The sequence below is a fragment of the Dendrobates tinctorius genome, unplaced genomic scaffold (assembly GCF_039654945.1).
Source record: "Dendrobates tinctorius isolate UK_male_01 unplaced genomic scaffold, ASM3965494v1 ptg000115l, whole genome shotgun sequence".
Taxonomy (NCBI): domain Eukaryota; kingdom Metazoa; phylum Chordata; class Amphibia; order Anura; family Dendrobatidae; genus Dendrobates; species Dendrobates tinctorius.
In genome coordinates, this window is record NW_027361783.1 from 18,277,574 (window position 1) to 18,854,289 (window position 576,716).

Here is a 576,716-nt window from a genome sequence, read left to right on the forward strand (position 1 = left end):
AGAAATCGCTGGTCAAATTTTAACCCTTATAACTTCCTAACAAAAAAAATGTTGGTTCCAAAATTGTGCTGATGTAAAGTAAACATGTGGGAAATGTTAGTTATCAAGTTTTTTGTGTGCTGTATCTCTGTGATTTAAGGGCATAAAAATTCAAAGTTGGAAAATTGCGAAATTTTCAAAATTTTCGCCAAATTTCCATTTTTCTCACAAATAAACGCAAGTTATTTGAATGAAATTTTACCACTAACATGAAGTACAATATATCACGAGAAAACAATGTCAGAATCACCGGAATCCATGGAAGCGTTCCAGAGTTATGACCTCATAAAGGTACAGTGGTCAGAATTGTAAAAATTGGACCGGTCATGAACGTGCAAACCACCCTTGGGGGTGAAGGGGTTAAAATATTCTGTGGGGTAGTGTTCACCACCATGATCTGAGGCTGAAATGTGCCAAAATCTGCTGTGTGAGTATTGTACCCCATTCTCTGAGGCTGAAATTTTAAAAATCTTATGGATTAGTGTTTCAAGTGAAGTACTACAAGTCTCTGTCCTGGCACTTGTTTTGTTCAACAATTTTATAAATGATTTTGATAATGAAACTGAAGGTAAACTAATCAAATTTGCAGACAATGCATAGCTTTGAGGAATTGCTAAGAGAAGAGAGAGAAAGGATTCAGAAGGATCTAGATAAGTTTGAACAATGAACTGCAACTAACAGAATGGTATTTATCAGGGAGAAATGCAATATTCTACATCTGCTCAAGAAAAATGAAAATTACACCTACAGATTGAGAGGAATAGAACTAAGCAGCAGCATGTGTGAAAAAGACTTATACTTTAGGGTGTACTAATAGATCACAGACTGCATATAAGTCAATAGTGTAATGCAGCAGCAAAAATGGCAAACAGTTCAAGTATGTATTAAGAAAAGCAAAGAGTCTAGATCATGTGAAGTAATTATCCCCCTCTACTTCTCCTTGGTCAGACCAAATCTGGAATACTGTGTCCAGCTCTGGGCACCACATTTTAAAAAAGGCAAAAAAATGCTTTAATAAGTTCACAGAAGAGCTACCTGGATATTGAACAGACTGCAAAATATGTCCTGCGAGGAACGGTTAAAGGATCTGGGAATGTTCAGCTTGCAAAAAAGAAGGCTATCAGGAGACAACTATCTGTAGGGATGTCACAGCATAGAGGTATCCTCCTTATTCTCATTTGCACATGAAAAAACAAGAAGTAATGGAATGAAAGTGAAAGGGAGAAGATACAGGTTAGATATTAGAAAAACTTTTTGACAGTGAGGGTGATTAATGAGTGGAACAGGCTGCCAAGAGAGGTTGGAGTTCTCCTTCAAATGAAGTCTTCAAACAGAGGCTGGACAGACATCAGTCTATGATGGTGTAGTGAACCCTGCATTGAGCAGGGATTTGGACATGATGACCCTGGAGGTCCCTTCAAACTCTAACATTCTATGAAAAGAGTTGCATAATTGTATTATCAAGACAGGTGATTTTGCTGCACATTTGCTGGAATTTAAATTTTTAAAACAGTGGGGGTATCATGCCACAAATTGTCATGCTGAAATTTATTAAAATCTTCTGTGGCAGTAGTGTTCAGCATGTTCTGAGGCTGAAATTTATTGTAATCTTCTGTGTGTGTATTGTTCCCCATGCTCTGAGGCTGAAATATATTAAAATATTATGTGAGCGCATTGTTCTCCATGCTCTGTGGCTGAAATTTGTAATAATCATAAGTGAGGGCTTTGTTCACCATACTCTGTAGGTGAAATTAAAATTTCTTTTTTGTGGGGATATTGTGCCAGATTTTGTGTGGGTGAAATTTTTAACTGGACTGGCAGTAGCTAACCTCAGTCTTTGTGGGGGCACTGGTAAAATATGTATGTTTTTAATTTACTTCCGATTTTACCATGATTGCGACGATGAAAGATTCCTTGTAAGCAATTTTCCTATCCACATTTGTTTGCAAGGCAATTGTACTTTCCTTACCCACATTTTGTTCCTTCTGAAGCCCCCTAGCCCTTACAACAACCATATTACAGCACATAAGTTTGGGTCCCCATTGACTTATACTGAGTTTGCGGTCTGGGGTCAAGATATTATTACCTACAGGTTCTTCTCACAAAAAGAGTCAATACAAACAGAGTGATCTCAATCTAATATATGAGTTTCACTTTTTGTAATGAAGAACTGAAATAATTTACTTTTTGATGATAATCTAATTCTGTGAGAAGCACCAGTATCTTTTTCCATCTGGAGGTAAAATGGTGATTTTAGTGGTGGTGGATAGGTTCATTAAAATGGCATTTTGTTAATTTGATAGCTCTGCTGACTGCTAAAACATTTGCTCAGGGGGTTCATCATTGAGAATGCCAAACTTCACGGGGTTCCTTCCGATGTGGTCTCAAATCGTAGACTCAGTTTGTGTATAAATTTTAGAGAACTTTTTGTTCATGTTTGGGAATGCATTTATAATTTTCCCCAGCATCTCATCCTCCATTGAAGTCAGACCAAATATATAAACCTGTTAGGCGTCAGATTCCTGCAGCTGCACAGTGGGAATCCAGAGCCATACATCCAGCAGTCTCCCATTCCTTTCCAACCGCTCAGGGACCTGCACAGCAATCTTAGCAATCCAGGCGCCCTGCTCAGACCAGCTCTCTGGGTCTGAAAGTTGCTGCCACCTCTGGACCAGCAATGGTAGCGCAACCTGCTTTGCAGGAAACCACTCCAGAGGCTAAGTCCTCTTGCCACGGTACTGGGCATGCCCATGAGACGATCTCCCAGTGGAGATCGGGGGTCACAAGATCAGGTCCTTGTCCTGATCTGATTGGCCCATCTCAGAGGTCTGGAAGGTCCCGGAAGCGCATGGCTATAAAAGGCCCGAATGGCCGCTCGACCATGCGCTAACGGCTAACAAACGGCTCAGCGCTTGAACTCTCGTCAAGCTATGTGGTCGCTTTTCTTCTCCCGCTTCCGCTTCACCTTGCACTATCTCTCTGGAGAGAAGAACGTCCGTGTGGATGGTCTCTCGTGCTTGGTGGGCTCAGCGGAGGAAGGGGAGACTGAGCCACGGCTAATTCTCCCTTCGGAGAGCTTTACGACCATGGCTCCAGTTGCTCTCGAGTCAGTGCCACCGGGCAAGACCTTTGTGCCTCCTCAGCTATGGCCGGAGGTTCTCGCTTGGGCACACGCGTCCAGGGTGGGTGGTCACTTTGGCAATGAGCGGACCACAGAACTCCTGGCTAGGTCGTATTGGTGGCCGCACATGGCTTGAGACACTAAGGAATACATACATGCATGTGTCTCGTGTGCACGGAACAGGTCCTCTAGACAGAGGCTGGCTGGGTTATTGTACCCTCTGCCGGTGGCGGATAGACCTTGGGAAATGATTGGCATGGATTTTGTGATTGGCCTGCCCAAGTCTGGTGGCAGTACGGTCATCTGGGTGGTCACCAACCATTTTTCTAAAATGGTGCATCTGGTGCCACTCGCACGGTTGCCTTCTGCTCGTGGTCTTGCCACACTGTTCATAAAACATGTATTCTGTCTGCATGGCATGCCGGACAAAATTGTTAGTGATCGAGGTCCCCAGTTCACGTCTTGGTTTTGGAGGGAGCTCTGCAGCCTACTCAGCATTGAGCTAAACCTGTCCTCCACTTATCATCCCAAGATGAACGGCTTGGTTGAGAGAGCCAACCAAACCTTGGTCACGTACCTGCGGCATTTCATCTCTGCCAGGCATTATGACTGGGCATCCTTGCTACCATGGGCTGAATTTGCCCTAAATAATGCAGTGGCTGATTCCACTGGTCAGACGCCGTTCCTTCTAAATTACGGCCAACATCCGAGCATCCCTGTCCCGATGCCAGTGTCCTCCGCTGACTCCAGGGTGGCAGACTGGGCAGTGGAGGCTCATGACGTTTGGGATCGCACTCAGGATGCTATTCATGCCTCTAAAGAAAGAATGAGGGCATCCGCTGACACACATCGGCGACCCGCTTCAACCTTTTCCCCCCGCCGAATTGGTGTGGCTCTCTGCTCGAAACATCAAGCTGCAGGCTGAGTCCACCAAGTTAGCGCTGCGATACATCGGACCTTTTAAGGTTCTCGAGCGAATCAGCTCAGTGGTCTACCGCCTGGCTCTTCCTCCACATTTAGCCATTTCTGACGTTTTCCAAGTGTCCATTCTCAAACCTGTTCACATGGCCCGGTTCTCTGAGTCATCTGCCGGGTCATCAGACTTGTCTTCGGACGAGTTTGAGGTTAACGCCATTGTGGGATGCAGGATTGTGCATGGCAAAAAGTTTTATTTGGTGGACTGGAAGGGTCATGGTCCAGAGGCCCAGACCTGGGAGCCAGTGGAGAATATCCATGCTCCGCTCCTGATCGCAGCGAGGCTCAGAGGGGGGCCCTAGGAGGGGGGGTAATGTTAGGCGCCGGATTCCTGCAGCTGCACAGCGGGAACCCAGAGCCATACATCCAGCGGTCTCCCATTCCTTTCCGCCCGCTCAGGGACCTGCACAGCAATCTCGGCGATCCAGGCGCCCTGCTCAGACCAGCTCTCTGGGTCTTGATGTTGCTGCCACCTCTAGACCAGCAATGGTAGTGCAACCTGCTTTGCAGGAAACCACTCTAGAGGCTAAGTCCTCTTGCCACGCTACTGGGCATGCCCACGAGACGATCTCCCAGTGGGGATCAGGGGTCTCGTGCTCAGGTCCTTGTCCTGATCTGATTGGCCCATCTCAGAGGTCTGGAAGGTCCCAGAAGCGCATGGCTATAAAAGGCCCGAATGGCCGCTCGACCATGCGCTAGTATAGACTATACTTGCTATGTGTGAATGGTGATGGATGTATGATTCTGGTGACTGACTCATTATGAAACCCCTTCCCTCTGATATTACGCATGTGGATAGGGAATTAGAGTTATAGTCAGCTCCAGTCAGTGGCAAGCCATACGCCACAGTGCATACCGCACCGCTACACTAGCGTCCGATAGTGTGATGCCTCACGGTACTGTCGTAAAGCATCAGTAGTTACCGCCGCGCTGCAGTTAGCAGCACTTACTGGCGTCCGCGGTAGCGACGCCGCACGCACGGTAGGTCAAGACTAGTGTTGAGCATTCCGATACCGCAAGTATCGGGTATCGGCCGATACTTGCTGTATCGGAATTCCGATACCGACTTCCGATATTTTTTCAATATCGGAAGTCGGCATCGGAATCGGAAGTTCAAAGTTGATTGACAGCCTGACGTCATCATGATGCGCGGTGTGTGCGCATCGTGATGCGCCGTCATTTCGGACCTTCCGGGGGTCTCTGCCGGCCTGCCGGGGGGCTGTGCCGGCCTGCCGGGGGGCTGTGTGGACTGCCCGGGGTCTGTACCGGCCTGCCGGGGGGCTGTGCCGGCCTGCCGGTGGTCTGTGCACCCTGTGGGGGTCTGTACCGGCCTGCCGGGGGGCTGTGCCGGCCTGTCGGTGGTCTGTGCACCCTGTGGGGGTCTGTACCGGCCTGCCGGGGGGCTGTGCTGGCCTGCCGGGGGGCTGTGCTGATGTCCGGGGGTCTGTGCAAGCATCGTCTGATGGGACTACAAGTCCCATCTGGCGATGCCTGCTACCATGACAGTGATTGACACATTAGCCAATGATGGGACAGTAGTAGTCCCATCATCCGGCTAATGTGTTAAATGTTAAAAAAAAAAAATAAAAAAAAAATACTACATACATACTACATGCATGCTACATACATACTACATGCTACATACATACTACATACATACTACATACATACTACATACATACCACATATATACTACATACATACTACATACATAACACATATATACTACATATATACTACATACATACTACATACATACTACATACATACTACATATATACTACATGCATGCTACATACATACTACATGCTACATACATACTACATACATACTACATGCATGCTACATACATACTACATGCTACATACATACTACATATATACTACTTGCATGCTACATACATACTACATGCTACATACATACTACATATATACTACATACATACTACATACATACTACATGCATGCTACATACATACTACATGCTACATACATACTACATATATACTACATGCATGCTACATACATACTACATGCTACATACATACTACATATATACTACATACATACTACATACATACTACATGCATGCTACATACATACTACATGCTACATACATACTACATATATACTACATGCATGCTACATACATACTACATGCTACATACATACTACATATATACTACATGCATGCTACATACATACTACATATATACTACATGCTACATACATACCACATACATACTACATATATACTACATGCATGCTACATACATACTGCATGCTACATGCATGCTACATACATACTACATACATACTACATGCTACATACATACCACATATATACTACATACATACTACATACAATACATTCATACAATACATACATAGACATACAGTACATATAACATAGAGTAACATACTTACCAATACTTGTCACATTGTTCCCCGAAGCCATTGTCTTTTACGTGGGAATTTCCCACACAGCAATGGCATAAAGTGAGACTAGGGACTTTTTTTTTTTTTAAGTGGCGGAGGAATACAGTGCGGAAGGATACCTACCTTCCGTCATTGGATTCCTGCAGCCCGTAGAGAACGGCAGCAACAGCTGATGCTGCAGTTCTCTACCCAAGATCGTCGTGGGACACACTCGTGGACTGCTTCGGATCGTGGGTGAGTATTTTTGTGGTTTGTTATGTTAATATTTATTCCGTAAAAGACAATGGCTTCGGGGAACAATGTGACAAGTATTGGTAAGTATGTTACTCTATGTTATATGTACTGTATGTCTATGTATGTATTGTATGAATGTATTGTATGTAGTATGTATGTAGTATATATGTGGTATGTATGTAGCATGTAGTATGTATGTAGCATGCATGTAGCATGCAGTATGTATGTAGCATGCATGTAGTATATATGTAGTATGTATGTAGCATGTAGTATGTATGTAGCATGCATGTAGTATATATGTAGTATGTATGTAGCATGTAGTATGTATGTAGCATGCATGTAGTATGTATGTAGTATATATGTAGTATGTATGTAGCATGTAGTATGTATGTAGCATGCATGTAGTATATATGTAGTATGTATGTAGCATGTAGTATGTATGTAGTATGTATGTAGTATGTATGTGGTATGTATGTAGTATATATGTAGTATGTATGTAGCATGTAGTATGTATGTAGCATGCATGTAGTATATATGTAGTATGTATGTAGCATGTAGTATGTATGTAGCATATATGTAGTATGTATGTATGTAGCATGCATGTAGTATATATGTAGTATGTATGTAGCATATATTTAGTATGTATGTAGCATGTAGCATATATGTAGTATGCATGTTGCATGCATGTAGTATATATGTAGTATGTATGTTGCATGTAGTATGTATGTAGTATGTATGTTGCATGTAGTATATATGTAGTATGAATGTAGCATGTATGTAGTATGTAGTATGAATGTAGCATGTATGTAGTATGCATGTTATATGTATGTAGCATGTAATTTTTTTTTTTTTTTTTACATTCAACACATTAGCCGGATGATGGGACTACTACTGTCCCATCATTGGCTAATGTGTCAATCACTGTCATGGTAGCAGGCATCGCCCTATGGGACTTGTAGTCCCATCGGACGATGCCTGCACAGACCCCCGAAGCCTGCACAGCCCCCCGGCAGGCCGGCACAGCCCCCCGGAGCCTGCACAGCCCCCCGGCAGGCCGGCACAGCCCCCCGGCAGGCCGGCACAGCCCACCGGAGCCTGCACAGCCCCCCTGGCAGGCCGGCACAGCCCCCCGGCAGGCCGGCACAGCCCCCCGAAAGGCCCGTACAGACCCCAGAGAGGCTGTACAAGGGAAAAACAGGATTTTTCTTATTCCGATACCGGAAGTCCCATAAACTTGAATGGGACTTCCGGTATCGGAATCGGCGATACCGATACTTTTTTTTAAGATCGGCCGATCCATTCCGATCCGATACTTTGAAGTATCGGACGTATCGCTCAACTCTAGTCAAGACGGACACCGACCTCTGCCTTGGGCCGTGTCCTGTGACCATATACCGTGTGTGCATGCCAGCTGAGACCTGTGAAGCTAACAGGCTCAGCGTTTATGCTTTATTTGTACTAAAGCGCCTCTGTGAGTTTAACAGAGTCCGCTCTGCGCACCTCGGGTGACGTTTAACCCGAGCGCAGTATACCGCCATATAGCGAGTCTGCCATTACTCAGCAGCAGTTGTTACACCTACTGCACGGTGGACCCCGGGCGGCGAACGGACTTCCTATTATTTATATTTAGTGCGTTCCGCCATCCCTAACAAAACCAAAGCCTAGAGACATACCTTAGGTGTTTTCTATCTGAGAATCAGGAGGATTGGTCTTCATTCATAGTAACATAGTAACATAGTCACATTCCTACTAGTGATGAGTGAGTATACTCGTTGCTCAGGTTTTCCCGAGCATGTTCAGGTGTCTCCCGAGTATTTGGATGTGCTTGGAGATTTAGTTTGTGTCGACGCAGCTGCATGATTTGTGGCTGCTGGACAGGCTGAATACATATGCGGAATGCCTGTTTGTTAGGGAATCCCCACATATATTCAGGCTGTCTAGCAGCCACAAATCATGCAGCTGCTTTTACACACAAACTAAATCTCCGAACACACAAAAATACTCCGACACCCGAGCAATGAGTATACTCGCTCATCACTAATTCCTACCCTTGATTGAGTTTGCACTTAATAATCGCCAGCATGAATCCACTGGCAAGTCATCATTCCTTGGTGAAAACCTGTTTCACCGGCAGTTCTGTACATTCAGTAGGAAAAAGGTTTCAGGGATTCCTCAGGAGGAACATTTCTCTTTGTTGCTCTCTTCCTTGTGCAAGGTCTACAGCACAACTTGAAGGTGATGGGTGATAGATACTAATACATGGCTGATTAACAATGCATATTAGGTCCAGACCTTTGTGTAAATGACTATGTGTGGTTGATCACCAGCAATATTAAGTTGAAGCTTCCTGAAAACTTGGTCCCAGGTTCATTGGTTTATATAAGATTACTGCCGTCATCAATCTGGTGGTTTCTTGTCTTGAGTTACCAATAGCGCTTAAAATACACAATGCTTTCCATAGGTCTTTGCTCACAAAAAATATGGTGTCTTTTGAACCATTACAATTAACTCCACCTCATGGTAAATGGCTATTTAGAATTTCAGGTTGTCAACTCTCATCTTGTCCATCGCTCTCTCCAGTAGTTGGTGCACTGGAAAGGTTATGTTCTGAAGGAGAGTACATGGGTACCTGCATCCATAGTTATTACTGATAGATAATTTGGTCTTTCCTATATTTCACATCCTGATAAACCTGGTCCTGAGGGTCCTGAGACCCCTTGTAGAAGTGGGGGTATTGGCATGAATGTGCCACATTCTGCTGGGACGTGTGGTACATCTGAGATTAAACGATTGCTGCAATTAGCTGAACACAGGTCTTCTTCAAATGCTCATGTTCATTCATGAGTTAGCAGGTTTCTTGTAGCAGGGAAAAGGTTTTGAGTTAATCGTTATCTATTGGCTGTTCTGCTTATTGGAACCACACCCTTCCATTATTATTATTATTATTATTATTATTATTATTATTATTTATTGTTATAGCGCCATTTATTCCATGGCGCTTTACATGTGAGGAGGGGTATACATAAAAACAAGTACAATAATCTTAAACAATACAAGTCATAACTGGTACAGGAGGAGAGAGGACCCTGCCCGCGAGGGCTCACAATCTTCAAGGGATGGGTGGTAATACAGTAGGCGAGGGTAGAATATAAATGTGTGTCTGTCTTCCATCAATGTGAGCAATAGATTCTTCATTCTGTTCTTGCCTTTATTGGAAAAGGTGTTTCTGGAAAGTCACTGTTGTCGTCTTGAGATTATTGCTTGTGGTTTGTTGCGAATACCTCTTCCTTCCCCTTGTTGGCATTCCTCTGTGTTTCTTTTCTGCTCCATTATGGTACACCCATTTTCCCTTTGCATTTTATCCTGTGTGCCTGTCGTTCGATCATTCCTTTATTTGCCCCTGTCTGTCCAGTCAACGTTACCCTTTATACTCTTGCTCCTTCCTTTCCTGAGGCAGAGGCAGAATTTTGTAGCCAAACAGAGAGGTATGAGAACTGGGAATCCCCACCTTCAGGAGTTGCCACAGGGTTAGATATAGTCTAAGGCTTTCCTAAATTGGGGGATAGAATACAGTCACTCTTCCCTGGCTTCTCTATGGTCACAGAGAGACACCGAGTCATTTCTTACCTTGAAGGGGTTGTCCGGGCTTTTCACATAATCTCAGTACATATCTGGGCTGCAGAATGGTGACAATAAGTAATTTACCTTCTGTCACCAGTTTGCAGGGTTTTCTAGATATCACTCTCTTGCTTCTGATCAAAACGTCGAAGGGGAGTGTGTTCTGGCATTGAAATCAGAACTGGTCGTTTCCTCCTATGCTACTAAAAACCTGCCCTCTATAGCAACAACCCCACCCTCCATAGCAACAGGCCCTCCCCATCCACATGAACAAGCCCTCTTCACACAGTAACAAATCCTCCCCTTCTAGCAGCCTCAGTGCAGAGAGCAGAACCACCCAGCTGCTCCTCTCCCAGACACACACTGAACAGTGATCTATGGAAAGTGAAACTCTAGTGAGGAGGAGGGAAAATCATCCTGTATTCTGGGCCACTCCATGATTACAATACATAACTCAGTCATTATCAGTGATTCCTTCCCACACTGTCCCAGGCTGCTGGCAGTGATGGGGCTCGGACTGGCAGTGATGGGGCTCGGCTGCTGACAGCAGTGAGAACAGACTGTGTGATGGCCAGTGATGGGGGTCTGCAGCTTCTAATCTGCACAGGGGATGGCAGTCACTGATGTAATCTGTTCTGAGACAAAGCCTCTGCTGTGTGAATGAGACAGCTCTGTGTCACTGATGTCTTCACACAGCAGCAGTAAAGACAGTAAAATTCTGAAACGGACTCGGAAGATCTGTTTTTTTCCTAAGATTTTGCAAGAAGGCTTCCTTAGTATTAAAGAAGTATAAGAGGGCCAGAATGTCTCAAACGTTTAAAGGGTTAATATTTTGGGGTTTAGGGTTTGATTCAATCGACCATCACATCATGTAAGTCTTGGTCTGGAAGAATCAACTGCAGTAAATTATGGAAAAACTTCAGTAAGTCTGCAGCTGTGATGGATTTCAGTACGTCCCTCACTTGCGCATTGTTGCACCGAGATTTGTCCTCAGGATCATATATTTTGTTTTTAAGAAGAGCGACTTCTTCTATGGCAGCATTTGCGTCAATCAAATCATTGTGCAAATAAGCACATTCTGTCATTTTAAATTCAATATGTACTGTGCGTTTCCAAAAAGAGTTAATGCCCATTCTTAATTTTGCAAGCATAATTTGCTTGCTGAGCAGGATGTCAGAGCTGTCAGTTGGGTCCAACAGCGCCACAGGGCCTCAGAGAGAAGAGTGCGAAGCAGCTGTTGCGGATGACAGCGTAATTTTGCCTAATGCTGCCTGAACTTTTTCCTGAGTGAAGAAGTCCATAAGTTTAGTTGGGGAATTTCTTTTACGGCATCTACCTCTGGGTGTTGTGGTCACTGGGTGTTTGTGAGAAGGAGTCCAAATTGAAACATGTAGGACCAGTTTGAGCCACTTAGGAGTCTTCTGTTTGCAGGATCTCAGGTCTCAAACAGCCGGCGCCATCAATCTACAGGCCACACTCCAAGCATATTAATTTGTAAATATAATTGTGTTTTTTCTATAACTACATAATGTTATTTTTTTCAGCATTTATTGTGATATGGATATGCTGTATTGCTCATATACCAAAAAGGCCAATAGTTCATGTACCACATCAATATAACTAAGCAGTAACATCACTAAATAATGTACCAAGAAAATTCAAATAATATGAAAGAAAAATACATTTAATCCATCATATAGAATGAAAACACTTGAATGCGTAAATATCTAAGTCTTGCAAAAGTTACTGAATTAAAAAAAAGCATTTTAGAAGTTGAAAGTAATTTTACTATTTGTCGAGTATTAACCAGTATACAAAGTATGTCTTCCAAAAATCAATATGAGAAGGTGCAAAAACAAGGTCAACTCAATAGCAAAACAACAGATAAGATTTGAATGCGAAACAGCCTTATCACTGTATATCATTAACAACACAAAAAGTTTATTTTAAGTGATCGTAAATTAGTAAAGGATCTAACAGGTATATCTCAAAATCATAGATCAATTCATAGTCATCGTCTTTAGTTTCCTCTTTTCCAAGGGAAAATAGCGTACAATTATTTGATTTGAATGTCTTATAAATATTAATGGCTCAAAATCAAACGTCCTTGTAAGCAATTTCTTTCTATATCAATGCCGTTCGATTGCTTTAGAGTTCTTTCTCATTTTCCATGCTTCATTTCTTTCACATAGGAGTCTAGAGGAAAATCAGCACGTTCTGTTGAGACATATACTGCAAGGCAGCAAAATGGACCTGAATTTTATGTAGATCAGTGCTCCAGAATGTAATGCGACACTACACATCAAGTAAAAAAGGTAAATGTCCTTTACAAATTAGAGGATAAAAGAAAACAAAAAAATGCATCTATTAAAGTTACCGCCTGAGGAACCAGCACTCGAAGTGTATCGTTGTAACATAACTCAGGTATTATCATCTCTGATTCTGTAAATAAGGCAATCACAAAATATATACTGCAAAGAGCTTCTTTTTCAAGCCTAATGTAGGCAACTATAGTACACAAGCTTGTAGAAATATCTATGCAATTATCCAATAGATGCACCTAATGTCAATGTTCATCTTTATATATACAGTCAATATACAATATTCAGAAACGGTATTGAACAAAATTCATATAATTATCCTAATAATATTCTATTGTCTGCTAATACAAGTGGTTGATCCACACAGCATGGAATGGAAATAAAACTTGTCCAAATGAAATCTTACCAAAATGTGATGACATCCGTACAATCACAAATTGAGTTATCAGAGGATACCTTTACAAAGCAGGCAATTTAACATTTGGAAAATGTTTCAGATGTTGTGTATGGCCATTTAAAAACCTACATGGATGTACAGAACCACTAACTATGATAAACCTACATAGATGTACAGAACCACTAACTATGATATCTACAGGGTTGTCTGGTGTTGAAAGACCATTTTGAAATATGCTATTAGGGAATTCATAGTTAAAATAGGGGTGTAACTCAATTAGGATTTTGATGTTTTCTTCACAGTGGAGAGATCCTACAACCAAGGATTCAGTTGGACCCAACAATTCCACAAATTATAAATATTGCAATGTTTACGAAAAAATAAGTGCATATGGCTGGAAACACCCCAAAAATGTAACACCATAAAAGGAAGTAAAGTAGTCAAAATAAATCACATCTGAGGATGGGGCTTACCAAATTTAGGGGGAGGGACCCTGGGCCAGGTGGTGAAGCCCAGATGCGCATTTCACGTGTATAATACAGCACTTTCTCAAGGGTTCCTCTTGAGAAGGTGGTGCATTATACACACAAAACGCATGTCGTGGCTTCCCCACCTGGCCCAGTGTCACGAGGAAGTAAAGTAGTCACAATAAATCACATCTGAGGATGAGGCTTACCAAAAGTTTGGGGAGGGACCCTGGGCCAGGTGGTGAAGCCCAGATGCATGTTTTGCATGTATAATACACCACTTTCTCAAGGGTTCCCCTTGAGAAGGTGGTGCATTACACACAAAAAGCACACGTCGGGGCTTCACCACCTGGCTCAGGGTCCCTCCCCCTACATTTGGTAAGCACCATCCTCAGATATGATTTATTTTGACTACTTTGCTTCCTTTTATGGTGTTACATTTTTGGGGTGTTTCCAGCCATATGTCCATCTATTATCTCACTGGCACTTTATATACTAATGGGATATGTGCAATGCGTTTGTTGTAGGGAGTGGTGATCCTGTTTTCTGTTGTTTCCTGGATAGCGTCATATCACATTATAATTGTTTCTATGTCTATTTATATACATATATTTTCTAATAAAAATCTTGGCTTTTATTATATCCACCTGAGTACTCCTCATTCTCTTAAAATGTACATGATGTAACTTGTATGATACATTAAACAATAAGTTTCTTCTGAGTGAATTTTTCTTATGATTTTAGGATGAAAATAAGTGTTACTTATAGTCTTAATATAGGTCTAATTTCTGACCTCTATTTTTTAGAGATGCATAGCAGCAGAAATTATTGCTGTCCTGGCACAAGTGAATATTGCTGTGGCTCTGTAATTTTATCTGTGTGATAGAGCTGACATAGCTTAAACTATAGTGCTCTGATTTTGGCTCCATGTAGTGTGATCTTCTTTACAATGAACACTATGAAAATGAGAACGATTTTTAACAGGTAGGAGCGCAGTTTTTTTAGGTATGCATTTAGAAACTTGACTTCAAGTATCTGTTAATTAAATGGCATTTGTCAATAGGATCAGCCCTCATTAGTTGCCTATATGAGCATGCAGGTCAAAGAAAGCTGAAAAAAATGATACCTTCATATTTGTGATCCAATATCTTATTCCAGAGAAATCCATGTTTTTCTTAATATACTGTATAAATGAGACATGTACCATAAGTCAGCAGAGCAGAATGTGACTCATTATATATCTCACAAAGATCACACAACCTTTCATTTAAAATTAACTTTGAAGATAGCTTCTTAGGGAGGTCTTTGGCCTATAGATCTTAACTAGAGATGGCAGACCCATGGATGGTCTTGGTTCAGCCAAATTTGATAAAAAGAACCCAACTGGAATTCAAACCTGGACGCCATTCAAGTAAATGAAAGGACCAAACATCTGGATTTTACCATGCTGTAATTTGTGTGACAATGCCAAAACACTGGCGCTAACCTTACCTGTTACCGTCGGTCACAGCACCACAGTTCCCATGAAATCACACAGATTATGGCATGTGAGCCAGCATCTGTGAACAGCAGTGAAAAGGTTACCCCCAGTCAGGCAGCAGATGATATCTACTAATCTCTTCAACATAAACCTGGTCTCGCTGATTGCAGCGAGAGCAGGCAACGCTGATGACTGTATACACTAGCTGATGCCTGTGCATAGTATTTTAGATGTCAATTTGATATATAATTCTTTCAGTGCATGTATAGCTTTCTGTACTTGTATTTCTTCAATAAATAGATAATTTATAAAAATCGTGGGGTTCTTCTTATTTTTACTATCAGACAGCTGGGGGTTGATGTTGTTATTCTGAGAAGGGGCCAATATCCATTAAGCTTCCCAGGTTATTAATATCAGTTAACAGCTGCTTGCGTAGTCTTTACTGGTTATTAAAATGAGGGACCCCCCAAAAAAATTACATGGGTGCGACCCTGTATTTAATAAACAGCAAAGGCTAAACAGACAGCTGTGGGCTGCTCTTAAAAGCCTGGAAAGGGGCAATGGATAATGGCCCCCTGCCAGACTAATAATATCAACCCTCAGCTACCCCAGAAATGGCGCATCCATTAGATGCACCAATTTTGGCGCCTAGACTCAGCTCTACCCACTTTCCCTGATGCGATGTCAAGTGGGGTAAAGGTTTTGGTATTGATGTCAGCTTTTTTATGTCCTCTAACATCAGGTCCAGGGGTAAGCAATGGAAAAGCGTTTATCAGATACACAAATTACTAACCCGGTGAGTAAAAAGTAATAAAGATCTACACAGAGCAAAGCTATATTTGAACAAAACACTCCCTGACCTTCTTTTACCCATTTATTAGTGCAAAAATAAAAAAAATCAAAGTTATACTCACCTGTCCACCGAAAATCCATAATGCTGGTGTCCCATGATGATCCCCAACTTTGCTACATCTGATTGTATTGCTTAATGATGACATCAGTAATGTTAATGCTTAGCAAGACAGCCAGATCACACTGAGGTTAGCATGAGAAAGTGGCTGCATGTGACTGACGGTAATCTTAATGACATCACCATCGGTCACACGCAGGCGCGTTCTCACAGTCAGTGTGAGCTGGTTTCCGGACAGAGCAGCAACATTTGTCACCATTTAGCAACCATATGGAGAGTTGGGGATCAGCATGGGATGTCAGTATTATGGATTATCATTGGACAGGTGAGTATAAATTAGATTTTTTTATTTTTACGTTAATAAATGGGTAAGAAGAGTGGATTTGTCAAGAAGTGTTTTGTTCAATTAAATGACTTTTTAATGTGTCTTTATTAATTTTCACTATGGGGCTATTAATGGGGGTGTCTGAAAGAAGCCTCTCCATTACAAACCTCTGGGCTTGATGCCAGCTGACATCAAATCTAAAACTAATACCACCCTTGCCAATGCACCAGAGCAAGTGAGAAGAGTCAGGCAAAGTGCCAGAATTGGCACATCTAATAGATGTGCTCTCTCTGGGGCAGTTGCAGGATGCTATTTTTAGGCTGGAGAGGGCTAATATACATGGCCTCTTACTAGTCTGGGAAAACCTGCTCACAGCTATCTGCTTCAGCTTGCCTAGTTATCAAAAATAAGGAGGACCTCATGCCATTTTAAATTAATTATTCAAATAAATTGGAAAAAAAAATGGCATGGAGACCCCTCTATTTTCGATAACTAGCCAAGATAAATCTGACAACTGAGGGCTGCAGCCCTCAGCCTGTCAGTTTTACTCGAGCTGGTTATCAAAATTTTTGGTTTGCAGCCGGCCAATCACAGCCATGGCAATACTTGACATGGCTATGATGGGGCCAAAAGTGGCCACACAGGAATTGCTTGTTGCTTGGCTGCAGCCTTTCAACAAGCTTTGCTGGGTAGCTGCTGACCTGAGCACTAAGACAGACTCCCGAGAGAAGTCCATGTTTGGGGTCAATGCACGGATACTAGGTGTAAGGTACGGACCCCAAACTTTACTGTTCAGGTTTTCCTATCTCTAATCTTAACAGCTCATTTACATATTATGAAAAACTTTGATGTCTCTGGAATGAGACATTGGATCACAGATATCAAGGAATCATTTTATTCAATTTCCTATGAACTGCATACCCATATTGACTGCTTAGAAGGGTTGACCCTACTGACAGACAGATTCCCTTTAATTTATGCTAGGAATCCTATTGATAAGGAAAGCAATTTTAAAAATTTAATTTATTTTGTTGCACTTTTTTGTACTTGACCCTACTACGACCTTCCATAAATTACTGTTTATAGTTTTGCATAACAAAACAGTTATATTGTCTTTAAATATGCCTTTTTCAATGGGGGCTGTATTCCAGGAATCATCGTCATAGTTGTCTTAGAAATCTAAAAAAAGAGTTTGCAATATCTATTAAAATAACTATTATCCATTAAATTCTTGTTGCTCCAGTGTTTTACTACAGGTCCCAGCCAGTTCTGCAGACATGACATGATGGTTGAATGAATGACACATGACTGCTAAGGATAGTGACTGACTGCAGCAATCATGTATATGATGTACAGTATGTGAAGCTGTTACTGGAGACCACCAGAGCAGTAGTGCTAAAGTGGCAATGAAAATAATAGGTGAGTAAAAGGTATTTTCTGTTTTTAGCCAGTATCTTCAAAATCCTGAATGACACCTTAAACAAAACAAAATATTAAGATCATATTTTTGACTATATCCATGTAATTTGTACATAAATGCAGACATGTTTTACTAATACAATTGGTTGAGTCTATGTTTTGAAAGATTCAAAACACTGTATAACTAAAGAAAACACTTTGCAACATGCTTCACTTTCTATAGCTAGTTCACTTTGTACAAAAATTGTACTGGGTCAACAAAGATTAAAAGGTATAGAAGTGCAGCCATCACATTGACAGGTGTTGCACTTCTTTAATAGCATAGCATACAATTTGCAAGAGCGTCCAGTCCTTTTTGTATGCTACACAATCGCCCAACAATACTGTCAAGTGGATGGCTGCGCTATCTGTATGTAAACTTTTGCATCCATTTTTTAATATTGTTCAAATGCAACATAAGTACAAATGGCATAAAATTTCAATATGGATTAAAACATGTCACTATTCTGGGTATAGAGCTGCTATGCAAACCTCAATGTTTACATCATACAGAATACAGGCATGTCCTTTATAGTCAGATAAGGCAGTTATACCATTTTCCTTTCTCTATTTTTTTCTTAGGTACTAAATGTACATTAACAAGAAGCAGGAGGCAGGAATATAACTGGAGGATCATAAAATACAGTCACTGTAGTTTGTTGCTGCACAGATTCATCGATTTGAATAGGAGTGGACCATAAAATGGAGGAATTTCCAAAGTTGCTTACAAAGAATCTGTCACGTGATTCCTGCCACTCAAGACATGTGAAGCATGAATCAGAGTCTGACTACATGATTGCAGTCAGGGATATTCGTCTTTGAATTTCTCCAGAATTTCTGAGAAAATATAGTTAGAATTCCTGGCAAGGGATCATGGCCAAAGACTAGTGGACACTAGTCTGTCACCACATCCAGCAGCTTTTCCCACCACCACTACGTGTCACTGACAGGACTTTATGGAAAACCAGCCAGAAGCAGTGTTGAAGTAGTCTCGTCTCTGGCTATGGTCTTTGGCCAGATATTCTAAAGCTCTGTCGTTTACTTGAAGTATATACTTGATGATTCATGTTGTCCGTAGTTTGGGCAGCATTAATCACATGACAGACTCCCTCTGATTTAATATTTTACATACATGTGAACACCTGAAATGACTATGAAAATGGATGTACCCTTTTAAACCTGATATTTCTTGCACTAATTTATCACCATGTTTTTCATTGATGGCTTCTGCTCATTAGTTCAGAATCATATTAACACATGAAAATAATGATTTTAGAACTACTGGTAGATTTTATGTTACACAAAAACAAAACTTATTCAGTTTTAGGACAGTGCAGTACCTCAGGCAGGAGGAAAGAAACACACAAAATTAGGAATCTCTGATACCGTGAGCACAAATGTACATTTTAGCAGTCAATACTGAGTTTGTTTAGTGCCTTAGATGTATGTATTCCAGTGCTAAGAGTACAAGTTATCTTCAACCGTGCCGTACATGTCAGCAAGTCTTTTAAAGCGTGGACCCCAGTCACTAAGGTAGTCATAATTATGTTCAGAGTTTGAGCTGACTGACTCTAAAGAACTGAGTGACTCCGCAACAGAGCCATTTCCTTCAAATGCATATGTCTGTAAGGAGTCATAAGGTGGAGCACCAGGATCCACATCAGCTTCTTTTAGTCTTTCCCAAATAAATTCTCTAAAGATTAAGTTGTCTGGAGCACATCGGAGAGACGGTCTGCTCAAGAATTGGATTTCTGGCGTTACATCCCTCCTGCTTTTGCTGTCTCGGATTATATTAAGGTTCCTCAGTGTTGTCATGTCAAAGGCTTCGGTGTCTTCTTCACCTCCTCCTTCATCATCATATCTTACAATGTTCTCTCTAACATCTCTCTCTTCATCAAAAATTAAAGGCTCCTTTTTTCTTCTTCTCATAGTGACAATAAGAAGGACAAGCACTAGAAAAAGAAGAACGTGAGTTAGCTTCAAGTACACGTCTTAAAAAAAATACATACATTGAGTTTTTAAATAGATTTCTAAGCTTTGATGTTGTCTACTCCTTATCTGTCTCACAGGATTACGCTGAAAGCTTTTAGGATGATGTTGCTGTGTATGAACTAAATTGCCGATGGTTGCTCCATCAAGTAGCAAAACTATGTGAGCCCAATGTGACATTGAAGCTGTATGGAGAGCCCCTAGCAGAAAGGTAGGATCCATTTGCCCAATTCATAGTGCAGAAGGCAAGAAGTCAATTATGCTAGTATATCAGGATAAGTAAATGGTGGGCCAAAATAGCAACAACAACCATGCAAAAATAATTGGATTTGTTTACTGCACTTACATATTTAACAGGACACAAACTGCTTAAAATATAAGAAAATGGCATTTCATTTAAAATGTAATTGCATGCTCGGATAGCTATCGTTTCTAGGTGAAATCTTCCATACTGAGTTATTGCTAAGGTTAATATGTGTTTTCACATTTATTTTATACTTTGAAAGATAAATGATCCTAATTTACAATACTTATCTTCTGTATCCTCCTTTGAAAGATTTTCCTTTCTATGTTTAAGCCTATGGGGAAAACATTTAAAAGTCGGTCTCTGTCTTCATAACGGGGCGAAGCACATTTTTTCCTGGAGCCTCCCTTGACACATATAACAAGCAATAAATTACTTGTCATGTAGTAGCTACTAGGCTTTCCTCTAATGATCCATATATTAGTAGATGTCTCGCAAACGTAAAATATTGCTGGATCAGCCCTAATATTTGCTTGAGAAATAATGTAAACACTGCTTCTCTTCTAAATGAAATTGAGGAGACAGTGGTTTCGGGCGTATTAGCAAAAGTTTTCGACACATGCTGTAAAGAAATTTCTTTGACCTTTCAAAATGGCATTTAACTGGTTTTATATTGTCTAAATAGGCTGAGGCAGTATCATTCATAATTACAGAATAAGGGATTTTTCTCCATGAATATCTTGCAATTACAGCAAAAGAGCTGGAATCCTAACTACTCCTTGGTATGAAGTCATTTTCTTGTCTCTAAACGTTTCATGCAATTTGGTGTCGTAATGGCAGGAATATATGTCACGCCACTGACATTTGACATCTTGAAGGTAAAATGCGTTATCCTGTATACATGATAGAATATTAGATTTATTAAGTCAAAATGTTAATGTGAATCTGCAAATATTTCACAAAACATATGCATTTATTCCTAAATCTGATGGCGTTTCACAAAACTGCATTAAAGCTGATCACCTCTGTATCACGGAGATAACCTAAGTAATCCTCTTACTAAAATGCAACGTCCACAAAATCAGCATTGACAGTAATGGATTAAATCTGCAATGTTCCAAGAAGAAAATCTAGGCATGGGTTTCATGCTTTTCTGCCAACAATCTTCCCTTAAGATCATACTACAGGAATGAAGTCATCTTATCATTTCATAGTTATTATTATTATACAAGCGCCACATTAATAAATCATAATTAGAACCTTTACATAAACATACTGATAGCATAATCACTATGACCTTGGCTCTAGTACCCAGTATGTGCATGAAACAGGGAATTAGATATTAAAGAGACAGGTTCTGATTAAGTGACAATACACGTTGTGTACGGCACTGTGGAACATAGTGATACTATACAACCTTCTGTTAGTCATTAAATAACTGTATTAATACAAGAAAAGTCGAGTGGTGGATGGATTCTGTGTATCATAAGTATTAAAGGGGTTACCACCCCTTTGCAATTACTCTTTATGTCATGTAAAATAATAACAGGTATACTCCAATGCAGGTGGCGCTCCAGCAATGTCGATGCTTGATCTCTAGGAGCTCGATTGACATTATTATGTCACGTGAGCCCTGCAGCAAGTCAGCCACTCTCGTTTCCTTTGGACAAAACCGGCATCTAGAGAAAGTCAGAGATCATCAGTCACTCTCACTTCTTCCAGGTGTCAGATAAAAGGTAGTGAAAGTGAAGCAGCAAATTATTAAGAAAGGAAGGTCTGAATAGTAGACAGTCCCTTTAGAAAGCTGATCTGTCATTTCAAACTAAATATATTATTAAATAGATATCTTAGAGCTGTTGAGGATCGTATAGTTATTTAGAATATCAATGTTCGAATTGTTGTATAATCCTGATATTAAAATCACCACTTTATAAATCTTGGCATTAAGTGAATGCTCATGAGTGTAATTCGGCCTCCACATTCACATCCTTATTGTCAGCAGCTTATGCTATTGTTGTACAGTAAAGGGTGTTTTACTGGATGGAAGATATGTTTCTCCCAGCAGATTAATGTTTGGCTGGGTTTTTCCCTAAAGACAGGACCTGCGATGATGTCAGGGTCACGTGATCAGCCCATGTGATGTCTACCTCACTGGTGGGAGGGGTTAGGCCCTATGTAATGGAGGTTGGTAATTGCCACAGTGTGAGTGTGTTTCTGGAAGCTACAGGAACTTGTGTGGACTCAGCCTAAGACTTGTATACAGGATTCCCGTGCTGCAGGACTATAGCAGCAAGACTCGGAAGAACCCTGGGAATGGCACCTGGCGGATGCCGCAGGACCTGGCAGCCGCTTAGTTACGCCCGTCCCGTGCAAGGGGTGAGTCTGGGACCTGTGGTTCTCCAAGCTGGAGTATGTGTTTGGTGTTCCTTATGTTCTGTTCAGCTGCTGGTTACTGAGTGACATTAAAACCACTGGAATTGGACTTTATGCCTGTGTGTTGCCTCGTTACTGCTGCCCAGCTATTGCCTACCAGAGCGAATCCCTACATTGAACAGTGTGAGATCGCAGCAGGAATGATGAAAACTGCTAAGTAGCTGTCAATCAGGCTAGGTGGGCAAAGATTTTTTAAAAAGGATTGTAATGTGGAATTTAGAAATGTTTCATCACATTCAACTATTTAATAATGCACTCAGCTTACTTTTGTGAAAACCACGGTAGATGACTGTTTGGAAGAAAACAGTGAAAATAACTCTTTAATGAGGTCTACAAGCCCAATACCAACAAATCTTGTCTTTGAGGAGTGGTAAACTGTAGAATAATCATTTCCAAAGTGCACAGCTTAGAGGGAACAGTGCTTATGATAAACCATCAATATGTGATTGGGGAGCCAAACTTTATGGATCTGTGTTGATAAGTTCAAATAATTTGACAACAGCATTACATGAAATGTCACTGCCAATCTGCCAATTCTTAACAATAACCAATCAGCAATGACCATACTGTATACATGTGGTGGTGTCACAGTTCTCTGTTCACTTGTTCACTTCAGAGGGCTGAGATGAAGTACAAGACACAGCCATAAGAATTTGAACTCTGTTTTGTGAGTGAAAACATAGAAGATGTTGCAGAAATTTCCTTCAAAGGGGTTGTCCAGTCTTACAATGTAAGTCTACAGACATGGGTATTGTCACAGCGCATACACTGCGCACTGTGAGGATTCTCTGGCACCAGGAGCAGTCTATTATATGACCGCAAGTATGCGATTTGCATACTTCCACCCAAATTCCGACAAGATGTGTCTTGTCTCGCTCAATGTACTTGCATTGAGCGAGGCTGCGCACGTCTAGTTGGCATGTGACCGCATGTATGCAAATCATATACTTACGGGAATGCACCTGATGCCGGTACTGGAAAACTCTCACGGTTCACAGTGTGCGTGCTGTGAGGTTTCACAAGTCTGTAGTCACATTAAAGTGATTGCAAACTTGTACCCTAAGACCAAACAACCCCTTTTAGCACAAACAATAAAACTATAAAGATAAACTCATGTGATACAATTGTGGTTATAGTGAAAAAATGACAATATATCATTAATTCCATTATTTAGTAATATGGTAATGGAGATGAATTATAGTTATAATTCACTTCCCTAAATAAATGCCTTAATAGAGGTTTATGTAATTAAATTCCATATGTAAAAAATGTTATAAAAAAGGACATCTTTATATATTTTTCTATGTTCTGCATACTATATCAAAAAAGGAATATTTAAAAATACTAAAAATCCCTGCACTCAAACTAGAGATTTTGTCATTTGTCTTTTTGTGGTAGCTTCCCATAGCTATACGATACTGTCATTGCCGATGACAGCATAAGTGAATCATCACTCTGGCTACACTGCCTATAGCCTTGGATAAAAGCTAAAATAGTGATGTTATTGAACACTGGTGTAAAGAGACATGGCAGGCCGTGGGTGAGGTAGCTGACATGCTGACAGGAGACTTTCTAACCAAAGACAAAGATTGTAACACAGGATCAGTAGTACTGAACATAAACACATAGCTCTCCTAAAAGCAAGCTCAATAGCTACAATATGTGTTTATATGGCACTCTGACTTAAGCCCCAAATCACTGTCCCATGCTATCTGGAGCTGATGTTTGGCTGTCTAATGGAAGTTGATTGATGGCTGTGATTTGGAATGTTTTACTTCTTAGATGCTGTGGTCAATTGTAACAGCAGCACCTAAGTGAATAATAAAAAGTTAGAATCTGTGAGAGGCAAAAAGCAAAAAAATAAAATACATGTCTGTAAATAGATTTTCTGGTTTGGCTTCTTGTATAGATAAAACTGGAATTACAATAAGCGCAATAGGATCTTATTCGGATTACAATGAAAAAGAGTAAAGCATGATTTGCTCACCTGAAGGGACAGTCACAACCCCTTTGTAAACTTGTATGAAAAATGGCTGCTGTACATCCACCAAAAAGATAGGGTACAAACTTGGAGATAAGAGTGGATGTAAACCCACATTGCCGACAATTCAATATACAATAAAAGACCAGATATAGTATGGATGTTTTTTATTTGTCGACATGTTTCAAGGTAACTGTTTGCCTTGGCAGCTGCTGACTGGCACTGGGTGCTCCAGGTAAGTTTATTATTAACTAGGATCCCCAAGTCCTTCTCCTTGACAGATTTACCCAGTGGTTTCCCGTTCAGTGTGTAATAGTGATAATGATTCCTTTTTCCCTTGTGTATAACCTTACATTTCTCATTGTTAAACTGCATCTGCCACCTTTCCACCCAAGTTTCCAACTTATCCAGATCCACCTGTATCGTGAGTGAATGGAGAGCAGTTTGTCGAGCGAGCGTTCATGTCTCTGGTTGGAGGTGTTCAGGCTTGAGATTTTTTGCATTTTTCTGCTACTCTGGTCATCCCAGGTGGGATTTGGGGGGGTTGAGTTTCGGGCGCTTTTGGTTCAGGAGAGGGGTGAGGACATTCGTGGCACTGTCAGGCCCAGTGGTGGGGATCGCCGTGTCGAGCGAGCACTCATGTCTCTGGTTGGAGGTGTTCAAGCTTGAGAGTTTTTTGCATTTTTCTGCTCCTCTGGTCATCCCGGGCAGGATTTGAGAAGGTTGAGTTTCAGGTGCTTTTGGTTCAGGAGAGGGGGGGCATTCGTGGCATGGTCGGGCCTGGTGACAGGGAACACCATGTCGGGCGAGCACTCATGTCTCTGGTTGGAGGAGTTCGGACTTGAAATTTTTTGTGTTTTTCTGCTCTTCTGGTCATCCCAGGCTGGATTTTGGGGGGTTGAGTTTCGAACGCTTTTGGTTCCGGAGAGGGGTGGGGGCATTTGTGGTACAGTCAAGCGCGGTGGTGGGGGTTCAAAAGAGGCCTGGATGTCTTCCTGAAGTGTAACAATATTGTATCTTACAGTTATTAGGTTCTTTAGAAGGACGTAGATCTGGGGATTTATTCTGACGGAATATAGGCTGAACTGGATGGAGAAAAGTCTTTTTTTGGCCTTGCTAACTATGTTATCATGCTAAGAGTTTATTATACAGCAAGTGCTTTAATTAAATATTATTTGTTTGAGTGACATTAATTCCAAAGTTCAATGGATTAAATTATTTTAATTTTTCTATTTTTTTGTACCTGTGTTTTCTTGTTCCCAAAAGCTCAAAAAAACAGATCATCTTCTACTATTTGTGAAAAGCATCATGTCATGCTGTAACATTCTTAGATATTGATAGGACTTAAAAGGGAATGCTGCAGAAACTTAAACGAGACCCATGCCTACCATCCACACAGTACTGGAAACTAAAATAAACAGGTGTCCGCCAGGTTATTTTTTTTTGGTCTCAGAAACTGCTTTCCTGAGTTTTTCAAACAAGGCTCTTTCTAAAAAAGAATATTGGATAACACTAAAACATTAAAATATTGGATAACATCAACTGATCTTCACTGTCCTAATAAAGGAATAGAAGAATCCAGGCTATCTATAAACCGAAAGATGGAGAGGGAATACTTAGCTAACATAAATGAATTCAAGTCTCCAGGTCCAAATGAATTACACTCCAGAGTGCTGAAGGAGATAGCGGAAAAATTCTCATGGTGATCTGCTGTGAAGATACTGAGCTTAAACTGTGGTGACCTCATCACTGACTTTTTCCCATGTCCTGAGACCACCAGAATTCAGGCTGACTGGGAACGCAGCCTCAGTGACATCACTGAGACTGCACTCACAGCATCTCATTCCCCAGTGGTTTTTAGCTGGGATGGTCGCATCTTGGCACCATCTAGGTTGAAAGCTAATTATCCCTCAGACATGGATTACGGAGTGGGACAGAATGACAGACAGATAACATATATTTTTTTATTTTAGTTTTATTACAGGAGATCGAGGGCTTTGCTGGAATTAGGTGTTGTAGTAAGTATGGTTTCATTGAGAATATTAAAGGTGTCTGTGTCTTTTTTTCAATAAAAGGATTTTATTCTGGCTTTGTCTTTACTTAACATATAACTATAGGATTAGTAATGGAGAGGTGTCTTATAGACACCTCTCCATTACTAAACTGCGGGCTTGATGTCACTGTGGCGCCCCTTAGGGTTCAGTCGCCATAGAGGTACTGCACCTCCTCCTGAGGTGTGGTGCCCCACCATTTAGGTAAGGTGGAGACACCTGACCACACTCCAACACCTGCATCCCACACGACATAGTAGTGTAGCAAAGCACCTTTGGTGGCTCCCTGCTTGGAACATGAAGAGTGCTGGGAGGTGGGTGGAGCTTAGTCTGCACAAGAGAGCGGGAGTTCTTCAGGACTAGGTCAGTCTGACTAGGTCAGTCTGTGAGAGAAGATCCCCTAAGTGGGATGGATGAAGGAAGTGCTGCAGCAGGCTTCAGTGACCTGAGTCTGCTGGCACAGGAAAGAGATATTCAGAAAGCCTAATTCTCCATAAGAAAGATTGATTTGTATGGAACGTAAGGAGAAGACGAGAACTAAGGATTAGGGTTAGAGCAGAGCCCTTCCCCAAGTTCTAAGCGCAAGGCCGGGGTCCAGTCCCCGAGGTTGTATGGATACTAATGGTCCTGCGACAGACACCGGAGGAATAGAAGTTGTCACTACTTTATTCCCATACAAGACTTGGGGGCACAACAGCAATGAGAGTGAGCAGGGACTTAGTAGCAAGGAGTCCCCGAAGCAGGCTACAGCTGTCTGCCGTACAAGTAGAGTTCTAAGAACATCTGAAAGGAGGAACTCCAGTGTAACTCAGTACTGTGAGTACTTCACTACGAGTGCTAAGGAGGGAGATGTTCAGAAAAGGCACATATGTTGGCTGAGTGTTGGAAAGGAGTGCTTCATCTTGCCTGGAGGTTGGCTGAGCCCCTGACCTGGAGGACACGGCACCGAGGCGGGCACCTGTATGCACAACAGACTGTGAGTAAAGCTTTGGAACTACATGCCCTGGTGTCCTCCGCTTATTCCTGCGCCAACACACTCAGCACTGCTACATTGCTGTGTCTGACACTGCACCATCTGCGTCTCCTCACTATCTCTTCACCTACACTGCCCTGGGACTACTGCCCTACCTGTGGAGGGCCACAACATCATTGCTGCACCACACCATCTGTCTCAGAGGATCTGTCTGCAGCCTCGGCTTAACATCTTCATTGCCGAACACCACAGGTGGCGTCACGAATCATTCACTAACAAACTTTAATCATCGTCATCCACACGCTCAACATTCCCCTTTTATAATGGACGCCCAGGGACACGGACCGGGTCACAGCTACCGTGACATCTCCCATCGAACTCCACCAGCCCGGTACCGAGTACCCCACCAACCTGGGTGCAAGGGCGATCCATCACCTGACAATGCAAAGGTGACATCAACCCTACAAATATTAACCCCACTTGCCACTGCTACAGGGCAAATGAGAAGAGCTGCACAAAGCACCAGAATTGGTGCATCTAATAGATGCCCCTTTTCTGGGCAGCTGCGGGCTTCTGTTTTTAGACTGGGGGAGCCTTTATCAATGGACCCTTACCAGCCTGAGAACACCAGCCCCCAGCTGTGAGCTTTAGCAAGGCTGGCTGTCAAAAATGGGGGAACCCACGCCGCTTTTTTAAATGATTTATTTAAATAATTTAAAAAACAGCATGAGGACCCCTCTATTCTTGATAACCAACCTTGCTGAAGCTGACATTTGAGGGTTGTAGCCCCCAGCTGTGAGTTTTGCCTGGTTATTTCAAGAAAATAGGAGGGAACCCATGCTGGGATTTTCATTCATTCATTTCGTTAAATCACAGGCGGTAGAGGAATACCCCGATCATCCGTTCCCACTGTCACGCTTATTAGAGGCAGCAAGTGTCAGCTGATAGGAGCTGTAGTCCCGTCAGCTGACACCAGTGACTGAAGGTAAACTTTTTACATCTGATGACAGCTGCTGGCTCACACTGTCTTCTGACAGTGTGGGAACCGCGGCTCTCTGACCGGCGTGGAAGATTTCACCGCTGATCAGAAGTGCTATGTGGGTGATTCCCACTCTGTCTCACAGCATGGGAAACACTGGCTTTTGTACTCTATATGTTCAGCTATATTCGGTGATTTATTTGATGATTATATCAGCAAATATTGCAAATTCAGCGATCGTGAGCCGAAACGAACATTGAAATATTCGCTAATCTCTAAAGAAGTGCAAATGTTGTTCCTATCTTCAAAAAGGGGAAGAAGGTGAATCCAGGGAACTATAGGCTGGTGAGTCTGACTTCTATACCAGGAAAGATCTTTGAACAAATTATTAAGCAACATGTATGTAAGTACCTGGATAATAATTAAGTGCTTAAACAGAGTCAGCATGGTTTGTATCTAATAAGTCATTTCAGACTAACTTAATTTCCTTCTATGACAAAATCACTAATTGGGTGGATCAGGGAAATGCTGCAGATATAGTATATCTTGACTTCAGCAAAGCATTTGACAAAGTATTTCTCATCATCTTTATTGAAAAAATGACTAAATATGGAATAGATAGGGCAGCTGTTAGGTGGATTCATAACTGGCTTATTGATCGGAACTAAAGAGTGGTCGTAATTGGCTGCACATCCAGTTTGAAGAATGTCTCAAGTTGGGTACCACAGAGCTATGTCCTGGGCTCTGTATTGTTCAACATCTTTATCAATGATTTAGATGAAGGAATTGAGGGTAAATTGATTAAATTTGCTGATGACACAGAGCTAGGAGGGATAGCTAATACTAGAGAAGAGAAAGAGGATTCAAAAAGATGTAAATAAACTGGAGCAGTGCACAGCAACTAACAGAATGGTTTTTAACAGGGAAAAATGCAAAGTACTACATCTAGGCAATAAAAATGAAAAAAGCATATACAGAATGGGAGGAATAGGGCTAATCAACAGCACATGTCAAAAAGACTTGGGTATACTAATAGATCACAGACTGAACATGAGTCAACAGTGTGATGCAGCAGCAAAAAAGGCAAATGCAATTCTGCATACAGTCTAGATCATGTGAAGTCATTATTGCCCTATACTGCTCTTTGGTCATACCTCATCTGGAATACTGTGTCCAGTTTTGGGCACCACAATTTATAACAGACATCAACAAACCGGAGCAAGTTCAGAAAAGAGTGACCAGAATGGTAAATGGTCTAAAAACCATGCCCTATGAGGAACGGTTACAGTATTTGGGAATGTTTAGCTTGCAAAAAAAGAAGACTGAGAGGAAACTTATTAGCTGTCTACAAATATCTCAAGGGCTGTCACACTGTAGAAGGATCATCTTTATTCTCATTTGCACAAGGAAAGACTAGATGCAATGGGATGAAACTGAATGGAAGGAGACACAGATTAGATGTTAGAAAAAACTTTTGACAGTTAGGGTGATCAATGAGTGGAACAGGCTGCCACGAGAGGTGATGAGTTCTCCTTCAATTGAAGTCTTCAAGCAGAGGCTGGACAGACATCTGTCTGAAATGATTTAGTGAATCCTGCTTTAAGCAGGGTGTTGGACCAGATGACCCAAGAGGTCCTTCCAACGCTACCATTCTATGATTCTATGATTCTATGAAAACCCACAACAATGAGTGAGATGAGAGAATAATGGCCAGGCTGGTTCAAGGGTTGAAGTTCAGGAATGTCGACTATAACTTGGATAAAAAGGCTTACAACAGAGATAATTATGACAGTAATTCTTAAGACACATTTGACCTTATTTTGGGTGGGCTGATACAACAGATATGCAACAGGTATAAAGTCTATTTCTAAATGAACACTAAAAGGGAATCTCTCACCAGGTTTTTCTATACAATTTGACAGAAGCATGATTTAGGGACAGAGACCCAAATTCCAGCAACGTATTGGTTTACTGGGTACAGCAGTTATGACAGAATCATATTTTTCTCTGCTGCAGATCTGGCAGAGCTCAGAATGCCGAGCTCTGTATAACCCTATACAGATCGGACGCAATGTCGCGTTTTGAAAGCCCCTGATGTGCCAAAACAGTGAAAACCCCCCATTTCTAACTCCAACCCTAACCCGAACACACCCCTAACCCTAATCCTATCCCTTACCCTAGCCCTAACCCTAACCCTAGCCCTAATGGGAAAATGGAAATAAATACATTTTTTTTATTTTATTATTTTTCGCAAACTAAGGGGGTGATAATGGGGGGGTTGATTTACTATTTATGGTGGGTTTTTATTTTTGGCAGCTGTCGCACGCTAAAAGACACTTTTTATTGTAAAAATAGTCTTTGCATCACCACATTTTGAGAGCTATAATTTTTCCATATTTTGACCCACCGAGTCATGTGAGGTCTTATTTTTTGCGGGACGAGTTGACGTTTTTATTGGTACCATTTTTGGGCATGTGACATTTTTTGAGTGCTTTTTATTCCGATTTTTGGGATGCAGAATGAACAAAACCAGCGTTTCATGAATTTCTTTTGGGGGTGCGTTTCCACCGTTCCGCATGCGGTAAAATTGATAAAGCGATTTTATTCTTCGGGTCAGTATGATTACAGCCATACCTCAACTACTTTTTTATTATGTTTTGGCGCTTTTATGCAATGAAAACAATTTTATATAAAAAATAATTATTTTTGCATCGCTTTATTCTGCGAGCTATAACTTTTATTTTTTCACTGATGATGCTGTGTTGCAGCTCATTTTTTGCGGGACAAGATGATGTTTTCAGCGGTACCATGGTTATTTATATCCATCTTTTTGATCGCACGTTATTGCACTTTTTGTTCAGCGGTATGATAAAGCTTTACTTTTTGCTTTGTTTTTAATTTTTATTTTTTAAGGGGTTCAATAAAGAGGTTAACTAGTGGGACAGTTTTATAGGGCGGGTCAATATGGACAAGGCGATACCAAATATGTGTACTTTAATTGTTTCTTTTATCTTCAAAAAATGAATTTATTAGGGAATATTTTTTTAAAAAATTTATTTAGCGATTTTTTATGAATTATATTTACACTTTTTTTAACTTTATTACATTCTCTCAGGGGGGACATCACTGTCATGTGACAGATTGCTGTGACAGATCAGCGATCTGTCATAGGCAGTGCTGGAGGCTTCCTCATGCCGGCGCTTTGCAGGCATGAGGAAGCCGGCTCCCTGCAGGCCCCCGAAGGTCCCCGCTGCCATATTGGATCCAGGGACCTGCAGGGAAGTAGGCCCCCCGCAGCAGCGCTGCACACTGCGCTGCTGTAGGGGTCTCAGGGAAGCACGGAGGGAGCCCCCTCCCTGCCGATGCTTCCCTAAACCCCCAGTACACTGTGATCGTGTTTGATCGCAGTGTGCCAGGGGTTAACATGTCAGGGGCGGTCCGTGACCGCCCCTGACACATAGTGCCGGGTGTCAGCTGTGATAATCAACTGACACCCAGCCGCGATCAGCTGCGCTCCCCCCGTGAGCACAGCTGATCGCGCTAGACGTACTATTCCGTCCTTGGGACTTAGGTCCCAGGTCACATGGACGGAATAGTATGTCTAATGTAGGAAAGGGGTTAATTTAGGAATTATCGCTTAAGGCCCTTTCACACTGAGTTCTTTGCCACATTCAGTGGTCCTATCTGGGTGATATCCAAACATCTCCATCGGGGCTTACACCCAAATACCATGCAAAATAGGATTCGGGTGTATGTGCCGATGGGGCCATTAACTGTAATGGTGCCAATAGAGTCACAATGTGCTTTGTTGGGCATCATTCTTGGGCATATAAGCCTATTGGAGGTGTCTGAGAGTCAACCTTTAGTAGGTGCATATGTTCAAAACTGATGCACGACAGAGCACATTGTGACTCTGACCATTACAGTCGATAGCCTGAATCCAATTTTGTATGGTACTTTGGTAAAAGCCCCGACAGGACCAACAAATGTAGGACCCAGCAAAATATGAAAGTACCCTTAGATTTAGTTTTCCTATAATGTGTTAGCAGTAGAGATGATAAAACCTTTAGCATTTAAAATTTGCCAGGTTTAGCAAATATTTGCCAAAAATTTTATTTAATTCTAATTTCAGTGCTAATTTAGGTATGGTGGAGGAGGAGGAGAATGAGGAACAGAGAGAGATGAGAGAGAGAGATACATCCTTTGTACCAGACGGGTGAGAACTGTGTGTTATTTGAGTATGTTAATCAAGTAGACTGGCAGTAATACAGCTGCCACCTGTCAGTGTAACTGCCTGTCTCTCAATGCAGTTAAATTTTCATCAAAACTTGTGCCTTTTTCTATCTCTATGTTGAATGAGCTGTGTGCTCTGACCTCTATCACTATCCTGTAAAAGCATAAAATGGAGCTCCTTGTCGGACCCCCATATTTTATACTCGCTGTAAAAGTCCTCCAAGATTGGCTATGCTATACCATGTGATGTAATAGCTGCATGGCATTATGGGAAAGCCAACTTGGCCCCTCCTTTCACCATTAGCCTGCTCTTCATCAATGTGTGAAATGGCACGGGGCATTTTTTCATTTGGCCAATCGAATAGCAAAGTATTTGAATTCATGGTGATATATGAATTTCAGGAATTCAATTTGTTGTGGATTGAACAGATCATGTTAACAGTAATAATCAGTATCGGGAATTTCATGCCATAACATGCAACAACATATTATATTTTGATGATGATATTCACATACAGTACAAAACTTACCCAACAGTGTGAGAACACAGGCCAATATTGCGATCAGCGCTCCAGTACTTAGTCCTGCAGGTAACGTGTAGGCTTCAGCATTGCACGTCTGAGCAATTCCATCCACATCACAATCACAAACCCTGATAGTAAGGGTGTTGGTGCTACTAAGCGATGGAGTGCCACTGTCCACAATAACAATTGGTAAATAAAAGACAGGCTGTTCTTGCCTTCTAAATCCATTCCTCTTTGTAAGGATTGAAGCTGTGTTATCTATAGTAAGAAATAAATTGTTAGTGTACGTAGGTGGTAAAATATTTATGAAATCCTCAATAGTGCAGGAGATAAATTGTTTAAAATCTTTAAAAAATATAGTTGCATTTAGTCACGAAACCGGCGGATAGTAATTCTGTTTTGAGTTGATGAATGTCACCAAACTTTATGTAGGAATTGGCTAAGGGAACAATAAAAGCACAATAGGGTGTTATCCAAATTACAGCGTTTAGGTAAAAGGCAGTACCACTCACCTGATGCAGCTGTGTGAAACTCAGCACTGTAAAAAGTATCAAATAAGGATTCCAGCTGCTGCATGGCCACAAGCTGGCAAACTAACGTAGATTTAGAGTAGTCATAAATTGTGGGTTATCTGCGCTGCTTGTGTTATATCCAGCTAAGGAGTCCAAACGAGAGAAGGTGACTCTTCTAAGTGTTTTGAAGTATCCTTACTTCTTCAGGGGACCCTAAAATCATTGTGGTTCTCCTGAAGAAGTAAGGATACTTTGAAACGTGTACAAAATAAACTGTAGTATTACTCTCTTGATTGGACTCCTTTGTTGGCTATAACAACAGCAGCGCAGATTACCCACAACTTCAGAATACCGGGCTTAATATGTATCTGCTCCTATTGCTGGCACTATTCTCTTTGAAAATGTCTTACCCATGTTATTCTGGCTGTGCCAACCCACTAGTTACAAAATATAGTCATGTGACCAAAATATTTTTCATCTATGCCTAATAGTTCAGAATGCAGTTACTTGAAATCCAGTAATACTAAAAATAATAATAATTAGAAGTAGTTGTAGTAATAGACTAATAAATAATAGAGTAATTATAATATTCTAGATATCACAAATTACATTTGCTTGTATATAACTAACAGCAATAATACTTCAGCTATTATCACTATCTGGCTTAGTGTTTGAGGAACAGGATCTGAGCTAGATAGCAAGATAGCATGAAATATTGGGCACTCTACCTTATTTGTCAAGAGTCATTGGATAAAAACATGTTCTGCACAATTATGGGCGAGTTTACCATAAGCATTAGCCTAAATTATCATCTAAGCATTGTTTATAAACATGATATATAGATTTCATTTGGAGGCATTAGACTCCCTGTCAGAATCTAGACATGATACAAAGTCAAGCAAATGTCACATTGCAGATCTTCAATCAACAGAGCGCGTGAAGAGGGACAGGCAATTTAGCATTAGTTTTGATTTCGCACTTTTTGTCAGCGATGTATTACCCTTTGGCAATCCCAGAATTAATCAAACGGTCCACAGTACAAGAAAAAGAAATATGCACTCATGTCTTATACAAGCAAGTCCAATCTGGATACCTAGGGAAATTTTATACAAAAAAAACTAATGATATAGACTCTTCCGGTGGTTAAACAACTTCAGATGTTACTTATGTATATGCACAGTAAAAAGAAGAAAGCACAATAGCACTTTGAAAAAGGCCTCCACGAAAAAAATATTCATGTGTCTTTCATAATAAAGAGAACCTCGAGCACAAATATTATCTTGAGCTGGAGAAAAGAAAAAAATAAATTGTACTGACAAGAAGGAAAGAGTGATGACTTTTTTCAAAATGATGTCCTTGAAGATGTTATATACTACAGTTGATCTGTGGTTGCACAGAAAACAGTTACCATGACATTTCTTTATTATATGGCCGAGCGGACCGCTGTTTGTACCAAAGGAAAAAAATAAAAAAAAATAAAAAGACTGTGTTGGAAAGACTAGAAAAGCAGCAGAACACTAACAGAGAAAAGATTGTAGTTTTTGATTAAATAATTTTAGGCTGTCATAGTTATTTTCTGTCTGGAAGGGACGTCCATAGAAATGCACTTAAAACTTGTCCTTGGATGTCATTTAAATGGACGTTCCTCATTGTCAATACAAGACAGCAAAATAGATAATTACATTGGTCACTAATTAATGCTTAACGCTAAAATATACACCTCAAATATTTTTATTTAAGTTGCTATTATTTGCATTAATCAATGGATCATGCCAATAACCTTCAGTGTAGCTAATATAAATTCAGAGGTGATGATTTTACCTGTATCCTAATTATAGGATAGATAATGTGGTACAGTGTAATAGAAATAGGAAAATTTATTATTCCTTTCTTCTTTCCAAAAATGAGATCACATGAAGTTTCTAGCTGCCCTAAAAAAGTATATTTTTTTTGCTGCACTTCTGCTCATCCACCAACTTTGTGTGACACCAATGCGTAAAGGACACAGATATCAACAATCATGTGGATAGAAAATATAGGCCTACATATCTATCAATGACATTAAATGTCATGGAAGTAATAAACTATAGTATTTTTTACAATTTAAAAATGTGTTGTACTTCAGGAAAATGCCAATTATTTATAGTTACATCCTTATGTGAACCTGCTTCAGTGACATCTGCCTCAGTCGCCTGACACCATCACATTTACTCTGCAAATAGCGCTGGTGTAGAAGGAGCTAGCATTGCTGGCAAGTGTCGTCCAACTAAGAAAACTGGAATGTCTGTAACTATTTGTGCTAGTGTGTGTGGGTAGTTGTAATCAGCTCCCAGCTATGGTCTATGTAATAGGATCATACCCTATTAGGAGTTGCTTGGACTGTGGTTGGTGTTGTTGTTTGCATTTCCTTACACATCTCTGGTTCTATATGTGCTGATATGTTCCTGAATTGGCCTGATCCAAACTTCATCAGGCCCCTAATACCGCCTGACTTTGACCCCAACCTGTCTGACCTTCATTTTGATGGACTTCCTGGTTTCTGACATTGGCTATTCCTCAAAATACAATTTGGTTTCCTGACTGTGTCTGGTTCTGTCCCTCCAGTTACTGATCTGTTTTGTTTTACTGCAGTTGCCTCATGTTTGTCCCTCCAGCAACCACGTACTGGGTGCATCTGACGTTGCCCTCTGGTAAGTTCAGATCCCTGTAAAGGTTAAAGAGTTAAGGTGAGGTTTGCTCTGAGACCTGATATACAGAATGACTAGTGATATGTTTGTCTATGTTTGCATTTCTACCTTTTTTTAAAGCCTCATATTGACTTTATAATAGTACTAGCTGAAGAGCCCGGCGTTGCCTGGGCATAGTAACCAACTGTGGTTAGTTATAACAAATTATAATGATTATATTGCACATAAAAACATTTCACATCATATATTCAATACTACAGATTTGCAACACAAATTATCTAAACATTTACCAACGTATTGATAATATTTTATTTTCAACTCATTCAAGAGCCTTTTGATAAACAACATTTTTGGTTTTTCCTTTCGGTGCAAAGATGAACAGATTTTTGGCATTTCCAACTCTTGAACAGATCACATAAAGTTGACCTTGAGAAAAGCATGGAGATTTCAAATCGATCCCTACTACTTAAATCGATCCCTACTACTTTCAAGGACTGTCCCTGAGCATTGTTAATGGACATTGCAAATAGCAGTTGAACTGGAAACTGGAGGCGTTTCTATGGATAACACCATAGAAATGATAATAATAATAAGCCTCAGTTACCACAACTGTCTACAAAGAAAACTGTTGCTGATAGCAACCAATCACAGCTCATTTTTCATCTTTTAAACAGCTCTGGGACAGCGTGGCGAGTTTTGAGTGGCAACTTTTGTGTTTCGATTTTTATGTGGCAAGGTTGGTGTATGTGTGGTGAAATGTGTGCTGAGGGTGGTATATGTGTTGAAGCACGTGGTAGTGTGTGGCACATTTTGTGTGTATTCATATCCCCGTGTGTGGTGAGTATCCCATGTCAGGGCCCCACCTTAGCAACTGTACGGTATATACTCTTTGGCACCATCACTCTCATTCTTTAAATAAGAAAAAATGCCATCTTACCCGGTTAGTTCAAAAGATAAGCTGCTATACTGTATAGGCTCTCAGCAACGGATAAATGACAGGAGCTCTCGCCAACAAATAATTGCGAAAAGGAGATAAATTCTTTAAGTTCCCCATGTTCACATCTGTCAGTTGTCAATTTGCCTCCAATACTTTTCCTTTCACTTTTTCCCCATTATGTAGATAGGGGCAAAATTGTTTGGTGAATTGGAACGCACGGGGTTATTATTTCGCCTCACAACATAACCTATGACGCTCTCGGGGCCAGATGTGTGACTGTGCAAAATTTTGTGGCTTTAGCTACGACGGTGCAGATGCCAATCCCGGACATACACACATACAGTACATACATACACTTTTTCCCCACTATGTACCTAGGGGCAAAATTGTTTGGTGAATTAGAACGAGCAGAGTTAACATTTTGCCTCACAACATAGCCTATGACGCTCTCAGTGTCCAGACGTGTGACTGTGCAAAATTTTGTGGCTGTAGCTGCGACGGTGCAGATGCCAATCCCGGACATACATACATACATACAAACATACACACACATTGAGCTTTATATATTAGGTAATTAACTTTCAAACTTTCTTTTTGCATTAATGCCTCATTTCTCAAGATCCCAGCTAATAGTATATGGGATCCATGATTGTTTACTGGCAGAGGCTAAGGGTTATGATTTATTGCAAAACACAGCATTGATAACTCCACCATAATGTGTGGTCATCACATAACCAAGGCAGATTTTAAGCTCTTGAATATGTATGGTGGACAAGATTTATTTTGGTAAGTTTTGCACTTTTTTGTGAAAAATTCTTCATCTAGTTGAAGACCTATTTATTGTGTGGTTAAATCACTTTGTGCTTCACTTAAAAAAGAACCATGTCTTACTTGGGGAGGACGTGTTTTAGTAATAAAGACGTTGTGTCTTAAAATTTGTCATTGTGCTAAATTGTGCTAGAGATATCCCAAATTTATCAGTCTTTACCTGCCTTGATAAATTAGGTGAATTTTAAGTTACCTAATGGACTAAAACTATTAAGGCCTCTCACATTTCATTAGCTGCAAAAACCTATAAACACATACTTATAAGAGTATGAGCCATACATAAAAGACAAATCTTTATCGAACACTTTCAAAACCTGAAATAAACATTTTAAAGGAGAATATCAAACATAGGTGAAGCCACACACAAAGCCTCAAAGAACAGCTAACAGTAGTATATGCTGTAAAGTCCCCAAAAATAAGACTATTTTAAAAAACGCATCCCTCAACATATTCAATACTGGTATCAGGAAGTTTATTAACCCTTGCGGTGCTTTTCGAGAGCTATTACAGAGTGGCATGACAGAAAGGAAAAATTTCATTTTTACAACCTACATGTTGCTAACTTCTGGGCAGGCCACTATAGCCAGTAGACTCTAAGGCCATTTTTGTTTCCTCTAGTTGCCATGGCAAACATCAGGACCACACAATCATGATCTCAGGGTGCCAATGGGGATAAAGAGCTAGCCCCCACATTCTGTTAACCATGTAGATGTCATAGTCACTATCATCAATGACAGCATCTAAGGGAATAAAAAGCCATGATTGGTGCAAACACCATTCGAGGCTAATGCAGCACGGTGTCAGCTATAGTGTACAGCCGACAGCTGCTGCATTTTCGCCCGTCGGGTGATGCTATTGTCTAACATGTGAGGTCAGTAAAGAAATGTAGTGGTGGTCAGTGTTCAATAAACATTTGTCTTTTATGCATGGCTCATACTCCCATGTGTTTATACAGTTGTGGCCAAAAGTATTGACACCCCTGCAATTCTGTCAGATAATAATCAGTTTCTTCCTGAAAATGATTGCAAACACAAATTCTTTGGTATTATTATCTTCATTTAATTTGTCTTAAATGAAAAAAACACAAAAAAGAATGAAGCAAAAAGCAAAACATTGATCATTTCACACAAATCTCCAAAAATGGGCCAGACAAAAGTATTGGCACCCTCAGCCTAAAACTTGGTTGCACAACCTTTAGCCAAAATAACTGCGACCAACTGCTTCCGGTAACCATCAATGAGTTTCTTACAATGCTCTGCTGGAATTTTAGACCATTCTTCTTTGGCAAACTGCTCCAGGTCCCTGATATTTGAAGGGTGCCTTCTTCAAACTGCCATTTGTAGATCTCTCCCCAGGTGTTCTATGGGATTCAGGTCTGGACTCATTGCTGGCCACCATAGAAGTCTCCAGTGCTTTTTCTCAAACCATTTTCTAGTGCTTTTTGAAGTGTGTTTTGGGTCATTGTCCTGCTGGAAGACTCATGACCTCTGAGGGAGACCCAGCTATCTCACACTGGGCCCTACATTATGCTGCAAAATTTGTTGGTAGTCTTCAGACTTCATAATACCATGCACACGGTCAAGCAGTCCAGTGCCAGAGGCAGCTAAGCAACCCCAAAACATCAGGGAACCTCCACCATGTTTGACAGTAGGGACCGTGTTCTTTTCTTTGAATGCCTCTTTTTTTCTCCTGTAAACTCTATGTTGATGCCTTTGCCCAAAAAGCTCTACTTTTGTCTTATCTGACCAGAGAACATTCTTCCAAAACGTTTTAGGCTTTTTCAGGTAAGTTTTGGCAAACTCCAGCCTGGCTTTTTTATGTCTCGGGGTAAGAAGTGGGGTCTTCCTGGGTCTCCTACCATACAGTCCCTTTTCAATCAGACGCCAACGGATAGTACGGGTTGACACTTTTGTACCCTCGGACTGCAGGGCAGCTTGAACTTGTTTGGATGTTAGTCGAGGTTCTTTATCCAACATCCACACAATCTTGGGTTGAAAACTCTTGTCAATTTTTCTTTTCCGTCCACATCTAGGGAGGTTAGCCACAGTGCCATGGGCTTTAAACTTCTTGATGACACTGCGCACGGTAGACACAGGAACATTCAGGTCTTTGGAGATGGACTTGTAGCCTTGAGATTGCTCATGCTTCCTCACAATTTGGTTTCTCAAGTCCTCAGACAGTTCTTTGGTCTTCTTTCTTTTCTCCATGCTCAATGTGGTACACACAAGGACACAGGACAGAGGTTGAGTCAACTTTAATCCATGTCAACTGGCTGCAAGTGTGATTTAGTTATTGCCAACACCTGTTAGGTGCCACAGGTAAGTTACAGGTGCTGTTAATTACACAAATTAAAGAAGCATCACATGATTTTTCGAACAGTGCCAATACTTTTGTCCACCCTCTTTTTTATATTTGGTGTGGAATTATATCCAATTTGGCTTTAGGACAATTCTTTTTGCGTTTTTTCATTTAAGACAAATTAAATGAAGATAATAATACCAAAGAATTTGTGTTTGCAATCATTTTCAGGAAGAAACTGAGTATTATCTGACAGAATTGCAGGGGTGTCAATACTTTTGTCCACAACTGTAGGTTTTGTTTTTCTTTAGGTGAATTTTAAAACTATCTAGCCTTCATCTACACTGTCTAATTATAGAGCAGAATTATTTACTCTATCACAATGAATCTATCCCAATGGAAGACATAAATGGAAATTCCCACTACTGAAATCAGAAATATCCATAAATTCTTTTATAAGTGGTTAAACTCTAAATGGGTATTCCCAGCTTAGCAAGTTATCACTTATACACTGGATTGGTAATAACATGTCATTTGCTGGGGATTACATTCACTGTCTTTAGGACAGCATTGCTCTGGCAACTCCATAAACAGCAAATTCGGATGGTGACACCATTAGTTTATTCAAAAGAGCTACTTCAAAGCCCTATTTTTAGAACTTTTAGGGGTCTCAGAAATAGGATACTCCAGCGATTAATGAGTTATTAGTACTGACGAGTGAGAATACTTGTTGCTCGAGATTTCCTGAGCATGCTCTGGTGATCTCCGAGTATTTGGATGTGCTCGGAGATTTAGTTTCTGTCACCATAGCTGCATGATTTGTGGCTGCTAGACAGCCTCAATTCATGTAGGGATTGCCTGTTTGTTAGGAAATCCCCACATGTATTCAGGCTGGCTAGCAGCCGCAATCATGCAGCTGCGGTGACAGAAACTAAATCTCAGATCAAATCCAAATACTCGATCACCCGAGCATGCTCAGGAAATCTCGAGTAACGAGTATACTCGCTCGTCACTAGTTATCACCAATCCCTTTGGATAGGTAATAACTTTGTAGGATTATAAGCATCTGGAGAGGCATTGTGTTTTTAAAATGAGATAAATGGAGTAATGAAATGGTGTCCTCTGACTGTTTCTGTTTAAATTGATATTATAAAGGAATGCATTAATGTTACATTAAATGAGAATGGCTACACATGCAACTGTAAGGACATATGGCTTGCACATTCATGTAATAAAAGCTGAAAACCTCTTGAAAATTATTTATAAATATCTTGTTATTGCAAGTATTATTCATTTCATACAGAAATGCATTGCTACATTAGCTTTTAATACATACGGTGCTGTATTGAGAATTTATTCAAAGAAATCACAAAGCAAATCATGAGAGAATTATTTAAAAGTTGCCATCACGTATGAATTACTTCAGTTCATAGTGATTACACTGAAATTGTTTAAAGATCATTTGCCTACTGGCTGCTTCAGAAGATTCATATTTCATCAACAGATGAAGGGTCGGAGTTTGCTGATGTCTATCTTAAAGATAAATTGATACACTGCATGGTTGATTGTACTACCCTAAGGACTCGTTTCAGAACTGATTGTACAAAATATTCCATGTATAAATATATATACACACTATATTATTTGTATTACTAAAATTTAAGGTTATTTGTAACATGTGACATAAGTCATCTGTACCACACACAATACTAATAAACTAGACAAAATCTAATGTGGTGTCACAAATGCCACAAGTGACTATCAGAATATAAGTGCTGTATTTCTATGCAAGAATTAAAGAGGTTATTTTTGACTTATTATTTTTGTGTATGGGACTAAGAACTACCATCCTGTTCTACACGGGGATGAGCTATGCCTTCTCAGTTGGCAATTCCCCAGCGTCATTTTACCTCTGGTTAACAAAGCAGCTCTTCCTTTTCTGCTCTGCTCTGTTGACGGGGCTTCACTGCAGATGTCATACTGGATTTCTGCAGTTAAGCAATGAGTAGCCAGCTGTGAATCAGCATGACATTGGCGTGGTGCGGATGTCTGATTGTTCCCCAATAAAATTGATCCTTTTTTTTTAAGCTTTGATATGCCAGTTATAAAAAATGTATTCTCACTTAGAAGACATATGCAAATCAGGCTCAAAGTGCAAGGGGAGCGTGTCAATGCACTTTGAATGACTAGTCTGAATATATTGACATGCCCCTAGTGCACTTTCAGTCTTGTTTGCATATGTTTCTTATGTCAAGTTGAGTGTCTTTCTTCATTAGAAGTAGAGATGGGCAACATTATTTAAGTGCAATTCAAGTCTTCTTGAATTTTACAAAAATCTGCATTTTAAAGAATACAGATTTTTGGAAATTTGCTATGCTGTGACCACCACCTTGCTGAATGGTAGAAGGGTGACAAAATGTTAAAAAGGTTAAAAAGAAAAATACTCACCTCTCTGGCTTTCCTGCTGCTCCCTGACCATCGCGTCACATCTCGGGCCTGCTGTTAACACTAGTCAGGGCATGCAGAACCAAGTAGGCCCTGGAGTTCACTGCTCGTGCACCCAGCCTACTTGGGGCTGGAAGCCCTGGCCTAGAATGAATAATGAGCCAGAGAGCAGTGGGAGAGTTGAGCGTTATGGTGAGAATAAATATAAATATTTTTTTCTTACCATATTTTTCGGACTATAAGATGCACTTTTTTCATGCAAAATGTGGCGGATAATAGGGGATACATCTTATAGTCCTGATGTACCTGCTCTGGCAGTCGTTGTGGAAGTAGGGGAGCGGCAGTGGTGGAGCGGCAGTGGTGGAGCAGCAGGTCACAGAAGGCAGGAGCTGACAGCTGTGGCTAACATCTGTGCACGCTGCTAAAGAGAAGACGCTGTTAGCCTCAGCAGCCAGCTTTCTGCAGCTGCCGGGCATTCGTGTGTGCCCGCTTCTTAAGGGAATGAATATTCACTACTCTCTACTCCCATAGGCATGAAATGCAGTGAATATTCACTCCCTTTAGTAGCAGGCACATGTGAATGCCCAGCAGCTGCAGGAATCCGGTGGTTGCAGCTAACACTGTGTCCGCTATTAAAAAGTAATGAATATTCATTGCTCTCCATGCACATTGTCCCAGCATGTGGAGCAGTGAGTATTTTGGCACCTGTCCTCAGCTTGTAAACACCGCATGACATCACTGCCATGTGCTGCTTACAACATAAATTAGCTACTGGCATCAGAACAGGAAGCTGCGAGGGTGAAAAAGGTGTTGTGAATTCACTTTCTGGCCTGCCTCTGGTTGCTAGTGAAGGTAGTGGAGCTGGTTGTATTGACAGAGGAGTCGCAAGTTCTCTTTCCGGGCTCCCTCTGGTGGTTACAGGAGGTAATGGAGCTGATCTAATTGACAGAGGCCTGCTACCTGATAATGAGGACGACGATTGGACATCTGGAGTCTCTGACTGGATTTAAGACAGCCGACTCCCTCTATCCGTGCTGGTGATTTTTCCTGCCTCCTGAGTTCTTAGTTTTCAGTTTAGTCCCTGCATGCTCAAGCTAAGTGTTCTTTGCTATTGTTCACATTTGATTTGGTTTTGTCTATTCAGTTTTGTGTGATCAGCCAGCCCCAGCTGGGGCTGTGCTGAATTTCCATCCTTATGTTACTGTTTGTGTCAGTTTGTTTTTGTCCCTTATTGGATTGGCCTCTTTTTGCTCTGCTTTCAGAATATGCCAGAGTGCTGATATAGTGGGAGAAGTCTAGTGACTTCAGAGTTTTTGCTATCAGAAGTGTTGGACATTTTTGCAGGGTTTTTTGCGTGATTGCAAACATTGTCTTTCCTCTCCTGTCCTTTCTAGTTAGTGTGGGCCCCATCACTTGCTCAGCCTATTTTCCTATCTGTGTTTGTGTTTTCATCTTGTCTCACCAACAATATATGTTTTGGGTCTGTCTATTCCTTTGGGGTCTGCTCTGGGGCAGTTTAGATTTCCCCTTTTCTTGCTTTAGGCTTATTTAGTTCTCCGGCTGTGTCGAGGCATCTAGAATCATCGTAGGCATGCTCCATGGCTACTGCTAGTTGTGTGGATAGGATCAGGGGTCTGTAATCTGCTTAGTTACCAACCTCTCTGGTTTTCTGTAGCTTAGCTTGGTCTTGTTTTCCTCCTCGGTGACCCAATCATAACAGAAGGTAAGTATAATGGTTTATGGTTTTTTCAATATTTTTCTGATGGTGCCATACATATCTGGATGGGGATGGGTGCCAATCATACCAGGATAAGGATGGACCATGCATACCAGGTTGTAGATGGGGGCCCTGCATATCAGAATAAGGATGAGGGGGCCATGCATACCAAGAAAGGGATAATGAGGACATGCCAACCAGGCTAGGGATAAGGGGTACATGCCTATCTGGCTAGGGATCATGAGGTCATGCATACCAGGGTAGGGATGAGGAAGCCATGCATATCAGGATAGGGTTGAGCAGGCCATGTATACCAGAATAGGGATGAGTAAGCCATGCATACCAGGATAGAGATGAGGCAGAATGCATACCAGAATGGGGATGGGGGACATGCATACCAGGATAGGGATGAGGACACTATGCGGCCATGCACACCAGGTTAATGATGTGGGGGGCCATGGCCCTTGGAAGAAATAAATCATGTGCCAGTCCTTTGTACTGACCACACATATCTAACATGTCTCTTAATCTATTTCTTAGCTATAACTATGTCTATTAGGCTATTTCAAGAGTTATTTCCACACCATCAGACTCTTCCATCCCATCTCCCTCAGAGTAACGGTCATATACCAGCCCCCAGGCTCACCCACTTCCTTGACCATTTCTGTGCCTGACTGCGGCACTTCATGTCCTCAGAACTCTCAACCCTTATCCTGGGAGACTTCAACATCCCCATTAACAACTCCACTTCCACATATGCATCCCAGCTTCTATCACTAACCACTTCTCTCGGCCTCTCACAGCTCTCAACCTCTCAAACACAGAAAGACAGTAATACCCTTCACCTGATCTTTGTCTGGCTCTGTTCAATCTCCTACCTTGATAACTTACTGCTTCCCCTCTCTGACCACAACATTCTCTCCTTCACGCTCACAAATTCTCGCCCACCCCAGCACATTCCTACCTACCACACATTCAAAAATCTACAAACCATTAACTCTCATACACTTTCAGACTCCAGACACTTATCACTGTCCCCAATCTCCTTTTTTTCTGTCTGTACACCACTACAATGACACTCTCAGAAGCACCCTTGATCAAGTAGCTCCCCTCACCCTCAGAACCTCCAATCACAGAGTAAAACAGCACTGGCTCACATCGCAAACTCGATTTCTCCAGTGATACTCTAGGTGTGCTGAATGCTTATGGAGGAAAACTCACACACCAGAAGACTTCATCCACTTCAAAGTTATGTTAAGAACCTACAACTCTGCCCTTCACCTTGCCAAACAGACCTACTTCATCACCCTGATCTCCTCACTTTCCAACAACCCCAAGAAACTTTTTGACACCTTTCACTACCTTTTCAGGTCGAAAGCATAGACATTGGTGGAACTGGCCTCCCACTTCATAGAGAAAATAGATAATATCCATCAGGAAATCCGTTCCCAGCCACCAGGTGCTATGACTCCCATCCATTCCTTGCATTTCTCCTGGCTCACTCTCCACATTTGATCCCATCACAGAAGAAGAAGTCTCCAGGCTCCTCTCTTTTTCTCGTCCGACTACATGCAGTACTGACCCCATTCCCTCACATCTCCTCCAGTCTCTCTCTCTAGTTGTCACAACTCACCTAACTATAATCTTTAATCTCTCCCTCTCCTCGGGCATTTTCCCCTCCTCCTTCAAACACTCCATCATTACTCCATTATAAAAGATACCTGCTCTCGACCCATCCTGCACAAACAACTACAGACCAGTCTCCAATCTCCCCTTCATCTTTAAACTCTTGGAGGGCCTGGTCTATCCCCGCCTTACCCGTTACCTCTCCACTCACTCCCTCCTAGACCCTTCACAGTCTGGCTTCTGCCCCCTACATTTGACAGAAACTGCACTCATCAAAGTGACCAATGACCTTCTGGCAGCAAAATGTAAGGGTGACCACTCTCTGCTCATTCTTTTCAACCATTCTGCAGCTTTTGACACCATCTCCTACTCTCTAGGCTACAGTCACTAGGCATTAAGGACACTGCTCTCTCCTGGTTCTCTTCCTATCTTTCTAACTCCTCCTTCAGTGCTTTGGTCACTGGCTCCACTTTATCTCATCTTACTCTCACTGTTGGGGTACCTCAGGGCTCAGTCCTTGGCCCCCTTCTTTTCTATCTCTACACCACCCCAATTGGACAGATGATCAGCAGATTTGGGTTTCAGTACCATCTTTCTGCTGATGACACAAAACTATACATGTCATCCGCTGACCTTACCCCCACTGTACTTCATAACGCTAGTGACTGTTCGCAGTCTTCAACATCATGTCTGCTCTCTATCTGAAAATCAACCTTTCTAAAACTGAACTTCTTTTGCTCCTGCCATCTACTAACGTCCCTAAATCTGACATTTCCCTCTCCGTGGGTGGCACCATAATTACACCCCGGCAGCAGGTGGGCTGTCTGGGTGTTATGTTTGACACCAATCTCTCCTTCACCTCCCATATACAATCTCTTGCCTGCTCTTGCCACTATCACCTAAAGAACATCTCTGGAATCCACCCTTTGTCTCCCATGTAGACAAAAAAAAACCCTGACAGTCGCCCTTATTCCCTCCTGCCTGGACTACTGTAACGCTCTATTAATTGGCATCCCCCTCACTCTACTTTCCCCTCTCCAGTCCTTCCTTAATGCAGCAGCCAGAGTTGTCCTTCTTGAAAATCAGTAATCGGACGTGTCCGCTCTTTGCCAGTCATTACACTGGCTGCATGTTCAGTAAAGGATCCAATTCAAAGTACTTGTTCTCACCCACAAAGCTCTCCACACCCCTTAAATCTCCTCAGTCATTTCTGTATATCGGCCTAGCTGATTGCTGCACTCTGCAAATGACTTTCGACTAACCTCTGCACTAATCCATACCTCTCACTCCTGACTCCAAGACTTCTCCCGCATTGTACCAATCCTCTGGAATGCTCTACTCCAAGAAATTAGGACCAGCCACAACTTGCACAATTTTAGGTGCTCCCTCAAAACACAATGGTTCAGATCAGCCTATCACATTCTCTAATCAAAGTCATTTAATGTATAAGTGTGTGTGTTTGTGTGTGTGTGTAGCCCATTCACTATCTCTATCAATCCCACACTCCCTCAAGATGACTGGACCATCATTGTAAATACACACCTGTACTTTCTATCTCCCCCACCTCATTGTAGATTGTAAGCTCTCATGAGCAGGGTCGTTTAATTTTGCTTTAATTACTGTATTATAAACGTTGTTACTTACGACTGTTGTGTTTGAAACTGTTAAAATGTAAAGCGCTGTGGAATATGTTAGCGCTATATAAATAAAGATTATTATTATTATTAGTTATTTTGTACACTTGCAATGGTCCCAAATTTCCTATGAAATCCTGTGATCTTAATCACAAAATAGATGGATCTTTTGCGAACCTTACTTAGATATGGGAGGATTAAATGTCCCAACTTTGGACATGAAATTGTTGTTAAATAAGTGGTTAAGCACCTACCAGAAAATGATAGCATAACCGATTTTCCCTTTTCAGAACAGAATGATATGTACTGTCTGTGAGAGTTAGGAACATTATTATACAATGGCAATCATGAAACACCTTTCAAAAGCTAAATTTTCAAACATATATGAAACTTGTGCCTGTGAAAGACAGATTAAGTGCTTTATATTCCATAAGTTATTTAGAATAATATTTTGCTCCCTTATTAATATATATATACTAGGGTGATACACTTCACAGAATGCTATAGGAATACTGCTGCTTCAGATTTAACATAATTAATAGCAGTAAAAAGTAGTATAAAGGCAGGGTCAGGTAACTGCTCATTTGTGGTGTGCCAAGAAATAAAATATTGGTTCCTTACTTTGTAAATATAAGGTACTGTGCTTGCATCAAACTGAAAAGGACACAAGGGAGGAGCCTTGTGGGGACAGCTCTGACAGATGTGCTAAAACTATTCATCAATATTGAATCCAAATTATGATAATTTTCTGAGAGCTGCTGTTTGGAAGTTTTCTCCTTGCCCTTTTCTCAAGTCCTTTCCAGTTGAATCTAGAAAAAGCTTACAGCCTCTTATCACAGTGGTGTACAAAACTGCTTTCTCAAGAGATTTTTTTCTTTCACTGAGATTTGAATTTTCCTTCTTATGTACATCACAAATAAGAAATTATACTACATTTAAAGCAACATTTTAATGAATTGGTTTAGTACAACAAGATTTCTAATATTATTTCAGTAATATGGTTACCTTTATTGTCTTGTAATGTGAAATTAATGCTACTTGCATCAGGTGGCAAACTGAAATAAAACCAATGGCCGTTCGATGGCTCATCTTTATCTATTGCACTTATCTCTTGAATAACCTATTAAAAAAAGCATCAAAAGTTAAATTTTAGCTTTTCTCTTTGTTTATCTAATCATTGAATAAATAATACATTATGGATGAAATATGACAAAATCAAGATTGGATTTAGGAAAGTTTACTTTAAAAACAGTAAATGGCCTAATGTGTAAAAATTGGCTGTGGTTGTAGCTTTGAGTAGAGTTAAGATTATAACAGTCTTTTCCATTTTGGAACATTAAGTTAACTGTCCTGGTCTTATTCCTATCTCGGACGGTTAAGAGAAGAAACATTGCTATTTTTGTTAATATATTTTACAATTTTAGACTGTGTGCCCACGATGCGATTTTTAAGCATTTTTGCCATGATTTTCGGCGCGAAAACATTTAAAAAACTCGTACAGAACGCACCCCATGCATTCCTATAGCATTCCGCACATGCTGTGCTAATGCTGCGTTTTTTTCTGCGGCGGAATCGCATTGCAGAAAAAAACGCAGCATGCTCATTCTTTTTGCGGAATCGCAAAGAATTGCCATGATTCTGCACCCATAGGAATGCATGAGAACCGTTTACTTCCCGCATGTGGCTATGCCCACCATGCACAAAGTTAAGCGTCTCATGTGCAGATGGTACCCACGGTGTGGAGGAGAGGAGACTGTCCTCCAGGCCCTGGGTACCATACCCCTGTAAAAAAAAGAATAAAAAATAAAAAATCGGGGTATACTTACCTTCCGGCGTCACGCGCAGCCTTCCCGGGCCTCCCGGTTCCCAGTAATGCCTTGCGGCAAGGACCTGTGATGACGTAGTCTCGCATTACTCTAGCATTCTCGTGAGATCGCTATAGCGATGCGAGACCAACGTCATCACAGGTCTCGCAAGGCATCGCTGGGAAGGGAGCATCGCTGAGGCTGCGCGGGACGTCGGAAGGTAAATATACCCCGATTTTTTATTTTTTTATCATTTTTAACATTCTATCTTTTACTATTGATGCCGCATAGGCAGCCTCAATAGTAAAAAGCTGGTCACACTTGTCAAACACTATGTTTGATGAGTGTGACCAACCTTTCAATCACTTTCCAAGCGATGCTTTAAATCACTTGGAAAGTGCTTGAATTCCGCATGCGAAAATCGCGGCAAAAAGGGGAACATAATCGCGGTAAAATCACACGGAAAAAAACGCACATTTTCTGGGAAGGAGTCCGGTTTTGAGTTTCCGGTTTAAAATGCTACGTGGGCACATAGCCTTAGGCTGATATATGAAGAGCATAAGTGAAATGGAACATTTCTGTATTACATTTGATGAGGCAAGTGTGCAAAATTTTGTAGTATGGAAGAAATTCCCTGAGAACAGCTATGTAGCCCCTATCCATTTTGTGATTTAGCCATACTCCATTTTTGCATAGCCATATTAGAATCACATTATCCTACTGACATCTCAGTGCCTTCCAAAGAGGGCCGTGCTACCTCTTGAAATAAATTTAATTGAACTTGTGTAACATTCATCAGTGTTGCATGTGCTTGGTGGATTCACTGTGCCATGGGGCCAGGCTTACTTAGGAGTGGCGTAACTAAGGGATACCTGGCTTTCACTGGAGCTCCTGATGGTGGAATCAAGCTTATGCTGCTGGTAGAAGCCAGGTACCACTCATAGGCAATCCCCAGTACTGCAGATGTTGACCACCAGGGGTTAGATATGCAGGCACAAACTGGACTCAAAGTCACAGACAAGGCTAGATTTGGAACAATTTCAGACAACTGTAGCTTCAGGGTTCAGATACCATCAGAACATCTTCAGGCTCAGATACCTCCGAAATGACTTCAGGGTAACATACACAGTACTTTGGAATGCTAGAACAGAATTAGGATAACAAACTAACTTCAAATAATTAGGACTGGGGACTTGGCGACATACAGTTGCACACACAAGAGTTGTAGGGAAACTACAGGGGTCACTCAGGCACCTCCCAAATGGGAAGGGTGCATTTTATACTAGATGCCTCCCAGCTATTTGCTGGGGGCATTTTCAAGGTGCACGTGCTGCCCATTTAAGAACAGCAAAGCTAACGCACGCGCACTAAGTGAGCCGCTGGAAATCCTCTGCAGTATACAAAGAAGGCAATAAACATGAAGCTCATCATGCAGTCGAGTCAGTGAGTATATCAGCGTTCCTGCATGGAGGGGGAAGAAGGACCATGCATGGGCACTGGCATAATTGTTTCAATTTACTGTACAAATGATGTGCTTTTAATATATATCTCTACTGGTGACAATAGACAAACAATATTAAAATGCCTCTACCAACTCTAAAGGTATCCTGTTCCTTTATCGAGATGCACTTTGTAATGTAATTATAAGCAAGAATGAACAAATAAATGCAAACACTAGCTAAAACCATAGCAAGCAATGCCGACAAACCAAACTTTTCCATTCTTTATATTTACGTTAGTCTAATGAAAATTGACACACAATTTAAGTATGTATTACATGGATATGTACGCTGTTAAAAAATGTGAAAGACAAACATCAATGTTTTGCACAATAAAAATAAAGCCCCATGCATCATGGAAAAATGCTACAATTAAAAATAACTAATGGCAAAATATTACGGGAAAAATATATTGATTGTGACGTGGTTAAGACATTGGACTTATTGCTTATTCAAGGAGTTATATCCAGGTATATCATGATCATGTCACGTGTAGACTGGGCAGTAGTAAAGGCACTTGACTAAGAGGATAGTCCTTGCCTAATTGTAAAAAATATAGAACACAAGAACAAAACCTTACTTTTCTGCATAGCATTATTCCAATGTGCGCTGTAGTGTTACGTGCCCACCTGATGCAAAATACAATGTTGATTATTTAGATCAGGCAAACATCAAATTTGTCTGTTTGTCTGGTCTTTCCTTGGATATTTGATTTACAAAATAAGTTATTATCCTCAAATTTTACATCTCAAATAACCTGGGGTCTTCCCAGATTCTAGAGAATAACAAGTAAGATCTGAAAAATACCAACATCCAGCTCTGATGAAGCCCTAGATAGTACTGCACAATTATGCAAAATGTTACAACATCTAGATGTTATTACATGCACCATGATATTGCACACCCATGTGCAGAACAGTCTCATGGGATTCAGCATTGCGATGGCAATTAAAATATGCAAGAAATACTCATTTGGTGATAGTGAGGATAGGAAGGGTTGTAGAGGTGAAAATTAGTATTTATTTTTACACCTTAGTCTTTTGGTGGCCTTTTACGATTCAGAAAATTGGCGGAAGCAACCACCATTCTACTGAATCCAATTAAAAGCGAATTACAAATAATTTGCATTTTTGCAAGTGAAGATGTATGTAAAATTTGAGTAGAATTCAATTCCACTTGGAAATATTCGCTCATCTCGAATATTCTGTATTATATATGTTGATGCTACTATAAAGAAGCAATTATATTTTATGTAACCTAAATTAATAGTTAAATGCATTATGATGTTAATGGCAATATTGATTAGCAGAAAGATGCCCAGACTACAGAGCTCAGAATAGCACCTAAATGTTTGCCTCCCTCAGAGCTTAAGATTTCTCTAAGATGTCATATTTGATGTTAATCCTATGTGTAATCTAGCAAACAGCAATTGTGAAAACTTATTGACCTCCTGCCTACTCACAAGTAGACTGTAACTACTATAAAATATTTCATGAGTTTTAAAATATGAGCGTTTATGCCATAAAGTATATCACCTATTCTTTTTTCATATATTAATTATTAAAAAATCAAACACACAAGAGCTGCATCATTTTGCCCTGATCAATTATTGAATTTGTGCCGTGAAGCATTATGGCACCAAAACTGTCTGAATGAAAGAAGTAGACATCATATTAAATAGGTATGACAGGATATTCTTATACTTTACCACAATCATATTACATAGTGTTTTTATAAAATACAATTGCGTCAGAAAGGTAGTGGCTCACAACTGCTGCAAATGGCACAACATTTTTGCACAACACATACAGTAGTTGCGCAAAACTTTTTAGTTACTTTTGATACTTTTACCGCAGTTCTGCCAATTTATTGGAAAGTGAGAAGAGCTTATAGTAGAGATGAGCAGAGCTTTTGTTATTTGACTTTGCCAACTTGGACAAATTTTCCTAAAAAATTTGATTTGCGGTGAAAAAATGTTCCCGAATTTCAATTTTTGGAATCTTGCAATTGTTTGAAAAATACACATGGAGGAGAGAGAAAAAGAACCCAGCTGACCATAAGACTATAGACTTTAGAGATGAGATTGAAAGAAGACCCTACTCACCATAAGTGCTTACACTTTTCAGGATAGATAGATAGATAGATAGATAGATAGATAGATAGATAGATAGATAGATAGATAGATATGGGATAGATAGATAATTAAAGAAAATTTGGAGGCACTACCAAAAGAAGATGGGTGCAATAAAACCTGTTAAGGTGATGTCCAAACCTCCAAAATAATGTCCAAACCTCCCAAAAAGAAAATCACAAAAAAACTGGCAACACTCCAAAAATAAAAGTGAAAACTGTGGCTTTACTTATGCATTAGCAGCACAACACAACTCTGCTATATAAGCTATAATCCACTGGGAAGTCCTGATCTGTGATTGTTCAGGTACTGACCAGCATTGTGCAAGGTATGATAATATATATGATGTTATGGCTGCAGGGCATTTTGAAGAGAAATTACATTTGTCCACTCTATGATGGTTTTAACGAACTGCGAATTGAATCTCAAAATGTTTGAATTTGCATGAAATCGTGAACTTCGTGGAACTCTATTGAACTCAATCCTCCTTGGACCAATCCACTCATCTCTCCTTATTAGAAGGTGGCATCATCTAGTAATTTATTTCTCAAAAGTGCCATGAATTGTTGCAGAAGTGTACCTCTGCCCAAGACTGGAGTACAATTCTTACTCTGATTCATTCCAACTGAAACGTGCCAAATTCATTAAGAGGATCACATCTCTTATTGAATAGATCTTACTCCAGCCGACTCTCCAACCACAATATGAAATGCCAGTATAGAATAATTAGGCCATTATATCATTATCACAAAATAAAAGTAAAAAGAGTACAGGAAGAAGGATACACACATTTCCATCTTCCAGCAGATATAAGATACTGTATATACTCGTGTATACGCCAAGTTTTTCAGCACATTTTTTTGTGCTGAAAATGCCCCCCCTTGGCTTATACACGAGTCAATTGTCCCAGAAAGACAATGGGGGAGTGGGAGCGGTGGAGAAGCGGGTAACAGAGGCAGGAGCCGGCAGCTGTGGTTAAAGCCTGTGCCGCTGCTAAAGAGAAAAGAATATTAATTTCTCTGTAATAGCGCACAGTGACAGCCACAGGCTTCTAGCACACATCCTACTTACCTACCCTACGCGCCCTCGCTGCATCTCCTTCGTTCTGGCACCAGCAGCTCTTCTAGCCAAGCGATCATGTAGCCCCGCTCATTAAGGTAATGAATATGCATGCCTCTCCACTCCCATTGGTGTGGAGTGAATATTCATTACCTTAATGAGCGGGGCCATGTGATCACTAGGCCTGAAGAGCTGATGGCACCGGAACGAGATGCAGAGACTGTGCGCAGGCAAAGTAAGTAGGATGTTTTACTTTTTTTATAGAAGCCAAGCATACAAGGACGGGATGGGGGAGCTATGCATACAAGGACATCGATGGGGCAGACATGCATACAAGGACAGCTACAGGGGAGACATGCATACAAGGACAGTGATGGGGGAGCCATGCATGCAAAGACATGGACCGGGGAGCCATGCATACAAGAACAGGATTGGGGGAACCATGCATACCAGGATGAGGATTAGGGGACAATGCATAGCTAGCTTATACTCGAGTAAATAAGTTTACCCTGTTTTTCGTGGAGAAATTAGGTGCCTCGGCTTATACTCGGGTCGACTTATACTTGAGTATATACAGTATGTGCATGTGTCTATGTCAGCGTTTGTGTCATTAGACTTACCTGTCCTGGATGTGCATTCTCACAAACACTGGTCTCATATTCCAAAGCAAATTCAGGTGCATTATCATTAATATCTAGAATGCTAATAGCAACATAGCCTTTCCCGATTTGCGCAGGATTTTCTGTGTAAAATTAGAAACAATTTATTACAACATAATTTATATAACATCAAATAGTTTACTGTATAATTCTGCACAACAATTTTCTTACATTTATTTTTTGTGAAGAAACTTTATTTAAAAATATTATAAAATATCTAGTATTTATTGAGAAATAAAAAGAATCTTGTTGTGGGAACATTACAATTTATTATACAAATTACAGTTAACGGCTTTCTTATTTCCCAGCTTGGTCTGGACAATGAGCCAGCACTGGAATAACACAAGTTTTCTGAGATGATTATTTAAAGGACAGACCATAGAAAAGTCACAAAAAATAAAAACAATTATTTTTTATGATTTTTCAATAATCTGTCCTTTAAATAATCAGCCCAGTAAACTTGTATTATTCCATTGCTGGCTCATTGACCAGACCAAGCTGGGAAATAAGAAAGCCGTTAACAGTAATTTGCATTAACAATGTGATCTGTCCTACCATGTGCACCCATTTCTATATTTCTGGTATAGGCATCCTAAATACTCTTGTGACCAAAATCTCTGAAAGCTTTTAAACAATATCTACCAGGAATCTGTATATTAGAGAAAAAAATCATCCTATACCAATCAGTCATAACATTAAACTTGCCTAATATTGTGTTAATCTCCTCTAAAAATGCAAATAACATTTGAGATGTGGGAAACAAGATTTCTGAAGGTATTCTGTGATGTCTAGCACTCAAGCCCATTATCTTCAGTATTTAGCTTTGCATACCAGATTTTGGATAAAAGTATTGGGTCACAACTAGTGATGAGCGAGTATACTTGTTGCTCGGGTGTTCTCCGAGTATTTTGACGTGCTTGGAGATTTAGTTTGTGTCGACGTAGCTGCATGATTTGCGGCTGCTAGACAGCCCGAATACATGTGGGGGTTGCCTGTTTGTTAGGGAATTCCCATATGTATTCAGGCTGTCTAGCGGGGCAAATCATGCAGCTGCGTTGACAAAATCTAAATCTCCGAGCACGCTCAAATACTCGGAGGACACCCGAACATGCTCGGGAAAACCCGAGCAACGAGTATTCGCGCTCATCACTAATCACAACTACTAATCATTGAATTAAGGGTTTTAATTAATTTACATTAGCACAGTTGAAAGACATCCAGCCCCTGTGCATTCATTCTGTTTTTACTAACATCTACAAAGGAATGGGTCATCTTAATAAGCTTTCTAAAATTGGTTACGGCGCAAAAACAGTGTGATACTTTTACAACAAGTCAATTCATGAAATTTCTTGCCTCCTAAATATTTCACAATCAAGTGGGAGTAATATTAATAATATTATTGAGAAGTGGAAGCAATTAGAAACTACATCAACTTAAGTGCAAAGAGATGGAAAGCTAATACAATTACAATGCCAGATTGCTGAGATCTGTCACACAAAGTGCCTAAAAATTACCAATACTGTGCTGACTCCATGACTACAGAGCTACAAACCTCTTTTTGAATAGATATCACCACTAAAATTGTGTGCCAAGTGGCTTCAATGAATGGATATCAATGGCTGAGCAGCTACACGCAACCTTTGCCTCTCCAAGCATTATTAGAAGAATAGAAGAGGGTAAAGTACACCATCACTGGACTCTGAATAGGTGTAAATGTATTTTATGAAGTGACAAATCATGTTTGCCTATCTGGCAGTCTGATGGACAAATGTGAGTTTGGCAAATGCAAGGAAAACATTATGTGCCTGACTGCATTGTGCTAACTGTAAGGTTTAGTTGGAGAGGGTTAATGTTATAGAATTGTGTTTTAGGCATCGTTTGCCTTTGCCCCATAATCTGAATAAAAGGAAATTTTACTACTTCAGTATTCCAATAATTTTTTGACAATTTTATGGCTCCCAAATTTGTAAGAACACTTTGGTTAAGGCACTTTTCTGTGTTCCCGTGCAGAAAGCATGTTGGTGTGCAAAAACTTAAATAACCCTCAAAGAGCCCTGACTTTCAGAACGTTAAGCACCCTGGGGATGAACTAGAAATTAAAATGCAAGACAGCCCCTCTCATTCAACACCAGCATTCAACAAGGGCTCTCCAATACAAAATTGTGCCCCAATAGTTGTCCATATAGTTTATATAGCTTTGTCAAGTAGCAGAATTATTATTATATTGCTTGACGCCTTTGATTGAAAGGGTTGATCATGACTAAGATATTAATGACTCATTCTATGGAACAGGACTAAGATATTGATGACCTCTAGATATTGATGACCGGCAATTAATATCATACTGGTGGGTCTATTAAACCTGACTCTTCCTCTTACAAACTAATACCAGGTTCTGCAAATGCCCAAAGTTCACAGTATATGGAGCTGGAAAACCACAGCTTTAGGCTGGTTTCACACTTGCATTTTTTGCGCTGTATTTTAGCGCTAAAAAACGCATGCGCTTTTTTCCTATATTTTGCATGGGATGCGCTAATGTGCGCATACACATGCGTTTGTATCCGTTTTTACGCGCATGCGTTTTTTTGTGGTGTGCGCTCGGGCACACAAAATGCATCCTGTTGCATTTTTTGGGCGTCCGACTTGCCTCAAAAAAACGCATGTGCGCAATGCGTTTTTTTACAGCAAGACACCCATTGTAAGTCTATGGGTGTGCATACGTGCGCATTGGCATGCTCATGTATGCGTTTTTTTGCGCATGCGTTTTTTTGTTGACCATTGGTTAGACAATGGAAATTAGGGGTTTGGGTTAGAATTAGGGTTAGTTAAGGGGTTTAGGGTTAGGGTTAGGGTTTGGGTTAGGGTTAGTATGGTTTGGTTAAGGGTTAGGGTTTAGGGTTAGTTAGGGTTTAGGGTTAGGGTTAGGGTTAGTAGGGTTTGGTTAAGGGTTAGGGATAGGGTTAGTATGGTTTGGTTAAGGGTTAGGGAAAGGATTAGGGTTAGTATAGTTTGGTTAAGGGTTAGGGTTAGGGTTAGTATGGTTTGGTTAAGGGTTAGGGTTAGGGTTAGTAAAGTCATGGTTTGGGTTAGTGTTAATCCTAACCCTATCTTGATTTTTTTGGTGAAGCCAACTAATGCTGGAAAAAACCGCAAATGCGGTAAAAACGCACTAAAAACGCATACAAACGCATAAAAACGATGCGTTTTTTCATGCATGTGCATAAAAATGCTTGAAAAAAATGCAGCATTTGTATGCGTTTGTATGCGCTTTTTCCATGCTTTTTTTGCGGGAAAAACGCGCTGCAAAAAAAAAGCAAGTGTGAAAGTAGCCTTATTTACAGCCCTGTGTAGTGCACATTCTTAAGGACTGTAGCTCAGCCCCCATTGATGTGAATTAGTTAGATGCTACACTGCTAATTGTAGAATTTATCTTGGCCTAGACTCCTACCAATCAGCTATAAACTTTGAGGAAATAAAGTATTACATAGTGTTCATTGAAGTGAAAGAGTGTTTCTGAGACTTATGAAAAATGGCCAAGAATATGGAGTAAAATAATGGAGAAACCCTTCACCCTCTTGTATCTTCGCTCCTGTGGTTGGTCCCTGACAAGTTTCTTACTTTCTTGCAGTGATTATGTGCAATACACCATTCCTGTGAACAATGCAGACAATCACTAGCCTTAACAGGGATGCCAGCAACTACAGAACATTTATGCTGAAGTCAGTGATTGGCGGCAGTGGTTATATGATGTACAATTTTGCTGCGAGAAGTAAGCAGAGACTGACAGGAGTTGAAGAGGTGAGCATTGGGATATTTGTAGCCCATTTCCTCAAAACGTTTTCCTAAAATTCTGAAATAATTCTTTAATGGCTGTCCTTGTATAGTACATGGAAAAGCTGAGCCTCACCATGGACTGGTTTTTAGCTAAAATATCAAAATACCAAATAAGAAATGCCAAAAATCCCAGGCACAATGTTTGAAATGTATTTTCTAAACTAGGCAATTCCTTTATGAATGTTTAAAGGAGTGAAAAGTAAAATCAAATTTTGGAACCTGTAGAAACAATTTATGATTAAAAAAATTGGTTAGTTTAATTAAATAAGGGGTCAACATTGGTGAGGCATTATAATAAGAAAATCAACACTTTTCTTTTGAAGCCTTTGTTGCCTCAGTACCGCTCTGCTCTACCTCCCAATAGTTTTGTTTCCACTGGTGATTTCACGTCTATAACATTGGACAGCCATATACTGTGCTTAGCACCGATGCAGACTCCATTCACATGTTTCCAGTAATTGTGGCATAGTTTTGCTAAATACTCAGAGACATGTCTATTTTTTGGGGGCATCAATAGTGACACTAGTCTCTGAGTCAGTGAAAAACATGTACAGCACACAGATGGCATCCATGTACAGTCCATGTGCTGTACGCTTTTGACATTGCAAAGTATTGGAGAAGCTTTCTTTCTTTATCTATAGTGGAAAACTACTGACGACACACTGATGGTTAAAATGGATACATAGATAAATAGAATGAAAGCTATAGGATAGATAGATAGATAGAGTTGTCCTCAAAAGTTTACATACCCCGGCAGAATTTTTGCTTTCTTGGACTTTTTTCAGAGAATTTGAATGATAACACCAAAACTTTTTCTTCACTCATGGTTTGTGGGTGGGTGAAGCAATTTATTGTCTAACTACTCTTTTTAAATCATAATGACAACTAATAATCTTAATCTTTACATAGCGCTAACATATTCCGCAGCACTTTACAGTTTTGCACACATTATCATCGCTGTCCCCAATGGGGCTCACAATCTAAATTCCCTATCAGTATGTCTTTGGAATGTGGGAGGAAACCAGAGTACCCGGAGGAAACCCACACAAACACGGGGAGAACATACAAACTCCTTGCAGATGTTGTCCTTGGTGGGATTCAAACCCAGCGCTGCAAAGCCGCAGTGCTATCAACTGAGCCACCATGCTGCCTGTGCTGCCCACCTCAAAACATCTAAATGACATTGATCAAAAGTTCATATACCCTGGTGATTTTGGCCTGATAACATGCACAGAAATTGACTCAAATGGGTTTGAATGGCTACTAAAGGTAACATCTTCACCTGTGACCTGTTTGCTTGTAATCAGTGTGTGTACATAAAAGCTGAGTGAGTTTCTAAGAATCAAAGTTGGTCAAAGTTGAAGGAAAGATGAATGCAGCACATTATCATCAAATACTGGAGGCATATTTGCAATCATCAGCCCAGATGCTGCACTTGGGACACACTTGCATTTTCCAACATGACAACGATCCAAAACACAAGGCCAAGTCGACCTGTCATTGGCTACAGCAGATCAAAGTGATGGTTCTGGAGTAGCCATTACAGTCTCCTGACCTCAATATCATTGAGCCACTCTGGGGAGATCTCAAGCGCACAGTTCATGCTAGACAGGCCAGGAATTTACAGGAACTGGAGGCTTTTTGCCAAGAAGAATGGACAGCTTTACCATCTGAGAAAATAAAGAACCTCATCCACAACTACCACAAAAGACTTCAAGCTGTCATTGATGTTAGAGGGGGCAATATACTGTATTAAGAAATGGGGTATGTGAACTTTTGATCAGGGTCATTTGGATGTTTTGAGTTGTCGTTATAAATAAAAAAGAGAAGACACAGTAGTTTGACAATAAATGGCTTTACCCAGGCTTTACCCAACCACTAGATTGATAGATATGGAAAAAATAGATAGATAGATAAATATAGATAAATATGGTAAAGGTAAACAGATAAATATTGTAAAGGTAGATAGATAGATAGATACAGTTGTGGCCAAAAGTATTGACACCCCTGCAATTTTGTCAGATAATACTCAGTTTCTTCCTGAAAATGAATGCAAACACAAATTCTTTGGAATTATTATCTTCATTTAATTTGCCTTAAATGAAAAAACACAAAAGAGAATGAAACAAAAAGCAAAACATTGATCATTTCACACAAAACTCCAAAAATGGGCCAGACAAAAGTATTGGCACCCTCAGCCTAATACTTGGTTGCACAACCTTTAGCCAAAATAACTGCGACCAACCGCTTCCGGTAACCATCAATGAGTTTCTTACAATGCTCTGCTGGAATTTTAGACCATTCTTCTTTGGCAAACTGCTCCAGATCCCTGATATTAGAAGGGTGCCTTCTCCAAACTGCCATTTTTAGATCTCTCCATAGGTGTTCTATGGGATTCAGGTCTGGACTCATTGTTGGCCACTTTAGAAGTCTCCAGTGCTTTCTCTCAAACCATTTTCTAGTGCTTTTTGAAGTGTGTTTTGGGTCATTGTCCTGCTGGAAGACCCATGACCTCTGAGGGAGACCCAGCTTTCTCACACTGGGCCCTACATTATGCTGCAATATTTGTTGGTAGCCTTCAGACTTCATAATGCCATGCACACGGTCAAGCAGTCCAGTGCCAGAGGCAGCAAAGCAACCCCAAAAACATCAGGGAACCTCCGCCATGTTTGACTGTAGGGATCGTGTTTTTTTCTTTGAATGCCTCTTTTTTTCTCCTGTAAACTCTATGTTGATGCCTTTGCCCAAAAAGCTCTACTTTTGTCTCATCTGACCAGAGAACATTCTTCCAAAACGTTTTAGGCTTTTTCAGGTAAGTTTGGGCAAACTCCAGCCTGACTTTTTTGTCTCAGGGTAAGAAGTGGGGTCTTCCTGGGTCTCCTACCATACAGTTCCTTTTCATTCAGACACCGATGGATAGTACAGGTTGACACTGTTGTACCCTCTGACTGCAGGGCAGCTTGAACTTGTTTGGACGTTAGTCGAGGTTCTTTTTCCGACATCTGCACAATCTTGCGTTGAAACCTCTTGTCAATTTTTCTTTTCCGTCCACATCTAGGGAGGTTAGCCACAGTGTCATGGGCTTTAAACTTCTTGATGACACTGCGCACGGTAGACACAGGAACATTCAGATCTTTGGAGATGGACTTGTAGCCTTGAGATTGCGCATGCTTCCTCACAATTTGGTTTCTCAAGTCCTCAGACAGTTCTTTGGTCTTCTTTCTTTTCTCCATGCTCAGTGTGGTACACACAAGGACACAGGACAGAGGTTGAGTCAACTTTAATCCATGTCAACTAGCTGCAAGTGTGATCTAGTTATTGCCAACACCTGTTAGGTGCCACAGGTAAGTTACAGGTGCTGTTAATTACACAAGTTAGAGAAGCATCACATGATTTTTCGAACAGTGCCAATACTTTTGTCCACCCTCTTTTTTATGTTTGGTGTGGAATTATATCCAATTTGCCTTTAGGACAATTCTTTTTGTGTTTTTTCATTTAAGACAAATTAAATGAAGATAATAATACCAAAGAATTTGTGCTTGCAATCATTTTCAGGAAAAAACTGAGCATTATCTGACAAAATTGCGGGGGTGTCAATACTTTTGGCCACAACTGTAGATAGAACTCCATTTTGATCTAAAGGAAGAGAAAAAAAAGCTAAATTATTCCTTTGGAAGCAATATTCCCTGTAGGTGGACTAATTCTTTCCTGACCTTCTAAATTAAATGGCAATTGGTTAAATCTGTGGATCGATACTATAAATGGTTAAAATCGGGAATCTGATATATTCTGCTTCTGAAGAGAAATGTCCAATCCTTTCTAAATTGTTTTGATACGTTCTATCTTTACCATTTCATGTGGGAACATACTTCATTTTTTAGCTCTAGCAGTATTATAACGCCTTCACATTTTTCAGCTTCTCAAGATTTCAGAAGCTTTTTTCTCTGATGCACGGAGCTATGAAGGCAATCATTTATTGTTGATTCAGTGTATATTTCTTATCATGTTACGTATGGGGAAAATATAAAAAGAGATTAACAGATCTTTGAGGCAGTGAAAAAGCAATACACGCTTTTAATAACGCTTTTAAAATAAACAGTATGTTAGTTAGGGTGAGCTATTTGTTTTCAGATTATTTTATACTACTTGAAGGTATCAGTAAAGAAATAAACCAGTGAAAATTCACTTCAGTAATAGTATTCCACTCATATGTAAAATCAATGGCAGGGGGCTTTATATTCTTTCTATAAGAGGTCATCAGACACCTTAAGTCGAGGCAGAGCACATGCAAAAAATTCTCTCAGTTCGTTTTAACAACTTGGCTCCAACCTGTAATAAGGAAAATAGGATTTACACATCTTATTCCTTGAACTCGGACCACAGAAACTGAAATGAAGCAGGTTGAACAGAAGCTTTGCAAAAGAAATTATCTGCACTAGTTGTTACTTTCTATTACTGTGCAAAGTATAATTTGAGCCAGCTAATACCCTTGTACCACGGGGGCAGCTAGCATGTTGTGCTACATGGGCTCTCTTCTTTTCATCTTTTAATGCATGTGAGCTACAGTCATAAGCCAGTAATAAACCTTTACAGAAAATGTTCAGCCTTTCTGAATTAATCAATAAATAGCACATGTACTCACGGCTCTCGATCGCCAAAACTGTTATGTTGTGGACAGCATTGGTCTCTCTGTCCAAAGGTTTAGCTATGGTAATGAGTCCGCTGTTGGCATCAATGTTAAAATATCTCTCCAGGTCTGTATTACGATCAATTGAATATCTATTTTGAGGCAAAACAACAAAATGTAAAATATTCCATAATAAAAGTTATCTATTTAATTGTTATTTTGTTATGCAATTCATATAATTTAAAGAGAAAATATTGTTTTAGTGACTGTAGAGAATTTAGTACAAAAAAAGCATACTTAAAGGGAACCTGTAAGGTGAAAAAATGCCATTATCTGCAGATATGGGGTTATTCTGCAGGTTTGTACCTGTTCGACACTTGCACTTAAGAGACCCTCTTCCAGGAAGAAAATAATTGTATTCCTCCCAGCAGCATTCGGCGTTTAGTCATAAGGGTGGCATCGGCACAGTTTCAATCACTGCCCCCCCAGCACTGATTTACAGCTGGCCCAAATACTGAGCCTGATGTCAGTCAAAGTGGGGGGGTTACAGCCGTTGCTCTCTAGACACACAGCAGTGACTGAATCCACACCGGTGCCGCCACTGTGACTGAACAGCAAGGAATAAAGTTAATTTCCTACCGGCAGTGGGGGTCTAGGTTCGGGCACCAAGTAGTTTCAGAACACTGTTAACTTGCAGAGTTAGTAGCATTTTTTTCATTTGACAGGTTCCCTTTAACAATTTCCTGATGTTCAATAAAAAAATATTACATTGTGTTACCGTGTAAGCCAGAAAAATCTATAAAAATACTTTTAATGTCTCCCAAAAAACAAAAGTATTCTAAGAGTGAGTGCTCTAGAAGCTTTCAAATATACATTTTTCTGATTAGCCAATAAAGTTATCACTTTTAGAAGATTTTTGTCTTTTGGGGCATAAGAGTATCTACATTAACAATTTCATGAAATAACCGTATAAATTAAATTGACTCTGTAATCTGTAGAAGAAATTTAGGTATACTGCAAGCATAATGGCAGTAGAATTTCAGCTTGCTATAATGACCTTGCATTTCCATCATTGGTATGCCAGTCTGTAGTCTACAAATAAAATCCAGAGAACAGACTGCTGTAATATACTCTACATTTTACAGGCAGAAAGCTTGCAGGGAAGTTACAAAGTCACTGGCTTACTGGATATTGTATAGATTACTAAAGGAGACTGGACATCTTGTGTTGCAATATTGCAAAATAAAAGTTAGAATTGCTTTGCTCAAGAAACATACAGTATGGAAGAATTTGAACACTTGTCCTTCCATTCCATTTGTAGTGGGTCACAATATGCACAGATGTGAGGTGGGAGATTTTGACAATTTATAAACTTTTAAAAGCAACATCATTTTGTGATATGCTGCAGGGCCGCCATCAGAGCATTAATAACCTGACTGACTTATGGGGCCGGTGATCAGAGGGGGCCCGCATCGGGCCATGTCTCTTCTGGCCACCGGGTCTCAGTGGCAGGATTCTGCCAGTGAAGAAACTGAACCTGCATCTGAAACACAGATTCAGTTAAACTCTATTGCCATGCGGGTCTGCACGGCAATAGTTGAAAGCCACCAGCCAATCGAAGGCTGTAGTTAATTTGAGTGCACACGTCGCTGGCGAGTCCGCGCTGAAATGCCTGGGGTGGACGTTGGCCAGGTAAGGAGAAAGTGTTCTTTTATTTTTTTTTTTCATTTTTATTGAAAATAGAAAGCCTGGGGCAGGATGGGAGACACAGGGGGCTGGATGTAAACACATGGGGTTGAATAGAGACATAGGGAAGAATAGAGATTTGGGGCAGAATGGAGACATGGAAAGAATACAGACACGAGGCAGGATAGGAAATGCGGGGGTAGGATGTAAACACATAGGGCAGAATGAAGACATGAGGCAGAATGGAGACAAGGGGCAGAATGGAGACAAGGGGCAGGACGGGAGACACGGGCAGGGTGGGAGACATGGGGGTAGGATGTAAACACATGGGGCAGGATGTAAACACATGGGGTAGAATGGAGACACTGGGCAGAATGGAGAAAAGGGGCAGAATGAAGACAAGGGGCAGAATGGGAGACACGGGAGAAGGATGGGAAACATGGGGGCAGGATGGAGACATAGGTGCAGGAAGGAGACAAATGGGGCAGGAATATGGTGTAGAATGTAGACAGATGGGGCAGGATCATGTGACAGATGGGTCAGAATCATGAGACAGATGGGGCAGGACCATGGGACTTATGGGGCAGGAGGGGAGATCATATGGGGCAGAATGGATACTCATGAGGGCAGACTGGGAGCACATATGGCTGGAGCCAGGAATGAAATACACGGGGCCAGGATGGGGGATTTTATTACCATAGGGGCTAAACAAGGGATACTATTACTGCAGTGATGTATTTATTTTCTTTTCTTTAAGGATACTGTATCAAAAGAGGGGCAGGATGGAGACATGGGGCAGGATGGAGACATGGGGGCAGGATGGAGACAAATGCGTCAGGAATATGGAGCAGGATGGAGACAGATGGGGCAGGAATATGGGACAGGATGGAGACAGATGGGGCAGGATTATGGAGCGGGATGGAAACACGTGGTGCAGTATCATGAGGCAGGATGGATACAATGGAGACAGATGGGGCAGTATCTTGGGACAGATGGGTCAGGATCATGGGACAGATGGGTCAGGATCATGTGACAGATGGGGCAAGATTGGGAGATCATATGGGGCAGAATGGATACTCATGAGGGCAGGATGGGAGAACATATGGCTGGAGCCAGGAATGAGATACATGGGCCAGGATGGGGGATATTATTACCAGAGGGGCTAATAAAGGGATATTGAGCGCTGCACCGGTCATCTCCCGGCTGCGTCGCCACTGACCTCCGTGCAGCAGGAGATGACCCGCGGCAACCGTCAAGAGATCAGCGGCTAGCGCCGCAGATCTCCCGACGGTAGCAGTGGCATGCGTTGTTCGAATGCCGCGCCAATTCGCGGCCAGACTGTGCCCGTCTTTGATTGGTCGCGGCCGGCCAGGCGCGACCAATCAGCGACATGGGATTTCCGTTACAGACAGACAGAATTAGACGATTATATAATAGATTCTGGGATAGATGTAACATTTTGATCACTTATTATTATTTTTGTTGTATCGCAGTGAACCAAAAAACTCAACATTTTGCCATTATGATTTTTTCCTGTTTATCATGTTTACCAATTGGGTTCATTTTTATATTTTAAAAAATCTGACTTTTATGTATGTGGCAATGTCACATGTGTAATTTTTATTTGTCATTATCTTTATTTTTAATGGGGGAAAAGCTGTGTGATTTGAGCTCATTATTTCTATTTTTTTTCAGATTTTTTTAAACTTTTATTATTTTTTATTAGTCCTTTGAGGGGACTTGAATGATCCCTAAAAGGACCGGAGCCATTACCTGAGGACCGGAGCTGCGGCTGCATAGAAATACATGCAGCCGCAGCTCCGGTCCTCAGTTCCAGCGGCAGTGCCGGATGTTGATGCTAGAGACTCGTGCGAGTTTCTCGCATCACACACGGTAGTGTGATCCCGGCCTTAAGGCCCCGTCACACATAGCGACTCACCAGCAATCCCGACAACAATATCAACGTGTCAGGATCACTGGTGAGTTGCTACATGATCGGTGGTGAGCTGTCAAGCAAACAGCTTCACCAGCGATCAGCACCAGCGATGCCGAGCGTGCGGCGTTGCTGTGTACCTTAGTTATAAGTGCACTGATGCAGGGAGCTGGTAACTAAGGTACACATCGGGTATCTAAGGGACGTGCATCACTTAGAAACCCCATGTGTACCTTAGTTACCAGCTCCCTGCATCAGCGCGCTGGTAACTAAGGTACACATCGGGTATCTAAGGGACGCACGTCCCTTAGATACTTGATGTGTACGTTAGTTACCAGCTGATTGCTGGTCTCCTGCCTGTCACACGCAGTGATGAGTGATGGCCAGCGGGAGACCAGCCATCAAAGAAGTGTCCAGGGCTTTCCAAGAGCAATCAGAAATACCGGCAGGGGGGCGGTCGCTGATCGCTGTCACACACAGAGATGTCGCTGGTGAGATCGCTGTTGTGTCACAAAACTTGTGACTCATCAGCGATCTCGCTAGCGAGATTGCTATGTGTGATGGGGCCCTTAGAGTTTGACAGTGGAATTTAATAGGTTACCAGTTGCAGGCTGAGCTCCACTTCGCCCATGGTTGTTAGAAGCAGGCCCCATGTTGTGTGTCATAGCCATTACCTGCCGGGTATGAGATGGGCTCACCTTGTGAGCCAGCTCCATATACTAGCTACAGACTTGCGCATGTATATTGGATTAAAGGATAATAGATTAAGGGGTTAAAGAAGAATTCATAAAAGCTAGACTTTGTCTCTTTCTCTCTGACATATTTTAATGTGCACCGTCACTGTTCTGAGAGCAAAAGGGTGAAGACCGCTTGGAAGCCATCATGTTGTGTCATTCTCTCTAAGCCACAGTTTTAATCAGATTTATTTTCATATACATTTAGATTGAGAACATCTTTAAAAAGAAAATGTGTAGAAGTAAGCTGTACAATTTCGCTTTGAAAATCATCCCAATCTACTTCAGCTCCACACTTGTCAATTTCAGTTTGTGAAAGGAGTTCATTTTTATAAAGGTCTAATAAAATGGACACTCATTAGTTTTACATGGAACATGTCATTCTGCTCTTGTTCATTGTTTAAAATCTATAGGTAAGTAAAGTAAACAGCTTAAATCTTTTAATTAGTACATTCTTATTATCAGATTTACTTTATGTAACCGTGTAAAGAACGTTCGGTGCACTATTATCATTTTGTTCTAAGAGCAGCTTTTGATTTAAGGTTCTCCGCTCTTGTAGCAAATATATTGTGGATACATTGGCCTTTAGAAAATAATGTAGGATACCATAGATAGCATACACTGTTCATGGAAAAGCAAACAGAATGTACAATTATCATTAAAGGCAGTAAATTATGGATATCTTTGATTTGAATTTTTTGCCTGTGTGGATTGGATGGATTGAAATCAATCTGTCCAGTTACAAAGCAATAAATTAATAATAATAATAATTTTAGTCTATAGCGCCTATGTATTCCACAGCACTTTACATTATAGACGGCACTTGTACAGACAATAGACATTACAGCATAAGAATAAACACATAGATCAAAACAGATACCAAGAGGAATGAGAGCCCTGCTCGCAAGCTTACAATCTATTGTGAATCAATTTCTCCTGCTGTTAATCATAGAATCGTAGAATCATAGAATCGTAGAGTTGGAAGGGACCTCCTGGGCCATCTGGTCCAACCCCCTGCTCAAAGCAGGATTCGCTAAATCATCATGTTGTGCAAACGGAACATACAACAGGTAGAAGTGATGGGCAATTAGCAAGACAACCCCTATAAAGGAGTTTTTCAGCAGGGGGTGACCACAGACCATATTCTGTTCTTATCTTTTTTGGCTGTTGTTTTGGTTACTTTTGCAGTCTGTCATTGCTTTCACCCCTAGAGGTACTGTACAGTAGCATTAGGTGGTGTCTACAACCCACAGAAGTTGCTTAGGTAGTGAAGCTCATCCAAGATGACACATCAATGGGAGCTGTGGCAAAAAGGGTAGCTGTGTTTGTCAGCACAGTGTCCAAAGCATGGAACAGATACCAGGAGACAGGCTAGTACACCAGGAGACATGGAGGGGGAAGGAGGATCAGTGCCAGAGTCTTGCAAAATCACCTTCAGCAGGCCACTAACATCTATATGTCTGCTCAAATTATAAGAAACAGACTCCATGAGGGAGGTATGAGGCCCAGACGTTCACAAGCGGGTGTTGTGCTTACAGGCCAACACTGTGCAGGGCGATTGTCATTTGACAGAGAACACCAAGATTATCAGATTCGATATTGGCACCCTGTGCTCTTCACGGATGAGAGCAGGTTCACACTGAGCACATGTGACAGACGTGACAGAGTCTGGAGATGCTGTGGAGAGCATTCTGCTGCCTACATCATCCTCCAACATGACCGTTTTGGAGGGTCACACAGCCCTCCATGTACTAGACAGAGGTACTCTGCCTGCCATAAGGTACTGGGATGAGATCCTCAAACGTACTATGAGACCATATGCAGGTTCTGTGGGCCCTGGGTTCTTTCTAATGCAAGATAATGCTAGGACTCATGTCACTAAAGACATTAATGCTATGGAAAGGCCTGCCTATTCCCCAGACCTGAATACAATCGAGCACATCTGGGGCATCATGTCTCATTCCATCCAACAGCGCCACATTGCACCACAGACTGTTCAGGAGTTGACTGATGCTTTCATTGAGGTCAAGGAGGAGATCTCTCAGGAGAACATCTGCCTCCTCATCAGGAGCATGCCCAGGCATTGTAGGGAGGTCATACAGGCAACGTAGAGACTAGACACATTTCTGAGCTTCATTTCCTTGTCTTGAGGCATTTCCACTGAAGTTGGATCATCCAGTAATTTGATTTTCCACTTTGATTTTGAGTATCATTTCAAATTCAGACCTCCATGGGATATTAATTTTGATTTACATTGATCATTTTTGTTTTATGGTTTACAACGCATTCCACTATGCAATAAATAAAGATTTGCAACTTAAATATTTCATTCAATGATATCTATAGTAGAATGTGTTTTTTTTAGTGTTCCCATGCAACCTTTTTTTTTTGAGCAGTATATATAGAGATAGTTAAAAGATGGAGGTAGCACACCGATTACAATTACAGCAAAAATTGGTGATTTAATAGACTATAGTGGTGGCGACTAGAGTTGAGCGAAACGGGTCGAAAAATTTCAAAAGTCGCCGACTTTTGGCAAAGTCGGGTTACATGAAACGAAACCCGACCCTAGGATGAGGTCGGCCACGAGGTCGGCGACTTACGCGCCAAAGTCGCGTTTCAAAAGTTTGTTTTGCGCTCTTTTTCAGCCAATCAGGATCCACGGAAACTGTGGGCAATGTGATGACATAGGCAGGGGTCACCACCATCTTTCAGAAGGGCATGCAAGTGATTGGCTTGCTTTGGTGGGCGTCACAGGGGGTATAAAAGGGCGTGCACGCCGACCGCCATCTTACTTCTGCCGATCTCAGTATAGGGAGAGGTTGCTGCTGATTCTGTAGGGAGAGCGTTAGGCAGGGAAGAAGACAAAAAAACTGCTTCTGCTGCTAGCGATTTGGCCTGCACAACACACCAGTCACTGTGTGTGCAGTGCAAGGGGAGGCTATATAGTGGTGTATCAGTGGTGTTGGTTGTTGGGCTGCCTTCTAAGGCTTCCTGACATTCCTGCATTGCTGTTTACCCACTGCTCCGCAAACTGCTTTTTTAAAAGCAATCCCAATTTTTTTTTTTTGTCCTGCTGAGAAGAAAATAAAAAACTGCTTCTGCTGCTAGCAATTTGGCCTGCACAACACACCAGTCACTGTGTGTGCAGTGCAAGGGGAGGCTATATTGTGGTGTATCAGTGGTGTTGGTTGTTGGGCTGCCTTTTAAGGCTTCCGGACAGGCTGGCATTGCTGTTTACCCACTGCACTGCAAACTGCTTTTTTAAAAGCAATCCAATCTCCCTTATCCTCTAGTCACTTTTGTCACAGCTGTGCCATCGAGCCTGTCACATAGCGCTCAGATATTCATTGGGCCTCACACATTCCAAAAGTGTCCAGTGTCCAAAAGTGTGTGCAGAGATTCAAAATCTCCCTTATCCTCTAGTCACTTTGGTCACAGCTGTGCCATCGAGCCTGTCACATAGCGCTCAGATATTCATTGGGCCTCACACAATCCAAAAGTGTCCAGTGTCCAAAAGTGTGTGCAGAGATTCAAAATCTCCCTTATCCTCTAGTCACTTTTGTCACAGCTGTGCCATCGAGCCTGTCACATAGCGCTCAGATATTCATTGGGCCTCACACAATCCAAAAGTGTCCAGTGTCCAAAAGTGTGTGCAGAGATTCAAAATCTCCCTTATCCTCTAGTCACTTTTGTCACAGCTGTGCCATCGAGCCTGTCACATAGCGCTCAGATATTCATTGGGCCTCACACAATCCAAAAATGTCCAGTGTCCAAAAGTGTGTGCAGAGATTCAAAATCTCCCTTATCCTCTAGTCACTTTTGTCACAGCTGTGCCATCGAGCCTGTCACATAGCGCTCAGATATTCATTGGGCCTCACACAATCCAAAAGTGTCCAGTGTCCAAAAGTGTGTGCAGAGATTCAAAATCTCCCTTATCCTCTAGTCACTTTGGTCACAGCTGTGCCATCGAGCCTGTCACATAGCGCTCAGATATTCATTGGGCCTCACACAATCCAAAAGTGTCCAGTGTCCAAAAGTGTGTGCAGAGATTCAAAATCTCCCTTATCCTCTAGTCACTTTTGTCACAGCTGTGCCATCGAGCCTGTCACATAGCGCTCAGATATTCATTGGGCCTCACACAATCCAAAAGTGTCCAAAAGTGTGTGCAGAGATTCAAAATCTCCCTTATCCTCTAGTCACTTTTGTCACAGCTGTGCCATCGAGCCTGTCACATAGCGCTCAGATATTCATTGGGCCTCACACAATCCAAAAGTGTCCAGTGTCCAAAAGTGTGTGCAGAGATTCAAAATCTCCCTTATCCTCTAGTCACTTTTGTCACAGCTCTGCCATCGAGCCTGTCACATAGCGCTCAGATATTCATTGGGCCTCACACAATCCAAAAGTGTCCAGTGTCCAAAAGTGTGTGCAGAGATTCAAAATCTCCCTTATCCTCTAGTCACTTTGGTCACAGCTGTGCCATCGAGCCTGCCACATAGCGCTCAGATATTCATTGGGCCTCACACAATCCAAAAGTGTCCAGTGTCCAAAAGTGTGTGCAAAGATTCAAAATCTCCCTTATCCTCTAGTCACTTTGGTCACAGCTGTGCCATCGAGCCTGTCACATAGCGCTCAGATATTCATTGGGCCTCACACAATCCAAAAGTGTCCAGTGTCCAAAAGTGTGTGCAGAGATTCAAAATCTCCCTTATCCTCTAGTCACTTTGGTCACAGCTGTGCCATCGAGCCTGTCACATAGCGCTCAGATATTCATTGGGCCTCACACAATCCAAAAGTGTCCAGTGTCCAAAAGTGTGTGCAGAGATTCAAAATCTCCCTTATCCTCTAGTCACTTTTGTCACAGCTGTGCCATCGAGCCTGTCACATAGCGCTCAGATATTCATTGGGCCTCACACAATCCAAAAGTGTCCAGTGTCCAAAAGTGTGTGCAGAGATTCAAAATCTCCCTTATCCTCTAGTCACTTTTGTCACAGCTGTGCCATCGAGCCTGTCACATAGCGCTCAGATATTCATTGGGCCTCACACAATCCAAAAATGTCCAGTGTCCAAAAGTGTGTGCAGAGATTCAAAATCTCCCTTATCCTCTAGTCACTTTTGTCACAGCTGTGCCATCGAGCCTGTCACATAGCGCTCAGATATTCATTGGGCCTCACACAATCCAAAAGTGTCCAGTGTCCAAAAGTGTGTGCAGAGATTCAAAATCTCCCTTATCCTCTAGTCACTTTTGTCACAGCTCTGCCATCGAGCCTGTCACATAGCGCTCAGATATTCATTGGGCCTCACACAATCCAAAAGTGTCCAGTGTCCAAAAGTGTGTGCAGAGATTCAAAATCTCCCTTATCCTCTAGTCACTTTGGTCACAGCTGTGCCATCGAGCCTGCCACATAGCGCTCAGATATTCATTGGGCCTCACACAATCCAAAAGTGTCCAGTGTCCAAAAGTGTGTGCAAAGATTCAAAATCTCCCTTATCCTCTAGTCACTTTGGTCACAGCTGTGCCATCGAGCCTGTCACATAGTGCTCAGATATCAGTGGGCCTCACACAATCCAAAAGTGTCCAGTGTCCACAAGTGTGTGCAGAAATTCAAAATCTCCCCTGTCCTATAGACACCTTGTACCTTGTTTTACATTACTATATAGTTTGTTGGATTTTGTCTACATTTCTACCAAAAATGAGGAAGGCTGGTGGAAGAGGCCGTGGAATTGGGCGGGGGTTGGCAGCTGGTAATGATGGTGTTGGTGGTGGATCTGATGGTAGTGGCAAGAGCAAAATAGGACCGAATGCAGGAGGTGTTGAGCCTGCGTCATTGTCTGGATACATAAGGCCTCGAACGCTTAGTTTTCTAGGAGTTGGCAAACCGCTTTTAAAGCCAGAGCATCAGGAAAAAGTTTTGTCTTACATTGCTGACTCAGCCTCCAGCTCTATCACCTCCTCTTCTTCAGTTGTAAAAAGTAAAAGCACTGAGTCATCATTGGAGGCTCATGTTCATGAACCACACCTTTCCTTGTGTCCTTCACCCCAACCAAGATTGAAGGATGACGCAGGCCATACTACTGATTACTCCATGGAGCTGTTTTCACATACCATGCCTGGATTATCAAGTCAAATGGTGAATTACCCAGGCCAAGATGAATCTGACATGGAGTGCACTGATGCACAGCCGCTGATGGATGATTCTGCTGGTACATTCACTCAGAGCACTACATTGTCCTCGCAGTGTACAGAGCCAGATTCTGACCCTGATGAGACTCAGGTGCCCCTTCCCGCACACTATACCACCATACACGGTGACACAGAGGAAGGTGCACATGACATAGAAGAGGAGGTGATGGATGACCCAGTTGTTGACCCAGATTGGCATCCATTGGGGGAAGAGGGTGCTGCTTCCAATAGCTCAGATGAGGAGCATCCACAGCAGACATCGACATCGCAACAGCTGTTATCTGGCAGGCCCGGAGCACTCCAAAGACAGGTTCCAAACATCAAAAGAGTTGCTGGACAGCTTGTCCAGAGGGTCAAAAGATCACAGCGTGCTAGGCCGCAAAATGTCTGCCAAAGTAGGAAGAGTGCAGTGTGGCACTTTTTTGAACAAAATCCTCATGATCAGGCCAAGGTTATCTGTAAGAAGTGCGCAAAGACCTTTAGCCGAGGGAAAAATCTGAAAAATTTGAATACCAGTTGCATGCTTAGACATTTAACCAGCATGCACTTGCAAGCGTGGACACAGCACCAAACCTCAAGTGCCACATGTGCAACTGATCACAACGAAGGTAGTCAGCATCGCTACATTGTTTCCCCCACTGTAAGCCCACCGGTTAGCACAGCAGCAAATGTTGAGGTGTCGTTGCAAGGCCACAGCAGTCAGGGAATCTCACTGTTATATCAATGAAAGACTGATTCTAGGCCATCAGAAAGAACACCAACTCCATCACCATTATCAACCCTCTCTCAGTCCGCCCTGTCCACCGCTACTTCCACCATATGCAGCTCTCAAGTCCAGCTCACCCTCCCAGACACTATGAGTAGGTCAAGAAAGTACTCAGTCTCTCATCCGCGTACACTGGGTTTGAACGCCCACATTGCCAAACTAATCTCGTTTGAGATGATGCCCTTTCGGTTGGTGGAAAGCACAGCTTTCCGCGAACTCATGGCCTATGCAGTACCACGCTATGACCTACCCAGTCGCCACTTCTTCTCTCGCAAAGCCATCCCAGCCCTCCACCATCATGTGAAAGACCGCATTGTCCATGCACTCAAGCAGTCAGTGAGCGGAAAGGTGCACCTCACAACTGATGCATGGTCCAGTCGGCATGGCCAGGGCCGTTACGTGTCCATCACTGCGCACTGGGTTAATGTGGTGGATGCAGGGTCCACAGGGGACAGCGGTGGTGGGACAGTGCTGCCTAGCCCACGGTATAGGAAACAGTTGGCTGTAGACGTTCGACCCTCCTCCTCCTCCTCCTCCAGAAGCGAAAGCTCGTCCACAGAGCGCAATCGTACGAGCACTCCATCTGCAGCTGCCACTGTTGCACACGATGTGTCCCCCTATCGAGCAGCTAGTGGAAAGCGTCAGCAGGCTGTGTTGCAGATGATGTGTTTGGGCAACAGACACAACGCCGAGGTGCTGGCCGAGTACTTGAAGCGACAAACTGAGTCATGGCTGGGCAGTGTACATCTTGAGGCAGGCAAGGTAGTTAGTGATAACGGCCGTAATTTTGTGGCAGCCATAGCCCTTTCAAAACTCAGCCATATACCTTGCTTGGCTCACACCTTGAACCTGGTGGTGCAGTGCTTCCTCAAAAATTATCCGGAGTTAACAGCCCTGCTCCAGAAGGTGCGAAGACTGTGCGTGCACATCCGCCGGTCGCCTGTACACTCCGTTCGTATGCAGAAGCTGCAGCGATTGCTCCACCTTCCCAACTACCGCCTCATTATCGACATTGCAACAAGGTGGAACTCCACCCTGCACATGGTGGAGCGGCTGTGCGAGCAGAGGCAGGCCATAATGCATTTGTGGGAGGATACACGGCCAGGCACTTTGAGAGCAGACATGGAGTTGACAGGTGTGCAGTGGTCGAAGCTGAAAGACGTCTGTAAAGTCCTTCAGTGTTTTGAGGAATGCACACGGCTGGTAAGCGCAGACGACGCCATCCTAAGCATGAGCATCCCACTTATGCGTTTGCTCATGCAAACTTTGACGCACCTTAAGGAGCAGGCGTCTGCAGCCAATGTTGATGAGGAGGAAGAGGAGGAGGGAATCCTTGATGACATTCAGCAATTGTCTGCTCAGGGACCTTTCCTGGACGAGGTGGAGGAAGAAGAGGAGGAGGAGGAGGATGATAGGGATGATTACTTAGGGGAGGAGGATGCATCTCGTGGGGCAAGTGAAAATGTTGGTGTGGCAAGGTCTGGTACAGGGTTTGTGCGTGACTGGAGGGATGTGGATTTGCCAGAAAGTGCTCCTCCAACCAGCAATCGCAGTGCATCATTGACACCGGGAACATTGGCCCACATGTCAGATTATGCCTTGCAGATCCTAAAAAGGGACCCACGCATTGCCAAAATGATGAACGATGACGACTACTGGTTGGCCAGCATCCTGGATCCACGCTATAAAGGCAAATTACAAAACATCATGCCACAGGAGAACCTTGACCTAATATTGGCTAATAAACAAGCAACTCTGGTAAATCGGTTGCTTGAGGCATTCCCAGCACACAGCAGCGGTGATGGTTCTCACACGAGCCGTACGGGCCGGGGGCAGCATGGCAGAGGTGTTCGTGGTGCACACAGCAGAAGTGGCGTTGGAGACAGGGGTTTCATGACAATGTTGTGGACTGATTTTTCAAGTACCGCTCACACAACTGGTAATACTGCATCGATGGAAAGTGACAGGAGACAGCAGTTGTCAACTATGGTTACAAACTACTTTTCCTCCCATATCGATGTTCTCCCACACAGGTCATTCCCCTTTGACTATTGGGCCGCTAAACTGGACACCTGGCCTGAATTGGCACAATATGCCTTACAGGAGCTCGCTTGCCCAGCTGCAAGTGTGCTAGCGGAAAGAGTCTTCAGTGCAGCTGGATCAATCCTGACAGAAAAAAGGACCCGTCTGTCAACCCAAAATGTGGATGATCTAACCTTCATTAAAATGAACCATGCATGGGTTTCCAAGGATTTTGTCCCACCTTCCTCTGATAACACATAGGGTGACAGAAAAATGGCTTGCTTTGGTCCACCTCTTCCTGGGACTTGACCTATTTCACCTTTTGCATCAGCTGAATGTCCAACATCAACATATGCCACTTTCTAAAACTCCCTAACTGTGCTGCCTCCCCCCCCATGGCCGGGGTCACCACCTAGCGCACGACACCGTGCGAGTGCCGTTGCCCTGGACAGGTGGGTAGGCCGACTCTTGGGCGCGGGCACTGGTACAGGGTCCTTCATAGTGCAATCAAGTGTCTCTGACGGTGGTGGTGCACACCCGCCGTCAGACACACCGCCGTACTATGAGGGGCCAAGTGCCAGTACCGACGCCCACGAGTGGGCCCCCCTTGCTTGGGCAGGGCCCCAGCATTTGCAATCTTTACCTCTCCCTGCTCCTCCGCTGTGTAGTCTGGGCCATCAAATCCATACTGTGCCTGACACGGTCTGAGCCTGCCTCCTGAGACATATATTTTGAATGTGTACGCTATCCATACATGTTATCCGGGGAAACGGTACCCTTTCTAACCTTTGTGCAATCACGTGCAATCCATACTGGGCCTAACACCGTCTGAGCCTGCCTCCTGAGACATATATTTTGAATGTATACGCTATCCATACATGTTATCCGGGGATACGGTACCCTTTCTAACCTTTGTGCAATCACGTGCAATCCATACTGGGCCTAACACCGTCTGAGCCTGCCTCCTGAGACATATATTTTGAATGTGTACGCTATCCATACATGTTATCCGGGGATACGGTACCCTTTCTAACCTTTGTGCAATCACGTGCAATCCATACTGGGCCTAACACCGTCTGAGCCTGCCTCCTGAGACATATATTTTGAATGTGTACGCTATCCATACATGTTATCCGGGGAAACGGTACCCTTTCTAACCTTTGTGCAATCACGTGCAATCCATACTGGGCCTAACACCGTCTGAGCCTGCCTCCTGAGACATATATTTTGAATGTGTACGCTATCCATACATGTTATCCGGGGATACGGTACCCTTTCTAACCTTTGTGCAATCACGTGCAATCCATACTGGGCCTAACACCGTCTGAGCCTGCCTCCTGAGACATATATTTTGAATGTGTACGCTATCCATACATGTTATCCGGGGATACGGTACCCTTTCTAACCTTTGTGCAATCACGTGCAATCCATACTGGGCCTAACACCGTCTGAGCCTGCCTCCTGAGACATATATTTTGAATGTGTACGCTATCCATACATGTTATCCGGGGAAACGGTACCCTTTCTAACCTTTGTGCAATCACGTGCAATCCATACTGGGCCTAACACCGTCTGAGCCTGCCTCCTGAGACATATATTTTGAATGTGTACGCTATCCATACATGTTATCCGGGGATACGGTACCCTTTCTAACCTTTGTGCAATCACGTGCAATCCATACTGGGCCTAACACCGTCTGAGCCTGCCTCCTGAGACATATATTTTGAATGTGTACACTATCCATACATGTTATCCGGGGATACGGTACCCTTTCTAACCTTTGTGCAATCACGTGCAATCCATACTGGGCCTAACACCGTCTGAGCCTGCCTCCTGAGACATATATTTTGAATGTGTACGCTATCCATACATGTTATCCAGGGATACGGTACCCTTTCTAACCTTTGTGCAATCACGTGCAATCCATACTGGGCCTAACACCGTCTGAGCCTGCCTCCTGAGACATATATTTTGAATGTGTACGCTATCCATACATGTTATCTGGGGATACTGTACCCTTTCTAACCTTTGTGCAATCACGTGCAATCCATACTGGGCCTAACACCGTCTGAGCCTGCCTCCTGAGACATATATTTTGAATGTGTACGCTATCCATACATGTTATCCGGGGATACGGTACCCTTTCTAACCTTTGTGCAATCACGTGTAATCCATACTGGGCGTGAGAACGGCTGGCGAGCTGTTAAGCAAGCTACAGCACCTGTGGTTTGCACACGTAAGTTTTTCATTTTTTCAGGAATGACGGTTAGGCCTAATTCCGGAACTGCGGTTGACCTGCACTTACTGGGAAATCATTGTTCGCGGGTAATAATTGTAATCAGTGATCCCCATCACTAACGTTGTTCAGCGGGTTATCTGCACCTGTAAGCGACAAACGCTGGCCTTTTCAGTGTAGCGCACATGCAGCCACGGACATGTAAGGGCATGACACACCAGTTATTGGCCAATCTCATGTGCCAGAGCCTCACGTGTCCCTCTAGTAAGCCGGACTCGGACCGCGGGGCATGACGGAGTCTCGTTCGTTAACGGAATTAAGCTTGCAATGTGTGCATCTGTTCTGTAGCTGGCATGGTTGAGGTTTCCCAGGTGGAGTCGAATTTAACCGTAGGCTCCTTTCCTGGTGGTGCCCTTCTGGACATTCCTTTAAGGTTCAGCTTTGCAATCATACTGCCCACGTAAAACAAACACTTTGCCTTCATGAACGTTGTTTGGAGGGTCATGACTCGTGGGAATAACGCCGCCCAATCAGTTAACCTGCTAGAGAGATCCTTCATTGCTCCCAAGCATGACATCACAATCCCTAGGAAGAAGGTAATGCCACTGTGGCGACCGTACTCCTGGGGGCGACACAAGTGCACTGATGCCCAGCCACTGCTCGATGAATCTGCTGGTACATTGACCCAGACCACTACATTCCCCTCGCACGCTACACGACCTGAATCTGACCCTGATGAAACTCAGGTTACCCTTCCCATATACAGTTCCATCTTACACGGTGACAAAGAGGAAGCTGCAGATGAAAGTGCAGGTTCGGCCCACCCGCCATCAGACACACCACCGTACTATCAGGGGCCCTGTGCCAGTGCCGTCGCCAACGAGTGGGCCCCCCCCATGCTTGCTCAGGATCACAGCACTTGCAAAGTTGAAATACTGTGCAGTGAGATGGAAGATGGGGACGACGAGGAATCCAGACAAGTACAGGGATTCCCTAGCGAGGAGACTTATTTGATTGTTTTCAATGTTGGGACAGCAATTTTTGGGGAGCACTATACTCTGGAGAATGATAGATGGGGCCCACCATACACTGGAACATTCCAAAGGTGGACATCAGACACTGGAGCAGCATTTACAGGGCCCATTATACACTAGAGCATTAGAAATGGGGCCCATTATGTTTGGAGCATTATTTGGGCCCATAAGACAGTGGAGCTTCATCCATGGGGACCAACATATACTGTAGCATTATGTGGAGCTCATCATATACTGTTTCAAACATTATATGGGACCAATGATTCTGTATGGAGAAATAGATGGGCCTCGTCATGAGATGTAAAAAGTGAGGTATTTTTCATTGTACTATACCACTATTTCTCTGCCGTATCGGAGCATGATGAGTTGTGGTATGTGTTAAAGGGGCGCTCTTTCGCCCAGGGCACATGAAAACCTGCAGCCAGCCCTCCCCCCCACAACGTTAGCCAAATAACCCCCATTTTTCAGTGCGTAACTTGTATTATGAAGTTAATTAAGGTTGACAAGCTTAAGTAAGAAGAATTGATGCTTTTGGCATTCAAATGGGCACTGTAGGTGTGTTTCCTGTCCTCCTCTCACTGCCGACTTTTATTCCCCATTGACTTACATCGGGTTTCGTGTTTCGGGACGACCCCGACTTTTCCCTATAATCGGACGATCTTGCTCGACCCGACTTTTGGAAAAGTCGGGTTTCACGAATCGAAACGCGACCCTAAAAAACCAAAAGTCGCTCAACTCTAGTGGCGACCGTTAATAGCGTGAGAACCCTTTTCAAGCTCGATAAAGGTTTTTACTTTGTGAACCAAAACATTGCTGCCACTATGGGATACTTAATCACCAATTTTTCTGTTTCTAATCTCTGTGCTGCCTCCATTTTTAACTGTATTGGTGAAACCTTGGGAACATAATAAATGTTTTAAAATGGCAAATTTGACTTGTTTCAAATTATTTTGTTGTCAATAAAATTTAGAGCATTTTAGTGGATTTACTTATTTGTCATGCGATCCCTACTAATCCAGAGATTGAAAAAACCATAGCACTAGTTTAAGGGACCCGTCACACATAGCGAGATCGCTAGCGTGATTGCTGATTTTGTGATGCATCAGTGATCTTGCTAGCAATCTCGCTGTGTGCGGCACGCATCAGCGACTGGTCCCCCTGCCGGCTATCGCTGATTGTTCAGGAATGTGCTGGGCCATTTTTTGATCGTTGGTCTCCTGCTGGCAAGCACACATCACTGCATGTGGCAGTGGGAGACCAACGATCAGCGAGCTCCCAGCGCTGTGAGCAGACGCTGGGAGCTGGTATCCAAGGTAAATATCGGGTAACTAGGTACGCGCGGCGCTTAGTTACCCTCTGTGTACCTTGGATACCAGCATGCTCGCGCTGGCAGCTGGTATCCAAAGTACACAGCGGGTAACTAAGTGCCGCGTGCGCTTAGTTACCCGATAATTACCTTGAATACCAGTTCTCAGTGCGAGCACGCTGGTATCCAAGGTACACAGCGGGTAACTAAGCGACGCACGCACTTAGTTACCTGATATTTACCTTGGATTCCAGCGTCCTCACTGGTCCTGATCGCTGGTGTGTCTGCCTGTTTGGCAGCTCACCAGCGATCATGTAGCAATGCACCAGCGATCCTGATCAGGTTGTATCGTTGTCGGGATCGCTGGTGCATCATTTAGTGTGACGGCACCCTAACACTGGGTGCTACACTTTCAAAGGTGCTCTGTTGCATGAATAGTGTTTGGACCTTCACAGATTAAAAAGAAATGGCATATTTGTGGTTACTATATAAATGAGTAAAACAAACTAAAATAATAACTTCCTTGCTTAAAAAAAAATAACAAATCTTTCTTCATCCACTTTCCAAAACTAGGGCAATAACCCATGTGGGAAGGAAATTATGGCTACACCTATATATTTTATCTGATGGACAATGCTGAATTTCACAGTTTTTGATAAAAAAAAAATATTTTTTTTTTTCGCTACATTATAATTTTTTCATTATCCAGTGTGATGCTCTCAGTGAAATTTAACAAGCTAATAAGCTAATATTCAGACTCACTGCATTACATTTAGTAAGTGTTTTAAAAACTTTTTTTCATCATGCTCAAAAATGGGAATGGCTTGCTGTAAAAGTGGAATGTGAGCCAACATATTCATTATTATTAGTATTTTATTTCCTTTTTTCATGTGCCTGAGATAAATAACTTAATATGGTATTTGGGGACATAGCCTTTGGTAATTGGATTTAATACCTTCTACTTTGTAGCAATAGGTGTATGCACAGTAACACAATAAGCGCTAATGCGTGTTTAGACTCAGTGCAATCAATTTCCTCTGCTAATTCTTTTGTTCATTATGCTGTCACTTCTTGTGCTATGTCAAATGGTAAAAGTAAAAGATAATATATGGTGATTTCACACTATGTAGAACGCTTGCACAGCTGATGCTTTTCTCAATTTCACATGTCAATGTGTCTACCATTTTGTGGGCTGGAGGAAACCTTTTACAGTGAGAAATAATTTAATTTTCCCCATGAGCACATGATCAATGAGGCAAAAATTAAAATTCTGAGCCTGAAACATAGATTGTGACCTAAATGTTAAAGAATAAGCAACATCTACAATGCCATTAACTGCCTGTTGATCAGGTTACATTTTTGCATTGGTGGCTTATTTTTAGATGTGCTGAGATAAAATAGTACTACTTTTATTGTCTAATGGGAAAATTAAAATTGACAATGATATGTAGCCATCAAAATGGAAATATAAGGTGGTCCAACTATATAAAACAGCAGTTGAATATCTTAAAGAAGACTTGGGTTGAGATTCCACTTGTTCAGGCAGTCAAAAATCCCAATTTATACATACAGACATTCTGCTGAACGGATATTACTATATTCTCTACTTTCTTATTATTAAGGCTAGTTTCACACTAGCTTATTTTCCACGCAGCGCTCGGCGCCGCTAAGCCCTGCCCCCTGCCGGCTCCCTGCCCTCCCCATCCGGTCATCGCCGCCTACTATCGCACACGGCCGCATGCGATCTGCGCACCCTATCTTTAGCATAGGGTGCGCAGACCGTGCACTGGCTGTGCGGCAGTAGGATTTTAGCATGCGCTACGCACTTTTGAAGGTGCATCGAGCGCGCCAAAATGCAACATGGTGCGTTTGGCGCACACCGGCACACATTCAAAAAAAGTGCGCAGCGCACGCTAAAATCCTACTAGTGCACGGTCTGCGCACCCTATGCTAAAGATAGGGTGCGCAGATCACATGCAGCCGTGTGCGATAGTAGGCGGCCATGACCGGATGGGGCGGGCAGGGAGCCGGCAGGGGGCGGGGCTTAGCGGCGCCGAGCGCTGCGTGGAAAATAAGCTAGTGTGAAACCAGCCTAAGACAAGGCTGCTTATGATTTAAAATATTAATAAAAAAAAAGACTGGGCCTTACTTATTATTGACAGGACTGTATTGATTATGACAAGTCAACAACATTTAACCCCTGCAGACACTCTGAGGATTCAGTGGTCATGTTGAGGTAGATGGCACAAAAAGGTTTCTTTGGATAAATAATATTCTTTCTAAAGGGAATATTTCACCAGGGTATTTCTACTTCCTCAGAGAGCAGCATAATATAGGAAAAGATACCCTGAATACAATGATGTATCACTTAGTTTAGTGGGTGCAGTAGTTGTGACACAAAGTTCTTAGATGAAGCAAGAAGCAGAACTGAGAAAGCTAACACCACCCACACCACAGCTTTCTATGTACAATGTATATTGACAGCGATTGAGAAGTGACAATGCATTGTGTGTCAGTGGGGTCATTGCGACGTCTTCTGACATGCGGCGCCATGTTGGCTGCCAGAAGCAATGCAACTTCCGGGACATAGGACTGGACACATGCACCATAAGCATGAGCACCTGTGAAACAAGGTATTTAAACCTGACCCTGACCCATACAGCACACCACCGCACCTTGAGAAAGAGGTGAAACGTGCGTCGGTGACAGCGCTGCACATGTCCTGACCTTATTTATTATGGGTAAGCACTATTGCGTTGGGTGATGGAGTCCATTCTTAGGATGCACACCTGTCTGTGATCCCCATTAATTACTGAATCCCAATTATTTTGCCCACAAAGCACTTAGCACTTTTTATGTATTGGTTCTATCAGGACATTGGCAGTATAAATTACCTGATCTTCATTGTATCTTTATGCTGTGTTCGTACTCTTTTGCATTTACTACATGGCTAAAGCATTTGTACCTTTTATGATAATACTAATATTTAGTATATTGACAGTGAGCTGCTTATCAGAGGAGGGGGCATATCAGTCTAGCTGTTGCATGAAACCTAGTCTGGACAGTGATAATATCATGGTGATAAACCTTCACTATAAGTAAACAGCAACAAAGCCTGATAAGTGACACATACCTGAATTTAGTGTTTTGACCCCTGCATCAACCTGTCCTTGTATTAAATAGCAAAAACCTGCATATAAATTCCCTTTAATATTAAACTATAATTTGCCTACTCTCAACGCACAACTTTTGCCACCTAGTCTACAACTGTCCATCAGACAGATTGAAAAAAACGATTAAAAATTCCTCCCATGGGCCCTGACTTTCTCGAGGCAAAGCAAGATCAAAAAAGAAGAATTCTAGTATGTAGATTAGCTCATTATTGGAAACCCTGATGCTTTTACTTAATTCATAAATAATTTTGCATGTTAATTTCCTATGAGAACGGATGTATCCTAATCATACACTCCCTTTGGACTATTACTATATCTCGGCAGAATGTGTCAGTTACTTCTGCTCTTGGTCCAGATCTGTATTAAGCAGTGGGGCTTTCGTTCCAAGGGTTGTAGAGGTAGCAATTGCTCTTTTGTGCTGTGAGAACACACGTACCTCTCTGCCAATAGAGAAGACATATGTAATGGCAGATGGTTGGGGTTATAGATTTTGTTTTAGGCGCAGAAGCTTTGCCAAGCAGAACCTATTAGCTAATGAAAGTATATTTGGGAAATGTTTATAATTCACATCTCAAATATTTTACCCTGTGAACATACCTATGATTTTAATATTCTAAGAAGTAAATGTATGCATTTCATGAATGAATGAGTAAGCTAAGAAATATTACTATTAATATGATTCTATGTATGTAGTCTGTCATCTCATTAGGTCATGTTACCCTCATATTCGGTTAGATTCTCATTTCATTTTCTAGTTTTGCTGACAGAAAGATTGATGAGTTAACTCTGTTACTAGTTTAATGCATGTACACATGACGAATGACCGTCACAACGAGAACATTCACGAAGCAGGAACATTTACAAAACATTTATGGAAGCCGAGACTTAATTAACATTTTTGAATGCCGAATGTGGTCTGTTTCAGATAAATCCGGCTGCTCTCGTGTTGTTGATTAGAAATTAGGGTCAGAGCCTGCATTATTGTCATTCGCAGCAAGGGATAGGCTTTTTTTGGCATGAAAATAATGAAAAATAGTTGAAGACAATCATACCTCACAGGGCTGTGTGACGAATCTGGGTCGTGCGCGGTTACTGTTCCTATACTGCTGCCTATTTTTGCTGCTTCAGACTCCACCATTGTATATAACAGTTGAGAAAATACTGGAGGTTCATCCACATCTTCCACAGTAATTTTCACTGTTGTTGTATCCATAAATGGACCAACGCTGAGAAATCGATTGTCCATGTGCTTATTTGAGGCTTCTATTCTCAGTGAATAGCCGGATTTTGCTTCATAGTCCAGCTCCTGTAAAAAGAGCAAAAAAAAGGGTATAAGGAAAATACTGGAGAAAAAATGAACTTTCTAAAAAATATTTAATTTTTATGAAATAACATAATTTACTCAATAACACAAAGAATTTACTGATGTGTTTCTATTGTAACATGAAAAATTGCTTTGTTCACATCTTATTTTTACTACATGTCAGTCATGTTGGGCAATCTACTAGGACACGTGCTGAATCAGTCCATGGGCCTCCATATTAAATGCATATTCTGGATGAAAGTTCTTGTGGGATATAATTGTGAAATTCTTTATATTTTTTTGTACGTTTATTGCAGAGAAAAGTGTAAGCTACAAGTAAATTTGCTACTATATATTTTTACGATGGGAGTAGAGATGAGTGAATATCACGAAATTCATTGGGGGCAGATTCGCTTCAATCAGCTAGCAGAATCATATCTGCCCAAAACAACATTTACTATGCACATATGTCTGCAAACCGTTAATCAACATAAATCGTGGATCAGGAAAGGGTTAAATAAGCATACCAGATTGTACTCCACTGTCCTAGACTTACGACAGCCTCACACCCAGCCCTCTACTTGCTTTGGATTGATCGTTGGATCAGTATTCACTCTTTGGTCTTTAGTCCTGATTGCCCAGCCTGGACTTAGCCTCACATGGGGCCACTAATATGTTGGATTCATGCAAGTCAAACATTCAAAAAATTAAAATTCTTTATAAGCAAAATTTTTTAAAGAAATTTGTAACAAATTTGATCAAAGTCAGTGGCTAAACTATGCCACGCTATGTCTATAAAGTACCTTACATCAGAAGCTTCTGTTGTAGGTCTAATGTAGGGAATGTTACCAGAATACTGAAGTACCAATTGCCAAAACAGGCGCTGGCTCTTTATTCAATTAGCTCAGTGCACTGCACTGTACTAAACTCTTAGTGAGGTGCACCATATTAATGCCTGCACTATGCAAATAGCATTAAAGATGGGTCTTTGCAGAGCCCTATGCTTGGGATCATCGAGGGTCCAACTGTCGATAGAGGACAACTTGTGATTTTGGGAAAAAAAAAATGTAGCGTGCCATATTATTTTTTTCTGGAATATTGTATATACTATTGTGACAGGGTCAATGGTGCCATATGTGAGGGTAGGTATGTTTCACAAAAGTTGTTATCTTGTGTGATGTGAAAGTCATAAGTTTTCCTCCAGCATGATATGTGCTGAGAGTAAATCAGTTATTTCAAGAGACTGGCTTTCATGGTGAGTACATCAGAGATAGATGGGACACCTACTCACCATATCTCCACCTCGAGGGTGTGGTTGGAGGGATTTCCATGTCAAGCTAGTGTTTTCTTTCTGTCTGTGCTGTCTTGGAGGTAGGAAGCCTCCAAACTGAAGCTCGAGTAGGAGCTGCATTGTGTGTTTTTCCCAGAAGGAGTGTGCCATACTGGGAAGGACTTAGTATGGACTTTTTAGTTTCATTTGTGCCAGAAAGACTGTTTTTGTTATGATTTTGGGCTTTATGGTTTATGAAACAATAAACCACCCAGAGACTCTAACCTAAAAGTGTTCCTGTGTCTACCTCGGGGAGCAGCTGAGTGAACCGTCATGCCACACTATAAATAAAAAAATTATCTGACTAAGTGTCATCCTGTTACAGAAGATTTATCTACCAAATTAATTTGTTAACATATATAGTGTGCCTACAGTATTGCAGTCATGGATGACAACCATCCAGAAATTCCAGGACCGTTCAAAATTTTTTTTCACATTTTGTCCTAATCATAAGAAAAAAATTGTATGTATTTTTTCTAAGAAGCAACTAATACAGATTATTATGACTGTAATTATAATCATTTTACAGTTCACAGTGAATGCAGCTGATGTAGACATGGATCACTTATAATGATTTATTATGGTTTTCCAATGTGTCCATAAAAAATATAGTTTGATTTTTCAAGTTATTTTGATAACCTGTCCAAAAAAAAAGTCAAGTAGGCAAACCTGATTGCAGTGGTACTAATAACATAGCAGGGTACATAGCTTTTTCAAGCCTTAGATTATAAAATGGCACCATAAAGCTATTGGATAGGTCGTAGTATCGGTTTGGATCACTTTTATCTATAGTCTGCAAATGACCAACAGTTTCATAAAAACTGCTTGAAAGTAAAACTCTTTGCTGTCATAGCAATCAATCAATGTTGTTTTTTTTTTAAAAAACTATTTGACATTTATATTCTTGCATTTTGAGGATCCACAGAGAGAACTGAAATGGACCAAATTGAAGGGAAGGATAAGATTTGCCATTTTGCAACAACAGATGTCATGTTTTGGATTTTATTATTATTTTTATTTTTATGAAATGATCATCAAAGAAGAGTCAGCATTTCTCCAATGAGAAAACTTTCTATTACACGGAATATTTTGAGCACACATGAGAATGAAAGCTGAAATATTTTAACATAAATCTTCACTTTACATGATATTATCGTAAATAAGAGAGATATAGTATTCCTTTACAATAGGAAATGCAACTACAGCCGAAGCAGCAGGGTGGCTCCGTGGCTACCACTGTTTCTTTGCAGCACTTGGGTCCAAGGTTTAAGGTACTGTCACACTAAGCGATATCGCTAGCAATATCGCTATAACTAGTGACGTTATAGCGATATTGCTAGTGATATCGCTGTGTCTGATACTTACCTACGACCCGCTCCCCCGCTGGTTATCGCTGATCGCGCAAGAACGTCTTGGAACGTATCTTGTCGTCAGCTTCCTGCGGCGCTTCCTGCTGTGACGACGAGCGTGGAGCTGGGCGGGAGGATGCAGGATCGCTTGGTGTGACAGGTAAATAGCGACCCCCGTCCCCTGCGATGTCGCTGGTGAGATCTGCCTGTGTGGCAGCTCACTAGCGACCACTTAGCGATGTACCAGCGATCCTGACCGCGTCATATCGCTGGTCGGGATCGCTGGTACATCGCTAAGTGTTACAGTACCTTTAAATCCCAGCAAGGACAACATTTCCAAGGATTGTGTATGTTCTCTCCATGTTTGTGTGGGTTTCCTCCCACACTTCAAAGACATACTTCAGTAGCATGCCAAAAATGTATTGTATCAAGGGAGGAAAGACCTAATCACTTACTCATGGACATAATATACATTTTGAACAAGAGGCTAAAATATACAGCTTCAAAAAGTATAATACGTTATATGAAATATTAATATATTCTGAAATTACATTACATTATCATATATATGAAGTATGAAATATTAAAACACCTTTATACCATGTCATGGTATGTAAAACACACACATATACATATAATGAATGGGCTAAAATCTTGTGGGACTTCAAGATCCAGCTGGATAAGCAGGTGTTATCTAACCAACCAGACATTGTCATAGTAGGCAAGGATCAGAAGACAACAATGATAATAGATGTGGCAGTGCCAAGTGACAGTAATATCAGAAAGAAGGAATATGAGAAGCTGGAGAAATACCAGGGCCTCAAATGAGAACTGGAGAAGATGTGGAAGGTGAAGGCAACAGTGATTCCAGTGGTGATAGGAGCACTTGGAGCAGTGACCCCTAAGTTGGGAAAATGGCTACAATAGATCCCAGGAGCAACATCTGAACTCTTTGTCCAGCAAAGTGCAATGCTGGGACAAACTAAGATCTTGCGCAGAACCCTCAAACTTGCAGGCCTCAGGTAGATGACCCGAGAATGGGAAAGGAGAAAAAAATAACACCCCCATCGGGGGTGAGAAGGAAGTTTTTTGTTTCATTCCACAACACTAAAGTAGGATTGCTAGGAAGGAAAAATCATGGAATTATGTAAATTATAGAAAAATTGATTGGCATGTTAATGAAATGCATGTTATGAAAAATGGAGATTTTTTTAAAAACATCTTTATTTATTCAGTATTGAGTATGCGAGCACCATTTACAGACCTGCACTTATACGCACTGGCATGCTATTGCTCAGGTCATTAATGGTTGTCTGAGGAAACTTCTGCCATGTTGAATTCACTTGGGCATGCAAATAATCAAAATCCAAAAATTGTCTCTTCTGACTCTTCATAAAATTGGCCGTAACACTGCTTCCACTACCAAATCAATGAAACAACTGTTAGAGGAGCTGTTAGTGTTCCTGGAATGAAGAGTAGAGGGGTTTTGCTACCATAAATTATGCTACACCATAATCCCAAGTGTAGGACTGGGGTAACAATCCCTCATAAAGACCTCTTCATGGTGTTGCCCATGTGGTCTGCAGACCAATATCTGGCTATCTTTTCTTCTAAGACAGAAAGTTTTCTCAGCACTGAGCAGGATAGATTTCGGTCATATAATTCTTGGCCAGTTAATCTGTCAGAGCTGGGGGTATGCACAATGGTGGGGAGGATTCTTTGGATATTTAGTTGAGTGGCCACTGGGTATTATATGCAATGTGTGAACAAGAAAAAGAGACATACTATACATCAGGGATCACAAAAATGTACAAATAGTATCAAAAGAGTCTTTATTCAGATTGTCATAGAAAAAAACCACACCCCTGCCCCTGACGAAGCCACTGAGGTGGTGACACGCGTTGGGCTCATGCCTCCTGACCCTCCGGTTTGGTAACATTCTGGTCATGCTCAATCCATTATGCTTGGTCTTTGAAATGTCCATTTTACCTGCATAGGTGTTAATTGTTGTAACTATCTCCATGCTGTATGCATGGAACTTCAACTTCTATATAAAGACATTCTAGGTACAGACTTTCACATAGGTTTCACAGTAGCCTCTTAGTGGCCATTCATTATATCATCGTGTCTTAAATTGGAATTCTCACTTTGCTTCCTTTTTTTATTTTTATGCAATGTGGATCATTGGAGGCACACCTCCCTGCTAGTTTTCTGGGGGGATCCTATCATTTACTGCAATACTGTTGCTATTACCAATAGAGTTGAGCGATACCGTCCGATACTTCAAAGTATCGGATCGGAATGGATCGGCCGATCTTTAAAAAAAGTATCTGTATCGCCGATTCCGATACCGGAAGTCCCATTCAAGTCTATGGGACTTCCGGTATCGGAATAAGAAAAACCCTGTTTTTGCCTTGTACAGCCTCTCTGGGGTCTGTACGGGCCTTTCGGGGGGCTGTGCCGGCCTGCCAGGGGGTCTGTGCAGGCTCCGGTGGTCTGTGCCGGCCTGCCGGGGGGCTGTGCCGGCCTGCCGGTGGTCTGTGCAGGCTCCGGGGGCTGTGCCGGCCTGCCGGGGGGCTGTGCCGGCCTGCCGGGGGGCTGTGCAGGCTCCGGGGGGCTGTGCCGGCCTGCCGGGGGGCTGTGCCGGCCTGCCGGTGGTCTGTGCAGGCTCCGGGGGGCTGTGCCGGCCTGCCGGGGGGCTGTGCCGGCCTGCCGGTGGTCTGTGCAGGCTTCGGGGGTCTGTGCAGGCATCGTCCGATGGGACTACAAGTCCCATCGGGCGATGCCTGCTACCATGACAGTGATTGACACATTAGCCAATGATGGGACAGTAGTAGTCCCATCATCCGGCTAATGTGTTGAATGTAAAAAAAAAAAAAAAAAATTACATGCTACATACATGCTACATACATACAACATGCATACTACATACATGCTACATTCATACTACATACTACATACATGCTACATTCATACTACATAAATACTACATGCAACATACATACTACATATATACTACATGCATGCTACATACATACTGCATGCTACATACATACTACATGCTACATACATACCACATATATACTACATACATACTACATGCATGCTACATACATACCACGTACATACTAAATACATACTACATACATACTACATGCATGCTACATGCTACATACATAACACATATATACTACATGCATGCTACATACATACTACATGCTACATACATACCACATACATACTACATGCATGCTGCATACATACTACATGCATGCTACATACATACTACATGCTACATACTACATATATACTACATGCATGCTACATACATACTACATGCTACATACATACTACATATATACTACATGCATGCTACATACATACTACATGCTACATACATACTACATTTATACTACATGCATGCTACATACATACTACATGCTACATACATACTACATGTATACTACATGCATGCTACATACATACTACATGCTACATACATACTACATATATACTACATGCATGCTACATACATACTACATGCTACATACATACTACATATATACTACATGCATGCTACATACATACTACATGCTACATACATACTACATATATACTACATGCATGGTACATACATACTACATGCTACATACATACTACATATATACTACATGCATGCTACATACTACATGCTACATACATATTACATATATACTACATGCATGCTACATACTACATGCTACATACATACTACATATATACTACATGCATGCTACATACATACTACATACATACTACATACATGCTACATACATACTACATGCTACATACATACCACATACATACTACATATATACTACATGCATGCTACATACATACTGCATGCTACATGCATGCTACATACATACTACATACATACTACATGCTACATACATACCACATATATACTACATACATACAATACATTCATACAATACATACATAGACATACAGTACATATAACATAGAGTAACATACTTACCAATACTTGTCACATTGTTCCCCGAAGCCATTGTCTTTTCCGGAATAAATATTAACATAACAAACCACAAAAATACTCACCCACGATCCGAAGCAGTCCACGAGTGTGTCCCACGACGATCTTGGGTAGAGAACTGCAGCATCAGCTGATGCTGCCGTTCTCTACGGGCTGCAGGAATCCAATGACAGAAGGTAGGTATCCTTCCGCACTGTATTCCTCCGCCACTTAAAAAAAAAAAAAGTCCCTAGTCTCACTTTATGCCATTGCTGTGTGGGAATTTCCCACACAGCTTTTACCATAAAGTGAGACTAGGGACTTTTTTTTTTTTAAGTGGCGGAGGAATACAGTGCGGAAGGATACCTACCTTCCGTCATTGGATTCCTGCAGCCCGTAGAGAACGGCAGCATCAGCTGATGCTGCAGTTCTCTACCCAAGATCGTCGTGGGACACACTCGTGGACTGCTTCGGATCGTGGGTGAGTATTTTTGTGGTTTGTTATGTTAATATTTATTCCGGAAAAGACAATGGCTTCGGGGAACAATGTGACAAGTATTGGTAAGTATGTTACTCTATGTTATATGTACTGTATGTCTATGTATGTATTGTATGAATGTATTGTATGTATGTAGTATATATGTGGTATGTATGTAGCATGTAGTATGTATGTAGTATGTATGTAGCATGCATGTAGCATGCAGTATGTATGTAGCATGCATGTAGTATATATGTAGTATGTATGTAGCATGCATGTAGTATATATGTAGTATGTATGTAGCATGTAGCATGTATGTAGTATGTATGTGGTATGTATGTAGCATGTAGTATGTATGTAGCATGCATGTAGTATATATGTAGTATGTATGTAGCATGTAGTATGTATGTAGTATGTATGTAGTATGTATGTGGTATGTATGTAGCATGTAGTATGTATGTAGCATGCATGTAGCATGCATGTAGCATGTATGTAGCATGCATGTAGTATGTATGTAGCATGCATGTAGTATGTATGTAGTATGTATGTAGTATGTATGTAGCATGCATGTAGTATGTATGTAGTATGTATGTAGTATGTATGTAGCATGCAGTATGTATGTAGCATGTATGTAGCATGTATGTAGTATGTATGTAGTATATATGTAGTATGTATGTAGCATGTAGTATGTATGTAGCATGCATGTAGTATGTATGTAGTATTTTTTTTTTTTTTTTTTTAACATTTAACACATTAGCCGGATGATAGGACTACTACTGTCCCATCATTGGCTAATGTGTCAATCACTGTCATGGTAGCAGGCATCGCCAGATGGGACTTGTAGTCCCATCGGACGATGCTTGCACAGACCCCCGGACATCAGCACAGCCCCCCGGCAGGCCGGCACAGCCCCCCGGCAGGCCGGTACAGACCCCCACAGGGTGCACAGACCACCGGCAGGCCGGCACAGCCCCCCGGCAGGCCGGTACAGACCCCCACAGGGTGCACAGACCACCGGCAGGCCGGCACAGCCCCCCGGCAGGCCGGTACAGACCCCCACAGGGTGCACAGACCACCGGCAGGCCGGCACAGCCCCCCGGCAGGCCGGTACAGACCCCGGGCAGTCCACACAGCCCCCCGGCAGGCCGGCAGAGACCCCCGGAAGGCCCGAAATGACGGCGCATCATGATGCGCACACACCGCGCATCATGATGACGTCAGGCTGTCAATCAACTTTGAACTTCCGATTCCGATGCCGAATTCCGATATTGAAAAAATATCGGAAGTCGGTATCGGAATACCGATACAGCAAGTATCGGCCGATACCCGATACTTGCGGTATCGGAATGCTCAACACTAATTACCACTACTCTTTCAGCATTTATCTGTTTATCCACAATCATCCTGTTTATGTATCATGTCAGCATATATGGAGTTTTAATTTATCATGTCTACATGAGGCACTCCAGACACAACTGTTCATGTAGTATCTATAGCAGCCACTTAGTGGCCGGCTGCCTATTAGGGTGTCAGAATTAACTTCTATATAAAAGCATGCTAGGTATAGACTTTCATATAGCATTTATACTAGCCACCTAGTGGCCATTCATTATATCAACGTGTCTTAAATTGGAATTCTCACTTTGCTTGCCTTTTTTTTTATTTTTATGCAATGCGGATCATTGGAGGCACACCTCCCTGCTAGTTCTCTGGGGGATCCTCTCATTTACTGCATTACTGTTGCTATTACCATTACTCTTGCAGTATTTATCTGTTTATCCACAATCATCCTGTTTATGTCTACATAAGGCACTCCAGGCGTAGCGTTTCATGCAGGATCTACGGTAGTCACTTAGTGGCTGATTGCCATATTAGGGTGTCAGAATTGGTACTTTGTCTTGTTAGGTATTTGTTAATTTCCTGTGTAAAGTCTATTTTTGGAGGTTTCCTCCTTCCTAGGCCTTTGGGGGACCATCGTAAGACTGGAATACTGTTGTCATTATTTTTCAGTATTTATCTGTTTATTCATAAGTGCTCTCTCCATTGTGTTCCTTTACCATGCCAATACATGTGGGGTTTCCATTTACTCTGTATAGGATCTATATGTGATTGACCGGTTTGGGTTCAGGGGGACTATAACATCTTGGTGCTTTTTGTCCTGCTTTTAATTGTTTTTAACTACTTGTTGGTGTGTTTTTTTTCTATGAGAATCTGAATAAAGAATCTTTTGATAATATTTGTACATTTTTGTGATGCCTGGTGTATAGTATGTCTCTTTTTCTTGTTCATACCATAACTCTTTTTTGACATACTCCAGGTTGGTACCACATAGTTCATTGATATGTGATGGTGCCCTCCATCCCCCTTTTCTCTGGGTATTATATGCAGCCGCACGAAAGCTAATAAGACTAGAATCTGTTAGGTTCTAAGCAGCTTATACCTAATACAGAAACTAGAAACATGTTGTTCACTCAACTAGCTGACGAGAGTAAGAAAATAACGTTTAATACTAGTAGAGAGTAAAAGTGTCTGCATAAAATGTAATTGTGTGTGCCAACATTGATCAATAAAACCTTTCCTGATATCTGCTTGTTGCTTTTTGTTCTGCCAGTTATACAATACTTCAACAATATGAAATCAATTTCAGCTATACCTGGCACACATACAAAGAGCAAATAGCACCTTTTTTCCTTTTTTTAAATACTGCATCATTATTGAAAGAGTGGCATATTCACTGATCTTCATCCATTAACCTTTAGTTCACTCTTTTATCTGTCACCAGAACTTTAAAACTGACAATGTTTCGCATTATGAGCTGTAAAATGCATATAAATCAATGTGGCCTTATCAGTGGATAATAATTTGCCATTAGCCAGTCTTCCATAGACTTAAACTCTATTTTCTAAAGTGTTGGGCATTAGTTGCAGAATTCTGCTGTAGTTCTTACACTAGAGGAGAATGTTTTTTTTTTTCTTTTATTCTTTCCCTACCATTCTTTTTAATCATTTTTCATTGTCAACTTCACCCAAATAGTAATCACTTAGTCCTAAGTCCAAGTGCTCTGTTCACATGTCTGTCTATCCTTTCTGTTTCTGTTTGTCAGGTCTGATTAGAACAGAGAAGATAAATCGAATTAGCATCCTGCATATTCCTGTTTCAATCAGAAGCAGAAGAACCCTATTGATTTATATGGAGCCTTTCTGATTTCTGCTTTGTTTTAGAATGGAAGAAAAAGTTTGGCAGAGTGAACTTTCTCCTTTTCGTTTGTCTATTCCATTCAGAAGAAAAACAGATATCTAAGCAAAGCTGAAGAGCCTTCACTCAGTTACCTTTGTGCTTTTTAGCTTCTAAATTTCCATAAATTTAATTCAACAATGACTTGGGCTTTATTCTGTATACGCATGCATTTATCTGTACAATTTTCATACGATGTATCATGAATTGTCTATCTAGGGTCACTTGTGAGAATTGTTGATGACTAGAGATGAATAAATTTTTTACCTGACTTACTCTTTCATTGATATTTTAAAATAATAAAATGTCTCTTTCATTCAGAAACATTGGATAGATAACTTTTCATAAGTTAATATGAGCTAAAAGACAAGAAAAGGTAAAGCAAAACGCGAATGCCATCATTTACTCTTTTGATAGTCCTCCAATGATCTTTTTTTGCATACGTTTCGAACAAATTTATTACACCAAATTTTTTTTTGCAATTTTTTTAATTATTTTTATTATTTTTTTAATGATTCTTGTTAATTTCTTTATATACAATATTTTTCAAAAGTTATAGGCCGGTGTGGAAAAATGCTGCAAAGTAAGAACAGCTTTAAAAATAGAATTTTCAATTCATTTTTATCAATTAACAAAATGCAAAGTCAATGAACAAAAGAGAAATCTAAAATAAACCTTTGTCTTTAAAACAGCATCAATTCTTCTAGTACACTTGCACACAGCTTTTGAAGGAAAAAGAGAAGTTGTTCCAAACATTTTGGAGAGCCAACCACAGATCTTCTGTGGATATAGGCTTGTGCAAATTGTTGTGTGCCTTCACATAATCCCAGAGAGACTCAATAATGCTGACATGAGGGCTCCTTAGGGGCCATAGCATGATTTACAGGACTCCTTGAAAACAAAGCCAAGCGACTCAATTATGCATGAAAACATAGGCGTTTGGGTGCAGAACAATGGCAGCAGGTGCTCTGGACTGATGATTCAAACTCTCAAATACTTTACTGCAAATAAATGGCAGTTTGTTTGCTAAAGGACTGGAGAGTGGTACAGTAATGTATGTCTGCGGTTAACGGTGAAGTATGTTGCATGTTTTAGTCTGCATTTCAGTAAGCAAAGTTTGGGATTTGGTCAGGATTAATGGTGTCCTCAAAGCTGAGAAATATAGGCAGATACTTATCCATCATGCAATACCATCGGGGAGAAATACAACTGGATCCACATTTATTCTGCGGCAGGAAAATGACCCCAAACATACAGCCAATGTGAATATCTTCAATTTAAATGATAAATTAGTAATTTCAGTGATATGGCTTCCGTAGAGCTCTGATCTCAACATCATTGAGTTATTCTGTGATTATATGAAGAGACAGAAGAACTTGCACAAGGTTACATAGAAGATCTTGCTCTCCAAGATGCTTGGCAACCATATTTATTCTTAAGGCTTTTTTATTTTGCAGCATTTTTTTTGCACTTGTCTAACACTTTTGCACATTGCCTTTTCTACCTTTTCTATAGCAACATGAAAGTGAATATTTATGAGTTAAAATTGGAAGAAAATTTTTGATGCTTGGCTAAGATGAAAATTAAGTTGTGTTTTTTATCACTCAAAGACAAGCAATGAATAAAATAAAGTCACTAAAGACAGGGCAAGACATACTATATGCCAAAAGTATGTGGATATCCTTCCTAAATAATGAGTTAATGCTTTTTAACCACACCTGCTGCAAAAGAGATCCATGAAATTAAAGAGGTTGTCCTCTACTTTAACATTTGTGACCTATCCTGTATAGGTCACCAATGTCTGATTTGTAAAGGTGCAACACCCGGCACCCCCCACTGATAATGCCATATCCTTTAAGTTAAAGTTGCCAGCCTCCCTACAAATACTCAATTCCTTCTATTTGTCCCTCCTGAAGCCAGTCATCTTGAGTCCCTTCTTTGAGGATCCTGATGTCACACCTGTTCCCACCAGCTCCGAGTATGTCTTTGAGTTGAATAATATCCTAGCCTTGAAGCGGGTGAGAGGGAAGACATCTTTCTTAGTTGATTGGAGGGGATTTCGACCTGAAGAAAGATTTTCGGAGCCCAAAGAAAATATTCATGCTCCATTTCTTATTCAGAAATTTCTTGGAGGCCTGAAGAAGAGTGGGTGTAAGGGGGTACTGTTAGCACAGCGCCAGCGCCCCTGCACATGTCCCCTTCCTTTCCCCTTCAGGGACAGTGGCATGTTCACTTAGCGGTCCATGTTTCTTCGGCATCTGCTTGCTCCCAAAACATGTGCATAGCACATTGGTCTCCTGGGAGTGTGGTTAGGGCACGTGCGCTCCAGGCCTCTTCAAGGGCCAGCATGCACTGTTTAAAATGTGCCCTGTCAATAGATTGCCAAAATCTGATACTTAAGGCACCCTTCCCTTATTGGGAGGTGCCTTAGAAATTTCACTAGTCAGCTTAAATCCTACTACCTAGTTGTAAGGTGTAAGTTTGTAGTTGTAACTGTACTACTCATATCTGACCCTATTCGTCCCAATCACCTGATCCTGTCTACCCTCTCTTTACCTGATACTGCCTGTCCTGCTGTATCTATACCCAAAACCATCCTGCTTGTGCCTAATCCTGTTACTGATCCTTTTGAATCAGCTCCTGCATGCCTGCACATGTGATCCCGCACCTGTATCCATCCCATGTTCCTGTACCAGTCCTGCCTGTGCCTGACTCCACATCTGTCAATTTGCTATATTCCTCCTTCTAAACCAATTCCTGGTCAGTCCTGCCTCCATGCCATTTGCGGGTCAGCTGCTGTGGTTCTGGAGTTCATCCTGAAATAGCATCTGGTATCCAGCCGGGTTCAAGTCTAACCACACCATCAGGGGCTCTAATGAAGAAACAGATGGTTCCACAACCACCTGCGTAACAGATTGCAATGAAAGGTGACATCCCTATACACAGTGGATAACACACCATCCACGATTTATAATAGGTGATGAAAGCAATTCTCTTGACTTCACAATTACCTGCACCCTAATGAAAGCATGCTCATTACATACATTAACACAATTAAGTAGAATACGAGTGACTGCTGCTTTTATTCTAGGATTTTTTAATACATTAGAACAATGTCTAAATTCATAGCTTGAATCTAAGTATTCAGAAAACTTGCAACACCTTGCTCTATATTAATTGTGTGAATTATGCATAAACACATAGCTTACTACCGGCATAACACAACTGGTGTCAACATGCAGTAGAGGTCATCATTTTCAATTATATTCTAACCATTTTGCCACTCAAGTCGAGAATGACAATCAAATTTAGGAAACAATCTGGCCTTGAATGGTTTATGAGCTGCAAAATTTGCTTGGCTGCAATAATAACTTTTCTAGTCAGTGGCGCTTGTTTTGTAAATAAAGTTTAATGAAACTGCACATTTTTATTATCGTTAATACAATAAAGCCATAAAAGTAAATTGATATGGTAGCTTACACAGCAATTTTCTCCCAGGTTGTCAATTAAATAGGAGATACACTTTAAATGGAGTTTCTAATAATATCTGTTAGATCTGATCAGCCTACCAATACTAAAATTATTTCCATAGCTGGGAGTAAATTAAAGCTTCAAAGTAAAGATCCTTTTTGTTAAAAAAGCCAAAGTATAATTTATAAACTACATTTGCGATAATAATTAATTAGATTGTAAAAACTAATTACAGGTGATATCTGGAAGCGAAAAAAAAATAAAGATCTCCGTATCTTTCAATCGACTGTGAAAAATGTATTTAATTTCAAATTCTAAATTGAAAATGATCTTTCAAAAATAAATATTATTCCAAATGAAGTTGAACTGTATAATTGATACATATAGAGACTGGGTACAGATGGTATTATTATTGTAAAAAGTGGAAAAAAAAACAGCACCAAACTGTTGACTGCAGTCTGAGTTAGTCCTTAATATGAAGCATTCCACATAATGATGAGTTGCGTGGTGCATGAAAATGTGTTGAAGACCAAGTGTGTTCAATATTGAAAAAAAAGAAACAGCACTGAGCATTTCTTCTTAAAAATGGCTAAAGGACAATCCTTTATCATGCAGGAAGAGCAAGGAAGTGAAGGAGAACAACAGCTGTTTCGCACCAATCCCAATGCTTCTGCAAGTCCAAACCATTTGCATGTTAAAGGATTGTCCTGCCACATGGAATAAAGGACATTAACCTTTTTTAAGTAGCAATGGTGAGTGATGTTTCTTTTTTCAATATTGAACACATTTGGTATTATTATTGTATAAGCATTTGAAATGGGGACATTTATTGAAGTGGAATTGAATTCTCTTTGAATTTCACAAAAATATGAATTTTGTAGACATTCGCTCTTCGAGAACTCTAAAATAAACAAGGTGACTATCATTTTGATGAACCATAGATGGCCAGGAAAAATAGAAAGCATTATAAAGTAACACCTGAACACTCATCTGCTCTGCCATCTGATCGCCCCCCCTCCACCGCCTCCACGTTTCTTCTTTTCAAGTTTCTCTCTATCATGCTTATCTTCAGCATGCTTCATTCTGGATCATGGCTTCCGGCGCAATAAGGCCTGTGATGTTCCTGCATATCATGACATTGCAGCATGCCAGACATGCTTCCCACTGGGAGCTTGTTAGGCCTTGGGAGATACAGCATAATGTTTTGACATCATAATGTGCACAGCTACGTCACAATTCACAGGGGTGTCAGAGACTTAGTTACAGCGGCAGCTGTGGCAAAGCGTGAAGCAGGCCAAAGAAGATGCATGTGATGGGGAAGGAAAAAAGATGTGCAGAGAGGGCCTGCTTCAGATTTTCATGGGTCCTGGGCAGAAGAGTCTCAGTGGGCCACTTTATCACATACCATGATTCATGATGCACAGACAAGAAATATAGGTTTAGTATAATGACAAAGATTTCAGTTACATCTTACGTCTCATGAGTGATGTCTATTGTAAATTCTACAATAGCTCAGAAATCAGTGAATCCTTGCCGTGCATAGTCCATGCGCTGTGTGGATTCAAAAGCCTGCAGTCACCCAGAGTTACTGAAAAATTTTCATTTTAATGTGGACAGTATAGTTCTTCATACATTATTATGTACACCATATAGTCTTCCATCCAGGATAATGAGCACCACATAGTCCTCCACAGTATTATGAACACCACATAGTCCTCCATACAGGGTTATGGGCCCCATATATATCTATATACACTATTATAGGCCCCATATATTGTTCTATACACTATAATCGACCACATACAATGTTACGTACAGTATATTGTTCTATACACTATAATGGAACACATACAATGCTCCGTACAGTATATTGGCCACATATAATGCTCCATACAGTATATTGTCCGCATATAATGCTCCATACAGATTAATTGGCCCCATATATTTCTCCATACAGTGTAATGGGTCCCATATATTGCTCCATACAGTATAATGGGCCATATATAATGCTCCATGCAGTATAATGGGTCCCATATAATGCACCATTCAGTATACAGGGCCCCATATATTGTTCCATATAGCATATAATGGCCCCATATAGTGCTCCATACAGTATAATGGGCCCTCTATAGTGTTCCATACAGTATAATGAGCCCCACATAATGCTGCATACAGCATAATATTCCCCAGATAAAACTCCATATAGTATATAATGGCCCCATATATTGCTCCATACAGTAAAATGGTCCAATATATTGCTCCATTCAGAATAATTTTGTCATATAGTGCTCTATACAGTATAATGGGCCCCATATAGTGCTCCTTGTCATGATCCAGGTTGGATATGACAGGTTTTGAATAAGTAACCTTTTTTTTCCTTTGAGCTGGTTGCTTGGAGTTGGTTTTGCCCCCGGTGGCCATTGGGGTTATTGCACGGTGGTTTCTCTTGTTCTAGTTTGCCCCCAGTGGTGGTTAGTGTTATTGCACATGATAATGAAGCAGGTGTGATTCCTTGGGTCCTGCCTATAAAGCTGTAGCAGGTGATTTCACTCACGGTTGGTGATATTGGTCTTTTCCAATCATCCTTGGTGAAGGAAGGAACTTGAGAAGAGTCCCGAGCAGCTCAGTCAGAATCCTGGAGTGGCAGCTATGGTGTCAGCGAGGAGTTCCTGCAAAGCTTGGAGGAGTGACAGCTATGGTGTCAGTGTGGAGATCTTGCAAAGCTTGGTGGAGTGGGAGCTATGGTGAAAGCTGCACTCAGATGCTGGACTCTTGCTGGAAGAGAGCTGCACTCAGATGCTGGATTCTGTTGCTGGAAAGCTGCACTCGGATGCTGAACTCTGTTGCTGTAAAGCTGCACTCACATGCGGGACTCTGGTGCTGGAAAGCTGCACTCAAGTGTTGGATCTGGTTGGCGGAAAAGATGCACTCAGGTGTCGGACTCTGTTGCTGGGAGCATTAGCAGCAGAGCAAAGCTAAGTGTTGTTTCCCTGTTTGTCACTTTCCTCAATGTGTGTTTTAGTGCAGTGGTGGGATTAGTTTCTGCACCGTCCACTTCACTAGTAAGGGATTGGTTCAGGGCGAGCTAGGGATTTCAGGTATCCTGATTGGTGCCCGGTGCGGAACCGGCCTAGGGATCGTTAGAAGTGTAGAGACACTGACTCAGGGGAGTGCAGGAGGTCTCCATGTCCCCGTTCCCTATCGCAGGGCCATCATTGAAATTGTTTTCCTGGTGTTCCCCTTTATTCTGAAATTAGCCCTGCTGGAGGTGGTGTATCCAGACATACGTGTACTACAGATATTCGCCAGCTGGAGGCGGTGTATCCGGCTGCACATTCTACTATTTAAATTTGCCCTGCTGGAGGCGATGTATCCAGGGTAACGCGTGTCATATAAATTCGCCCTGCTGGAGGCAGTGTGTCCAGGCACACGTGACCATGACATTATCACCAACCTTACATTTTTTTTTTCTGGTAGGCCTTTGGCCAGGTTCAGGCCGGTGAGTAATTGTTGCTGGGCCTCACTGAGGTGAGTGAGGAGCTGCATGGTGTGTTGAAGCAGTTCCAGCGGCAGTTATCAAGGTCTGGGGCCTTCCCTCTGGCTCAACCAGAAAATCGAATTGCGGCTCTGGCAAAGAAGCCCCCAGAGTCCCTGCTGGTGAGCATGACTTGCTCATGCACGCGGACGCACCCAGGCATGTGGGAGGAGTGGGTGTCCCCATGGTGCTGCCTGGTATTCCCCGAGGTAAAGGGGTACTACCCTGTGGTGGGTGGATTTGTGTTATAGTCCGCGGGGCTCACGTCAAACCTTCCACACCACTGAAGAAGCCGCCCCCTCCTGGTCATGTGGAGGAAGGCGACCAGGGTGTGCATATTTCCTCCATACCACCGTCCCCTTCTCCTCCAGTTGTGGTTGCAGGGGTGCTGCCAGGGAGTAGGGGCAAGTCTCAACCCTCACCATTAGCCAACCCAGAGAGGTGCAGGCTTCGTAGTAGGAGGGGTTGGAGGGTGGTGTTTCCCTTGGTGAATAGCGGGGGTGTGAGTGTGGTGACACAGGGGGACGCCTCTGTTGTCTGTTCCAGTAAAAGTTCACAGTATTTGACAAAGTAATGAGTGGCAATAAACGTTCTGGTCCGGACCAGTGTGTGAACGAGCGTGTATGGGTGTCCACCAAATAACATCCAGTGGAAGTGGGTGCGGAGTCTTGTCAGCTTGTTTTACCTTCAAACATGCGCATACACAACTCGCTCCCTAGGACAGTGCTCTGGGGATGTGCAACGCCACCAGAGCATACTGTTAGGTGTCGGGTTCCTGCCACTGCACAGCAGGAATCCAGAGCCTTGCACCCAGTGGTCTCCCATTCTTCTTCGGCCGCAGTGGAGCCTGCTCAGCAGATTCGTTGGTCCCGGCGCTCTGCCCAGGCCAACTCCGTGGGTTTGCTTGCTGTTGCCACCTCTGACACAGCTATGACAATGCATGCTGCTCAGCAGCGAGATTCTCCAGGGACTAAGTCCTCATGTCGGGCCACTGAGCATGCCCATGGAGTGATCTCCCATTGGAGATCGAGGGTCACGTGCTCAGGTCCTGCTTGTGTTCAGATTGGCCCATCCGAGAAGCCAGGAAGGTCCCGGACACCCGTGGCTATAAAAGGTTCGCATTGCCACTCGCCCATGCGCTAGTATAGACTGTATTTACAGACTATGTGGAGTGAGTGATGTATGCACGTATGAATGTCTCTGGTGAGTGACTCATTAAGAAACCCCTACCCTTGGTACGCATGTGTTGTGCAGCCTAGGCTGCTAGCGCCCAGGCTTAGGCGTAGGTAGGTCTGAGGTTGAGTCAGACATCTGGCCTCACTAGGGACTCTGCACGCCTCAGTGCACATGCTCCATAGAAAGCGTCTATAGCGGCGCTCGTGGCAATGACGCTGCGCGTTCAGTGGGCCTAGAAGGACTCTAACCCCGTGTCCTTGGGGTAGAGTTCTGTGGCCATACACTGTGCATTCTTTTGCCCGAGCTCTGTGAGTTAACATGCTCCGGCATCTACTTTACCACCTCTGCACGGTGGACCCCGGGCTGCGAACGCACCTACTATTATTTTGTAATTTGGTGCGTTCCGCCAGCCCTAACACATACATTGCCCATACCAGCGGTACCCATTTGTCATTAACCTGAGGTACAGGTAGTTGCAGAGGTGAACTCTGGATCTGGCCGTCCCCTCTGTAGGTGGTTCACTGATGAGGAGTGATCTTGAGGGTCCAGAGGCCCCTCATTGAGGGAGAGTACTGTCATGATCCAGGTTGGATATGATAGGTTTTGAATAAGTAAACATATTTTTCCTTTGAGCTGGTTGCTTGGAGTTGGTTTTGCCCCCGGTGGCCATTGGGGTTATTGCACAGTGGTGTCTTTTGTTCTAGTTTGCCCTCGGTGGTGGCTAGTGTTATTGCACATGATAATGAAGCAGGTGTGATTCCTTGGGTCCTGCCTATAAAGGTGTAGCAGGTGATTTCACTCACTGTTGGTGATATTGGTCTTTTCCAACCATCCTTGGTGAAGGAAGGAACTTGAGAAGAGTCCCGGGTAGCTCAGTCAGAATCCTGGAGTGGCAGCTATGGTGTCAGCGAGGAGTTCTTGCAAAGCTTGGAGGAGTGGCAGCTATGGTGTCAGTGTGGAGTTCTTGCAAAGCTTGGTGGAGTACAGCTATGGTGTCAGCGAGGAGTTCTTGCAAAGCTTGGTGGAGTGGCAGCTATGGTGAAAGCTGCACTCAGATGCTGGACTCTGTTACTGGAAGAGCGCTGCACTCAGATGCCTGACTCTGTTGCTGTAAAGCTGCAATCAGATGCTGAACTCTGTTGCTGTAAAGCTGCACTCACATGCGGGACTCTGTTGCTGGAAAGCTGCACTCAGGTGTTGGATCCGGTTGGCGGAAAAGATGCATTCAGGTGTCGGACTCTGTTGCTGGGAGCATTAGCAACAGAGCAAAGCTAAGTGGTGTTTCTCTGTTTGTCACTTTCCTCAATGTGTGTTTTAGTGCAGTGGTGGGATTAGTTTCTGCACCGTCCACTTCACTAGTAAGGGATTGGTTCAGGGCGAGCTAGGGATTTCAGGTATCCTGATCGGTGCCCGGTGCGGAACCGGCCTAGGGATCGTTAGAAGTGTAGAGACACTGACTCAGGGGAGTGCAGGAGGTCTCCATGTCCCCATTCCCTATCGCAGGGCCACCATTGTAATTGTTTTCCTGGTTTTCCCCTTTATTTTGAAATTCGCCGGCTGGAGGCAGTGTATCCGGCTGCACGTTCTATTATTTAAATTCGCCCTGCTGGAGGCGGTGTATCCAGGGTCACGTGTGTCATATAAATTCGCCCTGTTTGAGGTGGTGTCATTCGTGACCATGACACACCATACATAAAAAATAAATAATCAAATACTCACCTCTCCTCATTCCCCACAGTGATGTCAACTCAGTGTCTTCTGGTACTCTGCACAGCTGGGCAGAGGGTGCATTGTACTGATGTTATTGTGCCCCCTGGCCTGAGACATCACAGAAAGCCAGAAGATGCTAAAGATACCGGAGCTGCGGGAATTGGCAAGAGGTGAGTATTTAAGGAGGGCTGGTGCTAGCACTGACACTGGGCTCCCCCGACTCATGGGCCCCATAGAGTGTCATGTCCCAGACAGCGAATAGGTCCCCATGTTTGTCCAGGACCCAGGCACTTGCCCAGGTGTGCCAGGTGATGACGCCAGCTGTGGGCGCAGAGGACTGTTGGGGTGGCAGGACATATAATTGTTGAAGTGACTAATAATTTTCTTTTTTTACATCCTATATTTATCATGCTCTGAAGTCTACAGTGATCTACAGCATAATTAGGAACATTATTAAGGCATTGAATAACCTTGATGGAAATGGAATTTACCTGGTAAATTTGAGAGATATGCCAAATTACATAGTTACATATTTATACAGGTTGAGAAAAGACTTAGGTCCATCAAGTTCAACCTTTACCTACCAATTATAAATTCTTTGTCACTAAATTATGTAAATTATCTATATGCCATTAGTTCCGAGGAAATCATAAAGCCTTTTTTAAAATCTATTATAATGTCTGTCATTACTACCTTTTGTGGTAGGGCTTTCCACAGTCTGACTGCTCTAACAAAAAAGAACCCTTTCCTATTTAGATATATCAAAATCGCCTTTCTTCCTCTTGCATTGAGTTTTCCATGGTCCTTACTATGGATTTTGGAAGGAAAAAGTCATGTGCCAATCCTTTGCATTGACCACACATGTTAATACATATAAATGAGATCTCCTCTGAGACATCTTTCTTCTTAGCTAGACAAGCCTAATATTTCCAACCTCTCCTCATATGAGAGGCCTTACAGTACATCCCCCGTAATAATAGAGTTGCCCGCCTTTAAACTGACTCTAACTTCTGAAAATCATTTTTAAAATGTGAACCTCAAAACTGGATCCTGTATTCTAGATGTGGCCTCACAAGTGATTTATTTAGAGGTAACAATACATTGGGATCACAGGATTTTATCTTTTTATACACCCTAAAATCGTGTTTGCTTTTGCAGATGCTGCTTGACACTGAGTAGTGCTGCTCCTCTTACTTGTAACAAGAATATCCAATTCTTTCTGTTCTATAGTCCTGAGTAAATTTCCATTTAATGTACATGCAGCAATGCGATTACTTTGTCCTAGGAGCATTACTCTACATTGATCAACATTCAAAATAAGTTTCCAAGTGTTTGTCAATGCAAACATCTTATCCAGATCATTTTGTAACATTGTGTTATCAAGGTCAGTTTTTAATATCCTACTTTTTGTAGTTTGGTGTCATCAACAAAGACTGACACTTTACTCTCTACTAAAATCTCTGCGGATTTGATCATCTATAGAAGTAGAGATGGGTGAACCTGAACAATAAAGTTTGGGGTCTGTACCAAACACTTACTGTTCGGGCACAGACCCCGAACACGGACTTTTCCAGGAGGTACTTGTTACTGTTTGGGTTCAGCATCCTGAACATCATGTGTTTACCATGCCATCATCTGCATGACAGCGTGAGGAATACTGGCGGCTTTGATTGGCGGTCAGATTATTACCACTGGTCAAAAAACTGCAGCTCCCACACTGTCAGATGGGACATCTTGGCACCATCCAGGCTGAAAACCGCTTATCGCAGATATGGATTACCTGTGGGACAGTATGCTGGACAAGTGGGGGACATGGTTGTTTTTCTATTTTTATTTTTCTACAGGAGACTTGGACTTCAATGGAATGGGAATTAGGTGAGTATAACTATTTTTTATTTTTAAATAGAAAAGTAAAGCAGCCTGTATTTTTATTTAAAAGAAAGGACTTTATAAGACACAGCAAAAATAGACACCTCTACATTACTAACTTGTGGTCTTGATGTCAGCGGCCATAAAACAGCTGATATTAACCCCAGAAATGTTAACTTTAACCCCAGAAATGTTAACCTCACTTGCCACCACCATTGGGAAAGTGGGAAGTACCAGCATAGTGCAAGAACTGGTGCATCTAATAGATGCGACTTCTCTGGGGAGGCTGTGGGCTGATATTTTTAGGCTCGGGTTTGAAATATCCGTGGCTCCTTACCAGCTTGAGAATACCAGCCCCAAACTGTATGCTTTAGCCTGGCTGGTTGTCAAAAATGGGGGACAGATCTTTTTTGTAATTATTTTATTTACATAATTGATAAAACACTGACAGCGAAGTGTTGCAGGCCACAGATGTCAGTTTTGGTCATGCTGGTTATCAAAACTAGAGGGGAACCCACGCTTGTTTCATTAAATTTATTTATAGCGCATTCGGCGTCTGATGAATACTCCCATCAGCCACTGCCTGCTCTTGCTGTTATTAGTGGCAGCAGGTGTAGGTTGATGGGAGTATTACTCTCTCACCAGCCGATGCCTCTGTGACCAGAAATAAACTTTTTAAATCTGGTCACAGCTGTGGGCTCATGCTGTCATCTGACAGTGTGAGAACTGCAGCTCTCTGACAGGTGGTAATGACCTTAACACCAATCAGATGCAGTGTTTGCCGTGCTGTCATGCAGATGACAACGTGGCAAACAATGGATGTTAAAGCCCCCCATTGATGTGAATGGGGTCCGGGATCAGGTTCTGGCACTGTTCTGGTACCCGAAGTGAACTTTATTTAACTGTTTGGCCAAAACCCACTGGAATCAAACATCCAGCGGTTCGCCCATCATTGAAAGGAAGCATCAATGATGAAATAATAAAGCTTCAATTGATAACATGACAATTTGCCTATGAAATCACAATATAACTTCTCTTACTTTTCATAATTTCATCAAAACAAGAAATACACATATAAGAAAAAAAGAAATAATATTTCTTAAATTCTGTACTTGAATAACATTGATTTGAGAATGGATATGTGTGTGTCATCACTCTTCATAATAGTAAATAGCAGTTATAGAAAATGCCTGATGCAGTGTACTTGCATGAACATTCATTGTGGCATTAAATGATGACCACTTCTTCCTTTTAGATGCAATGTGAAGAGTTGCATATTAACTAGAATGTGGATTTTTTTTACCTTGCTCTGCACATAGAGTGGAAAAATGTAAAAAAAGAAAGAAAACTAATACCCATCTACTTATTTCTCCACCCACCTCCACTGCTCACACTCCTTTTTACGGGATGAGCAGACCTGTGGAAGTTCAGGTTCTTGTACAGGTTCTTGTTTAGTCCAAAGTTTGGTTCAATTGCAAGAACTGCGCCTGAACTTTTCCCACAACCCTAAACCCATTGAAAACAATGGAGACCTGAACTTTTACAACAGGAGAAGGGAGAAGTTTGGTAAAAACCCTGAACTTTTAAGTTCAGGTCCGCTCATCTCTAGCCTTTATGCACCTCCATACTGCCACATTCTAAAAACATTGGCATCTTAACACTATTCCACTTTGACATCCCTATTCGCATCCGGAAGTCCCTGTCTAGAGTGCAAGTTATAAAGATGACTTTAAGCCAGGAATGAGACATCTCTGCACATGTGCATTGCAAGGTTACCGTGACATTATGATATCACAACGTGCACAGAGAACTTGCAATTCACACTAGGCTAGGACGTACAGCTGTGAGGACACTTGGGCATATCCCTGGACTAGTTGCAGCAAGAACTCTGGCTTAGTATGAAAATACTCAATGTTTAAGCATGCGGCATTGGTCAGATGAGCAGCTGAGGACTGTACAGGGAACAGTTAGCAGCAGAGGTTAGCATTGAAGTCTTTAGTTCTTTAGGTCTTCTTTTTTTCTTTCTACATCTTACATATATTATGCCTTAAGATCTCTTCAAATGGCAAAGCATAACAAGGGAAATTATATTCTTGGGAAATCAAATTTGATGGTAAAACCCACATTATTTGGAGAATAAGGTACTTGTCAGATCCTTTTCATCTCTACTTATTTATATATTAAACCACTAGGACTTAGAAAGAAAAGCATAATTCTATGAAAGCTGCTCAGAACAAAGAAAAAAATGAAATGGGTTATTGGAGAGTTCAAGAAATTAAACTAGCTGTAAAAAAAAATAAAGAAAAAAACAAACATAACTCACCTAATAAAGCATCTACTGCTCCAGTATTTATGCTTTTGTAGCTTTTGGTATTCGTTATTTAGTTTCTTGTAGCAATTAAATAGTGTGGCAGTACATGACCACTGCAGCCAATCACAAAACACAGCAATGATGTTCACATGTATTGAAAGTCATGTCTAAGGCCAGTGCTAAAATGGCATGTCATCGATGCATAAAAAAAGAAAAGACCAAGGACAAGGACACATAACAGCATTGGTGCTAAAGCAGTGGGGGTATTTACCATATTTAGACATCTGCTCCTGATGGCTTGTTTTTCTAAACCAATAAGTGACTACTTTGAGTTATAATTTATCTTACCAAAGCCTGGAGTGAGGTAATAAAAATGCTCCACATTATAAACTTCTAGGAGTGAGGCATACCTTCATTAAAGCAGAAAAATCAAAACAAAAATTAAAAGAAACACAGCTTTACCTTCTGAACTGCAACAATTCCTTCTTGCGTATCTTTGTCTACGGAGATTTTAAACACTCCGTCCACATCATCATCGACAATCTTATATTCCATCTCTGCATTTTCTCCAATATCAGCATCTGCTGCTTTAATCCTTGCCACTGTTGAGCCAACAGGCAAGGATTCAGGCACATAATACTGTTCAGACTCTGGAGAAAGAAAGGTAAATCATGAGTAAACATTTATCCACAGGTTAATGCCGCATGACATGTATAATCAAGATTTTGGAGATATGGGAATACTCCTCAGGTTGATGGAAGATTTCCCATTTCCAAAAACTAAGTACTATGTTTGACCTTGCTACACTAGTTTAGAGATACAGTATCCTTAAATATTAAAACTTCTTTTTACATGAAAAGCTCATAATTGTTTTTAGTTTTCTTTTTTTCTGACACATTTCAGGTATTAAGATTTAAAATTTACACAGAAATCTGAAAATATTTCAAGTCATCTTATTATGACTTGGGTGGGGCTTTTGGTAAAATTTAAAAAACCAGGCTCTTTTGAGGTAAAATGTAAAATAAAACTTGCCTAATGATACTTTCCTATTCCCATGATGCTCGGATGTTCCTTTACATATCCTTCCTAGTTTGGGCAAGTGCAGATGGCTGGAGATTCTCTGATCCAAGAGAATCATGGCGATTATGCAAATAACATTCTGATCAGATTGATCTGAGTATCAGCATAGAGTTATCCGATTCTCTAGAATGAAGCACACTTTGAGGAGAAGGTGGAAAACAACATTTCTCTAACGTCTCCATTCTGTCAGTTCATAGAAATCAGCCTGCACTTACATATAATCTGATGATTTTAGCCCACTCATTTTATTGCATGGCTGAGTGTGATCCAAATAACGGATCCATTTCAGACAAGTAGTGAAAAAATCGTATATGTGAATGACCATAAAGACTTACATTGGTCCAGGTGCGATCTGATTTTATGTTGGATCGCAATTGGACTGATAATATGGTCTTCTGCATGAGTCCTTTAAAGCAATGCATGATATTTTGGCCACAGCATATTTACTACTGCAATCATTGCATCCTCCATGACATATCATGCACAGCGTGATCCTGGTGGCAGACTGTGATTGTCCATCACAGTCACTCACTGTGTACCATATTGCATTGCCATAAATAAGTAATGGTGGGAACCAGAGGACAATGGCAAAAGACTTAAAAGGGTATCAGTTTTGGCAATTTATTTTTATTTCTATCAATGCTTAAGCTTTTCAATACAATTTCCAATATTTTTTTGGTCTCAAGACCTCCTTTTGCTCTCCTGTAAAGGCTATTCTTTGATAATGAAGGGGAATTACTTGCCGACATGTGAGGTAAATACAGGTGCACAACTGTTCTCACAAGCAGTACAGTTATCAGAGCTGCGTGCCTGTGTTATATAATATCCTTGTCTTAAAGGGACTCTGTCAGCACAGAAGGACTATTCAAACAGGAGCTAAGAGTGTCACGGCAGTGTCAATCTTTGATACACCTTACCACCTGCTTGTTTTCCATCTGTCTTCCTTCTTTCTTGGCTCCATGAAGCCAGAGCTGTCAATGAAAGAAAATAGGGAAGGTGGGGGGTGGAAACTGAGAAAAAACTAGCAGGTGGGAAAATGTATATAAATGTCTGGCAGCCACCATTAGGACCGAGCACCTGTACTTGGTTTGAACAGTCATTCTATGCTGAAAGAGACCCCTTAAACAATTTAAAGTTCCTTTTAAATGACAGTAAACCGAGGATGTGATATTACACAGGAAATGGGAATTATTTATTACTATTCACAGACAATATAATTTTTACTCCTTTTTACTAAATAACATATTACTATGTCATGTAGTGGGTATAGGTGCAGCAGGCTCAGGAGCTAAGCCCGCTTCATACTCTGCTGGTTCCATCACCTGCCTCAAACAGCTAAGGCTGGTTTCACATTAGGGTTTTTTAGCTCAGCGCAATGTGCGCGTCCATGCGAATGCGCCATGTGCCCATATGTTTAACAAGGCGGGCGCATGGTCTAGCGTTTGCACGCGTTCACATGTGTTTTTTTGTAGTGTGCGCCTAGGCGCGCCCGACGCAACCTGTTGCATTTCTGGGTCCGTCCAACGGCGAAAAAACGCATGCACATGCTTGCGCAAGGAATGCAACAAAATAATGCATTACAGTATATGGGAATGCAGGCGCGCGCATGGAAATGAGCACGGCTGCATTTAAAATCGAATGCGTTTTAAGAGTTAACATGGCTAGAAACTGGTTAAAACGCATGCGTCTAAAAAACGCAAACGCATGCAAAGCGCATGATGTGTTTTTGGCATGCGTTTCTATTGCGCATGAAACGCAGCGCTAAAAAACGCTAATGTGCAAGTAGCCTAAGTTGTGCAATCCTGTTCCAGCATATTTTGGGTGTTTATTGCCTACAAAGCATGTCAATGGATTGCCATGATAATTGACCCTGTCGCCACTATCCTTGTATTTCTGTAAAGCCCAAACAAAGGATGGCTATGTCAGAGCATGATTTGTATTAGGCCTGTTTCACACTTCCGTTTTTGACCATCAGTCAAAATCCACTGTTTTAATAAAAAAACGGATCCGCCATTTTTTTGGCAGATCCGTTTTTTTCCCCATTGAGTTGCATTATCGGTGGATCTTGATGGATGGCCATCCGTTGGATCCGTTTTTTTGCGGATTTGCCAAATTTTTTGCGTCCGCCGACATGCCTGGATGGATCATGCAACGTTTTGTTTGCTGCAGGATCCGCATTTTACAGTGCACACGCCCGGAGGCAGGAAGTCAGCCGGAAATTTAACCCTGAAATCCTTTCTGGTGGACGGAAAAAATTCTCTCTCTCTCCTTCCCGGACTGCGGTTCCTTTAAAATTCTTTATTCAACGGATCAGTAAAAAAAAACGATCCGGTGGCATCCGTTCACATCAGTTACCAACAGATCCGCTTTCCGCCATTTTGGCGGATTTTAACTGACACAAAAAAACTGAAGTGTGAAACAGGCTTTACATATTACAATTCCTACTACTGCATATGGGAAAAGTGATCAAACAATCGGAGGAGTAAAAACTACAGGGCAATGCAAAAAAATGAAAAATATAGAAAAAAAATAAAATCGGCCCCTTATTTCTCAGTTAAAATGAAAGAAATAAAAAATAAAATGAGCATATTTGGTTTCGCAAAATTATGATCTATGAATATATTATGACCAGGGCTATTTTACTTTTTGAATTTCCCTTTTTTGCTCCCCTTCTTCCCAGAGTAATAACATATTTGTGGGACAAGTTGTACTTTTAAATGACACCATTGGTTTTAACATATCGTGTACTGGAAAATGGGAAAAAAAATCCCAAGTGCAGTGAATTCGCAAAAAAAGCGCAAATCCACAGATTTTTCTTTTTTTTTTTACCATGTTCACTAAATGCTAAAACTGACCTGCTATTATGATGCTTTAGGTCATTACATGTTCTCAGACACCAAACATGTATAGGTTCTTTTTTTTATTTAAGTAGAGAAAAAAAAAATCCAAAAAATGTAATTTTGGTGTTTTCAATTTTTTTTCTCATTATTCCATTTAGCGATTGGTTAATTCTTTTTTTTAATTGATAGATCGCACAATTCTGAATGTGGTGATACTAAATATGTGTATATTTGATTTTTTTTATTGTTTCATTTTGAATAAGGCAAAAGAGGGGTTAATTGAACTTTTATATTTTTTATTTCTTAATATTTCTAAAAACACTATTTAGATTTTTGCATGCTTCAATAGTCTCCATGGGTGACTAGAAGCTGCAGTACTTTGATCACCTCTGCTATACACAGGCGATGATCAGATCACCTGTATGTAGCAGAAATGCTCACTTACTATGAGTGCCAATCTGACAATGACAACTATAGAAGTCTGCTGCAGAACTCTGGTTGTCATGCCGACCCATCGGTGACCTGCGATCATGTGATGGGGTCACGATGGGTGGAATTAGCAATGCGCTTCCGGTAGAAGTAAGTTAAATGCCGCTGTCAGATATTGACAGTGGCATTTAACTAGTTAACAGCCATGATTGGATCGCATTTCCACCCGCTTCCAATATAAAAATTTTTAAACTATCTTTTGTACTTCAGCAAGTCACCACCAAAAGATATGACAATGGTCCATATTTGTGGAACTATAACAGTTAGAAAAATAATAACACAAATCTCAAATGTTTACTTTAAGTTCAGAATATTTTTATTCACTTAAATAATAACTGATAGCGATGGGTGGATCTGTCATCTGTGTGGCAGCATGAGAAACAACTCTAATCAACAGTAACCTTGCTGTAACTGGCAATAAAAAGTTCACCGCCGGTCACAGGTATCGGATGATGAGTGTCCTACTCTATTTATCATCGAACGCCTGATCTATTAGCTGCAACCCTCAGCTGTCAGATTTATCTTGATTGTTTATCAAAAATAGTGGGATCTCCATGCCATTTTTTTAACTATTAAATAAATAATTTAAAACGATGGAGTGGGGCCCCCATATTTTTGATAACCAACAAAGCTGAAGCAGCTGGGGGATGGTATTCTCAGACTGGGAAGGGGCAATAGATATTGGCCCTCCTGAGCCTAACAATAGCAGCCTGGTGCTTTACCATTTAAAAAAAATCAGCACGGGGACCTCATCATTTTTATTAACCAGCCAAGATAAAGCTGACAGCTGGGGCTGCCAGTTTTGCTTCTGCTGGTTATCAAAAAGAAATGAGACTTCACGGGTTTTTTTTACACTGTGTGTAAATGAAAATACTTGACATGGCAGTGGTTGAGCCAGAAGTGCTAACACAGGAAAGCTTGTTAATTGCGCAGCCTTTCAACAAGCTTTGTTTGGGCTACTGATAAAGAACATTAAAACACATTTCCGGGAGAAGTATATTTTCAGTGTCCGCGCACCGACACTAGTTATCCGGTACGGACCCTGAACTTTACCATGTGGGTGCACCCATCTTTAATTACTAAATATGTACAAGTTTTGATTTTGCTGTAAATGTACTGACCTGAAAAATCCAAATTACTTTCTCACACAATGAGCACAATGAAAGAAAAATAGTAACCTCAAAACATGTGAACACTGCAATTTTTTTAACCCAATTTTTTCAAAATTTTAGAATATTAAATGGTAAAGTTAACTGTGACATTCAAAATTGCCACTGGTTATGAAAAGAAAAAAAATACCGTATATACTCAAGTAGAGTTGAGCGACTTTAGGCATTCATCCACTCAATGCCGACTTTTATTCCCCATTGACTTGCATTGGGGTCGGGTTTTGGAAGAAGCTTCGACTTTTTTTGCCCTAGTTGGACCAGTTTCATCCGAAACGAATTTTGTTTCATGAAACCCGATCCGACTAAAGTCTCTCAACTCTATACTCAAGTATAAGCTTACCGAATATAAGTCAAGGCACCAAATTTTACCACATAAAACTGGAATAACTTATTGACTTGAATATAAGCCTGGTATGCATTGTCCCCTCATCCCCATCCTGGTATGCATGGCATCTTCATCCCCATCATGGTATGTATGGCTCATCATCCCCACTCTGGTTTACAGGGTCCCTCTCATCCCTATCCTAGTGTACATGGCCACCTCATCCCCATTCTGGTGTGCATGGCTACTTCATACCTATCCTAGTATGCATGGCCTTCTCATCCATATCCTGGTATGCATGACCCCCTCATCCCTATACTGATATGCATGGCCCCCATCCCCATCCTGGTATGCATGGCCCCATCAGAAAAACATAAAAAACATGCTACTTACCTTCCTGCTCTCCCTTGCAGTGTCTTGTTCCGATGCCAGCAGTTGATTTATGCTTTGCAAGCAGCGCATGGCAGTGATGTCATATGATACTTACAAGCAGAGCACAGCTGCCAGATTACACATTGTTCTCCATGCTGGGATTATGTATTCATTGCTCTTTAGTTGCAGACACAGTAGCTGCTGGCTTCCTGCAACTGCAGGGCTTTCATGTGTGCCCGCTACTAAAAGGAATGAACATTTACTGTTCTCCATGCCCCTGGGAGTGGAGGACAGTGAATTTTCATTTCTTTAACTAGCTGTCACAGATGATCGCCTGGCAGCTGCAGAAAGCCAGCAGCTTCGACAACTGTGCCCTCTATTAAAGAGAAATGAATATTCACTGCTAGCACAGTGAATATTAATTTCTCTTTAGCAGCGGGCACATGCTTCAGCCACACCAGCCACCTCCTGCCTCCTGTGACTCGCTGCTCCACCATTGCTACTCCTCCTCCATTTTGTGGGACCTTGACCTGAGTATAAGCCGAGGGAGGCATTTTCAGCTTGTGCTGAAAGGCTAGGCTTATGCTCGAGAATATATGGTACGTATTCTTTACAACTTGAAAAAATTGAAAAAAAAGTTATGGCTCTTGAAGCAAAGGGAGGAAAAAAACTAAACTGCAAAAAATGGAAATTGTCCATTGATGGAAATGATTTTAAAAATTAATATTTTTTCATTTGAGGCAAAGAAAAGATTATAACTTGTGAAGTATCTGTCTTAAGGTATGTTGTGGCAGGAAACTTTTACAATGAAAGTGGGTTGAGAATATTATAAAATGCCTCTCCATTTTGCAAAATCTAATAATGCAAATAGTAAAAATGCTGTGTAAGAGCCGTCATTAAATACCAAACAGTACTATTTTTCTAATTATTTCAGTTGTTAGGAATTGAATAGTCTCCATAAAATCTAGTGCTTCAGCACACTTTCCAGCATCCCATTAGCATTAATTTTCATCTGTATTTCAATATTCCATGCTCTCATTGTTAGCACTGTTTTTTCTTTTATTGCCAAGCCCTGCAAGTATGTTCTTTATCAAGGATTATTTCAAAGGCATCTCCAGGCTTCAGTATTTTCATCTTGACCTTTAGCGACAACTACATCCATTATCCATTTTAACAAAAGTTTTTTAGCCAAGATAAGCATACCAAGGCTAAAACCTAAAACTTATAAATAGTCTCTAGATCTTCCAGTCATGTGACATTGCAAATGTTTTGTATCTTGTTTACTTTTACAATTCTTTTCCTGGATGATTTTGATCAGTTATTCATGCAAATAGCATTCAGGGATTATAAAAAATATTTGATATGATTCTCAAGGATCAGTTAAGATATGGAATGTATCTTAATAATTCAGCTTCAAAGACAGCTGGCAATGCACATCACAATACATTGTACAGAAAGCCATAGACTATTCAATCCTTCAATGTTCTGGATAATGCGTAGTAACCAAGGTAATCCAAGGCTCTCCTAATTTCTGGGCAGAAAATCTTTTTTTCCAATGCATCCTTTAAAGATGACCTGTCAGTTACCCTTAAAAATTGAACTAAATACATTGTAAAAATCCTAGAGCTTCCCTGATTCTACCACTCTTTTCTGCTTTGCGCTATTTCACTCCTTTGAAAAAATATTAACATTTGTTTCTTCTCAGGCACACTATTTAAAATATCTGCTTCGAAGACCAACTGGGCATTTTTTACAGTCTTCTCTGGAGATATGCAATTAAATACCTCCTTCTCCGATGCTGTGATTGGTAGTGTTTGTGAGGGAGGGGTGAAAACACACACCAACAGAGAATACTCTGTTATGAAAAGCTCAGTTGGATTACAAAGCAGAGATTTCACATAGTGTGCTGCAGAAGAAATGTGTATATCTTTTCAATATAGTGATGCAGCACAAAATGAAAAAAAGGCAGAATCAATGGAACTTGTTTGTTTTTTACAAAATATTTAACAATTATTTTTAGCAATTGATGGGTCCCCTTTAATAAAAACTATACTGACCATTTAAAAAGAATATGCCTATTTTTCTGTTAGCTCTTAGTTACTTTAAGGCTGGGGTCACACATGCAATAAACTCGATCGAGTCTTGCACATCAATATTGACGTGCGAGACTCGTCCGAGTTTCTCGCATGTGTGACCCTGGCCTAGCCCTGTTTTTCCAAAATGTAGCCCTGCAACCATTCACTGGACCATAATGATGGCAATGATTGGTAAAAGGAAAATCAGAGATTGGTTGTGGGTCAACTAATGGATTGGTTGGAGATCATTAATGTGTAGAGGTTCATATGAAAATTTGAGTATGATTTTGGCAGAGAAGCACATACAATATGCAAACAGCTGACATCTCAGTATGTGTACATGAATGACATTTGCACCAGTTAAATAATAAAGCTATATATTAAAAAAGTCAACTATAATTTTTTTTGTTGTTGTAATTTTAGTCAGAAGGTGTATATATTACTGAATTCCTATAGGAGATATAAATGTGGGAAATAAAACCTAACCCCAAAAGAAAAAAAACACTAATTGTGAACAGGGGATCAATTAAGGTTTCAGACCCTACCAGTCTGAATTTAATGGATCACGCAGGAGATACAGTGAAGGAAATAATTATTTGATCCCTTGCTGATTTTACGTTTGATGTGTGTGCCAAGTCTATACTGTATATATCTACTGCATATGCCCACTGACAAAGACCTGAACAGTCAATAATTTTAAGTGTAGGTTACTTTTAACATTGAGAGATTGAATATCAAAAACAAAATCCAGAAAATCACATTGTATGAATTACATAAATTTATTTGCATTTTGCAGTGAGAAAAAAGTATTTTATTTCTCAAGCAAACAAGACTTAATCCTTGGTCGCAAAGCAGCAGTCAGATGTTTTTGCAGTTGATGATGACTTTTGAGCACATGTCAGGAGGAATTGTGGTCCACTCCTGTTTACAGATCATCTCTAAATCATTAAGATTTTTGAGGCTGTCGCTTAGCAACTCAGAGCTTCAACTCCCTCCAAATGTTTTCTTTGGGATTAAGGTCTGGAGACTGGCTAGACCACTCCATGACATTTATGTGCTTCTTTAGAATCACTGTTTTGTTGCCTTGGCTGTATGTTTTGGGTCATTGTTTTACTGGGAGACCCAGCAACAGCCCATTTTATTGCTCTGGCGGAGGGAAGGAGGTTGTCACTCAGGATTTTAGGGAACATGGCTCCATTCATTCTCCCATTGATGCGATGAAGTAGTCCTGTGCCCTCAGCAGAGAAACACCCCCAAAACATAATGTTTCCACCTCCATGCTTGACAGTGGGGATGGTGTTCTTTGGCTCATAGGCAGCATTTTTCTTCCTCCAAACACAGCGAGTTGATTTAATGCCAAAGTGAACAATTTTTGTGTCATCTGAGCACAACACCTTCTCACAATCACTCACAGAATCATCCAGCTGTTCATTGGCAACTTTCAGATGGGCCTGCACATGTGCATTCTTGAGCAGGGGAAACTTTCAGGCACTGCAGGATTGTAAACCTTTACAGCATAATGTGTTACCAATGGTTTTCTTGGTGACTGTGGTCCCAGCTGACTTGAGATCATTAACAAATTCCCCAGTGTAGTTTTAGGCTGATCTCTCTCCTTCCTCATGATCAAGGATACCCCATGAGGTGAGATTTTGCATGGTGTCACAGATCGATGTCGATTGACAATCATTTTGCATTTCTTCCACTTTCTAACTATTGCACCAACAGTTGTCTCCTTCTCACCCAGCGTCTTACTTATGGTTTTTTAGCCCATTCCAGATTTGTGCAGGTCTATGATCTTCTCCATGACATCCTTATAAAGCGATTTGGTCTTGCCCATATTGTAGATGTTAGAGTCAGCCTCATTAATTGAGTTTGTGGACAGGAGTCTTTAATAAAGGTGACTGTAGGACAGCTGTCTTTAATGCAGGTAATGCGCTGATTAGGTGTGTCTAACTGGTCTGTAGGAGCCAGAACTCTTAATGGTTGGTAGGGGATCAAATACTTATTTCTCACTGCAAATAAAAATAAATTTATATAATTTATACAATGTGATTTTCTGTATTTTATTTTTGATATTCTATCTCTCAATGATAAAATTAATCTGCTATTAAAATTATAGACTGTTTCTGTCCTTTTCAGTGAGCAAACTTACAAAATCAGCAAGGGATCAAATAATTATTTCCTCCACTGTAGGTATATATCATAACAACCTTTTAATCTACTTCAAAACAACGATAGCAATGTCACACCTGCTTTGCTAATACACAAAGAAATGTATAAGTAGAGTTAGTTTCACAATAACGTTTGAGGTCAGACGTTCTCTTCCATTATAGGTAGAAAATGAAATTTAATGGGGTTTGTTTGGGTTCAGTTTGGAAAGCAGTCAGTTTAATGGCATGAAATGCTTTTTTTCCCTCATAAAATCTTCAGGATCTGATGAAAGTCTTAACCATTACACACAGTTTCTTGCAAAAGTATTTTCTCCCTTAGCAGTTTTTGTGTTTTGCTACCTCAAAGCCAGGAATTTCACTGCTTTTTTGAGGGTTTGCGTCAGTTCATGTAAACAACATGAATGGAACATTTGGTTTTCTTTTTATTGTGAAGCAAACAGTAAGTAAGAGAAAACTGAAAACTTCAGTGTGCTTAACTATTTACCCCCTCAAAAGTCAGTACTTTGATTGTTTCCTCTGGTGAACAGCAATTTTCAAGTCTCACCTCGGATTCTTAATTAGGTTAAGGTCTGGGCTTTAACTAGTCCACTCCAAAACATTTACACATATCCCCTAAAACCACTTGAGCTTTGCTTTAGCAATATGCTTTGGGTCATTATCTTGTTGGAAGGTGAACCTCCATTTCAGTTTTGAATTACTGATGGACTGAAGCAAGTTTTGCTCAAGAATATCCCTACATTTCCCACCATCCAACTTCCCCGACTTGGACCATTTTCCCTGTCTCTTTTCTCAAAAAACATCCCAACGACATGATGCTATCACTACTATGTTCTTCTGTTAGGATGATGTTCTTAGGGTGATGCAATGAGATGGTTTTTAGCACCTGATATACTGTTTACCTTGGTGGACAAAAAGTTCAATTTTGGTGTCACCTTCCTCCATACATTTGGAGAGTCTCTCAAATGTATTTTGGCAAGCTCAAAATGAGCCTTACAATTTTTGTGTGCAAGAAAAGGCCATTTTCTGCTCATTCTTACATATTGCATTAAGACCACCTCTATGGAGTGTACAGCTTCTTGTGGTCGTATGGACGGATACTCCAGTCTCTGCTTGGGAACTCTACTGCTCTTTCAGGGTTACCTTTTATCTCTGTGCTGCCTCTCCTATTAATGCCTTCTTTGCCTGGGTTAAGCATTTTTTTGGACAGTCCTCTCTTGGCAAGTTTGTTGCAGTACCATTTTTTCCATTTGATGATGTATGGATTTGATTGTGGTCCCGGAGATCATCAGAGATTGGAATATTTTTTACAACCCAACTCTGACTTGTACTTCTCAACTACATTGTCCCTGACTTGTTTGGAAATCTCCTTGGTCTGAGTGGGTCAGTGATTTTGCCATGGCAGGATATTATCGATGATGTTTATGCTCGTTTTCTCAATCTATATTCCCGCCTGTATTCTTTAAATAAAAAAGGGTATAATGGTTAGATAGGGAAAGCCACCAGTGAGCGGGGATGCCAATCTCATTTCTTTTAGGGTGCCAACCTCTGCTGTCAGGTAGCACCAGATTATGCAATCAGTTAGTAACATTAGGCATTTTTCTGGTTTAGAATTTTCTTTAGATATATTTTTATATAAAGGACTTATATATATATATCATCCTTTAGAATAGTCTTGTACACATTGGAGTGGTAATATATTTTGCCCCCCAGGATGAAACCTTTGAACATCGTATGCTACACTGGTGTATTATTTTTTAGTTTTTAAAAAGTAAACTTATTTTAAAGAATTATATGTTCACACAGGGATCTCCTCTGTCTTTATGGTGTTCTTTGGTTCTTTGGTTAGTGCTTAACGGTGCTACAGGTACTGTGGCCTTTCAGACAAAGTGTGTATATACTGACAGCCCATGTGACACTTAGTTTGCACACAGCTGGATTTCCTTTCTCTAAGCATGCGAGTTCTGAAAGTAATTGCTTGCACCAGAAATTTTTGGGGCTTCACAGCAAAAGGTGTGAATGCATATGCACATGCCACTTATTGGATCTCATATACAGTGGGTACAGAGAGTATTCAGACCCCTTTAAATTTTTCACTCTTTGTTTCATTGCAGCCATTTGGTAAATTCAAAAAAGTTAATTTTTTTCTCATTAATGTACACTCTGCAACACATCTTGACTGAAAAAAACAGAAATGTAGAAATTTTTGCAAATTTATTAAAAAAGAAAAACTGAAATATCACATGGTCATTGTCACGTCGCTGTCAGATTCAGGGCCTGCTTTTCCGGCTTCGGCCACTAAGAGGGGCTGGACTGGCACGTTGCCGCCAGACTCGGGGCCTGCTGTTCCGACTTCGGCTACTAGGATGTGCCGGACTGACACGTCGCCGCCAGACTCGGGGCCTGCTGTTCCGGTCACGGCCACTAGGAGGCGCAGGACCGTCGCGTCGCCATCGGACTCGGGGATGGCTGTTCCTGCTTCGGCCACTGGGAGGCGCCGTGGTTTGCCCCTGGGTGAGGGTGGTGACAGAGAAGAGGCTCCTGCGCAGGCATCTGGTGGGCGCAGGCTCCGCCCCTCTGTCAGTCATGTAGGGCTTACTGCATCACCATCTGGCCTGGTCTTGGGGGCAGTCCTAATTACATCATCAGTCCGGGAACCTGTGAGGGATGACCTGATCCCTCAAATATCTTGGAAATGGTCTTGCAAGCTGCCGGATATATTCTTGGTTACCCTGTGTGCTACTGTGTGAATTGCTATAGTTAACTCTGGCCTCAGCCTGGATTTTCTGACCATTCTATTGCCTGCTGTTTTTGTACCTCTGCCTCTCTTCTGATTTTTTGATGTTGACATTCGCTTGGATTCCTCACCCTTCTGCTGCCTGCTGATTCTGTACCTTGCTGCCCTTCTGGTTTTACTGACCATGGCCTGGACTTTGACTCTTCTTCTTCCTGCTGATTTCGTACCTCTGCTGCCCTCCGGCCTCTGACTCCTGCCTCCTGACCACGATTATGGGTTTTAGTTTTAACCCCCTGTCGGCCGCCCTGCTCTGGTCCACTGCGACACCAGACAGATACCCCCTGGGCCTTGCTACAATTCCAGATCCCTGTATAGGAGTTAAGAGTCTCGGGGTTACTGGGAGTGCTGTTCCTACTGCAGCTCAGATTCGCAGACGGCCGTCACATTATATCCGGCCCCAAAACTGCTTTTTGTATATATGTCCATCATATATAAAAGCAGTCTCCTGAATTTTTTTTTCCCTTCTTCTCCTGCCTGAGCTGATTTCTGGGCTTAACACCTGCTTCAGTGCACGGCCTGAAGGAACACTCCCATCTTCCTATACCAGCATGCTGCAGCCTGGAGACTTCAAGGGAAATGCTGAGCGTCAGAAATCCACATTCCTGGGACATTGACCTCTGGGTAGCTCTGGTCGTGCTGGCCCAGAGGCACAGGTATTGCCCACAAATGTGGCTAAACTTTTGTTACCCGTCTCTCTCTCGTTTTTTAAGAAATCTCTGTGTGTGAAGGCTTATGAGGATTGTGGTTCTGCAGGCAACTTCGTGAATTTTTCACTTGCAAAGAATCTTGGTGTACCTTTGCTAAGGCTTAATGCCCCTATTCACACCACTGCAATTAATGGTACATCTATTGTCCAGTGTGGAGTGGAATTTGTCACTACAGAAATTGCTATGTCAGTGGGGGCATTACACACAGAACATATGTCATTTTTTGTTATTCACAATTTATCACATGCAGTTGTTTTAGGTATGCCATGGTTATGCCAGCATAATCCGGTTATTGACTGGCACCTAGGAGATATCGTGCGCTGGAGTCCACAGTGTCAGAATCACTGTATGTCACTGTCAATGAACCAAATTAAAATTAAAACCCCCTTTATACCATATGCATTCAGGGACTATGAGGATGTTTTTTCCATAGTGGAGTCTGAGAAATTAGCTCCTCATAGAGAGTATGACTGTCCTATTGACTGGGTCCCAGGTGCTCGTCTCCCTAAGGGGAGAATATTTAACCTCTCTGGTCCAGAGCGTGTAGCCATGAATGACTACATAACAGACAGCTTGCGAAAAGGTCTTATTAGACCCTCCACTTCACCGGTAGGGGCTGGGTTTTTCTTTGTGGAAAAAAAAGATGGTGAACTCAGACCTTGTATTGATTATCGTGAGCTGAACGCTATTCTTGTAAAAAATCAGTATCCGCTTCCACTCATCCCTGATCTATTTAATCAGCTACTGGGAGCCCGTTGGTTCACTAAGCTTGATCTCCGGGGAGCTTACAATCTTGTCCGCATAAGAGACGGAGATGAGTGGAAAACCGCATTTAACACACCCCTTGGTCATTTTGAGTATCTTGTTATGCTGTTTGGGTTAAGTAACGCACCTGCCGTGTTCCAAAACTTTCTGAATGATATCTTCAGGGATATCTGTGGGGTATATGTAGTGGTTTATTTAGATGACATCCTGATCTACTCTGCTGATGTTCTTACACACGCGCAACATGTCCGTTCTGTGCTCCAGAGACTTAGAGAACATTCTCTATTTGCCAAGCTGGAGAAATGTGTTTTTATGGCTGAGGAGGTACAATTTTTGGGGTACATGATTTCTGCTAAGGGGTTCTGCATGGATCCTGCCAAGATCCGACCCATTAGAGAATGGGTGCAACCCAAAACTCTAAAAGTGCTGCAGCGATTCTTGGGGTTTACAAATTACTACCATAAATTTATCAAAGGCTTCTCTGAGATCGCCAAACCGCTCACGGATCTGACCCGGAAGGGGGCAGACGTAGTTAATTGGAAGCCTGAGGCACTTCAGGCATTTTCTGTTTTAAAGGATTGTTTTTCTGCCAACCCAATATTAATCCAGCCTGATATAGACCGCCCCTTTGTGGTAGAGGTTGATGCCTCTGAGGTTGGAGAAGAGGCAGTGCTTTCCCAAGGCACTGCCTCCCTCACTCAACTCCATCCATGTGCCTTCTTTTCCCAAAAATTCTCTCCTACTGAGAAAAATTATGATATAGGGAATCGGGAATTGTTGGCCATAAAGTGGGCCTTCAAGGAATGGCACCACTTCCTCGAAGGTGCTAAACACAAGGTTACAGTGATCACAGATCACAAGAACCTGACTTACTTGGAGTCAGCTAAAAGACTGAATCCTAGGCAGGCTAGGTGGGCTTTGTTCTTCTCAAGGTATAACTTTGTGAACACATTTCATCCAGGGACTAAAAATGTCAGGGCTGCTGCCCTCTCTCGAAGTTTCTGCCCCTCACAGGCTGAGGATTCAGAATGAGTTCCAATACTGGCCAATGGGATCATTGTGTTGGCAGTGTCTCTGGACCTTCTGGAGGAGATCCGTAGGTCCTCAGAACCAGCCCCGGACACGACGCCCCCCCAGAAATTGTTCGTTCCAGCCCCGTTTCGTCTACAAGTTCTGAAGGAGTTGCATGACTCTGTCCTGGCAGGCCATCCTGGTGTCAATAATACCGCCAGACTAATGACTAGGAATTTTTGGTGGCCGACGGTGGTTAAGGACTGTAAAGATTACATACTAGCTTGTGAAACCTGTGCTCGCGTAAAGTCCCCCCCATAATCGGCCTGCCGGCTGGCTCCGGTCCTTGCCCGCCCCAGAGAGTCCATGGACCCACATCTCCATGGACTTCATTACTGACCTGCTGCCCTCAGAAGGGAAGACATGTATCTGGGTGGTGGTGGACAGGTTCAGTAAGCAGTGCCATTTGGTTCCCCTGTCTGGACTACCTAATTCAGGAACTTTGAGTAAGTTGTTCGTCATTCATGTAATACGACTGCTTGGCGCTCCAGTGAATATCGTGTCCGACCGAGGTACCCAGTTCGTTTCTAAATTCTGGAAGGCATTCTGCAAACGCATGGGCGTTGAATTGTCCTTCTCCTCCGCTTACCACCCTGAGAACAATGGTCAAACTGAGCGCACCAACCAGGCCCTAGAGCAGTACCTCCGCTGCTACGTCTCGGAACATCATTCCGATTGGGTGGAACATCTTCCGTTAGCCGAATTCGCCCTAAATAACCAATACGAAGAATCCATCAAAACCATCCCATTCTTCTGCAATCATGGTTTGCACCCACGTTTTGGTTTATTTTTGGCTAAGATGTCGGAGCTCCCGGGGGTAGAGAAATCCATACATCACTTAAGGACCATCTGGTCGGAGGTGAACAAACTTGAAAGGCTCCCAGGTCAAACAGGCTTCGGCCGCAAATGGACGGCGGTCCAAGGGGCCGCACCTGGGAGTTGGGGACAAAGTTTGGCTGTCTACCAAAGAACATTAAGATTAAGGTACCATCTGCCGAACTGGGTCCCAGATTTATTGGTCCCTATGAGATATTAGAGGTAATTAACCCGGTAGCCTTTCGTTTAAAGCTCCCTCAGTCTTTTAAAATACCCAATGTTTTCCACAAATCCTTCCTCAAGATGTATCGCTCCCCAATTCATCCTGTCCAGTCCCCTCCTCCTCCAGTTTTGGTCAAGGGTGCCTTGGAGTGCGAAGTCCAGGGTATCCTTGATTCCCATTTGGTGAGAGGGTCTGTGCAATATTTGGTGCATTGGAAGAGCTGCGGCCCAGAGGAGAGGTCCTGGATCCCCGCTGGTGACATGCATGCTAAGGGGCTAATTAGAAGGTTTCACCTCCTTCACCCTGACAAACTGGGTTTTGAGGGTCCAGAGGCCCCTCTTAGAAGGGGGGGTACTGTCACGTCGCTGTCAGATTCAGGGCCTGCTGTTCCGGCTTCGGCCACTAGAAAGGGCCGGACTGGCACGTCGCTGCCAGACTCAGGGCCTGCTGTTCTGGCTTCGGCCACTAGGACGCGCTGGACTGACACGTCGCCACCAGACTTGGGGCCTGCTGTTCCTGTTTTGGCCACTAGGAGGCGCCGTGGTTCGCCCCTGGGTGAGGGTGGTGACAGAGAAGAGGCTCCTGCGCAGGCATCTGGTGGGCGCAGGCTCCGCCCCTCTGTCATTCATGTAGGGCTTACTGCATCACCATCTGGCCTGGTCCTGGGGGCGGTCCTAATTACATCATCAGTCCGGGAACCAGTGAGGGATGACCTGATCCCTCAAATACCTTGTGACTGGTCTTGCAAGCTGCCGGATATATTCTTGGCTCCCCTGCGTGCTACTGTGTGAATTGCTATAGTTAACTCTGACCTCAGCCTGGATTTTCTGACCATTCTATTGCCTGCCGTGTTTGTACCTCTGCCTCTCTTCCAATTTTTTTACGCTGATTCCTGACCCTTCTGCTGCCTGCTGATTCTGTACCTTGCTGCCCTCCTGGTTTTACTGACCTTGGCCTGGACTTTGACTCTTCTTCTGCCTGCTGATTTCGTACCTCTGCTGCCCTCCGGCCTCCGACTCCTGCCTCCTCACCACGATTACGGGTTTTAGTTTTAACCCCCTGGCGGCCGCCCTGCTCTGGTCCACTGCGACACCAGACAGCTACCCCCTGAGCCTTGCTACAATTCCAGATCCCTGTATAAAGGATAAGGGTCTCGGGGTTACTCGGGGTGCTGCAACCCAGATTCGCAGACAGCCGTCACAGTCATAAGTATTCAGACCCTTTGTCAGTATTGAATAGAAGCATCCTTTTGAGCTAGTACAGCCATGAGTCTTCTTGGGGATGATGAAACAAGTTTTTCACACCTGGATTTTGGGGATCCTCTGCCTTTCTTCCATGCAGATCCTCTCCAGTTCCGTCAGGTTGAATGGTGAACATTGGTGGACACTCATTTTCAGGTCTCTCCAGAGATGCTCAATTGGGTTTAGGTCAGGGCTCTGGTAGGGACAGTCAAGAATGGTCACAGAGTTGTTCTGAAATCACCCCTTTGTTATTTTAGCTGTGTGCTTAGGGTCATTGTCTTGTTGGAAGGTGAACCTTTGGTCAAGTCTGAGGTTCAGCAGAGCACTCTGGAAGAGATTTTCATCCAAGATATCTCTGTAATTGGCTGCATTCATGTTTCCTTCAAATGCAACCAGTCATCCTGGCCCTGCAGCTGAAAAACACCCCCTTAGCATGATGCTGCCACCACCATGTTTCACTGTTGGGAATGTATTGGGCAGCTGATGAGCAGTGCCTGGTTTTCTCCACACAAACCACTTAGAATTATCACCAAAAAGTTCTATCTTCATCTCATCAGACCAGAGAATCTTATTTCTCATAGTCTGGGAGTCTTTCATGTGGTTTTTAGCAAACACTATGTGGGCTTTCATACGAGGGTCGATCCAAAAGTAATGATAATCAATAATAAACACAATGAATATAGTAAAAAAAAAATTATTTTTCTACATAGTCTCCTAACAAGTCTATACATTTAGTCCATCTCTTTTCTAAACTTAGAATTCCCTTCGAAAAAAATTCTTGATCTTGACACTCAAAAAACTCCCCAACAGCGGTTATCACGTCGCTATTGTTGTCAAATTTCTTGTCCCGGAGGTGTTCCTTAAGCCGAGGAAAGAGAAAGAAGTCACTGGGGGCTAGATTTGGCGAATGGGGGGGTGTTCCACCAGTTCAAAGCCCGCTTCTTGAATGGTAGCCATGGCAACAGCAGCTTTGTGAGCCGGTGCGTTATCTTGGTGAAACAGCACTCCAGCCCGCCATTTCTCCTTGATGGCCTCCCACAATCTTCTTATTTGTTCTGCGTAGTAGGAGTCCGTAATAGTGGCTCCCTTCTCCAAATAGTCCACCATAATAATTCCTTCAGCGTCCCAAAAAACGAACGCCATAACCTTCCCTGCTGAGCTTGACACTTTGAATTTCTTCGGCTTCGGTTCGTCGGCTCATTTCCATGTCGTCGATTGTTGTTTAGTTTCGGGATCAAAGTGGTGGATCCAGGTCTCATCCATGGTCAAAAAATGTGACAAAAAATTCTCCTTGTCTGCTTGGAACTTTTCGAGATTTGCTATTGAAATGTCAACTAGTTTCTTCTTTTGCTCATCGGTTAACATTTTTGGCACCCAACGTGCGGAGACCTTTCTTATATGCAATTCTTTTGCAAGGATTCTTTGATTACTGCCATATGAGATCCTTGTGACCTCAGCTACATGCCTGATAGTCACTCTTCGATCTGCCAACACAACTTCTTCAACTTTTTTCACGTTTTCTCCATTGAGGGACTTGGATGGGCGTCTTTCGCGATGTTCATCTTCCGTCGATGTTCTTCCCAGCTTAAATTCCTTGGCCCAGTGTGCAACTGTGGAATATGGAGGAGAAGAGTCCCCCAATGTTTCCACCAAGTCGCTGTGTATGTCTTTGGTAGACATTTTTTTCAAGCAGAGGTATTTGATGACAGCTCTGAGCTCGTTTTTTTCCATTTTGATGTTCACTCCTTGGCAGTTCATATTCAAATGAATGTAGCTCCCGGGAATCGTGGCCTATTTAAGTGATTTTTTTTTTCCTGGACTAGTGGGTACCTAAGAGAGAAGAAAACATTTTATTTTAATTTCTGTGTGCAATAGAAATAACCGATTATCATTACTTTTGGATCGCCCCTTGTATGTCTTGCACCAAGGAGAGGCTTCCGTCAGCCACTCTGCCATAAAGGCCAGACTGGTGGAGGGTTGCAGTGATAGTTGGCTTTGTAGAACTTTCTCCCATTTCCCCACTGCATCTGTTGAGCTCACCCAGAGTGATCTTGGGGTTCTTCTTTACCTCTCTCACCAAGGCTCTTCACCCATGATTGCTTAGTTTGGCAGGATGGCCAGGTCTAGGAAGACTTCTGGTAGTCACAAACTTCTTCCATTTAAGGATTATGGAGGCCACTGTGCTCTTAGGAACCTTGAGCACTGCAGAAATTCTTTTTTAACCTTGGCCAAATGTGTGCCTTGCCACAATTCTCTCTCTGAGCTCCTTGGCCAGTTCCTTTGACCTCATGATTCTCATTTGGTCTGACATGCGCTGTGAGGTCTTATATAGACAGATGTGTGCCTTTACAAAGCAAGTCCTATCAGTTTAATTAAACACAGCTTGACCCCCAATGAAGGAGAAGAACCATCTCAAGGAGTATGGATCACAAGGAAATGGACAGCATGTGACTTAAATATGAGTGTCTGAGCAAAGGGTCGGAATATTTATGACCATGTAATATCTTAGGTTTTCTTTTTTAATACATTTGCAAAAAATTTTACATTTCTGTTTTTTCAGTCAAGATGGGGTGCAGAGTGTACATTAATGTGAAAAAAATGATTTTTTTTTAATTTACCAAATGGCTGCAATGAAACAAAGAGTGAAAAATTTAAAGGAGTCTGAATACTTTCCATTCCCACTGTATTTAATTTATCTTTATGTTTTTCTCACTTCACTTTACTTCACCAGCTTAGACAATTTAGTGCTGATGCATCACTCACAAATCGGATTACAGAAATATTTAAACAAAGTTAGTAATTTAACAAAATAGGTAAAATGCCAAGCCATTGTATAAAGTAGTATGCATTTTCACTGATTTTTCCAAAAACCTATGGAATCTGACATGTGCTATTTCTGTTTTGCATAGAAATCTTTTTGGCTTTTGCTTCTGTTAGTATCTGTATTGCTAACGGTAACATCACTGTGACCCATATAGGACTTGAGAAAGTCTATAGGAGCATGATACTGACTGCTGTGGCTCCACAATGTCTTTCAAAGCTACCAGAGGAGAGGAACATCTGCAGTGTCTAAAGCTTAGTTAAAGCAGAGAAGTACACTGATTGCACAGGTACTGAGAAATGCTACATCAAAGGTGCTTTGCATGAACTGACAGGTCATGGACATACTTCCAGATGACAGTTTGGTTACATAATACTATATGCTTTACCTTGACATTTTTGTGTATTAACATTAAGTGTCAGATTGCTGTTTGAAATAAGCAGAGCTTCGGCTTCTACAAATTTTCCCCGAAATTTGATTGGCAACTAATTAATTTGCATAGATCTCAATAATGGAAAGCTGAGCAGTCTCAAAAACTTGCTATTTATTGCTATCTTTTCATTTAGCCACTAAACGGTATCAACCAGTGAAGACTTTCAAATCGTAATATTTCTCTACTGGAAAGCTTGTCATTTCTTGGAAAATACACATGGGGTAGTGGAGTGAGGAGAGAGAGAAATTATACCACTACTAGATTACACTCTTTGTAAGGCCAGATTCACAATAGCAAGAAATACGGATGAGTGCTATGTGAGAAAAAAATTGCATACAACTCGGACCAATGTTAATCTATGGGGCAGCTCCCATCATGCGTTTTTTTCTCACCTGTATTATACGTGCAAGAGAAATTGCAGCATGCTGCGATTTCCACCATATCTAAGCTGAGACTCGCCAATGCAAGTCTATGGGGGCGAGAAAAAAATGGATTACACACAGACCATGTGTGTGACTTGCGGGAAATATGCACCGGTGTCCTTTAGAAAAGCCTCCAATTCATTGCGCTATACTGTAAAATCACACTGACATGTTAAAATAGAATAGATAGAATACACGTATACACATAGCATAGGTACATATATTTTTTATATATATATATATATATATATATATATACTAGCTGAAGAGCCTGGCGCTGCCCGGGCTTAGTAACTAACTGTGGCTAGTTATAGCAAATTATAATTATCCTCCATCCCATAGTCCTGTGCCCATATACCCATCATACATATCCATGATTCCATAGGCCCGTGCCCATATACCAATCATACATATCCTCCATCCCATAGTCGAGTGCCCATATACCCATCACACATCCTCCATCCCATAGTCCCATGCCCATATACCCATCACACATCCTCCATCCCATAGTCCCATGCCCATATACCCATCATACATATTCGCCATCCCATAGTCGAGTGCCCATATATCCATCACACATCCTTCATCTCATAGTCCCATGCCCATATACCCATCATACATATCCTCCATCCCATAGTCCCGTGCCCATATACCCGTCATACATATCCTCCATCCCATAGTCCAGTGCCCATATACCCGTCACACATCCTCCATCCCATAGTCAACCATTATGGCATCATAATGAGCGGCGGGGCTTGCAACCTATGATGACATCAACGTTGCCATGGCAACCATTATGACATCATAACGAGGGGCGGGGCTTGATACACACACTTTTTCCCATTATGTAGATAGGGGCAAAATTGTTTGGTGAATTGGAATGCGCGGGGTTAAAATTTCACCTCACAACATAGCTTAGGATGCTCTTGGGGTCCAGACGTGTGACTGTGCCAAATTTTGTGGCTGTAGCTGCGACAGTGCAGATGCCAATCCCGGACATACACACACACATACATACACACACTTGAGCTTTATATATTAGATATATATGTCAGTGAGACACATCTATATATATTTATATTTCATAGATATAGATAGCAGAGTAGGTTAAAATACAATTGTTGGCATCTGTAAAATCATTACAGAACTCGACAGGTTATGAGACATGGTTTACATAGAGTAAACCATTGCATATCCGTTATTTTTTATATGTCACTCACTAATAATGTTAGTAGAGTTTGTGTGTTCAATTTTGGAGCTGTAGGTGTTAAATTAAAGGATTAATTCATGGAAAAAACAGGCGTGGGCTCAAGGGCAATTTTCTCAGCCAGAGAGGGCAAGCCAGTGACTGAGGGCAGAAATTAATTGCCAAGAGAGATTGTTTTTGGGCCCCTCTCTGGCTAAAAAAATCTGCCCCCAGCCACCCCAGAAAAGGCACATTTGTAAGATGTACCAATTCCGGCACTTACCCTCTCTCTTCCTATTGCCTTGTTGTGGGTGACATATGGGGTAATAAGGGGTTAATGTCACCTTGTTATTGTAAGGTGACATTAAGCCTGGTTAATAATGGATAGGTGTCAATAAGACACCTATCCATTATTAATCCACTAGTCTGAAAGGGGTTAAAAAACACACAGACATTAAGACTAAAGACTTTCACTGAAATAAATAAACATACGTCTTTCCAACTTTTTTTCACTCCCATTCGATTTGAAGCCGTTGTTCTCCTGTAAAAAAATCCAAAATAAAAAAGCAACAATATTCCATACCTGTCCGCTGTACAGTCAAGTTCCATGCCACAATCCATCTGAAGGGGTTAAATAGTTTACAACTGGAACCGCTGCTATTGTTACCGGCCCAGCTGTAAACCACGGAGGAATGAAGGAAAAGCCGCCTGTGCAGCCTCCCCGCCTGACTGGAGATGAACTGATTAGCGTAGGAAAGATTTTGAACATTTTTCCATGCTGGTGAATTCACCTCAGGTCAGGCGAGGAGTCTGCGCAGCCTCACTGACAACAGCGGTAATCACTGAGGCTGCGCAGACTCTCCGTCTGACCTCGTATTGCACACGGATGACATATGGATCGCTGTTCATGAAACATTTGCGCAATTCTTGTCCAACACAACCCCAACCCCAACCCTAACCCTAGTCCCAATGCTAACCTTAGTCCCAACTCTAAACCTAGCCCCAACTCTAACCCTAACTCCAACCCTAACCCTAGCCCAAATCCTAACCCTAGCTCTAACCCCAACCTTAACCCTAATTGCAAAGAATGGAAAAAAAATATTTTATTACTTTTACCTATCTAAGGGGGTGACAAAGGGGGTTTGATGTACTATTATTTTTTATTTTCATCACTGTAATAGGGTCTATCACAGTGATCAAAATGAACCAATAGGAAAAATCTATTGAGGCTGGGTACCGGCTGGCAGATCTCGGTGGGTGAACTGTGCATACGCCTGCCATTTTCTTCCAGGAAGAAGATGCAGAGGGTCAAGGGCACTCAGGGGACCTAATTTCTCTCTCCTATGGTATGCTAGATCATATCAGAGGAAATAGAAAAGAATGGGAAATCAAACTTTTTTTGCAATCGCCGTTATTCAGTGAATAATGGTGATCGCAAGTCTGGGGACAGTAAAAACCCATCTCAGCACCGTTAAAAAGCAGCACTGAGGAATGAGTACCCATAACTGCCGCCATTGAAAGGTGTATTAAGGAGTGTCATTAAGGGGTTAAGGAGTTGTTTGCCATAATTTTTTTAATAGCACTAATTTTATTATTTTTGATAGAAGTTATACACCATGCATCAATGCCCTTAAAAGGAATCTGTTGGCTAGATTTTTGTCATACAATCTGAGGTCAACATGAGGTATGGGTTTAAACACATTTCAAAAATATGTCCCTTATTAAGTTGTGTGCTGTTTACATACAGTGAAGGTTTTATCACTAGGCCATTATTATTGCTATGACTAGCAGGCCAAGTGAGCACTGCTCCAACTCTGCCTCTTTTGTAAAAAACATCTCACTGCTATTAGACATTTTATATAGATAACCTGGTGTGGACGGAGTTAGCTTTCTGAGCTTTGCTGCCTGCTAAATGTAAGAACTGTGATTTTTTCACAGCTATTGCACCAAGTAAACTAAGTGATACATTGTTGGAATCAAGATCTCTTTGCCTACATTATGCTGCTCTCAGATGAATTAGTAAGCATTTACTGACAGATTCCCTTTAAGGGTCTTTTTTAAAGTTGATTGGTTTGTCATCTGTAATACATATGCAATGACATTAATGAAGAAGAATTCTATATTAAGACATTGATGAGCATTTTTTATTACTTTGCACAAGGGTGAGTCAAAAATGTAAGCTCTCTGGTTAACTTAAAACTTTTTCTGAATGAACGGTCTTAACAGCACTTTAAAAAAAAATGGGATAAAAAGGTGGATTCTTCTCTGCACTGCTTGAAAGATAGAAGTCCAAATAGACAATCCAATGAAAATGTGGCTTGATTCACGCGATCTAACAGCACTTTTTTTGGGAGGTAGCTGTCTCCCGAGTCATTGCTGTGCAAGTTTGAACATGACACATCAATTCATTTGCGATTGCGAAGCAACAAAACAATGTCTGCCCCTTGTATTATATGCACAAAAGAGCAATATGCAGCAATTCATTTTTTTGTATTCTGAGGGGGTGTCTAGTGCCAATATTTATCAAAGACTTTATGCACAGTTTGGAGAAATTTGGACAAAATGCAGAGGTCAAGACAACTGGGCAATAGCGGCTCACAGCTCGGCCTAAATTTTTTCTTAAGGAGGGAATATAAAATCTTGTTGACAGATGGACAAAATGTATAGAAAAGCAGGCAAATAGTGTCAAAAACTATGCATCTGTATTTTCTGAAAGTTGATCAAAATAAATTCTACTGGTTCTTTCTGGTGTCAGGGAATTTTGTTGGTAAGTAATGCTTTTTTATTTTATTACATACTACACAGGTCAGTTTTTTTCTTGATCCTAGACAACCATGTTAATTGTTGGTGTATATTAATTAAAACGGCTGTCTACTATTGGACAACTTCCTATTAATGGGCCATTAGAGATCATACAGTGTTAATATGATGCTCCTACCAGATGTTAATGGCAGAAAACCACAGATGGATGCAGTACAGTGGATAAAGGGCGCTTTACACATAGCGATATTGCTAGCGTGTGACGGTAAGTATATACCGCCAACCGCTACTGCATCGCTAGTGAGATCTGCCTGTTTAGCAGCTCACTAGCAACCATTTAGCGATGCACCAGCGATCCTGACCGGGTCATATCGTGGTCGGGATCGCTGCTGCATCGCTAGTGAGATCTGCCTGTTTAGCAGCTCACTAGCAACCATTTAGCGATGCACCAGCGATCCTGACCGGGTCATATCGTGGTCGGGATCGCTGCTGCATCGCTAGTGAGATCTGCCTGTTTGGCAGCTCACTTGCGACCATTTAGCGATGCACCAGCGATCCTGACTGGGTCATATCGTGGTCGGGATCGCTGGTGCATCGCTAAATGTAACGGGGCCCAAAGGGAGTGGCTCTGGTGTGGGGGAAATGTATTCCGGGCCTCATTGATAAGGAATTTTCTAGTAATTGGAAAAAGAATACAAAACTGGGTTTATTGTGGAACTGTTCCTCATTGCAAAATTGAATTATATAAAGAGTAAAGAAGGACACTGTAGGCCAACGTTGCCACCTTTTTTCTTTTTTAAAAATCGACAAACATTTGTTTTAAGTTATTACTGTATCTTATTAACCAGAAACTATTTTGCTATAATCGAGATACACTTTTAGATTTCATTTACATCAATTTTGGTTAGCCATCTTGTTAAAGGAGAACTTACTTCTAGGAAATCTTGGAGGGTTGTCATTAACATCTGTAAGTGTGACTGTGACAGAGGTAGTGCCCGACAGTCCTCCCATTAGTCCAACCATATCTTTTGCTTGTATTACCAGAAGATATTGGTCTTTGGCTTCTCTGTCCATATTAGGTAAGGCTGTTCGAATAATGCCTATTTGCAAAAATGACCACAATTAAACAATCTAAAAATTTAATAACAACAACACATATGATATGCACTAAAGAAATCCTATTTTTAGAACTAAAGTGATTGAATTTTTACACTGTGACTGTCAGAAAAGCAGTCATTTACATTTACACAATATAATTCATAAATTGTAACAAATACAAGACTAAAAACATGTCAATTCCATTGGAAGCACATTTTATATAACAGTCATTATTCAGATGCTAACCATTTTAAGTGAAAGTTTTAAAAACCCCTGTAGGTCTATTTATGACATGAAGCATATAGTACTTTAAAAACATCAACTCTAAATAAGTCATGCATTTTTTAATGATTGAGATCAAATTGTCAACTTGAAATTATGCCATAAGTCTTTCTATCCAGAGCTTTGTAATTCTGTTGGAAACATTTCTAAATATATACTTTCACTGTTTTAATATGTGCATTATTTACTTACTAACTGTATGGTAACTGTACTGTGTTGTTTGGTTCTATGTACTCCTAGGCATTACTGTGCTGCAGTGAAGCTTCTTTATAAGGAAATATAGCTTTCCCTCAATGCAACATGTTTATGCAAGAATAGCTGTCTAATACTGTCTGCAATCTTCCATGCCACAATTTTTTCTAAAACACTTCATATGAATTTATGCAGCTTTAAATTGGATAGGGTCTCTAAGTGGACTAGATACAGCGTGTATATAGTTTTATGCTCAATGGCAAACGTATGCTCTGCACTAGTGAGTGACAAGTCCTGTACATGAAACAGCTGCCTATAGGTGTGTGTATGACTTGGCTAGTAATCCTGGTATTGTTTCAAGATTCATTAAAGGGATTCTCCAAGAATGTAATAAATATGATGCCTGTGACATATTTGAAACTGCAGCCATCCTAGTCATGTTTCAGGATGGCTGCTCGCTGAAGAAACAGAACTCAAGACAATCTCAACTGTCAATCAAAACTGCCATCATATTCGCAAGTACCTCCCTTAGCTAAGAAGCAATGTTGATGTGAGATGGAATAAATCTTTTCTCTGACTGAGCACAAGGGGAAGGGGTTAGTTTCTCTAGCTTCTGTTAGGCGCCGGGATTCTTCCGCTTCACGGGATATATCCCAAACCTTGTCTGGTGCAGCGGTCTCCAATTCAGGCTCGGCCGCTGGGATGACAGCTCAGCACAGACTCCGGACCCAGCACCTTGCCCAAGCTCATGCTGCATGTGTAGTTGCTGCTGACTCTCCAGCTAAGTCTATGATGACTACTGGTATACATGTGCAGCATTGTGCTCTGGAGATTAAGTCCGGATTTCACCCTAAAGAGCATGTCCGTGATATGGTGCCCTCTCATTGGTGCTCAGAGGTAAGCTGTTCTGGTGAGGTGGCAACTTCTGATTGGTCCACAGGCAAGGTCCTGTCTGTATGAACTTGAGCTAAAGATATAAAATGCTCTCAATTGCTCACGCCTGTGCGCTAGCATCATGCTTATTTGCTGCGTGTGTGTAGGTGGGATAGCTACCACCCTGTGAGAACATGTGCCGCTAATAGCACTGAGGGTGTGTTTCTAGACAAGCAGTGTAGGGTGGGAACTCCCAGTTGAAATTAGCATCTGTACTGGGCACCCTCAGGCATGGGCTGAAAAGCCACCCTGTGTCAGAGCAGGTTCAATCGCCAGCAAAGTGGGGGGGTGAGTTATAGGGACCCCAGTAGCGTCAATTTCTCTATGCTCATGTGACGTCTGACAGGGCATAGCTTAGAGTGCTTTCACTTTTCGCACTGCTCTGTGGAGTAACAGAGTCAGGTGCTTTGCCCTCTGTTCACACCGAGTGACGTTTAACTCGATGTGTTTATGGTGCTTATTCGTGACTACACTCCACCATTGTCTTCTAGCTGCAGTTTTGCCATCACTGCATGGTGGACACTGGATTGCAAACGCATCTTATTATAATTTACATTTGGTGCGTTCAGCCAATCCTAACAGCTTCAGTGATTATGAAAAGAGCACAGGCAGTGAAAGATTTATTCCATGTCCATATCTCAACTGTCAAACAAGCTACACATACCTCTCCAAGCTGAGGAGCAGCATTGACATGAGACGGAATAAATCTTTTTACTAACCAATAAATAAAGTAGCACTCTGTAGCATTATAGCATGCAAACATGAAATCTATGAAATTTTGAATTGCATTACTGCTCTAGAAAATTTGAAAAATTGAGAATACTTAGAGTATAAATTGGCCAATTCCCATATAAAAGTAGGCTTTAGCCTAAGAGAGGATTCACATTAGGCAAGTATCCAGCAATGAGAATTGCCTTATCGTGGCTGCTGGGTAGACATGAATTGGCCAATTTATGCGGTACGTATTCTCTCATTTCTAGAGAAGTAATACAATTCAAATTTTATATATTTTATGTTTGCATACTATAGCGCTACAGTGTGCTACTTTATTTGTTGGTTATATATGGAAATGGCTACTCTTAGTAACCACCTGTTCACACCTTATTTTTGTTTGGAAGTGACGGTCAATGCTTTGATACTTGAATCTTTTTACTGAATGAACACGTATACGCCTTCTGCTGATCAATGAAGCTAGAGAAATCCTCCCCTTTGTGCTCAGTCAGTGAAAGGATTTAATCCATCTCATGTCAGAACTGTTTCTCATCTGAGAGAGGCATGTGTGCTTATATCAGCAGCTCATCTTGACAGTTGAGATAATCTGGAGCATTGTTTCTTCAGTGTGCAGCTGTCTTGAAACATGATTAGGACAGCTGCAGTTTCAATTATGTTACATATGCCAGGTATATATCTTTCTTGAAGAAGCCCTTTAAAGGGTCATACATTGATTTACAGGAAATCTATCACCAATAGACAGGATACAGCTCATTTCCATATACATTTATGAGAAGAAAACCTACATACAATTAAAACACCAAAAAACAAGATGTGTAACAATTGCAGTAATTATAAAATCATTTTTTTTTCATTTAAAAAAATGTGACATTATACAATGCTTATGCAAATCAGAGACCTAAAAAACATGAGGAATGTAAAATTACCTGCATTGAAAAGCTATAATAGAACTAATAGTATATAAATAAATGGCACAATGCCAGTAAAAAAAATCACAAAAATGGACCTCAATTGAGAGTCCCCAGCAAAATATATAATTTGAGTATAACAAACACCAAAAGAGGATAATTCAAAAGTATTATCACAAAAGGTTCCTACTAAGCAGCCACCCTCACCCAACGCATATCGGGCTTTCTTCATTTCATCTACATTCACTCTTTTCCACTGGATTTTTCTGATATTGATTTTAGTGTCTTTGATTTTAACAAGTGCGTTTTTATTGTCTTAAAAAATTGTCTTGGTGACCTGCCAGATTGCTCCAGTATCCGATGGAGAGAGAGTCGGAGAACACTTTTCAATGCAAGTCTATGAGAACCTTGTTTCGGCTCTCATAAACTTCCATTAAGAGCTTGTGACCATTACTTCCTACTTCCGGGCAGTCAGAAGTTGTGGTCACAAGATGGCGTTCTGGGATCGGATTGGCACAGAAAAAAGGTGAAGACGGCTGTGAGTAAAAATCAGACTAGGGTCAGGGAACTTACATTGGGAACACCACTCCAGCACTGAAAAAAATATGCTATGATGATGCTTTAACCCCTTTTCCCCCAAGGGTGGTTTGCACATTCATGACCGGGCCAATTTTTATAATTCTGACCACTGTCCCTTTATGAGGTAATAAATCTGGAACGCTTCCATGGATCCCACTGACATATTGTACTTCATGTTAGTGACAAAATTTCATTCAAATAGCTTGCCTTTATTTGTGAAAAAAAATGGAAATTTGGTGAAAATTTTGAAAAATTTTCAATTTTCCAAATTTTAATTTTTATGCCCTTAAATCACAGAGATATGGCACACAAAAAACTTAATAAGTAACATTTCACATACGTTTACTTTACATCAGCACAATTTTGGCACCAAATTTTTTTTCGTTAGGAAGTTATAAGGGTTAAAAGTTGACCAGCGATTTCTCATTTTTGCAACACCATTTTATTTTTACGGACCACATCACATTTGAAGTCACTTTGAGGGGTCTATATGATAGAAAATACCCAAAATTGACACCATTCTAAACCCTGCACCCCTCAAGGTGCTCAAAACTACATTCAAGAAGTTTATTAACCCTTCAGGTGCTTCACAGGAATTTTTTGAATGTTTAAAAAAATCAACATTTAACTTTTTTTCATAAAAAAATTACTTCAGGTCCAATTTTTTTATTTTACAAAGGGTAACAGGAGAAATTGTACTGGAAAAGTTATTGTGCAATTTGTCCTGAGTACGCTGACACCTTATATGTGGGTGAACTACTGTTTCGGCACATGGCAGAGCTTAGAAGGGAAGGAGCGCCGTTTGAATTTTTCTATGCAAAATTGGCTGGAATTCAGATCGGACGCCATGTCATGTTTGGAGAGCCCCTAATGTACCTAAACAGGGAAACCCCCCACAAGTGACCCCATTTTGAAACTAGACCCCCCCAAAGGAACTTATCTAGATATGTGGTGAGAACTTTGAACCCACAAGGGCTTCACAGAAGTTTATAACGTACAGCTGTACAATTAAAAAATCATATTTTTTCTACAAAAATGATCTTTTCACCCTCAATTTTTATTTTTCCAAGGATAACAGGACCCCAAAATTTATTGAGCAATTTGTCCTGAGTACGCTGATACCCCATATGTGGGGGTAAACCACTATTTGGGTGCATGGCAAAGCTCGGAAGGGAAGCAGTGCCTTTTGACTTTTTTGGCTGGAATTGAGATCGGACGCTATGTCGCATTTGGAAACCCCCTGATGTGCCAAAACAGTGAAAACCCCCCAGAAATTACACCAATTTGGAAGCTAGACCCCCCCATGAAACTTATCTAGATGTGTGGTGAGAACTTTGAACCTCCCAGGGCTTCACAGAAGTTTATAACGTACAGTCATAAAATTAAAGAAATCACATTTTTTCCACAAAAATGATCTTTTCACCCCCAATTTTTATTTTCCCAAGGATAACAGGACCATAAAAGTTACTGTGCAATTTGTCCTGAGTACGCTGATACCCCACATGTGGGGGTAAACCACTATTTGGGCGCATGGCAGAGCTTGGAAGGGAAGCAGCGCCATTTGACTTTTTTGGCTGGAATTGGGATTGGACACCATGTCGCGTTTGGAAAGCCCTTGATGTACCTAAACAGTGGAAACCCCCCACAAATGACACCATTTTGGAAGGTAGACCCCCCAAGGAACTTATCTAGATGTGTGGTGAGCACTTTGAACCCCCAAGGGCTTCACAGAAGTTTATAACGCCTGGGCGTGAAAATAAAAAAATCATATTTTTTTCAAAAACATGATCTTTTAGTCCCCAATTTTTTTTATTTCCCCAAGAGTAACAGCAGAAATTGGACCCCAAAAGTTGTTGTCCAATTTGTCCTGAGTACGCTAATACCCCATATGTGGAAGAAAACTACTGTATGGGCACACGTCGGGGCTCGGAAGGGAAGCAGTGATGTTTTGGAATGCAGACTTTGATGAATGGTCTGCGGGTGTCATGTTGCCTTTGGAGAGCCCCTGATGCACCTAAACAGTGGAAACCCCCCACAAGTGACCCCATTTTGGAAACTAGACCCCCTAAGGAACTTATCTAGATGTGTTGTGAGCACTTTGAACCCCCCAGTGCTTCACAGAAGTTTATAACGCCCAGGCGTGAAAATAAAAAAATCATATTTTTTCCACAAACATGATCTTTTAGTCCCCAATTTTTTTATTTTCCCAAGGGTAACAGGAGAAATTGGACCCCAACAGTTGTTGTCCAATTTGTCTTGAGTACGCTGATACCCAATATGTGGGAAAAAACTACTGTATGGGGACACGTCGGGGCTTGGAACTGAAGTAGTGATGTTTTGGAATGCAGGCTTTGATGGAATGGTCTGCGGTTGTCATGTTACGTTTGGAGAGCCTCTGATGTACCTAAACTGTTGAAACTCCCCATAAGTGACTCCATTTTGGAAACTAGACCCCCATGGAACCTATCTAGATGTGTGTTGAGCACTTTGAACCCCCAAGTGCTTCACAGAAGTTTATAACGCCCTGGCGTGAAGATAAAAAAATCATATTTTTCTCTACAAAAATGATATTTTTGCCCCCAATTTTTTATTTTCCTAAGGGTAACAGGAGGAATTGGACCCCAAAAGATATTTTGCAATTTGTCCTGAGTAGGCCGATACCCCATATATGGGGGTAAAACACTTTGGGCGCATGGCAGAGCGATCTTTCACAGGCACTGCTGGAGGCTTCCTCATGCCGTCTCTTTGCAGCCATCAGGAAGCCGCCTCCCTGCAGGCCCCCGAAGGTCCCCGCCACCATATTGCATCCGGGGACCTGTAGGGAAGGATGCCTCCGGAGCAGCGCAGCACATCGCGCTGCTCCGGTGGGCTCAGGGAAGCATGGAGGGATCCCCCTCCCTGCTGATGCTTCCCTAACCCCCCAGTACACTGCGATCATGTCGCAGTGTGACAGGGGTTAACATGTCGGGGGCGGTCTGTGACCGTCCCTGACACATAGTGCCGGGTGTCAGCTGTGATAATCAGCTGACACCTGGCCACGATCAGCGGCGCTCACCCTGTGAGCGCCGCTGATCTCTATGACGTACTATCCCATCCATGGGCATAGGGGCCCAGGTCCCATGGATGGGATATTACGTCAGATGGCAGAAAGGGGTTAATGTAAATTTTTTAAAATTGATGAACAAAATCACGATTTTATTATTAATGAACTTATTGAAATTATCCAATTATCCCATTTTTTATATTTTCACTGTTTTATCATAAAAGTTCAGAGACTGAACATATTTTGTTACTTGTTTGATATACAATTTGGCATATCGATGCATAAGGTTCTTTGTAGCCATCAATAAAATGGCTGTGTAGATATAATAATTTTAATGAAAATAATAATAATGCCACTTATATTGCTTGCATAGCTGCAATAAATGTTTATTCTTAATTGATGATACTGTGGTCAATGATGCAAGACATAGACTGGAGCATCGATGCAAATGACAGAAACAGCAACTGGTAAATATTTTAATGCATTAATTGCACTCACATTACTACATAATAACTAAGGGGGCAGTGAAATAGAAAACAGAAGGGTTCCTTCAAAGCAATTTCTGATATATAACTGGTGGGTTTGCACTACATATTTATTTTATTGAGTAAAACGAAGACATTAGACCTTACTGGTTTATATTTGAAGTCATATGAGAATTAGTAGAAAGCTGCTGTGTATTCTAAATAGCCATGCCGACTGCATGAAATGGGAAAATACACAAGTTATCTTTGGAACTAACAAGCAGATACTTTGAGGCTATGTACTCACATATGCAGAAAATTCCTAACAAAAAAACCCGGACTCCTTCCCAGAAAATGCGTGTTTTTTTCCGTGCGTTTTTGCAGCGATTACGCATGTTTTTGCCGCGATTTTTTCCGGAGCATCCCCAGTCTCATAGAATATAGTTAGAAATGCGGATTTTTCCACAAAATTAATGAGCATGCTGTGTTTTTTACCGCGATGCGTTTTTTCATGGAAAAAAATGCATCAACATGCACAAAAAGTGTGGAATTCATTCAAATGAATGGGATGCTTCTTGTGAGCGTTTTTTAAGTGTTTTTGCCGGTAAAAATGCTTACAAAACGTAAAAAAAACGCTTACGTGTGCACACAGTCTAAAACATTCTGATGAACTGTATGATACAGGCTTTAGAGAAGTTTAACGTTTCCCTCTATGTTATCTGTGTATCGCAGAAAGGGCCATCTTAGAATATTGCCCTTGGAGGACAACAGAACTAGATTAATTGAAGATAAGATGAATTTCCAAATATTCCGAGTCATTTTATAGACAGTATCAGCTCATTTGCACCTAAATAATCCTCATTTACACTACAAACAGTAAACACTGAAGAATATCACTTCCGTTCCTATATAAAAGCGATTTCACTGTTAAGTTATGTGCCTTCAACAGCTTTCAGGACTCTGAAGTGAAGTGTATATTCTTAGAGCACAATTTAATGCATTTGATTGATTTTTATTTTTTTTTTAAGCAATGAATCCCATTTAGCCTAAGCTGTGATAAATCACTTTAAATAGGCAATATTGATAATTTCTACCCAGGGTATTGTTTGCTCTTGATGTGATTAATTTTACTTTATGCTTGTGAAGCGAACTGTGTCACTACAGAATGGGATAGAAGCATATGAATGAGAAATGCAAATGAAATTTTCCCTCTGTAAGAGCCCCACGATGTTCTAAATGGACAACGTAAAAATGACTAACTACGGAAATGATATAAATTGCAAATGAATTACATTTTCTAAACATTACTATAGCATAATTGCCAGTAATTTGAGTCAAATAAAAAAATTGTTTATTCCTTGGCTCTTTAACAAAGAATCCCAAAGAAACACATCTATCATTAGTAGTAATACGGCTTAACAGTAGTAGCTCACATAGGGAATATCATATTTTTCATGAATGCATACTATAAATGTATAAGAAGGACATTAAAAAATGTGTAAGCTATTATATGAAACGGTGCATCCAATTTGCTTCCTTTTACCAGCACCTTGTTCTTGCTAATCTAAATACAGTAATCACATAACACATGTTAGGAAGTAACAAGTGCATAGTAGATGATGATACATTGGAAACATTTTCAGTTCTGATTTCTATCAGATGCAGTATTGTCATATGAGCTGTGTAGATTCAAGTAATCCCCAACACCCATTTCAATATTGTAACCCATATACATGTATCGTCCCTTATTTAAGCAAGAGGAGGAATTCTTGTAGACAGTGACAGTAATGAGAAATGCGAATTCAGGCCTACATGTCTTTGCACATGGCAGGATGTTCTTATTCCTAAAGCACAGTCAATCAGGAGATACTAACAATCTGTACAAAAGCATGGAAGTAATTTTTGGGTGAATCTAGATAGTGAGAGGACATCACACCTCCCAGCTGAGCCATAGAGAAATGGAGGTAAAGTCATAAAACAATGGATGAATTGTACAGATCATGTGTATGACAGCAGAACAATGAAGAAAGGTAGTGTGTGAGGAAAATAAAATAATTGAATATTAACCCCTTCCTACTACAGCCAAACTAGTCATTTTTGTGCTTTTCCTACATCACCCCTTCTTCAAAGATTCAAAACTTTTTTATTTTTTTTATCAACAATACTAGACAAAAGTTTGAACACATCTGTTCATGCAATTGTTCCTTATTCTTAATCTACATTGTAGATTCAGTAAATAAATAGTATAATAGTCTCTGATGACAGGTTTATGACCTGAAATGGTATGTCTCATCATGAGTTAATTTGTAAAATCAACACCCTTCAGAAAATGTTTGAAACCATTGAGGTGGGCTTTGCAATAGCAGTGTTGTTACACAGATCTGAGCCCTATTTCATAACAGTTCTAAACCTGAATTTGTCTATAAACACACAACTAGGCAAAGAGAAAAGACAATTAACCAATACTTTAACACATTTAGGTCAGTAATCTGGAAAATTAATAGAACCTTGAAGGAAGTGCAGTCATGAAAACCATCAATTGGTATAATGAAGCTGTTGCGATGAGGTCTGCCCCAGGAAAGGAAGACCAAAACTACCTCTGCTTTAGAGCACAAGTTCATCAGATCTACCAGTTTCAAAAAATGAAAATTGACAACTCCTTAGAAAACAACCTGCTTAAATCATACACAGACATAAAGTATCACACATCTCAATAACAACTGTCCACATAACTCTGTGCATAGCAGGCTTTTAGCATTGAAAGCAATACTGATGACTCTAAATAACCAGAAGAGACATGTTTGAGGCAATCAACACAAGCTCTGGATATTAGATCAGTGGAAATCTATTGTGTTGTCTACTGAGTCATAATTTGAGATTTTTCTTGTAAGTCATAAGTCTGTACAAGTGTGGTGCCCACCATGAAGTATACACCATGAAGGTGTGATTGTATAGGGGTGCTTTTCTGGTGACACTGATGGTGATTTATTGTAAGTTCAAGATAAGCAGGGATAACACAGAATTCTGCAATAACATACGGTAGGGAAAAAGTATTTAGTCAGCCACTAATTGTGCAAGCTCTTCCACTTAAAAAGATGAGAGAGGCCTGTAATTGACATCATAGGTAGCCACAACTATGAGAGTCAAAATGAGAAACCAAATCCAGAAAATCACCTTGTCTGATTGGCAAAATTTATTTTGCAAATTATGGTGGAAAATAAGTATTTGGTCACCTAAAAACATGTAAGATTTCTGGCACTCACAGACCTGTAACTTCTTTAAGAGGCTCCTCTGTACTCCACACATTACCTGTAGTAATGGCACCTGTTTGAACTTGTTATTACTACAAAAGACACCTGTCCACATCCTCAAACAGTGATACTCCAAACTCCACTATGGTGAAGACCAAGGAGCTGTTGAAGGACACCAGAATCGAAATTGCAGTCCTGCACCAGGCTGGGAAGACTGAATCTGCATTAGGTAAACAGGTTGGTGTGATGAATTCAGCGGTGGGAGCAATAATAAGAAAATGAAGACATACAAGACCACTGATAATCTCCCTTGATCTGGGGCTCAATGCAAGATCTCACCCCGTGGGGTAAAATTGGTCACAAGAATGGTGAGCAAAAATCCCTGAATCACACAAGGGGACCTAGTAAATGACCTGCATGGAGCTGGCACCATCATCACAGAAGCTACCATCAGTAACACACTACACTGCCAGGGGCTCAGATGCTGCAGTGCCAGACGTGTCCCCCTGCTTAAGCTAGTACATGTCTGGGCCCATCTGAAGTTTGCTAGCAAACATTTGGATTATCCAGAAGAGTATTGGGAGAATGTCATATGGTCTGATGAAACCAAAATACAACTGTTTGGTAGAAACACAACTCAGAATGTTTGGAGCAGACATAATGCTGAGCTGCATCCAAAGAACACCATACCTACTGTGAAGCATGGGTGTGGCAACATCATGCTTTGGGGCTGTTTCTCTTCAAAGGGACCAGGACGACTGATCTGTGTACATGAAAGAATGAATGGGGCCACGTATCATGAAATTTTGAGTTCAAACCTCCTTCCATTAGCAAGGTCATTGAACATGAAATGTGGATGAGTCTTTCAGCATGATAATGATCCCAAGCATACCACCAGGGCAATGAAGGAGTGGCTTCGTAAGAAGCGTATGAAGGTTCTGGAGTGGCCTAGCCAGTATCCAGATCTCAAACCCATAGAAAATCTTTGGAGGGTTTTGAAAGTCCATGTTGCCCAGCAACAGGCCCAAAACATCACTGCTCTAAAGGAGATCTGCATGGAGGAATGAGCCAACATACCACCAACAGTGTGTGCCAACCTTGTGAAGACTTACAGAAAACGTTTGACCTCTGTCATTGCCAACAAAGGATATATAACAAAATATTGAGATGAACTTTTGTTAATGACCAAATACTTATTTTCCACCATAATTTGCAAAATAAATCTTGCCAAAACAGACAAGGTGATTTTCTGGATTTGTTTTCTCATTTTGACTCTCATAGTTGTGGTCTACCTATGATGTCAATTACAGGCCTCTCTCATCTTTTTAAGTGGGAGATCTTGCAAAATTGGAGGCTGACTAAATACTTTTTTTCCCACTGTACCATACCATCTGGCCCAAAACACCTTCAGGCCATGTATAGATTATGTGACCAATAGGACACCGATTGGTGTGCTGCATCAGATGACAAAAATGTAGAAAATGGATACTCCAATGTCACGACCAAAAAACGTTTTTTTATTTGTGGGTAAATACAAAGTCAAAAGACAATGTATCCACAATCACACATACACTTCCTATTTGAGATTGTTTGGGATGACATGGACGACAGAGGAAAGGCAAAGTAGCCAAGAAATAATTTTTTAAAAATGGCGTTGGGTCCCCCTATTTTGACAATAATACTTTAAGGTTAATATATGGCTGCTATTAAGAATATATTAATACTTATTTAAGAAAAATAAGAAAAATAATTTACAACTAGCTGAAGAGTCCGGCGCTGCCCAGGCATAGTAGCTAACTGTGGTTAGTTATAACAAATTATAACTATCCTCCATCCCATAGTCCCATGCCCATATACCCATCATACATATCCACCATCCCATAGGCCCATGCCCATATACCCATCATACATATCCTCCATCCCATAGTTGAGTGCCCATATACCCATCACACATCCTTCATCCCGTAGTCCCATGCCCATATACTCATCATACATATCCTCCATCCCATAGTTCCATGCCCATATACCCATCATACATATTCACCATCCCATAGTTGAGTGCCCATATACCCATCACACATCCTCCATCCCATAGGCCCATGCCCATATATCCATCACATATCCTTCATCTCATAGTCCCATGCCCATATACCCATCATACATATCCTCCATCCCATAGTACCGTGCCCATATACCCATCATACATATCCACCATCCCATAGTCCCATGCCCATATACCCGTCATACATATCCTCCATCCCATAGTCCAGTGCTCATATACCCATCATACATATCCTCCATCCCATAGTCCAGTGCTCATATGCCCATCACACATCCTCCATCCCATAGTCTCATGCCCATATACCCATTATGACATCATCATCACCATGGCAACCGTTATGACATAACCATCACCATTGCAACCTATTTATACATCATCGTCACCATGACAACCATTGTGACAGCATCTTCACCATTGCAACCTATTATGACATTAGTGTCGCCATGGCAACCATTATAAGATCATAATGAGGGGCGGGGTTTGCAACCTATGATGACATTAGTGTCGCCATGGCAACCATTATGACAACATAATGAGGGGCAGGGCTTGATATACACACACTTTTTTCCCATGATGTAGATAGGGGCAAAATTGTTTGGTGATTTGGAATGCGCGAGGTTAAAATTTCGCCTCACAACATAGCCTATGACGCTCTTGGAGTCCAGACATGTGACTGTGCCAAATTTTGTGGCTGTAGCTGCGACAATGCGGATGCCAATCCGGGACATACTCACATACATACACACCCACATTGCGCTTTATATATTAGATACTCATATCTTTGAATCTCCACTTTTATCAGCCAGCTTAATAAGGGTATGTGCACATGTAGTTTTTTGGTGGTGCGGATTTTGTTGTAAAATCCGCAGATAAATCCGCAGGACTGCGAATTTGCCTGCGGTTTCGCCCTGCGGTTTCACACTTCATAATGGATGAGGTATGAAACCGCAGCAGTTCTGCACAAAAGAATTGACATGCTGCAGATTGTAAACCGCAGCAAATCCACGCGTAAAAATCCGCAGCATGTGCACCGCATTTTTCAGTTTACCATTGAAAACAATGGTACTGTACAATGCACCTAAATCTGCTGCGGACCCGCAGGGCCAAAACCGCTGCGGATCCACAACAGAATCCGCACCGTGTGCACATACCCTAACTGTTTTGTTCATGTTCAAGTCTTCTGTGTTTCATAGGGTAAACTTATTAATGCTTACCTGTCTTTGGCTCCACGGAAAAATATGGCTGACCTTGAAGAATGCTATATATAACTCGAGCGCTATTTCCATATGTAGGATCATCGGCATCTGTCGCTGTTACTTGCATCACTGATGTTCCTTAATAAAATAGTAATTGACTATCAGTTAGTGAAACATTTATAATATTGTAATTCTAGAAACGTTACTGGCATATGTACAGTATGTGTTATTGTACATTGATGTTCTGTATATCAACTAATTTAAATCACATTGCAAAACTAATTAAATTACTTTAATTTTTTAGAAAATAATTCAACCATAACCCTATTGTAATTCTGAGCTTAACTTGAGATACATGTTTCAAAAAGTGAGATTAAAATAGAATTGAATACAGCAATTTTGCGTTCACGATATTCATGAGAAGCAAGATGTTAATTCATTAATTTCTGGTAATAAGACTGACTGTTATGTCTTTAATAATGTATCTAGTTTCCAGTAAATGTGCTTCTGGTGAAGTTTTATTTCTATGAATACAAAATGGTTGCCTCCAAAATACATATGCATGAGAAAAGGTGCATATTAATCACATTTTAATGGTACATATTCATGAGTCTATAAAAGAAAGCAACTAGAACATAAGAAACAAAATAAATTTTGCATACAAATTGTATTATGCTTATATTTATGGAACAAGAACTGTAGGCTTAATGTTGTGTACGCTCAGTTCTTAAAATATTCACTGCTACTATACCTCTAAGTTGAAATAACATAGAACCTATCTTCACAGCACTGACCTTAACCGTAAGCAGTGTTTTTATACTGTTGTATCACTGAATTGGTAATTAGGTGGAACCGAGAACATTGACTATGAAAGGTGCTGCGTGGAATTGTCAGAAGTTTATTGGACAAGTCACAACCTTGTCCAATCAGATTTTCTTCAACAGTTTCATGCTGCTCAGTTTGTATATACAATTCTCACGGGAAGCATGTCTATTGAACCAGTCAACGTTTGGGAGGGCTACAGTATTGCTTGCTATGGACGGAAAGGTTAAAACAAAAGATATTAGGAGCAGAAAACAAAAATACTTTAATTCTGTAAGCTTCTAAAAGAGGTTAGATTTTTTCTTTTTCCTTACCAACAGGAGACATTTCAGGGATACCAGCAGTATAGGGACCATCCAGAAATTTTGGTTCATTGTCATTTATATCTTGCACTTTAATGACAAATTCAGATTCAGGTTCCACCGGTCTATTTGTTTGCCTGTCAATAGCTTGTGCTCTTAAAGTATAGTAAGCTTGTTCCTCTCGATCCAACCTCTTTGTTGCATGAATGTCTCCAGTATTTTCATCAATATTGAAAATGGAACCAGCCCCTTCACCGGTCAAAACGTATTTGATGCTATTTTCTCCTACGTCCACATCAGAGTGAAGCTGTTGGAAAAAAATGGAAAGAGTTGTTAAGTTAAAAGGCAGAGTGACATGGAGAAAAATCAAGAAATATCCAATTGTCTTCTGCTGAAATATACGATTTGTTATTGTTTGGAAAAATGATCTGAAAAAAGTTTCTTGCTCACTGAAAAAATAAGATGAAGATCTGTCAAATGGTTTGGGAAGCAAACCAATTTTTACATCTCCCTCTAAACAATTTGGATGCACTCTGTATTTCACACTGTGCTGAAAATCACATTCATACCATGGAGTTTGAAGCATTGTCACATTCATAGTGTAGGAAATATGACTTGTAAATACTTTAGAATTTATTTCCTCTGGTGGCACAGGTCACTGAGGAGCATCTCGGATAAAGTTATTTACGCTGTTTTTCGAAAAATTGGAAATGTTTTCATGTATAACATTGCACAGCACTTTGCGTCTTGCATTACGGACATTTGTTCATTTTGTCTTTTCTTGACTGACTCACCCTTGTAAGTGAATATTTTTTGTTTTCAATGGCCTCACATTCTATCTTGTATTGTAGCATACATTTTTATTTTGATTCAGTTTAAGCTACTTGTCTTGGTAATTTATTAACTGAAAATATCCAGAATTACAGTTTACCTTATTATTTGTAGCCTATCATATGTACATTTGATTTCTCTAGTGATATTTAAAAGCAAATGAAAAAAGTTGTGATGACAACAATTTTAAAGGAAAACTGTCATCATGAAATGGTCTCTTCAACCCCAAGTGGGTGATTTTATTTCTAGTTCATTTCTCATCTCCTTTCAAGTGTAATATTTTATTTTGTCATTGATATAGCTATTTGAGGGCCTATTTTTTGCAGGTCAAGTTGTAATTTTGAATGTCATCATTAATTTTACTTTTCAATGTAATGGCAAAAAAAATGAAAATTACGAGTATGGAAAATAGCATAAAAAAACAATAGTTTCTTTGGGTTTTATTTTTGTGGCATTCAGTTTACTATAAAAAATGACCTGGCAATATGATTCTGCAGGTAAGTATGATTGTGGAGATACCAAACTTGTATGGTTTCCTTTACATCAGTAGTGAAAAGCAATTCAGAAATTCAAAAAAAATTAATCCATTTTTACTTGGGTCGCCATTTTTAAAAACCTATGTCTTTCATTTTGTTGGCTAAAGGAGCTGTGTGAAGACTTACTTTTGCACCAAGAACTGACATTTTTACTGAGACTGTTTAAAGCTGGAGTCACACATAGCGACTTACCAGCGATCCCGACAACGATATCAACGTGTCAGGATCGCTGGTAAGTCGCTATGTGATCGCTGGTGAGCTGTCAAACAGACAGCTTCACCAGCGATTAGCACAATGATGCCGAGCACGCGGCATCGCTGTGTTCGTTAGCGCTGATGCCATATTCATGTCAAAAATAGAATTAAAATAAAATATATTGTTATTCTCACCTTCCGACATCCCGCGCAGAATTCCCGCCTCTCTCCACGCTCTGGTCCCAGTAATCCTTTGTGAGAATTACTACGATGACGTCCGTTCTCGCGGGATCGCGAAGTCTCACGGTCATTCTTGCAAAGGATTACTGGGACCGGAAGCGTGGAGAGAGGTGGGAAGACTGCGCGGGATGCCGGAAGGTGAGAATAAAAATATTTTTTATTTTTTTATTATTTTACAGCTGATCTCTGGTCTCCCACCTGTCACACGCAGCGATGCGTGCTGGCCAGCAGGAGATCAGCAATGAAAAAAATATCCAGAGGTTTCTTGCAGCGATCAGCGATACCAGCTGGGGGGCCGGTCGCTGATCGCTGTCACACACAGCGATCTCGCTGGTGAGATCGCTGTTATGTCACAAAAGTTGTGACTCAGCAGCGATCTCGCTAGCGAGATTGCTATGTGTGACGGGGCCCTTAGGTTACATACAATTACTACATTGCTTTTCATTTGATTGATTCTTTTTTGTCAGGTTGTGTGACCGAAAATATATTATTTTGGCATTTCAATTTTTTTATCTTTACTGAGTTATCTTATTAGTTAATTATTATTTTTTACCTTTGTTTTCATATTTTTAAAAAGGATATTTTTTTATCTCCTAAGGGAACCTGCAATTGTTCAAGGACGCATACTATAAACTACAATATAGGGGCTGACACCATTGCAGTGATACAGGAACATTCGGACATGGTTCCATTTTTGCACTTTATATAATCATATTTAGCACTTAAAATCATTTTTATATAATATTTGCGTTAAGCACTTTAACCTCTTCTGAGGCTGTGAATCAACATTAAAGTTATGCACTTTGTGTTTTATGCTCTGATCCACATGTTTCTGTCCAAATAATGTATATTACTTGTTACACTGACACTTGGTCATTACTGTACCATTTGGTGTATTATGTATATGCATGTACTTATACCATGACTTGCAATCACATCATTATGCATTTATTTCCCATTATTGTAAAATATTAGCACTGCATATTACATATTATTCTTTATTGCCTGTATTTATCATCTCTGCCATGACATTTTACCTACTGTGATTCTGTTTTTAAAATGCCATATCTTTAATTTTAACCGTGTTGTTGTTTTTCTCATTGGCACACTTTTGAACTCAATTCTTTTTAGGTTTACATTATTATTCTGAGTTTGCACGTATTATCATATACACCATGTTCCAAATTATTATGCAAATGATATTTTTCTCAGATTTACTGAAATAGTCGGTGCAAATGACATTCAGTCTAATAAAAGTCATCACCCGTTAGAGTATATATCAAATTTTATTGAAGATACCTTCCAATGATAACAGTATAATCTCCAAAATGAATAAAAACTCAAAATGCAATGCGTTTGAGATTGATTTCAGTGATCCAAAGAGCCCTGATACACAATACCATGCATGAGTTTATTTGAAAAACAAAGAATTACATCTTTATGACACTTAAATTCAATTTGCATAATAGTTTGGAACACAGTGTATTCTATGTTCACTATTTCAGTGTTAGTATTTCTTTACACACTTGTTATTAAAGATACTATTGTTCCTTATTGACTACATACAAAAATAGCAATGCATTGCAGTATATATAGAACCAATAAGGCTGGATGGGGGCCTTGGTTTCCCTTAAGGTTGAAAGTTAGAAGACAGTGACCACTTTCACTTGCACTGACATCATTTAAGTGGCTAAACTACAGCACACTCCAGTCTGGCAGTTAAAGGCAAATGTAAGGTATGTACAGTGCGGAAAATATGTCTTTGCTGATTTTGTAAATTTGCCCATTGACGAAGACATGAACAATGTATAATTTTAAGTGTAGGTTAATTTTAACATTGAGAGATAGAATATCAAAAATAATATCCAGAAAATCACGTTGTATAAATTATATAAATTTACCTGCATTTTGTAGTGAGAAATAAGAATTTGATCCCTCTGGCAAACAAATCTTAATACCTGGTGGCAAAACATTTGATGGCAAGCACAGCAGTCAGACATTTTTTGTAGTTAATGATGAGGTTTGCACACATGTCAGGAGTAGAGATGAGCAACTTTGCCTTTTTTAGGGTCGAGTCGGGTTTCATGAAACCCGACTTTCTCAAAAGCCGAGTCGAACAAAATTGGCCGACTATAGGGGAAAGTTGGAGGGCCGACTGAAACACGAAACCCAATACAAGTCAATGGGGAAGCAAAGTCAGCACGGAGTGGAGGACAGTAAACACACCTACATGCCGGACCGCTTTTTTAAAGTGCGCAAAAACTCTCTCTTTCCAGACGCTGCACATGTCATCTCTTTGCCCACAGTGTACATCCTTGCTCGGTGGCTGAAAAAAGTCACATGCAAGCATACTGGGAAATCCGACTTTGGCGCTCGTTTTGCCGACCGCATGGCCGACTTCACGCTGTGGTCGAGTTTCGGTCGGCGAAACCTGACTTTGCCATAAATCGGCGACTTATGAATCTGGCAGACCTGTTTCACTCAACTCTAGTCAGGAGGAATTTTGGTCCACTCTCTTTGCAGACAAACTCTAAATCATTAAGATTTTGAGGCTGTAGCTTGGCAACTCAGAGCATCATCTCCCTTCATAAGTTTTCTATGGAATTATGGTCTGGACACTGGTTAGGCCACTCCATGACCTTAATGTGCTTCTTTTTGAGCCACTCCTTTGTTGCCTTATCTGTATGTTTTGAGTCATTGTCTCACTGGAAGTCCCAGCCATGACCCGTTTTAATGTCCTGGTGGAGGAAAGGAGGTTGTCACTCAGGACTTTACGGTACATAGCTCAATCCATTCTCCCATTTATGCAATAAAGTAGTCCTGTGCCCTTAGCAGAGAAACACCTCAAAACATAATGTTTTCACCCCCATGCTTGACAGTGGGGATGGTGTTTTTTGGTCATAGGCAGCATTTCTCTTCCTACAAACACAGCGAGTTGAGTTAATGCCAAAAAGCTCAATTTTTGTGTCATTTGATCACAGCACCTTTTACCAATCACTCACAGAATCATCTAGGTGTTCATTGGCAGCCTTCAGATGGGCCAGCACATGTGCCTTCATGAGCAGGGAGACCCTGTGAGCACTGCAGGATTTTAAACCTTTACGGCGTAATGTGCTAGCAATTGTTTTCTTGGAGACTGTGGTCTCAGTTGCCTTTAGATCATTAACAAGCTCCCCTGTGTAGTTTTAGGCTGATCTCTCACATTCCTCATGATCAAGGACACCCCACAACATGAGATTTTTCATGGTGCAACAGATTAATGTCGATTGACAGTCATTTTGTATTTTTTCCATTTTCTTACTATTTCATTAATAATCTCCTTCTCACGCCACTTCTTACCTAAGGTTTTGTGGACCATTCCAGCTTTGTGCAGGTCTATGATCTTGTCCCTGAAATCCTTATAATGCTCTTTGGTCTTGCCCATGTTGCAGAGTTTAGAGTATGACTGATTAATTGAGTCTGTGAACATGAGTCTCTAAAAAAGGTAAATATGTAAGACAGCTGTCTTTAATGCAGGTAACAAGTTGATTAGGTGCATTTAACTGGTCTGTAGGAGCCCAATCTCTTAATGGTTAATAGGGGATTAAATACTTATTTTCACTGCAAAATGCAAACACAATTATATAACTCATACAATGTGATTTTCTGGATTTTATTTTTATTTTCTATATCTCAATGTTTAAATTAACCTACCCTTAAATTATAGACTGTTCCAGTCTTTGTCAGTGGGCAAACTTACAAAATCAGCAAGGGATCAAATACTTATTTCCTTTATTGTATTACAGTCATCATCTGTTTGCTATGGAGGATATGGAGAAGGCTTAGCTCCTTTGCCCACTCCATGCATAGGGACTTGTCATGAGATACAGTATATTATCACGTCTTATGTCAGGAAGGGTGATAAATCAGGATTAAGTGCTAAAAGCATTTTTTAGACATTTTTGCCATTTTTTCTTATCACAATTTATATTAAAAATACAATGGATATCTAGCAATTTTCAGTTTAGCTACAGTAGATTATTTTTATACTTTAACTTAATTTTGTTTCAAGAAACAACACATTCATCGCCACAATGGTTATCTTTGACAATATTATTATTATTTTTATTATTATTATTTATTTATATAGCACAATTGATTCCATGGTGCTGTACATAAGAAGGGGTTACATATAAATTACAGATGTCACTTACAGTAAACAAACTTACAATAACAGACTGATACAGAGGGGAGAGAGGACCCTGCCCTTTCGGGCTTACATGCTACAGGATGGTGGGGAAGGAGACAGTAGGTTGGTGGGTTGCAGCAGTTCTGGTGTTGGTTGAGGTGATATATCCGGTAGTGGTGAGGAGGTAGTGGGGTCATTGCAGGCTGTAGGCTTTCTTGAAGAGGTCGGTTCTCAGGTTCCGTCTAAAGGATCCGAATGTGGTTGATAGTCAGACATGTTGGGGCAAAGAATTCCAGAGGATGGGGGCTATTCGGGAGAAGTCTTGGAGGCGATTGGGTAAGGAGCGAATAAATGTGGAGGAGAGAAGGAGGTCTTGGGATGACCGGAGATTGTGTGAGGGAAGGTATCAGGAGATTAGTTTAGAGACATATGGGGGAGACAGGTTATAGGTGGCCTTGTAGGTCAGTATCAGTAATTTGAACTGGATACGCTGAGGGAATGGAAGCCAGAGAAGAGATTTGCAGAGGAGTAGCGAGGAGAGAGATGAATTAGTCGGGCAGCAGAGTTAAGGATGGACTGGAGAGGTGTGAGGGTGTTAGCAGGGATACCACAGAAAAGGATGTTGGAGGAGTCAAGGCGGGAGATGATGAGGGAGTGCTCAAGCATTTTAGTAGATTGAGGGTTGAGGAAAGGACAGATTCTGGAAATATTTTTGAGCTGGAGGAGACAGGAGGTAGAAAGAGCCTGGATGTGTGGTTTGAAGGACAGGGCAGAGTCAAGGGTTACTCCAAGGCAGCGGACTTCTGGTACTGGGGAAAGCGTGATGTCATTAATTGTGATAGATAGGTCAGGTAAGGAAGATCTGTGAGATGGAGGAAAGATGATGAGTTCAGATTTGTCCACATTGAGCTTCAGGAAGCGAGAAGAAAAGGAGGATATGGCTGATAGACACTCCGGGATTCTGGACAGCAGAGAGGTGACATCTGGGCCAGAGAGGTAGATCTGAGTGTCGTCAGCATAAAGGTGGTACTGGAATCCATGGGTATTTAAGTTGACCCAGGCCAAGGGTATAAATTGAAAAGAGTAGGGGTTCTAAAACAGAGCCTTGGGGGACTCCAATAGAGAGAGGGTTGGATGAGGAGGTAGTGTGGGAATGGGAAATGCTGAATGTGCAGTTTGAAAGGTATGAGGAGATCCAGTATAGGGCGAGGTCTTTGATGCCAAAGGAGGAGAGGATCTGTAGCAAGAGGCAGTGGTCAACTGTGTCGAATGCAGAGGACAGGTCTAGAAGCAGGAGTATAGTGTATTGTCCATTAGCTTTGGCTGTAAGTAGGTCGTTGGTAATTTTGGTCAGGGTTGTCTCAGTGGAGTGATGGGGTGGAAACCAGATTGTAGATTGTCAAAGAGCAAGTTAGATGAGAGGTGGGAGGAAAGTTCAGCGTGGACATGCAGCTCCAGGAGTTTGGAAGCGAATGGGAGCAGTGATATTGGGCGATAGCTGGACATAGTGGTTGGGTCAAGGGTTGGCTTTTTAAGGATAGGCGTAATTGTGGCATGTTTAAAAGCAGAAGGGAAGGCACCGGATGTACATATCTTTTGCATTTGAAATTACCTTATATACTCGTGTATAAGCTGACCCGCGTATAACCCGACCCCCCTAATTTTGTCACAAAAAACTGGGATAACTTATTGACTCGCATATAAGCCTAGGGTGCACAGTGAGTGGCCCCAGTTATGCTGCACAGTAAGTGGCCCCAGATAATCCTACACAGTGAGTGGTCCCAGTTTTTCTGCACAGTGAGTGGCCCCAGATAATGCTGCACAGTGAGTGGCCCCAGATAATGCTACAGAGTGAGTGGCCCCAGATAATGCTGCACAGTGTGTGGCCCCAGATAATGTTGCAGTGAGTGGCCCCAGATAATGCTGCACAGTGAGTGTCCCCAGATAATGAGGACAGTGAGTGGCCCCAGATAATGAGGACAGTGAGTGGCCCCAGATAATGCTGCACAGTGAGTGGCCCCAGCTAATGCTGAACAGTGAGTGGCCCCAGTTTTGCTGCACAGTGAGTGGCCCCAGATAATGCTGCACAGTGAGTGGCCCCAGATAATGCTGCACAGTGACTGGCCCCAGTTATGCTGTCCTGTGAGTGGCCCCAGATATTGCTGCACAGTGAGTGGCCCCAGTTTTGCTGCACAGTGAGTGGCCCCAGATAATGCTGCACAGTAAGTGGCCCCAGATAATGAGGACAGTGAGTGGCCTCAGATAATGCTGCACAGTGTGTGGCCCCAGATAATGCTGCACAGTGTGTGGCCCCAGATAATGCTGCATAGTGTGTGGCCCCAGATAATGCTGCACAGTGAGTGGCCCCAGATAATGCTGCACAGTGTGTGGCCCCAGATAATGCTGCACAGTGAGTGGCCCCAGATAATGCTGCACAGTGAGTGGCTCCAGTTTTGCTGCACAGTGAGTGGCCCCATATAATGAGGAGAGTGAGTGGCCCCAGATAATGCTGCACAGTGAGTGGACCCAGTTTTGCTGCACAGTGAGTGGCCCCAGATAATGCTGCACAGTGAGTGGCCCCAGTTATGTTGCACAGTGAGTGGCCCCAGATAATGAGGACCGTGAGTGGCCCCAGATAATGAGGACAGTGAGTGGCCCCAGATAATGCTGCACAATGAGTGGCCCCAGATAATGAGGACAGTGAGTGGCCCTATCATGTTGCTGCCGCTGCCTCCGTTACAAAAAAAACTGTGTACTCACCTCCATCGCTGCCCGCTGCTCATCAGCATTGCGAGCTCTGCAGAGACTGTTCAGGCAGAGGGTGCGTAATAACTATGTTATTGCACCCTCTGACCTGAATGTCACTGCAGAGGACGCAAGACAGCAGAGCAGTGGTGGAATGGGGACAGGTGAATATGACTCCCCCGTTCATACTCACCCCTCCTGGTGCTCGTCTCTGCAGTGCAGCCCCCTGCTTGTTCCATGTTCTCGGCGCCGCTGCTCTTCCTGCTTCAGAGGTCACATGGTACCGCTCATTAAATTCATGTATATGTGCATATTCATGACTTTAATGAGCGGTACCACGTGACCGCTGAAGCAGGAAGAGCAGGGGCGCCGAGAACATGGAACAAGCAGGGGGGCTGCAGAGACGAGCCAGAAAGAGGTGAATATGATCTCTGGCATCCCCGCTCTCCCTCCCCCACCGATCCCCCCGTATATGACTCGCGTATAAGCCGAGAGGGGGACTTTCAGCCCAAAAATATGGGCTGAAAATCTCGGCTTATATACGAGTATATATGGTAATCTGTTAGCACGATGAGCCCTCCTAAACTGTCTAAATGGGCATGCAGGTAATAGAAGGCTGAATAAAATGGTACCTTGATATCTGCTATCTGATGACTAGCTTCAGAGAAATACACATGTTTCTTAATTAAAATTAGCTGTTAAGATATATGGCTAGACACTAATCTGCATAAAAATCTGTCTGCAGAGCTTATTTTAAATGAAAGAGCGCATTACCAGTGTGAGACATGTAATGATTGACAATCTGCTAACATAACAACACACAACTCTGCAATGAAATCTTAACTAATACAGTACTAGAGCTAATGCAGTACAGCAGAAGTGAACTTTGTCTAATTGTAAAAAAACATTTGCAGTTGTCCTCTCCCAATGCTTCAGCTTCATTCTCGCAGATATCCAGTGTGGAGGAAGGCAGTACAGCAGAGTTGGCAGCATTTTGACAAGTCAAATGCAAATGTGCTTATTTTGTTTGTAATGTGAAAAGGTTAAACCCTGCTGCACTGAATAATAGCCACTGTATATTCAGGCACAGCTTTAATAATAATAATCTTTATTTATATAGCGCCAACATTTTTCGCAGCGCTTTACAGTTTAACAGTTTCAAAGACAACCCTGCTCGCGAAAGCTTACAATCTACAATGAGGTGGGGGAGATACAAAGTACAGGTGTGTATTTACCATGGTGTATTTACAATGATGGTCCAGCCATCTTGAGGGAGTGAGGGATGGATGGAGATAGTAAATGGGCTGCACATGCACACTTACACATAGAATGACTTTGATTAGTGAACGTGATAGGCGGCTCTGTACAAATGTATTTTGAGGGAGCCCCTGAAACTATGCAAATTGTGGATAGTCCTAATTTTTTGGGGTAGCGCATTCCAGAGGATTGGCGCAGCACGGGAGAAGTCTTGGAGTCGGGAGTGGGCGGTATGGATTAGTGCAGAGGTTAGTCGAAAGTCGTTTGCAGAGCACAGCGGTCGGTTAGGCCGATAGACAGAAATGAGGGAGGAGATGTAGGGGGGTGCTGCACTGTGGAGAGCTTTGTGGGTGAGAACAAGTACTTTGAATTGGATCCTATAATGAATGGGCAGCCAATGTAAGGACTAGCGAAGAGTGGACGTGTCCGAATACCAATTAGCCAGATAGATGTCCCTGGCTGCTGCATTATGTATGGACTGGAGAGGGGATAGTCGAGTAACAGGGAGGACAATTAATAGAGCATTGCAGTATTCTAGGCGGGAGTGGATCAATGGTACAGTGATGGTTTTTGTTGTTTCCATGGTGAGAAAAGGGCAGATTTTAGAGATGTTCTTTAAGTGTAAGTGGCAAGAGCGGGCAAGAGATTGTATATGGGATGTGAAGGAGAGATTGGTGTCAAGCATAACACCCAGACAGCGCACATGCTGTCGGGGTGTTATTGTGGTGCCACCCACAGAGAGGTAAATGTCAGATTTAGGGAGATTAGTAGATGGCTGGGGGCAGAAGTTCAGTTTTGGAGAGGTTGAGTTTCAGATAGAGAGCAGACATGATGTTGGAGACTGCGGACAGTCACTGGCGTTCTGTAGTACAGCAGGGTAAGGTCGGGGAATGACGTATATAGTTGTGTGTCATCAGCATAAAGATGATACTGAAAGCCAAATCTGCTGATGGTCTGTCCAATTGGGGCTGTGTAGAGAGAGAAGAGAAGGGGGCCAAGGACTGAACCCCGAGGTACCCCGACGGCAAGAGGAAGAGGAGTTGACGTGGAGCCAGAGAACAAAACACTGAAGGAGTGGTCAGAAAGATAGGAATAGAACCAGGAGAGAGCACTGTCCTTAAAACCTAGTGACTGGAGCCTAGAGAGTAGGAGATGGTGGTCAACAATGTCAAAAGCTGCAGATAGGTTGAGAAGAATGAGCAGAGTGTGGTCACTGTTATGTTTTGCTGTCAGAAGGTCATTGGTCACTTTGATGAATGCAATTTCAGTCAAATGTAGGGGGCGGAAGCTTGACTGTGAAGGGTCATGAAGGGAGTGAGTGGAGAGGTAACAGGTAAGGCGGGAGTAAACTAGGTGCTCCAAAAGTTTAGAGATGAAGGGCAGATTGGAGACTGGTCTGCAGTTGTCTGTGCAGGATGGGTTGAGAGCGGGTTTCTTTAGTAATGGAGTAATGATGGCGTGTTTTAAGGAGCATGGGAAAATGCCCAAGGAGAGGGAGAGATTAAAGATTGCAGTTAGGTGAGTTGTGATGACTGGAGATAGAGACTGGAGGAGATGTGAGGGAATGGGGTCGGTAGTGCATGTGGTCAGACGAGAGGAAGAGAGGAGTCTGGAGACTTCTTCTTCTGTGATGGGATCAAATGTGGAGAGTGAGCCAGGGGAGATGCAGGAAGGGATGGGAGTCACAGTACTTGGTGGTTGGGAGCAGATTTCCTGATGGATATTATCTATTTTTTCTGTAAAATGGGAAGCCAGGTCATCAGCACAAATGTCTGTGATAGGGGCTTGTACTTTTGGCCTGAGGAGGGAGTGAAAGGTGTCAAAAAGTTTCTTGGGGTTGTTGGCTAGTGAGGAGATAATTGTGGTGAAGAAGGTCTGTTTGGTGAGGTGAAGGGTAGCGTTATAGGTTCTTAACATAAATTTGAAGTGGATGAAGTCTTCTGGTGTGCAGGTTTTTCTCCATAGGCGTTCAGCACTCCTAGAGCATCGCTGGGAAGTTGAGTCTGCGATGTGAGCCAGGGCTGCTTTACTCTGTCCTTGGAGGTTTTGAGGGTGAGGGGAGCTACTTGGTCAAGGGTGCTTCTAAGAGTGTCACTGTAGTGATGCACAGCCAGATCAGGACAGGAAAAAGAGGAGATTGGGGACAGTGATGAGTGTAGGGAGTCTGAAAGTGTCTGAGGGTTAATGGCTTGTAGACTTCTGACTGTGTGGTAGGTAGAAATGAGCTGGGGTGGGCGAGGATTTGTGAGTGTGATGGAGAGAATGCTGTGGTCAGAGTGGAAGCGGTGAGTTATTTAGGTGGGAGATTGAACAGAGTCGGACAAAGACCAGATCAAGGGTGTTACCGTCCTTCTGTGTCTCAGAGGTTGAAAGCTGCGAGAGGCCTAGATAGGTGGTTAGTGATAGAAGCTGGGATGCAGATGTGGAAGTCGGGCTGCTACTGGGATGTTGAAGTCTCCCAGGATAAGAGTTGGTAGTTCTGAGGACATGAAGTGCGGCAGCCAGGCTGAAAAGTGGTCAAGGAAGTGGGTGGGTGAGCCTGGGGGCCAGTATCTGACCGATACTCTCAGGGAGAGGGTATGGAAGAGCTTGATGGTGTGGACCTCAAAAGAAGGGAATATGAGTGATGGAACTGGGGGAATCACCTGGAAAGTGCATTGTGGGCAGTGGCGGATTATAACGAGGTCAATTTGGGCAATTGCCCCGGGCCCAGTGGGGTTAAGGGGCCCACAGCCCAGGCCAGTAAATTGCCCCATTATAATCCGCCACCGCGCAGGGCCGGATTAAAGGCAGGGCAGGCGGGGCTTCAGCCCCGGGGCCCCCACCACAAGAGCTTCTAAGGGGGCCCCCACCACATTCCTGCTGGCTGCTGCAATGGCACTCCATCTTCTCCCCACCTAAAAGTGAGTGACTGTGGGGGCGGCATTATGTGCTCTGCTACCAGCAGCATCTGCAAGTAGCGTGAACGCTGATGCTGCTGGTAGCGCGCAAAGGCTTGTGATGAGATCACAGGAGGTAAGGTGTCAGGGCCCCCGATCATGTGACCCCTGTCTCCTCCCCTCCTGTGACCTCATCACAGGTCCTGTGCGCACAGCACCGAGCACTGAGAGCAGCCATGTATGTGGAGTGCGGCTCTGCGGGTGGAGGTCGGTGCTGGAGGCCCCATTATTCTCTATGTGGAGTGTGGCTCTGCGGGTGGAGGTCGGTGCTGGAGGCTGCATTATTCTCTATGTGGAGTGCGGCTCTGCGGGTGGAGGTCGGTGCTGGAGGCCCCATTATCCTCTATGTGGAGTGTGGCTCTGCGGGTGGAGGTCGGTGCTGGAGGCCCCATTATCCTCTATGTGGAGTGTGGCTCTGCGGGTGGAGGTCGGTGCTGGAGGCCCCATTATTCTCTATGTGGAGTGCGGGTGGAGGTCGGTGCCGGAGGCTCCATTATTCTCTATGTGGAGTGCGGGTGGAGGTCGGTGCCGGAGGCTCCATTATTCTCTATGTGGAGTGCGGCTCTGGGGGTGGAGGTCGGTGCCGGAGGCTCCATTATTCCCTATGTGGAGTGCGGCTCTGCGGGTGGAGGTCGGTGCTGGAGGCCCCATTATTCTCTTTGTGGAGTGCGGCTCTGCGGGTGGAGATCGGTGCCGGAGGCCCCATTATTCTCTATGTGGAGTGTGGCTCTGCGGGTGGAGGTCGGTGCTGGAGGCTCCATTATTCTCTATGTGGAGTGTGGCTCTGCGGGTGGAGGTCGGTGCTGGAGGCTCCATTATTCTCTATGTGAAGTGCGGCTCTGCGGGTGGAGGTCGGTGCCGGAGGCCCCATTATTCTCTATGTGGAGTGCGGCCCTGCGGGTGGAGGTCGGTGCTGGAGGCTCCATTATTCTCTATGTAGAGTGTGGCTCTGCGGGTGGAGGTCGGTGCTGGAGGCCCCATTATTCTCTATGTAGAGTGTGGCTCTACGATTCGTGACCCCGTCACGTGACGAGGGGGGCCCACAGAGTCTGAACTGCCCCGGGCCCTGGCTACCCTTAATCCACCCCTGATTGTGGGGACAGGAATATGCCGACTTCACCACCATGTCTGTTGTGAGTTCATTTTCCCCTTCGTCACTGAGGTCTGGTGAACTCCCTATTCTGTTAAAGGAAGGTAATGAGCCTGATTATCAGGCACCTGAGCCTGATGATGATGACTGGCTGAGTGGAGTCACGGACTGGATATAAGGCTGCCGACGCCGTTCTGCCCTGCGGGTGATTTCTCTGTGGACTTCTAGGAGACCAGTCTGATTCCTGCTCCTCTAAAGCTAAGTTTTCTGCTTTGCCTGTTAGCATTTGTGTTTTGTTTTTGTTTGCCTTGCTTTTCTGGATTCTGCCATTCCCTGCTGGGGTGAGCTGAATCTCCTTTTGCCGGTTGCTCTGTCTTCAGAATATTCCTGAGTACTGACATAGCTTTTTGAAGCCTAGCGTCTTCAGGGCCTTTTTCACTGTCAGTTTGTTGGCTCTTATTTTCATAGGGTTTTTCACGGATTGCAGACAGCAGCCTTCCTGTCCTTTCCTATCTAGTTAGCTTGGGCCCCGTCTTTGCTCAGTCTATTTTTCTGTCTGTGTTAGTGTTCTTTCTTCTTGCTTCACCGTCATTATATGTTGGGGGCTGCCTTTTGCTTTGGGGTCTGCTCTGGAGCAGTTTAGATTTCCCTTTCTGTCTTTAGGCTATATAGTCCTCTGGCTGTGATCGAGGGGTCTAGGGCATCGTAGGAACCCCCCACGGCTACTGCTAGTTGTGTTGATAGGTTCAGGGGTCTGCAATCCGATAGCTGCCAACTTCTCTGGTTTTCTGGACTTAGCTAGCATTTCTGTTTTTGCCTCCTACGGTGACTCATTCATAACAGAATCACCCGCCATACCGCAGATCCTAGGGTACTCAATAGCAGGAAAGAATTGTGTTTTAAAAAAAAAAGAGTGTGTATATTCTTTCCTCTATATCTCTGAGGCCGTAGGGGGAATTTTTTTTTCTCTCAATGGAGATAAAGCAATTGTCTGATCATGTGGAGCAGCTCGCTGCGGAAGTGCGGGGAATTTCCGCCTACCTTGCTCATTCGCATGCTGTTGAACCAAAGATCCCTACACCTGATGTATTTTTTGGGGATCGATCTAAATTTTTGAGTTTCAAAAATAATTGTAAATTATTTTTTGCCTTGAAGCCTAACTCGTCAGGGAGCTCCGCGCAGCAGGTTAAAATTGTCATCTCTTTGCTGCATGGCGATCCCCAGGATTGGGCGTTTTCTTTGAAATCAGATAATCCTATTCTGACTAATGTGAACGCATTCTTTCAAGCCTTTGGGTTGTTGTATGACGAACCTAATGCTATTGATCAGGCTGAAAAGACCCTGTTGGCATTGAACCAGGGTCGAGGTTCCGCAGAGTTGTACTGTCAAAAGTTCCGAAAGTGGGCGGTCCTTACTACCTGGAATGATAATGCCTTGGCTGCTCTCTTTCGGAAGGGTTTGCCAGAAGCCGTAAAAGATACTATGGTGGGATTCCCTGTTCCCTCTGGTCTGGACGATTCTATGTCATTAGCCATTCAGGTTGATCGGCGTTTACGTGAACGCAGGATTGCACGAGAGGTGTTGCCACCGGTTAAACAGACGTCTGAACCTATGCAATGTGATAGAGTTTTGTCTAGGGCGCAATGTCAGGAGTTCAGAAGGCGTAATAAGCTGTGTTTTTTCTGTGGAGCTGCCTCGCATATTATTTCTGTTTGTCCTAAACGAGAGAAACGCTTTGCACACACGTTTTCTGTTGGTGGTGTTCAACCTAAGTTTCTTCTGGCTATTACTCTGATCTGCTCCCTGTCCACATTTTCCGCCAAGGCTTTTGTGGATTCAGGAGCAGCGCTAAACCTAATGGACTTGGATTTTGCTAAATGTTGTGGATTTCCGATGACACCTCTGCAGACGCCTATCCCTTTGAGGGGGATTGATGCTACTCCTTTGGCGAAAAATAAACCTCAGTTTTGGACCCAGGTGGTCATGCGGGTCGCCCCAGACCATCAAGAAAATTGCAGATTTTTGGTGTTGCATGGTCTGCATGATGCCGTTGTTCTGGGGTTCCCTGGATGCAAATTCATAATCCAGTTTTGGATTGGAAATCTGTGTCTGTGGTGAGTTGGGGTTGTCGGTGTGCCTTTAGTGAGGCTCCGGTTTTTTCCACCTCTCCTCAGTCGCATGATGTTCCTGACTATTTGGCGGACTTTTATGATGTATTTAGTGAGAATGAGTCTGCATCTTTGCCTCCTCATAGGAGTTATGACTGTGCAATTGAACTGAGCCCGGGGTGTAAATTTCCCAAGGTTCGGCTCTTCAATTTATCTGTACCCGAGCATGAGGCTATGCGATCCTATATTAAGGAGGCGTTGGAGAAGGGTCATATTAGACCATCCTCTTCACCCTTAGGTGCCGGTTTTTTTTTTGTGGCCAAAAAGGATGGTTCTTTAAGGCCTTGTATTGATTATCGTGCCCTCAACAAAATTACTATTAAATATCAGTATCCGTTACCCCTGATTTCGGATCTATTCTCTAGAGTTAGAGGTGCTTGCTGGTTTACCAAGCTTGACCTCAGGGGGGCGTATAATCTTATCCGCATTAAGCAGGGGGATGAATGGAAGACGGTGTTTAATACTCTGGAGGGACATTTTGAGTACCTGGTGATGCCTTTTGGGCTCACTAATGCCCCTTCGGTCTTGCAGTGCTTCATGAACGATATTTTCCGAGACTTTGTCGATAGATTTTTGATTATCTATCTGGATGATATTTTGATCTTCTCCAAGGATTGGGATTCTCATGTGGAACATGTTCGGACTGTGTTCCGGATCTTGAGGGAGAATTCCCTGTATGTCAAAGGATCGAAATGCCTTTTTGGAGTACAGAGGAATTCATTTTTGGGATTTATTTTGTCTCCATCAACTATTGAAATGGACCCGGCCAAGGTACAGGCCATCTATGATTGGGTTCAGCCCACTTCTTTGAAGGCCCTCCAGAAGTTTTTGGGTTTTGCTAATTTTTATCGGAAATTTATAGCAAAATTTTCTAGTATTGCCAAGCCATTGACTGATCTGACTAAGAAGGGTGCTGATGTGTTGAATTGGTCTCCGGAGGCTGTTGCTTCCTTTCAGGAGCTGAAGCGAAGATTTATCTCCGCCTCGGTTTTGCGGCAACCTGATGTCTCACTCCCGTTCCAGGTAGAGGTGGATGCTTCTGAGATTGGTGCAGGAGCTGTTTTGTCCCAAAAGGATCCTGTAACATCTAAAATGAATCCCTGTGCTTTCTTTTCCCGAAAGTTCTCTCCATCTGAACGTAACTATGATGTGGGGAATCGGGAACTGTTGGCCATGAAATGGGCATTTGAGGAGTGGAAACATTGGTTGTAGGGAGCTAAACATCAAGTTGTGGTCCTCACTGACCACAAGAATTTGATTTACCTGGAGTCGGCTATACGCTTGAACCCTAGACAGGTTAGGTGGGCCTTGTTTTTTACACGTTTTGATTTTGTGGTCTCTTTTCTTTCTGGAACTAAGAATGTCAAGGCAGACGCCCTCTCTAGGAGCTTCTTTGCTGATTCTCCTGTGGTGACCAAGCCTGCTACCATCTTAGGCGAAGGGGTAGTTCTTTCTGCCATCTCGCCCGATTTGAGACTTGCTCTGCAAGAGTTCCAGGAGGACAAGCCTGAGCATTGTCCCAGTGGAAAGTTGTATGTTCCTGACCAGTGGAAGAAGAGAGTGATGTCTGAAGTTCATTGCTCTGCATTGGCTGGTCATCCAGGTATTTTTGGTACTAGAGATCTGGAGAGTCACTCTTTTTGGTGGCCCACCTTGTCTCATGATGTCAGGAATTTTGTGCAGTCATGTGGGACTTGCTCCTGGTCTAAATCTTGTTCTCGCTCTAGTGGGTTGTTGATGCCTTTGCTGGTCCCCAGGAGGCCATGGACCCATATTTCTATGGATTTCATCTCTGATATGCCGGTCTCTCAAAGAATGACTGTTATTTGGGTGATTTGTGATAGGTTCTCTAAGATGGTTCATCTTGTACCACTCCCTAAGTTGCCGTCTTCCTCTGAGTTGGTGCCCCTGTTTTTGCAACAGGTGGTTCGCTTGCACGGGATTCCTGAGAACATTGTATCTGACAGAGGAGTTCAGTTTGTGTCTAGATTTTGGAGGACTTTCTGTTCCAAGCTGGGAATTCAGTTGTCCTTCTCCTCTGCTTTTCACCCTCAGACCAATGGGCAGACAGAGAGAACAAACCAGACCTTGGAGTCGTATTTGAGATGTTTTTGTTTCCGCTGATCAGGATGATTGGGTTTCATTTTTGCCGTTGTCGAATTTGCTTTAAATAATAGAGCTAGTTCTGCCACTTTGATGTCACCTTTTTTGTGTAACTTTGGGTTTCATCCTCGATTTTCCTCAGGGCAGGTGGAGCCTTCTGCCTGCCCAGGTGTTGACACTGTGGTGGAGAGAATGCACCAGATCTGGGACCAAGTGGTGGATAAGTTATCTCTCTCCCAGGAAAAGGCCCAGCGGTTTTCCAATCGACATAGGACCATTGGTCCCCAGTTTAAGATTGGTGATATGGTGTGGTTATCATCAAAAAATATTGCTATGAAGGTGGCTTCTCCTAAGTTTAATCCTAGATTTATTGGACCTTACAAGATTTTGGAGATTATTAATCCGGTCTCTTTTCGTTTGGCTCTTCCTGTCACATTTAAGATCCATAATGTGTTCCATAAGTCCTTGTTGAAGAGGTTTGTTGAACCAGTTGTTCCTGGGGTGGCACCACCGGACCCTGTATTGGTTGAAGGTAACATGGAATATGAGGTAGAGAAAATACTGGATTCCCGTCTGGCTAGACGGAGACTCCAGTATTTGGTTAAGTGGAAGGGTTATGGTCAGGAGGATAATTCCTGGGTCTCTGCCTCTGATATTCATGCCAAAAGATTGGTGCGTGCCTTTCATCGGGCTCACCCTGATCACCCTGGTGGCATGGTTGAGGGTTCGGTGACCCCTCCTCAAGGGGGAGGTACTGTTGTGAGTTCATTTTCCCCTTCGTCACTGAGGTCTGGTGAACTCCCTATTCTGTTAAAGGAAGGTAATGAGCTTGATTATCAGGCACCTGAGCCTGATGATGATGACTGGCTGAGTGGAGTCACGGACTGGATATAAGGCTGCCGACGCCCTTCTGCCCTGCGGGTGATTTCTCTGTGGACTTCTAGGAGAGCAGTCTGATTCCTGCTCCTCTAAAGCTAAGTTTTCTGCTTTGTCTGTTAGCATTTGTGTTTTGTTTTTGTTTGCCTTGCTTTTCTGGATTCTGCCATTCCCTGCTGGGGTGAGCTGAATCTCCTTTTGCCGATTGCTCTGTCTTCAGAATATTCCTGAGTACTGACATAGCTTTTTGAAGCCTAGCGTTTTCAGAGCCTTTTTCACTGTCAGTTTGTTGGCTCTTATTTTCATAGGGTTTTTCACGGATTGCAGACAGCAGCCTTCCTGTCCTTTCCTATCTAGTTAGCTTGGGCCCCGTCTTTGCTCAGTCTATCTTTCTGTCTGTGTTAGTGTTCTTTCTTCTTGCTTCACCGTCATTATATGTTGGGGGCTGCCTTTTGCTTTGGGGTCTGCTCTGGGGCAGTTTAGATTTCCCTTTCTGTCTTTAGGCTATATAGTCCTCTGGCTGTGATCGAGGGGTCTAGGGCATCGTAGGAACCCCCCACGGCTACTGTTAGTTGTTTTGATAGGTTCAGGGGTCTGCAATCCGATAGCTGCCAACTTCTCTGGTTTTCTGGACTTAGCTAGCATTTCTGTTTTTGCCTCCTACGGTGACTCATTCATAACACATGTCTGTTTGTGGGTCTCAGAGAATGAGAGAATTGTAAGCCGCCATTGGAAATGGCAGCAGGAGAGACAGTGTCAGAATCCTGAAACAAGGTTTCAGTGAGGGCCAACAGATTAAGAGAGTTGTTCAGAAAGTAGTTGTGCAGGAAAGGAAGCTTGTTACAAACAGAACGTGGATTCCAGAGGGCAAAATTAAAAGATGGAAATGAGGGAGTGCAAGTAATATTAATAAGATTATTATGGTTTCGATATGAGGTAGGGTACGGGTTGAGGTTGGGGGATGGTGGACCAGGGTTGGGGGAGATGTCCCCTGAAATCAGTAGGAGTAGGTAGATAAAGAGCAAATAGCTGTTGGAATTGTATTTTTTTCTGCGATGTGTTTGGGCAAGATGGGCTGAGGTTCCTCAGGAAGGTGAGGAATGCATGGGAGCTGTACTTGGGAGAGGAAAGTATAGAGGGGCTGATGTGTATGAGTCATGAAGGAGGGGGATGGGGTGATGAATGTGGATGGCAAGGGAGCACAGGAGGATAGAAATAAAGCACATGGTTAAAGTGGAAAGCAAAATGTGGGTTACCTGACTCCTGCCCTAATTAACTGCCATGGATAACTGCTGTTTTCTTGATGCTTAGCTTCTGTGATGCTTAGCTTCTGTGATGCTTTGCTTATGGGATGCTTGCGTGCTGCACCCCACACTGCATCTGCACCCCACACTGCATGCTTCCCCTTAGGAAATACTACATATATAGGCCACACTACAGGGTCAGGAGAGAGGGATTGTGGGAGCTGGTTTGGGATAATTTGGCAGCTGGGGCCAGCACACCAGGAGATGGCTTTGCATCAGAGCTGCCAACACTATGAGATGACAAGAGCTGCTGCAAATGTGTGTAATGAGACAAAGATCACTTATGCTATACTGTGTTAGTTTTGATCTCACTGCAAAGCTCTGTGAGATTATGAGAGAAATGTGTTAGTCATTTCTAGATCTTAACAGCTCATTTACATATAAGAACATTTTGATTTCTCTGTACTAATACATCAGATCACAGATTTCAAGGTATAATTTTATTCAGTTTTCTATTATCTGCATGCTTATGTACAGTGGGAAAATAAGTATTTAATGCGATGAGATTTTGCACGTTTTTCCATCTACAAAGAATGGAGAGGTCTGTAATTTTTATCGTACGTACACTTCAACTGTGAGAGACAAAAGCAAAAAATAAAAACCAGAAAATTGCGCCGTTTGATTTTTACATAATCAAATTGCATTTTATTGCATTAACTAAAAATGTTATCACCTGCAAACCAGCAGGAATTCTAGTTCTCACAGACTTGTTAGTTTTTCTTTAATTAGCTCTCCTACTCTGCCCTCAGAACTTGTATTAATTGCACCTGTTTGAACTTGTGACCTGTATGAAAGCCAGCTGTCCACACCTCAGTCTCTAACCTCCTACCATGGCCAAAACCAAAGAGCTGTGCAAGGACACAGGGACAAAATTGTAAACTTGCACAAGGCTGGGGTGGGCTACAGGGCAATAGGCAAACAGCTTGGTGAGAAGGTAACAACTATTGGCACAATTATTTGAAAATGGAAGAAACACAACATGACTGTCAATTAACCTCGGTTTGTGGCTCCATGCAAGATCTCGCCTCGTGGTGTAAGGATCATTCTGAGAAAGGTCAGGAATCAACCCAGAACTACACAAGACGATATGGTCAATGACCTGTAGAGATCTGGGACCACAGACTCAAACATTATCATTAGTAACACATTATGCAGTTATGGATTAAAATTCTTCAGAGCATGTAAGGTCCTCTGCTAATGCCAACCCATCTCCAATTCCATTTGAAGTTTGCAATGGTCAATGAAGTCATATATTGTGAATGGTGGATACTTTAATATCAGCTGTGTATTGATGTGGTACTTTTCATTGTAATCCAACCTTCGATGATTAGGAGGCACTAATGCTTGTGTAACGATTATCTTGCAATGTGATTGCAAAACTCTTGTTTATTTTGGTGAATTATCTTTTATGCTGCATAAAAGATTCTCAGAGGTGCATCATCCCATGTAAACAGGTCTTGCACTGCTGAGAACGGCATAGATCACTCAGTGTGCATCGTTTACATTGGTTTGCCTGTGTAAACAGGCATTCAAATGACCGCTAATAGGTAAAACTTTAGTGATCCATGGTCCTATCATGCTGCCAGTTGGTCTGTATAAACAATTCTTCAGAAACTTTGCTGAAATCTCTTTCTAAAAGAAATCTACAATGTCCCCTGAAGCCCATGTGATAATTGAAAGATTACCAATTTTTTATACTGTAATAAAAATATTGATTTAAAAAAAATGCATTGCAGAATATTAGAAAAAAATCATGTAACAAAAAATTTTATTAAAAGGTATGTGACTTTTTGATTTTAGCATCCCGTTAGAAACTCAAGTAGAGTACTTTTCTAATGTTTAGACTGCCAGCAACACAATCATTGACTTATGCCAGTTATTAAGGAAGAATAGAGCAGAAGTATGGCATTTTTTTATATTCTCAGTTTCCTGCACTCATGTCAGAATTGCAGATGTCATACATTTGTGTAAGCAGCTACATGAGAACATTGTGTTATATGTTGCTAATTCTGACTGTCTAGATTGTTTGTATTATTCAGGAGTTATACTGATCTTTAATCTGCCAGCTTCTCTTTTCTACATTCACTACATTTCTTTTACTTCACTGCTTGTGCAGACATTTGTGCTGGAGTGTGGAAGACTATAAATCATTAGCAAATATACAATATATGTGATCAATAGCTTGTTAATAAAGAGCACTTTTAACTTTTTTTTAACTGCAGAGATATTGGCTTGTAAAGTTTAGGTAATAATTTATGCTATAGTTCAACTTGGTGTTACCAAAGATTAGTCTATGGGGTGTGTACTTCTTCCCCTGCATGAAGTTGACCAAATTATAAGCAGGAAAAATCATGCAGGGAAGAAAAGAATGTGACCTCTTCTCCTCTCTGATCTCATGCAAATACTGTAGAACTACAGCAGCACTGTAGCTATGCATCATCACAAACACATTCAGATCTCATCTCAAAGAGCTGTCAGCTTTACCCTTCCATTTTTTCTTTTTTTTGTGTGTGTGTTTTCAAATATCTACAGCCTTTGCATTTGGGGAAGACACCTATCTTGTTACATAGTCTCGATGTTTTTCAGTTACCCAGTAAATGGTATCAATTAATATCAAATAGTAAGTGTAATATACACTGTATATATATATATATATATATATATACACATATATATATAAACAAAAAAACTTCCTTCTCGCCCCCAATGGGGGTGGTTTTTGTTTTCCTTTCTCATTCTCGGGTCCTCTACAAGAGGCCTGGGAGTTTGAGGGTTCTGCAAAAATTTCTACATTTTTGTTTTTTTTCCAGTCAAAATGGGGTGCAGAGTGTACATTAATGAGAAAAAAATGAACTTTTTTGAATTTGCCAAATGGCTGCAATGTAACAAAGAGTGAAAAATTTAAAAGAGTTTGAATACTTTTCGTACCCACTGTGAAGATATTTACGCACAGAATAAAGGGTGTTCATCCCCTGTGAGCTTTTCCACAATTTTTCACCTCGCATCCACAAATGTAAACGGAGTTTATTGCGATTTTATGTGATATACCAACACAAAGCATCAAGTACAAAGGAAATTACACATGATTTTCTAATTATTTTTTATAATATAATTCTGAAAATTGTGGCGTGTATTTGTATCCAACCCTTAATTGACCAATTGCCTACAGAAGTTACGTTGTGAATACTTTTCTGCTCAATGATAAGAAAAGTATTCTAGGAGTAATACCTTTATTGGCTAACCAGAAAATAGTATGCATGTAAGCTTTCAGAACACAAGGCTCCTCCTTCAGGCAAAATTACAAATAGATTAATAATAAAAAAGCTCAACATTTAAGGGATACTACAGTAGGATATTTGTTCATGAGGTAGGAGGTTTGATGCCTCCTAAAGATAAAATAAGGAAATTCAATTAGGCATTTTCTTACAAATGGAGAGGCAGTGGGAATGATGTTCTTAAGGGCCCGTTACACTAAGCAATATCGCTAGCAATATCGCTATAACGTCACTTGTTTTGTGACGCAGCAGATATCCCTGATATCGCTTCTGTGTATATCCAGAACTGCCACTTCTCTCCTACAAACAGCCCCTTAACTTAAGGAATCTCCTTATCAGAAATGTCCTCTCATCACCATCAGTGGCTGGCACATTCCCATGTAACAATAAAAAATGCAAAACTTGTACCTACATATTACCATCAAATATAGTCCATGTACAAAACACAAATCAGGACTATAAGGTCATGGGTTCCTTTTCATGTACATCCTCCAATGTGGTGTACATGATACAATGTGCGAGGTGCCCTGGAAGTATCTATATTGGGGAAACCATGCAAAAACTGCAAACAAGGATGAATCTACACAGACACACAATCAGGAATGAAATGGACACGCCTGTGGGAAAACTTTCCTCTGGACCTGAAGACTGTATGACGGACTTAAAAGTCTTAATACCTAAAGGTTATTTTAAGGATGACAGAGAAAGAAACATTTTGGAATTCAAAATGATAAAGATGTTCAATTCTTTGACACTAGGACTTAATTTATCACCTGAATTTATGACTCACTACATGGATACAATTCACATCTCCACCAGAAGGAGTCCAGATAACTAAGAACATCATTTCCACTGCCTTTCCATTTGTAAGAAAACAACTAATAGGATTTCCTTGGTTTATCTTTAGGAGGCAGCACACCTCCCACCTCATGAACAAATGCGCACTGTAGTATTCCTTAAATGTTGTGCTTTTTTCTTATTAATATATTTGTATTCTTACTTGAAGAAGGAGCCTTTGCACTCTGAAAACTTGCAAACATACTATTTTCTGGTTAGCCAATAAAGGTATCACTCCTATTGTACTCCAGAAGTTACATAATTAGTAAATCCACATGTGCGTAATTTATTCTCAGTATAACTGCAGCCGATGCTCTTGCATAGTAACTAATTGTGGTTAGTTATAAAAGCTCCTCCTTTATACACAGAATTTTTATGCAGCACAGCTTTTCTCCTTTATAGTTGCCTCCTCCGGCAGCACCTCACACTCCTCTTCCATATACAATTGGAAACAGCTGATCCCAAGAGAAATTAATTGCAATAAAGCGTGTATACACAGACTACCTCTACTGCAGCACCACATTTTTCTTCTTTAGACCTCGTTCACATTTTAATTGGGTCAGTATTTTTACCTCAGTATTTGTAAGATAAAACTCGGAGTAAAACAATCAGAGGAAAAGTATATTAGAAACACGTCACCACTTCTGTATTTTTCTCCCACACGTGGTTTTAGCTTATAAATATTGAGGTAAAATACTGACCAAATACTGAACGTGTGAATGTGGCCTTATACACAGCCTCCACCTGCATTGAGTCAATCTTCTCTATACATAGCCTCATACTGCAGCAGCACCTGACTTCTCTCAGTTTCCCATCATGCCTCTCATTTTTCCCCTCACTCCACTATTTTCCCCTCACTCCACTATTTTCCCTCACTCCACTTTTTTCCCCTCACTCCACTATTTTCCCCTCACTCCACTATTTTCCCCTCACTCCACCTTTTTCCCCTCACTCCTCTCATTTTACCCCTCACTCCTCTCATTTTACCCCTCACTCCTCTCATTTTCACCTCACTCCTCTTATTTTCACCTCACTCCTCTTATTTTCACCTCACTCCTCTCATTTTCACTTCACCCCTCTCTTCCCCTTACACGTGCACAGCAACTTCCTGTTATGAGCAGAGCGGTGTAATCCATGAGGCTCCTCCCTTTCCTTTGACTTCATGCCTCACAGGAGCAACTCCATTCTAGACACAAGAGCTAGATGTGGCCTGTGACTGCCGCGCACTGAGTCTCTGAAGGCGGCGGCCCTGATTGTAGCTCACAGCAGTTGGGACGTCACAGTCAGTGAGTTTTGCAGGGTGGCTTTTGAGGAGAATGTGTCTCTGCCCGTGTGCTCTAACAAAGTGGGCAGTGTGGACGAGGTTTTGTGCATGGAGTGAGTGTGGCTATGCGGAATGGGTGGTGGTTGATACAAACATACACACATACATGCTCAGCTTTATATATAGATTAAACAGCATAGTGAAAATCACGGAACACACCAAACAGATCAGAGAAAAAGTTGTAGAGGAGAGTATAGTAGGGTTAGGTTATTTACAAAAAATATCCCAAGCTCTGAACATAGAGTATTGTTAAATCCATCATCCAAAAAGGAAAGGAGTATAACAAAAATGAAAACCTAACAAGATATGGCTGTCCAACTAAACTGACATACCAAGCAAGGAAAGCACTAATTTAATAAGCAGTCCAGAGTTAAGGTACTGTCACACTTAGCGATGTACCAGCGATCCTGACCAGCGATATGACGCTGTCAGGATCGCTGGTACATCGCTAAGTGGTCGCTAGTGAGCTGCCACACAGGCAGATCTCACTAGCGACATCGCTGGGGAAGGGTGTCGCTACTTACCTGTCACACCAGGCGATCCTGCATCCTCCCGCCCGTGTCCACGCGAAGCTCGTCGTCACAGCAGGAAGCGCCGCAGGAAGCTGACGACGAGAAACAGTCCTGGTCGTTCTCGCGCGATCAGCGATAACCAGCTGGGGAGCCGGTCGTAGGTAAGTATCAGACACAAAGATATCGCTAGCAATATCGCTATAACGTCACTAGTTATAGCGATATTGCTAGCAATATCTCTTAGTGTGACAGGCCCTTTACTCTGAAAGATCTTTAGAGATCTACAGCTCAAGTAGGAGAATCTGTCCACATGACAACTATTAGTCGTACACGCAAAAAATCTGGCCACTGGAAGAGTCCCAAGAAGAAAAATGTTTTTAAAAGGAAGCCATAAGAATTCCTGCTTGCAATTTGCAAAAAAAGTCATGCAGGAGACACAGCTAGCATGTACACGTAGAAGCAGGTAGCTTGAGGAGGGAAAAGTAGAACTTTTTGAGCATTGTGCAAAACACCATGTGTGGCAGAAAACTAACACTGCACATAACCCAAAAACACCTTCCTCAATGTCAAACATTGTGGTAGCAGCATTATGCTGCAGGGATGCTTTTCATCAGCTGGTCAGAGATGATGGGAAGCAGATGGAGCTAAATGTTAGGCAGTCCTGGAGGACAACCTGTTAGAGGCTGCAAAATACTAGATACTAGGGCACAGTTTCAACTTCCAACAGGTCAACAACCGTAAACATATTGCACGAGTTGCAAAGGAATGGTTTAGATCAAATCATATCCATGTATTTGAATGGCCCAATCACAGTCCAGACCTAAGTCCCCTTGAGAATCTGGAGCAAGACTTGAAATTGCCTTCCATATAATCTCACTGAGATAGAACTTGTTTGCAAAGACAAATGGACAAAAATTTCAGTTTCTAAATGTTCAAAGCTGATAAAGACATAAATCAAAAGCCTTGCAGCAGTAATTGCAGCAAAAGGTGAAACTACAAAGTATTGAATCAGAGGCTGAGTAGAAATGCACATCAAATTTTTCAAGTTAATATTTTTTAAAATATTTTGAAAACCATGTATACTTGCTACTTTGCATTGGTATATTATATAGAATACAAATTAAATAATTTTAAGTTTGTGGGTATAACGTGAAAAAGTGTGGCAAAGTTCACAGGATATGAATACTTTTCCAAGGCACTGTATACAATCAAGGAAATAATTATTTGATCCCTTGCTGATTTTGTAAGTTTGCCCACTGAAAAAGAATAAACAGTCTATAGTTGTTTAAGGGTAGACTATTTTTTAACATTGCGAGACAGAATAGCAAAAATAAAATCCAGAAACTCGCATTGTATAAATTATATAAATTTATTTGCATTTTGCCGTGAGAAATAGGTATTTGATCCTTCTGACAAACAAGACTTTATACTTGGTGGCAAAACCCTTGTTGGCATGCACAGCAATCAGACTTTTTTGCAGTTTATGATGAGGTTTGCGCACATGTCAGAAGGAATTTTGGTCCACTCCTTTTTGCAGATCATCTCTAATTCATTAAGATTTTGAGGCTGTAGCTTGGCAACTCAGAGCCTTAACTACCTCCATAAGTTTTTTATGAGATTAAGGTCTGGAGACTGTTTAGACCACTCCATGACCTTAATGTGCTTCTTTTAAGCCACTCCTTTGTTGCCTTAGCTGTATGTTTTGGGTCATTGTCTTGCATCCATTATAAGTTTATGCTTTGAACATACAACACTGCCCTTCACCTCTCCAAACAAACCTATTTCAACACCCTCATCACCTCACTGTCCAATAACCCGAAACGTCTCTTTGACACTTTTCATTCTCTACTCAACCCAAGAGTACAGGCCCCAACCACGGAGCTCCGAGCTGACGATCTGGCCAATTACTTCAAAGAAAAAATTGACCAGATCCAACAGGAAATTATCTTCCAATCACCTCATACCATGCACTGTCCTCCCTCCCCCACTGCATCTAGCTCACTCTCTGATTTTGAACCAGTCACAGAAGTAAGCAGGCTCCTTGCATTTTCTCGCCCAACCACTTGCATCAGTGACCCATTTCCGTCACATCTCCTCCAGTCCCTTTCCCCTGCTGTCACCACTCACCTAACTAAAATATTTAACCTCTCTCTCTCTTCTGGTATCTTTCCCTCTTCATTTAAGCATGCCATCATACATCCACTACTTAAAAAGCCATCCCTCGACCAAAACTGCGCCGCTAACTATAGACCTGTCTCTAATATTCCCTACATCTCTAAACTCCTGGAACGCCTGGTCCACTCCCATCTTATCCGCTACTCTCTGATAACTCTCTTTTCAACCCTATCTAATCTGGCTTCCGCTCCTTACACTCTACTGAAACTGCCCTCACTAAAGTCTCTAATGATCTACTAACAGCTAAATCTAATGGTCATTACTCCATGCTATTTCTCTTGGATCTCTCTGCAGCATTTGACACTGTGTATCATCAGCTCCTCCTCACTATGCTCCATTCTATTGGCCTCAAGGTCACCGTTCTCTCCTGGCTCTCTTCCTATCTCTCTGACCGCTCCTTTACTGTATCTTTTGCCGGTTCCTCCTCCTCTCACCTTCCCCTTACTGTTGGGGTTCCTCAAGGATCAGTCCTAGGCCCCCTCCTCTTCTCCTTGTACACTGCCCCTATTGGTCAAACAATCAGTAGATTTGGTTTCCAGTACCATCTCTATGCTGATAACACCCAATTATACACTTCTTCTCCTGACATCACGCCAGCCTTTCTAGAAAACACCGGCGATTGTCTAAATGCTGTGTCTAACATCATGTCCTCACTATATCTGAAACTGAACCTGTCAAAGTCTGAACTCCTTGTGTTTCCTCCCTCTACTAATGTACCTATACCCGACATTGCCATTTCTGTGTGTGGCCCCACTATTACTCCCCAGCAACATGCCCGCTGTCTTGGGGTCATACTTGATTCTGAGCTTTCCTTTGCCCCCCACATTCGATCACTGGCTCGTTCTTGTCATCTGCACCTCAAAAACATTTCTAGAATTCAACCTTTTCTTACTTTTGAGTCTGCAAATACTCTTACTGTTTCTCTTATTCATTCTTGTCTCGACTATTGTAACTCTCTTCTAATCGGTCTCCCTCTTACCAAACTCTCCCCTCTCCAATCTGTCTTGAATGCTGCAGCCAGGATCATATTCCTCACCAATTGTTACACCGATGCTTCTACCTTGTGCCAGTCATTACACTGGCTACCCATCCACTCCAGAATTCAGTATAAACTTATTACCCTCACCCACAAAGCCCTCCATGGCTCAGCACCACCCTACATCTCCTCCCTTGTTTCAGTATACCACCCTACCCGTGCCCTCCATTCTGCTGATGACCTGAGGTTAGCATCCTCAAAAATCAGAACCTCCCACTCCAGTCTCCAAGACTTTACATGTGCTGTGACAATTCTTTGGAATGCACTTCCCAGGTCAATACGATTAGTCCCCAATCCCAACAATTTTAAGCATGCCCTGAAAATGCATTTATTCAGACTGGCCTATTGCCTCAACATATTAACCTGATCTATCCCTGTGTGGCGCAGCCAAAAGTTTTACCATAACCAGGTTCCCCGCATCATGTTCCCACATGCTTTATGCATCCATTAGCCCTCTGTGTCTGTACTGATACACACTTAACATTATGGCTGGTCCATACAATCAGGGCAACTGTTACCACCCACCTTTCGTGTCTCCCTTTTTTTCCTCATAGATTGTAAGCGTGCGAGCAGGGCCCGCATTCCTCTTGGTATTTGTTATAATCTATGTGATTATTGTTATGCTGTAGTGTCTATTGTCTGTACAAATCCCCTCCGAAATGTAAAGTGCTGAGGAATATGTCGGCGCTTTAGAAATAAAATGTATTATTATTTATTATTATTGCTGTAAGACCCAGCCACAACTCATTTTTAATGTCCTGGTGGAGGGAAGGAGGTTGTTACTCAGGTTTTTGCAGTACATGGTTCCATCCATTCTCGAATTGAGGAGGTGAAGTAATCCTGTGCCCTTAGCAGAGAAACACTCCAAAACATAATGTTTCCACCTCCATGCTTGACAGTGGGGATGGTGTTCTTTGGGTCATAGGCAGCATTTCTATTCCTCCAAACATGGCAAGTTGAGTTAATGCAAAAGAGCTCAATTGTGGTCTCATCTGAGCACAGCACCTTCTCCCAATCACTCACAGAATCATCCAGGTGTTCATTGGCAAACTTCTGACGAGCCTGCACATGTTCCTTCTTGAGCAGGGGGACCTTGTGGGCACTGCAAGATTTTAAATCTTTATGGTGTAATGTGTTAGCAATGGTTTTCTTGGTGACTGTGGTCCCAGCAGCCTTGAGATCATTAACAAGTTCCCCTTGTGTAGTTTTCAGCTGATTTCTCACCTTCCTCATGATCAAGGATACCCCACGATGTGAGATTTTGCATGGTGTCCCAGATCGATATTGATTGACAGTCATTTTTTATTTCATCCACTTTATTACTATTGCACCAACAGTTGTCTCCTCACCCAGCATCTTAAGCATGGTTTTTTAGCCCCTTCCAGCTTTGTGCAGGTCTATGCTCTTGTCCCTGACATCCTTTAAAAGCTCTTTGGTCTTGCCCATGTTGTAGCGGTTGGAGTCTAAATAATTAATTGAGTCTGTGGACAGGAGTCTTTTATAAAGGTGACTATGTAAGATAACTGTCTTTAATGCTGGCAACGAGTTACTTAGGAGCATCTAACTAGTCTGTAGGAGCCAGAACTCAACCCATTTCTGACATCTGGTGTAATATCCCATCCACGGCACCCAGGCCCATATGAATGGGAATGGCATAGTATGTCTATGCGATCAGTGCCCCCCGGGGGGGAGTGCCGCTGATCGCGGCCGCGTGTCAGCTGATTATCACAGCTGACACCCGGGACTATGTGTCAGGGGTGGTCACGGACCGCCCCGGTACATTAGTCCCTGGCACACTGCGATCAAACATGATCGCAGTGTACCAGGGGATTAGGGAAGCATCGGGCAGGGAGAGGGCTCCCTGCATGCTTCCCTGAGACCCCCGGAGCAGCGCGATGTGCTGCGCTGCTCAGAGGGTCTCCTTTCCTGCAGAGAGGTGACTTTCTCAGTGCATTCTGAGAGCAGATTCTGAGATAGCCTGCAGCAGAGCCTGTCACATCTGACACAGTGCACTGCAAAGTGTCAGATTAGCAATCTGACACTAGACAGTGATGTCCCCCCTCTGGGACAATAAAATAAATGTAAAAAAAGTGTAAAAATGATTTATAAAAAAAAACCCTAAATAAATAAATAAAATATTCCCTAATATTTTTGGAAATAAAAAAAGCAAAAAACAATAAAAGTACACATATTTAGTATCGCTGCATCCGTAATGACTTGCCCTATAAAACTGTCCCACTAATTAACCCCTTTAGTGAACCCCTTAAAAAATAAAAATAAAAAACAAAGCAAAAAACAATGCTTTATCATCATACCGCGGAACAAAAAGTGCAATAATGCGTGATAAAAAAGATGTATATAAATAATCATGGTACCGCTGAAAATGTCATCTTGTCTCACAAAAAACGAGCTGCCATACAGCTTTATCAGCAAAAAAATATAAAAGTTATAGCTTGCAGAATAAAGTAATGCAAAAATAATTATTTTTTATATAAAATGGTATTCATTGCATAAAAGCGCCAAAACATAAAAAATGACATAAATGACATATCGCTGTAATCATACTGACCCGAAGAATAAAACTGCTTTATCAATGTTACCACACGCGGAACAGTGTAAACGCACCCCCCAAAAGAAATTCATGAAATGCTGGTTTTTGTTCATTCTGCTTCTCAAAAATCGGAATTAAAAGCGATCAAAAAAAGTCTCATGCCCGAAAAGGGTACCAATAAAAACGTCAACTCATCCCGAAAAAAGTAAGACCTCATATGACTCGGTGGGTCAAAATATGGAAAAATTATAGCTCTCAAAATGTGGTGATGCAAAAACTATTTTCACAATAAAAAGTTTCTTTTAGCGTGTGACAGCTGCCAAACAAAAACCCGCTAAAAATAGTAAATCAAACCCCCCTTTATCACCCCCTTAGTTAGGAAAAAATAATAAAATTGAAAAAAAAATATTTATTTCCATTTTCCCTTTAGGGTTAGGGCTAGGGTTAAGGTTAGGTTTTGGGGGGTAGAGTTAGAGCTAGGGCTAGGGTTAGGGCTAGGGTTAGGGCTGAGATTACGGCTGAGATTAGGGTTAGGAGTGTGTTGGGGTTAGGGTTGGAGTTAGAATTGGGGGGTTTCCACTGTTGAGGCACATCAAGAGCTCTCCAAACACAACATGGCATCTGATCTCAATTCCAGCCAATTCTGCGTTGAAAAAGTCAAATGTGCTCCTTACCTTCCAAGCCCTGCTATGCACCCAAACAGTGGTTTACCCCCACATATGGGGTATCAGCCTATTCATGACAAATTGCGCAACAACTTTTGGGGTCCAATTTCTCCTGTTAACTTTGGGAAAGTAAAAAATTGAGGGCAAAAATATCATTTTTGTGGAAAAAATTATGATTTTTTATGGCTCTACGTGATAAACTTCTGTGAAGCACTTGAGGGTTCAAAGTGCTCACCACACAGTAGTTTTCTCCCACATATGGGATATCAGCGTACTCAGGACAAATTGGACAACAACTTTTGGGGTACAAGTTCTCCTGTTACCCTTGGGAAAATAGAAAAACTGGGGACTAAAACATCATGTTCGTGGAAAAAATATGATTTTTTTATTTTCAAGCCAGGGTGTTACAAACTTCCGTGAAAACACTTGGGGGTTCAAAGTGCTCACCACACATCTAGATAAGTTCATTGGGGGTATAGCTTCCAAAATAGGGTCACTTGTGGGGGGTTTCCACCGTTTAGGCACATCAGGGGTTCTCCAAAGGCAACATGACACCCGCAGACCATTCCATCAAAGACTGCATTCCAAAAAACGTCACTACTTCCATTCCGAGGCCCCACGTGTGCCCATACAGTGGTTTTCTCCCACATATGGGATATCAGCGTACTCAGAACAAATTGGACAAAAACTTTTGGGGTCCTATTTCTCCTGTTACCCTTGGGAAAATAGAAAAACTGGGGACTAAATTATCTTGTTTGTGGAAAAAATATGATTTTTTAATTTTCAAGCCCAGGAGTTATAAACTTCTGTGAAGCACTTGGGGGTTCAAAGTGCTCACCACACATCTAGATAAGTTCCTTGGGGGTCTAGTTTCCAAAATGGTGTCATTTGTGGGGGATTTCCACTGTTTAGGCACATCAGCGACTTTCCAAATGCGACATGGCGTCCAATCTCAATTCCAGCCAAAAAAGTCAAAAGGCGCTGCTTCCCTTCCGAGCTCTGCCATGCACCCAAATAGTGGTTTACCCCCACATGTGGGGTATCAGCATACTCAGAACAAATTGCACAATAACTTCTGGGGTCCTGTTGTCCTTGGGAAAATAAAAATTGGTGGTGAAAAGTTCATTTTTGTGGAAAAAATATGATTTTTTTATTGTACGGCTGTACGATATAAACTTCTGTGAAGCCTTTGGGGTTTCAAAGTTCTTACCACATACCTAGATAAGTTCCTTGGGGGTCTAGTTTCCAAAATGGGGTCACTTGTGGGGAGTTTCTGCTGTTTAGGAAATCAGGGGCTCTCCAAATGTGACATGGCGTCTGATCTGAATTCCAGCCAATTTTGCGTTGAAAAAGTCAAACTGCACTCCTTCCCTTCTGAGCTCTGCCATGCGCCGAAACAGTGGTTTCCCCCACATATCAGGAATCAGTGTACTCCAGACAAATTGCACAATAATTTATGCAGTTCAATTTCTCCTGTTACCCTTGGTAAAATAAAAAAATTGGACCTGAAGTAGTTTTTTTGTGAAAAAAGTTAAATGTTCATTTCTTTTTAAACATTCAAAAATTTCCTCTGAAGCACCTGAAGGGTTAATAAACTTCTTAAATGTGGTTTTGAGCACCTTGAGGGGTGCAGTTTTTAGAATGGTATCACTTTTGGGTATTTCCTATTACATAGACCCCTCAAAGTGACTTCAAATGTGATGTGGTCCCTAAAAAAATGGTGTTGTAAAATGAGAAATCGCTGGTCAACTTTTAACCCTTATAACTTCCTTAAAAAATAAATTTGGTTCCAAAATTGTGCTGATGTTAAGTAAAAATGTTGGAAATGTTACTTATTAAGTTTTTTGTGTGCCATAGCTCTGTGATCTAAGGGCATAAAAATTCAAAGTTGGAAAATTGCAAAATTTTCACCAAATTTCTGTTTTTTTCACAAATAAACGCAAGTTACATGAATGAAATGTTACCACTAACATGAAGTACAATATGTCACTAGGAAACAATGTCAGAATCACCAGGATCCATGGAAGTATTCCAGCGTTATTACTTCATAAACCGAATTGTAAAAATTGGCCTGGTCATTAACAAGCAAAGCACCCATGGGGGTAAAGGGGTTAATGGTTCTTAGGAGATCAAATACTTATTTCTCACTGCAAAATGCAAATAAATTTATATAATTTATAAAATGTGATTTTCTGGATTTTACATTTGATATTCTATCTCTAAATGTTAAAATTAACCTACCCATAAAATTATAGCGTGTTCATGTCTTTGTCAGTGGTCAAACTTAAATATCCATGAAAGGGATCAAATTATTATTTCCTTCACTGTATATTTATATAAACAGTGTATATATATATATATATATATACAGTCATGGCCAAAAGTATTGACACCCCTGCAATTCTGTCAGATAATGCTCAGTTTCTTCCTGAAAATGAATGCAAACACAAATTCTTTGGTATTATTCTCTTCATTTAATTTGTCTTAAATGAAAAAACACAAAAAGAATTGTCCTAAAGCCAAATTGGATATAATTCCACACCAAACTTAAAAAAGAGGGTGGACAAAAGTATTGGCACTGTTCGAAAAATCATGTGATGCTTCTCTATTTTGTGTAATTAACAGCACCTGTAACTTACCTGTGGCACCTAACAGGTGTTGGCAATAACTAAATCACACTTGCAGCCAGCTAACATGGATTAAAGTTGACTCAACCTCTGTCCTGTGTCCTTGTGTGTACCACATTGAGCATGGAGAAAAGAAAGAAGACCAAAGAACTGTCTGAGGACTTGAGAAACCAAATTGTGAGGAAGCATGAGCAATCTCAAGGCTACAAGTCCATCTCCAAAGACCTGAATGTTCCTGTGTCTACCGTGCGCAGTGTCATCAAGAAGTTTAAAGCCCATGGCACTGTGGCTAACCTCCCTAGATGTGGCCGGAAAAGAAAAATTGACAAGAGATTTCAACGCAAGATTGTGCGGATGTTGGATAAAGAACCTCCACTAACATCCAAACAAGTTCAAGCTGCCCTGCAGTCCGAGGGTACAACGGTGTCAACCCGTACTATCTGTCGGCATCTGAATGAAAAGGGACTGTATGGTAGGAGACCCAGGAAGACTCCACTTCTTACCCCGAGACATAAAAAAGCCAGGCTGGAGTTTGCCAAAACTTACCTGAAAAAGCCTAAAACATTTTGGAAGAATGTTCTCTGGTCAGATGAGACAAAAGTAGAGCTTTTAGGGCAAAAGCATCAACATAGAGTTTACAGGAGAAAAAAGAGGCATTCAAAGAAAAGTACACGGTCCCTACAGTCAAACATGGCGGAGGTTCCCTGATGTTTTGGGGTTGCTTTGCTGCCTCTGGCACTGGACTGCTTGACCGTGTGCATGGCATTATGAAGTCAGAAGACTACCAACAAATTTTGCAGCATAATTTAGAGCCCAGTGTGAGAAAGCTGGGTCTACCTCAGAGGTCATGGGTCTTCCAGCAGGACAATAACAAAAAACACACTTCAAAAAGCACTAGAAAATGGTTTGAGAGGAAGCACTGGAGACTTCTAAGGTGTCCAGCAATGAGTCCAGACCTGAATCCCATAGAACACTTGTGGAGAGATCTAAAAATGGCAGTTTGGAGAAGGCACCCTTCAAATATCAGGGACCTGGAGTAGTTTGCCAAAGAAGAATGGTCTAAAATTCCAGCAGAGCATTGTAAGAAACTCATTAATGGTTACCGGAAGCGGTTGGTCGCAGTTATTTTGGCTAAAGGTTGTGCAATCAAGTATTAGGCTGAGGGTGCCAATACTTTTGTCCGGCCCATTTTTGGAGTTTTGTGTGAAATGATCAATGTTTTGCTTTTTGCTTCATTCTATTTTGTGTTTTTTCATTTAAGACAAATTAAATGAAGATAATAATACCAAAGAATTTGTGTTTGCAATCTTTTTCAGGAAGAAACTGAATATTATCTGACAGAATTGCAGGGGTGTCAATACTTTTGGCCATGACTGTATATATATACACTGCTCAAAATAATAAAGGGAACACTTAAACAACAAAATATAACTCCAAGTAAATCAAGCTTCTGTGAAGTCAAACTGTCCACTTAGGAAACAACACTGATTGACAATCAACTTCACATGCTGTTGTGCAAATGGAATAGACAACAGATAGAAATTATTGGCAATTATCAAGACACGCTCAATAATGGGGTGGTTCTGCCAGTGGGGACCACAGACCACCTCTCAGTACCAATGATTTCTGGATGATGTTTTGGTCACTTTTGAATGTTGGTTGTGCTTTCACACTCGTGGTAGCATGAGACGGACTCTACAACCCACACAAGTGGCTCAGGTAGTGCAGCTCATGCAGGATGGCACTTCAATGTGAGCTCTGGCAAGATTTGCTGTGTCTGTCAGCGTAGTGTCCAGAGGCTGGAGGTGCTACCAGGAGACAGGTCAGTACACCAGGAGACATGGAGGGGGCCGTAGGAGTGAAACAACCCAGCAGCAGGACTGCTACCTCAGCCTTTGTCCAAGGAAGTACAGGAGGAGCACTGCCAGAGCCCTGCAAAATGACCTCCAGCAGGCCACAAATGTGCATGTGTCTGCACAAACGGTTAGAAACCGACCCCATGAGGATGGTCTGAGGGCATGTCATCCACAGATGGGGGTTGTGCTCACAGCCCAACACCGTGCAGGACGCTTGGCATTTGCCACAGAGCACCAGGATTGGCAAATTCACCACTGGTGCCCTGTGCTCTTCACAGATGAAAAAAGGTTCACACTGAGCACATGTGACAGATGTGACTGAGTATGGAGATGCCGTGGAGAGCGTTCTGTTGCCTGCAACATCCTTCAGCATGACCGGTTTGGCAGTGGGTCCGTAATGATGTGGGATGGCATTTCTTTCAAGGGCCACAAAGCCCTCCATGTGCTCGACAGAGGTAGTCTGACTGCCATTAGGTACCGAGATGAGATCCTCAGACCCCTTGTGAGACCATATGCTGGTGCGGTTTGCCCTCGGTTCCTCCTAATGCAGGACAATGCCAGACCTCATGTGGCTGGAGTGTTTCAGCAGTTCCTGCAAGATGAAATCATTGAAGCTATGGACTGGCCCGCCTATTCCCCAGGCCTGAATCCAATTGAGCACATCTGGGATATCATGTCTCCCTCTATCCACCAACGTCACATTGCACCACAGACTGTCCAGGAGTTGGCAGATGCTTTAGTCCAGGTCTGGGAGGAGATCCCTCAGGAGATCATCCGCCGCCTCATCAGTAACATGCACAGGTGTTGTACAGTAGGGAGGTCATACAGGCACGTGGAGGCCACACTGAGCCTCATTTTGACTTGTTTTAAAGACATTACATAACACTTTAATTTTGTGTGTGGCTCCAAATCCAGGCCTCCATTGGTTAATAAATTAGATTTCCATTGATGATTTTTGTGTGATTTTGTTGTCAGCACATTCAACTTTGTATAGAACAAAGTATTCAATGAGAATATTTCATTCATTCATATTTAGGATGTGTTATTTGAGTGTTCCCTTTATTTTTTTGAGCAGTGCATATATTAGCACTGCTAGGTAGGCTTGGTTTAACCTCACAGCATGTCTGATTAAATGCACCTGACTAGCTTTGACTACAAACCAGGAAATGGGTTCTACTTGTGTCGATCTCCAGCATGTTGAGCAGAGTCGAGTGTGTTAATAATAATTTGAATTTGATAATAATTTGAGCTGTACCTGGGAAAGAGAGAAGCCTGTTCAGTGTGAACTTTACACTTCTGAGATACTTGTTCACGTTATAACCAACCCATATGCTCCAATCGTTATACAGCACTATTTAAGATTCTTTTTGCATCTCCCATACCTGAATTTGTCTCTTAAGTCAACAGCAATCCATATGGTTTGTCATTTACCTCTTTTTCTCACAATTTATATATTTCTTTTCTGGATCTTAGATTGGAGGGTCTGGTTAGTGAGATTGTGACTTCCACTTTTGCCAAGCCTCTCAGGAAATACAATATTGCATGCGGCCAGTGGCCATCCAAAGCACACCACTAAATCGATGCCAGTGGGTGAGTTCACTCCTATGAAACATAACTGCAGTGATACATGTAAGTTAGAGGGGGAATTTTCTGATTGTGATATGAAGCTGAGGAAGAGGGGTTACTCTTCTTGGGTTCTGTATGGGGCCAGAAATATTGTGAGACAGAAAAAATGCTCAGAATTACTTAGTTTTATATCTAATGGATACTAATTCCGAAACACGCATCGGGGCGCGTTCTTGTGGCACACCGCGTTCTTTCCATATGGCTTCCAGGTATATTCTCCTTTATCAATTGCACCTTCTTTGCACATAGCGTTGAGCATTCACTTTGGCCATATATTTGCCTTTATTATTGCACTATTTTTTGCACACAGTGCTGTGCGTTTACTTTGGCTATATATTATTTAGCACTATTGCACTTTAATTAGCACTTGTTGTTTGATTACTTACCACTGCATCTTTTTGTTTTCTGTTTTGTTGGCTATCTGCCTGGTTTTATTAATTAAGTCCATTTTATTATAATCTATGGGTCTCCATGATTCTAATATTTAAATATTGAGCTGATTTTTATATTCATGGTGTCCTATGTGTATTTATCTGCAGTTTATGAGCCTTTTTATCATATTATGCACATTTATTATGTGGTGTTTTTGTGCCATTATCCAATAAAGGTTATTTGAAATTTAGTATATTATTTTTATCTTCATTTTTATTTGTATTTTTTTATTATTTATTCCCATCGATTCCTGCTGGTTTTTATCTCTGCCATTCCTAGTGGTTTTGTTTCAATAATTACCCGGATGGTCTGCCATCCAATTTTCAAGAGGAAGTATACTCCTTCATGATATATATACTGTATATATATATATATATATATATATATACATTTAATTTAATATTTTAATTAATGGTATAACGTCCTCTTGTTTAATTCTCACTCCTTCTGGGCATGCTCTCAGCCAGATTCAAACATGTGTCAACCAAAATTTGATCTCCGGTCTCATCTACATGTTCCCAAAGTTGGTGCATACTGATCAACTCACTTGGATATACAGTATATACAGTTTTTTCTTCAATTCTACCTACAAGTGTTTGATTGGGTTGAGGTCTGGGACTGTGGGGACATTCCAGCACCTCTACTTCATTGTCATTGAACCATTTATTAACCAATCTCGATGTATGCTTCATGGTGTTGTCCTGTTGTGACACTATGTCTTCCTTTTCAAACCCATAGTACTTGAGCATACAAAGTAACTCATCTTGTAGGATGCTAACATGTAGCTCGGCATTAAGACCACCATCGATTCTGGTCAAATCTTTGGCTGTGAAACAACCCCATATCATCATGCTTCCTCCACCGAACTTGATATTTGCTTCAATTTCTCAATCCGTTAGCCCCTTTTTTCCTTGTTTCTTTCAGAGCTCTTTGCACCTATCAGAGCCTAGTCTATTGTCATTCATGTCATCGCTCTAAATCACTCAAACTGACGCTCCTTATCACAAATATTGAAGTTGAGGCTTCTTCACCTTTTTTGGGCCACAATTCCAGACTTGAGTAATGTGCATCACACGGTGCTTGCATCAATGTCCATGATCTCACTATTATGAAGCCTACAAGCCACCTCCACTGCCATGTTTGTTGCGCCAGAACTGATAGACCTTGGGATGAGAAAACTTGTTGATGCCAATATTTTGGCTGGATGTCCACCTTTTGGCATCTGAATGGATGAATGGATTTTCATATTCTTCCAACTGTTATAGCTCTCACATGATTCAGTTTGACAATTTTCTTGGCCAAGAGACCGCTATTGATAAGCTAGATGATGTTGTTTATCTTTATTTGAGAAATCATCATTATGGCTGCTCCTAGATTTGAACCAATGAGCTTTCACATAAAATTCAGCTTAATAATACACAGAGCTATAAGGGAATGTGAGAGCAGGTTGTATTTTGTAGTATTCAGGAAGAAAAATATTTTTCCACCATCAGAAGCAAAACAGTAACAATGCTAAATAGTCGCAAGTCAAATTTATGTATGATATAGCCAATTTGATTGTCTATAAAATGATGGTAGTCTCACAATCAAAGCAGAAGTGGATGGTGAGATATGAAGCCTAAAAGTCAAAAGTTCAAAACATTGTTTCATTTCACTGTAACCACTGGGATGGGCCCAGGATGAGGGACATATATACCAGGAAGGGACCCAGAATGGGGAGCGTTATTATATACTGCGGGAGGGGAGTCACAAGTATGTCCTCATTGGATTTAGAACACTACAAGAGTCCATACATCTGACCAACATGAAGAGGGGGGACCTGGTCCAAGCTTTTCACAGGCGTCCATCAAACACTAGTTATGCCACTGTAGCTAACAAAACATAAATAAAGACTTTACTAAGTAAATGTAAATTATACAAATTTCTTGGTGTATATTCTTTTCATAGCAGATGCTATAGGATGGGATCAATGATGGATTAGGAGTTGATTTAACTTTATATTACAAATTTCAAACAACAATACAACAACAAAGTGTATTGTGCCAAGGAAGCTTAGGAAATGCTTTGCAAGGGTTGAAAGACAGACTAGATAAAATAAAAGAACACCGGTCTTAATCTAGATGGCATGTACCCAACATTTTCTTTTTAAATCAAGCATTGTTCAATTATAGCTGGACCATTTTTTAATCTTCAAAGACATAAGATTTGTAGAAAGTCAAAAGAGCAGCTCAACCAGAGAATTCTAGATCAGCAACCATGACATCTAAAGTCAGGAAGCTTGTTCGCCAGAATATATTGCTGTTGAAAAGTGTTAAAGCAGCATATATCAGGATATACAGTATATTTCATGATTTTAAGCTCCAGGCAGATCTTCTAAGGTTATTGTTTGATGCATCACTAAAAAATGAAAATGTACAATTTGCTTAACTCTTTGAGGAAAGAGTGCTTTTGGACCTTAAAATGATTTTGCTGACTCTGTACATTCATGACGCAACTTTTAAATTCATTATTTCTAGGTTTGCAACCTAAAATAATCCTAAGAATTGGGTTCCCAAAGTCTAAGGAAATGGAATGGTGGCATGCATGCCTGACAATTGATCCATTTATTTAATTTCATTTAATAAGTTCTATAGAAGTAAATAGAGTGGTGATTACTGATCACCCGTGCACAAGACCATGCATGTTGAACCCTTAGTTGTTATCTACACTGCTTAAAAAAATAAAGGGATCACTTAACCCCTTTTCCCCCCAAGGATGGTTTGCATGTTAATGATGAGGCCAATTTTTACAATTCTGATCACTATCCCTTTTTGAAGTAATAACTCTGGAATGCTTCCATTGATCCCAGTGATTCTGACAATGTTTTCTTGAGACATATAGTAGTTCATGACAGTAGTAAAATTTATTTGATATGACTTGCGTTTATTTGTGAAAAAAAGGAAATTTGGCAAAAAATTTAAAAATTTCACAATTTTCCAACTTTGAATTTTCATGCCCTTAAATCACAGAGCTATGTCACACAAAATACTTAATAACTAACATTTACCACATGTGTACTTTACATCAGCACAATTTTGGAACCAATTTTTTTTGTTAGGAAGTTATAAAGGTTAAAAGTTAAACAGCGATTTCTCATTTTTACAACACTATATTTTTAGGGACCACATCATATTTGAAGTCACTTTGAGGAGTCTATATGATGAAAAAAACAAACAAAATTGACATCTTTCTAAAATCTGCAAACCACATTCAAGAAGTTTATTAACCCTTCAGGTGCTTCACAGGAATTTTTGGAATGTTTAAAAATAAATGAACATTTAACTATTTCTCAAAAAAATTACCTCAGATCCAATTTGTTTTATTTTACCAAGGGTAACAGGAGAAATTGGACCCCAAAAGTTGTTGTACAATTTGTCCTGAGTACGCTAATACTTCTTATATACAAGTAAACCACTGTTTGGGTGCATGGCAGAGCTCGGCAGGAGCGTCGTTTGACTTTTTAGTGCAAAATTGGCTGGAATTGAAATCAGATGAAATGTCGCATTTGGAGAACCCCTTATGTGCATAAACAGTGGAAACCCCCCCATAAGTGACACCATTTTGGAAAGTAAACCCCCTGCAGAATCACTCCTTTATAGGGGTGGTCTTGCTAATTGCCTATTATTTCTACTTGTTGTCTTTTCCATTTGCAAAACAACAGGAGAAATTGATTCACAAACTGTGTTGTTTCATAACACGACAGGTTGCTTTCACAGAAGTGTGAATGACTTAGAGTTACACTGTGTTGTTTAACCTCTTTCTGCTATTGGACGTACTATCCCATCCATGTGCCCGGGGACTTACTGCCCATGGACGTGACAGAAGGTCATGGGCGATCAGCCACGCTCATGGGGGAGCATGGCTGATTGCGGCTGGGTGTCAGCTGACTCTCACAGCTGACACCTGGCGCTAAGTGCCAGGAGAGGTCACGGACCCCTCCTGACACTTTAACCCCTGGAACACTGCAATCAAACATGATTGCAGCATTCTGTAGCTGGCAGAGAGGGTGACAGCCCCTCTGCCTTTGGATCGGAGACCCCGCAGCATGATGCAGGGTCCCAATCGCTGCCATGGAGACCCGATGTCATTATGATGAGCTATAGCTTTCAGAGTAAAGTGATGCAAAAATAATTTTTTATATAAAAAAGTTTTTATTGTATAAAAGCGCCAAAACATAAAAAAAGGTATAGATGAGGTTTTGCTGTCATCGTATTGACCCGAAGAATAAAACTGCTTTATCAATTTTACCACACGCAGAACGGTATAAACGCACCACAATATAAATTCATGAATTGCCGGTTTTTGTTCATTCTGCATCCCAAAAATCAGAATAAAAAGCGCTCAAAATATGTCATGTGCCCGAAAATGGTACCAATGAAAACATCATCTCGTCCCACAAAAAACAAGACCTCACATGTCTCTGTGGGCCAAAATTTTGAAAAATTATAGCTCTCAAAATGTGGTGATGCAAAAACTATTTTTTGCAATAAAAAGCATCTTTTAGTGTGTGACAGCTGACAAACATAGAAACCAACTATAAATAGTAAATCAAACCCTCCTTTATCTCCCCCTTAGGGAAAAATAATAAAATAAAAAAAGTATTTATTTCCAATTTCCCATTAGGGTTAGGATTAGGGTTAGAGCTAAAGTTAAGGTTAGGGTTGTGGATAAATTTAGGATTAGGTTTGGGGCTAAAGTTAGGGCTAGTTTGGGGCTAAAGTTAGAGTTAGGGTTGGAGCTAAAGTTAGGGTTAGGGTTGAGCTAAAGTTAGGGTTAGGGTTGGGGCTAAAGTTAGGATTACGGTTACAGTTAAGATTAGGGTTAGGGTTGGGATTAGGGTTATTAGTGTGTTGGGGTTAAGGTTGGAGTTAGAACTGTAGGGTTTCCACTGTTTAGGCACATCAGGGGCTTTCCAAATGCAACATTGCGTCTGATCTCAATTCCTGCCAATTTTGCATTGAAAAGTAAAATGGTGCTCCTTCTCTTCCGAATTCTGCCGTACACCCAAACAGTGGTTTACCCCCACATATGGGGTAACAGCATACTCACGACAAATTGTACAACTTTTGGGGTCCAATTTCTCTTGTTACCCTTAAGAAAATAAAAAAAATTGGGGGCAAAAAGATAATTTTTGTGAAAAAAATATGATTTTTTTTTATGGCTCTACATTATAAACTTCTGTGAACCTCTTGGTGGTTCAAAGTGCTCACCACACATCCAGATAAGTTCCTTAGAGGAGGACTTCAGACCATTTCTCCATTCTCATCCTTTTTGACTGTTATTTTGGTCACTTTTCCATTTTCTCATTGATCTCATCCTTAGAGGTACTGTACAGTATCATGAGGCAGTGTCTACTACCCATAGAAGTTGCTCAGGTAGTGCAGCTTAGCCAGTATGGCACAATAATGTGAGCTGTGGCAATAAGCGTAGCTGTGTCTGTCAGCATAGGGTCAAGAGCATGGAGCAAATACCAGGAGACAGGCTAGTACACCAGAAGACATGTAGGGGGCCTTAGGAGGGCAACAACCCAGCAGCAGAACCGCTACATCCTCCTTTGTACAAGGAGGAACAGTAGGAGCAGTGCTTGAGGCCTGCAAAATGACCTCCAGCAGGCCACTAACATCCATGTGTCTGTTCATACTGTCAGAAACAGACTATTCGGTAATGAAGATATCAAGCAACAGATTTGGAGAGGTAAGTGTTAAAATCAACTATCTAAAAAATGGTTATTATTTTTGGTGTCATAATAGTAAAAATTGCATATCCCTGGGAATGCAACAGAAACAGACTCCATGAGTGTGGTTTGCAGGTTCGACGTCCACAAGTGGGTATTGCACTTACGGCCCCATAACGTGTAGAGCCATTGGCATTTGCCACAGAACATCAAGATTGGCAGATTCGACATTGGTGCCCTGTCTTCTTCACGGATGAGAACAGGTTCACATTGAGCACATGTGACAGACATGAGAGAGTCTGGAGATGCCATGGAGAATGTTCTGCTGTCTGCAATATCCTCCAGCATGACTGTTTGTCAGTGCTCTAAGCAGTAACTTACAGCCCACTGTACTGTACCTGGGTGACTCTGCAGCCATCTTTCTACTCATGATCACTATGGAGACCATTGGCACAATGCGATCACAATCAGGTGGTACGGTTTGGAGCGGAGAGAGAGCTTCCTCACTTTGCAATTTGATTGATGCTGCTGCCACTTTTGACAGCTTCAGAAAGGTTGAATGCCAGTCAGTACAAATTGCGAGCATTGCTGCAGGGTGTAATCTCTGATATAACGCTGACACTCGCTTTTTATTGCGTTGGTGCTCTGAGTTAGCCCGGGTGATCAGCACACTGTACATGTGCAGCAGTTTGCTGAAACACACCTCTCACGGTGCCGTACATGTACTGCGAATGTCGTTGAAGGGGTTATTCAGTGTAACATGATAATGGAGGTAACACATTTTTAGATATCTAATTTTAAATATATATGCCTTTTGTATTTTTTTAACACTTAAAAAAATATCCCCACTAGTGTATCTTTATGAATGCTTGTTTCTCTGTTAAAGAATTTCAGGTTTAACCCCTTCATGACCGGATTTTATTTTGTTTTGCTTTTTTTTTTGCTCCCCTTCTTCTCAGAGCCATAACTTTTTTATTTTCTCATTTTTTCGTCAATATGGTCGTGTGAGGGCTTGTTCTTTGTGGGACGAGTTGTACTTTTAAACGACACCATTGGTTTTACAATGTAATGTACTAGAAAACAGAAAAAAAATCCAAGTGTGGTGAAATTGCAAAAAAGTGCAGTCCCCCAACTGTTTTTTGTTTGGATTTTCTACTAGGTTCACTAAATGCTAAAACTGACCAGCCATTATGATTCTTCAGATCACTATGAGTTCATAGACACCAAACATGTGTAGGTTCTTTTTTATCTAAGTGGTGAAAAAAGAAAAAAATTGTGCCATTTTCTGATACCTGTAGCATCTTCATTTTTCATGATCTCGGGTTGCTGAGGCTTTTTTTTTTGTGTGCTGAGCTGACATTTTTAATGATACTATTTTGGTGCAGATATAATCTTTTGATCGCCCGTTATTGCATTTTAATGCAATGCTGCGGTGATCAAAAAACGTAATTCTGGCATTTTGACTTTTTTTCTCGTTATGCCGCTTAGCAATCAGGTTAATCTTTTTTTTATTGATAGATCGGGTGATTCTGAACTATACCATATATGTGTATGTTTGATTCTATTAATTGTTTTATTTTGAATGGGGCAAAAGGGGGGTGAACTTTAATTTTTTTATTTTTTAAAAACTTTTTTTTTACTTTTGGCATAACTTCAGTAATCTCCATGGGAGACTAGAAGCTGCCACAACCCGATCGACTCTCATCGCCTCTGTGTAGTAGAAATACTTGCTATGAGTGCCAACAATCGGATGGCACTCACAGCAAGCTGGCAGTGACAACCATAGAGGCCTCCAGGAGGTGGGCGGATTTCAGGCCTGATGGCTGGACATGAGAGATAAAGGCCACTGTCAGCGTTTGACAGCAACATTTAATGGGTTAATAGCCACAGGAGGATCATGATTCCACCTGCAGCTATTTCAGGCACATGTCAGCTGTTCAAAACAGATGACATGTCCCAGGAAAAATGTGGGCTCACTGCCGTAGCCCACATAAAAGGGAGAGAGTCCGACGTCGGCGTAGTATTACGCCTGATATCAGAAAGGGGTTATTACAGGAAGATTTATGTAAACTAGAAGCTTGGGTTGATAAATGGAAAATGAGTTTTAATGGGGATAAATGTAAGGTCACTTAGGCAGAAGAAATAGGATTTATAATTATGTGCTTAATGGCTCACACTCATTTGCGAGAAAAATGGAAGAGTGCAATCCAAGAAAGAAATCGGATTGCACTCTGGCCAATGTTTCTCAATGGGTTACATCTCATCTGTGATTTATTTTTCTCAGCTGAAAACGAACTGAGGAAAAAATCGCAGCATGCTGCAATTTGCAGCATGTCTAGGATAAGACTCGCCAATGCAAGTCAATGGATGCCAGAAAAAAATGCACTGCACTCGCACCATCCGAGTGATGTTCGATTTTTACGCACAGGTGTCCTTTGAAAAGCGGCCATAGTAAAATCACACTGACAGGTTAGAATAGAATAGATAGAATAGATTTAAACACATAGAATACACACATGTATATAGTATATATATATATAATAAAAAAAATAAAAAAATAGGCAGCACTCCAAATTAAATGTGAAAGAAGTGGATACTTTAACGATCCTCAGGTGGTGACGTTTCAACGGTGACCCATCTTTATCAACCCTTTGATTTATATATATATATATATATATATATATGTACACACATGTCAGTAACACACACACATATATATGTGGAAGAAAAATGGTAATTCAGCAGCCGTGTTAGTGTAAAATCACAGCAGGAGCCGACAGGATAGAAGAGATGGATTACATACAGTAAATACATACAGAATAGGTAGAAATATAGATATCAGTGACAAATAAAATTAGTACAGTGTTTGCAAATTACTGGACATGTATTTAATTAAAGATTATTTTTCTGAAAAAATAATATATACTAATATATACAGTGGGAAAAAAGTATTTAGTCAGCCACTATTTGTGCAAGTTCTCCCACTTAAAAAGATGATAGCGGCCTGTAATTGACATCATAGGTAAACCAAAACTATCAGTCAAAATGAGAAAATAAATCCTGAAAATCACCTTGTCTGATATGGCAAGATTTAGTTTTCAAATTATGGTGAAAAATAAGTCTTTGGTCATTAACAAAAGTTAATCTCAATACTTTGTTATATATCCTTTGTTTGCAATGACAGAGGTCAAACGTTTTTTCTGTAAGTCTTCACAAGGTTGGCACACACTGTTGGTGGTATGTTGGCCCATTCCTTCATGCAGATCTCTTCTAGAGCAGTGATGCTTTGGGTCTGTCGCTGGGCAACATGGATTTTCAAATCCCACAATAGGTTTTCTATGGGGTTGAGATCTGGAGACTGGCTAGGCCACTCCAGGACCTTCATATGCATTTTATGAAGCCACTCCTCCATTGCCCTGGTGGTGTGCTTGGGATCATTATCATGCTGAAAGACCCATCCACGTTTCATCTGATGGAAGAAGGTTTGCACTCAAAGTCTCACGATACATGGCCCCATTCATTCTTTCATGTACACGGATCAGTCGTCCTGGTCCCTTTGCAGAGAAACAGCCCCAAATCATGTTGTTGCATTCTGTCTTCTCCAAACACGACGAGTTTTGTTTCTACCAAACATTTCTACTTTGGTTTCATCAGACCATATGACATTCTCCCAATACTCTTCTGAATAATTCAAATGCTCTTTAATAAATTTCAGATGGGCCCGGACATGTACTGGCTTAAGCATGGTAACCTTTGTTATGGTGGTCCCAGCTCTATGCAAGTCATTCACTAGGTCACCCCGTGTGGTTCTAGGATTTTTGCTCACCATTCTTTTGATCATTTTGACCCCCTAGGGTGAGATCTTGCGTGGAGCCCCAGATCAAGGGAGATTATCAGTGGTCTTGTTTGTCTTCCATTTTCTTAATATTGCTCACACAGTTGATTTCATCACACCAAGCTGCTTGCCTATTGCAGATTCAGTCTTCCCAGCCTGGTGCAGGGCTACAATTTTGCTTCTGGTGTCCTTCGACAGCTCTTTGGTCTTCACCATAGTGGAGTTTGGAGTATGATTGTTTGAGGTTGTAGACAGGTGTTGTCATAATCTATTTTTGGATTTGTGGCAGCTCTGGTTCTACTCACTTTAAAACTTTTTCCTTTTGGTCCATTGGGGGTTAATGTAAGTTTTTCCCTGCTGGCAATATAGAGCAACTGCTGTGCTGCTGGGTCAGGTGATGTTGGTGGTGATCACTTTCACCATCCTATAAATGGTCACCTGATGCATCAGCTGTCGGTGATAGAGCAATCTATAGTGACCAAGCTGGAGTAAGGAACTCTCTGGGTGCAGTGGTGCTTCTGCTGAGTTCACTTTCCTGGTGCCTTTATTCCTGCTGTGCAGTGCTTTGCAGCAGAGAAAGCTTAGAGTGGTGTTTAATTTCCTCATTCCTTACTTGTCTTTCACTATTCCCTGTGTGTATTATCTGTAGTGGCTAGGATAGCATCCTATGCCGACCAGTGCACGAGCAGGTCTGTGTTATGTGATACCGAGGATGAGGTATCCTGACAGAACCCGGCAGATGTTTTATCGGCTTTTCTTCTATCTCTCTATGTTATACAGTCATGGCCAAAAGTATTGACACCCCTGCAATTCTGTCAGATAATATTCAGTTTCTTCCTGAAAATGATTGCAAACACAAATTCTTTGGTATTATTATCTTCATTTAATTTGTCTTAAATGAAAAAACACAAAAGAGAATGAAGCAAAAAGCAAAACATTGATCATTTTACACAAAACTCCAAAAATGGGCCGGACAACAGTATTGGCACCCTCAGCCTAATACTTGGTTGCACAACCTTTAGCCAAAATAACTGCGACCAACCGCTTCCGGTAACCATCAATGAGTTTCTTACAATGCTCTGCTGGAATTTTATACCATTCTTCTTTGGCAAACTACTCCAGGTCCCTGATATTTGAAGGGTACCTTCTCCAAACTGCCATTTTTAGATTTCTCCACAGGTGTTCTATGGGATTCAGGTCTGGACTCATTGCTGGCCACCTTAGAAGTCTCCAGTGCTTTCTCTCAAACCATTTTCTAGTGCTTTTTGAAGTGTGTTTTGGGTTATTGTCCTGCTGGAAGACCCATGACCTCTGAGGGAGACCCAGCTTTCTCACACTGGGCCCTAAATTATGCTGCAAAATTTGTTGATAGTCTTCAGACTTCATAAAGCCATGCACACGGTCAAGCAGTCCAGTGCCAGAGGCAGCAAAGCAACCAAAAACATCAGGGAACCTCCGCCATGTTTGACTGTAGGGACCGTGTACTTTTCTTTGAATGCCTCTTTTTTCTCCTGTGAACTCTATGTTGATGCTTTTGCCCTAAAAGCTCTACTTTTGTCTCATCTGACCAGAGAACATTCTTCCAAAATGTTTTAGGCTTTTTCAGGTAAGTTTTGGCAAACTCCAGCCTGGCTTTTTTATGTCTCGGGGTAAGAAGTGGAGTCTTCCTGGGTCTCCTACCATACAGTCCCTTTTCATTCAGGTGCCGACGAATAGTACGGGTTGACACCGTTGTACCCTCGGACTGCAGGGCAGCTTGAACTTGTTTGGATGTTAGTGGAGGTTCTTTATCCAACATCCGCACAATCTTGCGTTGAAATCTCTTGTCAATTTTTCTTTTCTGGCCACATCTAGGGAGGTTAGCCACAGTGCCATGGGCTTTAAACTTCTTGATGACATTGCACACGGTAGACACAGGAACATTCAGGTCTTTGGAGATGGACTTGTAGCCTTGAGATTGCTCATGCTTCCTCACAATTTGGTTTCTCAAGTCCTCAGACAGTTCTTTGGTCTTCTTTCTTTTCTCCATGCTCAATGTGGTACACACAAGGACACAGGACAGAGGTTGAGTCAACTTTAATCCATGTCAACTGGCTGCAAGTGTGATTTAGTTATTGCCAACACCTGTTAGGTGCCACAGGTAAGTTATAGGTGCTGTTAATTACACAAATTAGAGAAGCATCACAAGATTTTTCTAACAGTGCCAATAATTTTGTCCACCATCTTTGTTATGTTTGGTGTGGAATTATATCCAATTTGGCTTTAGGACAATTCTTTTTGTGTTTCTTCATTTAAGACAAATTAATTGAAGATAATAATACCAAAGAATTTGTGTTTGCAATCATTTTCAGGAAGAAACTGAGTATTATCTGACAGAATTGCAGGGGTGTCAATACTTTTGGCCATGACTGTATATATATATATATATATATGCACAGTACAGCCCAAAAGTTTGGACACACCTTCTCATTCAAAGAGTTTTCTATATTTTCATGACTATGAAAATTGTAGATTCACTCTGAAGGCATCAAAACTATGAATTAACACATGTGGAATTATATAATTAACAAAAAAGTGTGAAACAACTTAAAATATGGCTTATATTCTAGGTTCTTCAAAGTAGCCACCTTTTGCTTTGATTACTGCTTTGCACACTCTTGGCATTCTCTTGATGAGCTTCAAGAGGTAGTCACCAGAAATGGTCTTCCAACAGTCTTGAAGTAGTTCCTAGAGATGCTTAGCACTTGTTGGCCCTTTTGCCTTCACTCTGCGGTCCAGCTCACCCCAAACCATTTCAATTGGGTTCAGGTCTGGTGACTGTGGAGGCCAAGTCATCTGGTGTAGCACCCCATCACTCTCCTTTTTAGTCAAATAGCCTTTACACAGACTGGAGGTGTGTTTGGGGTCATTGTCCAGTTGAAAAATAAATTATGGTCCAACTAAACGCAAACTGGATGGCATAGCATGCCGCTGCAAGATGCTGTGTTAGCCATGCTGGGAATAAATCCCCAAAAGTGTCACCAGCAAAGCACCCCCACATCATCGCACCTCCTCCTTCATGCTTCACGGTGGTTACCAGGCATGTAGAGTCCATCCGTTCACCTTTTCTGTGTCGCACAAAGACACAGTGGTTGGAACCAAAGATCTCAAAATTGGACTCATCAGACAAAAGCACAGATTTCCACTGGTCTAATGTCCATTCCTTGTTTTCTTTAGCCCAAACAAGTCTCTTCTGCTTGTTGACTGTCCTTAGCAGTGGTTTCCTAGCAGCTATTTTACGGCATGCTGCTCAAAGTCTCCTCTTAACAGTTGTTGTAGAGATGTGTCTGCTGCTAGAACTCTGTGTGGCATTGACCTGGTCTCTAATTTGAGCTGCTGTTAACCTGCTATTTCTGAGGCTGGTGACTCCGCAGCAGAGATGACTCTTGGTCTTCCTTTCCTGGGGCGGTCCTCATGTGAGCCAGTTTCTTTGTAGCGCTTGATGGTTTTTGCCACTGCACTTGGGGACACTTTCAAAGTTTTCCCAATTTTTCAGACTGACTGACCTTCATTTCTTAAAGTAATGATGGCCACTCGTTTTTCTTTACTTAGCTGCTTTTTTCTTGCCATAATTCAAATTCTAACAGTCTATTCAGTAGGCCTATCAGCTGTGTATCCACCAGACTTCTGCACAACACAACTGATGGTCCCAAACCCAATTATAAGGCAAGAAATCCCACTTATTAAACCTGACAGGGCACACCTGTGAAGTGAAAACCATTTCCGGTGACTACCTCTTGAAGCTCATCAAGAGAATGCCAAGAGTGTGCAAAGCAGTAATCAAAGCAAAAGGTGGCTACTTTGAAGAACCCAGAATATAAGACATATTTTCAGTTGTTTCACACTTTTTTGTTAATTATATAATTCCACATGTGTTAATTCACAGTTTTGATGCCTTCAGAGTGAATCTACAATTTTCATAGTCATGAAAATAAAGAAAACTCTTTGAATGAGAAGGTGTGTCCAAACTTTTGATTTGTACTTTATATATACACTCACTGGCCACTTTATTAGGTACACCTGTCCAACTGTGTGTTAAGACTTAATTTCTAATCTGCCAATCACATGGCGGCAACTCAGTGCATTTAGGCATGTAGACATGGTCAAGACAATCTCCTGCAGTTCAAACCGAGCATCAGTATGGGGAAGAAAGGTGATTTGAGTGCCTTTGAACGTGGCATGATTGTTGGTGCCAGAAGGGCTGGTCTGAGTATTTCAGAAACTGCTGATCTACTGGGATTTTCACGCACAACCATCTCTAGGGTTTACAGAGAATGGTCCGAAAAAGAAAAAAAATCCAGTGAGCGGCAGTTCTGTGGCCGGAAATGCCTTGTTGATGCCAGAGGTCAGAGGAGAATGGGCAGACTGGTTCGAGCTGATAGAAAGGCAACAGTGACTCAAATTGCCACCCGTTACAACCAAGGTAGGCAGAAGAGCATCTCTGAACGCACAGTGCGTCGAACTTTGAGGCAGATGGGCTACAGCAGCAGAAGACCACACCGGGTACCACTCCTCTCAGCTAAGAACAGGAAACTGAGGCTACAATTTGCACAAGCTCATCGAAATTGGACAGTAGAAGATTGGAAAAACGTTGCCTGGTCTGATGAGTCTCGATTTCTGCTGCGACATTCGGATGGTAGGGTCAGAATTTGGCGTAAACAACATGAAAGCATGGATCCATCCTGCCTTGTATCAACGGTTCAGGCTGGTGGTGGTGGTGTCATGGTGTGGGGAATTTTTTCTTGGCACTCTTTGGGCCCCTTGGTACCAATTGAGCATCGTTGCAACGCCACAGCCTACCTGAGTATTGTTGCTGACCATGTCCATCCCTTTATGACCACAATGTACCCAACATCTGATGGCTACTTTCAGCAGGATAATGCGCCATGTCATAAAGCTCGAATCATCTCAGATTGGTTTCTTGAACATGACAATGAGTTCACTGTACTCAAATGGCCTCCTCAGTCACCAGATCTCAATCCAATAGAGCATCTTTGGGATGTGGTGGAACGGGAGATTCGCATCAGGGATGTGCAGCCGACAAATTTGCGCCAACTGTGTGATGCCATCATGTCAATATGGTCCAAAATCTCTGAGGAATGCTTCCAGCACCTTGTTGAATCTCTGCCACGAAGAATTGAGGCAGTTCTGAAGGCAAAAGGGGGTCCAACCCATTACTAGCATGGTGTACCTAATAAAGTGGCCAGTGAGTGTATATATATGTTTGTGCCACTGACATATATATATATATATATGTATTCTAATTGTATATATCCATTCTATTCCAACCTGTCAGTGTGATTTTACTGTACGCACACAGGAATTGACAGCTTTAATATCAATTATATATATATATATATATATATACACCACATACAGTATACTCATGTATAAGCCAAGTTTTTTAGCACATTTTTTGTGCTAAAAAAAGCCCTTTCGGCTTATACATGAGTCATTGTCCCAGAAGATGGTGAATGAGGGGGTGTGGTGGCACAGCGGGTCACAAGACGCAGGAGGCGGCAGCTGCAGCTAAAGCCTGTGTCCACTGCTAATGAGAAATGAACCTTCACTGCACTTGTAATGAAAATTAATTTCTCTTATAGCGCTCACATTTACAGCCGCAGCCGCCAGCTTCCAGCAGTAGCCGGGCTATCCTGTGTCCCCGCTCATTAAGAGAAAGAATATTCACCTCTCTCCATGCCTATGGAAATGGAGAGAGGTGAATATTCATTCCCTTAATGTTTGGGGACACGTGATCGCCGGGCCGCCGGAGCTGCTGGCACCAGAGCAAGATGCTGCAAGGGCGCATGGGGAAGGTAAGTAGGATGTTTTATTTCATGCTTTTCTCATGGGGGCCACACATACAAGGATAGGGATGAGGAACCATGCATGCAAAAAATAGGGATAAGGAGCCATGCAGACAAGGATAGGAATAAGGAACCATGCAGACAAGGATGGGAATAAGGAACCATGCAGACAAGGATGGGAATAAAGAGCCATGCAGACAAGGATGGGAATTAGGAGCCATCCAGACAAGGATGGGAATAAGGAGCCATCCAGACAAGGATGGGAATAAGGAGCCATGAATACCTGGATAGGGATGAGGGAACAATGCATACCCAACCTATACTCGAGTCAATAAGATTTCCCAGTTTTTCATGGTAAAGTTAGGTGCTTTGGCTTATACTCAGGTGGGCTTATACACAAGTATATATATATATATATATATATACTGCTCAAAAAAATAAAGGGAACACAAACAGCCTGTTGCAAATGGAATAGTGCTCCCTTTATTTTTTTGATTTTGAGCAGTATATTTATATATATACTGTATATATATGATATACATGTGTGTTTGTGTGTTTTGATGCATATTTCCTTTGAAAACAATGTATAAATGACAGAGAACTGCTGTATGCATAAGTTAATGCTAAGATTGCATTGCAGTCAGATAGCAATCGAAATGCACTCGGATGTAAATTGTATGCTAGGTTTGAAAATTGCACTGTACTCGCATGACACTCATTTCACTCGTATCACGCTTACCCTTATCTGCAGGAGTGTAGCGTGACTGGTCAGCAGTCCCGTCGTTGGGGAAGGAACTCAGACCACGGGGCTGTCAGAGGAACCAGTGCAGGAGCACAGCTTGGGAGGTCGCAGGACCTGTGGAGGGGGCGGAGCGCTTGCAGAAGCACTCAGAGGCTGCAGGACCTAGCACCATGTGACCTGTGATGTCATAGGGGCAGAGCTTATCGCAGGGACGCTGAAGTGACACGCAGAGGGCTCAGAGAGCCAGGGGTTTATACAGTAGCGATAGTCAAGCAATCCAGAAGTCATACACAGGAGAATCAATGCGGTACAGAGTCAGGCAGAGCAAGAATGGTCAGGGAAGCAGGAGGTCAGACACGGGTCGGGCTGCACAGTACAAAATCAGAAAGTCAGAGAGTAGTCTAGGGGAGCCAAAGGTCAGAATACGGGTCGAGCAGGACGGTACCAAATCAGGAAGCCAAGAGACGAAAACCAAAATCCAGACCAGGTCATACACACCACAAACACGGAAACAGGCGAGAGGCACTTAGCAAAGGCAGGGTCGGGCACACTCAAGTATGAAGTATAAACGACAGGGAAGGTTGCTCACCTGTGGCCATAAATACCCTCCCTGAGACCAAAGAGAGGCTCCAACCATTAACCCTTCACTTGTCAGACCAAAATTCCAGATACCATGATATTAACCCTTCGCTTGTCAGACCAAAATTCCAGATACCATGACAACTCGTCCATTTTTTGGTCCTGATATCAGGACGTTTTTTCTCACATATGGGTATGAGCCCTAATTGTAAAACACTGGGCAAAACTGTCACTGAAAAAGACCTGGGTGAATGGGTGGACGACAAACTCACATTTAGTGGCCAGTGTCAGGCAGCTGCTGGAAAGGCAAATAAAATAATGGGATGCATTAAAAGAGGCATAGATGCTCATGAGGAGAACATAATTTTACCTCTATACAAGTCACTAGTGCAACCACACTTAGAATACTGTGTACAGTTCTGGTCTCCGGTGTATAAGAAAGACATAGCTGAACTCGAGCGGGTGCAAAGAACGACCAAGGTTATTAGAGCACTGGGGGGGTCTACAATACCAAGACAGGTTATTACACTTGGGGGTTTTAGTTTGGAAAATCAAAGGCTTAGGGGTGATCTTATTACAATGTATAAATATATGAGGAGACAGCACAAAGACCTTTCTAATCATCTTTTTACTCGTAGACCTGTGACGGGGACAAGGGGGCATCCTCTACGTCTGGAGGAAAGAAGGTTTAAGCATAATCACAGACGCGGATTCTTTATTGTAAGAGCAGTGAGACTATGGAACTCTCTGCCATATGATGTTGCAATTTGTGATTCACTACTAAAATTTAAGAAGGGACTGGATGCCTTTCTTGAAAAGTATAATATTACAGGGTATATACACTAGTTTCCTTGATATTGCGTTGATCCAGGGAACTAGTCTGATTGCTGTATGTAGAGTCGAGAAGAAAATTTTTTTCCCCAATGTGGAGCTTACTGTTTGCGGCATGTTTTTTTTTTTTTTTGCCTTCCTCTGGATCAACATGTTAGGCTATGGGTTGAACTAGATGGACTTAAAGTCTCCCTTCAACCTTAAATACTATGTTACTATGTAACAAGCAAAAATTTGGGGTAATACAATTTTTGATCACTGTTTTTTTAGAGCATCCCTACGTACCCTGTCCATGTCCCAAAAGATGTAGTAAAGGACTTTATTTTTAATCAACTTGGTGAGTCCCTCTTTTCTCTTCCATCAGCTGTATTTACTAATTGTCATAAGCTGAGCACAGCATACCAGTCAACATGCTGGCAATAACTCTTTAATCTAGCTGCAATATAAATGCATGAATACTGGAGTTACTTGTGCCGTGATGCTTTCTCTTTTTTTTACTATAGAGTTCAAGTCCTCTTCCTCTATGAAGAGGCAATTTGAACACATATATTTAATCATTTTTGTCAATATAACTGTTGCATGCACGACACACAGTATATGAGGGCACTACAAAGGAAACAAGTTCTTTTTGGAATCCTGGGGAAATTTTACTCAAGGTGACAATTAATTATAATTCTTCACAGTAGAGGGGAGGTAACAGTTTACAGGCACACAGCTATGACATAGTTCTGAGCTGAAGTTGATCACACGGGTTTTATTTAAACTTCTTTTCATCACACAGAATCACTTCTCATCATGTAATGCTTCATCAACATATATGGAAGTCTCACCATAGATAACTTCTCTTCACAGATAACTTCTCTTCACACACAGTGTCTTAATCTAAGCAGAACTGTACCTTGCTCATGCTGTGAGGTGAGGCGAGGGGGTGAGTCTGGTGTTGTAGCTCTCTCACCTCTAGCTTAATGTAATAAATATGCTCCTGACTGCTTCTATGATTACAACAATCGTTTCCCAGGAAGAACTGGTCTATACAACTTGCCTGTTTTAAGACTGACAGGAGACATTGTAGCACACTTAATACTCTTGGATGTATAGGACACAATAGCAAATTTCCCAGTATCCCCTGGGAATTAGCTAACCACTCCATGTCTGGTAAAACCATTTAAAACCTATAGTTGCTGGATAATTCTGAATCAACATTGCAGCTTCTATCTGTCACATAACCTTTCTTTAAATCTGTCCAGCTATGCACATGTCAGCTCTCTAAAGCTACTGTCACACTTAGCGATGCACCAGCGATCCCGACCAGCGATATGACGCGGTCTGGATCGCTGGTACATCGCTAAGTGGTTGCTAGTGAGCTGCCACACAGGCAGATCTCACCAGCGACATAGCAGCGGTCGGGAGTCATTACTTATCTGTCAGACGCGACGATCCTGACGTCCTCCCGCCCGCGTCCATGCGTCGCTCTTCGACGCCACAGGAAGCCCAGCAGGAAGCTGATGACGAGAAATAGTCCAGGATGTTCTCGTGCAATCAGCGATAACCAGCGGGGGAGCGGTTGGAGGTAAGTATCACACATAGCGATATCGCTAGCAGTATCGCTATAACGTCACAAAAAACAGTGACGTTATAGCGATATTGCTAGCGATATCGCTTAGTATGACAGGCCCTTTAGTCTAAGAATCCAGGTTCTATTTACCCTTCAGTAATGGCATAGTTCCAGCACTTGATAAATCATACACAATGCAGTTTCTATCAGCTGGCTTCCTGCCAGGATAGTTAGCCTCTAGAAAGTGACTACAACTGAACATCTATCGTGAGGGAAGATTTCACTGAAAGGTTTGAATTTCTTTCATTACAGTGCAGAACTCATACCAAAGAATCAAGGGTGTGCCTATGTGCTGGTATCTAAGATGATAGATGTTTTGCAGGATAGTCTGTATATAAGTCATGAAGAGGAGAGATACTGTGCAATGGGGCTCTGTGTGCAAGGCTAAAAGGAGAGGTATACTGCAGGAGGGGTCTTAGTTTAAGGCTATGTGCCCACGTTGCGTGTTAAAACGCACACTGAAAACTGGACTCCTTCCCAGAAATCACGCGTTTTTTTCCGCGTGATTTCACCGCGATTTTCCCACGATTCTGTTCGTGATTTTGCCGCGATTTTCTCAAGCACTTTCCAAGCGATTTGAAGCATCGCTTGGAAAGTGATTGACAGGTTGGTCACTCTCGTCAAACATAGTGTTTGACAAGTGTGAGCAGCTTTTTACTATTGAGGCCGCCTATGAGGCATCAATAGTAAAAGATAAAATGTTAAAATTGATAAAATAAAAAATTGGGGTATATTTACCTTCCGATGTCCCGCGCTGCCATCCCTGGCCTCAGCGTTCCCAGTAATGCCTTGCGAGACCTGTGATGATGTTGGTCTCGCGTTACTATAGCGATCTCGCGAGACCACGGGAGTCACGCAAGACTACGTCATCACAGGACCCTGCCGCAAGGCATTACTGGGAACGCTTAGGCCGGGAAGGCAGTGCGGGATGTCGGAAAGTAAATATACCCCGATTTTTTAATCTTTTTTTTACAGGGGTGTGGTACCCAGGGCCTGGAGAACAGTCTCCTCTCCTCCACACCGTGGGTACGAACCGCACATGAGACGCTTAACTTCCCGCATGGTGGGCATAGCCACATGCGGGAAGTAAGCGATTCTCATGCATTCCTATGGGTGCGGAATCGCGGCAATTCTTTGCGATTCCGCACAAAAGAATGATCATGCTGCCATTTTTTCCGCGATGCGTTTCCGCCGCGGAAAAAAGCGCAGCATTAGCACAGCATGTGCGGAGTGCCATAGGAATGCATGGGGTGCGTTCTGTACACGATTTTTAAACATTTTCGCAGCGTTTTCGCGCTGAAAATCACGGCAAAAACGCTTAAAAATCGCACCGTGGGCATACAGCCTAAAGGTGCTGAAAGGAGAAATATATTACTGGAGCAGGTTCTGTGTACAGGGGCTGAAAGGAACGATATGCTGTAGGATGAGGTTTTTCAAGAGTTGAATGCAGAGTAATACAGCATATGTGGGCTCTGTGTACAGTGATTGAGAGGAAAGATACAGTATATACTGCAGTATTGGTTTAAATGGATTGATTTACTGCAGGGTAGGGCTCTGAATAAAGGGGCAGAATAAATAAATGACTGCAACAGGGAACTATGTGTACAGGGACTGAAAATTTGTTGAGTTTGTGCTTGTTACCTGCAGCTGAGAGACCAGTGATGCTAAACTTTAAATGTCGTTCTGTTAATGCATGTGACAAAGGATTTTATTCAGTTATATGCATCAATACAGTGGCATTTTAAGATTCACAAAACAGATCTATCAGCAACAGTCAAACACATCTCTGCACTGCCATAGTGCAAGAAAGTTAACTGCTATCACCAGGTACCAAGGGTACTAGAAGAAACTTCGTATTGGGCTTAGTCTGTAGAATAAAAATAAGTATGCATTCACTATGCTTTGTGAAAAATAATGCTATTCTGGAAATATCATTTTAAGATTGCAGAGTAAATAATTTATTTTTTTATAGTTTGGGTTGTTACAGTTTTTGTGGTGCCACTTGTGTGATTTTTTTAATAATAAAGAACTTTTAATCTTCATTATTTTCTACAAATGTTTTAGATCTTTCATTACAATTTTTTAACTTCCACTTTTGACATGTCTAAGAGTACTTGTGTATTGCAGCACACTTTGTCTGTTAGTGCTATAATAATATGCTCTGCTTTAGGCACAGCCAAATAAGCTTATATTCATGACAGCTATAGGGGCCTGTATTATGTCAATTGTCAATCATCATGTAGTCGCATGGCAAGGGGCAAAGAAGAAGCTCCCTCTGGCTATAAAACAATTTAGGTTCTCTGGTCTCTATTGAATAAAGTTTCATACAGCCATTGCAGTCCAACTCCAGCGGGTCCATTCATCCCTTGGGGCCCCATAGCAGTCGCGTGGCCTGCCACCATTGGCGGTACACCACTAGTTTCATTCTGTCCATTGCAGCAGGGTGAATGTTGCAGCTAAGAGTCATGCTGTTGGCACACACTTTTGTATAATATTTTGGATATGTCACTGCTTGCACTCATGTCCTCATTGATGTAACATTAGACATGGGTAACGTTCACCTACACAGTGAAGATACAGCAATTATACAAGCAATATTATCCAAGTAGAAAGGTAATGCACAAAGGCACAACATAAAATAATTTGCACAGTCATGTCTGAGAATAATGTTAATGAATTTCATGATATCATTGAAAATGTCACCATGCGCAATGTAACATTATAGCACAGGAGAAAACTGGAAACATAAAAGGATAGCATCATTTTAACGCAGAAGGATCATGCATTACGGTCTCCTCACTTGTGGCAGTGACATTCAGCACCCCATATACAGTATAATGTCAGCTTAGTACAGTTTTACCCAGACATTCCTTTTCCACTTAGACCTAGGAGGCACAGGGAGTGAGGGAGCGTGGCCCAGGCAGCCGCTGATGTGGCACCACACTCGCTAACAACTCTGACAAGCTGAGAGCCCCCTTCCACTAGCATCAGTCAAACACAGAGCAATGCCAGCCTGGTAAGACTGCCCTGGTAGACTAGTTCCTCTTTAGATATAAGCCTGGTCACTTAACAAGATTACTCTGTAGCATGGAAAGTTCAGCAGAGAACATGGACATGTGGACTTGTGGATCGAGACAAAAAAGCAGCCCAAGGTTAAATTATATATTTAATCACCATAACGGCACACTAGACAAAACACTATATACACAATGGTTATACATATACAATGGTCACATATGAAAATATAATAGTGGTAGTACAACATTAAGCAGAATATAAGAGTCACATGGAATGATGGATCCCCCTCTGATCCTTGATTTCTCCTCACAGGATATGTCATTGCAACCTCCCTATAGAAAAACAATAGGCCATGCTTTACAAGAGAATGTGACACCTTTGGGTCCCTCCACTCCTGTCCCCTGGGGCTGGACCTATATATCCTCCTCTTGCATTTAGCAGCTAAAAGCTGCAAAATCTATGATGGGTCATAGCACCTTAATGGATGATACTAGGAAGGCAGTTTTAGCATCATCGGATCCAGCCAGTCCCCTGCTACGCATTGAGACCAAACATGGCTTTGCTAACTGGCTTTTACAAACCATTCTATGCATATATCCAACCTTTGGTGTTGGAATGGATCAAGACCCCATGACTCTATATTGCAAGCAAGCTTTTGTCCTGAGCTTAGCTGGCAAAAAAGTGTGAGATCTGTCACTCAAAGCCTTTTGAAGCTTGACCACCAGCTAAGCAAAGTGACTGCTTTCTCCTTGAGGCTTTGAGAGTGCTGGTGTACCTGCTGAGCCAGACTCCTTGTCCCTGCTGCACAAAGAAAGGAGGGGTTTACAATCTCATGTCAAATAGGATACAAATGATTGACATGAAATTATATCTCCAATATTCTTCACAATTGCTAAATATATTTTAGCTCATTATAGAAATAGGCTACTTTACTTGTTAGGCACCGGAGTTCATCCTATGCGATTTCATGTTGCAGTTTTAACATACTTAAAAACAATCTATGAAATAACAGAACATGGTTTTTGCATTTATGGACTTTAACTGCAGATGAGCAAGTTATTTCTAAATTCATCAAATTTGAGACATATTTCACAAAAGATCAGATTCTAAAGAATATGTAATTTTAGGGATTGAATTTATTTGAAACCAGTAAAATGGCAATTCATCATATCAAGTCTGCAGCAAATTTATTACAAAAATGTTTACCTCTCCTTAGTCCACTTAATAATTGGCACATTGTCACTGCTCATCTTCCTGCTACTGGACAGCAGGCCAGAGAAGACACTGACACTGACTAAGCCTCAAGAAATCATGTGTGACCCTATGAATATGACCACACAGGGTCTAGTCAATGGCAGTCAAATGGAGATGTGAAAATAATTATGAGGAGCCAAATGGAGAACTAGACTAGAGTACAGACATAGTGAGGGCCAAGGAGAAGCTACCGTAAGGCTCTGTTCGCACGTTCAGTGTTTAAACAGTATTTTGCATCAGTATTTGTAAGCTAACTCGTTGCGTTCCCGTGCGGTCAGCCGGCATGTCAAAACGACGCATCCACATACAACCGCATGTCCTGCTTACCCAATGTTAAAGAAAGGTATGCAGGATGCATGCAGAAGTAGGCGGACCAAAATGGAAGAAGTGCGGAAGAGGGTGGAGCTTAAGGGAGGAAATACACAGTCGTCTGCAGAGCCCCGCTACGCAAGTGTGAACCTAGCCTTAGACAGTCAGAAGAAAAGTATAACAGAAACACGTGCACCAGTTTTGCATTTTTCACCCATTACTGATTTTGGCTTACAAATACTGATGTAAAATGCTGCCCAAATACTAAATGCGTTGTGACAAAGTCACTGGTAAAGTACTGAAGGGGAGATATGTGTTACTATGCTTAATGGTGTCAGTGACATAAATCCAGAGTACTTTCCTCCAGTACACTAAAGTGTTGTGAGGCTTAAAATGAAGTTGCATAAATGGGCTTGTTTTATGTGGACATTCATAGAGCGGGTGGGAGAATGTCTACTTATCACCTGCAAAGTCAGCACTGCTGTTTGCTGACAGGACATGTGTGATTTCACAGTCATGTGATCAGTCACATGGGTGAGGAATCACATGGCCTGGCCTTAAATAACTGCTCTCCAGAGGCAGTCTGGGTGCTGAGTGCCTGGAGAGGAAGACTCCAGGAAAAAGTTTGTGAAAGTGATGTTTGCTAGAGGACATGCTAACACTGAGTGGGCTGAGCCCCACTAATGCAAGGACTGCACAAAGTGCCACCGTTTTTTTGGGTTTGCTGCTTTGCCCAGAGGGCTATGTTTATTTTGTGCTTAAAACTTGGTTTATGCTGTATTTAATAAACCAAGTACCTCCGTGTGCAGCTGAGTGAGCCAATCTACCACAGTGTTAACGTGGCCTAAGGGTTTAGTATTTTTTACCACTTCCCAGCAGATTCTATTTGGACCAAATTTATTCAATCAAATATTGAATCCCCCCTTAGTAGAGGAAATCTGCCCAAATTGCATGTTGATAGATTAGCTCCACTCCAACTTCAACATTTGAACTTTCAATTTAATAAAAATCTAGGCTATTAAGTTATCATTAATATTTTATTTACTGTATTCAGCTATATTTTAAATTCATATTTGATCTACTGGTGTTGATAATTTATCTTTAAACTGTAGTCAACTACACTTTACAATACAGAGGCATACTAAAAAGAAGAATACTTTTCATAGGGGCAAGCAATGTGTGTAGAAGTATGGAATTCTTTTTTATATGTCTGTACTATACAGTTGTGTGAAAAAGAGTTTGCCCCCTTCCTGATTTCCTACTCTTTAGTCACACTTAATTGTTTCAGGTCACTAAACAAATGTATTAGACAAAGATTTTACAAGTAAACACAAAATTCAGTTTTTAAATGAAGGTCTTAGTTATTTAGGGAAAAAAATCCAAACCCTCAGGGCCCTGTGTCACAAAAGTGACTGTCCCCTAAACCTAGTAACTGGTTGGGCCATGCTTAGCAGCATCAACTGCAGTCTAGTGTTTACGATAACAGGCAAAGAGTATTTTACAATGCTCTGGAGGAATTTTGGTCCACTCATCTTTGAAGAATTGTTGTAATTCAGCCACATTGGAGGGTTTCTGAGCATTAAGTGCCTTTTTAAGGTCATGCCACACCATTTCATTTGGATTAAAGTCAGGATTTTGAATAGGCTACTCCAAAGTCTTAATTTTGATTTTTTAAGCCATTCAGAGTTGGACTTGGGGGTGTGTTTTGGATCATTGCCCTGCTGTATAACACAACTGTGCTTCAGCTTGAGGTCATGAACAGATGGCGGGACATTCTCCTTCAGGATATCTTGGTAGACAGTAGAATTCACAGTCCTATTTACCACAGCAAATCTTCCAGTTCCTGAAGCAGCAAAACAGCCCCAAACCATCACATTATCACCACCATATTTTACTGCTGGTATGATATTCCTTTCCTAAAATATACTGTTACTTCTATTCTAGATGAAATGGAGCATACACCTTCCAAAAAGTTCAACTTTTGTCTTATCAGTCCATAGGAGTATTCTCCCAGAAGTTTTGGTGATCATCAAGATGTTTTATTGCAAAACTGAGACAAGCCTTTGTGTTCTTACTGCTCAGCCGTGGTTTTCGTCTTGGAACTCTGCCATGCAGGCCATTTTTGCCCAGTCTCTTTCTCATTGTGGAGTAATGAACACTGAATTTTACTGAGGCAAGTGAGCCTGCAGTTCTTTGGATGTTGTGGGTTTTTTGTGATCTTTTGGATTAGTCATTGCTGCCCTCTTGGTGTAATTTTGGTTGACCAGCCACTCCTGGGAAGGTTCACCACTGTTTCAAGTTTTCACCATTTTTGGATAATGACTTTCACTGTGGTCGACTGAAGTTCCAGAGCTTGAGAAATGGCTGTATAACATTTTCAAGACTGATAGATCTCAATTACTTTGTTTATCATTTGTTTCAGAACTTGTTTGAATTGTGGCATGATGTCTAACTCTTGAGGAGCTTATGGTCTGCTTCACTTTGTCAGGCATGTTATATTTAAGAGATTTCTTGATTGAGAACAGGTGTGGTATTAATCAGGCCTTGGTGTGGCTCTGGGATTTGAATTCAGCTTCCCAAAGATTTGTTAAACCACATTTAAGTTCTAAGGTGGGGGAATCACTTAGGCCAGGTTCATATTGTGTTAGGTGGCTGCGTTTAATGCATTCCTTACATAGCGGCATTAACGTTATGTAACAGACGCATTAACGTACCCATAGACTGCTATAACGTAGCGCATCACTAACGCATGTCATAATCGGAATGCGTTAGCGATGTGCCATCATTCTGTGATGGACCCTCGGACGTGGTCTTCAGCATTTGAGGGTCCATCACTGCTAGTACAGATGGAGCATCTGTGCTAGCGCAATCGCATAACCCGATCAGAAAAGAGTAGCGTTAGCGCAGTCCATTTAACGCATGCGTTGAATGGACCACTCTAACGCAATATGAACTTGGCCTTATTCACAAAGGGCCCCGTAGGTTTGGATTTATTTTTCTGTTAATAGAAAATTGATTTATCAACTGCATTTTGTGTTTATTTGTGTTATATTTGTCTAATATTTGAATGTTTGTTGATCTGTAAGAATTTAAGAATTAAATGTTACAAACATGTAAAAGAATAGGAAATTGGAAAGGGGGCAAACACTTTTGCACACAACTATATATATTTTCTGGCATATATCCACAATATACTGTACACCACTAGCACAGTGGGAATACAGTCTAGCCTACATGAGTTACTTAACATGTTTCATTATTAACACAGTTTAGAAAAAAATAAGGTTTTGACTCATTCATATTAACTTTACAATAAAATAATATAATATGAACATTGTGAAGGTTATGCTTTTCATCTTATAGATATTTAGGTTCCAACTTCAATTCATTATCCATATTTTCCATCACACAACTGAGTAGAAGAAAGAATAATTACTATCATAAAATACTTTAAAACATTAAAAGGTGAAGAATCTTGAAGATGTAAACTAGCTAAACCAATAACTGTGACTAATTGTCACTATATAACACTATAAACTACTGGACCATATCCATTTTAATGCTAGACAGTAACTATTCCTAATGCTTAGTGCTGCAAAGACATTTATATTTAAAAGATTTATTACATATGAAGATGGCCTAACAATAGATGCAAAATTTTAATTTCACATAACAAAAGGTAAAACAGAATTTAATATATAATAAATATTTTCTGGTGCACATCTACATTGAAATAGATACAAAATATTATTCTATAAAGCAGGTTATTATTATTATTATTATTATTATTATTATTATTATTTAATCAGGTAGTTTCTTTAATTTTTTATTCAGATGTTTTTTGCCTTGGAGAACTGCTTTGCATAGCATTGAAAGGGTTCTATGAGAATGTGATAAAAAATCACCCCTGTCACATAGTTCAAGTTGCAACCCATCCTAATGTAAGGACTGGGATTGTATATCTGTTTTGTCTCGTCTTGCCCTTACTTCTGATGGACTCTGCCCTTAACCAAGATGGAGTTGCTGGCTTCACGGCAGCCATCTTGTTTCCTGTCTAAGACTCCTTATTTCCTGTTTGCTGCATACATAAGGGAACTCTGCACACTATGCATTGCTTGTGTATCTTGTTCTTTACTTGCTGCCAAGCTGGAAGGACTAGCAACCTGTTTGCCCCTTCTACTCTTCGGGATACCCCGCTTGTTCCCATATCTACGTACCACGGAGGGACTCTGCTGCTATACCTGCTCTGCACCCACCTCTGCTACGGTCTGCTCTCCATGAGACCCGGGCTCTGGGTCCTGGATTCCGCATTGCTGGACTGATATTCACATCCTCGGTCTGTACTATTACTTGTGCATACTACTGAGACTGTCTTATTGTCTGCTTTGCATCTGTCAGCTGAAGTGCATATTTCTGCAATAAGATATATATACATCTTGAACTGTGTTATATCGTGTCTGTCTTAATTTCTGACCCACTTCATTGGGCTCCATAGAATTCTAGTATAAACTTATAACAGAATACACAAGACACAAAAGATGGAGCTCACTGGGTCAGATACGGTGGAGACACGAGTGAAAAAGCTGTGCTCATTTGTCATAGGACTGCACGGGGAGCTGCAAGCAATTAAGACTAAGCTGGGGGCATTAGAGGCTCAATCTAATCATAATGCAAATGTAGCTGATAATTCTATCCAGGCTATAACCTCTCGCCTCTCAAATGTGGAGACTACAACTGCAGCTGCGGTTCCAGTCCCAGCTCCAACTCCAGATCCGGTTTTCCCCAACTCCCACCATTCAGGTTTGGTGGAGAAAGAGAGAAATTTCGTGGCTTTGTGAATCAATGTCAGCTGTATCTTTCTGCACGTGCGGCTCAGTTCACAACTGATCGGGATAAAGTATTAACTATGATAATGCTGCTGACAAACAAAGCTTTAGCCTGGGCAAATCCTCTAATTGAAACCAATGATGCAAGTTTGAATTCTCTGAATGACTTTATTGCTGCTATGTGTCAGATGTTCGATGATCCTAACCAAAATGTCACGGCAGAAACTGCATTATTAGTACTTCGCCAAGGAAAGCGTCCTGTTGTGGAATATGGTATGGAATTTCGGAGGTGGGTGCTGGTCATTACATGGTGTGGCTCAGCAAAATATGAATGAAAGAAACACACCGACACTGGATATAGTATATATCAATATAATATGATGCACTAGTCAATCATTAATAATAATAATAAAATATACCACCAGTGTTCAGTGAAATTACACACTAGTTAAGATAGATTACACCAACCAACCAACCAACCAATCAAAAGACCTATTAACCATAGAAAACCAGACAGGGTGTACTTATTAAATATTTTTTATTTTTATTTATATTGTACAAGTGGTTATATAAAAACCAATTAAAAACAAAAAAAAGTGCACGTATAGGAACGATTTAACAAAATTTTTTGTTTTTAATTGGTTTCTATATAACCACTTGTACAATATAAATAAAAATAAAAAATATTTAATAAGTACACCCTGTCTGGCTTTCTATGGTTAATAGGTCTCAGTAAAATATGCAGTGTTCAGGAGGGGTTTGTCAGCTACTATTAAAGATGAACTGGCTCGGGGTGAATCACCTACTAACCTGACTGACTTTATAAATCATTGTATCCGGATAGATATTCGTCTCACGGAACGCCGGCAGGAGAAGTGTGCTGAAGCCAATCATAATAACCCCATATTCCTCCCATCTTCCACCAGGGAAACTCAAAATAAGTCGTCTTCTCCGGCAGAGGATGAACCTATGCAGATTGATGCGGTTCGGAGGAGTACCGTCGACACACGCAAGGAACAGCGTTTTTGAGAAAATTTATGCTTCTATTGCGGAAAATCGGGTCACTACATTTCGGTCTGTCCCGGAAAAAATTGCAAGTCCACAGCTGCGGTAATCGAATGTGACTTTTCTGATATATCTTCTGTTGGTTCTCAGTTAAATACTTGTAGGAGGGTGATGGCAGGCGAAATCCCATACTTCCCTGACTCGAGTTCAGAAGCATCGTCATCTGTGGGTGAGGAGGTTCTCTCAATAAGTACCGCTATGACGGTCTCAGGAGAAGCCGGAAAGGATATACTTTGTACTATTCCCATTGAAATCTGGGTGCAATCCCGTTGGATTACTAATACAGCCATGATTGATTCTGGGGCTAGTGGCAATTGCATGGACATTGCATTTGTTAAAAAACACGGTATACACTCGCAGAAGAAACGTTCATCAGTGTTAATGAAGACTATAGATGGGTCCCCGTTGGTATCCGGGCCGGTAGACTCTCAAACTACCCCTCTGAAGATTCGTATGGGAGCAGGTAATTCTGAAAACTGTCGTTCTTGCTTATTTCCTCCCCTAAATTTCCTATAATTCTAGGGTTACCATGGTTACAGCGGCAGAACCCCACTATCGATTGGAGGATAAAAGAATTGCAGTTTCCAAGTAAACAGACATCATCCGGAGAATTAACTTCAATCAGACCAGGCTCTTACAATGAGAAGACTGATGCTCTGTCCAGAATTCATTCGCATGACGTGACCTCGGCTTCGCCTCCAAGGGCACCACTGTAAGAATGAAACCCCGTAAGTGTGCTGCACAATCAAGAACTATTAAAAGATATTAAAGAGGCCTACACCACAGATTCACTTCTACTCAGGTAACGTTAACCTTAAAAAACGGCCTTTGGTTTCAGAGACAACGTCTGTATGTCCCGGACACAATAAAATTAAGGGTATTGAAACTAATGCATAACTCTAAGATCGCCGGTCATAGAGGAATTCAGAAAACTCAAGAATTTGTGTCTCACTTCTTTTGGTGGCAGACTTTTCGGAAAGACGTTCGACTGTATGTCATCATGTGAGGTATGTGCCAGATCAAAAGTTCCTCGCTCCTCACCTACTGGACTATTGCAATCTATTCCTCAACTTCCGATAAACATGTCTGTGCCTGCGGTAGCCGACCGCACTTCATCTCTTCAGGAGAATCTGGAAGTTCCGAAGCAGACACTGGCAGCAGACAGATTCCGTAAACCAGTACCCACATACAAGGTAGGAGACATGGCGTGGGTTTCAACGAAGAACTTGAAACTCAAGGTTCCAACATTAGAACTGGGGCAGAAATATGTTGTTACGTACAAGATCAGCAGCATAGTGAGTTCCGTACTCTGTCGAGTCAAGTTGCCTAGCTCTTTAAACATACATCCTGTTTTTCACATCTCTCTGCTTAAACCGGTAGTGGCATATCCTTCCTCTGGGCGCACCTCTGCTCCTCCTGATCCAATTCTCATTGACAGGCAGGAGGAATTCATTGTGGAGAAGATCGTTGATTCTCGGATCCATTGGGGACGACTCCAATATCTGGTAAAATGGCAAGGATACTTGTCTGAAGAGAATTCCTGGGAACCTCTGGAGAATATTCACGCTCCTCATCTGATCAGACAGTTGCACAGCAGATACCCCAATAAACCAGATGTAAGATCGTCCAGAGGACATCTTTAAAGAGGAGAGTAATGTAAGGACTGGGATTGTAGATCTGTTTTGTCTCCTCATGCCCTTACTTCTGATGGATTCTGCCCTTAACCAAGATGGAGTTGCTGGCTTCACAGGGCCATCTTGTTTCCTTTCTGAGACTCCTTGTTTCCTGTTTGCTGTATACATAAGGGAACTCTGCACACTATGCATTGCTTGTGTATCTTGTTCTTTACCTGCTGCCAAGCCGGAAGGACTAGCAACCTGTTTGCCCCTTCTACTCTTCAGGATACCCCGCTTGTTCCCATATCTAAGTACCATGGAAGGACTCTGCTGCTATACCTGCTCTGCACCCACCTCTGCTACGGTCTGCTCTCCATTAGGCCCGGGCTCTGGGTCCTAGATTCCGCATTGCTGAACTGGTATTCGCACCCTCGGTCTGTACTATTACTTGTGCATACTACTGAGACTGTAAAGTGCTGCGGAATATGTCGGCACTATAGAAATAAAATTTATTATTATTATTACTGTCTTATTGTCTGCTTTGCATCTGTCAGCTGAAGTGCATATTTCTGCAATAAGATATATATACATCTTGAACTGTGGTATACCGTGTCTGTCTTAATTTCTGACCCATGTCATCGGGCTCCATAGAATTCTAGTATAAACTTCAAACACCTAGTCATGGGTCAGGTTGTAGCCTTTAAAAACACAACTCGATTCCCATGTCCCAAATTTCAGAGGATCAGCATTTTCTGAAAATAACAGATTATATCATGAGAAAAATATATATCTTCTCGCCGAAGCAAAATTTATTTTTCTTTCAGATTCATTTCTGCTGTGTGCTGTCAGTCTACATGTAATGCTGAAAGGGTTCATTGAAATGTCAGTTTTTAATTTATGCGTTAAATTCATGTAGAACTCATACCTTTTATGATATGTCAGGCTATTCACACATCCATGTATACATGAAGGCATTGAAGATATGTCCGATTTTGATTTGAAGTCAAACTAACCAATGAAGTTATGAGTTCATAGAAAAAATTGGACAACTTGCAGATGCATCGTGTGCTAACCAATTTTCACATACTTACCTCACATGCCATCTCACTGAGGTCCTGTTTTTTATGCTCTCTTTCTACTACCACAGATTTTCACTCTATTGCCACAATATATGTGAGACTCTCACATGAATGTTTACATTTGTCCTAGGTAGGTCGCCTTTTTTTCCCCTTTTTTCTCCTTCTCAGACTAGATTTTCTGCAATTTGGAGTGTTTCCATATTGGCTATTAACAACTGCCATATATCTGACCTATGTTCATTGCATTAATTTTGTATATACTTCTGTTTATGTATCTCCAAGCACTTTTATCTTGTTTTTCTTTTGTAGTACACTGATGAAGGTCTAGCACGACCAAAATGTTTGTAACTAGTGACTACTGTATATATTAAATACTATTTTCTCACATCAAAACCCTATGCGTGTGCTCAGTATTTGGTATATACTCTAAAGGTTTGGGAACCTACTGACCGGCACCTCCTTCACGGCTTTGCTAACATTTTTTCTATACCTAACCAATTTTCACGACCGTTTGATAGAAGAGACTTGAAAAACCTCCATTTTTTTCATATGCAAAAAAACTGATAAAACTCTAATGGTTGCTATTTTTTGCCACTTTAACCCCTTACCTACAATTGACGTAATATTCCGTCCATGTGACCATGGACCTAATTACCATGGACGGAATATTACGTCATCGCGATCAGCGGCGCCCACGTGGTGAGCGCTGCTGATCGCGGCCGAGTGTCAGCTAATTATCATAGCTGACACCCGGCACAATGTGTCAGGGGCGGTCACGGACCGCCCCCGACACGTTAACCCCTTGCACACCGCGATCAAACGCGATCGCGGTGTACCGGGGGTTAAAGGGAAGCATCGGCAGGGAGGAGGCTCCCTCCGTGCTTCCCTGAGCCCCCCACGGCAGTGCAATGTGCAGTGCTGCTGCGGGGGGCTCTTTCCCTACAGGCCCCCGGATCCAAGATGGCGACAGGGGCCTTCGGGGGCCTGCAGGAAGCTGGCTTCCTCAGTGCCTACAAAGCGCAGGCATGAGGAAGTCTGCAGCAGTGCCTGTGACAGATTGCTGATCTGTCACAGTGATCTGTGATGTGACAGATCAGCGATCTGTCACAGGACAGTGATGTCCCACCTGGGACAAGGTAATAAAGTACAAAAAAAAAAAAAAAGTGTTAAAAATAATTTAAAAAAAATCGCTAAATAAATTAGTAAAAAAAAAAAAAATATTCCCCAATAAATCCATTTTTTCAAAATAAAAAAAACCAAAAACAATAAAAGTACACATATTTGGTATCGACGCGTCCGTAATGACCTGCCCTATAAAATTGTCCCATTAGTTAACCCTTTTAGCGAACCCCTTAAAAAATAAAAATAAAAAACGAAGCAAAAAATAATGATTTATTATCATACCACCGAACAAAAAGTGCAATAACGCGCGATCAAAAAGACGCATATAAATATCCATGGTACCGATGAAAACGTCATCTTGTCCCGCAAAAAACGAGCCACCATATAGCATCATCCGCAAAAAAATAAAAAAGTTATAGCTCGCAGAATAAAGTGATACAAAAATAATTATTTTTTATATAAAATTGTTTTCATTGCAAAAAACCGACAAAACATAAAAAAATGACCTAAATGAGGTATTGCTGTAACTGTACTGACCCGAAGAATTAAAACGCGTTATCAATTTTACCTCACGCAGAACGGTGTAAACGCACCCCCCAAAAGAAATTCATGAAACGCTGGTTTTTGCTCATTCTGCATCCCAAAAATCGGAATAAAAAGCGATCAAAAAATGTCACGTGCCCGAAAATGGTACCAATAAAAACGTCAACTCGTCCCGCAAAAAATAAGACCTCACATGACTCGGTGGGTCAAAATACGGAAAAATTATAGCTCACAATATGTGGTGATGCAAAAACTATTTTTACAATTAAAAGCGTCTTTTAGCGTGCGACAGCCGCCAAACATAAAAACCGCCATAAATCATAAATCAAACCCCCCGTTATCACCCCCTTAGTTAGGGAAAAATAATAAAACTAAAAGAAAATGTATTTATTTCCATTTTCCCGCTAGGGTTAGGGTTAGGGTAGGGTTAGGTTTAGGGCTAGGGTTAGGGCTAGGGTTAGGGTTAGGGCTAGGGCTAGGGTCAGGGTTAGGGCTAGGGCTCAGATTAGGGTTAGGGGTGTGTTGAGGTTAGGGTTGGAGTTATAATTGGGGGTTTCCACTGTTTGGGCATATCAGGTGCTCTCCAAAGGCAACATGGCGTCTGATCTCAATTCCAGCCAATTCTGCGTTGAAAAAGTCAAATGGTGCTCCTTCCCTTCCAAGCTCTGCCATGTGCCCAAACAGTGTTTTACCCCCACATGTAGGGTATCAGCCTACTCAGGACAAATTACAAAACAACTTTTGGGGTCCAATTTCTCCTGTTACCCTTAGGAAAATAAAAAATTGGGGGCAAAAATATAATTTTGCGGAAAAAAATGTTTTTTTTATTTTCACGCCCAGGCGTTATAAACTTCTGTGAAGCACTTGGGGGTTCAAAGTGCTCTCCACACATCTAGATAAGCTCCGTGGGGGGTCTAGTTTCCAAAATGGGGTCACTTGTGGGGAGTTTCAATAGTTTAGGTACATCAGGGGCTCTCCAAACGCACATGACACCCGCATACCAATCCGTCAAAGTCTGCATTCCAAAACGTCACTACTTCCCTTCCGAGCCCCGACGTGTGCCCATACAGTAGTTTTCTCCCACATATGAGGTATCAGCGTACTCAGGACAAATTGGACAACAACTTTTGGGGTCCAATTTCTCCTGTTACCCTTGGGAAAATAAAAAAATGGGGACTAAAAGATCATGTTGTGGAAAAAATAAGATTTTTTTATTTTCACGCCCGGACGTTATAAACTTCAGTGAAGCACTGGGGGGTTCAAAGTGCTCACCACACATCTAGATAAGTTCCTTGGGGGGGTCTAGTTTCCAAAATGGTGTCATTTGTGGGGGGTTTCTACTGTTTAGGTACATCAGGGGCTTTCCTAACGCGACATGGTGTCCGATCTCAATTCCAGCCAAAAACGTCAAATGGCGCTGCTTCCCTTCCGAGCTCTGCCATGCGCCCAAATAGTGGTTTACACCCACATGTGGGGTATCAGCGTACTCAGGATAAATTGCACAATATCTTTTAGGGTCCTGTTACTTTTGGAAAAATAAGAATTGAGGGTGAAAAGATCATTTTTGTGGAAAAAATATGATTTTTTAATTGTACTGCTGTACGTTATAAACTTCTGTGAAGCCCTTGGGGGTTCAAAGTTCTCACCACACATCTAGATAAGTTCCTTGGGGGGTCTAGATTCCAAAATGGTGTCATTTGTGGGGGGTTTCCACTGTTTTGGTACATCAGGGGTTTTCCAATCGCGACATGGTGTCCGATCTCAATTCTAGCCAAAAACGTCAAATGGCGCTGCTTCCCTTCCGAGCTCTGCTATGCGCCCAAATAGTCATTTACACCCACATATGGGGTATCAGCGTACTCAGGACAAATTGCACAATAACTTTTATGGTTCTGTTACCCTTGGAAAAATAAAAATTGGGGTGAAAAGATCATTTTTGTGGAAAAAATATGATTTTTTAATTGTACCGCTGTACGTTATAAACTTCTGTGAAGCCCTTGTGGGTTCAAAGTTCTCACCACATATCTAGATAAGTTCCTTGGGGGGTCTAGTTTCCAAAATGGGGTCACTTGGGGGGTTTCCACTGTTTAGGTACATCAGGGGCTCTCCAAACGCGACATGGCATCCGATCTGAATTCCAGCCAATTTTGCATTGAAAAAGTCAAACGGCGCTCCTTCCCTACTGAGGTCTGCCATGCACCGAAACAGTGGTTCCCCCCCACATATCAGGTATCAGCGTACTCAGGACAAATTGCACAATAACTTTTGCAGTCCAATTTCTCCTGTTACCCTTGGTAAAATAAAGAAAATTGAACCTGAAGTATTTTTTTTGTGAAAAAAAGTTAAATGTTCATTTTTTTTTTTAATATTCAAAAAATTCCTGTGACGCACCTAAAGGGTTAATAAACTTCTTGAATGTGGTTTTAAGCACCTTAAGGGGTGCAGTTTTTAGAATGGGGTCACTTTTGGGTATTTTCTATCATATAGACCTCTCAAAGTGGCTTCAAATGTGAAGTGGTCCCTAAAAATAAAATGGTGTTGCAAAAATGAGAAATCGCTGGTCAATTTTTAACCCTTATAACTTCCTTAGGAAAAAAAATTTTGGTTCCAAAATTGTGCTGATGTAAAGTAAACATGTGGGAAATGTTATGTATTAAGTTTTTTGTGTGCCGTATCGCTGTGATTTAAGGGCATAAAAATTCAAAGTTGGAAAATTGCAAAATTTTCAAAATTTTCGCCAAATTTCCGTTTTTTTCACAAATAAACGCAAGTTATTTGAATGCAATTTTACCACTAACATGAAGTACAATATGTCACGAGAAAACAATGTCAGAATCACCGGGATCCATGAAAGCGTTCCAGAGTTATGACCTCATAAAGGTACAGTGGTCAGAATTGTAAAAATTGGCCCGGGAGCTAACGTGCAAACCACCCTTGGTAGTGAAGGGGTTAAAGCTGGTCATCTTATACCATCCATCTCTGTACCAAAACAAGAAGCAGAAAATTAAGTAGAGATGATAAGCTAGGATTCACATAAGTTGAGTATTTTACTTCAGTCTACATTTGTCATTCTTTTATGATCGAGTCATATAAGTGTCAGATTTAATATTTTTATTACTTTTATTACTTAATTATGGCTATTTCACTAATGCCCCTTTTCATCTTTCAGTTCCTTGAGGCTTTGGTGGACTTAAGATTGGCAGCGAGCAAGCAGAAAAAGAGACTCTGATGGATTTCATTAACAAGCATTTGGATATATGATGATAGATCCACCTATCAGCAGGCACAACTAAGGTCCTGCTGACATCGGGAAGATGGAGAATGAGTGAGATAATTGGTTGATCAATTTAGATGTCTGTTTTATACATGCTCAGATCAAATTAGAACACTTTCGACTCAATGAAATAAAGATTTTTTTTTACATTTTTAGGCTAAGTTCCTGCAATGAATGCGGATCACCAATTAGCTGAGTTACTTGTGTTTGATTGCTTTTGTTTACATGTTTTATCATTCTATTTCTACAGTGTTTTTGTCTCTTTATGATATGTCACAATTTAAATAAAACTGCTTTGTTTCAGAAACTTCCTGTTCCTTAGCTTTGATAAAACTTTCTTGATAACATTATTTGTGGATTACTTGCTTTTATTATTTGCAGATTTTACTCATCTTGTTCTAGCTTTTGAGAGAAATCCAAAAAATAAAATGCATATTTGCTGCAAGCAAAATTGATATGTTGCAGATTTAAAAGATAAATGGCAGGTAAGCTTATGCAGAATGAAAAAAAATCTAAATGACTCCATACACTTTGATGGAACTGCAGCAAGTTACATTTATTGTCCAGTATTATTTGTGAGTATCTGGTGAGTTTTTAACATTATAGATTTTTCACATCACTTATGCACCTATTACGCCCCATTCACTTGTTGAGTATTTGGGGAATTTTTTAACTCAGTATTTGTAGCCAAAACCAGGAGTGGGTGATAAATACAGAAGTGGTGATGTGTTTCTGTTATACTTTTCCTCTGATTGTTCCTCTCCCGATTTTGGTTTATAAGTACTGAGGTAAAATACTGACCAAATACTCTATGTGTGCATGGGGTCTTAGGCCAAGTTCGCAGGATGAGCTTTTGGTGAGTTTTTGAAACCTTAACATTTGTGAACCATTACTGCTCCTATAATTGATATTAGGTTACTTACATTTTTTATGCTGAGTTTTTTTGGCCTCTTTTGGCTGTCTTATGCTTTTAATAAAGCTGCTTTCCTTTTGATACCTCCTGCATTTTTAAGCAACATAAATGGTGGGTGTTCAAAATCTGCAATTTGTCAATTCCTCTTGCAGTAAATATGTTTTATTTGTGCATTTTCCACATAGACTTGAATGGGATGTAGGAAATCTGTAGATAAAAAAAAACCTACATGTGCTTTCATTGCATTTCTGCAGCCAAAATCATGACGTACAAAAAAAAAGACATAAACAGCAGGTTACAAAAATGAATAAATTTCCATGTAGAAGAGTGTTATGATTGAGTCACCGTAGGAGGCAGACACAAAAATAGAAGCTACGTCCAGAAAACCAGAGAAGTTGGCAACTATCAGATTGCAGACCCCTGAACCTATCAACACAACTAGCAGTAGCTGTGGGGGGTTCCTACGATGCCCTATACCCCTCGATCACAGCCGGAGCGCTAAATAGCCTAAAGACAGAAAAGGAAATCTAAACTGCCCCAGAGCAGAATCCAAAGTAAAAGGCAGCCCCCAACATATAATGACGGTGAAGCAAGATGAAAAAACACTCACACAGATAGAAAGATAGGCTGAGCAAATGATGGGGCCCAAGCTAACTAAACAGAAAAGGAAAGGAAGGTTGCTGTCTGCAATCTGCCAAAACCCTATCAAAGACATAAGCCAACAAGTTGATATGAAAAAGACCCTGAAGCAGCTAGGCTTCAAAAAACTAAATCAGCACTCAGGTATTTTCAGAAGACAGAGCTAAAGGAATTCAGCACACCCCAGCAGGGAATGGCAGAAATCCAGAAAAACAAAGCAAAATAAAGTCAAAGCACCAATGCAAAAAGCCGAGCAGAAAACTTAGCTTTAGAGGAGCAGGAATTCAGACTGGTCTCCAAGGATCCCACAGAGAAATCACCCGCAGGGCAGAAGGGCGTCGGCAGCCTTATATCCAGTCAGTAACTCCACTCAGCCAGTCATCATCATCAGACTCAGGTGTTTGATAATCAGGCTCACTACCTTTCTTTACCAGAAGAGGGAGTTCCTCGGGCCTCAGTAGTGAAGGGGAAAATGAACTCACAACAGAAGAGTCTCTCAAAAACACAGTTAAAAAGACACAATTATCCTAATACAGGTAATTGATGCAGGAATGCTGAAGAAAATCTACAGCTGAAAAAAAGCACAAAAATCCATTGTGGAAATTTAGTCTTACAAATGTTTTGAAGATAAATATAAGAACTCACAGTAGCTTATAACATGGCTGCGTGCTATGCGATGTTTTATCGGATAGCACTCTGCCAATTGTTATTCTATGGGGCAGTGGAGATCTGTGAATATATTCTCATGCCGACTCAGCATGATAAAACAATAGCAGTATGCTGCAACTGCGATAGATAATCGGATCACGGGCATCCAAAAAGGTTTATAGGAATGTTTAAATCATCAGACTGCACTTGGATGTCATCCGTGTTCTGTCCGATTACTGTGGACACAAAAAATGGAGACGATAGTGAAATTAAGTTACCTTAAGTTATCTGTCTTACCAATACCTGTGCTCCAATTCTGTTAGGCCAGAGAACCGGATCACACTAAAGCTTCTTTCACACGTCAGTGTCTCCAGTACGTGTGGTTACAGTTTCCACACGTATACCAATTCAAGTGTATGCATCTCCGCACATGTCAGTGTGTTTCCACAGACTGTGTGTCTGTGTGCAACACACATGCACATGTTTATTCTTTGCCGGCAACATGGTCTGCAAAGCATCCTGCACACATGCATACTAACTAATGAAATACAGATGATATCAGTGTGACACATAGTTGTCTGCACTACAGTTAAGACCCCATCTCACACACAGCGATCTCATTAGCGAGATCGCTGATTTTGTGACGCCACAGCGATCTTGCCAGCGATATCGCTGTGTGTGACGGGGATCAGCGACTGGCCCCCTGCCGGGTATTGCTGATTGCACTTCATTGTCCTGGGCTGATTTTTGATCGCTGGTCTCCCGCTGGCCAGCGCGCATCGCTGTGTGTGGCAGTGAGAGACCAGTGATCAGCGATGCTGGACGCTGGTTTCCAATGTAAACATTTGGTATCCAAGAGCTGCGCCGCTCTTAGTTACCCAATGTTTACATTGGAAACCAGCTTGCTCGCTGGTCCTGATCACTGGAGGGGCTGTCTAACGATGTCCCAACAATCCCATCCATGTCGGATCGTTGGTGGGATCGCTGGGACATCGTTATGTGTAGCGGGGCCTTTAGCACTATTCCAAGGTGCCAGGTACTGAATGCAGCTCTCATAATTGCTGCCTAGTCTCCCTCAGACCTGGCGATACTGATGGGAGTTGAAGTCAACAACCGCTGTCTGTATATAGGGTGTATTAAATAAATAAGTCAATTTTAAAAAATGGGGTGGTTTCCCGGTAATTTTCATAACCAACTGAGGGAAATCAGATGGCTGAGGACTGAAGTTTATAGCTTGGGAAGGGACCAACAGCCATAAAATGTTCCCAGGCTATTAAAATAAGCTTACAGCTATTTGCTTAGCCTTCACTGGTTATTTTTGGGGAGACCCACTAAAGAAATGATGTGCGGTTCCCCTATATTTACTAATCAGCAAAGCCTATACAGACAGCTGCATGCTGATATTAATAGCCTAGGATGGGGCTATGCATATTTGCCCCCTCCTAGACTAAGAAAATCAGCCCTCAGCCGCCCTAGAAATGACACATTCATTAGATGTGCCAAATCTAGCACTTAGCCTCCTCTCTTCCCAGTCGCACTGGTGCAGTGAAAAGTGAGGTTATATTTGTGGGGTTAATGTCAGCTGTTTTATGGCCGCTGACATCATGCTCAGGGGTTAGTAATGAGAGGTGTTTGTAAGACAACTACATTATTAACTCCATTATCAAATGTAATAAATACACAGAGTAAAGTCCGTTAATTTAAATATATACTCCCTTACCCTCTTTTACACATTTATTCACCAAAAAATAAAAATAAAGAAGCAAAATCTCATCTGCCTGTTAAATGCTCTGGTAACTGATGTCTTGGTACTTCTATGAAGCTAAGTCACAAGCTCCTGAGGAGAGTTGCAATTTCACTATATACTGCAATACTATTGTATTGCACTACATAAGTTACTAAACAATTTTATGACCATAGGAGGTCTAAAAATAAGCTAAAAATTTTGAAAAATATTTTAAAAGTTTAAACCATCTGTCATTGCTTGTTTAAAAATTATGAAATAAAAAAATAAACATATTTGCCATTGTCTTGTCAGTAATAGTAAATTCTATCATGATGTAAAATTGCTTAGCCACATGTTGAATGCTGAAAAGAAGAAAAGTGCCAAATGAAAGAATAGCATTTTTCTGTTGAAGCACTCCCACAGAAAATGAAATACCTCGTATATCAGACAAAGTGGCATCAAGAAAAATATAATTTAATCACACAAAACAAGGCACTTAGGCTGGTTTCACATTTGCGTTTTTTAGCGCTGGAAAAAAACGCTAACCTGCGCATGCGTTTTTTCCCCTATATTTAACATGGGTGCGCATACCTGCGCGCTTGTAAGCGCATGTATGCGATTTTCATGCGCTGCGTTTTTTTGGGGTGTGCGATTGGATTTTCCAGACGCATCATGTTGCATTTTTTGGCCCTGCAAAAAAGCGCATGCGCACATATGCGCACGTTTTGCGCTACAAATGGCCATTATAGCCTATGGATGCGCATATGTGCGCACTGGCATGCTCATGTAAGCGTTTTTTTGCATATGCGTTTTTTTTTTTTAACCATGGAATTTAGGGGTTTGAGTTAGAGTTAGGGTTAGTTAAGGGGGTTTAGGGTTAGGGTTAGGGTCAGGGTCAGGGTTAGGGTTGGGTTTTGGGTCAGGGTTAGGGTTTAGTATGGTTTGGTTAAGGGTTAGGGTCAGGGTTAGGGTCAGGATTAGGGTTAAGTATGGTTTTGTTAAGGGTTAGGGTCAGGGTTAGGGTTAGGGTTAGGGTTAGGGTCAGGGTTAGGGTTAGGGTTTGGGTCAGGGTTAGGGTTAGGGTCAGGGTTAGGGTTAAGTATGGTTTTGTTAAGGATTAGGGTCAGGGTTAGGGTCAGGATTAGGGTTAAGTATGGTTTTGTTAAGGGTTAGGGTCAGGGTTAGGGTTAGGGTTAGGGTTAGGGTCAGGGTTAGGGTTAGGGTTAGGGTCAGGGTTAGGGTTAGGGTCAGGGTTAGGGTTAAGTATGGTTTTGTTAAGGATTAGGGTCAGGGTTAGGGTCAGGATTAGGGTTAAGTATGGTTTTGTTAAGGGTTAGGGTCAGGGTTAGGGTTAGGGTTAGGGTTAGGGTCAGGGTTAGGGTTAGGGTTAGGGTCAGGGTTAGGGTCAGGGTTAGGGTTAAGTATGGTTTTGTTAAGGATTAGGGTCAGGGTTAGGGTCAGGATTAGGGTTAAGTATGGTTTTGTTAAGGGTTAGGGTCAGGGTTAGGGTTAGGGTTAGGGTTAGGGTCAGGGTTAGGGTCAGGATTAGGGTTAGGGTTAGGGTTAGGGTTAGGGTCAGGGTTAGGGTTAGGGTTAGGGTCAGGGTTAGGGTTAGTAAAGTCATGGTTTGGGTAGTGTGAGGGGCCACCTAAAAATGTTGGAAAAAAACGCAAACGCGGTAAAAACGCGCTAAAAACGCATACAAACGCATAAAAACGCTGCGTTTTTTTCATGCATGCTCATAAAAATGCTTGAAAAAAACGCAGCAGTTGTATGCTTATGTATGCGTTTTTTCAATGCGTTTTTTTGCAGGAAAAACGCGCTGCAAAAAAAAGCAAGTGTGAAACTAGCCTTACAGAGCTCTATTTGCAGAATACTAAAAAATCTACAAACCTCAGAAAATAGCGACACAAGTAGTGTTGAGCATTCCGATACCGCAAGTATCGGGTATCGGCCGATACTTGCTGTATCGGAATTCCGATACCGACTTCCGATATTTTTTCAATATCGGAATTCGGCATCGGAATCGGAAGTTCAGTTGATTGACGGCCTGACGTCATCATGATGCGCGGTGTGTGCGCATCATGATGCGCCGTCATTTCGGGCCTTCCGGGGGTCTCTGCCGGCCTGCCGGGGGGCTGTGCCGGCCTGCCGGGGGGCTGTGTGGACTGCCCGGGGTCTCTGCCGGCCTGCCGGGGGGCTGTGCCGGCCTGCCGGGGGGCTGTGCACCCTGTGGGGGTCTGTACCGGCCTGCCGGGGGGCTGTGCCGGCCTGCCGGGGGGCTGTGCTGATGTCCGGGGGTCTGTGCAAGCATCGTCCGATGGGACTACAAGTCCCATCGGGCGATGCCTGCTACCATGACAGTGATTGACACATTAGCCAATGATGGGACAGTAGTAGTCCCATCATCCGGCTAATGTGTTAAATGTTAAAAAAAAAAAAAAAAAAAAAAAATACTACATACATACTACATGCTACATACATACTACATATATACTACATACATACTACATACATGCTACATACATACTACATGCATGCTACATACATACTACATATATACTACATACATACTGCATGCTACATACATACTACATACATACTACATACATACTACATGCATGCTACATATATACTACATGCTACATATATACTACATGCTACATACATACCACATACATACTACATGCATGCTACATATATACTACATGCATGCTACATACATACTACATATATACTACATGCATGCTACATACATACTACATGCTACATGCATGCTACATACATACTACATACATGCTACATATATACTACATACATACTACATATATACTACATGCATGCTACATATATACTACATGCATGCTACATATATACTACATGCATGCTACATATATACTACATACATACTACATATATACTACATACATGCTACATACATACTACATACATACTACATATATACTACATGCATGCTACATATATACTACATGCTACATACATACCACATACATACTACATACATGCTACATATATACTACATGCATGCTACATACATACTACATATATACTACATGCATGCTACATACATACTACATGCTACATGCATGCTACATACATACTACATACATACTACATGCTACATACATACCACATATATACTACATACATACAATACATTCATACAATACATACATAGACATACAGTACATATAACATAGAGTAACATACTTACCAATACTTGTCACATTGTTCCCCGAAGCCATTGTCTTTCCGGAATAAATATTAACATAACAAACCACAAAAATACTCACCCACGATCCGAAGCAGTCCACGAGTGTGTCCCACGACGATCTTGGGTAGAGAACGGCAGCATCAGATGATGCTGCCGTTCTCTACGGGCTGCAGGAATCCAATGACGGAAGGTAGGTATCCTTCCGCACTGTATTCCTCCGCCACTTAAAAAAAAAAAAGTCCCTAGTCTCACTTTATGCCATTGCTGTGTGGGAAATTCCCACACAGCAATGGCATAAAGTGAGACTAGGGACTTTTTTTTTTTTTAAGTGGCGGAGGAATACAGTGCGGAAGGATACCTACCTTCCGTCATTGGATTCCTGCAGCCCGTAGAGAACGGCAGCATCAGCTGATGCTGCAGTTCTCTACCCAAGATCGTCGTGGGACACACTCGTGGACTGCTTCGGATCGTGGGTGAGTATTTTTGTGGTTTGTTATGTTAATATTTATTCCGTAGACGACAATGGCTTCGGGGAACAATGTGACAAGTATTGGTAAGTATGTTACTCTATGTTATATGTACTGTATGTCTATGTATGTATTGTATGAATGTATTGTATGTATGTAGTATATATGTGGTATGTATGTAGCATGTAGTATGTATGTAGTATGTATGTAGCATGCATGTAGCATGTAGTATGTATGTAGCATGCATGTAGTATATATGTAGTATGTATGTAGCATGCATGTAGTATATATGTAGCATGTATGTAGTATGTATGTGGTATGTATGTAGCATGTAGTATATATGTAGCATGCATGTAGTATATATGTAGTATGTATGTAGCATGTATGTAGTATATATGTAGTATGTATGTAGTATATATGTAGCATGCATGTAGTATATATGTAGTATGTATGTAGTATATATGTAGTATGTATGTAGTATATATGTAGCATGTATGTAGTATGTATGTAGCATGCATGTAGCATGTAGTATGTATGTAGCATGCATGTAGTATATATGTAGTATGTATGTAGCATGCATGTAGTATATATGTAGCATGCATGTAGTATATATGTAGTATGTATGTAGCATGCATGTAGTATATATGTAGCATGCATGTAGTATATATGTAGCATGCATGTAGTATATATGTAGTATGTATGTAGTATATATGTAGTATGTATGTAGTATATATGTAGCATGTATGTAGTATGTATGTAGCATGCATGTAGCATGTAGTATGTATGTAGCATGCATGTAGTATATATGTAGTATGTATGTAGCATGCATGTAGTATATATGTAGTATGTATGTAGTATATATGTAGTATGTATGTTGCATGTAGTATGAATGTAGCATGTATGTAGTATGTATGTAGCATGCATGTAGCATGTAGTATGTATGTAGCATGCATGTAGTATATATGTAGTATGTATGTAGCATGCATGTAGTATATATGTAGCATGCATGTAGTATATATGTAGTATGTATGTTGCATGTAGTATGAATGTAGCATGTATGTAGTATGTAGTATGAATGTAGCATGTAATTTTTTTTTTTTTTTTTTTACATTTAACACATTAGCCGGATGATGGGACTACTACTGTCCCATCATTGGCTAATGTGTCAATCACTGTCATGGTAGCAGGCATCGCCCGATGGGACTTGTAGTCCCATCGGACGATGCCTGCACAGACCCCCGGAGCCTGCACAGACCACCGGCAGGCCGGCACAGCCCCCCGGCAGGCCGGCACAGCCCCCCGGAGCCTGCACAGACCACCGGCAGGCCGGCACAGACCACCGGAGCCTGCACAGACCCCCTGGCAGGCCGGCACAGCCCCCCGGCAGGCCGGCACAGCCCCCCGGAGCCTGCACAGACCACCGGCAGGCCGGCACAGACCACCGGAGCCTGCACAGACCCCCTGGCAGGCCGGCACAGCCCCCCGAAAGGCCCGTACAGACCCCAGAGGCGCTGTACAAGGGCAGGAAAGGGTTTTTCTTATTCCGATACCGGAAGTCCCATAGACTTGAATGGGACTTCCGGTATCGGAATCGGCGATACCGATACTTTTTTTAAAGATCGGCCGATACCATCCGATACGATACTTTGAAGTATCGGATGGTATCGCTCAACTCTAGACACAAGCCTTTTTTTTACAAAGTTCAAAATTTGTTTTACAACTAAAATATTAAAAATACCTAACATGTCATAAAAAACAAAAGCGATACAAACATCAAAATCATTCACTTTGAATGAGTGCGCCGACATTGTATGTTAACGTATTATGCAGACCGCAATAGACAGTACAAAAGAAGGTAAATGGTGCACAACTTTTTATGAAAAAATTGCAAATAATATTTTAGCCTTAAATGCATGCAAGTAAAAAAATATAACATCCTTCTTTAATAAGAGTGCTGTCCCTTTTGCTATTTTAATGATGTTTTGAAGCCAAACCTATAAGTGAGCTAAAAAGGAGCGCAAAAGAATATATCCTATTGAAGTCTCATTTTACTATCCTCTTCTTGCTTTCTTTGGCTTCAAAAACTACATTAAAAAACTACATCAAACTGGCAAATTTGAAAGTATCTTCATAAGCCTTGGAATAGTCAATTAAGGTAATTTGTGAAGAAATTACCCGTGTAGGTGATACATTGTGCCTGCAAGCATATTAATTAGGCAATTGAAATTGATTGAAATAATCTCTAGTGAGTCACATGGTCTTATTAGAGAGATGAGTGTTACCACCTGCTACACATCTCACTAATCGCAGCACCAGGACATTAATGTGTGTGCCCTTTCCAGCAAACCATGCATGTTCTCACCGGCATTAATATTATAAAGTCACTAAAGAGACATTTCATCCAAAGCAACACAGCTGCAGATATCATATAATGATCTATAGTATCTACACAACAGAATCATGGGTTAGGAAAATACTACAGTGATTAAAATTCATATAAAACTTCATTTTTTAATTATATTATTTTACTTATGCATCTAACGAATAGATCGCATGTCGTAATACTGTAGAAATCAGAATATTGCTTCTAAAGGGGGTTTTACACATAGCGATATCGCTAACGCATCACCGATTTGGTGACGCAGCAGCAATATCGCTATGTGTGATACTTACCTCTGACCAGCTCTCCCGCTGTCTGTCGCTGATCGCGCGAGATCGCGCAGCTCCATTTCTTGTCGGGCGCTTCCTGCTGGGCTTCCTGCTGGCACTGACGAGCAACGCGTGGACACGGACGGGAGGATGTCAGGATCGCCTCGTCTGAAAGGTAAGTAATGACCGCTGTATCGCTCATGCATCGCTGTGAGATCTACCTGTGTGGCAGCTCACTAGCGACCATTTAGCGATGCACCAGCGATCCTGACCGGGTCATATCGTGGTCGGGATCGCTGGTGCATTGCTAAATGTAAAGGAGCCTTAAGAAGGCTAGAAGCATAAATGTAAAAAGATGTTTAGACCACGCAACATGATATTTTTGTAACATACAATTCTTCTACACCATGTGCAGAATTATTGGGCAAGTTAGTATTTTGACAATCTCATTATTTTTATGCAGATTTTTAAGTCCTTGGTGTATAAACCTGAATGCTTATTGCATGAAGCACATCAGGTGATGTGTAATTGTGTATTGAGGATGGGAGTGACGCAAGGATATCTGAACCCTTTATCAAGGTGTGTAGAATTAATTTTTCTAAGGCTAAGTGGGGCAAAAAAGGGATTTAACTGACTCTGAAAAGTCAAAATTTGTTAAAATTATTTCAGAGGGATGAAACACTCTTAAAGTTGCTTTGATTTTTGGGCGTGATCACAGAACTATCAAAAGTTTTGTTGCAAACAGTCAACAGTGTCACAAAATATGCATTGATTAAAAAAACACATTAACTGCTAAAGATTGAAAAGAATCAAAAGTTATGTGACTGGAAACCCATTATCCTCTAGTACTGTCATATTTCAGAACTGCAACCTCCCTGTCTTTGTCCAGAAATACAAGGTATTCAAGAATGAAATCCGACCACCACTGACCAAGACAGATTTTTCAAAGATTTTATGTACTGAAGACATGATGTAAGACTTTTGATGCATCAGGTGTATGGACATATGGCTTGATTAGAAAAGGGCACAGACCTTCCCTTCAACTCAGCCACCAGCAAGTTGGAGGTGAGGTACTCCTATGTGCTGGAATTATGAAAGATGAGTTACTTGTATCTTTTAGGGTTGAAGATGGACTCAAGATCAATTTCCAAACCCACTACCAGTCTTTCAAAGAGATTTTCTTTAAACAGTGATGCAGGGAAAAGTCTTCAACTTGCAAGAAAACCATGATTTTTGTGCAGGACAATGTTCCATTGCATGCATCAAAGTCTTCATTGCTTAGCTAGACAGTAAAGGCCTTAAAGATTATAGAAAAATAATATATGTCCCCTTTCTCACCTAAATTAATCACAATTGATAACTTTTTAGGCCTTTCTAACAGGTGATTTACTATGCAGTAAAACAATACACCTCTCTGAACAATGTCTGGGGTGCTGTGGTTGGTCCTGCCCAACAAGTTGAACCCCAACAAATTAAGAAATTGACAACATGAATGGAAGGCTTATGACTGTTCTTGAAAAAAGGGTAGCGTAGCTAAATTGGTCCCTGATTTTTTTTAAATGTCAGAAATTTATTTTTGGGCATTTTCATTTGTTTGGTTACTGTTCTCATTTCAACAAGTGAACATATACAATTGAAATGGGAAAAATTACATTTTTCAATTAGTTGCATAATAATATGTCTACACACTAATTAATTACATATAGATATTCTAATCCCAGTTTTGCTTTTTATAAATATTAAAATTTCAGGTTTATTAACCTTTTAGATTCATGTACAGCACCATGCTCCCAACCATCCCTGATCCAGTGGACTGTCCAAATTTGGGGGAACTGATATACTGTTCCAGGAGGTCAGAGCTATGTTCCAACTTTCATTCGTGCTATGTTTTATGTCTCCTGCACATGACAGCCTCACTCATGTCTTCACTGCTCCTTAATTGTTCCTCCTCCTTCTCCCCTTACTCTGCGGGGCAAGGCCAGCATCTCTCCGCTCTGTTAACACTTACAGTCATTTAAATAAATAATTAATCTCTTTTTTTAAGTCCGAACTTCTCAGGTATCAAAACCCCAACCTGCAACATTTTAGGCAGCAGCAAATGTTTCAAATACACGCTCAATATACTGGTATATAGAGATAAATCTCTATATACCAGTACATTTCTATTTATCTGTATTCTAGTTATCAGAGATTTTTATTCTGCCTATAAAATTACTACAAAATATTGAAAAACACTTAAAATTACAATAATTAAACTTTTATTGCACTTTTTTAAAATAAGCCTCATAATTCAGTAACTAACAGACATATTTGGTATCCCTGTAATGGTAATAACAAGTACAATACAGTGAACAGATTGTATTTATGATGAATTGTAATTGGTATAAAAAATGACAATGTTGGTGGCCTAATGGGCCATATTCTTCTTTATGGAAGTTAATCACGTTGTTTTTAATAAAATGTGAATTTGACAAGTAATGCAAGAATAAAAACCACAGATAACCTTAAAAGCGCTAAAAGGGTTTTATAAGGTCAAACCTTTAGTTCCCATGATGAGTTTTGACACTGCACATTTTTGATGCTCAAAAAACTCCCACAGAATCTTACAGTTCCAGCAAAGTATATGGGATTTACAGACATCTCATGCCCACTGCTTTTTTATGCTGTGCAAATTGGCCTGTGGTGCGTTTTTGATGTCTGCAATTTATTTTGTGAGTATGCCGAGTTTTATGTGTGGATTTTCCCAATAGATTTGCATTAGATGCAGAAAATCTGTAATTCAAAAAATGCAAATACTCGCGTATAAGCCAAGATTTTCAGCCCATTTTTTTGGGCTGAAAGTCCCCCTCTCGGCTTATACGCAAGTCATATAATAGGGGGTCGGCTGGGGAGGGGGAGCGGGGGTGTCTGATCATATTTACCACCTCCCTGGTGCGGTCTCTGCAGCCCCCACTTCTCCCAGGACTCAGGTTCCTTCCCGCAGCGGTCACATGGTACAGCTCATTAAAGTCATGAATATGCCCATATTTATGACTTTAATGAGCGGTACCACGTGACTACTGCAGGAAGGAGCCTGAGACCGGGAGAAGGGGCTGCACAGAGACCGCGCCAGGAGGGGGTAAGTATAGCTATATTTACCGATCCCCGGTCTATCGCTGCGCACTGCTCTGCTTTCTTCCATCCTCTGTCTGTGATGTTCAAGCAGAGGGCACGATGATGTAGTCAGTGTGTGCCCTCTGCCTGAATTTCACTGACAGAGGGACCTGGCAGACACAGGGGCGCGCAGCAATGGACAGAGGATCGGTAAGTATCGCCAGTGCTGGCATCCTGAGCCTGCGGTGACCCTGGCACATGGCCCCCGAGAGAGAAAGGTAAGTATTTCTTTTTTTATTTGCAGTGGCAGCAGCATATCGGTGTATACTATGGAGCAGCATATGGGGGGTATACTATGGAGCACCTTATGGAGCAGCATATGGGGGTATACTATGGAGCACCTTATGGAGCAGCATATGGGGGTATACTATGGAGCACCTTATGGAGCAGAATATGGAGGGTATACTATGGAGCACCTTATGGAGCAACATATGGGGGATACTATGGAGCACCTTATGGAGCAGCATATGGGGGGTATACTATGGAGCACCTTATGTGGCAGCATATGAGGGCATAAACTATGGGGCAGCATATGGGGGCATAATATATGAAGCATCATATGGGGCAGCATATGGGGCCATAAACTATGGGTCATCTTATGGGGCAGCACATGGGGAAAAATCTATGGAGCAGCATATGGGGGCATAATGTATAGAGCAGCATATGGGGGCATATTCTATGGAGCAGCATATGGGGACATAATCTATGGAGCATCTTATGGGGCCATAACCTTTATGGAGCATCTTATGGTGCCATAACCATTTATGGAGCATCTTATGGGGCATATTATTCTATGGAGCATCTTATGGGGCCATAACCTTTATGAAGTAGCATATGGGGCATATTATTTTATGGAGCATCCTATGGGGCGATAACTTTTATGAAGTAGCATATGGGGCATATTATTCTATGGAGCATCTTATGGAGCCATTATTAACCTTTGTGCAGCAACAGATGGGGCGTATTTTGTATGGAGCATCTTATGGGGCCATCATGAACTGTATGGAGCATTATATGGGGCTCCTGATTCAATATGGATATTCAAAAACATTTAACCTACTGATGTCTCAATTAATTTAACTTTTATTGGTATCTATTTTTGTTTTTGAAATTTACCAGTAGCTGCTGCATTTTACACCGTAAGGCTTACACTCAAGTCAATTAGTTTTCCCTGTTTTTTGTGGCAAAATTAGGGGGGTCGGCTTATGCACGAGTCGGCTTATACACGAGTATATACGGCATATTTTTAATGCTTTTCTGCTGAGGAAACACATTAAAAAAGTATGAAATCTTGCATGACTATATGGGCTCATTCAGACATCCGTATTTTCAGTCCAAGTGCAATTTGACAAAATATGGTATTGCACTAGGACCACTGTTAGTCCAAGGAAACAATTAGATATGTGCACAACCCCATAGACTAAGTCTGGCATAGCTGAATTTGGCACCATTTGTGTACGTTGCTAAAGCATCAGTTTATAACTTCATATTGCTTGGCTACGCAGACCTCCCTATAATGCCCTGCAGCTATGACAACCTGAAGATTATCATACCTTGTATAGTGATGGTCAGTATCTTGGCTGTCTGAGATTAGCGTCTCACAATGGAGCACAATTTGTGCAGCAGAGTTGTTTTCCATTTTCAGAGTCACTGGGTAAGTCTCTGTCTTCTGTATGAGCTCTTATGGTTAGCAGGGTGCTAGCTCTCTTTCTCTTTCTCTCCTGTAGCGTGTTAGCTCTTATGATCAGCAGGGTGCTGTCTCTCTCCTGTAGAGTGTAAGCTCTTATGATCAGCAGGGTGCTGTCTCTCTCTCTCCTGTAGTGTGTAAGTTCTTATGGTCAGCAGGGTGCTATTTCTCTCTCTCCTGGAGAGTGTAAGCTCTTATGGTCAGCGGTGCCCTCTCTTATGGTCTGTGGGGTTCTCTATTTCTCTCTTCCTCCTCTATCCCATGTATATTTTCAAAGAAGTTGAAAGCTTTGCAATATTGAAATTTATGCACATTTATTCTCCGCAATCAAAGTTTTAGGGTAAATTCAGCGGAGTCGGCAAATACGAATTTCAAAGGATCCACACACCTTTTCTTACAATCCACCCAAATCAAAGAAAAAAGTAAATAAATACAATCAGCCTCATGTCACTGTATGAGATAACAGTGACATGGAGGTACAATATTGACCTATTGACATCTGCGGTTCAAATAAAAGGTGGACATTCACTTTAAAAAATGCAGATAAAGTCTTCCCATTCTTTTAAGAATTATTCTTGAAAAGTTCATGGCTAGGGTTGAAACGTTGCACATACTTAATGTATAAGGGTATGTGCACACATTGCAGATTAGCCTGTAGAATTTTCTGCACAGAATCCGCACCTTATGGCAGAAAACGCTGGTGCATTTTTATGTGTTTTTGATGCATATTTGACGCGTTTTTTATGCAGATTTTATGCGTTTTTGTAAGCTAAATAAAGATATGCTATTTAACAAAAAAGATTTGTGATGTCATTTCTTGTCCAACCTCCTCTTTTACATTTGTCCAGCTCATACTCCATTACACACACAGATAGACAGATAAATGATAACAGATAGATAAATAGATAGATGATAGATAGATAGATATGAGATAGATAGACAGATAGATACAGACAAATAGATATGGTATAGATAGATATGGGATAGATAGATAGATATGGGATAGATAGATAAAATGGTACATAAATAGTTAAAGACATACACACACAAAATCTTCATGCAATACCTTTAATTTTTTTAAAAATGGGAAAAAATGGCATGGGTTCCCATGCAATTTTCTGTGCCAGAGGTGGATAGCTGACGGCAAGGCCCAATATCTCTAGCCTGGGAAGGGGTTAATACCCATGGAAGTTTGCAGACTATGAATATCAGCCTGCAGCTAGCCTTTACAAGCTATTAAAATAGGGGGACCCCCAAAAATGACGTGGGGTCCCCCTATAATTTATAGTCAGAAAGGCTATTCAAAGCCTAGGAAGGGGCCATGGATGTTGGTGCCCCCCCTGGATAAAAATACCAGCACCCAGCTGCCCCAGAATTGGCGCATCTGCACGATGTCCTGTAATAAAAAGGAAAATAATAAACCAACCATATACTCCCTGTCCAACACAGTCCAATTAATAACGAGTGTCCCACGACTATCGAACAGTGACAATGCGTGAAGTCACTGCTCTATAGGGCCTCTCAGTGATGAACTGACAGGAGATAATCCTCCTGCAGTGCATCACTGAAGAGGTCACCTGAGTTCATTTTCTCACTTTCCAGCAATGCTGTGTGGGAATTATCTCATACAGCATTGCCAGGTGAGAGAATGAAGTGAAGTGACTTCTCTCCCGGCAGCGACAGAGAGATATACATTGTGGAGGATTACCTCCGCATGTCAGTGCGTCGTGGAGGCCGTGTAGAGCACTGACATCATCCGATGTCAGTGTTCTACACCGAAGATCATAGTGGGACACTCGTTAATAATTGGAATACGGCGGAAAGATAATGTATAGGTTGTTTTTTTATTTTATTTTTATTAAAGGAGACAAAGGCGTCGGGGACTAGATGTTTGGTAAGTATGTACTCTATGTTATGTATTGTATGTTATATGTATGTCCTTATGTTATATGTATGTACTGTATGTTCTGTATGTTTTTTTTTACTACTGATCACAGCCATTAGTAAAATCCAAAAACCTGTCACTCACAACTCTACATCAAGAGATAGAGTTGGCAGAAAATAACACAAGAACTAAAATTATAGATAAATTGCAATTTTATTAGAAATATCAATTTTTTATCACATAAAATGTATTATTAAGCAATTGGCTACCATATTTAAAAGGAACAATAAGGCTAAGACATCATTAACACAGTATACAAATAAAAAATGAAAAATCATTTCTGCTAATTAGCAAAAAAAATTCCACCACGTGAGATAATAAATATTATTATAAAAATTATCTTTTAATCCTTTCCTAAATAATTAGCTGTAATTTTATCTGTCACAGAAAGCACTATACAAATTATATAAATATATGCTACAATAGCATGTAATTATGTTGGTTCTTTTTTTAAAAAAGCTCAACAACAGCCATTCATCTAGGAATTACCCACAGGTGAATAATTAAACTATGTTTAAAGAAAGGAAACACTCGTGCATCAATTTCACTCAGCATACCATAGCTGCGCTGATTCAAACATTCTAATCATCTGCCCAAATGCAGAGAATCATAAAAAAGCGCTGCTAATACAATACAAGTTGCAGTGAAACAGATTATAAACAAACTTACATGTTCGACATCTAGAGCCATGCTCCTCAAAACCCTGATGCGCATTTCGTTGGCAACTTCCTCAGGGGGCGTGTCAGGGCAGAGGAACACCGGATCTAATATAATCATGAATAGCCAATCACATCGCCTGATCAATTAGAATTTATCGCTGGCTGTTGCTAAGAAGCATAATGCGGCGCACTTCACCCTGCCGCCGAAATCTCAAAAATGACCAGTCATGTCCGGTCCATGGAACGCTAAACATCCAGGCGTCATGGTGATATACGCTATGAGTGTCAGCGAATCCATTTGTATTGCCGGAGAGGAAAGGTCAGATCTCAGCTGGAAGAGAGCAGTGCGCACAGCTTCCAACAGACCCAGCGAATTTATGTGTATTCATCAAAATCATGATAATAAAAGAAAGTCTATCCCTAGCTTCACCAAGATTGATTAATATACAATTTATAATAGAATTCTGTAAAATTTATCTAAAGTGCAGTGCAATAAATGTGCATAAGTAATACTCACATAATAAAGTGCATATAATAAACTAGATTATATAATCCATATAAAAAACTAATAATACAATACCAAATAATTATTATTAAAGTGCAAAATAGTGCTTTTAAATTCAAAACTTCAAACGTGCATAAATAATTTTATATACAATTTTATATTAATTAATACATATTACTGTGTCATAAAAAATATGAAAAATATATATTTCATATAAAAATCTTGAAACATACTATCTTAAAATATTATTTGCTCTAGTGCCAAATTAGTGCATAAACAGTGCAAATATAACATGCATAATAATAGACAATTTTTTATAATTTTATACATATAAACAATTAATTTATAACAGAATTAATATAAAAAAATAAAAAAATAAAAAAATATCCCAATGCTGTCACTGTGAGCATTCATTGCCGGATGGGAGCAGTAGTCTCATCAGACAATGCATGCCTACACAGACACACACACATACAGACACGCACACACACTTACACGCAGTGCCCTGCACACACCATACACGCAGTACCCCGCACACACCATACACGCACATAGTCTCCACACAAGCCCACAGTCACCACCCACACACTTCCTTCCTCCCGATCCACAGTGTTTCATCTGCAGCAAAACTGCAGATCTTTTTTAGACCAGCAGTTTTGCTGCGGAAGTGCCCAACTCAATGCAAGTCAATGGATGCAGAAACGCTGCAGATCCGCACAAAGGATAGACCTGCTGCGGAAAATAAAATACTGCAAATCCACACGTTTTTTTCTGCAGCATGTGCACAGCAAATTTTTTCTTTTCATAGGTTAACATTGTTTTGATACATAGTAGAAAAAGACAGCAGGATGGCACTCACCGTTCTCTTGAAATGATTCACTTTATTTCATATTGACAAAGCATAGGCATCGGCACGGGAGAGATGTAAAAAGACGGACAACAGCCGTTTCGTGCACAATGCACTTCAACAGGTTCCTAGGACGAAACGGCTGTTGTCCGTCTTTTTACATCTCTCCCGTGCCGATGCCTATGCTTTGTCAATATGAAATAAAGTGAATCATTTCAAGAGAACGGTGAGTACCATCCTGCTGTCTTTTTCTACTATGATATTTCATGTTTTTCTCATATGGATAGAGCACCCATTCAATATGGGTTATAGGTGTCACACTGATAGCGGTTACTTCTTATCCAGTGACAGTTCCGGATGTTTCTTTCTTTCCTTGGATTGATAATTGTTTTGATACACACTTGCGGATTTATTGCAAATCCACAGCGGAAAATCCGCTGTGGATCCGCAATAAATCAGCAATGTGTGCACACAGCCTAAAACTTTATTTGAGAGAGTGCTGCAATCTTTTTATGCCTCCTAAATTTATAAACATATCGCTACACTCTTAACTTGCAAATGAAATGATACGTCTTAGTATTTTTAGTGCAAGCAGTTAACATTTTAGAGATTCTGCATGACGGAACAGTAGTAAATAAAATTTCTCATTTATTCTGCTATAAAAGCATCAAAGTAATGAAGAAAAAAACAGAAAATAATATCAATTTAGGTATTTGTTTAATTTGTGACTTTATGCATATTAAACACTTAAAGGAAATCTGTCATCACATCTTTGCTACCTAATCTGAGAGCAGTGCAATGTAGAGAAAGTTGTGGTCTGGGTTATATGGAGCTCAGAATTCAGAGAATTGCTACATATGATGGAAATGGGACCTCTGACCCTAAATCAATGTACTGTCAGATGAGGTAGAAAAACCTAGTAATGGCTTCCCATTAAGAACCAGGCCTATTTGGCATTAATGACCCAACTGTTTTTTATACTTTTCTTTCATTGTTAAATTCCAGGAGCCATAATTTTATTTTGTCAATAACATAGATGGATAAGGGCTTGCTTTTTGAGTGATGAGTTGAATTTATCCACTGCATCATTTTGGGGATTATATAATGTATAGTATAGCTTTTTCAATGTCATTTATAGGGATTGTTTTTTTTTGCCAATTTGGATGATAACATGATATCAGGCTGCACTGCTAAAATGAAGAATCCTTAGAACCAAGATGAGTTGAATGTTTTTATCCCCGGAACACATTTCACAGCTGGACTAGTGTTGTTTCAAGTGAAAAAAAAAAACAATGGCATATCAAGTGTTCAAGGGCAGGGGGTTTAAAAAGGCTAGACGTGTGACTGAAAATGGAGAAAGTGCCCACAAGAAAAGTTGAAAAAGAGGGAGGAGTAGAAAGAAGACAAGGGGAGGGAAATTGAGAAATAGACGGATAATAAAGGAGCAAAGGAGATAGAAAAGAAAAAGAAGAGGAAAATAGGAAAGAAGCAAATAGAGTCAGCAGAGAAATTAGGTGAAAATAGGAAGAGTAGATTGGGAAAGTGTTAAGTGGGGAGGGAGTAAACAGAATGATTGAGCTATTGGGAGGAAGAGGAATAAGGGACAACCGAAAGCAGGGATAAGAGGAAAAAAACATCGAACAGAGGCAGGGATGAGGAGAGAGGGAACCAGTGGTAACTGATGCAAAGAAGGATAGCATGAAGTGCAAATAGTTGGTGCAAGAGACAAGAAAAGTGATCAAATAGATCATGGAAACTTCTGGAGCAATTCAGGCTGTAGCCGATGATCGCAGGTGAATATTTTGACTATGTAATGTAGCGGAGAGGAATAATAATAATGAAGCTAATAATAGAAGATTAAACACGTAAGTAAAATATAGAAAAAAATGATAAAGGTGAAATTCATAAGAGGAAGTGGAAAACTAATAACTAAAGATTTTTTTCCAAGATGGGCATGAGTGTAAGTTTCTTTTCCAGAAAGGTGTCAAAGTGAGGTGGTGAAGAGACCATGATGAACTAAAAAAGTGGATTTTTATTGCAATTTTCACCATAATGAAAAGTGATGAAGAATAGAAAATTAAAAGTTAAACTCATAAGAAGATGAAAAGTAGTAATAAACAGTTTTTTTTCTCATATTGAGACGTATAGAAAAAAGAGGGCTTGTTTTACTGACAGCCAATATGAAGCTTTCACATATAACTTTGGGGAAGTGACAGTTCAATCACTTTTTTGGTATGAGACAAAAATAGAAAACAATTATACTTTTTAGAATTGAATTTTGATGTTAATTATCATGTGAGATGAGATTCATGTTTTAAATTTTTGTTATGTTTTATTACTTTTGCACAAGAAAAAAAAATCACTTTTTTAAAGAAAATCTTTTTTTGGTCATTTTCTAAGACCAATCTATTTTTGTTTTGCTTCCCGAGCTGGTATAAAGACTTGATTATTTGTATAATAAGGTGTAGTTTTTAATGAAACCATTTAAGAATATATAAAACTTGTTATTTCAGATGGGATAAATGAAAACAGTAACTTTGTAAGTGTTTTTCATATTGCTTTTGACATAGCAGTTAGTACGTAGTAAGATTAAAATTAATATAGGGTAAATACAGGAAAGATATATATCTTTGTACCGTGTTAGCCAGAGGATAGAAAAATATTTAGAATTGAGAGTCCTCTGTGGTTGATACCTTAAATGGTATCAACCACTGAGGACTCTCAATTCTAAATATTTTTCTACAGGGTAAATAGTATGCAGATCTATTTTTAAAGAACAAACTACTTTTTATTGTTTAATTTTTTTAGATTTATTAAACACTTAAAACCTGCAGCATATGAGGGGCTAACTTTCAAAAGAAAAAGCTTGTCAGAGAATGGAACTAAAGTAGTGCTTGCTGGGCTCTTCTCTTCATGGATAGTTGGTAAGAATTCACACAGGAATTGGCCTATTGACTTTAAATGGAACCTGTCAACTTTTAAAATGCTGTTTAACTGCAGATATAGGGGTATTCTGCAATGGTTTAAAGGGTTCAGCCCAATTTCTGTCCCATCCACACTCAAACAGCACTCACACAAGGAACACCATTTATGTCACTAGGCCCAAAAGGATGATAGGAAATTTCTCTATAAAGAAAAAGACCCTATAAGACACCCAAAGTTTTTTAAATAAATAATGAAATGACGATATTAGATACAGAGTGTACATATAGCAAAATTAAAGCATTAAAGGGTAATGGGTAGTGTTGAGCATTCCGATACCGCAAGTATCGGGTATCAGCCGATATTCACTGTATCGGAATTCCGATACTGAGTTCCGATACTTTTATCATATCGAATACCGGAATCGGAAGTTCCCATAATGCTATGAGCCAGTTTGATTTGATTCAGCCAATGACAATCCTCAGAAGTATGGGCACATCCTGTTAGGCATGTAGGCATGTTAACTAATGGCATGGCTGTGATTGGCTGCTGAAATGATGTCATGATGCACTATAAAAGCCGCCGCAGCCGCCATTTCTGGTTCACTCTGCTGTGAATTCCGTTAGGGACAGGCTGCTGTTCAAGACTGTGAGGGACAGTTAGAGATAGCGATTTTACCAATCACATTGTGCTTTACCCAGGCTACATTCTCAATTAGTGTAGCTTTCTTTTGCCTAGCAGCAGTGTTCACAGCTGTCTGCAAGGTCTGTGTGTGTGCAGCTCACGCTGAGTAGTGTGTCCTGCAGCCACGTCTGGTTGTAGGACGCTCAGTGTGTCACTGCCTCATACATATTTTTCATTTTTTGCTGCTCATTTTTCATTCTCCTATTAGTGTGCACTGTGCATCCATCCGTACCATATCCATATACAGTGGTTGCAAACACTATAGGAGTAGACAGCGGAGCCTCTCTGCAGCCTTTCAGTGATAGTGCCCAGTTTTCTGCACTGTTCACGGCTGTCTGAGAGGTCTCTGAATGTGTGTGAGTGCAGCTCATGCTGAGTAGTGTGTCCTTCAGCTACGTCTGGTTGTAGGCCGCTCAGCGTGCGTCACTGCCTCACACATAATTTTCTTTTATTGCAGCTCATTTTTTATTCTCCTATTAGTGTGCATCCATCTGTATCCATATACGGTGGTGGCAAACACTATAGGAGTAGACAGCGGAGCCTCTCTGCAGCCTTTCAGTGCTAGTGCCCAGTTTGCTGCACTGTTCACGGCTGTCTGCGAGGTCTCTGACTGTGTGTGAGTGCAGCTCACGCGGAGTAGTGTGTCCTTTAGCTACGTCTGGTTGTAAGCCGCTCAGCGTGCGTCACTGCCTCACACATATTTTTCTTTAATTGCAGCTCATTTTTTATTCTCCTATTAGTGTGAATCCATCCATATCCATCTAAATTGGTTGGTTGCAAACACTATGTAGGAGTAGATAGAGGAGCCTTTTTTCTGGCTTGTGCCCTTCATCTGCAGCCAGATTAGTATTACCCTATTTTTTGGAGCCTCATCTTTTGCATTGTAGGTTACCTTCCTGCATTGTAATAGCTCCAAAAAGTTAGTGATACTATCGCTTTCAAATGTTTGGTCACATTCTTTTAGTGTTTTTTTCAAAAAACAAAACAAAATAAAGTTCACCAAACACTCCATTTCACAGTTATGTAGGCCACATTAGCTCCTATTAAAGTGTAGTCCACACACAGTTCATAAAATTAGTGTTTCTTATACCTGTTACCAGCTGTTCAGGAATAAGCACACTAAGCCCCCCATTTGTACTTTTCTGCCTATCTTTATCAGTCTACCAAGATGAAGAAGGCAGGGAGTAAGGCACGTGGGTGTGGAGTTTCAGCAGGGAGAGGACGTGGGGATTCTGTGCCTGCTGCTGGCACCAGTGAGTCAGCATCCCCCAGTTTCACCAGGCAACAGTCCTTTATGCGCAGCTTTGTAGGACCTTGCCGTACCCCACTGCTGCGGGAGGAACAAATTGAAGCTGTTGTCGGTTGGATGGCAGCTAACGCATCGACTTCAATGACTTCCACATCCTCTCAGGGCCAGAGCACTGAAGAGCAACCATCTGTCTCTTCACCACCTGCCAAAGTGCCCAGGCAGTCAGAGAGCCCTGGACAGGAGCCATCACAGTCTCTTCTTCTGTTCTCTGAATCTGTTGGCTTGGAAAGAGGCGGCCAGCCAAGCAGCATTCAAGAATGTGAAGAAGAGGGAGTATGCAGTGATGCGCAACTTCTTTGTCCCTCTGAATCTGAAGAGGCGGGTGGGCCAGTGCCTATGGTCAGCACACCTCAGTACGCATCAGATGATGACGAGACTCAGGTGCCACTTTCTGGTGTGTACGGTGCTGGCGAGACAACCCAGGAGAAGCAGGTGTTTGAAGAGGGGAGTGTAGATGATGAGGTCCTTGACCCATCATGGCATGAGGAACAGGAAGGTGGTGGGAGCAGCTCTGAGGAAGAGATTCCCCGAGCAGCCAAAACAGGAGGGAGAGGGAGGGGGCAGACTTGGTTGCCTGTAGCCTCCACTTCGGCACCCGTTAGGAGCATTCCTATTTCCAAAGCCAAAATCGGCGCTCCCATGACTTGCAGTGCTCGGGGTTTCTTCTCCAAAACCTCCTCAAAAACTATATGTGCCAAAGCTAAGGCAATGTAAACAATGTGTCTTTTTGATGACAACGATTAAAAGTTTTTGAGGAGGTTTTGAAGAGTTTTCACTCTGTGCCAACTCAGTTTCTTCTTCAAAAAATCTTAGAAAAAACTTACTGTACCCATACCCTGAGAGAACATTCCTGTTTTGGGTAGTTTTGAAAGATTTTTTCATTTCCTGAAGTATTTTCTGAAGCATTTTTTAAAAGATTTGGGAAAATTATTTAACTGAAGCATGCTTTGTAGCCTTTTGATTGAACAGTGCCAAGATTGAAGAGGTTTCCATCAGCATGTGATTCAAAGAAATGACATTAGTGTAATTGAGTAAAATCTCTCCAAATTTTCATTCAAATCTCAAAACTTCTCGAAAACTTGGAGTTTCTGCTCTGTATGCTCATTAAAAAAACTGTGAATACATACCCCATGTAAATAGTAAAAGTTTGTGCACACAATGTCTATAAGGCCTACCATGACTCTAAGAATCCTCTTTCATTCCTTTTCATAACAACATTTTAGTAATGTGAAATCAACCTTACCATTAGAAACTTATAATATCCCAGTAGTAACCAACAGCCATTTAATAAACAATGAACTGGCAGACTTTTCTTTTTTTTATTAAAAAAATCCCAAAATGTTTCCTCAGTCATTTATGATCAGACAAAAAGTTCAATAGAGAACACTGACTGAAACTAATGGTGTCCCTGTCAAGGGTAATATCATCCTGCTGTAATCAAGATAAGTGATATGCTATTTATTCCACATATGCCGTCTGCTTCCTCCTTACTAATACAGAGGCAAAACAGGCTAGTTGCAATATATGTTTGGAAATACTTGTCACGTCGGCATCTGCTATCACGCCGGCACCGGCTCCCATACCGGTGCCTGCCTCTGCCGCTACTGCCACTAGCCTTCCCCGGTCCTCTGATCACCTTGCCCGGCGCCGCGCTGCACCTCCTGCCTCCCGTCCTGCCACCCAGGGACTCCAGCATGGTCTCTCTCCTCCCTCCTGCTTCCGTCCTGCTCTGCCTCCAGGTATGCGCCTTAGGCCGTGGGCGCACGCTCACATCCCCTCTTAACCCCTTCAGCACCTTCTCAGTAGAGTGATCTCCAATCAGGTGTCAGCACGGTGTATATCAGGCAGTTCCTCCTTCTTGGAGGCGCCTAATTATTGTGTGCCTTCCTGTACTGTACTCTGGCCCCGTTCTAGTCGCACCTGACTCTGGTCACTCCTGACTCCGGTCACTCCTGACTCTAGTCACTCCTGACTCCGGTTTCTCCTGACCCCCAGTCTAGTTTTCTTCCTCTCTTGAGCCGCCCCTCTTGGCATCAGCTGTCGCGGTATCCGACTCCTTCAGGCCTGCACCTAACGGTCCCTGTATAGGGGTTGGTACCACCTGGCCAGCTCGCTCCAGGGATCTCGGTACCGCGACCCAGAGGGTCCACTCTTGCTTCTCGGAAGGCTAATATCAATGGTGGTGGTGCTTCTACTAATGCAAGTAGGTCTCACATTTTAACTGTGGTATGTTTTCTTTTCTTTTTCGCTTTTTCCTTTGCAAATTTTAGTTCAATACTATAATAAACATTTAACTATCTTTTTAAACCCTATTTATTCAACTCCTGTCAAGAAATGCATAAAATGAAATGCTAGGTAGGTAAGTACATGTAGGTGTAGCACATATATTTGTCAATTTGAACAAGTAAAATGGGTGTGAAGAAACACAGTTAAAATGTCAACTTTTCATTTAATGTTATGTTTTCAATAAAATACAACCCCCATAAACCTTCCATTTGGTTCAACTGATATTTTTTGCACTACATATTTGGCACTAAAAATATGATGTATGTAAACTGTTGAAATTTCAATTTGTAAGGTTCAGCAATTGTTTCCAAAAACTGTGATTCACAGGTACTCAAATTGCAGAGTAAAGTTGTGTGTGACACTCTGAGGTCCAATAGCACTGCATGCATCTGATGTCATAACATCACCTGAGGTGATACACAGAGAGGAGTGGGTGGATCCGTGGCAGCAGAAATGGCAAGGTTTAAGATTATTTTTCACCATTACCATCCTTCTGCAAACCAGCAAACTGGCCAATATCTGGCAAGCATATTGGTATGTTTTACCATAAAGCAAATCATGAAAAATTGGGTTTCAGGAGAAAGAAAACAAAATTAATTCCCTAACTTATTTGCTTGTTCCTATCATCAATGATTAACAGATATTGCTACATGCAAATGTGTTTTCTTTTCTTTTCCTTTAGGCTAAAAATATTTCAAGATTAGAGGCCTATGCTTATCATTTTTAAGAAATTATATGGCTTGCTATACTCTGTAGGGTTGCTTTAAGACATCAGTGTGTCTGGTAACATGTGGTGATAGTTTTCACACATACTGGAGACACTTACACACATAGATGCATACAAGTGAATGGGTCTGTGCATGTCAGTGTGTTTCCATGGTCCGCGTGTCCATGGGCAAAATACGCTGACATGTCTGTTTTTTAACAGCAACATGGGCCGCAAAATATCCCACACACGTGCATACAGATAACACACAGGGATGTCATCACATTTGGCGCATGAGAAACAGTAGTCCAGTTAGCGTTATTCCCTGACACCAGGCGCTGAAAATGGCTCTCATCATTCTCCCCTGCTCTGCTGGCGATCAGCGTGAGCAGGGGAAAATGTTGAGTTATATTCAACTGATAACACTGACAGCAGGTGGTGGCTGATGGGACTAGTGATATTGACACCCCAGTCTAAAAATAGTAGCCTGCAGCCACCCAGAAAAGACACATATGTTAGATGCACCAATTCTGGCGCTTTGCCTGGCTCTTCCCAATATCCCTCTAGTGGTCGCAAGTGGGGTTCATATTTGTGGGGTTGATATCACCTTTGTATTATCTGGTGACATTAAGCCCATGAGTTAGTAATGGAGAGGCGTCTATAAAATGCCTATCTGTTATTAATCCTATAGCTACATTGTAAATAAACACACAATAAGTATAAAGTCCTTTATTTGAAATCAAAACAAAAGACACTTCCATTTTTATTTAAAAATAACAAACACAGTTATACTCACCTAATGCCCATTGTATTGAAGTCAAAATAATTGAAGCTAAAGTATTAAAGCAAAAATAAAAAAAACAATATCCCTCACCTGTCTGTCGTTCTGTCCCATGCTGTAATCCAAGTCTGGGGATAAACAGTTTTCAACCTGGATGGTGTTAAGATGCGACCGCCAAGGCCGAGAATCATTGATGAATGAACTGCTGCGAGCGCAACATCAGTGAGCAGCAGTGACCTCATCGAGGTTACCACTGGTCACTGAGGCTGCTTTCCCAGCTGGGTTGAACTGTGGTGAACTCAGCACCAGTGAGTTCACCGCACATTAAAGATCAATGATTTGTGGCCATTCAGTCATGTCATGATTGCAGGGGTGGATTAAGGGTAGCCAGGGCCCGGGGCAGTTCAGACTCTGTGGGCCCCCCTCGTCACGTGACGGGGGTCACGAATCATAGAGCCACACTCTACATAGAGAATAATGGGGCCTCCAGCACCGACCTCCACCCGCAGAGCCACACTCTACATAGAGAATAATGGAGCCTCCAGCACCGACCTCCACCCGCAGGGCCGCACTCCACATAGAGAATAATGGGGCCTCCGGCACCGACCTCCACCCGCAGAGCCGCACTCCACATAGAGAATAATGGAGCCTCCAGCACCGACCTCCACCCGCAGAGCCACACTCCACATAGAGAATAATGGAGCCTCCAGCACCGACCTCCACCCGCAGAGCCACACTCCACATAGAGAATAATGGGGCCTCCGGCACCGACCTCCACCCGCAGAGCCGCACTCCACATAGAGAATAATGGGGCCTCCAGCACCGACCTCCACCCGCAGAGCCGCACTCCACATAGGGAATAATGGAGCCTCCGGCACCGACCTCCACCCCCAGAGCCGCACTCCACATAGAGAATAATGGAGCCTCCGGCACCGACCTCCACCCGCACTCCACATAGAGAATAATGGAGCCTCCGGCACCGACCTCCACCCGCACTCCACATAGAGAATAATGGGGCCTCCAGCACCGACCTCCACCCGCAGAGCCACACTCCACATAGAGGATAATGGGGCCTCCAGCACCGACCTCCACCCGCAGAGCCGCACTCCACATAGAGAATAATGCAGCCTCCAGCACCGACCTCCACCCGCAGAGCCACACTCCACATAGAGAATAATGGGGCCTCCAGCACCGACCTCCACCCGCAGAGCCGCACTCCACATACATGGCTGCTCTCAGTGCTCGGTGCTGTGCGCACAGGACCTGTGATGAGGTCACAGGAGGGGAGGAGACAGGGGTCACATGATCGGGGGCCCTGACACCTTACCTCCTGTGATCTCATCACAAGCCTTTGCACGCTACCAGCAGCATCAGCGTTCACGCTACTTGCAGATGCTGCTGGTAGCAGAGCACATAATGCCGCCCCCACAGTCACTCACTTTTAGGTGGGGAGAAGATGGAGTGCCATTGCAGCAGCCAGCAGGAATGTGGTGGGGGCCCCCTTAGAAGCTCTTGTGGTGGGGGCCCCGGGGCTGAAGCCCCGCCTGCCCTGCCTTTAATCCGGCCCTGCGCGGTGGCGGATTATAATGGGGCAATTTACTGGCCTGGGCTGTGGGCCACTTAACCCCACTGGGCCCGGGGCAACTGCCCAAATTGACCTCATTATAATCCGCCACTGCATGATTGCACTGAACATTGAATGTTTACACAAAGAAATGAAGGTCATTAGCAAAGTTAGAGGAAAGGTAAAGGTACTGTCACACTTAGCGATGTACCAGCGATCCCGACCAGCGATATGACGCGGTCAGGATCGCTGGTACATCGCTAAGTGGTCGCTATTGAGCTGCCACATAGGCAGATCTCACTAGCGACATCGCTGGGGACGGGGGTCGCTACTTACCTGTCACACCAGGCGATCCTGCGTCCTCCCGCCCGGCTCCACGCGTCGCTCGTCCTCACAGCAGGAAGCGCCACAGGAAGCAGATGATGAGAAACAGTCCTGAACGTTCTCGCGCGATCAGCGATAACCAGCGGGGGAGCGGGTCGCTGGTAAGTATCAGACACAGAGATATCGCTAGCAATATCGCTATAACGTCACTAGTTATAGCGACATTGCTAGCGATATCTCTTAGTGTGACATGCCCTTTAGCCTAGATCCATCATTTGCCTTCACACTTGTAATCTGTTTATGTTTCTATTCTAACAGCTGTAAAATGTTTCAACCAATGGCATCCTTTTTTGTATATTCCATAATTACTTTTCTGAAATCAGCACACATAAAAAGTCTCTTGTCAGTATAAATAACTATCAATTATACTTTATATAATTTTATATCTATTTTCTTGAGTATTACAACTTTTATAACTAAAAGTCATAAAAGGCACGAGTGTTACTTCAAAATTTCAGACTTTCTCAAATGGCATTAAATAGGTGATAGCCATCAGCTGTATAGGTTATACTGTAACACTAAGGGACCAATTAACTATATCTACTGACACTTATTCCCTCAAGTGAAAAAAAATGAAAGATCTGCCTTTTCTTTAACCTACTCTTCTAAAAATAATAAATGTAGTTAACTTTGATAGATATCAATCCTTCATAAGGAAAGCTTAATACTCTTCTAGTATAACAAAGTCATTGTTTAAGCAATATTCTAAGTTAAAACATCAATATAGTAGTATGTTTACATATGATGGTATGATAGTATGAAATAAGGGAGGACATTTAATGATATTATACACCATGAAAATATAACGAACCAAATTACTATGCTTGAATAGTTGCAGAATAAATTCAGAATTGCAACTCCTCCTGGATTCCATAAATTATTTCAACTTAAATGCACTTTCATCAGATTGCAGCTACATTTCAATCTGTCATGAATTGATATTAAGCCTATTTAAAAGTTTCAAGTATTTTTAAAAGTGTAATTTGTATTTTATAAGTCATTCAAAATCTTCCTTTATCAATTGAAACAAAAAAAAATGCCAGAAGAAAGAAGTCTGCAATTCTACACAAATGTGAAATTTTCTGAGGAGAGAAGAGCAAATTGACCCTCCGAGGGTCAAGTTTGAGTAGAATTTCCTGAAATTCAGATTACCATAAAAATTCAAACACTCTACAATTCAATTTGCTACTGTTAAGGCCCCATCACACTAAGCGATCTCACTAGCGAGATTTCTGATTTTGTGACACATCAGCAATCTCACCAGCGAGATCGCTGTGTGTGACGGGGATCAGCGACCACCCCCCCTGCCGGTTATCGCTGATCATGCTCGAGCAGCCTGGGCCATTTTTCGATCGCTGGTCTCCCGCTGCCCAGCGGCATCGCTCTGTGTGACAGCGAGAAACCAGCGATCAGCGACATTGGTTGCTAATGTAAACGTCGGGTATCCAGGAGCCGCGGCTCCTAGATTCCCGATGTTTACCTTGGAAACCAGCGTGTACGCTGGTTTCCAAGGTAAACAGTGGGTATCCAGGAGTAGCGCGGCTCCTGGATACCAGACGATTACATTAGAAACCAGCGTCCAGCGTCCCTGGTCCTGATCGCTGGGGCTGTCTATGTGACAGCTCACCAGCGATCAGCCTAACGATGTCCCAGCGATCCCATCATGTCGGATCGTTGGTGGGATCACTGGGACATCGTTTAGTGTGACAGGGCCTTTAGGCATCTGGATTCTCCCACTGCATGGGATAGATCCCAAGCATTCCTAGTGCTGTGGTCTCCCATTCTGGCCTGGTTGCTGCGAGTGCTGCTCAGCACAGACGTCGGTCCCAGCAACTTGCTCAGGCTCGTGAGATTCATTTGGTTACTGCTGGCTCTTCAGCCAAGTCTATGGTAATCAGTGAGAGGCTGGTGCAGCCTGACACTTGGGAGTCTAAGTCCAGAGTTCACCTAACTGAGTATGTCCATGATATGGCGTCTGCTCATTGGTGGTCAGACTTTGCTGCTCTGGTGAGGTGGTAGCGCCAGATTTTCCTGCGCGATATAACTCGGCTGACTGGATGTGAGCGTTTGGGATGGAGCCTAGTATATAAAAGGCCCTCAGCGGCATACGCGGAAGTGCTAGTATCACTTATGTGTGTTGTGTGTGAGTGGATACTCTACCCCTTTGTTTGCATGTGTCGTCCTATACACTGAGAGTACTGACCTAGGCAGGTAGGGTTAGGACTGGGTAACTTCCCCTTGGCTTATCATCGGTTTCCTTCTTATGTGCGTGTAGGGTTCGAGCAGGCTCACAGGATGCAGTGACGAGACACGAGACTGAATGTGGGGTGAAATAAACTTTTATAAGTTTTAAAGCCGCAAGGGCTAAAACTGCTTAAATCAGACTAAACGGGAAACACTTATTTGTCCTATAATACACTTAGCCTTCCGGGCGTCGCTCGAGTTCACGACCACTCAGGGGTTGCAGATGTGGCTGCCTTGTAATCCACGACTTCCCGGAAGGACTTGTGCTTGTCCAGCCCCGAAGAGACCAGAACGATGGGGCGCAGCAGGCCCTTAAGAAACTGGACGGTGGGGCGCAACGGGCCCTGTAGTAACCGGAACGATGGGGCACAACAGGCCCTGAAGAAACCGGAACGATGGGGCACAACAGGCCCTGAAGAAACTGGGCGGTGGGGCGCAACGGGCCCTGAAGAAATGGGGTCGGTGGGGCACAACGGGCCCTGAAGAAGCTGGCACGGTGGGGCACAACAGGCCCTGAAGAAATGGGGTCGGTGGGGCACAACGGGCCCTGAAGAAGCTGGCACGGTGGGGCACAACGGGCCCTGAAGAAGTGGGGTCGGTGGGGGCACAACAGGCCCTGAAGAAACTGTTCAGGGGGTCAATCTCCCAGGCGTCCGTTTAGAGGCGCTCGTTCCCCAGCCAGGTCATGACGCAGTTTCAAAAAAAGACATAAACGTTAACAAATTCTGCTCAGTGTCCCCTCAGTAACCGGGACGGGCTCTGCGGCCGCCTATAGCGAGGTGACGTCCCCTGAGGTCGGTGATGACGGGGCCGCAGCTGTGGGAGAAGACAGGGGGGCAGTGTCCTGGCCACTGTACCGGATTGCTGTGTCGTCGCAGCGGTCGCCTGAGATCCCGGTCCTGTCACACCACGGAGGGAATCAGCGGCCGTCACTTTATCTGAATCTTTGCGGGGGGAAACTCCCGGGGAGAGTCTCTTACGCGTCAACCTTCGGTCAGTCTCAAATTTCCCTTTTTCAGACTCCTGCCTGTCTCTCTTTTCCACACCGTCAGTTGCCACAGTCCTCTCTCTGCCGCACGGCTTCCTCTCTCCTGTCAGGCTCTCTGCCAACTGCCACCTCAGCGCGTCCCCTGCTCCTTTTACCCTCGCCCCGCCCCCTGTTGCCCTGACAACTTCAGTCGCATGTCTCCCTTTGTAATCCCCCTGATGTGGTTTCTTCAACAACCCTGATGGCGGTCCCCCTGGTTCCAGCCCAATCACTGTATGGGGGTCCTCCTCCCCACATTCCCCCACCCTGTAAGCTCGCCAGTCCTCGGGCGAGGGTGTTAGTCTATTGAGATTGGTCTGTAAAGGTGTCAATATTTGTTGCCATACGAACTGGTCTTGTTCATACCGTTCGGGGGGTTTGCCGGCTGTTGACCGCTCGGAGCGTCTAAGTTCGACTGGGGTGGAATCTTCTGGGGTGGTGGACGTCGGTGAGCTGCAAGATGCCGGTGGGTTAATTGTGTCAACTGGCTCATTATTGGGTGGAGGGCCCTTGGGAACTGGAGGGAAATCCTCGTCGTCTGAGTCCCAGCATATGGACTCCGGTTCGGATGTCTTCGGGACGGGTTCCAGTTGCTTCGGGTCGGAAGAAATACACAGGCGTAACATATTACGATGCACAATGCGAGTAGGCAGTGTTTCATCCTGCTCGGGCTGTATTTCGTACACAGGTCCTTCTGAATGGATACGGCGTAGTACCCGATAAGGACTCTCTTCCCAACGTGACTCCAGTTTATTCTGGGGGCGTTGATCTAGTACAAGCACACGGTCCCCGCTTTGGAGATGGGGAGGGGAGGTTGTATTCTTCCCGGGGTGTTCCCAGTCTTGAAGTTTGGTATGTACAATTCGGTGAAGAGTTTGCAACCTGTGGCGATGATTTCGGACCCAAGACGACACTCCGGTCCAGGGCCGAGGCTCTTCGGGGTCCAACTCTACCTCCATGATCCCTTTACCCTCTCGTCCGAACAGCAGGAAATAAGGAGTATAGCCCGTTACTCGATGTACCCGATTATTATAAACCCACACTAATTCAGAAACATATTCAGGCCAACGAGCTTTCTTGTCACTCTCCAGAGTGCGTAGCATTTGAATCAATGTCCGATTAAATCGCTCACAAGCCCCATTCCCTTGCGGGTGATATGGTGTGGTCCGGGATTTATCAATCCCATAAAGATGATGTAGTTCCTCCATAACTTTCCCCAAAAAACATGCTCCCTGGTCGGAATGTATGCGTTGAGGACAGCCGTACACTTGTATAAAATTTCTGCAAATTGCGGAGGCGGCTGACTCCGCGGTCTGGTCTCGAGTAGGGGTGACCACAGCGAATTTAGTGAAATGATCCACCATGACGAGGCAGTGTTCGTATCCCTGGAATGCGGGACCAATGTGCAGATAATCCACCGTCAAGAGCTCCAAGGGTTCTGAAGTCACAATCGTCTGTGTTGCGGCCCTCTGAGCAGGCGGTTTGGCCAATTCACATAAGCGGCAAGTACGACAAACTTCGTCCACAACAGCCGACAAGCGTGGGTGATAAACTTTCTGTTGTAACCATTGCAAAGTCTTTTTGACTCCAAAGTGGGCCCCTTTTTCGTGAGCCTCTCGAGCCAGTTCGTGTAGTTGAGCTCCGGGCGTAACCACCTGCCAAACAGTCGTTGAGGTTGTTTGCGAAGTGATCTTACGGTACAGTAATCCCCTTCGGATAATCAGTCTCTCCCATTGTCGCAGCATCAGCGACAGGTCTTGGGTCAAAGCTTGTCGTTGAGTATCAGTGGGTAATTGACCAGCGGCGACCCATGTCCGGAGAAGTCCAACTTCTTCATCTTCTTGTTGCTGTTGTATCCACTTATTACGAGATTGTTCCAGGATGCCCCTGTGGGCTTCTGGGGAAGATACTTTTGCATCAACATTGGTGAGCACGGCAGCGGTAAGAGCGAACGGTATTTCCTCTCCTTCTAATTCTTCGTCTCGATTCTGTCCAGGAGTTGTATGTCGAATCCTAGAGAGAGCATCTGCATGAACATTCTCGGCCCCTCTTTTGTAAATAATCTTGTAATTGTACTTCGCCATTCGGGCCACCCATCGCTGCTCCAAAGCCCCCAACTTGGCGTTTTCCAAATGAGCCAGTGGGTTATTGTCAGTTCGCACTACCACCTCGGAGCCCGCTAGGTACTCTGCGAATCTCTCCGTCATAGCCCACACCACTGCGAGGAGCTCGAGCTTAAAAGAGCTGTAATTGTCAGGGTTACGCTCGGAGTCATGGAGTGAACGGCTTCCATATGCGATCACCCTTTCCCGGCCATCCTGAACTTGTGACAACACAGCTCCTAGCCCGTGAAGACTCCCGTCAGTGTGCAGGATGAACGGCTGAGAAAAATCCGCATAAGCCAACACTGGGGCATCCGAGAGTGCAGCCTTGAGATCTCAGAAGGCCTCTTCCTGAGGGTGTTGCCACTGGATTTTTCGCCCATTGGCCCCAGCGGGAGCCCCCTTCAGCAGGTCATGTAGGGCTCGAGCTCGACATGCAAAATTCTTTACGAAACGACGGTAATATCCAGCTAACCCCAGAAAAGCCCGCACGTCTTTCACCGTCTCGGGGGTAGGCCATTCCTGGATAGCAGCAATCTTCTCCCGGGATGGCCTCACACCTTCTGCCGAAACGACATGACCCAGATACTCAATCTGAGAGCGAAATAGGTGACATTTCTGAGGCTTCACCTTCAACCCGTACTTTTGCAGCTGGCTGAGTACCTGTCCCAACCGCTTCAGGTGGTCCTCGAAGGAGGCGGCATAGACGATGATGTCGTCCAGGTAGATCAACGTGGCCTCAAAATTGAGATCCCCTAGACATCGCTCCATCAATCGCTGAAATGTCCCGGGGGCGTTGGCCAGCCCGAATGGCATTCGATTAAACTCAAACAGTCCCATGGGCACTATGAACGCCGTCTTAGCTCTGTCCTCTTCTGACATAGGCACCTGCCAGTACCCACTGGCCAAGTCCAGGGTCGAAAAATATGTTGCTTTACCCAATGCAGACAGAGATTCTTCTATGCGGGGCAGTGGGTATGAATCTTTAATAGTGCAAGCATTCAATTTACGATAATCAACACAGAATCGTAGTGTACCATCTTTCTTCCGGACCAACACGATGGGGGCCGCCCAAGGGCTTTGACTTTCCCGTATCACCCCTTTTTGTAGCATCTGAGCCAGCAAAGTTTTCACCTCCTGATAGAGTTGTGGCGGGATCTGTCGATATCGTTCTCGGATAGGGGCCGCTCCTGCTGTGGGGATCTCATGAGTGATGGCGGTGGTACACCCAAAGTCGTCCTCATGACTAGCAAATACTTCATGGTACTGTCCCAGCAATGCTTTTACTTGTGAAAGTTGGGCCGCAGTTAGTCCAGAAAGCTCGGCCCGCATCTGCTCCAAAATATTTCGGCCCTTCTCTTGTGTCGAGACTTCGTGGGCCTGTAGGGTTCGTATTGTTACCTCCCCAGGATCCTCGGGGTGTACTCGTAATTGAACCGCAGCAGCGGGCAGCACTTCTTCTAGAGGCTTTACTAGTTTGGCCAGTACAGTCCGTGCTTTCAGAATGATATCTCGGTCTTCAAGGTTAACGCAGCGGACCAGGGCGGTTCCTTTTCGCACCGTAGCGAGGGAACGGGCCACCAGTATGCCAGGAGGTAAGTGCTCTGAGTGACACGGCTCCACCTGCACCTCTACGCCTTCCAAAGGTATCGGGGCCCGAATTGGCAGGGCCACCACTGTCTGTCCAGGAGGCAGCACAAGCAGGGGTGCCGCTGTCGCGATGACCTTGCCCAGAGCCTCACCCTCCTGGCAGTCCCGATGCACCCGCGCACCTCGCACCAGCTGCTGGAATACCTGTCCCTGAGCTGTGCGAGAACCCCACTGCTTCAGTGTCCTTTGTGTGGGATCATTAAGCAACAGGTTACCAAACTCTTTTAAAATATTCATGCCTAGGGTGACGGGGTGTCGTTGATCAGCTTCTCCTTGAGTCAGCACCACCCCTCTGCGGCCGAGGGGTTTACCGCACAACGTCACCTGCACCCACACTACCCCGGCAACCGGAACCGGCAGTTGGTTGGCGGCTACTAGTCTAATCATGGGCCCCCACTGAGGCCTTGCTGCCTCCGGAAAGTTTTGTTGAAAGTACGCTGCGGGCATAGTGGTTACTTGTGACCCAGTGTCCACCAGACATCGGACGGCCCGGCCCTCTACTTCTGCCCAAACTTCAGGACACTTTGCTACCAAATCTTCGGGACTTCCACCACCCCTAGTTGTGGTTTTCGGCTCCGAGCGGCGTCCCCCCAGCCCGGAGCCCTTTAGTTTAATGGCCGCCGGGGTGGGTATCTCCCACGCCGCGGACACTCTCGGGCGAAGTGGCCTGGTTCTCCACACTCATAACACCGGGCCGGTAGAGATTGACCACCTCGCGGAGAGCGTGACCCCCAGGGACCGGGATTAGCACTGGGTCGTCCAGTCTCCGGTTCGGTTCTTCTCTTTACTTCAGCCAACTCGCTCTTTATATTTTTCAATTCACGCTTCATCTCCTCCACCCATTGAGGTTCCTCAACTGTGTTCGAGGAGGCCTCCACACCTCGGACCTTCCCCACGGGGACCGCCATCCCCTGCTCTTGCTCCTGAACCCGTGCCTGACTTCCCACTTCTGAAAAGTCGATTTGGGGATTCATTCTGATCCGTTCCCTTAAAGCCTGCTTTATCAGTGGATCTCGCAGTCCAGTCACCAGTAGGTCACGTAGGGTTATGTCAACAGGTCCTACCCCTACCCCATCTTTTCTTTCAATAGCCGTATGCAACTCTTGGAGTACATTCATATACTGAGTAATCGTCTCCCCCTCTGCCTGCATCCGGCTAAACAGTCGGGTCCTTAACTCTCCCACATTAGTGGGATCCCCGTGGGTCTGTTCCACTATCTGCAACACCTTTTCAAAAGTGTTGCGGTGCCCCGGGGGTTTCAACATCACTGACCTCCGCACCTCCCCGTCTAGGGCCAGGAGTGCCACTTCAGCTTCCAGGTCAGGGGTCATTGGGTGCATCCGAAAAAGCCCCCTCATCCGCTCTGTCCAGCTCCATAGCATAGCATTTGAGCCAGAGAATCTAGGCAGGTTGTTCAACATGGCCCCCAATGAGATGCTGGTACGGGGACCCTCATTATTTACAGAGCTTACAGCTCCCCCATGTTCGGGGCTACCACTGTCCGCGCTCGGAGACTGCATCCTGCCGACTACGCCAAGTGTAGGGTTCGAGCAGGCTCACAGGATGCAGTGACGAGACACGAGACTGAATGTGGGGTGAAATAAACTTTTATAAGTTTTAAAGCCGCAAGGGCTAAAACTGCTTAAATCAGACTAAACGGGAAACACTTATTTGTCCTATAATACACTTAGCCTTCCGGGCGTCGCTCGAGTTCACGACCACTCAGGGGTTGCAGATGTGGCTGCCTTGTAATCCACGACTTCCCGGAAGGACTTGTGCTTGTCCAGCCCCGAAGAGACCAGAACGATGGGGCGCAGCAGGCCCTTAAGAAACTGGACGGTGGGGCGCAACGGGCCCTGTAGTAACCGGAACGATGGGGCACAACAGGCCCTGAAGAAACCGGAACGATGGGGCACAACAGGCCCTGAAGAAACTGGGCGGTGGGGCGCAACGGGCCCTGAAGAAATGGGGTCGGTGGGGCACAACGGGCCCTGAAGAAGCTGGCACGGTGGGGCACAACGGGCCCTGAAGAAGTGGGGTCGGTGGGGGCACAACAGGCCCTGAAGAAACTGTTCAGGGGGTCAATCTCCCAGGCGTCCATTTAGAGGCGCTCGTTCCCCAGCCAGGTCATGACGCAGTTTCAAAAAAAGACATAAACGTTAACAAATTCTGCTCAGTGTCCCCTCAGTAACCGGGATGGGCTCTGCGGCCGCCTATAGCGAGGTGACGTCCCCTGAGGTCGGTGATGACGGGGCCGCAGCTGTGGGAGAAGACAGGGGGGCAGTGTCCTGGCCACTGTACCGGATTGCTGTGTCGTCGCAGCGGTCGCCTGAGATCCCGGTCCTGTCACACCACGGAGGGAATCAGCGGCCGTCACTTTATCTGAATCTTTGCGGGGGGAAACTCCCGGGGAGAGTCTCTTACGCGTCAACCTTCGGTCAGTCTCAAATTTCCCTTTTTCAGACTCCTGCCTGTCTCTCTTTTCCACACCGTCAGTTGCCACAGTCCTCTCTCTGCCGCACGGCTTCCTCTCTCCTGTCAGGCTCTCTGCCAACTGCCACCTCAGCGCGTCCCCTGCTCCTTTTACCCTCACCCCACCCCCTGTTGCCCTGACAACTTCAGTCGCATGTCTCCCTTTGTAATCCCCCTGATGTGGTTTCTTCAACAACCCTGATGGCGGTCCCCCTGGTTCCAGCCCAATCACTGTATGGGGGTCCTCCTCCCACATGCGGTTAGCACAGTTGAGTTACAGAGCAAGTCCAATTCTCAGGCTATACCTCTCAGGTTGAGCAACAGGGTCTTGCACCAAGTGTCACTAGAGTTATTTTCCTTGGTTTAGCATCTGTTTCTTTCTTGTGTGCGGTTAACACAGTTAGGTTACAGAGCAAGTCCAACCCATGTGCTACTTCTCCTGTGATGTTTAACAGGGTTTAGTGCCTTGCTTACTTTTAGCAGTACGACTCCATGCTGTAACCGAGCTGGGTAGTCTGAGTTCTGCTCTCAGTGTGTGACGTTTAACACAGTGCGTTTAAGGTGATCGCTCGCAGTCTACTTCCGTCATTGTTCACTGGCAGCAGTTATTTAATCTCTGCACGGTGGACCCTGGGTTGCGATTGCACTTTATTATTTTTATTCAGCGCAATCCTCCAACCCTAACAGCTAGGGTTTGTGAAAAAGAGATGTCTGGTACCATTTCCCATACAACTAAAGACTCAGAGTGTGCTAACATCAGGTACAGCCATGCAGCCTTCCAGAAAATTACCTGCTGAGGTGAAGTCTCCAAATAGCACCCTCATCAGAATTATAAGAAGAGGCAACATTTTGGAAAATTATCAAACTTTTTGACATTTGTGTGAAGTTTGTTTAAATGTTGTTTTTTATTTTGAAATTGTGAAAAGTATAATCTGTGCACTCTCACTGCAAACCAATATACACTGATGTCTAATTATTACTCTGGTTGTAATATCCTCCAAAAATAAAACAATGTGTTTTATCTATACCCAGAGCTTTGCTGAATATGTGTAAATATACACAGAACAGTAAAGTATGTGATGATCAACCTTACTCTTGAGAATGTGCATCAAAAAATCCTGCAAAAGGTAGCCCTATGAGGTCAGTGTAGATGACCAACAAGTGTCTTCTGTTGCATTGAACGATAGGTACACTGGTCTACAGCACTAATACATGGGCTCATATATGGGTCAATATATTGGACCAATGGGAAGAACTTGCCCAGTTTACTATGAACTGTTTTATCCAGTCTCCAATGTTATGTGCAAAAAGTTGTTCAATATGGCCAATGGCTTTGTCACACAGGGTATCTGCAAGAAGGAAGAAAAACCTAACATTTGTCAAAATGAATCAGGAAATAAGGAATGGCACAGTACCAACTATCTTTTACCTATAGCTGATCCCAATAGTTAAATCAGCCATACCACATGTCTCCTTGTTGGTTGATTATCTTTCTTCTTTTGCTGTTACTACTTCTGATGGTCCATGCTTGGCTAGACCCTGTACATCATGTCATATATATTGTAGCACTGCTACCTGGGGTGCTATTGATGATCTTAAACTGCAACATATCTCTTTGTGTTCCCTGGTGTAACTTTCTTTTTAACACTGCTCCAGCTGCTGCTTCACCAGCCTCACATCTCCTTTCTACCCACTGTATATTAGAGTTCTAGATAAACATGAAGCAGTTCCCAAAATAGGGCTTGTTTTCAATAGCTTTTCAGTTTTATAACAATATTCCTGTTTTGACCTGAGAAAAAGGGGATAATCTTGATAAAAAGTATTTTGTAATTGCCAATTTATTTTGTGATTAGCAAACCAGTTGTGGATCCCCATAATGGCTTTTTTTTAACCTTTTATTGAAAAACAATAACACCTGTTATATCTTCCCAATTAAAGAGATAACTTTGGCTGGTGAAAATCTTCTTCCTTTATTCAGTGATAAACTCTTGGCACTCCCAGAACAAGGCTAATTTTTGTACCAATAGTGTGAAAATGCATGGGCATCTACCATTTGCGCCACCTATGTGTAAACAGCAGTAAGGCATGCATTACGCCTAAAAGCAGAACATTTTTGGACTATTTATTCAATATAAGTAGTCGACAAAGTCTGAAACTGCAGTGTGTGGTTAAATAGGCTGCCGATTAGCATCGATTACAGTCCATTTTCCCCTAGCCGGTTAGATTGAGGGCACTTGGACATTAAAAAGGCTGTTTTTGTATTACGGAACTTAAAATATGTTTATTAGTTTCAAAGGCAACTGAGAGAATTATACAATTATTTTTCAGCCAGTCAGAAACGTTTCAATTAGTCTATTCATGGCAAGTATACTGTTAGCAAATTAAACTTTTTTGAAATCTCTGCAAAGTTGGCACATTTGAATTCCAAAATATCTGCACATCTTTAGCATTGAGTATTAAAGGTTATTAACCTGCAAACATTATATAACACTGTGTACTTGCAATCGCTCATTTTGTGTCACGGGTGTGTCAGGTGTGAAAGACAGTCATCCTGGATCCAGCTGTAGAAGGTTATTTCTTTTTCGCTCTACAGGTACTTGCTTGATTTTGCATTTCTGTTATGGAGTGATATCCTTCTCCATCTAAGACCCAACAGTTACAGTTACCTCCACCTCCTGCTGCTAATTAACACAACTTTACTAAAGGTTTAAATACATTCAGTTTCTTCAGCAGGTCTCTTGTGGTAGTTCAATTTTGCTCTGTCTTGTTGGAAGTACTAGCAGTCAGCTAGAGTCTTATTGGAACCTCTTGGAGGATTGCTTGTTTGATATCTCGGTGGTCTTCTCAAGCTAAGCATATCCCCTCATTTGTCCACCCTCTCTGGCATTAGTTGTAGTGGAGGCTGACTTCTCCTCACCCTGTCCCCTCCCTTTCCAGGGCCTATCACTAGGGTCAGGCAGGGATTAGGTTCCTGCTCGGCACCATATACCCATGGCACTTTCCATGTCTCTCCCCAGCACTTTCCATGTTTTTCCCCTCACAGCACTTTCCATGTCTCTCCCCCCACAGCTCTTTCCATGTCTCTCCCCCATAGCTCTTTCCATGTCTCTCCCCCACCCGTTCCATGTCCCTCCCCCTACGGCACTTTCCTATCTCTTCCCTACACCACTTTCCATGTCTCCCACAGCCTTTTAATTTCTCTCTCCCCACAGCACTTTCCATGTTTCCCCCTTTCTTTTTTGCCTTTGCACAAAATCACCATGCCTGGCCCTTCACTACCGCAGCCCTGATACCTACAAATGGATGAAGTCATCGCCGCTCTTATAGTCCACAATCTTCACTACTGTCTTCTACTTCTCAGGTCTCCACAACTGCTCTGGTCCACTAGCAACCCAGAACCTGTTATGCAGGAAGTGAACAGTACAGCTTCCTGTTACAGGTTCCTGGTGATAGAGGGTAAGGCCGGGGCCACACGTGCGAGAAACTCGCACAAGTCTCGCATCTCAATACCCGGCACTGCCGCCGGCACTCGGGATCGGAGTGTGCAGCTGCATGTATTTCTATGCAGCTGAGTGCTCCGGTCCTGATTGCCAGCGGCAGTGACAGGTATTGAGATGCGAGACTCGTATGAGTTTTTCGCAAGTGTGAACCCGGCCTAAAGCTGATAACTGCGCAGCCCACAGAGGCATGCCCAGTTCACTGCTGATGTGGCTATAACATGAGATAGGGTTGGTGTCTGATCTCTGTCTCCTATGCCCAGGGGCTGCTGTATTTGCAGACTGTAAATGTCATGCAGTGACCCTTACAGACCTGAAAAGTAAGCTTGCAACCCCAGTGACTGCACTAAACATTAAAAAACTAAATAAAATTTAATAAAACACAGATTAAAACAACATGTTACCTAAAAGAAAAACATATTTTTAAATAATAAAAACATGCATCTTCTGTTTAACCCCTTACGTCTGAGCCAATTTTGACCTTAATAACCAAGCCAATTTTTACAATTGTGACTACTATCATCTTATGGCTGGGATCACACATGCAAGGAATATGGCAGAGTCTCGCATGTTAATACCCAGCACTGCCGCCGGCACTCGGATCGGAGCATGCGGCCGCATAGCAATACATGAAGCTGCACGCTCTGCTCCTGCGTGCCGGCGACAGTGCCAGGTTTTAATGTGCAAGACCGGCCGTATTCCTAGCATGTGTGATCCCGGCCTATGTGGTTATAACTCTGGAACACTTATTACATGATATTACATATTGCACTTCATGATAATGCTAAAATTTATTCGATATGATTTGCGTTTATTTATGAAAAAATGGAAATTTGGCATAAATTTTGAAAATTTGGCAATTTTCAAATTTTATTTTTTGCACCCTTACATCAGAGTTATGTCAAACAAAATAGTTCATAAATAACATTTCCCAGATGTATACTTTTAATCAGCACAATTTTGGAAACTTTTTTTGTTAGAATGCTATAAGGGTTAAAAATTGACCATCAATTTCTCACTTTTCCAGCAAAATTTACAAAACCGTTTTTTATTTGAAGCGACTTTGAGTGGTCTATATGACTGCAAGTACCCAAAAGTTACACCATTCTAAAATCTACACCTCACAATGTGTTAAAAACCACCTTCAAGAAGTTTATTAACCCTTCAAGAGCTTCACAGGAACTGAAGCAATGTGGAAGGAAAAAAATAGCATTTAACTTTCTTTTAGGGACCACATCATATTTGAAGTGACTTTGAGAGTCTATATGATAGCAAGTACCCAAAGGTTACATCATTCTAAAATCTACACCTCCCAAGCTGCTAAAAACCACATTCAAGAAGTTTATTACCCTTCAAGAGCTTTACAGGAACTGAAGCAATGTGGAAGGAAATAAATAACATTTAACTTTTCTCACAAAAAAATTAGTTTAGACCCAAACTTTTTTATTTTCACAAGGGTAACAGGAAAAAATGGACCACAAAATTTGTTGTGCAATTGCTGCTGAGTACATCGATACCCCATATGTGGGGAATACTACTATTTGGGTGCACTGGAGGGCTCATAAGGGAAGGAGCAACATTTGACTTTTTGAATGCAAAATTGGATGGAATCGGTGGCTACCATGTCGCATTTGGAGAGCGCCCGATGTGCCTAAACAGTGGAAACCTCCCACAATTGACCCCATTTTGGAGGTCACACCCTTCAAGGATTTTATTCAGGGGAATAGTGAACATTTTGAAACCACAGATGCGACACAAAATTTGATAACATTAGGTCATCATATTCAATATGTCATCATTAGTGATGAGCAAATTTATTCAGAAAACGATCGCCAAACAAAAATTTGGCACAAATGTGGCACATTCGGATTCGAGTTTGAAAACACAAGCAAAATTTAATAAAATTGGAAAAAATTGGTAACATTCGGTAAAAAATGCGGGAAAATATTTGTGTTGCCACAAAAGTATTTTCAGCACTTTAGCAATGATAATGGTAGTGTGTCATGAGTGTTTGGTATGTCTTTGATGAGGGGAGGGGGTTGCAGAGGCACGGTGTTCTTGTAAACAGTAGTTTATTTCCCTAACTTTAAGTGTGGACTTTGCGGCTAGCCAATCAGGGTGCACGAAACACCCACAATGTCATGTCAAAGGCTTGTATTATAGGCTGATGAAATCGCATGTACCTCTCCATATAAAGAGCGAACATCTTGTTTTAGTACCATTTTGACATTGTACAGAGTTCAGAAAGGCTGCTACTGATGCTGGTACTGTTAGCAGCAAGATTTTAGCTAGTTTTTCTAGGCGGTTGCATTTGAGTCAGATAGTGTAGCTAGCTAGTGTCAAGTGTGACTGTTAAATTTACCTTCCAGCACTTTGGCCATTACTGAGGTCCACAGACAAAACCAGCAGAGCACATGTCCTACAAGTGTGTTGTGCACTACTTCTATTGTGCTCGATGCACGAGTATATCAATCTAAGTATTTTTTTTACACTTGCTAAATGTGAAACAGCCTGCTGTATCCCACCTTGTCATTTAGTGCTGTGGTGATAAGAAACTGTTTGCCGACCTAAGACACATTAAAAAATATATAGGTTTTCAGTTGCAAAAAGTTAGACAGCTCACTGTATCCCACTTTGTCATTTTGTAGAGCCCTGATCCAGAGGCCACCCAAAAATATTTGTGCTCCTAACGTCATACAGTAGAGGACCTGACTTTAAAATAGTTTGCAGCATATAGTGTGTTATAGAGGCCTGGTCCAGAGCTCACAAAAAATTATTCTGTTCCTAGTGTCATACAGTAGGGGAACTGACTTTAAAATAATTTGTAGCATTTAGTTTGTTACAGAAGCCTGATCCAGAGGCCACCAAAAAATTATTGTGTTTCTAATGTCATACAGTAGGGGACATCTGACTTTCAAATTGTAGCATATCTTTGTCATACAGCCCTCATCCACACTCAAACAATTCTTTCTTCTGTGACTAACACGATGCAGCACGCCATATTTCACCTTGGAATTTATTGTTGTTGAAATTCATCTGTTTGCAGATGTGGTGCAGAGTTTAAAATATATTTTTTGCTGCTAATACTATGCTCCTATCACACTATCTGAGCAAAATGTCAGGGAAAAAGCGAGGCCGTGGTAGGAGAATTAGGCTTCATGTTCAATGTGTACGTGGGGTAGTTGGTAATGTTTGTGAATGCACTAGAGAACCAACATCACGTCCTATGTACAGACAACTGACAACTTCTGTTACTGAACAGGCTACTCCACTACCTTTCTTTGGCAGACACACAGCGGTACACCTTTTTGATGAGGCCCAGAAAGAGCATGCGCTCGAGTGAATGGCAAGCGCAGCTTCAATTGGTCTCTCCTCTTCCTCCACCTCAACATCACACATAGTACAGTCCACAGAGGTGATACCCTAGTTCTCCTTGCTTTCCCCTGCGTTCCAACTCTTTAAACATACAACTGACTGTACAGAACAACAGATGGGTGAGTTTGTAGAGCTGTTCACACATTCTATGCCATGGTCATTAGAAGTGTACTCAAAAGATTCACAGTGTCAAGAGGAGGAAATCTGCACTGATGTTCAAATTTTTTTTAGCTTGGATCCAGGGCAGGACGAAGGAGGGTCCAAACAGCACCCTGACCCTCATCATCAAACATTAACCCTTGGGGGCAGGTGATCCTGATGAGACTCAAATCAGAGGCACACACAGAAAGTACTATACTGTCAGGGCAAGAAGATGAGGATGACACCAAGGGCGAGGAATGTGATAACACAGAAGATGATGATGATGTGTTAGACTCCAGTTGGTGTGAGCATAGAGGCACTCAGCTGAGTAGGTCATCTGAGGAGGAAGATGAGGAGGTTATGCTGCACCATACATTGCACACACATAATGATGCAGCCATGATGAGCAATTTATCTTCAGCCACAACTGTGGCTGTGCCGAGCAGCATCTGCGGGTCTGCAGCTCGCAGGGGTGGCAAGGGTTGCCTAGCCTGGGCCTTTTCTGACACTCCAAAGGATAAGCCAACATATGTAATCTGCCAACTTTGCAAAAAAACCTGAGTCGAGGCAAAAAGTGCAATAATTTGACTACTACATGTATAAATCTTTAATTCACACAATTGGTTCCTAAATCAGGCAACGCAAAGGGATGCTAATAAAACAATTTTTTACACAAAAAGCCCACCTGATAGACACATATAACTATAGCATTTATCAAATAAATACATGTGTAAAAAAGGGGCTAAATAGCATCAAATAAATGCATATATCTATAGCGCTACAGAAATGTGTCACATAGAGGGCTGATCAGACCGATGTGTAAAACACTACTAGTCATGTATAATATACAGCCATTTTAATCATGGGGTTATGTACACATATATCCCTATCCAAGCTGAAAAATCAGCATAATAAACTAATGTGCACAAATATCTATAGCGCTATAAAACACATGAGGTTTAACAAGTGCATATAGTTATGGCATCACAAAATGTACCCATAAGAAGGGCTTAGTAAAATCCTATATGAAGGGCATAGTGGTAAAATCAAAACCCCAATAAACATGAAAATCATTACCGGTATATTGCACATGGATGTCCTGGCGTCCTCACTGCCCCAACGCGCGTTTCGATCCCCTGACGAATGCTGTAGTTACATGTGCCTATCAGGTGGACTTTTTGTGCCATCTAGTTAGGGTAAGGATATTGGTGTATAGAATTCAGTATTCTGAAAAATTGTATTCTATATATGAATGAGGTATTTTCTTAGCGGGTTCCACCATTTGATCATGTGGTGATATTGCTGTTTTTTACAGCTTCTCTTTGCATCTTAGTTTGTCTGTGACATAAGGTCCTTGGTTATGTTGTAAATTCAATGAATTCCTTTATTATGTCTTTTAAAATATTTCAATAAAAAATTGTTTTATTAGCATCCCTTTGCATTGCCTGATTTAGGAACCAATTGTGTGAATTATTGTATATTGTAAGGGATGTGCCCCAATTACAGGGGTTGTTTAAATTTCAGGACTTTTGTGTGATTAAAAAATGTATAAATCTTTACATGTGCAATCAATATGCTTTACTGTGGGAATCCCCCTGCACAAAAATGCGGACCAGTGGACCTCAACCACCATCATCTGCCCCATCTATTACATCTGCTGCTTATTCCTCCTCCTCTATTACTGTGCCAACTATTGAGATGCAGGTCTTTGTCTACAGAACCTCGTGTTCTTTACCCGCTTCAGTCACGCTGACTGAGAGCATGCCGTCTGCTGTAACGGAAGCAGACATGCTTGCTGTTTTTGACCGATCTCAGAACGAGCACACCAAAAGTTTCTCAATCCACCATAAAATCTCTGCCTGCACCTCTCTCATGGTCCAGCAGTTTGTCCAGTTCACCATGCTCTGCCCTCTCAGCATTATATCCAGCCCACAGTTACACAGTTGTGGCAGTCGTTAAGGGGTTAAATGGTGATGTATATCATTTTGGACCACTAAATTACTAATACCAATATATTTGCATAGGCATCTATTACTAATATTCTACTATTATTATTTTACATTTTGCACTAACAAACCCTATTTCAGTTGTAATAGCAGTTTTATTTGGTGTCAATCAATTTTAAGAGAAAGTCATACAACTCTGCAACAAACTCAAAATATACTTGTGGCAGTCTTATTAGTTGAGAAAAAAATCACATTCAGACTGTAAATAGACAGTGAAATGCATCAAAAACTCCACTTTCTTTAAGCTGTAATCTAATGCAATCTTTTTCTTATCTGACCAGCATAAACATTTCTAGATAAATCCAATATGCAGTATAGAAAGAAAACTCTAAGACTTGGAAATGTATAAAATACATTTCACTTTGTCATAGGTAGTACAGATAGTTTCTGGTAAAGAAATATGTTTCATATTTTACCCAATATTGCCAAAATATGCTAATATTTTAACAAGATGATACGATTAATAATATACCTATGTTAATGGAGTTGTAAATCATATCACACATTGGGAATACATTCAAAAGTTCAAAAACTAGATTTAAGCAAATTTAATGATCACAAATGTCCTGAAAATGTTGTATATTGGCAGCCAGTCAATTGCCATTTTGCTGGATTATTTAGCAGAGAAGGGGGTAAAAAACAAAGCACATTCTGCTCACTTGTCCTAAGCACTCATCTTGTTCCTTATTTGGAAGCTTTTCTGTCCTCTGTGAGGGTCTTGGGATCTTGGGTTGTTCCTGCACCATTGCTCAATTAGTTAATATACTTGATAGGTGATGCATATCATTGATATTAAATAGTTAGATTTGCGTGCTCAGATAACTTTGACCAAGGTTTCAGACCTTAGTTAGCCTGTTAGGTTATGGCTTGTTCACTATCTTTGTTAGAAAAGGCCAAGTGATGCAAATTTCCTAGCTTTATAAACACTCAACTTCTTCTAGCCTTGTGACAAAAACAGCAGTCATTAGTTTTTCTAATCAGCTGCCTAGTGCTCTGAAAATGAAAATGGTGGAGGCCCAAAAAGCAAGAGAAAGCTATAAAAAGATAGCAAAGTGTTACAAGTTGCCTTTTCCTCAGTTCAAAATGTGATTAAGAAATGGCAGTTAAAAGGAACAGTAGATGTCAAGATAAGGTCTGGAAGGCCAAGCAATATTTCAGTGAGAGCTGCACATAGGATTGCTGAAGAGGAAAATCAGAACGTCTGTTTGACTGCAAAATACCTTCAGAAAGATTTAACAGACTCTGGGGTTGTGATACATTATTCTACTATTCAGAGACACCTACAATAATATGGCCTTCATGGAATAGTCATCAGAAGAACACTTCTTCTGCGGCATCACCATAAAATTCACCCAAAAAGTATGCAAAAGAGCATCTAAACAAGCCTTATAAATTTTGGAAACGTCCTGTGGACTGATGTGGTTAGGTTAGAATTATTTGGCCACAATGATCAAAAGTAAATCTGGAGAAAAAAGGGTACAGAATTTCAGGAAAAGAACATCTTCCAAAACATTAAGCCTGGAGGTGGATCAATCATGATTTGGGGTTGTGTTGCAGCCAATGGCATGGGTAGCCAATGGCATTTCACGGGTAGAGGGAAGAATGAATTTAATGAAATTTCAACAAATTCTTGATGCAAAAATAACACCATCTATAAAAATGCTGAAATTGAAAAGAGAATGACTTCTACAGATAGATAACCATCCTAAACACTCAAAACCCACAATAGACTACCTCTAAAGGCACAAGTTGAATGTTTTACAATGACCTTCATAGTACCCTGATCATTGAAGAATTTTTTGAATCAGTCAGTTTTGCTTTTTGTAATTTTTAAAATGTAAAAGATCTATATGTATATAGTAAAATACAAAGGAAATGTGTTATCTTTCATTTTAGCCCTTTTTGGGATCATTTCATCTTTAACTTGCTTAACTGTTCACAATAACACACAATATGGCTCCTTCACTTTCTCTCTGCTGACATTCCCACCATCATAATGGGTGATTTGAACATCCCCATTGATACCCACCAGTCGACAGCCTCCAAACTCCTGTCACTTACTTCATCCTTTGGACTTACTCAGTGGTCCTCCTCAGCCATCCACGCAGACGGACATACACTAGACCTGGTCTTCACCCGCCTCTGCTCTCTTTCTAACTTCACCACCTTCCCTCTCCCTCTATCTGACCACCATCTACTCACTTTCTCATCCCTGTCCTCCTCACCTGTCACCTATGTCCAGAAGCATGTGCACCCCCACAGAAACCTCGCACATCTAGACACTCGCACATTCTCTGACTCTATTCTACCACTGTCCTCCATAGCTTCACTCCACGACACTGACTCTAGTTTCTACAATGCCACTCTTGCATCAGCCATCAACTCAGTCACCCCTGTCATGCATAACAGAGTGTGACGAATCAATAGACAACCCTGGCACAATAACACCACTAAAAAGCTTCAACAAGCATCCAGAATTGCAGAACAGCGCTGGAAGAAAACGCATTCGCCAGACGACTTCACTGCACTCAAACAAGCAACACTTGCATTCAAATCAGCTTTCACCTCTGCTAAACAGGCCTTCTTTACATCCCTTGTATCTTCCTTATCCCACAACCCCAAACAGTTGTTCAATACTTTTGACTCCCTCCTCCGCCTACCACTGCCCCCTCCGACTTCCCTAATCTCTGCCGAGGACTTTGCCGTACACTTCAAAAACAAGATAGACCAAACACGGCAAGTCTTTATTGCTCAACCACCACAACCCCTTTGTATACCAGACCAATGCTAAAACCTCATAACCTCCTTATCTAACATCACTGAAGGGGAGCTTGCTCATCTTCTCTCCAAATCACACCTCACCACTTGTGCACTTGACCCTATCCCATCCCACCTCCTCCCCAACATCACCACCACTCTTATCCCATCCCTAACCCACCTCCTCAACCTATCACTAACTTCTGGTACCTTCTCTTCTGCTTTCAAACATGCCACAATCACGCCTATCCTTAAAAAGCCAACTGTCGATCCAACAGCCATGTCCAGCTATCGCCCAATATTGCTGCTCCCAATCGGTTCTAAACTCCTGGAGCAGCATGTCCACACTGAACTTTCCTCCCACCTCTCATCTAACTTGCTCTTTGACAATCTACAATCTGGCTTCCGCCACCATCATTCCACTGAGACTGCCCTGACCAAAATTACCAACAACCTACATACAGCCAAAGCTAACGGACAATACTCTATACTCCTGCTTCTAGACCTGTCCTCTACTTTCGACACAGTTGACCACTGCCTCCTACTACAGATCCTCTTCTCCTTTGGCATCAAAGATCTCGCCCTATCCTGGATCTCCTCATACCTTTCCAACCGCGCATTCAGCGTCTCCCACTGCCACACTACCTCCTCATTCCACCCTCTTTCTGTTTGAGTCCCCCAAGGCTCTGTTCTAGGACCCCTACTCTTCTGAATCTACACACTTGGCCTGGGGTAACTCATAAAGTCACACGGATTCCCGTACCACCTTTATGCCGATGATACTCAGATCTACCTCTCTGGCCCAGACGTCACCTCTCTGCTGTCCAGAATCCTAGAGTGTCTATCAGCCATATCCTCCTTCTCCTCTCGCTTCCTCAAACTTAATGTGGACAAATCTGAACTGATCATCTTTCCCCCATCTCACAGATCTTCCTTACCCGACCTTTCTATAACAATTGACAACATCACACTTTCCCCTGTACCGGAAGTCCGCTGCCTCAGAGTAACCCTTGACTCTGCCCTGTCCTTCAAACCGCACATCCAAGCTCTCTCCACTTCCTGCCGCCTCCAGCTCAAAAATATTTCCAGAATCTGTTCCTTCCTCAACCCTCAATCTACTAAAATGCTTGCGCATGCCCTCATCATCTCCCTGCCTCGACTATTGCAGCATCCTTTTCTGTGGCCTTCCTGCTAACACCCTTGCACCTCTCCAGTCCATCCTCAACTCTGCTGCCCGACAAATTCATCTCTCTCCTCGCTACTCCTCCGCTTCTCCCCTCTGCAAATCTCTTCACTGACTCCCATTCCCTCAGCGCATCCAATTCAAATTACTAATACTGACCTACAAGGCCATCTACAACCTGTCTCCTCCATACATCTCTGAACTAATCTCCTGATACCTTCCATCATGCAACCTCCGGTCCTACCAAGACCTCGTTCTCTCCTCCACACTTATTCGCTCCTCACCCAACTGCCTCCAAGACTTCTCCCGAATAGCCCCCATCATCTGGAATTCCCTGCCCCAACACGTCCGGCTATCAACCACACTCGGATCCTTCAAATGGGACCTGAAAACCCACCTCTTCAGGAAAGCCTACAGCTTGCAATGATCCCCACTGCCTCCTCACCACTACTGGAGCTACCATCACTGGAGCTGCTGCAACCCCCCAACCTACTGTCTCCTTCCCTACCATCCTGTAGCATGTAAGCCCGAAAGGGCAGGATCCTCTCTCCCCTCTATATCAGTCTGTGATTGTTAGTTTTACTGTAAGTGACATCTGTAATTTGTATGTAACCCCTTCTCATGTACAGCACCATGGAACCAATGGTGCTTTATAAATAATAATAATAATAATAATAATAATAATAATAATAATAACAGTAATTTTGGCCAGTGGCGCCCAAACTTTTACATACCAGTGTATTATTATATCATGATAGGTATGCCTTCAATTACAATTTGTGTATTCTGGCTTTTGATTTTTTTTCAGCATTAAAAACTTGGTTTCCATTGTAGCAAGGATTTTATTGGCGCTCAAACCATTATTGTCATGTGTTTCTGCTATTTTTGCAGGTAGCTACTCATTTACTTTGTATGAGGAGCAGTTTTACTACATGAACAGCATAATCTGTGCATTGTAATGTTTACACAAAGTAGCATAACATCTGAGTGATTTGTTGGCTTCATCGGTATGAAAAACAATTTTTTTACAGAGCCCAATGAATGCTTAGTTATAATGTGGTCTAACAGGTTTGTGTTTGGGCTACTGTATATTTAACAGCAAGAATAGAAATGGAATCATCAAGAAAAATGCTTCTTGACAGTAACAAGATAACAGTATGAAAGTCATCGGATGCCTCTCCCTCTTTGGTGCGGGCTCCGGCAATGAGTCTGCACCTTTTCCAGGACATGACAACTGATCTGAACAGCTGACAGCCGCAGGTGAAATCGCGATTCACTCATGGCTGTTAACATGTTAAATGCCACTGTCAAACTCTGACTGCGGCATTTAACATGGACGCGCAGGAAGCGCAATCCTTTCCTGCTCCCATTGGCGCCCGTGTCACATGACCGCGAGTCTTAGGAGAAGACCCCTATGGTTGTCATTGCTGCATAGCTATGAGCGCCACCTAGTGGTCAGCGCGCATAGCAAGTGAGCATTTCTGATACTTCGAGAAGTGCTGCAGCCCTGCTCTATGCATCAGAGGCAATCAGAACAGTTCATCTTAAAGTCTCCCATGGAGACCATTGAAGCAAGTAAAAAGTAAAAGAAAGTTTTTAAAAATATAAAAAATAAATAAAATATAAAAGTTCAAATCACCCCCCTTTTGCCCCACTCAAAATAAAACAATAAAAAAACAAATATACACATTTGGTATCACCGTGTTCAGAATCGTCCAATCTATCAATATAAAAAATAATTAATCGAATCGGTAAACGGCGTAGCAATAAAGAAATCGAAACTCCAGAATTATGCTTTTTGGCCGCTGCAACATGGCAATAAAATGCAATAATGGGCAATCAAAAGAACATCTCTGCACTAAAATTGTATCACTAAAAACGTCAGATCAGCACGCAAAAAATAAGCACTCACCCGGCCCCAGATTCCAAAAAATGGAGACGCTACAGGTCTCGGAAAATGGCAACTTTTTTTCTAACAAACCTTGGATTTTTATTTCACCACTTAGATAAAAAAGAACCTAGGAATCTTTGGTGTCTTTGAGCTCATAATGACCTGGAGAATCAAAATGGCAGGTCAGTTTTAGCATTTAGTGAACCTAGCAAAAAAGCCAAGCAAAAAGCAAGTTTGGGATTGCACTTTTGTTTGCAATTTCACCGCACTTGGAATATTTTTCCCATTTTCTTTTACATGACATGGTAAAACCAATAGAGTTTTTCAAAAGTACAACTCATCCTGCAAAAAACAAGCTATCACATGGCTATTTTGACCAAAAAATAAAAAAGTTATGGCTCTGGGAAGAAGGGGAGTGAAAAATGAAAATGCAAATCCAAAAATACCCCTGGTCATTAAGGAATTAAAAAGGGCTAATAGTATAGCTAGTCCACAGGATCATATTGATTGGCATGGGGATTTAGGAGTCATCTGATCCCATAGGAGAATTGTAGTATATATTTGTGAGAACGATAATACTTGGTATGATAGAAAGTTGTCAGAACATATAATGCATTACGGCAGCAGACCTACAGACAGGTTAGAATGCCCATGGGGTCTCCTGCCACTGCCGAAAGCAACATCAAAGGTATAGCTAATGTATTTTTTTTTTATTAGCTATGATTTCTAACATTCGCAATGAGAAGACACCGGAGACACTAAATAGCAGTAGAGTCCAGGATTTTTACAAATAAGGCTAGAAAGGCATGTGTTACATTTTCATCAGTAAAGAATGAGTTATTAGGCATGGATAAAATTGTTGTCTATGTGTCTGGCTGTGATCTGTGTTCACATGTGTTGCTTTCATATTTTTTGGAGGAAAATAATGACAAGAGAAAATAACTCCTGTCAGTTTTACAAGCAATATGGCAAAAAATGACAAAATGTCAGCAGAAAAAAATGTTTGTGAAGACAGCCTAGCAAGAAACTTATACTACAGTAAAATATAGCATAAAACTAGCAATCATATATATATAATAATTCAATACATCCACCCTCAAAAAACAAAATGGAAATGTTCCTTTTTAGGCTCACAGTATATATCAGAAGTATTATATTGATTTTAATACTTAGTATAGACCACAAAATAACCTGTCAGGATTGGGCTATTTTTCTGTTTTCTGCTTTTGTTTTGTTGCAGCAGTTCTTTGCAATTTTCCTTCACTTCAGGGCATGCTTCCAAGAACTGGTACCCAGAATTGAACTGCTCTTTCCAGATGAGGTCGCATTAGTGCTTTGTAAAATGGTGATAATATGTCTTTGTCCTGCTAGTCCAGGCCTTTTTTAATACATGACAATATCCTGCTGACTTTACAAGCCACTGAAACGCTAAGGCTGGGTTGCGTTTGTGGGCAGCATTTAATGCATCCATTACATAGCAGCATTAACGCTATGTAACGGATGCGTTAACGCACCCATAGACTGCAAGAGATGAGCGCATCGCTAATGCATGTTATAATCGGCATGCGTTTGCGATGTGCCGTCATTCTGTGATGGACCCTTGGACGTGGTCTGCAGCGTTTGGGGGTCCATCACCGCTAGTGCAGATAGGGAAGCTACGCTATCGTGATCGCTAAACGCGATCACAATATGACAGTAGCGTTAATGCAGTCCGTCAACGCTTTGCGTTGTACTTACTGCATTTACGCAATGTGAACCTAGCCTAAATAACAGCATACAAAGTCTATCATTTACAAATGCAACCATATCCTTCTCCACAAGTTAATCTGCTACTTCTACTCAACCTAGAATACACAATCCCATCAGAATTTTAGTGCCCAGGTGCAAAACTTAACATCTTTCCATATTAATTACCATTTACAAAGCAGATGCCAAAATATGAGATGGTTTAGTGAATCCTACATTGAGCAGGTGCTTGGACACAATGACGCATGAGGTCCCTTCCAACTCTAACATTCTAAGATTCTATGATATTCAGTTTGTTCAAGTCAGCTTGTAACTTATGAAAATCTTTCGTAATCTTCACAATAAATGCTCTGATTTTAAGGAATTCATTATAAGGTGAAATTATTCTGGCAATATAAGTCCCCATTTTTTTTTTGTCTTTGGTGAAGGTGAATGAAGACTTATTTTTCTTCAAGGTAAACTATTTTTTTTTTGGTATAATTTTGACTTAAGTATGAGGTGGTGATGCTAGGAGGTGAATAAAGCTGGAGTGACAGAGATGGATCCACAAATAGCCCTTTAGCTTTGTTTGCATATGTATTAAAATGCTAATTTCTCATTAATGGAGGAACAGGCTGGCAATTTTAACTTATTGATGGACTTGTCTTTGAAAAAGCTACATGCACATAAAAAACATTCAGGGTGTGCTGATAGATTCTATTTAATCGCCTGTTTATTGCTATTTTTGTGGGTGGTGCCATGATCAAAAAAATCCTATTATGCCTATTTGATTTTTCTATATCTCATTTAATGTATTGATTAATAAATTGGGGCAGATAAGTATGTACAGTATAAGCATACAAATTTGATTACATTGAAATAAATGTGGTCTGCTTTAAAAGTGCCAAGATGGTATTAAAACATTAAAATATCTTAGCCTACTGTGGGCTCATCTTTGACCTTTCTTGACACCACAGCTCAACAAAGGCGAGTGGGAGCAGAGAATTGGAGGACAAGAGAGTATAACATTTTGTTACTTAACCCCTAAATCACCCTTAAAAGAATCCAACAAAATTGAAGCTCAGTGTCTGACATTTCGCTGGATTAATGTTAAGAAAATTTCAAAATGTGAATTACATTAATTATGCATTTTTATCATTTTGAATTAATTAGTTCATCTGTATTATATTACTATTATATTTTCATAGATGGGTCTTTTACAGAGGTTCCAATGGCAAATATGGTCATTTTTTTCTCTTTCTTTTCTAAACTTCTTTTTGGTTAATAAAAGAGGCAGTAATTCCAACTAAATGCTTTCTTTGTTTTATATATACAGAATATATATAAGAACAAATAATTATTTGATACACTGTCGATTTTTCAAGTTCACTCACAAAGAATAGAGAAGACTGTCATTTTTATCATAGGTGAATTTCAACTGTGAGAAACAATCTAAAAAATAAAAACCAGAAAATCACTGTTAGACGTCGGGATTCTTCCACTGCACGGGATAGATCCCAAGCCTTGTTTGCCTCTGTGGTCTCCCTTCTGATTCAGCTGCTGCATGTGCTACTCAGCATAGACATTGGTCCCATCATGTTGCTCAGGCCTGTGTGATGCAGTTGGTTACTGCTGGCTCTCCAGCCAAGTTCTTAGTGACCAGTAATATTTAGGTGCAGCCTGGTACTCTGGAGTGTAAGTCCAGAGATCACCGCACTGGGCATGTCCGTGATGCAGCATCTTCCTATTGGTGGTTGGAGGTCAGCTGCTCTGGTGATGTGGAAGATCCAGAATGGCCCGTGGGTGATGTCAGCATGAGTGTTGGGGTGGAGATTTGGGTATAAAAGGCTTCCAGAAACATCCACGGACGTGCTAGTATCATTCACCTTGTGTGTGAATGGGACATTGCATCAGTCTGATATTTGCCAGCATGTCCTCAGGGTCGGCGGTAAGCCATTAGAATTCTGGTACCTCCGGAAAGGAGATTGTTTGTGTGGATTAAGGGCTGGCATCTAGTCATTAGTATTCAGGCACCTACAGAAAGGAGTTTGTTGAGTGCATTCGCTGAGAGAGGCAAAGCAGTAATGAAAGCAAAAGGTGGCTACTTTGAAGAAACTAGAATTTAAGACATACAGTATTTTCAGTTGTTCACACTTTTTTGTTAATTATATAATTCCACATGTGTTAATTCATAGTTTTGATGCCTTCAGAGTGAATCTACAATTTTCATAGTCATGAAAATAAAGAAAACTCTTTGAATGAGAAGGTGTGTCCAAACTTTTGGTCTGTACTATATATATATATATATATGTATACACACACACACCATATTTTGCAGATTATAAGACGCACCCCAAATTTTGAGGAGAAAAATAGGAAAAAGAAACTTTTTTTTATAAAATGGTGATGTCTCTTATAATCCATGCATCTTATTACTTACTGGGGTGGTGGCTGCGATGAAGTGGGGTCCCAGGGTTGCTGCTGGAGGAGGTAAGAGTGGTGCATTGCTGCAAGCCGCAGGCTGGGATGAGAGGGTGTTCCAATGTGCACCACTGTGGGTGAAATTGGCTTTGGTGCTCAGCGGTGCTGGGGCTCTGTTGGCATTTTGTAAAAGCCTGTAGCCCCCCCTCGCATATCCATTACTGTGATGCGGTGGCCTCTGGGAAAATGGCTGCCAGGGCTGCGAATGCTCTGATTGAGATCTCAGCAAATTTTGGGGAAAAAAGTACATCTTATATATATGGTTCATATTTTCTTCTAGATTCTATATTTTTCAGTAAAAAATTGGCAGTGTATCAAATTATTATTTTCCATACTAAAAAAAATAATATATATATGTAGTAGGGTTCATATTTTCTTCTAGATTCTATATTTTTATTAACTAGTTTTATAGTCTTGTATTTTGTTTAATATTTTTTTCTTAAGATTTCATATTTTGTATAATATTTTCCCTTCTCCTTTACAATGTTTTGAGCATGTGTTGAGTGCTGAGTAAAAGATAATAGATAAAAATTCTCATAGCAGCTGATGGAAATTTCCAATGGGAACTACATTTTTCTGTAAATGGTATGCAAATCCAGCTCACAGGATATTAAACAGAATTGTTTTGCTCACAACTACTGTGCATTTCTTTTCTCAGAGTGCCCGTGCCTGTGAAGGCCGAGTCCCGCAATTTGGCCTCACTGGTGATCCCATAATCTGACTTTAAGTCACAACAAACAGCTCCAACATATTCGTCAGTTCATTATTTTATGATTTTTGACTTAGTTTCTTAGCCTTCTTGGGGACTTGAACCTCTAATCGCTGTTCATACTAGAATATTGCATAATGCAACAAAAATATTGATCTCATAAGAAGGCCATGAATGATTTATATGAAGATTCAAATATGTGCAAAGATGGCAGCAATCTTTAGAAAGCCCGTTTGACATATCAACATATTGACAGTCTGCAACTGCGTTTGGTTGAGGGGGAAGGAGCTGGTTGAGCACACAGCTATTTACAGTCATTTATTAATTACTATCAGTGATTGTCAATGACATCTAAGTGGTTAAGCATTCTACGGTTAATCAGTAGAGATCAGAGCTAGCCCCATTTGCTCATCATACGGCAGGTAGCAAATGTATTACACAACCTCCATCTCTGCCATTTATGAACCAGTCAGCTCCTGAGCCATAAGCCAGCACTTGATATATGATTTAAATACATATTGTCCTGCAGTTAGGGGTTAAAACACAGTAAAATACATTTTTTAAGGTAAATAAGCCATGTCAAATTATTTGAACCATGACTAGCATTTCAACTTTTTCTTGGATGTCTGAAAGTCATTTCAGCTAGATAGATTTATTCAACTGACATTCATCTTGATTTATTTGTTCAGCTCGTTACGAAACTGTATTACAGCAAATTAAGTAGAAATAAGTTATGATGAAAGTGATAAAACATTCTGCTCAAAAAAATTAAGGGAACCCTGACAGGGTTATTCTCATGATTTGTCTTCAAGAGCATACTGCTCCCCTAACTCTCAGCTTCATACTTGTGGGGAATTTGTGCACTTCTAAAGATTGACATCTCGGGCATTGTTAAGCCAATTATCCAAACAATTCTCTCTACAATGATCTTTTTAAACAAAAGGGCTCAAACAATACATATGGGGCATTCCCTATTTCTGGAGAAAATACATTTTAGTCAACATCACAGGTGGCAATTTTTTTTTTATTGGAAGAACAATGAGATTATGTAACTTAGTAACACAATGTTGTAATCTTTGATTCACAATAAGGTCAAGGAGAACCTGGATTCCTTTCATAAAATATATAATATTATGGGCTATGGGAAGTAGATTTTGTAAATGGGATTTTGATCTGGGGAACTTGTTTGATATGCTTAGGTGGAGTTGAAAAATATTTTTTCCCTAATATGGGGCAATTAGCATCTTGGTGTCCTCTTTCAACCTTCAAACTTTAAAACTGTGGAGGAGTGCAGGGAACCAAGCAGATTCAAAGCAGCATTTGCAAGCACTATAGCGAAGAGTTTTCAAGAGTGTGCGCCTTGACTGGGAAACGGGCCAACACCGACAGACTACAGAGTTGAACTGTAACTAAGGCATAGAGCAGTAAATTATACAATTTAAAAAAATCTCTGTTTGTAAACATCATTTTTAATAAAAAATTATATTAACCCTTTCCCAACATGTAATATTCATGTAGATACCATGCTAGGTGCAAGCATTGGGAATGCTCTCAGGTGGATCCTAGGCCAAAACCTGGATCAGCCCTCCACCATCATGTTGCTCATATATACTGTACATATAGCCTATAAAGCATTTCTATATACTATGAAAACCTGTAGTCACCCCTGAAAAAGAATAACTAGAATATATATACAGTATATATATATATACTGTATATATCAAACAGAAAACATAACAATAAGATCATTTTCTAAGTGATAGTCATAAAAACAAATAAATGCTATCTACAAGTTGTTACTGTTCAAAGTATACCTTAGGCCTGTTTCACACTTGCTTTTTTTTGCAGCGCTTTTTTCCCGCAAAAAAACGCATTGAAAAACGCATACAAAAGCATACAACTGCTGCGTTTTTTTCAAGCATTTTTATGAGCATGCATGAAAAAAACGCAGCGTTTTTATGCGTTTGTATGCGTTTTTAGTGCGTTTTTACTGCGTTTGCATTTTTTTCCAACATTAGGTGGCCCCTCACACTAACCCAAACCATGACTTTACTAACCCTAACCCTGACCCTAACCCTAACCCTAACCCTGACCCTAACCCTAACCCTAACCCTTAACCAAACCATACTTAACCCTAACCCTGACCCTAACCCTTAACCAAACCATACTTAACCCTAACCCAAACCCTAACTAACCTTAACCCTAACCCTAACCCTGACCCTAACCCTAACCCTAACCCTAACCCTGACCCTAACCCTTAACCAAACCATACTTAACCCTAACCCTGACCCTAACCCTGACCCTAACCCTAACCCTAACCCTAACCCTGACCCTAACCCTTAACCAAACCATACTTAACCCTAACCCTGACCCTAACCCTAACCCTAACCCTAACCCTGACCCTAACCCTTAACCAAACCATACTTAACCCTAACCCTGACCCTAACCCTAACCCTAACCCTAACCCTGACCCTAACCCTAACCCTAAACCCCCTTAACTAACCCTAACTTTACCCAAACCCCTAAATTCCATTGTCTAAACTAATGGTAAAAAAAAAAATGCATGTGCAAAAAAACGCATACATAAGCATGCCAATGCGCACATATGCTCACCATAGACTTATAATGGGTGTCTTGCTGTAAAAAAACTCATTGCGCGCGCATGCGTTTTTTTGAGGCAAATCGGACGCACAAAAAATGCAACAAGTTGCATTTTGTGCGCCCGAGCGCATACCGCAAAAAAACGCATGCGCGGTAAAACGCGTACAAACGCATGTGTATGCGCACATAAGCGCATACCATGCAAAGTATAGGAAAAAAAACGCATGCGCTATTTAGCGCTAAATTACCGCGAAAAAAACGCAAATGTGAAACCAGCCTTACCAAGCTTAATATAGCAATAATAGCACATAAAAAGATAAACTCAGATACACAATGACTATATATTACTTTTTAGTGTAAGAGTATTACCAACATTCTCTTATTGAATAAAATCCACTATACCAAGATAAATATACCAATAATATCTTGTACAAGAGACAAATATTGCCACATAACTCCATGACCACATATTACTAGCATATTCAGTAGTGACCAAAAATATCACCATACTGATCATTAACAAAAATCACTGTTCTAAAACCAATGCTATCATCAATGACAGTTTTAGATAGCAGCTCTGCAAATAGTATAATTGCATATGTACAGGTAAAACCAGTGACTCACCGCTGATGTCTTCAATTGAAGTAAGTCATTTTCTTTTTCATCTGGTGCAGACCACAATTACTTTTTCCAGTCATGACTCATTTCTGCATTAAATACAGAAATACAAAAATATCTATGGTTGATCACTTCTAGAACATCCTCTTCCCTTTTTCCTAACCGTCTCTGCTACCATGTAGAGCATATTCTTCTTCCTCTTCCATTGACAAGCACAGTCAGTGTAGCGTAGTGACCTACTTTTGATGCCAGCAACAGCTCAATGTCAACTGCTGGCCTCTGATAGGCTGGTGACATAGATAGCTATTACTTGGTAGGGAGCTAGTCAAAATAGTTCTGGCACAGGCGGGCTACCTGCCAAACTTGGCCCCGTCATGCTTGCTTCCACTAAAATCACTAGGTACTTAAGTATTATGCTTAAGCAGAGCTTTGATTTATTTTATAACACAATGCAACTTTACATATCAACAAGCAGCAGAAGGTCTTTTGTCCCATTCTCAGCCTTTATCAGTTGTTAATTACAAAGTGTCACTTTAGAAAATTATGAAGTTTTAAGGAAGTCGTTAAAGACAGAGCGCACTCAGTCTCTGATGATGTCTGATGTTACTGTCATGGAAATGTTGAAACAAAAGGCTCGATACATTACAGGTATTATGCCATAGTTCTGTTTAAAAGCTTTGAAAAGTTGTAAAATATTATCATAACTCAGAATTGTGCCAAAATTTGGCAACTTTTGGTGTTTTCAAGCCAGTTTCTGCCAAAATGGGTAGAGCTGGGGAGGAATAATAAAGGAGACATGACGTCACAGCTCAACCAATTCATGATGAGCTACAGCATTCTCTACTACAGAAATCCCACTGTAGTCCCTGACTGAGTTAAGATTTCTCTGCACTGTAAACTCCATTTTTGGCTTCAAGAGTGTGAACTCAATACCTCCTGCTGCAGTAAAAGTTTCTTAATATCTTGTCATGATTTATAGTAAAAAAAAGTGATTATTAAGTGGGCATCGGGGTGCTCGGGTACGCTCATTTCTCAATTATCGCAGATGCTCGAGCGCCATGCTCAAGTCACTGTCTCATATGTTTTGCAGCTGTTAGAAAACCAATAAACATGCTAGGTTGGCCTGCCATACAAGGTAATTCCATAGCCATGTTGGCTACTGGCATTACTGAGATAGGCAGGCTGCTTCATATCATCGGGTCTTATGTAAGATCTGGTGATGCAATGCTCAGCAAACTCTCCTCTAGAAGTTCAGGAAAAGGTATTCAAGGAGGGAAAGCTTAGATTAGAGCAGACATATGGGCAGTGTTTAATTGCTATTAGAGTACTTGTATATCACCACTGCACCATTAAAACAAAAGTCCTTTTCAGGGCTACATACTGTCCTTTCTCTAGAAAAACCGCTGTTACCTGCATTCAGTGTAGGGATAGTTACTGGAGGAGTGATAGTTTTGGATCAGAGGCATATAGGCAGAGCTAGTTGCCTTACAGTTGCTTTATAGATATACTGCTGCTGCAAGCTGAAAAACAAAAGTCATTGTCAGATATATATATTTTATTTTCCCTATTACTACCGGAAAGGTATAATTAGGTATATTGTATACCTAATTTTATAGGCGTAAGGTGTTCTGTAAGGGACAGGGAAGTGGACATTCTGCTGATGGTGCACGCAGAGGCCTAGGCTAAGCTCCAGGTGTAAACTGTTCCTGCTGCAGAAATACAGTACATATCCTCATCTAGGAGACCTGGCTTCCTGTTCCTTCCTGTTTGCTGGGTGCACGGGACACCACTCTTTAAGTCAGAGCAGTGTGAATAGGTGGTCAATTGGATGGCAGATAATGCTTCCAGTAGGTTTCCTAGCACCACCCTGTGTAAGGACTCGAACCCAGCAGCTCTTGTGCACCAGGCATCAGTTAACCAAGAAACTTGTACCTGTGTTGTTTCTGATTGTCTCCACCCTGAGTTCCTGAATGCCTCCACCCTGATTGAACACAATTTAAACCTGGCATTGCACTCCCTTCCTTGCAAGGTTGAGATACCAGCCTTTAGTTAAGCTTCCTTTCCCCTGCTCCTTCATTCTAAGATTATACTGCTGCTTCCGTGTATCAAATCCTTGGCTATCCCTGACTATGCTATGTGCTGCTCCATTAAACTACATTGCTGCTTCCTTGGCTATCCCTGACTGTACTACTTGCTGCTCCTTTAACCTACATTGCTGCTCCTGTGTATTGACCCATTGGATATCCCTGACTATGCTACCTGCTGCTGTCAACCCTAGTGGTTGCAATACCACTACTCCAACCGAGGTCAGTCCATAACAGAATAATCTTGAACACAAAATGGAGTCTGGTGCAGCCCAACTGAGGCAACAAATTGCTGAACTTTATTATTTTGAGGCAACATGCCAAGAAAAATGTTATAAGTTGCAAACTCAGGTGTTGGGTCAACAAAATTAAATTACTGACTTTACAGAGGCTTCTGGATTTGAGCAATTCTGGCCTGGAAACAAATGTACGCATACCGCTATTCGCAAAGTTCAGTGGAGATCGTTATCATTAACCAGTGACAAGAAAAAGTTTCTGTTCATCATTAATCTTCTGATTGAGGAGGCTGTTGCATGGGCCTCACCTTATGTGAAAAAGATTTTTGACCACCTTAATGACGTTGCTTCCTTCATCACAGTTATAGATCAAGTGTCTGATGACCCAAATTGTTGTGCTACAGCTGAAATGAAATTGCATAACCTATGTCAAGTGCGGCACTCTGTAGCTGAATATACCTCCAAAATCCACCGCTGGGTGGCAGACACCACATAGAATTTAGCTGCCTAGAGGAGTCAATTTTGCCAAGGATTTTCAGGGCTAATAAAAGATGAACTTGCAAGGGTCAAGATCCGAATTGATCAGACTCACTGAACGAAGAAAGGAAAGACTGAAAGTATTTGGAAACAACCATAACTACTCCTTTACTCAATCCGCATTAAAAAACCAACAGGAAATAGAAAGTGTGCCTGGACCTATGTAAATTGATGTAATCTGAAAACCTCTCTACAGCATAGAGGAGACAATGTACAGAAAATGTATTCCTCTGCTGTGTGGGGGCTCTGAACATTTTGCCATTAATTGTCCTAATAAAAGGACTATAGCCTTCACAAATGCCAAAACTGCAAGCAAATTAGACCTTTCTGAATGGCTATACCAGTTATCCATACCATCTCTTCTGTAATGCAGGATAAGGGCAAAGTGCAATCGCCATCTTCTCATTTTATCATTCCCATACAGATCATAATTGGAAGCCAAAAATACAATGCTTGGCCATGTGAGATTCTTGAGAAGGAGGGAATTTCATGGACTTACAATTCACCCTTGATAATAACATTGCAAGTGGGACTAAATCCATGCCAATCGATATGATAACTGAGGATGGATCACCTATCATCTGAACTTGGTACTCACAAGACAATTTACCTTGAAATCTGTATTGAACCGAATCATCATGAAGCGGTTAGTTTCCATCTTATTTAATCTCCAAAATATTCAGTTATTCTAGGAGTTCCCTGGTTTTCAATCCATAATCCGTCTATCAACTGGGCATAGAGGACCATTAGCTTTCCATCTAAGAAATTGAAGAACAATTGCCATGCTAATGTATCTGTTTCAAACAAATTCAAGTATCCAAGATTTCTCATCAGAATTATGATAGACTACCACCTCAGTACCAGCAGTTCAGTGAGGTCTGCTGTAAGAGGAAAGCCGATCAACTGCCTCATCATCGTTCTTACGACTATCCGGTTGAAATATTTCTTGGAGCATCCATTCCATTTAGGTCAATTTTTAATCTTTCTGAGCAAGGAATTGAAAGTACTAAAATAATATCTAGATGAAAAGTTAGAGAAAAGATTCATTCAACCTTCTTCTTTGCCAGCTGGAGCACCCTTGTTTTTTGTAAAAAAGAAGGACTCAACCCTGCAGCCATGCATTGACTATGGAGAAAAATAAGATTACCATTAAAAATCGCTTCCCACTCTCCTGAATTCCTGAGTTGCTGGAGGGACTGCATTCTGCCAGAATTTTTACCAACTCGATCTAAGAGTGGTTTACAATTTCAAACGAATTCACCCAGGAGATGAGTGGAAAACTATCTTTAGAACTGGATATGGTCATTTTGAATATCTGATTATGCATTTTGGCCTGAGCAACGCCCCTGTCACCTTTCAGCACTTCATTAATTATGTTTTTTTATATTCCTTGGACGGATTTGTTGTGTATCTCAATGACATTGTTATATTTTCAGATTCCTTGGAGAAGCATCCCAGACTTGTCCAGTTAGTCCAGGAACATCTACAGGAGAACCATCTCTTTATCAAACTCAAAAAATGTGAATTCGAACAAAACAGAACTCAATTTCTGGGATATATCATCTCCCCTGAAGGTCTGAGTATGGATTCCAGTAAAATCAGAGTGGTAGTTGACTGGCCTACCCCAAAAAATTTAAAATTAATTTCAGCTCTTTATAGCATTTGCTAATTTCTACAAAAGATTCATTAAAAACTTTTCAGTAATCATTTTATTAATTACTTCACTCACAAAGAAAACCAAAATGTTTTTCTGGTCTCCAGAGGCACAAGTAGCTTTCGAAAAATTAAAGACGCTTTTTACTTCAGCACTATTACCAGTCCATCCAAATCCTGAACTGCTATTTGTTGTCGAAGTAAATGCCTCAGACTCTGTGGTGAGAGCCGTTTTATTACAGCGAGTTGGAGACAAAATGCAGCCTCATCATTCAAGTGCATTCCTTTCTCATACCATGTCATCTGCAGAAAAGAAATATGACATTGGAAATAAAGAACTTTTAGCTATTAAAGTTGTCTTTTCTGACCTGAGACATTTTTTGGAAGGAGCCAATCATCCGTTGACTGTTCTCACTGACCACAAAAATGTAGAATTTATCTGTATAGCTAAGAGATCTGCAAGACAAGCATGTTAGGCCTTACTTTTCTCCAGGTCTAATTGTATAATTTCTTACCAGCCTGGTTCAAGAAATGGCAGGGCTGTTGCCCTGTCCTGGATTTTTACTGAACCTGGACCTCGGGAGAGGTCTAACACTGACTGTACCATTCTACGTCCAAGACATTCTTTGGGAATAATGGTCTCCAAAGAATTTTTAACGAAAATTAAATATGGACAGCAAACTTACTTTTTCTTAACCATCCTTGTAAAGACATTGATCTTTCTTTTAAGTAGGGGTTTTTGATGCAGAACCACCAAATATATGTCCTGAATGTGCTCGATTTGAAGTTTTCAAATATGTTCATGATTCTAAACTTGTAGGAGACCATGGAGTCATGAAAACGCAAGAACTACTGTTTCATTTTTTTTGGTGGCCTAATTGTAGGAAGGATGTGAGAAAATATGTTTCTTCCTGTTTAACACGTCTACGGAACAAGACGTTATGATCTTCTCCTCTAGGACTCCTTCAACCTCTTTCATTTCCATCTATGCCTTGGGGATCAATCAATTTTATCATAGACCTACCTCCATCTAAAGAAATTATTGTTCTCCTTGTTGTGGTGGATCGGCTCATGAAGATGGCTCATTTTATTCCAATTATTCCAATTAAAGAGATTCCTACTGCTGAACAACCTGTATAATTAATAATCAAAGAGGTATTTAGGCTGCATGGAATTCCTGACTGTCACTTCTGATAGAGGTGTTAAGTTTACATCAAGATTTTGGAAAAGCTTCTGTGCAGCTTTAAGAGTTACTGTCAATTTGTCTACTGCCTTCCACTCTAAATCCAATGGCCAGACTAAAAGAACTAACCAAACAATACCTGAGCTGATAGGCCCAGGGATTCTCACACTGCAACAGATAGATACCAAGCCTTTTCTGGTGCAGTGGTTTCTCATTCATTCTTGGCCACTGGGATGACTGCTTAGCACAGACTCTGGACCCAGTGCCTTACCCAAGCTTGTGCTGCATGTGTAATTGCTGCTGGCTCTATAGCTAAGCCTATGGTGACTAGTGGTATACATATGCAGCGTTATACTCTGGAATCTAAGTCCAGATTCCACCGTACTGAGCATGTCTATGATGTGGCACCTTCTCATTGGTGCTTGGACGTCAGCTGCTCTGGTGATGTGGCAGCTTCAGATTGGTCCACAGGCAAGGTCCTGTCTGTCTGGACTTGAGCTTAGGCTCTCAATGATACACGCCTGTGCACTGGTATCATGGGTGTTTGGTGTGTTGGTGGCTACTTTACCGCCCTGTGTGCATATGTGCCACTAATAGCACTGTGAGTGTTTGTCTAGATAGGCAGTGTAGGGTAGGAACTCCCACTTGAACCTAGCACCTGCATCAGGTGTACTCAGGCACGCGTGCTAAAGCACTACGTGTGTCAGAGCAGGCTCAACTACCAGCTTAGTCTTCCCTGAGGGTTAAGTTATAGGGACCTCAATTAGTATTTTTGTATACGCCTGTGCAGTCTAACAGGGTATAGTCCTTTTTGTACTGCTTCATAGTTCCGCTCTGTGGTGTAACAGAGCTTGGTACTTTGCACTCTGTGCACACTGAGTGACATTTAACTCAGTGTGCTTAAAGTGTTTTCTCACAGCCTTGCTCCACCATTGTGCTAGCTGCAGTTTCTCCATCACCACACGGTGGACCCAGGGTTGCAAATGCACCTTATTATTGCGTTAAGCCAATCCTAACATGTGCTGTTTTATTTTTTACCTACAGGATGACTGGGTTGACTATTTACCAACAGCAGAGTTTGCCTATAATAACTCCAAACACAGTTCTACATAACAAAGTCCATTTTTTGCTAACTATGGCTTGCATCCAGTATTTAGTCCTAATCTTCCACTCAATACTTTGGGTCCTGCTGTTACTAAAAGACTTACAGAGGTGCAGAAAGCTCAAAAAGAGCTAACAGATATAACTAAAGTCCCAAGAAGATTACAAAGAAACTGCAGCTAAACATCATAAAGTGGTCTTACCCTTCAGGTCAGTGACAAGGTTTAGCTTTCTACAAAAAAAAATGAAAGCAAAACATACAATCTTCTAAATTGGGTAAAAAATTCAAAGGACCTTTTAAAATTTCTGCACAAACTAACCAAGTTATTTTCCATTTAAAACTTCTTAGCAGCTTTAAAATTCACCCTGTGTTCCATGTATCCTTGCTCAAACCATTCATTGAGAACCAATTTCTAGGTAGAACACAGCCATCTCCTCCACCAGATAATGTCCATGGTGAAGAAGAATACATTGTGGATGAAATTCTAGATTCTAGAAGACTACAATATTTGGTGCTATGGAGGGGTTATGGATCAGAAGATAATTCATAGGAGCCAGAGGGCTCGACCCTGATTGAATACTATTTAGGCTATGTGCCCATGTATGCAGAAAATTTCTGCATGAAAACCGGACTCCTTCCCAGAAAACGCGCGTTTTTTATACGTTTTTTTCCACGCGCCCCCAGTCTCAGAAAATATCTAAAACCGCGGACTTTTCCACAAAATTAATGAGCATGCTGCATTTTTTTGCGGAAAAAAATGCATCAATATGCACAAAAAGTGCAAAATGCTTTAAAATGAATGGAATGGGATGCTTCTTTTAAGCACCAAATGCTCAGATATACAGTATATGGTAGCAGAATGTAAAAATTACATTTACCATTGACTACTGGCTGGTGTAGTTTTATTTCCCCCTCGGCTAAGTCACCTGCTGTAGTCACAGGTGATGGGAAAATACATTGAAAGATGGACCAACTATTAAAGAGTGAACATTAACATTTTTTCCTGTAAAATCAATTTTATCTTTTGTTTTGTATATTTTGTCAGTGCGGAAAACTGGAGTAATACTCAGACAAAATTGTCCCAAGCAGCAGCCTGTGATTCAGAGATTCATCCAGGCATCTTCCCCATGCTGTTATCATTCCAATTGAGCAGGGTTTCCATCCATTTCATCATTTTTCCCACCTCCCTAGCCCTCCTGCAAGGTTCTTCAGGAAAAATTCTCACGTTCGTCAGTGAATTCCATTATACTCGTTACTCGACTCAAGCCCGTCTGATCGCCTTACCTGTTTGAGTCGAGTACCAAGCACTCGAGGATTTTAGTGCTCGTTCATCACTGTAAAAATGATATTGTGTTACAGAATTAACCAGAAAAATCTATGTAAATACTTGTTTTCCTAAAAAAGACAAAAGTATTTTAGGAGTTATATATTTATTGGCTAACCAGAATTATTATATTTGTAAGCTTTCAGAGCAGAAAAGCTCCTTCTTCAGGCAGGTTTACAAATGAATTACTGAAAGAAGAGCACAACATTTAAAGGGGTTGTCCAAATGGATAAGTTTGCAGTCACACAAAGTGAATTCCCATAGCGCATGCACTGGGCTTTACGGGGAGTGTCTGGTTTCGGAGCCTGGACCAGAGGTTATGGATGCATTGTACATACTCCCGGCTATAGACTTCCAGTGGGCATGGACTCGCTACCATACACTTGTATGGAGCAATGTCATGCCCTCTAGTCAGCTGTGGCCACTGGATGGCTGTGTCACTAGTCGGGGTGTGGCCTTGCTCAATACAAGTTGATGGGAGAGAGGCAACACCCACTGCCCTGTAGTCTGTATAACTCATACATACCATCCGGTTCCATCTCAGAAACTGGCAAATCCCTGCAGTGCACAGTGCATGTCCTGGAGGGATTCTCAAGTCTTTAGTCTAGGTCGAAACAAATATTTTCCCACAGGTGTGTTCAGTTCATTCATTATAGTATGCCTCTGATAGATTCATCCTCATTTGTAGATTTCATTTTGTTTTCCCAATATAGTTTCCTCCAGGTCACCTTGCACACTGAATCGTGTACATCACATTGGAGGACGTACATCAAAAGAAATCCATGATCTTAAAGTTCTGATTTGTGCACAGCAAGTATACAATCCACTGGTAATGGATTAACAGATCCACAGAGCTACACAAGGAATTAAGTGAATCCTCCACATCTCTATATAAGCAGTTAGTGGCTCAATATACTTGATTCACTTTTTACAAACAAAGCCAACATCTCATCATTTGTTAAAAAATTAAAAGTACCCAAATTATTATATAGAAGCATAGGTAAATATGTGAATGATGGTAATGTATTATTTGCATGTAGTTCAACAGTGTGTCTTCAGAGTAAATATTACTGGTGGACCCTTGGCACCACAGTCTGACACTGCGCATTTAAAAAAAAACAGAAAAAATGTAGAGGAAAAATAAAAAATTGGCTATTGTGGGAAGTGGTTAAATAATTATCATCCTCCTTACCAAACATCTCCATAATTTAAATCCTGTTAAAAACACTCAATTTGTAATAAACAAAACATGGCTAAAAAGTGAGTGAGCAGTGCATAGTGATTTGTGCAGAAGTTAAGATGGACTAGCTAAGGCAGTGACAAAGATGTGAGTAATGAAAAAGGACTTTAGAGATTTATAGATGAATTACAACAGATAATTAGAATACGGAAACTACATTAACATCAAAACACAATACTTGTTTAATTTGCTTCTTTCATTGCTAGACCTATTGTCAATTGATTTGCACATGACTTAAAGTTGTATCTGTATCTCAGCTTAATGAACTTTATGCACACTCCCCATTTACTGTATTCCCAAGTATTTATAGCTGGATTGATATAAAAGACAAGGATGTTTAATAAGTCATAGAATCGTACAATCATTGAATGGTTGAGTTGGAAGGGACCTCTTGGGTCATCTGGTTCAACCCCTGCTCAAAGGAGGATTTACTAAGTCATCCTAGACAGACGTCATTCCAGCCTTTGTTTGAAGACTTCCATTGAAGGAGAACTCACGACCTCTCATGGAAGCTTATTCCACTCATTGATCACCCTGTCAAAAAGTCAAAAACTGTACCACACAAAAAAATTAACTTAAAAAATTGCATGTTAGCTTAGGTATCTTTTTTGTGTAAGGACAGATTGTCTCCCAAAGGCAATGTGGGAAAATAAGCCCTCTATGGCTGGTTTCACATTAGCGTATCTGTGCGCAGCGTCTGATCTGCATAGATCGTCATGCGTGCATATCTTTAACAATGTTGTATGCAGGGACATGCATTTGCATGCTTTCGCATGCAAATGCGCAAGCATGCATCATTTTGCGGTGTGCGACAAATGCATCATGTTGCATTTTTGAGGCTTCAATTATGCGCATGCGGATGATTGCAGATTGAGTGCGTCAAAACAATGCATTACTGTCTATGGGAAGCATTAGTACACAAGGATATGCAAACGCATGCGTTTGATATGCATGTGTATGTCAGACTGAACAATCGTCCAATTGATTGACACTTCCCCTGTAACAACTTCCCCAACCACTCTTAGGCTATGTGCCCACATAGCGTTTTATTCCGGACACTAAAAACCAGACTCCTTCCCAGAAATCGCAAGGTTTTTTCCGGGCGATTTCACCGCTATTTTACCGCGATTATGTTCGCGATTTTGCAGCGATTTTCACGTGCGATATTCCAATTTGAAGCATCGCTTGGAAAGTGATTGACAGGTTGGTCACACTCGTCACACATAGTGTTTGACAAGTGTGAGCAGCTATTTACTATTGAGGCTGCCTATGCGGCATCAATAGTAAAAGATAGAATGTTAAAAATGCTAAAAAAATAAAAAATCCGTGTATATTTACCTTCTGACGTCCCGCGTTGCATTCCCGGGCCTCAGCGTTCCCAGTAATGCCTTGCGAGACCTGTGATGATGTTGGTCTCGCATTGCCATAGCGATCTCGCGAGACCGCTAGAGTCACGCGAGACTACATCATCACAGGACCTTGCCGCAAGGCATTACTGGGAACGCTGAGGCCGGGAAGGCAGCGCGGGACGTCGGAAGGTAAATATACCCCGATTTTTTATATTTTATTCTTTTCTTTACAGGGGTATGGTACCCAGGGCCTGGAGGGCAGTCTCCTCTCCTCCACACCGTGGGTACCAACCGCACATGAGACGCTTAACTTCGCGCATGGTGGGCACAGCCACATGCGGGAAGTAAGCGATTCTCATACATTCCTATGTGTGCGAAATCGCAGCAATTCTTTGCGATTCCGCACAAAAGAATGAGCATGCTGCAATTTTTTCCACAATGTGATTCCGCTGCGGAAAAAAGCGCAGCATTAGCACAGCATGTGCGGAATGCCATAGGAATGCATGGGGTGAGTTCTGTATACAATTTTTAAATGTTTTCGCCGCGTTTTCGTGCCAAAAATTGTGGCAAAAACGCTTAAAAATCGCATTGTGGGCATACACCCTTAAGGGGGTTTTACACATAGCGATATCGCTAGCAATATCGCTATAACGTCACCGATTTTGTGACGTTATAGCGATATCGCTAGCGATATCGCTATGTGTGATATTTACCTCCGACCGGTTCCCCCGCTGTCCATCGCTGATCGCGCGAGAATGTCCCCATTTCTCGTTGGGCTCTTCCTGCTGGGCTTCCTGCTGTGACGACAAGCGACGCGTGGAGGCAGGCGGGAGGACGTCAGGATCGCTGTGTGTGAAAGGTGAGTATCGTGCGCTGCGTCGCTGCTGCATCGCTGTGAGGTCTGCCTGTGTGACAGCTCACTAGCGATCATTTAGCGATCCACCAGCAATCCTGACCAGGTCGTATCGCTGGTCGGATCGCTGGTGCATCGCTAAATGTAAAGAGGGCTTTATCCTACCATCACAGCCCGACACATCCAGGTCCACAATGTAACTCCCTCCCGCAGACCCCAAAAGTAAATCCCATTATTTCTTTCTTTCTTTTTTTCTTTCTTTGTTAAATGTCATTGTTTTTATTTTTGTTATTAAAAATTATTTTGTTTCACAATACCTGTCTCCCTGTGTTTTCTTTATCTCTTAATTTAAACGTGTGTGTATTATTGATTGAAGTATTAACAGGTGTTACACCTTGTTTATTATTAAAGTTAGGCTGGAGTCACACTAAGGCCGGAGTCACACTGGCGAGGAATACGGGTGAGTGAGAGGCGCTAAAAGCACGCATTAGACATGGACAAATGATTCTCTATGGGGTCACTCGCACCAGGCGTATATTTCTCATCCGTATCCTACGCTCCATGCCAATAGCAGCATGCTGCGATTGTCAGCGTACTACGCCCGTAGTACGCCAATGCAAGTCTATGGGTGCGCAAAAAATACGGATTACACACGGACCACACGTGTGACCTGCGAGCAATATGCAGGTCTTTTGGCTGGTGACAGGAAATGGGCCGATCCATCATCAGGAAGCCTAGACATGCAAATTAGCTCAAAAAGCGCTCCAGACATCCAGGAAGTACGCCTCCACGGAGTACAGCAGCAGCATGGCATCCACATACATAAATGTGGAGATGCTCATTGTCCTGGTGCAGGAGCGTCCCGAAATATGGGACCCACGCAATGCAAATTATGCTAACCGGACAAGAAAGGAGGCGTCATGGAGGCGCATCTGTCGCCAGATGTACCATGACTTTGATGACCGACCACGTGATGAGCAGCATAAAATTCATAAGTGCAACGCTAAACATCATTAACCTTAGCACGCAAAAAAAAGGAATCTAGAATCAGCACCCCCCTTCCTGTGCATGTACTTTTAGCCTCATGAGGCCGTTACATTTGGATGTGACACGTGGCTTCACACAGCCATAATTTGGGGTTAGGCCACAAGCTCCTCATCCTCCTAGCCAAACAAATTATTTTAAGTGTAGCTAATGAGACCCTGTGTATCTGCCCAATTACATATGCCACCATGGGTAGAACGCACACCCCAGAAGGCTCCATGCCTAGACTACTGTTAGAAAATGTGACCTCTCAAATATGTGAATTTGACAATATTTCCTGTCACATTGAAGTGGAAGATGTGATGAAACGCTGGCGAAGCATCCGGGATCAGTTCCGCCGGGAACGCCAGCAGCAGTCCAGGAGTGGGGATGCTGGATATGTAAAAAGGAAGTACATATACTATGACCGGCTGTCCTTCCTCGCCCCAATTCTGGATCTGAGACTGTAAGTAGATACCTCACACCACATTACACAAATACATTACACAAATACTTTACAGGGACAAAAATATTGATGCATTTTTGCCTCTGTTCTATTTCAGAACAGAACTCAATCCAACCTTACGGATCGAGGAACGGCCTCAGAGGCAGAGCCCATTATAGATCCTGTAGGGGATGAGGTGGCTGGCCCATCCTCTCCCCCTACAAGAAGGATGGCTGAAGATGAGGCATCACAGGACAACACAATGGCTGGCCTACACACAACACCACCAGGACGGTCTGCTGCTGCCACATCACCCATCCTGGAAGAGCCGGGCAACTTGAGCAGCAGCCCAACTGCCCAGATCAGGTCCTCCCCACAGGCTGCTCTTACATCACGGTGAACAAGAAGAAGGCGCCAGGTCACTATTCAAGAGAGCAGGACCAATGTGGACACAGGGGTGCTCAATTATTTGTCTAGAGTAACTACAGATGATGGGGAGGAGGCCTATGCACGTAGCCTCACTCTTTATCTCCGTGCCCTTACCCGTGAGGTCCGGCTCCGTATTAGGGGATGTATTCAGATCCTGCTTGATGCAAGCACCCCCCCAATACCCCATATGAGGTTTTTGAATTTCTGGAGAGGTGGCAGCTCTCACCACGAAATCTAATGCGCATGAGACCATCCACACAGATGCTTGCTCAAGCAGGGTCCGAACAGCCCCTAATACGTGGGCCAACACCTCAACCCCTTGCTCCCCCTACCCAACCTTCTATTCCACAGCCCCAAATGTCAGCCTCAAGCCAACCCCACCAATATGGCCACTTGTACCCACCCAGTGTTGGAGGCTGGTCCCAACCTGGTTGGGGACGATCTGGCTATCTTGGTGGGTATGAGCCACGTGCCTACCACAGCCAACAAGAAGCCCCTCACCATCATCATTACCCTGGCCAGTATCCCCAACAGTCCCAGGAGGCAGGACAATTCCAGCATCATGGGCAACAGTATGGCCCCACACAGGGTGATGTTGGCCACAGTGTCCAGCAGCACCCACAGGCTGTTCTTCCACGTTCTCCTTCCCCAACCGATGAGGATTTATGATTCTGATGGCGGGAGCTGTCCAGTGCGTTTTAACTGGTGCTCCAAATAGAAAGGAAAAAACAGGTGTTCTCCATCACCAACATTTTGAACATAATTTAACATTCACATTTTTAAACAATGTTTTCCAAACATATGAAACAATCCATCATGACAGGCAACGCTACCTCACGCCTTTCAGACAGATATTACATGTGTGTACAAAAGAGAATATTTCAATGCGCTATACTGTAAAATGAAAGGATGAAAATACACTACTCACTTGCTAATGCCTAGGAAAGGCGTGCTGGCCTTAGTGAAGTAGTCACCTTTTTTGCTAGCAATCTCTAGAAAAAAAATTCAAGGCGACCAGCATTCAGAATATCACGCTCTCTCTATGTCTTAACAAGTGAGTTTTGTTTTTTCATCCTTTCCAGTATAGCATGGTTAAATATTCTCTGTTCTACAGACAGGTAATATCTGTCTGAAAGTTGTGAGGTAGCCTTGCCTGTCATGGTGGAATCTTTCTATGATTGGAAAACATTATGAGGAAATGTGAGTGTTATCTTGTAGCCTTTATTTTGGTGATGGAGCTCACCTTTTGTTGGCAAATCTAGTTTAATCTTGTCATGCAGCAATGTTGTTATTGCCTAATCTTTTTTTGTGTTTTGTTATGTAATGTTAATTTTAAAAAAAGTTAAAGAAGGCACAAAGGGTCATTTTGCCCATTGCCAAAATGTTCTTATGGCAATATTATGTTTGCCTTTAAGCAAACCAAAAAAAAAAAAGGCAAAACTAAAAATTTGTCTACTCTAGTTAACGTCTCTGTGTGATTTTTCACAATCCCTCACAACATACTAACAGACACAAACCAATGCAATGAAGCACTCATAGAAGCATAAGGGCTTGAGTAATATATATTTAGACACAATTAAAGAAACAAATTATAACATAGACACAGCATGCTCTTGCTAAGAAGTTGCCCCCTCAGGTGAGATAAAGTAATTAGTGAAAATATCACACACTTTTAGGCCAGAGAGCGGTCTACGTTGAGGGTTCATAGGTGGTCTCACCCTGCGCACATTGTCCGGCCTACGCACAACACCATCAGAGGAGGAACAATCATGTATCCTGGTGAAGTTATGCAGAACAACACAGGCTTTCACAACTTCATTCACATTTTGCTCACTCAACTGAATGGCAGACTGGAGTACCCACCATTTGGCACAAAGAACCCCAAAGGAACACTCCACCAGTCGCCTAGCACGTGATAGGCGCAAGTTAAAAATTCTGCGCCTGTGGTCAAGGCTGCGCCGGGGATATGGCTTCATGACATTGCGCGATAACTGAAAGGCCTTATCTGCCACAAGGACATAAGGGACTGATTCTTCGGTTCGTATTACGCATGTAAACTACGGACCGTATTTTGTGCAGGTTAGGCTGGAGTCACACTAACCTGCGCAAAATACAGTCCGTAGTTTACATGCATAATACGGATGAATGACCCCTAAATAGTGCTCCGTAGGCCATCCGTAAGCAAGGTGAGGTCGCGTATTTTGCGCATGTCTGCATCCGTATGTAATCCGTGTGGCATCCGTATGCAATCCGTATGGCGAGATTTTCTCGCAGCCTTGCAAAATGGACATTTAACGGTTTTGAGGCCTGCAAACAATTTAAATCATTAGCCTGCACCCTATTTATACACTCAGAAACAGGTGGCTGCCTCCATTCTGTCCATTTGTCACCTTGCTTTCACGAGGTGTGTTGGTGTTCTTTGTGCAGCATGGCAGAGGGTCTGAGATTCAATACAACTGAGCAGGTTCTCTTTACCTGGCTTTTGTCACGGCGCTTTGGGCAACCATACCCAATGATAGTGGATCCACGGAGGAGGAGACGCATGTGGGTACATCCACTCTTGAGGCAACGACTCACAAGAGGTCATTTTCACTGCCTCTATTCTTCTCTGTGGGAGCATCCAGAGAAATTTTACCAGTACTGTCGCATGAGCATTTCCACATTTGATCGACTCTTGGAGACAGTGCGCTCTGGGATAACCTTTCAGGACACAAGGATGCGCAAAGCGATATCTGCAGAGGAGCGACTTCTACTCACAATACGGTATGTACTACACAACCACATTCTCTATGTTCATAATGTGTGTGCAAAATTATGTTTTTTGGCCTTCTTGGACAAAGTTTAATGCCCTCATCTTACTCCAAATATGTTTCAACTTACACACCAGAATGTTAGATCTAATATGTCCTGCATATCACTTAGTCATTGTGCCACCAAATATGTGTGTGTTAGTCTCTCTCAATTCCTACCAAGTTTGGTCGGCATGTAACTGATTTTTTTTTACTTTAGGCATTCTAAACTTAACAATTTCTGTTGTTCTACAGCTTCCTGTCCACTGGCCTGTCTTATGCCGCCCTCCACCATGAGTTTCTCATTGGAAAGTCAACCATTTCAGGCATAGTGAGGTCTACATGTACAGAAATCTGGACAAGACTCCATCAAGTGGTCATGCCCGAGAAAATGATGGAAGACTGGTTAAGGATATCAAGGGACTTTGAGGAGGACTGCCAGATTCCAAATTGTATTGGGGCCCTGGATGGCAAGCATATCAGGGTGCGTAAGCCGCCGAACTCTGGCTCCCAATTCTTCAATTATAAACAATACTTTTCTGTTGTATTGTTGGCTCTGGTAGACCCTCAATACAAGTTTATAATTGTTGACATTGGGGCCTATGGAAGGACGGGAGACTCTAGAGTCTTCAATACTTCCATAATGGCTCGGCGGCTACGCACCAACCAGTTGGATCTACCACCACCACGCCAGCTACCAGACTCCCCCGAAGAATCAGTCCCTTATGTCCTTGTGGCAGATAAGGCCTTTCAGTTATCACGCAATGTCATGAGGCCATATCCCCGGCGCAGCCTTGACCACAGGCGCAGAATTTTTAACTTGCGCCTATCACGTGCTAGGCGACTGGTGGAGTGTTTCTTTGGGATTCTTTGTGCCAAATGGTGGGTACTCCAGTCTGCCATTCAGTTGAGTGAGCAAAATGTGAATGAAGTTGTGAAAGCCTGTGTTGTTCTGCATAACTTCACCAGGATACATGATTGCTCCTCCTCTGATGGTGTTGTGCGTAGGCCGGACAATGTGCACAGGGTGAGACCACCTATGAACCCTCAACGTAGACCGCTCTCTGACCTAAAAGTGTGTGATATTTTCACTAATTACTTTATCTCACCTGAGGGGGCAACTTCTTAGCAAGAGCATGCTGTGTCTATGTTATAATTTGTTTCTTTAATTGTGTCTAAATATATATTACTCAAGCCCTTATGCTTCTATGAGTGTTTCATTGCATTGGTTTGTGTCTGCTAGTATGTTGTGAGGGATTGTGAAAAATCACACAGAGACGTTAACTAGAGTAGACAAATTTTTAGTTTTGCCATTTTTGGGGGGGTTTGCTTAAAGGCAAACATAATATTGCCATAAGAACATTTTGGCAAAGGGCAAAATGACCCTTTGTGCCTTCTTTAACTTTTTTTAAAATTAACATTACATAACAAAACACAAAAAAAGATTAGGGATTAACAACATTGCTGCATGACAAGATTAAACTAGATTTGCCAACAAAAGGTGAGCTCCATCACCAAAATAAAGACTACAAGATAACACTCACATTTCCTCATAATGTTTTCCAATCATAGAAAGATTCCACCATGACAGGCAAAGCTACCTCACAACTTTCAGACAGATATTACCTGTCTGAAGAACAGAGAATATTTAACCATGCTATACTGGAAAGGATGAAAAAACAAAACTCACTTGTTAAGACATAGAGAGAGCGTGATATTCTGAATGCTGGTCGCCTTGAATTTTTTTTCTAGAGATTGCTAGCAAAAAAGGTGACTACTTCACTAAGGCCAGCACGCCTTTCCTAGGCATTAGCAAGTGAGTAGTGTATTTTCATCCTTTCATTTTACAGTATAGCGTGTTGAAATATTCTCTTTTGTACACACATGTAATATCTGTCTGAAAGGCGTGAGGTAGCGTTGCCTGTCATGATGGATTGTTTCATATGTTTGGAAAACATTGTTTAAAAATGTGAATGTTAAATTATGTTCAAAATGTTGGTGATGGAGAACACCTGTTTTTTCCTTTCTATTTGGAGCACCAGTTAAAACGCACTGGACAGCTCCCGCCATCAGAATCATAAATCCTCATAGGTTGGGGAAGGGGAACGTGGAAGAACAGCCTGTGGGTGCTGCTGGACACTGTGGCCAACATCGCCCTGTGTGGGGCCATACTGTTGCCCATGATGCTGGAATTGTCCTGCCTCCTGGGACTGTTGGGGATACTGGCCAGAGTAATGATGATGGTGAGGGGCTTCTTGTTGGCTGTGGTAGGCACGTGGCTCATACCCACCAAGATAGCCAGATCGTCCCCAACCAGGTTGGGACCAGCCTCCAACACTGGGTGGGTACAAGTGGCCATATTGGTGGGGTTGGCTTGAGGCTGACATTTGGGTCTGCGGAATAGAAGGTTGGGTAGGGGGAGGAAGGGGTTGAGGTGTTGGCCCACGTATTAGGGGCTGTTCGGACCCTGCTTGAGCAAGCATCTGTGTGGATGGTCTCATGCGCATTAGATTTCGTGGTGAGAGCTGCCACCTCTCCAGAAATTCAAAAACCTCATATGGGGTATTGGGAGGGTGCTTGCATCAAGCAGGATCTGAATACATCCCCTAATACGGAGCCGGACCTCACGGGTAAGGGCACGGAGATAAAGAGTGAGGCTACGTGCATAGGCCTCCTCCCCATCATCTGTAGTTACTCTAGACAAATAATTGAGCACGCCTGTTTCCACATTGGTCCTGCTCTCTTGAATAGTGACCTGGCGCCTTCTTCTTGTTCGCCGTCATGTAAGAGCAACCTGTGGGGAGGACCTGATCTGGGCAGTTGGGCTGCTGCTCAAGTTGCCCGGCTCTTCCAGGATGGGTGATGTGGCAGCAGCAGACCGTCCTGGTGGTGTTGTGTGTAGGCCAGCCATTGTGTTGTCCTGTGATGCCTCATCTTCAGCCATCCTTCTTGTAGGGGGAGAAGATGGGCCAGCCACCTCATCCCCTACAGGATCTATAATGGGCTCTGCCTCTGAGGCCGTTCCTCGATCCGTAAGTTTGGATTGAGTTCTGTTATGAAATAGAACAGAGGCAAAAATGCATCAATATTTTTGTCCCTGTAAAGTATTTGTGTAATGTATTTGTGTAATGTGGTGTGAGGTATCTACTTACAGTCTCAGATCCAGAATTGGGGCGAGGAAGGACAGCCAGTCATAGTATATGTACTTCCTTTTTACATATCCAGCGTCCCCACTCCTGGACCGCTGCTGGCGTTCCCGGCGGAACTGGTCCCGGATGCTTCGCCAGCGTTTCATCACATCTTCCACTGCAATGTGGCAGGAAATATTGTCAAATTCACATATCTGAGAGGTCATATTTTCTAACAGTAGTCTAGGCATGGGGCCTTCTGGGGTGTGCGTTCTACCCATGGTGGCATATGTAATTGGGCAGATACACAGGGTCTCATTAGCTACACTTAAAATAATTTGTTTGGCTAGGAGGATGAGGAGCTTGTGGCCTAGCCCCATATTATGGCTGTGTGAAGCCACGTGTCACATCCAAATGTAACGGCCTCATGAGGCTAAAAGTACATGCACAGGAAGGGGGGTGCTGATTCTAGATTCCTTTTTTTTGCGTGTTAAGGTTAATGATGTTTAGCGTTGCACTTACGAATTTTATGCTGCTCATCACGTGGTCGGTCACCAAAGTCATGGTACATCTGGTGACAGATGCGCCTCCATGACGCCTCCTTTCTTGTCCGGTTAGCATAATTTGCATCGCGTGGGTCCCATATTTCGGGACACTCCTGCACCAGGACAATGAGCATCTCCACATTTATGTATGTGGACGCCATGCTGCTGCTGTACTCCATGGAGGCGTACTTCCTGGATGTCTGGAGCACTTTTTGAGCTAATTTGCATGTCTAGGCTTCCTGATGATGGATTGGCCCATTTCCTGTCACCAGCCAAAAGACCTGCGTATTGCTCGCAGGTCACACGTGTGGTCCATGTGTAATCCGTATTTTGTGCGCACCCATAGACTTGCATTGGCGTACTACGGGCATAGTATGCTGACAATCGCAGCATGCTGCGATTGGCACGGAGTGTAGGATACGGATGAGAAATATACGCCTGGTGCGAGTGACCCCATAGAGAATCATTTGTCCGTGTCTAATGCGTGCTTTTAGCGCCTGTCACTCACCCGTATTCCTTGCCAGTGTGACTCCGGCCTTACAGAAATACTTGCTTCCGCCTCCAGCTGGTTTCATAATCCGAATGTGTTTGCCGTCCACAGCCCCCAGTTTGGAAAATTGCAAATGATCAGAAATTTTGCAGCATTTTCCAGCCAGAGTTCAGTTGTGGGTTGGGGAAGGAATTCTTCATGCAGAATGTCACATAAAGCATGGCAGGTGTCTCCAGCAATTCCAGAAAGGGTGGACATTCCAATCCAGAAATGAAAATGTGAAGATGATAAGGTCTCTCCGGTAACCAAGAATCTGCCTAACAGAAAGTGGGAAAAAATAATAAGTACATGGCTTTTCTAGCAATAATACTAATGTCATGTGTTTGTTTTTCAAAATTATGTACCTCAGAGTTACCAACTGATGTTCCTCCGCAGAAATTTTTTGACGTCGTTGTGTGTCCTGCCTGGTGAATGATCCTCGGACACATTTCAGCAAGTCATTGAATCTCTAATCCAACATCCTTGTGTAGTCAAAAGACTTTTGAGGGTTTTTATGCAGCTCTGTGTACAACAAGTGGTAGGCTCCACTGCTCTCTCAGACTTCAACAATGGGGTGTTGCCAATAGCGACGACGATGTCTTCTCAGTCTTTCTCTTCTTTCTTCTTCACAAGCCACAGCAAAGGCAACAGCAAATTTCAATTGCAAATCAAGATTAATGATTAAGCTCTCCAAGCTATGATCCATCTTGCAGCTGGATACAGCAGCAAAAGATGAGGATTTTGTCTGTGCAGTGTGTCAATATATAGAAATCCCATGAGACATGCCCTTTGGGTGTCTGGTGTCAAGGAAACTCTATTGGAAAAGCATTGGAAATATCGAACGCATGCACAGAAACAACACAAATGCATGCAAAAATGCATTCACATGCAGCGTGTATTTGGCGTAATGCTTAAGATGCGCAAACATGTGTTTTTGCATGTGTTTGCGCATACAGATGATACACTGCACACAGAAATGCTAATGTGAACCTAGCCTATGACATATGAAACCTTCAGATGCATAAGATTCATACACCTTGTAGATGCCCTGCTACAGCTGTGTACAAAGCAAAGCTATAGTATGGCCATGTGCATTAACACTTCAAAAGTAAAAAAAATCATGTGACAAAATGTTCCTAATCATCCACTTGACACATGCCTCAGGCATCAAATCACTGTTTGCAATATTGACATATGGGTATTCCATTCTTTCTTTGATTGACTATCATGGTCATGTGTTGTAAGATACTATTATCATTGCACTGATGAAAATAAAACACGGCAAGGGATAAGGGAACCATCAGCATGGGAGAAATAGTTGCCAATTTTACTAAAATATTACATTAAATTGTGAATTCTAAATAAATATAATGCAAAAATGGCAAATTACTGTGGTGTTAGAGTTTTCTTATCACACAGAGAACAGAATTTATAGTGCAATGTGTTTGCTATGTAAGAACTCACATTACACAGAATTTTGCAGAAAACATTTTGTTTTTGCAAGCGAGTTGCTGAAGTAAGTACTTTAGGTGGAAATTTGATTTTTGTGAAATTTTTGCTTACAATCACTGTTTAATGCAAAGTTGCAGGCTGTGTGCCTTATTAACCTATTCCAAACTGCACACTGTCTTTTGGCATTCACATAGGCATCTAAACAACCATGATAATCAGGTAAAATTATAAAATTAGGACAACAGGATATGTAGTGTGAAATAACTTTAAAAACAATATATATATACTGTATATATTAGCTAAAGAGTCCGTCATTGCCTGGGCATAGTAACCAACTGTGGTTAGTTATAACAAATTATAATGATTATATTGCACATAAAAACATTTCACATCATATATTCAACACTACAGATTTGCAACACAAATTAACTAAACGATTACCCAAGTATTGATAGTATTTTATTTTCAATTCATTCAAGAGCCTTTTGATAAACAACATGTGTATCTGTGTATCTGACCCTATCCTGTGTGATAATGTCTGCTGAGCTGTGTACCTAATCTTCTCCTGTGTGATACTTTCTGCTGAGCTGTGTATCTAATCCTATTGTGTGTTACTGACTGCTCAGCCGTGTATCTAATCCTATCCTGTGTGATACTGACTGCTGAGCTGTGTATCTAAACCTATCCTGTGTGATACTGTCTGCTGAGCCATGTATCTAATACTATTCTGTGTGATACTGTGTGCTGAGCCGTGTATCTGATACTATTCTGTGTGATACTGTGTGCTGAGCCGTGTATCTAATCCTAGCCTGTGTGATACTGACTGCTGAGCCGTGTATCTAATCCTATCCTGTGTGATACTGACTGCTGAGCCGTGTATCTAATACTATTCTGTGTGATACTCTCTGCTGAGCCGTGTGTCTAATACTATTCTGTGTGATAATGTGTGCTGAGCTGTGTATCTAATTCTATCCTGTGTGATACTGTCTGCTGAGCCGTGTATCTAATCCTATCCTGTGTGATACTGACTGCTGGGCTGTGTATTTAATCCTATCCTGTGTGATACTGTTAGGCGTCAGGTTTGTGCGTCTGCTCTGAAGGAATCCAGAGAATCACATTCTGCGGTCTCCTGCTGTCTTTCTACTGCAGAGGAGATTGCTTTGCAGCAGACCGCTCCAGAGTCCCTCTGTGCTCCTACTGGGCATGCTCACGAGACGATCTCCCATTGGAGATCTGGAGTCATGTGCCCAGGTCCTGTTCCAGATCTCATTGGTCCATCTTGGAGATCTGGAAGGTCCCGCACGGCTATAAAAAGCACGCATGGCCGTTCCGCCATGCGCTAGTATAGACTATACTTGCTATGTGTGAATGGTGACGGATGCATGATTCTGGTGACTGACTCATTTGAAACCCCTTCCCTCTGATAATACGCATGTGGATAGGGAATTAGTTTTGCAGTCAGCGCCAGTCAGTGGCAAGCCTTAAGCCACTGTGTTCACCGCACCGCTACGCTAGCGTCCGACATCGCACTTGCTTTCTGCTTTGTCGTCGAGCGGCAGTGTCCTACGCCGCGCTGCAGTTGCAGCCCTCTTTGGCGTCCGCAGAAGCGATACCGCACACATCGTAGGTCTAGAGGGACGCAGCTCCTCTGTCTTGGGTCCTGCTCCTGTGACCAGATACCGTGTGTGCATCTACCTGAAGCCTGTGTCACTAACAGGTTCAGCGTTTTGTGTTTTTTGTTGCGGCACCTCTGTGTGTGAACAGAGGCCGCTCTGCACATTCTTGGTGAAGTTTAACCCAGGTGCATCATACCGCCATATTGCTTGTCTGCCACCACTTAGCGGCAGTTATACCACCTACTGCACGGTAGACCCCGAGCGGCGAACGCACTTTATTATTATTTTATTTAGTGCGTTCCGCCGTTCCTAACAGATACTGACTGCTGAGCCATGTGTCTAATCCTCTCCTGTGTGATACTGACTGCTGAGCTGTGTATTTAATCCTATCCTGTGTCATACTGGGCTCCCCCTGCAGTCTGTGTCAGAGGGTGGTCTGTGTTGGCACAGTAATAAATTGTGTTATTTCCAGATTTACAGAAGGACGATAACACCATAGGAATGATAAGAATAATAGGCAAAATTGTTTGGTGAATTGGAACACGCAGGGTTAAAATTTCGCCTCACAACATAGCCTATGATGCTCTTGGGGTCCAGACGTGTGACTGTGCAAAATTTTGTGTCTGTAGCTGCGACGGTGCAGATGCCAAACCTGGACATACACACATACATACACTCACACATTGAGCTTTATATATTATTATTATTATTATTATTATTATTAGTAGTAGTAGTAGTAGTAGTAGTAGTATTTATTTATATAGCACCATTGATTCCATGGTGCTGTACATAAGAAGGGGTTACATACAAATTACAGATATCACTTACAGTAAACTAACAATGACAGACTGATACAGAGGGGAGAGAGGACCCCCTTTCGGGCTTGCATGCTACAGGATGGTGGGGAAGGAGACAGTAGCTTGGTGGGTTGCAGCAGTTTCGGTGTTGGTTGAGGTGAGATCACTGGTAGTGGTGAGAGAGAAGTAGGTAGCGGGGTCATTGCAGGCTGTAGGCTTTCTTGAAGAGGTGGGTTTTCAGGTTCCGTCTGAAGGATCCAAATGTGGTTGATAGTCGGACTTGTTGGGTCAAAGAATTCCTGAGTATAGGGGCTATTTGGGAGAAGTCTTGGAGGCGGTTGGGTGAGGAGTGAATAAGTGTGGAGGAGAGAAGGATGTCTTGGGAGGACCGGAGATTACGTGAGGGAAGGTATCGGGAGATTAGTTCAGAGACATATGGGGGAGACAGGTTATAGATGGCCTTGTAGGTCAGTGTTAGTAATTTGAACTGGATACGCTGAGGGAATGGGAGCCAGTGAAGAGATTTGCAGAGGGGAGAAGCGGAGGAGTAGCGAGGAGAGAGATGAATTAGTCGGGCGGCAGAGTTGAGGATGGACTGGAGAGGTGCAAGGGTGTTAGCAGGGAGACCACAGAAAAGAATGTTGCTGTAGTCGAGGCGGGAGATGATGAGGGCATGCACAAGCATTTTAGTAGACTGAGGGTTGAGGAAAGGACGGATTCTGGAAATATTTTTGAGCTAGAGGCGACAGGAGGTAGAATGAGCTTGGATGTGCGGCTTGAAGGACAGGGCAGAGTCAAAGGTTACTCCGAGGCAGCGGACTTCCGGTACTGGGGAAAGTGCGATGTCATTAATTTTTATAGCTAGGTCAGGTAAGGAAGATCTGAGAGATGGAGGAAAGATGATGAGTTCAGATTTGTCCACATTGAGCTTGAGGAAGCGAGAGGAGAAGAAGGAGGATAAGGCTGATAGAGACTCTGGGATTCTGGACAGCAGAGAGGTGACGTCTGGGCCAGAGAGGTAGATCTGGGTGTCATCAGCATAAAGGTGGTAGTGGAATCCGTGGGACTTTATGAGTTGCCCCAGACCAAGTGTATAGATTGAGAAGAGTAGGGGTCCTAAAACAGAGCCTTGGTGGACTCCAACAGAGAGAGGACGCTGAATGTGCAATTGGAAAAGTATGAGGAGATCCAGGATAGGGAAAGGCCTTTGATGCCAAAGGAGGAGAGGATCTGTAGTAGGAGGCAGTGGTCAACTGTGTCGAATGCAGAGGACAGGTCTAGAAGGAGGAGTATAGAGTATTGTCCATTTGATTTGGCTGTAAGTAGGTCGTTAGTAATTTTGGTCAGGGCTGTCTCAGTGGAGTGATGGGGGCGGAAACCAGATTGTAGTTTGTCAAAGAGCAAGTTAGATGATAGGTGGGAGGAAAGTTCAGCATGGACGTGCTGTTCCAGGAGTTTGGAAGCGAATGGGAGCAACGATATTGGGTGATAGCTGGACATAGCGGTTGGGTCGGGGGTTGGCTTTTTAAGGATAGGCGTGATTGTGGCATGTTTGAAAGCAGAAGGGAAGGTACCGGACGTTAGTGATAAGCTGAAGAGGTGGGTTAGGGATGGGATATATACATATATAGTATATATACATACATACTGTAGTGACAGGGTCACTGACACTGTATGTGTGGGAAGATATGTATCACAGAGATTGCTTTCTTCTGTGATCTTTGAACACATAAGTTTCTCTCCAGCATGCTTTGTGCTGAATGAGTTAATTAGCCATAATAAGGGATAGGTTTGTTGGTCAGAGATGGGCGGGACTCCTACTCACCATATCTCCACCTCAAGGGTGTGACTGGGATGATAAATACTCAGTCATGGATTTTTTCTCTGTGTTATGGTTTGAAGAAGAAAGACTCCAGATGTGGTTCCAGATGGAGCAGAAGACACATGGTGGTCTGTGTGGGTGAACCCCTCATATAAATTGACTTTGCTCTATGTTATCTTTTGTTTTGCTGTTATGCTAGAAAGGCCACATTTACTTTGCTTAACCCTGCTGTGGTTTAAACTGTTCCATAATAAACTAGCAGGTGAACTACCATAAGAAGTGTTCTTGTGTTTAACTCTGCAAGCAGCATAGTGAGTTAACCCGTGACAAATGGTGTTTGGAATGTGGTGCAGACAGCTTTCCGGGAACAGGCATAGTGGCTGTGGACAGCTGCATTCCCTGGGTAGAATCCACCATCTAGCACAAGATGTATGGCAGCATGTAGGAACTTGTGAACCATCTGGTTCTGGGTAAACAGCAGCAACAGCTGGCCAGTCAACAGTAGCAAATGGTGCAACAGGAGACAAATTGTTGGCACAACAGCTCCAGCAATAGCAGCAACAGCAACAGGAGACACAAACACAGCAAATGGAACTCCTCGCAAAGGCTGTTCGTGGGAGGCCAGCAGTCTCCTCCCCAAATCCAGGTGATCACTCGTACGGCTGGAAAGCGGTAAGATGAGACATGCAAAAAATTATCCCAGGGGACAATGTGGAATATTTTCTGACTGTTATCGAGAGGGTGGCTGAATGGGAGAGAATTCTGCCAGAGCAGTGGGCAGAGGTGCTGGCACCATATTTGTTGGGAGAACTTCAAAAGGCATATTATGACTTAGCACTCCAGGATGCCAAGGAATATGCCAAATTAAAAACTGAAATCTTGGCACATATGGGACTATGTCCATTAGAGCTGAGTAAGTCCACCACTGGGTGTATGCTGTCAACAAACCCCTTCGCTCGCAGTTGTTTGATTTATTGCACCTGGTCCAAAAGTGGTTGAAGCCAGAGACTTCAACTCCGGCTCAGTTGATTGAGATGGGGTGATGGACAGGTTCATTCACTCCCTTCCCCAGGCCAATACTGTTAGGCTGGCGGAACGCACCAAATAATAAAGATGATATTGAGGTGCGTTCGCATCCTGCGGTCCACCGTGCAGAGATGTAGAACTGCTGCTCGGTAATGGCGGCCACTGACTGGTGGTATAGCAAATACACACGGGTTAACTTTACTCGGTGAGCTAGAAGGCAAACCTGTTGTGAACTCATTTTCTGCTCCACCGGTTGAGAATTCTCCTTCCGTTCTCCCTCTGGTGGTGACAGGAGGTAGTGAGGTTGGTTTAATTGGTAGTGATCTGCCACCTGATGATGAGGATAACGATTGGATCTCTGGAATATCAGACTGGATATAAGACAGCCGACACCCTATCCTGGTGCTGGTGATTCAGTCTGCTTCTCAGGTCTTGGACTTCAACTCTGCTCCAGTCTTCTCAAGCTAAGTTTTTCTGTTAATGTTCACACTTGCTTTTGTTGGTCTATTCAGTATTTTGTGTGTCAGCCAGCCCCGGCTGGGGCTGTGCTGAATTTCCACTCTTATTTATCTGTATTTGCCAATTTGCCTTTTTTTGTCCCTTATTAGATTGGCCTCTTTTTGCTCTGTTTCAGAATATTTCAGAGTGCTGATATAGAGGGAGAAGTCTAGTGACTTCAGGGTTAATTTTGCTATCAGAAGTGTTGGACATTATTTTTGTAGGGTTTTTGGCAGATTGCAGACAGTGTCTTTCCTTTCCTGTCCATTCTAGTTAGTTTGGCCCCATCGTTTTCCCAGCCTATTTTCCTGCCTATATTTGTGTTTTCATCTTTCCTCACCATCAATACATGTGTGGGGGCTGTCTTTCCTTTGGGGTCTGCTCTGGGGCAGTTAGTTTTCCCCTTTTCTTGCTTTAGGCTTATGTAGTCCTCCGGTTGTGACGAGGCGTCTAGATTCATCGTAGGAACGCTCCATGACTGCTGCTAGTTGTGTGGTTAGGATCAGGGATCTGCAATCTGCATAGTTACCAACCTCTCTGGTTTTCTGAGACTTAGCTTGTGTTGTTTTTTCTCCTCGGTGACCCATTCATAACACAAACCCTGTTACTTCACAGGGCCTCAATACCGCAGGATGAATGCTAGGGTTTGGTCACAGGAGCCTACCCCAATGGCATGGGGTTAGAGTCCATCTAGACCCCCTAGCATTTGGCACTGCAACAGTTGTGCCTGAGTAACCTAACTAAAGATATAGCACTAAATGTGCATACAGCGCAGTCCTGGCAGACGTCAATAACCACCCAAAGTTTTGGGTAGAAAAGTGCACTATTTTGCGCATGGTGCCACTACTGGTGGACACTGCTGTCGATGTAATACAATAGTGCCTTGTGCTGGATGTCACAATATGGCGCAAGTGTGGTACTGGGACTTGGTAGCACAGTGGCTCAAGACAATGCCACTAGTAGGCGCTGACTCTTTACTCTAAATCCTGCAAACAAGCACAACCAGAGGGAATCTTAATGAGTCAGTCACCAGTTTCAAGCATCCATCTTCACACATACAACTAACCATAAGAGTCTATACTAGCGCATGGCCGAGCGGCCATGCAAACCTTTTATAGCAGCGTCTTTCTGGGACCTTCCTGATGGTCCAATCGCAACAGGCACGGTACCTGAGCATGTGAGCCCTGAACTTCAATGATAGGTTGAACCACGGGCATGCTCAGTGGAGCAAAAGAGGGATTTAGTCCGAGGAGTTGCTCACCGCTGGCTAGTGCAGGCTGCTGTTGCTGAAGCAGCAATTGGAGGGGTCATAGAGCTTAAAACAGGATTTGATAGCAACCTATAAGAACAAGAAAGGGCCCCACCTGCAGAACCACTCCTTTATTGAGGGTGACTTGATAATTGCCAATAATTTCTATCTGTTGACTATTCCATTTGCACAACAGCATGTGAAATTGATTGTCAAACAGTGTTGCTTCCTAAGTGGACAGTTTGATTTCACAAGATGTTTGATTTACTTGGAGTTATATTCTGTTTTTTAAGGGTTCTTTATTTTTTTGTGCAGTGTATATATTTTGTATAATACATCACATGGATTTTGTATAAATGCAGATTTTGTAACAGCAGCTCTTGGGCCGCCCTCCCAGGGCCGTGGGGTACTCGGTACCGGGCCGGTGTCAGCGGGATGTGTCACAGCAGCGGTGACCCAGTCCGTGGCCCTGGGTGCCCATGTAATAGGGGAGATTGCATGGTAGAGAATATAGTTAATTGAATGAATAGTTTGTGACGCCACTTGAGGTGTTCGGCAAGTGAGATGTTAAGCCGACGCTGCATGCAGATCCTCTGGGACTGGTGGTGTGTTGCAGCCAATATGGTGAAGCTCCCCACAGGTGAAGCTGTAGTCCCAGGGCAGTGTAGATATGTGGTAGAGGAGAGGTGCAGGCGGTGTAGTGGCTGGTACCCAGATGTAGTGGTACAGGGTGTGTTGGTGCAGGAATAATTGGAGGACACCATGGCCTTTAGTTCCAAAGCTTTACTCACAGTCTATAGTACACACAGATGCCTGCGTCTGTGCCGTGTCCTCCGGGTCAGGGACTCAGTCAACCTCCAAGCAAGATGAAATGCTCCCTTCCAACTCTCCGCCAACATGTGCCTTCTCTGAACGTCTCATCTTATAGCGCCTTTTATTGAAGTACGCCTAGTACCGAGTTACACTGGAGTTCCTCCTGACAGATGTTCCCAAGAACCTTACTTGTACGGCAGACAGCTGTAGCCTGCTTCGGGGACTCCTTACTCCTGAGTCCTGGCTCACTATCCAAGTTACTGTTGTGCCCTCACGTCTTAGATGGGAGTAGTGTATTTACAGCTCACTACTCCACCGGTGTCTGCTGCAGGACCATTAGTATCCATACAACCTCGGGGACCGGGCCCCGGCTTTGCACTTAGAACTTCTAGGCAGGGTTCTCTCCTAACCCACGTCCTCTGTTCCATTTTTACTCCTACGTTCCGTACTCGTCTTCCCTTGTTATGAAAGATCAGGTTTCGGTTCAAAGTCTTTCTCCTTCTTTCCTTTCCCGTGCCTGCAGACTCAGGTCACTGAGATCTGCTGCAGCACCTCCTTCCTCCATCCCTCTCTCCTCACTCCTCTCCCTCTGACTCTCTCAACTCCACTGACTGACTGAAATCCTAAACCTTCCCGCTCTTTTATGTATTCTATCTCCACCTGCCTCCCAGCACGCTTCTGTCATGGTCACGTGTCTCTGGGCGCAGATGTTACCGCAAGGTGGACCCATAACACACGTGACCCTGGATACACCGCCTCCAGTGGGGCGCATTTAAATAATAAAACGTGCAGGTGGATACGCCGTCTCCACCTGGCGAATTTAGGTATTACACGTTATACAATAATTCTGGAAACCCCGCCTCCAGTAAGGCGAATTTAAATAATAAGGGGCAACCTGGGAAACATTAACAATGGTGGGCCCTGCGATAGGGAATGGGGACATGGAGACCTCCTAAGCTCCCCTGAGCCAGTGTCCCTGCACTCCTAACATTCCCTATACAGGCTCCACACCTATCGCCGCACGCGAACCTTAACCCCTTGCTCGCCCTGACCCTAAACCCTCACTAGGGAATGGGTCGGTGCGGAGACTAATCCCACCACTGCACTAATAGCACACATGAGGAAAGAGACAATACAGGGGGAACACCACTTAGCTTTGCTCTGTTGCGTGCGCTCCTAGCAACAGAGCCCACCACCTGCGTGCATCTTCTCCTCCACCTGGATCCATCACCATAACAAGATCCTTCACCATAGTGCAGCCTTGGAGCAGAGTCCACCACCAGTTGCTGCTGCTTAGAAACAGAGTCCCAAAGATGAGTTCAGCTTCTGCCACGAAGGCAAGCATGCTTGAGTCCAGCTCAGCAGCCAAGTCCCACATGGTGAGTGCCACTCTCCATAGTCGCCACTCCACCAGTCCATGCAGACACTTCCCGCCGACACCATCACTGCGACCCCACCACGCCATGCCAGCCCTTCGTCCAGACACCATAGCTGAAACACGTCCCCCCTGGCTAAGCTGCACAGGACTCCTCTCCAGCTCCATCCTTCCACCAGGCTCTCAAAATCAGAGTGAACACAATCTCACAATATCACAGGCAGTGAATGCACACCCCTAGCACACCTTTATAGGGTGTCACACCTGATACATAATTAAGTGCACAAAACCTAAAGTGCAATACCACTAACCACCACCGGGGACAGTCAAGACACCTTGGAACTTTCCAAAGTAAAAAAGTTCACCCAGTGCAATTTAAAACTGTCAGATCATGACAGCTTTGTGTTCCAAGCAGGGAGCCACCAAAGGTGCTCTGCTACACTCCGAGCAGGGAGCCGCAATGTGGCTTTGCTGAACTACAGTGTTGTGTGGGATGCGAGTGTTGGAATGTGGTCAGGAACCTCCACCTTACCTGGATGGTGGGGTACCACACCTCAGGAGGAGGTGCAGTACCTCTGTGGCAACTGAATCCTCAGGGGCGCCACACTCTCTTTTCTCATCTTATTTTTTCTGTACTATATATGCTTTTAATCATATTTGAGCTATTAGAATTTTTATGATATGGGCCTCCTTTTTTAGCTTTCTTGTTGCACACTCACTGTATAATATTTGCTATAACTAAAATTCAAGGGAGAAGTAGGAAACAATATTGCTCCTAGAAGCTATTCCAGTTCATGCTGAATGGATAACTTTCTCCACATAGTTGCCTCCACAAAGAAGTGAAGCTTCATATAGTCAGGAGAGTTAGAACAATAGCTCTACTACATACTGGGTTGTCTATGCGCTGCCAGATCAAGTGTAATATTATTTCGACTCCACTAACTTTGGCTGCCCTACTTCTTGCAATAAGAAACTGTAGTACCCAAAACCATGAGGATCTCCATACTACTAGTGCATTGCCATGGGGAGCCAACCCTTGAAGGTCCACCTTTAAGCAAAGTATTATCTGTACTGTGCTTTCTTATAACAACTCCTTCAATAGTGAATTGAACTGTACTCCTTAAAACTACTGCTTCACAAGGGGACAAAACCTCCTTTTATACGCAAAATATTGAGTGTATCCTACACTGTGAACAACATCCATTATGCCTTTAGGAGACTGTAACCTATTATTTCCTTCAGTAATGAAGTGTTATTTTTGCAAGTTGCAAGTGAGTCTGTTTGATTCCAATTGCACTAACACCACGGATGCGCCAATACCTTCACCAAGGCATCACCTCTACAGGAGTGCCTCCGGAGGTCCTAAACCATCTCCATAAGTGCCACCTCCTGCCTTTGACAATTTTTGTGGACACAAGGGACATATTTAGGGGTCTAGCAGTTCACTTCAGCTACCGTGACATTACCATGTGCTGACAGTGGAACTTCATGTCCCAGCTGGCCCCTCTGCAACATTTACCACCTCCCTGTGGCTCACCGCATGTGCATACAGACATAAGAATGCATGATATTTATGAACTCTGCACATTTTAAAATGTCTCTCAAACACTATATCATCTACACCTCCATCTGACCCATCTTACCACTTATTTAACTGCCAGGTCTCATATTTGCAGAGCTCCTCCCAAATTTTTCCTGTAAACAATAGTTTATTATTCTACAGTGACTTCTGTCTTTCTTGCATATGTTATTTATTATCCCCATAAACACAGTAATAAATGTACAATGGAGGTAGATAATGTCGTAAACAAATAATAGTCATTTTTATGGTTCTTTAGCACTTTAGGAACCATGATTGACAGGTTAGATGAAAGAATTATTTATAAAACATCTACACATGACAGCTCATAAGGATAGTGAGGAAACTTTTATATAAGCAAACCATTCTGCATAATGTCACATAGAGCTGTTTCTTATGACATTTTATCAATAACACATTAATAATAGCTTAGTGAAGGTTTTGTTAATACATATCATTAGACTTTAAATTCTAAAGTGGGCAAGAGTTGACTAGCACAGATCATTTTATCTCAAGGGGTAAGCTGACAACAGTGCCTGAGGCAAAACAACAGCAGAGACAGCTGAAACATGGTTCTCATGATCTGACTGCTTTATTGACTAGCCTCAACTCCTAATAATACACTCTTTGGTTGCATTCAGTCAGAATTGAATGCAGAAAAGTGTGCTTTCTGATATCCCTCCTAATGTGATTGTGACAATATTCTTTTCCCTTGGCTAATAACTGTTTAAATATAAATATATATCGTATATATAATTTTATCATTTAAATTCAATGTCTATATCCTGAAAATATAAGCAAAGAGGAAAACATCAAATCAAGAATACTACACACTATAAATAATGCATATGTTTGATTTTCTGAAACACTGATTGTATAGTGAGACATGATGATTAAGAATAAAATGCATGACATTCGACAATCCGGGCACATTGATATACAATATCTCATCATGTGTAATGTCACTTTTACTCTGAAAAATGTTTCCAAGGATACGCAAATAACAAAGCAATGCATGCATCCTCATCCATGCTGAATATTATTGAAATCAGCAAACATTTCCTTCTTTTTATTAAGTGTGATCTAATATTAAAATATGGGAAACAATTAACTACCGGGTAACTTAACTGTAATAATTTAATCTTAGTGTAAATAAAACAGATTATGTTCGGGTATTCATTCAAACATGATTTGGTCAGTCGCAAGTGTTTTTTTTCAATTCCATAATATCACACGTAAGGCAGGGGCCAAACGAGCGTTGATTCTCTCATGCCAAAGAATCGGTTTGATTAGCTAATGATATTGCAGTAGGCTGCAATTTTTTTTTCTAAACTACGAATATGTTATTTGTGACATTGGTTATTTTCACTCCTCACAGACAAGCCGTAAGGCAGGGGAGTCAAGAAGTCTGGTGTCAAACACCAAGAGTTTGTGTCAAAGGCAAAGGGGCAAGACTAAAAAGTAAATTGTCACATTCTGAAGTCAGCAGTCTAAAATGATGCAGCTCTAGACAAAGGGGCTAGGAAACTAATAGTCAAAAGGCAAAGTCCAAGGTCACACAAAAGCACAAAGCATGCACACCACAGAGCAAAAGCTATAATTGGCCATGGTCTGACCAATGCCAGCCAGTTAAATGGCCAGGTGATCATTCTGAACAGGTGACAACCAAAGGAAGCCCAGCAGGCTCAGCCTCATTGAGATGCTGGGCAATCCTAAACTTGTACAGGAATAGCCCATCATGCCAGCCCCTGATTGGGCAGCTGGGCTATCTCATTCCCAAAGCTGACAGCCCAGTACACCCCTGCCATCTATTCAGTGACTGAGCAATCACTTACTGCATCCACAGAACACAGTGAGTAGCAAATTTGTGATATTATTATGAGCAGTTTCAATATTATCAATATGTAAGTCCTGGACAACCTTTTTAAAGCTTAAAAATGATACCTGGGACTTTGTACTATGACTCGACCAGTAGTCAGACATATTACAGTTATACATTAGTATTATGGACAAAGCTTATTTTCACAGTTTCTTGAAGCTACTTCTTACAGACCTTCTTCAGCTAAGCAAAAAGCAGCAGAAGAAAATTAATTAGGAAGTGTGAAAGACTGTTTTTTTTAAAGTTTGCATGATTGTGCTCATAACTATATTAAATTACATACTCTAGTTACATAGGTTGAAAAAAGACCTAAGTCCTTCAAGTTCAACCGTTTTCCACCAATTGTACATTCTGTCACTAAATTAACTATAACCCACAATGCTATGTGGGTTGAGGTAATCATCCAGCCCTTTTTTATAAGCTGTTAAAGGGTCTGCCATTACTACCTCTTGTTGTAGGACATTCCATATTCTGACTGCACTAACTGTAGAAAACACTTTTGTATTTAGCTGCTATTACTATACATGTTTGTTATGATCTTTATGCATACCAGTATGATATTTGGTCCCTTATAGACATACTTGTTGTGAATTCTCTCTCTAGCTTCTCTCTGGTGACTATTGAAGATAGTGGAGCTGGTCAGATTGAGAGTTCTCTTTCTGGGCTCCCTCTGGTGGATACTGAAGGTAGTGGAGCTGATCTGATTGACAGAGGCTTGCCACCTGATAATGAGGAAGATGACTGGAGATCTGGGGTTTCTGATTGGGATTTGAGACAGCTGACTCCCTCTATCCCTGCTGGTTATTTTCTTCTTGTGCCTCCTGAGGTCTAATGTCTCCTGCTCTTTCCCTGCATGTTTATCTCTGCTTTGTGTGGGTCAGCTAGCTCCAGCTAGGGCTGTGCTGAATCACCGCCCATATGTTACTGTATGTGCCAGTTTGTTTTGTCCCCTTTTATATTGGTCTCTTTTTGCTTTGCTTTCAGAATATAACAGAGTGCTTATTAGTGGGGGTGAAGTCTTGCGACTGCAGTGTTTTTGTGCATCAGACGTGTTGGACTTTTTTGCAGGATTTTTTGCGTGATTGCAGACAGTGTCTTTCCTTTCCTGTCCTGTCTAGTCAGTGTGGGCCCCATTGTTTGCTCAGTCTATTTTTCTGCCTGCATTTGTGTTTTCATCTTGTCTCACTGACAATATATGTTTGGGGGCTATCTATTCCTTTGGGGTCTGCTCCGGGGCAGTTTAGATTTCCCCTTTCTTGCTTTAGGCTTAGTTAGCTCTCTGGCTGTGCCAAGGCGTCTAAGATCATCGTAGGTGCGCTCCACGGCTACTGCTAGTTGTGTGGACAGGATCAGGGGTCTGCATCCGCTTAGTTACCAACCTCTCTGGTTTTCTGTGGCTTAGTCTGGGCCTGCTATCCTCCTCGGTGACCCATTCATAATGTCAGAGACACCGCACTACACTCGCTCACAGAGCCAGTGCGCGTGTCCTGAGTACAGAAACAGTGCTAAAAGATACCTGTTGAGCAGGGCAGCAGAGGTGACAATGCATGCTTCAAACTATTAGTGTCAGGGTCCAGTCAGCGCCGGAAAGTAAAGAGGCACAGGACCTGCGGACACTGAAGTTAGCAAGCTGGCACAGGACCTATGGTCAGGTGACTGCAAGGGTACGGGCAAACGAGGTACAGGAGGGACAAACAGACGGGTAGTCAGACAAAGCCAAAGGTCATACAAGAGGGCGACGTGGTACCAAGGGGACGAGCAGAGAGAAGTCGGGTCACAAGCAGAGAGTCATACATGAGAGGTAGCGCAGTACAAGAGGGGCAGGCAGAACTCATAACATGGACAGAACCTGATCAAAACCAAAGAAGCAAGCAAGATATCAGGCACAAGGCACACGTACGCACAAGGTCAACTAACTCAGCTGAGAGCAGGAGTATAACTGACACCGGACCTAGGTCCAGTGAGCATTAAATAGCCGCCCTCTGCCAGAGAGAGGTGGAACAATTAACCTCCAGTCTGATCAGGACGGGCCAAAGCGAAACCCCGTCCTGGATCATGACACATAACACATACTATAAATTGGATTAAATCTCAGACAACTACTTTGAGTCCTTGTTGAACTCTAAACCTCATTTTAATTAATATAAATGAGTAACATGTTGAGTCTACGTGCCCTCTCCTGCAGCATGATTTTCTTTCCAACTTAATTACACAGAGGCGACACTTCCTTTATGGTCACATCACTTCTGGTGATGCTGACCAGGAACAACCTGCACTATGGTTACCAAAGCTTTCTCACTTACCATGACATCATTTCCGGTATCTCTGTCAGGTTTATCCAGCGTGGTAAACTGCGAACACATGCTTGGAATCTACCATTGCATTTTGCTATTTAAGACACCAGTAATATCACAAACATAGCGCCACCTCTCCTGAACAGTTATGCATATTTCAAGTGCCGTACTAAGCTTTTGTAAAAAGGTTCCCCTGGTGAGTGATTATTCTGAATCAAGTTTATTCCTGCAGTTCTCTGCTGTGATATTCCCTATTTGAATGTTATGATGAATGTTATAATGATGTCATTTGGTTGACATGTTTAGCACAATATGCTAAGAGTAATTGTACTTATTTCCATAGTTCCTCAGGTTCCTATGCTTATCTACTGGCCATCTCTAAATGTGAATACAGCCTTCATATATCCACTCAATCTTTGGAAGATTGTCTACTTTAGCCTCATTAGCAATTTTCTTTTTTCTCTTTTAATTTCATGCTATGCTATACTTTGTACCTATATAAGCATGGTATACTACTGCTACAGTATTTTGTGCATCTGAGTTCACTGATATATGTTCCTGCTTTATGCTGTTTTACCTTGAAGAATTTATCTGTTAAATATATACATTTATTCATATGTCTCAAAATAAATGAACATACATACAGAACTTATCCATTTATTGGGTATAGATTGTATATTTACAAATTATTTTGTTATTTCATAACTTTTAGCTCTGATGAAGGCCATGTAACTGGCCGAAGTGTCAACTTTGTCTATACAGTGGATTAACCTGTATTAATAAAATACTCTCACCCGTTCTTTGCATCTACTTTGTAGTGCTGAATCTATTTTTACATTATTTGTGGAGTGAAATCCTATTTGTGCACCCACCTTTATAGGACGTTTTGCCTTTGGAAGGAATAAGTCGAGTGCCAGTGCTTTATACTGACCACACATGTATTTATATATGTAAATGAGATCTCCTCTGAGGCGTCTTTTTTTTAAACTAAACAAGCCCAACTTTTCCACCCTCTCTTCATATGAGAGCCCTTCCATGCCTTTTAATAATGTAGTTGCCCACCTTTGGATTGACTATAACTTCTAAATATCCCTTTTAAAATGTAGAACTCAAAACTCCAAAATTCTTTGTACACAATATGGCTTTTGTTGCTAAATCTGTACCTGACTGTTAAAATTTTAGTTTTTATAAATATCCTATTCATGTTCTTCTATTTTATCAAATTTTATCAACTCAGAGAAGAGCTCTATACAATTAAAAAAAAACTGGCTGCTTTGACTATTCATATATATTGTGTCTTGCTCCTGGACTCGATCCCTTGAGTTTGTGTTTTGCCGTCGGCTTCTCTTTCTGTCCATCCATAGGAGATACATCTTTTCTCTGGATGTTAGGGTTCTGTTTTTCTGGCATAAGTTTCCTAGCTAACACAGGTGTTTTCATTCGTATGCCTATCACCTTTTGGGTACAACTTTACATTCTCTTCCCCCAGTTGGCGTTTCCTGCTGGTGAAAGATTAATTTGGTTGTTCTGACATTATATTGATGTTTAGAGGCAGACTGTGAGATTTCAGCTAAGGTTTATCTCTTTGCTGATCCTTCACTCTACTTTTGCACTTATCTTTTGTTTATCTTTAGTAAGTAGGCTGTATATTTGCTAACAGTACTTCTTGCCTTATTCTTTGGCATTTTGCTAGTTACTTTACGCACTCTGGAATCTTTCCTTTGTTCAGAACACTTCTCTTTTGTAGGTAATTCATATTCTGTTCTGCCCTCCACTTCTTTAGGAGGGACATTAAGCAACTCATCTGCCTTTTAGACAGTTTAGGCCAGAGTTACAATCTCCTAGTCTGTGGTTAGCTCTATCTCTGCACCCACAGTTACCACTAGGGACTGCAGAGTAAGGATATCTAGTCTTTACAGGAATCGGCAGGGACAGTTGTAGTCTTTAGTTTATAATCTATTTTCTCGAGTGAGTTGCTACACAGGCATAGCCCTAGATCAGACAAAAAAACACCATAAATTATTTTGTTTTTGGATCAGTTTTAAAATCAGCAGTGCAGCTAAAGTCCACTTATCTTGGCTCTTCATACATTTATAGGTGTAGTAGGAGGTAGTAGAGTCGCAGTCCAGTGCAGAAACCTTAGCATTATCTTAGGGTGCCAACCTCAGTGGTCAGCTAGGGACAGATCAGGGTCAGAGTAGGGCTTTTACTAGTATGAACAGGAATCTATCAGGTTCAGGTCTCTGTCCCCCTGGTTTGTACACTATGTGCTTGTGCAGTTATAGCATATTGGCTAACTTGACTGTTTATCATATATAATAAAGATTGACTATTACTTGAATTAGACATAAAAAAACAACTAGCAAAATATAAAAAGTGACACAAGATGAAAGTATAAGACTTTTTTCAAATATATGTCATTAATAAATCAGATTATTTCCCTCAGTAATAATTTGAAGCAGGTTTTATTTTCATTGCAGCAGAGAGCTCTCAAATCTAGTGAGATTCTCTAATCTTGGAGGTCATAATCTTCAAGGGGAAGGTGATTCTATACACCATCTGAATGATAAAGTGGAGCATTGTGATTCAAATTGTTATATTTTTTATGTATTTTTTATTTTCTTTAAATTTTTCAACACTTTTTTAAATTTTTTTACTGTTTTAGTTCCCTTAGGGGACATGAACTTAAAATCATCCAATCATTTATACTATATACTGCAATATTACAGTATTGCAATATGCAGATATGCAGTTAAAATATTGATTTCCTATGAAGCTCAGAGAAGTATCAATATAACAGCCATGTAGGTTTTTAGCAGGCCTCCAGCTTCTGTGGAGACCTAGGGTGCTCTAAGATCACATTACATAGGACCGATGAGAACTGGTGAGCGCGATCACCATCAGGCATTTCATCTTAACAATGCTATCAGAGACTGATAGCATGGTCAACAACAGCATTGGGAACTTATTAGGCACAAATATCTTCTATGTAGCTTAGCCGGCATCAGATGCATGTGGATAAAGTTCAGCTCCTGAGCCTTCTCCACACACGATTAGCCCCGTAATGATGTACTGATACTTAATTTTTTGTTAACTGGTTGAAGTCATTGTTGATGCTCAGTTCATTTTTAATAGACTAAATAAACCATAGCCTCAGCAGGGAAAAAATTGGGACTAGATCTCTCTGAAGTAAAAAGATGTTTTTCCTGGTACATGATTTCTGAAAAATTATTAGCTTTTCTCACAAAGTGCATAGATTTGAGAAAGTTTGGCTACCCTAGGAAGTATACACCAACTAAATTCACTTTGCCTAAAGGCCTCTCCTGCTCCCGATGTGCTTTCAACTAGGAAACTTACTTAATCTCCCTCCTTGGGCCTGCACCCATGCAACCACTCTTTTTCTCCCCTCCGTCACCTTTCCATGCGTTTGTATCATTTACAGTTCTTTCAGTTATTATTTGGAATGCAATACTTTGTTATGTATTATAATTGTGATGTGTCAAAATTTTCAATAAAAATGTATTGCAGAGAAAGTTATTTGATCAGATTTCACAATAGAATAAGAGGTGTGTGCATAAAAAATAGCGCAATTTGCATGTTACAGATCTATACCACTTGTCCCATCTACATGCTTTATTTCTTGTACGTTTTTTCGTGGCTAGTAAGTGATGTCTCACAGAGCACACAGAGAATGGTCATGTCTGCGATCCAAAATGCTTCTTCTCAATCCAGTTTCAAGCTTGCTATCTATGTCACCTTCCTTCCACACACCCAATTTGCATCTTGTCTTTCTGCCTGTCTTCTATTAACAAGAACTACTCTCTCACTAAGAAGAAAGCATCCCCTGTTTGCTCCCAAAATTCCTTCAAACTACTTGTTTGGCTGGCTTTATCTCCTTCCTAAACACACAACTACACTAACAATCACACTTCTAAAAATATCACAGCTGTAAGTTGTCACACTATGCACAACATTAAAACATATAATTTGACATACAACGTAACATTAGATCAATGACAGATATTCAAGGGGTGTCGGCAACCTTTCCCTATTTTAAAGGTTCATGTATGGAAAGCAAAATGTAGTAGTTGGCCACAGTATAGTTTTATGTGCATAGTTATCAAATATTTTCACTTTTTTTTTCAACAAACTTCAAACCACAATAATTAATATGATATAATAGGTACACATCCAAAAACTTAGCACCTGCAACAAAGTGGCATATATGGAAGTAATATTTGGCTTGTAAAACAGATAAATGTCAGGATCTAAGAGAATTTTCCAATAACAATTATTTCTACATGTTTTGCTTCTGTTTTCTATTTCTTATCTAGTTCAATAAGAAAAGAAGTGCAATTGTAATTTAGATGCTCTGGATGGCAGCTGGACCATAACACTCACTGATCAATTACAATACTGTTTCTGATAATTGCACCTCCCCTATCTTCCTTACCCTCTTATCAACTGAATTTCTGTATTGTTTACAGACTACTACTAATAATAATAATAATCTTTATTATATAGCGCCAACATATTCCGCAGCGCTTTGCAGTTTAACAATTTCAAAACACAAGTCATAAGTAACAACGTTAACAATACAATAATTAAAGTAAAATAAGACGACCCTGCTCGTGAGAGCTTACAATCTACAATTAGGTGGGGGAGATACAAAGTACAGGTGTGTATTTACAATGATGTATTTACAATGATGGTCCAGCCATCTTGAGGGAGTGAGGGATGGATGGAGATAGTGAATGGGCTACACATGCACACTTACACATAGAATGTCTTTGATTAGTGAACGAGATAGGCCGCTCTGAACAAATGCATTTTGAGGGAGCGCCTGAAACTATGCAAATTGTGGATAGCCCTGATTTCTTGGGGTAGAGCATTCCAGAGGATAGGAGCAGCGCAGGAGAAGTCTTGTCGGGAGTGGGAGGTACGGATTAGTGCAGAAGTTAGTCAAAGGTTGTTTGCAGAGCTTTGCAGAGTTTGCAGAGCTGAAGACTACTACTCTTATCTTCTTCCCTCATGCAGTTTTTCAATACATTGCTGTCTGAAATATTTGTTTAATTATTTATAGATTTCTGTTCCTACATTTGTTGCCAAGATGTGAGCACTGACCAACTGTCATGTTCAAAAAATTACCCTAAAGTGGTTGCTGCATATCCTGCTCAGGCATTTATACAGGCTATAATAGCCCCTGTTGATTGGCTGTGGGGTGCCATGTGATGTGATAGTTGTAAGGAATTATGAGGAAGACTGTTATGAATGAGTCACAGAAGGAGGAAAAAACAAAAATACAAGCTAAGTCCAGAAAACTGGAGAGGTTGGCAGCTATCGGATTGCAGACCCCTGATCCTATTCACCACAACCAACAGTGGCCGTGGGGGGTTCCTACGGTGCCCTAGACCCCTCGATCATAGCCGGAGAACTAAATAAGCCTTAAGAAAGAAAGGGGAAATCTAAACTGCCCCAGAGCAGACCTCAAAGCAATAGACAGCCCCCAACATGTATTGTCGGTGAAAAGCAGATGAAAACGCAAACACAGACAGAAAGACAGGTTGAGCAAACGATGGGGCCCAACTAACTAAATAGGAAAGGACAGAAAAGATGCTGGCTGCAATCCGCAAAAAACCCTACCAAAAATGTCCCAACCGTCTGATAGGGAAAAAGGCCCTGAAGTCGCTAGACTTCAAAATCACTTTATCAGCACTCAGGTATATTCTGAAAAACAGAGCAAAGAGATAAACTGATCAGAGACAAAAATGGAGCTCAGCCCGTCCCAACAAAGGCAGACTGAACATAAAACACGAAGCAAACATACAAAATCTCATGGAAAAATAAGAGAGCAAAAACTTAGCTTTCAGTAGACAGGACAAACTGGTTGCAAGAGCTCAGAGCAGAAAGGATCACCAGCACCCCTGTAGGGCGTCGGCTGCCTTATATCCACTCAGTGATTCCGGGTGTCCAATCAGGCTCCACCTGTTCAGATGACAGGTTCTTCTCAACCCAATCAATTTCACTACCTCTCTTCACCAACAGAGAGAGTTCATCAGACATCAACGGTGAAGGGGAAAATGAACTCACAACAGTACCTCCCCCTTGAGGAGGGGTCACCGAACCCTCATCCACGCCACCAGGATGATCAGGATGGGCCTGATGAAAAGCACGAACCAATCTTTCGGCATGAATATCGGATGCAGGGACCCAAGAATTATCCTCCTGACCATAACCCTTCCATTTAACCAAATACTGGAGTCTCCGTCTAGCCAGGCGAGAATCCAGTATCTTCTCAACCTCATATTCCACATTACCTTCCACCAATACAGGGTCAGGAGGTGCCACCACAGGAACTACTGGCTCAACAAACCTCTTTAACAGAGACTTATGAAACACGTTATGGATCTTAAATGTAACAGGAAGAGCCAATCGAAAAGAGACAGGATTAAGAATCTCCAAAATCTTGTAAGGTCCAATATATCTAGGTTTAAACTTTGGAGAAGCCACCTTCAAAGAGATATTCTTTGATGACAACCAAACCATATCACCCACCTTAAACTGGGGACCAATGGTCCTATGACACCTCTGCGGACGCCTATCCCTTTGAGGGGTATTGATACTGTTGTGAGTTCATTTTCCCCTTCACCGTTGATGTCTGATGAACTCCCTCTGTTGGTGAAGAGAGGTAGTGAAATTGATTGGGTTGAGAAGAACCTGTCATCTGAACAGGTGGAGCCTGATTGGACACCCGGAATCACTGAGTGGATATAAGGCAGCCGACGCCCTACAGGGGTGTTGGTGATCCTTTCTGCTCTGAGCTATTGCAACCAGTTAGTCCTGTCTACTGAAAGCTAAGTTTTTGCTCTCTTATTTTTCCATGAGATTTTGTCTGTTTGCTTCGTGTTTTGTGTTCAGCCTGCCTTTGTTGGGACGGGCTGAGCTCCATTTTTGTCTCTGATCAGTTTATCTCTTTGCTCTGTTTTTCAGAATATACCTGAGTGCTGATATAGTGATTTTGAATTCTAGCGACTTCAGGGCCTTTTTCCCTATCAGATGGTTCGGACATTTTTGGTAGGGTTTTTTGCGGATTGCAGCCAGCATCTTTTCTGTCCTTTCCTATTTAGTTAGTTGGGCCCCATCGTTTGCTCAACATGTCTTTCTGTCTGTGTTTGTGTTTTCATCTGCTTTTCACCGACAATACATGTTGGGGGCTGTCTATTGCTTTGAGGTCTGCTCTGGGGCAGTTTAGATTTCCCCTTTCTTTCTTTAGGCTTATTTAGTTCTCCGGCTGTGAACGAGGGGTCTAGGGCACTGTAGGAACCCCCCACGGCTACTGTTAGCTGTGGTGAATAGGATCAGGGGTCTGCAATCCGATAGTTGCCAACCTCTCCGGTTTTCTGGACTTAGCTTGCATTTTTGTTTTTTCCTCCTTTGGTGACTCATTCATAACAGAATCACCAGCCATACTGCAGATTCTAGGGTACTCAATAGCAGGAAAGAATTGTAAAAAAAAAAAAAAGGGGAAATCTAAACTGCCCCAGAGCAGACCCCAAAGCAATAGACAGCCCCCAACATGTATTGTCGGTGAAAAGCAGATGAAAACACAAACACAGACAGAAAGACAGGTTGAGCAAACGATGGGGCCCAACTAACTAAATAGGAAAGGACAGAAAAGATTCTGGCTGCAATCCGCAAAAAACCCTACCAAAAATGTCCCAACCGTCTGATAGGGAAAAAGGTCCTGAAGTCGCTAGACTTCAAAATCACTTTATCAGCACTCAGGTAAATTCTGAAAAACAGAGCAAAGAGATAAACTGATCAGAGACAAAAATGGAGCTCAGCCCGTCCCAACAAAGGCAGGCTGAACACAAAACCCGAAGCAAACAGACAAAATCTCATGGATAAATAAGAGAGCAAAAACTTAGCTTTCAGTAGACAGGACTAACTGGTTGCAATAGCTCAGAGCAGAAAGGATCACCAGCACACCTGTAGGGCGTCGGCTGCCTTATATCTACTCAGTTATTCCGGGTGTCCAGTCAGGCTCCACCTGTTCAGATGACAGGTTCTTCTCAACCCAATCAATTTCACTACCTCTCTTCACCAACAGAGGGAGTTCATCAGACATCAACGGTGAAGGGGAAAATGAACTCACAACAGAAGACTGAACAGTTGCATCTTAAGTCTTATCAGCCTTCTGTAAATGCCTTCTCTGAATGATGCAATCTCCTGCATTGTGTAAAAAGGTGGTGTTTTAGCTAGCGAATTGAATCGCAAATTGATCATATTTGCAATGAACTGTGAATTTCATACAGTTTGACTTGAATTCAATTTTATATCATGATATCATACAAAGCACCATGCCATGCTATATAGAGTCACAGAAACTCTTGAGTGGAGTAAAGTATGTTGGACTCAATTTATTAAAACAGGTGTTATTCATGCCAGTCTTGATGAGGATGCATGCTAGATTTATAGGGGCTTGATTAATCAAGTTCACACCTCTTAATGAATTAAATGTGACTTAAAAGTGGCATGTGCTTAGCCATACAACTTGCTCAAACCAAAGTCTAAAGTAAGACGTGAGGTGAAGAACCACCACAGCATGCTATGAATTAAAGAGGGTGTTGCCATATTCTGTTGCATTCCAGGTGGACCCATTTTGGCATAGTTGGCTAAAACTGAAGAAGCCAAAAGACACAAAATAATTGCGTAATCTCTTGCTCACATGAACACTCTAATGCATTGGAAAAAATTAATATCTTTATGTGTTCGTTATGGACACCAAGTAGCTTCATCAACTCCTTTGAGTAAAGCAACACTAGTTGACACTTAACATGGGTCAACTTTTCTGAGGGAAAACAATTTGTCTACAGTCTCTACTCTTAATTTATTCTGTTATAGCCTGAAGTTACATTGTATTTCTATCCTTTAATTAGTTTAATTAACGGATAACAGAACACACAGGGACAAATGGGTACTTTCGGTATTTTTTTAGAGAAAGGTTTTAGCTTAAGGTCTTTTTCTGGGCATGATTTCTTGTTTATCAGAAGATCAAAGTTAGTATGCTGTTGCAATATGTCTATTGTCACGAGTTAACCACGACAGAGAGGAGCCAGAAGACAGCAGTGTCTGATTTCTCCTACTCCTGCACTGATTAGAAGTACTTCACCTTCATATCAATCAGTGTAAGTTTATTTTATCAGGGCAGGATTATTCTGCTCAGTTGAGAGCACCTGGGAGGTTTCCTGAATTAAGGCTCTCAGCTGTTCACTGTTAGCCACTTCCATATCCAATCCATCCACTATATGATCTGGGCCCTGGCTAGAACTCTTTGTTAGAGATGTCTTTTGCTGCATGCCTGGATGTTGTTGGTGGTTATTGTTGGAGAAGTTATTTGATGGATTTATCTTTGACTATTGCTAGGTTTTGAGTGTGTGATAATTCTCTTTCTTCTCCAACTTTGGTTTAGTTTAAGCCCATCTTCCACCTCCCAGTGTATTCCTGTGTGAGTATATTTGTATGTTTGGTATTTTTCATTATGCCTGTTCGCATTACCTTGTTAGTCTGGTTGGTGCATTATGGTACACTACTGCACCCTCTTCCCTGCATGGGAGAAGGATACTGACTGAGGGCAGATTCAGGAGATAAGGCAAGGTATGTGGCACCTTTGTCTTCACCATCAGAAGTAATCTGAGGAACAGGGCGAGCTAGGGTACTTCTAGTGTTAGGGACAGGGAAGGAGCCCCTGGTCCTGGGACACCCAACAGTAGAGTCATGATAAGTATATGCAGTTATCTCATAGCAACTTTTAAATGTTAAGGCCTGTGTTGTACCTGGATCTTGAGTATGGTATACTTGTTTTAATGATTTTAATTAAAAGTGGTCTAAGAAAGTACAACCACTTAACTGGAGACATGGTCATGGGCAATCATTGCACTTTGATATGAGGTATAAACATAGGCTGGTCTGTTTGGTCCAATCCCACTCCACTTCAGTAAACACAGAATAAATGGGGCAATGTTCATAATAAGTCCTTAATACAGATATTGGAACCAATTCATTATGACTGATGTTGCACATGCCAATCTTAATGAATGGGCTTGCAAAAGTACAATGCACATAACTCATTAGAAGGTGCACTCCATTACATGAATTAGTTATCTCTTAAAAAGAAGCTGCCTCATTGGATAATGCTGCCTGTCCCCAGTACTAAAATCCCTATGCGAGAAAAAAAAAATGAAATGTATTTGTCTGATGAGAAATTGGCATTCAAAAATATCAGCATGAAAGCATGGCTTCAGTCACACTAATGCACTACAGTGCTGGCTGTCAATCAATTTGCCATGACATGCTTACAGAAACCATTCACTGTGTACTGAGCAATGACTGCTGATGGGCCAGCACACTGGTATGACTGAAAGCCTATGGCTCCCAGGAAGAAAAAAGTAAATTTTCTACTAGTAGCCATTTTTTTTAGTATGGTGGCTGTGTGCCTTTATAATGCTATTAACCTGCAAATTAACCAGATAACAAAAGCTTAATAGTGTTATTTGATGTGACAGATTTCCTTTAACCGTCATGTGCCACTGCCAGAATTGTTACTCCAGTCTTTTTCTGGTGTGCATGTTAATGCATTAAGCAGGCTCGCTTCATCATGTATCATTCCAACCATGCTCAGCCCATTTTGGCAAAGCTGACTAGGACTACACCAAATGTAACACAATTCTTGAACAAATTCCCAGCTGAGCAAACATTTTATGACAAATGAGTTTAACGTCAGAGAACTGGTGTAAACAGATTTATCATTTGGAACCATAATACTCAATTTCTAAGAAATAATTAATTTATTATCCTCAAATGTTAGTGCACTGGATTTCTTGAGGATTTAAAATAAAGCAAATTTGTCATTCTAGACGTGATGACTCAAATGGCAAGGATAAGGCATGCTTTTTTAACTAAAAAGAAATATACTTTTTATATTGCAAAGAAGAATTGTCTACAATTACTTTGTCTGTTGATGCTTGAAACTTTGCCAACCACTTAAAAAAAGTTGTGGAAAACTTTCTTGGTGCTTACAGCTATTTGCATAGAAAAGACAAAAGAAACCACTAAGCCATTACCCAAACCAACAGATTGCTTTCCTAACAACTGAAGGAAAAATAATCTCAGAAGTTAATTATATTGCTAAGGAATGTAATCACTTGTTTGCATCTGTTGGTTCTTAGATTGTTCACCAGTATAGCAGTACTTTTTTTCACTTTTTGATGAACCGAAACACTGCATTTTGAGTCTTAAAAAGGAATCAATGTGGAGATTACTACGTTTTATGTCATCAGCAGCAATTAAAGCTAAGAAAATTGTTGAGAAGAAATCTACATTTAATGAAACTAGTTTTCAGATTATTGGATCTAAGAATATGAAACAATCTGCCATGTACATATAATGTAAACGTAAGGACAGTTGCAAAACATTCTTACAGTGGCATGTAAACGTTTGGGCCCTGGTCGGAATTACTGTTATTGTGAACACTTAAGCAAGTTGAAAATGAAATGATTTCTAAAAGGTGTAAAGTTAAAGATGACAAATTTGCTTTTTATTTTAGGAAGAAAAATTACTTTTTACATTGCAAAAATTCTAAAAAGGAAAATGGGCCAGTGCAAGCGTTTGGACTCCTTTGAAGACTTTTTTGCTTAGATAACTTTAGCCAAGGTTTTAGACCTTAATTAGCCTGTTAGGGTTATGGCTTGTACGCTATAATTGTTAAGAAAGACCTGGTAATGCAGATTTTCCAGCTTTAAAAAAAACAACTTCCTCTAACCTTGTGCCAAAAAACTTCAGCTAGGGATTTTTCTAAGCAGCTGCCTAGCACTCTGAAAAAGAAAATGGTGGAGGCACACAAAGCAGGAGAAGGTTATAAGAAGATAGCAAAGCATTTTAAAGTAACTCTTTCCTCAGTTTGAAAGGGCAAGAAATGTCAGTTAACATTAACAGTGAAGGTGAAGACAAGGTCTGGAAGACCAAGCAAAATTTCTGCTTGTAGGATTTCTAGAGAGGCAAATCAGAACCCCCACTTAACTGCCAAAGACCTTCAGAAAGATTTAGTATACTCTGGAGTTGTGGTACATTGTTCTACTCTTCAGAAACATCTGCACAAATATGGCCTTCATGGAGAAGTCACAACACAAAAACTTCTCCTGCGATCTCACCATAAAATTTAGTGTCAGAAATATGCAAAACAACATCTAAACAAGACGGATGCATTCTGTAAACAAGTCCTGTGGACTGATGAGGTTAAAATGGAACTCTCTGGCCACAATGAAAAGTATGTGTGGAGAAAAAAGGGCACGGAATTTCAAGAAAAGAACATGTCTCCAACCATTAAGGATGAGGCTGGATCAACCATGCTTTTGGCTGTGTTGCAGCCAAAGGCACGGGAAATGTTTCACAGGTAGAGGGAAGAATGGATTCAATTAAATTTCAACAAATTCTTGATGCAAACATAACACTATCTGTAAATAAGCTGAAGTTGAAAAGAGAATGACTTCTACAAATAGATAATTAATGATCCTAAGCATACAGCAAAATCCACAATAGACTATCTCAATAGGTTCAAACTGAAGTTTTACAATTGCCCTCACAGTCCCCTGATCTGAACATTATTAGAAAATGTATGGCTAGACCCCAAAATAGCAGAGCATGCAAGACGACCCAGGAATCACAGAAGGAAGAATGGATGAAAGTCCGCCAAACAAGAATTAAAAGACTTAGCTGGCTGTAAAAAGCATTTACATGCTGTGATACTTTCAAAAGGAGTTGCTTATAGGAACTAACCACTCAGGGTGCCCAATCTTTTGCATCTGCCCATTTTCCATTGTGTAATTTTTAAAATGTAAAGCATTACAATTTTTTTTTAAATACAAAGGAAATATGTCATCTTTAACTTTATGCCTTTTAGAGAACATTTCATTTTCAACTTGCTTAACTATTCACAATAAAAGTAATTTTTACCAGGGGTGCCCAAACGTTTACATGTACACTAGGAATACATTGATGGTAATGGTATGATGTTTGGTGGATTCTAGAGCTTTTACTGCTTATGACTTGTGTTTACAGCCCATAGACAGCAGCACATGGAGTCGCTGTCTGTCATGTTATGAATCTTAAGCACTGCCGGATGAAGCAACCAAGAATACTGCCCTAAAGGGATTGAACAACTTCTCAAAAATATTTTCTAATGACAGGAATAGTTTTAAAATAATAAAATGAGGTATATTCTTCGGCTTTACCTCCAGTCATTCCTTTGGGGTTGCTCTGATGGTCTCTTGTAGGACAAAAGCCAAGGACATCTCATACTGCTGACCACTGAGACCTGTGATTGATTGTAACAGTCACATGATCAAAACCCTTTTCTCATGCCTTCTTATCCTGATAGGGATTACCAAATGACCTGGAACTGAGGATCACAGCTAGTGAATTTAGCAAGTTATATTATTTTTTAGCCACCCCTGCCATTTAAACATTCTCATCAGGAAGTCATTATACCTCATTAACAACATCTATGGCATATTTTGATTTGTCTTCTGTGAGTTTTCAAATAAAATCAGTCACGCAGTATGATGCAATACATTCTACACAGCAGACTATGGCCATGGTCTTACAGACATGTACAACACAGATTTATATTAAATCTTTGTGTACAAATATTAACCCCTTCACCCCCAAGGGTGGTTTGCACGTTCATGACCGGGCCAATTTTTACAATTCTGACCACTGTACCTTTATGAGGTCATAACTCTGGAACGCTTCCATGGATCCCAGTGATTCTGACATTGTTTTCTCGTGACATATTGTACTTCATGTTAGTGGTAAAATTTCATTCAAATAACTTGCGTTTATTTGTGAAAAAAGCAGAAATTTGGCAAAAATTTTGAAAATTTCGCAATTTTCCAACTTTGAATTTTTATGCCCTTAAATCACAGAGATACGGCACACAAAAAACTTGATAACTAACATTTCCCACATGTTTACTTTACATCAGCACAATTTTGGAACCAAATTTTTTTTTTGTTAGGAAATTATAAGGGTTAAAAGTTGACCAGCGATTTCTCATTTTTGCAACACCATTTTATTTTTAGGACCACATCACATTTGAAGCCACTTTGAGGGGTCTATATGATAGAAAATACCCAAAAGTGACACCATTCTAAAAACTGCACCCCTTAAGGTGCTCAAAACCACATTTAAGAAGTTTATTAACCCATTAGGTGCGTCACAGGAATTTTTTTGAATATTTAAAAAGAAATGAACATCTAACTTTTTTTCACAAAAAAAATACTTCAGGTTCAATTTTTTTTATTTTACCAAGGGTAACAGGAGAAATTGGACTGCAAAAGTTATTGTGCAATTTGTCCTGAGTACGCTGATACCTGATTTGTGGGGGGAACGACTGTTTCGGCGCATGGCAGAGCTCAGAATGGAGGCGCGCCATTTGACTTTTTCAATGCAAAATTGGCTGGAATTCAGATCGGACGCCATGTCACGTTTGGAGAGTCCCTGATGTACCTAAACAGTGGAAACCCCCTACAAGTGACCCCATTTTGGAAACTAGACCCCCCAGGAACTTATCTAGATATGTGGTGAGAACTTTGAACCCACAAGGGCTTTACAGAAGTTTATAACGTACAGCGGTACAATTAAAAAATCATATTTTTTCCACAAAAATGATCTTTTCACCCCAATTTTTATTTTCCCAAGGGTAACAGGACCCTAAAAGTTATTGTGCAATTTGTCCTGAGTATGCTGATACCCCACATGTAGGGGTAAACCACTATTTGGGTGCATGGCAGAGCTCGGAAGGGAAGCAGCGCCATTTGACGTTTTCGGCTGGAATTGAGATCGGACATCATGTCGCGATTGGAAAAACCCTGATGTACCAAAACAGTGGAAACCCCCCACAAATGACACCATTTTGGAAACTAGACCCCCTAAGGAACTTATCTAGATGTGTGGTGAGAACCTTGAACCCCCAAGGGCTTCACAGAAGTTTATAACATAAAGCCGTACAATTAAAAAATCATATTTTTTCCACAAAAATGATCTTTTCACCCTCAATTCTTATTTTTCCAAGGGTAACAGGACCCTAAAAGTTATTGTGCAATTTGCCCTGAGTACGCTGATACCCCACATGTGGGGGTAAACCACTATTTGGGCGCATGGCAGAGCTCGGAAGGGAAGCAGCGCCATTTGACGTTTTTGGCTGGAATTGAGATCGGACACCATGTCGCGATTGGAAAACCCCTAATGTACCTAAACAGTGGAAACCACCCGCAAATGACCCCATTTTGAAAACTAGACCCCCTAAGGAACTTATCTAGATGTGAGGTGAGCACTTTGAACCCCCAAGGGCTTCACAGAAGTTTATAATGCCCGCGCATGAAAATAAAAAAATAGTATTTTTTCCACAAACATGGATCAATTAGTCCCCAATTTTTTCATTTTCCCAAGGGTAACAGGAGAAATTGGACCCCAAAAGTTGTTGTCCAATTTGTCTTGAGTACGCTGACACCCCATATGTGGGAGAAAACTACTGTATGGACACACGTCGGGGCTCGGAAGGGAAGCAGTGACATTTTGGAATGCAGACTTTGATGGAATGGTCTGCGGGTGTCATGTGCGTTTGGAGAGACCCTGATGTACCTAAACTATTGAAACTCCCCACAAGTGACCCCATTTTGGACACTAGACCCCCCACGGAACTTATCTAGATGTGTGGTGAGCACTTTGAACCCCCAAGTGCTTCACAGAAGTTTATAACGCTCGGACATGAAAATAAAAAAAATCATTTTTTTCCACAAAAATGATATTTTTGCCCCCAATTTTTTATTTTCCTAAGGGTAAAAGGAGAAATTGGACCCCAAAAATTGTTTTGCAATTTGTCCTGAGTAGGATAATACCCTACATGTGGGGGTAAAACACTGTTTGGGCGCATGGCAGAGCTTGGAAGGGAAGGAGCACCATTTGACTTTTTCAACTCAGAATTGGCTGGAATTGAGATCAGACGCAATGTTGCATTTGGAGAGCCCCTGATGTGCCCAAGCAGTGGAAATCCCCAATTCTAACTCCAACCCGAACCCCAACACACCCCTAACCCTAATCTCAGCCCTAACCCTAACCCTAGCCCTAACCCAAGCCCTAACCCTAGCCCTAACCCTAACCCTAACCCTAGCCCTAACTCTAGCCCTAACCCTAGCCCTAACCCTAACCCTAATGGAAAAATGGAAATAAATACATTTTTTTTATTTTATTATTTTTCCCTAACTAAGGGGGTGATAACGGGGGGTTTGATTTACTATTTATGGCGGTTTTTATGTTTGGCAGCTGTCGCACTCTAAAAGACGCTTTTTATTGTAAAAATAGTTTTTGCATCACCACATATTGAGAGCTATAATTTTTCAGTATTTTGACCCACCGAGTCATGTGAGGTGTTATTTTTTGCGGGACGAGTTGACGTTTTTATCGGTACCATTTTTGGGCACGTGACATTTTTTGATCGCTTTTTATTCCGATTTTTGGGACGCAGAATGAACAAAAACCAGCGTTTCATGAATTTCTTTTGGGGGAGTGCGTTTACACCATTCCGCGTGCGGTAAAATTGATAAAGCGGTTTTATTCTTTGTGTCAGTACAATTACAGTGATACCTCATTTAGGTCGTTTTTTTATGTTTTGTCGGTTTTATGCAATGAAAACTATTTTATATAAAAAATAATTATTTTTGCATTGCTTTATGCTGCGAGCTATAACTTTTTTATTTTTTCGCTGATGATGCTGTGTGGGGGCTCGTTTTTTGCGGGACAAGATGACGTTTTCAGCAATACCATGGTTATTTATATCCATCTTTTTGATCGCGCGTTATTACACTTTTTGTTTGGCGGTATGATAATAAATCATTATTTTTTGCTTCGTTTTTTATTTTTTAAGAGGTTCGCTAAAGGGGTTAACTAATGGGACAGTTTTATAGGGTGGGTCGTTACGGACGCGGCGATACCTAATATGTGTACTTTTATTGTTTGGGGTTTTTTTATTTTCAAAAAATGAATTTATTGGGGAATATTTTTTTTTTTTTTACTAATTTATTTGGCGATTTTTTTAAAATTATTTTTACACTTTTTTTTTTATTTTTTTTTTACTTTATTACATAGTCCCAGGTGGGACATCACTGTCCTGTGACAGATCACTGATCTGTCACATCACAGATCACTGTGACAGATCAGCGATCTGTCACAGGCAGTGCCGAAGGCTTCCTCATGCCTGCGCTTTGCAGGCACTGAGGAAGCCAGCTTCCTGCAGGTCCCCGAAGGCCCCCGTCGCCATCTTGGATTCGGGGACCTGGAGGAAAGGAGCCCCCCGCAGCAGCGCTGCACATTGCGCTGCCGTGGGGGGCTCAGGGAAGCACGGAGGGAGCCCCCTCCCTGCCGATGCTTCCCTTTAACTCCCGGTACACCGCGATCATGTTTGATCGCGGTGTGCAAGGGGTTAACGTGTCGGGGGCGGTCCGTGACCGCCCCTGACACATTGTGCCGGGTGTCAGCTGTGATAATCAGCTGACACCCGGCCGCAATCAGCGGCGCTCACCACGTGGGCGCCACTGATCACTGAGACGTACTATCCCGTCCATGTGCATAGGGGCCCAGGTCCCATGGACGGGATAGTACGTCGGATGGCAGGAAGGGGTTAAATGCATATCCTCATCTTGCACATTTATGGCACATGCACAGAATATGCAATAAACGAACAATAGATGTGGATCCCACCAATAGGAATGATTTCAATGGAAAGGTGGACAGAATACAATTTCATGTATATGGGAATTCTGACTATGTTACTGTATCACTGAATGTAGTACACGATGGTGCTTTATTCTTCAGCTAGGTCTGGGTACCATTTGTGTGCCATAAATATGCGATATGGGAATATCTGTTTAATTAATTTCATATACAAAAATATGTTAGAATTTTTGTATAAAAATGTATTTGCCATTTCTGAGCGCTGAGTCACAACCCTATTATAAATTAAACAAAGAAATGTATTACATAAAGAAATGCTCATCTAGAAATAAATAATATATCCCTTTTAAACTGATAAACAACATAATTTTGTAAAATATTTCTTAACCTTTCCTTGCAAATATGAACTGTTCCTTTCAGAACATCAGTTCTCATCCTGTTTTCTCCTCCAGAGCAAATATTGTCATAACAGAGAAGAAGATTACATTTCTTCTATTGTTTCAGCAGTAGCTTCGCTGCCTACTGTCAACTAGTCTGAAGTATTCTCTATTTCATCACAGCAAGGATAGGCAGGAGCCGAGTGTAGCCACTTATAAACGCATAACACAAAATAAACACAAAAGTGTGCCGCAACCCTCTGCCAGGATTTGATGCATCAAGACAGAAAGAGTCCATATCCTCTTATTACATAACAAATAGGAATCCACTGTGCAAACACAAGTCTGTAAATTAAATCTTTCAATCTTACCAGCAGGTTTTAGAGCTCCAACGGTCACTTATCACCTCACCTCCTTACCTTTACAAGGAATATGGAATATATTGTATTTTGTATGCCACTTCTAATCATCTTCACATTTTGAGGAGTTGGTAAGGCACAACTCTTAGAGTTGAGCAAATCTCCTGAAATTTTATTTGACAGATATTTGTAATTTAGAAAGAAAATTTAGTTTGTATCGAAGAAATCCAATATGACTTGAATTGGCCAGGAATAAGTTAAAAAAATCTAATACTCACCTCTCCTCTTCCCTCCCTTTACTTCTCTCACTTTCGCTTGTTGTCTTATCAACTTATCTCATTTGCATATTTAGTCTCTTTTCTTCCTTTATGCTGGGTACTCTTTTCACTAGGCCTCAAGTCATCCAGTGGAACGCGATGCACATCATTGCCAGCCATCGCTCTGCGTGCTGCCATGTGGGGCACGAATCATGCATCTTGTCCCTTGTAAAGGTATGGGGCCTAATGAATGGAAGATCTGGCTGGAAGGAAGATAAAATAACAGCTGAATGGAGAAGAGATGGCAGCAGAACAGAAAGGGCTCAGGGGACAACTGAGTATAAGATTTTTTTAAACCCCTCCCTAAACATCTAAAACTAAACTAATCTGGCAGTCAGTTGGGATATCGATTTTTTTCTTCCTTTTTTCCACATTTGAGAGAATTTTGATTTGTTTAGAATAGATTTGCTTATCTATATTAACAAAATTACTACTAAAAATAACTATCTCCACAGAGACCAGCAAATCATGAATAATTAATATTCTAATGTGGTAACAGTATAAATAAATTTTCCCTGGACAGTTACTGTAAATGCACTCGGTCGTTCACAAATGTGAGCAGAGAATAAAAATGTGCCCAATTTCTTAACTGTGGGATTAATGAATGTTCTCTAAAATATATATTTTACATTATCAGCCATAAAAGTGTATCTCCAGACATATTGTCATATCTCATGTCATTTAATGACAGTTACAGAGGTAGCCATGTGACACCTAGCAATAAGCGTAGGTACATTAAATTAAAATATTTATTTACTAATGTCAGATTGGGTGGCTGTGATTGGCAGGAGGTATGACATCTTGGCTTCTTATATAGCTGATTACTTTATGATAGTCATTAGAATTACAATGATTAATTGCAATTTGCCTCTCTTTTCTACATGACACTCTAATACAGTATTGTTAAAGCTAAAAGAGGGGATTTTGAAATTTTAGTGTCTTGTGAGTTAAATGTTTGTAGTGGAAACATTTGTTTTCTTAATATTTAATAATATTTGGAGAACAACAAGTTCCACTGACTCAAATGAAGGGCAGATGAGCAAAGTGACAAAAACAATGGGAGTTCAACATCTTAACGGCCGAGAGTGAATAAATAGCATCTCAGGAGTATAAAGATCTCAATAAGAAATGTAAAAAAAGAAATCAAGCAGAAAAGTTAGCTGCTGAATCACAAACAACGGCAACATTACAATAAATCTCAAAAACTGAAGGTATTAGCCCTTTAAAAGATGATAATAACAAGATGATTATAGCGCACAAAGAAAAGGCTGAGATATTAAACAGGCACTTCTCATCCGTGTTCACCAATGAACTGAGTGTTCCAGGGATCATTCAACAAGGTGAAAATCAGAGTTCATCCCTGATTAAGGAAACCGTGTTTTTTCCAAAACTAGTCAGAGAGGAATTGGTCCACTGCGCTCCCTGTAATCTATCACGTGACCGGTGACATCACGAAGGTCCTGTTGGCTCATCTCATGCCACAGCTTCACAATCTGCACACTGCACGCTGGCACGCCGCTGGAAGAGGGGAGCATGGAGTGTCTGTCACCGGCCGGGACAGCACTCCTGAAGAGCCGTGGTATTAACCCACGCTTTTCTGGCAAATATCATTCAATCTGACTTCACATCAAGATATACAGTGCTCTTTACTGGTCCTCTGGAGTCCAGACATCCACTCAGAATACACCTTCATTTGTGTGTATTTTTTAGTTCACTACAAGCTAAAGGGGTTCATTATTAAGCGCAAATTTTAATTATTTATTTATATTTTATTGATCACATTTGTGGTGTGTGTTCCTAATTTGCAGCAAGTGTTCCTCTCTTTTTTCTACAGTTACTAGCGCCACCTACAGTCTATATGAAAATCAAAGTTCACCACCTGATATAACTAGTTTACCACAAAAAGAAGTATGCCTGTGTCTGACCAAATTAAATATTGACAAATCCCTCACCACGGATACTGAGGGAATTGAGCTCAGTAATTGACAGACCGCTGTATCTCATATTCTTAGGGCTCCGTCACAATAGCGATCTCACTAGCGAGATCGCTGCTGAGTCACAAGTTTTGTGACACAACAGCGATCTCACCAGCGAGATCGCTGTGTGTGACAGCGATCAGCGACCGGCCCCCCTGCCGGTATCGCTGATCACTGCAGGAAACCTCTGGACATTTCTTTCGTCACTGATCTCCCTCTGGCCAGCACACATCGCTGTGTGTGACAGGCGGGAGACCAGCGATCAGCTGGTAACTAACGTACACATTGGGTATCCAAGGGACGCGTGTCCCTTAGATAACAATGTGTACATTAGTTAATAGCGCGCTGATACAGGGAGCTGGTAACTAATGTACACATCGGGTATCCAAGGGACGTGCATCCCTTAGATACCCAATGTGTACGTTAGTTACCAGCTCCCTGCGTCAGTGCACTTGTAACTAATGAACACAGCTCACCAGCGATCACATAGCGACTTACCAGCGATCCGGACACCTTGATATCGTTGTCGGGATTGCTGGTAAGTCGCTATGTGTGACTCCAGCTTTAGACTCTCTTGTAACAGAGGTGGTGCCACAGGATTTGAGGATGACTGATGTGGTACCGATGTTTAAGAAAGATAAGGTGACCAGTAAACTACTATCTGGTAAGTCTGACATCAGTAGTGTACAATGTTTTGAGGGCATTGTAAGAGATGACCTGTAGAAATATATTGCATGGAATAATATAATAAATGACAACCAGAACAGATTCATGAAAGATAGGCTGTGTCTAACTAACATGTTGAGTTTTTATGAGGAGGTGAATGTAAATCTGGAAGTAGGTAATGCAGCTTATGTGAATTACTTGGACTTTGCAAAGATACGTATTTGATGATATACCACATACCTTATATTGAAGCTCCAGAAGTAGGCATTGAGGGAAACTATATGCAGATGGGTAAGGAATTGGCTAAAAGACTGGAAACAAAGAGTTGTCGTCAATAGTACATTCTCTAAAAGGAATATATTCATTATTAGGGACTGCTGGATCTGTGCAAGGACATTTTTTTTTTAATTTCTCTATTAATGACCTTGTCAATGGGATTGAAAGTTGTCTTTGCTAATGACAACAAAATAGGTAAGATATTAAAATCTGACCTTGACATTACAAAACGATCTGGATAAGATGTCTGAATGGGCAAATACTTTGCAAATGAGATTTAATGTTGATAAATGTGGAGTCATGCACCTAGGACAGAGAAATCCTATTGCTGCCTATGCACTAAATAGAAGTAAACTCAGAACTACTGAACAGCACAAGGACTTCGGTGTTCTGGTTACAAGTAAGCAGCTGTACTCAATTTCAAGCAGCAGCTGCAAAAGCAAATAAGAATTTAGGGTGTATAAAAAGAAAGATAAAATCCCATAATCCTAACACATTGTTAGCCCTCTATAAATCACAGGTGAGGCCACATCTAGAACATGGGATTCAGTTTTAGGCTCCACATTTTTAAAAGGATATTCAGAAGTTAAAGTCAATTCAAAGGGGATCAACTAGTTTATGACAAGAGATGGGAGGCCTCTCATATGAAGATAGGTTGGAAAAGTTGCACTTGTTAAGCTTCAAAAAAATATACAGTTAGGTTCATATATATTTGGACAGAGACAACATTTTTCTAATTTTGGTTCTAGACATTACCACAATGAATTTTAAACAAAACAATTCAGATGCAGTTGAAGTTCAGACTTTCAGCTTTCATTTGAGGGTACCCAAATTAAAATTGGATGAAGGGTTTAGGAGTTTCAGATCCTTAACATGTGCCACACTGTTTTTAAAGGGACCAAAAGTAATTGGACAGATTAAATAATTGTAAATAAAATGTTCATTTCTAGTACTTGGTTGAAAACCCTTTGTTGGCAATGACTGCCTGAAGTCTTGAACTCATGGACATCACCAGATGCTGTGTTTCCTCTTTTTGATGCTCTGCCAGGTATTCAATACGGTGGTTTTCAGTTGCTGTTTGTTTGTGGGCCTTTCTGTCTGAAGTTTAGTCTTTAACAAGTGAAATGCATGCTCAATTGGGTTGAGATGAGGTGACTGACTTGGCCATTCAAGAATATTCCACTTCTTTGCGTTAATAAACTCCTGGGTTGCTTTGGCTTTATATTTTGGGTCATTGTCCATCTGTAGTATGAAACGACGACCAATCAGTTTGGCTGCATTTGGCTGGATCTGAGCACACAGTATGGCTCTGAATACCTCAGGATTCATTCGGCTGCTTCTGTCCTGCGTCACATCATCAACAAACACTAGTGACCCAGTGCCACTGGCAGCCATGCATGCCCAAGCCATCACACTGCCTCCACCATGTTTTACAGATGATGTGGTATGCTTTAGATCCTGAGCTGTACCACGCCTTTGCCATACTTTTCTCTTTCCATCATTCTGGTAGAGGTTGATCTTGGTTTCATCTGTCCAAAGAATGTTCTTTAACCCTTTCTGACATCAGAAATACTATCCCGTCCATGGGACCCAGGCCCCTATTCCCATGGATGGGATAGTACGTCTAGTATTAAAGGGTTAAAGGGAAGCATCGGCAGGGAGGGGGCTCCCTCCGTGCTTCCCTGAGCCCCCCACAGCAGCGCAATGTGCAGCGCTGCTGCGGGGGGCTATTTCCCTGCAGGTACCCGAATCCAAGATGGTGACGGGTACCTTCGGGGGCCTGCAGGGAGCTGGCTTCCTCAGTGCCTGCAAAGCGCAGGCATGAGGAAGCCTTCAGCACTGCCTGTCACAGCGATCAGCGATCTGTCACAGGACGGTGATGTCCCACCTGGGACAACCTAATAAAGTTAAAAAAAAACGTGTAAAAATAATTTTAAAAAAATCGCTAATTAAATTTAAAAAAAAAATATTCCCTAATAAATTCATTTCTTGGAAATAAAAAAAACAAAACAATAAAAGTACACCTATTTGGTATCGCCGCATCTGTAACGACCTGCCCTATAAAACTGTCCCATTAGTTAACCCCTTTAGTGAACCCCTTAAAAAATAAAAATAAAAAACGAAGCAAAAAATAATGATTTATTATCATACTGCCGAACAAAAAGTGCAATAACGCGCGATCAAAAAGACGCATATAAATATCCATGGTACCGCTGAAAACGTCAGCTTGTCCTGCAAAAAACGAGCTGCCACACAGCATCATCAGAGAAAAAATAAAAAAGTTATAGCTCAGAATAAAGCGATGCAAAAATAATTATTTTTTATATAAAATTGTTTTTATTGCATAAAAGCGCCAAAACATAAAAAAAGACATAAATGAGTTATCGCTGTAACCGTACTGACCCTAAGAATAAAACTGCTTTATCAATTTTACCGCACGCGGAACGGTGTAAACGCACCCCCCAAAAGAAATTCATGAAACGCTGGTTTTTGTTCATTCTGTGTCCCAAAAATCGGAATAAAAAGCGATCAAAAAATGTCACGTGCCCGAACATGATACCAATAAAAATGTCAACTCGTCCCGCAAAAAAAAAGAACTCACATGACTCAGTGGGTCAAAATACGGAAAAATTATAGCTCTCAATATGTGGTGATGCAAAAGCTATTTTTACAATAAAAAGCGTCTTTTAGCGTATGACAGCTGCCAAACATAAAAACCGCCATAAATAGTAAATCAAACCCCCCATTATCACCCCCTTAGTTAGGGAAAAATAATAAAATTAAAAAAATGTATTTATTTCCATTTTCCCATTAGGACTAGGGTTAGGGCTAGGGTTGGGGCTAGGGTTAGGGCTAGGATTAGGGCTGAGATTAGGGTTAGGGGTGTGTTGGGGTTAGGGTTGGAGTTAGAATTGGGGGGTTTCCACTGTTTGGGCACATCAGGTGCTCTCCAAACGCAACATGGCGTCTGATCTCAATTCCAGCCAATTCTGCATTGAAAATGTCAAATGGTGCTCCTTCCCTTCCAAGCTCTGCCATGCGCCCAAACAGTGTTTTACCCCCACATATGGGGTATCATCAGCCTACTCAGGACAAATTGCAAAACAACTTTTGGGGTCCTATTTCTCCTGTTGCCCTTAGGAAAATAAAAAATTGGGGGCAAAAATATCATTTTTGTGGGGAAAACATATGATTTTTTTATTTTCACGCCCGAGCGTTATAAACTTCTGTGAAGCCCTTGGGGGTTCAAAGTTCTCACCACACATCTAGATAAGTTCCGTGGGGGATCTAGTTTCCAAAATGGGGTGACTTGTGGGGAGTTTCCACTGTTTAGGTACATTAGGGGCTCTCCAAAGGCAACATGACACCCGCAGAGCATTCCATCAAAGTCTGCATTCCAAAACGTCACTACTTCCCTTCCGAGCCCCGACGTGGGCCCATACAGTAGTTTTCTCCAATATATGGGGTATCAGGGTACTCAGGACAAATTGGACAACAACTTTTGGTGTCCATTTTCTCCTGGTACCCTTGGGAAAATAAAAATATTGGGGACTAAATGATCATGTTTGTGGAAAAAATACGATTTTAATATTTTCATGCCCGGGCGCTATAAACTTCTGTGAAGCACTGGGGGAGTTCAAAGTGCTCACCACACACCTAGATAAGTTCCTTAGGGGGTCTAGTTTCCAAAATGGTGTCAGTTTTGTGGAGTTTCCACTGTTTAGGTACATTAGGGGCTCTCCAAAGGCAGCATAACACCCGCAGACCATTCCATCAAAGTCTGCATTCCAAAATGTCACTACTTCCCTTCCGAGCCCCGACGTGGGCCCATACAGTAGTTTTCTCCCACATATGGGGTATCAGTGTACTCAGGACAAATTGGACAACAACTTTTGGGGTCTATTTTCTCCTGGTACCCTTGGGAAAATAAAAATGGGACTAAATAATCATGTTTGTGTAAAAAATACGATTTTATTATTTTCACGCCCGGGCGTTATAAACTTATGTGAAGTACTGGGGGAGTTCAAAGTGCTCACCACACATCTAGATAAGTTCCTTAGGGGGTCTAGTTTCCAAAATGGGGTCACTTGTGGGGGGATTCCACTGTTTAGGTGCATCAGGGGCTTTCCAAATGCGACATAGTGTCCGATCTCAATTCCAGCCAAAAAAGTCAAATGGCGCTGTTTCCCTTCCAAGCTCTGCCATGCACCCAAATAGTGCTTTACCCCCACATGTGGGGTATCAGCGTACTCAGGACAAATTGCACAATAACTTTTATGGTCCCGTTAACCCTTGGGAAAGTAAGAATTGAGGGTGAAAAGATCATTTTTGTGGAAAAAATATGATTTTTTAATTGTACCGATGTACGTTATAAACTTCTGTGATGCCCTTGTGGGTTCAAAGTTCTCACCACATATCTAGATAAGTTCCTAGGGGGGGTCTAGTTTCCAAAATGGGGTCACTTGTGGGGGGATTCCACTGTTTAGGTACATCAGGGGATTTTCAAACACGACATGGTGTCCGATCTCAATTCCAGCCTAAAAAGTCAAATGGTGCTGTTTCCCTTCCGAGCTCTGCCATGCGCCCAAATAGTGGTTTACCCCCACATGTGGGGTATCAGCGTACTCAGGACAAATGGCACAATAACTGTTAGGGTCCTGTTACCCTTGGGAAAGTAAGAATTGAGGGTGAAAAGATCATTTTTGTGGAAAAAATATGATTTTATAATTGTACAGCTGTACGTTATAAACTTCTGTGAAGCCCTTGGGGGTTCAATGTTCTCACCAAACATCTAGATAAGTTCATTGGGGGGTCTAGTTTCCACAATGGTGTCATTTGTGGGGGTTTCCACTGTTTTGTTACATCAGGGGCTTTCCAAACGTGACATGGTGTCCAATCTCAATTCCAGCCAAAAAAGTCAAATGGTGCTGCTTCCCTTCCGAGCTCTGCCATGCACCCAAATATTTGTTTACACCCACATATGGGGTATCACCATACTCAGGACAAATTGCACAATAACTTTTCCAGTCCTATTTCTCCTTTTACCCTTGGTAAAATAAAAAAAATTAACCTGAATTATTTTTTTTGTGAAAAAAAGTTAAATGTTCATTTTTTTTAAATATTCAAAAAATTCCTGTGAAGCACCTGAAGGGTTAATAAACTTCTTAAATGTGGTTTTGAGCACCTTGAGGGGTGCAGTTTTTATAATGGTGTCACTTTTTGGTATTTTCTATCATATAGACCCCTCAAAGTGGCTTCAAATGTGATGTGGTCCGTAAAAATAAAATGATGTTGTAAAAATGAGAAATCGATGGTCAGCTTTTAACCCTTATAACTTCCTAACAAAAAAAAATTTTGGTTCCAAAATTGTGCTGATGTAAAGTAAGCGTGTGGGAAATGTTACTTATTAAGTTTTTTGTGTGCCGTATCTCTGTGATTTAAGGGCATAAAAATTCAAAGTTGGAAAATCTCTGTTTTTTTCACAAATAAACGTAAGTTGTATGAATGAAATTTTACCACTAACATGAAGTACAATATGTCACGAGAAAACAATGACAGAATCACCGGGATCCATGGAAGCGTTTCAGAGTTATTACCTCATAAAGGGACAGTGGTCAGAATTGTAAAAATTGGCCCGGTCATGAACGTGCAAACCACCCTTGGGGATGAAGGGGTTAAAGAACTGTGCTGCCTTTTTTAGATTTTTTTTAGCAAAGTCCAGTCTAGCCTTTTTATTCTTGATGCTTATGAGTGGCTTGCACCGTGCAGACAGTGAACCCTCTGTATTTACTTTCATGCAGTCTTCTCTTTATGGTAGATTTGGATATTGATACGCCTACCTCCTGGAGAGTGTTGTTCACTTGGTTGGCTGTTGTGAAGGGGTTTCTCTTCACCATGGAGATTATTCTGTGATCATCCACCACTGTTGTCTTCTGTGGGCGCCAAGGTCTTTTTGCATTGATGAGTTCACCAGTGCTTTCTTTCTTTCTCATGATGTACCAAACTGTAGATTTTACCACTCCTAATGTTGTAGCAATTTCTCGGATGGGTTTTTTCTGTTTTTGCAGCTTAAGGATGGCTTGTTTCACCTGCATGTAGAGCTCCTTTGACCGCTGTTTCCTTCACAGCAAAACCTTCCAAACACAAGCACCACACCTCAAATCAACTCCAGGCCTTTTATCTGCTTAATTGAGAATGACATAACGAAGGGATTGTCCACACCTGTCCATGAAATAGCCTTGGAGTCAAGGTAAAAGCCTCAAAATTACTTTTGGTCCCTTTAGAAACAGGGTGGCACATGTTAAGGAGCTGAAACTCCTAAACCCTTCATCCAATTTTAATGTGGATACCCTCAAATGAAAGCTGAAAGTCTGAACTTCAACTGCATCTGAATTGTTTTGTTTAAAATTCATTGTGGTAATGTCTAGAACCAAAATTCGAAAAATGTTGTCTCTGTCCAAATATATATGGACCTAACTGTAACTCAGAGGAGATCTCATTTAAATGTGTAAATACATGAGTGGTCATTACAAAGGACTGACACATGACATTCTTCCAAAACACCATACTAAGTACCAAGAGGGCACTAATTGTGGGTGGAAGAAAGGCAATTCAGGTAACTAGATAGAAAAGGGTTCTTTACAGTTGGAGCAATCAGATTGTGGAATGCCTCACCACAATAGGTAGTAATGGCAGCTTCTATAGAAGCTTTTAAAAAAGGGTTGGAAGATTTCTTCAGTGCACATAACATTGTGTGTTATAGATAACTTAGTGACAAAAAATTACAATTGGTGGAAAAAGGTTGAACTTGATGGGCCTAGTTTTTTTCCAACCTATGTAACTATAACCTCTACCTTTGTTCAGTTTCTTAATGCTAGGAGGCTGGCCATCCTACCACTTATCTGCTATGGAGTCTGCTAATTCCTATCAGCTTGTCTCCTGGATCCATCCATCACCATTCACAGATGTCCATCATTTACTCGCAATCAACCGCAAAGTCTATTTCTACCATCCTCTATCTTGAAATTTCTCTAAAAGTATATTGCCAGATTTCTTTACAAGCAAAACTATTGACTCTATTTACTAACTCTCATCTACTTCTTTATATATCAAAATCTTAGCAGATTTAATTACGAATAAGCCAATTGTCTATATTCATTCCCGGGTTCGTAAAACAACTCCATTTGTATTTTTCTGTAAAAATGGCCTAACAAATTTGTTATACATGAGCATATATTTCACACTCTTGGCAATATTATTTCTGGCTGATATGATGCATGTAGTTACAGCTGAACAATGAACAACTTTCACAAATAAGAGAAATTTGCTTTAGCTGAGATCACCGACATGCTCAGCAAATGCAAAACCTTATGATCATGTTTACAGACTCATAATCATGAGACTCGCACTTATAATTTTTATAGGTATTAAATACTAATGGTCATGAAGAACAGCAATGGTAAGACGCTCAAAAGGAAGCTAATCAATAACATTGATTTCTGAATATTAATTTAGTTGAGGAAACGCACACAGAATTTACAAACGTTCATTGTTCATGCTGTCAGTAAAGCTTCTAGACTTATTTGCATACATTCTACACACTTCATTGCTATAACCTAATTGCTTTTCTGAAAACCTCCTGGTTTATAAACTACTTATTCCAAATGCATTTTGTTAGAGGCCTACACACGGCTGGAATATAGGTAGCTTTGGCTCTTCTGATATCTAACTTAAGAAATGTTGGTCTTAATGTAAAGTAGGTGTCTCCGGAGAACTGGAAAGGTTTTGTATTATGTATTGGTCATTGCACTTTATCAGGATTAAAGGTTTTATAAAATACATTGTAACTTTTAATATAAAAAACTGTTTCTATTTGTAACATTATACAAAAACAGCTCAATAGTTCACTAAAGTCTCAAAACGGAATCCCTTATTGTTATAACTTACATATAACAACAAAAATAATAATATTAACCCCTTCACGACCTTTGACGCCACGTAGGCGTCATGAAAAGTCGTTGCAAAACGACCCATGACGCCTATGCGGCGTCATGAAAAGATCTCCCTCCTGCGGGTCGGGTGAGCGGGTTCAATGAAAGTTCACCCGACCCGCCGGTACAGGAGGACCTAGACTTGACCCCAGGGGGGGTGGCTTCGCCCCCCCGGGGATACGATCACTCCCAGTGACCTTTTTGTCACCCCCCTCGCATCTGATTGGAGCTAGCGTCCATGTGACGCTAGCCCTCCAATCAGATGTGGAGGGGCGGGATAAAATCATGGCTGCCTCGTTCCTCAACTTCATCCTGTCCGTGGAAGCTGAGGAACGAGGTGCCAGACTGCCGCCCTGACCTGCGATCGCCGCCACCGCCGCCGCTGTCACCGCTGTCATCGCCGCTGCCGCTGCCACCACTGCCTTCCGGTAGTATAACTTCCCCTCCACCGCCTAATTCCAGCCCCTCCCACCTCCGCTCACTCACCCCTGCCCCCTGATCCTCCCCCCAGCACCCCCGATCTCCCCGCAGCACCCCCGATCTCCCCCCAGCACCCCCGATCTCCCCCCAGCACCCCCGATCTCCCCCAGCACTCCCGATCATCCACCTGCTGTTACCTCTGCGCTCCTCAGCCGCCTACTGCCTTCTGTGACTGTGCCGCAGTAATCACCCTCATTAACCCCTGCCCCCCTGATTAACCCCTGCCCCCCTGATTAACCCCTGCTGCTGCAGGTTCTTTTATTTCTTTATCTCCTCCGCCACCTCCTGCCCCCGGTGCCTGACAGCCCCCCTCTGCCCCTGATCATCCCCCAGCACCCTTGATCCTCCCCCAGCACCCCCGATCTCCCCCAGCACCCCCGATCTCCCCCAGCACCCCCCGATCTCCCCCAGCACTCCCGATCATCCACCTGCTGTTACCTCTTCTGCGCTCCTCAGCCGCCTACTGCCTCCTGTGACTGAGAGCCCCAGTAAGCACCCTCATTAACCCCTGCCCCCCAATTAACCCCTGCCCCCCAATTAACCCCTGCCCCCCCGATTAACCCCTGCCCCCCTGATTAACCCCTGCTGCTGCAGGTTCTTTTATTTCTTTATCTCCTCCGCCACCTTCTGCCCCCCCCGGTGCCTGACAGCCCCCCTCTGCCCCTGGTGATCCCCCAGCACCCTTGATCCTCCCCCAGCACCCTTGATCCTCCCCCAGCACCCTTGATCCTCCCCCAGCACCCTTGATCTCCCCCAGCACCCCCGATCATCCACCTGCTGATCCACATCTGCGAGCTCCTCAGCTGCCTACTGCCTCCTGTCTGAGAGCCCCCTCCTGTGTCCCAGTGATCACCCTCATTAACCTCTGCCCCCCCTGATTAACCCCTGCCCCCCTGATTAACCCCTGATTATCCCCTGCTGCTGCAGGTTTTTTTATTTCCTTATCTCCTCAGCCACCTCCTGCCCCCCGGTGCCTGACAGCCCCCCTCTGCCCCGATCACCCCCCAGCACCCCTGATCACCCCCCAGCACCCCTGATCACCCCCACTGTTGCTGCCGCCGCTGGTTCCGTCTCCACCTAATTCTCCTCAGCGCCCCCCGCGCGCCTGACAGTCCCCTCCTGCCCCCCGCGCGCCTGACAGTCCCCTCCTGCCCCCCGCGCGCCTGACAGTCCCCTCCTGCCCCCCGCGCGCCTGACAGTCCCCTCCTGCCCCCCGCGTGCCTGACAGTCCCCTCCTAACAGCCCATTCTCCAGTAAAAAGTTTCACCAAACACTCGCACATACACACGCACACGCACACTATAATAAAGGATTTTTACACACGCACACACACCACACGCACAATGTCCCGCTCATCCCAGTCCCAAAGGGTCTACTCAGTTGAGGAGGCATATGAAATTATTGCCTCTGATACTGATAGTGAGAGAGATGACCCCACCTTTCTCTATTCCTCCCACGCTTCCTCTTCCAACGACACAGACTTGCCACCACCGAGATGTCGCAGGACGAGAAATCGTCCGGAGCCCAGAGAGGAAGAGTCGGAGGCCTTAGAGGAAGAGTCGGGTATCTTGGAGGAAGTCTCACAGTCAAGTGTGAGTTTCCCCCAACCTAGTGCTAGTGACGCCCAACCTAGCACTAGTGCTCCCTCCTGGACCCCCGTCCCTGAAAATTTTGCTCCACGGATTCCTGATTTTGTTCCCCAATCAGGAATCCAGTTTGAGACTGCCAACTTCAGGGAAATAGACTTTTTCAAAGTCTTTTTCTCGGAGTCAATCGTCAGTCTCATGGTGGAGCAAACAAACTTGTATGCCCAACAATTTTTGGCGGAACACCCAATTTCTTCATTCTCTACTTGGAGTCCTGTGGACTCTGTAGAAATGATTAAATATTGGGGACTGGTCCTTCACATGGGGATTGTGAAGAAACCAGAAATTCGCCAATACTGGAGTACTGATATTTTATATCAAACTCCAGTATTTGGCATGGTGATGACTCGGAAACGGTTTGAGGCTATTCATAAATTTCTTCATTTCAGGGACAACACTGAAATCCTTCCCCGCGATGACCCGAATTTTGATAGACTGTTCAAAATTCGGCCAGTCGTCGAACACTTCAACAACAAGTTTGCTGAAGTGTACATTCCCGAAAGGGAAATTTGTGTGGATGAATCCCTCATCCACTTCAAAGGGAGGCTTCAGTTCCGTCAGTACCTGCCCAGCAAAAGGGCAAGGTACGGGATGAAACTCTACAAGCTGTGTGAGAGTACCTCAGGGTACACTCTCAGCTTTAGAGTTTACCAAGGAAAGGACAGTAGGATCCAGCCCCCAGAATGTCCACTTGCTTTGGGGGTGAGTGGGAAAATAGTGTGGGATTTGGTCCACCCTCTGCTTGATAAAGGTTACCATCTGTACGTTGATAACTTTTATACAAGCATCACACTATTTCAATCCCTCTCTGCCAGAGCTACCGTCGCTTGCGGTACCGTGCGCAGAAACCAGAGGGGTCTCCCTTTGCCGCTAATTGAGCAGCCTCTCCGAAAGGGTGAGACTCGAGCCCAATGTAGCGGCAACATGCTTGTGGTCAAGTTCAAAGACAAAAGAGATGTCTTTGTCTTGACCACAATCCATGGTCCCGGCACCACGGCCACCACCATTCGAGGTACCCCAGTACCGGTCCACAAACCGGACTGTGTCCTGGCGTACAACCATCACATGGGGGGGTTGATCTTTCTGATCAAGTCCTCCAGCCCTATAGTGCTATGCGGAAAACGAAGGTATGGTACAAAAAACTGGCTGTGTACCTCGTACAAATGGCACTGTATAACGCATGCATGCTATCACGATGTGCAGGCCAGAACCACTCCTTCCTTGATTTCCAGGAGGCGGTGATAAAGGCCATGATTTTTGGAGAGGAGGACGGAGCGCGCCCCAGCACCCCTGGAACTCAAGTTTCCCGTATGGTACCAGGGCAACATTTTCCCCGTGAGGAGAGAAAAAAAAAACGGTGCCGGGTATGCTATAAAAGGGGGACAAGAAGGGAAACTTGTTTCCAATGTGAAACGTGTCCCGACAAACCTGGACTGTGTTTGAATGAATGCTTCAGAATTCATCACACGTCCATGGACTAAACACATCCTGACACTCCACTACAGAACTCACCGACACCAGCCTGACATACACCACACCACACACACCAACCTGACGTACACCACACCACACACACCAACCTGACGTACACTACACCACACACACCAACCTGATGTAGTATCAGGTTGGTATGTGTGGCGTAGTGTACGTCAGGTTGGTGTGTGTGTGTGGCATTGTGTACTTCAGGTTGGTGTGTGTGGTGTATACTATACCACACACAGCAACCTGACGTACACTACACTACACCACACCACACACCAACCTGACGTACACTACGCCACACACACCAACCTGATGTAGTATCAGGTTGGTATGTGTGGCGTAGTGTACTGTACGTCAGGTTGGTGTGTGTGTGTGGCGTAGTGTACATCAGATTGGTGTGTGTGTGTGTGGTGTGTACTACACCACACACACCAACCTGACGTACACTACACCACACACCAACCTGACGTACACTATGCCACACACACCAACCTGATGTATCAGATTGGTATGTGTGGCGTAGTGTACGTCAGGTTGGTGTGTGTGTGTGGCATAGTGTACATCAGGTTGGTGTGTGTGTGGTGTATACTATACCACACACACCAACCTGACGTACACCACACCACACACCAACCTGATGTACACTACGCAACACACACCAACCTGATGTAGTGTCAGGTTGGTATGTGTGGCGTAGTGTACGTCAGGTTGTTGTGTGTGTGTGGCATAGTGTACGTCAGATTGGTGTGTGGTGTATACTATACCACACACACCAACCTGACGTACACCACACCACACACCAACCTGACGTACACTACGCCACACACACCAACCTGATGTAGTGTCAGGTTGGTATGTGTGGCGTAGTGTACGTCAGGTTGGTGTGTGTGTGGCGTAGTGTACGTCAGGTTGGTGTGTGTGTGTGTGGTGTGTACTACACCACACACACCAACCTGACGTACACTACACCACACACCAACCTGACGCACACTACGCCACACACACCAACCTGATGTAGTGTCAGGTTGGTATGTGTGGCGAAGTGTACGTCAGGTTGGTGTGTGTGTGTGTGGCGTAGTGTACGTCAGGTTGGTGGGTGTGTGGTGCATACCCTACCACACACACCAACCTGACGTACACTACATACTTTCCATAAGCGACCTGGTGTCCGCTAATGATTGGAGCTAACTTTCCATTCAAAAAGTCAAATGGCGCTCCTTCCCTTCAGGGCCCTGCCGTGCGCCCAAACAGTGGTTTATGACTACATATGATCAATGTACTCAGGAGCAATTGCCCAACAAATTTTAGGATCCACTTTATCCTGTTGCCCATGAAAAAATGAAAAAGTGTAGGCAAAAAGAAATTTTTTGTAAAAAAAAAAGTACTTTTTCATTTTTACAGATCAATTTGTGAATTACCTGGGGGTTCAAAGTGCTCACTATGCATCTAGATAAGTTCGTTGGGGTGTCTAGTTTCCAAAATGGGGTCACTTGTGGGGGTACTCCAATGTTTAGGCACACAGGGGCTCTCCAAACGCGACATGGTGTCCGCTAACTATTGGAGCTAATTTTCCATTCCAAAAGTCAAATGGCGCTCCTTCCCTTCAGGGCCCTGCCGTGCGCCCAAACAGTGGTTTATGACCACATATGAGGTATCAGTGTACTCAGGAGAAATTACCCAACAAATTTTAGGACCCATTTAATCCTGTTGCCCAAGAAAAAATGAAAAAATGTAGGCAAAAAGAATTTTTTTGTGAAAAAAAAAGTACTTTTTCATTTTTACAGATCAATTTGTGAATTACCTGGGGGTTCAAAGTGCTCACTATGCATCTAGATAAGTTCGTTGGGGTGTCTAGTTTCCAAAATGGGGTCACTTGTGGGGGTACTCCAATGTTTAGGCACACAGGGGCAGTCCAAACACGACATGGTGTCCGTTAACTATTGGAGCTAATTTTCCATTCCAAAAGTCAAATGGCGCTCCTTCCCTCCAGGGCCCTGCCGTGAGCCCAAACAGTGGTTTATGACTACATATGAGGTATCAGTGTACTCAGGAGAAATTGCCCAACAAATTTTAGGATCCATTTAATCCTGTTGCCCATGAAAAAATGAAAAAATGTAGGCAAAAAGAATTTTTTTGTGAAAAAAAAAGTACTTTTTCATTTTTACAGATCAATTTGTGAAGTACCTGGGGGTTCAAAGTGCTCACTATGCATCTAGATAAGTTCGTTGGGGTGTCTAGTTTCCAAAATGGGGTCACTTGTGGGGGTACTCCAATGTTTAGGCACACAGGGGCAGTCCAAACACGACATGGTGTCCGCTAACTATTGGAGCTAATTTTCCATTCCAAAAGTCAAATGGCGCTCCTTCCCTCCAGGGCCCTGCCGTGCACCCAAACAGTGGTTTATGACTACATATGAGGTATCAGTGTACTCAGGAGTAATTGCCCAACAAATTTTAGGATCCATTTTATCCTGCTGCCCATGAAAAAATGAAAAAATGTAGGCAAAAAGAAATTTTTTGTGAAAAAAAAAGTACTTTTTCATTTTTACAGATCAATTTGTGAAGTACCTGGGGGTTCAAAGTGCTCACTATGCATCTAGATAAGTTCGTTGGGGTGTCTAGTTTCCAAAATGGGGTCACTTGTGGGGGTACTCCAATGTTTAGGCACACAGGGGCAGTCCAAACACGACATGGTGTCCGCTAACTATTGGAGCTAATTTTCCATTCCAAAAGTCAAATGGCGCTCCTTCCCTCCAGGGCCCTGCCGTGCGCCCAAACAGTGGTTTATGACTACATATGAGGTATCAGTGTACTCAGGAGTAATTGCCCAACAAATTTTAGGATCCATTTTATCCTGCTGCCCATGAAAAAATGAAAAAATGTAGGCAAAAAGAAATTTTTTGTGAAAAAAAAAGTACTTTTTCATTTTTACAGCTCAATTTGTGAAGTACCTGGGGGTTCAAAGTGCTCACAATGCATCTAGATAAGTTCGTTGGGGTGTCTAGTTTCCAAAATGGGGTCACTTGTGGGGGTACTCCAATGTTTAGGCACACAGGGGCAGTCCAAACATGACATGGTGTCTGCTAACTATTGGAGCTAATTTTCCATTCCAAAAGTCAAATGGCGCTCCTTCCCTTCAGGGCCCTGCCATGCGCCCAAACAGTGGTTTATGACTACATATGAGGTATCAGTGTACTCAGGAGAAATTGCTCAACAAATTTTAGGATCCATTTTATCCTGTTGCCCAGGTGAAAATGAAAACATTGATGCTAAAAAAAAAATTTTGTTGGAAAAATTAAAATGTCCTTTTTTTCCTTCCATGTTGCTTTAGTTCCTGTGAAGCACCTGAAGGGTTAATAATCTTCTTAAATGTAGTTTTGAGTAGCTTGAGGGGTGCAGTTTTTAGAATGGTGTCACTTTTGGGTATTTTCTGCCATATAGACCCCTCAAAGTGACTTTAAATGTGAGGTGGTCCCTAAAAAAAATGGTTTTGTAAATTTTGCTGTAAAAATGAGAAATCACTGGTTAACTTTTAACCCTTATAACTTCCTAACAAAAAAAAATGTTGTTTCCAAAATTGTGCTGATGTAAAGTAGACATGTTGGAAATGTTATTTATTAACTAGTTTGTGTCACATAACTCTCTGGTTTAACAGAATAAAAATTAAAAAATTGAAAATTGCAAAATTTTCAAAATTTTCGCTAAATTTCCATTTTTTCACAAATAAACGCAAAAATTTTCAACCTAAATTTACCACTAACATGAAGCCCAATATGTCACGAATAGTGTTGAGCATTCCGATACCGCAAGTATCGGGTATCGGCCGATACTTGCTGTATCGGAATTCCGATACCGACTTCCGATATTTTTTCAATATCGGAATTCGGCATCGGAATCGGAAGTTCAGTTGATTGACGGCCTGACGTCATCATGATGCGCGGTGTGTGCGCATCATGATGCGCCGTCATTTCGGGCCTTCCGGGGGTCTCTGCTGGCCTGCCGGGGGGCTGTGCCGGCCTGCCGGGGGGCTGTGTGGACTGCCCGGGGTCTGTACCGGCCTGCCGGGGGGCTGTGCCGGCCTGCCGGTGGTCTGTGCACCCTGTGGGGGTCTGTACCGGCCTGCCGGGGGGCTGTGCCAGCCTGCCGGTGGTCTGTGCACCCTGTGGGGGTCTGTACCGGCCTGCCGGGGGGCTGTGCCGGCCTGCCGGGGGGCTGTGCTGATGTCCGGGGGTCTGTGCAAGCATCGTCCGATGGGACTACAAGTCCCATCGGGCGATGCCTGCTACCATGACAGTGATTGACACATTAGCCAATGATGGGACAGTAGTAGTCCCATCATCCGGCTAATGTGTTAAATGTTAAAAAAAAAAAAAAAAATACTACATACATACTACATGCATGCTACATACATACTACATGCTACATACATACTACATATATACTACATACATACTACATACATGCTACATACATACTACATGCTACATACATACTACATGCATGCTACATACATACTACATATATACTACATACATGCTACATACATACTGCATGCTACATACATACTACATACATACTACATGCTACATACATACCACATACATACTACATACATACTACATATATACTACATGCATGCTACATACATACTACATGCTACATACATACCACATACATACTACATATATACTACATACATGCTACATACATACTACATACATACTACATGCTACATACATACTACATGCATGCTACATACATACTACATATATACTACATACATGCTACATACATACTGCATGCTACATGCATGCTACATACATACTACATGCTACATACATACCACATACATACTACATACATACTACATATATACTACATGCATGCTACATACATACTACATGCTACATACATACCACATACATACTACATACATACTACATACATACTACATGCTACATACATACTACATATATACTACATGCATGCTACATACATACTACATGCTACATACATACCACATACATACTACATACATACTACATGCTACATACATACTACATATATACTACATGCATGCTACATACATACTACATGCTACATACATACCACATACATACTACATACATGCTACATATATACTACATGCATGCTACATACATACTACATATATACTACATGCATGCTACATACATGCTACATGCATGCTACATACATACTACATACATACTACATGCTACATACATACTACATACATACAATACATTCATACAATACATACATAGACATACAGTACATATAACATAGAGTAACATACTTACCAATACTTGTCACATTGTTCCCCGAAGCCATTGTCTTTTCCGGAATAAATATTAACATAACAAACCACAAAAATACTCACCCACGATCCGAAGCAGTCCACGAGTGTGTCCCACGACGATCTTGGGTAGAGAACTGCAGCATCAGATGATGCTGCCGTTCTCTACGGGCTGCAGGAATCCAATGACGGAAGGTAGGTATCCTTCCGCACTGTATTCCTCCGCCACTTAAAAAAAAAAGTCCCTAATCTCACTTTATGCCATTGCTGTGTGGGAATTTCCCACACAGCAATGGCATAAAGTGAGACTAGGGACTTTTTTTTTTTTTAAGTGGCGGAGGAATACAGTGCGGAAGGATACCTACCCTCCGTCATTGGATTCCTGCAGCCCGTAGAGAACGGCAGCAACAGCTGATGCTGCAGTTCTCTACCCAAGATCGTCGTGGGACACACTCGTGGACTGCTTCGGATCGTGGGTGAGTATTTTTGTGGTTTGTTATGTTAATATTTATTCCGGAAAAGACAATGGCTTCGGGGAACAATGTGACAAGTATTGGTAAGTATGTTACTCTATGTTATATGTACTGTATGTCTATGTATGTATTGTATGAATGTATTGTATGTATGTAGTATATATGTGGTATGTATGTAGCATGTAGTATGTATGTAGTATGTATGTAGCATGCATGTAGCATGCAGTATGTATGTAGCATGCATGTAGTATATATGTAGTATGTATGTGGTATGTATGTAGCATGTAGTATGTATGTAGCATGCATGTAGTATGTATGTAGCATGCATGTAGTATATATGTAGTATGTATGTAGCATGTAGTATGTAGCATGCATGTAGTATATATGTAGTATGTATGTAGCATGTAGTATGTATGTAGCATGCATGTAGTATATATGTAGTATGTATGTAGCATGTAGTATGTATGTAGCATGCATGTAGTATGTATGTAGCATGCATGTAGTATGTATGTAGTATGTATGTAGTATATATGTAGTATGTATGTAGCATGTAGTATGTATGTAGTATGTATGTAGCATGCATGTAGCATGCAGTATGTATGTAGCATGCATGTAGTATATATGTAGTATGTATGTAGCATGTAGTATGTAGCATGCATGTAGTATATATGTAGTATGTAGCATGTAGTATGTATGTAGCATGCATGTAGTATATATGTGTTATGTATGTAGCATGTAGCATGCATGTAGCATGCATGTAGTATGTATGTAGTATATATGTGGTATGTATGTAGCATGCAGTATGTATGTAGCATGCATGTAGTATATATGTAGTATGTATGTTGCATGTAGTATTTATGTAGTATGAATGTAGCATGTATGTAGTATGTAGTATGAATGTAGCATGTATGTAGTATGCATGTTGTATGTATGTAGCATGTAATTTTTTTTTTTTTTTTTTTTACATTTAACACATTAGCCGGATGATGGGACTACTACTGTCCCATCATTGGCTAATGTGTCAATCACTGTCATGGTAGCAGGCATCGCCCGATGGGACTTGTAGTCCCATCGGACGATGCCTGCACAGACCCCCGGAGCCTGCACAGACCACCGGCAGGCCGGCACAGCCCCCCGGCAGGCCGGCACAGCCCCCCGGCAGGCCGGCACAGCCCCCCGGAGCCTGCACAGCCCCCTGGCAGGCCGGCACAGCCCCCCGGCAGGCCGGCACAGCCCCCCGGAGCCTGCACAGACCACCGGCAGGCCGGCACAGACCACCAGAGCCTGCACAGACCCCCTGGCAGGCCGGCACAGCCCCCCGAAAGGCCCGTACAGACCCCAGAGAGGCTGTACAAGGGCAGGAAAGGGTTTTTCTTATTCCGATACCGGAAGTCCCATAGACTTGAATGGGACTTCCGGTATCGGAATCGGCGATACCGATACTTTTTTTAAAGATCGGCCGATACCATCCGATACGATACTTTGAAGTATCGGACGGTATCGCTCAACTCTAGTCACGAAAAAACAATCTCAGAATCGCTAAGATGCGTTGAAGCGTTCCTGAGTTATTACCTCATAAAGGGACACTGGTCAGAAATGCAAAAAATGGCCAGGTCATTAAGGTCAAAATAGGCTGGGTCATGAAGGGGTTAAACACAGAGTAATGCAATGGATTTGCCACATATGCATAAAAGTAATAATACTAGTAGATTTTTTTAGTATGCTTTCCAAATTACAGATGAGCGAATATGTTCGAAAACCGATCTCCAAACAACAATTCGGCACAAATATGGCACATTTGGATACATGATTGGAAACACGAGCAAATTTTCATAAATTTGTGAAAAATCAGTAACATTTGGTAAAAAGTGCAGGAAAGTATTTGCGTTGCCACTAAAGTGTTTTGAGCACTTTGGCTAGGATAGTGGTGATGTATGATGGGCCTGAGACACATGGTTGATAAGGGTATTTTTTTTTTAAATTTATGTGCGCACATTGCAGCTTGCCAATCAGGGCGCAGGAAACATCCACATTGGTCAGACACAACGGCTTGGTGTCATTGGCTGCTGAAATCACATGTCCCTCTCTATATAAATAGCAGACATCTTGTTTTAGCACCATTTTGTCAGTATAACCGTGCAAGAGGCTGCTCCTGCTGCTGGGCCTGGATGCTGATAGATTTTAGCTTCTTAGCTAGATGGTTGTTTCTAAGATAGTTTAGATATCTAGTGTCCTGTGTTGCTGTGAAATCGGCCTCCCAGTATTTTTTTGTGCCATTAGTGACGGTTAGAGTTGAGCGATACCGTCCGATACTTCAAAGTATCGGATCGGAATGGATCGGCCGATCTTTAAAAAAAGTATCGGTATCGCCGATTCCGATACCGGAAGTCCCATTCAAGTCTATGGGACTTCCGGTATCGGAATAAGAAAAACCCTGTTTTTGCCTTGTACAGCCTCTCTGGGGTCTGTACGGGCCTTTCGGGGGGCTGTGCCGGCCTGCCAGGGGGTCTGTGCAGCCTCCGGTGGTCTGTGCCGGCCTGCCGGGGGGCTGTGCAGGCTCCGGTGGGCTGTGCCGGCCTGCCGGGGGGCTGTGCAGGCTCCGGGGGGCTGTGCCGGCCTGCCGGGGGGCTGTGCCGGCCTGCCGGTGGTCTGTGCAGGCTCCGGGGGGCTGTGCCGGCCTGCCGGTGGTCTGTGCAGGCTTCGGGGGTCTGTGCAGGCATCGTCCGATGGGACTACAAGTCCCATCGGGCGATGCCTGCTACCATGACAGTGATTGACACATTAGCCAATGATGGGACAGTAGTAGTCCCATCATCCGGCTAATGTGTTAAATGTTAAAAAAAAAAAAAAAAATTACATGCTACATACATGCTACATACATACAACATGCATACTACATACATGCTACATTCATACTACATAAATACTACATGCAACATACATACTACATGCATGCTACATACATACTGCATGCTACATACATACTGCATGCTACATACATACTACATGCTACATACATACTACATGCATGCTACATACATACTACATACATACTACATACATACTACATGCATGCTACATGCTACATACATAACACATATATACTACATGCATGCTACATACATACTACATGCTACATACATACCACATACATACTACATGCATGCTACATACATACTACATGCATGCTACATATACACTACATGCTACATACTACATATATACTACATGCATGCTACATACATACTACATGCTACATACATACTACATATATACTACATGCATGCTACATACATACTACATGCTACATACATACTACATATATACTACATGCATGCTACATACTACATGCTACATACATACTACATATATACTACATGCATGCTACATACTACATGCTACATACATACTACATATATACTACATGCATGCTACATACATACTACATACATACTACATGCATGCTACATACATACTGCATGCTACATACATACCACATACATGCTACATATATACTACATGCATGCTACATACATACTACATATATACTACATGCATGCTACATACATACTGCATGCTACATGCATGCTACATACATACTACATACATACTACATGCTACATACATACCACATATATACTACATACATACAATACATTCATACAATACATACATAGACATACAGTACATATAACATAGAGTAACATACTTACCAATACTTGTCACATTGTTCCCCGAAGCCATTGTCTTTTCCGGAATAAATATTAACATAACAAACCACAAAAATACTCACCCACGATCCGAAGCAGTCCACGAGTGTGTCCCACGACGATCTTGGGTAGAGAACGGCAGCATCAGCTGTTGCTGCCGTTCTCTACGGGCTGCAGGAATCCAATGACGGAAGGTAGGTATCCTTCCGCACTGTATTCCTCCGCCACTTAAAAAAAAAAAAAAAAGTCCCTAGTCTCACTTTATGCCATTGCTGTGTGGGAATTTCCCACGCAGCAATGGCATAAAGTGAGACTAGGGACTTTTTTTTTTTTAAGTGGCGGAGGAATACAGTGCGGAAGGATACCTACCTTCCGTCATTGGATTCCTGCAGCCCGTAGAGAACGGCAGCATCATCTGATGCTGCAGTTCTCTACCCAAGATCGTCGTGGGACACACTCGTGGACTGCTTCGGATCATGGGTGAGTATTTTTGTGGTTTGTTATGTTAATATTTATTCCGGAAAAGACAATGGCTTTGGGGAACAATGTGACAAGTATTGGTAAGTATGTTACTCTATGTTATATGTACTGTATGTCTATGTATGTATTGTATGAATGTATTGTATGTATGTAGTATATATGTGGTATGTATGTAGCATGTAGTATGTATGTAGTATGTATGTAGCATGCATGTAGCATGCAGTATGTATGTAGCATGCATGTAGTATATATGTAGTATGTATGTAGCATGTAGCATGTATGTAGTATGTATGTGGTATGTATGTAGCATGTAGTATGTATGTAGCATGCATGTAGTATGTATGTAGTATGTATGTGGTATGTATGTGGTATGTATGTAGCATGTAGTATGTATGTAGCATGCATGTAGCATGCATGTAGTATGTATGTAGCATGCATGTAGTATGTATGTAGTATGTATGTAGTATGCATGTAGTATGTATGTAGTATGTATGTAGTATATATGTAGTATGTATGTAGCATGTAGCATGTATGTAGTATGTATGTGGTATGTATGTAGCATGTAGTATGTATGTAGCATGCATGTAGTATATATGTAGTATGTATGTAGCATGTAGTATGTATGTAGTATGTATGTGGTATGTATGTAGCATGTAGTATGTATGTAGCATGCATGTAGCATGCATGTAGTATGTATGTAGCATGCATGTAGTATGTAGCATGCATATAGCATGCATGTAGTATGTATGTAGCATGTAGTATGTATGCAGTATGCATGTAGTATGTATGTAGTATGTATGTAGTATGCAGTATGTATGTAGCATGTATGTAGCATGTATGTAGTATATATGTAGTATGTATGTAGCATGTAGTATGTATGTAGCATGCATGTAGTATATATGTAGTATGTATGTAGTATGTATGTAGCATGCATGTAGTATATATGTAGTATGTATGTAGCATGTAGTATGTATGTAGCATGTAGCATGTATGTAGTATGTAGTATGTATGTAGCATGCATGTAGTATGTATGTAGTATGTATGTAGCATGTAGTATGTATGTAGCATGTAGTATGTATGTAGCATGTAGTATGTATGTAGTATGTAGTATGTATGTAGCATGCATGTAGTATATATGTAGTATGTATGTAGCATGTAGTATGTATGTAGTATGTAGTATGTATGTAGCATGCATGTAGTATATATGTAGTATGTATGTAGCATGTAGTATGTATGTAGTATGTAGTATGTATGTAGCATGCATGTAGTATATATGTAGTATGTATGTAGCATGTAGTATGTATGTAGCATGTAGTATGTATGTAGCATGCATGTAGTATGTATGTAGTATGTATGTAGTATTTTTTTTTTTTTTTTTTTTAACATTTAACACATTAGCCGGATGATGGGACTACTACTGTCCCATCATCGGCTAATGTGTCAATCACTGTCATGGTAGCAGGCATCGCCAGATGGGACTTGTAGTCCCATCGGACGATGCTTGCACAGACCCCCGGACATCAGCACAGCCCCCCGGCAGGCTGGCACAGCCCCCCGGCAGGCCGGTACAGACCCCCACAGGGTGCACAGACCACCGGCAGGCCGGCACAGCCCCCCGGCAGGCCGGTACAGACCCCCACAGGGTGCACAGACCACCGGCAGGCCGGCACAGCCCCCCGGCAGGCCGGTACAGACCCCAGGCAGTCCACACAGCCCCCCGGCAGGCCGGCACAGCCCCCCGGCAGGCCGGCAGAGACCCCCGGAAGGCCCGAAATGACGGCGCATCATGATGCGCACACACCGCGCATCATGATGACGTCAGGCTGTCAATCATTTTGAACTTCCGATTCCGATGCCGAATTCCGATATTGAAAAAATATCGGAAGTCGGTATCGGAATTCCGATACAGCAAGTATCGGCCGATACCCGATACTTGCGGTATCGGAATGCTCAGCACTAGTGACGGTGACAAAAACAGCAGGGCACATTTCATAGAAGTGTGTTTTGCACTGCTTTTATTTTGCTCCATGCACAAGTATACGCTCTAAATCTTTTTTTTTTCAGTTGCTAAACATGATACAGCACACCTTATCACACCTTATCATTTAGTAACAGTGAAATTGTTCTGTAATTTGAGCTCTTGCACAGTAAAAAAAAATTTTTTTGCAGTTGCTAACGTCAGCACTCCATATCTCACTTTGTCATTTAGTGGCGGTGACATTTTTCAGTATGCAGAGCTGAAAAATATTTTCTTCTGTTACTAACGTGATACAGTAAGGGGGATCTCTATTTGGAACATATCTTTGTCATACAGGCCTCATTTACGCTGAAACAATTATTTCTTCTGTGACTAATGTGATACAATAGGGGAGATCTCAGTTTTATAACTGGAGCATATCTTCCTTGTTTTACAGGCCTCAGCCACATTGAAACAATCCTTTCTTCTATGACTAATGTGATACAGAAGTAGATATCTCATTTTTATAATTGTTTGGAGCATATCTTCTTTGTTATACAGGTCTCATCCACAATGAAAAAATTCTTTCTTCTGTGACTAACACGATTCAGTGTGCCATATTTCAACTTATCATTTAGTGCCGCCAAAATTCAACTGTGTGCAGAGCTGATGCAGAATAAAAAAAATTTAATTTTTTGTTGGTAATACTGTGCTCCTTCCACACTGTCTGAGCAGCATAAATGGGAAAAAGTGAGGTTGTGGTGGAAAGAGGAAGAGACTTGGTGTTCAAGGTGTACGTGGCGTAGGTGGTAATGTTAGTGAAAGCACTAGTGAACCAACAAAATCCCATCCTAAACAAACACAACTGACAACTTCAATTACTAGATGGGCTACTACACTACTTTCTTTGGTAGACACACAGTGGTATGCCTTGTTGATGAGGCCCAGAATTAGCATGTACTCGAGTGGATGGCAAGTGCAGCTTTAAGTGGCATCTCCTCCACCTCAACATCACACCTAGTGCAGTCCACAGAAGTGAAACACCAGTTACCCTTGCTTCCCCCTGGCTTCACAACCTTCCAACTGCCCAAATTACTGTAGGGAAGCACAGATGGGTGAGTTTGCAGAGCTGTTCACACATTCTATGCCATGGGCATCAGAAGTATACTCCAAAGATTCACAGAGTCAAGGAGGAAATCATCTGCACTGATGCCCAAATTTTTTTTTAGCTGTGATCTGGAGCAGGACAGAGTAGGGTCCAAGCAACATCCTGACGCCTGTCACCAGACTTTAACCAATGGGGGAGGGGAAGTGATCTTGATGAGACTCAGATATCTGAGGCTTATGTAGACTCTTCTGTGCTGTCAGGGCAGGAAGAGGAGGAGGGTGACTCTTAGGATGCCGAATGTGATAGCATAAAGGATGATGATGAGGTGTTAGATCCCACTTGGTGTGAACACAGAGGCATGCAGCTGAGCAGGTTATCTGAGGAGGTAGAGGAGGAGGAAGACAAGGAAGTTACATAGCATCGTACGGTGCAGGAACAGAGTGATGTAGCTATTATTAGCAAGGCATCCTTAGCCACAACTGTGGCTGTGGGCAGCAGTGTTTGCTGGTCTGCAGTTCACAGGGGTGGCAATGATTGCCTAGTGGGGGCCTTTTTTGACACTGTAAAGAATGAGCCAACTCACGTTACCTGCCAACTTTGCAAAAAAAAAGATTGAGTAGAGGGAAAAAGTGCAATAATTTGACTACTACATGAACCTTCATATGTGCAATCAACATACTTTACTCTGGTAATCCCACTGTGATAAAATGCGGACCACTGGACCTCAACAACCATCAGTTGCCCCATTAACTGCAATTGCTGCTTCTTTCTTCTCTTCTGTTACCATGCCAAGTATTGTCACACAGGTCTCCGACAACAAAACTTCAAATTCTTTCCCCTCTCCAGTCAGGATGAGTGAGAGTCCGCCATGAGCTGTAATGGAAGTGGACATGCCTGCTGTTTTTGATCGATCTCAGAGAACAAGCACACCACAACTTTTTCAATAAATCGTGACATCTACACCTACACCTCACTCACGTTAAGCAGTTTGTCTGGTTCACAATACTCCGGCCTCTCTCAGCACTTTCAGTCAGCCCTCAGTCCCACAGTTGTGGTCACATAAAAGCATAAAAGATTGTTTACTCCTACACATGACCAAGCTAAAAGGTTGACCTCCACCATCTCCAATCTGTTGGCCACTGAAATGTTGCTTTTCCGTCTGATAGTCACAGACGGTTTCTGAAAGTAGATGGCCATCGCAGTCCCCCAGTACCAGTTGCCCAGTCCCCTAGTATTTCACACTGCCTCCACTGCTTCTGCCTCCTCCTCTACCGCTAGGGACTTCACCTGCTCCCTCAAACTCTGCCTTAGTGAGACATGCATACCAACAGTGCAGAGCGAATCACCACCACTTCCATACTGTGCAGCTAGGGATTTCTGCCATCAGGCAGTGTTAAAATTGATATGCTTTGGAGATCTCAGTCATACAGCTGAAGAGTTATGGACAGCTCTCCAGGCTGAGTTTGAGCAATGGCTGTTTCCACTGAATCCGGATCCAGACATATTGTACTTCATGATAGTGGTAAAATTTCTGTGATATGACTTGCGTTTGTGAAAAAAAATGAAATTTGGTGAAAATTTTGAAAATTTAAAAATTTTCCAAATTTAAATTTTCATGCCCTAAAATCACAGAGATATGTCACATAAAATACTTAATAAGTAGCATTTCCCACATGTTTACTTTACATCTGCACAAATTTGGAACCAAAATTTGTTTTGTTAGGAAGTTATAAGGGATTATATGATAGAAAATACCCAAAAGTGACACCATTCTAAAAACTGAATCCCTGAAGGTGCTGAAAACCACATTCAAGAAGTTTATTGACCCTTCAGATGCTTCACAGGAATTTTTGGAATGTTTAAAAAAAATTAACATTTAACTTTTTTTCACAAAAAATTTACTTCAGATCCATTTTTTTATTTTACCAAGGGTAACAGAAGAAATTGGACCCCTAAAGTTGTTGTGCATTTTCGCCTGAGTACGATGATACCCCATATATGTAGGTAAACCACTTTTTGGGCACATGGCAGAGCTTCGAAGGGAAGGAGAGCCATTTGACTTTTCAATGCAAAGTTGGCTGAAATTGAGATTGGACGTCATGTCGCATTTGGAGAGCCCCTGGTGTGACTAAACAGTGGGAAACCCCCTACAAGTAACACCATTTTGGAAACTAAACCCCCCAATTAACTTATCTAGAAGTGTGGTGAGCACTTTGAACCCCCAGGTGCTTCACAGAAGTTTATAATGTAGAGCCGTAAAAAGAAAAAAACATTTTTTCCACAAAAATGATCTTTTCACCCCCAATTTTTTAGTTTCCAAAAAGTAGCAGGAGAAATTGGACCCCAAAAGTTGTTGTGCAATTTGTCCTGAGTATGCTAATACCCCATATGTGGGAGTAAACCACTGTTTGGGCGCATGGCAGAGCTCGGAAGGGAAGGAGCGCCATTTTACTTTTTCAACTCAAAATGGGCTGGAATTAAGATCGGATGCCATGTCACATTTGGAGAGCCCCTGATGTACCTAAACAGTGGAATCCCCCACAAGTGACACCATTTTGTAAACCAGACCCCCTAAGATGTGTTGTAGAGCCATAAAAATAAAAAAATCATTTTTTTTCCAGAAAAATGAACTTTTTGCCCCCAATTTGGAAACTGGACCCCTTAAGGAACTTAACTAGATGTGTGGTGAGCACTTTGAGTTCTCTGCCTGCTCCCAGAACGCTGCGATTGTGTTCAATCACAGCATCTTGGGGGTTAAAATGCCAGGTGCTCCTGGCACTTAGTGCCGGGTGTCAGCTGTGAGAATCAGCTGACACCCAGCCGCACACCACCCGTGTGTGCGGCCGATTGCTGAGACATACTATCCCGTCCATGATCAAATAGGACCAGGGCCCATAGATGGGATAGTGTATGTGATGTCAGAGAGGGGTTAAAACCCAATAAATGGGTAAAGTGCTAGGCCAGAAAGCGTGGATACACAAATATCAAAGACTGACTATCACTTCCAAACAAAATGACAAGTGAACATGTGTTCATATATTGTGCTATACATATTAATAAATGAATGAAAACATCTATTGATGCATCTCTACTACCAGTCAATAAAATTGGTTGGAGAAATGCAAGCAAAATGTCCGGCATGCTTAGTAGTGATGAGCAAATTTTCAGAAATTCAGGAATTCAGGAGTTTGAATTTACCTAGGAAATTAAGTGCACAGTAATTAAATTTAACCACTTACTGACATATGACATGCTGGTATGTCTTACACAGGTTTGCTGACTTTGATGTGGGCTCTATAGCCAGCCCATGGCTCGTGTTCATAGGAGATCGTGATTTTCTCTATACATAGCTGAGATTAGGCACTGCTATGTATAGCATAAGCAATCAAACAATCGCAGCTTCAAGTCTCCTAAGGAGACTATTAAATGCAGTAAAAAGTAAGAAGTTTTTAAAAATATGAAATAAAAACACAAAAGTTCAAATCACCCAGGTCATTGCACTTTATCATGATTAAATGTTTAATGAAATAACATGTGTAGCTTTTTGACATGAAAAACTGTTTCTATTTGTAGCAGATTTACATTTCTGTGAATACAATGTAATACAGTGTAAACAATAGATGTTTTCACTCTGGCTGTCATGGCCATGTCAATGATTAGGCTTCTATTTGCATTCATATATTGTGCTATACATATTAACAAATGAATGAAAACATCTATTGATATATCTCTACTACCATTCAATAAAATTGCTTGGAGAAATACAAGCAAAATGTCATACATGCATAGTAAGAGAATAAGCTGTAGCCCTACTGTGAAGGTGCTCAAGTAGGCTCCCAAGCCAATAAAATAGAAGTAAGAAACTTGGCACTCAACTTATGATAAGGAAATCCAGATTTTTTATTTAGGCAGTCACAAAAACAGAGGACGTTTCGGTCCCAGTTGGACCTTCATCAGCCTGACAATTCTATATACAAAAATTAAACAAATAAATCTTTAGAAACAGAACGCAAAATCCATCAAGGGTAAAGAGGAAAAACAACGGAAAAAATGCCATTATGATATATAGTGAGATAAGAAGGTCTTTTAGCATAAAATTGGGAAGATAAGAGAATAAGAAAAAATAAGAAAAATAAGAAATGAGGGAGATGGGTTCAGGTACCTACCCGACTGCTGTAGGAATGAGTAAGTATAGATACAGGGCAGCTTTGACCTATACACCCCTTCTCATAATTGCAGGTATGCTCCTATATTTATGTTTAAAGGGACACTACCACCATTCAACAGCCTAATTTTTCATTCATATTTACTCATGACTTGCAGGACTAAACTCTAATTACCGTTGCTGCTGCGCCACCTTCGCCTACAGGCACATATACCCCTTTGTCTATACTTACTCATCTACAGCAGTCGGGTAGGTACCTGAACCCATCTCCCTCATTTCTTATTTTTCTTATTTTTTCTTATTCTTTTATCTTCCCAATTTTATGCTAAAAGACCTTCTTATCTCACTATATATCATAATAAAAATATTCAGAATTGAGAGTCCTCAGTGGTTGATACCTTTTAATGGCTAACTAAAAAGATGGTAACACATTGCAAGTGTAATGATCACGTGTGACTGGACACAGCGCCTCCAGCAGGGCGAATTTATGACACACGTGATCCTGGATACAGCGCCTCCAGCAGGGCGAATTTAAACAATAATGGGACGTGCAGCCGGATACACCGCCTCCAGCTGGCGAATTTAAGAAATACACGTAAAACTGGATACCCCGCCTCCAGCTGGCGAATTTAAAGAATAAGGGAAACACAGGGAACAATTACAGTGGTGGGCCCTGCGATAGGGAATGGGGGACGTGGAGACCTCCTAAGCTCCCCTGAGCCAGAGTCCCTACACTCCTAACATTCCCTATACAGGCTCCTCGCCTGTTGCTGCACGCGTGCCTCAATACCCTAGCTCGCCCTAAACCTAAACCCTCACTAGGGAATAGGTCGGTGCGGAGACTAATCCCACCACTGCACTAGAACACACATAAGGAAAGTCACAAACAGGGGAAACAGAAAACTTAGCTCTCTCTGTGCTAAAGCTCCAGCACAGAGTCCAGTGACCGACTGCAGCCTTCCTCCTGAATAGCTGCCAAGAACTCCCTTCTGTGACTCCTTCCACACCAGGACTCAGATTGAGCTGAGCACTCTCTTCAGCTCCTTCCACCACCAAGGTTGGTTGCAAATGAACAACTATCACCAAATGATTGCATACCCTGAGCACACCTTTATAGGGTGTCACACCTGATCCATAATTAAGTGAACATTAACCTAAACCTAAGGTGCGATACCATTCCCCACCACCGGGCAACTTAGAATGAACGACACCACGTGTGATAATTCTAATGGCCACCGGGGGCTATCACGACACACTTTGGAACCAAAGGAAAAAAGTTCACTTAATGCATTTAATACCGCCAGATCCAACACTGGATCATGACAATACCCCCTCCTTAATGAGGGGCCTCTGGACCCTCAAGACCACCCCTCCTTAGGGAAACCCCTACAGCGGGGACGCCCAGACCCTGAGTTCACCCCACCCTCACCTGAATTCAAATTTATGACAAACACGCAGCTGGTAATGGCAATAAAGTTAATTTTGGAGGCACCACTCATCTCCACAGCGCCGACCTGGGGAACGAGTTTATGTATGTGTATGTTTGTTTGTTATGAGCTGATCAGGCTCCACAACACACTTCCACAAGATGTTTTTTGGTGGCACCCATACACGCTCGTTCACACACAGGTCCGGACCTGAACGTTTATTGCACACATACGTTTGTCATAATTTTGGTGAACTCACTCTGGACCTGATAACAGAGGCGTCCCCCTGTGTCACCACACTCACACCCCTGCATTACACCATAGGGTACACCACCCTCCAACCCTTTCCACCACGAGGTCTGCCCCTCACAGGGTTTGCTAGTGGCGAGGGCTGGAACTTGCCCCTACTCCCCCGCTGCACAATCGCTGCTCTCACAGGAGAGGAAGGGGTCCCCTGAAGAGAGATGGCAGAGACAGTGGTCTCAAGGCAGCAGCCCCCACACGACTGCCCCCAGCTGACTACTTCCCTAGCTCGCCAATCTATCCCCGGGTTGTGTTTTTTCAGCCAAGGGAAGCCTAAAACGATAGGTACTGGCATTCCCTCCAAGATGTAGCATGACAAGGACTCCTCATGATGTCCTATACGCAGATGGATGTTTTCTATGACTTGGGTAAGGCTCCCCTGACTCAGTGGAACAGAGTTAATGGCCTGGACGCTTATAGGTTGGGCCAGCGTCCTACACTTCAGGCCATGAGTCTGGACAAAACGAGCATCCACCAGACTGACTCCTGCTCCGCTGTCCACAAGCACCGGTACCACCTCCGGTACCCAGCCAGCTAACACTTCTGCTGACATAATACCTTGGGAGGGCAAAACGGAGGAAATGTACACTCCCTGGTTGCCTCCCTCCAAACGACCAGGGGTCTGCGGCTTCTGAGATGACACAGATATTTTGGCACGTAATGGGCACGCCTTAAGGAAATGACCAATCTTCCCACAGGAAAAACATGCCAGCCCCACTCCCTGAACCGTAGGCAGGCCTGAACACAACCCAACACCTCCTACTTGCATAGGTTCGTCCGGAGACTTGGCACGCCCTGGGCAGATTCCCATGAAATGGCCCGGCTTCCCACAGGAAAAGCATACCCCCCCAACACGGCGAGCCCCAGGCAACCCCCTATTTGTACCAACAACACCGGGCTGCCTGGGTTCCACCAACCGTACCGGGGGGTCCTCACCCCCAGAGAGAACTACAGGGGGCACATTTTGTGTATGTCTTTCCCTAAGGCGTCTATCCACCCGGATGGCGAGGGACATGGCGGCCTCCAGCGACCTGGGGGCGGCATACTGCACTAGAGTGTCCTGCAACTTAGGAGACAGACCCTGCACAAATTGACTCCTAAGTGCAGGGTTATTCCACTGAGTGTTAGTGGCCCATCTCCTAAACTCAGAGCAGTACTCCTCAGCAATCCGGGCTCCCTGTTTACACCTACGGAGTCGGGATTCTGCCAGAGAGACGCCATCAGGATCCCCATACACAAGCGCCAAAGCCGCAAAAAACTCGTCCACGGACTCTAAAGATGGTGAATCGTCCGGCAGGGAGAAGGCCCAGGATTGGGGATCCCCCTTCAAAAGGGACATAATGATTCCCACCCGTTGCTCTTCGCTCCCTGAAGAACGAGGGCGCAGCCTGAAATATAATTTACAGGCCTGCTGAAAAACCAAGAATTGATCTCTCCCTCCAGAAAACCGGTCTGGGAGAGATATCTTGGGTTCTGGCTGAGCCTGTGCCTGAATCAAACCTCCAAAGCCCACCAACAGCTGCAGTTGCTGCACCATCTCACCGCGCAGCCCCCTAATCTCTTCAGTAAAGGTCTGCAGTACCTGGACAAAGGTTTGCATTAGGTCCATAGCTCAGCAGAAAAGAAAAAATGTTTCGGTTGGTGATAATGTAATGATCACGTGTGACTGGACACAGCGCCTCCAGCAGGGCGAATTTATGACACACGTGATCCTGGATACAGCGCCTCCAGCAGGGCGAATTTAAACAATAATGGGACGTGCAGCCGGATACACCGCCTCCAGCTGGCGAATTTAAGAAATACACGTAAAACTGGATACCCCGCCTCCAGCTGGCGAATTTAAAGAATAAGGGAAACACAGGGAACAATTACAGTGGTGGGCCCTGCGATAGGGAATGGGGGACGTGGAGACCTCCTAAGCTCCCCTGAGCCAGAGTCCCTACACTCCTAACATTCCCTATACAGGCTCCTCGCCTGTTGCTGCACGCGTGCCTCAATACCCTAGCTCGCCCTAAACCTAAACCCTCACTAGGGAATAGGTCGGTGCGGAGACTAATCCCACCACTGCACTAGAACACACATAAGGAAAGTCACAAACAGGGGAAACAGAAAACTTAGCTCTCTCTGTGCTAAAGCTCCAGCACAGAGTCCAGTGACCGACTGCAGCCTTCCTCCTGAATAGCTGCCAAGAACTCCCTTCTGTGACTCCTTCCACACCAGGACTCAGATTGAGCTGAGCACTCTCTTCAGCTCCTTCCACCACCAAGGTTGGTTGCAAATGAACAACTATCACCAAATGATTGCATACCCTGAGCACACCTTTATAGGGTGTCACACCTGATCCATAATTAAGTGAACATTAACCTAAACCTAAGGTGCGATACCATTCCCCACCACCGGGCAACTTAGAATGAACGACACCACGTGTGATAATTCTAATGGCCACCGGGGGCTATCACGACACACTTTGGAACCAAAGGAAAAAAAGTTCACTTAATGCATTTAATACCGCCAGATCCAACACTGGATCATGACAGCAAGCTTTCGAGACTACTCAGGTCTCTTCATCAGGCATTGACTAATACAACATCTGATATTGTATTAGTCAATGCCTGATGAAGAGACCTGAGTAGTCTCGAAAGCTTGCAATGTGTTACCATCTTTTCAGTTAGCCATTAAAAGGTATCAACCACTGAGGACTCAATTCTGAATATTTTTCTATCTACTGGCTAACACGGTACAAAGATATACCTCTTTCCTGTATATATCATAATGCCATAACGTGCATAACCTCACCGGTGTGGGGTCCCAGTACACCTCTCCCTTGCCCAAACGCTGAGTATTTTGTTTTCCATTTTTTAATTATCTCTTTCTTGTGTGTTATGCTATGTTCTCACTATATCAGCAAAATGCAACATCAACACTGATAATATTTTTATACTCAGACAAAAAAAATTTAAGGTCATGAAAAACAGAATTCTAACATTTGAGTCAATGTTCCTGCTGGGTTTTGTTTGCTACTGCTACTGAAATATTAAAAAAACTTCACAGCGCTGTTAGATATTCATGTAAAGTACATTAGTAGTGTTGAGCATTCCGATACCGCAAGTATCGGGTATCGGCCGATATTAGCGGTATCGGAATTCCGATACTTAATTCCGATACTTTTGTCATATCTGATTCCGGAATCGGAATCGGAATAGGAAGTTCCCATCATGCTATGAGCCTGCTTGCTTTGATTAAGCCAATGGGAATCCTCCGAAGTGTGGGCACATCCTGTTAGGCATGTAGGCATGTTAACTATTGGCATGGCTGTGATTGGCTGCCGAAATGATGTCATGATGCACTATAAAAGCCACCGCAGCCGCCATTTCTGGTCACTCTGCTGTGAATTCAGTTAGGGACAGGCTGCTGTAGAAGACTGTGAGGGACAGTTAGAAATAGCGATTCCACCAAACATCTAGTGCTTTACCCAGGCTACATAAACCACCACTGTAGCCTTCTTTGCCCTAGCAGCAGTGTTCACAGCTGTCTGCAAGGGCTGTGTGAGTGCAGCTCACGCTGTGGAGTGGGTCCTGCAGCCACGTCAGGCTGTAGGCCACCCAGTGTGATCACTGCTGCCTCATACATCTTTTATTTTTTGAGCTGCATTTTTTACATAATTTCAATCTAGTGTGCTTCCATCCGTATCCATATACGTTGGTTGCAAACACTAGTAGTAGACAGCGGAGCCTTTCTGCAGCCTTTCAGTGCTAGTGTCCACTTTGCTGCACTGTTCACGGCTGTCTGAGAGGTCTCTGACTGTGTGTGAGTGCAGCTCACGCTGAGTAGTGTGTCCTGCAGCTACGTCTGGCTGTAGGACGCTCAGCGTGCGTCAGTGCCTCACACATATTTTTATTTGAGTGCAGCTCATTTTTTCTTCTATTAGTGTGCATCCATCCGTCTCCATCTACGGTGGTTGCAAACACTATAAAGGAGTACACAGCGGAGCCTTTCTGCAGCCTGTCAGTGCCAGTGCCCACTTAGCTGCACTGTTGACGGCTGTCTGAGAGGCCTCTGACTGTGTGTGAGTGCAGCTCACGCTGAGTAGAGTGTCCTGCAGCTACGTCTGGTTGTAGGACGCTCAACGTGCGTCACTGCCTCACACATATTTGTCTTTGAGTGCAGCTCATTTTTTCTTCTCCTATTAGTGTGCATCCATCCGTATCCATCAACATTGGTTGGTTGCAAACACTATATAGGAGTAGATAGAGGAGCCTTTTTTTCTGGCTTGTGCCCTGCCGGCGCAGCCAGATTAGTATTACCCAATTTTTTTGGAGCCTCATCTTTTGCATTGTAGGTTACCTGCCTGCATTGTAATAGCTCCAAAAAGTTGGTGATACTATCAGTTTCAATTCTTTGTTCACATACTTTGAGTTTGTTTCCAACAAAGAAACCACAAAAAAAGTTCACCAAACACTACATTTTGAACTTGTGTAGGCCACATCAGCTCCTATTAAAGTCTAGTCCACACACACACACACTTCATAAAATTAGTGTTTCTTGTACCTGTAACCAGCTGTTCAGGAATAAGCACACTAAGGCCCCCCTTTGTACTTTTTTGCCTATCTTAAGCAGTCTTGCAAGATGAAGAAGGCAGGGAGTAAGGCGCGTGGGCGTGGGCGTGGGCGTGGAGTTTCAGCAGGGAGAGGACGTGGGGATTCTGCAGGGAGAGGACGTGGGGATTCTACAGGTAGAGGACGTGGGGATTCTGGGCCTGCTGCGGGCACCAGTGGATCAGCATCCCCCAGTTTTAGCAGGCAACAGTCCTTTATGCGCAGCTTTGTAGGACCTCAACGTACCCCACTGCTGCGGGAGGAACAAATTGAAGCCGTTGTCGGATGGATGGCAGCTAACGCATCGACTTCAATTACTTCCGCATCCTCTCAGGGTCAGAGCACCGAAGAGCAACCATCTGTCTCTTCACCACCTGCCAAAGTGCCCAGGCAGTCAGAGAGACATGGACAGGAGCCATCACAGTCTCTACTTCTGTTCTCGGAATCTGTTGGCTTGGAAAGAGGGGGCCAGCCAAGCAGCATTCCTGAATGTGAAGAAGAGGGAGTATGCAGTGATGCGCAACTTCTTTGTCCCTCTGAATCTGAAGAGGCGAGTGGGCCAGTGCCTATGGTCAGCACACCTCAGTACGCATCAGATGATGACGAGACTCAGTTGCCACTTTCTGGTGCGTACGGTGCTGGCGAGACAACCCCGGAGAAGCAGCTGTTTGAAGAGGGGAGGGAAGATGATGAGGTCCTTGACCCATCATGGCGTGAGCAACAGGAAGGTGGTGGGAGCAGCTCGGAGGAAGAGATTCCCCTACCGGCCAAAACAGGAGGCAGAGGGAGGGGGAAGACTTGGTTGCCTGTACCCTCCACTTCGGCACCCGTTAGGAGCATTCCTCCTTCCAAAGGCAAACCGGGCGCTCACAAGAGTTGCAGTGCGTGGTCCTTTTTTGACACAGTTGCAGATGACATTTGCTTTGTCAAATGCAAGCTGTGTCATCAGAGAGTCAAAAGAGGGAGAAATGTCAGCAACCTCAATACCACAAATATGTGGAAACATGTGCGCACCAAGCACGAGTTGGAGTTGCAGAGACACCCTGAAGACGTAGGCCAACGTACAGCACCACCTACCACCTCTTCAGTTCGTGTTGGGCCCTCTTCCTCCAGCTCACACACTGCTGGTTCGGCTTCCTCACAGGATCGCCAAGGAAGAACCTCTGCCACTGTTGTCCGGAGACCCTGTCAGATTCCACCCATAGCAGCACGTTCCCATCCATCACAGCCATCGGTAGCACAGGCATGGGATAAAAGGCGCCCTTACTCGGCAAACCATCCCCGAGCACAGTCTCTGAATGCTGGCATTGCCAAACTTCTGGCAGTTGAAATGCTGTCATTCAGGCTGGTGGACACTGACACCTTCCGGGACTTAATGGCATTGGCAGTCCCCCAATACAACGTGCCCAGCCGCTTTTATTTCAGCAGGCGAGCCGTCCCTGCCCTGCAGAAACATGTTGAGGGCAAAATAAAACATGCGCTACTAAACGCCGTTAGTAGCAAGGTCCACCTGACCACCGATGCGTGGACCAGTAACCATGGACAGGGACGATACCTTTCCCTCACTGCCCACTGGGTCAATGTTGTGGAGCCGGGTACGGATCTGGAGAGTGGAGCTGTACGTGTTCTTCCAACGCCACGGATTGCAGGACTCCAGTCTGTACACATAGACTCCTCCTCCTACTCAAGTTCCTCAGAAACAGCAGAGCAGGAGCCTGTTACGACCGATATGAGCACAGCCGTGGCCAAACGTCAACAGGCTGTACTCAAATTAATTTCTTTGGGGAATCGAAGCCACACAGCGCAGGAGCTCTGGAATGCTATCAAGCTGGAGAGCGATGTGTGGTTTGGGCCAGCGAATCTCCAGCCGGGCTTGGTAGTGTGTGACAATGGCCGAAATCTGGTGGCAGCTCTTGGCCTAGGCAACCTCACACACATCCCATGTCTGGCACATGTTCTTAACTTGGTCGTGCAGAGCTTTCTGAGGGACTATCCGGATCTTGCTGCACTGTTGCACAAGGTCCGCATAGAGTGCGCTCACTTGCGACGTTCCAGCACGGCAAGATCGCGCCTCGCTGCTCTGCAGCGACGATTTGGCATTCCGGAACATCGCATCATATGTGACCTACCCACCCGGTGGAATTCAACGTTACATATGTTGGAGCGGTTGTGTGAGCAGCAGGCAGCAGTCATGGAGTACCAGCTGCATCAGGCGCAAACAAGTCGCACTGTGCGCCGTTCACACTTCAGCACCATTGAGTGGGCCTCTATGAAGGACATCTGCCTCGTTTTGCGTGCCTTCGATGAATCCACGCGGATGGCGAGTGCAGATGATGCACTAGTCAGCATGACTGTCCCCCTTATCTGCCTGCTTCAACAAACACTGCAAGCACTAAGGGATGAGGTTTCAGAAGAGGTGGAGGATGAGGAGTCCCAAATGCCATCTGCTTCTGGACAGTCTGCGCTACGTGTTTCCTCACAAAGGCCTAGGCAGGGGACACTTTGTGAGGAGGATGAGGAGGAGTCGATGGAGGAGGAAGACATCTCTCCAGAGGAGGGAGGTACACAAACCTCTACTCAGTATGTACAGCGAGGGTGGGGTGATGCAGAGCAGGCCGAGGTCACGCCTCAAACAGGGGACAGCGGTTCTTTGGCAGTTGGGAGTCTGCAGCACATGGTTGATTTCATGCTGCAGTGCCTGAGAAACGACCGCCGCATCGCCCACATTCTTGTCTCGGCTGATTATTGGGTGTACACCCTCCTAGATCCTCGCTACCGGGACAGCGTACAAAGGCTCATACCAACGTTGAACCGGGAGCGTAAAATGCGGGAGTACGAAGAGTCACTGGTGCAGTCCATAATGTTTTCCATTCCACCCGACAGCATTGTTGCTAGTGCTTTACAAAGCAGCTCTGTGCGTCGAGGCAGTGGAGGAAACTCTGCACAAAGAGGGAGCAGAGGCAGCGCCGCAGCACAAGGCAAGACCACTATGGCCCAAATGTGGCAAAGTTTTGTGTGTCCACCACAATTGTCTACACCATCAGCGACGCCTCGAGTCAGCAGGAGGCAACGCTTCCGTCAGATGGTGTCAGACTACATGTCTTGCCCTGTCGCTGTACTCCCAGATGGCTCTTCCCCCTTCAAGTTTTGGGTCTCTAAGCTGGATACATGGCCAGAGCTTAGCCAGTATGCATTGGAGGTGCTGGCTTGCCCTGCTGCCAGTGTATTATCGGAACGTGTCTTTAGTGCCGCAGGTGGTGTACTAACAGACCGTCGCACGCGACTATCTTCCGATAATGTTGACCGGCTGACTTTTCTGAAAATGAACAAGGCCTGGATCTCCAAAGACTTTGCCATTCCTCTTACAGACTAAATTAGTGGTTGGCAACTGTATCCAGGTCTGCTGGTGTGTTCATTTTTCTACCACCTGAACTATAATCCCTTTGCTTCAACACAGCCAGTTGTCGCTCAGATGTGTCGTCTGCACAGAGAAACACACTAGCTCCTGTGTTAGTGGGGTTCAGTAATGCCAGCTGATCCCCTGCTGTGTGGACGGCAAAGTCACCAGCTCTATCAACATTCAAACCACTACTGATTTTTAACCGTGCCCAACTTAGGTCTCTGGCTCCACTGTCTCTACTATTTCCCCTGACCTCCAACCCCGCCATCTACATCTCTGAAGTGGCGTCAGCACAATCTACACTTGTTCCTGTGTTCCTGTGGCTCAGTCCCATCAGTTTATCCCCTGATGTGTGTCCGGCAAGGTCTCCTGCTCTGTCCACATTCCCATAACCAGTAGTGGGAATGAGGACAGAGCTGGCGAACTTGCCGGACAAACATCAGGGGATCAACTGACAGGACTGAGCACCAGTAACACAGGAACAAGTGTAGATTGTGCTGACGCCACTTCAGAGATGTAGCTGGCGGGGTTGGAGGCCAGGGTAAATAGTAGAGACAGTGGAGCCAGAGGCCTAAGTGGAGCATGGTTAGAATCAGTAGTAGTCCACAACCTCCATAAAAACCGCTGCCCATTGGCCTCTGCATGCGGCATGCGTAATCCTGGGCTCCAACAGCTTCAGTTGGTGTTCAGAAGTGTCGTCTCCACAGAGCCAAACACCTTCGTTAGAGTGTTAGTGGGGTTCAGCACTGCCAGCTGTTCCCCTGCTGTGGAGATGGCAAGTCTCCTGCTGCCTTCACCTGCCAAAATCCAGTAGGCCCCAGCCTGCTCCTCGCCTAATCCTGGGCTCCAACAGCGTCAGTTGGTGTTCAGAAGTGTCGTCTCCACAGAGCCAAACACCTTCGTTAGAGTGTTAGTGGGGTTCAGCACTGCCAGCTGTTCCCCTGCTGTGGAGATGGCAAGTCTCCTGCTGCCTTCACCTGCCAAAATCCAGTAGGCCCCAGCCTGCTCCTCGCCTAATCCTGGGCTCCAACAGCGTCAGTTGGTGTTCAGAAGTGTCGTCTCCACAGAGCCAAACACCTTCGTTAGAGTGTTAGTGGGGTTCAGCACTGCCAGCTGTTCCCCTGCTGTGGAGATGGCACGTCTCCTGCTGCCTTCACCTGCCAAAATCCAGTAGGCCACAGCCTGCTCCTCGCCTAATCCTGGGCTCCAACAGCGTCAGTTGGTGTTCAGAAGTGTCGTCTCCACAGAGCCAAACACCTTCGTTAGAGTGTTAGTGGGGTTCAGCACTGCCAGCTGCTCCCCTGCTGTGGAGATGGCAAGTCTCCTGCTGCCTTCACCTGCCAAAATCCAGTAGGCCCCAGCCTGCTCCTCGCCTAATCCTGGGCTCCAACAGCGTCAGTTGGTGTTCAGAAGTGTCGTCTCCACAGAGCCAAACACCTTCGTTAGAGTGTTAGTGGGGTTCAGCACTGCCAGCTGTTCCCCTGCTGTGGAGATGGCAAGTCTCCTGCTGCCTTCACCTGCCAAAATCCAGTAGGCCCCAGCCTGCTCCTCGCCTAATCCTGGGCTCCAACAGCGTCAGTTGGTGTTCAGAAGTGTCGTCTCCACAGAGCCAGACACCTTCATTAGAGTGTTAGTGGGGTTCAGCACTGCCAGCTGTTCCCCTGCTGTGGAGATGGCAAGTCTCCTGCTGCCTTCACCTGCCAAAATCCAGTAGGCCACAGCCTGCTCCTCGCCTAATCCTGGGCTCCAACAGCGTCAGTTGGTGTTCAGAAGTGTCGTCTCCACAGAGCCAAACACATTCGTTCAAGTGTTAGTGGGGTTCATCATTGCCAGCTGATCCCCTGCTGTGGAGATGGCAGTCTCTCCTGCTGTCTCCGCATTACAAAGACAGTAGGCCTCTGCCTACACCCTCCTATTTCCTGGGCTTCAACACAGCCAGTTGTAGTTCGGAAGTGCCGTCCACACGGAAAGAGATACTTGCTCCCGTGTCTCAGTGGGGTTCAGTAACGTCAGCTGATCCCCTGCTGTGTGGATGGCAGTCTCTCCTGCTGTCACCTCAATCAAAATACAGTAGGCCTCTGCCTACACCCTCCTATTTCCTGGGCTTCAACACAGCCAGTTGTAGTTCGGAAGTGCCGTCCACACGGAAAGAGATACTTGCTCCCGTGTCTCAGTGGGGTTCAGTAACGTCAGCTGATCCCCTGCTGTGTGGATGGCAGTCTCTCCTGCTGTCACCTCAATCAAAATACAGTAGGCCTCTGCCTACACCCTCCTATTTCCTGGGCTTCAACACAGCCAGTTGTAGTTCAGAAGTGCCGTCCACACGGAAAGAGATACTTGCTCCCGTGTCTCAGTGGGGTTCAGTAACGTCAGCTGATCCCCTGCTGTGTGGATGGCAGTCTCTCCTGCTGTCACCTCAATCAAAATACAGTAGGCCTCTGCCTACACCCTCCTATTTCCTGGGCTTCAACACAGCCAGTTGTAGTTCGGAAGTGCCGTCCACACGGAAAGAGATACTTGCTCCCGTGTCTCAGTGGGGTTCAGTAACGTCAGCTGATCCCCTGCTGTGTGGATGGCAGTCTCTCCTGCTGTAAACTCATTCAAAATACAGTAGGCCTCTGCCTACACCCTCCTATTTCCTGGGCTTCAACACAGCCAGTTGTAGTTCGGAAGTGCCGTCCACACGGAAAGAGATACTTGCTCCCGTGTCTCAGTGGGGTTCAGTAACGTCAGCTGATCCCCTGCTGTGTGGATGGCAGTCTCTCCTGCTGTCACCTCAATCAAAATACAGTAGGCCTCTGCCTACACCCTCCTATTTCCTGGGCTTCAACACAGCCAGTTGTAGTTCGGAAGTGCCGTCCACACGGAAAGAGATACTTGCTCCCGTGTCTCAGTGGGGTTCAGTAATGTCAGCTGATCCCCTGCTGTGTGGATGGCAAAGTCTCCTGCTGCCTACACAGTCGTACCACTACTGATTTTTAACCGTGCTCCAATTAGGCCTGTGGCTCCACTGTCTCTCGTATTTCCCCTGTCCTCCAACCCTGCCAGTTACAGCTCCGAAGTGGCGTCTGCACAATCCACACTTGTTCCTGTGTTACAGGTGTTCAGTCCGGTCAGTTAATCCCCTGATGTGTGTCCGGCAATGTCGCCTGCTCTGTCCACATTCCCATTATGGGAATGTGGACAGAGCAGGCGACATTGCCGGACACACATCAGGGGATTAACTGACCGGACTGAACACCTGTAACACAGGAACAAGTGTGGATTGTGCAGACGCCACTTCGGAGCTGTAACTGGCGGGGTTGGAGGACAGGGGAAATACGAAAATCAGTGAAGCCACAGGCCTAAGTGGAGCTTGGTTCAAATTAGTAGTCTACAACCGATCTTAAAATTTCTTCAATGCAGCCTAAGCCTGCTCCGTGCTTGTCCCTGGGCTTCAACACAGCCAGTTGTTGCTCGGAAGTGCCGTCTTCACAGAGTAAAACACTAGCTCCTGTGTTTGTGGGGTTCAGTAACGTCAGCTGTTCCCCTGCTGTTTTGATGGCAATCTGTCCTGCTGCCTCCCAATTGACAGCACATCAGGCCTCAGCCTGCTAAGTGCTTGTCCTGGGCTCCAACATCGCCAGTTGCTGCTCATAACTGACTTTGGCACGGGTACTCCCTCCTGCCCAGCTTGGTTCCAGCCCTGCCTGCTGTTTCCGGGAAGTGTCAATGTCAGTTTGCCACCCCAAGTTGCCATGTCGTGTTGCGGTTGGGTTAGCCGAGGCTAGGGTGCCAGCAGTTTAGGTGCTTCCTATGTGGACTGCGGGTTCTGGTAAGAAAGGTTTGTTCCATAGTGCCAGTAGGACAAGCACCCCCTGTAGGACTGTGTGATTCGGTAACTGCGGCCAGCTTGCGGCATGCCAACTTTGCTTTTCAGGGGTAACTTCTGATACCCCTCCGGGTTCCAGCACCGTCAGCTGGTTCTCATCAGAGCCTTTGGCCTAGGTGTCTCCATCTCGGTATCCGAGTTCCGGCAACGTCTGCTGGTCCTTGGTAGTGCTTTGTAGCACAGGTACCTCCTGCTTAGTAACCGGGTTCCAGCACCGTCAGCTGGTCCTCGGTTGTGCCATTGGCTCTAATTCCTTCTGCTGCCCCTCCGGGTGCCAGCACTGTCAGCTGGTCCTCGCTATTTCCATTTGCTCTTGCAGCTTATGCTACCCCTCCGGGTTCCAGCACCGTCAGCTGGTTCTCGTCAGAGCCTTTGGCCTAGGTGCCTCCATCTCGGTATCCGAGTTCCGGCAACGTCTGCTGGTCCTTGGTAGTGCTTTGTAGCACAGGTACCTCCTGCTTAGTAACCGGGTTCCAGCACCGTCAGCTGGTCCTCGGTAGTGCCATTGGCTCTTGTTCCTTCTGCTGCCCCTCCGGGTGCCAGTACCGTCAGCTGGTTCAAGAGGACAAAGAACAGGAAGACAACCACCAAGATGCAGAACAACAAGAGAGAGAAGACAAAGAAGCATAAAAAAAACAAAGCAGAAGAACATTAAGCATAAGACTAATACTCTGAGCAAATGATATTATCTTATTTATAAGCAGAAGAAGACTAAGCAGTGTATGGGGGTGAGTCCGTTCCTCCTCGTGGTGCCCCTGGAAAAGGCCTGCTGCTGCAGGCCAAACTGAACGCGGACAAATCCTGTTGTAAATCTTTTGTGACAGGCAGAACGGAAGGTGTAAACTTCTAACTTTTCTAGATAACAACTACAGGAATGCCTGACACAAACAAGAATATGATGAAGAAGAATAGGAAGAAGATGAATAAGCTGAATATGTAGAATAATAATTGTTGAATAAGAAGAATATGAAGAATGTAAGAAAAGGAAGAAGAAGAAGAAGAAGAAGAAGAAGAAGAAGAATGTAAAAAAAGGAAGTAGAAGAAGAAGAAGAAGAATGTAAAAAAAGGAATAAGAAGAAGAATGTAAAAAAAGGAAGTAGAAGAAGAAGAAGAAGAAGAAGAATGTAAAAAAAGGAAGTAGAAGAAGAAGAAGAAGAATGTAAAAAAAGGAAGTAGAAGAAGAAGAAGAAGAATGTAAAAAAAGGAAGTAGAAGAAGAAGACATACATGTCTGGCAAAATATAAATGAGGCTAACATAGTCAATATCTTTGTAACTCCTAACATCTTTAAAAAAAAGTTTAATTCCTGCTATTCCATTTGATTGGGCTAAACCTCTATGGCTTTAATGTCTCCTCCACCTCCCACAATACATTCTACATTATTCTTAGTTGTTTTTCTTCATGTAGAATTAACCTACAAGGAAAGAAAGGGTTTTTTTTAATTCCGATATTTTGGCCCCATTGACTTGCATTGGTTCCCGGTATCGGAATCGGCGATACCGATACTTTTTTTAAAGATCGGCCGATCCATTCCGATCCGATATTTTCAAGTATCGGCTGGTATCGCTCAACTCTATACATTAGTAAAATCTCTACATTCAAAGCTCAGACATTTGTTCTGCAGACCTCTCCTAATTCACTAACAGGGGGTTGTTATTATTGCCTGTCATCCTACACACCCAGTTGAGCTGCAGCACAGTCCTTAGCTATTATTTATGTAAGTCTCCTAGCCAACATTTCATTTTAAATGTTATAATTCTGCAAAGTACTTATTAATTGCGTAATATTGCCAAACATTTATATAAAATATTTCGAAAATTTTAAGCATTTATTGCAGGTTCTTTTCATTTTGCCATCTAATTAGCACATACACCAAGAAAGCTCCAAACATTTGTGCTTAAGTCTGCGATGGATATCATACATTTATATCCCCAATGAAAAAATATATAGATTTACGTAGATCTGCAATGTGGTATTTTTTTTGCTGCAAAGTATATTGATTAAAATCAGCCTGCTGCACCCTCCATACAGCCCCAAAAAAGAAAAGATCTCTAAAGTAATCCACAAAAGGGAGGTTACATTGGTTTTCATCTGATAACTAGTGTCTAATGAATTTTTTTCATGGCACATTTGACAAATAGAAATAAGAGACATAATATAAAAGATAACTTTAAACTGTAAGGCCTCTTTCACACTTCAGTTTTTTACAATCAGTCACAATTCGCCAGGTTTTGAAAAAAACGGATCCTCAATTTTTTTTTGAGGATCCGTTTTTTTCCCCCATTGACTTCCATTAATGGCGGATTGTGACGGATTGCCGTCCGTTGCATCCGTTTTTTTTGAGGATCCGCCAAAAGTTGCTGTCTGTCACCATCCTCAAAGATTTGAAAATGGAGCTTGCAAGGTTTTTTCCTCTGGCGGATCCTCCAGACACTCATTTAACCTGAAATTCTTTCTGGGTGCCGGACAAAAAAAAAATCTCTCTCTCTCTCTCTCTCTCTCTCTCTCTCTCTCTCCTTTTCCAGGCTGCGATTCCTTTCAAATTTTACATTTGTCGGATCCGTCAAAAAAACGGACAGGTGGCATCCGTTGTCATCAGTACTAAAACAGATCCGCCATCCGTCCTTTTGGAGGATTTTGACTGGTGCAAAAAACTGAAGTGTGAAAGAGGCCTAAGTGAGAATCTACAGACGTTCTAGCCTTCAAAATATGTATCGCATTAATTCACAAAAAACGTTATATAGACGATCATATATTGGTCTATAGGAAGAGTTTTACTGATGTAAGTATCAGTACAATGGCCTTGGTCAGTGGATTATCTACCATGAAAACAACTTTCAAGGCTCTCGATTTTTAAGTATAAAAATTGATTACAGAAATGGCCAAACTGTAATGAACAATATCAGTAGCAAATAAGCATAATTCTGCTTCTACTTTTCCAAAGTTAAGACGATTAATGGCGTTAGTCAAGCATTTCAAATGATAAGCCACTGAATGAAAAATAGCAGAACAGAGATGCTAAACACAGGTGCTAATTCTTAAAAACCTAAAGAAGCACTCCCACCAAAATTTGTATCCTCTTAATATATTGCAATTCCCATATTATATAGCACTGTGTACTTACTATTGCTTATTTTGCCCTTCAAGAATCATAGAATCATAGAACCAAAGAATATTAGCATTGGAAATTACCTCCAGGGTTATCAAGTCCAACCCTCTGCTCAATGCAAAATTCACTAAACTATCTCAGACAAATGTCTGTGCAGCCTGTGAAGACGTCCATTGAAGGAGAGCTCACCACCTCTCCCGGCAGCCTGCTCCACTCATTGATTGCATTCACTGTCAAAAAGTTTTTTCTAATATCTAATCTGTGTCTTATCCCTTTCAGTTTCATTCCATTGCTTCTCGTTTCCATGTACAAATGAGAATAAGGGTGATACCTTTACACTGTGACATCCCTTCAGATATTTGTAGCCAGCTATTAAGTTTCCTCTTAGCCTTCTTTTTTGCAAGCTAAACATTCCCAGACCCTTTAAACATTAAAATGTGGTACCCAGAACTGGACACAGCATTACAGATGAGGTCTGACCAATGATGAGTGGAAAGGAATAATTACTTCATGTGATCTAGACTCTGCTTCTCTTAATACATCCTAGAACTGTGTTTGCCTTTTTGCTGTTGCCTTTTTCACATGTGCTATTGCTTAATTATATTCCTCCCATTCTGTAGATATCATTTTTCCTTTTCTTGCACAGATGTAGAATCTTATTTCTTCTATTCAGCAAACTCATCTGTTTTCCATTAGGTCTATGACCTGTTATGATTAAAAACTGACTATCTGAATCCTTCTAATCTCTATGTAGAAGTAGGAGGTCAACTTTCGATGTACGAGTCATAAGTCACTGCAAAAGTCCCTCACAGGTGGAGGAGGGAGCAGATGGGTCAGGAGATGAAGAAGGGGATGATAAATGCAGGTACAAGTAACTTCCTATTTCTGCATAGAGCAGAGAAAAGAAAAGAATTAACTGCCTAGAAAGGCTTAATGACCAATTGTAAGTACACAGTGCTAATTTACATGATGATTGCAATGTATTAAGATGATGAAACCTTTTATGGGAGTTCTTTAAAGTAGGGTCCAAATGAAAAAGGCATCTGCTAGTACTTAAAAGAATTCTCACATCTTTTGATGTAAATGAACTACACTTGGCACTGTGAATAAGAGCTGATCTGCAGTACTCGGCAATGACCGCTACATATGAAATGGAGCTGTGTGGTACAGCTTCGTTCAATAATTCCATCTCACCCAACTGAGTTGTTAGCAGATAACCATGGGAGTATTGGACTCCCATCGATCTGACATTAGTATCCTATCCAAAAGTGAACACCTTTATCCCCTCACCACAAATTATATTGTTGACTTCTTGGTATTCCTGTAAAGCTCACACTCAAGCTGAGCTTCATAGATGACCTTGATTTACAGGATATACAGAATGTTGTGGTATTGCAGCATGCAGTATAAGTGTACAGATGATCGGAGGTTCCAGTCTCCTACGGAGACTAAAAAATAAAGTGGAAAAAAAAGTTTTAAAAAATGTATAAAAATTAAAAACTTTCCCCTGTTACAAATAATATATGTCATCTGTTGGTGTAGGTCCACTGCATTTTATCAAGACCAAAGTCAGCGCAGCCATTTACTACGAAATTTTAGAGCACTTCATGCTTCCCTCTGCAAAAAAAGTTTATTGGAGATGGACATTTAATTCTCCAGCAGGACTTGGCCCCTGTCCACACTGCCAAAAGAACAAATTCCTGGTTTAAAAACAACAGTATTACTGTGCTTGATTGGCCAGCAAACTCGCCTGACTTTAACCCCATGGTGAATCTATGGGGTATTGTCAAGAGGAAGAAGAGAGACACTGGACCCAACAATGTAGACAAGCTGAAGGCTGCTATCAAAGCAACCTGAGCTTCCATAACACCTTAGCAGTGCCACAGGCTGATCGCCTCCATGCCCACACCACATTAATACAGTAATTGATGCCAAAAGAGCCCTGACCAAGTACTGAGTGCATTTACTGAACATACATTTCAGCAGGCCAACAATTCAGTTTTCAAATCATTTTTGCAAGCTGGTGTTATAAAGTATTCTAATTTACTGAGATAATGGCTTATGGGTTTTCATTGGCTGTAAGCCATAATCATCAACATTAACAGAAATAACCACTTGAAATAGATCACTCTGTGTGTAATGGCTCTATAATATATGAGTTTCACTTTTTGTATTGAAGAACTGAAATAAATTAACATTTTGATGATATTCTAATTATGTGAGATGCACCTGTATACCTTTGTGGTAAAACTTGATAAAATGAAGGGAAAAATAGTTTGATATTGGTTATTAGGGTTCTGTCCTTTATCTGTTTGACCCTAGTGGTATTTTTGCTAGTCCATGCAATATCCAGCTTGTAATGTCACTGTCTACAATTATAATAGTATACTTTCATTACAGCATCGTAAAAATATATGGCAAATAACAGTTATCAAAATGAAAGAAAAAAATATTAAAAACACTTTTAAGAAACTCAAATGCTTTGAAACAGTAATACAGCAGCATAGTATTGCACTGGTTCACTGACCTATGATTATAGTAAAAGGTCTAGATCAGGAATGGTTCTTATTGCTGAATTTTACCAACCTTGAATGACTTTGATAATTATGTCTAGAGTCAGATCTTTGAAAATCTTTACATTGTGCGCTCAGACGGTTACTGTTGCATCTTGTATTGCATATCAAAATCCGAACAGCCCATATTCATTCTTATTTTCTTTTCTCTGTGTGAGAGATAGACTGTTTGTAGCTACTGTTCTATAAATGAAAATGAAAACTGAGAAGTGAACTTTCTTGTGATTCCTCCCAAGCCCTCTTGGCATCAAAGATAATTGAATTATCGGTTACGTTTCTACTTTTAAACAGTTACAATAAAATTCTAACCTGCGTATGTTAAATTTCAGTTCTGCCACATGAGATCTCTATTTTATGCTTGATAATGGGCACAAGGTTTAAGTATTTATCAACAAAGGTAGGATATTCCGCTCTGTCCTAAAGTATAAAAGTTTAAAAAGCTGCAAGCAAAAGGCCATATTCAAATTAAAACAATTGGAAGTGGCAATTTCTTCATAAAAAAACATAAAAAGTGTGTATGTGTTCAAGCATCAACCTCCCACAGATGTAATCAAATTTACCATAAAGAAAATCTGTCAGCAGGTTTTTGCTGTGTAAGCTGAGAGAAGCATAATGTAGCCATTGAGAGCCTGATTACAGGGTGTATCATTTCATAGGCTGTGCTATCAATACAACAAGTGTTTTATCAGCAGGAGATTATCACTGCCTGACAATGCATTGAACAGACCAGAAGGCCTATCTGTGTAACCTACCACCACGACTAATAGGCAGCTTGCTGATAATGTACAACATGCACAGGAAGCTGCCAGTTAGTGAGGTGGGTGGGGTTATGCACAGATCAAATGATTTAGCTCTGTTACATGTACTTAGCTCTGCTACATGTACATCAGGCAAAACAGCATTCTATCAAAACTACAGCAAGCGAACCAATAAATGGCAAATCTCTGGAATCTGCCTTGGTCTCTACATCATGCTACTATCAGATTCCAAAGCAAAACCTAAGGACAGATTCCACTTAACATAGACAACAAAGCACTGGGATATTACATGGCAAAAAAGTGTAATTTAATGTCTGTCCTGCAATTAATCAATCACTTGTGTAAGGTTAAACAGAGATGAGAGAATGTATTCAGAAAATGATTGCTGAATCTGAATGTGCCATATTCTTGCCATATTTGTGTTGATTTTATGTTTGATGATAGTTTCCGAACATATTCGCTCATCTCTACTACCACTGACTCCAATGACGTGAGGCTGTGTTTTGGCAAATACACTGTGTTCCAAATTATTATGCAAAAAATATTTCCTCATATTTTCTCTAAATTACCTATATGAATTGCAGTCATTGTTATTTTCCAGTCATCTAATATTCTCGTATAATTGCAATGTTTTTGAACAAACTGCCTATGAAAACAGTATATTTTTAAAAATAAGAAACACTCAAAATGCATGTTCCAAATTATTATGCACAGCAGAGTTTTCAACCTTTTCATTTTTATTTTGAACAAAAAAATGGTCAATTGTGAAATTATAAGCATTATCAGCTTATTATGAAATGAAATCAAACAGTTTTCAAGTCAAAACTTCATTCTAGGTGATGTTACATTTGCACATAGGACCCCTTGTTCGAAAGAAGCTTCTGAACTCTCTCGTCCATTGAATTTGTCAGTTTTCGGATGGTTTGTGCTTCAATTGTTTTGCATGGGGACAGAATACCCTCCCAGAGCTGTTGCTTAGATGTGAACTGCCTCCCGCCATCATAGACACTCCTTTTGATGATGCTCCAGAGGTTCTCAATGGGTTTGAGGTCAGGGGAAGATGGTGGCCACACCATAAGTTTGTCCTCTTTTATGCCCATAGCAGCCAGAGATGCAGATGTGTTATTTGCAGCATGAGACAGTGCATTATCATGCATTAAAATGATCTTCAAGCAGAAAGCACGGTTCTTCCTCTTGAACCATGGCAGGAAGTGCTGTTTTAGAAACTCCACGTATATTATGGAGTTCATCTTTACCCCTTCAGGGATCCTAAAGGGGCCGACAATCTCTCTCCCCATAATTCCTGTCCAAAACATTACTCCACCTCCTTGTTGGCGCCTTAGCCTTGTTTTCATGGGGTGTCCATCAACCAGCCATCCTCCACTCTATCCATCTGGACCATCGAGCGTTGCACGGCACTCATCGGTGAACAAAACAATTTGGAAGTCAGTCTTCATGTATCATTTGGCCCACTGGAGCCGTTTCTGCTTGTGTGCAGTGGATAGAGGTGGTCGACAGGATGGCTTATGCACAGCTGCAAACCTCTGAAGGACCCTGCATCTTGTTGTTCGGGGGACATTGGAGGCACCAGCAACTTCAAAAACTTGTCTGCTGCTATGAAAAGGCATTTTTGAAGCTGCTCTTTTAACCTGACGCAATTGCCTGTTGGAAAGAGTCCTCAATTTTTCCTTATCAGCACGCACACATGTGTGCTGGGAATCAGCTACATACTTCTTGATTGTGCGATGATCACGATGAAGTGTCTTGGCAATATTGATTGTAGTCATGCCTTGACCTAAATACTCCACTATTTGTTGCTTATCAGCAGCCGACACATCCTTTTTCATTCCCATTTTGGCAAAAAATGTAGGCAGCTTAATAATGTGGAATAGCCTTCTTAAGTAGTCTTGCCTTTATTTGGACACACCTGCCAAACTAATGTGCACAGGTATCTGCAATTGCTTTCAGCGATGTAAAGAGCCCTGACACACATCACCATCAATTCTAACCTTATCACTCCTAAACTCTTTTTGCATAATAATTTGGAACACAGTTTATTGCAAATGCGGAGATCATAATCCAAACTGAATATTGAAATATTCGCTCATCTCTAATATTAAATTAACTGAATTTTTAAGATGGCGCGTTATTTGTCAAGTTAAACTTTGCTACTTCGTATTTTCTCGCTAGGGTTGGCCAAAGTAATCCAGGATCAGTTTACTCTTTGCTTCAGTGAGTTGAAGCTTTTCTCTCTCTGAAAAGGATGTAAAATTAATAAACATAATATGATAGCACTAAAAATTACACTTAACAGCTGACTTTTTTATAAAGTGAACTGCAGGTTGGACACATCTGTTTTTTTACGTGTCATGAGACATTATATATTGGCAGCTATAATCAATTCCATTCATATTAGTGCTACTGATTGAAGACTCACCTTTACTTTAAATGAAAGTCTTTATTGGATGCTTTGTGAAATGTTTATGTGAAGTTTCATAGATCTATAGTAGAATATTATTACAAGAGAAATATTACTGATTTTCTTTATAATTGTGACCTGGTATGTTAAAAGTTTTTTATCCCTAGTACAATTAAAATAATGGAAGCTAAAATTGTAGATTTAGTTGTGTTAGTGAGAAAATGTCCTGTTAATAGCCCTTTGCTTTTAACTGTAAAATGAATTTTTCTTCAAGCTGAAGTTTTTTTAAAATGGACTTCAAATTAGCAAAAGTATTCTTAGAAATGTTCACTTTGTTTAATTAGGAATGTAATGAGCCCATTTGCAAGAATACTACTCCTATAATAAAACTATTAGACCAAATAATAATCGGTTTATATTGCGGCAAATGGAGATGACAAGATCGACTGGAAAAGTTATTTGTATGCTGCATTAAAGTTAGCAGATGACGATGTGAAATTTAACAATACTGGTTTAATATGATTTACCACTGATCTATATGTAAAGGAAGTAATATGCCTATTAAAAATGTTAAATGAAATGTGAGTTATAAAATGATGGGAAATGTAAAATAGCTCAAACAGCACAAGTGGATTCATTATGTACAATTATATTTAAAATGAGTGTATACAAAGCCATGCCAGTATATTTATATCTGCATATTCTACTTGAAATCCAATCAAAACTTGAAAATTTAAATTTAAATACAATTAACCACAAAATTCATTTCTACCAAATTCCTACAAACAAGATCCATTAACTGAAGATTTATACTAAATGGTTACCTTAGCTTCACAGTGCCTTTGCAACAACACTAATATTAACAATATTGTATTTATAAAGCATTATTATTATTATGCTTTTGCTTGTATAGCACTATCTTATTCCACAGCAATTTACAGACATTATTATCACTGTCCCCATTGGGTCTCACAATCTAAATTCCCTATCAGTATGTCTTTTGAGTGTGGTAGGAAACTAGAAATCCCGGAGGAAACCCACACAATCAGGGAGAGAACATACAAACTCCTTGCAGATGTTGTTCTTGGTGGGGTTTGAACCCATGACCCCAGCACTGCACCATTGCAATTCTAACCACTGAACATATTTACAATTGAGGAAACCGTGTACAGACAATAAAGACATTACAAAGTAACCCAAGGTTTAAGAGTTACAGAAGAAGTGAGGAATCTGCTCGCAAGCTGACAGTCTATAAATAAATGCGGTGGACACAACAGAGAGAACATGCTTGTCATGTGTGGACTATCATTATAGTAAATAGGGATCATAATAGAGAGCTGTATGAGCCATTCATTTGCCAGTATCTGTATAAGTACAGTTACTAAGTGCAATTGAATGCATGGAAGATGTGGAGACAGATAAATAAGAGGGCTCAGATCTTTAGGAAACTAAAAATTAGAAGAGGAAACAAGGAATAGAGTTACAACAGTGAAGTGAGGTGATAAGCCTATCAAAACAAATTTATCTTAAAGCACGCCTAAAAATATGGAGGGGTAGATATTAATTGACTCGACTGGGAACATGCAATCTTGAAATATGGCACAACATGAGCGATGTCTTAGAGGTGGAAGTGGGAGAATCGGATTGTGGAGTATGTTAGTCTTAGATTAGTTGCAGTTGGGAAAGCATGTGTAGGAAGATAGCAGTAAGGGAGATTTATTTTATAGTCTGTAGTGGATGGGTAACCAGTGTAATGACTGGTACAAGGTAGAAGCATCGGTGTAGTGGCTGGACAGAAATTTAATCCTATCTACCTCATTCAGTATGGATTGAAGAGTAGAAAGTTTGGTAAGATACTAATCTGTAGAGAGTTGAAATAGTCCAGATGAGAATGAAAGTGACAGAGTTTCTCAGTTTCAATTGTGAGAAAAGGTCAGATTGTGGAGATGTTTTTAGATGTAGTGTGATGACTGACTAACTTTTTCCTCAATCATGAAAATGATAGGAAATTGAGGCATTGTAAATGTAACTACTTTATTTTTAATGGTAAATAGTTCACTGAGGATTGAAATTATACTTTTATTTATAGACCCAGATATGTTAAGTGAGTGCCTCAGAGCAAGGATCCTGAATATAGGAGCATCAATCTTTGCTTTCTTATAGAAAATCCTGGAACTGGAAGCATCAATTGCCACTTACTTGACCTCAGTGAATCTGGTATACAGTGTCATTAAATAACATGCATTTCTACAAATGTTTTCTATGAAATTATTGTAGAAAAAGCATTTACTGTGCATACTGAATGCAAGGAGAATGGAGCTAGGAAGCTAGTATCTAGTATCACTTAAATGTATGATATTTACACAGTGCTAAATGTTATCCTTGAAGCATTGAGGATTACATTGCCCTGTTTTATTAATATGCGGCATAAGGATTAATAATCCTTTTTTCCACCAAGAATTATCAAACTTAGTTGTATCTTCATGAAACCATAAGCACATCAATATTAGCATATTCCTAAGAAATTTAAAATACTTTGAATTACAAATCATTAATACATAGAGAGACATAATATTAAGCTTAAACAGGAATGTTATGTCTCAAACATGAATAAAAATGATACAGAAGGTGTATTCAATACCATTGAACCTGGAAGACTGACAGACCGGCAATTGTATGGTATCATGAGGCAAAACCACAACATTTTCTAAACAACACATAGTTTTAAAGAAAATATGAAATAAAATCATGGCAGAGAAAGCACTGAATAAAAAGTGCTACATAAATACACAAATAGACACATTTCAGGGAATGACTCGGATTAAGATATGAAAATGAGATAGACATGTTTAGACAAGGTATGTTCCAGACAAGATGTAAATAACAATATACATTGTGTGTTCAATCATGTGTACCTTGTGTACGTATCTATATATAATATGTTTTTAAGCAATACAGTATCAAATTCAAACTAAGTAAACTACTGTAATCAAATTTCTTTGAAAATCTTCCTGACATTATCAATGTAGAATACACAGTTTTAATAAATGTAAAAAAAGTTGTGTTTGCATTTGTATAATGTTAAATTAACTCCTTAACCACCGTCAATATGCATAAAAACGGTGGCTGTTAAGAGAACTTATTCCCTCTTTGTCATTTTAAAATGGCGATCAAAAATAAAAAAATAGAACCCCCAGAGTTGAAAAATCTCTGGGTTTTCAGCTACTGGGGTTAGCCGAGACCCCAAAGAACATGATCAGGGCCATTTTTTTCAGTCTCCGATCACGTGATCAATGAATAACGCCGATAATATAAAAAAGTAAGACCTGGTGTAAATATTTCTCTCTCCTCTGACAAGATCTAACATGTTATAGGAGAGAGAAATGGTGTCCCCAAGCCTCCCATGGTACCTCTGTACTAGTGATGCCAATCCCTGGCCCTCCTCCACTTCATGAAGTAAAATGGCGGGCGCAAGCATTGTGCGCCTGCTGAGATCTGCCGTCCAACACTTGGAAACAGCAGGAATTTTTTCTATTGGCTTCAGACTTTTAATTACATTGATATATCCTATCACAGTGATTAAAAGCAGAATATTTGGTAAATATGGCAGGACTTTGGCTGTGCCTCCCTCTTCTCTCACTTGTCTCTTCTCTCCCTTGTAGTTGTTCTGGGAGAGAAGAGATATACACTACATCCAAAGTGCTGTACTGTCTGATAAAAAGGAATCAATTTTCAATAAGCCCTTCCTCAAGCTGCTAATTACCCCTTTGATTTCCCCCAACCATGTCATCCCTTTGTCATATTAAATTTTTAGTTTTTTTTTATTTTTTGCCTTTAAAATAAGGCTTAGAGTTAGGCTTAGGGATTTGTTCAAAAGTATTTAAAAAAATTTATGATGATATGATGACATCTTTAGAACAACAACCTAATGTTATCAAAGTCTGTGTACTACCTGTAGGTTCAAAATGCTCACTATGCCCCTGGGTAAAATCCTTGAGGGGTATAGTTTCAAAAATTAGGTCACTTGTGGGGGGTTTCTGCTTATTAGGCACCTTAGGCATCCTGCAAATGTGACATGGTAACCGCAATCTCTTTCAGCCAAATTTGTGTTCAAAGTTCAAATATTGCTCCCTCTGTTTTGAGACTTGTCATTTGTTAAAACAGAACTTTTTGCCTACATGTGGGATATCACTGCACTTAAACTGTTAATATATTTGTTTTCATTCTACTTTGCATTAAATTCTGGGTTAAACCTGAAGGGTTAAAAAATTCCTGCCAACAGTTTTAAAGTATATGAGGGGTCCAGTTTTTTAAAATGGTATCACTTTTGGTGAGTTCCAAAATGTAGGCCCTTCAAAGTCTATTTAAATCTGAATACGTCTCTAAAGAAAGATGTTTCTTAAATTTGATGAAAAAATTAGAAATTGTTGCTAAACTTTTACCCTAACATCCTAACCAAATAAAATGACATTTGAAAAATGATAAAAATGAAAAGCAGATATAAGGGAAATATTATGTATTAATTATTTTGTACAGCATGACTAATTGGCTTAAGGATATAGATAATAAAAGTTTAAAAATTGCATTTTTTTCTAAATGTATTCCAAAATTGCAATATTTTCACAAATAGGCGCAAGTCATATTGAACAAATTTTACCACTAACACGAAGTGCAATATGTCACGAAAAAAACTTTCTGAGAATCACTTTAATCTGTTGAAAAGTTCCAGAGTAATAACTACTGTACATAAAGTGACACAGGTCAGATTTCTAAAATGTAGCCTGGTTATTAAGGTCAAATTTGTATCACTCCATTTAACACACGCATGAAGTTTAAAATATCTCGTTTAATATAATATTCTATGATAGTTTCATGATATAGCTGCTAAAAATTTTTTTTATTTTTATAAACATAATTGAGGATTATTAGGTTCAATAAGCAAAACTTGCCCAAAATAAATAACTATATTGGCTAAGAAATATGAAATTGAACTTATTTGGTGCCATTCACTATTAGGTTTACTGCACTATTCATGACCTTTGCCATACTAGTACTACTCTGCAGGAACTGCATTTCTGCCCCAGCTGTACTAGTACAGGTGCACAATCGCACTCCACTCATGCTGAGCACCACGGTGATCACGCGCAGGTGTCAGCTGGGACAGCTGTGACAGCTGACACCCCGTAGCAATGCCAATGATGGGGGCTAACACCAATCATGAGCATTTATCCCCTTTCATGCCACTGTCACTGACATATAGAAGCATTGTACAGGGAGAGGGACTCCCTGCATGCTCCCAACAGGACATAGCGATGTGATTGCATTGTTCTGGTGGTCTCCATGGAGACCCCCAGCTCTAAGATGGCTGCGGGGTCCTTACGAGTTCTGCAGGGAGGGTGGCTTGTGAGCGCCTCCTGAGAGCTGATCTGATATTCTGCAGTGCAGTGTCAGATCAGTGATCTGATATTATATACTGATGTCCCATACTTTGACAAATTAAAAAAATATTATAAAATGTAAAAATATTTTTTTAAAAATCCCAAAATAATGAAAAAAAAAAATAGTTTTCCATTAAATACATTAATTTATGTAAATAAATACAAACAATAAAAGTACACATACTTGATATGGTCGCATCCATAACAACCTGCTCTATAAAACTTTCCCACTAATTAACCCCTTCAGTGAACACCTTCAATGAAACAAGGCAAAAAAACAATGCTTTATCATACCGCCAAACAAGAAGTGCAATAAAACACAATTAAAAAGAAATATGTAAATAAAAATGGTACCACTGAAAACGTCATCTTGTCCCGCAAACAACAAGCCACCATATGGCCATTTTCCCAATGGCTCTCAGAATAAAGTGATGCAAAAATAATTTTTTCTATAAAATAGTTTTTATTGTGTAAAAGTGTCAAAACCTAAAAAAAATATAAATGTGGTGTCACTGTAATCGTACTGACCCGAAGAATAAAGCTGCCTTACTAATTTTACCACACACGGAACGGTATAAAAAAAAGCAATTCCTGAATTGCTTGTTTATGTTCACTTGTCTCACAAAAATCGGATTGGAAAGCGATCAAAAAATGTCATGTGCCCGAAAATGGTACCATTAGAAACGACAGCTCGTTCTGCAAAAAACAAGCCCTCACATAACTCTGTCGGCCAAAATATAAAAAAATTAAAGCTCTCAAAATATGGGGATACAAAAAATGTTTCGCAATAAAAAGCGTCTTCTAGTGTGTGACAGTAAACAAACAAAAAATCCGATGTAAATTTGGTATAATTGAAATTGCACTGACCTGTAGAATAAAGTCACCTAACCACTTATACTACACGAGGAACGGCATAAAAATAAAATGAATTCTTCACATGCTGTTGAGTTTTTCATTCTGCCTCCCAAAGATTTCAGTAAGGCTCAACATGCACATTTATCCTGCCAGAGAAAAAAACACTGAAGGAGCGGTCAGAGAGATAGGAAGAGAACCAGGAGAGAGCAGTGTCCTTAATGCCTAGTGACTGGAGCCTAGAGAGTAGGAGATGGTGGTCAACAGTATCGAAAGCTGCAGATAGGTCAAGAAGAATGAGCAGAGAGTGGTGACCATTACGTTTTGCTGTCAGAAGGTCATTGGTCACTTTGATGAGTGCAACATCCACTGCTGCCTGTTTCTGGAAAACACCCATGGAGTCAAAGTCATCACCACATATGTAGATTAATTCCCAAAGGGTTATAATTTAAAAAATGGGGTTACTTTAGGGGATTCTTCTTTTCTAGCAATTAGGGCCTCTTTATACGGAATCCACAAGCTAGTCTAGGAAAATCTGCGCTCCAGGAGGCAAATAGTGCTCCATTCCTCCTGAGTTCTTCCGTATGGCAAAGTAGTACTGTACAGCAACATATGGGGTATTTCTACATTCAGCAGAAATTGTGGGACAAATTCTGGTGCCATTTTTACCCATTTCCCAGTGTGAAAATGTAAAACTTGGGGCTTGCACACAATTTTCATGATATAAATGTAAATTATTTTTTCTTCACTGCTTAATGGTATAAAAGTTTGTGGCACACCTGTGGTGCAATATATTCACTTCACACCTAGATGAATTCATTGAGAGGTTTAATTGGTGAAATGGTTTTCACTTATGGAGGCTTCTGCTGTTTTGGCATCTCAGGGGCTCTGTCAATGTAACATGGCACCCTCAATCAAGTGCAGCAAAATCTGCACTGTAATATGGTGCTACTTCCCTTCTGAGCTTTGCACTGTGCCTCAAAAGCAATATTTTGACCACATATGGGTATCAATAAACTCAGGAGAAATTGCACAAAAAATTCATGGGTCCATATTCTCCTTTTGCTCTTGTAGAATTACAAAATTTGCAGCTTAAAAAGATTTTTGGTGGAAAAATGTGATTTTATTTATTTTCATGGCTTAACGTTATAAACTCCTGTGAAGCACCTGGGGGTTCAAGGTGCTCAATACACATCTAGATAAGGTCCCAAAGGGGTCTAGTTTCCAAAATGCTTTTCACCTGTGGGGGTTTATCACTGTTTAGGCACATCAAGGACTCTTCAAATGCAACATGCCATCCGCTAATTATTCCATCAAATTTTGCATTCCAAAAGTCAAATGGTGCTCCTTCCCTTCAAAACCCTGCCATGCTCCCAAATAGTAGTATTTCCCCACTTATGGCATATCAGTAAGCTCAGAAGAAATTGCAAAACAAATTTAGGTCTAAAGGAAAATTTTCCAAAAATTCCTGTGAAGCAACTGAAGAGTTAATAAACTTCTTGAATGTGGTTTTAAGTACTTTGAGGGGTGCAGTTTTTAGAATGGTGTCACTTTTGGGTATTTTCTTTCATATACACCCCCCAAAGTGACTTCAAATGTGATATGGTCCCTAAAAAAATGGTTTTGTAAAAATTGTTGACAAAATAAAAAAACACTGGTCAACTTTTAACCCTTGTAACTTTCTAACAAACAAAAATTGGTCCAAAATTGTTCTGATGTAAATTAGACATGTGGAAAATTGGGAAATGTAGTTTATTAACTATTTTGTGCAATATGACTCTTTGATTTAGGCCGGGGTCAGATTTGTGAGTACAATGCGAGAAACTTACCCAAGTCTCTCACATCAACACCTGACACTGCCCCGGCACTCGGGACTGGAGAGTGTGGCTGCATAGAAATACATGCAGCAGCACACTTCGGTACGAGTGCTGGCAACAGTGCTAGGTATTGATGTCAGAGACTCATGTGAGTTTCTGGCATCACACTCGCAAGTGTGACCCCGGCCTTAAGGACAAAAAAATTAAAAGTTTGAAAATTGTGAAATTTTCTAAATTTTTGCAAAATTTCCATTTTTTTTACAAATAAACGAAAGTCATATCTGATAAATTTTACTGCTATCATAAAGTACAACATATCTTGAGAAAACATTCACAAAATCACCAGCATCCGTTGAAGCATTCCAGAATTATCACCTCATAAGTGCCAGTGGTCAGAATTGTAAAAATTGGTCTGGTCATTAAGATGAAAACAGGGTAGGTGTCAAAGCGGTTAATATATACTAATTTTCATAATTTCCCAATCTTATCTTGTTGATTTTCATATATATTAATTGAAAATTATCTTTTAAAAATCTCTCCAAATTTAGAAGCACATGTAGTACTTCTGAATGTTTTAATTTGCTCTGTTTCATAGAAATAGCTGCAGCAATTTAATCAGAGTTCTGGAATTTCTTATAAGCATGTTGTAAAAAAAAATCTAAGGTACACCAAGACAGAGGAGATATAGAAATGTAGAATAGGGACTACTTTCTAATTAACTGAAATTTAAGCTTTAACCTCCTAATTTTACAAGTAAAAACAGACTTGAAAAATAGACTAGAAGACTACTCTTACAAACCAAAGACGATATAGCTAAAAAGAAAAGTCCTGTAAATTTCATAAGGGTTTAATCTAGACTGGAGGGGAACGCAAATGCATAACAGAAAGTATATTCACAGATAAAAACAGTGGATTTACAATACGACCACAGTTTAATATCTATAAAGAAGATAATTACTGTTGACAATTGCAAAAGGCTTAGAGAACCTGGAAATTAATGATAGATTTAAAAAGCTTAACGCAAAGGTTATTTTTTTTTCAGTATTCATCATCACCCATTTACTTATTTAGTAATTGAATTTTCACATATTGCATAAGGACTACATATTACCGTATTTTTTATACTATGAGATGCACCTTTTTCCCCAAAATTTTTGGAGATAATGGGAGTGCGTCTTATAGTTCTGATGTACTTACCAGGTGTGTGGTGGCAGCAGGAATCAGTCGATTCTGCAGAACCTGGGCTGGGAAAAGGATGTGTTCAGTGGTCTGATGCTGCAGGGCAATGATCTGACTCAAAATCCCAAGCTGGTGCAGCAGGTGTGGCAACAATACAAAGATCTCAATCTGCGCATGCGCTGCCTCCAGCAGCCATTTTCCCAAAGGCCACCACATTGCAGCAATTGATGTATGGAGTTTCTGGGCTTTAGCAAAATGTCAGCTGTGCCCCTGCACCACCGAGCATAAACAAATCTTCCGCACCAGCCTGGGATAGGAGTCAGATCATTGCCGGACCACTGAACATGTCCTGTAACCATGCTCCACCAGCGCTGAATAACCCTCTCCCCCCGGCAATCTGAATTTGGACTGTAAGACAGACCTCTATTTGATGCATTAATTTTTTTCCTTATTTTCCTTTTGAAAATTTGGGTTGTGTCTTATGGTCCGATGCATCTTATAGTCCAAAAAATATGAGAAGTAATACAAAATTGCATAGATTCAGCATAAGCAGACAAGTTTTAATAGTATGAAATCTATAGAAATTTTAGATATAAGCACTCTCAAAAAGAATCCATGACAAAGGGATTCATCATAGCATAGCCCAAAAGTCGCATAAAAAGAACACTGGAATCTAGATAGTTACATGTCTCTTGTAATTTAATCCCACAGCTCCTTAAAAATTATTTTTTTTTGTTTGCTTGTTTTTTTAAATCTGCCATTCATATCCAATGATTTGGGGCTTTAAATTCAGTGCTCATTTCTATAACTTTTTCCAAGTGAGTACCACTTATAAGATTATCTAGAGGCATGTCTTTAGACTCCTCTTCATGAATACCACGAGAAATGCCCCCTTGGTTAAAAAGAAAAAATGGGAACAAACTATAAAAGCCAATATCTCTGGAACCATATGGCAGACTAATAAAAAATACACAAAAAATAATACTCAAGGTAGCATCTCCAATAAAATAAGAGCAAAAATTGCTCACTTTTGACTTGGTGGCAGCTCTTTTTCAAAAATACATACATTTTTATTTTTGTATGTATTTGTATGTTTTCAGTGCACGTTGAAAGAAATCTAGGATTCAAGTGGTTACTTTTAAAAGGAAATCAAGTAGTTTATAAGTCCTGAAAATGATTCTACTGAATCATATTAACTATTATTTATATACGCTGTATGATTATATCCAGCTGTCCAATAACATATGGTCAAACAGGGCATACGTGTATATTACTTACCTTGCCAACATACAGAGGTTCTGTCCCAGTATATTCCTCAAGCACAAAAAACTGGTTCCACACCCAACTCCGCTTTGTCCTTGATTTTCCAGACTGTATATACGGCTTTGATGTAGACATTGAGAGTTCAGCTTGGCTTATTCCAGACAGACAGAAGAAAATAGCTATAAGTTGAAGATAATGACACATTTCATGTTTGCCCATCTTCATTTTCTCACTTTTATTAAAAATATTACAATAAAAGAAATTGTTCCCAAATGTATGCTTGAAATTCCTGCTTTGATCCAGACAGTCTTTAGTTGTTAAGGGTTGAAAGTTACTTGAAGTATATATCCACAGAACTGTGCTTAAGTAACTATGGGAAAAGAGAGAATAAAGTTAGTTTGGCTTGGTCAAAACAGAAAAGTTCTCCTGTTACCTCTGCACTATCAAATTTTTTTTTGCACCTCTACAAAAATTCTTAATGTAGAAATGTTACTGTACTGACTAATAAAAGCTTCCCTCTTTGGTTAAATTATTGTGTACATTACACATTTGAATAATTACAAAATGAACTTGATGGATGGTTAATGAATTAGAAGAAGACCACCATGTCAAAAGATACATTTAATCCCTTCTCCATTATGCCACTTTTTTAATTTCTTTCTTCCCAGAGCTGTACATTTTTAACTTTTTCATTGACATAGCAATATTGGCTTTTATTATTATTATTATTATTATTATTATTATTATTATTATATTGATCTCATCCACTATACTATATAAGTAAACAATGTACTGAATAATGTTTGTGGCAAAAATGACCTGGCAACCTGACCTTCTTCAGTTAAGTAAGTTTACAGTGGTGCTAAAATGTCATAGGTTTTTTATATTTAAATTTAAGCTATTAAAAAAAAAATTCTGAACCTTGTAAGAAAATATGGTTGGTGTCGCCATTTTGTAAGACTCATAACGTTCAGTGTTTCCATTAATGAAGTGTTGCATTTTTTAATTTAAAGAGTGTTTTGCTCTTCCTTTTTTGCCTTGAGAGCATTACAGTACATTTTATTGTTACAATTTAATAAACATACAACATTTCAATCATTTTTTAATGCAATTTTTTTTGCTAGGAGATGTGTTGATTAAAACATGGCAGTGCTGCCTTCAGAGAACTGAAAAATAGAAAAACATATTTCTAACATAAATCTGCTTTTTATTATTAGACAAATTAAAAAGTTTTTAACATTTTAAACTTCTTTTAGTCCAAAGATAGGTTTTGGGAAAAATAATGCATGCATTTGCTGTTAACATATACTCCTGCAGAATTGTTCTCTGTAATATTTGAAGTTAACTTTTCCATGAGAATTGCATACACACAAATGATAGCTGTGGAGGCCTGGTAATGCGTAACAAATTATTGTGGCTGATATGAGGCAGTAAATTGCAGGATAGTATTGGTTAATGATTGTAGGATCATAGCACCATAAAAGTTAATGGAATTTCTTGTTGAGACCAACTTTTTTTTTATTAGTGCCGTCGCAGGGTCTTTCTTTTCACTGATATTCTGGTACTTTTATTACACAAAATATGTAAATCCAGTTGACTCAATACCAACTAGAAATAAATTTTATGTGAGTAGGCTTTTCTTTCTATGAATAAAAACACATTAAGATCCAAATATCCTAGCAGCGGAGGAAGTATGATTTGAAAAAGTTCACAAGAAGTGAAAAATCTTCTTACAAACTTTGAGATTTGTCTCGCTTTGTTGTTTTTTTGCAGTTTTTAAAGATGGAGTACTGTGAACTTTTGGCAATATTTGTATTTTTCCTTTTACTTGGTGATGATGTTGTTGCTCTTATTATGTTGAACTCGTGTTCTATTGAGTTTTCTGCCTTTTTTTGGTTTAAATTTGTATACACTGAATTTTTTTTTTGGTGTTTAGTAAAGTTTAATTTATATTTACATATAATAAAATAGTAAATTTATTGTAACAAAAAAGCACTACAAATTGAATATACATTAATTAAATATCATTTAGATTCTTCAGGGTTTCTACTTATAGTAAAATAGTGCTAAACTATTGATTAGCATCTTCAGTTTTCTAATTTTTACCATGAGTACAGCATGATTTACTGCTCGTATTCTCTCAGCCAGCATCACAAAAGTAACAGTGGCTCAGAGAATAGCACTGCAGCCATTCTGTCCTCGAGTCCTGGGTTTGAATCCCACCAAGGACAACATTTGCAAGGAGTTTGTATGTTCTCCCTGTGTTTGTGTGAGTTTCCTCCTACGTTCCAAAGACATACTCATCGGGCATTTAGATTGTGAGCCCCATTGGGGGCAGTGATGATAATTTGTGTAAAGTGCTGCAGAATATCTTAGCGCTATATAAAAATTAAAGATGCTTTTTCCAATAATTTAGGGCAAATTTTCATGTACTGCTTGTTGAGCACCTGTCAATCAACGCATCCTAATCCATCTTTTTTGGTTTAGGACTGCACAGGTCTGGTATTACTTCATCACTCTCCTTTTTTGTCTAGCAGCTACTACACAATCTGAATATATTTTTGTGCTGTTTACAAGGGTCTTCAAAGTTGCATAAATTGTGTCAGGAGCAATCCATCCAAATACTATTAACACCTTTGCCTTATATTTTATTATGGGAAATATATATCCAGACATAATGAATAAGCTCTCTCCATACAGCAAAAACATTGTGGTTAGTACCAAAAATTAAAAATTTATATTCACAAGCTTAAATGACAGTTACATACTGTATCCTGCATTCTTGGCTCAATGAATTCTATTCTTGTTTCTTCTATTCCTCTATAGTGTATAGTGTTGCAGTTATTCTATCATGAAGCACTGATTCCACAGTCTCACCTGAACCATTGATATTAACATTTGTCTGCTGCCTCAACTCACTAGAAAACTGTACTGGACTCTAATCTGAGGAAACAACATTTCTGAAAGTGCAATTTCTGACTCATCAGAACAAAAAATGCAATAAAAGCTGCTTAACAAAAAATGCAATAAAAAGTGATCACAATGATATACAAAAAATGTCATCTCTGGGCACAAAAAAGTAAGCCCTCAGATAACCTCATTGATAAAAAAACGTTATGTGTCTAATAAAATGGCAACAGAAAGATTTCTTTTTACAAACTTCGGAATTTTTAATCACAACTAAAATAATACAATAAGAAAGTAATAAATAACAATTCTGGATAACTTTGCTTTTGCTGAAAACATATAGACCAGGAAAATCAAGCTTGTAAGTTATTTTTTTCTGTACAATGATTACAATAAAAACAAAACCCAAAGAAAGAATGGCTGAATTTTCACAATTTTCCAGCATTTGGATTTTTGTTCACATTTTCCAGTATATTGTATGGTAAAATGAAAGGCATCATTCACAATGACATCTCATCTTGCAATAACTCAGGCTCTCGTATGACTACTTCAATGAAAAAATAAAAAAAAAAACTTGCGGCTCTTCGAACAAGGGAAGGAAAAAAAATGAAAGAACAAAGATGAAAAATTCCCAGGTTCTTAAGGAGTTAAATGTGTCTCAAATTTTGAATCATCCCAGCTGATTAAAAAATTGTTTTTTTACAAAAAATTATTATTACCAATTAGAAACTCGCAATAAGCTCCAGGCTACCACTGAGAGATCTGATTTGTGAATGGTCGGCTTGTATGGTCTCAGTGGAGTCCATAGTTTGATTGAAAATAACTAGATATTAGGAATATTCTTTTTATGGTCATAGGGGCAGAAATAAACCTCTAAGAATACAGATTTTCTCATTTTAATGTCAAATAATCTCTTCCTATGAATTAGGAAACCTATCTGCATTATAAGGCAATTAAAAAATGCCAATGAAATGCCATTGAGAAATACTCATATTGCTATGTAGTCTGCTCAGTGTTCTGTTGATACAAAGCTGAGATGTATGTGTTGAAAACAATTTTCACCAAATAAAGGGAATAAATTAGTAAATCAAAAGTTAAAGCTTAAACCAAGAAAGTTAAAGCAAACGCTAAAAATGAGACTGTTAATTTTCTTAGGCTACTTTCACACTTGCGTTTTTTTGCTGTGCATTTTTTGCGCACACAAACGCATGAAAAAAACGCATCATGCATTTGTGTGCGTTTTTTGCGGGTTTTGGTGCGTTTTTTAAACATGTATGCGCACCCATAGACTATAATGGGTGTTTTGCTGTAAAAAAACGCATTGCGTGCGCGTGCGTTTTTGGGGGGCAAGTCGGACGCACAAAAAATGCAAAAGGATGCATTTTGTGTGCCCAAGCGCACACTACAAAAAAATGCATGCACATACAAACGCGTACAAACGCATGTGTATGTGCACCTATGCGCACCCATGTAAAAGATAGGGGAAAAAAAGCATGTGTTTTTTTGCGCTAAAAAACAGCACAAAAAACGCAAGTGTGAAAACCAGCCTTACTTCCAGAAATATAAATGTACTTATTTTTAGTTGGGGCATGCTCATTATCATAATGTTACCAATGAAAATGTTTCTTAGTAACTGATAGGAAACTGTCACATTCTTATTAATAGAACATATTAAAAATTAGTTTTCCACCACTTTCTGGGAAACAAATGCAAATGTTACCATCATGCCTGCACATGCTGTTGTCACTTTTATAAAATTGGCCACTGCAAGGAAACAAATGTCAGTAAGTAACAAACACGTAATTAATAATTTTTATCTGTTGCTCTAACTTCTTATTTACTATGAAATTCCAGTGAAAATCTATTTTAAGCATAAGGTCATTCCAATCAAAGGAAGAAAGAATTATCCAGCTGATCTAGCGTCTCAGTAGTAGACTAAAGGAAATCTAATTTCCTCACTAATTATCTGATAAATATTTTACAGGCCAGATACAGAGATGTGCAATTGATTCAGAACAGGTGAAACATAATACCCAAATATCAGATTGACCTGTTTATTGGAAGTCAGTTGTTGGATATCGACTCAATTAACCCAGGTTCAATTAATTTATTTGTGTGAACGCTGTTTTATGTCTGTTAATCACAAGAAACAAGACAATTTAGAAGATTGATGGCAAAAATGAAAGTAGACAAACATCTCCCAAATGAAACTGGTCAGGCTGGCATATATTCTAATTTCAACTGAATGGTTCAAATGAAAGCTATTAGTGTAGGCAGACCACTTTATTTTTATCAGTTTATAGGTCAGGAAAAACACAAAAATATGATGGTAATAAACAAGTAAACTGGAAATTCAGAACAAGATTTCTCACAGGTGGCGCAATTAATATTAATGTATGGATGTAGAATTTCACTAGTCAAACAGACATGCAAAAAAAATAAAGAATGTTACTCACTTTTTGAGACAGTTGCAGTTAAAGGGGTTGACCACTACTAGGACAACTCCTTTTTCAATCTGAATGTTTGTCTCCATTAAAATAAAAATACATATACTTATCTCCTGTGTTGGTGCCCTTCCAGCGGTATCAACACTCACGTTCCAGGGGCTCATGTAAGGTTCAGTCAGGAGAATCCTGTGTCCAATCAGCACTGGCATCACCGGTCCAACCTTTGGATGGCAGTTCACTTCCTCTTGAGTACTTATACATCCAATGGCAGGAACAGTAACTCCAGAACAAACTGGATGCAGGGCTTAAGTGATGTAACAACCTCTTGTGATCCCCGGGAATTTGAGCGCTGACATGGCTGGAATGACATCAGCACCAGAGGTAAGTATAGGTGTTTTTATTTTAATGGAGAAAAGCATTCAAATCGAGAAGGGGTTGTCCTAGTATTGGACAACCCCTTTTAATGTCTAAACTTTAGGGAATTTTCTTTTGTATTTGAAGCAAATATATATAATTTCTGTTTCACAAAACTCATTGCACGAGAAATGTAAAAACTCAGTACAGTTGCTCTGTGGAAAGCAAGCATAGCATTTAACACTGAGTTTTTCCTGCAGCTCTATAGTGCTGTCTTTGCTTTCTGGTGCCTTAAGAATTAAGAAAACATGTGCAACTGTGTAACTGTAATTCAAATTCAGCAGGACAAATGCTAGTGTAACGAATGGAAGCGGAGGCAGAGATGGTGAATTTGACATTCGTTTTTATTTTTTAAGTGGAACCTCGGGACCATGGTCCAGGGGGCTCTGAAGGGAGCTTGACTAGTGAGCCCCGGGCACCCGTAGTAAAGCCCCCCAGGCAGGGCCAGAATGGAATACCCGGAGGACACAAGTGCTACCGCCAGTTAGACCCTGAACACGTGGCAGCTGTCCCAGCGGGACCAAAAGGGATAACAAAATTTACAGCAGAGTCCACAATGCACTGGGTCCTGGCTCCGGTTAGTTGGCTAGGAGTTGGTTCCAGTGACCTTCACACAGTCCTTGGACTCAGATGGCTGTAGGTGAAATGGGATGGCTTAGGCCCAGATGGTTGCTGATATAACCAGGTAACACATGATACTGATATGCTGTGGAAACAGAGAGCATTAGACAATGCACTGAGACTGCAGATGCAGCGCAGACAGGTTAGCATGAGAACCGGATGTAGCAATGATAGATACTCGTTGCTCCGGTGCACTCCCTATGGAGGAGAGGCCAGACATAGCAGCCAGTGCGCTGCCATTGGTTGATTGGATTTTTTGAATAATGCACGCTGCCCCTTTAAGAAGGCAAGAGAGCGGGCGGGCGTGCCCTAATAGCCTTAGCTACAGATCTCCTCACAGGACACCAGGAGGAGGAGGCAGGAGGGAGGACAGAACGCTGAGCAGCAGCATGAGAGGGTCAAGGTGAGTGCCCAGAACGGAGAGCAGCGGCAGGGCTGGATGCAGCGCCAGGATGGGGGCTAGGTGTAACAGCAGCAGACCTGGGCGCAGCACCAGGACGGGGACCGGGTGTAACAGCATCCCCCTCTTTACACCCCCTCTTCTTCAAGCCTGCGTAGAAACGTTTAAGGAGAAGAGGAGCCTGGATGTTCTCCCTAGGCTCCCAAGATCTCTCCTCAGGACCAAAACCCTTCCAGTCCACCAGGTAGTAGGTCTTACCCCTTACTTTTTTTACGGCCAGGATATGTTTTACCTCAAAAACATCATCCTCCGAGACAGGGTCAGGAGTGGTACCCGGATCCTTAAAGAAGGGACTCAAAACTACTGGTTTGAGGAGAGAAACATGAAAGGAGTTAGGAACACATAGGGAAGTGGGCAACTTCAGCTTGTATGAGACTGGATTGATCTGTCTCAAGATTTCAAATGGTCCGATGAATCGGGGACCCAAATTGTAGGATGGCATCTTTAACCGGATGTACTTAGAAGAGAGCCATACCTTGTCTCCGGGGCGAAAGATAGGTGCATCTAAACATCTCTTGTCCGCATGCCTTTTCATACGCTAGGAGGCTTTCTCCAAAGCAGTTTTGGTATCCCTCCAGACCTTAGAAAAATCTTCGGAGAAAGTATCGGCAGCTGGAACGCCAGATGATTCAGAGATGGGAAGAGGTATTCCGGGTTGCAATCCGAAGACAATGAAAGGGAGACTTTCCAGAAGATTCACTTACTTGATTGTTGTAAGAAAATTCAGCCCAGGACTGTAAGTCTACCCAGTCATCATGATGGGCGTTGACAAAGTGACGCAGGAATCCAGCCAGGATTTGATTTGTCCTCTCCACTTGTCCATTGGACTGGGGATTGTACACTGAGGAAAATCAAGTTCAATTCTTACCAGTTTACACACTGCTTTCCAGAATCTTGAGGTGAACTGGACTCCTCTGTCGGACACGATGTGGATAGGGAAACCATGGAGACGGAAGATGTGCCGGATGAACAGGTCCGCCAACTCAGGAGCAGTTGGAAGAATGGGTAGTGGAATGAAGTGAGCCATTTTAGAGAAGCGATCCACCACTACCCACACCACAGAACAGCCAGATGAGATCGGGAGATCTGTGATGAAGTCCATCGAGATATGTTGCCAGGGAGCAGATGGAATTGGAAGAGGCTGAAGCCTACCTGCGGGTAGATGCTTGGCCTTCTTGTTACGAGCACAGGAAGGACAGGCTGTGATGTACTCCAGAATGTCCTTAGCCATGGCAGGCCACCAGTAGTACTGGGAGATGAGTTGCAGAGTCTTTCTCTGGCCGGCGTGACCAGCCAACTTGGACGAGTGACCCCACCGAAGGACACGAGCACGCTCAGAAGCTGACACGAAAGTCTTCCCGGGAGTCAGCCGGGCAAGATCAGTAGAAGCGACCGCGACTAACCTTGAGGGTTCAATGATGTGCTGTGGTTCCTCTTCTTGATCAGGAGGTAGAAAGGCTCTGGAAAGTGCATCTGCTTTGACATTTTTGTCAGCTGGGCGAAAATGAAGAACAAAGTTAAAACGAACCAAAAACAAAGCCCAGCTGGCTTGACGCGGATTCAGCCTTTGTGCAGTTTGGAGGTAAGCAAGGTTTTTGTGATCGGTGTATACGACTACCTGATGAAGAGCTCCTTCTAGAAGATACCTCCACTCCTGCAGAGCCAATTTGATAGCCAACAATTCCCAATCTCCAACAGAATAATTCCTCTCTGCGGAAGAAAAAACCTTGGAAAAAAAACCACAGGAATGCATTCGCCCGGAGGACAATTTCTGGGTTAGTACAGTTCCCGCACCTACTGAAGAGGCATCGACCTCAAGAAAAAATTGTTCATTGGAGTTAGGACGATGAAGAAAAGGTGCGACAGCAAAGGCCTTTTTGAGAGAAACAAAGGCCTCCTCAGCCTCAGGAGGCCAATCCTTCGGATTTGTACCTTTCCGGGTTAGAGCTGAGATGGGCGCCACTCGGGTGGAGAAGTTAGAAATGAATTGCCTGTAGTAGTTGGCGAAGCCCAGGAATTGCTGTATGGCCTTCAACCCAAATGGATGAGGCCACTTGAGTACAGCTGATAACTTCTCTGGATCCATTTTTAATCCTGTGGAGGAAACAATGTAACTGAGGAAAGGCAAAGAGGATTGTTCAAAGAGGCACTTTTCAAACTTGCATACAGTCTGCTCTCCCTGTGCCTCTGTAAGACCAGGTGCACTTGTCTGCGATGCAAGACCATGTCAGTAGAAAAAATCAGAATGTCGTCTAGGTAGACAACAACACAGGTGTAAAGCAGATCCCTCAAAATGTCCTTGACGAACTCTTGGAAAACAGCGGGAGCATTGCTTAGACCAAACGGCATTGCCAGGTACTCATAATGGCCATCACGGGTGTTGAAGGCTTTTTTCCATTCGTCTCCATCTCTGATTCGGATCAAATTGTAAGCCCCTCTGAGATCCAGTTTGGTGAAGATCCTGGCCCCTCGGAGACGGTCAAACAGTTCTGAAATTAGAGGCAAAGGGTACCTGTTTTTTACTGTGATCTGATTCAGTCCTTGGTAGTTGATACAGTGTCGCAGGGATCCGTCCTTTTTCTTCATGAAGAAGAAGCCTGCTCCTGCCGGTGACCATGATTTTCGGATAAATCCTTTGGCCAAGTTCTCCTGGATGTAGTCCGACATAGCCTGAGTCTCTGCCTGGGATAGAGGGTAAACTCTCCCACGGGGAGGAGATGTTCCAGGAAGAAGGTCTATTGGACAGTCATACGACCTGTGGGGAGGAAGTTTTTCAGCCTCCTTTCTCCCGAAGACATCCGAGAAGGACCAGTAAGCGGAAGGTAATCCAGGCAGGGTAGCTGGTTGGACCGGGGGTGAAGCTGGTTCAATCTGGGTTAAACAACGGTCCGAGCAGGATTCTCCCCAATGTAGAATTTCGCCTGTTCTCCAATTAAGGACTGGTTCATGTTTCTGAAGCCAAGGCAAACCTAGAAGCAAGGGGTGAGATAAACCAGGGTACACATAAAAACGGATTCTTTCAGAATGCATAAGACCTACCCGGAGTTCCACTGGCTCAGTCTGGAACTGGACGGGTTCAGTCAGAGGCTGGCCATCGACAGCGGTTACCCGCAACGGGTTGGGAAGAGCCTGAACTGGTAAGTGGTAGCGATCCACAAGCGTCTGCTGAATAAAGCTTCCGGCGGCTCCGGAGTCCAACAGACAGAGTCCAGAAAATTTTTTTGCTCCGCAGGTCACGGAGACTGAGATTTGCAACGATGGAGAGGAATGTTCTCTACCTAGGGTGGCCTCTCCTACCGAGCCTAGGCACAGGAGCTTTCTGACTTCTTTGGACAGGAGCAGATCAGGTGTTCGGAACTACCACAGTACAGACAGCTTCCGATTTTGCGACTCGCCTCCTTGGCGGTGGCTGGCCAGACTTACTCGATCTACCTCCATAGCTTCAGGAGAAGAGGATGAGGTAGACTTCTTGGAAGAATTAGAGTCCAGGTGGTAGGACCTCCTGTCACGCTTAATCTCCATGGAACGCTCCTGAACATGCAGGTCAATCCGGGTCGCCAAGGAAATCAGGTCATCCAAGATGGTAGGCCTGTCCCATCCCGCCAGCTCATCCTTAATTTTTCCAGATAGGCCCTCCCAGAAGGTAGCCAGCAAGGCCTCATTGTTCCAGGATAACTCAGATGAGAGGGTGTGGAACTGAACAGCATACTGAGCCACCGTGAGGGTTCCTTGGCATAAGCGAAGCAGGGCAGAAGGGGTCGACGTGATCCAGCCAGGTTCATCAAAGGTCCTGCAAAAAGTTTCTAGCAAAGATTGAAGATCATCAACCAGCGGGTCTCCGCTCTCCCATAACGGATTCAGCCTGGCGAGAGCCTCTCCTGCTAGATGTGACATAATGAAGCCCACTTTGGCAGGTCAGAAGCAAACATATGCCCCAAGATTTCGAAGTGTAGGGTACACTGATTGAGAAAACCTCGACACTGAGTGGAATCACCATGGAAGCGGGTAGGAGCTGCCAGGCGGGGGTCCTTGCTTGTCATGACAGCAGGTACCTGGGTGTTGCTAGGTGAATCAGGAGCAGCCGGGTTCTGCAGAGAATCCATGCGGGTGGACAGGTTACGTAGATACGTCGTGATCTTATCCTGTTGATCTCTTAAACGGGTCACCTCTTGGCACAACTTCAATGTCGGAGGCCTCTGGGGTCCAGCGGATTCCAGGGTCGGAGCAAACTGTAACGAATGGAAGCGGAGGCAGAGATGGTGAAGTTCACATTTGTTTTTATTTTTTAAGTGGAACCTCGGGACCACGGTCCAGGAGGCTCTGAAGGGGGCGTGACTAGTGAGCCCCGGGCACCTGTAGTAAAGCCCCTCAGGCAGGGCCAGAATGGAATACCCGGAGGACACAGGTGCTACCTCCAGTTAGACCCCGAACACGTAGCAGCTTTCCCAGCGGGACCAAAAGGGATATCAAAAGTTACAGCAGAGTCCGTAATGCGCTGGGTCCTGGCTCCGGTTAGTTGGTTAGGAGTCGGTTCCAGTGACCTTCACACAGTCCTTGGACTTGGATGGCTGTAGGCGGAATGGCTTAGGCCCAGATGGTTGCTGATATAACCAGGTAACACAGGATACTGATATGCTGTGGAAACAGAGAGCATTAGACAATGCACAGAGACTGCAGATGCAGCGCAGACTGGTTAGCATGAGAACCGGATAGCAATGATAGATACTCATTGCTCTGGCGCTCTCCCTATGGTTGAGAGGCCAGAAATAGCAGCCTGTGTGCTGCCATTGGTTGATTGCATTTTTTGAATAATGCATGCCTCCCCTTTAGAAGGCAAGAGAGCAGGCGGGCGTGCCCTAATAGCCTTAGCTACAGATCTCCTCACAGGACACCAGGAGGAGGAGGCAGGAGGGAGGACAGAACGCTGAGCAGCAGCATGTGAAGGTCGAGGTGAGTGCCCAGAACGGAGAGCAGCGGCAGGGCTGGACGCAGCGCCAGAACGGGGGCCAGGTGTAACAGCAGCAGACCTGGGCAGAGTGCCAGGACGGGGACCAGGTGTAACAGCTAGCTACATCATATCACTGATCAGTCATATTGTGTCTGTCACTGCCGCTGGCACCTCTCCTATCGCTCTCCCGACCAATCAAAGCTCTGTATTATTCACAAAATACTGCTCTTATTTCTATCACTATTGCTAAATTGTGAGCTCTGAAGTATAATTCCAATCTAAACTCACCCTAAAATGCTAAAATGGTTGCTTCACTTCCTGCCTATGCTTCATACCAGCTACAATAGACCATTATGATTGGCTCTGCTACACTGTGTGATTTGATAGAAGTATATCATTAATGGGAAGCCTGCAAGGTCATGCCTCAGGTCATATCAGCCTTTTATGACTGATGCAATCATCTGCAAAGGATATGCAACAAAGTGAGGTAGAGTAGGGGACAAAATACCAAAGAAAAGGGCACTACACATGGCATGACATGGATTACAAAATAATGTGGCAACATGTAATAAAATACTGAATAAATCACAACATGTATATATCAAATGCAAAAGGTTAAATACCCAGTAGAAAATAAAGTGCAAATGTGCAACAAGTAAAGGTGGCTAGGGCAAAAGTCCCAAAATTGAGTGAATAATAAATGAATAATAATAGCATAAGTACTGCTGACTCAAAGTAAATCAAAATATAGCCAACCAGTATTTACCTTGTGCGGGTATAAGAGGAGTCCCCTGGATGCCCACTGCCCTGACGTGCGTTTCGGCATCTGCCTTCCTCAGGGTTTGGTTACATATTGATTTACTTTAAGTCAGCAGTACTCATGCTATTATTATTCATTTACTATAAACTCAATTTTGGGACTTTTGCCCTAGCCACCTTTACTTGTTGCACATTTGCACTTTATTTTCTACTGGGTATTTAACATTTTGCATTTTGATATTGTTGACTGCAAAGTAATTATTATCATTATTTTTTCCTTATTTAGGGCACCTTTATTTATTATCTGTGTCCATTTTGTATATATATATGTTATTTATTCAGTGTTATATAACATGCTGCCACATTATTTTGTAATCCATGTTGTCCCCTGTGTAATGCCCTTTCCTTTTGTAGTTTATGCCACACTCTGCCTCAGTTTGTTGTATATCCTTCAATAAATATATTTAAATTACTGGACATTTCTTCATTTTTTTCCTTTGTATATTATTCAAATTTCTAATTTGTTGATTCCATTGGTGCACATATGGTGGTGATGGTACCCCGTTTTGTGATTTATATGTGCATCTTGCCTTGAGTTTTTTTTCAGTTTTTTCAAAGTTTGGGATGGGCCTTGTGTGCCAGTATTCCTGAAAAAGGAAATTGTAATGCTTCAGCATACCAATATATTTTGAACAATTGTATGCTTAAAACTTCAATGGAATAATATGATGATTTATTCCTTTTTTTGTTCCAGCATGACTGTGCCCCAGTGTATTAAACAAGGTCCATAAATTCTTGGTTAGGTAAGTTTAATGTGGAAAAACTTGACAGGTTCAAACTCAACAATGACCTCACCACCATTGGACATATTTGGGATGACATAGGATACTATGGGGACATGACACATGTCTTTTCCTAATTACCATATGATTTGTCATATTGTAGCAAGGCTATACAGTGCCCCAGTATAAACTCTATATAGGTAACAATGAAGACTGCCTAAGCCACAAGTCTGCAAAATGTGGACAGCAGTGTAACACAGTCCAAGGTACTGCCTAAATAATACTGCCACACAAATTATGTTCAACAATAACAAGAAAGGAGAGTGCACCCCATACATTAATGCCTTATGTATAAAACATGCTAATATGTTCTTGTTGGCTTGTTAATTAACCAATTAACCAATTCACTCCTGACTGATTCTTCATTTTAGTTTTTTTTCTCCTCTTTTTCCTACAGCCAAAATTGTTTTATTTTTCCATCAATATAACGGTATGAGGGCTTGTTTTATTTTGCAAGATAAGTTGTAGTTTTGAATTACACCATTGATTTTATAATATAGTAAATAAAATAAGAACATAAGAAAATAAGAACAAAATTCCAAGTGTGATGAAATTGCAAAAAAAGTGCAATTCCACAAATATTTTTTTTTTTTATTTACCATGTTCATTGTATGGTAAAACTGACCTGGCAATATTACTCCCCAGGTCCATATGAGTTCGCAGATACCAAACAAATATGGGTTCTTTTTTATTTCAGTGGTGAAAAAACATCTAATTTGCATGAAAATAAGGTTTTGTGTTTGTCTCTATTTTTCGAGACCCATAAAGTTTCCATTTTTCAGGATCCTGGGCTGGGTGATAGCTTATTTTTGAGGCTTGAGCTGGCATTTTTATTGATACCATTTTGGGGTAGACACAGAATTTTGATCTTCTCTTATTGTGTTTTATTGCAGTGTTAAGGAGATCAAAACACCAAAAAAAATTATTCTGGCGTTTTTTTTCTCTCTATGGCGTTTAATGATCCTACTGATTTACTTTATATTTTGATAAATTTGTCATTTCTGAACACAGCGATACCAAATATATGTATTTCTTACTTTTTTAATTGTTTTACTTTTAATGGGGCAAAATGGGGGTGATTTGAACTTTTTTTATTTTTTAAAATATTCTTTAAAACTTTTTTACTTTTTACTGTGTTTAATAGTCCCCTTAGGAGACATGAAGCTGCAATCATTTGATCGTTTGTGCTATACATAGCAAAAGTCATGATCTTCTATGAACGCTGGCTACGTGCCGGCATTCTTAAGAGCATCATGATGACAGGCACTGAGGTCTTCTGCAGGTGCCCAGCTGGCTTAACCCAACAGCGCCTCACAATCATGTGACATGGGCACTGATGGGCAGGACTTGTGATGCGTTTTCTGCAGACACGTGTTAAATGCCGCTGTCTTGCTTTACATCTAAATGGTTAACAGCCGCGGGTGGAACGTGAATCCACCCATGGCTGTTAGGGGCACTTGATGGATGTGGAAAGATGTGGACTCAGCACTGGAGGCCACATCAAAGGCAAGGATACGGCTGATGATGTGAATATATGTCATCTGTCGATGAGGGGTTAAATTTTAACAAATGGAACTTGTAAATTCAGTTTTGTATGTGAATATAAACTTTTTTTAATTGACTTTGTTAAATGAATGTATTGTTTGTATGAATGCAATATTCATAGAATCATAAAATGGTTGAGTTGGAAGGGACCTCCTGGGCCATCTGGTCCAACCCCCTGCTCAAAGCAGGATTCACTAAATCATCCCAGACAGATTTCTGTCCACCCTCTGTTTGAAGACTTCTATTGAAGCAGAACTCGCCACCTCTCGTGGCAGCCTGTTCTACTCATTGATCAGCCTAATTGTCAAAATCTTTTTCTAATATCTAATCTGTCTGCTCCCATTCACTTTCATCCCATTGCTTCTGGTTTTTCTTTGTGCAAATGAAAATAAAGATCCTTCTACAATGTGACAGCCCTTCATATATTTGTAGACAGCTATTAAGTCTCCTCTCAATCTTCTCTTTCACAAGCTAAACATTCCCAAATCCTGCAACTGTTCCTCATTGGACATTGGTTGCAGACTGGTTACCAAACTACAGTGCGCAGGTGCTGGGCCTCTCTGACCTTTCCAGGTGACTGTGCACTGCAGTACTTTGCACTGCCCTCAACAGGGAAGATAAGTACACCAATGCAGAAGCACTATGGCCCCAGAGCAATGAAGCAAGCAGCAAGGCAGCATCAAAAAAGATGGGAGGCGCCGGACCTGGACCTGCAACACCCATCAGACCAGACCGCCCCCCGGGTGACTATATTAAAACTTGTTTTCTTCTCTTTCTGGTTAGATCAGGGGCTTATCTACAGCATTACAGAATGTTGTAGATAAGCCCCGAAAGGCAGTGGTCGCAGCTTATTGCAGAAAAATGAGCTGATAGGTTCCCTTTAATGTCTCATTATTACTGTAGACTATGAAAAAAAATTAAACACAGGAATGTTTCAATATGTGGATGAACAATATTAGAAACATAAAAACAGTCCACTCACTGTGCTCAGAACAGAGAACCAGTCTGGATGTTTGAAAAGATTCTCAAATGAAAGACCTGATGGGGAGCCCTGAGTGGAAAGTGCTTTGAGACATGCAATAGTAGAAAGATGTTAAATCAGTGGAATAATTAGGCCACGTTCACACATTGAGTATTGAGTCAGTATTTTACAACAGTATTTGTAAGCATTTTTCATCCACTCATGGTTTTAACTTGCATATAGTGATGTAGAATATTGACCTAATACTGAATGTGTGAACATAGCCTTACCTTCAGATAAGGTCTTGTAAAATACACCTGCATAAATGGCATGCGTGGTGCAAGATGAAAACAGTCACAAGAGCAGCAGACTGCAGAAAGACAGATTGTTGGTGCGTAATATCTTAGTTGGCGGAAGAGAGGACACAATATGCACTTCAAAAGCATCACCACCTTCTCTGTTATATGATAACACCAGTAATAGCAATTGTGCTGTTTTTCTGCAAAATAAATAAATATCAATCTCCATGGTCAAATACTTTTTTGCAGTACAATGGTTTATAATGACCATTGCCCCACATGTCTGTTTCACAGGTTTAAAGTTGAAACAGGACACAAGTTGATTGAGCTAAAACTATATTTCTAATGTGTTGAGGTTAAAACCCGATGAGGTAGAAGCTAATCATATTAGACAAAAAATTCCTTCCTGTCTCCATATATAACATTTAGACTAGTTCCCTGGATTAAAATCCCATTGAAAAATCTAGTACTAATGTGTGCAGTAAGGTTCAGAAACACCCAATTGAAGTGTGAGCACTGGTCTGGTCTAGTTAAGCATTAAGAAGAAAGCTGCAGAGTCACAGAGGCCTAAGAAAATGTGGCCAACCCCTTTTTGTTTGAAGATGGGAGAGCCTAGTCCTGTAACTGATAGTCCAAGACTGGGACGCTTGTTGGAGAAATAGCTACAGAAGCTGGTGAGTTGACTGTTATCTCATGGTGACAGTGACTTTTTATTGCTATTTTGAAAAAATCTCTAAGCATGTTCAGCTTTAATATTAAGGACTGGTTATCCCTAGGGCTCCTTAAAGGCCAAAGTAAGACTCAGACTGATAGATCATGTTTAGCAGCTTGAAAATAGAAGGGGAGACAACTATAAGCCACCATATAAGTGGGATACTGCAACATAACCAGAGTCTGTAGTCACCTTCCTTCTTTAATGCAAGCAGCACCAAATAAGCAAAAGTTTGAGAAAGAATGATTGGTGCATATAATGTTACTAGTTGAAGTTGAATGTAAACTAGTCCTCTTTCAGAAGTCCAGTCCTTACATAGAAAATGGATTTGGACATTCCAGCTGTGATGAGAGACTGCATTCTAGTGTTAAGGCCCCGTTACATTTAGCAATGCACCAGCGATCCCGACCACGATATGACCCAGTCAGGATCGCTGGTGCATCGCTAAATGGTTGCTAGTGAGCTGCCAAACAGGCAGATCTCACTAGCGATGCAGCAGCGGTCGGCGGTCATACACACCTGTCAGACGCGGCGAGGGTGACCGTCTTCCGCCTGCGTCCATGGCTCGCTCGTCAGTGCCAGCAGTAAGCCGACGAAGAAAAATGGACCAGGCCGATCTCACGCGATCACCGATAACCAGCGGGGGAGCCGGTCGGAGGTGAGTGTCACATGTAGCGATATCGCTAGTGATATCGCTGTTATGTCACAAAATCGGTGACGCTTTAGCGATATTGCTATGTGTAACAGGCCCTTTAATGTAAGTAGGCTAGCATGCTGTACGGACATGACATTGGGCAGGAGGATTCAAGGGAATGCAAAGTTTTAATTCATTATAGAAGCAATCGGAATATTAATACACATTAACGTCACCTATTGGGACTCAAAAAAGTTTTAGAAATGTAATATTTTCAGAAAAAAAATATCAGTAGCCTTCCCATTGCAGATGAGTTACTTCTTGGGGGAACTGTAACTGAATGTCATTCTGGTTTCTCTTTTGCAGAAGTCTTTCTATTACAATAATAACCTGTTTACCAATTCTGCAGGTTTTATTGTTATAATGGGTTCAGGAGAAAAATAAGTGACTGTTTTTAGCCTGGGCTTTTGACATTTGAGACCTATTCCTAATTGCCCTAGCTGTTGGCTCCCTAGCAGAGAAAATACAAGAATCTCTGTATCATATCTTTATAAATATACAGTATTTCTATGGCAAGTAATCAAAGTGTTTCATACTGTACATCATGTCATCCTTGTGAGTAACAATATTATGGAATGCAATACTATACAGGTGCATCTCATTATGTTGATTTATTTCAATTACCTTTCATTAACTATTCTTTTTTGCTGTTGTTTCCTCCAGGGTACATGTGTATGCTGTGTACTTCCTATCTGATATCAGTTTGAGCTGCCAGTTTTGACAGGTAAGAATTATAAATTTGCTCATTTTCATAAAACAATTTACATAATGCAGAATCTGTATCTTTGTTACAATAACATCATATCCACATTTTAGAAAACTATTTTAAATACTCATATTAAGGATTTGTCTATTAATGGCTTAATGGCAAGATAGACCGATAGAATAATAGAGAGATAGAATGATAGACAGATAGATAGATAGATAGATAGATAGATAGATAGATAGATAGATAGATAGATAGGACAATTGAACAGATATAACATCATGACTTTGAAGTTTGAATGCACAAACACTGAAGATATGAACCATATGCATTAAAGGGAATTTGTTGCTAGAGTTTTGTTACCCCATGTGAGAGCAGCATTAGGTAAGGGCAGGAACCGTGATTCCAGAAATAAATCATATACTGTAAAATCAAAACAGACCGCATAAACCAAATTATTCCAGTACTAATATAATAAATGTAAATAGATATTTTATTGAGGACACCAAACATAAACACATTAAAAACCACAATACAAGACAATATTAAAAAAGCAATTCTTCAAACTCACATACTTTTAAAATTGTCTATCCTACATACTACAAAGCCACATCGGTGATTTATCACCTTACATGCCCTTGTGGACTCATTTATATAGGTCTGACATCAAGACAGTGACATGTCCGTGTTTTGGAACATGCAAGAGATATACGAGCTGCTAGATTGATTGACTTAGAACACAAGGAGGATATTGCAAAATTAAAAACACACCCAATGCATTATCGAGAATTTCATCCATCTGGTCCCATTAATTTTCAAGTAAGAGGCATTGATGTGGTTCATTTAGGAATCCGTGGCGGTCATCTTATGAACAAACTAGCTCAAAGAGAATGTCGGTGGATCACCATTCTTAGAACTAAGAAACCATTTGGTCTCAATGATCAATGGGGTTTTTCAGCTTTTTGTAGGTGACCCCCTTGATCTGCCTAGTTGCTACCTGTCCATCCGTTTAATATTAATTGTAATGTAACAAAATAGAATATGATAATATATTATTAGATATTATATTTGCCATATATGGGTAATTCCTTTGAAATAATGGTATATTTGGACATCTAAAATATTCAAGGAATTTTTAATAATTAAAATTATTTTTTATTTCTTTATTTAGATTTACTCTTTTGATACCTTTTGGAGTTGTTTGAATTCTCTGAGATTTATTAATCTTTGGGAAGATTATTTCCTTATTCTGGATGTGACAGCAGCAAGGAACATCAATATTTGTTTGTTGGACTTTCCCTTTGTTTCACTTTCTTGCAAATTTTAATATATAATGTCATATTGGAAAAATTATATTTGAATAATTTTGTATAATTATGCTACAAAAGTATTAGTCCATATGTATATTACGATTATGGCATATTAGTATGCTTTACAGCACATTAATAATTTGATTATATATGTCACTTAAATGCTCTTTATCTGTCAGCTCTTATATTCAATGATTTTGAACACCATTTTTTTATTTTTTCACTTTATACCTCCCAGTTTTTATTATTCATCATCTTTTATTTATATATATGTATTATAAAGAGACACAGATAGTATTGTATTTGTTGCCCACATTTTTGCCCTTATTAAATATGGCTGCTGGATATTGTGCGCTTGACATGCTCTTCCCGCGTGTGCTTGCCTGTCACGTGTCTCGCCTGTGATGTCACGGATGGGGCAACTGCGAGGCGGAAGCAGCAATGCTGTGACAGCGCATCAAGCGCCGCCTGATATCTGGACACATCTATTAGGTAATTTTACCATTCCCAGCATAATTCATATTAAGAGATACCTGCAGGGCTTATTCCCATTGGCATATGAATAATTATCATTTTATATAAACCCCATGTAATCACCTCTCCCCATCACTTCCTGGCGAAGCAACGCGTTAAATGCGTGTTAGAGTGCTGGGCGGCGGTGACGACATGCACAACATGAATCCTGGTTAGTACTTGAAACATTTATTTCTCTCCATTAATGCTTATGTGATTAGCAAGTTATCCTGAGCATTTTATTGGGAAAAAATTCATTTATATGCACTGCACTTTATCTTATATATATTTTTTTTTTCCCTTTTTTGATTCTTCTTTTACTCACAAATAAGTGGAGTGAAGATACATTTTTATATAAATCATGTTACGGATTTTGCTAAAATGCATTCTATTGATTGTGTGTGTTGACCCGCCCCCTTTGCTTTTTTAATATTGTCTTGTATTGTGGTTTTTAATGTGTTTATGTTTGGTGTCCTCAATAAAATATCTATTTACATTTATTATATTAGTACTGGAATAATTTGGTTTCTGTGGTCTGTTTTGGTTTTATAGTAATTCTTGTCCACATTGATTTATAGTGTATATGATAGGTTACCTATACTCATATTTTTGGTAAATATATCATATACTGGCCTGTTCAGACATTATGAACATGTGAAACTGATCTTACACGTGATTTTGTGAATGAGAACCACATTGAATTGTGTGCAAATTTAAACCTCCCTTGCTGCCACTGGCTAGGCTGTTTAATATAATAATATATTTGTAACCAAAAATTACATCTTTTCATGTAACTTTTTAATATGTTACATAATAAACTCTTAAAATACTCATTTACTATTTATCATAGTGCTTTATGTTTGTTTTGCTACATTATATTGTGAGAAAATATAAAATTACCTAAATGCGTGTTGGTTGGGTAGACAGGACTGAGCCCCAGAGATTACTTTCTTTGTTGTGTGTGCTTTAATAAATCAGCAGTTGTTTGCACAAAGTTATTTGAAGCTGAAGCATGTCCTGCATTAGTAACACAATTCTAGTAATGTGCCTCGGGTGACTTAAATGTTCTTTACTTGCTATATACGCCACACAAGTTTATTTGTTATAATGAACTAAATAAAATTTTCGAAAGAAAATTTTTGAAAAATGGATATACTGAAGAAAAGCTGAAAAATAAATGTAGGACTTCTGCATACACATTTGGTTGCACCTCTTAATTATGGATAAACTATTTTACTAAATCCTTCTAAAACTATGAAATATGAGTTTAGATGATATACGAATGTATTTTAATTTCTTTCATAGAGTATGTAAAGTAATCAATGCCATAAATGCAATAAGAATTACCCAAAGATTTCATAAGCAACATACCATATGGAAATAACCTAAAACTAAAGGTGCTACAATTTTGTCTGAAACTACGGAAGAATTCTGTCCCACATGCTATCTGCCTGATTTACTAAGTGTTATAAAGCCTTTTTTGGATTACTAAAAATTTTTAGAAAGTGTCTAGAAAAGAGAGTATAGCTAACTATGGTTCTAAAAAACTCCAATTTTTTTAAAAGTGTGTCCCTGTTTGCTAGTTTAAAAAGTAGCCTCAAAGTAAGTCAAACAATAGGAAGGGCAAAGTTTTACTAGACAGTCTAAAATGCACAAAGATTTATTATCTAGCATAAGTACATGCTTTCTATTATATAAGATTAGATTTTCAGTAATAGTTTGGTAAATGTGGAACAACAACAAGCAAAAAGGCAGCAACACTTACCTGCCCAGGTCTAGAACAAATGCACTGCAGGGTGCAGCCAGCCCATATAGCAAGATGTCAGCAACACAGGTGCAAAATACCAGATTAACAGCCACTCTCCACATACCCATTCCTGGAGGGGGTGACTGCCCAGTATACAATTGCACAATGAGGGTCCGCATAGGGTACCGTTCACACAAAGGAACTGCATGGTGTCTGGTTCACAGCCTATTAGTAACGCCCCTACTATTCGATTAGGCGGGCTGGCCAGCACCCTCTCAATGCATCCCAGTGTGAACGGGATTGTGCAATTGTATACTGGGCAGTCACCCCCTCCAGGAATGGGTATGTGGAGAGTGGCTGTTAATCTGGTATTTTGCACCTGTGTTGCTGACATCTTGCTATATGGGCTGGCTGCACCCTGCAGTGCATTTGTTCTAGACCTGGGCAGGTAAGTGTTGCTGCCTTTTTGCTTGTTGTTATAAATGAATTTTTGAAGACCTGAGTCTTCTTCAATGGCTTTGCTATTTAGTTTAGTGTAGGGACCCGTAAGCGTGAGGAACTTTGGCGCAGTTTACGGGCTCAAGTATTTTGGCCAAAATATCAGCTAATACCTCACTAATTGGTAAAAATTTTTTTGCACTACATTATTCGGGGTGCAGCCGAGCCCAGACACGTTTGGTCTCGTATGAGGGGTGTTCACACTGGGATGCATTGAGAGGGTGCTGGCCAGCCCGCCTAATCGAATAGTAGGGGCGTTACTAATAGGCTGTGAACCAGACACCATGCAGTTCCTTTGTGTGAACGGTACCCTATGCGGACCCTCATTGTGCAATTGTATACTGGGCAGTCACCCCCTCCAGGAATGGGTATGTGGAGAGTGGCTGTTAATCTGGTATTTTGCACCTGTGTTGCTGACATCTTGCTATATGGGCTGGCTGCACCCTGCAGTGCATTTGTTCTAGACCTGGGCAGGTAAGTGTTGCTGCCTTTTTGCTTGTTGTTATAAATGAATTTTTGAAGACCTGAGTCTTCTTCAATGGCTTTGCTATTTAGTTTAGTGTAGGGACCCGTAAGCGTGAGGAACTTTGGCGCAGTTTACGGGCTCAAGTATTTTGGCCAAAATATCAGCTAATACCTCACTAATTGGTAAAAAATTTTTTGCACTACATTATTCGGGGTGCAGCCGAGCCCAGACACGTTTGGTCTCGTATGAGGGGTGTTCACACTGGGATGCATTGAGAGGGTGCTGGCCAGCCCGCCTAATCGAATAGTAGGGGTGTTACTAATAGGCTGTGAACCAGACACCATGCAGTTCCTTTGTGTGAACGGTACCCTATGCGGACCCTCATTGTGCAATTGTATACTGGGCAGTCACCCCCTCCAGGAATGGGTATGTGGAGAGTGGCTGTTAATCTGGTATTTTGCACCTGTGTTGCTGACATCTTGCTATATGGGCTGGCTGCACCCTGCAGTGCATTTGTTCTAGACCTGGGCAGGTAAGTGTTGCTGCCTTTTTGCTTGTTGTTATAAATGAATTTTTGAAGACCTGAGTCTTCTTCAATGGCTTTGCTATTTAGTTAAATGTGGAACAACCATATATGTACAAACCCTCATCGTCATGAGCTGCTGTGTCAACTAAAATTTACTTATTGTTTAAATTAAGTTTTTACATAACACTATATTATAATAAGTCTTAAAATATTGAAAATGTCACAATACTTTTACTTCTGCTAATACTACTATGGTTGCTAAGTAGAGATGTTTTGATATTCTAATTCGCCGCCTTTGCTGAATTTTCACAAAAAATGTAATTTGTGCAAATCTCCATATTGGAAAGCCTGCTATTGCTCGGAAAATTCACGTCAGGGAGAGGAGAGAAATTTAGAGAAAGAGAGAACCCAGTTGACCATTAAAGTTTACACTTTACATATGATATAGAGAGAAGACCTACCGACCATAAGAACTTATATTCTACATGAAAAAGAAAAAGAGGACCTTGCTAAGCATAAGAGACAAGAGTCTATTGGAAAAAAAGAGGACCCTACTGACCATAAGAGCTTTCACTCTACAGGATAGAGAGAGAAAGAGAGAATACCCCACTGACCATAAGAGCTTACACTCTACAGGAGAGAGAGAGGACACCATTGATCATAAGAGCTTACACTCTACATGAGAGAGAGAGGAACCTTACTGAACATAAGAGCTTACACTCTACAGGAGAAAGATAGACTCATCCAGTGGCTCTGGAGATGGGAAAACGACTTTGCCGTACAAATTGTGCTCCACTGGGAACTGGTGATCTCAGAAGGCCCAGGTAATGACATCTCCTACAGAGAGCATGATAATCCATAAAAAAGAAATAGCTGCAGAGATTTAAGGGAAGGCTCACGTAGCAATGTACAATAATGTTAGACTGCTCTTGGATGCTTCAGCAGTGAGGGAAATGGTGCCTGGCAAGCTTTTTTATTTTATAACTGCATTTTATTTCTCAAAATTCATGAATTCACGTGAAATGGTGAATTTCAGGAAATTCAACTCAAATTTAATCCTCTGTGAAATTATCCCTTCATCTGGATTATTTAGCATTATATAATAGGCTTTTACTTCCTGTGATGTAAAAAATGATTTTCAGCAGTGACCTGATTTTCATAACAGGCAGGTATACATTGAAAGGTGACAATTATATTTAGAAAACTCAGGATCCACTAGTCACAATTATGGTACATGGATGACATTTCCCCCCTTCCTGCATAACGACTTATTAACAGGATACCTTGAGCATACCTCTCCAATAAAAGTCAATACCTATGTTATTTTGCTATGGCCTAAGTGCTACAGCTCACTCTCTAAACAATGTTGGCAACAATTACAGCAATATGGTTCAGGCCCCTAATCACATGAAAAAGCAAGAATAGAAAAAAAGCTTAAATATAAGAAAAAAATAAATTAAAAAATATTTTCTCACTTTAGCCTTCACTATTTAAATGCTTTTCATGTTCAGTGGTGTTGGGACTCCACTGACATTTTGTGGCAACCCGGAGTCCTGCACCTTCCATACTTTCTAATGTGGTGGACTATGGGAAAATGGCCACCAGAGGAGGTGCATGCGCAATCAAAATCTCAATTTGCTCATGTGAGGCATCCAGTGGCCATTTTCAAGGAGTCCACCACATAGAAGAGTATGGAAAGTACATGGCTCAGAGCTGTTACAAAATATTGGCGTAGTCCCAGCAATGATGAGCACCTTGTTGTATCAGCCTGGGGCCCGCAGCCATTGCCCAACTCCTGCCTCTATCATCACCAGAAGCTTCCAGTAGCAGTGACCCTGGGACCCGGCTCCACAGCAGTCAGCAAGTTCCATCGCAGCTATAATTCGAATTATAAGACGCAACCCATTTCCCTTTCAAATTTTTTGAGAAAAAAATGTGTCTTATAATCCAAAAAATATGGTATATTACAAGCTGTATATGCTTTTAATATATTGCTCTCTATTTTCTGGAAACTCCTGGCACATTTTGGAACTACAAAAAGTTAACAGCATGTTAACCTTCGTCAGGCTGCATAATTTTACAACGTTAACAGGCTGCAGAGGTGCAATTGTACCTTCATATATACCTCCACTGTGGGAAGACTTTCTCCTTTACTTGGTTTCAGAAACTAAAGTTCATTCAGCTACAAATGTTATGCTGATATCTATTGGCCAGTGTTGTTACTGCTCACTTATGTTGCTGTCAATTAAGTTGATTCAAACTGGGAGTGGCTTCTACTTCTCTTCCTGCCTCCCTCCTCTCAGTAGCCATTTTGCTGTTCATCTCATTGCTGTGAGCACACATATTTCTAGGCTTGTGAAGTCTTCAATTTCTTGGATACGAAGGTAGGAAAGTCTCACAGCATCTAACAGCCAGTTATACCTTCATTCACCTTATGTGGGGACAGAACAGTCAGAAATTGTCTTTGAGCCTGGACTTGGCTTACATATATTTTGTATGAAACTTATCACTATAGGTATGATTTTTATACGAAAAATGGATAATGATTAGTGTCTACATATTGTTTTACAATGTTTTACTTATACACAGCACAAAATAAAGATGGTGGCTCTGTTACAATTTTCCTATTGGTCGATAAAACAGTCGAAGATGGAATGAAAATTCTGAAACCGTATACGATTTACATAATATATAAATTACATTTATAAATAATTATCACTAGAAATAATTTACTTTTTTATCTGCACTTTAGAATCGAGTTTCATTCTACTTGCCACGTGTTACTGAACTAAATTACGAAGCCAAAATTCATCTACCAAGTCATCATGAGTGATAGTGATGCTGGATCTAGTTTCTGCCATAATCCAAGAAAATGTGTTTGCAGGTTAGTATCATTTTGTGAAAAGCCAATAATGTAGTATTGTGTAGTATTTCGGAAAATTATTTATTTTTCATTTTTTCATATTTACAGATTTACGTCTGACGAAATAATGCGAATGGTAGAAGAATCTGATTCTGAGCATGAGGAAGAACCATATGTTGCATCTGATGATGAAAACTATGTACCACAAGTGGATGTTACTGAAGAAGATTCAGACATTGAACAAGAAATGGTCATAGAGCAGGAAAAAGAATACGACTCAGACGAAAGTGTTGAGGATGAGTCTGTGCCTCAAAGTACAGGCGACATTTGGACTGCTAAGGATAAAACTCAATGGTGTAGTGATCCACTGCCAAATGCACAAACAAAATCTCGCAATGTCCTACGACAAAGAGGTGGCCCTGCAGCAATCAGCAACCTGTATACAGCAAAAGAGATATTCAAGTCAATCATGACTCCCGAGATGTGTGACATCATATTACGAGAAACGAATCGAAAGGCCAAGAGAGTTTGTGATGCTTACAACAACGAACTGGTACAACGTTTTCCTGATTCTTCTGAACGGCCACCACAAAAACATTCAAGCAATTTACTGAAACTGAACTCCATGCATTTTTGGGCATACTGATTGCTGCTGGTGTGCACAGAGACTGCAAAAAGAATCTGGAGGAAATGTGGAATGTTGATGCTCTGCCTCCTATATGTGCAGCCATGTCTCGTGACTAGAGTTGAGCGATACCGTTCGATACTTCAAAGTATCGTATCGGATGGTATCGGCCGATCTTTAAAAAAAATATCGGTATCGCCGATTCCGATAACGGAAGTCCCATTCAAGTCTATGGGACTTCCGGTATCGGAATAAGAAAAACCCTTTCCTGCCCTTGTACAGCCTCTCTGGGGTCTGTACGGGCCTTTCGGGGGGCTGTGCCGGCCTGCCAGGGGGTCTGTGCAGGCTCCGGTGGTCTGTGCCGGCCTGCCGGTGGTCTGTGCAGGCTCCGGGGGGCTGTGCCGGCCTGCCGGGGGGCTGTGCCGGCCTGCCGGGGGGCTGTGCAGGCTCCGGGGGGCTGTGCCGGCCTGCCGGGGGGCTGTGCCGGCCTGCCGGTGGTCTGTGCAGGCTCCGGGGGTCTGTGCAGGCATCGTCCGATGGGACTACAAGTCCCATCGGGCGATGCCTGCTACCATGACAGTGATTGACACATTAGCCAATGATGGGACAGTAGTAGTCCCATCATCCGGCTAATGTGTTAAATGTAAAAAAAAAAAAAAAAAAAAAAAAAATTACATGCTACATACATACAACATGCATACTACATACATGCTACATTCATACTACATACTTCATACATGCTACATTCATACTACATAAATACTACATGCAACATACATACTACATATATACTACATGCATGCTACATACATACTGCATGCTACATACATACCACATATATACTACATATATACTACATGCATGCTACATGCATGCTACATGCTACATACATAACACATATATACTACATACATACTACATACATACTACATGCTACATACATACCATATACATACTACATGCATGCTACATACATACTACATGCATGCTACATACATACTACATGCTACATACATACTACATATATACTACATGCATGCTACATACATACTACATGCTACATACATACCATATACATACTACATGCATGCTACATACATACTACATGCATGCTACATACATACTACATGCTACATACTACATATATACTACATGCATGCTACATACATACTACATGCTACATACATACTACATATATACTACATGCATGCTACATACTACATGCTACATACATACTACATACATACTACATGCTACATACATACCACATATATACTACATACATACAATACATTCATACAATACATACATAGACATACAGTACATATAACATAGAGTAACATACTTACCAATACTTGTCACATTGTTCCCCGAAGCCATTGTCTTTTCCGGGATAAATATTAACATAACAAACCACAAAAATACTCACCCACGATCCGAAGCAGTCCACGAGTGTGTCCCACGACGATCTTGGGTAGAGAACGGCAGCATCAGATGATGCTGCCGTTCTCTACGGGCTGCAGGAATCCAATGACGGAAGGTAGGTATCCTTCCGCACTGTATTCCTCCGCCACTTAAAAAAAAAAAAAGTCCCTAGTCTCACTTTATGCCATTGCTGTGTGGGAAATTCCCACGCAGCAATGGCATAAAGTGAGACTAGGGACTTTTTTTTTTTTAAGTGGCGGAGGAATACAGTGCGGAAGGATACCTACCTTCCGTCATTGGATTCCTGCAGCCCGTAGAGAACGGCAGCATCATCTGATGCTGCCGTTCTCTACCCAAGATCGTCGTGGGACACACTCGTGGACTGCTTCGGATCGTGGGTGAGTATTTTTGTGGTTTGTTATGTTAATATTTATCCCGGAAAAGACAATGGCTTCGGGGAACAATGTGACAAGTATTGGTAAGTATGTTACTCTATGTTATATGTACTGTATGTCTATGTATGTATTGTATGAATGTATTGTATGTATGTAGTATATATGTGGTATGTATGTAGCATGTAGTATGTATGTAGTATGTATGTAGCATGCATGTAGTATATATGTAGTATGTATGTAGCATGCATGTAGTATATATGTAGCATGTATGTAGTATGTATGTGGTATGTATGTAGCATGTAGTATGTATGTAGCATGCATGTAGTATATATGTAGTATGTATGTAGCATGCATGTAGTATATATGTAGTATGTATGTAGCATGTAGTATGTATGTAGTATGTATGTGGTATGTATGTAGCATGTAGTATGTATGTAGCATGCATGTAGTATATATGTAGTATGTATGTAGCATGTAGTATGTATGTAGTATGTATGTGGTATGTATGTGGTATGTATGTAGCATGTAGTATGTATGTAGCATGCATGTAGTATATATGTAGTATGTATGTAGCATGTAGTATGTATGTAGTATGTATGTAGTATGTATGTGGTATGTATGTAGCATGTAGTATGTATGTAGCATGCATGTAGTATATATGTAGTATGTAGTATGTATGTAGTATGTATGTGGTATGTATGTAGCATGTAGTATGTATGTAGCATGCATGTAGTATGTATGTAGCATGCATGTAGTATGTATGTAGCATGCATGTAGTATGTATGTAGTATGTATGTAGCATGTAGTATGTATGTAGCATGCATGTAGTATATATGTAGTATGTATGTAGCATGCATGTAGTATGTATGTAGTATGTATGTAGTATGTATGTAGCATGCAGTATGTATGTAGCATGTATGTAGTATGTATGTAGTATGTATGTAGTATGTATGTGGTATGTATGTAGCATGTAGTATGTATGTAGCATGCATGTAGTATATATGTAGTATGTAGTATGTATGTAGTATGTATGTGGTATGTATGTAGCATGTAGTATGTATGTAGCATGCATGTAGTATGTATGTAGCATGCATGTAGTATGTATGTAGCATGCATGTAGTATATATGTAGTATGTATGTAGCATGTAGTATGTATGTAGCATGCATGTAGTATATATGTAGTATGTATGTAGCATGCATGTAGTATGTATGTAGTATGTATGTAGTATGTATGTAGTATGTATGTAGCATGCAGTATGTATGTAGCATGTATGTAGTATGTATGTAGCATGTAGTATGTATGTAGCATGCATGTAGCATGTATGTAGTATGTATGTAGTATGTATGTAGCATGTAGTATGTATGTAGCATGCATGTAGTATGTATGTAGTATTTTTTTTTTTTTTTAACATTTAACACATTAGCCGGATGATGGGACTACTACTGTCCCATCATTGGCTAATGTGTCAATCACTGTCATGGTAGCAGGCATCGCCCGATGGGACTTGTAGTCCCATCGGACGATGCTTGCACAGACCCCCGGACATCAGCACAGCCCCCCGGCAGGCCGGCACAGCCCCCCGGCAGGCCGGTACAGACCCCCACAGGGTGCACAGACCACCGGCAGGCCGGCACAGCCCCCCGGCAGGCCGGTACAGACCCCGGGCAGTCCACACAGCCCCCCGGCAGGCCGGCACAGCCCCCCGGCAGGCCGGCACAGCCCCCCGGCAGGCCGGCAGAGACCCCCGGAAGGCCCGAAATGACGGCGCATCATGATGCGCACACACCGCGCATCATGATGACGTCAGGCCGTCAATCAACTGAACTTCCGATTCCGATGCCGAATTCCGATATTGAAAAAATATCGGAAGTCGGTATCGGAATTCCGATACAGCAAGTATCGGCCGATACCCGATACTTGCGGTATCGGAATGCTCAACACTACTCGTGACCGCTTCAAGATGATACTCAGATTTATCAGATTTGACAACGAAAATACACGTGCAGAACGTGTGCAAAGAGATAAAGCTGCACCAATACGGCACATCTGGACAATGCTGAACAGAAATCTGAAGAGAGCCTACAAGCCATATAATTGTATCACCATCAACGAGCAATTATTTCCATTTAGAGGCCATACTAAATTTACCCAGTATATACCTTCAAAACCAGCTAAATATGGCATAAAGATTTTCTGGGCTTGTGACTCGTCAAACGCCTACCCATTACAAGGTCAGCTCTACACTGGGAAACCAACTGATGGTCCTCGACAAGTAAACATTGGTGAATGAACAGTATTGGACCTAGTGAGCTCGTATAAAGGCTCTGGAAGAAATGTCACCACCGATAACTTCTTTACAACCATGGAACTAGCTAAGGTATTGAACTCCTGGAACATGACACTAGTTGGTACAGTGAGAAAAAACAAAAGGTTCCTACCTAGCAACATGCAGCCTGCCAAAGAAAGGCCTGTAAACTCGACAAATTTTGCCTACAATCATGATGCAACAGTCTGTTCATATGTACCAAAGAAGAACAAATCAGTCGTGCTTCTATCATCTATGTACACGACGGGAGAAGTTGAAGAGACACTAGCAGCCAAGCCAGAGATAATAAAATACTACAACAAAGCAAAAGGCGGAGTTGATGTTATGGATAAAATGTTGGGAGAGTACACTGTGAAACGACGAACATTACGTTGGCCTCTGGCATTTTCCTACAATATGAGTGACGTCACTGGGTTTGCATCCTACATCATCTACAGAGAACACAATCCAAGCTTCAGGACAAAGGATCAACGAAGAAAGTTCCTGAAAGATCTCGCAAATCAGCTGTGTATGCCTGCAATTGAAGATCGTAGTACAAACCGAATGATGATGAGAAACCATTTTCTTCGAGGTGCAGAAGAAATGGTGCTTGGACGATGCAATCTGGTAGCATCGCAAGCAGCAGCTGGCCCTCAAATACCTCATGGTAGTCGTGGACCCTCCACTGTTGTTGGTAGTTGCTATGTCTGCCGAGACCTGAGGCGAAAGCAACGTAAGACTAGACAGTCTTGTGTGGTGTGTGTGAAACCCATTTGCGATGAACACTCGGTAGCAAAGACAACATGCATTACTTGCGAAGAAAATCAATAAAAAAAGTTTCTTACATTTTCTTTTATAATGTAAATGAACAGTTTTTTTACTTGTTTATAATAATAAAATAGCATTATCATTAAAAAAATATTATTCTTATTTCCTTGCATTATCTTCATTCAAAATATATGAGGGTACATTTGTACCTATGCAGTTTGTTATGGATGCAAAAATATCTCGACCCCTTATCTCGGAAGGGGGTGGAGATATTTTATTGAAATTTGGCCAATATATTCTGGACCAAAACTGCAGAGATGTCACGAAATTTCAGCCCTCTACGGCTTTTCGAAAAAAAGTTATTGCAATTTTAAAACGGAATAGGTACAATTGTACCTACTCAGCCGGACGAAGGTGCAAATGAATTTGTCCTATATATAAATATCAATATGCTCTATTTGTGAGCTCAAAATAATTTAAATATATTTATACTTTTTTTATCTAAGGAGAACTAGTAGTTACTCAAGAAAATACACAATTAAACTAACAGTAGGAAAAAATAGACATGTAACACATACAATAGATAACATCAATGTTTGCACACAATTGATAGGGTATTTAAAACTGTGGATTTACCAGGATACACAGACCCTAAAGCACCAAGGATGCACAGAATTAGACATAATAATGTTAAAGGTTGGTTTCAATTTATTCCTTTAAACTGTTATGAAATTTTACTCATATTTTGAATATTATGAACTTCTTTTTCATAATTAAAGTTATTACAAGAATATCATACTTGTAATGAATTTATTAACATTAAAATTACTCTAAGACAGTTGGAGGGCTGATTCTATTCTTCTACGATAAAGGAAGATGTCGCTTCCAAGCTTGATGTCACTTTAAAGGACTTTTCATGTAGACGATTATATCAGAAAGCAACAAGTCAAAAGCGAGTTGCAACAAATTCTAAATAATAAAATGTAAATTTGATTTGCACTCTTTAATCAGAGTATTATCAAAATTTGATGTAGAATAGAAAGCTGTGTTCTGAAATGTGCGCATAGCTTTTCACCCTAGAGTGTCAAAGTTTACTTTTACTATGAGATTCTTTCAATGTGCAAAGCCTCTTCAATTCATCAAAGGACAATATGAAAGTAGTCCTTAGCTTGCACTAAGGGGAAAGCTTTTACTAAACCTCAGAAAAGGTAACAAACAGAATAAAAGCAATTTCTATAAAGGCTATGTAATCTAACCATTCAATGTGTAATGAACCCAAATGATATATAGTAAAGTTTCCTTTGAAGCTACGAGTATTCACATTTTTTGGATCAGGATGCCCACCAAGAAAGCGTCAAGAATAGATTCATCCTGGAAAATAAAGATTCTCTAATCATATCATAGGAAGGCCATGTTCACATATAGCTCTTTGAGGGTTCTTTATGAGATTCACTGTAAAATACGCCTCAAGAAATGCTTCTAAATCAATTGGAAAACTAATTAATGACGTTCTGCTGCGTTACTTTTGTCAGAAAACTTACTCCAGTCAGAGACTGGAGGTGCACGCCATTAGTCAGGCTCTTTTGATTCATTAAGGCATGTGTGCCTTTTAAAGAATCAGGAGCATCTGACTCATACATGCCCCCTCATCCTAACGGCAAGAAAATCATCGGTTTTGATTAGTCAAAGCCTTAGAGTTTTATATTACCTTTTAAATTCAATGTAATAGATAAGAAAATATTAAACAAAATCACGACTTTTCAAAGAAAGATTTATGGATTTAAAGATTCACACCACTGGTCATTTTCTGGGTGGTAATTTTCAATAGAATTTAGATGGTTTGTTTAAATTTCATCCACTTTGATTTTACTATATTCCACTGTGGATTTTCTGTTTGAAAATGAGGACAGAAAATATGTATCATTTTTGGTATGTGTGAATGTCTAAAGTTCACTTCAGATGAGTATTGTCTTGAATCTCTCGACATCAGTGTTAGATGCGCTCAGCTCAGGGATGGCGTCAACACCTGGTGCACATGGGCAAGTGTTGGGGCCCCAAACAGACAGGGGGCCCACTTGCCATCAGGTACACCACTGCACTATCAATGTCCGGTCCCTGTGCCAGTGTTGGGGGAATGGTACCCCCTGCTTCCTATGTGCCTCAGCACTTGCAATACTTACCTCTCCCCACTCCACAGCTGCGGCATCTCTTGACTTCCAGGGGAAGAGTCTTGAGGAGATCATTTGCATCTTCCCAGTGCCTTCTGGGATAAGTGAAGAGTCTCCGCGAGCTCAACGATCACTGGGTTTTGGCCGTTGCAGCTGAAAAGAGGAAATCGGAAAACCAGGGGAAGAGTCTTGAGGAGATCATTTGCATCTTCCCAGTGCCTTCTGGGATAACTGAAGAGTCTCCGCGAGCTCAACGATCACTGGGTTTTGGCCATTGCAGCTGAAAAAAGGAAATCGGAAAACCAAGGGAAGAGTCTTGAGGAGATCATTTGCATATTCCCAGTGCCTTCTGGGATAAGTGAAGTGTCTCGTGAATTTTGGCTCATCTTTCATTGTTTTTAAGAAATCTCAATATGGAAGAGGCCAGGAGCCATTTGGTGAGCTGCATTTCTTGCTACATGTTCACAGACTTACCAGTGGAAAAGCCAAACTTCACATGCCACAAATGCAAGCTTGTGTCCCTGTTGGAGGAAAAGTTGCAAAATCTCGAAGAGAGGTTAGCTACGTTGAAGATCATTAAGGAAGGTGAAGAGTTCTTGGACAGAGCAGAATTATCTCTTCATGTTACAGAAAGAGAAGAAATTCGAAGTGCACCTGAAGAAACAGAGGAATGGAGACATGTGACCCAGAGAAGCAGGAGGATCAGGAGGCAGTCAGCACCCATACTGCTCAGGAACCAGTACCAGGCTCTCACACAGGAAAACGATGAAGAAATACATCAGGATAAGACTTTGCCAACAAACAGCAACCTTGTACGCCTTCAGAGTCCTCCTGGATGGAGAAAGAAAAATGTTGTGAAGAAGAAACGGAGAGTGGTGGTCATGGGGGATTCCCTGTTGAGAGGAACAGAGGCCACTATCTGCAGACCGGATATAACTTCAAGAGAAATGTGCTGTCTTCCAGGTGCAAAAATTAAAGATGTGTCTGACAGGATATCAGGACTCTTCAGACCTACAGATGACTACCCATTCCTGCTACTACATGTGGGGACAAATGACACCGCAAGAAATGACCTGGAAACCATCTGCAGAGACTTTGAAGACTTAGGCAAGAAAGTGAAAGAACTGGGAGCGCAGGTGGTCTTCTCTTCCATCCTCCCAGTGGATGGCCATGGAACAAGGAGGTGGAATAAGATTCTGCAGGTGAACAACTGGCTACGTCGATGGTGCTGTCAGCAAAGATTTGGATTTCTGGATCACGGAGTGAATTACTTATACGATGGACTACTTGCTAGAGATGGGGTGCACCTTACGAAGACTGGAAAACATGTATTTGGAAGTCGTCTTGCTACACTTGTAAGGAGAGCTTTAAACTAGAACAACATGGGAAGGGAAGCAAAAGACCAGAAAAAGCCATACACCTGACAAATGCTATTGAGAACTCTGCTATTAGAAATGAAAAGGAAGAACAAAGACAAAAGAATCTAATTAATAATAATATTGGAGAAAGAGAAACCAATCACAAACTAAAATGTTTCTATACTAATGCACAAAGCATGGGCAACAAACAAGGAGAATTGGAACTACTAACACAGGACAAGAAATATGATGGCATTGGAATCACTGAAACTTGGTGGGACGATACACATGATTGGAATACAAGACTAGAAGGATACAACTTATTTGCAAGAAACAGACTTGATAAACGAGGAGGAGGTGTCGCATTGTATGTTAGAAACGCGTATATCTGCACAGAGATTGAAGCTTCAGAGACTGGGAGTTCTGTGGAAACTGTTTGGGTAAGAATACAAGGACAGAACAATGGAAAGGACACCATTGTAGGCATTTACTACAGGCCGCCTGTGCAAGCTGAAGATATGGATGAACTCTTTATGCATCAAATGGCCAAGTTCTCCAAAAAATATGACATAGTTGTCATGGGAGATTTCAACTATCCAGACATTTGTTGGGAATCTCTCTCAGTCAAAACTAACAGGTCAAGGAAATTCTTATCCTCTCTTGCTGACAACTTTATCTTCCAGAAGGTAGGGGAGAAAACAAGGGGAACTGCTACCTTGGATCTAATCCTTATAAACAGGGAGGAAATGGTTGAGGAGGTAAAAGTGGCTGGGACCCTAGGAGGTAGCGACCATGCTATTTTAGAATTTTGGATAACTAGAGGCGGAAGACCTGTGAAGACTCAGACGTCAAGGTTAGATTTCAGAAAGGCAGATTTTAAGGGATTCAGAAAGAGAATTGGAGGGATCCAATGGCTGGATATCCTTAAAGACAAAAATGTCCAGGAAGGATGGGAAATCTTGAAAAATGAAATTCTCAAAGCACAGTTGTTAACAATTCCGAAAAGAGGGAAGAATAGGAAGCATTTAAGGAAACCAGGATGGATGAACACAGAACTTAAGCACATGCGAAAAAGGAAGAAAAAAATGTTTATAAAATGGAAAGAGGGAGGCATATCTAAAGAAGAATATAATGCTGTCTGCAGAACCTGCAGGGCACAAATCAGATTAGCTAAAGCTGAAAATGAATTGAGGCTTGCAAGAGATGTCAAAAGCAATAATAAAGGATTTTGGGGATACGTCAAAAGTAAAAGAAAAGTCAAAGATGCTATAGGATTTTTACAGGATGAAAATGATGAAAAGGTAAGACAGGATGTTGAGAAGGCTGAACTTTTAAATTCCTATTTTGCATCTGTTTTCTCTCAGAAAGGAAATGTAACATCAGCTGTTCTTCACTGTCCTATTAAGGGAATAGAAGAATCCAGGATATCTATAAACAGAAAGATAGTGAGGAAACACTTAGCTAACCAAAATGAATTCAAGTCTCCAGGTCCAGATGAATTACACCCCAGAGTACTGAAGGAGATAGCAGAAGAAATTTTTGAACCCCTCTCCATAATCTTGAAAATTCTTGGAGAACAGGAGAAGTGCCAGAAGACTGGAGAAGAGCAAATGTTGTTCCTATCTTCAAAAAGGGGAAGAAGGTGGACCCAGGCAACTATAGGCCGGTGAGTCTGATTTCTATACCAGGAAAGATCTTTGAACAAATTATTAAACAACATGTATGTCAGTACCTGGATAAGAATGAAGTGATTAAACAGAGTCAGCATGGGTTTGTAACTAATAAGTCATGTCAGACTAACTTAATTTCCTTCTATGACGGTATCACTGATTGGGTGGATCAAGGAAATGCTGTAGATATAGTATATCTTGACTTCAGCAAAGCATTTGACAAAGTCTCTCATACAATCCTTATTGAAAAAATGACTAAGTATGGAATGGACAAGGCAACTGTTAGGTGGATTCATAACTGGCTTAGTGATCGGACCCAAAGAGTGGTCGTAAATGGCTGCACATCCAGTTGGAAGAATGTCTCAAGTGGGGTACCACAGGGCTCTGTCCTGGGCCCTGTATTGTTCAACATCTTTATCAACGATTTAGATGAAGGAATTGAGGGTAAACTGATTAAATTTGCTGATGACACAAAGCTAGGAGGGATAGCTAATACTAGAGAAGAGAGAGAGAGGATTCAAAAAGATATAAATAAACTGGAGCAGTGGGCAGCAACTAACAGAATGGTTTTTAACAGGGAGAAATGCAAAGTACTACATCTGGGCAATAAAAATGAAAAAAGCATATACAGAATGGGAGGAATAGGGCTAAGTGACAGCACATGTGAAAAAGACTTGGGTATACTAATAGATCACAGACTGAATATGAGTCAACAGTGTGATGCAGCAGCAAAAAAGGCAAATGCAATTCTAGGATGTATTAACAGAAGCATACAGTCTAGATCACGTGAAGTCATTATTTCCCTCTACTCCTCTTTGGTCAGACCTCATCTGGAATATTGTGTCCAGTTTTGGGCACCACATTTTAAAAAAGACATCAACAAACTGGAGCAAGTTCAGAAAAGAGCGACCAGAATGGTGACCGGTCTGCAAACCCTGTCTTACGAGGAAAGGTTGCAGGATTTGCCCATGGAGAAGTATATGGGGCCAGTTACCCAGTTACACATGGAGCATTATATGGGGCCAATTATATATGGAGAGTATTATGGGGCCATTATATATGGAGCATCTTATAGGGCTAATTATATATGAGCATCTTATAGGGCCAATTATATATGGATCATCTTAAAGAACTAATTATATATGGAGCATCTTATATGGGGAATCTACCCTCATATCTTAAAGACTCTTCTCATCTAATCGACCTTTTACTTTCACTGTCCACTTGTACCAATTGTCTTTTGATAACCCTTGATGTGCAGGCCCTTTATACGAATATTCCCCATGACTTGGGGTTGGAAGCAATCCAACAATTTCTTTCCAGTGATGATTTTCTACCCCCTTACAGAAGGAATTTTTAGAAAAGGCTATCCTATTTGTTCTTAACAATAATGTCTTCTCCTTTGAGGGCATCTGCTACCGCCAGGTGTGGGGCTGCGCTATGGGGACGAGATTTGCCCCCAGTTATGCTAATCTTTTCATGGGGGCCTTTGAACCTATGTTCATCACGCAGTCCCCACTGGCAGTAGGAAAGATAACCCTTTATAGATGTTTAATTGATGACTTGTTCATCATCTGGACCGGCTCAGAGTCAGAAGCAATTGAATTCATCCAGTCTCTGAACCATAACACTTGGGGCCTCACGTTCTCCTCTAATATGTCCACCACAGGTATCCAATTCTTGGATCTAATGATCAATGTTGACCAACATTGTAGAATCTCAACATCAACCCATTTCAAAAGAGTAGATGTTAACAGCTACCTTAACTTTTTTAGCGGCCATCTCCCTAAATGGATTTTGAATATTCCCTATGGGCAATATTGGAGAGTCCGTAAGAATTGTACCAATGATAGTGATTTTTGCCAAGGGTTATCCTAAAAAAATATTGAAGGATGCCTTTACTAGGGCTAATAATTTCTCACAGAAAGATTGCACTGAGAAAATTAGAAACAGAAGTAAAGAAAAAATTGTTTTGCACAAGAAGGCCGAACCTGCGGATTTGGCGAAATGGAGCCTAATCATCACCTTTAATCGTTCCCACGCCTGCATACGCAAGCTAATAAAAAGGTATTGGTTAATTTTAAAGGGTGACCCTGTCCTATCAACTCATATACCGGTACAACCCATTACAATTTTTAGGAAGAATCGGACCCTTCGTAACTTTGTGGCCCCAAGTAATACATCCATCAGACAATCACCCCTACCAATCACCCACGGTTTGCATAACCCAGGGTGTTTTGCCTGCAGAACTCCTAAATGTCTCTGCTGCACATCCATTTTGAATGGGATGCAACATTTTAAATCTCATACTACTGGTACAACTTTTAAAATTAATTGCTACGTCACCTGCCAGTCAAATTATGTCATCTACTTAATTGAATATGATTGTGGGCTACAATACTACGTGGGTAGGACTATTCAGTCTATGCACAATAGGCTGAATAAACACCATCAAAATATCAAAAACGGATATCTGCTGCACAGATCCCAGTTCGCTGAGGCTCACAATTATAGAGCATATCAGAGATGACGTGACAAACTGCTATGAAATTTTAATCAGGAGGGAAAGCTTTTGGATTTTCAAATTAGGAACATTAGCACCAGAGGGGTTAAACCTTACAATTGAAAAGCCTCTTTGACACTTACTTTTTTATTGTGCCCGTGATGGGGAAAAAATTTTCAATGTCCTCATTAATATTGATTATTAATTTTATCTGTTATGTAACTTTTATATTTATATTCTATTTGGTTTTTTTTACTTTGTTTTATTCTATTTACTATGTTTTAAAGTGCCATGACGTAATAATTACCTTTCTCTTCCTATTGGCTACTGCCCCTTTAAATACCTGCCCCTTATGTGACCTGTATACTGCCACCTGAGGAAGACAGACGATTCTGTTGAAACGCGTTGTGGATATGTAATAAAAAGATTTTATTTGACCATTCCCCCTTTTTTGCGCTCCTCTTTGACCATGTTATTATCTACAATTGCAGTCTCTGTTTGAAGACTTCCATTGAAGGAGAACTCACCACCTCTCGTGGCAGCCTGTTTCACTCATTGATCACCCTGTCAAAAAGTTTTTTCTAATATCTAATTTGTGTCTCCTCCCAGTTTCATCCCATTGCTTCTAGTTTTTCCTTGTGCAAATGAGAATAAAGATAATCCTTCTACAATGTGACAGCCCTTGAGATATTTGTAGACAGCTATTAAGTCTCCTCTCAGTCTTCTATTTTGCAAGCTAAACATTCATATCTTGTAACCATCCATCATAGGACATGGTTTGCAGACCAGTCACCATTCCGGTTGCTCTTCTCTCAACTGTCTCCAGTTTGTTGATGTCTTTTTAAAATGTGGTGCCCAAAACTGCACACAGCATTCCAGATGAGGTCTGACCAAAGAGGAGTAGAGGGCAATAATGACTTCATGTAACCTAGACTGTATGCCTCTGTTAATACATCCCAGAATTGTATTTGCCTTTCTTTCTGCTGCATCACACTGTTGACTCATGTTAAGTCTGTGATTTATTAGTATACCCAAGTCTTTTTCACATGTGTGTTGCTTTGCACTATTCCTCCCTTTCTGTATATTCTATATATGCTTTTTTCATTTGTATTGCCCAGAAATAGTATTTTGCATTTTTTCCTGACAAAAACCATTCTGTTAGTTGCTGCCAACTGCTCCATTTTATTTATATCTTTTTGAATCCTCTCTCTCTTCTCTAATATTAGCAATCCTTCCTAGCTTTGTGACATCAACAAATTTTATCAGTTTACCCTTAATTTCTTCATCTAAATCATTGATAAAGATGTTGAACAATACAGGGCCCAGGACAAATCCCCATGGTACCCCATTTGAACATTCTTCGAATTGGATATGCAGCCATTTTTGGGTCCAATCACTAAGCCAGTTATGAATCCACCTAACAGTTGCCATGTCCATTCCATACATTTTTTCAATAACGATTGTGTGAGATACTTTGTCAAATGCATTGCTGAAGTCAAGATACACTATATCTACAGAATTTCCCTGATCCACTCAGTCAGGAATTCTGTCATAGAAGGAAATTAAGTTACTCTGACATGACTTATTAGTTACAAACCCATGCTGACTTTGGTTAATCACTTCATTATTATCCAGGTACTTACATATATGTTGTTTGCTAATTTGCTCAAATATCTTTCCTGGTATAAATGTCAAACTCATGGGCCTATAGTTACCTGGATCCACCTTCTTCCCCTTTTTGAATATAGGAACAACATTTGCTCTTCTCCAGTCTTCTGGGACTTCACCCGTTCTCCAAGAATTTTCAAAGATTATGGACAGTGGTTCAAAAATTTCTTCTGCTATCTCCTTCAGTACTCTGCCGTGCAATTCATCTGGACTTGGAATCTTGAATTAATTTATGCTATCTAAGTGTTTCCTCACTATCTTTCTGTTTATAGATATCCTGGATTCTTCTATTCCTTTAATATGACAGTGAAAATCAGTTGAGGTTACATTTCCTTTTTGAGAGAGAACAGATGCAAAATAGGAATTTAAAAGTTCAGCCTTCTCAACATTCTTTCTTACAATTTCATCATTTTCATCCTGTAAAACTCCTATAGCATATTTGACTTTTCTTTTACTTTGGACATATCCCCAAAATCATTTTTTATTCCTTTTGACATCTCTTTCAAGCCTTAATTCATTGTCAGCTTTAGTAATCTGATTCATGCCCTGCAGGTTCTGCAGGCAACATTATATTCTTCTTTAGATATGCCTCCCTTTTTCCATTTGATAAACATTTTATTCTTCCTTTTTAGCATATGCTTAAGTTCTGTGTTCATCCATCTTGGTTTCCTTAAATGCTTCCTATTCTTCCATCTTTTTGGAATTTTTAACAATTGTGCTTTGGGAATCTAATTTTTCAAGATTTCCCATCCTTCCTGGACATTTTTGTCCTTAAAGAAATCCAGCCATTGGATCCTTCCAATTTTTTCTGAGTCCCTTAAAATCTGCCTTTCTGAAATCTAAACGTGATGTCTGAGTCCTCACAGGTCTTTCACCTCTAGTAATCCAAAATTTTAAAGTAGCATGGTCGATACCTCCTTAGATCTCAGCCACTATTAACCTCCTCAACCATTTCCTCCCTGTTTATAAAGATTAGATACAAGGTAGCAGATCCCCTTGTTTTCTCCCCTACCTTTTGGAAGATAAAGTTGTCAGTAAGAGAGGATAAGAATTTACTTCATCTGTTAGTTTTGCCTGAGATTCCCAACAAATGTCTGGATAGCTGAAGTCTTCCATAACTACTATGTCATTTTTTGGAGAACTTAGCCATTTGATGCATAAAGAGTTCATCTATATCTTCAGCTTGCACAGGCGACCTGTAGTAGATGCCTACAATGGTGTCCTTTCCATTGTTCTCTCCTTGTATTCTTACCCAGTTTCCATAGAACTTTCAGTCTCTGAAGCTTCAATCTCTGTGCAGCTATACTGTTTTCTAACATACAATGCGACACCTCCTCATTGTTTATCAAGTCTGTTTCTTGCAAATAAGTTGTATCCTTCAAGCCTTGTATTCCAATCATCTGTATCGTCCCACCTGTGTTAGTAGTTCCAATTCTCCTTGTATGTTCCGCATGCTTTGTGCATGTAATGCCTCAGTGAGGCAAGCTATAAGAGTGGACCCTCTGGACCATGGAACAGATTGCCTAGGGCAAGCCGTCCTAGTGAAGACCGACCCCTATACAGGAATCGTCAGGGACAGGCCTAGAGATCTCTAATATCATGGTAGCTGGTACCAAGAGGGATGGCTCAAATAGCAGGAGAGACATGGAGCAGAAGGATAACTGAGGAGACTGAGAAACACAGGAGCACTAGGAATGGACATACGGAACAGAGCACAGGAGTATAGCAGAGCATGTGCCAGGAGGCATAACAGAGCAACAGGCAGAGTACAGGGATTGAGCTTGTGCCAGGGGGCACAACAGAGCAACAGGCAGAGTACAGGGATTGAGCATGTGCCAGGAGGCACAACAGAGTACAAGGCAGACTACAGGGATTGAGCTTGTGCCAGGAGGCACAACAGAGTACAAGGCAGAGTACAGGGATTGAGCTTGTGCCAGGAGGCACAACAGAGCAACAGGCAGAGAGCAAGGACACGGACGTGCAAATAGTGCACACAGAATATAGACACAGGCCTAGGTCACAGAAGCAGGAGCTTAAACAATAACCAGGCACCAGAGGAAAGAGGAAGCAGGTTCAAATAACCCCCACCTCCAAGAGTGCCAGAGCGCAAGTGCCGAGTCCTAGAGTCTCCAGCAGTGCGGGGAGCACGGCAGGACCGAAGGACAGGAACGGAGGAGTGGGCAGCAGCGGGCACAGAGGTAACAGTGGCGCGACCAGCCACAGGGGGAGAGCGGCCAGTGGTGGTAACAGTACCCCCCTCCTTACAACCCCTCCTACACCGGATGGTGAGGAACCTGTTTAAAATCTGGGGAGCATCGATGTTCTCCAATGGCTCCCAGGATCTCTCCTCAGGGCCAAAACCCTTCCAGTCAATTAAGAAAAAAGTTCTTCCACGAACCTTTTTCATATCTAGAATATCTCTTAGTTCAAAGGTGTTCTCAGCACTAACAGGTTGAGGAGTTGAACTAGAGGCAGAATGGAAATGATTAAACATCGCAGGTTTCAGCAGAGACACATGGAAGGTGTTGGGGACACGGAGCGAGGCAGACAAGCTCAATTTGTAAGCAACATCATTGACTCATCTTAGAATCTCGAAAGGGCCAATGTAACGCAGACCCAATTTGTAAGATGGCATCTTGAGTCGGATATATCTCGAGGAGAGCCAGACTTTGTCACCCGGACTGAAAGGAGGAGAGTCAAGACGCCTCTTGTCGGCATGCTTCTTCATCCTTCCTGACGCTTTGTCAAGTGATTTTTTAACATCCTCACAGATTTTGGAAAACTCTTGAGACCAAGAGTCAGCCGCTGGTACCCCAGAGGCAGAAGACACTGGAAGAGGCATGCCCAGATGTTGCCCAAAGACAGTGAAAAAGGGAGTCTTAGATGAGGACTCGCTGGAGTAATTATTAAAGGCAAATTCTGCCCAAGGAAGCAGACCTACCCATCTTGGTGAGCGTTGGTAAAGTGTCGAAGGTAGATAGCCAAAACTTGATTAGTCCATTCCACCTGACCATTGGACTGTGGATGGTAGGCCAAGGAGAAGTTCAGTGACACCCTCATGAGTCTGCACAGCGTCCTCCAAAAGTGAGAAGTAAATTGAACCCCCCCTGTCGGATACGATGTGGCGAGGAAATCCGTGGAATCTGAAAATATGCTCAATAAAAACCTTTGCCAACTCAGGAGCTGAAGGTAGACCAGACAGGGGGACAAAATGAGCCATCTTTAAGAACCGATCCACAACCACTGAATAACAGTGCAACCAGCTGAATTTGGAAGGTCGGTAATGAAATCCATGGCAATATGTTGCCAAGGAGCAGACGGAACTGGAAGTGGAAGGAGGGTACCATGAGGTAAATGTCGAGGAACTTTGTTTTTGGCACAGGAAGGGCACCAAGCGACGAAGTCCTTAATATCCTGGTGCAGGGTGGGCCATCAGTAGTAGCGAGCGATGAGAAGGAAAGTCTTCTTTACTCCGGCGTGCCCGGCCAACTTGGAAGAATGTCCCCAGAGTAACACTTTCCTCCTGTTGCTCTCAGCTACAAAGGTCTTACCGGGCGGCGGGACGGTCAACTTTAAAGGAGCCACAGTGATGACTTTAGAAGGATCCACAATGTACGCTGGTTCCTCCTCCACATCACCAGGCTGAAATGACCGAAAAAGTGCGTCCGCCTTGGCATTCCTGTTGCCTGGCCGGAAGCGAAGCTCGAAATCAAACCCAGTGAAGAACAGAGACCACCTGGCCTGACGAGGGTTAAGTCTCTGTGTGGATTGGATATAGATTCTTGTTGTCAGAGAAAATTACAAACGGATGTATGGAACCTTCGAGGAGATATCGTCACTCTTCCAGCGCAAGTTTAATGGCCAACAGCTCACGGTCTCCAATGGTATAGTTGCGTTCCACTGACGAAAACACTTTGGAGAAGAAGCCACAAGGAACCAAGCGACCCTGCGAGGTCCTCTGTGAGAGCACGGCCCCGACCCCCATAGAAGAAGCATCCACTTCCAGAGTAAAGGGTTTATTAGACTCGGGACGATGTAATACAGGAGCCGCAGAAAAAGAGTGTTTTAAGAGAAGAAAGGCGTCCTCTGCTTCCGGAGTCCAATCCTTGGAGCAGGTACCTTTACAGGTGAGTGATGAGATAGGCTTGGTTACGGTGGAGAAATTGGGAATGAACTGCCTGTAGTAATTTGCAAAGCCGAGAAATCGCTGAATAGCCTTCACTCCGCAGGGTCGGGGCCAGTTGAGGACAGCAGACACCTTCTCGGGATCCATCCTTAGCCCTGTATCAGAGATGATGTAACCCAGGAAGGGTAAGGATGTTTGCTCAAAGATACATTTTTCGAATTTAGCATAAAGGTTATTCTTCCTCAGACGCTGGAGAACCAGACGAACACTTCTTCTGTGAGACGGTAGATCAGAAGAGAAGACAAGGATGTCAACTAGGTACACCACTACACAGGAATATAGGAGGTCCTGGGAAATATCATTGACAAATTCTTGGAAGACTGCTGGGGCATTGCAGAGACCAAACGGCATAAGTAGATACTCATAGTGGCCATCTCGGGTGTTAAAAGCAGTCTTCCACTCATCCTCTGAGTGTATACGAATCAAGTTATAGGCGCCACGGAGGTCGAGTTTAGTGAAGATACGAACCCCTCTGAGCCGCTCAAAGAGTTCCGGGATAAGAGGTCGTGGATATCTGTTCTTGATTGTGATGTTATTCAGTCCCCTGTAGTCAATGCAGGGTCGGAGCGAACCGTCCTTCTTCTTGACGAAGAAGAATCCCACTCAGGCAAGAGAGGATGATTTCTGGATGAAGCCTCTGAACAAGTTTTCCTGAATATACTCCGACATGGCCTGAGTCTCCGCCAGAGACAAAGGGTAAATCTTCCCCCTGGGTGGTGAGGAACCAGGAACAAGCTTGATCGGGCAATCATAAGGGCGGTGCGGAGGCAGGACCTCAGTCTCCTTTTTATTGAAGACATCCGCATAGCCCAAATAAGACGAAGGAAGACCTGCGGGAGCAGAGTTGGAATGTGGGGGATTAACAGGATGAACTGGCTGCAGACACTGTCTCTGGCAGGAGGACCCCCAATGAAGTACCTCACCCGAGCGCCAATCAAGAATAAGTTCATGGAGCCTGAGCCAAGGCAACCCAAGCAACAGGGCATATGAGAGGTTCAGTAGTACGTACAGAGTAATAATTTCCCAATGAAGGGCCCCAATTTGTAGTACTATTTCTTCGGTCACCATGGTGATGGACTCTTGCAGAGGTCTTCCGTCCACCGATGCAATGAGACGTGGTCTGTCCAGGGAAATAACAGGAATCTGAAGCCTCCTGACAGTCTCGAGACAAATGAAGTTGCCTGCCACATCCGAATCCACATAAGCCACCTCGGAGTAACGTCTCTGCTCCTGGTATATCAAAACAGACAAAGTCAAGGGGGATGAGAAATCGGGAACTCCCGAGAAGGGCTCCCTTACCTGTCCTAGGGGCAGAAGTAAACCAGCCTCTCTGGAAGCCTCACAAGATCGTTCCTGGAAATGCAAATCTATGCGTGTGGCCAGGGAGATGAGATCCTCCAAGGACGTTGGAGTATCTTGTCCTGCGAGATCATCCTTAATCTTTCCTGACAACCATGCCAGAAGGCTCCAATCAGAGCCTCATTATCCCACCCCAACTCGGAGGCTAGGATGCGGAAGCAGATGGCATACTGAGCAAGTGACAGGGAACCTTGGCGAAGGTTAAAAAAGGGCCCGAGTCATAGAGACCACCCTTCCCGGCCCATCGAAGACCATGCAAAAAGTTTCCAAAAAGGTTGCCAATTGGGAGACAATGGGGTCATCACTCTCCCACAGGGGATTCACCCAAGTCAAGGCCTCTCCCTCTAGAAGAGATACAATGAAAGCCACCTTTGCCCGGTCAGTGGGATACTGCAGGGGCAAGAGTTCAAAATGGATGCTAAACTGAGTTAAAAACCCCCTGCACTATTTGGGATCCCCAGAAAACTTAGGTGGCTTGAACGGACAAGGCGGGAAATATGGCAGGAAGACAAGGCCAGCGTCACAGGGTGCTTCTTGAAAGGAAGCCGCAGAAAACGTGGTGCCGGCGGGGTCCATGGCCTGGTTATTCTGTAACGCCTCAGTGAGGTGAGCTATAAGAGTGGACCCTCTGGACCGTGGAACAGATTGCCCAGGGTGAGCTGACCCAGTGAAGACCGACCCCTATACAGGGATCATCAGGGACAGGCCTAGGGATCACTAATACCACGGTAGCCGGTACCAAGAGGGACAGCTCAGATAGCAGGAGAGACATGGAACAGAAGGAAAACTGAGGAGACTGACAAACACAGGAGCACTAGGAATGGACATATGGAACAGAGCACAGGAGTATAGCAGAGCATGTGTCAGGAGGCACAACAGAGCACCAGGCAGAGTACAGGGACAGAGCTTGTGCCAGGAGGCACAACGGAGCAACAGGAAGAGTACAGGGATTGAGCTTGTGCCAGGGGGCACAACAGAGCAACAGGCAGAGTACAGAGATTGAGCTTGTGCCAGGAGGCACAACAGAGTACAAGGCAGAGTACAGGGATTGAGCTTGTGCTAGGAGGCACAACAGAGCACAAGGCAGAGTACAGGGATTGAGCTTGTGCCAGGAGGCACAACAGAGTACAGTGCAGAGTACAGGGATTGAGCTTGTGCTAGGAGGCACAACAGAGCAACAGGCAGAGAGTAAGGACACAGACGCACAGATAGTGCACACAGAATATAGACACGGGCCTAGGTCACAGAAGCAGGAGCTTAAGCAATAACCAGGCGCCAGAGGAAAGAGGAAGCAGGTTCAAATAACCCCCGCCTTACCCGGATTGGCTGTTGGGATTTCCGGGTCAAGATATCCAAGTGTATAACGGACCTGGGAGGGGGCATGGCACCCGGGTCAAGACATCAGAGAGGCTACAGGACCTTGGAGAAGGCGTGGCCGCCCTTCAAGAGTGCCAGAGTGCAAGTGCCGAGTCCTGGAGCCTCCAGCAGTGCGGGGAGCACGGCAGGACCGAAGGACAGGAACGGAGGAGTGGGCAGCAGCGGGCACAGAGGTAACAGTGGCGCGACCAGCCGCAGGGGGAGAGCGACCAGTGGTGGTAACAGTGCATTTGTATAGAAACATTTTAGTTTGTTATTGGTTTCTCTTCAATATTTGTATTATTTAGATTTTGTGTCTTTGTTCTTCCTTTCCACCTCTAATATCAGACTTCTCAGTAGTATTTGACAGGTGTGATATGGGAAAATGATATCTACTTGATATTATTTTCATATGTGATGGAATTCTCTAATCAGCTGTTGTGTTCCAAAATACTTGCTCCCAAACTCTACCCCCACCCTTGGTATTCCCCAGAACCAATGTTTTTCTTTAACTTACTCCAGCAAAAAGTCATTTGAAGCTCTCTCCAGGGGGGACAGAAAGGCTTAGACCCTGTGCCCCAGCAATTATTACAGGGGTGTGACTTCATGTGCAGGACCATCTAAACTGGATTCCTTTGTCTGACTGAAGCCACATGCATCTTCATGGCACCACAGATCCCAGCAAGGCTCTGAGATATTGAATCTGCAAAATGACCTGTAATAACAGAATGCAATATCTCTGAGCTGTGCACATAATCTGAATCAACATTCATTTCCCCACATGCCCATACCATGCAGCTACCTCCAGAACCTTGCATTATGCAGTTATAAAATATAGCAACCAGGAAATAAATACAGGAGCTGTATTTGGTCTCCCTGCACAGATAAAATCCAGAAGAATCCAGTGGTGCTGATGCCATCTTATTTGAACTTTTGGGCAAAAAGTCGTGGGCCATCCACGGTTCTGACTGGAAAATCATACTCTCAGATATGGGAGGAGGGAGGCAGCCCAGCCCAAGGGTGGGTGCAGCGTGTGGGAGGGAGCAGCCTAGGAGATATCAGGTAGCTCTTCATTTTGGACTGAGCTTTTCAACTGGTAGGAGGCTCACTACTGGACATGGCCAGGGAATCACGTAACAAAGATTTGGACCTGTGATCCATCAGCGACCCCTATGGTCAAATGCTACATAACACAGTAATTATAACCTATCTGTACCCTACCGTTGTACTGCACTTTTGACTGTATACCTGTAAATTGTTCTGTATATATATATATATATATATATATATATATATACACACACACACCTGTATTTTTCTAGTGTGCCTTTTCAGCGATTAAATATAAAATTAATCTTGGGCTGCTTTTAACCCGATACACGAATCCTCATGTGTTCACGCTCAGTTAGTTATTATACGCTACCTGGGTTGGTTTCTGACATGATATAAGCCTGCTGTCGGACGGGGCTTATATCGAACGAGGAACTGGTGGCAGCATACAGTACTGTGTTTGTGAGGAGCCCTGACAGTGATGGCCAGGAGGTTTATATGTATATATCCCCAGCCTGGACTGGTGATGTATATCCCCTCCTCACTGAGAGTGTCTCAATAACTCATACTTATAAGAGAAGATTTTCCGGCGACTATTTGCCCTCAGTGCAATTCCCTAACTGACCTGGGGCATGTGGTGGTGCATAGAGTCTGCTGGGTCCTTCTTTTCCCTCCCCATAGGTGAGCAAAGTCGACACACCTCCTTCCCTGTACAACAACCACCACAGCAGGTTTATGGGTCTTTCTGGCCTTTTGCTTCCCTTCCCACATTGTTCTAGTTTAAAGCTCTCCTGATGAGTGAAGCAGGGAGACTTCCAAATACGTTTTGCAGTCTTCGTAAGGTGCACCCGATTTCTAGCAAGTAGTCCATCGTATAGGTAATTTGCTCTATGATCCAGAAATCCAAATCTTTGCTGACAGCAACATCAACGTAGCCAGTGGTTCACCTGCAGAATATTACTCCACCTCCTTGTTCCATGGCCATTCACTGGGAGGACAGAAGAGAAGACCACCTGCTCGGCCAGTTCTTTCACTTTATTACCTAAGTTTTCAAAGTCACTGCAGATGGTTTCCAGGTCCTTTCTTGCGGTGTCCCCACATGTATTAACAAGAATTGGTAGTCATCTGTAGGTCTGAAAATTCCTGATATCCTGTTAGACACATCTTTAATTTTTGCACCTGGAAGACAGCACATTTCTCTTGAGGTTATATCCGGTCTGCAGATAGCGGCCTCTGTTCCTCTCAACAAGGAATACCCCATGACCGCAACTCTCCGATTCTTCTTCACATTTTTCTTTCTCCGTCCAGGAGAATGGGACCCATTCTATTTGGAGCAATATATGGGGCACATCATATACTGGAGCATTAAAGTATATGATGCCCATCGTATACTGTACGGAGCATTATGTGGGGCCTACTCCATATAGAGCATTATATGGGGCCCATTCAGTATGAAGCAATATATGGGGCTCATCATATACTGTATGGAGCATTATATGGGGCTCATTATATTGTATGGAGCAATATATGAGGTTCATTATTCTGTATGGAGCATTATGCGGGGTCTATTATTCGGTAAGGAGCAATATATGAGGCTCATTATTCTGTATGGAGCATTGTGGTGCCCATAATACTGTATGGAGCAATATATGGGCCTCTTTATTCTATATGGAGCGCTATTTGGTGCCAATAATACTGTAGGGAGGACTATACTATCCAGTCTCTGAGCTATTGATATCACTCATGTAAGAAGTAAAATCTTTGGCATTGTACTATACCTTTATTTCACTGCTGTCTCTGTGCATCATGAATTGTGGTATGTACTGTATTAAAGGGGTCCATGGAGACTCTTTCACCTGAGGCCCATGAAAACCTGGAGTCGGCCCTGGTTCAGCTCCGAGGGTCACCCTATCTATACTGCTTCCTTGTGGGTCAGTGGCAGGGTATAGTGAAGAAGGTCACAATGAAAACACCCAGGAGAGGACATTATAATTAAAAACAGCATTCCATCTAGTATAATTTTGAATGATGAAAAACCATATTGAAAAGTAGGCACAATACTTGATATTTCTCTCTCTCTCATTCTGACAAATGAGATATTTAACAACAACAATTTATATATATTGTCCACTGTGGAAAAATATTCCCAGTGAAAATTCACCAGAATCAATAAAGAACAAAAGAAGTGAAAAAAAAAATGGAATTTTCAATAAAGTATTTTTTTTATTAACACCAAATGTTAAAAATAACTGTGTGTAAGCAAATGAAATAAATATGTGAACGGAGATAAGAAAAAATAGCACAGGATAATCACAGTGAAAAAACGCATAGGAAATGGGTCTTGATGATAATATGGTAAAAGTTCAAACAAAATGGTAGAGAGAAAACTCAGTAGTCCATGTAACTCAGTTTAAAATGTTAAATAGCAATGGAAGTCCGCAAAGATAAACAATTGAAAATTGCATATAAGGATACCTAACATGAGTCTGTCAAAAACCCACAAATACAAAAATCTATTTATATAATTGCCTTGTAATGTTTTCATGTCGTGTTCTGTCCAGATGTCACCGTATCCCAGAATTTCAAGCGGAGGAAGCTCACCGATCGCCATATTTGGACACCCAAGTGATGGGTGTCTCGATATGGAAACTGCTGCTGGTACTAACATATTGCGTGGTACCACCAGCGGAACACCGTCGCACCACACACACACACACACACACTCTATACGCACCCCACAAACACACACTATATGCACCACACTCACACTCTCACACTCACACACTCTCACCCACGGAGCCTCTTGCGTGGCACCACCAGCGGAACACCGCTGACCGGCGCCTGCGTGAATTCTGCATAGGCACAGTGAATCATTCGGCTGATTCCGGCGGCAATAAGAGCTATGTGTCTACAGGCAGAGGAAGCCGGTCACATTAAAGGTGTTTTCCCACAAACGAAAGTTCATTTTAAAAATTGTCTGAGTCTGACTGTGTATGAAGCATACCACATCTCCTGGGCAGGGGAGGAAGCAAATGACAATATTGACATTACAGCAGGGGATCACAGACAACTCATTTTGTGAGGTAAAATATTTCACTGACTGTTTTATAACAATATTTTACCTCACAGAATGTATCCTCTGCGATCTCCTGCTGTAATGTCAGCATTGTCTTTTGCTTCCTCCCCTGCCCAGGAGCTGTGGTATGTTCTGTACATGGTCAGACACAGGGGTGAGAGAGACAGAGCACAGGGAGTAGACAGCTCAAACGGGACAGCACATGAGGGGAGAACACAGCACAGGAAGGAGACAGCAGACAAAGGGATAGCACATGGGGTAAACAGGGCAAAGAAGAGAGCACAGATGGGTGAAGTCAGCACATGGGGAGAGAGTGGATAACTGAGTGAGCACATGGGGGAGAGATTCTTAATGCTGCAAAGGCTGCCCCCATCGTGACATTACCACCCTCCCGATGCGATAGCATCAGGCCTCCATCTAGTGTAAGAATAAGTCACCATATAAATGCCCAGTAGCTCCAATGTACATTTCGTCAGGTGGCTTTCTCAAGGAGTGTGTAAGTGTGGGCCAGTGGCAGGGTACAGTGGTGAAGGTCACAATGAAAACACCCAGGAGAGGCCATTATATTTAAAAACAGCATTCCAGTTAGTATAATTTTGAATGATGAATAACCGTAATGAAAATAAGGCACAATACTTAATATTTATCTTTCATTCTGACAAATGACATAAAGGGAACCTGGCATGTTAAAATTTTTTATTAATGTGCAGATAATATTATAATGCCTTAGAAAAGAAAGACCTGATTAGATTTTGCTAAAAAAGCCATATTAAGTATTCTTTGGAAAGATGAAACTAAGAAAGATCAGTCTGTGCTAGAATGATGGGAAGAAGAAAGTATGGAGAAGGCCTGGAACGGCTCATGATGCGAAGCTCAGCACATCCGCTGGAAAACATGGTGCGGCAGTGTGATGGCATGGGCATGTATGGCTTCCAATGTCACTGGGTCAATAGTGTTTATAGATGTTGTGACTGAAGAGAGAAGCAGCCGAATGAATTATGACGTTTACAGGGCGATACTTTCTGCTCAGATTCAATGCAGTAAGGTTGATTGGCCGGCGCTTCACAGTAAAGATGGTCAATGACCCAAAACATACTGCAAAAGTAACTAACGAGTGTTTAAAGACAAAGAAGTGTTATATTCTGCAACGGTCAAGTCAATCACTTGATCTTAAGCATGTGAAATGCAAGCTCAATGGGTTAAAACAAAACGTGAGGCAGAAAGACCCACAAAAAAGCAACTGTCAGCTGCAGTAAAGGCCTGGAAAAGCATCACAAAAAAGAAAACTCAGCATTTGGTGGCGCACATGACTTTTTGACTTGAAGCTGTCCTTGCTTGCAAAGGATTCTCCACAAAGAGCATGAACATTTTATTTGTGATAACGTTAATTTGTCCAATTACTTTTCGGCCCCTGAAATGGAGACTTTATATAAAAATAGTTGCAAGTCCTAAACGTTTCATAGGATATTTTTGTTCAGCTCCTTTTTAAAAATAAAATAGTGGTATGTAGGGCCCAAATCCAAGATTTGGTCACCGCCCAAATGTTTGTTGTCCTAACTGTATATGCTCTATACAGGGAAATAATCTTTAATCTGCAATCTGTGAGGCAACTGTGATGCAGATTAAATCCATACTTTTGTATTTTTACATACTTTTTCCATTCCCAAGTAATCAATTTTCCAATCATTTTTATGTAAATGAGCTGTAAACACAGGGGGCCTGACCCTGCACTTCCAGCTCTCTGGTCTCTCTCCCTCATTCTATTCCACACCCACCTCTGACCGATCTTGACCAAGTCCTACCTCCTCTCTTTCAATCATGATCCTGTGCACGTGGTTGGGCAAAAGCTCAGCATTTATGACAACTGAACAGCACAATGCTTAGCAGCTTTTTGAACATTTTAAAAAAAACTGCTAAATATGCCTGCGTGCTGCGGCTACTGGGCACTTTCCTCCATCATTTGTTACACTGATGTTCGAGGCACGGTCACACAGGTTAAAAGTGTCACTAAGTCACTAAGGCCTGTTTCACACTTGCTTTTTCTTGCAGCGCGTTTTTCCCGCAAAAAAACGCATTGAAAAACGCATACAAAAGCATACAACTGCTGCGTTTTTTTCAAGCATTTTTATGAGCATGCATGAAAAAAACGCAGCGTTTTTAAGCGTTTGTATGCGTTTTTAGTGCGTTTTTACCGCGTTTGCGTTTTTTTCCAACATTAGGTGGCCACTCACACTAACCCAAACCATGACTTTACTAACCCTAACCCTGACCCTAACCCTAACCCTAACCCTAACCCTGACCCTAACCCTAACCCTAACCCTTAACCAAACCATACTTAACCCTAACCCTGACCCTAACCCTAACCCTAACCCTAACCCTGACCCTAACCCTAACCCTAACCCTGACCCTAACCCTAACCCTGACCCTAACCCTAACCCTAACCCTGACCTTAACCCTAACCCTAACCCTGACCCTAACCCTAACCCTAACCCTGACCCTTAACCAAACCATACTTAACCCTAACCCTGACCCTAACCCTAACCCTAACCCTGACCCTAACCCTAACCCTAACCCTAACCCTTAACCAAACCATACTTAACCTTAACCCTAACCCTAACCCTGACCCTAACCCTAACCCTAACCCTGACCCTAACCCTTAACCAAACCATACTTAACCTTAACCCTGACCCTAACCCTAACCCTGACCCTAACCCTAACCCTGACCCTAACCCTTAACCAAACCATACTTAACCTTAACCCTAACCCTAACCCTGACCCTAACCCTTAACCAAACCATACTTAACCCTAACCCTGACCCTAACCCTGACCCTAACCCTAACCCTAACCCTAACCCTGACCCTAACCCTTAACCAAACCATACTTAACCCTAACCCTGACCCTAACCCTAACCCTAACCCTGACCCTAACCCTAACCCTAAACCCCCTTAACTAACCCTAACTTTACCCAAACCCCTAAATTCCATTGTCTAAACTAATGGTAAAAAAAAAAACGCATGTGCAAAAAAACGCATACATAAGCATGCCAATGCGCACATATGCTCACCATAGACTTATAATGGGTGTCTTGCTGTAAAAAAACGCATTGCGCGCGCATGCGTTTTTTTGAGGCAAATCGGACGCACAAAAAATGCAACAAGTTGCATTTTGTGCGCCCGAGCGCATACCGCAAAAAAACGCATGCGCGGTAAAACGCGTACAAACGCATGTGTATGCGCACATAAGCGCATCCCATGCAAAGTATAGGAAAAAAAAACGCATGCGCTATTTAGCGCTAAATTACTGCGAAAAAAAAACGCAAATGTGAAACCAGCCTAACACCACTCACCATTTTGCCTGCTCCCTGGCAGTGCATTCCATTACATTTGCATCTTCAAGAATGCAGCTAAAAATGTGGGCACCAAGAAAAGTGTAAAGGAGCAGTGAACAGCTCCCTGCCTCAAAATACAGCAGCATTATGAGGTCAACTTTTCACTGCAATGCCAAAAAAGTGGCAAAGATTGCTGAAAAGATAGACATATTGAGATGAAGATTCCAGTAATTTTTATTGTTGATTTTAATGCTAAATAATACTGAAAATAGTACCTTGGGTCACACATAGTTTCCCCCCATTTTCTGATATACAGATTTTGGAGATTTTATAGATAAGACCTGGGGGCAAAACAAGGGTCCAGGTGACATTTCCTTTCATATATGACACTCTGACCCATATTCCAGAAGCTGAGGTGGAGTCTACTGCCAGGAAAGGCTATGTAGGAGAGGTTGGTGCACCTATAGCCCTTTTCTATATGGCATATATACTCAGTATGGTAATCTCATGTACAGGTCAGCTCATCACCACTAGAGGGCAGTATTTGAGTCATTTGTCAAAATGAGCAGCAACGGCATATTTTATTACATTTACATTATTCTCAATGGAACTGCCAATGTTTATAAATGCCCTGCAGCAAAGAACGCTTCATACAGTGAATTATCATAGCAAAGCAGGCGAAAGTGAGGGTGTGCAACTCAAGAGCTAAAAGCAGCAGATTACTGAATGCAGCTGTGGATGTGACTAGAGGATGAGGTGTTATGTAAATGAAGATTAACTATAAAAAATAAGCGACACTGTTTGCTGCTGATATTTTCTATAGATGAAACAGTCTCAAAACACTTTTGTAGCAGATTGTGCTCTAAACACTGATTATTTATAAGAGTATGTGCATTACATTTCCAAGAAGTTCTCCAGCAGCTGCAGAATGTAAAAGTACAGCTGCTGCAGAACCTGTATGCTCAGTATGGCTATGGTGAGGGAGCAGTGTGAGATGAGGACGCAGTATGTAGAGTGGGTAATGTGGCTCGGGCAGTGGGGACAGATACAGTGTGGAGGTTTAGAAAGCATGAGGGCAAACAGCAGAAAGTGGACATTCCAGGTAATGGTAATGGTTCATAAAGATGGACAGTGTGACAATTATAGCTCATAAGTGTGGACAGAGACACAATAATATCTCATAAGGGTGGTTAGCGTGAAAGTTATACCTCATTTGGAAACAAGGTACCATAAAAGGGATAGTACAGTTGTGGCCAAAAGTATTGACACCCTTGCAATTCTGTCAGATAATACTCAGTTTCTTCCTGAAAATGATTGCAAACACAAATTCTTTGGTATTATTATCTTCATTTAATTTGCCTTAAATGAAAAAACACAAAAGAGAATTAAGCAAAACATTGATCATTTCACACAAAACTCCAAAGATGGGCCAGACAAAAGCATTGGCACCCTCAGCCTAATACTTGGTTGCACAACCTTTAGCCAAAATAACCGCGCCCAAACGCTTCCAGTCACCATCAATGAGTTTCTTACAATGCTCTGCTGGAATTTTAGACGATTCTTCTTTGGCAAAATGCTCCAGGTCCCTGATATTTGAAGGGTGCCTTCTCCAAACTGCCATTTTTAGATCTCTCCACAGGTGTTCTATGGGATTCAGGTCTGGACTCATTGCTGGCCACCTTAGAAGTCTCCAGTGCTTTCTCTCAAACCATTTTCTAGTGCTTTTTGAAGTGTGTTTTGGGTCATTGTCCTGTTGGAACACCCATGACCTCTGAGGGAGACCCAGCTTTCTCACACTGGACCCTACATTATGCTGCAAAATTTGTTGGTAGTCTTCTGACTTCATAATGCCATTACACACGGTCAAGCAGTCCAGTGCCAGAGGCAGCAAAGCAACCCCAAAACATCAGGGAACCTCCGCCATGTTTGACTGTAGGGACCGTGTTCTTTTCTTTGAATGCCTCTTTTTTTCTCCTGTAAACTCTATGTTGATGCCTTTGCCCAAAAAGCTCTACTTTTGTCTCATCTGACCAGAGAACATTCTTCCAAAACGTTTTAGGCTTTTTCAGGTAAGTTTTGGCAAATTCCAGCCTGGCTTTTTTATGTCTCGGGGTAAGAAGTGGGGTCTTCCTGGGTCTCCTACCATACAGTCCTTTTTCATTCAGACGCCGTTGGATAGTACGGGTTGACACTGTTGAACCCTCGGACTGCAGGGCAGCTTGAACTTGTTTGGATGTTAGTTGAGGTTCTTTATCCAACATCTGCACAATCTTGCATTGAAATCTCTTGTCAATTTTTCTTTTCCGTCCACATCTAGGGAGGTTAGCCAAATTGCCATGGGCTTTAAACTTCTTGATGACACTGCACAAGGTAGACACAGGAACATTCAGGTCTTTGGAGATGAACTTGTAACCTTGAGATTGCTCATGCTTCCTCACAATTTGGTTTCTCAAGTCCTCAGACAGTTCTTTGGTCTTCTTTCTTTTCTCCATGCTCAATGTGGTACACACAAGGACACAGGACAGAGGTTGAGTCAACTTTAATCCATGTCAACTGGCTGCAAGTGTGATTTAGTTATTGCCAACACCTGTTAGGTGCCACAGGTAAGTTACAGGTGCTGTTTATTACACAAATTAGAGAAGCATCACATGATTTTTCGAACAGTGCCAATACTTTTGTCCACCCTCTTTTTTATGTTTGGTGTGGAATTATATCCAATTTGACTTTAGGACAATTCTTTTTGTGTTTTTTCATTTAAGACAAATTAAATGAAGAAAATAATACCAAAGAATTTGTGTTTGCAATCATTTTCAGGAAGAAACTGAGTATTATCTGACTGAATTGCAGGGGGATGTCAATACTTTTGGCCACAACTGTATATGTTCATAATTTGGGTGGGGGCAAAGTTAGAGGGAAATTTATTCAGGGGCAAATCATGGGCAGATATTTTTATGCATAGGACATTAAAATGACACTTATTTTTACATGCACTGTGTATGGATGTGGTGCAGAAGGTCAGAGAATAGAATCATCTGCAGAGGTAAGTTTTGGATGGAAAAAGTCATAATTTGATTGGAACCAGAAAGGGGCAAAGAAATGAGTATAACGCCAATCCAAGAAGATGTCATCTATAAATTGCCAGGATGTAATGTTTATTTGTAATACTTATTATATCTGTCACACACAGTGTGGGAAAGACTAAGTGCAACATGAAGGGATGAGGGGAAGGCAGCCCAAACACTAGGGAATGAGGGAGCTTATAACACCCTGCCTACCTTACCACACCAATCGCCAAACCCGAAAGCTAAGCCCTTTATATCCCTAGAGATAGGCCCTGGATATGGATGGGGAGATGGACACTGGTCAGTCCCCACTGATAACTAAAGACAACAAGGGAGCAAACAAGGAGAGTGGAACTTAGCTTGAGTAGACTCCAGAGGGATAACACCAAAGTTCTCCAAGAGCACCAGAGAGGAACTAAGCAAACTGCTACAACTCCAAGCCTTCACAAAGGAAAAAGTGAATCTCATCAGTGTCTCCCTGAAGCAAGCTTTGAGTTTATAAATACACAGGTGTGGCAGGGTCAATTAAAGGGGGAAGGAGGTTGCCACTGGGTCTAACAGTCAGAAGGATTAAGAAGGTGTCTGCAATGCCAATCTCAGAGACCTTCTGCAGCCAGATGTGCAACTGTTGCAACTGACACACCCATGACAATATCTCATCAGTACTATGATTTCTATAAGCTCTGAAGTCTGATGATGGCTGGTAACAACAACTCCCAGTATCGCCTTACTATTGTTAAGAACAAACTTGGAGTCATAAGTTATGCAATATAAGTGTATATGGATGTGACTTAACATTGCAATTGATCACAATAGTAAGCTCTGTTTGTGTTTTCATATACTGATGGTGATTCTGGTGCTATATGCAAGTTGTGATGATGGTTATGTTGCTGTACTCATGTATTGATGGTGGCTCTGGTAATGTATTCAGGTATTGACTGTGGTTCTGAAGATGAATTCATGTACTGATAGTGGTTCTAGGGTTGTATTCATGAACTTATGGTGATTCTTTTGATTTAAGTAGATTCAGAGTTTATGAAAGCTAGGCATTTATTGTTTTGGCCATTACAATGATCTAGTCTCTAAATGAGACCAGATATAGACTTATATGCAGTGTTTCAGAAGGTAATATCACACATGATCGGCTTAGACAAGCTACACACTTGTACTTGAGCCTCAGTAAGGAAGCTTTATTTTGAACTGAATTTGTCCCATAACAGATGCAACTGCTGTCAAGCTGATTCCTTTAACTGTAGTGGGGTCTGTTTGATTTTCATTAGAGTATCCATCAAAAGCTGAGCACCCTTAATTGAAGTCAAGTGCACCACATCATAGTTAAACTATATTAGTTTCCATGACAATCTTTGGGTTTGACATTTACAATACAGGATGACAGGATGATGAATATTACAATTTGTCATTGATATAGTAGAAACAGTTTCCAAATAGTTTATCTAACTATGAATTTACACTCCCAGTTAAAGAGCTGTCCACTACTAGGGCAACCCCTTCTTAAACTAAATGTTTGGCCCGATAAAATAAATAAACCTATACTCACCTCCCATGCCGCTCCATTTCAGTGGTATCGGCACTCATGGTCCCGGGGGCTGAGATGCATTGAAATGACACGTGATGCCTAATCAGCACTGGCGTCACTGTCTCTGACTTTGGACAAACTGAACATGAAGTGGAAGTCTGGGCTACAACTGACCTCGGACTTTTGCTCTTGGGTGAGGGTCGCCATTGGTCTTATCTGCCTAGGGCAATAAAATATTCTATACTATTGTGTAAAGGTTGGGAAAAAATACAAACATCATAGGCAGCTTAGTATTCAGTTGCATTGGCTAAGGATTTGTCCAAAGGGAGATCGTCAGAAAGAAACTTTAATACCAAGCAACTTTTCTAGAAGTAAAGAGCAACACGTTTCAATGCAGACTCTGAAATGCAGTGTTCTTTGTCTCTAATAAAGGTGTTTTGTCTCTGTGATGATCTTTCTTTGGGCAATGCCAGAGTTCATTTGGATACTAAGCCATCTGTGAAGTTTTCCTTTCATTTCAGGTATTCTATGATCAAAACTGACATGAATAAAGCCAATTGGAGTATTGTGAATCAACACTATTTGTTCATCCGACACTCTTAATAAAAACTAAGATTATGAACAGGTGTAGTCTTTCTATTGTGCCCTACCCTGCAGGAGTTTAAAGGGGTATTCTCAAATTTGGAAGTTTACCCCTCTCTGTGAGATAGGTGATAACTTCCTGATAGCTAGAGGTAAGTCCACCCTATTGAGCTGTGATTGGTCATAAACACTCACGCCATTCAAAGACCAGAAAAGAACATTGCTTGGCTATCTCTGGGGGTCCCATCAAGAATGAATAGAGCAGCTCCCGCTGTGAGGAGGAGCCAAAGACAGGTGAGTTTTTTAACACATTTTCAGTGGATTCAATTTGTATTTAATTTATTTGAAGTAAATCAAAAATCTTTCCCCTTAATTTATCAAATCTGCACAATCAAATTTCAGGGGAATTGCTCATCTCTACTTAGAAGGTATGAACACATTTCCTATCATATTTATTTACTGCTCCAGTATACCTGGAAAAAAATAAACTTTTCATGCAATTTTGTTTTGTTTTGTTTCCAGATTGCAAACAGTATCCTGCTCAATATTGCTTACTAACATACTTCTTACTGACCCACCAAAAAGTAACAGTAGAATGGGAGCATCACTGCAGAATCTGACTCCACAACGTTTGTGTGAAATCTGTAATGATAGAGTAGCATAGGTGAGCAGGGACACTGTGAACTCTGAAAGGTAGGAGATTATCAGACTACTTACATCAAAGTTATAGAAAATATCGACAGAAGCACAAACTATGAAAAGTGGAGTCTCATAGTAAGAAAAAAAGACAGAAATGCCCTACTGTATTACAGTATACTGTACATTGCATATAGATGGGAAGCGCTGTTATATCAGCCATGGTTACATGGAAGGAAAAAAATGCTTCGACATTTACAATTTAAAGGCTAAAACATTTCACTTAGCCTTGTACACAAAAAAAATGTATTATCCTTTGTGTGGCATTGCTCACAAATGTCACAGGCTCGAGCATCCTCTGCATTACGCTAATAGCTATGTCCTAGATCTTCAGAGAATCGTTGCTTCAACTGTTCTTAAAACATGTTGGAACAAAGTAACACAGTATAAAAGGAAAAACAAAATACATGGAACAGCTGTATTTTCACATTTTTATAGTTTGCTTTGCCAAAAACACACAATTCACTGCATAACGACTCATTTGTATTGTATAGATTTCTGCCTGAAACAAGCACAAAATATCTTTTTCCCAATAAAACCTTTATACAATAACGTATTTTCAGCTGCTGAGCTGTGTTCTGTTAAAAAGTGAGTTAAGCTGGGAAACAAAAAATACTCGAAATGCCAATAGCTTTATGTATAGGAGGGGAAACTTTCACTGTTCCCTCACTCCCTCTCTCTGCTCAATTAGTGTCTCCTTTGTCAGTGCTACAGTGACACCCACTGGTTAACGCTGACAGTCCTGAACTTGTACCGTCTCCCCACAGTAAATAGTTAGGATAAATCGTTATAATGCCACATATCTATCTATTATCTAACTAATATCTATCTAATATCTATTATTTATCTATTATCTGTCATCCAGCTATCTATTATCTATTTATCATCTATCCATCTATCCCAAATATAGATCTAATTGATCTACCTATCTCATATCTAACTCCTATCTATCTATGAATACACACACACACACACACACACACACACACACACATATATATATATATATATATATACTGCTCAAAAAAATAAAGAAAACACTAAACAATATTGTTTAGTGCTCCCTTTATTTTTTTGAGCAGTATATATATAGATATATATATATCTATATATATATATATATATATATATATATATATTGAATCTATAAATGGCATCTACCTATTTAGGTATGCATACATATATATATATATATATATATATATATATATATATATATAAATAAGTATCTAGGTATATATTGTATTCTACATAAATAGGTAGAGGTCACTTATATGTATACACGTTCATATATGTTTGGTATATGCTCTCTACCGATTCATGTATTTGTAGCTTAAAGGGAATCTGTCATGCTTATTTTCCCCTATTAGCTGCCGGCATAGACATCGGGGGCTAATCTACAGCATTCTGTAATGCTGTAGATAAGCCTCCGATGTAACCTGAAAGTGAAGAAAAACACGTTATATTATACTCACGGAGGTGGGCGGTCTGGTCCGATGGGTGTCACCGACCCATCCGGCGCCTCCCTTCTTCATGCGATGACGTCCTCTTCTCCCGTCCTGTAATGGCTCCGGCGCAAGCGCACTGCTCTGCCCTGTTGAGGGCAGAGCAGAGTCCTGCAGTGCACAGGCGTCGGGAGAGGTCTGGCGCCTGTGCACTGCAGAATTCTGCTCTGCCCTCAACAGGGCAGAGCAGTGTGCCTGCACCGGAGCCATTACAGGATGGGAGAAGAGGACGACATCGCATGAAGAAGGGAGGTGCCGGACAGGACGGCGACACCCATCGGACCGCCCACCTCCGTGAGTATAATATAACATGTTTTTCTTCACTTTCAGGTTACATCGGAGGCTTATCTACAGCATTACAGAATGCTGTAGATAAGCCCCCAATGTCTATGCTGGCAGCTTATAGGGGAAAAAAAAGCGTGACAGATTCCCTTTAATAGCATAAATTCCTATCACACTGCAACATGAAAGCACAAATGAGAAATTTGCTCACTGTTAACTATTCCAACACTGTCTTTGATTTATTGTACTGTATTACTAGTTAAATCCAACTATAGAGCTGACTTGAAAAAGGCTCACACCTTGAGCAGAAACATCGCCATTTTGAGCTATTAAATAGCACTTTTTTTTACCACCTTTAACTGGTGTGCTGCTTCCATTTTTTTGTCAACTACAGAACTGTATAGTAAATTCATCACAAGTGTCTAAATTAAATTGCCAAAAAACTAAAGAGAAAATACTTGGGGTGCAGAAGTAGATATGAAGGTTCAATAACAGTTGAATTCTAAACATTTTAGCAACTGGGAATGATTTCCTTGAATATATCTAATCTTTGATTACTCTCCAAAAGAAAAAGTCCATCTGAGTATGGTCTGATGACCATTGTGATCATTCATTCAGGCCTGGTCTATCTATCCATTCATAATAATACAAAAATAATAGGAATACAAGCTAATATTACTGGAGGAGAATTGTGATCTGTAAGACAAGGCAGTGATAATTGTGAAGATATTAGAGCTGGGTGAATAAATTAGCAAAGTCCAGGTCTAGTATTCCATGTCAACCCTGCAAACCACCTCCTTCCTGTCATCATCCCCGGCTCCACTTGAGATTAGCTGGCCTGGCGGGATATAGTGACTGTGCCACTTCTGTGACCGCTTGTGTCCCGGCTGGTTACCACCTCCTGTATCATTATATCTCTGACATGTCGGATCACCAGACAATGCTCCGGCTTCATCAGTCATATGACGCGGTGGTTTAGACTTCTGGGTCCTCCGAGTGACGCACACGGCACAAGTCTCCAGTTATATTCTATTGGCTCTACACACAATATAAATCCTCTGGTTCAGTTAGGACACCCCTCCCTGATGAAGGACAACATCCGAAACGCATGTCAGGGTGAGTGTCACACACACACCATTCTACCACTCAGTTAATATAAGCCCTCCTTTCCCCTTCCCTTGCAGGCGCACTGTGTATCACTTGTACTCCCATGAGGATTGCACTATATGGTACTTGTGATACCTTTCATTTTGATGCATAGTTCATTCAGTGTGTCCTACTTCATATTTGGGTTGGCTTATATTCCGCATACTGTACTATCCACACACCTACTGTTGTCACAGCACATGTATTACCCCCACACTGTTGTTACACACCTTGCCTTTCAATCTTTGCTTATGCATTTTGCCATGCGTACTATTGTACATTGATCCTACCATTATCTGACATATGTAGAAAGCATTGTATTTACCATGACCTTCATGGATACACCTATAATCTTTTAAATGGTTGTCCTTTGAGCATTAGGACTTTCATTGGCATGAATTTTGTGTGGATTGCAATTAATTTCTCATTTTAATGCATTTTATTCATATTTGTTTGTATGTACAATCACTGTGTTAGGCGTCGGGATTCTTCCGCTGCGAGGGATAGATCTCGAACATTATCTGGTTCTGTGGTCTCTCATTCAGGTCTGGCCGCTGCGGTTGCTGCTCAGCACAGACATCAGTTCCATCATCTTGCTCAGGCTCGTGGTATACGTTTGGTTACTGCTGGCTCTACAGCCAAATCTATGGTAACCAGTGATATATAGTTGCAGTCCTGCACTCTGGAGTCTAAGTCCAGAGATCAACTTACTGAGCATATCCGTGATGGGGCGTCTTCCTATTGGTGGTCAGACGTTAGCTGCTCTGGTGATGTGGCAGCTCCGGATTGGCCCGCGGGTGATGCTTCAACCAACTGGGCATGAGTATTTCGGGTGGGCCTAGCATATAAAAGGCACACTAGTGTCACTTATGTATGGTGTCTGAGTAGATACTCTATCTACAGGTTTGTGTGTGTCTGTCTATGCTCAAAGACCATACACTTTGGAAGGCAGGTAGCACACCTATGTGGTTTTGTACCCATGGCTCAATGCCCGAGTCTCTAGTCTGCTGCATTCTTAGGGTGCTGGGTAGGCACAAGTTCAGTAGCGTCAGGACTGGGGTAAATGGCTGCTTGGCTTAGCATGAGATTCGCTCTTGTGTGCGGTTAGCACAGTTCAGTTACAGAGTAAGCTCAACCTTTATGTTATACTTGGCTGAGCATCTGCTTCATTAGTGCGTGTGGTTAGCACAGTTTAGTTGCAGAGCTAACTATAACCATGTGTTAACTTCCCTGTGACTTTATCAGGGTATAGTACTTAGTATATTTAATGCATTACTTTTCTGTGAAGTAACAGAGCTTGGTATGCAGTGTTCTGATCCCACTGTGAGGCATTAACACAGTGTGTGTGTAAGGTGAACGCTTGCTGATTTTTTTTCTGTCATCTTTCTCACTAGCAGCGGGTTACATTTCTGCACGGTGGACCCCGGATTGCGATTGCACTTTATTTTATATTTTGTTTTGCGCAATCAGCCAGCCTTAACACACTGTTTCCTGTTGTTAGTGCCACCCTCTCTCCAATTGTCCCATTAAAGGTGTTTTACTTTCCCAGAATGCCTTGGTCTTATTACCTTTAGACATCTCTTTTGGATTTTCCTCTCTTGGTTCCATTGCGCTGACCCGAATGGTCTGTCATTCCTCTCCATGCACATATATATCATTAATGTTATCCTGTTAAAAGATGTTTAGATGATACATATGTATTCCCTTGGTCCTGTGTGTATTTGTTTTCCCTAGCTACTAAAAGAGATGTCAACAAGTAGGAAGTTGATTATAGGGCTCCTGTCCAGTAGTCATTGATTGCACACAGTCTCTGTATTAGGGCCTTCTGAACCGAATTACTCATCTCTTGTAGATTTAAAACTAATATCCATGTAAGTGATCTGCGACATGTAAGATAAGGCAGCCATCATGAGGCACCTAAAACTAAATCACAGGAGGTCAACTCTGATATATGAGATTAGGAAGCCATGATGAGGCAGATAAGATCTAAAAATCACTGGAGGGGAACTGTGATATGTAAGATGAAGGCAGCCATGATGGGGCAGATAACTAATCTTACTGGAGGTGAACTGTTGTATGTAAGATGCCAGCTATGATGGAGCAGGTAAGAATATTACTGGAGGTGAACTATGAAATGTACGATAAGGCAGACAGCAAGGGGTAGCTAAAAACTAAATCACTGAAGGTTAATTCTTATATGGAAGATTAGTCAGCCATGATGGCGCAAATAAGATATAAAATCACTGGAGACGAACTCTGATATGTAAGTAAAAGCAGCCATGATGAGGCAGACAACAACTAATCTCCCATGAGATTAATTGTGATATTTAGAGGATAAGGTAACCGTGATGGGGAAGATATAAGTTAACGTCACAGGAGGTGAACTTTGGTGTGTAAGATAAGGCAGCCATGATGGGACAGATAAGAACTAATCTCACTTGGGATAAACTTTGATGTGTAAGCTAAAACAGCCATGATGGGACATATAACAACTAATCTCACTGCAGGTAAACTATGATAAGGAAGGTAAGGTGACCATGATGGGACAGATAACAACTAATCTCACTGGATGTAAACTGTGATAAGGAACGTAAGGCGGCCATGATAGGACAGATAACTAATCTCACTGGAGATAAACTGTGATAAGGAAGGTAAGGTGACCATGATGGGACAGATAACAACTAATCTCACTGGAGGTAACATGTGATAAGGAACGTAAGGCGGCCATGATAGGACAGATAACTAATCTCACTGGAGATAAACTGTGAGAAGGTAAGGTGAGCATGATGGGACAGATAACTAATCTCACTGGAGGTAAACTGTGACAAGGAACATAAGGTGACCATGATGGGACAGATAACTAATCTCACTGGAGGTAAATTGTGATAAGGAACATAAGGTGACCATGATGGGACAGATAACTAATCTAACTGGAAGTAAACTGTGATAAGGAACATAAGGTGACCATGATGGGACAGATAACTAATCTAACTGGAAGTAAACTGTGATAAGGAACATAAGGCAGCAATTATGGGACAGAAAACAACTAATCCTACTGAAAGTAATCTGTGATAAGGAAGGTAAGGTGGCCATGATGAGTCAGATAACAACGCAATGGAGGTAAACCGTGTTAGGGAAGATAAGGCAGCCATCAAGAGGCCCATGAAAGCTAATCTCAGTGGAGATAAATTTTGATAAATAAGATAAGGCAGCCATGATGGTGTAGATAAGAGCAAAATCACTAGAATTGAACTTTGATATGTAAGAGAAGGCAGCCATGATGAGGTGGAGATGAACTAATTTCTCTGCTGGTGAACTGTAGTAAGTAAGATACAGAAAGATAGCCATAATTTGGCAGGAAGGAACTAATATCGCTGGAGGCGATCAGTAATATGTGAGATACGGCAATGATGGGTCAGATGAAAACTAATATTATTGAAGGTGAATAGTAATATGTAAGACAATGCAATAATAGGACATTTTTAAAAAAGCATCTATAACAGTTTTAACAAACTAATAGCAAAGAGCAGTATAAAGCATTTACAGCGCACATGTTGATTTGCTAACAGTTTACCTGCCATAACAATTGACAAGTTATGGACTTCTTCATAATCAATTACTTTAAGCATTACAAGCCCCCTTAACCCTTTCAGTAGAATGGAAAGTCAGAAGTCCAAAGCCACTAGAAAGAGACTTATTTTAGTCTATTTTGATATGTTTTCTGCCTGAACAATTAATCGGTTTGCTGCAATTTTTTATTCATATTTCATACACAAATTGCTTTGTGTTTTACAGACACATGTGCTTAAAACAAGTGATGAAAAAGAAACACAAACCAGGCAATCTGCACTTATTAACCTTCAACTTTTAATTAACGACATAGGACATAGAGGAGCATGCTACTTTCGTGCACGTTAGGTTGTGGGATGTTCCTCTTACAGTCAGGTGACATTTTTGGCTAAAAGTAGATTAGATCACCATGCAATATGGCACTTATTAGCCATTTTCTAAACAATTCATTTAGTCTCATAAACACAAATTATCCAATCCCTGGCATCAAATGCTTTATTATATCTGGGAATAAGATAATTAAGAACATTTCCAGAAAAAAAAGGAGGTCCTCAGGCTCCAAGATTAAATTACATTGAAAGTCACATCCAACGCAAGAGCGAATGTTCTGCAAAATAAAATTCTTTCCCTGTTCAGTTTACAGTGTAGATAATTAAAGAGACAAAACAATGAGTCACAGGCCTGGACAATTAGCAAGGTAAGCGTGTAATCCACAAATATAACACATAGCGTGGCTCTGAAGAAGGGAGAGTGCATATGATGCATGGTATGCCAGCTGGCCAGCAGCTCCCTATTGTTTCTAGTATAAATATAGGAATGCTCCAAGATGCTTAAAATATCTGTCTACCTGTGTGGTTCAACGCTAGAGGAGAAAACAGAAGGTATTAACCAATGCACCACAAGCACATGATAATTGACATCTGCTAGCAGTGCACTACGAGCATGGACTCCTACACAGCACACAGGGCTTTTATAATATTCTCATCAGGTTAATACTTGCACATTAATCACTAAGGATTAATAGGTTATGACACTCAGCAGTTCTGTCTCCGTCAATTACTTTATTACAAATTGACATTCGCATTAGCAAGAAGTAATGAGCATCGAAGTGTCATAATGCAGCTCTTTCTAGATGTTTTGGAACCTTATAACCTATATGATATTGCAGCCCTGCAAACACATTATCCCTAATCAGCCGGGTGATTATGCAGAATTGCCAAATGCCATACATCATCCATAATGGCTATGCAGTACATGCAACAATAAGTTAAATAGCAAAGTATGGGGTATGATTTTGACCTGTCCTTACTAAAATGATGCTATAATATTAGCCGAGACAATGGTATGATGGAATCCTTAAGGTTAATCTTGGATGTGAGGCTGAAAATGATTATATCCTATGGTTTTAAAAATAAAAATCTGCTTTTAATGATGTGTGCGTCATACTTCTGGAATATGACAGTGCACAATGTCTTTGCCAAGCGCACTAAGTGGGGTAATGATTTAACTCCGTCCTAAAAGTGGACAATACTCGTGAGCAACAGTTGTATGGCGGTATCTAATTAAGCTCGGTAGTATATAGCATACAGAAAGAAAGCTATTGGACATCTATTATGAAATGCACACTTGACACTGTAAATTACTAGCTTCTACAGTAACTATCTAATTATCTCTGCTCCACACAGCTAAGCCCATGTTTCCTATGATTCACTTTAACAATAGTGAGCTGTGGACACACCAAGGTCTAGAATTCTGGAAAAGGTCCCATGTAAGGATAAATCAGGAGATAAAATGTCAGATGTGTCCAGATAAAGTTTGCAGTCTATTAATATAAGTTTATCTTATGTGACTGGTATGTACAGTCAGTAAACTCCATTGTTGCTTCCATGCTCTGATAAAGCTTAATGTATTCCCCATCGATCTCCCCAATGCTGTGAAACACATTATTTGACCTGATCCAGGTGTTTTACCAGCAAGTATCTTCCGCAGAGACTCCAAATAGGATATGACACTGATAATAAATAGCCGATCTGATGAAACACAACACCTTGGGTATTGTTGATGCTAATCTAGCACAGTCTGCTTAAAAAAATACAAAGTAAATGGACTTGACCTTTATAATATGCCAGGACAGGTAATTTGTATTCCAAACAAGTTTGCTAGCAAAGCATTTTTTTTTTGCAATCTCCTGTTACAGTCATTCCCTGAATGTTACATAGAGGATTCAGCACATGTGCCCCTGCCTGTGCTATAGGGTGGCTAGACATATAGGAAGGCAAGGAGACCCACTGTCACCCACACATTGCGCAGTGCCAACATCAACATAATCAACTCCACTGAAAAGCCTGTATCCTGACATTGCCTGGTGAATTCATGCTCAACATCACCCTCACTGACCTTAGCCTCAGCTCGAGTTGCCAGGAACACAATGATAAAGTGCCATAATACACCCACAGCAAGTCAGAACACTTAGGAGAACACGAGTCATCAAGCATTTAACCTCACCTTTGTCAGACAAGCGGAGCACTTTACCCAGAACGTTTCTATCCATTCATCAGAATAGACAAGTCTGGAAATTACAGTTATAGAGCAGCCCCAGGTGTAAGATCTGCACTCAGCACATGGACACAATGCAGGGGGAACATTTACCTGGCTCCCAATTTCGGATGCCTCTAAGTCCTGTCTATATCGGCTGCTGTTCCTAAGATGCATTCTCCTGATATCTTCCTATTCCCCTCTATACCTCCTTCCCTTCTGTGCCTTCTCATCTGAAGCATGCTCTTCTTTTCTTTTTTGCAGACTTGCCTTTTTCTACGCTTACTGGCAGCAGGTCTTTTTTATCTCTTTTCAAAGCAATCGCTGATTAGAATGGAAGTAACTTCTAAATGTCATTGATGCTGCATGCAAATGATCCATCTATCTGTAACACTGAGCAGAAACCTGGGATACAATTTCCAGGAATGAAATGCTTACAAATAATCCAAAGGACAAGAGAGGGTACAAAATAGCAGAAACACCTTACCTCCTCCTCCTTCTCTTAGTGGAGCCAAGTGAAGAATTGTGTAAATCCTCAGTGCCTTATGTTCAGCTGCTGCTACCTGCTCCTGGAGGAGACATGTGCCTGCTCTGTCAGAAGGAGAACTTAGTGGAGCTCAGCTTTGGGCTGTCTGTGCAATAGTAGCAGCAGCTCAGTGATGTGAGGGTCTCTAGGGCTCTGAAGTGCTGAGAGAACATGCTCTGTGGCCTCTGACTAGTTCACTTCTTCATCTGAGGAGATGAAAAGGCAGCACTGTGACTCCTCTCTCTTTTTTTCCCCCCTTTCTTCTCTCTTTTTGTTCTTCTCGGATACAGCATTTGCTATTATAAAAGCATCCAAAGCAGAAACATCCTCTCTTGACAGGAGGTGCAGATGGAGTCCTCACTATAAAACCCAGAGATTGTCTATGAAATGGAGGCGTGCTACTCACCAGATTAGATCCTATCAAGTATTTGCATTTAAACGAGCTTCAGAAGAGAGTTCTCCGATTTCTTTCTTTTCTTTTAGCTTGTCATTAGGAGCTAGGATCAATTGAGCTCCTGAGGAAACAAGGCAAAGTCTTGGAAGCCAATCCCAAGTTTAGAGTGTTCTTGCTTTATGGTTTTGTCCTTTCAATCACTAAAGCCTGCCCTAGTTATCCACTACTTTGCTTCAGTATTTCTCCCACCTGCTGTGTTATCTGGTGTAAAATCCCAGTGTATGATTTAGGCTCAGTGTGAAACTCATCTTCCAGAGAGGGGGCTGTGTCTAAACACTGTGGAACAATAGTCAGGTCAGATAGATAGAGTTGTTGGAATCACTCTGCCAATTGCTCCAGTTTCCTATTGTCTCCCTACCGCTATTGTTAGCACCATGTGAATTCAGCCGTGAAGCATTGAAGGCTGATTCACACCTGAAATCTCCTATATAGAATATTGACTTGATAATATGCAAAAGAGCAAGAAACAAGCAGTATATGTATATATATATATATATATATATATATAGATATAGATATAGATATATATATAAATATTTTTATACATCTACAGCAATGTGTTAAGGGAAAGGTTGATCTTTCACTATGTACCAGTTTGTTACTTGTTTTTGTTTTTACTTACATTATGTATGATGTTATATATTTTTCCTAAAGGTATCACCTAGGAGTTAAAAAGTTTGCTGTTATTATTATTGATAATAATAATAATAATAACTTCATTCTATATTTTGCTTTTAAAAAGTAGCTAAAACATGATTTAAAATAATAAATGCATAACTCAATTGTTGTCCATCTGCAACATACACTGATTTTACTATATATAATTATTTTATTTTACTATTTTACTTAATATATATATTTACAGGGTGATTCAAAAGTAGGTGAACGGAAAATAATAACATTTATTTTGATTTATATATAAAATTATATTTACTAACACAAACAAAACATTGACAATTACATTTTATTCTGAACAATAATACAAAAGCCCTTACATTTTATCAACGCAGGTGCTCAAACTGTTTTCCGTCACAATTTGCACAGCTTTGACGTCTGCCTCTTACGCTTCCACAAACATTTTTGCACAAGTCTCTTTGGGTATTAATTTCTTGAAATGCATCTCTTATGTAATTTTTGAAATCACTGACACTTTTTGGTTTTCGACTATAAACTTTGTCCTTGAGTACTCCCCAAAAGATAAGAACCATTGGGGTCAAGTCTGGTGAACGTGCCGGCCAGTCAAGTGGGCCTCTACAGCCAATCCATTTTAGGAAATGTTTTATCAAGATACTCGCGGACTACTCTTGAATAATGTGGAGGGGCCCCAAATTGTTAGAAACAAAAGGTCTTTTGAATTAGGCTGTTAGTGTAAAGGTACTGTCACACTTAGCAATGCACCAGCAATCCCGACCAGCGATTTGACGCGGTCAGGATCGCTGGTGCATCGCTAAGTGGTCGCAAGTGAGCTGCCACACAGGCAGATCTCACCAGCGACATAGCAACATAGCAGCGGTCTGGGGTCACTACTCACCTGTCAGACGAGGTGATCCTGACATCCTCCCGCCCGCGTCCACACGTCGATCGTCGGCGCCACAGGAAGCCCAGCAGGAAGCTGACGACGAGAAATGGTCCACGATGTTCTCGCGCAATCAGCGATAATCAGCAGGGGAGCAAGTCAGAGGTAAGTATCAGACATAGCGATATCGCTAGCAATATCGCTGCTACATCACAAAAGCCAATGACAGTACAGCGATATTGCTAGCGATATCACTTAAGGCCCTTTTACATTTAGCAATGCACCAGCGATCCGACCAGCGATCCGACCCGGTCAGGATCGCTGGTGCATCGCTAAATGATCGCTAGTGAGCTTTCATACAGAAAGACCTCACAGCAATGCAGCAGCGACGCAGCGCACGATACATACCATTCACACACAGCGATCCTGACGTCCTCCCGCCCGCCTCCACGCGTCGCTCGTCGTCACAGCAGGAAGTCTCAGCAGGAAGCGCCCGACGAGAAATGGAGCCGGACATTCTCGCGCGATCAGCGATGGACAGCGGGGGAGCCGGTCGCTGGTAAGTATCAGTAATTTGAAAGAAGCTTCATTACTCCACATAATGTTTTCTAAAATTACTGGATTTTCTTCAATTTCATTAACCCCTTCCTTACCGATGACGAGATAGTACGTAAGGATCCCCTGCTATGAGATAGGCTCCGACGATGAGCCTACCTCAAAGCCATGACATGTCAGCTGTTATGAACAGCTGACATGTGCCCGCAATAGGCACGAGCGGAATTGCCATCCGCCCACGCCTATTAACTAGCTAAATCCCGCTGTCAAAGCTGACAGCGGGCATTTAAATTGCACTTCTGGATGCCAGTCTGGAAGTGAGCTCATCGCCGACCCCCATAATGTGATCGGTGGTCAGCGACGCATTGCCCTGACAACCAGGGGTCTCATAGAGACCTCTATGGTTGTTGCCGCAGATCGCTTTGAGCACTGCCTGGTGGCCGGCACTTAAAGCACAGCAGTAAATTTGCTACATATGGGTGATCTGGTCATTGCCCATATGCAGCAGAGCCGATCAAGTTGTGCATGCTTCAAGCCTCCTATGGAGGTTATTGAAGCATGCCAAAAGTAAAAAAAAATGTTTACAAATAAAAAAAATAAAAAACCCTAAAAGTTAAAATCACCCCCTTTTCGCCCCAATCAAAATAAAACAATAAAAAAATACACATACACATATTAGGTATCGACAAGTTCAGAATCGCATGATCAATAAAAAAAGCATTAACCAAATCGCGAAACAGCGTAGTGAGAAAAAAATTAAAAACGCCAGAATTACGTTTTATGGTCGCCACAACATTGCATTAAAATGCAATAACGGACGATCAAAACATATATGCACAAAACTGGTATCATTAAAAACGTCAGCTCAGCACACAAAAAAATAGCCCTCACCCGACCCCAGATCATGAAAAATGGAGTCTCAGAAAATTGCGCAATTTTTTTTTTTTTAGCAAACTTTGGAATTTTTTTTCACCACTTAGATCCCATAGTCACGTGCCCATATACCCATCATACATATACGCCATCCCATAGTCCCGTGCCCATATACCCGTCATGCATATCCTCCATCCCATAGTCGAGTGTCCATATACGCATCATACATCCTTCATCTCATAGTCCCATGCCCATATACCCATCATACATATCCTCCATCCCATAGTCCCATGCCTGTATACCCATCGTACATATCCTCCATCCCATAGTCCCGTGCCCATATACCCATCATACATATCCACCATCCCATAGTCCCGTGCCCATATACTCGTCATGCATATCCTCCATCCCATAGTCGAGTGTCCATATACCCATCATACATCCTTCATCTCATAGTTCCATGCCCATATACCCATCATACATATCCTCCATCCCATAGTCCCGTGCCTGTATACCCATCATACATATCCTCCATCCCATAGTCACGTGCCCATATACCCATCATACATATCCGCCATCCCATAGTCCCTTGCCCACATACCCATGATACATATCCTCCATCCCATAGTCTCATGCCCATATACCCGTCATACATATCTGCCATCCCATAGTCCCATGCCCATATACCCATCATGCATATCCGCCTTCCCATAGTCCCGTGCCCATATACCCATCATACATATCCGCCATCCCATAGTCCAGCGCCCATATACCCATCATACATATCCTCCATCCCATAGTCCAGTGCCCATATACCCATCACACATCCTCCATCCCATAGTCCCGTGCCCATATACCAATCATACATATCCGCCATCCCATAGTCCCTTGCCCATATACCCGTGATACATATCCTCCATCCCATAGTCTCATGCCCATATACCCATCATACATATCCGCCATCCCATAGTCCCGTGCCCATATACCCATCATGCATATCCGCCATCCCATAGTCCGGTGCCCATATACCCATCATACATATCCGCCATCCCATAGTCCGGTGCCCATATACCCGTCATACATATCCTCCATCCCATAGTCCAGTGCCCATATACCCATCACACATCCTCCATCCCATAGTCCTGTGCCCATATACCCATCATACATATCCGCCATCCCATAGTCCCGCGCCCATATACCCATCATACATATCCGCCATCCCATAGTCCCGTGCCCATATTCCCGTCATGCATATCCTCCATCCCATAGTCGAGAGTCCATATACCCATCATACATATCCTCCATCCCATAGTCCTGTGCCTGTTTACCCATCATAAATATCCTCCATCCCATAGTCCCGTGCCCATATACCCATCATACATATCTGCCATCCCATAGTCCCGTGCCCATATACCCGTCATGCATATCCTCCATCCCATAGTCCCGTGCCTATATACCCATCATACATATCCTCCATCCCATAGTCCCTTGCTCATATACCCGTCATGCATATCCTCCATCCCATAGTCCCGTGCCTGTATACCCATGATACATCCTTCATCTCATAGTCCCGTGCCCATATACCCATCATACATATCCTTCATCCCATAGTCCCGTGCCTATTTACCCGTCATACATATCCTCCATCCCATAGTCCAGTGCCCATATACCCATCACACATCCTCCATCCCATAGTCCCGTGCCCATATACCCATCATACATATCCTCCATCCCATAGTCCAGTGCCCATATACCCATCACACATCCTCCATCCCATAGTCCCGTGCCCATATACCCATCATACATATCCTCCATCCCATAGTCCAGTGCCCATATACCCATCACACATCCTCCATCCCATAGTCAACCATTATGACATCATAATGAGCGGCGGCAGGGCTTGCAACCTATGATGACATCAGCGTCGCCATGGCAACCATTGTGACATCATAAAGAGGGGCGGGGCTTGATACGCACACACTGTTTCCCCAGTATGCAAATAGGGGCATTATGACATCATAATGAGGGGCGGGGCTTGACGCACACACACTTTTTCCCCAGTATGTAGAGAGGGGCAAAATTGTTTGGTGAATTGGAACGCGCTGGGTTAAAATTTCACCTCACAACATAGCTTAGGACGCTCTCAGGGTCCAGACGTGTGACTGTGCCAAATTTTGTGGCTGTAGCTGCGATGGTGCGGATGCCTATCCCGGACATACACACACACATACATACCCACACACATACATACATACATACACACTTTGAGCTTTATATATTAGATATACACATATATATACACTACTGTTCAAAAGTTTGGGGTCACCCAGACAATTTTGTGTTTTCCATGAAAGCTCATACAATAAAATGAGTTGCCAAATGAATTTAAAATCTAGTCCAGACACTGACATGGTTCGAAAGAAAGATTTTATTTGAAACAATTTTCTCCTTCAAACTTTACTTTTGTCAAAGAATGCTCCCTTTGCAGAAATTACAGCATTGCAGACCTTTGGCATTCTAGCAGTTAATTTGCTGAGGTACTCTGGAGAGATTTCACCCCATGCTTCCAGAAGCCCCTCCCACAAGTCGGTTTGGCTTGAAGGGCACTTTTTGCATACCATACGGTCAAACTGCTCCCATAACAGCTCAATGGGGTTGAGATCTGGTGACTGGGCTGGCCACTCCACTACAGATAGAATGCCAGCAGCCTGCTTCTTCCCTAAATAGTTCTTGCATAATTTAGAAGTGTGCTTTGGGTCAATGTACTGTTGTAGGATGAAATCAAGCGCTGTCCACAAGGTATGGCATGGCATTGAAAAATGGAGTGATAGCCTTCCTTATTTACAATCCCTTTTACCTTGTACAAATCTCCCACTTTACCAGCACCAAAGCAACCCCAGAACATCACATTACCTCCACCATGCTTGACAAATGGCGTCAGGCACGCTTCCAGCATCTTTTCAGTTGTTCTGCATCTAACAAATGTTCTTCTGTGTGATCCAAACACCTCAACTTTGGATTTTTAAGTCCATAACACTTTTTTCCAATCTTCCTCTGTCCAATATCTGTATTCTTTTGCCAATATTAATCTTTTCCTTATATTAGCCAGTCTCAGATATGGCTTTTTCTTTACCACTCTGCCCTGAAAGCCAGCATCCCAGAGTTGCCTCTTCACTGTAGGTGTTGACACTGGTGTTTTGCGTGTACTATTTAATGAAGCTGCAGTTGAGGATCTGTGAGGTGTCAACTTCTTAAACTACAGACTCTAATATACTTGTCTTGTTGCTCAGTTGTGCAGCGGGGCCTCCACTTCTCTTTCTACTCTGGTTAGAGCCTGTTAGTGCTCTCCTCTGAAGGGAGTAGTACACACCGTTGTAGGAAATCTTCAGTTTCTTTGCAATTTCTCGCATGGTATAGCCTTCATTTCTAAGAACAAGAATAGACTGTCGAGTTTCACATGAAAGTTCATTTTTCTGGCCATTTTGAGAGTTTAATGGAACCAACATATGTAATTCTCCAGATTCTTAACAAGCTCAAAGGAAGATCAGGTTTATAGCTTCACTAATCAGCCAAACTGTTTTCAGCTGTGCTAACATACTTGCACAAGGGTTTTCAAGGGTATTCTAACCATCCATTAGCCTTCTAACACAGTTAGCAAACACAAAGTACCATAAGAACACTGGAGTGATGGTTGTTGGAAAAGGGCCTCTACAGTATACACCTATGAAGATATTGCATTACAAACCAGACGTTTGCTGCTAGATTAGTCATTTACCACATTAACAATGTGTAGAGTGTATTTCTGAATCATTTAATGTTAGCTTCTTTCGAAAAAACTGCTTTTCTTTCAAAAATAAGGACATTTCTAATTGACCTTAAACTTTTGAACGGTAGTGTATGCCATTACATTGCTTTACAGATATCATCATCATCACTGTCCGCACTTGGGCTAACAATCTAAATAGCTTTAAACATTTAGATATTTCATTGGAGTGTGGGAGCAGAACAAAGTACCCGGAAACCTACAAAGCATGAAGAAGAATGGTGAGATATAGTGAGCTGGAGATAGAGATATATACTACATATCTGCTTGATTGGAGACAAGTCTTGACAGTCACACAAAATCCTACTTCTGAGATTATGGTTGAGCACATCTGTGTCATCATTTACAGACAATTGAAAAAGGAGCTGCCAGCAGTGGATCTTGAATATTTGATTGCATAAGTGCAGTCATTATGATATGGCACACAAAATGCGTGTGTCATAATCTTAATTGTTCTGCTTCCAAATTGAATGTGGGGTCTTACAGCCGGAGAAATCGGGACAAATGTAAGCAATTGTCTCTTTAATGATTTCTGATTTATTTCCAGTGTTCAACATTTTATAGCAAAAATCGAGCTGTCTCATTGCATTACATCATGGGTTCTTTCCAAATTACTGATTACCCCAAATAGCAAATTATTATTGATCTCATATGATCTCATATGTCCTATATCTACTATATAATCATTATGCAACTGATTATTGTTTCTGGCCTAGCATAACCCAGTTTCGATGAGACTAGGTGGATACAGAAATACAGAAATAAGTCTTTGAAAATCAAGAATATCTTAAAGCTACATGATTCTAATATTCAGCAAAGTGTCCATATAGTATAATAGTGGTATAATTTTTGATTCTTGTATATATTCATATGTCATATATTCTCCCCTTAACAGTCCCTCCTTTGGAAATATGCAAAATCAAAATCCTAATCTCGTCGAACCTATCGATCTGTCCTCCCGGCCTACCTATCTCAACAATGCAGGAACCTAACTAACTAATCTTCACCGTATATACGAGACGATCCATCTCTAGTAGATGGACCCCTCCTAACGGACTTTGCACAGGAGGAAGTCAGATCCTGGACTATCCCTCGTTGGCTTGCTTCAGGCAGGCATATTCCGGAGGTGGATATGGCATTCTTCTCATGGGTTCGTAGGAGTATCTTTCATATAGGGGATCTTCAAAGTCGGCATGCATAGTCATTACTGTGGTTTCCATTGTCATCGTCATCATTTTCTTAATGCATGGAGCTATGCAGCATAGAATTAATGAAAATATGATCAAAGGACATAAAATAAACTATTGCAAACTTAATGGGTCAATAATTGCCTTTATGGCATCCCCAGTGCATTTTATAAACCGTTGTTGATTATAGTATAGGTAATTTATCCACTTTGCATTCTTATTTACAGAGATGGTGGGTTTAAACACAACTGCTGTCTTGTTCTTGACTTTGAATTTGTTAGGTGCTCCCTGTGTGCCCCCACTGGTACCTATGCTTCTTAGCCAAAATTTACCTTTTGTGTCACCATTTTCCCTCCCAATTTTAGTACTTGATCCTAGTACATATATAACCCTTGGTCATTCTCTGAGGGGTTCTCAATGGTGAGGTACATAACTATACATCCCTTCTTGGGGTAGTGGGTGGCAGGGAAGGGTAGACCTGGAAGGGCTCTCTGGCCTTTAAAATGAGGCTTTAGACAGAGTCATGCAGCTTAATAGGCTTATTCCCCATTTGTCCCTTTGCTGTAGGGCCTGGACTGGTTGATGTCTCCAGTCACTTTCACCAGTGTGCCACCCAACAAGTGACCAGTCCTCACAGTTTGAACCTTCCCCTGTTTCAGCAGTAGTGACACAGATGAATTGTGTACTTAACCAGATGTCAAACTGCACCCTGGGGCCTGGACATTCTTATTGTGAGACAGTAGTCAAATTGATATGTTATTCTTGGGGTGGAGACATTATACCAGAATGTCAGTATACCCTTCTCATTAGTGACCACCCCTTTGTTGACTGACTACCCCTTGAGCTAGGAAAAGGATAAGCACCAGACGGATGAAGAGTGGCAGCCGCCACTGGACTCTGGATCCGGCATCTCCTTGCAGTGGGAAGCGTGGACCCATGGACAGCTGTGATAGTTGACAGGACTTGGAACAGGCTGTCATCTCTAGGTTCAAGGGTACGTCTGTTGAACCTCTTGGTGATGAGGACTCAGTCATCGGGCAGGATCTGGTGGGCTCCTAGGTCCTCAGGATCTGGGATGGATGAAAAGACTCGAAAGTATATTTTAGTCACATGTTTTTAAACTTAGTCTGCATATAGGCAATTATAAAAAACAAAATATAATCCTAAACTGTGAATATTTACAAGTAGGATCTTATAGGGCTGAGTTTTGTTGGATCTGCTATTATGTGTGTGTATTTGTGCGTGTGTGTGACCCAAGGGAAAGACTAAACTCTTATGCTATGACTCCCCTGTTTCCTGTAGAGCATCAAGTATGTAGAGTTTTGTTCGAGGCCTTAAATTTTCCTTGTTCATCCTTAGGCGTATTTCATCCTGTGTAACTTTGTCTTATTTCTATTTCTTCTTTTCTTCCTTGGATACTTGTTTCTGGAATGTCAGAACATCTTTTTCCATTGTTATCCCTTTTCCTCTGCTTCTGTGTCAAGCGGTATTACTGCTGCTTCTTTTGCTGTTACTTCAGCTAGTCTGTGGCCCACTGCTTCCCTTGAAGTGTCTCCAGTGTGTGTGCTTTTACTTTTACCACCGCAACTCTTCCTCCACCACTTTAAAAAAAAAAAAAAAGTCCCTAGTCTCACTTTATGCCATTGCTGCGTGGGAAATTCCCACGCAGCAATGGCATAAAGTGAGACTAGGGACTTTTTTTTTACAGTGGTGGAGGAATACAGTGCGGAAGGATACCTACCTTCCGTCATTGTATTCCTGGAGCTGGTAGAGAACAGTAGCATCAGCTGATGCTGCTGTTCTCCACGCAAGATGGACGTGGGACCCTCGTGGACTTCTGCGGATCGGGGTAAGTATATTGGTGTTTTTTTATTTTGATATTTATCCCTCAGGTGACAATGGCTTCGGGGATCAAAGTGACAAGTGACGGTAAGTATGTACTCTATGTTATATGTACTGTATGTCTATATGTATGTATTGTATGTAGTATATATGTATGTTGCATGCATGTAGTATATATGCAGTATACATGTAGTATGCATGTTGCATGCATGTGGTATGTATGTAGTATGTATGTAGTATGTATGTTGCATGTATGTAGCATGTATGTAGTATGTATGTAGTATGTATGTTGCATGTATGTAGCATGTATGTAGCATGTATGTAGTATGTATGTTGCATGTATGTAGCATGTATGTAGTATGTATGTAGTATGTATGTAGTATGTATGTTGCATGTATGTAGCATTTATGTAGTATGTATGTTGCATGTATGTAGCATGTAGTGTGTATGTATGTAGCATGTATGTAGTATGTATGTTGCATGTATGTAGCATGTAGTGTGTATGTATGTAGCATGTATGTAGTATGTATGTTGCATGTATGTAGCATGTAGTGTGTATGTATGTAGCATGTATGTAGTATGTATGTTACATGTAGTATATATAGTATATATGTAGTATGCATGTTGCATGCATGTAGTATATATGTGGTATGTATGTTGCATGCATGTAGTATATATGTATTATGTATGTAGTATGTATGTAGCATGTATGTAGTATGTAGCATGCATGTAGTATGTAGCATGTATGTAGTATGTATGTTACATGTAGTATATATAGTATATATGTAGTATGCATGTTGCATGCATGTAGTATATATGTTGTATGTATGTTGCATGCATGTAGTATATATGTATTATGTATGTAGTATGTATGTAGCATGTATGTAGTATGTAGCATGCATGTAGTATGTAGCATGTATGTAGTATGTATGTTACATGTAGTATATATGTAGTATGTATGTTACATGTAGTATATATGTAGTATGTTGCATGCATGTAGTATGTAGCATGTATGTAGCATGCATGTAGTATGTAGCATGTATGTAGTATGCATGTTGCATGTAGTATATATGTAGTATGCATGTTGTATGTATGTAGCATGTAAATTTTTTTTTTTTTTACATTCAACACATTAGCCGGATGATGGGACTACTACTGTCCCGTCATTGGCTAATGTGTCAATCACTGTCATGGTAGCAGGCATCGCCCGATGGGACTTGTAGTCCCATCGGACGATGCCTGCACAGACCACCGGAGCCTGCACAGACCACCGGCAGGCCGGCACAGCCCCCCGGCAGGCCGGCACAGACCACCGGAGCCTGCACAGACCACTGGCAGGCCGGCACAGCCCCCTGGCAGGCCGGCACAGACCACCGGAGCCTGCACAGACCACCGGCAGGCCGGCACAGCCCCCCGGCAGGCCGGCACAGACCACCGGAGCCTGCACAGACCACCGGCAGGCCGGCACAGCCCCCCGGCAGGCCGGCACAGACCACCAGAGCCTGCACAGACCACCGGCAGGCCGGCACAGCCCCCCGGCAGGCCGGCACAGACCCCCGGAGCCTGCACAGACCACCGGCAGGCTGGCACAGACCACCGGCAGGCCTGCACAGACCACCGGCAGGCCGGTACAGACCCCCGGACAGTCGGCACAGCCCCCCCGAAGGCCCGAACTGACGGCGCATCATGATGCGCACAGACAGCGCATCATGATGACGTCATTTCGGCAGACAATCAGAGCCACAAAAGTGGCTCATTGCATTTTGGACTTCCGATTCCGGTATCCAATACGAAAAAAGTATCGGTACTCGGTATCGGAATTCCGATACGGCAAATATCGGCCGATACCCGTTACTTGCGGTATCGGAAAGCTCAACACTAGTCCAGTACTATAACTTTATTGACAGCACATAAGTCATGTATCATCCATAACTTGATAAAAATAATTGCAGATTGTGAAATGAAAAATGAGTATTGCAATGTCCTTGGTAGCAGGGCTTCCGGCTTCGGCCCCACCTTTACAAACTGGATTTTCAGCCTGCCAATATTGAGTCTGGGATCAGTGCCATTAGTTCAAAGCCCACATGATCTATAGGTGTGTCCTGAAAAAAAAGGAAAGACTGCATACTTCTGCAGCAAATAGGTTCCTCAACCTCTGTCTGGGTGAGAGATGTTGTTTCTCTATTTTTTTGTGGGGGGCCGTAAGAGTATATGTACTTTCATGGGTTGTGGACTCAGTATGCCAATACCCTATTAAGATCTAAAACTCAATATTGCTGGGTGTCAAAGCTTCTTCCAACTGGGGACTAATTTGCATTTAAAATCTGAGATCCAGAAACTTTTTGTTACATCGGTGGAAGAAACTATCCACAGGTTCTCCTTTCCCCTGCATGACATCCTGGAGAATGGGGGTCTGGCAAACTGCTTACTAGGGTATCTGTCTCCTGGCATTTCCAGGAGTCCTGGCGTGGAGCAGATTGTGTACAAGAGTATTAGCTTTGAGGCTTAAAAGATGATGATGATAATTATGTCCCCCCACCATATAACGATAAATACAGTAGATTATCAGTCTGAGCTACTTATTTCCTGTCTTCTCCTGTTCTGGTTAATTATATACAGTACCTCCATGTCATATTCATCTTTTTCTTCATTATTCTTTTCATAAACTACATTAATTAATAAAACTATAATGGATGCTGGACAGGATGTAGCATAAGGCGTACCGTCTATATAAGTAGATGGAAAGAGGGTAAGACTACTTGGATTGGTCATCTGATAGTCAGAACAAGTCTCATGATATTCTACATTCTGCGTTTGACAGCTGGCACACGTCCAGTCATTGGGAATGTATATAGAAGTATAAATGATGTTGCAACTGACACATCTTCCTGTGTAAATATTTGTTTTGCATAAAATTCAGCAATCTTGTTATATTCCTTTCCTCATGCCTTTTTTCCTAACTTCCTCTGCCACCTTATAAAATGCTTCAGGGTCCTGTAAAACCTCATAATACCTGAGGATGGGACGCTGCTCTCTACTCATTAACACATTCTTCCATTCCTTCTTATCCAATCCTCCTCCCCTCGGAGGGTTTCTTAACATATATTTTCTTTCCTCACTCCACTATGGGTCATATCTGTCTTATAGATATCAACTGACTACTCCCACCCATTCTATCATCTGAATTCTGAATGCGTCTGAGGGACATGTGTGTACATCTTGAGACAAATTCTCATGGGATTATAAACAGTTGGATATGTGACTGTAAAGGCTGTATGTACTCCTTATGTCCGAGTAAAAGGGATCTTCAGTGAACATAGTGATGTCTAGCTATCTTGAACACAGTAATATAGGGGATTAACCAACAATTGACACCAGAGTATTTCACAACTCTTGTGTATCCAGAAACTGTGTAGTCTAAAAGTACCTAATAAATTGTTAAAATTTCAGTTTCCTCAGAACTTTCGCTCTAAACCATTTCAAAAAACCATCTCACAGAGAAATGTAGTGACATTAATAAAACAATAACTAAAAAGTAACAATGGATTTCGAATCTCACACTATCAGAAACATCTGTACAAATCAAAGCAATTAACATTCAAGCAATTCTCTTTCTACCTGTACAAATTTTAACATCTAACCTTATAATTATAGTATGCAGAACAAAACCAGTTTAACCAATTCTCAAATTTCACTATATATATATATATATATATATATATACACATAGAGTGCATTCAAAATTTTTTAGCCACGTGCTAGTACGCCTCCTGCCTGCAAATCATGCACAATACAAAAGACAAAAGACAGAATGAATTCAAAACTGGCACTGACATCAAATACTGCGAATCCTTGACACCAAAACACTTCACAATTTACCTAACCATATGCCAACCTGATTTGTAGAGATGAAAAATCTACACCTTGTCAAAACATACTTTTCAGGGAGACAGCAATCACTCTGTCACATCAACACGGTAATTGAAATTACCCTTCCACCCATTTAGAATAAAACCTATAAACCTATGCTGCAGCTAAAACACCATCATCTCAGCCAGATAATGTCAGGTGGGAAACCCGCAAGAAGTCACCAACCACTTAGAGGTTGGAAAATCACTCAGAGTAATCAAGCCCCTACTCCCACTTGCCCACTGGGAGAGACACAGTTCAGACTTCTGCGATCATCGGTCCAGCCAAGAGCAGGACCAGAACCAGAGTGACATTGAATTTGCTCAATACGTCTCCCTATCTATATTTTTCTTTTCAGGCTGGCTGAGGTAACAATCGCGTATGCAAACAACCAAAACAGCAAAGCAGAGAGGCAAAGCAGATAAGGCAGACAATTAAGGAAATTGTGACCAGGGTGGGTTTTTGGTGCTAGGACTTGTCAGATTGGTCACTATGTCTGAATCTAACAGCCGACTGACCTTTATCTCAGCACGGAAACACTGGAGGGTTATAGGTAAGATGAATGATTTTCTTACCTAGTAGGGGGTGCACATCTCCACCCTCGAGTGGTCCGGTCCAAGATTGGAGGTCTTCTATGCGGCTGGTCAGGTTCGAACTTTCGTCCTAGCCCCTCGTTGGACATCAAATGATATGGCACACAAAATGCGTGTGTCGTCATCTTAATTGTTCTGTTTCCAAATTGAATGTGGGGTCTTACGGCCGGAGAAATCTGGACAAATGCAAGCAATTGTCTCTTTAATGATTTCTGATTTATTTTCAGAAGTGTACAACATTTTATAGCAAAAATCGAGCTGTCTCATTGCATTACATCATGGGTTCTTTCCAAATTACTGATTACCCCAAATAGCAAATTATTATTGATCTCATATGTCCTATATCTACTATATAATCATTATGCAACTAATCATTGTTTCTGGCCTAGCCTAACCCAGTTTCGATGAGACTAGGTGGATAAAGAAATAAGTCTTAGAAAATCAAGAATATCTTAAAACTACATGATTCTAATATTCAGCAAAGTGTCCATATAGTATAATAGTGGTATAATTTTTGATTCTTGTATATATTCATATGTCATATATTCTCCCCTTAACAATTATGGTAAAACATTCCTTAGACAACCATTAAAAAACCCTCATATTTCAATATTAAATATTTAATATTTTTACTTAAATTCTTCCCATCTTTAACAAAAATTCAATAACCCTTAAAATCCATGTTGCTATGTAGATACATGAAGTGATTTGAAGTTGTGGCATCAGTCAGCATTATTATTGTGGTGCGTATGTTGTTTAATTGGACTTAATTTACTGCAGAATCTTAACTTTCGCTTGTATTTTCTTTATTACTTTATTTTTGTAAATTACCCCATTTTGACCAAAAATGCTATATAACCTTAAAATGCTATGTTGGTATGTAGTCCACATCCAGAAAGTAACATGCCCTAATAGTATTCAGTATGGTTGTGTGGTATTCACTTGCTAAATTGGACTATTAGAGCAGATATTCAAAAACTAACATGTGTACTTTAAAAAAAAAAATTCAAGTGAAAAAATGCTATTAGCATGCAGATATGGTGTTAGTCTGCAGGTTAATAGCATTCTAAATAAATCATAGTCTAGGTAGAGATGACAAATACATATAAATTAGTTTAGCTCACCAAAAAAATGTACAGTGTAAAAATTAACTTTTGTTTTCAACAATTAAAAAAAGTCTTTATAATACAAATAATTATAGATAAACTACTACCTACATTCATTCACCATAGAATTAGACTAGGTTAGGTTCCCAGGCACCTAAAAAAAGGTTTGCATATGAGGGCGCACAAGACGCCCCATTGCAGTGCCTTGTAACTGCAAAAGATCTTTTTGTTGAATGTAAAAACATTATGATGCAGTATGAATTCCAAAAGAACAACAATAAGATCAGATAATGGTTTCTCAATGTTGCTGGATTTCAAAACCAAATGGTTGCTCGCAAACCATCCTTGTGTTTTATAGATAAGTACAGTGATTCTAAGGTGGCTGTAACCATAATCGTGTCCTGTCCAAGATGAAGCTGATCCAGTTTTTGTAAAACAGAAGGAGTGTCCTTAACAATGATGGAAAAGTAGCAACAATTGGTTTTAAAAATAATCGACAATTGGAGATATTACTTCACAAAAACTTCCATTGCCAGCCACAATAGGGTGGCCGGGTGGATCAGATGGATTCTTGTGTAATTTTGGGATCAAATAAAATGTGGCTAGTTTCGGATGAGCCTTAAGCCCCCTTCACACACAGTGATCTCGCTAGCGAGATCGCTGCTGAGTCACAAGTTTTGTGATGCAACAGCGATCTCACCAGTGAGATCGCTGTGTCTGACAGCTATCAGTGACCAGCCCCCCTGCCGGGTGATCGCTGTTGTAATGTCTGGAGATTTTCGGGGTTGCTGGTCTCCTACTGGTCAGCACGCATCGCTGCGTGTGACAGGCGGGAGACCAGCAAGCAGGAGCTGGTAGCTAAGGTACACATCGGGTTTCTTAGGGGGCGTGCTGCTTTACCCTCGTCTGGCGGTGTTCATCTTTTTATTTTTACATCAAGAATTTACTGGCATCGGTGTATAGTCCCGTTAGAGGCATCTTGGACTTATCTAATTCATGGGCAGTCTTTATATTAAATTCATGTGGGCAATAAAAACTTATATTTTGTGTTATGATTTATATGTATATACATTTTTAGGATTTATTTTATCTAAGAAGAATTACATTTGATTATTATAAGTTATGGAATTTTTATTATTAATTTACATTTTGTGTTACTTTTTATTTTTATATACAGTGGGGAAAAAAAGTATTTAGTCAGTCAGCAATAGTGCAAGTTCCACCACTTAAAAAGATGAGAGGCGGCTGTAATTTACATCATAGGTAGACCTCAACTATGGGAGACAAACTGAGAAAAAAAATCCAGAAAATCACATTGTCTGTTTTTTTTTTCATTTTATTTGCATATTATGGTGGAAAATAAGTATTTGGTCAGAAACAAAATTTCATCTCAATACTTTGTGATATATCCTTTGTTGGCAATGACAGAGGTCAAACGTTTTCTGTAAGTCTTCACAAGGTTGCCACACACTGTTGTTGGTATGTTGGCCCATTCCTCCATGCAGATCTCCTCTAGAGCAGTGATGTTTTTGGCTTTTCGCTTGGCAACACGGACTTTCAACTCCCTCCAAAGGTTTTCTATAGGGTTGAGATCTGGAGACTGGCTAGGCCACTCCAGGACCTTGAAATGCTTCTTACGAAGCCACTCCTTCGTTGCCCTGGCGGTGTGCTTTGGATCATTGTCATGTTGAAAGACCCAGCCACGTTTCATCTTCAATGCCCTTGCTGATGGAAGGTGGTTTGCACTCAAAATCTCACAATACATGGCCCCATTCATTCTTTCATGTACCCGGATCAGTCGTCCTGGCCCCATTGCAGAGAAACAGCCCCAAAGCATGATGTTTCCACCACCATGCTTTACAGTAGGTATGGTGTTTGATGGATGCAACTCAGTATTCTTTTTCCTCCAAACACGACAAGTTGTGTTTCTACCAAACAGTTCCAGTTTGGTTTCATCAGACCATAGGACATTCTCCCAAAACTCCTCTGGATCATCCAAATGCTCTCTAGCAAACTTCAGACGGGCCCGGACATGTACAGACTTAAGCAGTGGGACACGTCTGGCACTGCAGGATCTGAGTCCATGGTGGCGTAGTGTGTTACTTATGGTAGGCCTTGTTACATTGGTCCCAGCTCTCTGCAGTTCATTCACTAGGTCCTCCTGCGTGGTTCTGGGATTTTTGCTCACCGTTCTTGTGATCATTCTGACCCCACGGGGTGGGATTTTGCGTGGAGCACCAGATCGAGGGAGATTATCAGTGGTCTTGTATGTCTTCCATTTTCTAATTATTGCTCCCACAGTTGATTTCTTCACTCCAAGCTGGTTGGCTATTGCAGATTCAGTCTTCCCAGCCTGGTGCAGGGCTACAATTTTGTTTCTGGTGTCCTTTGACAGCTCTTTGGTCTTCACCATAGTGGAGTTTGGAGTCAAACTGTTTGAGGGTGTGCACAGGTGTCTTTTTATACTGATAACAAGTTTAAACAGGTGCCATTACTACAGGTAATGAGTGGAGGAAAGAGGAGACTCTTAAAGAAGAAGTTACAGGTCTGTGAGAGCCAGAAATCTTGATTGCTTGTTTCTGACCAAATACTTATTTTCCACCATAATATGCAAATAAAATGAAAAAAAACAGACAATGTGATTTTCTGGATTTTTTTTTCTCAGTTTGTCTCCCATAGTTGAGGTCTACCTATGATGTAAATTACAGGCGCCTCTCATCTTTTTAAGTGGTGGAACTTGCACTATTGCTGACTGACTAAATACTTTTTTTCCCCACTGTATATGCACTAATGATATTTTGTATACTCTTTGATGTATAATGATATATGCACTGTCACTTTAATTGCATATTGTATATATTGTATTGTTTAGTAATATATACTTTTTGCACTCTTTTAAAATATATATTTTTTTTTCTTTGAAATATATATTGTTAGGGTTATATGAATGAATACCTTTTGATATATTTATATATTGTCCTCAAGATGAAAGCAGCACACCAAAAGAATTCCAGTCAAAGTGCTACTTATTAGCCCATCTGGCTAGTTGCCCATACAGCGACGTTTCGGTCCTGGGAGTTGTGGACCTTTCTCAAGCAGTGTAACAATGCAAAGTGAGTGCTATTTAAAGCTCACCAATCATACAGGTGTTCACAGACAATTAGATAAAGTACATTGTGCAATACATAGTTTTACAAAACGTGAATAGCAATCAAAAAGTGCATTTATAGAGCAATGTGCAAAAGTGCCTCAATTGATGAAAAGATATTAATCTCCGCTTAAAAGCCATTAATATCTAGTAATGTCCTATAATTTCAAATCAGAGGCAGAAAATCATGGAATAATTGCTTCCATGTTTACAAATATCAACCACAAGACGATTTGGAGCCTCAAGAATGTCTCCTCCTTCTTTAATGATGAATTTGTTAAAAATGCTTATATACAGAAATGGGAATCGGACCTTGATATTAAATTGGATGTGGAATATTGGAAAAAGGCTATCAAATTCTCTAATGCCTCTACAATTTCTACGATTTTGCAGGAATCTTTCTATAAAACACTGATAAGGTGGCATTACACCCCAATAAGATTGTCTCACATAAGTACTAAATATTCTTCCCTATGCTGGAGAAACTGCGGCCTCCCAGGTAATTTATACCACATCTTTTGGGGTTGCCCGAAATTAGAAAACCCTTGGAAAGAGGTCACAGATCACATAGGTATCCTATCCGATAAAAAAAGGTAAAGTCACACCACAATTCGCATTACTTTCTTTGAGCTCCTAGGAAATTAACCCTTCAATTAGGTATGCTATGTTACACATCTTCTTGACTACCAAAAACACAATTGCATTCTGGTGGTTAAAATCTGACCTACCTTCCTTCTCTGACATCTTAGATAAAGTCCGAACCCATAGCTCTATGGAAAAAAGATTTGGCTTCATTAATAATACCTTAGCTTCCTACCATACCAAGTGGGACTTATGGAACTTAAAATTCCAATCAAAATGACTTTGTATTGTATTGTTATGTCTTTACCGTTAGACTTAGTGGTAACTAAATAGCGTTTAACATAAAGGGATATTAGAAGGATAATACTGAAACGTATTACTGCCTTAATACCTAATGTATAAGAGTGAAATGATGTTAATTTTCTTTACCTGTATTTTTCTTTATGTGTGAATCATCACTGTAGAGCAGAGTTCTCTACTTTTTACTTTTCTTTCCTTAATTAACCCTTCCTTCCTTTCCTGTAAATTTTTTAAAATTTAATAATAAAAAAAAAAATCAGCGGCAGCTGTATTAACATATAAATGAGCATGACTCACCCCAGAGTAACCATTGTAATCGCGCCATGTATCGGCGTCTCACACTGCGCAATGCGCAGGACCGGAAGTCCAACATGTAAACATCACATTAATCCCACTCATGCGCACTGGCACAGTATCAGTGTCAGCGCCATCTTTAATGGGGAAAGAAATACAGCACAAGTCTGTGTGCATCTTTTGTTTGATAAAGAATAACATCATCTGACATAATTCAGATATATAGGTGCTCCAATAATAGATAGCGAAGCAAATCAAAATAAATTCAATAAAGAAAATAATAAATAAAAAAATAATAAATAATAAAAAGATGAATGCAATGCCATTTTTGTAGCTTATAGCAAAAGGGACTCACGGTAAGTGGATTCATCCATGTAGGTAATGGGACACCTACCGTTAGCCGGGATAGGTAACCTACACCTAAATTGGGGAAGGAAGTGGTGAACCTCGCTAAAGGCTCCACACTCCACCTCTCCCAAAGGAATGGATATTTTGTTTCAAAAAACCGTTAGTTCAAATCCCAATATAGGCACATTCACCACAAAAGAAAAAATAAAAATAAATAAATAAAAAATATCATAGAAATAACAAAAGAAAATTTTAAACCAGATTTTGCGCTTATAACATGTTTTTATTGAAAAATACATAAATTTTGTTTTCATTCAAAAGGGGAGTCATGCATTCCAATATCAGTCTGCTGCTGCATGATCTGAAAAAAAAACAAAAATACAAATAAGATACTTTAAAAATACAACCCAGAATCATAAAGAAGAGAAACAGTAGCTCATAGAGGAATCTATTACAATTGGCTTATTGAGTAATCTGTAGCTTGTAATCGACATTTACACCAAAAGGTTTTAATGTGTTTAGATTTTTAATCCATCGTAGCTCCCTAATCTTCAATAATTCTATCTCCCCCTCTTCTCAAAGGTGGAATATAGTCTATCACTCTAAACGTCAGATCCTTTTCCACATGTTTAAAATCTGAAAAATGTTTGGATACCGGTAGATCCTGTCTCTTTTTCTAATGCTATGTCTATGTTGATTTAATCTCACTTTCAGTTCGCAAGTGGCTTCACCGACATAGTACAAATTACATGGACATTTTAAAAGATAAATGACAAATTCCGAAGAACACGTCAAAAAATGATTTATTTTAATTTCATTATTAATATGCGGATGTTGGAAGGAACTGCCTTTTTCCATATATGTGCAATTCACACAATTTAGACAAGGGAATGAACCAACCCTAGCCCTACCAGTCAATGTGGTCTGGACATTTTTCTTTTTTGAACCAATATCTGAATGTACTACTATATCCTTTATATTTCTGGCCTGTTTATAAGAAATTAGCGGTGGAGACCCAAACTCTCTTATTTCTGGATGACATTTACCCAATGTAGACCTATATTTCCTTATAATAGAGACAATACGGTCACTCTCTTCACAATACGTGGTAACAAATGGAATCCTATATTTTACATCCCTAATTCGCTTATTCTGAGACAGAAGATCATTGCGTGCTCTCTCTTTACCTCTCATTTTAACATCATCCATTAATTTCACAGGATACTTTCTCTGTCTAAATTTAATGATCATATTGTCTAAAGACTGATCCATAGCATCAGACTCACTCACAATCCTCTTTACCTGGAGTAATTGACTAAATGGAAGGGATTCCACAATTTTTCTTGGGTGGTGACTATCATAACAAAGTAAGTTATTTTTATCAGTGGATTTCACATAAATCTCTGTCTCCAATCTGTCATCCTTCCTCTTGATCAAAATATCTAAAAACTGGATCTCCGTCTCTGAATAAACCATAGTAAACTTTATGTCATCATTAATGGAGTTCAAAAACCCATGAAAGGTCTCCAACTCCACCATTGTACAAGTCCAAAGTAGGAGGACATCATCTATGGATCTCCACCACCCGAGCACATGATCAAAGTGGTGGGACACATAGATGAAGTCCTCCTCCACGGCCGCCCTGACCAAATCTACATAAAAGGACGCCATGTTGGCACCCATGGCGGTCCCTCTCAATTGGATAAAATAGTCATCTTCAAATAAAAAATAATTATTGCACAATAACAATTCCAATAAACTTAATAAGAATTTTTTTTTGTTCAAATGTAAACTCAGTGTTATTCAAGGCCCTGTCCACTGACTTAAGGCATAATTCATGGCTGATTGACGTATACAATGAAACAACATCATATGATACAAGGATCACATCTTTCTGCAATCGTATCCCACATAATTTACACAAAATATCTGTTGTGTCCATTATGAACGATTTAGTATGTTGGCTCAAAGGGCTTAATATTTTTCCCAAAAAATCCCAGTATGATTAAAAATTGAGCCCCTACCCGACACTATATGGCGTCCGGGCCTATTTGTCAAAGAGTTGTGGATTTTAGGTAATATATATATAATTGGTGTGATCGGATTATCCACCAACATATATTTATATAAATCCTCGTCGATTAATTTGTCACAAAAAGCTTTATTTAGGATAATTTTAATCTTCCCCATAATCTGAAATTTGGGGTCACTATCCAATTTCCTGTAAATTCCAAAATCCGACTATTGTTTCCTAACTTCCATTGCATAGTCATTACTATTCATAAGGATGACAGCACCACCCTAGTCTGCTGACTTAATGGTGATGCTGTTGTCCTGTGACAACTGAATCAGAGCATTAAATTTGGCACCACTCATATTGGGATGCTTAAATCTATCCATAGTATGACTTTCTTTAAATAGCTCCACATCTTTTTTTACTGCTGTAATAAATGTTTCAATAGCAGGTGCATTATTTGCTGGAATAAAATCACTTTTGCTAGACAACATATATTTATGTAATTCAAATATGCCCGCATTGTTATTCACAGTATCAATGCTACCCATGTTCACACCCTTGACAATGACCACTTTTGAATTCTTAGGATCAGAAAACCAATGTTTTAGCTTAATCTGTCTAAAAAATCTAAACAATTCCTTTTCTATATTAAACCAGTCAATGTGACTACTGGGACTAAAAGACAGTCCCTTTGACAAAACTGTAATTTCATCATTAGATAATTATCTACTTGAGAGATTTACCACAAGGTCTGATCATTTTTCTTGTTTGCTGCTGGTCTTGTAGGATTGGTTCGTGCTCTCTGGCGTCTTTCCTTTCTGTCCACGGTGATGTTTCCACCCTCCTCTTCTGGTCCTCTGATACATTCCTCCAGACTGAGTTTCTTTGTTTCTAGAAAAATCGCCAGTATTTAAAAAATCAAAAAAGTCAATTTTAGCAGATTTTGTGACTTGATAATAACCTGATATATTAGGCACTTTCTTATCTTTATAATTTCTCTTTAGTTCCATTTGCCAGTTGTAAATTTTACCCACACAATAATCTTCAGTGTCTCTAGTCCACTAACGCCTCTTCACCTCCTCTTGATCCTCTCGTATCTTATTTAAACAGTCTCCATAAATTTGTCAAACACCTCATGCCCAAAAATGTCTCTAATTTTATTTTCACTATCAACAACATTAGCATTAAGAGACACAATTTCTTCTTGTAAAAATTCCATGTTTAACAGGAGTATATCCATAGCATATTTATTAGACAAAAAAAGTGAATTTCTCACAAAAACGTTCATTGCCAAAAAATAGATTAGGGCGAATATTTGAGCGTAATCCTCTAGGTATTCTCTTATGTTTGTAATATTCTCTCAAAGTAGTTAAATGTAGTTGGGAAGTAATAATACGTTTCCTTTCGTACTCATATTTGCGCTTAAGATCTATTAAGGAGGGAACATCAAAAAATGCAGCATCTCCCTCTATCGCTCCTAGAATTCTCTCCTCATCCTCTGGAGTGTAACTAAATACAACAGGCATGTCCAATTCACCACTAGCCATAATAGTGGTGAAAAAAATAGTAAAAAACAAAAATGAAAAAAATAAAAAACTGTGCACGCTAATTCTGGTAATTAACATGTGAAAAAAGGAAAAAAGCAGCACAAAAAATGAGCAGACAATGTGGGTGTAAGCCTTCCAGGCATATACCAAACCTCAAAAATAGTCCTCAAGATGAAAACAGCACACCAAAAGGAATCCAGTCAAAGTGCTATTTACTGGCATCGGTGTATATTCCCGTTAGAGGCATCTTGGACTTATCTAATTCATGGACAGTCTTTATATTAAATTTATGTGGGAAATAAAAACTTATATTTTGTGTTATGATTTATATGTATATACATTTTTAGGATTTATTTTATCTAAGAAGAATTACATTTGATTATTATAAGTTATGGAATTTTTATTATTAATTTATATTTTTTGTTAATTTTTATTTTTATATATATGCACTAATGATATTTTGTATACTCTTTGATGTATAATGATATATGCACTGTCACTTTAATTGTATATTGTATATATTGTATTGTTTAGTAATATATAATTTTTGCACTCTTAAAAAAATGTATTTTTTTCTTTGAAATATATATTGTTAGGGTTATATGAATGAATAATATTCTATATACCTTTTGATATATTTATATATATAGTCACTTTATGGTATACTGCAATTTTCACTAAAAGCACTTTGGCACGTTTTATATTTATGGACACAGATATCTGTATTTGCCCCTTAATATCCATTATATGAAAATGTTCTATGGGTATAATTGGCTTAAAGAATATCACCATTTCTTGTGCACTTTTTCCTTAATAAATTTCATTCACCTCATATTCTCTCACTTCTTTATTTTGCTTCTTTTTATTATTTTACTGAGTAGACACTAGTCCCTTTTTTGTTGCCCCTTTAATATATCTAATGTCTGAGTCTGAGTCTGTCCCAGTGTACGCATTCGCCATAATGCCCAGGCCCTGGTAAACTCCTGGAAATGCTCACACAGTGACCACTTGCGTTCCAGGCTTGAATGTCACTGAGCGCTTCCTGGTACGTTATGTTGTGCCGGGGGCGTGGCATTGACTGCACGCGTCACTTACCCAGCACATGACTTGAACCATCTCTCATTCATTGGTCACACTTGGTATAAACAGCTCACTGCCCCCTCACCTAGCCACACTCCCAGTAAGAAGCCGAGCTGTGAAACGCGCATCGGGGCATCAGGACGGGGATTACAACTCTGCACCAGGTGAATCAACCTTTTATTTATGACTTATACTTTCTATTATGGGCCCTCTATCATATAATGGGATTCTTTAGCGGTCACCTATTCAGCCCTTTGTGGTGCTCTACGTTGTTTAGCCATAGTGACTGATTTTTTCTTTGGTTCTATATAGTGTGGTATATCTTATAGAGATGGCACCTTATATCCTTCTCTTGGCTATTGAATATGCATTTTTTTTATTAATTTGGCACTGTGCAGATAATGATGTATTGTGATATGTGTATTCCATATTAATATTTGAGATTTTGGAATATAAATGCAGCCAGTATCTCTGCACTATATTAATTACTATATATCACAGATTTTTGCATGAGTTGTCCTGTCCTGGCTTTGAGGCATTCTGCTTACTTATATAATTTGTGGTTTTAAATATTAGAAATAAATATGATCATTTTATGAATCTCTTCATTTTTTCTTTTCTCTATTATAAGAATGGAATTGTGTTAAATATATGAATGGAAGTGCCATTAATTTTTATTGATTTTTTTTCTATGGACATTTATTTGATAGTATGTATAATATGTCTGTAGTTCTCCAAGATATCATGGAAATTAGGTAAAAATAATCTTGAACAACAATATAGTATGTCATTTTAAATAAATATCCACCCTGGCTATATACTGTATGTATATTTAATTCTTCAGTATTAACAATAGTTGGTCCACATTTATTTTAAATATTAAAGTCCATAGTGTCAAATTACATAGTACATAATTCTCCTCATGCAAAAGATATAGCAGTGTCTTGTTTAAGAAAATTGCCAAACTGCATCATGTGACTGCCATGACAGTTGGAGCAATATGAAATGAAGTCCGTCCATTCAAAAGCCAAGAGATGGATGTCCAGGCAAAATATCAGAGTCAATAAGTGAGCTCATCACAAGGTCCATCGGTTCTGGCATGACAAGCATGGCAGTGAAGGTGGTTAGCATGTTTTGTAATAGTGAGATCAAAGATGTCCATGGATGCACCGTACCACGCATATTGCACAAGTCTGGAAAGGTGGCCTGGAAAAAGGTGAAGAAGCCACAACTTCAAAATTGTCATAAGAAGTGTCGGCTCGAGTATGCAAAAAAGTATGAAAAGTGGCAGTAGAAGATTGGAGTTAGGTGATTTGCAGCAAAGAGACAAAAGTCAATAAACTAGGCTCTGATGGGTGCAAATGGGTCTGGAAGAAACATTAATCATAGAATCATAGAATGGTAGAGTTGGAAGGGACCTCCTGAGCCATCACGTCTAACCCCCTGTTCAAAGCAGGATTCACTAAATCATCCAAGAGAGATGTCTGTCCACCCTCTATTTGAAGACTTTTATTGAAGGAGAACTCACCACCTCTCATGGCAGCCTGTTCCACTCATTGATCACCCTCACTGTCAAAAAGTTTTTTCTAATATCTAATCTGTGTCTCCTTCCATTCAGATTCATCCCAGTGCTTCTAGCCTTTCCTTGTGCAAATGAGAATAAAGATGATTCTTCTACATTGTGACAGCCCTTGAGATATTTGTAGACAGCTATTATGTCTCCTCTAAGTCTTCTTTTTTGCAAGCTAAACCTTCCCAAATCCTGCAACTGTTCCTCATAGGACATGGTTTGCAGATGGGTCACCATTCTGGTCACTCTTCTCTGAACTTGCCCTAGTTTGTTGATGTCATTTTTAAAATGTGGTGCCCAAAACTGGACATAGTATTCCAGATGAAGTCTGACCAAAGAGGAGTAGAGGGCAATAATGACTTCACGTGATCTAGACTGTATGCTTCTGTTAATACATCCTAGAATTGGATAATGGATCAAGAAATTTAATGAACTTTCAAGTTCGGTGGAGGAAGCCTGATTATGTTGGGTTGTTTCACAGTCAAAGGCATTGGATAGTTGATCAGGATCGATGATGGTTTAGCTGCATAGCTATATGTGATTATCCTACAAAATGAGTTAATTCATACACTCGATTACTATGCATATGAATAGAACAACATAGTGTTCCAGCATAACACCGACCGAAACATACTTCAAGATTGGCAAAGAAACGGTTCAATGCCAATTAAATAAATGTGCTGGCCGCCATAGTTCCCAGACCTCAAGCTAATTTAACACTTGTGGGTAGAGTTGAAGTAAAAGCTGTATACATTCCCAAGTGAGTCGACCAGTTAACGTCAACATGGGGAACGTGTAGAAAAACCTGGGATCATATTTTGGTCAAAGCATGCTTGAATCTGATAGAAGGATTCAGGCAATCTTCAAAGCCAAAGGAGGATTTACAAAATACTAACAAAAAAATAAAAATTAAAATTTAGATTTCTAGGAGAAAAGTCAGTAACAATGCAGGGAAATGACAAGAATCTGCATAACTAATCATTTTCTAAATAGTTGCAAGTCAAATTTATGTAACATATAGTCAAGATGATTGTCTATAAAATGATGGTAATCTCATGTTCAGTGCCATAGTAGATGGTGAGATATGAAGCCTGAAAGCCAAAAGTTCAAAACTTTGTTACCCTTTTCCTCATCAATGTATATACAGTTGTGTGAAATAAGTTTTTCCTCCCTTCCTGATTTCCTATTCTTTAGGATGTTTGTCACACTTAAATCTTTCAGATCATCAAAGAAATTTAAATATTAGACAAAGATAACACAATATGCAGTTTTAAATGAAGGTCTTTATTTTTAAGGGAAAAAGAAATCCAAATCTAGAGGGCCCTGTGTGAAAAAGTGATTGCCCCTTAAACCTAATAACTGGTTAGGCCACCCGTAGCAGCAACAACTGCAATCAAGCATTTGTGATAACTGGCAATGAGTCTTTTGCAATGCACTGGAGGAATTTTGTCCCACTGATCTTTGCAGAATTTATGTAATTCAGCCATACTGGCGTGCTTCCGAGCATGATCCACCTTTTTAGGGTCATAAGGTCAAGCCAAAAATTCTTAATAAATATAATTCTGGATTAATTATTCAACGGCTCATATACAAAAAAATCAATCCTTAAAAGATACTTTATTAACCAATCATTAAAAAGTTTTCAAAACTTCAAAAAACAGGCAAACAAAAATAGACTTATTGCTGATTTTCAAAATCCAGCCACAAACACTAGAGAGTCGTTCTAATGTCAGATAGAGGGTCACAAACCTATTGGTCCCTATAGGGCCCTATATCTCTCTCCAACCTGACAGCGGAGGTTGTCACCCTCTTGATACGCAAATGGCGCCCCCGCTCCTTGGCGGTATTCCCTAATCACCCTGTTGACTCCTATCTAAATGACATCAGCTTGGAGTACAACAGATGGACGGGGACAAAAATATAATAGATAATAACCCCATGCCACAAATACACATCATACATATCCACGATCCCATAGGCCCATGCCCATATACCCATCATACATACCCTCCATCCCATAGTAGAGTGCCCATATACCATCACACATCCTCCATCCCATAGTCCCATGCCCATATACCGATTACACATCCTCCATCCCATAGTCCCATGCCCATATACCCATCACACATCCTCCATCCCATAGTCCCGTGCCCATATACCCATCATACATATCCGCCATCCCATAGTCCCGTGCCCTTATACCCGTCATACATATCCTCCATCCCATAGTCCAGTGCCCATATACCCATCACACATCCTCCATCCCATAGTCCCGTGCCCATATACCCGTCATACATATCCTCCATCCCATAGTCCAGTGCCCATATACCCATCACACATCCTCCATCCCATAGTCCCATGCCCATATACCCATCATACATATCCTTCATCCCATAGTCCAGTGCCCATATACCCATCACACATCCTCCATCCCATAGTCCCGTGCCCATATACCTGTCATACATATCCTCCATCCCATAGTCCAGTGCCCATATACCCATCACACATCCTCCATCCCATAGTCAACCATTATGACATCATAATGAGCGGCGGGGCTTGCAACCTATGATGACATCAGCGTCACCATGGCAACCATTATGACATCATAAAGAGGGGCGGGTCTTGATACACACACACACTTTTCCCCATTATGTAGATAGGGGCAAAATTGTTTGGTGAATTGGAATGCACGGCTTAAAATTTCACCTCACAACATAGCTTAGGACACTCTCGGGGTCCAGACGTGTGACTGTGCCAAATTTTGTGGCTGTAGCTGCGACGGTGCGGATGCCAATCCCGGACATACATACCCACATAAAATACACACATACATACATACACACACTTGAGCTTTATATATTAGATATATATATATACACATGCCCATTTTTTTAATTTGATCCCATAAATTTATTTATGACTATGTTTCACTCACTTCGTTTCACCGAGATAGACTATTTAGTGCTGCTGCATCACACAAAATCAAATTACAAAAATATTTAAACACGGGTTGTAATGTAGCAATATAGGTAAAAAGCCAAAGGGATGACTACTTTTACATGCCATCCAGGATTTTACCTCCTGCTTTCCTTCAAGGTATATGCTGCTTTGAATGAGTACCCATACCGACTGAACTTTTCCACATTTTTCTTATATTCTAACCTTACTCTTCTTCACAACTTTATTCCTGACCTGTCAGGTATATTCTTTGGGTTTTCTGATGCTGTTTGATCCCCTTAACGACCGTCGATACACCTTTTAATGGTGGTCATTAAGGGTACTGATTCCTTACAGCTTATACCCTGCAGTATCGGCCCAGGACAGTTTTTCGACCGCTGTCAATTTCATGGTACCATGAGGTCATGTGATGACCCCAGGGTATGGTGGCCTGTGAGATCCAGCAAGAAGCTGAGTCTCACAGGCAGTGTCAGTGATACCAGTGATCAATGTAAAAAAGAAGCATGTCTAAGTGAAAAAGTGAAAAAAGTTAAATAAAATATGTGAGAAATAAAAAAAACACATAAAAAAGAGCACACAAATCACAAAAATCCCTTTTGCCTATCAAAATGCAGCATTTGTGATAAAAAATAAAATAAAAAAGTACACATATTGGTATTGCCGCGTCCGGAACAACCTGCTCTGTAAAACTGGCACATTATTTATTCTGAATACCGACAAAAATCTGAGTTACACATAAAGAACATTCGGGAGACACACTATAAATAGATAAATTAAACCAACATTAAGCAAGAGGATTGATACTAAGGTCTCATAAAATTTGTATTTTATTAATATCCTTTTAAAAAAAAAGGTTGTATACATATCAAAAACCGGGGACTATACAAAAAAACAGAATACTCCTATGGAGTGGTACCAGAGCACATATGAAGTATGTATAATGTACACATTTTAAAGGCAAAGTGCAAGAAATATGCAGACAATATTAAACTGAAGAAACCCTACCACATGTACCCTAAGTCATCAAGCATAATGCTAAGACTAACTCTTAGTAAGAGAAAATACACATAAAGTACTTACATAAAGATGATGTGTCAAAGAGGAAGGGGGTAAGGTGCATGTGCTAAGGCCTACCAAGCCCAAATGTATGTTTCACCAAAGGCTTCATCAGGGGGTGAGAGTGGTGAAGTCCTGAGCCTCCCCCAGTCTCTCAATTAGCTCATCCTCCCGGGACATGGGATAGAGCTCAAATGTTGATACTTCATTTAACTTTCAGAAGTCATTACAGAATCATAATGACCCATCTGGCTTTGGTATTAGCAAAATCAGACAAGCCCACTCCAGGACTCCTCCTCGATGGCTCCTAACTGAAGCATTTGATTCACCTCGGTTGCGATGGCTTGCCTCTGGACTTCTGGCACCAATACGGTTTCATCCGTACCCTTACCTGGGGATCTGTGACTTTGTCATGCTGGATCACTGAGGTCCGCCCCTGCAGCTCTGAGAATACATCCATATTCTGTAGCACCAGAACCTGAGCCTCCCGTTGCTGCTGTTCGGTGAGAACGTCATTTATTTTAACCTGACCCCCGGCTGGGTCCTGGTCTGGTGCAAGAGGGATCCCCCTTGGTATGACCAGAGTCACCTCTGTTACCAAACATTCCTGGTCCTTTCAAGCTTTTAGCAGGTTGGCATGATACAGTTGTTAGGGTTTCCTTTTTCATGGTTGGTACACCCTATAATTCACTTCTCCCACCTTCCCTCGTATCTCATATGGCCCTTGCCACTTGGCCATGAGCTTACTCTCTGGGGTTGGCACAAGTACCGGTCTCCTTCTTTAAAGGTCCTGACCACGGCTCTCTTACTATACACGTGACTCTGCACAAACTGGGCAGCCAACAGATGCTCCTTAACTATGGGTCTCATGGCCACAGTCCAGTCCTGCATGTTCACCTCGTGCTCGATCACTCTCCAATGCAGAGTTGGCTCCTGTTGGCACCCAGTAAACCGAAATATTGCTGGAACCAGGGTCTCTGTCTTTACCTCATGCTTTGCCAGATTAACTTTAAATACCTGCTCATAAATTGCCTTTATTGGTTACAGTATATGGTAGGTACAGTTTTGATGTTTAAATGTTAATATCTGAACAGCAGAAACAGTATCTGAAGTTGTTGATTATGAAGGGTCTTAGAAGTTTGAAATTACATTACCATACAATGGCATTTTACAGAGAACTTGACAAATAAGGCACTTTGTAGGGGCAGTCTCTTTGACAAAGCACTCAGGCATCAGGTCACTGTCTCTCTTCCTGTCCCATTCCATTCATTAGATCACTTTTTCTGGAGTCTATCACAGTACTTGACCCAAAGCAGTAATTTAGGTTAGGACTTACCTCCACTTCTATATTTGATGACAGGTTGTCATTTGGAAGCAGTCAGCTTGAGCTCTTTTGCTCTCTCCAAACAAACTACAGCAGAGATCAATTTCAGCATCAAATATACTTTTATGCAGTCCGTGTAAAAAAAACAAGAAGATAAGAATTTTACAGTACATAAATTTTACAAGGTAATTTAGTTGATTGAGTATACTGAAAGCTAATGCAGTAGGCTTTATAACAAACTTCATAGTTAGTTAAGAGGCAAATAAACAAATTGCTTGCATTACAGTGACAGCCCCCAATTGATGTTAGAGTAGTCAGAACACCATGCATATTACACAACAAGTGATAACATAATTCAAGTTTGCCATTTAATCCAATAGTTCAATGGAACAATACATTTTAAGGATATGGCTTCTGCTAAGGGGTTGTGGTAATTCTTTTTAATGCAACCATTTTTTAGGCCTTAAAAATAAAATATTTAACTTTTGCAATATTTACACTTGCCACTGGGAATTTAGATTCATAGTTTGTCCTGTATCAGGAAACAACACATGTACACAGCCACAATTGTCATATTACAACATTTTCTTTTGTATTGAAGTGTCTAATGTGCATGGTCATTGTAAAGGCAGAGGGAGCAGGGTTGGCTTTTACATTTCCTATTGTAAATGGTGGATCCATTTTTATTAGCTTTGCAAAAAAGTGTTACCTGACATTGTAATTTTTCCTCTACTGATAAGAACAATTCCTTAAAAAATTCCTGGATAGACAAGACATATGAGTCTAAAAAAGAGCCCAAGTTGCTAGTGTGAAGATTTCAAGATTTTTTATTTTTTTTAAATAAAGATCATGCTATGAAAAAAAAATATCAAGCCTAAGTTAAACTAAAAGTCATTTTCTGATTATATCTTCATTTTAGTGAACCAGGACAAAGCACAAAATATGCATACAGCACCAGATCAAAGCCCATAAACAGATGAATTGGCAAGACAGATAAATCTTGCTTACCGTGTGAGAATGCAACTCTCAATATACTGTAAAAATTGTCATGGTATGCTGATAGTTGTTTCACAGACAACAATGCCACTGCCTATCATAACACTGTATGGTCTGTATGGCCTACAAGCAGGATAAAACCTTTACTTTTTTTAAATATCAATCCAAGGAAAGAAAGAAACATCCGGCACTGTCCCTGGATAAGAAATACCCACAAGGCTGCTTGTAACCGCTATCAGTATAACACCTATAACCCTTATTGAACGGGTGCTCTTTCCATATGAGAAAAACATGAAATATCATAGTAGAAAAAGACAGCAGGATGGCACTCACCGTTCTCTTGAAATGATTCACTTTATTTCATATTGACAAAGCATAGGCATCGGCACGGGAGAGATGTAAAAAGACGGACAACAGCCGTTTCGTGCACAATGCACTTCAACAGGTCCTGTTGAGGACCTGTTGAAGTGCATTGCGCACGAAACGGCTGTTGTCCGTCTTTTTACATCTCTCCCGTGCCGATGCCTATGCTTTGTCAATATGAAATAAAGTGAATCATTTCAAGAGAATGGTGAGTGCCATCCTGCTGTCTTTTTCTACTATGATCTTTACTTTTTTTATCTAACAGGTGACATATTCTTTGAGTAATTCACTATTTTTTTTACTCTCCATCTGAAACAGGCATCCATAATGACTTATCCTGAATCGTCTCGGAGAAGTTTTCTTTGTCAGTGCCACAAATTGCAGTTACCTAGTATGATTGAAAAAACATCATAAAAGGCCTTTGAAAAAATGTCCAACTCTATGTCCCTAATTTGCATCACATTGTGTTCTTGAATGAAAAATGGTCCACATTTACCTCTTGAATAAAAATATGACCTATATTGTGCTACTAAGAAAAATCCTCCACACAATATGTTTGTGAAAAAAAGAAAATGTATTTTGCTTTGTGCTCCTGGAAAAAAGCTTGCTCTACATTGTGTGACTAAAACAGATGCACTCACTCACTCACTGTGCACCTAATTTTAAAATATCCCACAATGTACTTGCTCAGATATGTTGATGATGTTTTTTTTGTTGTGGCGGGGGGCGATGCAGCAGCGCTAGACATTTATGAATCAATTGAACATTAATTCATTCCACATAAGATTAACTTACAAGCATGATCTTAGGAGGATTGACTTTCTGGACATCAATTTTGAGATTGATGAGAACTCTTATATACAAACTGATGTCTATAGAAAGTTAGAAAGTCCACATCTGTCAATTCCCTGATACATGCAGAATCTGCTCATAAGGCCTGTTTCAGACTTCAGTTGTTTGACGTCAGTCAAAATCCGCCGTTTTTATAAAAAAGCCGATCCGCCATTTTTTGGGCGAATCCGTTTTTTTCCCCATAGACTTGCTTTAGCGGCGGATTTTGACTGATGGTCGTCCGTTGCATCCGTTTTGTGACAGATCCGTTCGAATTTTAGCATCCGCCGGCTGGAGTAGATGGACAATGTAACGTTTTTCTACAGCGGCGGACCGCTATTTTAATCTGCGCATGCCCGGAAGATTTTCCCTTTCATGCATTTTAACCCTAAATGATGTTCTGGAAGCAGCGAAAAAAAGTCTCTCCTTTTCCAGACCTCTGTTCCTTTAAATTTCATGCACTTAGCTGCTGCAGCGGATCCGATCCGGTGGCATCCGTTTGTTGCAAAACAGAAATGGATGCATTTTTTCACACTTTGGCGGTTGGCAACTGATGCCAAACAACGGAAGTGTGAAACAGGCCTAAGTCCACCACTATCAGAGCTATCCTGTCGGACCAGTTCCTGAGAATTAAGTGGATTTGCTCCTCAGAGTATACATTTGAGGTGTAGGCTAAAGATCTTAAGATAAGGTTTGAACAGAGGTGGTACAGCCATATACAGTATTTATTAAGCATAGCTATAATAGGACTAGGACTACCCACCAAAGCCAATTGCTGTGCAAGAATAGTAGAAGAAATAAACATGATGATAAAATTAGCTTTATCTCTACAGATAACTGAGTGGACATGAGAGTGATCCTTGCTAAGCATTGGACAATACTTAGGACCAAACCCTCCTTCGGACATAGTTTGGCTAATACACCATTAATGACACTGAGGTGCTTTAAAAACCTGAAAGACCTAGTAAAAAATAATTATCTCAGAGAAAGACCAAATTTCTTTGGATCAAAGGGTGCAGTTTTTGGGTGTTTCCCTTGCGACCACTGTCTTGCCTGTGTGAGCCCATGATGTGCCTAAACAGTGGAAACACAGCACAAGTGACACCATTTTGGAAACTAGACCCATTGTGGAACTTATCTAGATGTGTATTGAGCACCTTGAACCCACAGGTACTTCACAGAAGTTTATAGTGTGGAGCCGTGGAAATAAAAAAAATCAAATTTTTCCCAAATAAATCTTTTTGGCTCCATATTTTGCATATTAATAAGGGTAACAGGAAATACTGCTTCTTACAATTTATTATTCAAATTCTCCTGAGTACACTGATAACTCATATATGGGGTAATACTACTGCTTGGGCGCACGGCAGGGCTTGGAATGTAATGAGCGCCATTTGACTTTTGGAATCCAAAATTTGATGGAATAATTAGTGGACGCCATGTTGCGTTTGAAGAGTCCCTGATGTGCCTAAACAGTGGAAACTCACCATAAGTGACAGCATTTTGGAAACTAGACCCCTCTGGGAGCTTATCTAGATATGAATTGAGCATCTTGAACCTCCAGGTGCTCTTCAGAAGTTTATAACGTTAAGTCGTGAAAATATAAAAACACATTTTTCTCATAAAAATCTATTTATTTAGCTACACATTTTGCATTTTTACAAGGGCAAAAGGAGAAAAGGGACCCCAATGTTTGTTGTGCAATTTCTCCTCAGTACACTGATGCCCCATATGTGGTCAAAATCTTCTTTTGAAGCACAATGCAAAGCTCAGAAGGGAAGTAGTGCCATATTACTGTGCAGATTTTGCTGCACTTGTTTGAGGGTGCCATGTTACATTGACAGAGCCTTTGAAGTGTCTGAACAGCAGAAACCCCCATAAGTGAACCAATTTTACCAATTAAACCTCTCAATGAATTCATCTAGGGGTGCTGTGATTTTATTGACTCCACAGACGTGGCAAAAACTTTTATACCATTGGGCAGTGAAGAAAAAATAATTTATACTTTTACCACCAAGATTGTGTGTTAGCCCCAGGTTTTACATTTTCACACTGGGAAATGGGTAAAAATGGCACCCGAATTTGTTCCACAATTTTTGCTGAATGTAGAAATACCCCATATGTGGCTGTACAGTACTACCTTGCCATGCGGAGTGACTCGGGAGGGACAAAGCCCTATTTGCCTCCTGGAGCGCAGATTTTCCTAGACTAGTTTGTGAATTCCATTTTAAGAGCCCCTAAGTACTAGGAAAGCAGAATACCCCCTCCAGTGACCCCTTTTTGGAAATTATAACCCTTTGGGAATTTATCTACAGATGTAGTGACGATTTTGTCTCCTTGGGTGTTTTCCAGAAACAGGCAGCAGTGGATGTTGCTGAGTGAAGATAGCAAACTGCAGTGGTAGAGTTGTAGTGACCAGCATGCTGTAGGGACCAGTATGTTGCAGTCACCAGTACATTATGCCCAGCTCATGTTCTGGAGACATGCACCTGTAATTAGGTGGACTCTCATCACTACAGGAATGAAACATGTGGGTGTTATATGTGGTTTAGAAACACTGGGCATCAGAAGGGAGGGGGGGTATTTGGATTTGGGAGAGGAGAATTTGCTGAATTTCTTTTGGTGGGTGAGGAGCCATTTCGCTTTTTCAGAGCCTTTGTGCTACCAGTAACGTGGAAGCCCCCTATATTTCTGTTAACAGATGACATATCTGTGTGGGGACTTGTTTTTTTCTGTGGATTGACTGGAAGCTTTTATTGGGAACATTTTACATAACGTTTGGGATTACAGTTATCCGGCACTCTACGCTGAGCACTTACTTTGGGGTTTCCATTTAAATCTGAGTAACATGACTCAGATGAAACCCCTGATAGATCTATTCACTATAGTGAGGCAGCACAATTACACTGGACTCCATCTGGCCTCTGCTCTGCGGTTTGCTTCTTTTCCGAAGTGCACAAAACTGTGGCCGACGGCACTTTCATGCAATCCTAAAAAGGCAGACACCGCCAAATTGCAGGTCAGATGGCATTCGTGGTGCCTCCATTTGCCTCATAGAGAATCTTCAGCCAGAGGTTCTGTCTGAATCATGTATTTCAGAGATTTACATGAAAACCCCGGTGTAAGAGCTCAGCGCAGAGTGCAGAATAAATGTGCACAAGCCTTACTGCAATCTTTGGGAGTCAGAATGAAAAAATCAACAGCATGTGAAGAATTGGTTTTATTTATTTTTTTATGCCATTCCTCGTGCAGTATAAGTGATTAGGCAACTTTATTCTTCAGGTCGGTGCGATTATAGTGATACCAGATTTATATCGAATTTTTACATTTAGCTTCTGTCACACACTAAAAGACACTTTTTATTGAGAAAGCTATCTTTTGCATCAACTTGTTTTGAGAGCTATAATTTTTTTATATTTCTGCCAACAGAGTCATGGGAGGGCTTGTTTTTTGCAGGACAAGCTGACGTTTCAATTGGTACCATATTCAGGCACATGACATTTTTTGATCACTTTCTATTCTGATTTTTGGGAGACAGAATGAACTAAAACCAGCAATTCATGATTTTTTTTCATATTGTTCCATGTGTGGTAAAATTGGTGAGGCAGCTTTATTCTTTGAGTCAGTACTATTACAGCGATACCTCATTTATACTTTTTTATGTTTTGGTGCTTTTACACAATAAAAACTATTTTATAGAAAAAATAGTTATTTTTGCATTGCTTTAGTCTGGGAGCTATAACTTTTTTTTCTGCTGATGAAGCTGTATGGTGCCTTGTTTTTCCTGCGATACAAGATGACGTTTTTAGTGGAACCATTTTTCTTACATCCGTCTTTTTGATCACATTTTATTGCCCTTCTTTCAGTGGTAAGATAAAGCAATTTTTTGCCTCTTTTTTACTTTTTTAAAGTGTTCACTGAAGGGGTTAACTAGTTGGACAGTTTTTATAGAACAGGTTGTTACAGACACTGCGATACCAAATATGTGTACTTTTATTGTTTTGTTTTATTTACATAAATAAATGTATTTATTGGAAAAATATATATTGTAGTTCCATCAGCTGACACCAGTGACTGGAGGTTATCTTGATGACGTCACCGCAGGTCACTGACGCTGCGCTCACAGCAGCTCATTCCCCAGTGATTCTCAGACTGGACGGTCGCATCTTGGCACCATCCAGGTTGAAAATTTTTAATCCCTCAGACATGGATTACAGTGTGGGACAGAACACGGAGAGGTGAGAGATATTTTTGTTTTGTTTATTTGATTTTACTTTTATTACAGGAGAACGAGGGCTTTGGTGGAATTAGGTATTACGTGAGTATAACTTTGTTATTTTTAAATAGAATGGAAAACTGGGCTCAGTTTTATTTCTAATTAAGGATTTTATACTGACTGTCTTTATTTACCATGTAACTATAGGATTAGTAATGGATGGGTGTCTTACAGATGCCTCTCCATTACTAACCCATGGGCTTGATGTCACCAGACAATACAAAGGTGATATCAACCCCAAAAATATGAACCCCACTTGCCACCACTACAGGGCAAGTGGGAAGAGCCAGGCAAAGCACCAGAATTGGTGCATTTAATAGATGTACATTTTCTGGGCAGCTGCGGGCTGCTACCTTTAGGCTGAGGGGCAATATCCATGGCCCATTACCAGCCTGAGAATATCAGCCCCCAGCTGTCTGATTTGGCAAGGCTGTTTGTCAAAAATTGAGGGGACCCCATGCCATTTTTTACATTATTTATTTAAATAATTTAAATAATTAAAAATATTATTACACCGGTGTTTCCCAGGTTGTCAAACAGTGTAGGAGACATCAGCTTTTGTGCTGTGTATGTTTGGCTTTATTTGACGATTAAATCAACAATTAAATAGTCGAATATTGCAAATTTGATGATCGTGAGCCAAACCGAACATTGAAATATTCACTCACCTTTAGTCTTTATAACAGAATAGAGAGCATTACTACTACAAGGGGTTAGAATAGGGGAAATTATTACAATAAGGAGACAGAACAGGGACATTACAATATAAGGGGTGAACACATATGTCTTCATAGGATCTAAAACACTACAATGGACCATACATCTTACCAGTATGTAGCTGGGGGTCTAGGTCCAAACTTTGCGCCAGGGCCTATTGGATTCTAGTTACACCACTGAAAATGCTTATTAACTGGTGGCAAATAATAGGCTAATTAACAACACACTGCAGTATCACACTTGTTAGGCTACTTAAATTGCTTAAACAGCCCCAAGATTATTGCTTTTTCAAGGCAAATGCCAATGTTGCTGGTGGTGAGAACGAAAAAAGCTGTGGGATACGTACAAAGTTTGAAACAAAAAAGTATACCTGTTTTGTGAGCTTTTTTATTTGGGTAAATAAAAAAGTCTAAGTTTTTTTTCACAAGTTGTCCAAAAATTAACTCTTCATGTAGGAAACATAAACAGGTGTGCTCAGCACTTTTGAAAGTAGAGAAAAAATGTTTTATAATAATCGTAGTATATCAATAATAATTTTTATTTATGCAGCACCATCATATTCTGCAGCACTTTACATTTTAGAGGGGACTTGCACAGACAATAAAGACATTACAGAATAAGGCCTCTTTCACATTTCCGTTTTGACAATCAGTCAAAATCCGCCAAGTTTTGAAAAAAACGGATCCGCAATTTTTTTTGCGGATCCGTTTTTTCCCCATTGAGTTGCATTACTGGCGGATCTTGACTGATGGTCAACCGTTGGATCCCTTTTTGTGAGGATCCGCCAAATTTTTTTCATCCGCCAGCATGCCTGGACGGACCCTGCAATGTTTTTTTTTGTGGTTGGATCCGCATTTTCCAGTGCGCATGCCCGGAGAAAGGAAGTCAGGGAGAAAATTAACCCTGAAATCCTTTCTGGCGGAGGAAAAAAAATAATATTCTCTCTCTCTCCCCCCCAGCGGTTCCTTTAAATTTCCTCATTCTGCGGATCCGTCAAAAAACGGATCCTGTGGCATCCGTTCACATCAGTTAGGAACGGATCCGCTTGTCCGCCTTTTTGGCGGATTTTAACTGACACAAAAAACTGAAGTGTGAAAGAGGCCTAACACATAACTCAGATACCAAAAAGAGTGAGGGCTTACAATCTATGAGGAAACAGGGGAGACATGAAACATAAATAGTAAAAAGAACTTGTATGATATGGTCCACCCATAATATACTAAATAGGGTATTCAGGAAAACGAAGGAAGGAAAGAAGCCGACCATGTAGTTCAATATACCATGGTGAAAAATCAAATTAAATTTATTTAATTATAGTCAGGTAAAAAATATAACAGAAAAAACAACAATGTGGGTAGAAAAATAAATTACTAAAATCAAGGTCGCACATCCAGAGCAGTGGGATTGGATGTTAAAGTGCCAGATTTTAACAAATCATTAAAATACATATATTAGTAGAAATACTGCAAGGTATAAATAAAATGGTAAAAAATAAATAAAAGTCAAAAAAGCATGAAAATCACAAGTGTATATATGACAGTATGTGACTAGAAAGAGGGTAAAGTGCTTAATGCAATCAAACACCACAAACACCAGTAGATGTCACTATAAATTCATGGCTATTTGGGATATACAGGTCATCATAAGATGTCAGGGCACAATAACAGCATTAAGTAGGTGCATTGTGAAAGAGAAAGAGAACTATATAAAAGTGTAAGGGAGGCGATCTGAAGTGGAGTATAACTTACAGTGGTAGTGATCTCAAACTACTGTATGACGTTCTTCCCAACGTGCATCTTGGCACACTGCTTTCGTCAGGGGTGGTGTCATTAGGATGGTAGCAGCCAATAGGAGAGGGAGGGTGTGTAAACGTGCACCAATCAAAATGTAAGGGGCTTGGTCAGAGATTCAGCAGCGCTGCAGTGTTTGGGAGCACCTAAGAAACCACTCCACGTCACCAGAAGCGCCGTGACCACATGATGAGTCAGGTGATCCGGAAGCATCAGATGCAGAGGAGTTGCTAACAAAGGTGTCCCTAGCAACGGAGCCAGTGTGGCCAAGTTGGAGAGAACGTGATGTGACGTGCGCAAAGCAGGATGCGGAGGGGCAACCAAAGAGACCGCATCATGCATTCCCAGGCAACGGTCACCATGTGACCACAAACCTCTGGGCACATAAAAACGCAGTCATCAGGGAAGACCCATTTGACACTGCTGCACATGCATGCCGCAATCTCCAAGGTTGAAGGTGATGGACTAGAGTGACAACAATAATGAATATAAGGAAATGAAAATGCAAAGTGGGGCCGTTGAATTGATTCAAATGATAATGATTGACATATGTAAATAGGGGATAAGTGAAAAAGCATGTGAGGAAAAATAATGCACATTGCATTAGATACAAAAACAATAAAAAAATACTGAAGAGTTGGAAGTGAGAATGTAAGGAGAATACCAAATGACAACAAAGGAGAGGGATAAGGACATATGTAGGTATGTAAGGGGTGAAACCTGGCAAAGAAAAAAATACATAGGAGTACAGTAATAGTATATAAGATATAAGAATACATAAAAATTATTAATAATGTGGAAAATAATAAGGATAATAGTTAGTGAGAGAAAGCACTGAATAATCAATTATTTCTTTGTTTTAGACACAGTGTTCAGTCATCGTGGTGGAGAAGGAAGGGGATATGATTCCATGTATCCCACCAGACAACAGTTGCGTACATGAATTGCACCGAATTGTATACTGTAAAGTGGAAAGGGAAAGGATGAGAATTAAGAAACCAGGAATAAAATAAATAATTTACACATCAGAATAAAATAAAGTAAATGCAAAAACAAAATAAAATAAAATATGATATAAAATTATCATAAAAAAAGCATATAGCATAAAAACATAGAGGAAAACATATAGTAAAACCAACCTAATACCACATGGTGGTCAGAGAAAGGGGACATAGCTATTGTTCTCACTAAGATCAAACCGATGAACCGTGTTCAAGGTCCAGATCCATTTTGCCTCGCACAGTGTAAGTTTATGACTGACCTTATTGCCCCTAATGTTGGTGGTTATCATGTCAATACCATATTTCTTAAATTGAGTACTGTTGCAGTTATGAATTTTAAAATGTCTCGGGATTGTTTTCAGGGCATTAATGTCATTTTCATTTATGGCTGCCGAGATTTCTAAGACATGTTCCCTGATACGAACTTTTAATTGTCTTGTGGTGAGGCCTTGTATGTCCAAGTAGCATCATGGTTAGTGAAAGTGCTAGTGCGTTCCATGTTTGGACATTCTAGTATAATGTCCCCATCTCCCAAATATTCTTATTTTGATATAATATCATCTTTCCAAGTATGTCCCTATTCCAGTATGTTGTCCCCTCATCTTGGTGTAATGTCCCTATTCTGGTATATTGTCCCTCATCCTGGCATAATGTTCCCATTTTCAAAGGAAACAAACTATTCTCCTTACCTTCCTCCACTCCCATGGTTCACTGCTTCCTCTTATCTATCCGGTGTAGGGACTGTCAGCTGACTTTGGCATGCCAGCATGAGCAGCGCTTGATGTCACTGCCATGTGCTGCGCCTCACTGTCAAGCTGACAGTGGCAGCATAATTGGCTGCTGGCATGTATTGCATCACAGGGAGCCGGCGGGTCTCTTCTCTGCAATACATTTCACGTGAATGTGCAGCCGAGAACGCAGACACAGGCCAAATTGGCGTTAGCAGGAGTTCCTCCCGCACAAGCCCAGTTATGGTTCTATAAGTTTGTTTGATATCCCATTTTAAAATTATATGTTAGTATATAGCTGTTCCCTAATTCTTGAGTTTCAATTCTTTTTCTCCTTACGCTGTTTACAGATGGGGTAAATTTATTTAACATTTTTGATAAATCAGACTTTTACAGACGTAGCATACAAAATATGTGTATTTTATTTATTTATTTATTTATTTTAATGGAGGAAAAGAGATATGATTTGAATTATATGTTTTTTTTATTTTTTTCATATTTTTTTAAAACTTTTTTTTTTTTTTCATTTTACTGGTTAATTACCTTGGGGAACTTGAAACTGTGATCATCAGATCACTTGTGCTATAGTACTGCTGTGTTGAGCAAAAATCACAATCTCCCATTAGATTTTAGTGGATCTTGAAATGGCATAGCCGTTAACATGAAACAATACTGGCAGAACACAGAATCCCTATGGCTTTATACTACAGAGTCATACACATTCTGAGTGCCTCCGGGGCAAATTTGGATGCACATCTATAAGTGCCGTATTGGACCTGTATACAACTTGGATATAAAACCTAAAATATGCAGTTGCTTAACATAAAAGTGCACCTTTGCACAGCAGCATATCTGGTAGATCTTGTATAATGACAAAGGGAAGCAGTAATTTTATTTAGAATGGATTGTTCTTATTTTTTGTGAATCATTCGACTTGATGGAAAATATGACATATAACACGCAATCTCTTAATTTCTGTAATAGACAACAGAATGTAGAATAAAGCAAATCTATGCACCTCTGTGAAAAAGTGATTAATACCATATTATTTTGAATGCAGACTAATTCTTGTTTTAGTGTACCCGAGTTTAATAGATAAGCAATATGACATTTTCCAGCATCTGCAGTTACTTTCAATCCTATTAAAATAGCAGTACATGTCTGGCATCATCCTAAATTGGCCTGAAACAATTTTACCAAAATGTAATTGTGAGAGAGAGCAGGAAATTAGCTAAAAGAGAAAACAGAAAATTTCAAAAACAAAAATTAAACAAGTTTTATCTGAAGGTACTTTTATCATGCATCCCACTTCACTATCATTGCAGAAAGGAAAATTACTGCTTTAACAGAAAATTGTTCCAATCTTTCCAATTAATGTAATGTCGGTATTTCAACAGCTTCTTGATTCTTCACAACACACAAAGTATGATTCATGTGTCATTACAAGATGCAGTCAGATGCCTAGAGATTTTCTTTTCGCAAATTATGTAAATATATAATCATTTTCAATCAATAAGGAACTATTATAGACATCTGCCCCTGAAGTGATTTTATGCAATAAAGTTCTACATTTTTAGCCACTTCAGTAACAGTATAGGTCATTAAGTCAATAGATATTTCATGTAAATATAGAGGTAATATTTTGAGATAGATTCGATTTGGAGGAAATTCAATTCTCAGAGAATTTTTTTTTCCTCAAACTAAATGTGCCCTATTTTATTATGGGGTTTTGAGAGACCCCAGTGTATAATAAACATAAGATGTTGAAAAAAATGCAACTAGCACTTCACCCCTCACCATCATTTGGTCTTCAGAGCCACTTATTACTATCATTGTTCTCTGAGATCCCAGGTCTCTTCAACGCTAGACCTAAACTTCTGGCTATGACCACGCCAGGGATGTAACTGCACATGTGTTTTGGAAGGTCAAGATTGTGATATATTGACATTGCATCTTTGTGATGTGCATACGCAGAGACGTACTGGGCCTAATCTAGGCCAGAACTCTAGATGTATCATGATGAGGCTTGGGGTTTAAGCGTATGACATTGGTAAGAAAAAGTACTAAGTACTAGAGATGAGCAAATATTTCAATATTCGGTTTGGATTATGTTTGCCGAATTTGCAAAATTTGCCAAATAATTCATGCAATATTCACTGAACATTACCGAACACCATTCATGTCAATAGGAGGCAAAAACAAATACATGCACAACACCTTGTAAAGGCCCTAAATGCTGCTAAAACACATCAAATGAGGAACAGACCCCTGGAAAGTGGCCTCAATTCAGCCACAGTACAGATTTTAGCATGGCACTTCAGCAATCAGCCAGGCATGAGGTATCAGGGTCTGAGACAGCATTTACAGCATTCAATTGAATGTCACAGTAAGACTAGGTGGGTGAGGGATCAGTGTGGGGCCCCTTTGCTGGGAGCCCTGATATCATGTGCAACACCTCTACCTGCCTTCATGCTGAGCCACACTCCGGTGGCACACACATCAGTTTTGTAGACTGCTATTGTCACAAAAATTTAAGGATAGTGTGGCATGGTGACTGGTCATGTGATTGATGGGTGGTATGTATTGCAGAGGTGGATGGCCCTATGATGGAAGCCTGGACATGTTTTGCTCAGCCGATCTACTGCTGAGGGTTCTGCTATATATCGGGAGACTTCCAGGTGACTTGGAGAGATGGGTGGGTCCAGTCACCTACATACCCACCCAAGGGGTGTGTATCTTAATACATAATGAAGCCTGTGTGCTTATATATGTACAGGACCTGCAGTGAGGTCATAACCATATGACCAGCCCATGTGATCCATATCTCACCTGTGGGTGTGGTTACAGGGTATGTAATCGAGGTGTGTTTAACACATGTGAGTGAGTTTTTGGTAGACTGGCAGTGTGCACAGACATCCATGTATCTAGGTGGGACATTACAGAGGTGTCTGTGTGCAGGGAAGGAGAAGTCCTCCTCTATGTACGGCTAAAGACAGAGCCTCCAGGCTGGACATTGCCCTGGCCTGTGTGTGCACAGGGCCTGAGGGAACAAAGCCCAGCTAAGGACTGTTTTTGTGTTACTTAAAGACTGTTTACCTTTCTTTTGTGGATTTCATGGTTTAAAAGCAAATAAACCCACATGGATGTTGAAGAGAATATGTCTCCTGTATCCTCCTATGCAGCTGAGTGAGTACAAACCTTAATCGCAGTCATTCACCCTCCATTGGCACCCACCTGTGTGGTGAGTCTTGAACTTAGAGACAATGCTACCCCTTACACATCCTCCTCTGCTTCCTCCTCTTCTGCTGGGACCACAATCTCTGCAGGCTATTCAGAATCTGCTCCAGCATATACAGTAGATGACCAGAATAGTGATGCTGATGATGGTAACGTCAGCGCTAACTATCTTAGTAGCCACTTCAAAACAGTTCAGAATGGTGCCCACTCTATAAAAGTGATATGCGCCACATCTGTACTGCATTGGCCCAGGCTATACAACATGACATACTGCATCACGTTCGTTGCTGCTGCCTCAGTTGCTGCAATATGTGCAGAGTGGAATTCCACCGTGTTGGCACATCGCATATCAACCTGTTAACTGGCATGGACATAGACCTCTGTGCAATTTGAGGAGCAGAGGGGTGCGAATGGCAGAAATGAGCACACAGCTTACATGCTTTCTGGAGCAGCTCACCCAGGTCAGGATATTGGCTGAGAAAATGCTATACATCCAGGTTGAGGACCTGAGCCATGCGAGGCACATGCGTGAGCTTGCCTCGCCGTAGGGCCGTCACCAGGTTTGCACCATTATTGGACACGGCCTTCCCTGGATGCAGGTTCAGTGGAGGCAGCCATTGATCAAAGTCAGCCTGGAGAGCTGTCCACAACTCTTCAGCTGTATGATTGCAATCTCCAAGGCATATCAATTTTAAGACTGCCTGATTGCGGTGAGCCCTGGCTGTGCAGTATGCAGATTGTGGGGTTTCGCTCTGCACTGTTGGAATGCGTGTCTCATTAAGGCAGAGGTTGAGGGCACAAGTGGAGGCCCTAGAGGAGATAGAGGAGGCATAAGCAGTGAAATAAGTGTTAAATATAGAGGTTTGTCCTGCATGCCTTGGGGATTCCAAGACTTGCGGAGCAGCACCTGTCCCCACAGCCACCAGAGATACCCAGTGCCCAGTCAGTGAGTTGTAATGCCATAGGCCTTGCTTATGTGTCCAAGTGTCTATGGTTAAATGCACCCTGGCAGACAGAGATTTTGCCAAGGAACGGGTGATGTTGTCTGCGACATGCTGGTGTAGCGCAGGCACAGCTTTCTTAGAAAAGTAATGGCGACTGGTAATTAGCACTGGGGGACTGCGATGGCCATCAGCTTTTGGAAACCATCTGTATTTAGCAGGCGGAAAGGCAGCATTTCCATGGCCAACAAATTGGAGATGGTGGAGTTCAACCTCTTAGCTTTGTCATGCATAGGAGGAAACAATATTTTACGTGACCACAACTGCAGAACCGTGGGCTGGCTGCAGTGCTGTGAGAGGGCAGAGTACGGTGAACCAGACAAAGTGCTGAACCATGAGAAAGGTGCAAAGAGAGATGTTACTGTGGATTGAGAAACTTGTAGTGTGATCGTTCTCTGAGATCAGTCAAAAACAGCAGGTATGTCCACATCCGTAACAACTGAAGGTGGCATCTCAGTCAGCATGACTGGAGCTGGTAAAAAACCTGAGGCTCTGTGATCGAAGACCTGTTTCTCAATAGTTGGCATGGTAATAGAGGAGGAGGAAGACGCAGTAGATGTGATTGATGTGGCGGCTGATGGTTGTTGAGAACCGCTGGTCTGCATTTTTGTGCAGTGGGGTTTCCACAGTAAAGCATGTTGATTATACATGTGAAGGTTCAGACATGTAGTAGTCAAATTATTGCGCTTTTTATCTCTACTCAGTTTTTTCTTCAAAGTTAGATTATGTGAATTGGCTCATCCTTTGCAGTGTCAAAAAAGGCCCAGGCTAGGCATCACTTGCCACCCCTGCGAGCTGCAGACCCTTGGATGCTGTTGATCAGAGACACAGTTGTGGCTGAGGATGCATTGCTCATCATGGCTGTCTCACTACGTGCCTGCGATGTACGGTGCAACATAACCTCCTCGTCTTCCTCCTCAGATGACCTACTCAGCTGTGTGCCTCTATGTTCACACCAACTGGGATCTAGCACCTCATCATCATCCTTTGTGTTATTACATTCCTCGCCATAGGACTCACCCTCCTCCTCTTCTTTCCCTGACAGCACAGTAGAGTCCACGTGAGCCTCAGATATGTGAGTCTCGCAAGAATCACCTTCCCCCAGGGGTTAACGTCTGATGATGAGGGTCAGGATGCTATTCGGACCGTACTTCTTCCTGCCCTGGATCCAAGCTAAAAAAATTTTGGGCATCAGTGCAGATTTCCTCCTCTTGACTCTGCAAAGCTTTTGAGTACACTTCTGATTAACATCACCTTGAATGTGTGAACAGATTTTCAGACTCACCCATCCGTGTTTCTGTACAGTCAATTGAACGGTTGGATAGTTGCGACAAAAGGGAAAGCAAGGGTAATCTGGGTACCATCTCTGTGGACTGTACTGGGTGTGATGTAGGGGAGGAGGAAAAGGAGGAGAGGCCACTTGAAGCTGCACTTGCCATCCACTTAAGTACATGCTCTTTCTGGGCATTATTGACAAGGTGTACAATTGTGCGTCTGCCAAAGAAAGGTAGTGCTGTAGTCTGACCAGTAACATAAGTTGTCAGTTGTCTTTGCATAGGACTTGATGTTGTTTCACTAGTGCTTTTAAAACATTACAACCTACCCCACGTACATTTTGAACACCAAGCCTAATTCCCCTTCCACCATGGCCACACTTTTTCCCAGTCATGTTGCTCAGTTAGTGTGGTAGGAGCACAGTATTAGCAACAAAAAATTAGATTTTAAACCCTGCACCACCTCTGCAAACAGCTGAATTTCAGCAATAGTAAATTCCAAGTTAAAATATGACATGCTGTATCGTGTAAGTCACATAAAAAATAATTTTTGAGTTAGGATGAGGCCTGTATGACAAACAAGTTATGCTACAAACAGTTTTAAAATCAGGTCCCTTACTGTATGATGTTAAAAACAGAAGACTTTTTGTGGACTATTTATCAGGCCTCTATAGCACACTAGATGCTACAAAGTATTTTAAAGTCAGGTCTCTTACTGTACAACACTAGGAACAGAAGAATTTTTTGTGGCCTATGGAGCAGGCCTCTATATCACACTAGATGCTACAAACTATTTTACAGTCAGGTCACTTACTGAATGACAGTAATATTACAAGACTTATTTTTGGCCTATGGATTAGGCCTCTATAATACACTAGAATCTACAAACTATTTTAAAGTCAGGTCCCTTACTGTATGACGTTAATAACAGAAGAATTTTTTTGTTGCCTATAGAGCAGACCTCTATAACACACTAGATGCTACAAACTATTTTACAGTCATGTCCTTTACTGTATGACATTAATAACACAAGACTTTTTTGTGGCCTATGGATCAGATCTCTATGACACACTAAATGCTACAAACTATTTTTAAAGTCAGGTCCCTTACTGTATGACGTTAATAACAGAAGAATTTTTAGTGGCCTTTGGATCAGGCCTTTATAACACACTAGATGCTGCAATCTATTTTAAAGTCAGGTTCCTTACTGTATGACGTTAATATCAAAAGACTTTTTTGTGGCCTACAGATCAGGCCTCTAACACACTAGATGCTACAAACTATTTTACCGTCAGGTCCCTTACTGTATGACGTTAATAACATTAATATAAAAAAAATCCAGTCTCATTTTATGTAATATGTAGCAGTGAGCTCTTCACCTCTTAACTACACATAACTCCATATCCAATGACATCAGAAACCAGAGAAACGTAAGCGTTTTTTATAAAAGGTAACAAAATATTTTGTTTGCACCATATAATACAAAGACATACAAATGTTGGATAAAATGATGTGTTAAAAACAGACACCAAAAAACGTTTGACACCCACCAGCACAAAATTCATATACCATGTAACTCAGTAGCACTGTAAGGTGAGAGGACTTCCAGAGACATAAATCTGTATAACCACCCAATGGGGACCATAACCATTAAGTGTTAAGTCACAGGAAAAATATCCGCATGAGTCAGACCCATAGTCTGAATATCGTCTGCATCACCCATACCACTTTTACATAGTAACCCATTGTTGACAGAAAAGGGGAATAGAAGGGGAGCCAGACAAAAGAGGAAGGATCTCTCACCATGTGCTGTGGCGTCCTAAGCGCACCCTGAAGGCGCGTTTCGCTGTTGTCAGCTTCGCTTTCTCAGGACCTCTTGTAACCTAGGATACCAGTCACGTGATCGTCACGTGATGCTGCCTCAGTGTGGCTGTGTTAGAACGGCGCATGCGACCCGGACGTGTCGAGCCCACCTCACAGACAAACGCCCAGTCAGGGCATCAGCTGTGTGTCGACAGGACTTTGCCAGATGACGGGGGGCAGCTACTAGCGACCAGCGGGCGCATGCGCACCGCAGCCCAGTCATAAAAAGCAGTACTGATGGTGTTTTCTTCCTGAGGAAGGAGTTCTGTGAAACTTCAAAATGCTTCGAATAAAGACCACTGTAATAATAATCGTTTATAGTGATTAGCAGCGCGGAATGTCTGACCACTTTTATTCCTATCCTGCATCTTCTACGTTGGTCCCTTGTGGATCTGTGGTTTCTGCAGCAGCGAATCCTCCATGCTTACTACAAGCTCCATCTGGTGAGTGTATTATTTTCAAACTGATATACTTACACTGGATAATACACTATTGCCTCTATTTCTATTCAATAGTAACACTTGATGCACAAACTATTTTACAGTCAGGTCCTTACTGTATGACGTTAATAACAGAAGAATTTTTTGTGGCCTTTGGATCAGGCCTTTATAACACACTAGATGCCTCAAACTATTTTTAAAGTCAGGTCCCTTACTGTATGACATTAATAACAATAGAATTTTTTTTGGCCTATGGATCAGGCCTCTATAACACACTAGATGCTACAAAGTATTTTTAATGTCAGGTCCCTTACTGTATGACGTTAATACCAGAAGAATTTTTTGTGGCCTTTGGATCAGGTCTCTATAATACACTATATTCTACAAAATATTTTAAAGTCAGGTTCCTTACGATGTGATGTTGATAACAGAAGACTTCTTTGTGGCCTATGGGCCAGGCCTCTATAACACACTAAATGCTACAAACTATTTTAAAGTCAGGTTCCTTACTGTATAACATTAATAACCGAAAATTTTTTGAGGCCTATAGAGCAGACCTCTAACACACTAGATGCTACAAACTGTTTTACAGTCAGGTCCTTTACTAGATGACGTTAATAACACAAGATTTTTTTGTGGCCTGTGGATCAGATCTCTATAATACACTAAATGCTACAAACTATTTTGAAGTCAGGTCCCTTACTGTATGACATTAATAATAATAGAATTTTTGTGGCCTATGAATCAGGCCTCTATAATACACTAAATGCTACAAACTATTTTACAGTCAGGTCCCTTACTGTGTGACATTAATAACAGAAGAATTTTTGTGGTCTCTGGATGAGGCCTCTATGGCTTAATTTCAACCCAACCAAATGACAACGTGTGATGCGGTGGGTTGTCTAACTTTTTGCAACTGGAAAAATTAAAAAAATTTTAATATGCCTTAGGTCTGCAGACAGTTTTATATCATCACAGCACTAAATGACAAGATGGGATACAGCAGGCTGTTTAATATATTTTCACTCACTACATGTGAATTAGAATGCTATACTCAAGCATGGAGCACAATAGAAGCAGTGCACAACACGTGCCCTTATGGATTTTTCTGTGGACCTCAGTAATGTCCACAAAAGAAAAAAAAATGTTGGAAGGTAAATTTATCAGCCACACTGGACTGAATCTCGCTACAATATCTGACTGATATACAACCACCTATGTAACTAGCTAAAATGTGGGATACAGCAGGCTTTTTCACATTTAGCTACTGAAATAATATTATTTATAATGCTATACTCATGCATGGAGCACTACAGAAGCAGTGCACAACACACTTGTAGGACATATGCCCAGCTGGCTTTGTCTGTGGACCTCAGTAATGCCCCCCCAAAAAATAAAAATACAGAAGGTAAATTTTACAGCTACACTGGACACTATCTAACTACACTATCTGACTGATATACAACCACCTTACTAACTAGCTAAAATCTTGCTGCTAACAGTGCCAGAATCAGGAGCAGCCTCTCTGTGCTGTTACAGTGTCAAAATCGCACTAAAACAAGATGTTGGCTATTTATATGGAGAGGGACATGTGATTTCAGTAGCCAAAGACACAAGCCATAGTGTCAGGACATTGTGGGTGTTTCCTGCGCCCTGATTGGCTAGCCGCAATGTGTTCACATAAACATAGGATAAAAAAATGACTGCTGTGCTGTGCTTACAAGAACGCCATGTCTCTGAGCTCTACAAATCACCTCCCCTCATCAATCACATGCTATATACTCATGTACACCACCTTTATCATTGCTAAAGTGCTAAAAATATTTTTGTGGCAACACAAATATTTTCCCGCACTTTTACTGAATGTTACCGATTTTCACTGGTTTTCTAAAATTTTGCTTCTGTTTCTGATCCCGAATCCAAATGTGCCATATTCGTGCTGAATTTATGATTGGAGATCATTTTCCAAACAAATTTTGCCATCACTACTAAGGACCATATGGGGGACAGCAAGCTTCAAGGGTGGCATTGGGATGGTTTGTTTTTCGTTTGTTCTTTTAACAATTTGCTAGCCCTCTATGACTTAATTTAAAGGTGTCCAGCTGACTGGACTTTCGCTGAGTGAATTACAAGATATACGTATTTTGGAGAATATGGATTTTTCTCAAATTTGAGTAGAAGTTAATTCAACTTGAAAAAATTTGCCTATCTCTAATTATCATTAACCCCTTCCTGACATCTGACGTACTATCTCATCCACAGGACCCGGGCCCCTATGCCCATGGACGGGATAGTACGTCATAATGATCAGCGGCGCTCACGGGGGGGAAGCGCCGCTGATCGTGGCTGGGTGTCAGCTGATTATCACAGCTGACACCCAGCACTATGTGTCAGGAGCAGTCACGGACCGCCCCCCGGCACGTTAACCCCTGGCACATTGTGATCAAACACGATCGCAGTGTACCGGAGGTTTAGGGAAGCATCAGCAGGGAGGGGGCTCCCTCCGTGCTTCCCTGAGACCCCCGCACCAACGTGATGTGCAGCGCTGCTGCAGGGGCCTCCTTCCCTTCAGGTCCCCGGATCCAATATGGTGGTGGGAACCTTCGGGGGCCTGCTGGGAGGCATCTTTCTCAGTGCCTACTGAGAAAGACGCCTAATTTTTTTCATTATAAAAATTTCTAAATAAATAAAAAAAAAATTCCCTAATAAATTCATTTTTTTGAAATAATAAAAAAAATAATAAAAGTACACATATTTAGTATCGCCGCGTCCATAACGACTCGCCCTATAAAACTGTCCCATTAGTTAACCCCTTTAGCGAACCCCTTAAAAATAAAAATAAAAAGCAAAGCAAAAAATAATGCTTTATTATCATAACGCCACACAAAAAGTTCAATAACACGTGGTCAAAAAGACGGATATAAATAACCATGGTACCGCTGAAAATGTCATCTTGTCACGCAAGAAATGAGCTGCCATACAGCGTCATCAGCGGAAAAAATAAAAAAAACGTTATAGCTCGCAGAATAAAGCGATGCAAAAATAATTTTTTATATAAAATTGTTTTCAATACATAAAAACGCCAAAACATAAGAAAAGACATAAATGAGGTATCACTGTAATCGTACTGACCTGAAGAATAAAACAGCTTTATCAATTTTACTGCACACGGAACAATGTAAGCACACCACCCAAAAGAAATTCATGAAATGCTGGTTTTTGTTCATTCTGCGTCTCAAAAATCGGAATAAAAAGCGATCAAAAAATGTCACGTACCCGTAAATGGTACCAATAAAAACATCAACTCATCCCGTAAAAAATAAGACCTCATATGTCTCGGTGGGTCAAAATATGGAAAAATTATAGCTTTCAAAATGTGGTGATGCAAAAACTATTTTTACAATAAAAAGCGTCTTTTAGCATGACAGCTACCAAGCATAAAAATCCGCCATAAAAAGTAAATCAAACCCCCCTTTATCACCCCCTTAGTTAGGGAAAAATAATAAAATTAAAAAAAATGTATTTATTTCCATTTTCCCATTAGGGTTAGGGTTAGGGCTAAGGTTAGGGCTAGGGTTAAGGCTAGGTTCAGAGCTAGGGCTAAGGTTAGGGCTGAGATTAGGGTTAGGGGTGTGTTGGGGTTAGGTTTGGAGTTAGAATTGGGGGGGGTTTCCACTGTTTGGGCACATCAGGTGCTCTCCAAATGCAACATGGCGTCTGATCTCAATTCCAGCCAATTCTGCGTTGAAAAAGTCAAATGGTGCTCCTTCCTTTCCAAGCACTGCCATGTGCCCAAACAGTGCCCTACATATGGGGTATCAGCCTACTCTGGACAAATTGCAAAACAACTTTTGGGGTCCAATTTCTCCTGTTACCCTTGGGAAAATGAAAAAATTGGAGACTAAAAGATCATGATTGTGGAAAAAATATGATTTTGTTCTTTACATGCCCGGGCATTATAAACTTCTGTGAAGCACTGGGAGGGTTCAAAGTGCTCACCACACATCTAGATAAGTTCCATAGGGGGTCTAGTTTCCAAAATGGGGTCACTTGTGGTGGTTTCCACAGTTTAGGTACATCAGGGGCTCTCCAAAGGCAACATGACACTCACAGACCATTCCATCAAAGTCTGCATTCCAAAATGTCACTACTTCCCTTCTGAGCCCAAACGTGTGCCCATACAGTAGTTTTCTTCCACATATGGGGTATCAGCGTACTCAGGGCAAATTGGACAACAACTTTTGGGGTCCAATTTCTCCTGCTACCCTTGGGAATATACAAAAATTGGGGACTAATTGATCATGTTTGTGGAAAAAATATGATTTTTTTATTTTCACGCCCGGGTGTTTTAAACTCCTGTGAAGCCCTTAGGGGTTCACAGTGCTCACCTCACATCTAGATAAGTTCCTTGGGGGGTCTAGTTTCCAAAATGTTGTCATTTGTGGGGGGTTTCCACTGCTTAGGCACATCAGGGGTTTTCCAAATGCGGCATGGTGTCCGATCCCAATTCCAGCCAAAAAAGTCAAATGGCGCTGCTTCCCTTCCGAGTTCTGCCATGCTCCCAAATAGTGGTTTAACCCCACATGTGGGGTATCAGCATACTCAGGACAAATTGTACAATAACTTTTGGGGTCCTGTTACCCTTGGAAAAATAAAAATTGGGGGTAAAAAGATCATTTTTGTGGAAAAAATGTGATTTTTTAATTTTACGGCTGTACGTTATAAACTTCTGTGAAGCCCTGGGAGATTCAAAGTTTTCACCACATATCTAGATAAGTTCCTTGGGCGGTCTAGTTTCCAAAATGGGGTCACTTGTGGGGTGTTTCCACTGTTTAGGCACATCAGGGACTCTCCAAACGTGACATGGCATCCGATCTGAATTCCAGCCAATTTTGCATTGAAAAAGTCAAATGGCGCTCCTTCCCTTCTGAGCTCTGCACCGAAACAGTAGTTCCCCCCACATATCAGGTATCAGCGTACTCAGGACAAATGGCACAACAACTTTTTCAGTCCAATTTCTCCTGTTACCCTTGGTAAAATAATAAAAATTGGACCTGAAGTAATTTTTTTGTGAAAAAAGTTAAATGTTCATTTTTTTAAACATTCAAAAAAATCCTGTGAAGCACCTGAAGGGTTAATAAACTTCTTGAATGTACTTTTGAGCACCTTGAGGGGTGCAGTTTTTGGAACGGTGTCACTTTTGGGTATTTTCTATCAAATAGACTCCTCAAAGTGACTTCAAATGTGATGTGGTCTGTAAAAATAAAATGGTGTTGCAAAAATGAGAAATCGCTGGTCAACTTTTAACCCTTATAACTTCCTAACAAAAAAAAATTTTGGTTCCAAAATTGTGCTGATGTAAAGTAAACATATGTGAAATGTTATTTATTAAGTTTTTTGCGTGCCATATCTCTGTGATTTAAGGGTATAAAAAATTCAAAAATGTTCAAAATTCAAAAATTTTCAAAATTTTTGTCAAATTTCCATTCGTTTCACAAATAAATGCAAGTTATATCAATGAAATTTTAGCACTGTCATGAAGTACAATATGTCACAAGAAAACATTGTCAGAATCACCGGGATCCATGGAAGCGTTTCAGAGTTATTACCTCATAAAGGGACAGTGGTCAAAATTGTAAAAATTGGCCCGGTCATGAACGTGCAAACCACCCTTGGGGGTAAAGGGGTTTATTATTTATTTTCATATTACATTTTTGCACTCATTAACTTTCCTTTTGTATAAAAGATTGTGTAAGCCTATACAAATACTAATTGTGATTCTTTGAAGCTGCTAAGGCTTAGTTTCCAGTCAAAAATAATTTTTTGCAGGTTTTGATTGTTTAATTGTGTGTTATGGTTCTTTAACAGTGAATCAGTGATAGAGCAAAATATTTAAAGAGATCATTTCAAGTCGGACAATGCTATTAATATCCAGTTATAGGGATAAACTGCAGGTAAATAGTGATAGGAAGGTGACAAATGCAGCAACCAGGACAATATGAAATTTAATCCTCACGGTAACTGGTGGCTGTTAGTCATACAGCTTTTCTGGCATGGATTCAGTCACTGCCCATAGCACTGAGAGCAGTGGCTATTAGCACACCCCTGCACTTTGACAGTCAACTCTATACTGGTGCACTACAAAGTCAGCTTGCAATCAAAGTGTTGGGTTGTGCTTACAGTCACAGTGAACAGTTACTTAAGCCTCACTGGCACACCAAAATGACTGCAATAAAGATCATTTTCTCCTGAGTGCTGCACTTTCAATATTGAGGCTGGGAGCCTCCTTACTGCTATAGTGTTATGTGACATGACAAGTTTACTTTAACGTTCCAAGGTGTTAAATAAAGGGAAAGTAGAATTTGCCACTATAGCTAGCTCTTAGAACCAAAGGGAATAAAAATGTCCTTTTATCCTAAATAAGGAGACCATTAGCAGTAAAAGGATTGTCCACTACTCAGATAATTCTTTCTAAATCTCTGACTCCCCCAGTAAAATAATAATACACAAACTCACCTACTATGTCGGCACCATTCCACCACTCACCACTGCCTTTCTAGGGCTCACATGACATGGCTTCACTCTCTTGTCCTACAGTATGATTGGAATTTACATCCTAAGGAAAATAGGGCTGCGGCTGCTCTCTCATTTCCTCGAGAAGTCTTGACTTGATTTGTCATAAGGAGGGGAGAGTCAAGTCAGTGCTGATTAGCCACAGGGATTGCATGACAAAGCAATGTCAAACGAGCCCTGAGAGAGTCTGTGCAGTTGGAACAATACCAAATGCAAAGGTGGGTATGAGCATTATTATTTTGCTGGGGAAGGGGGACATACATATATTCAGAAGAAGTCTGAGTAGTGGAAACCCATTAAAAGCTGAGTGATATACAGGGGTTCCTGTTAAGAATGGGCACCGAGGAGGATAGCAGGCCCAAGCTAAACCACAGAAAACCAGAGAGGTTGGTAACTAAGCAGATGCAGCCCCCTGATCCTGTCCACACAACTAGCAGTAGCCGTGGAGCATGCCTACGATGATTCTAGACGCCTCGGCACAGTCTGAGAGCAAACTAAGCCTAAAGCAAGAAAGGGGAAATCTAAACTGCCCCGGAGCAGACCCCAAAGGAATAGATAGCCCCCAAGCATATATTGTAGGTGAGACAAGATGAAACACACAATTTCCTTGAAAAAGCTAAAAACGTGAAACGCGCATCGGACTCCAGGTATTCTGTGGACAGGCGACTAAATGGGTATGTGCTTATGTAACATGTGACTGCCAGAACGGGGACTTTCTCTTTTTTATGGCACTTTGCACTTTTTAGACCACTATGGGTCTAGTGGATATACAGTATGTTTACATGCTGATGTATTTTTTGCACATTCCCATTACCTGTATCTATCCTCTCATTCCTATTTTTGTGTGTACTTCACTTGGGCATATATTCATTCCTCTAAACTTTGTTGTTTTTTTGTCTATTTATGATATGAATTCACTTAATAAAATTTATTACTTATTCATGATATGTTCTCTTTGTGAGTGGTGTGTCCGGGATACTTTGTATCCTTCTTTTGGTCTATGTATTTTACACGCCCCCCGTACTTTATGCATGCTGGGAAGTCCTTTATGGTGAAGGTTCCCTTATTGCATTAGTATGTTTTTGGACATTTTTGTGACTAGCAGTAGCCGTGGAGCATGCCTACGATGATCCTAGATGCCTCATGCAAAACACAAGCCATGCAGACACCATCACATGTTTCTAAACGCAAGCAATGACTAGCCAGGTCTTTCCCCAGGAAGGAACAACCACGGGAAGGGCAGTCTCCAATGAAGGAAACCACCTATGCCAAAACATGGTATCCATCCACAGACAGCTGTTTCGGGGTATTGCCCCTCATCAGTGTGGAGTAGGAAACTGGCTAGTAGGAGCAATGCCTAGTAAAAGACTGTGAAAAATGAGGATGAATGAACTCATGGAGATCAACATCCAACACTGCGGAGACACCATCACATGTTTCTCAACTCAGTGATTCTAGAGCAATGCCCCCATCCCTTATGGGAAATATGCAAAAACATGCAAAACAAGCCGCAGAGACACCATCACATGTTTCTCAACGCAAGCAATGACTAGCCAGGTCTTTCCCCGGGAAGGAACAACCACAGGAAGGGCAGTCTCCAATGAAGGAAACCACCTATGCCATAACATGGTATCCATCCACAGACAGCTGTTTCTTTTTTTTTTTTTTTTTTAAACCATTCAGGTTAGTTATAAACAACTCAATATAAGCTCATCAACTTAAACGTCGTTGTTTCAACTCTCATCATGGTTCATATTTATTTTAGTATAACAAACCAAGGGTATACACAAAAGACATCCTGAACATCAATAAACATCACTAAAATTCACTGATATTTGATCAGGTGCTGCCATTTTTTAAATTTCCAGACACCCTCTGCATCAGAACCACCACCGCCTTCGCTGTCTAATTTATAAATCAAGTATAATCTAGAAAGCATCAGCCCGACACACTTTTTCACAGATACATGCTTCTCTTTGAAAATTCCTAAATTCCTCACATCCCACAAACTCTGCATCACACAAGTCATAATTAACCATAGGATTCTATTTTTCACACGACCACATGCACCAATTCCAAACATCGCAACACGCCAGTCAATAAAACTCACACCTGCTAACTCCTTACACAACTCACCTACACACTTCCACACACTGCACGCGTAATCACAGTCCCACATAGTATGCCACACAGTCTCACATCCACCACATCCTTCCCTCGGGCACACATCAGTTCTGGTCAGACCTCGTCTCTTCTGAACCTGTCGCACAGGCAAAATATTGTGCAAGGACATCCATACAATATCCCTTTGTCTATTAGACATCCCGTGCGTTTCCATACTCTTCCATGCAACCGAAACTTCATTCCCTCTCAACCCCACAATATTACATTCCACATCATTCTTACATATTATTTTCATCACATTCTTAGCCATTCTAAAATCATTCATCGGCACACTCAGCAAATCATGCTTCCTCACAAACTTCTCAATCACCTCATACCAGACCAGACACTTGAAAGCAACAGGCACTCTAGCATCCCTCTTTCTCCAACATAAGCCATATAACATCCAACCAGCAGAATAACTTGCCATATATGCTCCCTTATTTCCTTTATTCAGCAAAATAACAACAGTTTTGATATACTGAAGCCCCAGAAAAATCACAATGTTTGGAAAGGCCATGCCACCATGGTGACACGCCTTGAAAAGACTCTCTCTCTTAAGTTTCTCTATTTTACTGCTCCAGAAAAAAGTAAAAACTAACTTTTCCACTCTTTTTATTTTCCTACATGATGGTGGAAAAACTGTTGCAATAAAAAACAAAATCGGAAGAATCACCGCTTTTATGACCAAAATCTTACCACTCAAGGTCAAGTCCCTCAGTCGCCAAAAATTTAACTTACGCTCTATGCGCAATCCACACTCCTCCCAGCTCTCCTTACCTTCCAAGTCCTTATTAAATAATACTCCCAGCACTTTGATAGCACCCTTCTCACACTTTACCCCCTCCATTTTAACCCTGTCATCCCCAAAACATTTAAAACTACATTTATTCCAATTCACTCTAAAGCCAGATGCACCACAGAAAAACTCCAGAAGCAACTTAACCCTACTCATAGACGCAACACTTTCACTCACAGCCACAACATCATCCATATATCCAAGAACTTTCACATGCTTCCCACCACTCCCAGGTACCAACAAACCTCGCATCATTTTATCACGTTTCACCAAGCATAACAAAGGTTCAATCATACATACAAACAAGACAGGGGACATGGGACACCCCTGCCTTACACCAGACTTAATATTCACTTTCTCACTCAACCACCCATTAACAAGAAACCCACTTGACACACAATCATACAAAGACATTATTCCATTCACAAATTTTTGAGGAAATCCCATTCTATCCAGAACTTTAAACAAAAACACATGCGAGACCCTATCAAACGCTTTCTCAAAATCAATTGACAGAACCATACACTTCTGTTTCCTTCCCATGCAGTCTCCAATCAAATCCCTTAATAACTATAAGTTATCACTCATACTTCTTCCAGGCACAGCACACACTTGATCCTCATCCATAACACTACCAATCACCTCACGCATACGATTCGCCAACAATTTGCTATAGATTTTGTAATCTGCGTTCAGCAATGTTATAGGTCTCCAATTCTCTAAACACTTTCTCTCACCTTTCTTATGCACAAGCACAACCACCCCCTCTTTCATTGATTCACACAACTTACCACTCTCCCACATATACTTACATATCTCAGTCAAATCAGCACCCAGAAAATCCCATGCCTTCACATAGAATTCTACCGGCATTCCGTCTTTACCTGGAGTCTTATTCTTTTTAGCACTCTTCATCACATTTTCTACTTCTTCCATAATTACGTCCTCATTCAAAATATCACATTCTCCACTATCCAACTTGTTCTCTAACCCATTCAGCACTTCTGAAACAAGACCAGAATCAATCCATTTTTTCTCTAACCCATTCAGCACTTCTGAAACAAGACCAGAATCAATCCATTTTTTATCATATAACTTGCTATAGAACCTATTCACCTCCTTTATCACATTGTCACCTGACACACACAAACCATTCCTATCCAGGATTTTATCCATATCAGCCTTTCTCCCATTCATTTTCTTAAAAAAGAACCTCGTGCACTTTTCATCTTTCTCAAGATGTTCTATTTTGGTGCGATAGATGATTTCTTTCCCTTTTTTATCCATAACACTCTTTAATTCACTCTTTGTCTCAGCCAGCAGATCAGACACATCCATGCCACTTTCTCCACACTTCCTTAACCAGTCTAAGCATCTGTTTAAATCATTAAATCTACTCCGATAAATAGCAGCTTTTTTATAGCCCCACTTTTTGAAGAATTTTTTGCAACACACCTTAACCCAGTCCCACCATTCCAGTACACACGCAAAATCCCTCTTACATACTCTCCACTCTTTATACTTTATTTTTAATTGATTCATCACATCCTCATCTTCTAACAATCTTACATTCAGCTTCCAAACCCCACCCCCATACACACGGTCATCAATCGCACTAAACACACCTCTCAAACACTCATGATCAGAAAAAGGTACAGCATTTTGTTCAAAATTCATACACAACATATTTTTGGAAAACAACATTTTATCTATCCTGGATGCAATACCACCCCTATCAGCATGGTACGTTGGTGGTGGTGGGATGCCAAATTTCAGAGCAGCAGCATCTAGAAGGGAAAAATCAGAAATAAGATTGGATAACTTTTTACCAGTTATGTCACAATTCCCTTCTGTGGTGCAATTAAAGTCTCCAACTAAAACTGTAGGCATTTTGCCTGGAAGAAACAAACTTCATTTTTCAAAAAGAGCCAGACGCTCCTTTTCCCTGTCGTGTCCTGATGGACAATACACATTAATAATTCTAGCCCGCCACCCCCTATAGCTAACATGTGCAATTATACATCTACCCACCTCTACCACTGTGTAGCTATCTAAACTAATCTCCCTGTTACCCATTAATATGCCTACACCATCATTCCTATTAACACATGAGCCAGACCATACATGCTGTCCGTAAGGCCAGTCCTTATCGCTTGGAGCGTCCACAATCCCACATTCCTGAAGACAAAAGATGTGAGCATTCATCTGTTTAATATAATCTAGAACGATTGCCCTCCTGAATTTGGATCTAATTTGCCTGACATTCAGGGACGCAATGCCCCAACCAGCTTGGGGAGCCATAACATGACTGTGTTATTTACATGACGACAAACACGCCACTTCCTCTTCAGCTGTTTTCGTCTTCCATCTGGAACTGCAACTCCTTGAATCTGTTTACGTCTGCGAGAATGCCTAAAAAAGCATTGGTGTCAGGAGAGAAGACATTCTGAGGGTAACTACGTTCACTCACCTGACTTAAACCAACTTCACCGGGGTCTGCCCAATCCGTTCTGGGCTTCTTACAGGAATTTCCAGGCTCCTCATCCTCAGAGGACCTCGCAAGAGTGAAGTCACCTTGATCTCCACAACTGGCCAACTCCTCCTCAGTAGCAAACCAAGATACACTGGGGGTATTGCCAAGAGTACTCTCCAACTCCCCCTCCCCACAGACATCAGACTGAAGAGGGAGCTCACGTTCAACATCAGTAGCTTCCAAAACTGCCACCTCTGGGCTGGGAGACTCCGTTTGGGGCAGGGCCTCCTCATGTGCATCCATGATTTCAGGTCCCTCAATAAGTTCCGGGTCTGAAACCTGTGGAATGTCAACAACAGCAGCAGGGGGTGCAGCTGCCCCACCTGAGACCTCAGCGTAAGACCTAGGACTGATCCTGGCCTTACAGTCCCGATACTTATGGCCCTCCTCACCACAAGCATTACACATAACAGGATTTGTGCAGTCTTTTGCCATATGGCCAGAAGCATTGCAATTCCTGCAAGTTGGCATCTCCTTGCAACTATCCTGGGTATGCCTGAAATTTTTACACCTCCTGCAATACATCGGGGCATCTGGAAAGAACAAAAAAACAGTATTTTTCCCAATTGAAAAATTAAGAGGGGGGTAATGGATGCCTCCCGGGCCTTGGGGATCCATCCCAAATCTCACAAAAAATTTGTACTTCCCAGTCCAGAGCCCTTCTCCATTCAGGACCCTGTGGGAGTACTGAACATAAATGCAATGTCTTTTCAAAAATAAAGCAATGTCCTCCAGGGAAAGAAAAGGGTTGTGCATGAAAACTACAAGTGGGATATCTCCCTTAGAGTACAGCACAGTAAAGGTAAGACCTTCCAGCAAAGGATTTGCCACTCCATTTTTCAGGGCAGTAAACAAATTCTGGCAAGCTGCCATAGAAGATAGCACCAGTACATACCTGCCTTCTCAACTAAACTCCTGCAGGCATATTATATCGGACTTCCGAATCTTCAGGATGTCATAAAACACCATGTTGACCAAATATCCCAGGGAAAAATGCAACTTCTTATCTTCAGCAATGTCAATCCTGAATCCATTTTTGACCCAGCTATCACCGGTCCCAGAGAATTGAAGTCGGACTCCCATCGTCCACAACTCCAAGGGTCTCCTCCCCGAAACCTCCTGGCTATCTCCCAAAAGCAGCGACCGGCTTAAGCCACCGAAGTGGCGATGCCGGAAGGCCAAGGGACAACACTCAAGGTGTTCAGGAAACTCCGCACCTCATCAGTGTGGAAAAGGAAACTGGCTAGTAGGAGCAATGCCTAGTAAAAGACTGTGAAAAATGAGGATGAATGAACTCATGGAGATCAACATCCAACACTGCGGAGACACCATCACATGTTTCTCAACGCAGTGATTCTAGAGCAATGCCCCCATCCCTTATGGGAAATATGCAATCGATACCATGTTTTGGCATAGGTGGTTTCCTTCATTGGAGACTGCCCTTCCCGTGGTTGTTCCTTCCCGGGGAAAGACCTGGCTAGTCATTGTTTGCGTTGAGAAACATGTGATGGTGTCTCCGCGGCTTGTGTTTTGCATGTTTTTGCATATTTCCCATAAGGGATGGGGGCATTGCTCTAGAATCACTGAGTTGAGAAACATGTGATGGTGTCTCCGCAGTGTTGGATGTTGATCTCCATGAGTTCATTCATCCTCATTTTTCACAGTCTTTTACTAGGCATTGCTCCTACTAGCCAGTTTCCTACTCCACACTGATGAGGGGCAATACCCTGAAACAGCTGTCTTGAATGGATACCATGTTTTGGCATAGGTGGTTTCCTTCATTGGAGACTGCCCTTCCTGTGGTTGTTCCTTCCCGGGGAAAGACCTACATAGTCATTGCTTGTGTTGAGAAACATGTGATGGTGTCTTCGCGGCTTGTGTTTTGCATGTTTTTGCATATTTCCCAAAAGGGATGGGGGCTTTGCTCTAGAATCACTGAGTTGAGAAACATGTGATGGTGTCTCCGCAGTGTTGGATGTTGATCTCCATGAGTTCATTCATCCTCATTTTTCACTGTCTGCAATTTCTTGTCATGAGTTTCTAAACAGTCTTGATTCCTTTTGTTATACCTGTTAGTTTAACCATTCTCAGTCAAAGGAGGAACATCAGCACATTTGTAAAGCAAGCCTGTTTTGCATATTTCAAAGTCAAACTTGGTGATCAAGATAACTCTTGGGCCCTTCACAAGGTGTGCAAGCAGGGTGTAAAGAGTTTACAGATGTGGATGAAGGGAAAACGTGATAATGTGCCATTTCAAAGACTTATGGTTTGACGAGAGACAGGAGATATTTCCAGTGACTTATTTTTATAATGTGAAAGCTTCCTGATATGACAAGAAAAATAAGTATAAAACAGAGCATCATAGTCTGCCATCAGCTATATGGCTAGTGCCTCATTCAGTGAAATCCCAGTGCTGGTCTTTCTTGATCTGCCCTCTTTTCAAGAACAGCATTTTGGTGAAAAATAAAGATGAGTGAACACCTGATGAACCTGAACTTCCAAGAGTCCTCTCATCCCAAGTGAAGAGCAAAGTCACAGCAACGATTAAGATTTTAAAAGTTAAGATATCTCAATTCATAACGGATTTTAGCAGCATGAGTTGAACGATTTGGCATGAGATTTAAGTGTATCAAAAGTCTTCAGAACTCCTAGCATCAAGACTGCATGAGAAAAACTTGCTTGAAAAAGAAGCAAAAGTATCCTACTTTCGATCCAGAGAAAGCGCATTTCTGCAATACTTTAGACATGACAGAGGCTTTGTTTACTACCATAACATTCATGATTTAATTGAAGAATTGGGAATTATAACCTATAACTCAAATGAATGGAGACTGCTTATCGATAGCTCAAAGTGGAGATTAAAGTGTGTCCTCCTCCTCAATGGCAGTTTTTTTGGTGCAGTCCCAATTGACTATTAGGTTTATGGAGACATAAAAGAGAGTTATTGAGTGATTTCAATATCAAAAATACAATTGGATAATTTGTATTGATCTTGAAATGTTTACGTCTTGGTCAGCAATGCCGATACACAAAATATCTTTATTTTCTGTATATGTGGGATACCAAAGCTCATGAGAAGCATCAGGTGAAAAGCATTTGGCTTTGAATATCTAACTTCAAACCTGGTGATCCAAACATTCTACATGAGCCACTTTTTTACAGAACGAACATTAAATTCCCACGTCTGCACATGAAACTGGGTCTCATGAAGCATGAAGCAGTTTGCTAAAGCTTTGCCAACTGAAGGAGACTGTTTTAAGTACCTCATTTTGGTATTTCCTAGCCCGTCATTTAAAAAAAGATAGGTCAGTGCGTTTGATGGTCCACCAATTTAGCAAATTATCAAAAATCAACATTTCAGCATGACAATGTCAGAACTATAAGCGAATGCTTGGATATCATTCAAAGACCTTGTTAAAGACTTTTTTGAAAATAAACAGGCAGTCTCAATAAATTTGAAAATTACATTATAAATAGAAAACTCAAGCAATTGCAAAGACTAGATTGATTACTTCCATGGCTGCATCCAGACAAGGCATTGGAAAGAGGGTTGATCAAACCTGAACTTGAAAGCTCGGAGTTCGTACCAGACACCTACCAAACTCAGAGCACGGACTTTTTACCAGATGTCTGGTTTACTGTTTGGGATGGAATTCTGAATAAAGTTTGTTGAAGGGCTGAATTGCAGCCAATCAACATGTTTTTAAGCTGTGGGTACTTCTAGAGCCATCACAGCCATGCCAAATATCATCATGGCTGTGATTGGCAGGCGCACCATTTGACCCATTACATATCACACTGATTACATCCATAGGTCTTCACAGCTCACTTTAAGAAAAAATGTGGATTTCTCTGGAATCAGATTCCTGATATTAAGGTATCATTTAATTCAAGTTTCAATGACCTGCATATCCATATAGACAGTTTGCGAGATCCTACTGACAGATTGCCTTTAAAATATTGCCCACTTTTCCTAATATTCCCCCTTCAACCTTACTGGAATTGTGGACATGTATACATCATTCCTTTCCTCATTCCTCTAAACCAGACTCTACAGAGTCTTCTCTGTTTGTCTAGTAAAAAGTGATTATAACTTATAAGCAGTGATTTTTCCCTCTTTTCTGAAAAGTATAAAAAACCTGCATTTACACATTTATACTGTATATTCCTGCAGCTTATCAGGGATCGGGGAAAAGATTTCAAACCAATGTGTAAATGTGAAACTTCTGCAGAAAAGAGCAACAGGGAAGGGAGTCACTGAGAAAGAGCCCTTGTTGATAGCTGCTGCCTTTCCATTTGACAGCATTGGACACGTATTCAATTAGGTGACAGTGGCAGAAAAATAAAAAGCTGATGATATCAAAGTGGTAACACATTTATCTCACATTGCAAAATGGCTGCAGCCCTTTTTGGTTTCAGAAAATGAAGTTAGAGTATACTTAAACAGAGCTTTACAATTTGGCCCTTAGGAGCAAGCATGTTGTAAGTATTAATAGTTGTATGAAATGTTGTTGAATTGACCGACCAAAGTAAGGCCCATTCTTCTTTTTCAAAATTACATTTTAAGAAATTGAAATGCAGCAAGTGGACATGAAAATGTGATACTGGAGCTGTCAAATGGCATCATGGACAGGATAAAATAAATCAGCATAAACACGTCCCCCTATAAAACCCTGTAATGATTTACAATGCTAAGCATCAGTCTTTATATTACACCACAAAATGTCTATTTGTTAAAAATATGATTTAGTTTTCTGGTCCTCTCTCTCGCCTATAAATTATAAGCTCTTATGGTCAACAGAGTCTGCTCCCTCCTCTAGAATGTAAGCTCTTATGATCAACAGGGTTCTTACAAGCTTTCCAGCATTAAAATTTGCTCAAATTAATTCATCATAAGTCAAATTTTTTTGGGGGAAAAATTAAGCAAAGCAAGCAAATTAAAATTTCAAAAGATTTGCCACCCCCCTATAGTATTCTCTTATGATTAAGACATCTTATGTTTTAGCTAAATTAAGTTTTATTCCCATTCACAAAAATTTTTTTGCTAATTGTTCTTAATCCAATGACAATAATTGTCATTCCACTACTAATACTTCTACTACTGCTACTACTACAACTACTTCTAATACAGCTACTAATAATGATACCAGTTATAATAATAATAATAATAATTATTATTATTATTATTAATAGTGGTAGTAGCAGAAATAGCAGTAGTCCTATTTCAATTTTAATAGGTAATGGTGGCACAAAGGTTTGGCTCAAGAAAGAAAGTGAATAATTTAAAGGAAATCTGACACCACTTTTGAGCTACATAAACTATTAATATGGGCATACAGGTTATTGACCACTGAAAAAAGTCTTCCCTGTGTGCCTCATATCAGATGCCTTGTTGTGGATGAAACCTCTTTTCTCACTTTATGTAAATGATCTCTTCAAGGTTATAGGGAAGACGCTGCCTGGAAGCAGGGCAGGCTTCAGGTTTTCGTGGCCCTGGGTGAAAGAGTCTCAGTGAGCCCCTTTAACACACCAAAATTCATGATACACAGATAAGGCAAAGAAATATAGGGGTTTAGAGTGCTAGCTCTTGTTCCATAATTAGAGATGAGCGACTTTGCCTTTTTTATGGTCGAGTCGGGTTTCATGAAACACGACTTTCTCAAAAGTCGGGTCAAACGAAATCGGCCGACTATAGGGAAAAGTCGGAGGCTGATTGAAACACGAAACCCAATACAAGTCAATGGGGAAGCAAAGTCGGCAGGGAGTGGAGGACAGTAAACACACCTACAGTGCCCATTTCAATTCCAAAAACATCAATTCTTATTACTGAAGTTTGTCAACCTTAATTTACTTCATAATAATAGTTACGCATTGAAAACTGGGGGTTATTTGGCTAAAGTTGTGGGGGGGTAGGGGTGGCTCCAGGTTTTCGTGTGCCCTGGGCCAAAGAGTGTCAGTGAAAACATACCACAACTCATGATGCTCCGATATGGCACAGAAATATAGGTATAGTACAATGACAAATACTCAACTGCTTACATGACATGTCTGATCTATTTTAAATTGTACAATAGCTCAAAAAAGGACAGTATATTACTCCATACAGTATTATGGCCACCACATTGTGCGCCATACAGAATAATGAGCCCTATATATTTCTCCATACAGAACAATTGGCCACATATAATGTTCCATACAGTATATGATGAGCTCCACATAATACTACAGTATATGATGGTCCCCATGGACGATGCTCCAGTGTGTTATGGGCCCAAATAATGCTCCACATATAATGGGCTCCATTTCTAATGCTCCAGTGTATAATGGGCCCCGTAAATGCTGCTCCAGTGTCTGATGTCCCCCATTTGGAATGCTCCAGTATATGATGGGCCTCATGGATGATGCACCAGTGTCTTATGGGCCCTAATAATGCTCCATATATAATGGGCCCCATTTCTAATGCTCCAGTGTATCATGTGCCCCATAGGTGCTGCTCCAGTGTCTGATCTGCCCCATTTGGAATGCTCCAGTATATAATGGGCCTCATGGATGATGCTCCAGTGTCTTATGGGCCCTAATAATGCTCCATATATAATGGGCCCCATTTCTAATGCTCCAGTGTATCATGTGCCCCATAGATGCTGCTCCAGTGTCTGATCTGCCCCATTTAGAATGCTCCAGTATATGATGGGCCTCAAGGATGATGATCCAGTGTCAAATGTCCCCCATTTTGAATGCTCCAGTAAATGATGGACCCCATTTTTAATTAACCCAGGCATGTGAAAAGAGATCCATGGAGTAATCTGAAGTGTGTGCTGCCGCATCCTTCACTTTTGGTGTGGGTGAAGGACACAAGGAAAGTGGTTACTCCTGACCAGAAGCCTGCACTTACAACTCAGTGCTTGCATTTTTTTAAACTTCAGAAGAGGAGGCGATAGAGCTGGAGGCTGTTTCAGCAATGTAAGCCAAAAACAGTTCCTGATGATCCAGCTTTAAAAGCAGTCTATGTACTCCCAGAAAACGGAGCATTACAGGCCTTCCAGAGCTACACCATGATGCAGGCTCAACACCTCCTGCCTTAGCTGCTATTGTGTTTTTGGCACTACCAGCAGATGCACCACCACCACCATCAGTACCAGGTGGCCCCCCACGCCCACGTCCGCATCCTCTTCCACCATACTTCCTCATTTTTTAGAAAATTGACCCAAAATACCAGCAGATTTATGGTACTGTATCAGAAGCGTACAGCTCTATACAGTCTAGGGATAACAGTAAATCTCCGTATATATTTCATGAGTCTCCGTATACATTCTGAATCTCCGTATACATTTCAGGAGGCAGACACAAACGCTCTCAGGCCCAGTATGGATTACACAAGAATATGAAAAGCTGTAAATGGGTAATGTAGCACAAGCGTACAGCTGTATACAGTGTTGGCCAAATTTGAAATCTCGGTATATATTTCCAGAGTCACCCTCAGACGCTCACTCAGTCTGGGTTTGAGCATAATAAAAAATGTTGTAAAAAAGGTACTGGATAACAAGATTGCAAGTATATATATTATAGGGTACAATTGAAATCTCAGTATACATAGTCCCGTAGTCAGACTCAGACGCTCACTTAGCATGGATTTGACCGTAATACTAAATGTCGAACAAAGGTACTGTATAACAAGATACAAGCTGTAACGAGTATAGGGTAAAAATTGGTATCTCCGATTAACCGTATATATAGAAGCCATAAATCACACACGCTCACTCACTATGGATGATACCGTAATACAAAATTTTGAACAAATGTACTGTATCAGCACATATCAGGTGTATCCAGTCTAGGGGTTATTTTAAATTTCCGTCTATACTTCCGGAGTCAGGCACAGACACTCACAGGCTCAGTATGTATTGCACCAGAATTTAACAAGTAGAAAAAAAAGGGAAAGGTAGTCGAAGCGTACAACAGTATACAGTGTTGTGGTACTTTTAAATCTTCGTATATATTTCAATCTCAGTAAGTGAGTCCAGACTCTCCGCTACTGGAAACAACATGGATACAAGTAGAGACAGAAAGTCGAGTGTTACCAGAAATTTTGGAATTACGCATCACGGGAAAACCTCCCGGTAGATGTTGCAGAGGCGATGCAGACCCTCAATTACTGTGTCTGTGGAGACAGCAAAAATGGTTCTTTGTGAAGAAAGGATTGCTTTATCTCAGTAGCGTGGATCACATCACTGTTACTCATCTCCATCAAACTGTGATCACAGGGACAGATGTAGACATGGTCCTCACTGCCTATCATGATGTGTCTGGTCATTTTGGAGTGCAAAAGACAGAAGCCACAGACCGTAGGTGATTCTATTGGATTGACATGAGAGGAGACATTGAAAAATGGTGGCATGAATGTCACATGTCTGTGATTATCACAACTGTGAAAGGTGATCATAAAGCACCACTGCATCCCCTTGTAAGTTGACGTCCATTACAAATGAGAAACTGGGTCTGAGCAGAAAAAGTAAATTAATGTGCATGCAAAATGTAATTGCATATGAACACATGACCTTTACACAGAGAAAACCAAAAGCAAAACACAAAACAAATATCCTGGAATAAAAAAGTAAAAAAATATATTGCAAAAATTGCATGAAGGTAGTAATAATAGTAATAATAAGGGTATTTAGTTAACATAATTTTGATCAAAATAATGTAGAAGCCATCCCGCCACGTCACGGCAACCCTTGTGGGACAGTCCTAACTCTTGTATTTAATACCTTTCCACTTGTCAAGTGACGTAAATGTGAACAAGGACAGAGGGACTGAACCACCAGTAATAGTATAGGTCAGACAGGATGGATTTTCCAACTCAGAAACAGGGCGGTCACACCCTTATATGCACAGAATGCACAATGAAACAAATGAGAAACTGGGTCTGAGCAGAAAAAGTAAATTAATGTGCATGCAAAATGTAAGTGCATATGAACACATGACCTTTACACAGAGAAAACCAAAAGCAAAACACAAAACAAATATCCTGGAATAAAAAAGTAAAAAAATATATTGCAAAAATTGCATGAAGGTAGTAATAATAGTAATAATAAGGGTATTTAGTTAACATAATTTTGATCAAAATAATGTAGAAGCCATCCCGCCACGTCACGGCAACCCTTGTGGGACAGTCCTAACTCTTGTATTTAATACCTTTCCACTTGTCAAGTGACGTAAATGTGAACAAGGACAGAGGGACTGAACCACCAGTAATAGTATAGGCCAGACAGGATGGATTTTCCAACTCAGAAACAGGGCGGTCACACCCTTATATGCACAGAATGCACAATGAAACAAATGAGAAACTGGGTCTGAGCAGAAAAAGTAAATTAATGTGCATGCAAAATGTAATTGCATATGAACACATGACCTTTACACAGAGAAAACCAAAAGCAAAACACAAAACAAATATCCTGGAATAAAAAAGTAAAAAAAATATTGCAAAAATTGCATGAAGGTAGTAATAATAGTAATAATAAGGGTATTTAGTTAACATAATTTTGATCAAAATAATGTAGAAGCCATCCCGCCACGTCACGGCAACCCTTGTGGGACAGTCCTAACTCTTGTATTTAATACCTTTCCACTTGTCAAGTGACGTAAATGTGAACAAGGACAGAGGGACTGAACCACCAGTAATAGTATAGGCCAGACAGGATGGATTTTCCAACTCAGAAACAGGGCGGTCACACCCTTATATGCACAGAATGCACAATGAAACAAATGAGAAACTGGGTCTGAGCAGAAAAAGTAAATTAATGTGCATGCAAAATGTAATTGCATATGAACACATGACCTTTACACAGAGAAAACCAAAAGCAAAACACAAAACAAATATCCTGGAATAAAAAAGTAAAAAAATATATTGCAAAAATTGCATGAAGGTAGTAATAATAGTAATAATAAGGGTATTTAGTTAACATAATTTTGATCAAAATAATGTAGAAGCCATCCCGCCACGTCACGGCAACCCTTGTGGGACAGTCCTAACTCTTGTATTTAATACCTTTCCACTTGTCAAGTGACGTAAATGTGAACAAGGACAGAGGGACTGAACCACCAGTAATAGTATAGGTCAGACAGGATGGATTTTCCAACTCAGAAACAGGGCGGTCACACCCTTATATGCACAGAATGCACAATGAAACAAATGAGAAACTGGGTCTGAGCAGAAAAAGTAGATTAATGTGCATGCAAAATGTAATTGCATATGAACACATGACCTTATTCACATTTATGTCACTTGACAGTTTTCTGGCAACCTATGTGTCATCAGGGGAAGGTGGGACAAAATCCTTTGAAACCCATGCATGGTTCATTTTAATGAAGGTTAGATCATCAACATTTTGGGTAGACAGACGGGTCCTTTTTTCTGTCAGGATTGATCCAGCAGCACTGAAGACTCTTTCAGATAACACACTAGCAGCAGGGCAAGCGAGCTCCTGTAAGGCATATTGCGCCAATTCAGGCCAGGCATCCAGTTTAGAGGCCCAATAGTCAAAGGGGAGTGACCTGTGAGGGAGAACATTGATAAGGAGGAGAAGTAGTTTGCAACCATAGTTGACAACTGCTGTCTCCTGTCACTTTTAATCAATGCAGTATTAGCAGTCGTGTGAGCGGTACTTGAGAAATCAGTCCACAACATGGTCATTAAACACCAGTCTCCAATGCCACTTCGGCTGTGTGCAACACGAACACCTCTTCCATTGTGCCCACTACGGCTCGTGGGAGAACCAGCACCGCTGCTGTGTGCTGGGAAAGCCTCAAACGGTTTACCAGAGTTGCTTGTTTGTTAGCCAATATTATCTCTAGGTTCTCCTGTTGCATGATGTTGTGTAATTTGCCTTTGTAGCGTGGATCGAAGATGCTGGCCAGCCAGTATTCATCCCTCATCATTTTGGCAATGCGGGGGTCCCTTTTGAGGATCCGCAAGGCATAATCGCACATGTGGGCCAATGTTCCAGGTGTCAATGATGCACTGCCAGTGGAGGGTGGAGGAGCACTTTCTGGCAAATCCACATCCCTACAGTCTCGCACAAACACTGTACCTGACCTTGGAACGCCAACATTTTCTCTTGCCCCCTGAGAAGCATCCTCCTGCCCAAAATAATCATCCCCCTTATCATCCTCCTCCTCCTCTTCCTCTTCTTCCTCCACCTCATCCAGGACAGTTCCTTGATCAGACAATCGCTGACTGTCATCAAGACTTCCCTCCTCCTCCGCTGCAGATGCCTGATCCTTAATGTGCGTCAAACTTTGCATGAGCAGACGCATAAGTGGGATGCTCATGCTTATGATGGCGTTGTCTGCGCTTACCAGCCATGTGCATTCCTCAAAACACTGAAGGACTTTACAGAGGTCTTTCAGCTTTGACCACTGCACACCCGACAATTCCATGTCTTCCCTCAAACTGCCTGCCCGTGTATACTCCCACAAATGCATTACAGCCTGCCTCTGTTCGCACAGCCTCTCAACCATGTGCAGGGTGGAGTTCCACCTTGTTGCAATGTCTATGATTAGGCGGTGCTTGGGGAGGAGGAATCGCTGCAGCTTCTGCATACGAGTGGAGTGGACGTTTGAGCGACGGATGTGCGAGCACAGTCTTCGCACCTTATGGAGCAGGGATGTTAACTCAGGATAATTATTAAGGGAGCACTACACCACCAGGTTCAAAATGTGAGCCAGGCAAGGTATGTGTGTGAGTTTTGCACGGGCTATGGCTGCCACAAAATTACGGCGGTTATCACTGACTACCTTGCCTGCATCAAGATATAGACTGCCCAGCCATGACTCAGTTTGTCGCTGCAAGTAGTCGGCCAGTACCTCCGCGGTGTGTCTGTTGTCATCCAAAGACATCATCTTTAACACAGCCTGCTGGCGCTTACCACTAGCTGTTCGATAGTGGGACACTTCATGTGCAACACTGTCAGCTGTGGATGGTGTGCTCGTGCAACTGCGCTCTGTGGACGAGCTTTCGCTGATAGAGGAGGAGGATCCAAAGCCTACAGCCAACTGTTTCCTATACCGTGGGCTAGGCAGCACTGTCCCACCGCCGCTGCCCCCAGTGGAGCCTGCATCCACCACATTAACCCAGTGCGCAGTGATGGACACGTAACGGCCCTGTCCATGCCTACTGGTCCATGCATCTGTTGTGAGGTGCACCTTTCAACTCACTGACTGTTTTAGTGCATGGACAATGCGGTCTTTCACATCCCGATGGAGGGCATGGATGGCTTTTCGAGAAAAGAAGTGCCGACTGGGTAGGTCATAGCGTGGGACAGCGTAGGCCATGAGGTCGCGGAAAGCTTTGCTTTCAACCAAACGGTAGGTCATCATCTCTAATGAGATTAGTTTGGCAATGTAGGCTTTCAAAGTGTACATCGATGAGAGGATGAGTACTTTCTTGTCCTACTCAGTGTGTCTGGTAGGGTGAGCTGGACTGGAGAGCTGCATATGGGGGAAGTAGCGGTGGACCGGATGGAGTGAGAGGGGGTTGGTGATGGTATTGGTAGTGATGGCCTAGATTCAGTGTTGTGTTGCAAAACTATATAGTGTCTGTATGGAAAATTGTCTATCTCCGTCTATTTGTATACTGACTGACAAATGCTGTCTCTGTCTAGTTTTGACTGTAATCAAACAGCAGATATACAAAGCTGTTTGAAAAGCGGACAGCACTCTAAGTTGTAGGTCTGGAAAAATGTAAAAACTCCTCGGCTTTTTCTTCCAGAGTCACACACATATAGCTTCTATTTATCCGTGATACAAGGTGGTACACAGTAGTGTGTGAGGAGCATACACCGCTATTCGGTGTCTGTATGGACAATTGTCAATCTCCGTCTATTTGTATAGGGACTGACACACGCTGTCTGTCTAGTTTTGACCGTTATCAAACAGCAGATATACGAAACTGTTTCAAAAGCAGACAGCACTCTAAGGTGTAGGTCTGGAAAAACGGAAAATCTCCTCTGCTTTTTTTTCCAGAGTCACACACAGATAGCTTCTATTTGTCCGTTATACAAGGCGGTACATGGTAGTGTGTGAGGAGCGTACACCGCTATACGGTGTCTGTATTGAAAATTGTCAATCTGCATCTATTTGTACAAGGACTGACACACGCTGTCTCTGTCTAGTTTTGACCGTGATCAAACAGCAGATATACAAAGCTGTTTGAAAAGTGGACAGCACTATAAGGTGTAGGTCTGGAAAAACAGAAAAACTCCTCGGCTTTTATTCCAGAATCACACACAGATAGCTTCTATTAGTCCGTGATACAAGGCGGTACACGGTAGTGTGTGAGGAGCGAACACCGCTATACGGTGTCTGTGTGGAAAATTGTCAATCTCCGACTATTTGTATAGGGACTGACACACACTGTCTCTGTCTAGTTTTGACCGTGATCAAACAGCAGATATACGAAACAGTTTGAAAAGCAGACAGCAGTCTAAGGTGTATGTCTGGAAAAACGGAAAAACTCCTCGGCTTTTTTTTCAGAGTCACTCACAGATAGCTTCTATTTGTCCGTGATACAAGGTGGTGCACGGTAGTGTGTGAGGAGCGTACACTGCTATACGGTGTCTGTAAGGACAATTGTCAATCTCTGTATTTGTATAGGGACTGACACACGCTGTCTCTGTCTAGTTTTGAACGTTATCAAACAGCAGATATAAAAACTGTTTGAAAAGCAGACAGCACTCTAAGGTGTAGGTCTGGAAAAACAGAAAAACTCCTCGGCTTTTTTTTCCAGAGTCACACACAGATAGCTTCTATTTGTCTGTGATACAAGGCAGTACATGGTAGTGTGTGAGGAGCAAGCACCGCTATACGGTGTCTGTATGGAAAATTGTCAATCTCCGTCTATTTGTATAGGGACTGACACACGCTGTCTCTGTCTAGTTTTGACCGTTATCAAACAGCAGATATAAAAAACTGTTTCAAATGCGGACGGCACTCTAAGGTGTAGGTCTGGCAAAATGGAAAAACTCCTCGGCTTTTTTTTCCAGAGTCACACACAGATAGCTTCTATTTGTCAGTGTTACAAGGCGGTACATGGTAGTGTGTGAGGAGCATACACCGCTATATGGTGTCTGTATGGAAAATTGTCTATCTCCGTCTATTTGTATACTGACTGACAAATGCTGTCTCTGTCTAGTTTTGACTGTAAACAAACAGCAGATATACGAAACTGTTTGAAAAGCAGACAGCACTCTAAGTTGTAGGTCTGGAAAAATGTAAAAACTCCTCAGCTTTTTCTTCCAGAGTCACACACATATAGCTTCTATTTGTCCGTGATACAAGGTGTTACACGGTAGTGTGTGAGGAGCGTACACCGCTATACGGTGTCTGTATGGACAATTGTCATTCTCCATCTATTTGTATAGAAACTGACACACGCTGTCTGTCTAGTTTTGACCGTTATCAAACAGCAGATATACAAAACTGTTTGAAAAGTGGACAGCACTCTAAGGTGTAGGTCTGGAAAAATGGAAAATCTCCTCGCATTTTTTTTCCAGAGTCACACACAGATAGCTTCTATTTGTCCGTGATACAAGGCGGTACATGGTAGTGTGTGAGGAGCGTACACCGCTATACGGTGTCTGTATTGAAAATTGTCAATCTGCATCTATTTGTATAAGGACTGACACACGCTGTCTCTGTCTAGTTTTGACCGTGATCAAACAGCAGATATACAAAGCTGTTTGAAAAGTGGACAGCACTATAAGGTGTAGGTCTGGAAAAATGGAAAAACTCATCGACTTTCTTTTCCAGAGTCACACACAGATAGTTTCTATTTGTCCGTGACACCAGCCGGTACACGGTCGTGTGTGAGGAGCGTACACCACTATACGCTGTCTGTATGGAAAATTGTCAATCTTCGTCTATTTGTATCGGGACTGACACACGCTGTCTCTGTCAAGTTTTGACCGTTATCAAACAGCAGATATATGAAACTGTTTGAAAAGCGGACAGCACTTTAAGGTGTAGATCTGGAAAAACGGAAAAACTCCTCGGCTTTTTCTTCCAGAGTCACACCCAGATAGCTTCTATTTGTCCGTGATACCAGCTGGTACATGGTAGTGTGTGAGGAGCGTACACCGCTATACGGTGTGTGAAAAAATTAACGCTCAGTAACTCACCAGGACAAAATAATAAAAGTTGGAGTGCTTTGAAAAAAGCAGTTTAAACAGCAATGTGTACACAGCAATGCAGATAGCAGGTAGCCTTAAAAGGCATCCTAATCACCACACAACTGCACACAACAAAAATCCTCCCCTTTCAATGCACCCTAACTGTACAGTGAAAAGCGCTATCAGCAGAAGCAGTTTTTTTTCTTCTTCCCTGCCTAACACTCTCCCTGTTCAGAATCAGCAGCAGCACCTCTCCCTATTCTAAGATTGCAGAAGTAAGATGGCGGTTGGCGGTCACATCCTTTTATACCCACTGTGATGCCACACAAAGCCAGCCAATCACTTCAATGCCCTTCTCTAAGATGGTGGTGGCCGCTGCCCGTGTCATCGCGTTGCCCACAGTGTGCGTCCACCTTCATTGGCTGAGAAAAGGTGCTGGAAGCATTATTTGAAACGTGACTTTGGTGCTCTGATTGGCGACCTCATGGCCGATCTCACGCTATGGTCAGGTTTCGATCGGCAAAACCCGACTTAAGCTAAATTCGGCTATTTTTGCATTTGACCGACCCATTTCGCTCAACTCTATCCATAATATATATATACAAATGTGAATACGCATGCAAATGTGCATGAGCATGTGGAAGAACATGTCAGATTGAGTGCAGAAATATATCCTGCAAAGGGACCTTTATGCCACCCTTGCCTAGATTTCCCACAGAACTATTGGACTGAACTTACATCACTAGCAAATAACAGCAATATGGTCCTCTAAAAGAGGTCTACACTTACATTTGATAAACAACATACTAAATAAGGCAATATAACAACATCACAAAATCATTTTATAGCACAAGTATGTTACAAACAAGAGAATCTGGCAAAAAAATAACATTTTCAGCGTTATGATCTTTTTCTATGTTTCCTTGTAATGCTAGAATAATATTATAAATATATTCTGCACTATGAAAAATGTATTGCCTTCATTCTGAGATCCTCCAAATCTGAAAAGGTTGCCTCATCAGGGGAGCATATGTGCAGTTACATATGTAATTGCATCCTGTGCCTAATGACACCACACACTGATGTGAATAACATGTTAACCAGCATCTGGATCATGAAGGTCTCTTCAGTTTTGAAAGTTTTGTGACATAAAACGCATGTGCACCTGCTGCAGATATAAGTGCATGTATGATCACCTCATACTAGACTTATGATCTTTAGGAGGTTATGCTAAGGTCTAACTTTAAGCATCCAGCACATAGTTGTAGCAGACATCATATTGGTAGCTTCTATGTACCACACTCTTTGTGCTTAAATTCGATGGGAACAGAAGTGCTACACAAATTGCAAACATACACAAAAAGCCTCTTCAGAGAGAAAGAGTACAGAAATTCTAGTGCCACCATTGGAGTTGGAAAACCTAAAAGTCCATTTTGACTCTTTAATCCCTTAACAATCATGGAATTTTTCCTTTTTTGCACTTCTGTTTTTTGCTCCTAGTCTTCCCAGAGCTACAACTTTTTAATTTTTCTGTTAATATGGCCGTGTGAGGGCTTCTTTTTATGCGGTACAAGTTGTACTTTTGAACTATACTATTGGTTTTACCATATCATGGACAGGAAAACGTGAAAAAAATTGCAGTGAAATTGATAAAAAATGCAGTTCCACAATTGTTTCTTTGTTTTTTTTACCGTGTTCACTAAATGCAAAAACTTAAATGCCATTATGATTCTCCAGGTCATTGTGAGTTCACAGATGATGATGGGTTCTGTTTTGTTTAAGTGGTGAAAAAAAAATTCAAATTTAGAAAAAAAAAAAAAAAGAAGAAGCACCATTTTCCGATAGTCTTCATTTTTCAGGATCTGGGGCTGGGTGAGGGCTTACTTTTTTGCGTGCCCAGCAGACACTATTATTATTACCATTTTGATGCAGATATAATGTTTTGATCACCTGTTAGTATATTTTATTGCATCCTTACGCCTTTTACTGACCGGATTAAAAAAAATTGATATATTGCTAAATCAGGAGAGTCTGAACGCGATGATACAAAATATGTGTATTTTTGTTTTTTATTGTTTTATTTTCAATGGGATGAATGTGGGGGATTTAAACTTTTTATTTTTTTATATTTTTTCCAAGAAGTATCATATCTCCTTGCAGAGAGTGACATATGTTATGCATTCAGGGATGAGGAGACTTAAATTCACAATGCTCCTCTGGGATATATGCAAATTGTCTTTTCAGGGACAATTTTAATGTTTTTTAACCCCTTACCTACAATTGACGTAATATTCCGTCCATGTGACCATGGACCTAATTACCATGGACGGAATATTACGTCATCGCGATCAGCGGCGCCCACGTGGTGAGCGCCGCTGATCGCGGCCGAGTGTCAGCTAATTATCATAGCTGACACCTGGCACAATGTGTCAGGGGCGGTCACGGACCGCCCCGACACGTTAACCCCTTGCACACCGCGATCAAACGCGATCGCGGTGTACCGGGGGTTAAAGGGAAGCATCGGCAGGGAGGGGGCTCCCTCCGTGCTTCCCTGAGCCCCCCACGGCAGCGCAATGTGCAGCGCTGCGGCGGGGGGCTCCTTTCCTCCAGGCCCCCGAATCCAAGATGGCGACGGGGGCCTTCGGGGGCCTGAGGAAGCTGGCTTCCTCAGTGCCTGCAAAGCGCAGGCATGAGGAAGTCTGCAGCAGTGCCTGTGACAGATCGCTGATCTGTCACAGTGATCTGTGATGTGACAGATCAGCGATCTGTCACAGGACAGTGATGTCCCACCTGGGACAAGGTAATAAAGTAAAAAAAAAAAAAAAAAAAGTGTTAAAAATAATTAAAAAAAAATCGCTAAATAAATTAGTAAAAAAAAAAAAAAATATTCCCCAGTAAATCCATTTTTTCAAAATAAAAAAACCCAAAAACAATAAAAGTACACATATTTGGTATCGCCGCGTCCGTAATGACCTGCCCTATAAAACTGTCCCATTAGTTAACCCCTTTAGCGAACCCCTTAAAAAATAAAAATAAAAAACAAAGCAAAAAATAATGATTTATTATCATACCACCGAACAAAAAGTGCAATAACGCGCGATCAAAAAGACGCATATAAATATGCTTGGTACCGCTGAAAACGTCATCTTGTCCCACAAAAAATGAGCCGCCATACAGCATCATCCGCAAAAAAATAAAAAAGTTATAGCTCGCAGAATAAAGCGATACAAAAATAATTATTTTTTATATAAAATTGTTTTCATTGCAAAAAACCGACAAAACATAAAAAAACGACCTAAATGAGATATCGCTGTAACCGTACTGACCCGAAGAATAAAACCACTTTATCAATTTTACCGCACGCGGAACTGTGTAAACGCACCCCCCCAAAAGAAATTCATGAAACGCTGGTTTTTGTTCATTCTGCGTCCCAAAAATCGAAATAAAAAGCGATCAAAAAATGTCACGTGCCCGAAAATGATACCAATAAAAACGTCAACTCGTCCCGCAAAAAATAAGACCTCACATGACTCGGTGGGTCAAAATACGGAAAAATTATAGCTCTCAATATGTGGTGATGCAAAAACTATTTTTACAATAAAAAGCGTCTTTTAGCGTGCGACAGCCACCAAACATAAAAACCGCCATAAATCGTAAATCAAACCCCCCGTTATCACCCCCTTAGTTAGGGAAAAATAATAAAACTAAAAGAAAATGTATTTATTTCCATTTTCCCGCTAGGGTTAGGGTTAGGGTAGGGTTAGGGCTAGGGTTAGGGTTAGGGCTAGGGTTAGGGCTAGGGTTAGGGTTAGGGTTAGGGCTAGGGTTAGGGCTAGGGTTAGGGCTAGGGCTCAGATTAGGGTTAGGGGTGTGTTGAGGTTAGGGTTGGAGTTATAATTGGGGGGTTTCCACTGTTTGGGCACATCAGGTGCTCTCCAAAGGCAACATGGCGTCTGATCTCAATTCCAGCCAATTCTGCGTTGAAAAAGTCAAATGGTGCTCCTTCCCTTCCAAGCTCTGCCATGCGCCCAAACAGTGTTTTACCCCCACATGTAGGGTATCAGCCTACTCAGGACAAATTACAAAACAACTTTTGGGGTCCAATTTCTCCTGTTACCCTTAGGAAAATAAAAAATTGGGGGCAAAAATATAATTTTGCGGAAAAAAATGTTTTTTTTATTTTCACGCCCAGGCGTTATAAACTTCTGTGAAGCACTTGGGGGTTCAAAGTGCTCTCCACACATCTAGATAAGCTCCGTGGGGGGTCTAGTTTCCAAAATGGGGTCACTTGTGGGGAGTTTCAATAGTTTAGGTACATCAGGGGCTCTCCAAACGCACATGACACCCGCAGACCACATCAAAGTCTGCATTCCAAAACGTCACTACTTCCCTTCCGAGCCCCGACGTGTGCCCATACAGTAGTTTTCTCCCACATATAAGGTATCAGCGTACTCAGGACAAATTGGACAACAACTTTTGGGGTCCAATTTCTCCTGTTACCCTTGGGAAAATAAAAAAATTGGGGACTAATTGATCATGTTTGTGGAAAAAATACGATTTTTTTATTTTCATGCCTGGGCATTACAAACTTCTGTGAAGCCCTTGGGGGTTCAAAGTGCTCACCACACATCTAGATAAGTTCCTCAGGGGGTCTAGTTTCCAAAATGGGATCATTTGTGGGGGTTTCCACTGTTTAGGTACATTAGGGGCTCTCCAAAGGCAACATGACACCCACAGACCATTCCATCAAAGTCTGCATTCCAAAACGTCACTACTTCCCTTCCGAGCCCCGACGTGTCCTCATACAGTAGTTATCTCCCACATATGGGGTGTCAGCGTACTCAGAACAAATTGGACAACAACTTTTGGGGTCCAATTTCTCCTGTTACCCTTGGGAAAATAAAAAAATGGGGACTAAAAGATGATGTTTGTGGAAAAAATACGATTTTTTTATTTTCACGCCCGGACGTTATAAACTTCAGTGAAGCACTGGGGGGTTCAAAGTGCTCACCACACATCTCGATAAGTTCCTTGGGGGGTCTAGTTTCCAAAATGGTGTCATTTGTGGGGGGTTTCTACTGTTTTGGTACATCAGGGGCTCTCCTAACGCGACATGGTGTCCGATCTCAATTCCAGCCAAAAACGTCAAATGGCGCTGCTTCCCTTCCGAGCTCTGCCAGGCGCCCAAATAGTGGTTTACCCCCACATGTGGGGTATCAGCGTACTCAGGATAAATTGCACAATATCTTTTAGGGTCCTGTTACTTTTGGAAAAATAAGAATTGAGGGTGAAAAGATCATTTTTGTGGAAAAAATATGATATTTTAATTGTACTGCTGTACGTTATAAACTTCTGTGAAGCCCTTGGGGGTTCAAAGTTCTCACCACACATCTAGATAAGTTCCTTGGGGGGTCTAGATTCCAAAATGGTTTCATTTGTGGGGGGTTTCCACTGTTTTGGTACATCAGGGGTTTTCCAATCGCGACATGGTGTCCGATCTCAAATCTAGCCAAAAACGTCAAATGGCGCTGCTTCCCTTCCGAGCTCTGCTATGCGCCCAAATAGTCATTTACACCCACATATGGGGTATCAGCGTACTCAGGACAAATTGCACAATAACTTTTAGGGTCCTATTACCCTTGGAAAAATAAAAATTTGGGGTGAAAAGATCATTTTTGTGGAAAAAATATGATTTTTTAATTGTACCGCTGTACGTTATAAACTTCTGTGAAGCCCTTGTGGGTTCAAAGTTCTCACCACATATCTAGATAAGTTCCTTGGGGGGTCTAGTTTCCAAAATGGGGTCACTTGGAGGGTTTCCACTGTTTAGGTACATCAGGGGCTCTCCAAACGCGACATGGCGTCCGATCTGAATTCCAGCCAATATTGCATTGAAAAAGTCAAACGGCGCTCCTTCCCTACTGAGGTCTGCCATGCGCCGAAACAGTGGTTCCCCCCACATATCAGGTATCAGCGTACTCAGGACAAATTGCACAATAACTTTTGCAGTCCAATTTCTCCCGTTACCCTTGGTAAAATAAAGAAAATTGAACCTGAAGTATTTTTTTTGTGAAAAAAAGTTAAATGTTCATTTTTTTTTAATATTCAAAAAATTCCTGTGACGCACCTAAAGGGTTAATAAACTTCTTGAATGTGGTTTTAAGCATCTTAAGGGGTGCAGTTTTTAGAATGGTGTCACTTTTGGGTATTTTCTATCATATAGACCCCTCAAAGTGGCTTCAAATGTGAAGTGGTCCCTAAAAATAAAATGGTGTTGCAAAAATGAGAAATCGCTGGTCAATTTTTAACCCTTATAACTTCCTAACAAAAAAAAATTTTGGTTCCAAAATTGTGCTGATATAAAGTAAGCATGTGGGAAATGTTATGTATTAAGTTTTTTGTGTGCAGTATCGCTGTGATTTAAGGGCATAAAAATTCAAAGTTGGAAAATTGCGAAATTTTCAAAATTTTCGCCAAATTTCCGTTTTTTTCACAAATAAACGCAAGTTATTTGAATGCAATTTTACCACTAACACGAAGTACAATATGTCACGAGAAAACAATGTCAGAATCACCGGGATCCATGGAAGCGTTCCAGAGTTATGACCTCAAAAAGGTACAGTGGTCAGAATTGTAAAAATTGGCCCGGTAGTTAACGTGCAAACCACCCTTGGTAGTGAAGGGGTTAAAACTTTTTTGTTACTTTTCAACTGCTTCAATAGGCTATATGGGAGACTAGAAGCTGGGGTCGTCCAATCACCAGTGCTACACAAAGCAGGGCTTCAGCCCTGCTGTGTATATCTAAAATGATCACATGATATGAGCGCCGGCCAGCTCTGTCTTCAGATAATACCTGAGTACTGATATAGTCTTTTTGAAGCCTAGCGTCTTCAGGGCTTTTTTCCCTATCAGTCTGTTGGCTCTTGTTTTTGATAGGATTTTGGCAGATTGCAGACAGCAGCTTTTCTATCCTTTCCTATTTAGTTAGCTTGGGCCCCATCATTTGCTCAGCCTATCTTTCTATCTGTGTGAGTGTTTTTTCATCTTGCTTCACCGTCATTATATGTTGGGGGCTGCCTATTGCTTTGGGGTCTGCTCTGGGGCAGTTTAGATTTCCCTTTCTGTCTTTAGGCTATGTAGTTCTCCGGCTGTGATCGAGGGGTCTAGGGCACCGTAGGAACCCCCCACGGCTACTGCTAGTTGTTGTTGTTAGGTTCAGTGGTCTGCAATCCGATAGCTGCCAACTTCTCTAGTTTTCTGGACTTAGCTAGTATTTCTGTTTTTGCCTCCTACGGTGACTCATTCATAACAGAATCACCCGCCATACCGCAGATCCTACTGTACTCAATAGCAGGAAAGAATTAAAAAAAAAAAAAGTGTGTATATTTTTTCCTCTATATCTCTGAGGCCGTAGGGGGAATTTTTTTTTTCTCTCAATGGAGATAAAGCAATTGTCTGATCGTGTGGAGCAGCTCGCTGCGGAAGTGCGGGGAATTTCCGCCTACCTTGCTCATTCACATGCTGCTGAACCAAAGATCCCTACTCCTGATGTGTTTTTTGGGGATCAGTCTAAATTTTTGAATTTCAAAAATAATTGTAAACTATTTTTTGCCTTGAAGCCTAACTCGTCAGGGAGCACCATGCAGCAGGTTAAAATTGTCATCTCTTTGCTGCGTGGCGATCCCCAGGATTGGGCGTTTTCTTTGAAACCAGATGATCCTATTCTGACTAATGTGAACGCATTTTTCAAGCCTTGGGGTTGTTGTATGATGAACCTAATGCTATTGATCAGGCTGAAAAGACCCTGTTGGCATTGGGCCAGGGTCGAGATTCTGCAGAATTGTACTGTCAAAAATTCCAAAAGTGGGCGGTCCTTACTACCTGGAGTGATAATGCCTTGGCAGCTCTCTTTTGGAAGGGTTTGTCAGAAGCTGTAAAAGATACTATGGTGGGATTTCCTGTTCCATCTGGTCTTGACGATTCTATGTCATTAGCCATTCAGGTTGATCGGCGTTTACGTGAACGCAGGACTGCACGAGAGGTGTTGCCACCTGTTGAACAAGTGTCTGAACCTATGCAATGTGATAGAGTTTTGTCCAGGGAGCAACGTCAGGAGTTCAGAAGGCGTAATAAGCTGTGTTTTTTTTGTGGAGATGCCTCGCATATTATTTCTGTCTGTCCTAAACGAGAGAAACGTTTTGCACACACGTTTTCTGTGGGTGGTGTTCAACCTAAGTTTCTTCTGGCAATTACTCTGATCTGCTCCCTGTCCACATTTTCCGCCAAGGCTTTTGTGGATTCGGGAGCAGCCCTGAATCTAATGGACTTGGATTTTGCTAAACGTTGTGGATTTCCGATGACACCTCTGCGGACACCTATCCCTTTGAGGGGGATTGATGCTACTCATTTGGCGAAAAATAAACCTCAGTTTTGGACCCAGGTTGTAATGCGGGTCGCCCCAGACCATCAAGAAAATTGCAGATTTTTGGTGTTGCATAATTTGCATGATACCATTGTTCTGGGGTTTCCCTGGTTGCAAATTCATAATCCAGTTTTGGATTGGAAATCTGTGTCTGTGGTGAGTTGGGGTTGTTGGTGTGCCCTTAGTGAGGCTCCGGTTTTTTCCACCTCTCCTCAGTCGCATGATGTTCTTGACTATTTGGCGGACTTTTATGATGTATTTAGTGAGAATGAGTCTGCGTCTTTGCCTCCTCATAGGAGTTATGACTGTGCAATTGAACTGAGCCCGGGGTGTAAATTTCCTAAGGGTCGGCTCTTCAATTTATCTGTACCCGAGCACGAGGCTATGCGATCCTATATTAAGGAGGCGTTGGAGAAGGCTCATATTAGACTATCCTCTTCACCCTTAGGTGCCGGTTTTTTTTTCGTGGCCAAAAAGGATGGTTCATTAAGGCCTTGTATTGATTATCGTGCCCTCAACAAAATTACTATTAAATATCAGTATCCGTTACCCCTGATTTCGGATCTATTCTCCAGAGATAAAGGTGCTTGCTGGTTTACCAAGCTTGACCTCAGGGGGGCGTATAATCTTATCCGCATTAAGCATGGGGATGAATGGAAGACGGCGTTTAATACTCCGGAGGGACATTTTGAGTACCTGGTGATGCCTTTTGGGCTCACTAATGCTCCTTCTGTCTTCCAGTGCTTCATGAACGACATTTTCCAAGACTTTGTGGATAATTTTTTGATTATCTATCTGGATGATATTTTGATCTTCTCCAAGGAATGGGATTCTCATGTGGAACATGTTCGGACTGTGTTCCGGATCTTGAGGGAGAATTCCCTGTATGTCAAAGGATCGAAATGCCTTTTTGGGGTACAGAGGATTTCATTTTTGGGATTTATTTTGTCTCCGTCAACTATTGAAATGGACCCGGCCAAGGTACCGGCCATTTATGATTGGGTTCAGCCCACTTCTTTGAAGGCCCTCCAGAAGTTTTTGGGTTTAGCTAATTTTTATCGGAAATTTATAGCAAAATTTTCTAGTATTGCCAAGCCATTGACTGATCTGACTAAAAAGGGTGCTGATGTGTTGAATTGGTCTCCGGAGGCTGTTTCTTCCTTTCAGGAGCTGAAGCGAAGATTCACTTCTGCCCCGGTTTTGCGGCAACCTGATGTCTCACTCCCGTTCCAGGTAGAGGTGGACGCTTCTGAGATTGGTGCAGGAGCTGTTTTGTCCCAAAAGGATCCTGTAACATCTAAAATGAATCCCTGTACTTTCTTTTCCCGAAAGTTCTCTCCATCTGAACGTAACTATGATGTGGGGAATCAGGAACTGTTAGCCATGAAATGGGCATTTGAGGAGTGGAGACATTGGTTGGAGGGAGCTAAACACCAAGTCGTGGTCCTCACTGACCACAAGAATTTGATTTACCTGGAGTTGGCCAAACGCTTGAACCCTAGATAGGCTAGGTGGGCCTTGTTTTTTACACGTTTTGATTTTGTGGTCTCTTTTCTTCCTGGCACTAAGAATGTCAGGGCAGACGCCCTTTCTTGGAGCTTCTTTGCTGATTCTCCTGTGGTGACCAAGCCTGCTACCATGTTAGGTGAAGGGGTAGTTCTTTCTGCCCTCTCGCCCGATTTGAGACGTGCTCTGGAAGAGTTCCAGGAGGACAAACCTAAGCGAATCCCAGTGGAAAGTTGTATGTTCCTGACCAGTGGAAGAAGAGAGTGATGTCTGAAGTTCATTGCTCTGCATTGGCTGGTCATCCAGGTATTTTTGGTACTAGAGATCTGATGAGTCGGTCTTTTTGGTGGCCCACCTTGTCTCGTGATGTCAGGAATTTTGTGCAGTCCTGTGGGACTTGCTCCCGGTCTAAACCTTGTTCTCGCTCTAGTGGGTTGTTGATGCCTTTGCCCGTCCCCAGGAGGCCATGGACCCATATTTCAATGGATTTCATCTCTTATATGCCTGTCTCTCAGAGAATGACTGTTATTTGGGTGATTTGTGGTAGGTTCTCTAAGATGGTTCATCTTGTACCACTCCCTAAGTTGCCATCTTCCTCAGAGTTGGTGCCCTTGTTTTTGCAACAGGTGGTTCGCTTGCACGGGATTCCTGAGAACATTGTATCTGACAGAGGCGTTCAATTTGTGTCTAGATTTTGGAGGACTGTCTGTTCCAAGCTGGGAATTCAGTTGTCCTTCTCCTCTGCTTTTCACCCTCAGACCAATGGGCAGACGGAGAGAACAAACCAGACCTTGGAGTCGTATTTGAGATGTTTTATTTCCGCTGATCAGGATGATTGGGTTTCATTTTTGCCCTTGGCCGAATTTGCTTTAAATAATAGAGCTAGTTCTGCCACTTTGATGTCACCTTTTTTTTGTAACTTTGGGTTTCATCCTCGATTTTCTTCAGGGCAGGTGGAGCCTTCTGCCTGCCCAGGTGTTGACACTGTGGTGGAGAGAATGCACCAGATCTGGGACCAAGTGGTGGATAAGTTATCTCTCTCCCAGGAAAAGGCCCAGCAGTTTTCCAACTGACATAGGACCATTGGTCCCCAGTTTAAGGTTGGTGATATGGTTTGGTTATCATCAAAAAATATCGCTATGAAGGTGGCTTCTCCTAAATTTAAGCCTAGATTTATTGGACATTACAAGCTTTTGGAGATTATTAATCCGGTCTCTTTTCGTTTGGCTCTTCCTGTCACATTTAAAATTCATAATGTGTTTCATAAGTCCTTGTTGAAGAGGTTTGTTGAACCAGTTGTTCCTGGGGTGGCACCTCCGGACCCTGTATTAGTTGAAGGTAACATGGAATATGAGGTAGAGAAGATACTGGATTCCCGCCTGGCTAGACGGAGACTCCAGTATTTGGTTAAGTGGAAGGGTTATGGTCAGGAGGATAATTCCTGGGTCTCTGCCTCTGATATTCATGCCAAAAGATTGGTGCGTGCCTTTCATCGGGCTCACCCTGATCGCTCTGGTGGCGTGGATGAGGGTTCGGTGACGCCTCCTCAAGGAGGAGGTACTGTTGTAAGTTCATTTTTCCCTTCACCATTGAGGTCTGATGAACTCCCTCTTCTGGTGAAGGAAGGTAGTGAGGCTGATTACAAAGCACCTGAGCAGAATGATGATGACTGGGTGACTGGGATTGCTGACTGGATATAAGGCAGCCGACGCCCTTCTGCCTTGCGGGTGATTACTCTGGGGGATTCTTGGAGACCAGTCTGATTCCTGCTCCTCAAAAGCTAAGTTTTCTGTTCTACTTTTTGCATTTGTGTTTTGGTTTTGTTTTGCCTTGTTTTTCTGGATTTCTGCCTTTCCCTGCTGGGTGAGCTGAATTCCTTTTTGCTCTGTGTTCAGATAATACCTGAGTACTGATATAGTCTTTTTGAAGCCTAGCGTCTTCAGGGCTTTTTTCCCTATCATTCTGTTGGCTCTTGTTTTTGAGAGGGTTTTGGCGGATTGCAGACAGCAGCTTTTCTATTCGGTCCTATTTAGTTAGCTTGGGCCCCATCATTTGCTCAGCCTATCTTTCTATCTGTGTGAGTGTTTTTTCATCTTGCTTCACCGTCATTATATGTTGGGGGCTGCCTATTGCTTTGGGGTCTGCTCTGGGGCAGTTTAGATTTCCCTTTCTGTCTTTAGGCTATGTAGTTCTCCGGCTGTGATCGAAGGGTCTAGGGCACCGTAGGAACTCCCCACGGCTACTGCTAGTTGTTGTTAGGTTCAGGGGTCTGCAATCCGATAGCTGCCAACTTCTCTGGTTTTCTGGACTTAGCTAGTATTTCTGTTTTTGCCTCCTACGGTGACTCATTCATAATACTTTACTATAGGTCAGGATTTCCAGCCACTTCCGGGCTTAACATTGTGATGCACAGTGACCTCCAAGACCTGGGCACCATCAGAAGTCTTTGACTATGATAAAGAACTTGACGTTATGGTGCATTATGGTAAAAAAAGAGGACTGGATGGCAAACAGTGGGGTGGTTAGAGAGTTCAGCTATAAGGTGGATATTAGGCTTTTAAAATTTTGTTTCTTATGTTCCAATTTACATGCATATTAGAGTTACAAACAAATCTAGAGAACATATCTAGTCTTTAACTCAGCGACTGCCTTTAATTATTATTGCCATGATGCAACCCATACAATAAAATTTACTCAACCAAGGCACTGAACACTGCCAAAAAAATTTCCAAAAAGCTGAATAAAAGGGATCAGAAAGTTGAATGCACCTAAATATAGTAAATATGTCTTGTAAGTCGACCCAAAAAAATCCTGCAAAAAACAGCCCATCACACAGTCAGTCAATGCAGAATTATAAGATGTATTATGAAGTGTCAAGCAGTTGAGAAAATCAACAGGGAATAGCGGGATCATCGGGGAACTAATTATCACCAACGATTAAGCAGACCTGCAGCAGGGTCTGAGCGTCCTGACATCACGCTAGGCATTTCGTGTCAAATATTTTGTGGTTTGTGAATGATTTCTTATTGTACACAGGGATGTCAGTGTAAGGATAATTGAAAGGGTTCTGTCATTCAAAATTCCACCAATTGCATAGAAATGTTTCTTTTTAGAATTTTTTTCCCAAAAGTATGAACATTAAAATCTAAAATTAAACATAACATCAGCTTTATTATGGAGAAGTTAGTTTCAAGGTCATTTGTGAATAACAAATTTGTACATTTAGATTAAGTATCCAGTAAACAAGCGATTTTCTTGAAAGCTTGAAAAGGGGAATAGGTTATAGGAGAAAGGACATAGCAGTCCCCAGGGGCTGTAAAGCTGACATTTGTGTGTTTGTTTTCCAAGGCACTATGACATGATAATGTCACCTCACCATTGACAGCTATGAAATGTTTTCCAGCCTTTATGACTATTTTGGTGATGTTTTCTGTGATCTTATGTAGCTGTTCATTACCAGAGTTGAGTCTAGTTATATAGATATTTCACAAATGATTCTGAACTGTAAATATCACATTATATTGTTATGCAGGAAAATGTCACAAAGTATTACTCAGAGACATGAAGAAACAGTCTTAACACGATCACAGATGCATTTAAGGGCACATTTTGAAGTTAGGTTTATGCTGCGTTTTATGCCTTTTGTGAGGTTATAAGTTTTTTTTCATAGAGGGACAATGTTTCAACTTACACAAGAGGTCATAGATTATGAGGCTAAAGATAATGGTGATTTTATTGGAATAGAAAATTGCACCCAAAAATGATGATTATTGAAAACCAAAGCTCTCTACATAAATGTCAATTTTTTTTTAATTCCCCCCATGAAATAAAAAAAACAAGTTTCCTAAAATCATTTCCATTGCCAACGTAAACAAGCTTTGTTATAATTTATCCATAAAGTTCTGGTTCTGATGCCGGATTGCCGCTGAACCCCAATACAACACATAAGGTCTAGCAGAGTATGATCTAAACTGAAAATAAGAAGTGCAATGTTTGCTGCGAGTGATGATAAGATATTAATTTATCTTTAATGACCTATATATGCTTAACCCCTTAGTGACAGAGCCAATTTGCAGATTAATGAACAGGCCAATTTTTACATTCAGATCACTGTCACTTTAGGAAGTTATAACTCTGGAATGTTTTAACGGATCCTGCTGATTCTGAGAATGTTTTTTTCATGACATATTGTACTTCATGTTAGTGGTAAAATTTCTTCGATTTGACTTGCATTTATTTATGAAAAAAATGGAAATATGGCAAAAAATTTTAAAATTTTACAATTTTCAAAATTTAATTTTTATGCCCTTGAATCAGAGCAATCTATCACACAAAACAGTTAATAAATAACATTTCCCACATGTCTACATTACATCAGCACAATTTTGGAAACAATTTTTTTTGTTAGTAAGCTATAAGGGTTAAAAGTTGACCAGCGATTTCTCATTTTTACAACAAAATTTACAAAACCATTTTTTTAGGGACTACCTCACATTTGAAGTCAATTTGAGGGGTATATGTGACAGAAAATACCCAAAAGTGACACCATTCTAAAATCTGTACCCGTCAAGGGGCTTAAACCACACTCAAGAAGTTAATTAATCCTTTACGTGCTTCACATGAACTGAAGCAATGTGAAAGGAAAAAGTGTACATTTTTTCACAAACATTTTAATTCAGAACCAATTTTTTTTATTTTCACAAATGTAAAAAGAGAAAATGTGCCACATAATTTGTTGTTCAATTTTTCCTGAATACGCCGATACCCTAAATGTGGGGGTAAACCACTGTTTGGGTGCACGGCAGAGCTCAGAAGGAAAGGAGCATTGTTTGACTTTTTCAATGCAGAATTGGCTGGAATGGAGATTGGACACCATGTCGCGTTTGAAGAGCCCCTCACGTACCTAAACAGTGGAAACCCCCAAATTGTAACTCCAACCCCAACCCAAACACACCCCTAACCACAACCCTACCCCAACACATCTATAACCTTAATCCCAACTCTAACCATAATCCTAACGACAAACCTAACACCAACACACCCCTAACCCTAATCCCAACCCTAACTGTAATCCCAACTATAAACTTAGCACTAGCCCTAACCCTAGCCCCAACTTTAGCCAAACTCATTTTAGCCCATACCTAACCCTAACTTTAGCCCAGCTCATTTAGCCCAACCCTAACTTTAGCTCAACCCTAACCCAAACTTTAGCCCAACTCACTTTAGCCCAACCCTAACCTTAACTTTAGCCCTACCCTAACCCTGACTTTAGCCCAACTCACTTTAGCCCAACTCTAACCCTAATGGAAAAATTGAAATAAATTTTTTTTTATTCTATTATTTTTCCCTAAGGGGGTGATAAAAGAGGGTTTTATTTACTATTTATTTTGATCTCTGTGATAGGGTCTATCTGTCATGATCCATGCTGGATCATGACAGATTAAAAGCACTAGTAACCTTTTTTTTCCTTAAGCTGGTGGTTTCAGTTCTAGTTTTGCCCCCCAGTGGCCATTAGGGTCATTGCACTTGATGTTTTCTTTGCTTTGCCTTTTGCCCCCGGTGGCCACTGGGATTATAGCAGCTTTTGGCCCCTGATAATTTGACCATTCACTTTTCCTATATAGGGTCACATAGTCTATGAGCAGGTGTTGGTGATATTGGTCATTTCAACCATCCTTGGTGGAGGAAGAGGCTAGAGAGAGTTCCTTGCAGCACGGTCAGAGTCCTGGTGTGGAAGGACACACAGTGAGGAGTTCCTTGCAGCTCTGACAACGCTTGGTGACATAGCAGCTATTCAGGAGGAAAGCTGCACTCTGGTGCTGGGAGCAAGAGCAACAGAGCAGAGCTAAGTGCTGTTATCCCTGTTTGTATTTTTCCCTGGTGTGTATTAGTACAGCAGTGGGACCAGTGCCTGCACCACCCAGCTCCCTAGCAAGGGATAGGTGTAGGGTGTGCTAGGGTGACAGGTTCCGGCTCAGCGACAGGTGAGGAGCCTGTATAGGGAATGTTAGGAGTGTTAGGGACACTGACTCAGGGGAGTGCAGAAGGTTTCCACGTCCCCGTTCCCTATCGCAGGGCCCACTGTTGTAACTGTTTCCCCTTCACCCGTGTCTTGTTGTTTTAGTTACTGGCCTGCGGGTCATGTCACACAGGACAGTTACACGTGCCGTGTCTTGTTATTTTAGTTACCAACCTGCGGGTCGTGACACACAGGACGGGTCCACATGACACTATGACAGTGATTAAAATGAACCAATAGGAAAAATTTCCTATTGTTGCCAGTCGCCCACCGGCAGATCTCAGCGGGTGCACTGCACATGTGCCCACCATTTTCTCCCAGATGAAGATGCTGGGGGACATCACGAGGGCATGGATGGACTCTGGAGGTAATGGGGGTGATAGGGGGCCTGGGGGATCCTTTTTCTCTCTCTTCTGATGTGATCACCCATCAGAGGAGAGAGAAATTTAATGGCAAATCAGACTTTTTTTTGCAGTTGCCGTTATACTGTTAATAAAGAAGATTGTAACACCGGGGTCGATAACAACTGACCCGAATCATGTTCTCTGGGGTCTCGGCTACCCCCGGCAACCAAGACCCCAGAAAAATTCTGACGTTGGGGGCGCTATAACCTTAAACCTCAGTGCCATTAAAAAGTGGCGATGTGGTTTAAGTCCCCTTAAATGCCGCCGTGAAGAAGCATAATCGGCGATCGTTAAGGGGTTAATCATAATATGACTTTTGTTCACAATGATATTTCTGGAGTTTACAACTCAGTTTTTAATTAGTTATTATGCTTTGCTTAAGGAGTTCCTTGCAGCTCTGACAACGCTTG

The 576,716-nt window shown here is 41.6% G+C and overlaps 1 protein-coding gene and 1 long non-coding RNA gene across 2 annotated transcripts; both read right to left on the reverse strand.

Moving 5' to 3' along the window:
- Nucleotides 1-12,088: 12,088 nt before the first annotated feature.
- On the reverse strand, nt 12,089-13,935 carry LOC141101187 (uncharacterized). Its single transcript, XR_012234906.1, has 2 exons — nt 13,305-13,935; nt 12,089-13,268 (listed from the first exon to the last, which is right to left on the reverse strand). It is a non-coding gene; the product is annotated as an uncharacterized lncRNA (long non-coding RNA).
- Nucleotides 13,936-19,050: 5,115 nt separating this feature from the next.
- Nucleotides 19,051-482,755, reverse strand: LOC141101163 (cadherin-7). Its single transcript, XM_073590022.1, has 12 exons — nt 482,086-482,755; nt 411,220-411,574; nt 151,977-152,271; nt 150,859-150,978; nt 137,033-137,200; nt 110,806-110,993; nt 85,615-85,868; nt 63,504-63,640; nt 54,989-55,110; nt 48,880-48,994; nt 33,197-33,448; nt 19,051-19,735 (listed from the first exon to the last, which is right to left on the reverse strand). The coding sequence occupies exons 2-12, from the start codon at nt 411,427-411,429 to the stop codon at nt 19,242-19,244; spliced, it is 2,355 nt and encodes a 784-aa protein (XP_073446123.1). The 5' UTR covers nt 411,430-411,574; nt 482,086-482,755; the 3' UTR covers nt 19,051-19,241.
- Between the last annotated feature and the right edge of the window lie 93,961 nt (nt 482,756-576,716).

Bases quoted from the DNA above. Each gene is read 5' to 3' on its own strand.
- LOC141101163 (XM_073590022.1), bottom strand. From the start codon at position 411,429: ATGAAGATGGGCAAACATGAAATGTGTCATTATCTTCAACTTATAGCT. The intron at 85,869-110,805 runs GTAAAGCTGTGT...CTCTTTTTACAG, and splicing joins GAATTGTTGCAGTTCAGAAG to GAGCTGGACTATGAAGCAAA. The intron at 19,736-33,196 runs GTAAGTTTTGTA...TTCTTTTTCTAG, and splicing joins CTGTGTTCTCACACTGTTGG to TGCTTGTCCTTCTTATTGTC.